Source organism: Mustela nivalis (genome assembly GCF_964662115.1).
Source record: "Mustela nivalis genome assembly, chromosome: 1".
Classification (NCBI taxonomy): domain Eukaryota; kingdom Metazoa; phylum Chordata; class Mammalia; order Carnivora; family Mustelidae; genus Mustela; species Mustela nivalis.
Window position 1 is genome coordinate 169,214,520 of NC_139020.1, and position 530,916 is coordinate 169,745,435.

Consider the following 530,916-nt stretch of genomic DNA (forward strand, 5'->3'; position numbering starts at 1 on the left):
GAAAAAATATATTTAATGAAAACTTAAATGTGAATTCCTTTTGGTGAGGGCTTATCCACATAGATTTTGGCCTACCCTGGTCTGGCCAGCTATTTTTCTCTTATTGATGAAAGCTGTCTATGATGCGTTTCCATCTGTGATATGCTAGAAGCGCGTTAAGACCTAGCTGTAAATTACTGGCATTTTCACTCTGTTTTAGTTTGACAACTTGAGTGGAATAAATAGTTAAAGTGGTCCATTGGTTTTCTGTAGATGGAGGTAATAATTTCATACACACTGAAGGTAATGGTGATACGGAGAAAAATTATCTTTTTTTGTGACTGTTCTATTGGGATAGATGAGTAGTATTTAAACCTTAATAGAATTCATGTAATTTCTCTCTACTATCTGCCCAGATGAAGACAGTATCATAAACAGATGAACTATGAGTCAACACCAGACTTGTTTTCCTGTAAAACACGTGAGACTGTTTTGTATTTCAAAACCCAGGATAAGGATATCTTGTGTATGTAAAAACATTTTCCTGGTGATTAATGCCACATCCTTTGGACAAATAGATTCAATTTGCCTCTAAAAAATGAACGACAAATTTTTAGCAACATATAAATTTCTTCGTCGAACACCGGATTTGGCTATTCCTGAAGAAGAGAAAAATATGCCTCCTGCAGGTGATTTTTCATGTATACAGATTCCCTCTTCTTTCAGTGAAAAACCTGAGTAGAACCAGAAGTGATTATATAAGTACATAATCTGTCAGTAAGGGAACATCAGTGTGAATAAGTGGTTCCCAGGGCTTTGCCTACATAACCACCTAAGCGGTTCATACTTGAGTGATAATCTAGACAGCGGTTCTCAAGGAGAGGCTATTGGAAATTTTGCTCTGAAATGTCTGAAGAAATTTTGGTTGTCATACTGGGGGGCTGCTGTTGGTATCTACTGGGGAGAAAACATGCCTCCAAACATCCCACAGTGCATGAGAGCACCCTCCACCAGAGAGAAACTGCTCTGCCCCAAATATCAATGATGCTCAAGTTGAGAAACCCTGATCTAGATATTTATGTCAAAGCAATGTTTCCTGTCTCCTCCCCCTCCATACATACACAAACCATTAGTCAAATGTCATATAAATGATACCAGTTGAATACCCGGACAACTGGATGAGTCTTTAAATTTTACCTGAAGAGGCAGATATCTTGAATCACACTCAAAGGAATTGTAAAGTTAAGTTCTACTTTAGCTATTCATAATAGTGGTATAATGATACAGCACAATGTCCCACTTTGGGTCACATTCAATTTTGAAATAATGCTAAAAGGTCAAATTAAAAATTTACAAATGACTTTAAAAATAGAAACTAAAGAAAGGTCAAGGTTAATGACATCTCTCATAGTCACTTGCAATATGCTTTTTTGGTGGTGTAGGTGGTGTTTAGTGTGATACCCATAACCATGCATGGCTCTGGCCATTGTCAGGGGTGTGTAAGCTCTAGTACAGCAGCAGTCAAACAGGTTGAAAATGTACTGAGAGCTGCCAGTCTATAGCATACAGATCAGCATCTTGAAAACGCTTGGTTGTCCTTGTTTTAACTCCGATGCTTGTGATGGCTGAGAAGTGTCCTTAGAAATTCCTTTAACAATTTGTGTTGCCAAAACAATTAGAGCTCCCAACACCAGAAGGCTTAGAGGTGTTTTTCCTAGGGGTTTTCTGCTTATGCCAGATTAGATAATGTGGTAAATGGATTTGAAAAGAATAAATCAAGAACACATTTATGTTAATGCTTTCTATTTCCTAGAGATATTTCCCTGGTTAATTGTTAGATTACCCATGGTAAGCAAGTTATCAATTAATTGCTGAAAAATGAATGCACTGTGTCTTTTGCTTTGGTCTTTAATTGGCTACAATTTTTTCTTTCTCATTAAATGCTAATTTAATTGTTTAAGTTAACAAGGCCATTTCAACAGTAGTCAATTATTTGGAAAAATTGTTTAATGATATACAAATTTCACTTAAATTTATGGATCAATTTTTCTATAATAAACAGATCCCAGAGTTGGAGTTGTTTTAAATTATGGAAGTTGAATAGACTGTCTCCAAGGAAGTAACGTGTCTAGAGTTCTTCACTTTTTGAGAATGGTGAGTTCTTTATAAGTGTGTATATTTTTTTATATACATGTAATTTATTTAGAAAATGATTGAACTTTTAAAATAGTTGTCTTTAAGCTCTAAATTAAAAAATGACCTGTTTGGTAGAAACTTAAGGGCAGACATATTTTTTCTTTTGAAAAAGAATCCCAAACAAAGTTTAATAATTTTTATTATTGTAACCCACCATAATGAATAGTCATTGATTTTGGAATATCTTTGGGATGTTTCTCCAAGTCACAATGGTTTAGGAGAGACTTACTTTAAAATTTTCATTACAGTTAAAGTTCCAGACATCTTTGTTCCTAACATGACCCCTTATCAATAACAGTACTTTCCCATCATGGGTTATTGGTAAATTACTTTCTTACAAGAAGATTATTATTAAATCATAAAAATATTATTGACTTGGGGCACCTGGGTGGCTCAGTCAGTTAAACATCTGGCTCTTAATTTCTGTTCAAGTCATAATCTCAAGGTTTTGAAGTCAAGACGTGCTTGAGATTCTCTCTCTCCCTTTGGCCCTCCCCACCATAACCACTCCCAATCACATGCACACTCTCTCTCTAAAAACTAAAAATTAAAAATCTTATTGGCTTTATTCAAAGAGTCACAAATCAAGCAGCACCCAATCTAGCAGATGGAAAGGAGCCCTGAGGAACTGTCCAAATTGAGTTTTATAGGCAAATGGGAGCAGGAATAGGAAGTTACACTAGGAAAAAAAGCCAGTTGGTTATTGCAAGCTTACTTTCCTTTAGGGGATGGCCAGAATCTACTGGGGAGATTACCTAACTAGTGCTGATCAGGCAGGTCCTGATTGATTGATTTAAGGCCGCCTTTCTGGAAGAGCCAAAACTTTAAGCCTTTATATGGTGTTAGGAAGCTTAACTTTAACTTTAACTTTTTTTTTGTTAAGATTTTATTTATTTATTTGAAAGAGGGAAGACAGGACTAGGGGGATGGAGGGGCAGAGGGAGATGCGGACTCCCCATTGAGCAGGGAGCTCAATTCGGGGCTAGACAGGGCCACAAGATTAGGAGATGAACTGAAGGCAGACGCAACTAACAGACACCTAAGTGCCCCTCGGGCCTGTTGTCCTAACCATCTGTCCCACACTTTTGATCAGACTCTCAGAATGAGATTAAAACGTAAGGCACCACTGTGGAGTTCTTGGAGTGTTTTTTGCTGAATCACTTTGCAGTATTCTCAAGTTACAGTATTTGGTTCACATTATTTAAGTTGGTCGTTTTCTTCATTCCTTTTCTGATATTCTAGTTTTAGGGAGACCTTTTAGTTAGTGGTTAAGGCTGTGAACATGAATTTAAAGCTTTTGAGAGAATATAACATACTCATAAAGCTACAGTGATCATTACAGGTAGGGTAATTCCCAGTGTCTGGAGTTTACTTCAAAGCCACGGTCCCCACGACCCAAAACAATCAGAATCAAGGAAGTCAAAGAAAGCCATCATTGAAGGACTCACTTTTTTAATCCAACTGGCTTATTCAGTGGTCTTTGTGCAGCTGAATCTCAGCTTCCCCAGAAATGTCAGTCCAAGTGCAACAAGTGGTGTTCACCACAGCACGATGCCTCCTTACTCCACTGAAAAAATAATCAGGGGCTACCTTAGTATCCATAACAATTTTGGCCAGAGAATCTAGGGATTCTGTAGTTGTTGGGCAGCTGTTGCTTTAGCAGCAGACTCTGTAATATCTTCAAGAGTTTACCAGAGGTTCCTGGTCATAGCTTCTTTGGGACTTACTCCTAGCCAGGAAAATAGGAATCTGCCAAAAATAGCTAATACTTGGTCATGAATGCATCCTGATATTTCCCATTTGTGTCTGTGACTTAGAGCTAGAAAAGTGACAGCCAGGAGATCTGAAAAATTTAAGCATCTATAGATCCCAGGCAGTTTTACTCTGGTTAACCTTGCATTACGTCCCATTCTTTGGACAGAGCCTGGATTCAAGGTTTCCTGGGTTTAAGGTTGTTACCCAAAGACAGGGAAATGGACACCCAGGGTCAGGTAGTATGACATCAAGAAGAGGAGGCTGAGTTTGTTCCAGAGAAGCTAAGGCATTGGAAATCAGTTTGTCCCAGGGAGAACTACAGGATTATCAGTATAGTGGCAAACCTACCAATTATTTTAAGGTTGGGTTATCCCCCTTGCAATGGCCAGATGCATATATTTTTAACAATTTTATTTATTTATCTGAGAGAGAAAGAGAGAGAGCACAAGCAGAAAAGTGGCGATGGAGAAGCAGCCTTCCCACCGAGCAGGGAGCCCAACCTGGGGCTCAATCCCAGCACCCTAGGATCAGGACGTGGGGCGAAGGTAGACATTTAACCTACTGAGCCACCCAGGCACCCCTGGCCAGATATATTTGAACAATAGCATTAACTTTCCAGGACAGAGCAAGGCAAAAGGTAGACAAAATAATCATAAAGACCTTCATAGCATAAAAATTAGGGAGAGGAGGATAGAAAGATAGATTATTGGTCAGACTTCTTGGAGGAAGCAGTGTACCTTAACACTGGCTACTTGTCTTCATAGCAATTTGATTTTGAAGTCTCCATCTCTGCAAAGGATCAGATGTCAGGCGAGACTTAATCAGTTGTGAGTTATGGGCCTGAGGCTTGACACCTTGTAATTTAGCCATGGTTTCCGTGGTCAACAGTGCTTCGTAGGATCCTTTCCATGAATCCACCTTTTGCAAAAGTATCAGAATAAAATGTTATAGATGTGCCAACAACAACAAAAACCTAAAAATGTTCATGGTTACATATCTGATGTGAGTTCATCATAATGGAATTGACCTCAAACTTTCTGATTTCTCTTCAAAATCTCAAAGGATTTGTCTTCCATTTGGAAGATGTTAAACTAACTGGTTTATTCCATATGTTAAATTAAATGGGAAACATCACCAATAAAAAGCAATGCTAAACCCTCTTAGGTTATATTTATATGGGTGCCTTTTATTAATATAAGTGTCATAGAAATTAAATGAAATTTCTAGAAATCTGATAACATTTTGAAACCTCTCTTTTCCTTCCCTCACCCAACCCCTTAGTATATAATCAGCCACCCCTCGCCACCCTGGGCCAGCAGCTCTTTCTGTCCACCGGTGCTGTCCCTGCACGTTAATAAACCACCATTTTGTACCAAAGACATTTCAAGAATTCGTTCTTGGTCATTGGCTTGGGACCTCACCCCACTGAACCTCACCTTTATTCCAAAAACTGGTTTGATAATGCAAAACTCACTAATTTAAACAAGAACAGTGGGATCCACATTGTGTTTCTATAAGATGAAGTAAGTTAAGGTACCTGCTAAAATGCTTTGAACTTTTCAGAAGCAGTTGTGGCAAGAGTTTTAAGATTTTCATAGGCCTGGTTTTCAATTAGCCCTTTTTTTCTTGTAAGAATGACATTGTTTCCTCCCAAAGAGGATAAAATACATAATTTTACATCACAAAAGGTACAGAGAAAGAATGCAAGGTATACCAAGAAGGACTTTTCTTCCCTAAATCCAAATCTTTTACAATATCTACAATCCTTTTGAGATGAATACGGGACGTTTAGGGATTAACCAAAAAAGATAGGTGGCCTTTGAATTGCTTCTAGAGGTGCTATTTCTGTTTTTGTAAACATTTTATAACACAAAGGCAGTTGTTTTTAATTCCTCAAGCATTGGGTTGCAACCTGAACAAGGGACAAATAAGGGACTTGCCACCCATCCAACTACATAGTCTTCACTTTGCTTCTTTATATCAGGGAGAAAATCATCAATGAAGATGGGAATCGAAAGATTACTATGCTGTAGATTTAGAGCTGCTTGTCTTTGGGTTGCTTTTCTTCCCTTATGGGTACATAGTATCATTTTAGCTTAGGGGAAGGGCCTGAAGAAGAGCAATTATCAACCCCCAGTTTGGCCAACTTCTGACCATAAGCCTACTCAAAAAAAAAAAAAAAAAAAAAAAATCCTTTCAAATATTTTGTCAGGTTTCAGCTGGGACAAACAATAAATATTTCTAGCACTAGTGAATGACCCATGAATCCAACAGATGTCCCCCCAAATAGCCAAAAGATAGCTGCTTAGACAAATTTCCTGAGAGTTGGCAATAATCAGTAGGATCCTACCTGCAAATGAAGTGCAACCCACATTTCTGTCCAACCATATTTTGGGGGACCTTCCTTCCCATGTGACAGTTGTCAGGCCAAGCTCTCAGGACACAAAACAAGACAAAAAAGTCAGCAATAGTTATTGTTGGGAGGGAAAGGATCAATAACCAAGTGATCTAGATTTAGAAAGAATGGGACGCATGACATTTTGCCTTCCTCTCATGACTGGACACAGAGATTTGGAATAGCTGATTCTGGTATGTATTCTCACCCATCACTGGCTTTTTGAGTTTTCCCAGGATCCTACCTGTGCTCCAGAGTAAGTGGGGTTCAAAGTAGAGAAATAGCCCCATTATCTACCAGAATTTTGCAATGTTTCCTATTAATTTTTAGTTTCTCCTTGGCTGTTTAAGGGAGTAACTTGTAGCAGTTTATCAGAGAATCCCTTAGCGTCCCATCAATCCTGGGTGCCGTCCATTTGGGGGCTCTCCTTTGAGGGTAGATATAGGGGTGTTTTAACAACTTGGTCATCTGTTGTTTGCAGTCTTTTAGTCTCCACGGAGTAGAAAGGAGGATAGAGGGGAATATTAGGGTCATGTCAGTCTTTTAGTTAACTCCTGTCTTTAATGTTTCCTTAGCCTTTTGCAGTGACTCTTTCAGTGAAGTTCTTTTAGAATCGAAGACTTTCGGAGACTTCTGCCTGCCAATTAAAATAGGTAATCCATTCTGTTTGTTTGACTTGGCAGCTAATGCTTTCAAGTGCACTTGCTAACTGGAACATTTCCCATAATGACCATTGTAATTCTAGACTGTCTTAGTAATATTTTGCCATTTTCACAGATCCATCTTCCAGGACTATCATACTAAGATGTAAAATAAGCAGTGATGCCAGAAGGTGGTACACTCAAGTCCCTGAAATTTAGGATCCTACTTCTTTAGCTAAAGCCTTGAGTCTCCTGGAGCCAAATTAATACTTGAGAGGTGTACCAGTGGGTTGGGGGTTGTATGGTGGCACGTATATCTTAGAATTAGGAGGTGAGTGCTCTAATACTTATTAACCGCTTGACTTATACCCGTCAATTTTTTTACCTTTGGCTTCTGAGATTCCCATTAACAATAGATTTATGAATCCTTCCCCCAGTTACTGTTGGTTTCTACTAATGTGAACATGATGTGAACAGAACTATGGGCACCAGAAGTAACCAGAGATGGTAATACGAATTGGCCAAAAGAATGCCTTTGGTGCACAATATTAGCAGTTCCCCCAATAGAACTACGGCCAGGGGATTCTACCAGAAGATTCCGACAAATGCTGATTGCAGACCAACTAAGGGTTAAGGACCTGGGTTCCAGGTGGAACTGTCTGCCAGCTCAAGGAGACCAACGAATCCCTGGACTGGGCCTGTGGACTAACAAAAAGGCCTCTGTAGTGCTCTGTTAAAGCCTCCTGTTAATCTAGACTGACCTGTTAACCCTAGACTGGAAAGCCAATTAGATTGGGAGCTCAACACAAAAAGAACAGAGCTTGCATCTAAGAACTTACCCATGGCCCTCAAATGGTGAGAATGAGAACTCAGAAGTTTTGAAGGGACTGATGCCTCTGTTCCTAATGGTCCCCAAAGCCATCAGAAGTGTCCTTTGGATCCTATTACTGCCACCAAACAAAAAACAAAATTCAGCTGACTAAAATTTAAAGATCTAATTGGCTTGATTCAATAATTCATGAATAGGGCTACATCCAATCTAGCAAATAGAAAGGGGCTCTAACACATGGGGAATGTCTGCTCAGTGGGGAGCCTGCTTCCCCCTCTCTGCCTACCTCTCTTCCTACTTGTGATCTCTGTCAAATAAATAAATAAAATCTTTAAAAAGAAGAAAAGAAAGGGGCTCTGAGAAGCTGTGAAAGATTTGTATAGACAGAAGGAAGCAGGAAGAAGGTTATTACTAGGTAAGAAGTGGGCTGTTTTTACAAGTTTGTTTTCCCTATAATGGATGGTAGGGGTCCATTAGGCAAATTACCTAACTAGTGTCGATCAGGCAATTCCTTACTGACTAGTTTAGGGTTCTATTCTAAGATAGCTGAAACTTATAATTAAATCAAATCCCTGTTTGGGGACATGGGACTTAGTAAGCAACTCCATTTGGGGTCTTTCTGTCTTGTTTTTAATATTAGACTGCATTAAACAATTTAATAAAAGATATCATGTTGCTTGGTTTGAACATTTTAATAGTGATAAGACCTTTAAAAATAAAAAGTTCTGAAGTGCCTGTCAAGATGTTGCTATAGGAAGATCCTTAGCTCACCTACCATAGACACAACAATCTACTACCTTTGGAATAATTCTCACTAAAGGGAATTTAAAAACAGGATGAACAGAGCTTCCACAATAGGGGCAGCATGAAGGGATGTAGAAGAGGCAGAGATATGGTCTCACTAAGGAAAAAAAACACACCAAGGCATTGCATTCCATGGTCTTTTGCCTAAGCAGTGAAAGTGAAACTCCATTATCAGGCACCTCAACCATTAAATCCTGCACAGGAGAGACAAACCCCCAAAACAACTGGCTTTGAAAACCAACAGGGAATATGTCCAGGAAAACTATAAATTTGTACAGAAAGGAAGACCTTTGCTGGTAAGGGGCTCAGGCACAGACCCACTCACCCCAAAAAACACTGCAGAAACACCAAATCAAAAAGTACACAGACTTTGGGTGAAGACTTTAAGTGAACCCACTTACTGATCTTGGAGCACCTGCTAGTGATGCGGGGGGCAGGTGGGCCTCCGCCTAGAGACTGAGACCTGGGCAAGTAGACCTTTGGGAATCCTACCTGTATACTGCTAATACCAAGGGAAGCACCCTGCTGAGAGTTCTGCACCACCCTTTACCTTGGCTGGGCCTTACAGCTGCAAGGACAATAACACTGCCTACTAGCAAGCCCACAACAACCGCAGCTGGGCCTTTTAGCCAAAGACTGTACAGCCAGACAGGCTGGACACCAACCCTACCTACCAACATGCCTGCAGCCATTGCAGACCCACCACAACGGGGGCGGGGGTGGGGTGGGGTGGACACATGCGGCTCATACTGAGGACATATCTACAACACCTGAATCTGGTATCCACGGTGGACTGAACTTCCAAGCCCTACAGAATCTATCCTACAAAAAGCCAGTATTTCAAAACTATGAGACATAGCTGAACTAATACATGAAAACAAAAACAGAACTAGACAAAATGAGGAGACAGGGATATGCTGCAAACAAAAGAACAAAACAAAACCTCGGAAAAAGAACTAAATGAAACAGACATAAGCAATGTATCCAATAAAAAGTTCAAAATAATGGCCATAAAGGAACTTACTGAACTCAGGGGAAGAAAGGATGAACACAGTGAAAATTATGGTAGAAAGTATAAGCAAGTGCTCAATCAAAGTTGAAGACTATAATAATAGAAATAAAAAAATCAGCTCAAGGGAATCAACAGCAGATTCAAGGATACAGAAGAGTGGAGCAGTTATCTGGTAGTCATGTTAGTGGAAATCACCCAAAATAGCAGGAAGAAGAACCAACTCAAAGAAATGAGGATAATTTAAGAGATGTCCATGGAAACATCAGGAGCGTCTGGGTGGCTCAGTGAGTTAAAGCCTCTGCCTTCGGCTCAGGTCGTGATCCCAGCCCTGGGATTGGGCCTTGCATCAGGCTCTCTGCTCAGAGGGAAGCCTGCTTCCTCCTCTCTCTCTGCCTGCCTCTCTGCCTACTTGTGATCTCTGTCTGTCAAATAAATAAATAAAATCTTTAAAGAGAGAGATTTCTATGGAAACATCAAAATAATATTCCCATAATAAGTGTCCTAGAAATAGAAAAGAGAGAAAAGGGGCAGAAAACTTATTTGAAGAAACAAAGTTGAAAACTTTGATAACCTGGGAAAGAGACCTTCAGGTCCAGGAAGATTGCCAAACAAAATGAACCCAAAGAGAGCCAAACCAAGACACATTAAAATTAACATGTGAAATTGTAAAGATAAAAAGGGAATCCTAAAACAGCAAAAGAAAAGCATTAAGTTACATACAAGGGAAACACCTAAGACTATAATTGGATTTTTGCAGAAACTTTGACTCTACTGTGCTACCCTCTTAGGCACTGCTGAGTGCTGAAAGGAAAAAATGACAGCCAAGGATACTCTGTTGGCAAGGTTATCGTTCAGAATAGGAGATAGAGTTTCCCAGACAAACAAAATCTGAGAGTACCACTAACAAGTTTTACAAGGGACATTGAAGAAACTAATTTAAGTAGAAGACAAAAGACTATAACTAGAAACAAGAAAAGATATGGGAAAAAATTCCATTCGTAAAGACAAACATAATGGATTAAGCGCTTAAAGTGGTAGTATGAGGGTTAAAACACAAAAATAGTAAAATTACATCGACAACAAAATCTACAATATTGGTTAAGGGATATCCTACATAAAAGGATGTTAAATATGTCAAAAACCTAAAACAGGGTGGGAGGAGAGTAAACATACAGCACTTTTAAAACGGGTTCAAACTTAAATGATGTCCAACTTAAAATAGACTGCTATATATGCAGAAGTTATATATAAAATATATGAGCCTAACAGTAACCAAAAATCTGTAATAGACACAAAAAAACTTAAAAATCAAATATAACACTAAAGAAAGCCATTGACTCATAAGAGAGCAAAAGGAAAAAGAGAACTACAAAAACATCCAGAAGACAACCAAATGACAAAAAGTGCTTAAATGCTGCCTACAAGAGACTTATTTCACCTAAAGACACATACAGACTAAAACGAAGAGCTAGAAAAACGTATTTTATGCAAATGGAAGCAAAAAAAAAAAAAAAAAAAAACCCAAAAGGTAGCAATACCTCTGTTAGAAAAAGTAGACTTTAAGAGTCTCATGCTCTACTGACTGAGCTAGCCAGGCACTAGAAAAAAATAGACTTTAAAATAAAGGTTGTCACAAACAAAGAATGGCATTGCATGACAATAAGGAATCCATCTAACAAGACAATATAACCCACTTACATCAATGGATAGATCATCCAGACAATAAGGAAACAGTGCCCTTGAACAATACATTACACTAAATGGACTTAATAGATACATACAGAATTTTCCATCCCTAAAACCTCAAAATACACGTTCTTCTCAATTGCACATGGAACTGTATAAATCACATGTTAGTTCACAAAGCAGTCTCAATAAACTTAAGATGATTTCATCATATCAAACATCTTAAAGTATGAAACTAAAGATCAACTGTGAGAAGTAAACTGGAAAAAGCACAAACACGTGGAAATTCAACAACATGCCACTATGCAACCAAAAGGTCAATGAAGAAATCAAAGAAAAAAATTTAAAAAATAACTTGAGACAAATGAAAATGAAAACACAATGCTCCAAAATCTAGAGGCTGCAGCAAAAAGTTTTAAGATATAAGTTATATTCTGAAATCTAAATTTACCAAAAAAGAACAAAGCTCAAAGTTAGTAGAAAGAAGGAAATAATAGACAAAAAATAAGATTACTGAAACTAAGAGCTGGTTCTTTGAAAAGGTGAAAAGAATTGATACTTAGTAAGATTTATTAGAAGGGAAAAAAGATTAGACTCAAATCAAGAAAAAAAAGTAAAATTATAACTGTTGCCTCAGAAATACAAAGGATCATTAAAAAAAAAACTACTACAATTATACATCAATAAATTGGAAAACCTAGAATAAATAAATTCCAAGAAAAATACAATCTTTCAAGACTGAATCAGAAAGAAATAGAAAATCTGAACATACCAATTCATAGTAATGAAGTTGAATCAGTAATTAAAGATCTCCCAACAGGGGTGCTTTGGTGGTTCAGTGGGTGAAAGCCTCTGCCTTTGGCTCAGGTCATGATCCCGGGCTCCTGGGATCGAGCTCCGCATCGGGCCTGCTCCCCCCTGCCTCCTCGCCTGCCTCTATGCCTGCTTGTGATCTCTGTCTATCAAATAAATAAATAAAACCTTTAAAATATATATATTAATAAAAATAAAATTAATTAATTAATTAAAAGTGAATTGATAAATAAATAATAAATAAAAATAAAAATAAATAAGAATAAAAAATAAAAATCTCCCAACAAACAAAAGTCAAGGACAGACAGCTTCACAGGTGAATTCCAGCAAACATTTAAAATAAAGTTAATACCTACCATTCTCCAATTATTCCAAAAAGAGAAAGGACTGCTTCCAAACTCCTTCTATAAGGCCAGCATTATTCTGATACTAAACTAAACAAAGACATTACACAAACCAAAAAACTATAAGCTAATATCCCTTATGAATATAGATGAAAAAATCCTCAACAAAATATTAATAAACCAAATTAAACAACAAAGAGATCACAGCATGATTAAGGGGGTTTGTAGGAGGATACAAACATATCAACAACCACAAATCAATCAATGTGATAAACCACATAAATAAAATGAATACAAATCCCATGAACATCTTGATATTTGCAGAAAAAAATTGATAAAATTTAAAAATCCATTTATGATAACACTCTCAACAAAGTGGGTTTAGAGGGATTGTACCTAAACACAATAAAGGCCATAGATGAGAAATTCATAGCTAACATCATAGTTCTCTGTGAAAAGATGAAAGCTTTCCCTTTAAGATCAATAAGAACACAAGGATGCCCATTCTTTCCATTTTTACTCAACATAGTATTGGAAACCTTAGCCACATAGCAGTTAGACAAGAAAAAGGAATAAAAGGCATCCAAATTGGAAAGGAAGAAGTAAAATTATCACAATTTGCAGATAGCATGATACTATACGTAGAAAACCCTAATGTCTCCACCCAAAACTATTGAAACTGATAAATGAATTCAGCAAATTTGCATAATATAAAATCAATACACTAATAGTAAACTAACAAAAAAGGGCAATAAAACCCATTTACAACTGCATCAGAAAGAATAAAATAGCTAAGAATAATTAACCAAGGAGGTGAAAGACCTGTACCCTGAGAATTATAAGACATTGCTGAAAGAAGATGACACAAATAAATGGAAAGAAATACCATGTTCATAGATTGGAAGAGTTAATATTGTTAAAATGTCCACACTACCTAAAGTAATCCACAGATTCAATGCAAAATTCCAGTGGCAGTTTTCATAGAAGTAGAATAAATAGTTCTAAAATTTTATGGGACCATAGAAGAAAAACTCTAGATAGCCAAAATACTCTTGATAAAGAACAACAAAGTTGGAGACATTCGACTCCCACACATCAAACAATATTACAAAGCTATAGTAATCTAAACAGTAAAGTATTGGCATAAACACCCATAGATCAATGGAATAGAATAGAGATCTCAGAAATAAACCCATGCATGTATGTTCAATTTATGACAAAGGAGTTAATAATATATAATAGGAAAAGGGCAATATCTTTAACAAATAGTGTTAAAAAGCTAGACAGCCACATGCAAAAGAATTAAAATGTACCAGGATCTTATAGCATAAAAAACTAACTGAAAATGGATTAAAGACTTCAAAACCTGAAACCATAAAACTCCTAGAAACAAAACATAGGCAGTAACCTCCTTGACACTGGTCTTAGTGGCATTTTTTTGGATTTGCTTTCTCAGGCAAGGACAAGAAAAGAAAAAATAAACAAGATTATCTCAAACTAAAAAGCTTTTTCACAGAAAAGGAAACTATCAACAACAACAAAAAAAGCACTCTACTGCATGGGAGAAGATGAACTCATAGAACTCAATCTCAAAAGAAAAAAACCTTATTTAAAAATGGGAAGGAGACTTAAATACACATTTTTCCAAAACAGACGTGCAGATGGCCAACCACTTCATGAAAAGATGCTCAACATTACTAAGCACAGGGATGCAAATCAAAACCACAATGATATATCACCTCACACCTGTCAGAATGCCTATTAACAAAAAGACAAGTGTTGGTAAGGATGTGGAGGAAAGGGAACCCTCATGCAGTATTGGTAGGAGTGTAAATTGGTATAGCCACTGTGAAATAGCATGGGGCTTCCTCAAAAAAAAAAAAAAAAAAGCTTTTTTAATAAACAGAACTACTATAGATCTAGCAATTCTACTTCTCGGAATTTATCTGAAAAAAATAAAAACAAAAACAAAAACCCAAATTTGAAAAGACATAGACACCCTCCCATGTTCATTACAGCATTACTTACAATAACAAAGATATGGAAGCAACCTAACTGTCCACCAGTAGAACAATGTGGTGTATATATACAATGGAGTATTACTCATCCATAAAAAATATTGAGATCTTGGGCGCCTGGGTGGCTCAGTGGGTTAAAGCCTCTGCTTTCGGCTCAGGTCATGGTCTTAGGGTCCTGGGATCGAGCCCCGCATCGGGCTTTCTGCTCAGCAGGGAGCCTGCTTCCTCCTCTCTCTCTCTCTGCCTGCCTCTCTGCCTACTTGTGATCTGTCTGTCAAATAAATAAATAAAATCTTAAAAAAAAAAAAGAAAAAAAATATTGAGATCTTGCCATATGTGACAACATAGATGGACCTAGAGGGTATTATGCTAAGTAAAGTAAGTCGAAATAAGACAAATACTGTATGATTTCACTTATCTGTGGAATCTCAAAAACAAAACAGAAACAGATTCATAAGTACAGAGAAAAAACTGATACTTGTCCAAAGGGAGTAAGAGGGGAATGGTGAAATAGGTGAAGGGGACTAAGAGATATAATCTTAATTGAAAATACAATATAAATGTGTCAGTTATTAAAAAAATGATAAGAATATGTTTTGTTCTTTTTTCCATAAGCAAGAAAATGAAACTTAAAAGTGAAAATAAGCCACTATTTCTTGGGGCACCTGGGTGGCTCAGTGGGTTAAAGCCTCTTTCGTCGGCTCAGGTCATGATCCCAGGGTCCTGAGATCGAGCCCCGCTCAGCGGGGAGCCTGCTTCCCCACCTCTCTCTGTCTGCCTCTCTGCCTACTTGTGATCTCTGTCTGTCAAATAAATAAATTTTAAAAAAATTTAAAAAAAAAAGATTTTTTAAAAATCCACTATTTCTTTCAGGGCATCTTATAAAAGACCAAACAACGTATGAAGTTTTGGCTAGAGTATCTTGCTTGATATATTTTCCAAAAGGGCTAGTAACGCTCCAAATTTATAGGCCAGATAATTTTGCATGTTGCTTGAAAACTGAGAAAATAATTTTTGAATTCTGCAAAAGTCTTCTATGTTTACTCTCTCACTTCAGGAAAGTATATAAAGTTCAGATTATCCATAGCATTCAATTTAGCCGCTCTGTTCCCTTTGGAGCAATCCAAAGTTAACAGCCTCAAAAAAGACATGAGTCTATTGGGAAGCTGGGGAAAAAAAAAAAAAAAAAACCCAAAACAGGTCCCAGAAATACAGAAGCCCTGGGACACAGAGTAGAGTAGTTCATTTGCAGTTCATTTGTATGTGAAATTTGTGTAGGAAGGTAAATATAATTCACACTCAGGTTTTCTTTTCTTTTTTTTTTCTTAAGATTTTATTTATTTGACAGATAGAGATCACAAGTAGGCAGACAGGCAGGCAGAGAGAGAGGAGGAAGCAGGCTCCCTGCTGAGCAGAGAGCCCGATTCGGGGCTCGATCCCAGAACCCTGAGATCATGACCTGAGCTGAAGGCAGAGGCTTAACTCACTGAGCCACCCAGGTGCCCCCACACTCAGATTTGCTAATACATGATAGAAGAATATGACCAAAACTTTTCTGAAACTGGGAGTGAAGGTACGGACTCTTAAAATAGGCTAGTTAATTTTAAGTATTAGTTTTAAGTATTTAATTTTAAGGTTGGATAGTTTTAAGTATCTAACCAAATATTCTTAGAAAGTTAGGGCACAATAAAATCCTAAAAATAAATCTAGGAAAACAGTGCAAGGCCTATAAGACAGAATATATAAACTTATTGGCTACTTACAAGAAGATAAACTAATGGTCAAGAATACTGGAAGACTTAGAAGTATAAAAAAGTCCATTTTCCCCAAAGGCATGTGTAATTTCAGTGCAATTTCCGTCAACATATTACTGTGTATTTTTTATAACTTAAGAGTTACTTTCAATTTTACCTGGAAAAACAAGTGAATAAAAATAATAAAATTATAGTAAGGAAAATGAAGAGCACCTTTGATAACAGGTGGATGTTAAAATTCTATTTTAAAGCAATGGTAATGTGGGTTGTCTGGTTGGTTTTAGCAGAGAGATACATAAAAACTAGTGGAAAATCAGAAGTTTCTTAAAATAGTGGATAAACATAGGAATATATCAAATGAAAAGAGTAGGAAAGAATGGCTTATTAAGTATATGAGGTTGAGATAACTAGCTTTATATTTGGAGAAGTTATTATATCCCTGTATTAAAGTATATTAAAAACTAGATGCTTAGGCACTAAAAATATAAAGAAAAGATAATGTTTAAACAAAAAAGAAAAGAAAAATATAAGAATAGTAGACATAGTAGAGATATGTAGAGACTAAATTCATAGACTTGACTCTATAAAAATCATGAAATTTCCATAACTGTATCTACAACAGACAATAGCCAAATGATAGAAAAGCAGGTGTAATACCTATGATACACACTGAATCTAAAACCTTATTTTATAAAGCAGCTTTTCTCAAAATTTTGGTCTCAGAGTCCCTCCATGACATTTAATAATCATTGGAAATGCCTAAAAAACTTTTATGTATATAAATTACATGTGTACTATATTGGAAGTTAAATCTAAAACATTTAGAAAAGGTATTCTTTATTTAAAAATAATAAACTCATTAACTATTAATAGAAAGTTACCTGCTTCATATCTGTTTCTGTACTCAATCTGATATAATCTCCTATCACGTCCCCTCTGCAAGCATGGTTGACAAAAATGAGAAAAAAGACAAGGAACTTGCAGAATTGCTGGATGCAAAATCAGTACGTACTGGAACTAAGGCCAGCAAATACCTACCTCAAACTTATTAAAAAAAAAAAAAAAAAAGAAAGAAAGGAAAAAAAGGCAGGAGGCATGGGGTGAAACAGAATGAAAATGAACTCTTACCATTTTAAGCCATTGTTGCTAGAGCATTAGGTCTTGGTGCCAAAAGAAAAGCAATTTTAACTTAAACTTTCTTTATATGAGTGGCTCCATCCTGGCATCAACATCACATACCATTCTGAAAAGGCTGAAAATGAATCAAACCCATGTTACAGAACCCATTTTGGTAACAGAGGTGAGGCTTAAATGGTTTTAGGGTAAGCAATCTCACTACCACTTTCCCCGCCTATATTTCACTTATGTAAATGAAACATTATGTAAATGTTTATCTATGTAGATAAACATGCACAGGAGCTGACTTTATAACTGGGGAAGATACAAAGAGTTTAGCTTAGTAGTAGGTATTTTAGGGACAGAATGGAAGAGAATTAGGAAAAGAACATGGTATCCTGTGATATACAGGACCCTTGGAATTGGTTGAGCTTCTGTAGTTCAAGAGGTAAGAGCCAGGAATAAGTGAAACAATTGTGAGGCTCTGAGTTCAAAGGGCTCTGTTTCATGATCCAGGTTGGGACATCCTATGGCCAGCATCATTGCAGGGGGCAAGGGAGACGATGTTCTCCCCACTGCTGCCTAGAACTCAGAAATGCACCGGTTCCCTGGAGTAGGCCCTGTGTTACATATTTATCTAACCATGTTTCACTTTTCTCTTCCAGGACACACAGGAAGACGGCATTTTCAGAGCCTCTCTTGTAGTTACGTTGCAGCCACGTAATTGGATTTTGAGGAAAGGAACGTGGGCAGATAGAACGTAAACCATTCAATGTTCAGTCACAAAGTTTCCCTGTCCTTCTGTGATGACCTCTGAAATGATGCAGCATCACAATATGGAAAATTCCTAGATTCCTGCATCATCATTTCGAGAAACGCTGCCAAGGCTAGCCGAGTGGCACGGAGCAGCCTGTTGTGTGAAAGAGAAATAAACTTTGGTGGTAGTCATCTATTGAGATTTATAGGTGTATTTGTTGCCACAGCATCGTGTAGCTCTTATGACTAATATGCAGCTCAAGAATGAAAACTTTGGGATCTGCTGATGACCCTGGACTTTGAGAGTAGAGGGTTGATTATAAGCAGTGAAGCCTGTCAAATTACTTTTTGGGTAAAAGCTGTGTGGGAACTACACTGGAGAGGAAGAACAAAGCCAACAGAGCAAAGTGCTCTGTCAATAACTTAATTTGTGATCATATATAAGATAGCCTGTTGTGGCATCCCAGAAACATTTATGTGAAAGGGGACAGTCTAAGATGTACTCATTGACAATAATCACATGAACAGAGACCAAAGATACCATTATTTTTGCATCTACAGAAAATGTAATCTTTTTTGATGTCACAGGTTCATATATAGGGATTATACTTCCATTATGCAAAAGACAAAAAAAAATCCAAAGCTGACCTCAGTTGCAGGTCCAAAAATTTATAATCACTCTGACCTCCTTTCAAAGCTCTGCTTCGTCATGTCTCAAGAGCCTTGTGATCTCAGTGGAACTACCCAGCTCAAAACAAACAAACAAAAAAATCTGATGTTTCTGACGAGTTAAAAAGATTTTGTCCTGGAGTCTGTCTCCCTCTGCCAAATGGGACTCTACTTCCAACCTATGCCTTGAGAAGGGACTCGAATGCTGGTTATGCAAGCCAAATCTGTATTTACTGAAGTGGCACCCAGCTGCCCCCTGAGACTGGTCCAAATGAACAACTGCAAGAAAAGAAACAATCCAAGCAGGAATGATCATCTGTGGAAATTGCATCACCATGCATGACAAAAGCCATAATTGCCTACCGTCCACAAAAGACTAGCTATTCAGACATGCCTCTAGATGAGGAACCCTATCAATCATTTAGTTTGGGTATCAGGAAAGACTTAATTTTTACATGTTTTTTTTTAAATATTTTATTTATTTGAAAGACAGAGATCACAAGTAGGCAGAGAGGCAGGCAGATAGAGAGTGAGAGAAGGAAGCAGGCTCCCTGCCGAGCAGAGAGCCCGATGTGGGACTCGATCCCAGGACCCTGAGATCATGACCTGAGCCGAAGGCAGTGACTTAACCCACTGAGCCACCCAGGCGCCCAAGACTTACATTTTTAAAAAAGATTTTAAAAATTTATTTGAGAGAGAGTGAGTGAGAGAGAGAGAGAGGGAGGGAGAGATAATCTGAAGCAGACGCTGCACTGAGCACAGAGCCCCCTGTGGGGCTCAATCACACAGCTGCAAGGTCATGACCTGAGCTGAAACCAAGAGCCGGGACACTTAACTATGCCACCCAGGCACCTCAAGACTTAATTTGTAATTACAACCACCAGATTATTTCCCAGTGTTTAAAACAATAGCAGCAACATTATTGTATATCCCAACCAAACTTGCTGGTGTGATTTATCAAAAATAAGAAGCATGAACTCTCCATCAGTCTCCATTTGAACTGATAAAAGGCTTAGAACAAATCCAATGGCCTGTGTGTTGTTTCAGACTGTTAGTCTGTCTACCTCTAAGATCAAGCACACTGTATGTTTTACTGTGTAGTACTAAGGGAAGTAACCCTACCACCAGAGGACCCACAACATTTAATTATTATTCATGGGCTTCTTAAAGTCTATTATATCATATGGTTTCACTTACTTGTGGAGCATAAGGAATAACACAGAGGACATGGGGAGATGGAGAGGAGAAGGGAGTTGGGGGAAATCAGAGGAGGAAACGAAGCATGAGAGACTGTGGACTCTGAGGAACCAACTGAGAGTTTCGGAGGGGAGGTGGCTGGGAGGTTGGGTGAGCCTGGTGGTGGGTATTAAGGAAGGCACGTATTGCATGGAGCACTGGGTGTGGTGCAAAAACAATGAATTCTGGAACACTGAAAAGAAATTAATAAATAAAAATTTAAAAAAATAAAGTCTGTTATAACTCGGGGTACCTTTGGGACTTAGGTACTTCATTAACACTGTCATAGGCTTTCTGTACCCCAGCTGTGTGTATGTGTGTTTTTTTTGGGGGGGGTGCGGATGTGTTATTAAATAGAGGTAGTTGGTATGAATGACAACCTAGTTGACAATTCCTGTAAAAGAAAAGAAGGTATCTTGGTAAGGTCAAGTGCAAATATGATGACGAACTGTTGTATAAGACACAAGTTTAAGAGCTCGGGTTGTTTAAGTTTTATCATGTGTCCTTGGGTAAATGTAAAGTGTTGAAATGTTTTCCAAATTGGGCATTTAGGGGATAGGGGAGGGAGGGAATAATAAATATTGCTTCATGGGTTATTTGATATCAAAAGTAGGAGTTCCTAAATCCTCATTTTCAGAAGTGACCTAGGATCAACAAAGTTCTAGGTGAAAATCGTGCGTAAGGTAAGTCAATTTTATAAAAGTCATCTACTTTTGACATAAATGTGTTCATATATTTTTGTTCTTGATACATTATTCCCAGCTTTGAGGTTATTTTGCAGAGTGTTTTTATAATATGTCATTGACCATAGATGAGTAATTCAAATTTAAATTCATCTACATTGCTTAAAGTTTCTCATCAGTAGTCATTTTACTTTAGTTGCTGGTTCCTCAGAGCTTGTACAGTGAAAGAACACTTACTTGTTTACCGTCTGAGCATTACTGAACTCTGATTAACTGAAGCCACTTAAGGCCTGAGTGTTCTCAACATCTAATATGTATTGATGAAAGTATAGACTACTGAAATTATAGACTGCACTGAGCTTTCTTGCTCTGAAGTAACACTGACTATATTTGATACATTATATGATACATAATAATTGTCCTATAGTGGGTTCTATAGACGAAATGCCCAAAACACAGTATCAGTCTCTAAGAAGAGCAGCAATATGGGTCGCTTGGGTGGCTCAGTGGGTTAAAGCCTCTGCCTTTGGCTCAGGTCCTGGGATCAAGTTCCACATCAGATTCTCTGCTTGGCAGGGAGCCTGCTTTCATCTCTCTCTCTCTCTGCCTGCCTCTCTGCCTACTTGGGATCTCTGTCAAATAAATAAATAAAATCTTTAAAGAAAAAAAAAAAGAGCAGAAATGTATGTATACATTTATACTGGACAGTTTATGCTAATTGCACAGGTGTGAATTTCGCATTCACATGAAATGATCTCTTCCGTGTTCAAGCACACAACCAGGTGAATGTCCCTTGTGGTCACAGAGATCTTTGCACAATGGTTGAGCTCGCTTTAGCTTACCTTATAACAGAAACGGCTTTCTTAAAATTCTCCTGTATAGAAGTAGGAAAGGGCAGACATGGAAATACATAGTAATAGGAGCCTTACTTACTCAGGGAAAATAAGGAAACTTGCATTTTTTCAATAGTCTTCTGTGACAAAGAAACCTCTGTAGTCCCAGCACACCTGGCTGGCTCAGTAGGTTAAGGATCTGACCAGCTCAGGTCATGATCTCAGCGATCTAGCCCTCACTCAGCAGGGAGTCAGCTTGTCCCTCTGCTCCTCCCCATGCTCACTCTTTCTGTGAAATAAATACATTTTTAAAAATCTGTAGTCCTCCCAAATTCACATGATCATGTAGTCTATCAGTGATACAACAGGACAATAATGAGAATTAACTTTTACTGAGCCATTTACAGACTGCTGACCAAGTACTATGTATCTCATTTAATCCTCATAACAATCTATGAAGTAGGTCTCACTATCCTCCTCTCTATGGCTGAAAAGGATACCAGACCTCAGCAAGAGAAGTGATTCGTCCAAGATCACATATCCTAGGAAGTTTAAGCTAGCCTTGAACCCAGGCAGTCTGACTCTAGAGGTGTTTTTTAACCACTGGGTAACCTTCCAATAATCTGCACTTTGGGCTACCACACATATCTCAGTCCCCTTCCACATGAATCCAAGCTGGTCCTGTAAAATGACAAAGATTCTCTCTCCAGTCTCTAACCTGCTCCTCTGAGCCCCTTTACAAATAGGTTTCAAACTTGGGACTTGAACACAACACTAGAAATTTCCTACAGCTCAAGGCCACATCTCTAGGATGACTCTCACCCCCTCCAAAAGTGCTTACGTAAGAAAACTGCCAGCTGCCCCAAGAATTTACTGTTTCCGAGTACTTGAAAACAGGGTCCCTGTCTCTCAGCCTCTATTGGAAGTAGGAGTCTCACTTTCCAGAACACCAGTTAGCAAATCCAGATGGGTGGCATATGGACCAACCCCTGCTTCCTGCTTTATGTAATTTTTTCATTCCTGGCTCATCACATTACCCCCTTATCCCTTTACTCACCCTTTGAAACATTCAGTCACCTTTGTACAAATTGAAATTGAGTTCAGTTCACATTGTACTCTTCTATTACCATAGTTCCTGTGGATTATAATCTATCCTCACCATTTTACTGTCCAGTTTCCAAAGCAACCTGCTGGATTCAGCAGAAGAGAAGCAGAGTGACTTCCAAGGACTTGCAGCTTTCCACCTTGGTCTCTAGCACACTCACCCTTGGAGATCAGAGCCACCCTCCTCTCCAAGGAGCCACATGGAGAGACAACAAAGGGGGAAGCCTGAAACAGCACTGAGAGCTGCCGTGAGCAACTCAGGTCATCCCATCTGCGCAGAGATTAAGTTGTTTTCTCTGAGCCCTGTTCAACTTGCTGATTTGTCTGCAAACTAATTCATAGTTGTTTGTATTTAAGTCACTAAGTTTTGAAGTGATTTCTTATACTGCAATAAATAAATGGAAAAGCCACTGCAAAAGGCCCTTTTCATTTTCCCAGGATGTCTGTCTCTCTTTACAGCACTCAATTTCTCTAGATGTCTTTCGGAGTTTGCTGGCCCCACCTCAACTCGTGGTCTCACAGAAACTCACGATGGGCAGACTGGAGGTCAAACTGACTAAGCACCAAGCCCAATTCTGGTCATAAAGGAAGTAAAAGTAACAAAAAAGAAACATATCTAGTATTTCAAATTAAAAATTGGTGCTTGTACAAAATTCTTTCCTTTCCTGCTTCTTAAAGGATGTATGCTCCCAGTAATATGTTGGCTGATTTGTATTCATGGAGGAGAATTCTCTTTAAAAAAATAGGTCTTGGTTTTGAGTAAGAAGACACCAGTTTCTATTATAAGTCTCAAAGTACAAAAAACTAATGGTTTTATATTTTTTATTTAAATATATTTAATTATGTTAAACCTCAGCTTACTTGTACCACTGCTAATAGACACAGGTGTTGTGGTTCAATATATGAAAGAGTTCGTCTGGCTAAGATTTCTAATATTCTAAAGTCAAACTTACTGGTGAAATAGAACGGAAAACATTAACGCCACCAACATTGTGGACTGTTAGTTGCAAAATGAGACCAATTGAAATAAAATTCTAATCAGGTCTTCTGACAGTCATTACCCCAGAGGGAGAAGGGGGCTGTGCTCATATAAACCATGATTCCTGACTTGTTTCACATAGCACATTGAGTCATCAGACTCCTGAGTATTTACTCGTTTGCACTCAATCCACTGGAAACTAGCTAATGCCTTTGGCAATAGCTTTGGTGTTTCACTCAGTGTTATGCTTGACAGGGAGCTTGGTTGTTCAGTCACAAAATTTTATTCCTTGTGAATCTCATTAGCTCCCATTTTCCTGTGCTGCATATTGAGTGATGGACAACCAGGATCTGCCTCAATTTGCCTCCCGTTTGAAGCTAGTTGGTCCTCTGACCCTGTTACCGATGTCTTCACACAAACAACCTTAAGGTCAAATCTGGGATCCAGACTTATTACAAATTATTACAAGTGGACTGTGGAGAGTCTGCTCTGCTGGCTTTAAAGACCCACTTACAAGGCTGAAGAGTTCTAATTCCAACAAATAGAACAGAAAACACAATTTTTCTCAGCACGCTTTTTTTAAAGTCACATTTTTTTAAAATTTTTTATTTTTTATAAACATATATTTTTATCCCCAGGGGTACAGGTCTGTGAATCACCAGGTTTACACACTTCACAGTGTAACCAGGTTTACACACTTCACAGCACTCACCAAAGCACATACCCTCCCCAATGTCCATAATCCCACCCCCTTCTCCCAAACCCCCTCCCCCCAGCAACCCTCAGTTTGTTTTGTGAGATTAAGAGTCACTTATGGTTTGTCTCCCTCCCAATCCCATCTTGTTTCATTGATTCTTCTCCTACCCACTTAAGCCCCCATGTTTTCACATTTTAATGGATATCTGACACATATGATAGAGGATTAATACCCTTAATATATAAATATATCTCGGAAATTGCTAAGAAACACTGTATCATCTGGTAGAAAATAGGCAGCCATGCCACAGGAGAGGGAATCCAAATGGGTATGTTCTAAACCTCTTTAATAGTTAGAGAGATACAAATTATATAATTATATAAGAGCAATTTTCATGCATCACCTGGGCCAAAATTTAAAAGTATAGTAGGGGTGCCTGGATGGCTCAGTTGGTTGTGTGGGACTCTTGGTTTTGGCTCAGGTCACGATCTCACAGGTTGTGGGATCAAGCCCTATGTGGGGCTCCATGCTCAGTAGGGAGTCCACTTGAAGTTTCTCTCTCTCTGTCCTTCCCACTGCTCACACATGCATGTGTGCATTCTCTCTCTCTCAAATAAATAAATAACTCTAAAAAACCAAAAAGTATGATAATGTCCGGTACCTACAAGATTGCAGGGAAAAGGTATTGTCAGACATTACTGGTGGAAGTGTGAGTCGATATAGTTTCTTTGGAAAGTAATAAGTTAGTAGCTATTAAAATTAAGAAAATAGGGGTACCTGGGTGACAGTCTAAAGTGTCTTCAGCTCTGGGGCACCTGAGTGGCTCAGTGGGTTAAGCCACTGCCTTCAGCTCAGGTCATGATCTCAGGGTCCTGGGATCGAGTCCCGCATCGGGCTCTCTGCTCGGCAGGGAGCCTGCTTCCCTCTCTCTCTCTGCCTGCCTCTCCATCTACTTGTGATTTCTCTCTGTCAAATAAATAAATAAAATCTTTAAAAAAAAAAAAAAGTGTCTTCAGCTCTGGTCATGATCTCAGGGTCCTGGACTCCAGCCCCACGTCAGGCTCCCTGCTCAGTGGGGAGTCCGCATTTCCCTCTCCCTCCGCCCCTTCCTCCCACTCATGCTCGCTCTCTCTCTCTCTCTCTCTCAAGCAAATAAAGTCTTTAAGAAAATAAATTTAAAAAATATATATCTTTGATGTAGCAGTTTGTCAGTTATGTTCATTAAAGAAAAAATCAGTATGTAAAGGATATTTGTACACAATATGTATTCCAGCATTTTGGTGTTACATAGTGACAAAAAAAAGAAGCAATGAATGTATCAGTAGAGGAATAGTTGAATAAATGTTTACCCATGTTATGGACTTCTGCAGCTGCTAAAAAATAATGTTAGATTTATATCTATGGACCTTGAGGGTGTCCATGCCATATTGTTAAGCAAAAATTGCAAACTGAAAAAAAAAGTTTTCGGTTTAGGGTAATGTATAAAGTCTGATACTTCTGATACTTATTTTTTTTTTTTTTTTAGCAACTTGAACACCTTCACAGGTATGTCATATGTCTTTCTGTACACAGAGAAAAGTATGGAAGGCTACACTCCAGGTTTTTAAGTTTTTTTGAGGGCACTGGGTTAGGAGTGAGGCTGCAAATGGAAGAGGTCAAGAGAGATCATTTTTCTTTTTACATTTTTGGATTTTTTTCCTTTGTAACAGTAAGCAAGTGTTATTTTTTATTTTTTATAAACATATAATGTATTTTTATCCCCAGGGGTACAGGTCTGTGAATCTCCAGGTTTACACACTTCACAGCACTCACCACAGCACATGCCCTCCCCAATGTCCATAACCCGACCCCCCTTCTCCCAACTCCTCCCCCCAGCAACCCTCAGTTTGTTTTGTGAGGTTAAGAGTCACTTATGGTTTGTCTCCCTCCCAATCCCATCTTGTTTCATTTATTCTTCTCCTACTCCCTTAACCCCCACATGTTGCATCTCCACTTCCTCATATCAGAGAGATCATATGATAGTTGTCTTTCTCTGCTTGACTTATTTCGCTAAGCATGATACTCTCTAGTTCCATCCATGTTGTCGCAAATGGCAAGATTTCATTTCTTTTGATGGCTTCATAGTATTCCATTGTGTATATATACCACATCTTCTTTATTCATTCATCTGTTGATGGACATCTAGGTTCTTTCCATAGTTTGGCTATTGTAGATATTGCTTCTCAGCATGCTTTTTAACTATTGGACAAAAAAGGAGGGAGGAGAAAGATATACTGAAGAAGGGGCAAAGGAGAGAGAAGACTAAATCAGAATTTATTCCTTAAGCTTAAACTGAAACTAACAAAACATTCACATACATTATTCATAATACATAATAGGGCTCAAAAGTCCTGGATTTATCAGAATAATTTCAAACTTTTGTTCATTTGGATCCTGTATCTACTACTCATATTCTAACCAGTCGCATCATGCATGCCAAGTTTTGCTTCAGAAACTACAGCCAAATACACACATATTAGTGTATCATGATATTTTATTTACAAAATGACTATTCTTAGTCACTCATAAAGCTTATAAGCATTAAATAAATATCTTCACTGCAAAAATATATGTATAAATTTATATGAATTTTATATATATGTATAGATTACATATTTAATAAAACTTCATTACAATTTTTCAATGACTCGTTGGCATGCCATTAGTAGCTCTGAACTTTTAGGAGCTCTCAGCATGCAACACACAGATGTAGCCTAAGCAAGACCAACCTGCCTTATAATACGTTAGGACAGTTAGTGTGGGTCCACATGTTCCCACAAAACGCCCCTGGGATAGGCTCTACTTCTCTGGAAATACCCAAATATTGTAAAAAAGTGACTTCATTTGACCCTATCATTTCCTCCATAAGCCACAAATCCTTTCTTTCCTTTGACATACAGAAGCAAGTAAAAGGAGATAGAGTCAAGTTGGTACAGGGTTTAAAACAGTAAACTTGTAGCCTGTTATCCAAAATCCCTGTGATAAATGCATCTAGGTCTAGAGAAGGTGAAAACTCCAATAGCAAACCTTCTCTCTCTGAGACATGAATGGATTCCTGGTCTCACCCAGCATTGCTTTCTAATACCTACCATTCCCTCCTCAACCCCAGGCCTAGGGACTAATAAGAAAACAGAGCAGGTGGAGGCAAGTCCATGATTTTGGTATCTCAGCTGGCTCAATGACCAAATTCAGAGCAAAAAGTTTGAAAATTTACACTCCTGGTTATAAAGGGCCCAAGCATGAATATATTTATAACTCTGAACAAGTACAACACACCTAGCACCAAAATACCATAAATCAATTCATAAAATGCAAACTTTATTTCCATGTTTGTCCAACAGGGATAGAAGAAACAAGGAAATATAAGATGGTCTATGACCTCAAGCTCATTAAAGAAATACACAACTCCTTTACGGGAGGATGATTACATAGCTAAGTCAGCACGTTACTATTGGCATCTTATAGGTAGGGGAAAAGACAGAAGCTTATCTGCATTCTGAGCAACTCCTAGAATGTTCCTACCAGGATTCCCTCCAAGATTGTTACTGCAACATCATCTTCACTCTCATACCAAATTTACAAAGGAAAGCTGACGCTTCCCAAATTACTGATAGGACCTTTGGCCTTTTTCAACACTGTCCTATTCACTCATATATTCAACAAATATTTACTAACTGCTTTCTGAGCATGAAACAATAAGATACAAAGGTACATGCAACAACCAGCTCACCGTTTAAAAAGAAATTTTATAAAATGGCTAAAACTACCTGTCATATTCCTAAGACAGAGGAAAAATAGTAATACAGGTAAAATAAATGTATGTGCTTTTTCCTGAAAGACATTCAATTTTCCTTAAATTCACATGCTTCTAGCACATTGAAATATGCAGTAACAAAGCAAAATCTATGAGCTGCCTGTGTCACATAAAGCCTTTGAACTTAAGGACCTTGCAGAGTACTAAGCTCTTTTGTAGGGTTAAGTGTCTCCCAAGCCATTTACATTTCTAGTCCCAGGCTCCTAATGACTATAAGTTGAATTAATATGAGCCATTACACTTGCTTACAGTTTTTGTTTCTGGGGTTTTTTTTAATCTTTAAAATAAAGATTTTATTTATTTATTTGACAGAGAAATCACAAGTAGGCAGAGAGGCAGGCAGAGAGAGAGAGGGGGAAGCATGCTCCCTGCTGAGCAGAGAGCCCCGACGTGAGGCTCGATCCCAGGCCCTGGGGATCATGACCTGAGCTAAAGGCAGAGGCTTAATCCACTGAGCCACCCAGGCACCTCTAGGCTTGTTTACAGTTAAGCCAAGGCACAGACTATCAGATAATGGTGCCAGACACCAGTTACTGAGTGACTCAACATAGATTCAAATGCATAACTATAGATTCCATATTCAGTAATATTTTAATCATGATATATGCTTCTTGATTATATACTATTTAAGGCTTCAGGATACATATCCCAATTCAAGAAGATCAATTCCATCTCAATGAAACCATCGGACTCTAATCCTGAATCTGCTGGCACTTACTATTAACTGCTTTGAGAGGGTCTCCGCCCTGCAGTGAGAGTCAACTTTCCAAAGAACAACCAGTCTTTCTGTGGTGGAAATCAATTCAACAATTCCTAAAAGATTCATTACAGAACCGCCATGGGATCCAGCAATTCCGCTCCTAGGTATATACTCTAAAGAACTGAAAGCAGGGACTCAGACAGATAACTTACACACCAAAGTTCACTACAGCATTATTCACAAAAGCCAGAAGGTAGAAACAACCCAAATGTCCATCAATGGATGAGTGGATAAACAAAATGCGATAGGGAAGATGGAATATCATTCAGCCATATAAAGCAATGGAATTTTGATACATGCTACAATATGTATGAATGTTGTCAACACTATGTAGATGAAATAATGGGCTGAGTGCTCTCTGCTTTGTTCCCTTTCTTTCTTATCTCCTCCAGGTGGGGAGGTGTGCAGCCCAATGTTCAGTCCTGTTAGGATTAAGACTGCCTGGTACATAAAGAGAGCACAGAGACTGCAGAGCTGTTCCTCTATCCTGTTTGCTCCAAGAACAAGTTGGTTTCTAGTAGAGGTCAGGATAAATGCCAAAAACATTCTTCACCCTCACTCATGGAAGAGTGATCATCCCTGAGTGAGAGAAGAGACAAAGCTTCTCAAACACAGCCAATACTTCTACAGTCCTCTTAGAACCACAGATCCCAAGGGCCCCTGAACGTGTTTGCCAACACAGGCCATCACACTGCATCAGTACATGGCTCTGGAAAGGGATTTCAGGTGAACAGGAGAGGAAGCTAGAACTTCAACTCAGACTATCAAAGGAGAGGATTTCACAACAAAGTTGCTTTTGTATCCAAAAAAGATATTTATTTAAAAAAAAAAAGAATAAACAGTGTTTGTATAAAAATAAGGGGGAAAGAACAATGTTTAGGTAAACCTTTCATTCTGTTTTTTAATTTCTTCCAGAGAAAGAGAGACACCATGTGGCTTTAATATTCTACCAAGAAAAAAATATATATATTATTGCTTAAGAATCTGGTAGCAAAATAAAAGCACAAAGACAGACAAAGAGGAGTTAAAGTGATCAGCACAGATAAACAAAAATCATGACTAGCATTGTGTTGTTGAGACCAGTCCCTCCAGGACTATTTTCCCTCATTGTTGGCAAAGTAGTGGAAAATATAAGGAATCCTACAGGTTTTTATAATTTGAAAGCAAAAAGGTGGAGAAAGTCAGAGTTCCAGGTGAGTTCTACATTCCTGGCCTTATTGGGGAGATGTTCATGGAGACCACCAAGGGAGAAGATTCTGCCTCGAAAGCAGTTCTGATTCTTCAGCTTCCCTTGTATCCCTGGCTCAGGGACAGGATGACAGCACTATTAGGGGATGCAGTAAAGTAAATAGACTTCCAATCATGTCCCATGGAACAGATATTTTGATTTGATTTGAACCAGCACTGCAGACAATGGAACCTGGTTTGACTCTGATCTCATCTGACATGTACAAAGATGCAAGAGGAGTAAGCAATTTAGTCCACAGCAACCTCTAGTCGTGCTTGGGAAATAACTGCAGAGGGACAGGAGCAGCCCTGAGCCTGGAGGAGAAGGGGGATGCACAGGGAAGAGAAACAGGTTGTCTTCATTGCTGAGCACAGTTGAAAATGAGCCACGTGCATGTAGTGGAACCTGTTTTGGTATCTCACCTGCAGCTACCAGAGACACTGAATGCTATGTGATTGAAACACTGCCCCAGAACACTGTGAAATAAGGAAATGCGCATATATGCCAGGAGCTACCTGCCACTACTTTCCAAGAGAATTCATAGTGTGTGATACTATGCTTGGTTGGTTAGCCTCTCCCTCTTCCCTGCTGAAGAAACTTGCTATCCAGACCTAAAATCCAGTTTGCAAATATAAAACAAAGTCAAACAACATGCATACATGTGAATAAGACCGTCCAGGCACTTAGAGACAAGTACAATAGGATGCAAACCATAGAGCTGAGAGAGGCAGCCCCATGCTCCTGTTACTGATTAAAGAATGTGATCAGAGAGTCCACGTGGCTGTGCTAAAGTCAGACAGCAAGAATAGAAGCCCACGTCCCCGTAGTCTAATATGCCTCCCATTACAAAATGTGGCATCCGTTCTGTGCTCAGCCACAAGAAAGTCTTTTGTTAATCAAAAATAATTTTAAAAACCTCTAGATGTTCTTTAAACTTGCTTGCTGAATGTGAAGAATTTGCCAGAAGAGGAAGGAAGGAGGGAAGGAGTGAGAGGAAAGAAAGGAGCGAGGGAGGAAGGTGGGTAGATAGGAGGAAGAGAGGAACAAGAAAGGACAAGAGAAGCTTTAAGAGATGTAGAAGAATTTCTCTACCTTATATACGCAGAGAGGCCTGCTCTTTAGTCAATCTAGAAAACCAGTGGAGTTGTAGTTCACCACATTCTAGGAGTTTCACTTGAGACAATGCCCTCAAAGCCAATTATTAAGCCACACAAGGAAACTACTCTCATTACATTAAAGTCATATGTTGCCTCTGTCAGAGTCCAGGTAGGAAAGAAATTCATCCCAGATGGTTCAAATGAGAAGATTTTAAGGACAAGATACCTTAGAGAGGTGAGGGCAGGGTTAAGGTTGATGACGTTCCTGGAAACTAGAGAAGATCCCAGTGCTGAACAGAGAGGCCATGGGGTGACAGTACCTTGCAGTAAATATTGTTACTAAAGTCAATTGGGAGATACAGCCATGGAGACTCTGCCACCTCACAGAAATTACAGTCTTGGAAGATCTTAACCTCCTGCCAGAGCTGCACTGCAGAAGCCGTGTATCTCAGCCTCTCTTCCCGCCTTCTGTCTTCTGCCTCCTACTGGAAGTCAGCTGGCAAGAAAGCCTGGGTGATCCCATCCACAGATGCTCATCACATCAAAGTAGAAATATTGGCTCCAGTGGAACAGACTATAGTGGAACAGCAAGTAACTGGGATGTACATCATTTCTGAATTGGAATTACTTGATTAACCACTTTTTCCACCATCTTTCAACTCCTGTTTCCAAAAACCCTACCCACTCCAGTTTGCAGTGAGTAAATGTCCCTAAAATTCTTCACGTGCATTAAACTGTATCTTGCATAAAATGAACAGAAATATTTTGTTGACTGGTGGTCATAATTCCAACTGACTGGCCCATTTGTCTAGTTCTTAATGCATTAATCTTACATACTGTTTGTAAAAGCGCTTACACACCTGCACAAAGTAAATTCTCAATTGGTACTTTCCTACTTAGTTTTTACTGTGGGCCACTGTACTGAAAGCCAGTCTCATCAATCAACAAGAATTAGAACAATCTGGTACATACAACCCTTCAAGCTTATCCAGGCATTTTCTCTGAAAGATCCTCCATGCTGGTGTGTTATATTGGGATTAATCTGCACTGTCAACTTCTGGAATGCTGGAGAAGTATGTCATGTTGGGTGAAACCCTTCCAAGGGTGGGGCATCATGGACAAAATGTGTTTTTGCCCCAACCCATTTGTATAGAACAAGTGACAATGATATGCCATGGAAGGAATCAAGAGGAGTCTAGCACTTGGATCTCATTCAAACTCAGTGTGACCTGAGGCAAGCCACTTAATATCTTAAAGCCTCAAACTCTTCATCCCCAAAATAAGCAATCAACTAGCTTATAAAAGGGATAAAGGGAGCACTGCTCTGGTTTTTAAAAGAGCCTAGAATATGCTTTATCTTCCTTCACCTGACACTCAACATTCTAAGGAACACAGTAGGAACATCCCCAAACTGGATGACTGCTGAAGGCCCACTTCTAGTTTAATTTCCTCAGATATTAGTTTCTTCCAATTTTATAGGGATAGAAGAGGGAAAATACTTAATTTTGTTCTCACAAAGCATAAAATCTAGCAGTAAACTTTTATAGACTGCAGTGCAAATGGTATAATAAGTTCATTGTCCCGTAGTGTCTGCTACCTAATTGTGTTCATTCCCTTTGTGTATTTTAGTAATGAGAGTATAATTGTCAGTGCTTATAATACATATAATCTCATTACTGTCACTCCCATCAGTATGCTTTCACTTCAGCCTATATACAGTGTGTTCCACTTTCCTTCTCATCATAACACATAAATATTTCTCTTTTCCTGCACCCAGATTTCAGTCTAATTCCTGACAGTTACCATGGCTAATCATTGAGACATTGCTGCCTGCCTTGTTTTTAGTATGTTTCATCCACTGTTCTGGCACAGTGCCAAGAAGTCATTATTACGTTGGTGTTGAATTGCCATGACCACATCAGTGCCTTCCTACTAGAATGGATGAGACTTATTTGGAGTAGAAACTAATTTAGACATGCAAATGACTGCACTCCTGACAGCGACTAGTATTTGGAAAACTCTAAGATTAGACACAATTATACCGTACCTCAATTTCATTATCTGTCAAAGGGCAGATTTGGTCTCTATTATTCTTCTGGGTTCCTTCCACTTCGAATAATTCTTTTTGTCTATAGAAGATTTTTGTCTATAGAAGATTCAAATTAGGAAGACTTATCATAAACTTCTTTGTATCATAAACTTTCTTCTTCATTATCTTCTCAATAGGTAAAGCACAGTGACTTTTCAGGGCAATAAACGTACTTGACACTCTGGACCTACATGACATCATGCATTTGTCAAAACCTATGGAATTTTACCACACAGAGAGTGACCTTTATTGTATGCAAAGTTTTAAGAGTCACTTCGTAGACTGGGGGGAAACTAAGGTAGAATGTAGAATGGGGCAAAACCAATTGTATTCCACATGTACAAATAACTTCAATGAAGGAAGCAGAGGAAAAGATGATGGCCTAAGTAACTTAGGAAATGAGTAAATTAGGTAAGACTAAATGCAAAAGAAGCTACAAGGTACCCTACTCTAGTTGATAAAGTTATATCACCCATGGGTATGCGTTCTCAATTCTGATACTTCCATCCATGTAAACTGGAATCGAACAATTAATTGGATGCATGGTGGATGGTAGGAGAGAAGACAAAATGATCCAAATTTAATGGACCCAAGTTGGGAACATCAATATGAATCATATTTAGCTTAATACAGATGCACATAGTTTCATGCAGAAATATTTATAGATGTGTACATACAAAGGGGTGTGTGTGTGTGTGTGTGTGTGTGTGTGTGTGTGTGTGTGTTTACTTCAGTTAGTATATACGCATATATTTCCTTACTCTGTCATCTGAGAGGGCCTAGAAGCAACAACTCCCCCACAGAAAGAATCATACCTAGTGCCCAGACCTTCATTCCTAATGATATTCTACAAAAAATATGAACACAATGTTGACTTTAGTTAATAATAATAGGTTGATATTGGTCCATTAATTATAAAAGATATATTATGTTAATAAGAGGAGAAGCTAGGTGTGGGGTTCATGGAAACATTCTGTACTATTTTCACTTTTTTTGTGTGAGCCTTTAACTGTTTTAAACAGTCAATAATATTATTATAACACGTATAGTGACAGTAACTATACTTACCATAGTAAGCACCGTCAATGTACAGAATTGCCAAATCAGTCTGTTGTTCACCTGAAACTAATATAACATTGTATATCAAACAAATTTTTTCAAAAAATTAAAAGAAGTTAAAAAATAAATTTTATTTAAAAAGTGAAAAAAGGGGTGCTTGGGTGGTTCAGTTGTTTAAGCCTCTGCCTTCAGCTCAGGTCATGATCTCAGGGTCCTGGGATCGAGCCCTGCATCAGGCTCTTTGCTCAGCAGGGAGCCTGCTTCCCCCCTTCTCTCTCTGCCTGCCTCTCTGCCTACTTGTGAGCTCTCTCTGTCAAATAAATAAATAAAATCTTTAAAAAAAATAAAAAATAAAATAATAAAAATTGAAAAAAACCAAACACACACACAAAAATCTTGTATTTGATCAAAAATGCATAACTGAGGGAAAAAAAACAAGAGAGAGAATGTGACAGAAGTAGTATTTGAGAATACAAAGGCTGAGAATTTCCCAACATGTGTAAAAGATAAAAATCCACAAATACAAGACATTCTAGAAACCCAGACAAGTTAAATAAGAATAAAAACAAAGATAAATACATCATAGTTAAGCTGCTGAAAATCTAAAACAAGAAGAAATTGTTAAGAACAGCCAGAGGGGAAAAGGATGGTCTGCCTTTAAAAGATAAACTATGTCTGTGAGAAGTGACATCTCAAAAATAAACAGTAGAGTCAAGGAGATAACAAGCGGCATACCTAAGGTATAAATATGATAAATTCCAGCCTATAATTCTACATCTGACTTCAAAAATTAAAATATATATGTATATTCCAAACAATAAAACAAAGAATTCACCACATACCTTCATTAAAAGTAATACTAAAATTAGTTCCTCAAGCAGAAGATAAAATGATCTCAGAAAAAAATGTATACTTTCAAGAAATACTAAAGAGTGGAGGAAAAAGTAAAATATGTAGGTGAGCATGAATGAAAATTGACTGTGCAAAATATTAATAATAAAGTCTTGGGGGGGTTCATATATATGTATAATTAAACTGCATATCATCAATGATCTAATAAATCTGTAAGCCAAATGGTAATCTCCAGAGTAGCAAGCAAGTTGATAAAACGGAAAATAGAATATGAAGAATATCTGATTAGTTAAGAAGTACCTAAGAAGGAAGTGTTAAAGCACCTAAGACAAGTGGGTTAAATAGAAAACAAATAGTAATTTGGTACATGTAAACTCAATTTTACAAATAATTAAATTAAATGAACTAAATATTCAAAGAAACAATAAGATTTTCAGGTTGGCTTTTAAAAATCAAACAATATGTTGCTTGAAAGAGTCACATTTAAAATGTGAATGGTATTGAAAAATAATGCTACAAAAAAAAAATTCAAACCCAAAAGAAGCCAGTCATGGAGAAAATGAGGGATAAAAAACCCTAAAGACATGAAGAAAGCATAAAACAAACTGGCAGAAGTAAGTGCCTTCTTATCATTAATTAAATGTCAGTGGATAAATGCCTCAGTCAGGAAACATAGATTGGCAAGTTGGATATATTTTTTTTAAATTCCATTATATGCTGTTTATAAGAAACCTACCTTAGCTCTCAGAATGTACATTGGTTGAAAGTAAAAGAATGGAAAAAGATATCCCATATAAATTGAAACCAAAAAGGAGCAGATGTGACTATACTACTATCAGACAAAATAGACTTTAAATCAAAAGCTGTTACAAGAGTTAAAGAAGGAATCATGTAATGACAAAAGGGTCAATTCACCAAGAAAATATAGTAGTTATTAACATGTATGTGCCAAACACCAGAGCTCCAAAATATATGAATCACACATTAAATGAAAGGAGAAATAGACTTCTCTACAACAATAATAGGAGGCTTCAATACTTCCCTTTTAATAGTGGACAGAATATTCAGACAGATCAATGAGGAAAGAGGGGACTTGAAAAACACTAAATATTGATTGGATCTAACAGGCAATACAGAACACCTAATACAACAACAGAAGAATATACATTTTCCCCAGGACACGTCAAACACTCTCCAAAATGTCAGGAAACAAAACAACATTTTACTAAAATTTTAAAGTGATGAAATCAAACAAAACATCATTTCCAATTGGAACAGAATGAAACTAGAAATCAATGGCAGAAGAAAAACTAGAAAATTCAAAAATATGTGGAAATTAAACGACACACTCTTAAACAACAGTGGATCAAACAAGAATCATAAGATAAATTAGACAATAACTGGAGGCAAGTAAAAATGGAAAAACATACCACAACTTATGGGATACAGCAAAAGCAGTGCCAAGAGGGAAATGAAGCTGCAAATGCTTACATTAAAAAAGAAAAAAAAATTCAAATCAATAACTTTACACCTCAAGGGCTAGAAAAATAAGAACTAAACCGAATGCTATAAAACAAGGAATACTAAATAAAATATTAAACATACAGCTGAGACACATGAAATAGAAAGTAAAAAAATATACAAAAATCGACAAAACCAGAAGTTGGTTCTTTGAAAAGATCAACAAAATCAACAAACTTTTAGCAGATTAACTAAGAAAAGAAGACAGAAGACTCAAGTAACTAAAATTAGAAATAAAAGCGAGGACATTACTACTGATCTTGCAGAAATTAAAAGGACTATAAATGAATACTATGAACAACTACATGTCAACACATTGGATAACCTAAAAGAAATGGACAAATTTCTGGAAACACACAACCTAACAAAAATGAATCATGAAAAAATAGAAAATCTGAATTGACTGATGCATAACTAGTAAGGAGATAGAATCAGAAATCAAAAACTGTCCAACAAGGAAAAAACCAGTAACAGGTGGCTTCACCATGAGAAAACAGTCCATAAACTAGGAATAGAAGGAACCTACTTCGATACAATTAAAACCCATGTAAAACCCATATATGAAAAACTCATAACTAACATCACATTCAATGCTGCAAAACTGAAAGCTTTTCTTCTAAGATCTGGAAAGAAGCAAAATAACAACAACAAAACAAATGCTTGTTTTTACTATATACTACTTATTCAGCATACTACTATTGTTCAGCATACTACTAGAATTCCTAACCAGATTAATTAGGCAATAAAAAGACAAAATACATCTAAATCATAAAGAAAAGTGACACTGTCTCTGTTTAGAGAAGACATGATCTTTTATGTAGAAAATTCTAACAATTACACACACACACACACAAATCTTTTGCAACTAATAAATTAATTAAGCAAAATTCAGGATACAAAAGCAATACATAAAAACCAGATATGTTTTTATAAGCTAAAAAGTAAAAACCCAGAAAGGAAAGTAACAAAAATATTTTTATTTAGAATAGCATCAAATAGAATAAAATACTTAGGAATATACTTAATCGTGGAGATAAACTTTCCCTACACACACCACTAAAACAATGTTGCTGACAGAAATTTAAAAAGACACCAAAATAAATGGGAAGACATTCCATGTTCATGGGTCAGAAGACAATATTTTCAGGATGTCAAAGTGTTTAGTACCTTGAAAACACTACGATAAGTAAAATAAGCCATTACACATCAGCAAATATTGTATGATTCCACTTATACAAGGTACCTAAAATGCTCAAATTCACAGAGATAAAGTAGAACAGCAATTGCCAGGAGTTGGAGAAGAGACAATGAGCATTTAATATGCTTCAGCTGAGTAGGATGAACAAGTTCGGCAGATGGGTGGTGTGATGGTTGCACAATAATGTGAATGTACTTCATACCACTCAACTCTACACTTAAAATGGTAAAAAAAAAAAAAAAGTAACTTTTATGTTATGTATATTTTAACACAGTAAAAAGTGAATTATGAAAAAGTAGAATGTTTGAAAATAAGAGAACAAAAATATGCCATGCAAAAATATATAGTATAAACAATAACAAACATTAAAACCATAATAGCTACACATTATTATTAGATAAAGTAGACTTTAAATCAAGACAAAAAATAAAGGAATGTGTTTCAAAATGATATAATGGTCAATCCACCAGGAAGTTATCACAATTCTAAATTTTTATGTACCTAAAAACATAGCTTCCAAATACATAAAGCAAAAAAGTGACAGAACTTAGAGGAGAGATAGCCACATTCGTAATCACAGTAGAAGACTAATATACATATTTCGATTGCTGATAGAACTAGCAAGCAGACACAAAGAAATGGTATAAAAGATGTAAAAAACATGACAAAAATTGACCTGTCACAAAGACATTATATTCAATAATAGAATACATATTAATGTGGAGTACACACAAAATATTTACCAAAATTGGTCAAAACCTGGGTCATAAAACAAGCCTTAGACAATATCTAAGTATTCAAAGTTGTCAGAGTATTTTCCTCCAATCACAACAAAATTAAGCTAGAAATCAACAAAAAAAATATAACAAGAAAATCTCCAACTGCTTAGCAATTAAACAATATACTTCTACATAACCCATGGATTACAGAATAAAAATAAAAGCTGGAAAATGTTTTTAACAGAATGATAATAAGACATTTAAAAACATCAGGAATGCAGATAATTGGAGCACAAATGTAAATTAACAGCATTAAATGCATATATTAGAATTTTTAAAATGTACTCCTCCCACCTTTCAAATATTGAGCCAAGCTTTAATCTCAAGAAGCTAGGGGAAAACAGCAAATCAAAAATCCCATTGATTATTGTCTTAGTCCATCTCTGCTTCTGTAATAAAATACCGATCCTTGTTAGCTCATAAACAACAGAAACTCATTTCTCACTGTTCTGGAGGCTGGGAAGTCCAAGATCATAGTCCCTACAGATGTGGTGTCTGATGAGAGGTCCTGGTTCATGGATGGCGATCTTTTCGCTTTGTCCTCATATGGCAGAAGAAAGCAGGGCGCTCCCTCAAACCTCTTATAAGGGCACTAATCCCATTCATGAGAACTTTGCCTTCATGACCTAATTATCTCCCAAAGTCCGCACCTCCTAATATCATCACTGTCGGGGTCAGAATTTCAACACATGAATTTTGGGTGTACAAAACCATATACACAATAGTCATTATTATTTGTAATAATTATTTACAAAGACAACTGATGCCTTTAGAACAACAGGATCTGGCAGAAACTTGTCTGAGCTGCAGGACAATAGCTAGCATCACTACTAATGAAACAAATCTGTGGGAGGCCACAATAAGGCTTCAGATGAGGACCCAACCAGGCCCTGACTTGTGCCTCCTTTAAAGTCCAAATAACCTAACAAAAGATTTAGGATGAGAAAAGTTGAGTAGCACTGAGAAAGGGTCTGTGCTAATTGTTGTGCGCTCGCCTACGTGACCTCCCACACGCTTGCTAAACAGATGAGAACAATTTGGTTGGGGTCAAAAGTTCGTTGCTGGGCCTAAAAGTGCTCACAAATTACTTTCAGGTTTGCTGTATCAATACAGAACAATTGTACTGGCATCAGCCATTGGGCATCTCAAGGTCTGCTTACAGGGAGAAACTTACTAGGGAACTCGTGGTTGTTTAACTAGACACAGGTGTATGGCTTCTCCTATCACTATATATATGGCCTTAATGCTTTGAATAAACTTAGCACTGTTGGACATCCTCCTCAGTGCTCCTCCTGCCCCCATCTCTTTGCTTCTGGAGTTCTTTTCTTCATCCTCTTACCCTCACGTTCCTGGTTGATTTGTCGCACCGGCCGCGACACAAATCAATGCAATGCAAGGGTAAGTGCATGACTTCACCAAACTCAATTCTTGCCAAAATGTTTATCTCAACCTAGAAGAGGAAATAATTCCAGATTATAGAGGATTCTACTATAGAGCTAACCTGAATTCTTTAAAATATCTGACTCATGAAAATAGATTGTTTTAAGTCGGTGGAATGTTCCAGATCAAGGTCAGCAACCTCCTGTAGAAGACCAAACAGTAAATATTTTAGGATTTGCCCTCTGGTCTCTGTTACAGCAAGTCAGTTTTGCCCTTGTAGCCCTGAAAGCATTCATGGACAATACATACACACGTGAGTGTGATCGTGTCCCATTAAAGCTTTATTTAGGAGCGCTGAACTTTGATTTTATATAATTCATAGAATCTTACATTTCTTTTGATTTTGTAATACCATTTGGAAATGTAAAAAGCATTCTTGCCTTGCAGGACATACAAAACGAAGTGGTAGGCCATGGGGTGCTTGAGTGGCTCAGTCCATTAAGGACTGACCTGCCTTCAGCTCAGGTCATGATCCCAGGCTCCTGGGACTGAGCCCTGCCTCAGGCTCCCTGCTCCTCTAGGAGCTTGCTTCTCCTTCTCCCTCTACCTGCTGCCCACCCTGCTTGTGCACCCGCTTTCTCTATGTCAGGGGGAAAAAAAAGTGGTAGCCAAATTTGGTCTCTGTGCTGTCATTTGCCTACCTGGATTTCTTGATTAAAGGAATAGAAACATGAAAATGATATACAATGTGTGATCTGGACTGGGTTTTTAATTAAAAAAGAAGAAAGGAAGAAAGCAATAAACTCTATTTTTGAAACTGAGGAGATCAGAATTTGGACAGTGTATAATATACAAAATAAGCACATTATTTCACAAGTGTTAGATAACTTGGATATAAAAATGATATTGTATTCATATGAGAGAGGATGATGGAAGGCAGTATGAAACAGAGCTTAAGTAAATAAGGCAAAACACTAATATAATAATCAATAACTTTAGGTGAAGAGAAGGGTATTTGTGATCTATTGCTTGAAATGGACTATGGGGGGCACCTGGGTGGCTCAGTGGGTTAAGCCTCTGCCTTCGGCTCAGGTCATGATCCCAGGGTCCTGGGATCGAGCCCCGCATCAGGCTCTCTGCTCAGCTGGGAGCCTGCTTCCCTTCCTCTCTCTCTGCCTGCTTCTCTGCCTACTTGTGATCTCTGTCTGTCAAATAAATAAATAAAATCTTTTAAATAAATAAATAAATAAATAAATAAAAATTAAAAAAAAGAAATGGACTATGGATTTGAAATTTTCAAAATTAATAAAAAGAAAATACATGAAAATAAAATTAGAAATCAATGTCTAGACTCCACCCCAAAATTCTAGATCAGCTGGCTTGTTGTTAAGACCCCAGACACTGTAATTTTTAAGAACTTGTAATTGCAGCATGGGTTGAGAACCACTCCTATAGGCGAAAGAAATGGGGTATTAGGTAAGAAACATTGAGGTTTTCTATGCCACCTTCCACAACCTAGTTTAAGTTATTTACTTCACTAATCCTTAGTCTCCAGGTCTACAAAATATGACTGCCACTATCAATGGAACAGAGTTGAAACATTCAATGTATCGATGTATCTAAACACATTGTATTCAATGTATCACAAACTCTAGCAATAGATGAACAATACTTCAGGAAATGATTACTTTTATCCTGTTAAGACACTGAAAAATAAAATAATAAATAAAAATTAAAAAATAAATAAACCAAAACAAATCTCTCAATGTTGTGGGTAAAAGGAAAGCAAGTTTGGAAATGACAGATGTCACATTCTTCCAAACTTGCGGACAGCAGAGTTACAGGGTGCAGAGCAACAGAATGCAGAGCTCGCCCGCACATTATAGTAACTACATTGTGTTGGGCTCTGTATTAATTCTTCAAAAATTTAACTTTATATTTACCTTTACAAAGACTACTTCACTTAATACTCATAGCATTCCTAGGAAGTAATTATTTCCACATCATGGATGTGAAAACTGAGTCCTAGAAAGATAAGTGATGTTCCTGAGGCCACATAAATGGTACATGGAAGTAGGACTTAATCTGTTTGTTCATGTAACCTCATCACCATGATCCATTTCTTCTCACAGTAGAAGTCTTAAATCCTTCTCCTTTTGCTCACTAGAAATGAGTCAATTTTCTGGGCAGCAGTCTGTCTCTAAAACTACATTCTTGAATTGTCATCATTCAGACCATAGATTATTTTATAATTTATATTAATTATATATAGTATATATTATTACATATATATTTATAACACTTTTATAAATTAGCACTTTTATAAGTGATAGAAGGGTGCTCTATGGCAGGGAAGGAGACAACATGCCAACATGCGTGGTGATTAATATGTAGGAAAACACCTCACCGCTGTGGTGCTGGAGGAGGTAGTCATTCAAGATAAACCAGAAATCAGATGCTTCCCCTTCAGGATTGTACAATCAGACGAATAAAATGAGGAGTTCTATTCTGTATTCATTCATTCACCCACCCACCCATCCACTCATTTACCTACTTTTATACATGTATGCATTTTTATTCATTCATCCATTAATTTATTCACATTTATCAATTTATTTAATATATTCATTCTTCCAATTATTCATTCACTCTTTCACTAAAAGAAATATATATACGTATGATATATATACATATTTCAGCTGGATTAAATAGTGCATAGGGACATCATTGATTTTATTGTAGAGGATCAGTAAGAATATGTGGACTGGCATTGGCCACACTTCAAGTAGCACTGATGTAAGGCACTGGAGTTCCAAGGTGCATTTATCAGGCTTTACAAAAATAATTGCAGGTTTTGGGACAGAAGAGTGAATGATCTAATTTATCTCTTAAAACTTTCACCTTCACTTCAAAGATTTGGGTTTCCTAAGATGCAAAGAAAAGAGGTCTGCATGCCATCACTATCTCTGGAATTTCATATGAATAGAGACATGTCCTCTGTACTCCTGAGGCACAGGACCCTGAACAAGGTGTCATATTTCAAAGCCTTGCTTGCTGATGCATAGACAAGTTTGGTTAGGAACTGAAAAATAACTGAACCAGCTCAAATCCCTAGCATCCACATGTCACCTGGATTGAATTCTCTGCCAATGACACTATTCCTGTATCTCATTTCTCTCTGTTCTGTTCGCAAGGAACTGCATTCGACACCAACAGTGGGTGTCAATGACTTTGAAAACTAGCCTGCCATCTAGAAAAACAGAGTTAATTACTTATATGAAGTGACTGAATAACCAAGGGGATGTACTTTTGATGGCGCTAATATGTCAGATTTACTGTAACAAGGTTTTGTTGGTCCCTTGACACAGCACTCTAATACACAAAAGGCAAATGGCAAGCTTAGAAATGTCAAAGAATAGCCCACCAAAGGAGCTAGAACATCTCAATGAGCTATTTTGGGGAGCTTATTGCTCTAGAAGTAAACCAGACTGCATTTTTACTCAATGTTTAGTTCTTTGAGCTCCAAAAAGGAAATCTGACTAGTTTACAGCCCTTGTTGTACACGAAAACAAACAAAAACTTAGCACCTCTTCATTTGGCTTACCTCTACTTTTATTCTTATCCTCCAGCTAACCAACAGTAACAATGCTTCCCATGGAACTGTGTGATGGCTACTTAACTGCCAGAAAACACTGAATTCATCCACTATCTTTGATAAGCATGGTCACTGAGGGACGCAGAACCATTTCCAGTTCCTGCCTCTCCTGAGCCCCATTTCTTGGAGGTAGCAATCCAGAAAAATTATTCCTTAGAGAAGCTAACAGTGTGAAGGATCCCTGCATTTTAGGGAAAAAGGAAATGATCGGTTCCTTTCAGGTGGTCCATGGTAGATCAGAAAACACCTCTCCTCTCCCCACCCTACTCCACTATGCCTCTGCGATGTCCATATCCTAATCCCTGGAATTTGAGAATATGCCATGTTACATGTAGAAAAGGACTTTATAGATGGAAGTGAGGTTACAGACTTTTTCTTTTCTTTTCTTTCTCTTTTTTTTTTTTTTTTTAAGAGAGAAGGGAAGGGCAAAGGGCAAGTTATAGAATCTTAATCAGGATCCACTGTGGAGCCTGATGTAGGGCTTCATCTCACAGCCCTGACATCATGACCTGAACCAGAATCAAGAGTCAGACACCTAACTGACTAAGCCACCCAGGTGCTCCAGTTATGGACACTTTAAATTAGCAAGACTATGGGGAGATGGAGAGAAGGGAGTTGAGGGAAATTGGAAGGGGAGGTGAACCATGAGAGACTATGGACTCTTAAAAACAACCTGAGGGTCTTGAAGAGATGGGGGTGGGGAGGAGGTTGGGGGAACAAGGTGGTGGGTATTAGGGAGGGCACATATTGCATGGAGCACTGGGTGTGGTGCAAAAACAATGAATACTATTACCCTGAAAAGAAATTTAAAAAATAAAAAATAAATTAGCAAGACTATACTAGATTACCCAGATATATCCAATGCAAACATATGGGCCTTTTAAAGTAGAAGATAGGCAGTAAAGTCCATGTCAGAGACGCAGTGATGGAAGATGAGGTAGGAGAGACTGAAAGTGTAAGCAGGACTTTACCTGCCATCGCCTGCTTTGAAGACAGAGAAAAGTGGCCATAACCAATGAGCCACAGCAGCTTTGCGAACCTGGGATTAATAGCCAACAGCAAAGAAACAGAGAGCTCAGTCCCATAACCACAAGGAAACAATTTCTGCCAACAACCCAAATGTCCACAAACACCTTTTCTTCTCCAGCCTCCAGAAAGAAATACATTTCTGGTGACACCTTGATTTTAGTCCAGTGAGCCCCATGTTGGACTTCTGACCTACAGAACTTTAAGAAATCTGTGTTATTTTAAGCCACTAACTTTGTAGTAATTTGTTATAACAGCAACAGAAAATTGACCCATGGTCTGTAAGAGGCAGATATTTAGAAGATGCTCCATGACATTCAGAAAAGCAGGGCATTGAAAAATTAAGCAAGTACAATGGAGTTGCATCTTATTACATCTGCTGCCTGTTTTCTTCTTCCAATTTAGTTATTTCGTTATATAAGTTTGGGCAAAAAGGAGAGTCAGAGGGAAGGAGGGAAAGAAGTAGGAAAGGAGGGATAGAGAGGACAGAAGAGAGACTGAGAGAGAGAGAAATGAGACAGAGACAGAGGGGAAGAACAATGTCTGCAAGTGTCATCGTCTTGAGATGCCACCATTCCACTCAGTAAGCACACACCCCAGGGAACCTGAGTCTGACGTTTTCCACCGAGTCTCGGGTCCTACACAACCATCAGCTGGCAGTCAAGGAAAATGTGATTCATTCCAGTACTTATGAAAACCTGACTGTTCTTGACTAAATATTACTTACACTATTCTCCAATAAAGCACCTCTAAAGAACACTAAAGGGTAATTGAATAAATTCTTGCCTTAAAACCTAACCTCAAGTAGAAACAATTCTACTCTAAAGATAAAGGATGAGGTAGAACAGTACCTCTTATTCACAGAAATCCTCAACAATGAACTTCAGTGTGAACAAAAATTCGATTATTGCTGTTAATCAGAGTTAAGGAGATACACAGCTGAGAGTTTCACTAGCTTGCAAGAGTGAATCTTGACCTGGAGGTCTGACAGCACACTGTCCTTGTCCCAGACTAGCCAGTGGTAGCTCTGTAGCCCCTCGTATACTTGTTTTATCCTCTACTACTCCAGCTCACGGATATTTTCCTAATGGCTGGTCACACAATTGCCCAAGATGGTCTCAGTATGCTGTGAGCTAATAAAGAATTAAAATGGATATTGAATACCAAAATTTCAAGGAAAGAAAACGCTCTGATATGTAAAGGAGTATTCCTTTTAATTATGAAATCTTAGCCACTCCGACAAGCAAGCGGAGTTATTTTAGAACACTCTACAAATCATGTAATCATGATGCTTGGTGTTGAGATACGAAATCATAACGATCGTGGGAAAGATCTCAAAGACACTGAGGAGATTGTGACCCAACCCCCTTAATTTACTGTAGGGAAAACATAGGTCTGACTGAAGATGTTCAGATGATTCAGCAATGCATGAGTTATTGGTTTTACCAGCAGCTCCTAGAATTCTGATGCACTCATATATTCATCATTCACTCATTCAACAAATATTTAATAAGCCCCATGCCAAGCACTGGTTTAGGTGCTGAGGATTTAATCATAACAAAGTACAGTGAAGTGAGATTATTTTGGACTGAAAATTAGTCATTTAGTCTTCCAATGTTTTTAACTTGCCTTTTAATTACCTTTCTATTTCTCTATTGAATTACTTACGTAGCTAACTTTCTTAAACACTCCCTTCCCAGGGGTCACAATTAAGATTCTCCCTCCCAGAACTTTATGTCCTTGTATTAGTCTAATTTTCATAACCTAATGTAAGCAGCCCATAATGCACATTAATCTCTAAGCATCAAACAAAAATCAACAAATGATTCAGAGTACTTATCACATAGGAGCATCAATCCAAGAGCTGGTGGTCATTCAACAACACATAAGATGGAGCCCCTTTTCTTCAAGGAAGTTAGTTTACTTAGGAGGATAAAATAAGCATCCTTAAAATGGAGCACAGGAAGATAGAGGGACCGTTATATCCAAACAAGAAAATGCAATTCCTATGCAAAATAAATGCTAGCTCAGAGGTTTCCCAGAAAGGCTGACTTATGACCTCAATTTTCATAATTGTTAGAACTATCCAGGAATGGATATGTAAGGAATTTCTGAAGAGAATAGTATGAGAAAAATAACTAGTGAAGTAGAAAAGCCTCAGATGCATTTGAGAATAATAAATGGACGGATCTGTCTCCACAAGGGACTGAGATATATTTTTTTAGAGGAGGGGAATGTATACAATTATTCTAATTTGAACTGAGAAAGCTCTCCTAACTTGGAAGTGGTAGCTAAAAAACAAATTCTGGAGTCTTGCCTCCTCTCCCTTGATACCTACTGCCCTCATCACATCTAATCTCCCCCTCTGGACCCTACCCCCTGGACTAACGTTCCTCCCTCAACCTGAAAGACTTTGCCTTGACTATAAGGGCTACCTGAGGTCATATGGACATCACAAACTTACTGCAGAACTAGTAAATACCATTTTTTGCACTGACAGGCCCATCATCTCAAATGTGTGCAAATATTTTATAACCATCACGTGGAATTCACAGTATTCCTTGTCATGATTTTTTTTCAAGCAGGTGATACCAAAGAAACTATTACCAGAATGGCAGGGTTAGGATATTCAGAGATCCTCTAAAATTATGAGGATTTTAATTGCTCTATCACCACAACTAACAGCTCTTACTTTCAGACCTACCAAGGAATCACTGCAGTTCATATGGATTTACAAATAGTTAATTTTGCCTTAGGGAAAATGCCAGACTCGAGTTATTAAGAAGTCATTTAACTTTCTCAGATCCTAAGGATCATGGTACTCAAGTTAATAGGTCAGTACAAAATCCAGTCCATACCTTTCAAAGTATGTACTTAAAGCCTACAAACTCTGAAGTACAGAATGGTGTTGAGTCTCCCACTGCTTTGTTTGCCTTCTTTAAGCTTACCTACATGACTAATCTTATTGCTTTATCCCTCTAGCAGAAGATGCTCTCACTGAAAGTCTACTCTAGGCTATAAAAATTAGCCTCTTATAATTTCTACCTAAAGTTGGTCACCCCAAACAGTACGCATGAAGTTAATCGTGTAGTTCCTGCTTTTTATAACTTATTGGAAGAATGGTAGGTCTTTATGAGGCAAAGAGATATAAGTTGCTCAGGTTTCTGGGACTGAATATAATAGATTTTAACCATGAGGCTGAGGCACACAAGATTTCAAGATAGCTTACATTTGCTCCATCTGGTCAACCTAGGAAAATGATTGTTTTTGAAGAGTCATAACATTTTAAAAGATTGGAAACAGCTGTTTTTGTTCCTTCTCACTTGGTTTACTTCCTTTAGGCAAGGACAGTTCAGAAATCATCCTCAGGGCAAGCGGGAATACGAATCGTAATTCCCAAAGAGTGATTTCCTAGCAATTTAGATTTTCCCGTTGGGATGGGTGGGAAATATCCCACCCAAGCTCCTCACAGGTGGGACTTACTTATGACCCTGTATTTAGGAGGATCCCTCTCTTTTTAAATAGTCTATTGTCACTGTCTTGAAATTCTTAATGACTTTTTAGTAAGGAGACCTGATTTCATTTTGCATTGAACCCCACAATATAGTCAATACTGCTCATAGAAACATTACATCAAAATGTTTTTGGCTGCAAATAAACCCAACTGAAATTGGCTTAACCCCTGAGAAACACTTAACCTTAAATAATAAGAAATCCCCAACTAGGTTATCCCAGGACTGCTATAACTTAACAATATCACTAACCATGTAATAATTAATTACATGGTGTCTTTGATAGTATGGATTTCTTTCAGGCAGACAAAAATATGAAAGTTTTTAGGTCCCTGTGTTCTGTTTTCAGTCATTTTGATAAGGACCTCATGTAACAATTTCTCTCCAAGGCGGTAAACTCAACAATATTTTGAAGGCCTGACCAGTCAACTATATAGTCAAAACAGAATTTTTTATGATGGTAGGGATGGGATATAGAAGAGAGATCTAGATCTTGTATCCTATCACAAGGTTATGAGACATATGGATTCTAATTTCTTAACTGTGTTCATGCAATCGTGAAGGAGCAGTATCATCTCTCAACCAAATGTGCCGATCACCAATGAAGGTTATTTCCTTCATCTCCTCTAAGAACATCTCCTCTAAGAACTAACAAACCTTCATATATACATTTCAGTAACAATATTTGAATTAATTACATGGTGCCTTTGATAGTATGGATTTCTTTTAGGGGTATGTCAAGGTATAGATTAAAATTATCTTGGGGTGCCTGGTTTGCTTAGTCAGGTAAGCATCCAACTCTTGATTTTGTCCTCAGCTCATGATCTCAGGGCTGTGAGATTGAGCCCCACTTCAGGCTTGGCATGGAGCCTGCTTTAGATTTTCTCTCTCCCTCTCCTTCAGCCTTTTCCCTCCCACTGGCATGTGTGTTCTCTCTCTTTAAAAAAAAAAAAAAAAAAAAAAAAAAAAAAAAAAAGTTACCTTACACATACACACAACCCCTAACATTCTTTTTATGTTGATGTAGTTTTTAAAGTAATTTACTGGTATACAATATTACACATTCCTTTTAAGAGTAAAGGAAACCCACTCAACTGTTTTCATATCTCCTTAACCAGAATTTGAATACCTACTCCTTATCCCCTCAGTTACCAGTAACAGTCAGCCTGAAAACTAGAACAGAGGTCATATTCTCTGAAACACCTACCCATAACAGAAGCATAAATAAAGTGAAAATTTCAGTAGAAAAGAGGTGGAATAGCAGTGGTTATAAGAATGATAACCCACAGTAACCTTGCTCTGAACTCCTTTCCCTCACTGGAAAACTATCTTACCAGAGATGACTCAAATCCAGACATTCTCTCTACGAAAACATACATAAGAGTAAGTCTATCTGAGTACAAATGACAGCCATCTCACAAACTGTGGCAGAGAGGTGTGTAAGTGTGTTCAAGAGACAAGGTAGGGAAGACAGGTCATTGACAGACTACAAAGGAGCTTGGGTGCTAGTCTTTACACTTTAGGTGACTATACGCAAGCAAAAAGGCAGAATGTTCGCGAGCAAAGGATACTCAACTTGTTTATCAGTTGTGTAGCCTGCAACAAGTCCTTTAAGTTGTCAAATCATCAGTTTTCTCATCTACAAACTATCTGTCCTAACAGTAGCTCAGTACTGGTAAGCACTCAGTTAATGTGCCCCTGATGAGGTTCTAAAAACAGCCATTAATGTTGGGTGGATAAAACCAGTGCAAAAATATGCTTGGGAAGAGACTGGGAGCTAAGACGGCTATCCTTTCAGTAGAAATGCTCTATGCTATTTAATAGAGCCTATGCTGAAGCCATCCTGAAAGAGGATGGGAGCCCAGGTGTGCAGCATGCCCAGGTGCTGAAGCCATCCTGAAAGAGGATGGGAGCCCAGGTGTGCAGCATGCCCAGGTGCTGAAGTCATCCTGAAAGAGGAAAGTGTGAACAGGTGCGCGGTGTGCCCAGGTGCTGGGTAAATGTGGGGATGGGTAGTGACAGGCCTTTCTTGTTAGTCACGGAATACAATACAGTGAGGTACAACTAAGCTAATAGTCATTTTCAAATGGTTCCCTACGCAGTATGACAGATTAATGGGCTAAAGAAATGCCCACTTCAAAGACTTGACTTACACACGGAAAGAACTAACTTTATATTTGAAACAAATTTTTTGAATATACAGCAGCTAAAAAAAAAGAAAAAAATCAAATCATGTATAAACCTTCTTTTTAAAAGTCAGCCTAATGTGGTGCCTAGCTGGCTCAGCTGGTAGAGCATGCGATTCTTGATTCTTGAGTCATGTGTTTGAGCCTCATATTGGGTGTAGAATCTACTTAAGAAGAAATAAAAAATAAAATATTTTTAAAACAACATGTTTAAAAAGTGAGAAAAAAAATCATCTTGGCATATCTCCCTGTGAGTCCTCTTATTTAAGAGTTTGCCAAGGCAGGGTTTTTCTATTAAAAAATCTAGTAAATGGGGGTATGTCATCAAAACAACAAAAAGATCTTAATTACAGTTATCCAAACAAGGCCACTATAATTCTCTATTTATTGCAACAAGAAAAATGCTCAGAAGACAATCAATAAATTATGTCTTCCTTTGAGAAAATTCTAGACAATTCACTAATGTTTTCCAATACACTATTTGGAAGGCAGTTTCTGATTCAGGCTAATCAGACAGTCTTCTGATGAAATTTCAGACAAGACTGAACTCCAAATTCCATACTTAGAAAACATTTGGGGTCAATGCATTTCCGTGTTGGTAGAACAGTACAAAAATAAGGCCTGTGGGAAAAAGCAGCTGGCTCTACAACAGTTCAACAATCCGCATAAAACTGAAATTAAGCAGTTTAGGATTTTGTTGAATAACTTTTGCCTTTCATTTTCTACCCAATTTAAGGAGGACCAATAATCTTACTTGTTGGCATGGGGAAAAAAACAACAAATGGCACTAAGTTATCAAAGATTTAACACACTCATGTTCTATTAACATAATTAGAAGGATATAAACATAGGCTTTTTTCAGTTTTTTGATCTTATATTACCTTATGCCCAAGAGCCCTTCCTCCACCCAGTACTCCTTGCTTCAAGGAAGGGGAATGACAAAGAGCAACAAAATCTCCCTTCTAAGCTTTGCGTTTTAAGAGTTGAGGTCCTGGCAAGGACCATGGATTGGAGAACACATGTAGTGAGTCAGAGCAAGGCTTCTAGCCTCCCACAGATAAATGATGATTCTAGGTAGAGGGAGCTAGGAGAGAATGTACAAGGGAGAGAGGAAAGCCAAGAAGCAAAGAAGGTCTATGTCATTTAGGCTGAGCCTCAAGGTGGGTGGGTGGGAAATATTCCCAACATGTATAAGGAATATTTTGTAGATTATATATGTTATATATTATGCAATATATAGTTATACAATTATATATGTTATATATTATACAACATATGTTTGTCTGTGTTTATGAATGCCAATGTCTAGCCATTATAGGCATAAACCAACCATTATGGAAATCAAGAGATTTTTGTAGTCTTTCAACTAGATGGAGTGTCCCTGGATTTGGAGGACTGGAAGACAGAGAAAAGAGGAAGGTAACTTAGACGCTGAAGGGTCCCCAAGACAGTTTTTGATTTGTCTCCCAAGAATGAGTCTCACTGTCTTTGACGAGCCAAGTCTAAAGACAACATAAACTCAGTGACTTTGGGTACTTCTTTAGTTGGACCATTGGACTGAGAGATGAACAAATCTATGATTTTGTTATTTTCAGCATTTCTTTTTGTTTCTTATACTTGAGAGATACTGTCGTACCAGATTAATAGTCTGGAACTCTGGGTTAGTCCCGAGTTTACATTTATAATCTTCTTCTAATTATATTATCTTAGGTAATGATTTAAACAACTTCCTTATCTGAAAAGTGATACCACTACTTTGCTTGGGAGAATTACAGGAAAGAATATAGTAAATGCACTGTGCCAGGCAAATAGGGCTTATTAATAAATGGAAGCTACTCAATGTGCTGATTATATTTACAATTCTTACTGAAATACTTGGGAATCAACAAAATTCTGAATTAGTTTAGTCAAGTCAGAGCAGAAGATACAGCTAGAAAAAGGGCATGCAGAGCAGCTCAAATCCCAAATCTTTTACCTACAAGTTAAATTTGGTCCCAAGTTCAATTTACTGCGGTCTCATCTGTTCTGGGCAATGTAGTAAGAACAGAGGATGAATAAATCCTGGGGTCTGTCCTCCAGAGTTCATGCTGAAGTGGGAGGGTGAGTAACCTACACAGCATTAAAATAACTTTCTCTGTGTCTGTGCTAAAGGAAATGCTATTAAAAAGATAACAGTAAAGGAATAAGTAGCTGAGAGGAGAAAGAAATCAGTGTGAGCGAGAGTGCTCAGAGAAGACTTAGGGAAGATGGCAGACAAGAGTTCAGCCATAAATATATTGCAGACACTCTCAATGTGAAGAAGAGGGGAAAGACTGAGCATGGGAATTTTCTGGCCTATCTTGACATCTATCATTTACACGGTAGCAAGTCAGCGAGCATGCTGACTTTTAACTGCCAGCCCCTATGATTCTGTGCCTGGGGACTTCTTCTGCCATCACTACAGCCAGAAGCACTAGAAGATTAATACCCACCCCAAAGAAGCTCTCAACCTATCATGGCTGATAAATAAATAACCCAAATCTCTTGTCCCTCTACCTCCCAACATGTCCCCAGCACGATTACAGACCAGTTGCCCACAGGGATAAGTGTGCTTTAGAAAAATCACCCTTTGTTGGCTTCCTTCTCTGTTCTGTCTCACTTCTCCACTCTCCTATGGTTGTTACTTGAAATCATTTTCTAAATAAACGACTTGTGTTTGAACCCTTGCATCAAGTCAAGCCAAGACTGGTAATGGAATAGAGTTCACAGCTCAGCACAATTCTTATGCACTTTCTATGTGTTTGCACTAGGCTACACGTTGTGGATTCAGTGATGGGTCAGAGACACTCCCTGACTATATGGAGTTTCAAAGTCTGGCAGGGAAATATGAAGTACCCTACAAGTAAGGTGTGTTGGTGTTGACTATATTATAAGCTTCTTTGGGACTGGGATCATGATTGATTTAATTCAATTATTAGTATAATACACAGCATATGGCAGGTACTCAACTATTTACTGAACCAAAAAGCATGGAAATAACTATACAATGCATTTTAAATGTTCTCTAAGCCTTCAAGTACTTTACAAAAATCATATCATTTAATCCTCACCAAAATGCTACTAGATAGGAATCATTTGCCCAATGAACAGAGTAGAAACTGAGGCTAAGAAAAGTAATATCATCAGCTTTTAGGTCACCAAGTCAGGGTCTGACCCAATGCTACCCGAGTCCGCGTTTACTGCCCTCAATAGCCACACCACTCAGGCCCCTTCTCCCTAATGGCTGTATATGCAGTATGTGATTAGATAGAAATCCAAGAAGAGAAATCTGTCTTCACATCATCAGGAGCTGGGCCAATGATGCAACCACAGTGTGGCTACTAATTTTCTCCAAAAATTCCCTGTACTCTGACAGTCAGGATACATGTTTCATTAATTATAATCCTGACTGGGGTTGACACAGCTACAAAGAAAGGAGACACTCATTCCCTCACACGATGATAGAAAAATAGAACCCAAGACACTGCGTTGAGTGTCTGATTCCATTATCTCAATTTATGGATGACAAAGAAGTCCCAGAGAGGTCATGTGAATGTCCAAGCTCATAAGAGCTCTTTCGGTACCAGTCTCCTCTAATAGGCCAAGGCAGGCAACTTCTTCAGGTGAGAAAGGCAGATGCCTGCACTTTGGCTTCTAGTGACTGCAAAGAAGGTAATAAGATAGAGAATTCAGCCTCATGCATCATCTCAGGCAGTGCTTCTCAAACTACCCAGAGGGGACAGCCAACAGTTTTTGTTTAATCCCCAACCCGCTGCAGACCAATACTTCTGTAAATGCAGGAAGTATGAATTACTTGATGTTGCTCTAAACCTTTCTAAGCACTTAATCTCAATTTCTCTACTCATGTTATCATGGGTCAGTAACGTTCATGCTTTAGCATTGGCCATCTGACTACATACACTTTGAGCAGCACAATACAGGGGGCCGGGAAAGACAGTGGGGGTACACATAAGACAGCATACTAGCTCAGTTTTGGAAGGTGTGGTTTGATTTCCCTCCTTTGTTCTTCAAATATAACCCTTCCGTGCTCGCTTCGGCAGCACATATACAGATATAATCCTTCCATCATCAATGCTCCTCTGTGACATCTTTGACCTCCCATTTCACAGGGGACTTTAAACTGTTTCTTGCATGCCCAGAATTCATTTCTCAGAGTTTCCCATACCGCAATCTCCCCCTTACAATCCCACAACAAAACTGATCCTGGTGCATATCTAAGCTAGGTGTGCTAGCCTAATTTTCTGTCAAAATAGGACACAAGACAATCTTGAAGGAAGTTTCCAAAATACAGCAGTTACATCCTGTGGGGTGTGCAGAATGATCTACTGTGGAATATGTTAACCAAATACAGTTTTTGTTTCTACTAACCTTTTCTCTCACCCTTTTAAAATGTCTACTTTTAAGATATTATTTATAATGCACATATATATATATATATATATCAGCATAGTCCATATAATAAATAAACAATTGTACATGTCTATGTCATGGGTACCATCTCTTTTTTCCCCAGATGGCAATGTTCAGTAAAAATTTTTTTTTTCTTTTTAACTTTAATGTATTCAAGATTCACTGGAATACTCTGTTTAAAATATAAATTTAAAGTTCCGTATAGATTCTGGTTCACTGGGTCTGTGGCAGTACCTGGAATATGGATTTTTAAGAAGTATCTTCCTCCAACTCAAGTGATATTGACGTAACTGTCCCACGATCATCATGAAAAACACTCTGCACATAAAAAAGGAAGACATTTTGTGAGAAGAAATTTATATAATTTTTGTGAGGTTTTAGTTGATGGCAATTTATGAGCAAGAACAGAGTGCTGATAATTCCTTTAACAGTGACATTTTAAAGTAATTAATTCCTACACTTGAAAACAAGGTCGCTGTCTCTAAAACTTGATGTTCGTTAAGATTCCAAAAGTAGAAATTAAGGGAGAGAAAGTCATTTATTCTGGAAAATGCAAACATCAAAGAGAACATGCAGTTCTTTTTGGATGAGTCCAAATGAATGTCATGTTGACTTGGAGAAAAACTATTAAAACGTGATACAAATGAAGAATCTGAAGCATGTTTTTTGGCAGGCGTGGAGCTCAGCTGACAGTAAACCAGGCCATTCCTGGCTCTCTCGTGATTTGGAAAAGGGGTTTATTTTCTAGGATGGGGCTTAGATTTGGAAGCCTCAGCTTTGGCAATGAAAACTGGAAGAAGAAATCCAACTAATGGGATTGGTATGACATCCTAAAAGTTTGGCGGATGAGAATTCCTGCAAAAGGAAGGTCTAGCAAGAAGTAGCAGACAGAGTAGTCAAGAAAGGGTGTTTCTACAACAGACAAGAGGCCTTCAACCACTGGGCTGAGATTAGGGAGCATTCATGGACTCTTGATTGGAGTGGTAGGGACAAGGTAGCTTCTCCATACTCAGCTTCTCCATACTGAGATGCAGGGAAGATTGTCAAAGTAGGGCCCCCCTACAGCAAAGAAAGCCTCCAGAGAGAGACTAGATTATAAACAAGGGAGAATCTCAGTTGCTTGAAATGGAAAATCCAATCAGAACAAAAAGACAGGTAACTTCATGCATATGAACCAGGATCCCTTGAAATGCTCTTTAAGAAATGTTCTTTAGGGTCCTATATCCCATGATGGCCTAGATTTCCCTATGGAAGTAAACTTCATTGCTTTATTAAATATGTATGTACCATTCGTAGGGCTGCATGCTATACTAGGAGAAGGCCACAAAAGTTTCTGTCTAAGACCTCTTGCAGCATCCATTTAGAGACAGATTTAATCAAATACCCATACAAATGCAAAACTTCAAGAGTGTGTGTGTGTGTGTGTGTGTGTGTGTGTGTAGATAGATAGATACATCTGTGTCTATTTCTACATCTATATCTATTATCTATCTATCTATCTTATGAAGTACTCTTGGAGGAGTAGATAAATGTGTATGTGATGGAGGAGATTCTAGTCAGGCAACTGATGGCTAAGCTAAGATCTAAGGATGAACAGGAGTAAGCTGGGTGAAGATCAGAGGAAAGGCCATTCCAAGCAAAGGGAACAGCATATGCAAGGGCTCAAGAGAAGAACGGAAGCTTGCATGGCTGCAACATGGGGTATAAGAAGCCCAGTCCACAAAGTGGTTGAATAAATTTGTTTTTGAACTTTATTCTAAGTGAAATGGGAAGACGTGGAAACATTTTAGGCAAAGGAAATAACAACAGGGAATTTGAGATTTGAAAATGTCCCTCTGGATTTGGTGCTGAGAACAGCTTAGAGAGAGGCACAGATGGATGAGAGTAATCAGATGGTTTTGAGAGTAGCCCTGATGCAGAATGATGATGATTTTGACTAAGGAAGTGGCAAAGAACATAAAACCATAAAACAAAATTGAAGGTTAAACAGAACTTGTCCCAAGAAAGGAAGGACATCGAGCAGAAATTCACCCACATTAAATGTTTTTCTCAATAACTTATTATCTTAGCCAAGATAATTTTTCATTTGAAGACAGTTTAAGTACAAACATATAATGGATGGATGGATGGATGGATGGATGGATGGTTGGATTAAACAGACAGACATTCAGATATCATGATGGGACAGATCCTATGCCAGGCTCAACTGAAGAGCTGCTGGTTGCATTATCCAAAAATTTCAGGGAAACAACAAAAAAAATGCTTTGTTAGGGAAAAAAATATTAACTTTTTGCTGAAAGAATTGAAATTCTTAATTTAAAATTTATCAGAAGTGTGGGGTTTCCAGATTGCACTAAAATAATTATTTTATGCATCTACTGAGTGTCCTGTAGTGAGGGTGATATAGAGCGAATGGGTGGAAAGCCAAAAATTAACATGGATTTCACATTAAAAAGGGAGGAGATGATGTATAACAGATAAATAGTTTCCATAATAGAAATCTACTCAGGTTTAATGTGTTCATTTCTGTTGTCCTGAATTTTTCATTTGGATTGTCTCCTTCATTAAGTCAATGACATGACATTTTCACCTTGGTGATTTCCCTCCGGCTGATTGTCCTTCTGGGCACACTGGATGAGCTTGAGTCCCTCAAGCACTGATGATCATGTTAGCCATCCAGGGCATAGACCCCTGAAGCAAACTCCCTTCATTAACTCTTTGTCTTGAGAAGACATCAAAGTAAATGGTTAATTTATTCCTTATTTGGTCTAATCTAAAACTTGAAAGTTTATCAAAAGATAGACCAATCTGTAAATGAAATGTGAGTTTTGGAAAGTTCAGCCTCCTTTTCCTGTTTATTCATTCAACAAATGGTTATATGAGATGGACATTATGCCAGGACAAACAAGGATGATAAGGCAGTGCCCACATGGAGAAAGAGTGAAGTAAGATATTTGAACCATTACAAAATGAGCAATTTAGCCAGTGATTTAAGTAGTAGATGGACCTTAAGGATAAACCTATAAGACCTCTCCTAAAGAGCAAATCTGATGACTTACGATTTAATAGAACTGACCAAGCCTTCACTTGACAGGGAGGATACATGTTTAAGTAAAATAAAACTTATAATGACATATAGACAATAAGAAAGTAAACTGATCAACATTTCTTAAGTCATCCATTTGTTTTGTTATTCACTGAAAACTTATTAATAAAAGCTACTTGGTGCTGACCATTGTAGGATATACTAGGATAGCCTTTGAACAGAACAGTCATTGTTGGGGGGAGAAAACCAAACATTAAATAATCTTACAAATAACTATGTAATTTCAAAGGTGTTAGGTCCATAAAGGAAAGTGCAGTGTGTTCCAACAGAATGGCGGCCAGATGGAAAGGGGAGGCAAATAGTAGGACAAGTAGGAAGAAGGGGGTGGAGACTAACAGAAGATAAAGCATACAGAGAGACCCTGAGAAGAAAGAGTGACAGGGAGAAGATCCAGAAGGTGAAGTATAGTCAAGATGAAGATAGTCAAAAGGTGAAGACACAGAAAAAGGTAAGAGCAAGAGTATAGGCCTTGCAGACAGGGCTAGAGATTTTGAAGTTTTATCAAGAGAACAAAAGAAAGCTAATAAAGAGTGTAAGTAATTTCATAACACTACATACATATTTCTAGCTCATACCTACTAAAAGATCATTAGAAGACAAAAAAGGGAATACTGTAAACATTCTAATGGGAGTAAATTAAAACTGTATCAGAGCAATTATATTTAATAATTTGCTTATGGGAAAATAAATTACAAATCAGATGCTACTGGCCATTTTCTATCATCCTGATCTACTGCTTTCTACAAATGCAGTGATATCGGTCAAATCAAAAGTTTGAACAGCCTAAAAGTAAAAAACATAAGAAACAACATATATTGGTGAGGATGTACAGAAAAAGGAACCTTCACACACTCTTGGTGGAAATACAAAGTGGTGCAGGCACTTTGGAGAAGAGTATGGATGAAGGGTCCTCAAAAAGTTAAAAATAGAATTACACATGATCCAGAAGTTCCACTACTGGTGTTTTCCTAAAGAATACAAAAACAATCATGTGAAAACACATATGTACCCCTATGTTTATTGCAGCATTATTTGTAATAGCCAAGACATGGAAGCAACCTAAGTGTCTGACAGTAGATGAACAGATAAAGAAACTGTGGGGTGTGTGTGTGTGTGTCCGTCCATACATACAGTGGAATGTCACTCAGCCATAGCATAGAATGAAATCTTGCCATTTACCACAATAGGGATAGATATAGGCTATAATGCTAAGGGTAATAAATCAGTCAGAGAAAGAAAAATACCATAGGACTTCACTCACCTGTGGAATATAAGAAACAAAGCAAACAAAGGGAAAAAGAGACAAGCCAAAAACCAGATTCTCAACTATAGAGAACATTCTGATGGAGGCAATAGGGTGGGGAATAGCTGAAATAGGTCAAGGGTTTATTATTATGAGCACTGAGTAACGTACAGAATTATTGAATTGGTATATTATAAACTTGAAACTACTATAACAGGGTATGTTAACTATACTACAATTACTTTTTTAAAAATTTGAACAGCCCTGTTTGTAGCAAAGACCTTAAGCTCATTTAATTCATGTTAGTGCCTTTGAAAGACTATGGCCAGAGAATTCCTGAAAATAAGTACAATAGCTTGATAAAGTACAGCTGTGTCCTTCTCCTTGAGGAGTGCTTTCCTTCAAACTTCCAATACACAATGTGTAAAGAATTCTACTTATATACCTCTTGTATCCTAATAATTGGGTTTTTCTAGTGGAGAACAGATTCTGGAAGAGTAAACATGTGATCAGAAAATTTGCACTTACTGCTCATAGAAAACACTTAAACATTTTAACTTGGCCAAAGAGAAGAAATAATTTTACTTTTCATTACTTGACTCTTGGCTTTGGTTCAGGTCATAATTTCAGGGTTCTGATATCATCCTCATGTCAGACTCCTTGCTCAGCAGAGACTCTTTCTGAGATTTTCTCCCTTTCCCTCTGTCCTTCCCCCATTCATACTCCCTCTCTCAAATAAATAAATCTTTTCATTTGAGGGAAAATACAAAATTCTCAGCCTCAAAACTGCTTTTCATTTCCCCCAACAAACGTTACCCTTGCCAAATTGTTTTACAATAATTGCAGCTTTTTGAATGGTTTTTCAATAGCACTCAAAGATTCGTTTTCCCATGAGCATTCATATTACAGTAGTTGAAAAACAACATTAGTTTGGATGGGTCTGAACATAAACAAGTCTGTGGTATAGAAATAGCATTAATTTTCTTTAATCCCCAGAAGGCAGACAACCATTTTCATGAAATTCCCACATGCACAATTTTCCAAGTCTTTTGGATTAAGATCATTATCCTATAATAAACACACCCTCCCTGTCCATTGCTATATAATTAAAGAACAACTTTTTCCAACCACACTTCCCTGACATAACACTTAGCTGAAGCTGTTGGTTTCTTGCCCACATCCTCTTGGCACCAACTCTTCCCAAACTTATGGACAGCTTCTAAATTCATGAGGCCATAACTCTAAGCCTGAGGGCTTTCCTTGGCTGTAGAAGGATGCTCACGCTTTACAGGGAGCAGACAGAAGATCTGGGAAGTATATGACTCCAGGAAAGGGCTTCAACCAAGGACACTCAGGAGTTGAGGGCATCCTTACCATTTACACGGAACAACTTTTCAGATACAATCTACACAATGTCCCCAAGAACCCACAGCAATAACCTACTCATTAGTTGACCTTGAAGTAGCTTCCTTTCCATGCCTGCCTCACTTCACCACTCCCTTAATTGTGCTTCCTGGGTTACCCCACAATTAAACTCCTTAATTCCACTGTTTCCAATCTTAGATTCTATGAATTGCCCTGAGGCACATACTTTTGCTAAATATGTTCCAAGGTATCATTTTTATTCCAAAATTGTGCTTAGTTTTTATGCAAAAAAATAATGACCTTTACATTTTCATAAGTAATGACCTGGGGCCCCTGAGTGGCTCCGTTAACTGTCTTGACTCTTGGCTTTGGTTCAGGTCATAATTTCAGGGTTCTGATATCACCCTCATGTCAGACTCCTTGCTCAGCAGAGACTCTTTCTGAGATTTTCTCCCTTCCCCTCTGTCCTTCCCCCATTCATACTCCCTCTCTCAAATAAATAAATCTTTAAAAAAATTTTTCACAGGTAATGATCTCAAATTCAGGAAATGCCTTAATATTTTTTGGGTGCCAACAATGAATGCCAGGTCCTGGGAAAAAAATTGTGTAAAAGGTATCCAGCGACTGCCTTCATCAAGAGTATATCCTCAACCCAATGGTAATGAATCTTAGATTTCTTTTCTAACAGTTTTTTAAAAATGGGGAAAGGTCCCCCATTGTGCCCTCTAAGAGCACACTTTAAGGTCTTATATCCTTCCATGAAAGACTAAGCCAGTGGTAACTACCCTTATTTGGTATTATAAAGCCTGATAAAAATCTAATGATATTTTTCCAGCAAAATCCACATACACAGATACATATACATGGAACATAAAATTCCAGAGATCTATGTCTTCTATAGCCTTTCAGAGACCTCTGGGCCCAGGTAAAAATCCATGCTGTAGACCAAGGCTATCCAATGGAAATACAACCCAAGGCACATATAAAATCTTAATTTTCAAGTAGTCACATTTTAAATAAGCAGAAAAGAAAGAAATGAAATTAAGCCAGTATGTCCCAGTATTTAACCCAGTATGTCCGAACTATTATGACCAAATTGTAATCAATATAAAAATTAATAAGCTATTTTTACTTTTTTTTTTTAATTGTAAGGCTTCAAATTCCAGTATGTATTTGACACTGCACATTTCAATTCAGAAAAGCCAAGTGCTCAGTAACCATGTAGACCTACAGGCTACCATATTGGTCAATGTAGCTCTAAAGTAAGAAGTAATGGAAGTTTGTTTTCCTGACCTTCCGCTTTTCCCTTTATATGGTCCTTCTGTCCTTAGAGCATCATCTCACTGTGGAATACTTTGCAACTCCTCACCCCATCTCAAGTTAAAATTATCTATTGTCTTTCCCTTTCCTGCTGTAAAATGCTTCTAGCTAGCTCTCCTGTTGATGTTGACTTGTTGACCCATTCATGCATTAGGGTTGAGCTGATGAGTTTTAGGATAGGAAATGCAAATGATCATCCATTGGAATACCAACTCTGACTATGATCTCATTTCCAGAGTTGAGAAGGCTCTGAGATTGACTCAGTGGGAGGGAATGTTATGATCAACAGCTATATTGTCCACTGGTATACAAGTGGGTGAGTAGCATATGAGTTATATATTTCCTTATAAGAGATATTTATAATGTATCAGATGTTTCTTTAGATAACCTTTAAAAAGTAGTCTTCAGTGGAGAAATTTCAGGCATGTGCACTTAGCCATCAGTGTGTGCTTTAATTTCTACTTTTAAGAATTTTGTAGAATATGCAACATGTTAAAATATATCAATATGGATATAAGCATAGATATAGCATCTTCAGATGGAGAATAAGCCAATTTACAACACAAATTAGAAAAGTATTTTGGGAAGAAAAAAAGAAGCTGAAGAAAATTCTATGGCCAAGTTTTTGTGCTAGCAAGAATCAGCAATACCACTGGAAACCATCTTCTGACCACCTTTTTTGGGCTGTTACTGATGTGGGCCTCATCCATCCACCTGTTCTTTGATTTTCATGACAACTTCATCAAGTAGAATGGAGAGGAGAAATTGCTCAGTGGGCAGATGAAGACCCTGTAGAATAGGAAAGTGATTGGGACTCCCAATCAGAAGAGTATTTGTGACCTCTGGGGACATTCCTTTCATTTTTTTTTTTTTCTGCCAACACTTCTATCACAGTCTCTTTCCCAGAAAGGCAGATACCAACTGCCTATGTTGTCCTCACCGGAGAGCACCCCTGAGTCACTGGCTAAGCACCACCCAGGCAGCTCCCAGGCATAGGAGTGCAGACTGGCTCAAGGAGTCTCAGGAAAGACTTCCAAAGATGAGCTGGGGGTTCTGGTTGTTGGAACCAAAATCATATGGGAAAGAGTATGTAGATATGTTAAACAGGAATCCAATGGCATGGAATCCATGGTATTCAATGGTAAGCAGAATACCAACAATGCACCTGACACCCTGCTTCCTAAGAAATTTTTAAGCAGTTGGAATTTTCTTCATATTTCTTTCCTCCATGTTTTCAACACATTGCATTACACAGTATCCCGCACTCCATTTGTCTTTCCAGAAAAATTTACTAATCTAATGTCATGTAACCTCATTATCTTGATGTGTCCGAAGCAACAGGTACCTAATTTGATCTTCAAGCCCATATACCTGGATATTAACTTGTGGCACATCTAGGTAACATTCATACTTTGATTAATGCCTCTCTTAAATATTGTAGTCTAAGGAAATGTTCCACTAGAAGGGTGTCAAATTATACACAATGCAGTACAAAACAGAAGACTAGTCTTGCATTGGTAGACTCTTCTAATAAAATAATTGAATCCTTTATGCCCATAGCTAATCCTTATCAGAGGTAGAAAAATTAGTAATAACCACTTATCATGGCTCACTATATGCCAAGCACAATGCTAAGATAACTGTTTCATTTAATCCTCACAAAAGCCCTATGAGGTATTTGCTATCCCCATTTTATGGAGTTTGAGGGAAACTGTGGCTTGAAAAGTTGAAAGAGCTTGTCAAAGAGCTAAAAACTAGCAGACTTAGCATTCAAACCCCCCAAAAGGTAAAGCTAAAGATTTTTCTCTTCTCCACAACGCTATCTTGCCCTCAGCAGATAACTTATGTTACTCTCAAAACCACAGAACAAATCAATAACCAGATGTTACAGGCAATAGAAGAAGCAGAAGTTTGGCACTGTAAGGTGTTCATGGAAACTCTAATGGACAACTCAGATTTGAGCTCTTTAATTAAATATAAATGTGTGTCTGTGTTGTGCTTTGCTCTCTCGCTCCCTTGCTCTCTCACTCTCTCACACACGTATCCCTACTCTTTACCTTCATCCCGTGGGAATGCAAGATTAACTCAGATAGAAGACTTAAGTTCAAAATAACCTTCTGAAGAACACTTTGTAGGCCCCTAGTCCTCTAAACTATGAGAAACTGAAGAAAAGGAGAAAACAACATCCAACTTCTCCTTATTTTTCAAAAATCTGAATCAATGAAGAACAGTATCTCTGCAACTTACAGAAAACTGTGTGAGTACTTGCACGTTTTAAGTATCTCTCCACTGTATAAATTTTCAGAACACAGCATTTCTCAAAAAAATAAGTCCATAAAATATTATAAAGCACAGAAGAATTGAGATGTAATGTTTGTGCTTCTGGGCAATTGACAGCTGATATGTAGAAAATGAAAAATGACTTCCAGAGCCTTCTGAAATGATACCACAATGGTGTTTAATAAAAATTGCATCAATGTTAAAGAAAGTGATTATTGCTAGTTGACCTTTTACCTCAAATTGCACTATTTTTAATAATGTTTAAAACATTTCAAAGGAAGCATTACAATATATTTTATTTTATGGTTTTTAATAGTTTTCATGAAAACCTTTCATTTTGATGAATGGCAAAAGAAGAAAATACAGATCATGATTCTAGATATTTTAATGGCACCTCCATCTGCATGAGCTATGAGCCACAGAATTATGCAGTTGGAGGTTGTTGCTCATCCATTAGAATCTTGTGATTAAGCAACCAAAAATAAACGTGAAAAGAGACTTGATGATTTGTAAGATCTATGGAAATAGCTGTTGTAACTCAACTTCTTCTACATGAGCAAAAACTTCTGATTTCGTAAAGCTAATTAGGACCTAATATTTTCTTTCTAGAAGGAAAATATAACCTGATTTCTAAAACACTAAGGGAGATTATACACGGCCATGTTCCTTAATCGTAGACGTAGAAAACTATAAAGGTCTAAAGGAATGTGTGTATTAGGGGATGAGGAACAGAGAAGGAGAGTAGTTTTAGACCTTCTTGTATTTTAACAAACGGGAGCTAGGATTTTCCCAACAACTATATCCATCTATGTTCCAGGTACTCTGATTGCATAACATATTTCTCTCAAATGGTACCCTGTTATACAGCAACAATTTAGGATGCTCGTGAGTTCTGTAGATCAGGAGTTCAGGCAGGAAACAAGGAGAATGACTGCCTCCGTTCCATCTGCCTCAAGTGGATGACTTTAGGCTGAGAGGCAGAAGTCAGCAATTTTTTCTGTGAAGAGGCAGATAGTGTTTTCAGTTTTGTGGGCCATAAATACACTCTCTGTCATGACTACTCAATTCTGCTGCTGTAGAGTAGAAGCAGCAATTAGTAATACATAAATGAAAGCATGTGACTGTGTCCGAATAAAACTTTATTTACCAAAACAGGTGGCTGGATTCGGCTCCCTGAGATCCCTGAAGGCTCACTGACTTGCATGTCAGGAGACTGATGAGAGCTGTCAGCTCGGGGGATAGGGGGCATCTCAGGTCTCCTCCATGTGAATCATTTCGTGTAGTTATCTTCATGAATTATCTGGGACGATTTCAGCATGGCAAAAGAAGCATGGAGGCTGGGGGGTCCAAGGATGTAAAGACTGAGCGAAAGAAGGAGAGAGGGTAAACCACATGGAAGCCATATCACAGGCATCCTGGGGCATGATTTTCACTGCATTCTATTCATTGAAACAGTCACAAAGTCCAACCCAGGTTCAAGGAGAGGGGAAATAAGGGACCCTTTTCTTGATGGTGAGTGCCACATTTTGAGAAGGGTGTGTGGGACTGGAAAAATTGCTCTGGCCATTTGGAGGAAGTATAAACTTCCACTATTTCAATCAACATACATACCAATAAATATACCTGCTGAGTCCTACACTGAACAATTGGTGAAGAAGTGTCAGTATCTTCCTTGAAAAAAGACCAAAAAAGGGTAAAAATACAACTCTCAAACAGATTGGCAAAGATAATATAATGTATGAGATTACTCAGATGTGAACCAAAAACAAAAAATGAAGGAAATACAAAAGTAAAAAATGCTGCTACACACCTTTTCATTGCAACATTTATCTGGGTCTAAAACAGAGGTCAGACAACTACAGCTCATAGGGCAAATCTGGCCCATGGACCATTTCATTAATAAAGATTTATTAGCACACAGACATTATCCTTCATTAAAGTGTTGCCTCTGACTGCTTTTGCACTACAACATTAAAGGTAAGTAGATGCAACATAGACTGGCTTCCAAAGCTGAAAATATTATCTGGCCCATTAGAGAAAAAGTTTCCAACCACTGATCTGGAAGTTTAAGGAGGCCACAGAGGGGAAGGGAAAAGAGGAAGAAACATGTACAATGGTGGAAAGTCCTGCAAAGGCCAAGGCTCACTCAAATGACATTTCCTGAGTTAACTATGTCAACTGAGAACTATTCGAGGAGTTCTTCAATATTCTATCATGTTACTTATGGCAGGGGTAATGAACATTTATAACCTTGTGGGACACCTATGTATGCATAAGGATTCAGAGATTCCTAGAAATTCAGGGGGAAAAATGCTTAATTATATCTACCAGAGATACAGAAAAGAAATCAAAACCCTCTAGCACATCTGCTATATAAATGCCATCTTAAACATACATCTTCTGAAGAGTTCAGATCTGATCTGAAAGGTGATGATCTCAGGTGGGAACAAAATCACATTTCCACATTTCCTACCCATTCCCCTTGTTTTTTGATACTTTTCTCTCCCACCTCTACCTTCCTTCCTTCCAAATAGCATGAATTATGGAATCAGAATACACAGGTTTTAATTCTAGCTCTCCTATGAACTATAGTACATTCTTGGGTGAGATACCAAATTTCTCTATGTCTCAATTTTTTCTTCTCTAAATGAGAAAAATAACAGGATATTTTTTAGGAATTAAGCATTCAAGTTGTAGTGCCCAGCTTTACACAGCATGAAATAAATGGAGCTTTTCCCCCACTACACTGAAGCCCTTTGTCCTCATCAACTGCACAAAGTCTAGCAGAACAGGGATTTTTTTTTCTTTCAAATGAAAAGAAAGTAAGTCAGGCTAATAACTCAATGAATTTTTCCTTTTCCATTTACTAAAACATGAATGACCTCTCTGCTAAGCCTTGCCAGTTTACAGCCTGCACTGCCCACTTAGGCTCTTCATGGTGCTAATACTGCCATGCTCTGAAATTAATAGAAATGTTTTCGTATGAACTACAGCACCTGCCTTCTCTCTGACCCTGTCTCACATCATGCCCACCTTGAGCACTTCACTCCACTGCCTGAGCCTTCCCTCAGTTCCTCCAACTCATGCTCTACCCTTTGTTCTGCTTCCTCTAGTCCTCTATATTCACCAATTTGACCCGCAAACTCACTTTTCAAGACTCAATGCCAATAGTGCTCCCTCAAACCTGCCTTCCCTGACCTCCTCCAACACCAAGCTAAGCAATAGCCCCTCTTGCATTTTCTCACAGAACCCAGGATTTTGCTTCATTACCCTTAACCAAATGTACTTTTGTCACGTATTTATATGTGTGTTTAATTAATGCTTGTCTCACTCACTAGACCAGGAACTGACAAACTTCAGCCAGTGTCTAAATCCGACCATAAGCCTGCTTTTCCACAGCACATGAGCTAAGACTGGTTACATTTTGAGAGGTTATGTAAGTATCTGCATATCCTTGATTTGCCTCGTGACTCACAAAATCTGGTCCTTCGCAGAAAAAGTCTGTTGACCTTGCACTAGACCATACCTCTCTCTTAAAAATTTCTCTTTGTCAGACATCTGGCACAGTGCCTCTCATGGAAGAAAAACAGATTAGACAGATGAGTAAATAACCAGGTAAAGATCATTAAAGTTTTTATGAACCACTGAAGAAACACTGATTATGTGAGCAGAGAACAATTTTAAACCAAAGCATCGCTGATTGGTACCATCTCTGAAATAACATACCTTGCTAATTATGAAAGATAAATCTATAGATGTTGAGGAGAATGAGCTCTATGCCTCTGCTCTTATGGTTTTTAACCCTCTGCCTCCCACTGAAATGCCTTGTCCCTTCCTCTACCACAGTTTCACTCATTCTTCAAGACCAACCTCAGCCCCCAACTTTCCCAAAGCCTTCTAATCTAGATTTGGATGACTGAGGTCCTACACAGTCTTTTCAGATCCCTTAAGACCACCGTTTTTCTAAACCGGTGTTTCAGAGTCGCCACCATCATCATCATCATCTGAGATGTGCTGAGAAATATATAGGGGGCTCCCAACCGAGCATCATTGAATTACAGATTCCAAGGAGGGGTTGTGCAGGACAACAATCTGTGACATAACAAGCTGTCCAGTTGACTCTGCCTGTATGCCTGTAGGCAACAATTCCTAATGGTAGTTACATATTATGATAAACTTGACACTTCAAAATTATACCCAAGTCCTCAAATAAGAATTTGATATAAAAGGATTTGATATGTAAGAGTCCAGCTATGATTTGTTTTTGAAGATTTTATTTATTTATTTGAGAGAGACAGTGAGTATGAGAGAGAAAGTACAAGCAGGGGGAGCTACAGATGGAGGAGAAGCAGGCTAAGCACTGAGCAGAGAGCCAGATGCAGGGCTCGTCCAAGAACCCTGAGATCATGACTTGAGCCAAAAGCAGATGCTTAACCAATTGAGCCACCCAGGCACGCCCCTCCCACCTATGATTATTTTTAAATACATACATGTATGCATATATATATACAACATACAAACGTCCACTCTGGGGTTCTTCTAATGAGCAAAGGAAGCTGAGAACTATTCTTACACATTCACAGTACAAATCACTTACTAATTTTTACTAAAATCAATAGTCAATAGTTCAGCAGCCTTCCCATAGAATAATACTTTTTATAGGCATATTAGTAAATGAAATAAAGAAACAAAAATACTGACTAGTAGCATATGTCTATATCATAAACAAAAGAAGAGAAAGAACAGCAACAACGCCCAAGAAATGAACTAGAGTAAGTCTTCAGGATTGAATTAGTGCCTGAACTCTGTAAGCTAGAATTTGCCTGATTCAAATTAATCTAAAACTGGATGCATCACAACTCACCAGGAATCAGAAAAGGAATAGTATTCAGCTTAGGTAACTGTGACGTCAATAATTTAAAGAAAAAATTGGGGTTCCTGGGTTGCTCAGTGGGTTAAAGCCTCTGTCTTCGGCTCAGGTCATGATCTCAGGGTCCTGGGATCAAGCCCCGTATCGGTCTCTGTGCTCCTGGGGGAGCCTGCTTTCCCCTCTCTCTCTGCCTGTCAAATAAATAAATAAAATCTTTAAAAATAAATAAATTAATTAATTAAAATGAATAATTTAAAGGAAAACAGTATCACGGATACATAGCTGCCGTTTTCAAGACCAAATTTGTCCCACATGGTATCATAGTCACTTGTTCCAACTTCCTAAAGTATTGATTTTATAAGCATCCTCTTCCTTAGGATGGAAATGTTTGCTTTTGAAAATATAACATTGCCTCAGAATTTCTTGACAGATTAGGCAATATATTTGCCAGGAAAACCATCATTTTAATTATTCATCATAATGGACATAACTAAAGAATACAAATCTGGCAGGAGTTTTTTTTGAACTTGACAAATATTCTCTCTTCCCTAGATCAGATCAAATCAAATAGTATTTTTAAGTTAATCCAAGATTTGAGGGAAGGGGTGAGGAGGGAGAGCAATGAGAGAAGTGGTAATGGGCAACATTGCATTAGGTTTCGCTTACTGTAGTCACATAAGAGAGTCTTCCCTTCTGAGTGGCATACCTCCATCATCATCTAGGAATAATTAACCTTTAAACTAACACTGCTGTTTAAAAAATGAACCAGGACAACTCAGAGAGGAAGTGGTGTACAGTTAGAATGTCCTCCTGAGGGGTAACAGGATTTGGCCAAGTCTTCTAGTGTAGTTCCTCCCCAGCACTTTGTCTTTGGACAGAAGACCTTCAATGACAAGATCCATCACCTTTGTCTGTGCAATCTCTAAAAATACCACTTCTTGCTCCTAGCCTTTATCTCTTTTGATTAGTTTCTCCTCCCCAGAGAGCCTTTTCTCAACCAGTGTACATGAAGACTTCTCAAACTGTGGTGATAGACCAGATTTTCTTTCTTTATTTTATTAAATCCATCATAGATCAACTTTTATTGATCTATGAACAGTTCCCTGACAAGTCATGTCTAGCATCATTTTACCCCTTTTTTCCTGATCTCCTCAACTTGTTTATAATAACTAATTTATAATAACTAGTAAAAATTAACTACTAGAAAAATCATATTTTAAAAAAGCATATCAGATGTTCTATTTTTCTAAAATGCCATCAACAGACATAAAATGACTTGACCAAACTCCTACAAAATTTCCTTCACGTTACTTTCAGTATCTGAGCTTCTCTCTGTGCTGACTAGTAAAATACAGTTTGTGAACCAAGACCAATTGGTCAACCACTTTTGGAGGGTCTATGTTTAGATAATCCAAGTCTTTTCTTCTATTTTCCCCTATACTCTACAGCAAACATCTTGGTAACTTCTCACACAGTTATTTGATCTCCTGAATAGGTCTTTTAATTTAACTATAGGAAAACTCTCTCTCTCTCTCTCTTTTAAGATTTTTATTTATTTATTTGACAGAGAGATAACACAAGCAAGCAGAGTGGCAGGCAGAGGGAGAGAGAGAAGCAGGCTCTCCACTGAGCAGGGAGCCTGATACAGGGTTCAAAGTACTAGGTATGAGGAACTCGCAAAGATGATGAATCATTCTTTACGTTCCAGATGTAATGATATTTCTGCTAGTCAAGTTTCCCCAGAGAAACAGAGCCATCAGGGTGGGTATATGTAGAGAGATTTATTGTAAGGAATTGGCTCATTTGACTAGGGTGGCTGGCAAATCCAAAATCTACAGGGTGGGCTGGCAGTTTACAGATCCGGGGAAGAGCCAGTGTTGCAGTTCGAGTATGAAAGCGGTCTGTTATAGAATTCCCTCCTATTCAAGGAAGGTCAGTCATTTGTTCTGATCAGGCTTTTACCACATGAAGCCCACACAGACTATGGAGGGCAATCTGCTTTACTCCAGGTTGGCCAATTTAAATGCTAATCCCATCCAAAAACACTTTGACAGAAACTTGCAGAGCAGTGTTTGAGCAAATCTCTGAACTCTGCAGCCCAACCAAGTTGACACACAAAATTAAGCATCGTGATATCCTAATTGGAGCCATAAGTTACCAACATAAGAGACAATGCAAGGGAGAATGCCAATGAACAGAACAAACTATGGCTTCCTCCCACTGCACTTAGGATAAGAACCAAATTTTTTTTTAATTTTTTATTTTTTATAAACATATATTTTTTATCCATAGGGGTACAGGTCTGTGAATCACCAGGTTTACACACTTCACAGCACTCACCAAAGCACATACCCTCCCCAATGTCCATAATCCCACCCCCTTCTCCCAAACCCCCTCCCCCCAGCAACCCTCAGTTTGTTTTGTGAGATTAAGAGTCACTTATGGTTTGTCTCCCTCCCAATCCCATCTTGTTTCATTTATTCTTCTCCTACCCACTTAAGCCTCCATGTTGCATCACCACTTCTTCATATCAGGGAGATCATATGATAGTTGTCTTTCTCTGCTTGACTTATTTCGCTAAGCATGATACGCTCTAGTTCCATCCATGTTGTCGCAAATGGCAAGATTTCATTTCTTTAGATGGCTGCATAGTATTCCATTGTGTATATATACCACATCTTCTTGATCCATTCATCTGTTGATGGACATCTAGGTTCTTTCCATAGTTTGGCTATTGTGGACATTGCTGCTATAAACATTCGGGTGCATGTGCCCCTTTGGATCACTACATTTGTATCTTTAGGGTAAATACCCAATAGTGCAATTGCTGGGTCGTAGGGCAGTTCTATTTTCAACATTTTGAGGAACCTCCATGCTGTTTTCCAGAGTGGCTGCACCAGCTTGCATTCCCACCAACAGTGTAGGAGGGTTCCCCTTTCTCCGCATCCTCGCCAGCATCTGTCATTTCCTGACTTGTTGATTTTAGCCATTCTGACTGGTGTGAGGTGATATCTCATTGTGGTTTTGATTTGTATTTCCCTGATGCCGAGTGATATGGAGCACTTTTTCATGTGTCTGTTGGCCATCTGGATGTCTTCTTTGCAGAAATGTCTGTTCATGTCCTCTGCCCATTTCTTGATTGGATTATTTGTTCTTTGGGTGTTGAGTTTGCTAAGTTCTTTATAGATTCTGGACACTAGTCCTTTATCTGATATGTCGTTTGCAAATATCTTCTCCCATTCTGTCAGTTGTCTTTTGATTTTGTTAACTGTTTCCTTTGCTGTGCAAAAGCTTTTGATCTTGATGAGATCCCAATAATTCATTTTTTCCCTTGCTTCCCTTGCCTTTTGAGTTGTTCCTAGGAAGATGTTGCTACGGCAGAGGTCGAAGAGGTTGCTGCCTGTGTTCTCCTCAAGGATTTTGATGGATTCCTTTCGCACATTGAGGTCCTTCATCCATTTTGAGTCTATTTTTGTGTGTGGTGTAAGGAAATGGTCCAATTTCATTTTTCTGCATGTGGCTGTCCAATTTTCCTAGCACCATTTATTGAAGAGGCTGTCTTTTTTCCATTGGACATTCTTTCCTGCTTTGTCGAAGATTAGTTGGCCATAGATTTGAGGGTCTATTTCTGGGCTCTATTTCTGTTCCATTGATCTATGTGTCTGTTTTTGTGCCAGTACCATGCTGTCTTGATGATGACAGCTTTGTAATAGAGCTTGAAGTCCGGAATTGTGATGCCACCAACGTTGGCTTTCTTTTTCAATATCCCTTTGGCTATTCGAGGTCTTTTCTGGTTCCATATAAATTTTAGCATTATTTGTTCCATTTCTTTGAAAAAGATGGATGGTACTTTGATAGGAATTGCATTAAATGTGTAGATTGCTTTAGGTAGCATAGACATTTTCACAATATTTATTCTTCCAATCCAGGAGCATGGAACATTTTTCCATTTCTTTGTGTCTTCCTCAATTTCTTTCATGAGTACTTTATAGTTTTCTGAGTATAGATTCTGTGCCTCTTTGGTTAGGTTTATTCCTAGGTATCTTATGGTTTTGGATGCAATTGTAAATGGGATTGACTCCTTAATATCTCTTTCTTCTGTCTTGCTGTTGGTGTAGAGAAATGCAACTGATTTCTGTGCATTGATTTTATATCCTGACACTTTACTGAATTCCTGTATAAGTTCTAGCAGTTTTGGAGTGGAGTCTTTTGGGTTTTCCACATATAGTATCATATCATCTGCAAAGAGTGATAATTTGACTTCTTCTTTGCCTATTTGGATGCCTTTAATTTCCTTTTGTTGTCTGATTGCTGAGGCTAGGACCTCTAGTACTATGTTGAAGAGAACCAAATTTTTAACAAGACCTTCAAGGCTTTGGATTCCCTGGGGCCCAGTTAGTTCCCTGACAAGTCATGTCTAGCATCATTCTATCCCCTTTTTTTCTGATCTCCTCAATGCTTTCGTTCAATGCCTCAATCATTCTTTGTTCCCTCCCATCACGGGACATAAATCCTTTCCTCCTTCTAGAACACTGCCCCTGCCTCACCACCTTACCACATCCTTTCATCTTTCACTTCCTACTCATCCTAACCTCTGAGTTCAAACATCTCAGGGAATCCTCTGACCTTGAACCCAAAGCCCCAGCCTAGTTCAGGATACTTTATTTTACTTTCTCATTAAACTGTGCTCCTCCTCTTCATTGGCCTAATATCAATTTGTATCCAGATTCATCATTGCAATTAGTTGCTAACTGTCCATCTTGCTCCACTAGATTGTGGGCTCCACAAAAACTAGGACTCTTGGGTTTTGCCCAACCACTGTAGCCATGGTAACTAGCTCACCATTCTGTCCCCAGAAAAGCAGACACCTAATAAATACATTTTGATTGAATAAATGATGAATAAACATCAGAAACAAAATACAAAATGTTTCATAGGTTTGCATAGCTATTCAGGATAAAAAAAAAGTAGGGGAGAAGGAGAAAGTTAAGTTGCTAGGAAAAAACAAAATGAAGGTTCCTCAGAACATTAAAAATAGAACTACCATATGATACAGCAGCCTCATTCCTGGGTATAGAAATGAGCCTTGAACAATGCAGGGTTTAAGGACCATAAGCAGATTAGTCTGCCCTGGGGCACAGAAAAAAAATCATGGCTTAAAAGAGCAACTAGACTTTATAAAGGAACCAGCTCCTTGGTGTCTGCCAAAAAAAAAAAAAAAGAGTATGGAGTTTCCTCAAAAGATTAAAAATAGAAGTAACATATCATCTAGTAAATCTACTAGTGGGTATTTAGCCAAAGAAAAGGAAAACACTAATTCAAAATGATATCTACACCCCTATGATCACTGCACCATCATTTACAATAGCCAAGACAGGGAAGCAAGCTGAGCGTCCACAAAAGGATAAATGGGTAAAGAAGATGTGGTGTAGAGACACAATGAACTGTTACTTGGCTGTAAAAAAGAATGAGATCTCGCTAACTGTGACAATATGGTTGGACCTAGATTATTATGCTAAGAGAAATAAGTCAGAGAAAGACAAATATCATATGATTTCCATATGTGTGTACAGCACAGGGAACATAGTGATATCATAACAATATTGTACAGTGACAGACGGTAACTACATTTATTGAGAAGACCACTACATAATGTATAGAAATTTTGAATCTCTATGTTATGTGCCCTGAAGCTGATATAACATAGTATGTCAGCTACACTTCAGTTAAAAAAAATTTTAATGGTTATAATAATAAATTTTATACCATATATATTTTACCACAATGAAAATTTATTTTTGACAACAAAAAAGAAGGAAAATCGTAAGGGAAAAGATCTTTACAGTACCTTACCATATTTATTGAAAAAACATGTATAATTGGACTGATGCAATTCAAAACCATGTAGTTTAAGGGTCAACTGTATATCCAGAGGAAATGAAAACCGGATAGTGGCATAATTCGCAACAGCCAAGGAACAGAAGCAACCTAAGTGCGTGTCAGTGGGTGGATGGCTAAAGAAGTTACAGTATATACATACAACAATTCAGCCCCAAGAAAGAAGAAAATCCTGTCATTTCTAAAAAAAAGCATGGATGCAACATGAGGGCATTGTGCTAACTGAGATACGTTAAGACAGAGACAAATATTGTATGATGTCACATACATGTGGAATCTAAAAAAGCTGAACTTGTAAACACAGACTAGAATGGTGGTTAGCAGGGGCTGGTGGTAGGTGAACTGGGGAAATGTTGATGAGAGAGTACCAACAGGCAACTACAAGAAAAGTAAGTCCTGGAGATCTAATGCACGGCATAGTGATTACAATACTTTATGATATACTTCAAAGTTGCTAAAAGACTAGAGCTTAAATGTACTCACCACAGAAAAGAAATGATAGCTCTGTGATAAGACAGAGATGTTAACTAACACTACCAGTGGTAATAATATTGCAATATATAAATATGTCAAATCAACATATTGTATACCTTAAACTTAGACAAAATGTCAATTACATCTATAAATAAATAAGTACATACCTAGATATCTATATACACAAATAGCAATACTATAAGTAAAGTTCCTTTCTCATCTGTCAGTAATATCCCGTCAGCAAAGGAAGGCACCTATGTGTTTTAAAGATAAACCAGCTGTGTGTCTACCTCTATTGTAGTAGAGTAAGATTCCTAGAAAGACTTCTTTCCCGTCTCTCATTTCCCAAACCAACATTAGGTCATAAAGTCCTTCAGAATCACTTGGCTTTGGTTTATTTATATTTTTAATTATGTTGTTGGCATTTTGTTCACATCTTTAAAAAAAAAAAAAGAATGCTCATTAATTTTTGAGATTAAAGATATAAATCTGAATGGTAACTGTATAATAACACACCAGCCAGAAAAAAAGGAAAATACAATTTAGTAATATTACTAGCACACTAAAAATATCAGCTATTGCCCATGTATGTCAAAAGATGACAAGGATAATAAAGCTCAAAAGTATTGTACAATAATAACACACCCAGAAGTACAGTAAATGAGGTCTCTTTTTAAAAAACTACATTCAGAATAAGGATGTGTTGTTGCAAATTACAATATCAAGAAAGCAGTAAAAGGAACTGAATGCTCTAAAGGTTTTTAAATTAAGGCAAAAAAATGAGAATTTTAAGTATCATTTATTATCCTGGTTTAACAGAGGTTTGGAAAGTAAGTCAAAATTACTAACCTAAGTTGCAGAAAAACATGAGAAGAATCAGACTCCAAGAAAGTAAGGCTGAGGAGAAAAAAATATATCCATCAAAGGCACCCAGAAAGGTTTTCTGTTGTTGTTTCTTTAAATCTGGATGGCAGGATTACAGCTAATTTTATCTCCTTTTGGAGGACTTACTGCATTCTTATTTTTCTAAATTTGAAAAAACATGTGGAAAAATAACAAAGAAGCAATTTAAGTATAAAGACACAACATATTTAAAGCTGTGAAAAGTTTCTAAGCCAATACTTCTCCAGATTGACAGAAAACACTTTCTATTCATTTTCATTTCTTCATTTGCTTCCTTCACATATTGTGTCTGAGAATCCACCAAGTCCAGAACATTGTCCTAGATCACCTCAATGCAAAGGTGCCCCCAGACTCTTCCTGCTATCTTCCCTCTGGGGCAGGAGATAAGAACACTAACTATAGTCCTAAGAACCAACACTGGGATTTTGTCCTCCTGCTGCTGCTCCTAAATTCTATCCAGCCACAATCTCTATTAAACACACACTGTGCTTATCCATTCAGTAAACATTTACTTACTGAGCACAGCTCTGGGTCAAGTACAGTGCTAGGCACTTTGCACACAGCAATGACCATGGAAGAGACAGGACTTGCTGGCAGGGAAATCACCAGCACACCTACAGATGAAATGTAAAAACCTGAAGGATTTTTCAAATTTGCACTCATTTCTTGAAGTAATACTTTTGTCTCTGTTAAATATTTGTTTCCTGATGACTCTTACGCAACAAATTCGATGGCTGAACGAGCAGTTTATCAGTTAGGATTCCATTTGCCTGAATGCAGCAAAAAGCCTAAATCCTGTAGCTTACCCATCTGGGCTTTATTTTTCTCACAAAGATAAAACCACAAGATAGTTCAGAACTGATACAATAGCTCCTTGATGCCTTCAAGACTCAGGCTACTTCTATCCTTCCATCGTCCCATGTTACCTTCAGCAATGGTAGTTCTATAAGAAAATGCAGTATCTAGCAATATTTTTGACTAACAAAGGTAAAAACAGGAGTCATTCACTAGTTAATGTCCACTTAGGCAGAAAAGAAATATTAAAAAGCCTAACTTTAATAATAGTTACCAAAAATTAGAAAAGTAATCCCTTATCCAGGATTGATGATTTAAATAATACTTGAAGGAGATAAAATGTATCAATGAGTTGTTTAAATATGAGTAGGCACCCTAGGTACAGATAACCAATCAGGGCATTAGGCCAAGTATTACAAAACAACCACAATGCTTAAAGTCACCGGGCGCTCTTTATTGACAGCATCCTGCAAGGGTTTTCTCTGCATTCTTTCATTTTTCCCACCACAGTTGACCAGCCAGGGCCCTAGCATGAAACAGACAGACAGCCAAATGAGCTTTCATTAGAGGCAATATTTACAAAAGAGGCAGCAGGGTTAAAGAGGTGAACAAAGTATAGCGCAAACCTTTACCATCCCTCAGCAGAAGAGGCCAAGGGTTGAGTGATGTTCAGAGAACCCAAAAAGAGCAGGTCTGGCTGTAAGAGGGCGCCAGCCAGCAAGATGTAATTTTCTGGGAGGGCTGCAGCTAACCTGTAGTGACCCCACGGGGAGGGAGTGGGAGAATACAATCTACTTATATCACTCTCTTTCAGCACCTATATCACCCACTGGCCCTCTCCATTGTCTGAACCCAGCTGGAAAGCAGAGGACAATAGAATGGGTCAGCTTCCTGGGCCACATTGCAAAATGGGAAGGAAGGAAAATGGAACCAAAGAAACAAACAAATGATCTCCAGTGTAAGCCCTATAATGTAGATACCTTTGCTGTTCCTGATTTACTGATGTATAAACAGATGCTGAAAGATGTTAGCTCACTCACCTGAAGCCTGAATCTGAAATCACTTCTGACTTCAGAGCCCCAACACTCAACCATCAGGATATCCACCATACCATTACTCAAGACAGACTTTAATAGCCAAACAGAGTAACATGATTGAATTTCTATCCCTTGTCTCTGAGATCTAAGAGAGAGGATGTGTGAATGGTCTTGTTTTGAATAGTTTATCTCAGATTCAAGTCTGCATTGAGAAATCGTCCTCAACTCATCCTATCACCTGAGCTATAGACAAGTGGTTCTCAAAGTCTGCTACCCAGATCAGCATCAACAGTGTGGCTTACCGATGTTGTGTTAGATGTATACATGCACCCAGCTCCCAACCTCCTGACTCAGCAACTCTGGGCTGAGGCCCACTATTCATATTTAACATTCCCTCCTGATGACTCTGACTCATGCTCCAGTTTGAAAACCACTGCAATAAATGTTCTAGCTTCAAAACAAAAGGCAAAGTCTAAACACCTTGCAGGTTACTTCTCCCAACCTCCTCGACATCAGGAGTCACACTCGGGAGGACCCTCCACAGCTTAACATATCAGGTATGATGGTGCTTGCGTCCATGCACAAATGGGGAAGACACGAGGGAGGGTCTGAATCCAGGCAAGCAGATGGCACGTATCACTGCGGTCCCGGCTGCTGCCCTATTTTTCAGTTAACTTGAAAAGGCCTAATTCAGGGGAGAAATGGTCACCCTTGCTGAAGAGAGGAAAAGGGGAGTGAGCTGTAAGCAGCTCTAATCCTCTTCCCAATAAGCTTTGTCATAGTTCTGGAGGGATTGTTCCCTGTTCCCCGGGGACAAACTGGGACATGTCACTTTGCACACAAATACTATCATTCTGAGCAGAGCTTCCATTTTTAGATTCCTGGTAATCACATTGACAGACTCCTGTGGGTTAAATAATCACTTCAAAACCCTGCTTTTGCTAACCATTCCTCATGCTGTGAAGTACTTCTTACACTTTCCAGTACACCAGGGTCACCTCAGGAGTTTGTTAAAATGAAGATTCACCTCCCAAGGTTTCATCTCCAAGACTAAATTTATGTGCTGGGGTAAGGCCAGAGATCTGCATATTTAACAAACTCCCTAGATGATTCCAGAGTATCTGTTCTAGAGACCACACTGGGTAACACTGGATGGTCAAAGATGCAGGCTCAGGAGTTGGACAAACTAGGATCCATATTCCCAGTATACCTCTGCAACATCTATCAACCTGGCTATGTTACTGACCTCTTTGCCTCTCTGATTACTACTTTGTAATCTTGGGATTATTTAAAGAACCTGTATCATAGACTTGCTTGTAAAACCTGAAGAAGAAATTCCATGCAAAGTACTTAGCACAGTGCCTAGCACATAATAATAATTCATTAAATACTAAATGTTGGCCACCATTGTGCTGGTGCTGCCAGTGATGATTATCACCACCATCTAAATTACATTCATTGGGAAAGAAGGAAGAAGACATGGCTGTACCTCTTTCTTCCAATGTGTGTGAATTCTAACCTGGGTTGCCTCTCTGTAATAAGTTTCATAGAAAACCAAATTAAATTGAAAATGGTAACCCCCTCCCCCATTGTGTGGATGGGGGATATAATGTAATGCCTTATTCGGGGGTTTCAGAGGAAGGGAAACAGTCAGCCATGACTTAGCTCACAGCCAGGGGTAAGTGAAGATGGGAATAATGGAGGGAGAAGGAGAACAGGCATCTCTGGAACCTGCAGGATGTTCTTGGAGCTGTGGAGAGTGATAATGACAGTGAATAAGTTTTATCAGAGTGTGAAGTACAAAGTGAACCTCAGAGATTACTCTCAAACTTTAAATTCAAAAGAAACTCTTTGGAAAATAGAAGTTTTTGACATTTCAAATGACCTATCACTTCCCTCAATTACCTACCCCTTCCCAAGGACTAAATTTAAGAATATAAAAGGAATTTTATGAGGGAGAAGAAAAATGTGGGCATATGGGATTTAAAAAAAAATATCTAATAATTTCAACTCATTTTCTTGCCAGGTTATTAGACCAAGAAACTATTCTGCTTTCTTCTACTACACCAAAACATACCCCTGCTACCATACCAACCATTAGCTCTGCACAAAAAGCTTAGAGCGTTCATTCTTTTCCCTGTTCCTTCATCAGATAATATCCTCTAAAATAAATTTAATGGCTTGTCAAGATTACTAAATGGACAGTCACAATGTAATCCTGTACCTCAGCAGAAAAGTAGTGCAACCAATCTTGGACTTTTTGCTTCCTCATTTATGAGAAAAGAAATCTCTGCCTGCATCAGCTGAGGACCCAGTGTCCCCTGTATCTTTGATCCTGTATAAGTATCTGGAGCCATTTCCCAAACAACGAGGCCCAACACATTTCATTTAGAAGAAAACAATGAATTATTTGAGCCCATGAATCATTGTGCTATTTAGTGGTCTATGATGATCTTGCTGTCCCTGTGACACTATGTGGACATAAATGATGCAACAAGTTAATAAGGTTTATTTCAGAACTGTCACTTCCTTTAACAAGGAAGAAGGGAGGAGTAGAGATGAGCTATTTTATGTTCGACCCAAGTGTCTGCTCACCCATCAGCAGCTTCTGTGTACTGGGAACAGTGGAGGGGAAGGGGAGTACTTCACTGATGCTTTCTCCCTGATGAAACCATATGTGTGGAACAGCTTTTGAAATAGGAGAACTTGGTTTCTCTAGAACTAATCCTCTCTGAAGAATCCTTCCCTCTTGCATGACCTCTTATTTCACTGTCATTTAACTTTTCACTTCTCTGTTCTTAGCTCTCCCATTAGCTTTATTTACATAATGGGAGTGTAAGATGTGTGTAAGAAAAACCTTACTATTAACTATAGTGTTTTAAACATTGCTACATGCATAACATGCCTGTAAATAAGTAGAATCATGAGAAAGACTTGATATTCAACCATTTTTGACCTTTAAAACTAGCAATTTCATACAGTTCAACCTAACACATACTGTCTTCCTCTGCCTGGAAACCTCTTCGTTGTGCTTCTTTGCCAAGTAACTCCCACTCCTGGTTCAGAAGCCCAGTTTAATTCCTCATTTCGGAGATCAGCCTTCCCTGACGAGGTTAATTCCCTCTATGACAGGCTTGCATGATACCAACCACTGCTCCTTCACAGCTCCTAGTTTAGTTACCATCTCTTATTTTTTGTGTAATTATGTTAATACTTCTCTCCTTCCTACAAGATGATAAATTCCATACAAACAGAAAGAACTTTTTTGTGCCCCCTTCCTTCTCTAGCACAAAGCCTGGCTTTTAAGAGGCATCAGTAAATATTTGACCAATGAATAAATGGACCCCCAAACCCACATGTATCTGGTGTATGTGACTAGAATATTTCCTTGGTATGGCAGAAAAAAAAAATTCAACTCTCCTGCTTTTCCTATCATTATACAACTTACTAAAGGTAAGCATCTTCTCAAAGTCTAGACAGGTGCAATGATTCAGTAATGCTCTGTATGATGTTTTTGATCTGTAAATTTGCTTATTACCTTCTTATAGCTTCCTTTTCTCCTTTAGTTTCCAGTAGCAGGTTCTGTCCAGTTTTAGGAATGAGATTATTTCCCTTCTGAGCCAGGAAAGATTTAAGAAGTTCTTAACCTCAAATGACTTTGAACATTAATGAATCTGGTGGCTGAGCTTCTAACTTGCCCCTCGGTCTGATAAATTGTCATAATCCTTTTAGTCAAATCCAGCTGCCTTGGTCTCAGAGTCGAGATCTCTGTGTGACTTTAGTCTGGTATCCCCAACACCTTTCCTTCGTCCTTACCTGCATGCAATTCATTCAGGAGTGCCTATTTGTCTGCCTAATCACAGTTCTGCCACCAGAACATCCCACCAGAAACCCCTGTCCAAAGGTTAAAATAAGATACCCAATGGAGGGGTAGTAATTAGCCCAGTTAGATAAATTCAGAGAGAACAGACTCCAAAGTCTGACTTGCCCTTTTAAAACTTAGGTAGTTCTCCAAACTTTCTGATTATAACATACTTATGTCATTAAGTTGCTGGCAAATTTGCATCACAAGAAAATGTCTGTTTGCCCAGCACAACGCCTGGCAATACAAGAAAACACCGTGACTGTTATGATCCTTCACTAATAAAAACACACAGTGATGATATATATTCTACTTTCTGCCTTAATACCAGAGTATCAAAATAAAAACTAAATAGCTTTCTCTACAAAGCCTTTACTCTATTGCCTCATTCATGGAACACAGTGTCACATAAGCGACCGGACTGGGTCAATTAAGAAGCAAGCCGTCATTAAAAACACTGGTAGACAAAATTCTTAATGTTTACTAAAATAATATTTTGCTTCTCATTACTTTTCTGGAGTTTTCCTTGTAATTGCCATCAATTCTGAGACCCCAATCTGTAGACTGAGGCTTTTGGCAAGCATCATCTCCCCACTCTTTGGGGTCTCCAAATCTTCAGCTCTGCAGCTTGGGGCCAATTTATGAGGAGGCTAATGCTTCTGTCAGAGCAGTCACCAAAACTAATCTTTGACAGAAAAATTGGCCCATTTCTCTTGAGAACCACTGACCAATCTATGGGCATCCGTAACAGTAACTCTCAAACAATGCAGCCATACTCCTTAAGTAACCCTGCAGGCACACATTCTACTGATCCACACCCTTTCTGCGAACAAAGTGCTCAACTCATTTTTATTTTATTTCCACTTTTTTCAATTATTGATTTTTCTGTGTAATAGACATAATACTGCATTTTGCATCACATAAAACTCACTTATGGGAGGATTTGCAAGTTTAAATGGACTTAGTTTCCTTTTTATATCTCTATTTCTCATTTTTTCATGACTTGCCAGGTTTTTCGTTTTTGTTTTTTGTTTTTTGGTTTTTTTTTTCTCCCTGTGCGGTTTTTCTTTTTAACTGTTGATTCAGTTTTTAAGAGGTAATCCATTCAACAAGGCTTCAACATCAAAATGTACAAAAATATATACAGTGAAAAGTCTCCCTCCCGATCCATGTAAACACTGTTTCTCATGTTTGACTTATCATGCCAGAGATGTTTTTATTCAGAAACTGGCCAATATACACATTTTTCTCCCTCCCCCTTTTTTTTACACCAATAGAGCATGCTATACCTGCTTTAGTTCATTTTTCATTTAAGTATTTTTTAGTAATTAAGTATATTTTTAGTATTTTTCCACATTAACACATACTGGTCTTCCTTATATAATTTTTATGACTAGATATTCCTCTATTGTAGGAATATACCGTAATTTATTAAGTCAATGCCCTATGATGGACCTTCAGGTTAAATCTAAACTTCAGTTGTCATAATGCTGTAAATGATGCAACAAATACCACTTCGTGTGTACTTAAGCATAATTTCAGGGTACATTTTAGGGGTCGACCTGCTGGGTCAAAGCATAGTTATACATTATAAATTTTTTACACATACCACAGCCCTCCAAAGGGATATACAAGTTTACACACTCAGCAATGTGCGTCATTGTCCCTTTTTCAGTTCACCAATAGATGAACTTCTCAAACTTTCGCCAATTTGAGAAGTAAAGAATTACGACTGTGTAGTGTCATTTACATTTTTCTTATTATGAATAAGGTGTAACATCTTTTCAAACACTTATGAGCCACTTTTATTTCCTTGAATCTGACTTGTATATTTGTAAATTTTGGCCTCTTTTTAAATTGACTTGTCTTTTCATAGTGGATTTCTGAACTTCCTTTAAATATTAATAATATTAGTCCTTTGTCAACACGTGTAGAAAATACTCTTTAATTTGCATATATATATATATATATATATTTTACTTTGCTTATTGTATTTTGGGGGAAAAGGGACATTATTTTTACTTCTTGTCACCTTTTATGTAGTTTATCATCCTTTTATTCTATGGCTTCAGGATTTCAAATTTATATTAAGAAAGCCATCTCAACTCATTCCATTCAACCATGGTTTTCTTCTAAAAATTTTATAGTTTCATTTTTTTTCCATTCAGAACTTGGACCCATTGGTATTTTTCACAGTGTATGAAGTGTAAGTCCCCCTTTTCCCCCTAGATGTCTACTTAGTTATTAAATGGTCCAGCTTACCCCAGTAATTTGAGAAATCTCTTTTCTCAGATATTAGTCCCCTGGTTAAATTAAGTAAACACAATGCTTCTAGACTTTAAATTCTGCACTACTGATATTTCAGCTCATGTGCCAGTAACACTTTCTCTCCATTATGAACCACTATTGTATATTCTAATGTCTGGCAATGCTATTTTTTTAAATATAAACTTTATATCACTTGGTCCAGTTCAAAAAAAGAAACACCAGCCTTTGAGCATTTTATTGACATATCTAAGTTATGGAGTAACAGAGAAGGCTCAAGTCTTAATGACTCTTTTCACTCAAAAATATGATAACGCCTCTCAATTTGTTCCAATTTTCAACATAACGATCTCACGCATTTCTTGTAAATTCCTTGGTATTTTATCTTTTGGGTTCCCATCAGAAGTAGAGCCTTTTTTTGTTACTGTATCTTTTTTTAAGATTTTATTTATTTATTTGACAGACAGAGATCACAAGTGCACAGAGAGGTAGGCAGAGAGCAAGAGAAGGAAGCAGGCTCCCTGCTGAGCAGAGAGCCCCATGCGGACTTCAATCCCAGGACCCTGGGATCATGACCTGAGCCAAAGGCAGAGGCCTTAACCCACTGAGCCACCCAGGCACCCCTGCTATTGTATATTTTCTAAGTGGTTTGTTTCACTATGTATATACTTTGATTTTTTTAAATATTTCATTTATTTATTTGAGATAGAGAGTGAGCAAGATAGCAGGAGCAAGGGAGCAGAGGGAGAGGATGAAGCAGACTCCCCACTGAGGAGGGATCATGACCTGAGCCTAAGGCATCCCAAACACCTTTTGGTGCCTAACTGAGCAGATGCCTAACTGAGCCACCCAGGTACCCCATGTGTATATATCTTTAATTCCACTAACTGAATTATTGTTTCTAGTACTTGAACCTCTTACATTTCCTAAGTATACAATCATACTATCTGGAAATAAAAATATTTTATCCCTTATTTACACATTTTTTCATTTCTAATTTTGTTCTTGATCTAATTATATTAGCTAGCACCTATGATGTAATATGAACTATAGCAGAGCACATAGCAATGACACTATCGAACACAAACTGATCCTGACTTCAGTGGGAAAGCTTCTAGTGTTTTTTCATCAGGCATCATGTTGGCTTATAGGATGAATTCTTTCATAAAATGACATTTCATCAAATTATTTAAAAAAAATCATATAATCTTATTGATTGTATTTACCCTGAATGGAAGTTGAATTTTAACAAATGTCTTTTCAGCATGGAAAATCATGATTTTTCTCTTTAGATCATGACCAATGAATGTGGTTCAATCTAATTAAACCTTATGAGAGTAATGTTTTGTTTTTTTTTTTTTGTTTTTGAAGGAGACAGGGAATTTTTATTGAGCAAAGCAGAATGAATGAAACATTTTCCATTGATCAGTAGATGCTGCTATTCTGTAGACAGTGTCCCTTCCAGTTGAATTTTTTGATGAAAAACGTTAGGCATCAAGCCTTTCTTAAAGAGCAGTTCTCAAACCTGAGCCAGAATCAAAGTCAGTAGTGGAGTAACTATTTATCATTATTAATTGTTTAGGAGTAAAGGTTGGCATCAGAGTTAATGATCCATAGTATTTTTTTTCTTCTCAACTATCTGTGTCAGATTTTGCTAACAGTTTGTATTTTCTCTTTAAAAATAATTGAAATTTTCAATCATTATTTTTCTATGCTCAGCATCAATTTAAAACAATATTATAATTCTTTATTTTTTAACAGTTTGGTAGAACTGCCTTGTAAAACTCTCCTGGCATTTTCCATGGTTATCACCTTGACATTTTTGTCTATTTTTTCTGTGAAAATCATTTTGATTTTATTATGTAATTTTCTGTGGATATTTGTAGTAAATCACTTTTCTTATGAAAATGTTCATTTTTATTGTGTTCTATTGCTACGTACACACAAAATAACTTCTAGGAAAATGGATTCTTCCTGGACCCCCATTCTCAGTAGTTTTTTGAATCATACAAGAGTCAGATGACTTTGTTGTCACCTACTTCACCCCTGCACTCAATGTTGCAAACAAGAACATTACTTTTTGCCTTTGAGGGTGACAATACAAGACCCCAAAATATGCCACTTCAGCATGTGGATTATTTTGAGCTGAAGATGATCAACGCTCAAAAGACTCAAGAAGAAGTGTTCATACTCCCCTTCATTACCTAATATAATCTAGTTAGAGTGCCTATACCAGAAGCAAGCTAATACCAAAGATAACTTTTTACCAGAAAGACTTATCTGCACTGAATGACAAATACTTGTTTACCAAACATTGGCTCCTTTCATCTTCCTGTCAGTTGTCTTCTTCCTCTTGAAGCCCTCCAGTCCCTGATCCCTACGCCCACTTCTTAGCTCTGGATGGCACACAAGCCTAAACTGCCTGTCTTTGCATCTCAAGTCTTTGCGACTTCCATACCTACAAAATCTGTTTTTCTTCTTTAATTTGTCTTATGTCAACTTAATTATTAGACCAGCCAAACAACCAAAAAGGGAAAAAGGGAAAAGTTTTCCTCTCCTACAGTTTTGACACCCAGCATGGGGCTCTCCACTGTCTGGATATTGCTTGCTCTATTGCTATATTGCTGCTACGGCTGAAAGATCCTGGGACCTCTAACAGGAGCTGGCAGAAGGTAAGCTATTCTTACCACATCAGTCTCAAAAATCTCTGACTGCAAGGTTTGATGGAAGCAAGAGTGCTGAGGTCATTATCTTCTAAATTCAGATTAGCAGGAGAAAATATTTGCACGAACTAATTCCTTGGGTATAACAACTCCACTATAGATTTGTTTTGAGTACCACTATTTTCTATTTATTCCCTTTTCCCCAGAGATATTCATTGTTTTCATTTGTCTCTGTCTGCTGTGTCATTTGTCATAAGGGAAAAACCACAGGATAGAACACAGCCAATCAGCCTCCTGTCCAAGTCAGCCTCAGAGACTGGTGACTTCACAGTTCTCACCAGACCAGTGTCAGTTTAGACAAACCTTGTCTTGGGTCCCCTGATGAAATTCTAGAACATGGGAGAGGTTCAGCGGGGTGAGGTCTAGAGCCGATGACCAAAAAAGAATTCATGAGACATCTTTGGTGCAAAATGGTGGTTTATCAAACATGAAGACAGGACCCATGGACAGGAAGAGCTGCTGGCCCCGGGTTGTGAGGGGTGGCAGCTTATGTATCATGAGGGTGGAAAAAGTAAGGAAAGGGGAGGTTTCAATAGAATTTTCATATGCTAAAGAGGACCTACAAAGATACTGGATACCAGAAGCCTTGCCATTGCCAAAGTAGTTTTGCCTTCTAGCAAGATATTAATATTAAGATGGATGGGAGATTCCTAAGGAATGTCACATATGTCCCACCCGGGGGGGGGGGTGTTGCAAAGTTTCAGCCTTTTGCTTTGTCTTCAGCCAGCCTTCTGTTCCCTTATCACCCTATATAAAAACTGAATGAGGTTTTCCTGTGACCTTGTTCTATGTCCTAAAAGCTTGGCTTTGTAAGATTATTCTCTCTGGTCTCTGTTATCTAGAAGGTGAACTCACTGGGGTGGCCAGTCAACTAGACTGGGGTTCTGAGACACAAAGTCACAATCAGCACTCTCTTTGTCTGGTCAGGTCAGCTCTCAGGGGAGTTTGTCATAAAGGGTCCCACTCCACAAGGGTCCTTTGTTGTCCCAACCCTCATTGCTTTGTTAGTGCTGCCAAGGTCCCCTTCTGGTAGCAGTGTCACAGATTAGCTGGTCCATGACTGGAGGCATCTCACACTCCTGTGGGAAACTGGACACACCATTTTCACTACACTGTGCTTACTTCCTGAGATCATGGAGGCCTTTGCTTTCTTAGGATAACTCTGGGAAGTAAACTTTCTAGATCTCATTAGGGCTGTCTCTTTTACACTCTCTTGTTGGATACCTCTTACATCTGGGGTTAAGCCATAACTAAGTGATTTGAGCTGCTATTGAGATTAATATAAAATCTTACTTGTCAATGGCCAGATGAAGGATCTTTTGAATTGAAAAAACTTCTTTATCTGAAAAAATCTGAGACATCTATTTTCTTAATTGTCTTAGTGGGACCTATGGAAAGACCAAACTAAAAAGTGCATATAAATAAATATAATGGCTAGCCTAAGGAATTGTGTGAACAAGATGAAAAGGCATAAATTAAAACAAAAATTAAAATCTACATCCAATGTATATTCCCTCTCTGAAAAGTTAGTTCCCAGAACTCCTCCACCTTCCTCAGAAAATCCCTTACACATTCAGCTGCCTGTTTTAGCTCCCCCTCCCCTGCAAGATTTATAGGGAGTGCTCTGGCCAGTTCTTTAGGCCTAGTTCTGCAGGTTACAACTCTTCCTACTTGCCAGGGCTCTATAATCAGGCTCTTCCAGTATCAGGCCTTCCTATGCAACATCATTTGTGGAAGTCCAGGGACCCCCCCCCCATCACAAAGAATTCATATCCTCTGGAAAACAACAGATCTTTTAAATTATGAAGCATTTTTACCTTCACTTTCAGAAGACCCTATCAAATTTAAAGAGGAATTAGAAAGAGTAGTGGTCATTCACAATTCATTCACAGGGACCTGGATTGGCCACTGAAAAATGTTTTTCCCCGCCATGATTTTACTATAGCTAACAGATGAGCCAGATGGCTCCCTAGGGAAAAAACCCTCTCACAGAAGAAAGAGATAGCCAGAATTTCTCCCAGGCCCTCCTACAAATGATCAGGAAATGGATCAGCTGGATGGCCAATGTTCAGGGACTAATAAAAGCAACAGTAGAAGTTCTCCCTGCTACGGTGAATTGGTTTAAAAGTGAATTGTGCACGCAGAAATACAAACATCTGAACACCTATGCTGAATGATTTATACAGAACTTTCAAAGGCATACTGCATCAAACCTTGAAGCTCTAGAACATAGAAATCTTTTCATTTCTCTCTTAGAGGGAAATTTTCTCCTTGATATAAAAAGGTAAATTGAAAATATTGTAGTTCAGTGTACTAGTCAAGCTTTAAACATTATAGTAGAAGCAGCTACCCAATTTTTTGAGGATAGCTTACAGAAATGCCAAAGAATAAAAAAGTAGGTAAAATAAATAATCCTTGATTTACAACTTCAACCTTTAGAGAAACAAGAGCATAATGCTAGCACAACTCAAAGTCTACCCAGACCTATCTTTTCCTATTTGCTTTCAAACATCTGCAAATATTGTAACAAATTAGGACACTGAAATTGTCTTGCACTTAAAAAAAAATATTTGAATAGTAATTACCCTAGACTTCTGATAATGAATACACCCCAAACTCATAGGAGAAAACTTGCATTCTTTATCTTCAAGATTTAAATAATACCTTGCCTTTGAAATATAAACACCCTAGGAGATAACTAGAACACTATCAACAATTACTGGACACTGAATTTTTTAAAAAATAGGGGGGAAAAAAAGACTGTATAAAATACAAAATTCTATAAAAGCTCCTTTGACCAAACTCTGGTCCACAGTCTCCATAAGATTATTTGTCAAAGGCAAACAGAAATCTCCAAAGTCATCTCCATAAATAGTAAAAAGTTTGCGCCATCTGAGCAGGTACATTTAACTTATTCCCACTGCCAAAAAAAGAAAAAAAAAGTTTAGATCCATCTATTCTTTTATAAACTAGTTAGTTTTGTATTCCTGCAACTTATTCATGGCCAAAATTTTAGAATAAAAGATATCAGGTCTCTGTTTGCTTGTATGTTTGTACATATGTTTATATGTGTCTAAATATGTACATTGCAGATGTGTGATATATTTCTATCTCTGGACAGTATTCCCAAAATAACTTGTAAATATCTGTATTTAATTGGTTTAAAAATAGTATCTACATGAATTAAGTATTCCTAAAACTCTCAAAAATAGAATAGAAACTGACCCAAATGCCTTTCAAGTTCATATGATCTGAGAAAATATTCAGTAAATAAAAACTACTTTAAGTTTGTTGGTTTAATTACAACAGGCATGCCTTTAGAGCTATTAGCAATTAAGTATAATATCTTTATTTTACCTAGGTTTACTAAAAGTCAAATAAGCTCAATGTTATCTATTTCAAAATTTATCAGCAAGAAAAATAACAAGTGATGATTAGCTGATTTAATGTCTCAAACATTTTATGAGTAATCTAAGCATGATGGTTAAGAACAAGTGAAGTAAATAAATATACGTGGGATAAAAACATTTTTTAAGATTTATTTATTTATTTAAGAGAGAGGGTACAGGAAGAGGGGCAGAGAGAAAATAAGAGTCCTGAAGTAGACCCCCCTGCTGTGTGTGGAGCCCATCGCAGGGCACATCCAGAACCCAGAGATCATGACCTAGGCTGAAACCAAGAGTTGGCTGCTTAACTGACTGAGCCACCCAGGTACCCCAAGTGGAATAAAAAGTTTTAAGTAAACTTTCCAACAATAATTTTTAAATTCTTAAAAATAAATAATTTTTAAAAATTATTAAAAATTATTAAAAAATAATTTTAAAAAATAATTTTTAAATTTCCTTGGTAACTTACACCCTTAGAGTTTTGCTAAGTTAAAATAATGATACAAATTTATTGAGTATCTGTATAATTTCTAAAGTAAAATATGGAGATGTTAATTATTGAACAGAGGTTTATCTATCCACTTTTAACTTATTACTAAAAATGTACACTTTGAGAAAGTATTTGCTTCTAGAGGTCATGAAGTATATTCATAAATTTGCCAATCCAGTGTTGGCATAACAGTTCACAACTGCCTCATTCTTAATTTTTACTAGATATTAAGGTTTTTAAGAACTAAGAATGCTAATATAATTAAAAGCATTAAAAATAGGAAGTCAAACAACTTTGTATGCAAGGAAAGTAAGTTGTTTCCTTAGCTAAGAAAAGTTATGAGATGCAAAGATTAATTTTTGATAAGGGAAAAGAAAGCAATTTGGTCTTAAAATAAAGCTGGCTATTTCAGATTAGAAAAGGGAAAATAAAAAATTCAAACCATGGGGCACCTAGGTGGCTCAATTGTTTAAGCATCTGCTTTCAGCTCAGGTCATGATCCCACGGTCCTGGGATTGAGCCCAAAATTGGGCTCCCTGCTCAGGAGGGCTTCCTGCTTGTCCCACTCCCTCTGTTGCTTCCCCCTCACTCATGCATACACACATACACTCTCTTTCAAAAATAAATAAATAAAATCTCAAAAAAAAAAAAAAAAAAAGCAAACCATGAACACAGAAAGTTAAGAAGAGAGAGGATCTTGTGGGGTCTGGTTGGCTAACGAATTATTATAAGGGTTTAAAAATACACATTAATACCAATAATTTAGTTATGTAAAATTAAAACTTAATTTTCTTTTTTCCTAAAAGAACAAAGTTTTCTTAGACTACTGATATTCTCTTATTAATATATTGTGGAAGATTTTTCTTCACCTTTTAAATAATCAGTCTAGAAAGCAAAGATTTTGTGTTTTATCAAAATAATTTCCTATGCTTCATGGTATTGCTACTATCATGTTCTAATTACTTAAGTAAACTGAATGTTCTCAATATTATAAGAGTTTTGTTCAAAACTATGATACCTTCTATATTTGTGTATAAAATCTTTGTCACTTTATTTAAATGGATAATTATTATTGCAGAATGATCTGTCATCCCTTTTAGTCAAACGTCCGAAACCTGATATTTTTAACAAACTTCTCAAAATCAAACTTCAAATGAAGACTCTTTATTTTTTCTTTTTAACTCTTTTCTCAATATTTTGAGAACACTCCGTTTACTTAAGTAATAACAATGTTTTGGGGTAGGTTCCAGAATGAGAAGGTATGCTACTGAATTAGGGGGTTACTTTCCTATCAAATCATCACCTTATTTTTCATTCTTTTTAAATATTTTGTAGTGTTTAAATAATTTTGGGTTGTTTTTAAGTTTGAAAATAATCAGAATTTTGTTTTAGGGAAAACCTTAAATATCTAGGAATGAGACTAAAATCAAGAGAATGAAACTCCTTTTTTAAAGAGATCATGCCTCTTACTTTCCTCAAGTTCAGATCTTTGTATTTACATATAATGGGTACTACCAATATAAACTGAACATAAAAGCACACAGAAATGGAGAGGGACAGTTCTTACTTTTTAAGAAAATTATTCTGGTTGATTGAATACAATCTTCAACTCCTACTATTATCTTTTTTCTTACACAGCCCCCTTGCTCTCCCCACCCCCAAGAAAACCACTGCCTCCATCGCACTGATCAATCTCCTAGACACAGCAAAGTAATCACCTACATTATTCTTTCCCTAGGCAAACCCTCAAGAAACGGAAAATCTGAAATCTAATCTCTGACCATGGAATAAGAGATAAAAAAAAAAAAAAGGGAATAGTTCAGAAGAATTCACGAAATGGGAAGGTGTTAGTGTGTTTTATAAGTTAGCAGCAAGATACAAAAATTTCTTGAACCGTTAAAGAGATGAGAAGCAACAGTAGGAACAAATGCATTAATAACGTTTTCAAAAATGCATTAATCCTTTTCACAAAGGATTCACAAAAGTCAAACTCTGTCCATCCCATGTGTTAATGGCGAATGGACCAGAATTTTATGGTTCCTCTCACTTAATGGGACAGAGAGAGGTCCAATACTTCCCAAGGAATCAAGAGGTACAGAATATCCTGGGCCTTGACAACTATTCTGTAAAGCTATAAAAATGGATTGCTAGTTCTCCACAGGTCACTAGGTTCTCCTCTGTGAAAGGAACACTCAACCCACTACTTAATATTTGTTATATCAATGATGGTAAAAACCTGGCAAGCAGAAATAAATGTGAAAATTGGCATTGCTGCTCTTGTTTTAACCCAACAAAGTAAAAATGCCAAAGCATATACCAGGAAAGATGGAAGTAATTAAACATACTAAAGAATCAAAACATTTTTTCTTTAGAAAAGAATGTACTACAGGCATTCTTCCAAAGATCCTATTTTTCTAGTATGTTGAATTGTTCTGAATAATCTAAAATTTTTCAATATTTAACATACATGTTAAATTCTAATTGCTGTACCAATTACCAATTTAAAAAAAAAGATTTTACTTATTTTATTTGACACAGAGAGAGAGAGAGATCACAAGTAGGCAGAGAGGCAGGCAGAGAGAGAGGGGGAAGCAGGCTCCATGCCAAGCAGAGAGCCCGATGCAGGGCTCCATCCCAGGACCCTGAGATCATGACCTGAGCCAAAGGCAGAGGCTTAAACCACTGAGCCACCCAGGCACCCCTCAATTACCAATTTTTGAAGAAACTAGTCCTTTGAGTTTCTGTGAGACCCCATCTGATTTTGAAACCACTGTAATCAATTCTGAATTCCATATACTTTTCATCTTTACCAAGAAATGTTTCCTCTAGTCTCTGTCTCTTTTAATGGTAATAACCTATTCCTAGTTTTTGAGACTGAAAACCACACAGCCATCTTCCATTTGCCCACTTTTTCCAATTAGTAGTCAAATCCTGGTGATTCTTCCTTCATGTCATCAGCCTACTTCTGGTGCCATAAACCATGTAATGTTTCCTTAACATTTACATTTCTAGACCCTTCCTAACTAGTTTTTAAGATTCCAGCCTGGTCTAGGTATTTCTTATATCACTTTCCTTTTCAAACCTCTTCAGTGGTTCCGATTTTGACCAGACTCTCCGTGACTTGCCTCTACTTCTATTTTTAGCAGTTTTTTACCATGTTCTTTTCCTTTTGCAATTGTACCCAGTTTCAGGCACTATATGACTATCACTAGGCTTCCCCAGTAAAGGCAATTTTATAGAAGTTATAGCAAGGGTTGTTTTGTCATGAAGCTTGCAAATGATTCGTACATATTTACCTGTGTCTAGGGAGATTATAAGAAAAAGCATGGGAGGGGCGCCTGGGTGGCTCAGTGGTTTAAAGCCTCTGCTTTCAGCTCAGGTCATGATCCCAGAGTCCTGGGATCGAGTCCCACGTCGGGCTCTCTCCTTGGTGGGGAGCCTGCTTCACTTCCTCTCTCTCTGCCTGCCTCTGCCTACTTGTGATCTCTCTCTGTCAAATAAATAAAATCTTTAAAAAAAAAAAAAAAAGAAAAAGAAAAAGCATGGGAAAGGAAGAGCGTCAGACTTCAAATTTAAATGTTTCCTGAATTGTAAATACTAAGACATGACAAATATGTGTATGCATATGCATTTGTATGTATCTGTATATACACATACACATTTATACAATTATATATATTTCTGCACATGTATATAATAATTGGAACAATTTTACCATAAAAAGATACCAATTTTTACTATATTTTTTCCAAAAAGTAATCAGTTTTTCCTTTTTTAAATGCGAAAACAAGGTCCAAAGAGATAACTTCCCAACATTAGGCCACACAACTAGATAGATTTGATTTTTGTCTACCCTGTCTTGTTTACTTATATGCCCCATGTGGTTAGCCTATCAAGATGAGGTTCCTCTTCTGTTCACTGAGTTTGTGTTTATGTTGTCTGCTAAACAAGAAAATACTCACAAGAGATCTATACTAACACAAGGAGGATTCAATGGGGACTTGCCAAGTAGGTAAGAGACATGGTCCCTAATTTCCAACTGAACACTCTCTTCCCCAAGCTGGATGCTTCCTTCAAGTTTTGTGAATCCAAAGAAAACCAATCACAACACTTGTCATGTTTTGCTCAGTTAAGAGGAATGAAGGATGTCAACCTGAAATCTATGAGTCCCCTAGTTCTGTTACAACCTTGTCAAAGACCTATATCACTATCTAGAGAATTTCCCAGAGAGCTTACTTCTCCCACTGCCTGCAGTGCTGCCTGTTTATGTTGTCACGCTGCACTCTCTCTCTCCAACAAATAAATAAATATAACCCTTAAAAAAAAAAAAAAAAAAAGAATGTTTTCTGGACACCTGGGTGACTCAGTCAGTTAAGTCTCTGACTTCAGCTCAGGTCCTGATCCCAGAGTCCCACGATCAAGCCCCTCATGGGGCTTCTTGCTCAGTGGGGAGCCTGCTTCTCCCTCTGCTTGCTGCTCCCCTGCTTGTGGGTATCTTCTCTCTCTCTGACAAATCAGTCAATCAACCAATCAATCTTAGAGCATCCTGTCAAAAGATATATTCATCTTGACTGGGCACAACACTGCTTGCCATCACCACAGAACTTTTGCTGTTAGTCTTGGATTAAATTATCAAGACAAGTCTATTAACTTCTCTCCTCCTTTTGCCCATGTTGACACCTGAGAAAAAAAGGTAGGATGAGTCTTCCTTAAGTAGACTGCTACGGTTAATTTACGTTATGCAACAAAAGTTAACACTTCAAAGTGTGAGCCCTTGTCATCATTCAGTGTAATTTTTCAATTGTTGAGGGAAAAGTAGGGTTTCAAAAAATAAAAAAAGATTGAGTGGAGTGTGACGCTGATTCAATTAATTCAATTACAGTGCAATGCAATGTAAACCATATTAAACATTTAAGGTCTAAGTCACTCCAAGCAAGATCAAATACTTTGAGAACGTGAGCAAACTCCTAAATTATTAAGAATGTGGCTTTAAATTTAAAAAAGGAGGAATTCAGTGAGAGGAAATATTATGTAATCATCCAACATGTAGTCATGATACTTTCTATTGCCTATGAGTAATTCTGGAGAGGGAAGGGAATAAAGCATAGAAATTAGGAGTCTGGATCACTTGGCTCCTCATGTTGGATACAATAAGGAGAATAATTTGTTCTTTGTCAATAAATGCAATGGGCTGTGACTTTAAATCCCCTGTGGGAAATAACTATGTTTTATTGTTTTTCTGCAGTGCGAAGACTCCCTCTGAAGACTTTATGCAACATGTCATTCAAGCAGATGAAAAACGCACTCGTAAAAGCATTACCTGCACCTTCTTTGTAAAGAAAAGCTTTCGGTGAAAAAAAACAATGCAAATATTTGCCTGGTTTGGGCCCTAAGAAGAACTGACTGTGTAAGCAAATTATCCAGCTACTCATAAACTTCCCTCAATGCAAATAAAAATACAGGAACTATTATCTGAGGAAAGGTCACTCGCCTCAAACAACATTTTTGAAATTCTATTTATATTTACCCAAATGGGTCAGTGATTTTAGAACTCATAGCAGAAAAGAGTGGCTTAGTGACTTCGTGTGACTTTGGAGAGCTCCCCACTGGGTACTGTTCTGGAGAATTAAGTATGCTATTGCCATTTATGACACAACATGCAGTTATAGGGGTTTGATGCGAAAAGCGTGAATCGAACCCATCATATTAGGAATCTAAGACACCTACTGGGCAACAAAGAAAATGTTATTATTTCTATGTGTACGTTGTTTGTTAGTTACCCTTTTAACAACGAATGAAATTGCCCTGAAGCACAATTCAGATACACAGAAATCCAGGGCCTAGAGTAACCGATCTGATTCTTCCAGCTTGGACACTGGCATGGGAAGGGGAGGGGGTGGTCTCTAACAGTGAGAACTTTAAGTCTAATGGCAGATAATTCAAAACAACAGAATGTGGGGGAGAACAGAGGAACCAGCAAGTTCTGCTTAGATTTTATTATGAAAATACTTCTCCAAGTGAGAAATTCCCACAACTAATTCACAAAATAACTCAAATAGAGTATATATTTTAACTCCTTAAAACTGATAGTGAATATGATATGAGGTAACTCAAGGACTGAGTATTCTCGACCAAAACCATGCATCCTTAAACATTCATTCAACCAGTATTTACTGGGAGCCTTCTATGTATTGAGCACATAGACAGTAATGAATTAAAAAAAAAAAAAAAAAATCCCTGTCTTCACGGAGCTTATATTCATCAGAGATAAACCAGAGTTAATACATATGGACTTGAGTAAATACATTTTTTTAAAAGTTTTCGAGACTTTATTTGCTTGCAGTAACTGACACCTGGTTGCTGAAGATAATATTTCCAAATATTGTCTAAGAATACTCATTCAGAAATAGCAAATGTTCACTAATCCCTCCACCGCATTCTGAACTCATTCATATCCTACAAACCTAACTAACAAAACATTTCCTTCTGAAACCCACAAGTTTTCTATCTATAAAAACTAGAATCAGAAGAGTGGTCAGTAAAAACAGAACGGATTTTAAAATAGAATGTCTAAAGTCAGCACAGAAAGCTTTGTCTTTGGAGTTAATAGGTAATTCCCTTTTTCTTACCTCATCAAAATGAAAATCTTCCCCAAAAAAGAGAGCAAAAAGAGAGAGGAAAGAGAGAGAGAGAGAGAAGCAGAACAAGAAATAGAAACAAGAAAAGACAGAGCTATAGAGAATAAGACGGAATGAACTTGGGTCAACCTACTTATAGCTATGAGGGTTCTGGATCTAGTGTCAGACCAGAGGACATCAAAGGGGGAATATCAGGGCCCTTCAATGGCAAATTACAAAGTAGCCTACCCCAAAACACTTAGGCAAAAATGCCCACTAGAGATCGAGCTTGTTTGCATGTAAACTAAATTTAGTCAACTAAATTAGGATTCCTTGAAACTTCGAGTCATTGAAGACAAGACAAACCTAGACACAATGAAGACAGAGAGCACATGGGATAGAAAAGAAAGCAAGTTAAGACCACTGTATCCAGAATCAGATCTGCTGCATATCCCAACAATGCCCTGTGTAAATTAGAAGATATCTGCTCTGGGTGGAGAAATTACAAACAGCAGTCACTCTGAGCAGATGAATTACACACATACCCTTCTGTGAGCAGGGACAGCCGTGGCTCTCCCCCAGTTCTACCTACGCGCTCCTCCTTATCCAGTTATCCAGTTTCAGTCCTTTCTCAGAGCACCATTTTTTCATACTACCTAGCATAGGTCTCTACTTTTCACTTTCTCATGGAAACCTGCTCTTTTCCTTCACAGCTTTCACTCCAAAACAAAATTATGTGTTCATCATTTACCTAAAAGAACAAGCACTTTCATTTATACTTTAATGTATGCAGCTAATGTTTCAAAAGCTTTGAGTCTGGTATCTTACTTTAGTCTCATGCTATCCCCATAAGCTATTTCTTTTCATATTTTGTATGTAAGAAAGCAGAGGCATAAGGAAGTTTTGAAATGTGATGATGGCCGCTTGGCTAGTCAGTGAAGGTGTTAGGATTTGAACCCAGGCAGCCTAACCCAAAAGACCTTAACAATTTATGGAATGGCTGCCCTACTAGACACGATTACATGAGAAGAGGAAACAGGTCTTATATCTTGACCACTGTATTTGAGGCCTACAACACAGTATCTAGTACACACAAATAAAAGGCGTCCCATGGAGCACCTTAATGTGCTTTTATACAAATAAGGCACTAAGGTAAAAAGCAATAATTTTATCAGTACTTTAGACTGCTGATGACAAGTTCCTCACAGCACAAACACTTGGATGAAGGAGCCCATTTCCCCCTCAACCATTCTCTGTGGCAGTAACAGCTCCAGCTCGACCTTGGAGATTGACATACACCATCCCCCCATTTTAATCCATCAACGGTTCTCTAGAGACCACTAACAAAAGCTGTTCTCAGACCTATGGCTTGAACCAGGAAACAGCAAATGGTGTTTTCAAAAAATGACATAAACGTTTCAGACTTACAGGCTACATGGCCTCTGTCATGACTATTTTTTTTTTAAGATTTTATTTATTTATTTATTTGACAGACAGAGATTATAAGTAGGCAGAGAGGCAGGCAGAGAGAGAGGGAGGAGAAAGCAGGCTCCCCGCTGAGCAGAGAACCCAATGCAGGGCTCGATCCCAAGACCCTGGGATCATGACCTGAGCCAAAGGCAGAGCTTTAACCCACTGAGCCACCCAGGCCCCCCTCTGTCAGGACTATTAACTCTGCTACAACAGCATGAAAGCAGCCACAGACCACACATCAACAAACAGGTGTGGCTGTGCTGCAACACAATTTCATGAATAAAAAGGGCCTGAACAGCCTTTGGGCTGGAGTTTGTTGACCCCTAGACATGGACCTTATGTAATTAACAACTGCTGTGGTTAAAATTTTATCTCATTCTGGTTAAAATGCCATCTCATCCTGGATAAATTTTCAACCTGTTCCATTCTATCTTCTTTGGAAAGTCCCAGAAAAGTGTTGATAAGGGAGAGTGGGAGATGCAGATAATGAAGTAGAATTTGCATGAAAAATGCAACCATTTCTATGGCTTGCTCTTTGCCTGTCAAGTAAAACAATGTGTTGTTTTTTGAAAAGACTCAGAATTTTCTCCATTACTTTAAATAAAATATGTAATGTTCATTGTTAAGTATCTTTTCTTGATAAATACATTGATGCATAAATGAATAAAAGGAATTAATATCACCTGCGTTAAATCAAAATATGAATTTATAAAAGATCAATTAATAGTTTAAGTCTTTGGATTTACTGTTCTGTAGAAATTCCATCCTATAGATAATTAATGAAACTGAGAGGTCATTTTAATAATTCATCATTTCCATAAGATTTTATTCTCTTTAAGAGTTTTAAGAGGCTGAGGGAAATAGTCAAAGAAAATGATTCTGCTTATCCCCAGAAACTAACCTCATGGTCTCTTTCCGATTGCTGTAGGATAGTGTTAGCTGCTTAGAGAGGTTTTAGATTGACATGGTGATGACCTGTCTTATTTTCAAATACTTTCTTGGCATTTCAAAAGGATTACTATCCTGTCTTTTTTAAAAGCATTCCCGTACCAGGCTTTTATAACAGATCTAATGCAGGACACCCTTTAAAGTCTCTACAAAACCCACCTAAGAGATCTTACAGTAAATGTCAACGCCACAACCACCAGGGTCTCTGAAGTCTAGGGGTATATACTGTCTAGGAATCCCAGGTGTATAGAGTAGTAGGTAAGGAAACAAATAATATCTACTGAACAACATTCTAGCAGATACTGTGCCCAGAGCTTTATTAATATAATCTCCCTTGGTGTCATTAAGTGAGAATAAAATGATATTTTGTTGCCTCAGATAAAGAAGTGATCTGGGAAATGCATATTGTCATTTTTCTCAGCATCTTTTTTTTTTTAAGACTTTATTTATTTGACAGACAGAGATCTCAAGTAGGCAGAGAGGCAGAGAGAGAGAGAGAGGAGGAAGCAGGCTCCCTGCTGAGCAGAGAGCCCGATGCGGGGCTCGATCCCAAGACCCTGGCATCATGACCTGAGCCAAAGGCAGAGGCTTTAACCCACTGAGCCACCCAGGCGCCCCTTAGCATCTGTTTTTTAACAATCTTTTCTTTCATGTCCAATGAAGTTGACAAGTGGCCGGTTACATGGTTTGATAAATAACTGTGGATCTTGAATTTCTAAAGTATAAACAGCCTTTCCTCAGTTTACAGCTGGTCAATGTCTCCACTACTTATTTATGGTTCGATTCCCAGGCTAGCCCACAAATACTATCATAAGACAAATATAGCTAAAGATTTGTGATTACCATGTTAAAAGAGGTAACTAGGTAATACAAAAAAAAAAAAAAATCTGTTTTGTTCTCTACTCTGTGTCAGATTTTTCCATTTCTTTCTACCTTCCTGTCCTTAAAATAAACACACTACCTTTTGCAAAGATTCGGGACTTACAATGGCTATTAATGTATTTATGCATAATGCTATGTGTTAGGCAGTGTGAACTATTCCATGCAACCTTCTGAGGTAGAAATCACTGACCCCATTTCCCAGATGAAAAGTCAGAAACTCAAGAGAGTTGTTGCAATTTGAACAGTATCACACAGCAGGTGTTGGCTGAAACAGAATCCATATCACGTTTGTCTAACCTTGAAGTCTGTGCTCTTGACCACAATGCTTTGCTTCTCAGTATTTTCATTCTTTCTTTTTTTTTTTTCCTAATTATAGTAAGAGCACTTAACATGAGATCAACCCCTTTTTTTTTTTTTTTTTTTTTTTTTTGATGGTCAACCACAGTCTTAACCGGCATTTTTAAACAAAGCTTTCAGATATTAGGGACTATGTCATTATCAAATCTTGGCTCAGGGTACATTATACAGGTCTATGAAATGATGTCTACTAAGAGTGGTTATTTATTTTCCCCAATTATTACCAACAAAATCATCAGGAAATGTTCACTCTTTCAGGGGAGTTCATTTTCTTCTCAAGTTGAAGGTAATATTTTGTCCATAGCTGATTTCAGGGCAAACATTTTTGATATACTCCTCTAACCTGGTTTGGCAATTCACTGTTTTCTGTCAGACCAAACCAGTATCAAGTTGATACCAGGCAAGTCAACCCCAGCTCAAATCCCAAGTGTCCGTGTTTTGGTTTCCAGAATCCTCAGATGCAGCAGAAAAAAATTAATCATTCACCTCCATCCAGTAGATGTTTGTAAATGTCTTGCTGTCCATTTTGTCAATGAACAGGCAGCCCTGCAAGTGGTCTATCTAGTGCTGGATGATTCGGGCTGCCCATCCGCTCGCCTGCCACACGACCTGCTCCCCTTTGGGGTCCAGCCCTCTCCGCGGGCGCGGCAGGAAGCGCTGGCCGCCCCGCCCGTTAGGTGTCCGCACCAGGGACCTCAGCTGGCGGCGCCTCAGTGGAGTCCGACTGCTCCTGCGCATCCTCAGGGCGAGCTGCAGTGGCGGGTTCCATGCCTGACTCCTCGGCAGCGGGTGCTGGAGCTGCGAGCTCCGGCGCCAGCTCCTTGTCATCCAGAGGACCAGCTCTCTCTTAGGCAGGAGGAAGGCAAGAGGCTTCTGGACGAGGCCGATGTTCATATGCCCAAGGTTTCCGTACTTGGAGAGCTGAGTGGGTGGAAGGCCTGTGCTGGTGGAAAAAGGACTTGGAGACAGCGATTTAAATAAGGAACAAGGTCTTCCAGGAAGACAGTGCAGAACTGGACAAAGAGCTCTTACTCCCCACTGCTGAAAGCAGCCTCTTCTGCGCGATGGAAGGCCAGGATTGTTTTGGTTACCTTGACAAGAGCATCCTCCAGGGCCCTAGTCACTTCCTGTGCCAGGGCCACAGGGCAGCAGAGGCGCAGATCATTGAAGGCAACCAGAATATTGTTGAGGAAGCAGGCAAGTGGGGAGAAATCCAAGAGTACCATGGGTGGCTGAAGGGTCCCCCGCTGAGTGACTGGCACAGCAGCAGGCAGGTTACTGCTGCCCAGGATGGTTGGAGCTGAGATGAGGGTGTAGGAATTCATTTCATCCTCGAACTTCTCCACTGCTTCCTGAATTGCCTTCTGGAAAGTGCTGATGGCCACCCGCTGGAAAACAGGAGCCAACTGGCCCTGGAAATCAACCCCAACCCGGCTGAAGGACAGCCCAAAGTACATGCACTGACCCAGCAGAGAATCTAGACGACCACCAATCCCCCGGTAAAGGTCGGTCTCCAGCACCTGCAGGAACTGTGAGACTCTCTGTAGCACCTAGCCATAGAAGATGGCACTCTTGTTTATAGTGTGCTCACCCATGGCAGGGGGCAACAATGGGTCCTCATCAGAGAATATGGCACGGTACAGGGTGATGATATCGAACAGATGGACACGGCAGGCCTCAATGGTTTTTGTGATGTGGAAATAGGGATCGTCATTGGGGATGGCAGTCAGAATGGAGCGGAGCCAAGCATCTCAGGCCTGAAGAAACTTCACCCTCAACTCAGCCTCAGTGAAGACATCCATGCACCGGAGGAAGCTAATGACACAGAGGCAGGCGGGGAGCTGGATGTTGGTTCTTAGTTGCTGGATCAGCTGGCTAAGCATCAGCTGCATGGACTGGCGCACTTCGTTCACGATGCCCTGGATGACAGGGATGGAGGAATATTTCCTTTCCAGTCGGCGCACATAGGCTGCAAGCTCCAAGGCCTCTTCATAATAGCTGTTCCGGACACAGGTGTCCCTTAGCTGAGGAATCTCCAGGATTTCCAGGATTTCTGTGTGCCGGTTTAGAGTCAGGGTGTTCATCCGGCGGTTGGAGCTGATCTCCTCAGCCTCTTTAACAAAGTTCCTGCAGCTCTGCTGGAAGCTGGGCAAGCAAGCGGTCGAGCAGGCGGCCAAGCGACGCCTCCACGTCGCCAAAGAGGCGGTGGATGCGCTCGGTGCACTCGGCGCCTCGGATGAAGGTCTTGTCGTTGGCAAAGGCCAAGTGGCGCGTCTGCTGCAGCCGCTGCGCTCGCTCTTCCGCCAAGCGCTGGGGCTCGCGTCTCAGCCGCGCCAGCCGCGCCAGCCCGGAGCCGCTCAGCTCCCGGAGGTAGCGGCCCACGTGGGGCCGCCCCCGCCACTGGGCCTCGGGGAAACGGTCTCGGAACCGCGATGCCAGGAGCCCTTCATCCTCCGCCTCCCCGAGAGCTGCGGCAGGGGCCGTCGCTGTGGCAGGCTCCGTGGCTGACGAAGCGACGGTCGCCGTCGCCGCCATCTTCCAGCAGCAGCGTCCCAGATCTACCCTTTTAAACTTTGTAAGCGTACAATACAGTAGTATTAACTACAGGTAGAATGTTTTACATCAGTTAACTAGAATTGAATCAGCTTACTTAACAGACATTTTATGCCCATTGAACTGCAGCTCCTCACTTCTTCTCATCCAGCCCCGACAAAGACCACAGATTGCCCTCTGCATTTTTCTAACAATCACTTTCATCTTGATTCTGGAGAATTCTTTCCAATTCATCTAACCCTATCCTTGGTACTCTTAGAAAATCTCAACCTTGCACCACCTTCCTTAATGAAGGCTTCCTTCATTGTCCCATGAGGGTCTCCAGCCTTTTCCTTCTGCCAGTCAAGGTAACAGTGAAGACAAACCTCTCCAGTTAGAATCCCAAGCCTTACAATTACCACCTGAGTGACATTAGGCAAATTTCTTAACCGCTGTAGCTTCAGTTTCCTTAACTATAAAATTAAGATTGATATAGGTACAGCTTCCTGGAAGTAAACTCTGAAATAATAATTCAAGTGAAAATTTTAATTTATTAGGAAATGATCTTGGGAAAACTAATAGGTAAGTAGAGAAGTGGAGGAAGGATGAGAAGGCAACATATGAGATGAAGCAGAATCCCACAGATGGAAACCTTAGATTGGTCCCTTAGGGGAGCTATGAAATAGTGCAGGTCTTACCCTAAAGTAATTTTAATCAGGGTCAAGGGAGACAGAACCCTCTCAGTCATTGATTCAGGGCTGTGCCAAGGAGACATAAATTCCCAAATGCCCTCCATAAACACAGACAAAACATGCTCCTGTAGCCCGAGGGCAGGGCTATATCAGAGAACCAAGCACTGGTTATTAGGTCTGGGAATGCTTTGGGGCTAGGCTACATGACAAGGTCTGGGCAGAGCACAAATTTCACTTGCCATGGAAGCAATAATAGTACGTTCTCATGGGGTTATTATGAGAGTTCTTATTTGTAAAGTGCTTTTAAGAGTGCCTGGCACATTGTAGGCACTATTAAGTGTATGTTACATCAATCACATAAAAAGACTACAAATGTGTGAGGCATCCTCAAAACAGCCAAGCAGATTTAAAGGAAATGCAGATTCAAAATCTAGTGGTGCTTTTGATTTTTGTTTTCAGTTTTTCTTTTCAGGATGATTTTTCAAGTTCTCAGGCAGGGCAGGAAGGGCTCAGCACCTCCAGGAAAGGTAAGGATGAGGATCCTGGACACAGGAGCATGAAGCCCTAGAGAACCAAACCAGCTCTGTCTGCGTACAACTTAATTTAAACTAAGTAAATAAACAAATCTAAGAGTTTCAAGATCTCAACACAAAGTCAAGCATCAAGATCTCTATGAAGGCTGAGGAAAGACCCTAAGTGGACACATAGCAATAGAGGGTAGAGCCTTTCACCATAGGACCACCTCGGCACAAGTCTAAGGCAGCTGGAGTGGCACAAGGGGCCTAACCTCCAACTCTTCTCCCAAATTGTCCTTTCTTTGCCCTCTTGCCCTGTTCACACGCTTTGTCTCAAAGCAGAACTTTACTGTCAACTCTCCCAGCAACTTACCCTTCACCCTCCATGCCTAGTCATGAGGTTAATAGCTCTCCCCCTTTGGAGTAGTCACTGTACTTGGGGGAAGAAAAAAAAATGATGAAATGGGTCCAATTTCCCTACAAGTACAGTGGAACTTGTCTCCACCTGCCTGCAATTATCATTGCTTAGAGATAGTATCTTCTTCAAGACAAGGACCATGTCTTCCTCCTCATTCTATACCATCAGCATCTAGCATTATAAGGGAAGTAAATAATTTTCTTCCTTAGAAAAACTTCTTGTTGAAGGAGAATATTGAAAACAAGGTTTTACTTTGAAAGGCATATACTTTTACTTACCCTTAGATTTATGGCTATCACCCTGGCCTCAATCTTACTCAAAACTCAAAAATGTCTGACCCCAAAGGGGGAGCCACTAGCTCTGTGGAATAATTTAAACAAGGAGACCTCTCTCTCCTTCCTCCCAGGTTACCAACCAAAGTGCCAAAAATTCCCAGAGAGGTAGATTAAGGCATTAAAGGAGTTCACAGCTATAATTCTGTGTTTCCTAGTTTACTAAAGTGTAGCCACACCCCACTAGTGGTCCCCAAAATGATTTTAAGCAGCCTATAGGTAACCATTATTTATTTAAGCAATGTTTTATTTTAGTGTATCTCGGGATATGCATGCATATGAGTATGTATATGTATGTATGTGTATATACATAAATTCAAAATTCCTTTATTTTCTAATCCATGATTTTAGAAATCTTAAGGAAAAAATATAATAAAAATCTATTAAAGTGTATTAACTAACTTACACAGGGGGCATGGGAATGACAAAAGTTTGATAAACATTAATAGTTACTATTACATTAGAGTTATAAACAAAGAACCTAGATTCCAATTCTGTAGCAAAATAAATTAAAAGCCATATAACCGAGCAAGTTAATTAAATTGCCTGAGTTTGAGTTTTTTCTTTAATAAAATAAAGCTTTGATAGTCAGTGTTTGTGGATCCCTTTCTGGTGGCACTTGTGCTCTTATCATCAATTTAATCTTAGTGAAAAAGGAGTTTCTCAGATTTGTTCTGGCATCTGGATAAGTCCCCCCAGGGAATTCTCACAGAGGCCAGACTAGTTTGAATGAGGAAAGCCAAAAACATGAAAAATTCAGGGCCCAAATAGGGCATAGAGGAATAAGACCAAAATCCTAGGCAGAAAAAGGTGGGGAAACCCTATAAAAGATCAGGATGAGATGAGTCAAAATGACTTTTATCCAATTTACATTTCCACTAAAGTCACCAGAATTTTTAAGTCACTTTATTTCTCTTGATAACAAATGTGATCCTTTAAACAAGTAAGGAAAGATAAAAAGTGACTTAAAATTTTTCAGACAAACATTTAAAACCTTCACACAGAAAAAACAATTCTAGAAATACAAATTTCTTTTTTAAAGATTTTATTTATTTATTTGACAGAGAAAGAGACAGCAGGACAGAGAGCATATGCAGGGGGAGGCGCAGAGGCAGAGGGAAAAGCAGGCTTCTCACTAAGCAGGGAACCTGATGAGGAGCTTGATCCCAGGACCCCAGGATCATGACCCTAGCCAAAGGCAGGTACTTAATGGCTAAGACACCCAGCTGCCCCTGGAAACTAAAATTTCTATTTCTGAAATTATATTATGGCTAATCAACATTAACAGCTTTTATAAACCAGGATGTGCTTTTGTATACTCCAACTTTAGCAGCTTACTTCACTGAGCTTAAATTTCAGTGAGAAGATGTTGATGGTATGGATGATGCTGAGCTCAGAGAGCTCAGTGTGCCAAGACAGGCTCCCACCTACTCTAAGGAGGACCTGCACTGGAGTTTCAGTGCTGAAGCCACAGTGGTTACACTCAACAATCCATATTCACCATCCAAAGGCCACCTGGCTTCTCACCCCCACTTTCATTAACCCTACAATCCACCTGCTTTCCCATACTATCTTCACCAGATCTCCAGCAGAACATGTCTTGTACTTAGAACCATGTGGCCAAGGTTATTATTTCCTCATTTATTAAATGAATGGACTCAAGAAGGAATAAAAATCTTAAGATCTCCATCTCACCAGGATCATTTAGAGCAGCCTGGCTCAAAGACCTGAAAAATGTTTAAGAAAAATGAGAAGGAAACACAAATGCACTGCCATAGAATCATCTTTCATTGAAAGGGGGAAAAAATGCAAAAACACTCTAAATTCATTTAAAGCCATAGTCTAGTTATTCCAGAATAAGATTAAATTTAGTAAATATCAGTGAGTGGTTCCCATCAGCTGGCAAATGCTTCAGAGAAGCAGTAGGTATGCTCCCAGAGACTGGTTTAAATTCCAGCTACTGAGGTTTTATATTAAAGACAACATTTCTGTTCACTTTTGATGCACATATTTTTCAAGAAAAATGTCTACTTCAAATCAGAGGAGAAAGGATCTCTATGAGTTCCCCAAAGAGACAAGAAGAAGGTGTTAATCATTGAGCAAATATCATGCGGAAGCTAGAGAATTCCTATTACTTCTTGAATTTACATAACATCTCCCTAACTTCTGGAGACCAAGAAAGAAAAATTAGGTTAGTCAAATAGTAGTGAGAAATGTTCCTCAGGGGACCCACCACTGCTCTCCCTGCTAGCAACTCTATTTTAGAGAAGCATGATTAGTCATGTATTGAACTAATCATGGCAATTAAGGATAGAGTGAACTCATAATTACTGCAACTAAAAAACAAGAATGCACTGTCTTAACCATCTGTTAAACATCTTCATGCCATTATTATGAAAAGACTTAGTCTTTGCCCTTAGCCGCCTGTCTAATATATAAGACAAACAGTGTTTGTGTCCCTTAAATGCAGGTGGGAGAGTTGTATTAACAAACAGATGGACACATTTAACTTAAAAGCAGATGTTGATGATTAAGAAAGATGTGAGGCTAATTTCCTATGCATTGCTATAAATACAGATAAGATATTCTTTGAAATAAATATGAGTTACAGAGAGAGAAGTAAAAGGAATCCCTGAAGTAGAAAGAAAGAGGTGATGACAGAAATGCAGAAAGTAATAACAAATCAAATAAAAAATCAACTGCCCCATAAGCAGTTGCTCGGTTCTCTTTCTACATCTTTTTGCGCTATAAATTCCATTTTTCTTATTCTGTTTATTTCTGAATTTTTCTACTTAAAAATATTTCACCATCACAGAAAAAATTATATATCATAATAATAACTGGGATACAATCTGAAAGAATCACAGAATAGGCCTATTTATATATGGTCTCAACAACCCATGCTAGGAGCTGCTCACTATCCTCAAAGACATACACATTCACCTTCTGGATTTCCTCCTGATTCAGAACACATTAGGTACTATTTCAAAAATATGTTTTCTGGATCCTTTTAAATTTCAATCAAATATACCCTGTAAAATGTCATAATCCAACAATCAGAATCCTGAGTACGTATCTGAAGGAAATGAAATCAGTATCTCAAGGAGATATCTGTACACCCATGTTCATTGCAGTACTTTTCATATTAGCCAAGACAAGGAAATAACCTACATGTTTTTCAATTGATGAATGGATAAAAAAAAAATATGGGGTATACATAGACACACACATTCTCCCAATTGGAATATTATTCTGCTATAAAAAAGGAGTGAATCCTGCTATTTGGAAAAACATGGATGAACCTGGATGCATTAGGATAAGTGAAATAAAAAGATCTAGGAAAACAAATACTATGTAATAACACTTATATGGAATCTAAACTAACAAAAACAATTTCATAGAAACAGAAAACAGAATGGTGGTTGCCAGGGTCTGGAGGGAGGGGGAAAGGAGGTAATACAGGTCAAAGGGTACCACTTTCCAGTTACAAGAAGTTCTAAAGATCTAATGTACAATCTTATGACTATAATTAACAATATGGTGTAAAGTTGCTTAGAAAAGACATTAAGAATTCTCACCACATACACACAAAATTAACATGTCAAGTGATTGGGCGCCGGGGTGGCTCAGTTGGTTAAACGTCTGCTGTCAGCTCAGGTTCCTGAGATCCAGGATCCTGAGATCAGGCCCCATGTTGGGCTCCCTGCTCAGTAGGGAGTCTGATTCTGTCTCTGCCTCTCACCCCACTCATGTCCTCATTAGTCATGATTAGTCATGTATTAAACTAATCATGGCAATTAAGGATAGAGTGAACTCATATGAGAGAATGTTCTCATTCTCTCATTCTCTATCTCTCTCAAATAAATAAATAAAATATATTTTTAAAAAACCATGTGAAGTGATGGACATGTTAATTATCTTGACCTTGGCAATTATTCCACAATATGTATGTATACCAAATCATTACAATGTCCACTTTAAATATATGTAATTATATTTGTCAATTATTCCTATACAAAGTTTAGAAAAATTAAGATTACCTTAGAAACAGTGTAGCTTGATAAAATGTGGGATATCCTGTTAAATTTGAATTTCAAATAATTTTTAATGTATGAAAAGTAAAGAAAGAAGTTAGGGTAGAGGGGAGGAGGCAAACTAAGAGACTTTCAATGATAGAGAACAGACTGACAATTACTGTGAGGAGGTGGTTGCAGGATGGGCTAAATCGGTGACAGGGATTAAGGAGGGCACTTATTGTGATAAGCAATATATGATGAGTGTTATCTATAAGTAATGAATCACTAAATTCTACTCCTAAAACCAATATTACACTATATGTTAACCAAGTAGAATTTAAATAAAAACTTGAAACAAAAACATAACTAAATAACAAAACATAAGGTACGAAGGAAGAGGGAAAAGGAACTTGTTTAGAACTGTTTCTTTTGTACTTTTGAGCAAGTGAGGTAGAGAGAGACATTTTGGTGGAAGCCCCTCACTAAGCAGGTTTCCGGCAGCAGCAGAACCGCAGCAAGATCCCCTCTCCCTCCCCCAGGAGAAGCAGCATAGGTGAGAGGTACAGAAATCTGCAGGGTTTGGAGACTCCCAGCAAGTCACCTACTTGATATTTTTAAAAGCCTGGTTCTACGCTGGGTGATCAGGTACTGCAGACTAAAACCAGGGAGACAAAAGTGACTGACTGCTTTTCCCTTAGGGCCTACTAAGGACTGGGGGTGGCAATCTTTCAGCTTGGAGCTGGAGATCTGGCATCACTATTTTTATATTCATCCTCTAAAGCCTCACCAAAAGCCTTCAAGGAAATAAAGCCACACAGAGCAATCTGGAACCACTTAGGGTGGGCCCAGCTCCCTAGCAAGGGCAGTACAACTCCACCTGGGCAAAGATACCTGAGAATCAGTGCAACAGGCACCCTCCCCCAGAAGACGAGTAAGAACATCAGTTAATATCAAGTTTACCAATCACATAGAACTGCACAACTCCAGCACTTGGAGAAAACAGTATATAAAATTTGAGGTTTTTTCCTCGTGATTCTTTAATATTTCAGTTTAAAATTTCTTTTTTCTTTTCCATTTCAACTAATTTCTTATTTTATCAACTATTTTGTCTTTTTTAATTTTCATTTTTACATTTACATTTTTATACATATTCTTTATTTTTTGTTTCCTTTTATTGCATTCAGTTTTATTTTGTATATATAAGTTTTCTTTTCTTTACAATTTTGGGATCTAGTTTCTTCTAACACTGTTTTGCCCACCTGTTTGATTATTTCTTTCTTTCTTTTTCTTTTTTGGTTTCTGATATCTTCTGATTTGTTTAATGTATACTTAGCTGGGGTCATGGTTGATATTTTTGTATTTTGTTCTCTCATTCATATATTATTTTCCAGATAAAATGACAAGACAGAAAAACTCACCCCAGAAAAAAGAACAAGAGACCATATTAACTGCCAGAGACTTAACAAATATAGATATTAGGAAAATGTTGAAACTAGAATTCAGAAAAACAATTATAGATACCAGCTGGGCTTGAAAAAAGCATAGAGGATACTACAGAGTCCCTTCCTGGAGAAATAGAAGAACTAAAAATCTAATCAGGTCAAAATCAAAAAGAGTATTACTGAGATGCAAAAAAAAAAAAAAAAAAAAAAAAAAAAGGAGGCTCTAACTTCTAGGATAAATGAGGCAGAAGAGAGAATCAGTGATATAGAAGATAAAATGTTGGAGAAGAAACTGGGAAAAAGAGGAATAAACAACTCCTGGACCACAAAGGGAGGATTCCAGAAATCAGTAATACCGTAAAGTGAAACAATATTAGAATAATAGGGGTCCCAAAGGAAGAGGAAAGAGAAAGAGAGAGGTTGGGGGGGGGGCGTGGGGGAAGAACGCATATTTGAGCAAATTATAGCTATGGACTTGCCTAATCTGAGGAAGGACACAGGCATTCAAGTCTGGGAGGCACAAAGAACCCCCTCAAAATCAAAAGTAGGTCAACACTTTGACATATAATAGTGAAGCTTGAAAATCTCAGAGACAAAGAGAAAATCCTGAAAGCAGCTCAGGTATAAGAAGTCATTAACCTACAGAGGTAGAAACACAAGGCTGGCAGCACACCTATTCACAGAGACTTGCCAGGCCATTAAGGACTGGCATGATATATACAGGGTGATAAATGAGGAAAAATATGCAGCCAAGAATACTTTAACCAGCAAGGTTGTCATTCAGAATAGAAGGAGAGATAAACAGACAAACAGAACAAACAGAAACTAAAAGAATTTATGATCACTAAACCAGTTCTGCAAGAAATATTAAAGGGGATCCCTTAAGCAAAGAGAGCCCAAAAGTAACTTAGACCAGTAAGGAACAAAGACAGTATAAAGTAACAGTGACTTTACAGGTAATACAATGGCACTAAATTCATATCTTTCAGTAGTTACTTTGAATGTAAATGGGCTAAATGCCCCAATTAAGACACAGGATGCCAGCTTGGATAAAAACATGAGATTCATCAATATGCTGTCTACAAGAGACTCATTTTAGTTCCAAAGACACCTCCACATTGAAGGTGAGGGCGTGGAGAAAAATTTATCATGCTAATGCACATCAAAAGAAAGTTAGGGGGGCAAACCTTACATCAGAAAAAAAATAGATTTTAAGCCAAAGACTGTAAAAAGAGTTGAGGAAGGACACTATGTCATACTCAAAGAGTCTAACCAACAAGAAGATCTAACAATTATAAATATTTATGCTAACACAAGAGTAGCCAGATGGATAAACCAATTAATAACAAAATTAAAGAAACACATTGATAATAATACAATAGTAATAGGAGACCTTAACACCCCACTTACAGTATTGGACAAATTATCTAAGCAGAAGATCAATGAGGAAACAAGGCTATGAATGACAAATTGGACCAGATGGACTTCACAGATACATTAAGAGTATTCCATCCTAAAGCAACAGACTACACATTCTTCTTGAGTGCACATGGAACATTCTCAAGAATAAATCACATACTGGGTCACAAATCAGGTCTCAACTGGTAGCAAAAAATTGGAATTGTTCTCTGCATATTTTTAGACCACAATGCCTTAAAACTTCAGCAAGCACAAGAGTAAATTTGGAAGGAAAACAAATATATAGAGGTTAAAGAGGATGCTATTAAATAATGACAGGGTTAACCAGGAAATCAAAGAATTTTAAAATTTCATGGAAACAAACAAAAATGAAAACACAACTTTTTAAAACCTTTGGGATGCAGCAAAGGCGGTGTTAAGAGGGAAGTACATAGCAATATAAGCCTTTCTCAAGAAACAAGAAAGGTCTAAAATACACAACCTAACTATACACCAAAAAGGAGCTGGAGTAAGAGTAACAAATAAAGCCTAAACCCAGCAGATGAGTATTAACAAAGATTAGAGAAGAAATCAATGAAATAGAAACCAAAACAACAGTGGAACAGATCATTGAAGCTAGGAGCTGGCTCTTTGAAATAATTAATAAAATTGAGAGACCCCCTAGCCAGACTTTTCAAAAAGAGAAGAGAAACAGCCCAAATTAATAAATTCATGAATAAAAGAGAAGAGCTCAGAACCAACACCAAGGAAATACAAACCATTGTAAGAACATATTATAAGCAGGGGGAGGAGTCAAGAGGTGGAGAAGTAGCAGGCTAAGGCTACTGCAGCTAGTAGGAGATCAGGTAGATAGCTTATCTAAACATTGCAAATACCTACAAATCCAAGGGGAGATCAAGGAGAAGAAGAACAGCAATGTAGAAACAGAAAATCAACCGCTTTCTGAAAGGTAGGACTGGCAGAGAAGTGAATCCAAAGCGACGGGAAGATAGACCCCAGGGGGAGGGGGCGGCTCCTGGCAAGTGGTGGAGCAATGGAGCACAAAATCAGAAATTTTAAAAGTCTGTTCCGCTGAGGAACATCGCTCCAGAGGCTAAACCAGGGTGAAGTCCACACAGGGTCAGCATGGCCTCAGGTCCCGCAGTGTCACAGAAGGATTGGGGATGTTTGAGTGTCACAGAGCTTGCAGGGATTAGAACAGGGAAGCTAGCCACAGACACAGAGCTGAGGAGTGAGCTCTCAGCTCGGGGTTACCTTGAATGAGTCGCAGGCTTGGTGAGCTCAGAGCACAGCTGGAGACCAAAGGGACAGGAGTAAATGGGCACTGTTCTCTGAGGCATACTGAGGAGTGGGGCCCCGAGCTCTCAGCTCTTCTGGGCCGGAGACTGGGAGGCCGCCATTTTCATTCCCGTCCTCTGGAACTCTACAGAAAGCATTCAGGGAACAAAAGCTCCCAAAAGCGAACCTGAGCAGATGACATAGCCCAGGCCCTGGTAAGGGCAGTACAACTCCGCCTGGGACAAAGACACTTGAGAATCACTACAACAGGTCCCTCCCCCAGAAGATCAACAAGAAATCCAGCCAGGACCAAATTCACCTACCAAGGAGTGCAGATTCCACTGCACTCCAGAGGAGGAGAAAGCAAAGCACTGAACTCATGGCTTTCTCCCCATGACTCATTAGTCTTGCAGTTAATTTAAATTTTTTTTCAATTTTATTTTTTCTTCATCTGCTAAATTTTTTTAATCTTTTACCCTTTTCTTTATTAACATTTTTAAACTGGATTATCTAATATATATTTTTTTCTTTTTTCTTTTATTCTTTTTCTTTTTTTAATTGTTTCTTTTTTTTTTTTTTTCTGAACCTCTTTTTATCCCCTTTCTCCCCCCCATGATTTGGGATCTCTTCCGATTGGGTTGAAGCATAATTTCCTGGGGTCTTGGCCACCCTTTAAATATTTTACTTGCTCCTTCATATACTCTTATCTGGAAAAAATGACAAGGCAGAAAAATTCACCACTAAAAAAGAACAAGAGGCAGTACCGAAGGCTAGGGACCTAATCAATACAGACATTGGTAATATGTCAGATATAGAGTTCAGAATAACGATTCTCAAGGTGCTAGCTGGGCTTGAAAAAGGCATGGAAGATATTAGAGAAAATTGTACGGAGAAATAAAGGCCCTTTTTGGAGAAATAAAAGAACTAAAATCTAACCAAGTTGAAATCAAAAAAAGTATTAATGAGGTGCAATAAAAAATGGAGGCTCTTACTTCTAGGATAAATGAGACAGAAGACGGAATTTGTGATATAGAAGACCAAATGACAGACAATAAAGAAGCTGAGCAAAAGAGAGACAAACAGCTACTGGACCACAAGGGGAGAAGTCGAGAAATAAGTGACACCATAAGATGAAACAACATTAGAATAATTGGGATTCCAGAAGAAGAAGAAAGAGAGAGGGGAGCAGAAGGTATATTGGAGAGAATTATTGGAGAGAATTTCCCTAATATGGCAAAGGGAACAAGCATCAAAATCCAGGAGGCACAGAGAACCCCCCTCAAAATCAACAAGAATAGATCCACACCCATCACCTAATAGTAAAATTTATAAGACTTAGTGACAAAGAGAAAATCCTGAAAGCAGCCCGGGAAAAGAAGTCTGTAACATACAATGGTAAAAATATTAGATTGGCAGCTGACTTATCCACAGAGACCTGGCAGGCCAGAAAGAACTGCCAAGATATATGCAGAGCTCTAAACGAGAAAAACATGCAGCCAAGAATACTATATCCAGCTAGGCTATCATTGAAAATAGAAGGAGAGATTAAAAGCTTCCAGGACAAACAAAAACTCAAAGAATTTGCAAACATCAAACCAGCTCTACAGGAAATATTGAAAGGGGTCCTCTAAGCAAAGAGAGAGCCTGAAAGTAGTAGATCAGAAAGAAATAGAGACAATATACAGTAACAGTCAGTCACCTTACAGGCAATACAATGGCACTAAATTCATATCTCTCAATAGTTACCCTGAATGTTAATGGGCTAAATGCCCCAATCAAAAGACACAGGGTATCGGAATGGATAAAAAAACAAAACCCATCTATACGTTGCCTACAAGAAACTCATTTCAGACGTGAAGACACCTCTAGATTTAAAGTGAGGGGGTGGAAAACAATTTACCATGCTAATGGACATCAGAAGAAAGCAGGGGTGGCAATCCTTATATCAGATCAATTATACTTTAAGCCAAAGGCTATAATAAGAGATGAGGAAGGACACTATATCATACTCAAAGGATCTGTCCAACAAGTAGTTCTAACAATTTTAAATATCTAAGCCCCTAACGTGGGAGCAGCCAATAATATAAACCAATTAATAACAAAATCAATGAAACACATCAACAATAATACAATAATAGTAGGGGACTTTAACACTCCCCTCACTGAAATAGACAGATCATCCAAGCAAAAGATCAACAAGGAAATAAAGGCCTTAAATGACACACTGGACCAGATGGACATCACAGATATATTCAGAACATTTCATCCCACAGCAACAGAATACACATTCTTCTCTGGTGCACATGGAACATTCTCCAGAATAGATCATATCCTCGGTCCTAATCAGGTCTCAACTGGTATCAAAAGATTGGGATCATTCCCTGCATATTTTCAGACCACAACGCTCTGAAACCAGAACTCAATCACAAGAGGAAATTTAGAAAGAACCCAAAATCATGGAGACTAAACAGCATCCTTCTAAAGAATGAATGGGTCAAACAGGAAATTAAAGAAGAATTGGGGCGCCTGCGTGGCTCAGTTGTTAAGGCAGCTGTCTTCGGCTCAGGCCATGGTTCTGGAGTCCTGGAATCGAGCCCCGCATCGGGCTTCCTGTTCGGCGGAGGGCCTCTTTCTCTCTCTCCCACTGCCTGCTGCTCTGCTTACTTGTGCTATCTCTCTGTCAAATAAATAAATAAAATCTTTAAAAAAAAAAGAATTGAAAAAATTCATGGAGACAAATGATAATGAAAACACAATGGTTCAAAATCTGTTGGACACAGAAAAGGCAGTCCTGAGAGGAGAATATATAACGATACAAGCTTTTCTCAAGAAACAAGGTCTCAGGTACACAACCTAACACTACACCTAAAGGAGCTGGAGAAAGAACAAGAAAGAAACCCTAAACCCAGAAGGAGGGTAGAAATAATAAAGATCAGAGCAGAAATCAATGAAATAGAAACCAAAAAAAAAAAAAAAAAAAACAATAGAACAAATCAATGAAACTAGGAGCTGGTTCTTTGAAAGAATTAATAAGATTGAGAAACCCCTGGCCAGAATTATCAAAAAGAAAAGAGAAAGGACCCAAATAAATAAAATCATGAATGAAAGAGGAGAGATCACAACTAACACCAAAGAAATACAAACAATTATAAGAACATACTATGAGCAACTCTACGCCAACAAATTTGACAATCTAGAAGAAATGGATGCATTCCTAGAAACATATAAACTACCACAACTGAACCGGGAAGAAATAGAAAGCCTGAACAGACCCATAACCAGTAAGGAGATTGAAACAGTCATTAAAAATCTCCAAACAAACAAAAGCCCAGGGCCAGATGGCTTCCTGGGGGAATTCTACCTGTGGAGAGCCATGCAGCAGAAGCTAGGAGTCACGTACTAGGCGAGGCTTGAGGAGAAGGGCAGGTGAATGTTTAACCTATGGTATGTGGGGGCGCTCAAGGGGAACGCACAACCTGTACTGAAGTATCGGGACTAGTATAAGATTAACCAGGGACCATGGGAAAGGCACAGGAGTAAGTGAACAATAAGTTTCGGGAGCTCACGTCATTAGACACGAGCACCCTGCATGCTCCAGACTGAAGTCATCTGTGTCCCTTCTGATTGGGTGTTATACTAGTCATGTTATGTGGTGATTGGTTGCTTTCTATCCGCTGTGTTCTATAACTTGGGGCTATAATCGTTGTACGGGGTCCCGGGGCTGAAGATTGTCAATAAAGAAGTTTGCCACTCACCTCGTCTGCAGGTCGTTCTTGCGGGTCGAGAGCGACATCTACCAAACGTTTAAAGAAGAACTAATTCCTATTCTCCTGAAACTGTTCCAAAAAACAGAAATGGAAGTAAAACTTCCAAACTTATTTTATGAGGCCAACATCACCTTGATCCCAAAACCAGACAAGGATCCCATCAAAAGAGAGAACTACAGACCAATATCCTTGATGAACATAGATGCGAAAATTCTCACCAAAATACTAGCCAATAGGATTCAACAGTACATTAAAAGGATTATTCACCACGACCAAGTGGGATTTATTCCAGGGCTGCAGGTTTTGTTCAACATCCGCAAATCATTCAATGTGATACAATACATTAATAAAAGAAGGAACAAGAACCATGTGATACTCTCAATAGATGCAGAAAAAGTGTTTGACCAATTACAGCATCCTTTCTTGATCAAAACTCTTCACAGTGTAGGGTGAGAGGGTATATACCCCTCAGTATCACAAAAGTCATCTATGAAAAACCCACCGCAAATATCATTCTCAATGGAGAAAAACTGAAAGCTTCTCTGCTAAGGTCAGGTACACGGCAGGGATGTCCATCATCACCACTGATATTCAACATAGTACTAGAAGTCCTAGCATCAGCAATCGACAACAAAAGGAAATTAAAGGCATCCAAATCGGCAAAGAAGAAGTCAAATTATCACTCTTCGCAGATGATATGATACTATATGTGGAAAACACAAAAGACTCCACTCCAAAACTGCTAGAACTTATACAGGAATTCAGTAAAGTGTCAGGATATAAAATCAATGCACAGAAATCAGTTGCATTTCTCTACACCAACAACAAGACAGAAGAAAGACAAATTAAGGAGTCAATCCCATTTACAACTGCACCCAAAACTATAAGAAATCTAGGAATAAACCTAACCAAAGAGGCTAAGAATCTATACTCAGAAAGCTATAAAGTACTCATGAAAGAAATTGAGGAAGACACAAAGAAATGGAAAAATGTTCCATGCTCCTGGATTGGAAGAACAAATATTGTGAAAATGTCTATGCTATCTAAAGCAATGCACATATTTAATGCAATTCCTATCAAAATATCATTGATTTTTTTCAAAGAAATGGAACAAATAATCCTAAAATTTATATGGAGCCAGAAAAGACCTCGAATAGCCAAAGGAATATTGCAAAAGAAAGCCAAAGTTGGTGGCATCACAATTCCAGACTTCAAGCGCTATTACAAAGCTGTCCTAATCAAGACAGCATGGTACTGGCACAAAAACAGACACATAGATCAATGGAACTGAATAGAGAGCCCAGAAATAGGCCCTCAACTCTATGGCCAACTAATCTTCGACAAAGCAGGAAAGAATGTCCAATGGAAAAAAGACAGCCCCTTCAATAAATGGTGTTGGGAAAATTGGACAGCCACATGCAGAAAAACGAAATTGGACCATTTCCTTACACCACACACGAAAATAGACTCAAAATGGATAAAGGACCTCAAATGAGAAAGGAATCCATCAAAATCCTTGAGGAGAACACAGGCAGTAGCCTCTTGGACCTCAGCCACAGCAACATCTTCCTAGGAACATTGCCAAAGGCAAGGGAAGCAAGGGCAAAAATGAACTATTGGGATTTCATCAAGAGCAAAAGCTTTTGCATAGCAAAGGAAACAGTTAACAAAATCAAAAGACAACTGACAGAATGGGAGAAGATATTTGCAAACGACATATCAGATAAAGGACTAGTGTCTAAAATCTATAAAGAACTTAGCAAACTCAACACCCAAAGAACAAATAATCCAATCAAGAAATGGGCAGAAGACATGAACAGACACTTCTGCAAAGAAGACATCCAGATGGCCAACAGACACATGAAAAAGTGCTCCATATCACTCGGCATCAGGGAAATACAAATCAAAACCACAATGAGATATTACCTCACACCAGACAGAATGGCTAAAATCAACAAGTCAGGAAATGACAGATGCTGGCAAGGATGCGGAGAAAGGGGAACCCTCCTACACTGTTGGTGGGAATGCAAGCTGGTGCAACCACTCTGGAAAACAGCATCGAGGTTCCTCAAATTGTTGAAAATAGAACTACCCTATGACCCAGCAATTGCACTACTGGGTATATACCCTAAAGATATAAACGTAGTGATCCGAAGGGGCATGTGCACCCGAGTGTTTATAGCAGCAATGTCTACAATAGCCAAACTATGGAAAGAACCTAGATGTCCATCAACAGATGAATGGATAAAGATGATGTGGTATATATACACAATGAAATACTATCCAGCCATCTAAAGAAATGAAATCTTGCCATTTGCAACAACATGGATGGAACTAGAGGATATCATGCTTAGCGAAATAAGTCAAGTGGAGAAAGACAACTATCATATGATCTCCCTGATATGAGGAAGTGGAGATGCAACATGGGGGGTTAAGGGGGTAGGAGAAGAATGAATGAAACAAGATGGGATTTGGAGGGAGACAAATCACAAGTGACTCTTAATCTCACAAAACAAACTGAGGGTTGCTGGGGGGGTGGGGGTGGGGTTATAGACATTGGGGAGGGCAGGTGCTATGGTGAGTGCTGTGAAGTGTGTAAATCTGACGATTCACAGACCTGTACCCCTGGGGATAAAAATACATTATATGTTTATAAAAAATAAAAAAATATTTTAAGAGGAACATATTATAAGCAGCTATAAGCCAACAAATTAGGCAATCTGAAAGAAATGGATGCATTCCTAGAGATGTATAAATGACCAAAACTGAACCAGGAAGAAATTTTAAAAAAACCTGAAGAGATCCATAGCCAGTAAGGAAATTAAAGCAGTAATCAAAAATCTTGCACTAAACAAGAGCCCGGTGCCTGATAGCTTTCCAGGGGTATTCTACCAAACATTTAACGAAGAATTAATATCTATTCTCCTGAAGCTGTTTCAAAAAAATCAAAATGGAAGGAAAACTTCCAAACTCATTTTGTGAGGCAAGCATTACCTTGATCCCAAAATCAGACAAAGACCCCACCAAGAAGGAGAAGTACAGACCAATATCCCTGATGAGCATGCCTATGCCACCTAGAGCAATCTATGCATTCAATGCAATCCCTATCAAAATACCATCAACTTTTTCACAGAACTGGAACAAACAATCCAAAAATCTATATGGAACTAGGAAAGACCCCAAATAGCCAAAGCAATCTTGAAAAAGAAAAGAAAAGCTGTCTGTGTTCTTCTCTAGAATTTTGATGGATTCCTGTCTCACATTCAGGTCTGAGTCTATTTCTATATGTGGTGTAAGAAAATTGTCCAGTTTCATTCTTCTGCATGTAGCTGTCCATACTTTATATGTTTCTTAAAAGAAAGCTACCCTATGACTTAGCAATTGCACTACTTGGCTATTGACCCCAAATATGCAAATGTAGTGATCTGAAGGGGCATCTTTATCCCAACGTTTATAGCAGCAATGTTCATAATAGTCAAACTATGGAAAGAGCCCAGATGTCCGTCAACTGATGAATGGATAAAGAAGATGTGAGTATGTACACACACACACACACACACACACACACACACACAGAGGAATATTACTCAGCCAGGAAAAAAATGAAATCTTGCCATTTGCAATGACATAGAATGACTGGAGGGTATTATGCTAAGCAAAATAAGTCAATCACAGAAAGACAATTATCACATGATTTCACTCGCATGTGGAATTTAAGAAATATAGCAGAGGAGCATAGAGGAAGGGAGGGAAAAATAAAACAAGAAGTATTCAGAGAGGGAGACAAACCATAAGACTCTTAACTACAGGAAACAAACTGAGGGTTGCTAGAGGGGAGGAGGATGGGGAGACGGGTAACTGGGGGATGGGCATTAAGAAGGGCACCTGATACAATGAGCAGTGGATGTTATACTGAAGAATCACTGAACTCTACATCTGAAACTAATAGTATATTAAAATTTAAAAAAATTAAAATTAAAAAAAAAATTCTCCTCCCCCTCTCCTCTTTTCCCTTCCCACCCTTCTTACTCTCTCTTTCTCAAAAAAAACCATATATACAATAAAAGTAAAAAGGGAAAAAAAAAACCCTACCTTATGATCCAGCTATTCTACTTTTGGCCATTTACTAAAAGAAAATAGCAACACTAATTTGAAAAGATACATTCATCCCCATATTCATCACAGCATTATTTACAATAGCCATGATATAGAAACAACCAAAGTGTTCATTGATGGATGAATGGATTTTTCAAAATGTGGTGTATATATCAAATAGAATACTATTCAACCATTAAAAAAAAATCTTGCCATTTGTGACAATGTGGGTAGACTGTGAGAGTATTATGCTAAGTGAAATAAGACAGAAAAAGGAAAGCATAGTATGATTTCACTTATGTGTAATCTGAATCTGAAAAACAAATAAACGAAAACAAAAAATGAAACTGAAAGAACCCGAGAACAGATTGATGGTTGCCAGAGGTGGTGGGTAGAGGGTGGGTGGAATGAGTCAAGTGGGTCAAATGGTGCAAACTTCCAGGTGTAAAGGAAATAAGTCCTGAGGATGTAACATATAGTAAAGTGACTAAAATTATCTATACTGTATTTTATATTTAAAATATGCTAAGAGAGTAGATTTTAGAAGTTCTTATCACAAGAAAACATTTACAAATGTGCAGTAAGAGCTGTTAACTAGACTTATTGTGGTGATAATTTTGTAATATATACAAATAGCAAATCATGTTGTACACATGTTGTACACTAATATGCCATACATTCATTATATCCCAACCAAAAAAAACAAAAATAAAAATCATAACAGATCATATATGGATTTAAAAAATTAAAAATAATTTAATCGGTAGATGTTATCAATATTAACTAGTACATTAATCAATTTTTTAGCATATCATATCTAGCAGTGGGGCAAGAAAAATACTAGCCTGAGGGCTAGAAGAATCTGAAAAAAAGCAAAACAATTATCTGGTATAATAATTTTTAAAAATTATGGGGTGCCTGGGTGGCTCAGTGGGTTAAACCCTCTACCTTTGGCTCAGGTCATGATCCCAGGGTCCTGGGATCGAGCCCCACATTGGGCTCTCTGCTCAGCAGGGAGCCTGCTTCCTCCTCTCTCTCTCTCCGCCTGCCTCTCTGCCTACTTGTGATATCTTTCTGTCAAATAAATAAATAAATAAATATCTTTAAAGAAAAAAAATAAAATAATTTTAAAAAATTAGAACTCCATAAATATTAAGTTTGACATGAGCAAGTTTTCAAATATTTTATTAAAGCAGAAAGAATTCATTCTCTTAAATATCCACTATTTCCCTTAATTTAATACTATTTCCAGTTCATGTTGACCTCTTGGAAGTAAAGTCTAATTCGCCTTTCAGATATATTTCACTCACTGAGTGCTCAGAAGTATAGGAAATTGGAGGAATGGAGAAACAAAGACAGAAATGGGGCCATGAGGAAAAAAAAAAAAAAATCAAAGTCTACAAATGAAGGAAGAGCCAGGAAGGGAACAGGAAGTTAGTCACTGGGTGGGGGATCATTATAGTCCTGACAAAAATAGGAACAAGAGGTAAGGTTTTCAAATATAAAGTTGAAAGCGAATTATTAAGAGCTGAACAGGTATTATTAAATCCTGATTATTCATAAGAGAGAACACATTACTTCTGTCAATAAAGGCAGTACCTGGGGCGCCTGGGTGGCTCAGTGGGTTAAGCTGCTGCCTTCAGCTCGGGTCATGATTTCAGGGTCCTGGGATCGAGCCCCACATCAGGCTCTCTGCTCAGCAGGGAGCCTGCTTCCCCCTCTCTCTCTCCGCCTGCCTCTCTGCCTACTTGTGGTCTCTGTCAAATAAATAAATAAAATCTTAAAAAAATAAAGGCAGTGCCTGGATATGACTGGGAAGTATCAATGTTTAGGAATAAATTTAGCTACAGGATAAACTACAGGTTGCTTCTATGTTCAATGTTCAATCCCCAATTTGTGATGTCAGTGTCCTCCTTAAGCTTTCTTTGTGTGGCTTTGTGTGGCTTGTGTGGCTTGCTTTAGTTTGGGGAATGCGGACATTGTATGTGAGAGATAAGTATGAGAAGGCATTTCAGACAGATGATGCAGATGTTGAACCTGCAAGGTTGCCATGTGACTGTGTGTATGCAAGCAGTCCCTGTTGAGAAGCAGCCAGCGGTCTATTTTTGGTGCTCCTCCTTGGAAGAATCACCCCTCCCAATGAAATGTTCCCTAAATGGCAAGGGCCATCCTGCTTTCTCCCCAGCTCCTAGCCTCACCTGGCTTTATGGTGCCCAGGAACTCTCTATGCTCCATTCTCATTCAAAATGTACATGTTTTGTACATTAATCCCACAACGAAGAGATCACATGTGAACAAGGAAAGGGACTTTCAATGCATCACAATGCTGTTATCTATCTGGAGTTATATTTGAATTCCAAAATACATTTAGGAGTTCTGGCAATATCAGTTGCTGGATGGAGTGGCACAGCAGTGGTTGTGGAGCATCAACTGGCTTTCCAGAAACCTACCACGTGGATGACTGCCAAGCCCATCTTCTAATAGAAAGCTTGTGTTCTGGACACTTCTCAGAGGCTTAGGGAGCAAAACGATCTCATTAGAAAACCAAAGCTCCTTTTGGGATTACTTTACCAAATAATTGATCCATTTCACCCCAGGGTCTCTTCTGGAAACTCAGGTGGCCTAAAGAAGCCATGCTTCAGGCCACTTCTGGGAGAGCCCACACTGTCCAGGTAAGGAAAGAAGTGTGAAGTTTTCTTCTATTGCTAAGTGTTCCTCCCACATGTATCTGGTTATTGGGAACTTTCTCAGAAGTATTTATTTCCATCCCCCCCCCTTTCCGTCCATCTTTCCTCCATCCAGCCATCTATCTATCTACCCATTCAGGAAACCTATGATGACACCAGCAGCCTGCTAGCTTCAGGAAGCAGAGCTGTACAAGCCCAGCAAGGCTGTTGTCCTCATGGAATGTATGTTCTAAAGGGGAAAAACAAATAATTATAGAATTTAAGGATATGACACAAATAAGTCAGTCTGACAAAGGAAAAAAACTAGAAGAGAAATTGACCACTCTCAATAGGACCACCAGGGAAGGCCCCTCTAAAGTCAGAATTTTAGCTGATAAACAAAGGAAAAAGGCACGCCATCATACAGAGCATGAAAGAATATTTGAGAAAATATGATTTGTAGAAAAAAAAAACTTGACATGGAATTGACTTTATATGTTCAAAAGCCACAGAAGATAATGATATGCCTGGAACATAGGGAGCAGGGCAGAGTATGGTAAGGTGGGAGAATTTAACAGGTAATAGAATTTATGGAACCCTGTAGACTTGGAAAAGAATATGGATGGTATTCTAAGATGGTATTCTAAGAGTCATGGAAAGTCAATGGAAGATTTCTTAGTAGGGGAGAACAAGATGGAATTAAGACTTTTAAACAGATCCCTCTAGTTAACCTGTAGAGGAGAAGATGCAGGGGTGGGAGGGGGGGAAACAGCAGGTGGAATCGTTTGGAAGTCGTTTTAGGAACGTAGGTGTGAGAGGATGTGGTATTGGTTTGACCATCCCAGCAGGGATGGACAGAAGTGGATGGATTTCAGCTACATTCTGGAGATAGAAACAAGAGGATCTGCAGATCAACTGAATGCACATAATGGAAGAAATTCAAGAAATCAGGATGTTTAGCTTTAACAACTAGAAAATAAGTAGAAACACATGGATGTGGTAGACACTCGTGAAATTTAGGTTAGAGATGCCTAAGATGTCCCTGTAGAACTGGGAAAATTACAGTTGAACAGTTCAGTCTGAAGGGCAGGGAGGACTGGAAAGCCTCCATTTAGACACTGGGCCAAGGTCTATGGGAATCTGCATTGTATGGAATATAGAGTATTTTGCTTAAGTTTGTCAAGCAAAATCAGCCCGCTATAGCTACATTTGCTAAATCCTATTGTGTAAAAGAATAGGAATGCTAACTGTTCTCAGAGAGACACACACAGATGAAAAAAAAAACGTATTTAGAATGTATTGAGTGGCAAATGAATGACACGGGAAAAAAACCTAAGGGAGACAGGGCTGGGAGATCACAGTGTCACAGCACAGGGAAGAGCGGGCATGAAGTTCAGCAGACCTGCGTTTCATTCTTAGACCCTTACGCTGTGTATGCTTAAGCAGTTCTTTCAACTTCCTTAAGCCTTGGTCTCCTTATTCTAAAATGGGCATATCACTGCTGTACTCAAGGTGTCAAAGAAATGTACAGTGGAAGATGGTTTGCCAATATAAGAATGGTGTCCACCACAGACAGGACCAAACAAGCAAAATTCCCAGAATAGATGGGATTTGAGTTGGGCATTAAAGAACAAGTAAAAGTGAGAGTAATTGTTAGGAATATAAAGGCAGGATGGTCCACATCAGATAGCATAAGGAGATTAGCAGGTACTGCCCTCCTCCTCCAAGTTACTAGATTCTTGTGCATCATCTGTCAACCCACAAATTCCCCTCACAGAAGCATTCTATTTGTGAAACTCAGGATCTTAATCTTTGTGAATGAGTCTCAGGTAACTTGAGATAGGTGACTGTTTTCTGTTCAGAATGTAAGAAAAATAACAGTTGACCTTCATTTCCATTCAATGTACCAGTGGTCACCTGGAAGGAACGTGTAGCCCACTAAGACTCTCTCTATATATATATAGAGAGAGGGATCTTCTATATATTCTATATTCAATATTCTTTCTATATAACCATATATTAATCTATATATCTATAAAGAGAGATTAATATATCTATCTCTATCTATCTAGATATCTAGAGAGATTAATATATGGTTATATAGAAAGAATATAGAGTTATATGTATTTTTTCTTTTAAATTCATAGTTATATAGAAGGAAGATACAGTTATACATGTAAGTTGGATAGTCAATATATATAAAGCCCAACATATTATCAGTATATAAATTCTTGACATAAACCTAGTGTAAATGCAAAGACAATAAAAACTCTCCGTATTGTGCAAGGGGGTGGTCAGAATGAACTTGGCCATTTGAATGTAGTAAAACCCAAAGGTTACAAGATTGGAGTAGGTCTTGTTCAGGATCATCCCTGAAGTATATGGTTTTCATTTGACACCACGCTATACAGGCTTTGTACAGTAAATTACAACTTCAGGATAAGTGATCTTCCTAAGAGAGGAGTCCCCATCCAGCCTTCTATACTCACGGGCACAGGGGTTTATCGTTTATCTTCAGAGTTATAGAAAAGGAAATGTCATCAAAACACATTCCATGACTCCACCAAGAACATCTTCCTAGTCACAATAATGAAACCGCTGTTTGTTTGGAATCAATCCATACAAAAGGTGCAGAAGACTTAATTAAGGTTATACTATAGAATATAACTGTTATCAGGCTTAACATTAAAATTGCTGGTGCCGCTGACAGAAGCTGGGAAGGAGGAAATGGGGAAGAGATTAGGAGGAAGTGAGGACCAGTATGGGCACAGGGAACTGTTCCATTGTATTAGGACATCTGAGTACTACTTGATTTTTCAGTCATGTGTGTTTTATTTTGATCATTTTAAAAATTAAATATAAATAGAAAAGCAAATCCTTGAAGAAATAACATCTTTGGAAAGTTAAAAGCCATATTTCCTAATTCAATCCTACCTCTGCTCTCTAAGCACAAAGCACTGGTCTATTTTACATATTTGTAGAATGCTTACAACTGTGAATTGAATTGTGCTGCTTGATTCATTATTGAGGCAGGCTCTCTGCATACGCCAGAGTTAGGAGCATCTCTTAAAATGTGACTCATACACCACTTGCCACAGAATCACCTGAAACTCTGTTTATTTAAAAATAGTAACAACACTACCTTCTCAGACGCCATTGGAAAACAAGCAGATTCAGATTTCCAACGACGGGGCCCAGAATCCAAGCCTCTAACAACCCCTCAACCCAAGTAAGGCTTATAGACATTACAGAGGTAAGAATCATTCCTGTGGTGTTTCACTTCCATCAAAATATCCTCTTCTTGCAACTATAAGCGCTCAACTCTAAAAACAAGGAATTAAAAGTGAAGTTCCAAACTCTATCCAAAGCTGCCCAGATGAAGGGCTTCCCTTCCGTTTAGCTTGGATTTCTTTGGTGTATCTTTTAGCGAATCTTACACATTTTCTGAAGCCTAACAACTAAAGTGTTTGAATTTATCCTGAAGCAGAAGTTGCAGTAAACATATTTTACCACCCGTGTAGAAAAGACACTTATGAATTCCAGAAAAGATTCAGACCGAAACCCTTGGGAGCATGGTTCTGGAGGTCCCTCATTAAATTTCAGGTTGATTCCACTAGTTTTTTGACTTTGGAAAGGTTCTGAAAAAGCTGGAGTGGCCAGGTTAAGAAGGCTCACCCAGAGATGCTTGGGAGACTGGATAATGATCATCAGCGTGAAGTATACTAAACAACTAGCAAGGCTGAACTTGTGAACTCGTGCATCTACTGCCTAACAGTCAAACAGCAACCTTATTTAGAAGGTGTCCCAAGTGGTGACTTAGGCCATTTTCCTGAGCTACGAGGAGTCTGATTATCTTTATTGTCTTGCAAGCAGCCAGTGAGTAGGGGTTGTGTGTGCAAGGAGAGGACGGTACAGTAGCTTCAGAGTTCTTTTTCAAAGGGAGATTCCAACCATGTCCCACCTGCTAAAAAATCTTTCAGTGAACCCGTTTTGCCTCCCAGATATGTTAAAACTTTGTAACGAGACAAGAACTCACCTTCGCCATCAATTTTATGCTTAACTGTGAAACCAAAGCAACAACGAGAACTTAGCAACAGTACTACACTCTGTATTCCTACACTCACTGCAGACATCATCAATCAATTAAGGCCTTCTCTCCAACTGAGTGCCGTGTACCCTTAGATTCTTCCATAGCGTGAAATCCCAAGAAACTCCTGTCATTTAAAATAGCTGGCATGAGAACTGATACCTTCTTTCCTTAGTTCTAGGTCATGCTGAGCCATGATTCCCCTGATATGCCCTGATCTTTCTTTTGCATGGGGCATTCCAATCATCTAGACTGTATACACCTTTCATCTTTTCATCCTTTAGTACCTTAGTTCACATATCACTCCCTCCATATTTTATCACCCTCACTATTTTATCAACCCTCACTATGAGGTTTTATTTTTTAAATCTCAAGCTATTAGTGCTTGATATCCCCATAACATTTTCTAACTCTCATAGTTGGCCATTTTCATGATACACTAACATTAGTGGTTGGCATACCCATGTTCTGGCTAAAACCTCACTCCTTAGAGATGCAGATGCAGACTTGAACCTTTATTGCCTGAAATCTGGAAGTATGCTGCATATTGTTATAAGGTCTCCAATCACTAGTACCTCATCACGTATGACCAGGATCAACAGCTTCCCACAGATGGCCAGCAAACCTTGCTGGTTACATGTTGGAGACCACATAATGGTAACTGCTTTGTCTTTATTCCTATTTGATAGCGCTTTCTCCCTGATCAAGGCCTGTGTTGTACTCACTAGTTGAGAATCTGGCTTATATAAAACAAAACTACATTTTTCTACCTTTCTCCCCCTTCCCTGGAGCCTCTATCTCTTTATTCCCCATTGATACCTGGTCAAAACACGTCCTGCTACCTTTTATAATTTAAATTTTATAATGACTGACAGGATTATATCAGAATTTCTAGGGAGTCTGTATCTTATCATCTTCAAGAGCATGGACTCTGGAGTCAGTCTGCCTGCGTAGATACCCAGGAACTCTTTGCTAGATCTGAAATCTCTCTGTACCTTTCTTTCCTCATTTAACCCTGCTGGTAATAACAGCACCTACCTCGTACAGCTCTGGTGAGAATTAGATGGGTTCCTGTATGCGAAGTGCTTAAAACAGCACGCAGCATATGGTTAGTGTACAACAGAAGATACTTATCACATCATCATCATCATTTAATCAAAAGTTTCTCCAGGGAAGTCAGGATAAAGACTACAGAGCCAGTCCTCCCTTGGGACTCAGCTCAGAAGTAAGAGGACAGAATGACAGCTGCAGGACATGCAGAAGGAAAAACAGCAAGGAAAGACAAAAGACTGCTTTGCCTAGGGAAGCCTTTTAGGAGCAGCACCACTGGTATAGTTCCATGTTGAACTTAATTCTCATAAGCAAATACTTTCTCAAGCATCTGTTTGTAAGCTGCTTAGAAGGTCATAAAACAACATATAGACAGCCCCTACCCACAAGGAACTTGCAAGCTAAAATATCCAAAACATACAAATATTTAAATAATTTTTCTATATAATATGAATACAAGTAGAATTTAATATAAATGAATACATACTTTATTTTTTTTAATTTTATTTATTTATTTGACAGACAAAGATCACAAGTAGGAAGAGAGGCAGGCTCCCCGCTGAGCAGAGAGCCTGATGCGGGGCTCGATCCCAGGACCCTGGGATCATGACCTGAGCCAAAGGCAGAGGCTTTAACCCACTGAGCCACCCAGATGCCCCATAAATGAATACACACTTTAATGGCTATGATAAAAAAAATAATATAGATACTTAAGAGATTTTAAATTTCAAAATTTTGTATGTATCAATGACCACTAAAATAAGCACAAAAGTGTCCATCAAAAATCAGCAAAGGTCATACAGAAATAGCCCATTTGAGGAGAAAATCCAAGTGGCTAATAGTAAGAAAGCTTTTAAGATTAGCAAGATTTCCAAATGGTAAGAATTGTCAGACATGACAAGGTGATATAATAATATAGGGACTAATATTGATTGTGTGCTAACTCTGTGCCAGACATGATTCATATATTTTACTTTTATTTTACCCAAACTCATGACAGTAAATACATCATTCTCCATTTTCAGATAAGATAGCAGAGGTAGAGAGCAAATGCAAGACACTCGTTTAGTGTGATGCTTAGTTTCATGTTCAAATTGATGGGACCGTAGTGTCCACATACATCATCACACATCACTCCAGGTGTTCCTGTGAGTGTGTTTTTGGATGAGATGAGCATTTAAATCCATGTGCTTTGAGTCAAGCAGACCGCCCTCCACAATGTGTGTGGGTGAAATCTCATCGGTTCAAAGCCTTACTAGAACAGGGGCACATTTGGACTCCAATGGTAACTCTTCCCTGGGTCTGCGGTCTGCAGGCCTCCCCAACAAATTTTGGTTCCACTAAAGCCTCCACTATTGTGGTTAATTCCTTAACACGTTCTCTCTATATACACACATGCACGTTCTGCCAGTTCTGTTTCTTTGCAGAATTCTTACAGAATTCTGACTCATGCACTTAGAATTTGGAGAAGCCAAGTTTCAAGCCCAGATTTCCCAACTCGTACACTTCACTGGTGTCCTTCACAGCTTTCCTACAAATGCTTTGTTAGTACAAAAAAATTCATGAAATCCTTTAGGATAACGATGTCGTTATATACATCAAGAATCTTTTCAAAGTTCATATATTCTAGAGATTTCTTCTAAGTAAACAGTCAAATTCAAACAAAGGTTTGTGTACACAGCACTTTTCTTAAAGTTAAAAAACTCAAGTGAATTTGAATGTCCAACAGTGAAGGCATTAAATAAATTATGATGCACACACAAGAGTAAATATTAGGCAGTTATTAAATTATGTTTCTAAGGAACAATGCCATGGGGAATTATTCATGAGATATTAGTTTTTTAAGAGCAGATAAATCATTATCTATATGGTGTGATCTGAATTATGTTATAAATGAATACATATTCATAGACATTCAGAGGAAAAAACTAAAGATAATTATGTAAAAATGTTCTGGGGGGCGTGTTATTTGCTCATTTTCTCCTTTATCATTTTCTATATTTTCCAAGAACTTTATAAAATCTCATGTTTTGGAGTCTTTTGTTGTTCTGGGGGGTCAGGGTAAGAAGGAAGCAGTGAGACCCACAGAACTTCATGAGAGAAATCTGTGACACAATGGGGAAAGAGTTCCTGCTGTGTATTCCAAATTTGTATTCCCTGTAAGTTTCCTTTACCTGATTGGTATGTGGGAAACTCAACAAGTCCCTTAACCTGTCTCAGCCTCAGTTTGCTCATTGGTAAAATACAGATAAAAAGCATAACTACCCGGGGTGCCTGGGTGGCTCAGTGGGTTAAAGCCTCTGCCTTTAGCTCAGGTCATGATCCCAGGGTCCTGGGATCGAGCCCCACATAGGGCTCTCTGTGAAGCAGGGAGCCTGCTTCCCTTTCTCTCTCTCTGCCTGCTTCTCTGCCTACTTGTGTCTCTGTCTGTCAAATAATAAATAAAATATTAAAAAAAAAAAAAAAGCTAACTACCCACTTATTCACAGCAAGCATGAAGGGATAGAGTTTTGGCACTTGCATGGTGCTAACAAACTCAGTGCTTTATAAAAAGTATGAAGCATGATTTGCGTCAATTTTTGAGTAGCTCTAATAAGATATTCACACAGATGGGGCGCCTGGGTGGCTCAGTGGGTTAAGCCGCTGCCTTCGGCTCAGGTCATGATCTCAGGGTCCTGGGATCGAGTCCCGCATCGGCCTCTCTGCTCAGCAGGGAGCCTGCTTCTCTCTCTCTCTCTCTCTGCCTGCCTCTCCGTCTACTTGTGATCTCTGTCTGTCAATTAAATAAAATCTTTAAAAAAAAAAAAGATATTCACACAGAAGACAGTTTACAATTTTTAAAGTGGATAATTAAATGCTTTTTAGTATGTACACAGGGTTGCAAAACCATTAACACAATAGAATTTTAGGAAATTTTTGCCACTCCAGAAAGAAATCCATGCCCATTAGTAACCATTCTCCACTCCCCTCAGTTCTTAGAACCCACTAATCAACTTTCTATAAATTTGCCTGATATGAACACGTCATATCATCAGAATCCTATAACACTTGGCCTTTTGTGTCTAGCTTCTTTCACTCGGCTGATTTCCATAGGTCATCCATGTCATAGTGTATATCAGTACTTTATTCCTTTTTCTGGCCAAATAATACTCTACTCTATTAACAGACCACATCTTATTTATGCCTTGATCAACTGATAGGCATGTGGATTGTTTATACTTTGAGACATGATGAATAATACTGCTATGAATATTCATATGCAACTTTTTTGTGGACCTATGTTTTATTCCTCTTGGATACATACCTAGTAGTAACATTGCTAAGCCATACGGTAACTCAGTGTCTAACCTTTGGTAAGTAGCTAAACTGTTTCCCAAAGGGGCTGCATTATATTATCACCAGTGATGCAGGAAAGTTCCAATTCCCTTTAATGATTTCTTAACTACCTATTTTCTAACTATTATTTTCTTAGTAGTTGCTCTAAGGCTTACAAAAGGCATCACAGTTTATACACTAAGTTTGATGAGATATAGAAACTTTATATAGCTCTATCCCTTGTCCCTTTTTATTGTTATGATTACTAGACTTATCACATTGATTTATGCTACAACCCCAACTATACATCTAAAACATTTTTTGTTGTTGTTGTTTTAGAGAGAGAGAGAAAGCGTGAGCTGGGGATTGAGGGGAGGGAGAATGGGAAAGAAAGAATCTTAAGCAGGCTCCACACTCAGCCCTTTGCAGGGTCCATCTCATGACCCTGAGACCATGACCTGGGCCGAAATTGAATCAGGATGTTTAACCAACTGAGCTATTCAGGTGTCCCTCCCAAATACACATTTTTAAAGAAGCTGAGAGGAGAAAGAAGGGTGAGTATATATAGTTTGTTATATATTAACCTTATTCTTTGTGACATGTTTTTTTTTTAAATTTTTTTGCGTATTTGAGTTACCATCTGATATTTTCTTACTCCAACGCAGCTTAGCTCACACCCATTGTGTGAGCAGTGAAAGAATTCACCCAAAGCAGAACAAAGCAGATAGAATTTTATTCAATACCCTGCAAGAGAGCAGTGGGCCGGACAGCAAAGCAGAGACTGTCCGCCAGGAATATGAGGTGCTGTAGTTACAGGGGGGAGAGATGGGGGTATAGAAACATACGGAATTTTCCTTCTTTGGTACCCGTGCCCAGTTGTAAGTAGCCCATTGGTAAGCTAGGGCTTATGGCTATTTTGAGGCAGGTCACCTAATGAACCTGTGTGCATCCCGCCTTGTAGTCACTCTGAACCCTTTTTCCTTACTCACATGTCCATGCTCAAGCCCATTGCCTAAAAGCAGCCCCTATCCATAGGGTCTATGCAAGTGCTTTTTGAATCAGTTAAGAGAAGCCAAGGCAACAAACTCCCTTAGAGTTTGCTGATCTAGGAATGCCATTTCACCTTCACTATTGAAACCAGTTTCACTAGATATAGGATCCTTGGTTGACCCTTACTTTCTTTCAGCATCTTGACTATGCCATCCCAAATCTTCCAGCCTGCACGGTTTCTGATGACAAGTCAGTTGTTAGTCTTCTTGGAGATCCCTTGCCAGTAATGAGTTTGTTTTTTTTAATACTTTCTCATTTTTTCTTTTTTAATTTGGCTTTCAACATTTGAGTATGATACGTCTGGCCATGGATATCTTTGCATTTATTCTATCTGGAGTTCTCTGAGTTTCTTGGGTGTATAGACTAATACCTTAAATCAGGTTTGGGGGATTTCCAGCCATATCTCATGCAAAATTGGACATTTTAAATAATATAGCAACTCTGCATACTAAATTGCCATAACCCCCTCCTCCCAGGGCTTATTTTTGTTTTCTTATTTGCTTTTTATTTGTTCAGTGACCTACTTGGACAAGTTAATGAAATCTGCTTCTGCCACAGTATACAACCTTTGAAATTGCTCCTCACAGGGGAAAGTGTTGGGTATGTACACTACTCCCTGGGCATCTGAGCTCATGAGCCCCTAAGGCTATCACACTTAGCTGTTAGCCCCCATTAACTGTTATATGATTCCTACCTCATTGTTTACAATGTCCTGGAGCATAAATGGCTCCACAGCCTTATCCAACTCAGTTAGGACCCATTTTCAATGTTAAAGCTTGGCCAGTCTGAGACTGCTCAGATCTCACAGGACATTTTCCTAGCTATCTCTTTCCCTGATTCTGTTAAACTTCTAGTTGCTCTACATTTTGCTTATTGTTATCACATAGCTACCAGCCTAAGGGCACCTCTATGAACTGGTCACCCCAAAAACTTCACTGTTTTCTGACAACATCCCTAAGCCTGAATTTTATCATTTTGTTCCAAAAACAAATCAGTCCTCTTAGAGAGATCTTTGGAACTCTTTTTTTTTTTTTTTTTTTACCTATCCCCCTGGGCAATGTCTCTGTGTAAATGTAACAAGGAAGGGGGGCTGAAGGGGCGCCTGGGTAGCTCAGTCGGTTAAGCATCTACCTTCAGCTCAGGTCATGATCTCAGGGTCCTGGGATCAAGCCCTCCACTGGGGGCTTCTCCCTCTCCCCCTTCCCCTTGCTCACGTTCTCTCTCTCAACCTCTCTTTCAAATAAATGAATAAAATCTTTAAAAAAAAAAAAAAGGAAGGGGGATGGGGACATAAACAATGGTCTGCTTCTCCCTGAGTGACACCCTGCTTTATCATCAGGGCTTCAGACAAGGATAGTAGCAGCTGGTCTTCTCAGCTTGCTCATCCTGAAATGAAAGGAGGTGCTTACCTATAATCTCCTCCTTAAAAGGAAGCTGAGATGGGTGTTTCAGGACCCAGTATTCTTAGTTTGCCATACCTGGGGGAGAGTCTCACCCTAGGACTGAGACTGGGTAAGGAAAGGGAGACCAGTATTCCTATCAGCATCTGCCCAGAAGAGAGCCTCTACAGTAGGAGGCTGGGAGATAGGGGGAGGTATGCCATGTTCAAGCCCCTCCTGGTGTGAAATAGTAGCTATGGACACAGAGTCATGAAACAGAGAGGTTTATCTTCTTGCCGGCACACACCTGAACTATAATCTATAACACATGGAGATGAAAAGGGAGGAGAGGGAGCAGGTCCTGGCTTAAATGCCACAGACCCTCACTACTCTCACCAAGATATCGTGGATTTTTAAAATGTTTCCCCATTTTCTATATGACCTTAGTACAATTTCCTGAGACTTTTAATGTCAACCATTTAACTGCTGAAAATTATATATAATATTTTATTATATAAATAATAATTAAATATTTATACTTTTATTATATATTTATCACATATATAATTTGATATATATATTTGATATAGTTTGATATAATGCATCCACTATGCTTTTCTTATGGCCAACCCAGAAGTCAATCTGATTGAGTTTTATAGGGAAACAAAAGTCATGGCTACCTTGAAGTCAATAACATTCTGAAAGAATCATAGTGCATGATTGCAGACTGTCTGGATGAAGGGTGACAACACTTACTGGCAAAGTCACATTGCTGACAGTTTTTTATATTGGTGCCATACTCCACTGCTCTCTCACATAAACTTGGTGCACCAGCAAAAAGAAAGAACGCCACTGAAATACAGCCTACGAGTCAATCCAGAATTCTCTCCTGCCTTGGAAATGAAACTCCTAATACCTAACTCTAGGATTCAGCTGCTTAGAATGCAAGCACCTGCTAGAGGCTGCAGAGAATAAAGCAAACAAACAATTCCACTTAAATGTCTTAGACTCAGTCCTATAAGCCTGAAGCCTAAAAGTATAAAAAGAACCTACTTTGAAATTTCATCACTGAAGAATCACATGTAAAAATACACCTTTCTATGGAAGCCCTTCAAGGCAGCGATAAAAGACCCAGAGAGAAAAAAAAGTTAAAATCTTTTACAAAAAAAAAATAACAAAACAAAACAAAACAAAAAAAACCCCAACCTGGTAGCAAGTAACTTTAAATGTCAGGCAGAAAATACAAGATTAGGCCATTTGGAAGCTTGTAATTTATTTAACATCGAAATCTCAAAATCAATTTTATACTTTACCTCAAGTTAGAGAAGTTATCACAGCAGAGGGGCAAAATATTGGAAAACCTTCACTCTCCAAGTACTGTAATTTAGCTACAGAATACCTAACTAATGGCAGAAGAACAGCAAGGAGTAGTACAAAGAATTAAAGTAATAAAGGTATGGCGGACCAAAACCCCAGGAAATGCTTCAAGAGCTACCACTGAAAAAGCAGCCCCAGGGAGCAGGGGCTGAGAGAGAACTGGCACGGTATAAATGTCAAAACCACTTCCATGGGAGGCCCAGAAACATGACCATCTCCTAGGAATCGCTCTGGAGAAGAACAGTGTTAGCATCATCTTGAGAAGACAAAGCCAAGATCTCTTCTTTCCATTTTAGGAGGCACGCCTGAGGCTGTACCTTGAACCAAATGTTCCTCTGCTTTAACATAAGCCTTGGCCATGAGGGCAGGGGCTGGTGATTTGAGGACAGAACTCTAGAAAGGATAATGATCCTTTTCCCCACCATGAACGTCCTCCAACTGTTATCCCCAAGAATTTAGTGATGGTCTTTTTTGACGGAATATAGCCAGAAGACTTATTTATAGGTAGTATTTAAATCCCCAAGGTATTAGTGATGGTCTTTTTTGAAGGAATATAGCCAGAGGACTTATTTATAGGTAGTATTTAAAGGTCTTAATATCTAGCTACCTAGATAAGATAGCTAGATACCCTAATATCTAGCTACCTCTCCATGCCTGAGAGCCCACCAGGCTCCCAACCCTACAGCCATAGGCAACTACATGCACCGTGGTTGTTGGCCCCCACAACCAGCCTCGAGGTCCTTTTCCACTTCCTCCTCATAGTTAATCCTTGTTTTGTTAAGACTCATCTCTTAGATATGGTCCACCTTTCACGGCTTTAGGGCCATCTCCCCTGGATTCACCCAGCACCTACAGTTTTCTTCAGCTGTTTCTTCACAGTTATAATCTTAACTTTTCTCATCTCTAGACCAGCATTCTCAAATTTTAACATTCCTCAGGATCACCTAAAGGGCTTGTTACAATACAGATTGCTAAGCCCCGTTCCCATCTAACTGAATATGTGTTAAATGGGGCCTAAAAATATGCACTTCCAACAAGTTTCAGGTAATGTAGCTTGTCCAGAAGGCACTTTCAGAACCAGAGTTCTAGATTACTAATCTTTACAAGTGCTAAAGTCTGTATGCATTGAGTCACCAGAATATACCCAAATGTGTAGCACTTCGCAGCTTCTGCTGAATGAAAGTTAGATCAACAAAACCAAGAAGTACTAACATATATCACTTCACACGCTAAAGGAACTGAAGTAACACAAATACGGTTTTTCAAAAATGGTAGCCATCCAATGGGACTATTCCATAGGTAAATGAGAGCTGAAAGCCCTTTCTAACTGGAAAATTAACTCACTTTTTATGGTCAATACTTGTAAACATGAATGGATACAATGCACAGTAAGAAGTCAAGCAAAAAAAAAAACCAAAACAGAGAAATTCATTAATACCTAGACTTCTGACATAGTCACATTCTTTTTCCCAGAAAAGGAGTCAAAGTTTCAGTAATCAACCCAGAATAAGCTTGTCATTCTATTTACTAAGAGTCTTAACCTTGAATTCTCTTCATCAGACCCTTGGTTTTCCTCATTCCTATTCACCAAGTCTGTGATCATTCTCTGGTTCCCTCTAACTCCCTGGGTGAGTACAGGTACTTGATATGTTCTCCAGTAACATCAGGCTGTCCCAAGATGACTCTACAATTTCATTGCACCATTTTTAGCACCACTGATACATGTTTTTAAAAATAGTTGTAAATCACACAGTATCATTCTTCTGCTAAGAACCATCCAAAGGCTTCTCATTTTACTCCATATAAAGCCAAAAATCACTACAATGGCTCCTGAGGTCTTACATCATCTTGCCCCAACCCTACCCACTGCTCTTGTGAACTCAGCTCCTCTCTCTTATTCAAACTCCCACTCCAGCCATGCTGGCCTCCTGGCTGCTCCCACTTTAGACAACTTGAACTTGCACTCCCCTCAGTTTGGAGACTGTTCTCATATATCCATATGGCTTCCTTTCTCACCACCTTTAGTTCTTAACTCAAATGCTACCTTCTCAGTGAGGCCTTCCTTGACCCCATTCTTAATATTAAAACCCTCCCCACCCAATACTCTCTATTCTGCCTTACATGCTTAATATTTTTCTCCATGGTACTTGTCACCATCTACATATTACATATTTTATTTATTCATTTACTTATTATCTATCTCCTTCCACTGTAATGTAAAATGCATGAGGACAGAGATTTTTAGCTGTTTTGTTCCCTGCTATACCACTTATATCTAGAAAAGTTAGAAAAGATCTTGGCATATTGCAGGTGCTATGTTGGACACAGAATTTGCAGAACCAATATCAAGGGTAGATTTGCTGCACAAGTGTGGGGATGTGACTAGCTGAAGACCTCCAGTTGTCAGCTGCTTCAGGGTCTCCCTCTACTGCAGAGAGCTGCTTTGCCGAGGGTCACATGCATCCCAAGGCCAGCCACCCACAGGCTCTGTCAGTTGGGCTCTGGCACAGCTCACTCTGACAGGTAACGTTCACTCCACACTCTTCCTCCTTCAGGTGCCTGGAATTTCTCAGGACCTATATCACTATTTGATGTCTCCCTCTGCCCATACCTGCATTCTCCTTTTGCCTTTTTCACAAATGATGATCTCTGATAAACATATGGTACCCTAACTTTGTCTCAAAATCTACTTCTAGACACCCCAAACCTGTAACAACACAATAAATACTTGTTCAGTGAGTGAAGATAAAAATGAATACGCCCCAGTCAGGAGTGGCCCAGTTCCTGCAGTGGGTATGTAGCTCAATTCCCAAGAACAGAGGAAGCTGAACCTCAGAAGTGATGGTTCAACAGATCCAAAGATTGAGGAGAAGTTAACTGGGTGAAGATGGTGAAGCATTTTAGGCCACAAACCCAGGCCAAGAGATCAGCCTAGAAGCAGCCTGAGTGTCTCCAGAACGAGCAAGGGGAAGTGTAACAAAAGAGGAAAAGGGAAGCCACGTTTTTTCATCTTCTCCCACAGAAGCCCTTCATGGCCAATCAGAAAAACCTTGATCTCCGTGAAAACCATGGCCCACATTATTAGCAATATTGGTTCCTCATTCCTCTACAAAAAGTTGGGCCTTGTGGTAGGCAGAATTAATAGCTCTCCCTAAATGCCTATATCCTAATCCCTGGAACCTGTGAATATGTTACCTAACATGGGAAAGGGATTTTGCAATGATGAGATTATTTTAGATCATCAGGTAGATGCAACATAAAGACAACAAAAGTAAGGTAGGAAAGTCAGAGCAAAAGTAGAAGATATTATACTTCTGATTTTGAAATGGAAGGAAGGGGTTCTATGTTATGGAAAGTAGGGGTCCTCTAGAAGCTGCAAAAGGCCAGAAAAATGGATTCTCCCTGAGAGCCTCTACAAGGTACAGAGCCCTACTGGCACCTTACTTTTACCAGGATGGACATCCTCCCCACAAGAGATGGAGCCAATGAAAATTTACGTACAAAAAAATACACATATACATGTGCATGCATTCCAGTAGCTGTGTTTCTCTTGTAAGGAAATAGCAGTTGAACATTTATATCCTTCTAATCATTGTGGTATGGACAACTGCCTTCATATATACATATTGACATTTCAAGAATACCAACTATGTGCTAGGATTATGCCTGACCCTTTAGGTATATTCTTTCATTTATTTCACTTTATGCCCATCTTAGCACTATGGAATAAATATTACTCTCTTCACTTTACAAAGGAATGCATACACTCAGGTAGAGAGATCAGTTATGTCTAAAGCCAAGATTCACAGAGATTAGTCTATTCCTCCTCAAGTCCATCATTATTCCCTTAAGATATTCAGGGATTCCTCATCACAAGCCTCTTCCTCCCTCTAAGATTTACTTATTTCCACTGTGCCATCCATCTTCCCCCCAAACATAACACACTCTATTCCCACCACAATCAATTTCTTTCTCCTCTACCCACCTGGCTTCTTAATACCTAGCTTTCATACCAGCTGCCTCTTTCACATGGAACTCTCCTCCTCCTCACCTCTGCCTGGTGTACTACTTACCCTTCAAGTGGTGGCACAGATACCAATTCCTCCAAGATAATAATAAATCACCTCTGGCTACTTGGCATTCAGTGCATTTCTGTATAATGTTTCAGTCTCAAGCTGACTCATCATGGCTGAGCTCTAGTGGTTCTTAGAACAGCCACACCTCCAGGTCTGCCCTGAAAGTCACCCAGTCCCCAGCATAGTTCTCATGATGCACAGGAGACTCACCTGAGTCACGGAGAAGCCTGGAGTGCCTCAGGAATAGCTTGCTGTGAGTCTGGGCTGGGGCCCTGACTAAGGGTTCTCAGTCAGTCCTGTCTCAGAGGCTCTGAAAAGTTTTCAAGCTCGTTGTGTTCTCAGATCTGATTCTATTGTCCTGCAAATCAAACCAAGTAAAAACTCATATTTCTCCCTTAAAACAAAGAGAGCACAAGTCCTTAAAGAGATGAAGTACTCTTATTATGTAGTTTGATAGTATTCTTTTCTTCCCCAGTCATTTTACATGTAATATTTCATGAGCACCTGCTGAATAGACTCTGCCTTCCTTTCTCTGTCCCTGAGATGTAACTTCCATGCGGCTAAGGATTACTTTGATATTGTCTACAACTGTTTGCTCAGTATATACTACAAAGCCATAACAGAAACTTAATATTGATTATGGGATTGGGTAAGAGTGAAAATGCATCCGCTTGCAGTTGTTAGAAAAGAAAATGCATTATATCATATAAAGTGCATTGATCTTACAGAGCTCTCTACTGTTAACTAAAAGAAAAATGTTCACTTAGTGTTTCATGGTTTGGGATATTCTTTAATGATAATCCCAAAAGCCACCTCCAGGCATGTACCCTCACTATATTACATCACTAAGTGATCTCTGAATCCATCACATTGATGTCAGCTGATGATGGAGACCTACTTGAGGTTTTTTTATTCCCTGGAGCAGAGTAATAAAGAAGACCTTTTTCATTCCCATTCTCTTTTCACCAAAGTTAAGACCGTAAGGAGTCTTTTCTACGCCATTTAGTTGCTACTTTATGATCTAAGGGGATAAGGAACAAGAGTCATATAAATCATTCTGTGAAAGTAGAAGTGGGGAGAAAAGCAACTCTCTCATGTTCCAGGACACAAACAATCCAGCTGTTGTATCAGGATAAGCTGCAGTGTATCTGCTGACCAGTGCCATGTTCTTAAAGATTCAGAGCTGGGTTTCAGGGGTTGGCCTTCCTTAGCAATCTGCAGCAATGACTGATTAGTAGAGCAAGAACAGAGTAATGACAATGATGGTAGTAATGACGGTAACAGCTGTCAAGTAAGAGACCACTTCCTATGTGCCAGGTATTGGGCAAAGCCTGCATTGGATCTCCTACTCCTCACTAAATCTCAAAGAAGCAATGCCATTGTTATTTCCATTTCACAGGTGGGGAAGTTGAGCTCAGGAAAGATGGAGGGACTAACTCAAACCCAGGGATTTTAGACTCTACATCCTGTGCTCTCCACCACTATGGTAGTCCTTCCCAATGACTACAGATTCCCCATCCACTCAGAGTTTACTCCTTAGTGCATCACTTCTTGGGTAGAAGTCCTTGCTTCCTCTTAGAGGGGAAGGACTTACTTTATGCTGTTTTTAGTTGTAAATGTATCAATATGAGTGATTTTTGGCTATGACTTTAAAAAAGAATTAAGAAGCTTAAAAATGATGTAAAAGAGTACTGAACAAGATTTGAAATGAGTTGAAACAGATTTTAGTAACAGTAAAGATCTGTCCTTAACAATCATGCAGAGAAATAGCCCTAAACTGGAATATAACTAGTTTCTGCTTTCCTTTCTTTTTTTTTTTTAAGGTTAACATGGTAATGTATAAAAAATACCAGATCTAATAGAATCATAAAATTTGGGCTTAAATTCTGTTTCTCCCTACATCTTGCACAAACCGGGGAAGAAAAAAAAAATAAAAAGCATCTATCTCAGTGTACTAATATATACTAAAAATATGTTTTAAAAAGCTGAAGACTCAATAAAATGAATTGAATCTGACTTCACACTCAATCTAAGAAATTACATATTCCAAGGGAAATAATTCTGGCCTCTATTTGTTGTATAACAATACCACTGCTGTCATCTGAAGTTTTTTGTTTTATTTTGTCTTATTTTTATTTTCTAGAAGGTGTTGGCAGGTGCTTAATAGGTCATGGAAAAATTATGTTTTTGGTATGCAGCAATAAGACTAAGATACCCCCTTCCAGGCTGACTACTAAATGATGTTTGGTATTTTCAAAACATAACACCAATGCTTTATAATCAAATACCCATTAGTCCAGATTTAAATTTTAATTAGTAATTGACATCTTCAAAAGTCCTATCTTGTACCATTGTTTCTATAAATGTATCATAAGAACAAGCATGCTGTTAGAAAATGTTTAAGCTAATTTTAAGAATAATTTAACGCGGGCAAGTAATTAACTCCTCTTCATCCCCATGATAAACTAAATTTTTGCCAATAAAACATGTGGCATCTCATTTAAAAACATAGCTAGCCACATTAATGCATTTCCCTGCAAGTTACCTAAATCCTTCATTTGAAAAACCTTTTCAATGAAGAAAAATGTATTATGCATCTAATACATGCAAAAGATTCCTCTCCAGGCACACGGTGGTGGAGGGAGAACAGAACAATTCACAAGAAGTTTATTGGAATTACAAGACTCAGTGTTGCAAAACCCACTCTAACAGATCCAGAGTGCAAGTAAGTGAAAAGTTCCTTGTGGGATATGGCACCTTCAGTCAACACTGGGACCTGGGGCCAGAAGGAGACATGTTTATCTGGGCAGAGACTACTTATCTGTAAGAAAAGCTGAAAATGGCTCTTCATGCACCACTCCCAAACTAAAAACTCCCCAAAATAGTAATAACTACCATACAGCCGGATGGTCCAGTGAGACAACAGATGTCCATCCTGAATGTCAATCACCAATAAAGTCTGTGAGTGTTCTGCATGGGATTATTTTTCACTTCAGAGAAACCCAATTAGCCACAGGTGAATTGACAAGTAAATAACTAAAAGGTCAGAAACCGATTTGGCTCCTCTGTGGCCACAACAGAGATTTTTCAATTCATCAGGCACATTTCAGGGAATCTGACTGACAGACTCAATCTGACAAACTGAATGTCACAAGTCACCTAGTTCATTGGTCTTTGTTATTATGTTTTAAAATTTCTTTTGGGTTAACATTTTGTTGTGTCTCTAAGCCTAAGCTAAAAGAACTTATAAGATCAAGAATATGGATAAAGAGTACAGTGTAATATTTAATGGGTATACCATAAAAGAATGTTGTTTTTCTATATGTAATATATTATAATTCATAAAAAGTATTAGTTACATCAGTAAAGGTCTCTGAGACATGCTTTCATAATATCTAGGCTACTTCCAAATGTCTTTTGCCTGTGATAAGCAGTGGTAGCTTCTCAGCTCTTCTCCTTTCCGGAAAACTATATTTCCCTTAAGGCACTAATTCATTCTGATTTTCCAGGTTGGCTCCAATATGATGTAATCTTATTCTTCTCCCTGAAGCCAGTTCATTAAATTAAAAACTAAATGTCATTTTGTTGCCTTTGTTCTACTCTTTAAATAAACAAACTCATGAAATGGAAAATAAAAAGCTTTTGTCTGCCATGTGCCCCAAAATATGGTCATCTTACAAATGCAAAGACATTACACACTGTAAAGCAGCCAATGCGTAAATGATGCTTGCAAACTGAGCTCTAGGATTTCATAACTATGTAGCCCACTGACACAGATAAACAGCAGCCATTTGGATTCTGTTTTCTTCACCTTTTCTCCAAGGGGGGGAAATGATGTGAATAAGAAAAATAATCAAAACCTTCACCAGAAACTACCTGAAAATGTAGACTTCAAAGATGAAGAAAGAATAAAGAGCAAGACAGCACCGTACTGGCACAAAAGCAGACACACAGAGCAATGGAACAGAATAGAGGGTCCAGATATGGACCTTCAACTATATGATAAATAATCTTCAACGAAGCAGGAAAAAAAATCCAATGGAAAAAAAGACAGTCTCTTCAATAAATGGTGCTGGGAAAATTGAACAGCTATGTACAGAAGAATGAAACTCGACCATTCTCTTACACCACACACAAAGATAAACTCAAAATGGTTGAGACCTCAACGTGAGGCAGGAATCTATCAAAATCCTAGAGGAGAACATAGGCAGTAACATAGGCCTTCAACATTGGTCACAACTTCTTTCAAGAAACATCTCCAAAGGCAAAGGAAGCAAAAGCAAAAATGAACTTTTGGGACTTCATCAAGATCAAAAGCTTCTGCACAGCAAAGGAAACAGTCAACAAAACAAAGAGGCAACCCACGGAATGGAAGAAGATTTGCAAATTAACAGGTCAGGAAACAAGTGTTGGAGAGAATGTGGAGAAAGGGGGAACCCTCTTACACTGTTTGTGGGAATGCAAGTTGGCACAGCCACTTTGGAAAACAGTGTGGAGATTTTTTTGAGGAATTAAATTAAATTAAATTTTGAGGAAAAAATTAAAGATACAGCTACCCTATAATCTGGTAATACCAGTACTGGGTATTTACCCCAAAGATACAGATGTAGTGAAAAGAAGGGCCATCTGTACCCCAATGTTCATAGCAGCAATGGCCACAATTGCCAAACCGTGGAAAGAGCCCAGATGCCCTTAAACAGATGAATGGATAAAGAAGATGTGGTCCATATATACAATGGAATATTACACAGTCATGAGAAAGGAAGAATACCTAACTTTTGTATCAATGTGGACAGGACGGGAGGAGATTATGCTGAGTGAAATAAGTCAAGCAGAGAAAGTCAATGATCATATTGTTTCACTTACTTGTGGAACATAAAGAATAACATGGAGAACACTAGGAGAAGGAAAGAAAAAGTGAATTGGGGAAAATCAGAGGGGGAGACAAACTATGAGAGACTGTGGACTCTGAGAAACAAATCGAGGGTTTAAGAGGGGAAGGGGATAGGGGATTGGGTGAGCCTGGATGTGGGTATTAAGGAGGGCACAGATTGTGTGGAGCACTAGGTGTGATGCATAAACAATGAATCTTGAACACTGAAAAAAAATAAAATTAAATTAAGATCTTAAAAAAAAGGCAATAATAATATTTTTTAAATGAAAAAATAAATAAATAAATAACACCAAAATAAAGAAGAGAGAGAGGAAGGTCTTATAATGACAGCTGAGAATGGAATTCCCTAAGAAATTATCCAGTTAAGTCAAGATTTGTGATTCAGTGTTATCAATACTAACCACTACTCCCTTGGGGACCTCGGAGATTTGCCAAGATACAGGTTGAGTGCTTTGTCAGCCCCCAAAATATGTACTTCCTTCCATCCTTGACAAACAATAGTCTTATTCAGAAAATGCTTCTCAATGAATCAAGCACTCTCCTCAAAGAACATACCCTTGGCAATAAGTAAGTAAGAATGTGTTTTTATTAAATATTTGTTTAAATAGTTTACAAGGTTCATTTAATGACTGCAAATCATGGGACAGGGCCAGCCTCAAATCAAAAGCCATACATATCCACAAATACATTTCTTGGGGCGGGGGGAGACTGCCACCAAGACCCAGGTGTATGGGACCAATATATATTATTGAGTAATTTGAAAGACATGGCAAGATAGTCAGGGAAAGCAACAATCAAATAAATTCATCAGGGTGGGCTATTTAATAAGATATAAGTGCCTCTTTTACTCCATAGTAAGTGGAGCGGGCTCTCCTTTGGAGCCCAGACTCCCAAGTTTAAAAATTAGGACATATCTCTATCTGGGTATCTTTATTCACTATAGTCAGAAAAAGGTACCTTGATGAGGAACACTGAAGACAGCTAAAGAAGAAAAATGTCACTGAGCAATACAATAAACTTCTAGGGAGGGCCTACCAACCCAATTCTATCAACTCACCTGGTGACCTAGCAGTGGTGTAGCTCATAAATGCAGGAATGTTTGTTCTTCATTCACTGCATCATAAAATAGAAAGGCTACACTTTCATTAAGGACACCCTCAACCACAGAACCCACCTTCATCAAAACTCAGATACATATTAAATGGCAGGGACCCTTTGCCATCTCTGAACTGCCACAGTTTTAATTAGCTTACTTAGAAATCGCTGGGGTGGGGGGGGTGCCGAGAAAAGAAAGAAAAATTAAAAGAAAATAACCCAGTACAGATTCATATGAAAACTCAGCAACACTCAGTAAATACTTACTTTGAAAATGAAGTAAATTAGAAAATAAAACACTGAGAGATTGAAAGACTGCAAGTTATTGAGAATGTTGAAAGTCATACAAAGGATTTTATTCTTTATCTTAAATCAATGAGAAACTGTGGAAGGATTTACAGCACAGTGGTAACATGATCCATTTTGCCAACTTCAAAGATGACTGTAGTTGAATGAAAACAATGCATTAGAGTCACAAGCTCATATGTGCGATATCATCCATCCTCCATTTTGAAGCTCAAATCAAAAAACGAGTCATGTACGTTTTTCTTACTTCCTTGACTGGAAGTTCCCTGAGGGTCAAGAACTCAAGTCTTCACAATTTTTTTAGCCTCCTCAATGACTACCTAAATGAATGCAACTTAATTAATTAACATATGTGCTGTTCACCTGTAAAAATTCTCAAAAAAGGATGAGAAGGGGGGGAATTGCTTACTCATATTGGAACAAGACCCACCATACATGTATTCAGATTGCTAAGCCTCATCTTTATGAAACAATTTTCATGTTGAGATCCAAATCAGTGCCCATGTCTGGAATTTTTGCTCTCTTTGCAAACATCGACCTTGATGATAATCCTACTTGTGGTCTTTTCTTCTCTCCTCCTGACATAGGAAATCCTTCTTGCCACTACCTCATTAGTTCTGTGCATAGACAAAGATTCTTTCATGACCAAACTCTATGCAGGCTCCTCTGAGCCTAATCAGACCCCATCCTTGGGCAGGCATATCCCTTAAGAGCCAGGTTTTAGCAAGAATCCTAAAATGGTTTTGCCAGAATTCCCCTGCTCAATCTCTGATCACCTGGATACCTAATTACATTCCTCGTCCCCCCCACCACCCATCTGACAATGTCTGATCACCCTTCCTGCCCTTAACAAGAATCCCATAAGGTTACTTTAGCCAGAATCCCCTCTCTAATTGTTTGCTTTTAGTAATTTTCCATCCACTGATATCCCTCCTCCCACAACCATGCTCCTTGGCTATAAATTTCCACTATTCCTTGTTGTATTTGCAGTTGAGCCCAATTTCTCTTCCCTACTACAAAGCCCCCCTGCACAGTAGCTGATCCCCTACAACTACCATGGCAGTCCCCCTGAATGAAATCTACCTTATCATTCTTTAACAAGGGTCTCAAGTATTTTTTTTTATTAACAATACTCTAGAAGGTCTGTGATATTTTCAAAGAGCCAAGTCAAAACTTTCTCTTTTAAGACCAAAAAAAAAAAAAAAAAAGGTTTACATTTTGTGATGGGAAAATCAGTTTGGGAGGTGGACATTTAGATACATTGTATTATTAGATGTATGTAACTGAAATCTTCAATTAAGATATTCTGGGCTCAAGATACACTCAGCCCAGTATGCTGTATCATCTTTAGCACATTACTCTCTATTCAATAAGAGTCTCATGTAATAAGCAGAGAGTAAGTACTTGTTGACAGTAAGAAATCTGGGAGCTACAAAGCCTTTTAGCTATCACTGAATGCCTATTTTATTTTCATGTGTAGGGAAGAGAATCGACCCTTCTCAGACATATTCCCAATAAGAATTAAAAGATAAATAAAAGGGTTTCTGGTTTAGTGCAAGGTAACTGAAATTTTCAGTTAACAAAAACATCTTATTTAATATTAAAATTTTTGTTTTTTTCCTATCAGTAAACAAAGCATATTTTCCTATCAGGTGAAAATTCTTTGAAATACATTTTAAAACATACTATACACATAAAAATAAAGCAGAAAGTTAAAAATAAGTGAAATTACAAGGAAATAAAAATGGAAGAAAAAAACAAACTTGGATAAGAGAGACATCATTATAAATTCAAATATCTATCAAACAAATGGCATGTTAAAAACAGGGCAGCTGGTGGGGAGGAGTCAAGATGGCGAAGTAGCAGGCCGAGACTACTTCAGCTAGAAGGAGATCAGCTAGATAGCTTATCTAAAGATTGCAAACTCCTACAAATCCATCAGCAGATAGAAGAGAAGAAGAACAGCAATTCTGGAAACAGAAAAACAACCACTTTCTGAAAGGTAGGACTGGCAGAGACATGAATCCAAAGTGACGGGAAGATAGACCCCAGGGGAGGGGCTGGGCCCGGCAAGTGGTGGAGCAATGGAGCACAAAATCAGGACTTTTAAAAGTCTGTACCACTGAGGGACATCGCTCCAGAGGCTAAACCGGGGCGAAACCCACGCGGGGTCAGTGTGGCCTCAGGTCCCACAGGGTCACAGAAGGATTGGGGGTGTCTGAGTGTCGCAGAGCTTGCAGGTATTGGAACGGGAAAGCCGGCTACAGAGACAGAGCCGACAGTAAGCTCACAGCACAGGGTTACCTTGAACCAGCCACAGGTTCGGTGAGCTCGGAGCGCAGCCGGAGGTCAGGTAGATGGGAGTAACTGGGCGCTGTTCTCTGAGGACGCACTGAGGAGTGGGACCCCGGGCTCTCGGCTCCTCCGGGCCAGAAACCAGAAGGCCGCCATTTGTATTCCCGTCCTCTGGAACTCTACCGAAAGCACTCAGGAAACAAAATCTTCTGAAAGCAAACCCAAGCTGATTACTCAGCTCAGCCCCTGGTAAGGGTGGTGCAATTCCGCCTGGGGCAAAGACACTTGAGAATCACTACACCAGGCCCCTCCCCCAGAAGATCAACAAGAAATCCAGCCAAGACCAAGTTCACCTACCAAGCAGTGCGGTTTCAATACCAAGGGGAACAGCAGAATTCCAGAGGAGGAAAAAGCAAAGCATGGAACTCATGGCTTTCTCCCTGTGATATTTTTAGTCTTGCAGTTAATTAAATTTTTTTCTTTTTCCTTTTTTTTTTCTCACCGTCGGGTAAAAATTTTTTTTAACTTTTACCCTTTTCTTTTTTAACGTTTTTTAACTAATTTATCTTATATATATATTTTTTTCTTTTTTACATTTTTCTTTATTTGTTATCTTTTTTTAAATTCTTTATTTTTCTTTTTTTTTCTTTTTTTTTTCTTTCTTCCTTTTTGAACCTCTTTTTATCCCTTATCTCCCCCCTCACGATTTGGGATCACTTCTGATTGGGTTAAAGCATATTTTCCTGGGGTTGTTGCCACCCTTTTAGTATTTTACTTGCTCCTTCATATACTCTTATGAGACAAAATGACAAGGCAGAAAAATTCACCAAAAAAAAAGAACAAGAGGCAGTACCAAAGGCTAGTGACCTAATCAATACAGACATCAGTAATATGTCAGATCTAGAGTTCAGAATGACAATTCTCAAGGTTCTAGCTGGGCTTGAAAAAAGGCATGGAAGATATTAGAGAAACCCTCTCGAGAGATATAAAAGCCCTTTCTGGAGAAATAAAAGAACTAAAATCTAACCAAGTTGAAATCAAAAAAGCTATTAATGAGGTGCAATCAAAAATGGAGGCTCTCACTGCTAGGATAAATGAGGCAGAAGAAAGAATTAGTGATATAGAAGACCAAATGACAGAGAATAAAGAAGCTGAGCAAAAGAGGGACAAACAGCTACTGGACCACGAGGGGAGAATTCGAGAGATAAGTGACACCATAAGATGAAACATTAGAATAATTGGGATTCCAGAAGAAGAAGAAATATAGAGGGGAGCAGAAGGTATACTGGAGAGAATTATTAAGAAGAATTTCCCCAATATGGCAAAGGGAACGAGCTTCAAAATTCAGAAGGTTCAAAGAACGCCCCTCAAAATCAATAAGAATAGGCCCACACCCCATCACCTAATAGTAAAATTTACAAGTCTCAGTGACAAAGAGAAAATCCTGAAAGCAGCCCGGGAAAGAAGTCTGTAACATACAATGGTAAAAATATTAGATTGGAAGCTGACTTATCCACAGAGACCTGGCAGGCCAGAAAGAGCTGGCATGATATTTTCAGAGCACTAAACGAGAAAAACATGCAGCCAAGAATACTATATCCAGCTAGGCTATCATTGAAAATAGAAGGAGAGATTAAAAGCTTCCAGGACAAACAAAAACTGAAAGAATTTGCAAACACCAAACCAGCTCTACAGGAAATATTGAAAGGGTCCTCTAAGCAAAGAGAGAGCCTAAAAGTGGTAGATCAGAAAGGAACAGAGACCATATACAGTAACAGTCACCTTACAGGCAATACAATGGCACTAAATTCATATCTCTCAATAGTTACCCTGAATGTTAATGGGCTAAATGCCCCAATCAAAAGACACAGGGTATCAGAATGGATAAAAAAACAAAACCCATCTATATGTTGCCTCCAAGAAACTCATTTTAAGCCCGAAGACACCTCCAGATTTAAAGTGAGGGGTTGGAAAAGAATTTACCATGCTAATGGACATCAGAAGAAAGCAGGAGTGGCAATCCTTATATCAGATCAATTAGATTTTAAGCCAAAGACTATAATAACAGATGAGGAGGGACACTATATCATACTCAAAGGGTCTGTCCAAAAGAAGATCTAACAATTTTAAATATCTATGCCCCCAACGTGGGAGCAGCCAACTATATAAACCAATTAATAACAAAAATCAAAGAAACACATCAACAATAATACAATAATACTAGGGGACTTTAACACTCCCCTCACTGAAATGGACAGATCATCCAAGCAAAAGATCAGCAAGGAAATAAAGGCCTTAAACGAAACACTGGACCAGATGGACATCACAGATATATTCAGAACATTTCATCCCAAAGCAACAGAATACACATTCTTCTCTAGTGCACATGGAACATTCTCCAGAATAGATCACATCCTCGGTCCTAAATCAGGACTCAACCGGTATCAAAAGATTGGGATCATTCCCTGCATATTTTCAGACCACAATGTTATGAAGCTAGAACTCAACCACAAGAGGAAGTTTGGAGAGAACCCAAATACATGGAGATTAAACAGTATCCTTCTAAAGAATGAATGGGTCAACCGGGAAATTAAAGAAGAATTGAAAAAAATCATGGAAACAAATGATAATGAAAATATAACGGTTCAAAATCTGTGGGACACAACAAAGGCAGTCCTGAGAGGAAAATATATAGCGGTACAAGCCTTTCTCAAAAACAAGAAAGGTCTCAGGTACACAACCTAACCCTACACCTAAAGGAGCTGGAGAAAGAACAAGAAAGAAACCCTAAGCCCAGCAGGAGAAGAGAAATCATAAAGATCAGAGCAGAAATCAATGAAATAGAAACAAAAAAAACAATAGAACAAATCAACGAAACTAGGAGCTGGTTCTTTGAAAGAATTAATAAAATTGATAAACCCCTGGCCCGACTTATCAAAAAGAAAAGAGAAAGGACCCAAATAAATAAAATCATGAATGAAAGAGGAGAGATCACAACTAACACCAAAGAAATACAAACTATTATAAGAACATACTATGAGCAACTCTATGCCAACAAATTTGACAATCTGGAAGAAATGGATGCATTCCTAGAAACATATAAACTACCACAACTGAACCAGGAAGAAGGGAAAGCCTGAACTGACCCATAACCAGTAAGGAGATTGAAACAGTCATTAAAAATCTCCAAACAGGGCGCCTGGGTGGCTCAGTTGGTTAGACGACTGCCTTTGGCTCAGGTCATGATCCTGGAGTCCCGGGATCGAGTCCCACATCGGGCTCCCAGCTCCATGGGGAGTCTGCTTCTCCCTCTGACCTCCTTGCTCATGTTCTCTCTCACTGTCTCTCTCTCAAATAAATAAATAAAATCTTTAAAAAAAAAAAAATCTCCAAACAAACAAAAGCCCAGGGCCAGACGGCTTCCCGGGGGAATTCTACCAAACATTTAAAGAAGAACTAATTCCTATTCTCCTGAAACTGTTCCAAAAAATAGAAATGGAAGGAAAATTTCCAAACTCATTTTATGAGGCCAGCATCACCTTGATCCCAAAACCAGACAAGGATCCCACCAAAAAAGAGAGCTATAGACCAATATCCTTGATGAACACAGATGCGAAAATACTCAACAAAATACTAGCCAATAGGATTCAACAGTACATTAAAAAGATTATTCACCACGACCAAGTGGGATTTATTCCAGGGCTGCAATGTTGGTTCAACATCCGCAAATCAGTCAATGTGATACAACACATCAATAAAAGAAAGAACAAGAACCATATGATACTCTCAATAGATGCTGAAAAAGCATTTGACAAAGTACAGCATCCCTTTCTGATCAAAACTCTTCAAAGTGTAGGGATAGAGGGCACATACCCCAATATCATCAAAGCCATCTATGAAATACCCACCGCAAATATCATTCTCAATGGAGAAAAACTGAAAGCTTCTCCGCTAAGGTCAGGAACACAGCAGGGATGTCCATTATCACCACTGATATTCAACATAGTACTAGAGGTCCTAGCCTCAGCAATCAGACAACAAAAGGAAATTAAAGGCATCCAAATCAGCAAAGAAGAAGTCAAATTATCACTCTTCGCAGATGATATGATACTATATGTAGAAAATCCAAAAGACTCCACTCCAAAACTGCTAGAACTTGTACAGGAATTCAGTAAAGTGTCAGGATATAAAATCAATGCACAGAAGTCAGTTGCATTTCTCTACACCAACAGCAAGACAGAAGAAAGAGAAATTAAAGAGTCAATCCCATTTACAATTGCACCCCAAACCATAAGATACCTAGGAATAAACCTAACCAAAGAGGCACAGAATCTATACTCAGAAAACTATAAAGTACTCATGAAAGAAATTGAGGAAGACACAAAGAAATGGAAAAATGTTCCATGCTCCTGGATTGGAAGAACAAATATTGTGAAAATGTCTATGCTACCTAAGCAATCTACACATTTAATGCAATTCCTATCAAAGTACCACCCATCTTTTTCAAAGAAATGGAACAAATAATTCTAAAATTTATACGGAACCAGAAAAGACCTCGAATAGCCAAAGGGATATTGAAAAAGAAAGCCAACGTTGGTGGCATCACAATTCCGGACTTCAAGCTCTATTACAAAGCTGTCATCATCAAGACAGCATGGTACTGGCACAAAAACAGACACATAGATCAATGGAACAGAATAGAGAGCCCAGAAATAGACCCTCAACTCTATGGTCAACTAATCTTCGACAAAGCAGGAAAGAATGTCCAATGGAAAAAAGTCAGCCTCTTCAATAAATGGAGCTGGGAAAATTGGACAGCCACATGCAGAAAAATGAAATTGGACCATTTCCTTACACCACACACAAAAATAGACTCAAAATGGATGAAGGACCTCAATGTGCAAAAGGAATCCATCAAAATCCTTGAGGAGAACACAGGCAGCAACCTCTTTGACCTCAGCCTCAGCAACATCTTCCTAGGCAAGTGAAGCAAGGGCAAAAATGAACTATTGGGATTTCATCAAGATCAAAAGCTTTTGCACAGCAAAGGAAACAGTTATCAAAATCAAAAGACAACTGACAGAATGGGAGAAGATATTACAAACGACATATCAGATAAAGAACTGGTGTCCAAAATCCATAAAGAACTTAGCAAACTCAACACCCAAAGAACAAATAATCCAATCAAGAAATGGGCAGAGGACATGAACAGACATTTCTGCAAAGAAGACATCCAGATGGCCAACAGACACATGAAAAAGTGCTCCATATCACTCGGCATCAGGGAAATACAAATCAAAACCACAATGAGATATCACCTGACACCAGTCAGAATGGCTAAAATCAACAAGTCAGGAAATGACAGATGCTGGCGAGGATGCGGAGAAAGGGGAACCCTCCTACACTGTTGGTGGGAATGCAAGCTGGTGCAGCCACTCTGGAAAACAGCATGGAGGTTCCTCAGAATGTTGAAAATAGAACTGCCCTATGACCCAGCAATTGCACTATTGGGTATTTACCCTAAAGATACAAACGTAGTGATCCAAAGGGGCACGTGCACCCGAATGTTTATAGCAGCAATGTCCACAATAGCCAAACTATGGAAAGAACCTAGATGTCCATCAACAGATGAATGGATCAAGAAGATGTGGTATATATACACAATGGAATACTATGCAGCCATCGAAAGAAATGAAATCTTGCCATTTGCGACAACATGGATAGAACTAGAGTGTATCATGCTTAGTGAAATAAGTCAAGCAGAGAAAGACAACTATCATATGATCTCCCTGATATGAGGAAGTGGTGATGCAACATGGCGGCTTAAGTGGGTAGAAGAAGAATCAATGAAACAAGATGGAATTGGGAGGGAGACAAACCATAAGTGACTCTTAATCTCACAAAACAAACTGAGGGTTGCTGGGGGAAGGGGGGTTGGGAGAAGGGGGGTCGGATTCTGGTCATTGGGGAGGGTATATGTTTTGGTGAGTGCTGTGAAGTGTGTAAACCTGGTGATTCACAGACCTGTACCCCTGGGGATAAAAATATATGTTTATAAAAAATTAAAAATTAAAAAAAAAACAGGGCAGCTGAAGGCTTATATTCTCAAAAGAATCAGAAGTCTAACCCACTATAATGCCTTACTTTGGAATTTCCCTTAAGGGAAACCTTTGTAAGCTACAAAAATTCTTTTATATATTTTGTTTTTCCCCATGGTAACCAAAAGCTTTCCAGTGAAAGTGTTACTTTCAGTAACAGATGCCCTTGGTATCTTTGGTCTGTTCATATGTTAACTGAAGATCTATCACACTGTCAATCTTCATTACCCTTTCATTCTGATAGGTGGAAGAAAGAAAGAAAGAAAGAAAGAAAGAAGAGAAAAGAAAAGGAAAGAAAAGAAAAGGAAAGGAAAGAAGAAAAGAAAGAAAAGAAATAAATGGAGAGAGAGACAGGTGGTGGGAGGGAAGGAGGGAGGGAGAAATAAGAGAGGGAGGAGAGGAAGGAAGAAAGAAAAAGGCACATGAAATACCAACCAATTCATTCACAAAGTTTACCAATCTAGGTGAAATTTTACTGCCATTCTTTGACTAAGTATTTGTTTTTTATAAATTAGAATTCTATAAAAGACTTACGGATCACTGGAATGACAGGTCATTAGAGGCATAGGATAAGTTTGGGTTTTTTTTTTTTTCCCAACAGTTTTATCGAGATATAATTTATGTACCACACATTTCATTCATTTAAACTGTCAAAAATAAGTGTCTTCTGGCGCATTTATGAATTCTACAACTATCACCACAATCATATTTAGAACATTTTTATCACTTCCAAAATAAGCCCCGAGCCCCCGTTTCCTTCTTCCCCAGCCTCTAGCCATCACTGATCTCTGACACTATAGATTTGACTGTTTTACCAATAGAATCATTCAATATGTGATCCTTTGTGATCGGCTTCTTTTACTTAGCACAATTTTTACAGGGTTTAATCCATGTAAGATCAGTACTTAATTTCTTTCTGTTGCCAGATAATATTCCATTGTATGGATATAACCCATTTCATTTGTCTATTCATCAAGAGATAGCCATTTGAATCAATTCCACTTTGGGGTTATTATGAATAATACTCCATGAATATTCATGTACAAGCCATGTAGGGACATATATTTTCATTTCCTCTGGATGTATACTGAAGAATGGAATTACAGGGTCAATCATTTTGAGGAATGGGCAAACCGTTTTAAAAAATGAACAAGGTTTCAGTTTCCCTGTGAGAGGTTTTAAATTCATGAATGTACATTCAGTATTTGAAAACTTATTAAAATAGAGTTTAGGTACATAGTGAATATCTAGAAAATATAACCTGCTTGCCTAGAAATTTGAGGGGGGAGAGCTTTGGACATATTTCTCCACCAAATCCTGTTTTTGCTTTCAGGACAAGATCTATTAAATTGTGTAGTGAAGCAGTCAGCTAAAAGACAAGCTGGAAAAAGAGATATCAAACAGGTTTCTGTTTTTTAGACAAATATTTTCTCTGCTAAATTAGGCTCAAAACTATACCAACCTATTTCTACAGAGCTTAGTACTTGTATTTCCAGACTATGCTTAGGATAGCAATTACAATTTTGAGACTCCACATTTAGCATCTATATTACACCTGTTTATGTCATTTACTGTTATCCAAATAGATTTACATTTTTACACACATATTGCAAGGTTTACTTTTCACCTCTGTTTTCCCTCAATTTTCCTCTATCTCAGAGTTTCTGTACCGTGATGCCTTTGTAGTTATAGTACTGTTTTGAGCGTATTATTTATATTGCTTACATGAGGTAGTCTCTAAATTCTTCCTTATTTAAATATATCTTTTACCAGACAGGGAAAGGATTTTTTTTTTTTTGTCTGTATAGAGAAGGCTTTGTGTTCAGTAAATTGTAGGTGCTACTCATTTTAATGTCCAGTGTAGCAAGGGAGAATTCAGACACCAGTCTAAAGCTTTCTCCTTTAAAAATAACTTACTCCAAGGGCACCTGGTGGCTCACTGGGTTAAGCATCTCCCTTCAGCTCAGGTCATGATCCAAGGGTCCTGAGATGGAGCCCCATATACGGGCTTCTCTCTCTGCTCTGCTCTCTCTCTCTCTCTGCTGCTCTCCCTGATTATATTCTGTCAAAATAAATAAATAAATAAAATCTTAAAAAAAAAAACTTGCTCTGTCTAGAAGATTCTGGGTTTTTTTCTGTTTTCTTTTTTTGTTTTTTTGTTTGTTTGTTTTTGCCTTTATGGTCAAAGGTCTTTGAGTACCAGTTTTTAGTAAAATTTCAAGAATTTTATTAGGTATGGGTGTCTTGTTACCATTGCCCAGAATTTGAGGAGTCTTTCCAATCTCCAATTTAGCTCAATGAAAATTTCTTCTATTATTTATTTTGTATCCCTCCCCCATCCTTTCTTTCTTCTTCTGAATGAATACTTACTTGTTAGGTCTCTTGGAAATGATTTCTAAATATCTTTTTTCTCTCACTATTTCCATATGCTTGTAATTTCAGTCTATGTTTTGTGATATTTCTTTCACTTAATCTTCAAGGGCACTCATTTAAGTCTCTATAGTATCCATTCTCTTTTAATTAATATTTTAGTTTGAAAGCCAGGATATATGAGTATGTATATTTGAGTATGCTATAGTGGAATCTACCTAACTGTTCTATCATCTGTCTGTTCAAATCATCTGTCTTTTCTGGGGAGGAAGACAGCAGAGCAGGAGGACCCTAGACTCATCTTGTCCAATGAACACAACTAGTTAACTATCAAATCATCCAAAATACCCAGGAAATTGGCCTGAAGACTGGCAGGACAAAATCCATAACCAAAGGTAGAGAAGAGGCCACATCAAAGAAGGTTAAGAAGCACAGAGATGTGGTTTAGGAGAGAAATGGATCACAGTCACTGCAGTGGGGAGGGAGCCAAGGTCACAGAGAAGGGAGAAAGACAAGACTAGCACAAAGGTAAGCCCACCCAGGGAAGACAAAACACCATGGCAGCTGGGTTGGAAAGCAAAAGGGGGCAACTGTCATCAATTACTGCAACTAGCAGAGCTTAAAGCCTGGAGTTTCAAAGTCAGTGGGCTTGGAAATCCCAGAAGCACTGGAACTGCTCTTAGAGAGAAGGCAGGGCAAATAGCCCCGAGACATACAGCATTGAAACAGTGATCTATAGAGCAGTTGGGGCACACAGCGGGGAGATTATTTGCACTTTTTCCTAGTGTGTCCCTAAGAGGCAGCATTCAGGGAAATACCTCTCCTGGAACAAAGGAACTGGCTGGCCCCAATTCCCTCTCCTGCCCAACAGCATAAACACAAAGCTACCTGCCCAAACCAGGGCAGCACCAACACTCATTACCTAACTTGCTTATACCAAGGCTTGCTGCCCCACACCTCACTCCTGCCCCCGTGCTCTAATGGCATCACCCTTCCTAGTCACACTGGCTTCAGTCCCAACACAGTTCCTCCCCAAGAAGACCAGCCCAGACTCCTGCCAACCTCTATGTTTCCCAATCTGGGAGCCCTTCTTCATAAGGTCATCACCCTCAAGATCAGAAGTAGCCGACATCCCTAATATACAGAGGCAGACACAGAGACTTGGACAAAATGAGTAGAGGAATTTGTCCCAGAAGAAAGACTAGGATAAGGCCAAAGCTAGTGATCTGAGGGAAACAGAGACACATAACAGGCCTGATAGAGAATTTAAAGTAATGATCATAAAGATACTGGACTTGAGAAAAGAGTGGAAGACATCAAAGGGATCCTTAACAGCGGGCTAGGGAATAATACAGCAGAGATAAGGGGCTCAATAAGTAAAATGAGAAACACACTTGATGGAATAAACAGCAGGCTGGAAAAAGCAGCAGAATGAATTAAAGACCTAGACAACAGGGTAATGGGAAGTAATCAAGCTGAACAAAAGAGAGAAAAAAAATGGGAAAATAGTTATGGAACTCAGTGACTACATCAAATGTACTCACATTCATATTATAGGAGTCCCAGAAGAAGAAAAGAGAAAAAGGGAGGCAGGATATTTATTTGAAGAAAGAATACCTTAAAACTTTCCAAATCTGGAGAAGGAAACAAATATGCAGATCCAGAAGGCACAGAGAACTCTCAACAAAATCAACAGAGGCAGATCCACACCAAGATACGTTATAATTAAAATGGCAAAATAATAAAGAATAAATGTTAAAAGCAGCAGGACAAAATGAAACAATTACATAAAAGGAAAACCCCATAAGGCTACTAGGGGATTTTTCAGCATAAACTTACCAAGCCAGAAGGGCAGGCATGATATATTTAAAGTGCTGAATAGAAAAAAAAAAAAAATCTGTAGGCAAATACTCTATCCAGTAAAGCTATTATTCAGTATAGAAGGAGAGGTAAAGAATTTCCCAAACAAACAAAAGCTGGGGGCACCTGAGGGGGCTCAGTTAGTTAAGCGGCTATCTTCGGCTCAGGTAGTGATGGTCCTGGGATCAAGCCCCACATCAGGCCTCTTGCTCAGCAGGGAGCCTGCTTCTCTCTCTCCCTCTGCCTCCCTGCCACTCCCCCCTGTTTGTGCACTGTCTCTCATTATATATCTCTCTGTCAAATAAATGAATAAAATCTTAAAAAAAAAAAAAAGAAGAAGAAGAAGAAGAAGAAGGTCATGACCACTAAACCAGCTCTGCAAGAAATTTTAAGGGGACTCTTAGCAGAAAGGTATGAAGGTAGGAATGTGAGAGTATGAAGATAGGAAACACAAAAGCAGAAAAAATGAGTATTTTTTTTAAATATCGCCAATGAACTCACAAAATAAAAGGATGACACATTATACTTAAAATGTGAAGAGGAGAGTAGAAAAGAATGGGCTCAAACTTAAGTGACCATCAACTTAATCTAGACTGCTATATGCAGAAGGCATTATATACAAACCTAATGGTAACCACAAATCAAAAACCACTAATAGGGATGCCTGGATGACTCAGTCAGTTAAGCAGCTACATTTGGCTGAGGTCATGACCCCAGGGTCCTGGGACTGAGTCCCACACTGGGCTCCTTGCTCAGCGGGGAGCCTGCTTCTCTGCCTCTGCCTGACATTCTGCCTGCTTGTGCTCTCTCTCTTGTTCTCTCTCTGACAAATATATAAATAAAATCTTTAAAAAAAAAAACTAGTAAATATTCAGAGAATAAAAAGAAAGAAATTCAGATATATCACTAAAGAAAACCAGAAATTAGCAAAAAGAAAAAGATGAGAAAGGAGCAGAGAAAATCTTCAAAATCAGCCACAAAACAAATAATAAAATGGTAATAAATATGTATCTATCAATAATTACTTTGAATGTAAATGGATTAAATGTGCCAATCAAAAGCCATAAGGTGACAGAATGGACTAAAAACAAAAAAAGATCCATCTATATGCTGCCTACAAGAGACTCATTTTAGATCTAAATACACCTACAGGGGTGCCTGGGTGGCTCAGTGGGTTAAATCCTCTGCCTTCAGCTCAGGTCGTGATCCCAAGGTCCTGGGATCGAGCCCCACATCAGGCTCTCTGCTCAGCGGGGAGCCTGCTTCCTCTTCTCTCTCTGCCTGCCTCTCTGCCTACCTATGATCTCTGTCTGTCAAATAAATAAATAAAATCTTTACATAAGTAAATAAATAAATACACCTACATATTGGAAGTGAGGGGATGAAGAAACATTTGTCATGCAACTAGATGTCATCAAAAGAAAGCTGGAGTGCCCCTACTTACATGGAGCAAAATGAGACTCCAAGGGGGGGAAAAAAAAGACTGTAACAAGAGACAAGGAAGGGAAATATATAATTATAAGGGGGACAATTCAACAAGAAAATTTAACAATTGCAAATATTTATGCACCCAACATGGAGAACCCCAAAACATAAAATAGTTAATAATAAACATAAAAGATTAATCGATAATAATACAATAATAGTAGGGAATTTAACACTCTACTCACATCAATGAACAGATCATCTAAGCAAAAAATCAACAAGGAAACAATGTCTTTAAATGACACACAGGACTAGATGGACTTAATAGGCATATTCAGGGCATTCCATCCTAAAACCGCAGAATACACATTCTATTCAAGTGCACATGGGACATTCTTCAGAAGAGATCACATATTAGCCTACAAAACAAATTTCAACAAATTCAATAAGATTAAAGTCATATACCATGCATCTTTTTTGAACACAATGTTATAAAACCAGAATTCAACCACAAGAAAAAAATCTGGTAAGAGCATAAATACATGAAGGTTAAATAACATGCTATTAAACAATGAATGACTCAACTAAGAAATCCAAGAAGAAATAAGAAGCACATGGAAACAAAAAGTGAAAATGTGATGGTTGAAAACCTTTGGGATATAGAAAAAGTGGTTCTAAGGGGGAAGTTAATAGGAATACAAGTCTACCACAAGAAGAAAAATCTCACATAAACAACTTAACCTTACATCTAAAGAAGCTGGAAAAATAAAACAACAAAAACTAAAACCAGCAGAAGGAAGGAAGTAATGAAGATTAGAAAAGAAATGAATAAATAAACTAAAAGAACAAACTAACAAACAAAAAAAAACAGAAAACAAAAGAACAGATTAATGAAATCGGGAGCTGGTTCTTCGAAAAAAATCATTAAAATTGATAAACATCTAGCCAGATTTGTCAAGAAAAAAGTGAAAGGACTCAAATAAAATCACAAATGAGAGAGGAGAAATAATAACCAGTACCACAGGGGAGGAGTCAAGATGGCGGAGAAGTAGCAAGCTGAGACTGCTTCAGCTAGCCGGAGATCAGCTAGATAGCTTATCTAAAGATTGCAAACACCTGAAAATCCATCGGCAGATCGAAGAGAAGAAGAACAGCAATTCTGGAAACAGAAAAACAACCACTTTCTGAAAGGTAGGACCGGCGGAGAAGTGAATCCAAAGCGACGGGAAGATAGACCCCGGGGGGAGGGGCCGGCTCCCGGCAAGCAGCGGAGCAACCGCGCACAAAATCAGGACTTTTAAAAGTCTGTTCCACTGAGGGACATCGCTCCAGAGGCTAAACCGGGGCGAAGCCCACGCGGGGTCAGCGTGGCCTCAGGTCCCGCAGGGTCACAGAAGGATCGGGGGTGTCTGAGTGTCGCAGAGCTTGCGGGTATTGGAACGGGAAAGCCGGCTGCAGAGACAGAGCCGACAGAGAGCTCACAGCTCGGTGTTACCTTGAACCAGTCGCAGGCTCGGTGATCTCGGAGCGCGGCCAGAGGTCAGGCAGACGGGAGTAACTGGGCGCTGTTCTCTGAGGGCGCACTGAGGAGTGGGGCCCTGGGCTCTCGGCTCCTCCGGGCCGAAGACCAGGAGGCCGCCATTTGTATTCCCGTCCTCCGGAACTCTACGGAAAGCGCTCAGGGAACAAAAGCTCCTGAAAGCAAACCCCAGCGGATTACTCACCCCGGCCCCGGGTAAGGGCGGTGTAATTCCGCCTGGGGCAAAGACACTTGAGAATCACTACACCAGGCCCCTCCCCCAGAAGATCAACAAGAAATCCAGCCAAGACCAAGTTCACCTATCAAGGAGTGAGGTTTCAATACCAAGGAGAGCAGCAGAATTCCAGAGGAGGAGAAAGCCAAGCACTGAACTCATGGCTTTTTTCCTGTGATTTTTTTTAGTCTTGCAGTTAATTTAATTTTTTCTTTTTCTTTTTTTTTTTTTTTTTCTTCTCGCCAAAGGGTAAAAATTTTTTTTTTAACTGTTACCTTTTTCTTTTTTAACGATTTTTTACTAGTTTATCTAATATATATATTTTTTCTTTTTTACATTTTTCTCAGGTGTTTTCTTTTTTTAAAAAAATTTTTTTCTTTTCTTTTCTTTTTCTTTTCTTTTTTCTTTTTTTATTCTTTCTTTCTTTTTGAACCTCTTTTTATCCCCTTTCTCCCCACTCACGATTTTGGATCTCTTCTAATTTGGTTAAAGCATATTTTCCTGGGGTTGTTGCCACCCTTTTAGTATTTTACTTGCCCCTTCATTTACTCTTATCTGGCCAAAATGACAAGACGTAAAAATTCAACACAAAAAAAAGAACAAGAGGCAGTACTGAAGGCTAGGGACCTAATCAATACAGACATCAGTAATATGTCAGATCTAGAGTTCAGAATGACAATTCTCAAGGTTCTAGCCGGGCTCGAAAAAGGCATGGAAGATATTAGAGAAACCCTCTCGAGAGATATAAAAGCCCTTTCTGGAGAAATAAAAGAACTAAAATCTAACCAAGTTGAAATCAAAAAAGCTATTAATGAGGTGCAATCAAAAATGGAGGCTCTCACTGATAGGATAAATGAGGCAGAAGAAAGAATTAATGATATAGAAGACCAAATGACAGAGAATAAAGAAGCTGAGCAAAAGAGGGACAAACAGCTACTGGACCATGAGGGGAGAATTCGAGAGATAAGTGACACCATAAGACGAAACAACATTAGAATAATTGGGATTCCAGAAGAAGAAGAAAGAGAGAGGGGAGCAGAAGGTATACTGGAGAGAATTATTGGGGAGAATTTCCCCAATATGGCAAAGGGAACGAGCATCAAAATTCAGGAGGTTCAGAGAATGCCCCTCAAAATCAATAAGAATAGGCCGACACCCCGTCACCTAATAGTAAAATTTACAAGTCTCAGTGACAAAGAGAAAATCCTGAAAGCAGCCCGGGAAAAGAAGTCTGTAACATACAATGGTAAAAATATTAGATTGGCAGCTGACTTATCCACAGAGACCTGGCAGGCCAGAAAGAGCTGGCATGATATTTTTACAGCACTAAACGAGAAAAACATGCAGCCCAGAATACTATATCCAGCTAGGCTATCATTGAAAATAGAAGAAGAGATTAAAAGCTTCCAGGACAAACAACAACTGAAAGAATTTGCAAACACCAAACCAGCTCTACAGGAAATATTGAAAGGGGTCCTCTAAGCAAAGAGAGAGCCTACAAGTGGTAGATCAGAAAGGAACAGAGACCATATACAGTAACAGTCACCTTACAGGCAATACAATGGCACTAAATTCATATCTCTCAATACTTACCCTGAATATGAATGGGCTAAATGCCCCTGTCAAAAGACACAGGGTATCAGAATGGATAAAAAAACAAAACCCATCTATATGTTGCCTCCAAGAAACTCATTTTAAGCCCGAAGACACCTCCAGATTTAAAGTGAGGGGGTGGAAAAGAATTTACCATGCTAATGGACATCAGAAGAAAGCAGGAGTGGCAATCCTTATATCAGATCAATTAGATTTTAAGCCAAAGACTATAATAAGAGATGAGGAAGGACAATATATCATACTCCAAGGGTCTGTCCAACAAGAAGATTTAACAATTTTAAATATCTATGCCCCCAACGTGGGAGCAGCCAACTATATAAACCAATTAATAACAAAATCAAAGAAACACATCAACAACAATACAATAATAGTAGGGGACTTTAACACTCCCCTCACTGAAATGGACAGGTCATCCAAGCAAAAGATCAGCAAGGAAATAAAGGCCTTAAACGACACACTGGACCAGATGGACATCACAGATATATTCAGAACATTTCATCCCAAAGCAACAGAATACACATTCTTCTCTAGTGCACATGGAACATTCTCCAGAATAGATCACATCCTCGGTCCTAAATCAGGACTCAACCGGTATCAAAAGATTGGGATCATTCCCTGCTTATATTCAGACCACAATGCTCTAAAGCTAGAACTCAACCACAAAAGGAAGTTTGGAAAGAACCCAAATACATGGAGATTAAACAGTATCCTTCTAAAGAATGAATGGGTCAACCGGGAAATTAAAGAAGAATTGAAAAAAATCATGGAAACAAATGATAATGAAAATACAACGGTTCAAAATCTGTGGGACACAACAAAGGCAGTCCTGAGAGGAAAATATATAGCGGTACAAGCCTTTCTCAAAAACAAGAAAGGTCTCAGGTACACAACCTAACCCTACACCTAAAGGAGCTGGAGAAAGAACAAGAAAGAAACCCTAAGCCCAGCAGGAGAAGAGAAATCATAAAGATCAGAGCAGAAATCAATGAAATAGAAACAAAAAAAACAATAGAACAAATCAACGAAACTAGGAGCTGGTTCTTTGAAAGAATTAATAAAATTGGTGAACCCCTGGCCTGACTTATCAAAAAGAAAAGAGAAAGGACCCAAATAAATAAAATCATGAATGAAAGAGGAGAGATCACAACCAACACCAAAGAAATACAAACTATTATAAGAACATACTATGAGCAACTCTACGGCAATAAATTTGACAATCTGGAAGAAATGGATGCATTCCTAGAAACATATAAACTACCACAACTGAACCAGGAAGAAATAGAAACCCTGAACAGACCCATAACCAGTAAGGAGATTGAAACAGTCATTAAAATCTCCAAACAAACAAAAGCCCAGGGCCAGATGGCTTCCCGGGGGAATTCTACCAAACATTTAAAGAAGAACTAATTCCTATTCTCCTGAAACTGTTCCAAAAAATAGAAATGGAAGGAAAACTTCCAAACTCATTTTATGAGGCCAGCATCACCTTGATCCCAAAACCAGACAAGGATCCCACCAAAAAAGAGAGCTATAGACCGATATCCTTGATGAACACAGATGCGAAAATACTCAACAAAATACTAGCCAATAGGATTCAACAGTACATTAAAAAGATTATTCACCACGACCAAGTGGGATTTATTCCAGGGCTGCAATGTTGGTTCAACATCCGCAAATCAGTCAATGTGATACAACACATCAATAAAAGAAAGAACAAGAACCATATGATACTTTCAATAGATGCTGAAAAAGCATTTGACAAAGTACAGCATCCCTTCCTGATCAAAACTCTTCAAAGTGTAGGGATAGAGGGCACATACCTCAATATCATCAAAGCCATCTATGAAAAACCCACCGCAAATATCATTCTCAATGGAGAAAAACTGAAAGCTTTTCCCCTAAGGTCAGGAACACGGCAGGGATGTCCATTATCACCCCTGCTATTCAACATAGTACTAGAGGTCCTAGCCTCAGCAATCAGACAACAAAAGGAAATTAAAGGCATCCAAATAGGCAAAGAAGAAGTCAAATTATCACTCTTCGCAGATGATATGATACTATATGTGGAAAACCCAAAAGACTCCACTCCAAAACTGCTAGAACTTATAAGGGAATTCAATAAAGTGTCAGGATATAAAATCAATGCACAGAAGTCAGTTGCATTTCTCTATACCAACAGCAAGACAGAAGAAAGAGATATTAAGGAGTCAATCCCATTTACAATTGCATCTAAAACCATAAGATACCTAGGAATAAACCTAACCAAAGAGACACAGAATGTATACTCAGAAAACTATAAAGTACTCATGAAAGAAATTGAGGAAGACACAAAGAAATGGAAAAACGTTCCATGCTCCTGGATTGGAAGAATAAATATTGTGAAAATGTCTATGCTACCTAAAGCAATCTACACATTTAATGCAATTCCTATCAAAGTACCATCCATCTTTTTCAAAGAAATGGAGCAAATAATTCTAAAATTTATACGGAACCAGAAAAGACCTCGAATAGCCAAAGGGATATTGAAAAAGAAAGCCAACGTTGGTGGCATCACAATTCCGGACTTCAAGCTCTATTACAAAGCTGTCATCATCAAGACAGCATGGTACTGGCACAAAAACAGACACATAGATCAATGGAACAGAATAGAGAGCCCAGAAATAGACCCTCAACTCTATGGTCAACTAATCTTCGACAAGCAGGAAAGAATGTCCAGTGGAAAAAAGACAGCCTCTTCAATAAATGGTGCTGGGAAAATTGGACAGCCACATGCAGAAAAATGAAATTGGACCATTTCCTTACACCACACACAAAAATAGACTCAAAATGGATGAAGGACCTCAATGTGCGAAAGGAATCCATCAAAATCCTTGAGGAGAACACAGGCAGCAACCTCTTCGACCTCAGCCGCAGCAACATCTTCCTAGGAACAACGCAAAAGGCAAGGGAAGCAAGGGAAAAAATGAACTATTGGGATTTCATCAAGATCAAAAGCTTTTGCACAGCAAAGGAAACAGTTAACAAAATCAAAAGACAACTGACAGAATGGGAGAAGATATTTGCAAACGACATATCAGATAAAGGACTAGTATCCAGAATCTATAAAGAACTTAGCAAACTCAACACCCAAAGAACAAATAATCCAATCAAGAAATGGGCAGAGGACATGAACAGACATTTCTGCAAAGAAGACATCCAGATGGCCAACAGACACATGAAAAAGTGCTCCATATCACTCGGCATCAGGGAAATACAAATCAAAACCACAATGAGATATCACCTCACACCAGTCAGAATGGCTAAAATCAACAAGTCAGGAAATGACAGATGCTGGCGAGGATGCGGAGAAACGGGAACCCTCCTACACTGTTGGTGGGAATGCAAGCTGGTGAAGCCACTCTGGAAAACAGCATGGAGGTTCCTCAGAATGTTGAAAATAGAACTGCCCTATGACCCAGCAATTGCACTATTGGGTATTTACCCTAAAGATACAAATGTAGTGATCCAAAGGGGCACATGCACCCGAATGTTTATAGCAGCAATGTCCACAATAGCCAAACTATGGAAAGAACCTAGATGTCCATGAACAGATGAATGGATCAAGAAGATGTGGTATATATACACAATGGAATACTATGCAGCCATCAAAAGAAATGAAATCTTGCCATTTGCGACAACATGGATGGAACTAGAGCGTATCATGCTTAGCGAAATAAGTCAAGCAGAGAAAGACAACTATCATATGATCTCCCTGATATGAGGAAGTGGTGATGCAACATGGAGGCTTAAGTGGGTAGGAGAAGAATCAATGAAACAAGATGGGATTGGGAGGGAGACAAACCATAAGTGACTCTTAATCTCACAAAACAAACTGAGGGTTGCTGGTGGGAGGGGGTTTGGGGGAAGGGTTGGGATTATGGACATTGGGGAGGGTATGTGCTTTGGTGAGTGCTGTGTAGTGTGTAAACCTGGTGATTCGCAGACCTGTACCCCTGGGGATAAAAATATATGTTTATGCAAAATAAAAAATTAAAAACAAAAAAACAAAACAACAACAACAAAAAAAACAGTACCACAGAAATCTAAATAATAATAAGAGAATATTATGAAAAACTAAATGCCAACAAATTACACAACCTAGAAAAAAATGAATAAATTCCTAGAAACATATAAATTATCAAAACCAAACAGGAAGAAATAGAAAATTTGAACAGTCTCATAACTAGCAAGGAAATTGAATCAGTAACCAAAAAACTCCCCCCAAAACTGAAGATCAGGACCATATGGTTTCACATGCAAGTTCTACCAAACTTTGAACAGTTAATACCTATTGTTCTCGGACTATTTGAAAAACAGAAAAGGAAGGAAAATTTCCAAATTCATTCTATGAGGCAAGCATTCCCTAATAGCAGAGCCAGAAAAAGATACTACCAAAAAACAGAACTAGAGTCCAATACCTCTGATGAACATAGATGCAAAATTCTCAACAAAATACTAGCAAACCAAATCCAATGACACACTAAATAAATAAATAAATAAATAAATAAATAAATAGTTTCACCACACTCAAATGGAATTTATTCCTGGGTTATAAGGGCCATTCAATATTCACAAATCAACCAACATGATATATCACAACAATAGGAGAAAAGAAAAGAACATATGGTCATATCAATCGATACAGGAAAAAATGACAAAGTAAAATATTCATCTGTGATAAAAACCTTCAACAAATTAGTTTTAGAGGGAACATACCTCAACATAATAAAGGCCATCTATAAAAAACCCAAGCTAATGTCATCCTTCTTAAAAAAAAAAAAAAGTATTTTTTTATTTATTTGAGAGAGTGAGAGTGCACACAACAGGGAGGGGCAGAAGGAAAGAGAGAGAAAGTCTGAAGCAGACCGTGCACTGAGCATGGAGCCCAACATAGGGCTCAGTCTCACGATCCTGAAATCATGACCTGAGTCAACACAAAGATTTGGACACTTGATAAACCATGTGACCTTGGCATCCTGCTAGCATCATCCTTAATGGGAAAAAACTGAGCACTTTTCCCCTAAGATCAGGAACAAGATAGGGATGCCCACTCTCACTACTTCTAGTCAACATAGTACTGGAAGTCGTAGCCATAGCAATCAGACAACAAAAAGAAACAAAAGGCATCCAAATGGGTAAGGAATAAGTAAAACTTTCATTTTTTGTGGATGACATGATACTATATATAGAAAACCCACCAAAGACTTCACCAAAAAACCACTGGAACTAATCAACAAATTCAGTAAAGTCATGGGATCTAAAATCAATGTACAGAAATCTGTTGTGATTCTATCTACCAATAATGAAGCAGAAGAAAGAAAAATTGAGGAAAAATCCCATTCACAACTGTACCAAAAACCTTAAGATACTTAGGAATAAACTCAACCAAAGAGGTGAAAAACCTGTACCAGAAAAATCTAAAACACCAGTGAAAGACACTGAAGATGTCACAAAGAAATGGAAAGACATTCCATGCTCACAATGTCCACAATAACTAAACTATGTTAAGAGCCTAGATGTACATCAACAGATGAATGGTAAAGAAGATGTAGAAGATATGAAATATCGATATATATGAATATCGATATACATATATATCGATATATATGAATATATATATATATATTCATACATATATATGAAGGATGCAGCCATGAACAAAACCAAAATCTTGTCATTTGCAACAATGTGGAGGGAACTAGAGGGTATTATGCTGAGCAAAATAAGTCAATCAGAGAAAGACAATTATCATATGATCTCTCTGATAGGAGGAATTTGAGAGGCAGGGCAGAGGTTCGTGAGGAGATGGGAGGGAAAAATGAAATAAGATGGGACCAGAGATGGAGACAAACCGTAAGAGGCTCTTAATCTCAGGAAACAAACTGAGGGTTGCTGGGGGTGGAGGAGGGATAGGGAGGATGAGTGATGGACACTGGGGAGGGTATGTGCTATGATGAGTGCTGTGAATTATGTAAGACTGATGATTCACAGACCTGTATCCCTGGAACAAATAAGACATTATATGTTAATTTTTTAAAAAAAAGGCATTCCATGCTCATGAATTGGAAGAACAAATATTGTTAAAATGTCTATACTATCCAAAGCAACCTATATACATTTAATGCATCCCCGAAAAAATAGCAATGACATGTTTCACAGAACTAGAAAATAATCCTAAAATGTATATGGAACCACAAAAGACCCAAATAGCTAAAGCAATCTTGACAAAGAAAACCAAAGCTGGAGGAATCACAATTCCAGACTTCAACTTACATTACAAAGCTGTAGTAAGCAAAACAGTACAGTACTGCTCCCAAAATAGACACAGATTAATAGAACAAAAAAGAAAATCCAGAAACAAGCCCACAACTATATGGTTAATTAATCTCTGACAAAGCAGGAAAATAATATCCAATGGGAAAAGGACAGTCTCTTCAACAAATGATGCTGGGGAAACTGGACAGCAACATGTGGAAGAATGAAACTGGACCACTTTCTTAACACCACGCACAAAAATAAATTCTAAAGGATGAAAGAACTAAATGTGAGACAAGAATCCATCAAAATCCTACAGGAGAACACAGGCAATAACTTCCCTGACCTTGGATGTAGCAATTTTTTTTTTTCTAGATACATCTCCTGAGGCAAGGGAAACAAAAGCAAAAATAAACCATTGGGACTATATCAAAGTAAAATGATTCCACACAGTAAAGGAAATAATAAAACTAAAAGGCAGGCTATGGGATGGGCAAAGATACTTGCAAAATTACATATCCAATAAAGGGTTAGGATCCAAAATGTATAAAGAATTTACAAAACTCAACACTCAATCAAGAAATAATCCAATTAAAAATGGGCAGACGACTTGAACAGACATTTCTCCAAAGACCTACAGACAGACACCATCAGGAAAATACAAATCAAAACTACAAAGAGATAATCTTCACCTCACACCTGTTAGAATGGCTAAAATCAACACAAGAAACAACAGCTATTGGTGAGGATGTGGAGGAAAACAATCATGTACTATTGTTGGGAAGGTAAACTGGCACAGCCACTGTGGAAAACAGTATGGAGTTTCTTCAAAAAGCTAGAAGCTAGAAATAGGACTACCCTATGACCCAGCAATCGTACTACTGGGTACTTACCCAAAGAATACAAAAACACTAATTTGACGGGATATGTGCACCCCTATGTTTATGGCAGTCATTTAAAATAGCAAAGACATGGAAGCAGCAGCCCAAGTGTCCAGCAACTAGAGAAGAAGTAGTTTATATATACAGTGGAATATTATTTAGTCTTAATAAAGATAGAAATCTTGTCATTTGCAACAGCACATATTGGAGCTAGAGAGCATAATGCTAAGCAAAATAAGTCAGTCAGAAAAAGACAACTACCATATGATTTCATTCATATGTGCACCTAAGATACAAAACAAATGAGCCAAGGGGGGAAAAAATGAGAGAGAATGAGAGAGAGAGACTCTTGACTATAGAGAACAAACCAATGGTTACTAGAGGGAAGGTGGATGGGGGATGGGTAAAAAACGTGATGGGGATTAAGGCCTGCATTTGCTATGATGAGCACTTGGTGTTGTATGGAAGTGCTGAATCCCTATACTATACACCTGAAACTAATACAACACTGTGCATTAACGAACTGGAATTAAAATAAACACTTAAAAAATAAAATACAAATGATCGGGGCACCTGGGTGGCTCAGTGGGTTAGGCCTCTGCCTTCGGCTCAGGTCATGGTCTCGGGGTCCTGGGATCGAGCCCCACATCAGGCTCTCTGCTCGGTGGGGAGCCTGCTTTCCCCCTCTCTCTGCCTGCCTCTCTGCTTACTTGTGATCTCTCTGTCAAATAAATAAATGAAATCTTAAAAAAAAAAATACAAATGATCTTTTAAAACAGTTCTCTTTTGCAAGAAGTCATTGTTCCTTGGTGTTTTGTTTGTTCTCCCTCTCTCTGCCTGCAAAGTCCAAGTGATATGTTTTATTTCCTCAGAATTCACTCTGCTCACAGGCAGGCACTGTGCCAGCTCACTGCCAGGCCTGGCCCAATGCGGCAGGAGCAAAACTCCGCACTCCAGTCTTCCCAGCTATAAAACAGCGATCTTGCTGTCTCAGCAGGAAAGCCATTTTAGCTACCTTTATTGTGATGCTGCCACTGCCGTTCCACAAGCATGAATGCCAGGGCCCTCCCAAGAGTCATCGGAAGGATGTGGTCCCTCATTGTAAGCTCTCTACCAGCTATCTCTAAGCCATGAATGCAAGTAATGACCCTCCCTCCTTTCACACCTAGGGCCTGAAGCCTATTTCTCACTTCAGTTCCATCTTCTGCTAACCTGGTAGCTTCCTAACTCAGGACAGGTAAGAATTGGTATTATTAACCCTAACAGCAATAACTAACACAACTTACTACGTGATATTTACAATAAAGGGGAGGAGGAGTCTTTCCACGAGGGGCGTATTTATCCTTCTTTAGCTCAAATGCATATAACGGACATTTCAAAGCAGGCACACAGCTCTGCGAACAAAATGAGGCAGAGTTGGAAGAAATTATAAAGTTACATGGAACTATTTGGATGCCTTACTATTATAAGATGCAGATAAACTGCACACAGTGGAAAGTACATACAGATTCAGAGACTTGAGGATGCATGGTCATCAGTGTCTTAGAAAGAACCAAAGCTTTATTATCAGAGAAACGTGGTTTTGAATCCCTAATATATACGACTTTTCTGATCTCAAATTCCTCATTTAGTAAATAGGAACCAGAATACCTTCCACACAGGGTCTTTACAAAGATTAAATGAGAAGACATCTTCTTGGACCTGGCACGTTATAGGTGCTCAATACATATCAGCTTCCATTCTGCTTTCTTTCAAATTAATTGTTTAAAACAAAGCCTTACATGAGTAGGGTGCTTGGTGTCTTTCCACAGGAGTCCCTCCACCAGAGCTCAAGCACCCTGGTGGTAAGGAATTTTGTCTGTCCCTTTCACTGCTACATTCCCAGGCACAAGAACAGTCCCTAACACTCGGAAGTATTTGCAGAATGTTTAACAGTCCTATCAGCTAGTGTTGGTAGAGCATCTTAGTTTAAAAAGAACTTGAGCATTCACTGTCTGATTTGAACAGCATCATTCTCCCTATGACCCACCTCCATGTACTGGAGAGGAAGGCAAGGCTCAGGGAGGCCCCAGCAACTTGCCCAAGAAAGGCAGACAGGGGAATAAGGTCCAGTCCTCAGATTCCAAATTAGCGATCTTTACTCTGGGTCACGTCACCAGCTGTTATCCTCTGTTGCCTCCTCATACAGGGTGAACGAGTTCCCTTACTATTTCTATTTAAAAAAAAAAAAAAAAAAAAAAAAGGAAAGAAAAGAAAAAAAAACAACTTATTCCAGTGGGTCATGTAGAGTCTAGGAGCCAAATGATGCAGAATGTCCATTACCATCAGTGAACCAGACCAGTGTTCTCATTCCCTTTAGCGGTACAGAAATGGCCTCAGGCAGCTGAGAACACAAATGCTTCACAATTGTGAATTAAACTTTCCAGATCCCCTGAGAGACTGATAGTAGCAGCAGGGTAAGCTCAGACACAAAAAAGTTACAGGACAACTTGCTCCGGGCCAAATTCATTCAGAGACCTGGAGGAAAATGTCAGAGATCCTTTGTAATATGAGGAAGTGAAACATCTTCATTTTACAGAGGAGGAAACTGATTTCCAGAGAGGGTGAATCATCTGCCTGAGGTCATACAGCAAGTGAGCTGGACAAGCGAGCACAGGTTTCTAGCCTCCCAGACTATATCATTACCCCACAAGAGCCTGATGAAGATGAAAGTGATTTGGTTCTGCTGTTGCTACTGCTGCTTCCGGTTCTGCTATCCAACAGTGAATGCTTCCTGTCCATCAAGCCCTGTGTGCTACCTGCTTCACATGTTTTAGCTCATTAAATCTTCTGCTGGCTTCACGCCTTCCATTAACTTCAATTTAAAACAAATTGAAAAAGTAAACTTGTCAGAAGTTATATAGCTAGTGCTGAAATCAACATACTTTTCCGTCCCTGGGTTAAGCAAATTCAGAAAGCAAACAAAAGCATCACAGTTATGTGCCTCCTTCTAGAAGATAAGGTGATGAATCAATCAAGCTAGTATGCTTAAGATTAAGATTATTAGCTTGCTTGGTTAGACTTTCTTCAAGGCCCTCACTTCACTATGATACAAACTCTGCCCCTTCCCAATTAGTCCCCACCCCCACTGGCAGGAACAGCCTTAGAATCACCCAGCCCTGGTGCTAAAATACCTCAAATGTCTTCCTCTGACCGCTCCCCTCCCAGATGCTGTGAAGATTCCTATGATGTGATGTTCTACCTACGACAGTAGGTCTGATAAGCCTGGCTTGGCTTGATCAGTTGGTTATTCTGGTGGGCTTTGGGCACATCAGACTAAGCAGCTGGTGGGATTGGAGCTCAAACCCGGATGTGCCATAACACAGAGCCCACATTGCTAATTGTCACTTTCTAGCCCTCTCTTCCTTCCCTGCTCCTTTGTCATGACTCTCATATGTCTGGTTTTAGAAACCTTTCAAAATACACAAGTTCTATTCAAAGGCCCCTATATCTCATTACCAATAAATCCTCCATTCACCATTATTACAGCAGTCTTTAATGAACCTACTTCCCCACCTGCTGCTCTCAAGGGATCATATATGTCAGAAGAACAGGAATCCAATCTTCATTCATTCCCTCATTCATTCCTTCAGCATGTATTAAGCACCTATTGTATGATTAGGTTCTTGTGCTATTTACTCAAGATATTATATTCATCATTTCAGCACACAGAAAACATTCAATAAGTATTTTTAGATGAATGGATAGTTGAATGGGTAAAAAGGTGAATGGATGGGGCTATAAAATAATCCCACTCTGTCGGAACAAGCAGGAGACACCTGGTGTTGGACTGGGCTGCCTTTTACACCCTGACAGTTCTCACAGACTCTTGTTGGAAATGAAATGAAAAGAGGAACACGCATCATTTTTTTTTCTCCTAACATAGGATGGCAGCTTACAGAACTGCACAGGAGTATAATACCAGAAAAATGAGACTCTGTTCTACTTCTTCCTGTTGGGGATTGTTCCAATCCAACCATTTGAGAGAAGGGATTCATGTCAGTAGCCTGATCATATTACTGAACCTTTCTCTTTGGTAGCCCTGAAAGTTAAATTCAGTGCTTCTCTCATGCAGTGTGAAAGGGGAAGCCAGTTAACCACCTGTCAGCATTAACCCAAGTCTCCCACCTCTTACCCACCCAGACCACACCCCTCCCCAAATAAACACTGGAAAATAAGGATGCGGAATGTCAGGAGAGCGCTGTAGCCCTTTCTCTGCTTTTTCTCAAGGAAAGGAACAGTGATTGTGTTGGAGGACCATCCAGTGCTCCAGACAGAACGGTAAGTGGAATACCCACCAGTTACTAAAGAGAACATGGCACACGTGCGGAAACTCCTGCCTACAATTCTTCTTTATTATTCCTTCCCTCACTCACAGTCATGAACAAAAAGAAAGTGCAGAAAGCTCTCAAGATGGAAAATGCCAAAGAATGTAGTCTCTCCATGCAGTGTCTTGGGGCACCATCTTCAGGAGGTGCTGAGAGCTTGAGAGAAGGCGGTTAGCCATATCCAGAGCTTTCATCCCCAAAAGAACTGCACACTCACGCCTCCGTGGATGTGAAAGAGTGACTCGAAGCAATACCATCTCTTTACCTAAGACCAGGAGCAAAGAGCTAGAGTCAGCATGCCTTGCCTTGTCCAGCACTCTGCCAGGACTGAAACATGGTTAAAGTTACAAGGCTAAGGTTATGATCACACTGGGCAAGAGCAACTGACCGACAGGAAAGTAAAGGGGAATAAATTTCACGAATTTATTCAAAGAATAAATTAGAATTTCAAAGCTAAACAAACCTGAGCAACAAAAACCAACTGGAAACTAGTGCAGAACGACAGCAGAGATAACAGGGACTTAAAGACACAGGCAGCTCCAGCTTCCTCTTGGGATGCAGTCAGTAGGAAGAGCGTCACTCTCTCCCACACAAGAAAAACTGGACACTTGACAGATTCCTAACTTCTTTCAAAGACTGAGAGAACTGGGGTCACCCAATAACCAGCTAACCCCCAATTTAAGAAACGACAGGAAGCGAAGGCAGGACAGCTGCACCCACTGACCCAGGGAAGACATCTCTGGACGTCAGTAAGAGAATTCATCTAAAACATTTAATGAGGGACGCCTGGGTGGCTCAGTCGGTTAAGTGTCTACGTTTGACTCGGGTCATGATCTCAGGGTCCTGGGGTGGAGCCCCGCATCGGGCTCCCTGCTCAGCGAGGAGCTTGCTTCTCCCTCTGCTTGTTTTGCCTGCCATTTCGATGGCTTGTGCTCTCCCTCTGACAAATAAATAGATAAAATCTTTAAAAAACATAAAAAATTAAACATTTAACAAATTAATAAAGGCATAGTGCAAGCTGGCTAGAGAACAGAGAGTCCCCAGGGCAGTGTATAAGAAGGATTTGTACCCACTTGTAGTCTTTTCTGCTAGAAAGGAGGATTGGCAAGGGTCCTGAAAAAGCGTGTCTTGAGGTACAGGCCCAAAAAGGCAACAGCAGAACATTCTCCTTGAGACAGCCAAAGCCCTGCAAGCTCTGGGGAAACGCAACAAACCCTGTCCCCTGCGTCACATCATCACTTCCTCGGACCGTAGACATTTCTGCCTTTGGGGGCCCCTTCCTCCGTGTAAAATTTTATATACATATAAGGTCATATTTTACCACTGTGTTGGTGTAGAAATGACTACCATTCACCCAGAATACATTATTCTCTATCCATTACTATTACATTCATTTTCTCCTTTCATTTTAAATAATGAATATTGAAGCATCTGTGGAGACTCTAAAACATACGACTGGCTCTAGACGCTGTGTGTTACTGGGACTAATGGGAACAAAGCCATCCAGTCCTCAGCGAGGGGCAGCCCCGCCGCCGGGGGTCAGGCAGGAGCACCAGGAGAGGCACGGTGCCAACCGAGACGGAGCCTTCCTCAGAACCACAGAACTCTCCACCTCTGAACACAACCAGCCTCACAATTCGCCCCTGACAGTGGTACAGGGCATGAAAAGGGAGAAAACCACCGCTGAAGGAAAAGGCAGACCAGCAGGATGGGGAACAGATCAGCAGTGGACAGGGGCGGGGATGGCAGACGGGTGGGGAGAGGTGCTGACTCCAGTAAGCAAGCATGACAGGGTTCGGGACGGGGAGGCAACGACGGGACTGTTCTCTATCTTGAGTGTGCTGTGGACACAGGATTTTATGCACTTATCAAAACGAACACAGGGAAAAAGGGACAAACCGATGAAAAAACAGACTCAAATAGAGAGAGTAAACTGGTGGTTGCCGAAGGGGAGGTTGGTGGGGAAATGGTGAAATAAATCAAAGGGATTAAGAGGGACCAACTTCTGTTTACAAAATAAGTAAGTCACAGAGATGAAAAGTACAGCATAGGGAGTATAATCAATAAGAGTGTAATCAGGTTGTTCGGTGATGGACGGTGACTATACTTATCGCAGTGAGCAAGGAATGTCATGCCTAGAATTGTTGAATCATTATGTTGTACACCTGAAACTAATACAACTGACATTAATTATACTTCAATTTTAAAAAAGCAGCATACACCAAAAAGAGTGAATTTCATTATATGCAAACAAATAAAATTTTATAGTAATAGCTAGAAATGCATTCATACTTCTTTCTTCACTTAGCCTCCTAAGTTCAGGATCCCAGCCCTTCAGTGTTTCCTGTGCTTACCGCCCTTCCTACAGAGCTTGCTTATCAGAAAGGAAAAATGTTTAAAGATGAATAAGACAAAGGTCCCCAAACACAATGTTCAATACGTACTATTAATGTAAGCACTGTCTGTGGCTGAAGAAAAGCAAGTTTGGAGGGTAATATAAAACTTTTAAATACTAGGAACACATTCTGCTTGTATTGATGGTCCAAATCTCCTTGTACTACAATTCATTTGCTGTTTGGATAAAGAAATAAAGCGCAATTATTAATGTGCCTTTGCCATAAATAATTAACCTCATCATTCGAGAAAGTGTGAAAGCTGGCTTAAAAAACACTTCCTCTAATAGTAATTGATATTTATCTCCTCTGTCTTTCTAACTATTAAAAGCTGCTCGTAACACTTAGTACTGCCACTAGGAGGAAGAATACTTAATCCATCATAATTTCAGATGATTTATACATACATTGTAAAGGGGGCAGTTCTTCCCTTTGCCATTCATAAAACAGTAAGCTTCTAATAAATCACTCACCAAAGATTTCCATGCAAGTGCCATCTCCTCATGTTTTAGCTTAAAGGAATAGGTCCCGGATGCCATGATTATAAATCAAATTTCCATTCATAGGATTGGGCCCATGTGTTATTCATTAACAGATTTTGGATTTGAGTAAATATGCTGTTCTCTGCTCAATCTGTTCAGGCAAATGACCCCCTGTTTATTCATGAGAAATACAACCTCCCCGGCCTTCACGGGCATGAGGGTGGAAATGAAGTCATTTTTGATAATATTTTACTGGCTCTTGTCCTCACCTGCTCACACGGGACATCTGGTCACCCGTACTGACCCACCATGGGGTATGGACCCCTTAAAGTTTATCTCAGAAGTATGCAAGGGCCAGACTGTCAGCTATGGTCACCAGAAAGCACCCAACATGTCTGTTTCCTGGTCCAGCTCTGTCCTCTGCCCATAAAGACCCTAGAGAGAATCTTGTCACTACCCCTGCTTGTGGGGGACTCACCACGAGTTACCAAAGCCAGACCAAGAGTGATGCGTTCAGTCTGCGCTCCCTAAGATCCAATTTGCAAGGTACCAGTGAGTATTCTCCACCCCCAGGGCTCCCCATCCAACTTGGTTTCACACCAGGTCCCCCAAAGCAGCTGTCACTAAGCCCCTTGTGAAATCAGTTCCTTTTCATGTTCCCTAAAAATCTCTCTGCTGCACGAAACCAGGACAGAGAGATGCTGCACTTTGCACCCCCAAACGCATTCTTCAATCCAGACCTTTACAATACTCTCTCTAGCTTTGTTTTGTTTTTAAATATTTGGTTTTTTTGCTCGCACATGTTTCCCTTTTCCTCCCATTCCTTTTTATTGCGCTAAAATACACACAATATCAAATTTACTCTCAACCATCTTGAATGTACTGTTCAGTGGTATTAAATACATTCGTAACACTGTGCAGCCATCCCACCACCGATCTCCAGAGCTCTTCATCTTACAAAACGGAATTTCTGCACCCATGAGACACTAAACCCCCCATCCCCCTTCCTCAAGCCTCTAGCAACTGCCATCCTACTTGTTGTCTCTAGGAATTTGCCTGTTCTAAATACCTCATATAAGAGGAATCTGACTTTATGTGTCTTTTGGTGACTGGTTTATTACACTTAGCATAATACCCTCAGCATTCATACATGTTTCTCCCCAGCTTTTTCACTCCAAATAAAATACCTAAATAAAAGAACATCTCAGGACTGTCCAGGGGTTCATCAAGCACACTCAATTTTCAGTTTAGGGCCAATTTAAGAGACATGGTCCATAAAAAGCCATTGGATTTCAAAGCCAATTTCTAACACTGCCTACATAAGCCCACCACCTGTGTTTTATTCACAGGTGTTATTTGGAATGTTAATGAGCATGAGCTTAAGCGAATCAGTAATAGGATCATGCATTTTCTTTCCCTCATACTCTTCTCTTGTCAAATGAAACAGTCTGACTTGATGCTTTTCAGTCGAGCTGTGTCATTTGTGAGACCCACGCTCTGCTATTGCTATAGCACGTTCACAAAGTGAACCACAGAATCACCACAGCCCTAGGGAGGAAGGCAGAATAAGCACCATTTCAGATGCACCTGAAGACGCTAGGGTTTACAGAGGTTAACTAACCTGCCAGAGGCCACACAGCAAATCTTAGTCTGAGGCTAAACTGGGCCTTTTTTTAATCCATAGGACATGCCCCTTCCTTCTGCTATAATTCATAAAAATCTCTTGATAGGAAGTCGGGAACTAGGATCCGAAGGGCATTGAGATATCCTACAATTGCTCCAACCCTTACACATGCATTTATTTCTCTGTGCCCTTTTTAAAATGGCATGTTTAGATTTCCCAGGCTAAAAAAAGATGAGGTGAGTTTCACTGAAGAAACTTAATTTTCAGCATCTCCAGCTAAAGCAACAATCTAAAGGCAGTCTCGAAGGCAGCTTCCTGAGCCACAGAAGTTCAAGAAACTACCACAATTTCCTTATAAATATAAAATGCTTATAACTGAGAACCCAGACATTTAAAAATCATTTACGACATTCAGTAATTGGCAATTGCTCAAAAGCTTTTATTATGTACTAAGTTTTGTTGTCATATGGTTTTTTCCTAAGTTACTTCGAAGAAATTATCTTATCTCAATCTACACCAGCCATTCTACTGTGAATCAAAAACTCTCATTACAAACAGGACAAATTGCGTACACTCTACATATCCTCTCTGATATCCCTAGGCAATTACCCTGTGACACAGAGATAGTATCGTAAATGAAATACTAAATGTAATTATGCTAAAAGCCATGATTTATCAGTATCCTAGAATATAACTAACTCCTCTTTTCCTAGGCTCAGTTTTCTCTTCTCTTCCTCAACAGAACCTTTATGGTTCTGTAATTCAAAGCCTGGAAATGTTAGTATGGTAATTACTACAGTGTCCACTAGGTGGCAGAAAAGGCAACTTGGCAGTTAGAAAAAAAAAATGGGCTAAAATTCTAGCAAAGCAGGGCCAGAAGGGCAATTTGAAATATGGTCTCATCAGTTTATAGGTGAAGAAATTGATACACAGAAGGGTTATATTCCACTTTGCCTTTTCCTCTGAAATGCCAGGCAAGATACTCCAACTCCACTGTTTTCCCACTGATGTAATAGGACGAATTTTGTCTACCTAGTCCTGAGGTTATGAGGTGGTATATAAATATAGCACTTAACACAATGGCTAGCACGTTGTACAGGCTTAATTTTTTAAAAAAATCATTATTGGAAGAACTGTAAGAGAAAATACATCTACTTCTCAAAATGTCAAAATTACGATGATGTTTAAGTAATTAATAGCCTAGGAGGTGCAAGCTTTCTTACAGAAATCATTCCCTTTCTCCCCTTCCTCATCTCCCTGAGAAGCACTATGACTTCTGAAAGGCCTATTTTTGCAATTTTTCAGTTTTAATTTCTTTGCCAGTACCTCTGGATATTCACTTGGAATTTGCTGCCATCATTGAACTTGAGAGGCATCAAAGGAGATGTGATAAAGTGGCCCTAAGATTGGAACTAATGCCATTAATACCTAATATTTAGTGAGAATTTACTCTGTATCAGATGTTGCACCAAGGGCTTTCTCTGTGTGAACACATTTGATCCTTACAACAAACCTTTGAAGTAGATACTGTTATTACTCTCATTTTGCAGATGAGGGAATTAAAGCACAGAATCCATATAGAAATTTAATATATTCCATCATAGTAATACAATGAATCCAGTAACCCTGGAATTATTCTTGCCTTTCATTAAATATAAGAAAATTGATGATCTTCCCAAAGATCAAATGCTCTAGAACAATTTCCCTTCCCTCAGTCAGGAAGTTGGTACCATATAAAATCACTTCATAAGCCAACATCAGGAAGAATATGAACCAACCTACCAATATCACAGTGTAGTACCATCCAGCATTTTAATAAATTCTCCACTTCTTTTCTCAATGGGATGATGTATAATGTTTATAAATTATGATTCTATAATATAATTACATATTATATATATTCCTATATATAAATTATAAATATTTATAGTATTTAATAAAGACCATCACTCTTTACTAGTTGACTCATTTTCTTATTGTTGCTTTACAGCAGAATAATAAAAACAGATCACCTCATAAATCTTCTGACTTATGTCAAGTGGCCTTAATCAATGCTGTGATTTTCCCTTAAATCCCTCTACAGTGATGTAATCAGATCTTCACATAGCCCTTAGATCAAACTAACAACTTCCGTTCCTAGCTCCCCAGCCTGGGCCCACCGTGCCTTGGTCTCCCTTTTTCTTACCTTCCTAACAAAATTAAACTCCTTGAGGACAGGAATAACAAGTTATATTATTTATAATTTCCCATGGCCTCCTAATACCCAAACAGTTCCTGATTCTGATAAGACAATAAAAAACTAAAAAATATTTGGAAACCAAATCATCTAAGATATTAGCCTGGCCCTGTGGCCAAGAACTTGTCAACAATCAACCCCTCTCTTACCAAACATGTTGTCCAAGGAAACTTGGAGCAAAGTGATAGAAAGGATCAGCACAGCAAGTCATACTGGCATTCAGAGGAGAATCAGGGTAGATTTAAATGGCGGCAGAGTTAAGCCAATGAATCTTGCCATTGTGATGTGTTATGGAAAATATGTATCAGTCATGTTAAAGGCAGATACAAATACAGAAGAGATGCTGAAGAAGCTGGTAATGTGACCCTAAAGACCAGAGAATGGGGCTGTATCCAACTCAGAACAGGGTGGGGTGGGATGGAAGGAAATGCATTTCACATTAATTCAGATCATCTCTATCCTTAGAGCTAACTGGTCCAAAAGTCAGCCTCAAACATCACCACCAGCGTTATGAGCAGAACTGTGTCCCTGCAAACTTGGTATGTTGAAGTCCTAATGCTCAGTACAGCAAAATGTATTTGGGAAAAGCATCTTTAAAGAGGTAATTAAGGTTACATGCGATCACTGGAGTGCCCCTCATACAGGGTGAGTAGAATCTTGATGAGGAGATTAGTGGACACACACACACACACACACAAGGAAACCACATGAAGCCCCAGGGAGAAAAGGGCCATTTACAAGCCAAGCAGAGAGACCTGGAGAAGAAGAAATGAACTCCATTGACATATTGATCGTGGACCCCAGGCTTAAGATTTGTGAGGGAATATATTTCTGTGATTGAAGCCACCCAACCTGTGGTACTTTGTTACAGTAGCTTTAGTGAACTAATATACCCAGTGCCTATGGGTATCACCTACAGTCGCTTTCATTCCAAACACCTGAGAACAACCTTTTGTTGAGAAGTGACCTCTCAGCTTCCATGCAGAGCCAGTGGAGATAATACACACCAGTGTACAGTGGCCCCACCCATCCCAGTTTCTCAGCTGCCTCAGAACACAAAATTTCATTTTCCTTCTTGTCACCATCACAAAACTGCATGCATGGCTAAGCTAATTCATCTTGTAGAATGTAACTTCTCAAGCATGTCATGGGAGATCTATTGGTTTTTCTCAAAAAATAAACACTTGAGTATGTTTTTAATAAGTTTTCCTCCCAAGGTTCAAATCTACGAGGTTGAACATAAAAACAGAGAAAGCATGAACAAAAAACACTTGCCTTGAGTTATGGGATGTATCCAATCAACTACAATGATAAAATGTGTAACTTTTTCATTATAAAAGGAAATAATTTATTGATAAAGCCAGGGTTATCTGCCCCAATACTCAGCATCACTGTTTAGCAGAGGACAGGCCCAAACACCCCAAGTTGCTACATGTAGCAAGTGATTTTATGAGGCAGAGGCCATTGACATATTAAATTTTTTATATCATTTTCTTTTTAGTTAGCTTCCATAGCAGAATCCATCAGGCTCATGATCGAGATAGACCATATCTTATACTTTCCACTTAAATCCACATCTTTTCTTCTTCAGTGTCCAGCATGATGCCAAACCCCTAGAAAAAAATCAGTGAATATGGCCCAGCCTCTGAGCAATATCACTTATGGTGGCAGGTCTTTCTAGGGAATGGGGGATTATACTTGACAATTATAGAATTTAAGAAAGAATGCATATGGTGGGAGAAGAGATGTAAAATGATAGAAGAGAATGGGAAGGGGAGGGAAGCAGTGGAGGGGGGGTCAATCAGGGGAAACACAGAAACACTGGGAGGGGAACCAGAGGAGTCCAGAGCCACTGTGAGTGTCTGCCTCTGTTTCCATCTTTATCCTCACTGTCTTTGGCCCCATTTTATTGTCATCACCTTCCTTTCTGCCTCTGTCCATGGGTCTGTTGGGATCCCTCCACCCATTCAACCTCACCCTCATCCCTGCTGTACATGTCTCTTCTCCTCTTCCCCTTATTGGGAGCCTTTAATGGGAGCCAACGTGCTCCAGGACCCTTGGGTCATGGTTGTTTTTGGTCTCTCAAAGTGTGAAGTCACACACAGAGCTATTCAGGTGAAAAGAGGCATTTTGGGGAGCCAGGAGGCTGGGGAACACAGCAGAAGAAAAGAGAAAAAAATGAATAAACAAATATTTTTACTAACAGATTAGAAAATCTATACCATATGCAAGTAAAATACTCCTGCCATGAAACACTCAGAACCATACATTCAAATAATCTGTACAAGACTATCCTTTTTTTAGTCCATGAAACCTTTCTTTGGTAAACACACAGATTCACACGTTATTACATATGGCCAATGTAATTGCAAAACCAAAAGAACAAGGAATGTCACAAAGATAGCTAAGCACAAAAAGTTTGAGGCCTTATTATCTTTTTGAAATAAATTCAATGTACATGGTCATCTGCCTGGTGCTTTATTACACTGGTTTCAGGGCGCCCCAAGCCATAAAATCCATGTGGAAGATTTGCAAGGAGACAGTTTGCATTTGCAGAGAGGTAATTTATCTGTCTGGCTCTCACTCACGTTACACTGGTTATAGGGAATTAACTTCCCTGCACTGCCAGGTTGCATTGTCAAGCCCTTGAAACCACTAAAAAGTAAGATCTGACCCTAACAGTATGGGGTTTCATTCAAATTCCAAAAGGGAGGAAAATCAGCTAACAACAACCAAAGCAGAGAACACATAAAAGTTGAGGAGTCTAAGAAAGCATACGAGGTTTGTGTCTCAACATAAAGACTAGTGACAAATACCATATGATTTCACTCATATGTGAAACTTAAGACAAAAAACAGATGAATATAGTGGAAAGGAAAAAAAAGTTAATATAAAAACAGAGAAGGAGGTATGCTTTAAGAGACTCTTAACTATAGGGAACAAATTGAGGGTTGGTGGACAGGAGGTAGGTAGGGGAAAGGGGTAATTGGGTGATGGACATTAAGGAGGGCACTAGATGGAATGAGCACTGGATGGAATGAGCAGCTGATGAATCACTGAATTCTATCCCTGAAATTAAGACTACGGTATATGTTAACCAACTTGAATTTAAATAAAATTTTAAAGAAAGACTAATGAGAGAAGCATCCCAAACAATTAAATTTGTGCATGTGTGTATAAAATCTGCATATGACTATATATGTTATTTTGTGGTATTTACACAGACCAAGAGAACAGAATAGCATATCCCCAAAAGTAGGTTCAATTACATATGGGAATTTAATATATAGTAAAGATAGTGTTTCAAGTTAATTAAAAAATGTTCACTTTTGAAGGAATGATTATATAAAAACTTCAATGCAATCTGAAAAAACAATGATGGGATTTCTACTTCATACTTTACAAGATAAAAACCTAATGGATAAAATAATTAAACAAAAAAGAAATCATAAATGACCAGATAAACAACAGGGAAATTTCTTTGGTGACACCAGTATGGAAAATGCATTCCAAAGTATGATACAGAGCCCAGAGACATACAAGGAGGGATTTGAGTTCAATTACCCCCAAATTTTAAATGTCAATATAGCAAAAAACAAACCAAACAAAAAGCTTCCAACACATATCAGAAAGGACTACGTTACAAAAAGAATTTCTACAAGTCACATGGCAAAACCAACAAGAGAATGGAAACATGGGCAAACAATATGAACAGCTGGTTCAAAGAAAAATACAGCTGTTACACACAATCGTTCTTAAAACTTTAAGAAAAATATAACTATAATATATGGCATTATTGTTCGGTGGAATGCTAATATAGTAATTTGGTAAACACCATATTAGCAAAGCTGTGGAAAGAGGTCTTTTTGTATGTGTTTCTTCAGAATGTAATACAGTTGTATCTTGATGGTAGAAATTCAATAATATCTATATCTATCAAAATTTAAGAGCATATACCCATTCACCAAGGAATCTCAAGTTTAGGAATGTGCCCGACAGATCGATACAGACACATACATAGATATAATTGATCCATATCTATGTATATGTAGTGATGTGTACAAGAAATTCATTGTATCACTATTTATAACAGAAAAACACTGAAAATAACCTAGATAGAAAATAATCTGAGATACATAATTGTATTTTAAGGACTAGGGCAGGACAGTGTTTATAGTACATACTGTTGTGGTTGTTTTTTTTTTAAGCTGCCTATTCTTTGGCGCCTGGGTGGCTCAGTGGGTTAAGCGGCTTGGGTCATGATCAAGTCCCAGATCAGGCTGTCTGCTCAGCGGGGAGCCTGCTTTCTCCTCTCAATCTCTCTGCCTGCCTCTCTGCCTACTTGTGATATCTCTCTCTCTCTCTCTCTCTGTCAAATAAATAAATAAATAAATCTTTTTTTAAAAACTGCCTATTCTTGAATATATAGAGTATATATTCTAATATTAATATGTGGCAAAGTATTATAGTTGTTATTTCTAGGGAAGGAGAAATAAGAAGTTCAGAGTCAAGGTTTGAAGAATATAATCAATGAATATATGCCCTTATGAATATGGTGCTTTATGTGTATACTCTTTAGATAAATATGCAATATTTGAAGTCTCTTCATCTTCTAATTAATAGAAACTGCTTGTGGGCTATTCCTACTTTTGTTGTTGTTCTTGTTGTTAGTAAGGACACCCCTAGGTACATTTGAATCTCAATATAGATTCAATTTACATGTACTCATAGTGTGAAAAGTACATCACAAGAAAAAAAAACATAAAAATTTTAACCAAAATTTTAGCATGTGTAGTGGGATTGTGGATAATATTGTCATGTTTCAGCATTTTCTTAACTTTCTAAATGAAGTATATATAACATTATTTTTATAAATAGTAAAATATGTTATAAATTTAAAAAAACTGTATGTGTTACACTTAATATACTAAGGGAAATACATACCCTACTAGTACCAATCAAAAGAAAGCTGGAGAAACTATGTTAATTTCAGACAAAACAGAATTCAGACCAGGAAATTTATCAGGGGTAAAGAAAGGAATTTCAAAATAATAAAACAGATAATACTCCAAGAAGATATAATAATGTTCAATCTATATGCACTTACTAGCAGAGCACTAAAATTAATGAGGCTAATAACTGATAGAACTACAAATTAAAACAGACAAATCCACTGTTATAGTTGGATATGTCAAACACCTCTCTTTGAGTAATTGATAGAGAAACTGGACTGAAAATCAGTTATAATAGAAATTACCTGAACAACACTACCATTAACTTAATCTGACATTTATAGAATACTGCATCCAATATATGTAAAACTGACATTCTTCTCAGGCTCACATGGAATATTCAGAAAGATAGATCACATTCTGGCCTACAATACACAGCATAACAAGTTTAAAAGAACAGTAATTATACAAAGTATATTTCTCAATGCAGAATTAAACTAGAAATCTCTAAGAGAAAGGTAAATAGAAAATCCCCAAATATTTAGAGATTATAGCACACTTCTAAATAGCATATGGGTCAAAGTCTCAAGAGAAACTTTAAAATATTCTAAACTAAACAAAAATGGGAATACAATTTACCAAAATTTTCAGAATGCAATGAAAAGGATGCTCACAGGAAAATACATACCATTAACTTCATATATTATAAAATAATAAAGGATGAAAATGGATACTCTCAGCTTCAGAACAGTAAACTAAAGAAAAAAAGCAAATGAAAGAAGCTGAAGAAAAGAAATAATAGTAACAAAAATCAATAAATTTTTTTTAAAGATTTTATTTATTTGACAGAGAGAGAGAGAGCTCAAACACAAGCAAGGTGAGTGACAGACAAAGCGAGAGGGAGATCAGGGAGCCTGATGCAATGCTTGATTCCAGGGTTCCAGGATGACGACCTGAGCATAAGGCAGATGCTTAACTGACTGAACCACCCAGGCACACCCCCACAAATCAGTAAATTTGAAAACAGGAAAACAATAGAAAGAAATAGTGACCAAAATTAAGTTCTTTGAAATAATAAAAATATTAACAAACATCTAGACAAGCTAACAAGAAGATAAAGAGAGAAAGAAAATAAATTATAGGGGGGAGGAGACAAGATGGCTGAGAAGTAGCAGGCTGAGACTACTTCAGCTAGCAGGAGATCAGCTAGATTGCTTATCTAAAGATTGCAAACACCTGAAAATCCATCGGCAGATCGAAGAGAAGAAGAACAGCAATTCTGGAAACAGAAAAACAACCACTTTCTGAAAGGTAGGACTGGTGGACACGTGAATCCAAAGCTACGAGAAGATAGACCCCAGGGGGAGGGACCGGCTCCTGGCAAGCGGCAGAGCAACGGAGCACAAAATTGGGACTTTTAAAAGTCTGTTCCACTGAGGGACATTGCTTCAGAAGCTAAACTGGGGTGAAGCCCACGTGAGGTCAGCGTGACCTCAGGTACCGCAGGGTCACAGAAGGATCAGGGGTGTCTGAGCGTCGCAGAGCTTGCGGGTATTGGAATGGGAAAGCTGGCTACAGAAACAGAGCCGACAGTGAGCTCCCAGCTTTGGGGTTACCTTGAATCAGGCGCAGGCTCGGTGAGCTCGGAGCGCAGCCAGAGGTCAGGCAGACAGGAGTAACTGGGCGCTGTTCTCTGAGGGCACACTGAGGAGTGGGGCCCGGGCTCTCAGCTCCTCCGGGCCAGAGACCAGGAGGCCGCCATTTGTATTCCGGTCCTGCGGAACTCTACAGAAAGCGCTCAGGGAACAAAAGCTGCTGAAAGCAAACCCCCAGCGGATTACTCAGCCAGGCCCCTGGTAAGGGCGGTGCAATTCCACCTGGGGTGAAGACATTTCAGAATCATTACACCAGGCCCCTCCCCCAGAAGATTAACAAGAAATCCAGCCAAGACCAAGTTCACCTACCAAGGAGTATGGTTTCAAAACAAAGGAGAACAGCAGAATTCCAGAGGAGGAGAAAGCAAAGCACGGAACTAATGGCTTTCTCCAGGTGATTTTCTTAGTCTTGTAGTTAATTTTTTTCTTTTTTTTTTCTCTTCAACTGCTAAAATATTTTTTAACTTTTACCCTTTTCTTTATTAACGTTTTTTAACTAGTTTATCTAATATATATATATTTTTTCTTTTATATATTTTTCTTTGTTTTCTTTTTTTAATTCTTTTTTTTTCTTTTTTTTTATTTCTTTCTTTTTGAACCTCTTTTTATCCCCTTTCTCCCCCCTCATGATTTGGGATCTCTTCTGATTGGGTTAAAGAATATTTTCCTGGGGTTGTTACCACCCTTTCAGTATTTTACCTGCTCCTTCATATACTCTTATCTGGACAAAAAGACATGGAAGAAAAATTCACCACACAAAAAAAAAGAACAAGAGGCAGGACCGAAGGCTAGTGACCTAATCAATACAGACATCACTAATATGTCAGATCTAGAGTTCAGAATGACAATTCTCAAGGTTCTAGCCAGGCTCGAAAAAGGCATGGAAGATATTAGAGAAACCCGCTCGGAAGATACAAAAACCCTTTCTGGAGAAATAACAGAACTAAAATCTGACCAAGTTGAAATCAAAAAAGCTATTAATGAGGTGCAATAAAAAATGGAGGCTCTCACTGCTAGGATAAATGAGGCAGAAGAAAGAATTAGTGATATAGAAGACCAAATGACAGAGAATAAAGAAGCTGAGCAAAAGAGGGACAAATAGCTACTGGACCATGAGGGGAGAATTTGAGAGATAAGTGACACCATAAGACAAAAAAACATTAGAATAAAAGGAATTCCAGAAGAAGAACAAAGAGAGAGGGGAGCAGAAGGTATACTGGAAAGAATTATTGGGGAGAATTTCCCCAATATGGCAAAGGGAATGAGCATCAAAATTCAGGAGGTTCAGAGAATGCCCCTCAAAATCAATAAGAATAGGCCAACACCCCGTCACCTAATAGTAAAATTTTCAAGTCTTGGTGACAAAGAGAAAATCCTGAAAGCAGCCCGGGAAAAGAAGTCTGTAACATATAATGGTAAAAATATTAGATTGGCAGCTGACTTATCCACAGAGACCTGGCAGGCCAGAAAGAGCTCGCATGATATTTTCAAAGCACTAAACGAGAAAAACGTGCAGCCAAGAATACTATATCCAGCTAGGCTATCATTGAAAATAGAAGGAGAGATTAAAAGCTTCCAGGACAAACAAAAACTGAAAGAATTTGCAAACACCAAACCAGCTCTGTAGGAAATATTGAAAGGGGTCCTCTAAGCAAAGAGAGAGCCTACAAGTGGTAGATTAGTAAGGAACAGAGACAATATACAGTAACAGTCACCTTATAGGCAATACAGTGACACTAAATTCATATCTCTCAATAGTTACCCTGAATGTTAATGGGCTAAATACTCCAATCAAAAGACACAGGGTATCAGAATGAATAAAAAAACAAAACCCATCTATATGTTGCCTCCAAGAAACTCATTTTAAGCCCGAGGAACCTCCAGATTTAAAGTGAGGCGTTGGAAAAGAATTTACCATGCTAATGGACATCAGAAGAAAGCAGGAGTGGCAATCCTTATATCAGATCAATTAGATTTTAAGCCAAAGACTATAATAACAGATGAGAAGGACACTATATCATACTCAAAGGGTCTGTCCAACAAGAAGATATAACAATTTTAAATATCTATGCCCCCAACGTGGGAGCAGCCAACTATATAAACCAATTAATAACAAAATCAAAGAAACAAATCAACAATAATACAATAATACCAAGGGACTTTAACACTCCCCTCACTGAAATGGACAGATCATCCAAGCAAAAGATCAGCAAGGAAATAAAGGCCTTAAATGATACACTGGACCAGATGGACATCACAGATATATTAAGAACATTGGAACATTCTCCAGAATAGAACACATCCTCGGTCCTAAATCAGGACTCAACTAGTATCAAAAGATTGGGATCATTCCCTGCATATTTTCAGACCACAATGCTCTGAAGCTAGAACTCAACCACAAAAGGAAGTTTGGAAAGAACCCAAATACATGGAGACTAAACAGTATCCTTCTAAAGAATGAATGGGTCAACCGGGAAATTAAAGAAGAATTGAAAAAAATCATGAAAACAAATGATAATGAGAATACAACGGTTCAAAATCTGTGGGACACAACAAAGGCAGTCCTGAGAGGAAAATATATAGCAGTACAAGCCTTTCTCAAGAAACAAGAAAGGTCTCGGGTACACAACCTAACCCTACACCTAAAGAAGCTAGAGAAAGAACAAGAAAGAAACCCTAAGCCCAGCAGGAGAAGAGAAATCATAAAGATCAGAGCAGAAATCAATGAAATAGAAACCAAAAAAACAATAGAACAAATCAACGAAACTAGGAGCGGGTTCTTTGAAAGAATTAATAAAATTGATAAACCCCTGGCCCGACTTATCAAAAAGAAAAGAGAAAGGACCCAAATAAATAAAATCATGAATGAAAGAGGAGAGATCACAACTAACACCAAAGAAATACAAACTATTATAAGAACATACTATGAGCAACTCTACGCCAAAAAATTTGACAATCTGGAAGAAATGGATGCATTCCTAGAAACATATAAACTACCACAACTGAACCAGGAAGAAATAGAAACCCTGAACAGACCCATAACCAGTAAGGAGATTGAAACAGTCATTAAAAATCTCCAAACAAACAAAAGCTCAGGGCCAGACAGCTTCCCGGGGGAATTCTACCAAACATTTAAAGAAGAACTAATTCCTATCCTCCTGAAATTGTTCCAAAAAATAGAAATGGAAGGAAAACTTCCAAACTCATTTTATGAGGCCAGCATCACCTTGATCCCAAAACCAGACAAGGATCCCATCAAAAAAGAGCTATAGACCAATATCCTTGATGAACACAGATGCGAAAATTCTCACCAAAATACTAGCCAATAGGATTCAACAGTATATTAAAAGGATTATTCACCACGACCAAGTGGGATTCATTCCAGGGCTGCAAGTTTGGTTCAACATCCTCAAATCAGTCAATGTGATAGAACACATCAATAAAAGAAAGAACAAGAACCATATGATACTCTCAATAGATGCTGAAAAAGCATTTGACAAAGTACAGCATCCCTTCCTGACCAAAACTCTTCAAAGTGTACGGATAGAGGGCACATACCTCAATATCTTCAAAGCCATCTATGAAAAACCCACCGCAAATAGCATTCTCAATGGAGAAAAACTGAAAGCTTTTCCGCTAAGGTCAGGAACACAGCAGGGATGTCCATTATCACCACTGGCATTCAACATAGTACTAGAGGTCCTAGCCTCCACAATCAGACAACAAAAGGAAATTAAAGACATCCACATCAGCAAAGAAAAAGTCAAATTATCACTCTTCGCAGATGATATGATACTATATGTGGAAAACCCAAAAGACTCCACTTCAAAACTGCTAGAACTTGTACAGGAATTCAGTAAAGTGTCAGGATATAAAATCAATGCACAGAAATCAGTTGCATTTCTCTACACCAACAACAAGACAGAAGAAAGAGAAATTAAGGAGTCAATCCCATTTACAATTGCACCCAAAACCATAAGATACCTAGGAATAAACCTAACCAAAGAGGCACAGAATCTATACTCAGAAAACTATAAAGTACTCATGAAAGAAATTGAGGAAGACACAAAGAAATGGAAAAACGTTCCATGCTCCTGGATTGGAAGAATAAATATTGTGAAAATGTCTATGCTACCTAAAGCAATCTACACATTTAATGCAATTCCTATCAAAGTACCATCCATCTTTTTCAAAGAAATGGAACAAATAATGCTAAAATTTATATGGAACCAGAAAAGACCTCGAATAGCCAAAGGGATATTGAAAAAGAAAGCCAACGTTGGTGGCATCAGAATTCCAGACTTCAAGCTCTATTACAAAGCTGTCATCATCAAGACAGCATGGTACTGGCACAAAAACAGACACATAGATCAATGGAACAGAATAGAGAGCCCAGAAATAGACCCTCAACTCTATGGTCAACTAATCTTCAACAAAGCAGGAAAGAATGTCCAGTGGAAAAAAGACAGCCTCTTCAATAAATGGTATTGGGAAAATTGGACAGCCACATGCATAAAAGTGAAATTGGACCATTTCCTTACACCACACACGAAAATAGACTCAAAATGGATGAAGGACCTCAATGTCCGAAAGGAATCCATCAAAATCTTTGAGGAGAACACAGGCAGCAACCTCTTCGACCTTAGTCACAACAATATCTTCTAGGAACATCGGCCAAAGGCAAGGGAAGCAAGGGCAAAAATGCACTATTGGGATTTCATCAAGATCAAAAGCTTTTGCACAGCAAAGGAACAACAGTTAACAAAATCAAAAGACAACTGACAGGATGGGAGAAGATATTTGCACACAACATATCAGATAAAGGACTGGTGTCCAGAATCTATAAAGAACTTAGCAAACTCAACACCCAAAGAACAAATAATCCAATCAAGAAATGGGCAGAGGACATGAACAGACATTTCTGCAAAGAAGACATCCAGATGGCCAACAGACACATGAAAAAGTGCTCCATATCACTCGTCATCAGGGAAATACAAATCAAAACCACAATGAGATATCACCTCACACCAGTCAGAATGGCTAAAATCAACAAGTCAGGAAATGACAGATGCTGGCGAGGATGTGGAGAAAGGGGAACCCTCCTACACTGTTGGTGGGAATGCAAGCTGGTGCAGCCACTCTGGAAAACAGCATGGAGGTTCCTCAAAATGTTGAAAATAGAACTGCCCTATGACCCAGCAATTGCACTATTGGGTATTTACCCTAAAGATACAAACGTAGTGATCCAAAGGGGCACGTGCACCCGAATGTTTATAGCAGCAATGTCCACAATAGCCAAACTATGGAAAGAACCTAGATGTCCATCAACAGATGAATGGATCAAGAAGATGTGGTATATATACACAATGGAATACTATGCAGCCATCAAAAGAAATGAAATCTTGCTATTTGCGACAACATGGATGGAACTAGAGCGTATCATGCTTAGCGAAATAAGTCAAGCAGAGAAAGACAACTATCATATGATCTCCCTGATATGAGGAAGTGGTGATGCAACATGGGGGCTTAAGTGGGTAGGAGAAGAATCAATGAAACAAGATGGGATTGGGAGGGAGACAAACCATAAGTGACTCTTAATCTCACAAAACAAACTGAGGGTTGCTGCAGGGAGGGGTGTTGGGAGATGGGGGTGGGGTTATGGACATTGGGGAGGGTATGTGCTTTGGTGAGTGCTGTGAAGTGTGTACACCTGGTGATTCACACACCTGTACCCTGTGGGATAAAAATATATGTTTATAAAAAATAAAAAATTAAATTTAAAAAAAAGTAAATAAATTATAAGTAACAAAAGTCAAAGAGGAGTTATCACTACCAGTTCCATGGACATTAAAATGATAGTAAAGGAATACTCTAAACAACTCGCTGGCCACAATTTGTTAACTTAGATGAAATGGACCAATCACTTAAAAGATGCCAGGTACCAAAACTCACAAGGAGAGCTTATCTTGTAAGACCTAAATCCAGGAAACAAATTCAATCAATAAATAATCCACTTCCCCAAAAGAAAGCACCAAGCCCAGATGGTTTCATTAATGAACTCCACCAAATATGAATGGAATAAAAGATGCCAGTTACCTGCTTTTTCTTCCAGAAAACAGGAGCAGAGAAAACACTTCCTTACTCATTCTATAAGAAGAGTACTATTCTAATGAAGAAAACAAGACAAAAATATTACAGAAAGGGAAAACTATGATCAATATCTCTCATGAACAAAGATGCAAAAAATCATCAACAAATTTTTAGGAAATTGAATCCACCAATGTATCCAAAGAATTATACACCCTGACCAAGTGGGATTATTCCAGGTATGCAAAGCTGGGTCAACATTCAAAAATCAATGTAACCCATTACATCAAGAATCTAAGTTAAAAATCACATGATCACATCAATAAATACAGAAAAAGCATTTGCAAAATTTAACATCCATTCATTATGAAACCTCTCAGATCAGGATAAACAGATGTGAACTTCCTCAACTTGATAAAGAACATTACAAAGGGAAAAAAAAAGGACAGGAGCACCTGGCTAGCTCAGTGGGTTAAGCCTCTGTCTTTGGCTCAGGTCATGATCTCAGGGTCTTGGGATTGAGCCCCACATTGTCTGCTCAGTGGGAGCCTGCTCCTCCCTCTCTCTGTCTCTGCCTGCCTCTCTGCCTACTTGTGATCTCTGTCAAATAAATAAATAAAATCTTAAAAGAAAAAAAAAAAAAAGAGGAGCGCTAACATCGTAACTGATAGTGACAAAACTGATACTTTATTCCTAAGATCAGGAAAAAGAAAGGATTCCCGTTGTAACAACTCCTATACTGTGCAATAATGGAAAATCTAGACTGTGCAATAAGACAAGAAAAGGAAAAAATATAAAATACAAGGAAAGTAAAGTTAGAAACACAAGTACCTTTTTTTTTTAAAGATTTTTTTATTATTATTTATTTGTCAGAGAGAGAGAGAGCACAGGCAGACAGAGTGGCAGGCAAGGTCAGAGGCAGAAGCAGTCTCCCTGCCAAGCAAGAAGCCCAATGTGGGACTCGATCCCAGGACGCCGGAATCATGACCTGAGCCGAAGGCAGCCGCTTAACCAACTGAGCCACCCAGGCGTCCCACACAAGTACCTTTTTTAACAGATGATATTATCATCTATATAGAAAACACCAAAGAATTAACAAAATACTCCTGGAATTCCTTACAAAACTAAACATAATCTGCCCATGTAATCTAGCTGTCATGTTGCTAGTATTAACCCAACTGATGTGAAAACTTACGTCCACATAGAAACCTGCCGGTCAATGTTTTTAGCAACTTTACTCATAATCACTCAAGCTGGAAGCAACTAATATTCTTTTAATAGGTGACTAGATCAACAAACTATAGTATATTCATATAATAGAATATTATTCAGTAATAAAAAGAAATAATTAAAAAAAATAAAAAACATAGATGAATCTTAAAAGTATAAAGCTAAGTGAAAGGAGCCTATCTTAAAAGGGTATATAATTCTAATTATTAGATGTTCTGAAAAGGCAAAGCTATAGAGACAGTGAAAGATCAGGGGTTGCCAGGGATATAGAGGAAGTAGAAGAAGGTTAAAATGATGAAGGCACAGGACATTTTTTAGGGTAGTGAGAAACTATTCTGTATGATTCTGTAATTGAGGATCCATGATAATATGAATTTGTGAAAATCCATAGAACTTTACAACACAGAGAATGAACCTTAATGTGCAAAAATTTTTATAAAATTGTATAAGAGATCAGGGGAAATTTGAGTAGGGAATGAAGAATTTGACCAAACAATCTAATTATATTCTATTAGTATGAAACAACCACACTAAAGAAGAATAGGAAATAAATTAATGACCTAAGTAACTTTAGAAATGAGTGAAGTCCATAAAACTGGAGACAAAAGAAACTAAACATAAGCAGCACAATGTAGCTCACAAAACTGTCTCCCATGGAGGTATGGGTTAAAAATTCTGATATTGCTACCTGTGCATAAAGAAACTGAACAATGAAGCACATGGATGCCAAGGGGTAATAGCCAGATTTCTCAGTGGGTTGAGACATGCGGTTATAGACATAAGGGGAGGAGACTTGAATAATCCAAATGATGATGAGTTATAGTTGGAGGTATGAGTATGAATATTTGTCTTAATATAGATGCATATATAGAAATATTTATAGATATATGTATATACCTGAGTTCACACATACCACTTCTTTGCTCCCTTGGCTGAGAGATCCTAGAAGTAATGACACCTCAGTAATAATGAGCACAACTATGCCCAGTTCTTTGGTCCCAATACTACTCCCAATGAAAGGAACCAGGCATCCTTAGAGAAATGGTTGATTCTGTAACTGGGGCAGAAGATACACAAGAAGAAAGTCCTGGGAGAATGAAACCACAGTGATATGAGCACGTCAAAAGGACACATAGCCAACTAAAGTAGCACAAATGGCCAAACATGGAACAAAGTTGAGCAACAAATAGAGTTGCTAGGGTCATATAGGGTCATAACAAAGTACAAAATATCCATGAGTCCTTACTGATGTAAATGATAGAATAAATTAATGAATGGGGTAGAAAAGAAAAATCTGACAAGCAGAATAATTTCAAATAATTTATGTAGATATTACATCCTCAAGGAGCATCTCCTTCAGTGTGGACTGCGTATAGTGACTTCTTTCCAAAGAGTACAGAATGGAAAGAGAATGTAATTTTAGAATGGAGAGAACTGTCAAGTACTACCTCATCCAAATGGTCATGGTCAACATCAACAGTGATAAGTATGAACCCTTGATACAATGAAAATGGCTCTTTACCTCTGTAATCTCCTCCAAAACACATAACTTCAGTCTTATCATGAGAAAAACACCAAGCAAACCCATTTGGAGGGACCTTCTACAAAGTTTCTTACCAATACTACTCAAATTGTCAAGGTCATCATCAACGTCTAAGAAATGCTCACAACCAAGGGAAGCCTAAAGAGACATGAGAACGAAATACAATGTAGTGTTCTAGATGGGTCCTGGAACAGAAAAAGGACATTAGATACAAATTAAGGAAATGTTATAAACTATGGACTTTATTTAATAATAATGTATTGATGTTGGTTTATTAATTATTACAATGTACCCCAGTAATATAAGCTGTTAATAATAATAATAATAATAATAATAATAAGCAGAGGAAACTGGGTACAAGATGTATGGGAACTCTGTGCCATCTTGGCATATTTTTTCTATACATCTAAAACCATTCTTAAAAAATAAATTTCTTTTTAAAAAAACTAAATAATAAAAATATACCATTTGAATAATGACATGAAAGCAAAAACTTAAATGAGAAAATAACCTCTACTCAATTAGAATAAAGCTATAGGATCTCTGGATAAAGACAATCTTCCTACTCTATGATACAATCAAATGAATGAATAATAGTACCTTTCCAAAAATAAGTTCATCAATAATAAATGATCTAGGTGGAAGGAAGAATTTAATATCATGAAATTAAAATATATTGGCATCTACATAAATAAATGTAAAACTCTATTGCAGAGCTAAGCAAGCAGGGTCAGCCCCTGTCCTTAGTGCCATAAAATGAGTTAAAAATAATCCCCAGAACCTCCATTAATATTCCGAAATCAGGTGAGAAGCTAACTACTATGTGAGTATCTTATCTTTTCCCTATTCTCTCTGAGTAGAGGTAGAAATAGTTGCTGGAGCTGACATGTGCTAAGGGAAGAGGAAAGTCAGTTCTCTTCTGAATGCTGGCTGTGAGAATTTCCTTTACCATGGGGCATTTTCCCTTAACAGGTGTAATAACATTTGGTATAGAGTATTTAACACAGTATCACAATACACATTTGAGCCCAAACTGAGAGAATCTCTCCTATGCCACATATTATACCTTCCATTATAATTCCTTTAGATACAGAACAGACTTTAAAACATAATTAATACAGTGTTAGAACCATGGATGGAACCATAGGACTGAAGGGCAAATTGATCACTAACACCATGTTAGACAAAAGAGAAGGCAAGCAAAATTAAAGATGAGAACAGCCTAAAACATCAACAGGGGAAATGATCATGCTAAAAAGAAAAAAAGGTAAAAAGTGTGTGTGTGTGTGTGTGTGTGTGTACACATATACAAATAAACACACAGATCTCTCTATATACATGTAGAGGTATATGTATAAAATAAAGTAGAACCCAATCTACAAAAGAACATAACCTAAAGTAAGAAACATTTCCACAAGTGCTTTACACTATGGGCAAGAACATAAACCCAGTGAAAAGAAGACTTCAGGGATATCTGGGTGGCTCAGTTGGTTAAGCAGCCGCCTTTAGCTCAGGTCATGATCCCAGGGTCCTAGGATGGGGTTCCACATCAGGTTGCTTGTTCGGCAGGGAGCCTGCTTTTCTCACTGCCTCTGCCTGACACTCTTCCTGCTTGTGTGTGTACTCTCTCCCTCTCTGACAAATAAATAAATAAATAAAATCTTTAAAAAAAAATACAACAACAATAACTTCAAAGAGGTTATCACATAACAAAGAAGAAAATGCAGACTGGAAAAAATAAAGACAAAAAGCATTATCATTACAGGGCCAATAAATGAATTAGAAACAAAAAGAATCAAAGATATAACTGAAAAATGTATTTTTAATTACACTTAAAAGGAAAAGCTTAATAATAAATGCAACAAACGCAAATACAAAAGATCAGAACATTAAAGTAGTCTGAGAAAAGCTAACAGTTGAGGAGGACCAAAAAATTATTCCAACCTAAAAACTGTTGTTGGTGCTGAAGTAAACAAATCAACACATACAACCCAAGAAGTTAGAATGCAATAAATGAAATCTTTCCTGAAATGGCAGAAAAAAATACCCTGACTCTTCAGAGTAAAAGACCAGAGTCTATTCCACAGAAACTTAACATAGACTGTTTAACACTATATTTTGTCTTAGTATAACATACTGTATTCCAAAACACAGAGAAAGAATTCTTAAGTTGCCCCCCACCAAAAAAAAAATTAATGAACTGGGGGAAAAAGTCGGGCTGGACTTGTGATCACAAGTAGGCAGAGAAGCAGGCACTTTACATAAGTAACATGGAAACAATAGAAATGGTGGCTTTATAGAAGAGCATTAACATTATACACCAGGAAGATGTAAAAAATAATACATAAGAAAAACTGGTGAAAGGAGGTGGGGGAAAGATTGAAGGACACCCTCATTTCTTTTCATTACGTAGTAAATAAAATGGAATCTTGTCATTAATTTCAACTATTTTGTGTTTTACCTAAGTTCCTAATCTTACAAAGATCTTTCAGGAACAGATGAATAATCAACTTACCAACAAGGTCTAGCTATAAATATAAATATGTACATGGTACAAATTGTGGGTTATTTCTACCCTGCTCCACAGTTTTCCAGTTAACTCATTTGTTTCCAGAATACGCATATGAAGTTGGATGCATTTTCAAGGAATATAACCTAACATCATGTAAATATAAATTTGTTTAGTAGAGTTGCTTTATTATTCTAGAACAGGGGTTGTCCAACTTGAAAAGTACCAGGCAATAGATATTTTAATCCTTATAGTCACAACTATTCAACTCTGCCACTGGAATGTAAAACCAGCTCTAGACCATAAACAAATGAACAGATGTGGTAGCTGTGTTACAGTGAAACATGATTTACAAAAATGAGCAGCAGATGGATAAAAAAGATGTGATACACACACACACACACACACACACACACACACACACACAATGAAGTATCACTTAGCCACAAAAAAAGAGTAAGATCTTGTCATGTGCAACAACCTGGATTAACTAGAGGGTATTACGCTAAGTGAAATAGGTCAGAGAAAGACAAATACCATTTCATTCATTCATCCTATGTGGAATTTAAGAAACAAAGGAAAAAGGAGACAAAAACAGACAAACATAGAGAATGAACTGATGGTTGCCAGAGGAAAGGTAGATGGTTGCCAGAGGAAAGGTAGCTGGGGGGAAGGGTTAAAGAAATGAAGGGAATTAAGATGTACAAGCCTCCTGTTATCAAATAAGTAAGTCACGAAATAAAGAGTACAGCACAGGGAACATAGTCAATAGGGTTGTAATAATGTCGCTTGGTGACACATAGTGACCACACTATCAAGCTGAGCAATGAGGAATGTAAGCAATTGTTGAATCATTTTGCTGTACACCTGAAACTAATGTAACAGCATATGTTAATTATGCCTCAATAAAAAATAAATAAACTGAAAGAAAAAAACAGGTAGCAGGTCACATACAGCCCGTGGATGGTAGTTTGTGTATCCTTGCTCCAAATCACAACTATGTATATATCATGCCAGATAAAAAAATCTTAATTCAAAAAAAATTTTTTAAAACACTCAAAACTCCTGTCTATGTTTTGTGATAAATGTTTATTGTTAAAATATGTACACATTGTTGAAAACTGCGAAAAAGAGATTTGAAAAGGAGAATAAAAATTATATTTAGTTCCACTATCCAAAAGTAGAAGATTTTAATATTAACGTATTTTCCTCTTTTTATAAGTATTGTTTTTCACACAATAATGTATTAAGAATACAATATCTGGAAGTTCACACATTATACTGTAATTACTACACAATTAAAATTCATAAAAAATGATTTTTTATGTATATATAAAATTCTATCCTGTTAGGTATTTCAAGATTTACTTATCCATTCTGTATAGGTGGGTATTTGAATATCCCACTTTATCCCTACAATGTAAAGCTTAAATCATCATCTTTTTTTTTTTAAGATTTTATTTATTTATTTGACAGAGAGAGTGATCACAAGTAGGCAGAGAAGCAGGCACAGAGAGAGGGGGAAGCAGGCTCCCCACTGAACAGAGAGCCCGATGTGGGGTTGGATCCCAGGACCCTGAGATCATGACCCACGTGGAAGGCAGAGGTTTAACCAACTGAGCCACGCAGGCATCCCTTAAATCATCATCTTTGTACTTAAATCCTTACTTTTTAGAATGAACAGAAATAAAAGAAATTACAGAATATAAACATTTCTGAGCCTTGCAATATACTTTTAAAAATTCCTGTAAATTGCCATCAATAGCCTATGAGAGGTACCTCTAAAAAATGTAGTCATATATGTTCATCTTAAGAACCAGTTCCTTATTAAAAAACTAAAATTTAGATTACAAATTAATTTTTAAAATACTACGTCCAATTCAAACTGTGTATCATTTGGTTAAAGGAAAGTTTAATGGTGGCTCTATGGCAAGACATAGACATTTATTTGCTTCAGATTTGGGGCTACAGAGGTAAGCACCACAGCAAAATCTCAGAGCAGCGTAATTAATCATCATGGACATTTCATTGTCAGTGAACATAAATCAAAAGGAAAGCACTTTTCCTCCCTGAGTGATATGAAACCAGCATAAACATGGAGAGAGAAATCTGATGCTTGTCAGTGCCTGATATGTATTTTTCACTTCTCCTGCAAATAAGTGGTAAAATGTTGCACATGAATACCTTCTACCCTGTGATTTATTTCCTCTACCAAGTATTACTCAGATAGAGGAAAACTGGAGCAGAAGCTTTCTCTCAAAACCTGGTGTAAAAATGCCAAAATATAAAATAATCTAAATATCAATATAAATTGTCCAGCAATACAGCCAGCTTAAATTGATCATGGCTCCTTCAACTGCTTGGAAACATTGTTTGCCTCAAACCACAGGTGTAGGAGATTATACTTTTCATTCGTTAAGCAATTGAAAAGACTGCAAATGGCACAGAAACTAGATCTGATAGACACAGATTTGAATCCCATTTTGCCAGCTCTTGGCTATGTGATTTGTGGCCATTTAGCTATTCAAACCTGTAAAAGGGAGAAAATATCTTTATCTCATAAATTGTAATTAAGAATAAGTAAGATAATAGACAACCAGTAACTACCATGGAACCTGGAAAGTCAGTCTCCATCAGTGTTGTTTGAATCAGAAGCTCTTTCCACATTCAAAGGATCAAAAACTATTACATCAGTCTTAATAATTTAGTATCTCTCCATGATAGCAAAGGTCAAATTTACCTTTGTATTTCATTGACTAAAAGAGCTTAAACTTTATTTTAAATCGTAAGGGCCTAATTATAATGTTTCTGTAACTCACTTTAATTTCACTGAACACTGAACTAGATAAATAACTTGAAAGCCTCATCAGCAAATTCATGCTTCAGGACAGCCCTGTTCAAAGTGAATTTTTATATTAGCTGCCAAGCCTCACATTTTTCAACCTTGTGTTTGTATAAAATCCACACATCATTTTACTATACACATTTTATATGCACTATTACTGTTTCTTTCACTTTTATTAAAGAAGAGAAATGATTAAAATCCCCATAAAGTGTGCATTAAGAACTCCCCAGAGTGAGTAGACATAATATTGTATGAGATGTTTATTGAATTCATCAGAGTTGGGTCTGATGTACATATATTATGGAATTCTTAAAAATGCATGTTGTTGACTTGAATGCAGGGCTTTAGTGGAAAAAACTTCCATTTCAACCTTTAAAAAAATAGATATTACAATATCTTTCTGACAGATAAGCAAGATGATAGGCAAACTGTTGGAGTCTGTTATGTAAATTCACTGCTGGGCTTATGAGCCAAAAATAGGGTCAGTGGCTACAGAATATTGGAGAAACCTCTTTACAAACTCTGTTCATTTTTACTGTAAAAGAAGAAGAATCCCTGTGTGAGTCCCCCATGATTACCATCTATAACTATAAGGATCAAGTTCTTCCAAAAGTACAATCTGAGCCAATGATATGAATGTAATGAAAATGCTCTCAGAAGAAAATGAAAAGAAAAAGAAAAATGCTCTCAGAAGAAACCTGTCAGCAAGTGGCAAAAGGAGACAAAACTAGCAGCAACAAGGGTATGACTTCAGATGGAAGTGTAGACTCCGCTTGATCCTGCTGGGAATTCTGGAGTATTAACATAAAACTCCAAGTCTGTGTCTCTGGAGTCAATGGAGCTTGGCTTTTCTGCTGACACATCAGAAAAGCATTCTGTCATAATTAGCCTGGGGTGGCGGGGAGGTAATGATCAAGCATCTCTGACTCTTCCTAAGGGGCGAGGGGGTTACAAACCCAAAAACCAAGTGTTTGCCTTTAGCAGCAAGATGTGCAAGGCTGGAAGAGTGATACAGTAAGATGTAAGTGGATACCAATGTATCTTATTAAATATGAAGATAATTTCATTTTTAATATACTCTTTGTTAAAGACATGTGTTTAGATCACAAAAAAACAAAAAAAAAAATATGGCTTCCCCAATGGTAAATAAAGTTTTTCCTCACTACATGAAGTTATTTCTCTTCATGTTCTACTGCCAAATTTACCAAGTGTTTCACTGTGTTTATAATTACCTCTTAGAATCAATTTGGATCCATGTTGACCCAATTATCCACAAATCAAAAGATCCCTAAAGAGAACAGGCAAAACTGTCCTCTCCTTACTACAAAACTCAAAACACACTTCCTATGGATAATGAATCAACCGCCTTAGTTGTTATCTTAATCTGTAAACAATTAGTCTTATTCATTAGAGAATAATAGCTCATCCGCAGGAACTTGAAACTGCAAGAAGGGTCCATCCTGAAAATTCTCATAAATATTTATATTGAGACTTTCTCAGCCCTCACCAATGCCTTGTCAAATCTCAAATATCTAGATGCCTCCTCACTGCCAGCTGGAACATTCCTCCACTAATGACCAATTGGGGCTCAACCTGATTATTTAGGGGTCCTCAGTTGAACTGGGGAAGGAACTCACTAAGCAAGTGTTTTCACTCAGCAAGTCAAATAGTGCCCAGTCTTTTATTGTCCATACTTGACAACTGAACACTAGCATATAGAGTTTTCATATATAATTCTGTCATTTCACTGAAGAGTACAGAACACTACTGGTGAGTGTAAACTTGTCCTATCTTTTAAACATCAAGAATATGGACCAAAAATGATTGAGTACACCATTCATTCAACCAAAATACTTGGGGTCTTCTTGAGTTCTTAAATAATGTTTATATAATTTTCCTTATTATAATCCCTACTTTCATATATACTCATTAGCATACTTTTTATCTATCTTCCCTTCTTCTATCTGCTTTTGTGTAATATTTCTAATATTTTGACCACCCCAAATAAGCCTGTATTTTCTCTGAGTTTGGAGGAGAAGGGAAGTGCTGTTTTGGATGGTTTGCAAATATGCTCAGACCTTTAAAATAAAACTAACTTTTCAAGGTCTAGAACTAAAGAACATGAAATGAGCTGGGGTGGACCTAAACCACTTCCTTGAGGCACTTAAAACAACAACTTTAGCAAAGAGTACAATGAGAGAAGCAGAAAACCACAGGGATCAGGTGAAGTCCTGACACTGAGCCCCACTATGTGAATGTGTGTACAACACATTCCTTTCATATGTATGTTTCATCGAAATGCAGACTTTTAATGAAGTGGAGCAAAACATTTCATAAAAAGTTAGAGTACCAGTATCTAAAGTATGCCAGTCTCTAAATTACTGTAATTGAAGTTATTGTTAGGTTGTGAGAAGTATGACTTCAAGAGTTCCCTAATTGGTCCCCAGGCACGCCAAGATTTCACCAGATAATGAAATGCTCCCATTAACCTGTGCTCCTATAACTTCCCCAGAGAAAACTGCTAGTTTCCAGGTTAGCAAAAATGCTAAACTTCCCATTGCTCTGTGTTTCTGATGGGTGAGTTGATAGAGGGGAGAGAAAGGTTTACATGCAATTGCTTGTTCTACACCACAGGCTTCTGGAGGAAGGTGGGTGGTTATGACTCCCAAAGATATTCAGGAAATTTTCAAGGAGAGAGAGAGACATGGACCCTTATATAATTATGCTGTTTACAAAGATGTATGCCAGGCAATTCTATTTCTCTACTATTTTAAGCTCTATATATCTAGTTGCTGAAAAAGCCAAGCACAGAAGAGAGAAAGAAGTCTTGGTGCACATGATAGCTGGCTCAGGATTAATGACTTTATTCAAGAATGAGGAAGCTTGGGGTGCCTGGGTGGCTCAGTCAGTTGAGCATCTGCCTTGAGCTCAGGTCATGATCCCAGCATACTGGGATTGAGCCCTGCATTGGGCTCCCTGCTCAGCGGGGACCCTGCTTCTCCCTCTCCAGCTCCCCCATACTTGTGTTCCCTCTCTTGCTATCGTGTTTAAATAAAATCTTTAAAAAAAAAAAAAGAAAAGAAAAGAAGGAAAAAGAAAAGAGTGACAAGGCTTTAGGAGAGTGACGAGACCAGAAATTTCTACATGTAAAGCCAGCCGTGTTCCAAATGCCAGGTCCACGATCCCATTACTGAGGCACAGAAATCTAGAAAAACTCTAGAAATGAAACAAGAAATCTAGATAAACTCAGAGAAATGAAAGAGGTGATTGAGGGGAAGTACATAATCACTGTTGGTCTTCCCTTTTCCATAATTACGTTATAATCTTCCTTACCACGAAATAAAATGGCCATATATTTAGAAGAAAAAAAAAGAGAGAGAATGGGGGACTAAAGAGAAAACAGAAAATGGGGATGAATGGACAAAGGATTGTGCTGGCCTCTTAAAATCAATATTTCATCTGCCTATGTTTTTTGAAAAATTTGTATACAATTGGTATTATTTATCCTTAAATGTTTGATAGAATATAACCAGTAAAACAAGCTAAACCTGGAATTTTTTTATGGGAAGAATTTTTTTTTAAATCAACTTTTTATTTTGGAATAATTTTAGATTTACAGAAAAGTTACCAAGATAGTACAGAGTCCCCATTTATTCTTCACTTAATCTTCCCAAATGTGGGGCCTTTCCACTTTGGCACAACTGATATTTCAGGCTAGATAATTCTTCACTGTGGAGGATGTCTTATGCATTATAGGACATTCACTCACATGGTTTGCCTCTACCCACTAGATGCTGACAGCACTGTTCCCCCAGTTGTGACAGCCAAAATGTTTCCAGAGGGGGACAAAATTATCCCTGGTAGAGAACCTCTATCCTAATTAGCATCTTACACAACCATGATGCATTTGTAAAATCTAAGAAATTAATCCTGGTGCCTTCCTATTAAGTACAGACTACTCAAGATTTCAACAATTTTTCTATTAGCATCTGACGATCCAACCTAGGATATCATATGCATCTAATAAGAAAAGCATTTGAATTACAAATCAAATATCTTTAATTAATATAGCATTATTCAGCCTAGTTCTTCTGGTGTCACTTTTGATTTTAAAAAGTTTCTCAAAGACTTTGTCCATTTCATCTAAGTTGTTAAATTTATTCACCTACATTTGCTTGGTCATGATATTTATAATCCTTTTGTTGGATATCCCATATTCATTCCTAATACTGATGATTTATACTTTCTCTTGTTTCTTGATCACTATGGCCAGAGGTTTGCTTGTGCCTATTTTACTTTCAAAGACCAAGCTTTTAGTTTTACTTATTTTCTCTAGTGCTCTATTTTCTTTTTTGTAATTTCTTTCCTCCCATCTTTACTATTCTTTCTATTCTTGGTTTAAATTGGCCTCTTTTTCTAACCTCTTAAGATGGAAATTTAAATTTTTGAGATCTTTCTTCTTTTCCAATATAATTTGAAGCTATAAATACACCTCTAAGCACAAATATGGTTTTATCCTACCAACTTCGGTATTTGTGTTTTCATCTTCATATACTTCAGAATAAATTTGTGTATGTGTTTAATTCTTCTTTAACCCATAAGAAGTATGTGTTTAACACCCAAATGTTTGGAGATACTCTTGACATTTATCTGTTAGTAACTTCTTTGACAGTAAGAAATTTCTGTATGATTTCAATTCTTAAACCAACCTAGTTGTTTTATGACCTAAAATATGATTATCTGGATAGGTATTACATATGCATTTTTTTTTAATTTATTTTTTATTTTCAGCATAACAGTATTCATTATTTTTCACCACACCCAGTGCTCCATGCAATTCGTGCCCTTTATAATACCCACCACCTAGTACCCCAACCTCCCACCCCCCACCCCTTCAAAACCCTCAGATTGTTTTTCAGAGTCCATAGTGACTCTTAATCTCACAAAACAAACTGAGGGTTGCTGGGGGGAGGGGGTTTGGGAGAAGGGGGTGGGATTATGGACATTGCGGAGGGTATGTGCTTTGGTGAGTGCTGTGAAGTGTGTAAACCTGGTGATTCACAGACCTGTACCCCTGGGGATAAAAATATATGTTTATAAAAAAAAAAAAAAAAAAAAAAAAAAAAAAAAAAAAAAAAGAAAGGACCAATACCCAACTTTTGTAGCAACATGGACGGGACTGGAAGAGATTATTATGCTGAGTGAAATAAGTCAAGCAGAGAGAGTCAATTATCATATGGTTTCACTTATTTGTGGAGCATAACAAATTACATATGCATTTTAAAAGAACGTATAGTCTGCTGTTGTTGGGCAGAATGTTCCACAAATAAAAAGTTAGTCAAGGTGATTTGTAACATTTATCAAATCTTCAATATCCTTATTGATTTTTGCTCTGTGTGTTTTATTAGTCATAGGGAAAACAAACTTGCAATTTCCATCTATAATCATATATTTGCCTACTTTCATTTCTGTTTTACTTCAGGTATGCTGATGGTGTTAGGTGTAGACACATTTCAGATTCTGGGTCTTCCTGAAGAATTAACCCTTTGTTTTTATGAAATGTCCTCTTCATCCCTGGCAATATTCCTTGATCTTAAGTTTACCTGCATAATACCTATATTGCCAGTCTAACTTTTTAATAGTTTTTCCATGGTATACCATTTTCAATTCTTTTTCTTTTTTTAAAGATTTTATTTATTTATTTGACAGACAGAGATTACAAGTAGTCAGAGAGGCAGGTAGGGAGAAAGAAGGAAGCAGGCTCACTGTGGAGCAGAGAGTCCAATGTGGGGCTCGATCCCAGGACACTGAGACCATGGCCTGAGCCGAAGTCAGAGGCTTTAACCCACTGAGCCACCCAGGTGCCCCTATAATTTTCCATTCTTTCACTTTTTATACATTTATGTATTTATTTTTAAAGTTTCTTACATGCAGAATATAGTTAAATCATTTTTTTAATCTAATAAGACAAATTCATTTGTCTTCCTTTTTCAAATGTTTTTCTGGTTATATAATTCTAGGTTTACAGTTTTGGTTTTGGTTTCATTTCTGTATCTTAAAAATATTGTTCCTTAGATCAATGAGGCAGGATATATTCCAGAAATAGACTCACATACATATGACTGGTTAATTTCCTGCAAAGGTACCAATGCAAGTCAGGGAGAAAGTCTTTTAAACAAATTATTCTGGAACAACTGGACAAAACTATGTACCTTCTTTTGATCTGCTTTGCAAACTTCTTTTCAACTTGATGCCTAAATGGGCCTCAGTTTGATTTTAGGCTACTTTTTCTTCTCCAGCATTCTTAGAAATTAAAACTTCTGAGATTAGGGGAAAAAATTAACCTCACACCCATCTCACACCATATTCCCAAGTTAAAATAAGATAGATCACATATCTAAATGTAAAGCTAAAAGTACAATGTATCTAGAAAAAAATAGGACAACTCTATATGTCCTTGAAGTAGACAATAAGTTATTGGGGAAAATTAGCACAAAATACATTTTAAAAAAGGATAAATTGGACATTATCAAAATGAAAAACTTCCAATTAAAAGACATGCTTAAGAAATGGTAAGACAAGCAAAGATGGGGAAAACATGTACAATACATATATTTGACCAAAAGAATTGTGTCCACATTATTTTAAGAACATCTAGAAATCAATAATAAAAAGACAAGCCAGTAACAAAGGGACAAAAACACTTCAATAAATTACTTCTAAAAAAAAAATTTCCCTTGTATTCTGGTGTACATAATTTGTGATGAGAAGTCTGCAGTCATTTCTAATTTATTACTTAATACATATCCTTTTTTTTCTGGCAGCTTTGAGATTTTCTCCTTAATCACTGGTTTTCACAAGTATGATTATGATAAATGTTAGTGTGAATTGTGTGTGTGTTAACTTCACTTTTTGAGCTTCTTGGATCTGTGGCTCTATAGTGTTTAGCACTGTATTATTAAAACAAATGAAAACTTTTTGTTGAAAATTGTTAAAGAATTTGAAATTTTTCTCCTCTAATTTCTTCAACTGTAGTTTGTTTTCCCCTTTTGTGACTTCTAGTACATGTTACATCGTTAGGCGGCTTGATGTTGTTCCACAGGTCACTGAGGTGCTATGGTTTTTGCAGTCTCTTTTGCTTTGTACTTCACATTGATAGTTCCTATTTCTCTGTTTTCAATTTCACTCATCTTTTCTTCTGCAGTGCCTCATCATCTGTTCATCCAACAAAAGTTTTCTTTTAGATATTATATTTTTTTAATTCTGAAATTCCATTTGGTTTTTATATTTTCTTTTTCTATCCTGTGTCATGTTTTCCTTTATTTTCCTTAGTTCTATACTAAGTTTTACATATAATAGTGTAAAAGTCCTTACCTGTATTGCTATCATCTCCTTCTCATCCCTCAAACTCCTTAAGTGATTTTTCTCCTATGTACTCTATATATTTTCCTTCTACTTTGCATATTTTTAAATTTTTTTAAAAAAGATTTTATTTACTTGACAGAGAGAGACACAGTGAGAGAGAGAGCACAAGCAGGGGGAGTGGCAGAGGGAAAAGTAGGCCCCTAGGACAATTGGATCACGACTTGAGCAGAAGGCAGACACTTAAGAACTGAGCCACCCAGGCGCCCCTGCATATTTTTTATTTTTGATGCATGCCAGGTACTACAAATTTTACACTATTGAGTGTTAAGCACTGGATTTTACTGAGTTTCCTGAAAGGGAGCTAGACTTCATTATGTCAAGCACTTCAACAGTTACTGTAAATCTAGTTGATCCTTGCAGGCATATAGAAGCTTATAAAATGGAATGTCTATTGTAGCCTTTAATTTAGGGCTACTGTTAATGTGTCACCATCCTGGAAACTGTACCCCAATGTTTATAGCAGCAATGTCCACAAAAGCCAAACTGTGGAAAGAGCCCAAATGTCAATCAACAGAAGAATGGATAAAGAAGATACGGTACAGGGGGAGGAGTCAAGATGGCAGAGAAGTAGCAGGCTGAGACTACTTCAGCAAGCCGGAGATCAGCTAGATAGCTTATCTAAAGATTGCAAACACCTGAAAATCCATCGGCATATCGAAGAGAAGAAGAACAGCAATTCTGGAAACAGAAAAACGACCACTTTCTGAAAGGTAGGACCGGCGTGGAAGTGAATCCAAAGCGACGGGAAGATAGACCACGGAGGGAGGGGCTGGGCCCGGCAAGCAGCAGAGCAACGGCGCACAAAATCAGGACTTTTAAAAGTCTGTTCCGCTGAGGGACATCGCTCCAGAGGCTAAACCTGGGCGAAGCCCACGCTGGGTCAGCGTGGCCTCAGGTCCCACAGGGTCACAGAAGGATCAGGGGTGTCTGAGTGTCGCAGAGCCTGCCGGTATTGGAACGGTAAAGCCGGCTACAGAGACAGAGCCGACAGTAAGCTCGCAGCTCGGGGTGACCTTGAACCGGTCGCAGGCTCGGTGAGCTCGGAGCACAGCCAGAGGTCAGGCAGACGGGAGTAACTGGGCGCTGTTCTCTGAGGGCGCACTGAGGAGTGCGGCCCTGGGCTCTCGGCTCCTCCAGGCCGGAGACCAGGAGGCTGCCATTTGTATTCCCGTCCTCCAGAACTCTACAGAAAGCGCTCAGGGAACAAAAGCTTCTTAAAGCAAACCCGAGCAGATTACTCACCCCAGCCCTGGGTAAGGGCGGTGTAATTCCGCCTGGGGCAGACACTTGAGAATCACTACAACAGGCCCCTCCCCCAGAAGATCAACAAGAAATCCAGCCAAGACCAAGTTCACCTACCAAGGGGTGCAGTTTCAATACCAAGTAGAGCAGCAGAATTCCAGAGGAGGAGAAAGCCAAGCACGGAACTCAAGGCTTTTTCCCTGTGATTTTTTTTTAGTCTTGCAGCTAATTTAATTTTTTTCTTTTTCATTTTTTGTGTTTTTTTCTCACCTTTGGGTAAAAATTTTTTTTTAACTGTTACCTTTTTCTTTTTTAACGATTTTTTACTAGTTTATCTAATATATGTATTTTTTCTTTTTTATATTTTTCTTAGGTGTTTTCTTTTTTAAATTCTTTTTTTTTCTTTTTTCTTTCTTCCTTTTTGAACCTCTTTTTATCCCTTTCTCCCCCTTTTTGAACCTCTTTTTATCCCCTCCCCCCCCCAATTTGGTTAAAGCATATTTTCCTGGAGTTGTTGCCACCCTTTTAGTATTTTACTTGCCCCTCCAAATACTCTTATCTGGACAAAATGACAAGATGGAAAAATTCAACACAAAAAAAAGAACAAGAGGCAGTACTGAAGGCTAGGGACCTAATCAATACAGACATTGGTAATATGTCAGATCTAGAGTTCAGAATGACAATTCTCAAGGTTCTAGCTGGGCTCGAAAAAGGCATGGAAGATATTAGAGAAACCCTCTCGGGAGATATAAAAGCCCTTTCTGGAGAAATAAAAGAACTAAAATCTAACCAAGTTGAAATCAAAAAAGCTATTAATGAGGTGCAATCAAAAATGGAGGCTCTCACTGCTAGGATAAATGAGGCAGAAGAAAGAATTAGTGATATAGAAGACCAAATGACAGAGAATAAAGAAGCTGAGCAAAAGAGGGACAAACAGCTACTGGACCACGAGGGGAGAATTCGAGAGATAAGTGACACCATAAGACGAAACAACATTAGAATAATTGGGATTCCAGAAGAAAAAGAAAGAGAGAGGGGAGCAGAAGGTATACTGGAGAGAATTAATGGGGAGAATTTCCCCAAATGGCAAAGGGAACGAGCTTCAAAATTCAGGAGGTTCAGAGAACGCCCCTCAAAATCAGTAAGAATAAGCCGACACCCCGTCACCTAATAGTAAAATTTACAAGTCTCAGTGACAAAGAGAAAATCCTGAAAGCAGCCCGGGAAAAGAAGTCTGTAACATACAATGGTAAAAATATTAGATTGGCAGCTGACTTATCCACAGAGACCTGGCAGGCCAGAAAGAGCTGGCATGATATTTTCAGAGCACTAAACGAGAAAAACATGCAGCCAAGAATACTATATCCAGCTAGGCTATCATTGAAAATAGAAGGAGAGATTAAAAGCTTCCAGGACAAACAAAAACTGAAAGAATTTGCAAACACCAAACCAGCACTACAGGAAATCTTGAAAGGGGTCCTCTAAGCAAAGAGAGAGCCTACAAATGGTAGATCAGTCACCTTATAGGCAATACAATGGCCCTAAATTCATATCTCTCAATAGTTACCCTAAATGTTAATGGGCTAAATGCCCCTGTCAAAAGACACAGGCTATCAGAATGGATAAAAAAACAAAACCCATCTATATGTTGCCTCCAAGAAACTCATTTTAAGCCCGAAGACACCTGCAGATTTAAAGTGAGGGGGTGGAAAAGAATTTACCATGCTAATGGACATCAGAAGAAAGCAGGAGTGGCAATATTTATATCAGATCAAATAGATTTTAAGCCAAAAACTATAATAAGAGATGAGGAAGGATACGATATCATACTCAAAGGGTCTGTCCAACAAGAAGATTTAACAATTTTAAATATCTATGCCCCCAACGTGGGAGCAGCCAACTATATAAACCAATTAATAACAAAATCAAAGAAACAAATCAACAATAATACAATAATACCAAGGGACTTTAACACTCCCCTCACTGAAATGGACAGATCATCCAAGCAAAAGATCAGCAAGGAAATAAAGGCCTTAAACGACACACTGGACCAGATGGACATCACAGATATATTCAGAACATTTCATCCCAAAGCAACAGAATACACATTCTTCTCTAGTGCACATGGAACATTCTCCAGAAGATCACATCCTCAGTCCTAAATCAGGACTCAACCGGTATCAAAAGATTGGGATCATTCCCTGCATATTTTCAGACCACAATGCTCTGAAGCTAGAACTCAACCACAAGAGGAAGTTTGGAAAGAACCCAAATACATGGAGACTAAACAGCAGCCTTCTAAAGAATGAATGGGTCAACCGGGAAATTAAAGAAGAATTGAAAAAAATCATGGAAACAAATGATAATGAAAATACAACGGTTCAAAATCTGTGGGACACAACAAAGGCAGTCCTGAGAGGAAAATATATAGCGGTACAAGCCTTTCTCAAGAAACAAGAAAGGTCTCAGGTACACAACCTAACCCTACACCTAAAGGAGCTAGAGAAAGAACAAGAAAGAAACCCTAAGCCCAGCAGGAGAAGAGAAATCATAAAGATCAGAGCAAAAATCAATGAAATAGAAACCAAAAAAAACAATAGAACAAATCAACGAAACTAGGAGCGGTTTCTTTGAAAGAATTAATAAAATTGATAAACCCCTGGCCAGACTTATCAAAAAGAAAAGAGAAAGGACCCAAATAAATAAAATCATGAATGAAAGAGGAGAGATCACAACTAACACCAAAGAAATACAAACTATTATAAGAACATACTATGAGCAACTCTACGCCAACAAATTTGACAATCTGGAAGAAATGGATGCATTCCTAGAAACATATAAACTACCACAACTGAACCAGGAAGAAATAGAAACCCTGAACAGACCCATAACCAGTAAGGAGATTGAAACAGTCATTAAAAATCTCCAAACAAACAAAAGCTCAGGCCAGACGGCTTCCCGGGGGAATTCTACCAAACATTTAAAGAAGAACTAATTCCTATCCTCCTGAAACTGTTCCAAAAAATAGAAATGGAAGGAAAACTTCCAAACTCATTTTATGAGGCCAGCCTCACCTTGATCCCAAAACCAGACAAGGATCCCACCAAAAAAGAGAGCTATAGACCAATATCTTTGATGAACACAGATGCAAAAATACTCAACAAAATACTAGCCAATAGGATTCAACAGTACATTAAAAAGATTATTCACCATGACCAAGTGGGATTTATTCCAGGACTGCAAGGTTGGTTCAACATCCTCAAATCAGTCAATGTGATAGAACACATCAATAAAAGAAAGAACAAGAACCATATGATACTCTCAATAGATGCTGAAAAAGCATTTGACAAAGTACAGCATCCCTTCCTGATCAAAACTCTTCAAAGTGTAGGGATAGAGGGCACATACCTCAAAATCATCAAAGCCATCTATGAGAAACCCACCGCAAATATCATTGTCAATGCAGAAATACTGAAAGCATCTCCGCTAAGGTCAGGAACATGGCAGGGATGTCCAAAATCACCACTGATATTCAACATAGTACTAGAGGTCCTAGCCTCAGCAATCAGACAACAAAAGGAAATTAAAGGCTTCCAAATCGGCGAAGAAGAAGTCAAATGATCACTCTTCGCAGATGATATGATACTATATGTGGAAAATCCAAAAGACTCCACTCCAAAACTGCTAGAACTTATACAGGAATTCAGTAAAGTGTCAGGATATAAAATCAATGCACAGAAATCAGTTTCATTTCTCTACACCAACAGAAAGACAGAAGAAAGAGAAATTACGGAGTCCATCCCATTTACAATAGCACCCAAAACCATAAGATACCTAGGAATAAACCTAACCAAAGAGACACAGAATCTATACTCAGAAAACTATAAAGTACTCATGAAAGAAATTGAGGAAGACACAAAGAAATGGAAAAATGTTCCATGCTCCTGGATTGGAAGAATAAATATTGTGAAAATGTCTATGCTACCTAAAGCAATCTACACATTTAATGCAATTCCTATCAAAGTACCATCCATCTTTTTCAAAGAAATTGAGCAAATAATTCTAAAATTTATATGGAACCAGAAAAGACCTCGAATAGCCAAAGGGATATTGAAAAAGAAAGCCAACGTTGGTGGCATCACAATTCCGGACTTCAAGCTCTATTACAAAGCTGTCATCATCAAGACAGCATGGTACTGGCACAAAAACAGACACAGAGATCAATGGAACAGAATAGAGAGCCCAGAAATAGACCCTCAACTCTATGGTCAACTAATCTTCGACAAAGCAGGAAAGAATGTCCAATGGAAAAAGACAGCCTTTTCAATAAATGGTGCTGGGAAAATTGGACAGCCACATGCAGAAAAATGAAATTGGACCATTTCCTTACACCACACACAAAAATAGACTCAAAATGGATGAAGGACCTCAATGTGCAAAAGGAATCCATCAAAATCTTTGAGGAGAACACAGGCAGCAACCTCTTCAACGTCAGCCGCAGCAACATCTTCCTAGGAACAACGCCAAAGACAAGGGAAGCAAGGGCAAAAATGAACTATTGGGATTTCATCAAGATCAAAAGCTTTTGCACAGCAAAGGAAACAGTTAACAAAACCAAAAGACAACTGACAGAATGGGAGAAGATATTTGCAAACGACATATCAGATAAAGGACTAGTGTCCAGAATCTATAAAGAACTTAGCAAACTCAACACCCAAAGAACAAATAATCCAATCAAGAAATGGGCAGAGGACATGAACAGACATTTCTGCAAAGAAGACATCCAGATGGCCAACAAACACATGAAAAAGTGCTCCATATCACTCGGCATCAGGGAAATACAAATCGAAACCACAATGCGATATCACCTCACACCAGTCAGAATGGCTAAAATCAACAAGTCAGGAAATGACAGATGCTGGCGAGGATGCGGAGAAAGGGGAACCCTCCTAACACTGTTGGTGGGAATGCAAGCTGGTGCAGCCACTCTGGAAAACAGCATGGAGGTTCCTCAAAATGTTGAAAATAGAACTGCCCTATGACCCAGCAATTGCACTATTGGGTATTTACCCTAAAGATACAAACGTAGTGATCCAAAGGGGCACGTGCACCCGAATGTTTATAGCAGCAATGTCCACAATAGCCAAACTATGGAAAGAACCTAGATGTCCATCCACAGATGAATGGATCAAGAAGATGTGGTATATATACACAATGGAATACTATGCAGCCATCAAAAGAAATGAAATCTTGCCATTTGCGACAACATGGATGGAACTAGAGAGTATCATGCTTAGCGAAATAAGTCAAGCAGAGAAAGACAACTATCATATGATCCCCTGATATGAGGAAGTGGTGATGCAACATGGGGACTTAAGTGGGTAGGAGAAGAATCAATGAAACAAGATGGGATTGGGAGGGAGACAAACCATAAGTGACTCTTAATCTCACAAAACAAACTGAGGGTTGCTGGGGGGAGGGGATTTGGGAGAAGGGGGTGGGATTATGGACATTGGGGAGGGTATGTGCTTTGGTGAGTGCTGTAAAGTGTGTAAACCTGGTGATTCACAGACCTGTACCCCTGGGGATAAAAATATATGTTTATAAAAAATAAAAAATTAAATTTAAAAAAAAGAGAAAAAAATTAAAAAATAAAAAATAAATAAAAAAGAAGTTATGGTACATGTATACAATGGAATATTAATCAGCGATCAAAAATGAAATCTTGCCACTTGCAATGCTATGGATGGAACTAGAGGGTATTATGCTAAGCAAAATAAGTCAATCAGAGAAAGATAATTATCATATGATTTCACTCATATGTGGAATTTAAGAAACAAAACAGAGGATCATAGGGGAAGAGAGCAAAAAATAAATCAAGATGTAATCACAGAGGGAGACAAACCATAAGGGACTCTTACTCACAGGAAAGAAACTGAGGGTTGCTGGAGGGGAGAGGGGCGAAGGGATGGGGCAACTGGGGGATGGACATTAAGGATGGCACGTAATGTAATGAGCACTGGGTATTACTTAAGATGATGAATCACTGACCACTACCTCTGAAATCAATAGTACGTTATATATTAACTAATTGAATTTAAATAAAATTAAATATATTTTTAAAAATAAAGTAAAGCAGTTCCTATAATATGACCCTTAAAAAAAAAAATCACTACCCTGGAGTTTTCCAGTATATTCTATGCTTATTCAGTGATGTCTCTCCACTCTGGCTCATGGGAATTCAAAAGGCTCCTGCTTTGTATGAACTTTGGCTTACAGCTCCTGTGTAATTGCTACTTCCCTGACAGTTGTTCTTTAGTCTCATGGAGTGTTACCCTATAGATGGACATACTGATAGTCACTCAAAAATATGAGAGGACTTTTCTGTAGCTCTCCAGTGTTTCCCTTCCTTTTCTTCTCTCTCTCTCTCTTCCCCTCCCTCCCTCTCTCACAGTGCAACCACCTTCTATCTCATGCTCTACACTCAAATTCTAGCTGTCTCACCATTCCTGAATTCTGATCTCTGTCTCTTCAGCCCAGCAAGATTACTTAGGCTCTGTTTGGGTTCTTCCCTCCTATATCACAGTGAAAAAGCTGCTTCTAGGAAGACACTTGGGGTATACCTAGGATTCACTTGCTTGTTCACCTTCTATCAGGAGTCACAGTCCTATTTCACCTGCCATCCAATATTCAAAAAGCACTGTCTTGTATATTTTATCCAATTTTCTACATGTTTACAGCAAAAGGTCAAGTCCTATAATAGATGCTCTTTTACAGACATAAACGGAAGTCTCCATGCATACTTCTGATAGAACTATCTGCCTCCACTGATTTTACTAATGACATAGCAAATGTGCTGGAAGGTATACTGGGTGATGTCTTAAAATAAGTAAGTTAACTTTAACTGTGCTTCTTCCCAAACATTCAGGGTCCCAAGGTCGTAGATAGTAACCAACTAATTTGAGCCTAGTTCTTTTTGCCTCTTAGTTCTCTGGAACTCAATTTCTCCCTTTAATTTTCCATTTCTTTGTTTTTTCAAGGAATCATTCGGTCTGATTCTCTCCTTTGAGAAACTATTATGTCCACTTCACAGATAAAGCCCTCTGGATCTGTTGACCTGATTATCTCAAGACCCTATGAGTAGTAAACAACAAGAGGAAGTAGGGAAACAAGATTAACAATTAGATCCCTGAAAATCAAGAATAACCTTCCTTCCATTACAACCTAGTGGAAAGCACTGGCTATTTGACGGTTTGTGACTTTTTTTTTCCCCCAAGAAAGCAAGCCTTAAAATAGCAAATTCTTAATTTAAATTAACATCTTCAATCTACTCTTCCAGCTCACCCTCTCAAATGTGATCTTCAGAAAATGAAATGAGGTTTACGTGCACTGACATTCTGTCAATCATGTCCTTAAGGAACAGATTGCAGGGTCTGCCTTATTTGAAATGACTGTCATGAGTTGACTTGTAAAAAGTAATTGGTTCTATAATTTCATACATGTCAAAATCTGCAACACACTGTTTCCTAATTGCTGGTTTGTGTGTGCACACAGGTATAAAATCAATTTAGTTGCTCGGGTAGTTCTCTGGCACTGTCTATATGCCACAAAATAGTAAAATGGAAGGATTATTTCTATCCTGTAGCTCAAACTTTTCAAAGCCCCTGTCTCATCTAAAAGATTATGTCAAGGTCATAGAGCCTTCTGGGCCTCAGTTTCCTCTAGTATAAAATGGCAGCTAGAAATAATCAGCCAAAGTGACTTTAAGGTTTCCTCCACTCTTAATATTTTATTTTATTTTTTATTTGACAGAGAGAGATCACAAGTAGACAGAGAGGCAGGCAGAGAGAGACAGAGGGAAGCAGGCTCCCTGCTGAGCAGAGAGCCCAATGTGGGACTCGATCCCAGGACCCTGAGATCATGACCTGAGGCGAATGCAGTGGCTTAACCCACTGAGCCACCCAGGCGTCCCTAATATTTTAGAATTCTACTTTTAAGTATGTTTAGATGGCACTGTATCAATTAGGAACACCTATTAACTGGCATGTTCATGCTCACCCAGTATAATAATAGTCCAGGTTCAAATGGTATTAGGTCAACTAAGTAAGATATAGTATTTTCTGCATAGATGTAATATTTAGTACCTTCTAAGTATATGAAAATCAGTGAAAGCCCTCTAGAATGTTAGCTATGGATAGAATACAACGATACTTGTTCCTAATGGTTCTGAAAATATAGCACACATCAGAATCCCCTAGAGAACTTGTTAAAACACAGATTGCTAGGCCCTACCCCAGAGTGTTCTGACCCAGTAGGTCTTGGGTGAGTTCAGAGAATCGAATTTCTTAAGAGATTCCCAGGTAATGCTGCTGATGATGATTCTAAGATCTTACTTGAAGAGCCATTGATTCAGCCAAACCCATTGCCTTCCTCTACTCCAATATTCCATAGATGAATAAAAAGAGGTATAAAGAAGATCATATGTTCAACATCATACAATATGCCAGTTCTCCTGGTCATCAGCCATCCACTTTGTTTCTCCATGACCTTCCACACTGTCCTGGTTTTTAACATTTAAAGACATGTCCTAAAAGATGTTATTAATGTGTTTCTCTGCATCACAATGCTATACGCTTTCCTTTGTAGACATAGTATAGTGCACAAGCCTAGACAGAAGGCTTATAACTTAAGAAATGTATACATGGAAATTACATGATACCTGCCCTTTACTCTCGTCAGTATAACTTGGCATCAGCCATTTTAACTGCAATCTTTTATTTTTATTTTGTGTAGCTCCCCTGACTTTGCAAAAGTGTTAATATTCATTCAACTGTCATAAACTTCAGTTAAAATGAAACTACTTTACATAATGTAACATTTAAAATTAAATATAAAGGGAATTGTTCATATATGACAAAACTATTAACACCTTCTATCCTATAAGCAAATCAGCTAAGAAACGTTAATAATACATAATATGGTTGTGTCTTAAAATGGAAATACCAAGAATTCCAATTATAAAACTCTTTACTATTGTATGAATTTGATGACAAAAGACCTTCAGTGTTTTGTTTTGTTTTGTTTTTTTAAACTATTTGGTATTGGTAGTGCATAATGCAAAACAAAAAAAGTTCAATGGAGCTTTTTTATTTTGTTCTGTTTTATAATTCCATCCCCTCCAGCTGAACCTCTTAGATGAAACAACCCTTTGAGAAAGGGGAGGAAGAAGAGGCAGAGGAAGGAAAAGGGGAAGAAATGTAAATAAAGTGAAACAAAGCTGCTTCTCAGAGTATCAGACCCTGATAAAACTGATTGAACTCAGTGAGGCTGGCAAGTCAGAAAAACTGGAAAGACTGAGGCCAGTGCAAATGATAGGCTGTTAATTGGGGTTTCTTGTTGTCCATGGTGGTCTAGCTAAGCAATAAATCACAAATTGTAGGAATGGTGGAACTTTGTAAACTACGTGTCAGAGACACTAGATCAGATTAATAGGATTCTAGGAAGTGGACCAATTAAGTCAACATCAACACCTTTTCCCCAAATCTCTAGTTCTGATTATTTTTGGCGAGGGCCGGGGAGGAGAAAGTAATGAGCACTGAGTATTAAGATCTGGCTCACCATTGCTTAAAAGAACAGCAATCATTAGTCAAAAGTGTATCATTTTTTATCTTTCTTTTCCTATCTGATAATTTCTTTTTTTTTATGGCTAAATTGCTTATCTAGAAGGGTTAATCTCAACTCCAGCTTCCCATTATGACACCTAGGGAGTTTTAGAAAATAATAGATGCCCAAGTCCTGACCCAAACCAATTAAATAAAAATCTCTCTAACTGGGGCCACCCCAGTTGTTTCTGACACGCAGCCTGGTGTAACAAAGTCTTCTCCAGAAGAGTTAACAATGTAACAATGTAACAAACTCTTCTCCAGAAGAGTTAACAATGTCTAGTTATGTTTCTCCTCTCTATGGAACATCAATTTATATTGCCTATAGATGAACTCAGTAACAATTTCTACTCAGTAAGAAGTGTAGATGGGCCAAGAACATAGACTCTGATAGCAGACTGCCTGGGTTTGAGTCTCCTGGCTACCATTTATTTATTAACTGAGCAGTATCAGTCAAGTCACTCAGTTTCCCTATGCCCCACTATAAGGAGGGACAGGAAGATAATACTCGGTAGGAGGGGGATAATGCTTTTGTGTATGACCTAGGATTGTTGTGAGGTTGAATGCCTCACAACTCTGTGTGTTACACAGTCAGAACTATCATTATTTCCAAACCTCTCCAGGAGACAAGATAGCCAAAGTGCTGAAAACACAGGCTTTAGAGTAAGAAGGATTCGTTCCCAGGTCCTGGTTCTGCCAACATACCAACCACAGGATCCTGCAAAGTTATTTAAACTCCCTGATAATTCATAAAAGAAATCTAATAATAGTTTCTATCTTACATGGGTGTTGGGAAGATTAAATGAAACAATGTATGTCATGGGCTTAGCACAGAGGCGGGATCAATAGTAAGTTCTTGCTGTAATTATCACAGCTAACCTAAGAGGAAGGAATGGATCCATTGTACACTCTGCTAAGATCTTTGGTTGACTTTTCCATCTCAGGCAACGGAAGGCATCGTGTTTGTAGAGGTCCCCAATCTTTTCTCTAGGAACGTAAAAAAAAAAGAGAACAATTCATAAAGTAATTGGTCAAGCTTGAAACTGCAGACCTTGATTCCCCCTGGAAGAAAATGGATTATCATCATTAATGTCTGCTGTCTCTAGCCCAGATGAAGAGCCAAAAGGCATCTTAATAATGAGCAGCCTCACAAATTCATCTCCATAATTCTAATACTTCAAAAATTAACCTCTTGTCCTGAGAAGGTGAAGTTAAATGTCAGCCCAGATGGAACCTGAAGGGGCATTCAGATTCAATGTCAGCACCCCAGTTGGCCACACAGCTGTGTAGTCTTTCTCCAAACAGCCACCGATTTTTCTGAAAGCATAGCTCTGAAGACATTTAAAAAAACAGAAATAGAATCCCCCCCCCCACCCCGTTTTAGTCAGAATACACCTGTAGACTCGGTAAAAGTTGAATTTGTATTTGACCAAAAGTCTCATTTTGGGCAGGGAGATGACAAGAGGCAAACCAATTTACTTACTGGCTTTTGCAGGTCAGTGTAGCAAAGGAAGAGGTCTCTGATCCCTGCTATTACATGGTACAGCTTTCTACTGGCTTAAGAGTTTAAAGATAAATACCATGTTCTTAATTTTATCATTGAGAGAACAAATTTATCTAGCCTCTGGTTAGAGGTAAGAAAACATGGATCCAAAAACATAGCCCAAATGGATATGAATGGTCCTGTGTTTACAAGTCAGTCAACATGTCCCATTTATGTCACCCAAAGGAGCTGCCTAGTCAGATCATATATCAGAGATGAAAATAATTGTAAGAGAACCACTGTTTTAATAACTAATGTTTGTTGTTTGAGATCAACTTTTTAAAATACATTAAATTTTATGTACATCATACTGTCAAGAATAATACATAGTATTGGTGGCGCCTGGGTGGCTCAGTGGGTTAAGCCGCTGCCTTCGGCTCAGGTCATGATCTCAGAGTCCTGGGATCGAGCCCCGCATCGGGCTCTCTGCTCAGCGGGGAGCCTGCTTCCTCCTCTCTCTCTGCCTGCCTCTCTGCCTGCTTGTGATCTCTCTCTGTCAAATAAATAAATAAAATCTTTAAAAAATAATAATAATACATAGTATTCATGAGCAAAGGGTAAAAGATGGATCCTGCCAGAAATAAAATTACTCTGAGATTCAAGTAAAACAAATCAACAAGCCCCAAGAAAAGCCAATGATGGGCTTGGGGAAATGCTATAGAAGTATCTTACCCAAGAGCTGAACTCATATAAAGAAATCCTACAAAAATTTTTTATTATCCTTTTATCATTCTATTTTTAGTGTGTGGAATTTTGCTGTATTAACTGGGAAGACAAAGATAAAACAATTATTTTTCTCAAGATAATTCAACCAAAAAACTAAAGAGAAGGAACTTAGATCTTTTTTTTCTTCTTCTTTTTCTGAGAAGGTCATCTATCAGTCTCTAGTTCTTGATCTCCCTAATTGTAAAAAGGGATGAGAGAATTTTCTTTCACTTCTGAAGTTCACAGTCCTCTCCCAAGACTTGAATATAGAAAGAGCAAGGGATAATTTGTAGTATATGACTGCCTGCTAAGTATGTATACCTTCATATGGGGTATTTCAATTCATCTGTACAAAATTTCCTAAGATTGGTTTTAATACCTACTTTCTCAACAACAGAAACTGAGGCTTATTGAAGTTAAGCTATTTGTTCATACAGAACAAAGATAAATCCAGATTTGCTAAACAGTTCCTTTCTTTGTAGGAAAAGAAATAGCACAGATTTGAAGCCGGGACTTAGTCTCATCATTATATAGATGTAATCCCAAGAAAGGAATCTTATCTGATCAGAAATTGCTGCCTATCAACTGCAAACATTTTGAGAGCACACTCAGATTTGGTACTAACAGTGTTTTATAGTGCATTCACATTGCCTGCAAGGCAGAGAGGTGTTATAAGTTGAATTGTATCCTTCGAAAAAGGTATTTGAGGTCCTAACCTCATTGCCTCAGAATGTGACCCTACTTGGAGATAGAGCCTTTACAGAAGTAAACAAGTTAAAATGATGACATCAGGGTGGGCCCTCATCCAAAATGACTGATGTCCTTTTAGAAAGGAGGACATTTCAACACACACACACACACACACACACACGGAGGAAGCCATGGGAAGACAAAGGGACCACCAGAAGATAGGACAAAGTCCTGGAACAGATCTCTCCCTAATACTTTCAGAGGGGTCATGGTCTAGCTGACATCCTTATGTCAGTCTTCTCTATTCCAGAATTGACAGTAATTTTTTTTTAAGATTTTATTTATTTATTTGACAGACAGAGAGATCACAAGTAGGCAGAGAAGCAGACGGGGGCGTGGGGGAAGCAGGCTCCCTGCTGAGCAGAGAACCCAACGCGGTGCTCAATCCCAGGACCCTGGGATCATGAGACAGGAATTTTTTTAAACCATCCAGTTTTTGTTACTTTGTTATAGCAGAACCAGGAAACAAATACAATGGGAAAGAATATGGTGCCATGAGAGCCACCTGTCACAAACCATCTATTAGAATACAAGTTCATTCACCTCTGAATCCTTGGCTGAAAGGGAGCATGCTTGACTGAACAATTTCTGTATAAGTGAATAATATGGGAAGAGCATAATGGGATATTTACCTTTACCAACACTATATTGCAAAAGCAGGTCACACATTGTTCTCACAGGTGTCCTTTGGAAGAAAAGATTTAACACTTACACAAAGGAGAAGAGGACAGGATGGAAGACCCTAGCTAGCCAGAGAATGAACAGACAAACCGAGTGAGGAAACTCTCTCTCACAGTGTCTGGGTTTGATGTCACATCTAGAGAGCATCTGGAGGAATATTAAAGTCAAGAAGATCATCATCAAACTTGACATGACCTTTTTCCCCTTCAGACTTAGTACAGCAACACATTTAGAGTGCTGAAGGGACAAACGCAATTCACCCCGTGATGGAATGCTCTCAGATGAAGTCACACCACTCCATTTGAAAACTTTCTCTCACTGTCTTCAGCTTATTTCTCGGGACCACATTGTTTGCATGAAGTAGTTTCAGGCAAATATCATACATCAGCAGGATGTTCATGAATTAGAGCTAATAAAAAATGTAAAATTAGGATTGCAGCTTAACTTTCACAGAGGAAGGCTCTTTGGTTCAGAACTAAGGAAGTTAGCCAATACAGGATGATCTTACAGCTTTCCAACACCAGGTGGACCCGTCCTCTGGGCAGCATTCACATCTGCTCTCAGGGGTTACTCATGCACATCCTCCTCAAAGGGAATTCGGCTAGTGGCTTCGATGGACAAAGGAGAATCTGAACATGCAACTGAAGGAGAGTTTAACCCCAGACCAGCTGTCATGAATGTGTATTTCCTTGAATAAAACAATCATTATTATTGTTATTATTAGCCTTTCACTCCAATCTCTCTGTGCTCTGCACTGCACTAAGGGCTTTTCTTACATTATCTTATTAAATCCTCATGAAGACCTATCTAGTACCACACCTCAGAGAGAAGAATGATTATGATTACCATTTTATAAATAAAAATGTGGGACTCAAAAAGATCAAGTTATTTGTCCATATTTGTTCAGCCTTTAAGTCACAGGCCAATATTTGAACCTACATTCTCTGACTTTCCAGTATTTTGTGATGCCTTCACCTAATTTATACTGTCTCACTTCCTATTACCCCATTTCTAACCTTCTTTGCTATGACACAGTTGTTTGGGATATAAAGGTGAAAAAAGGAAGCCGTCATGTCTAGTTCTGGGAGTTATTTCTTCTCTTTTCAGTCAGCATACTTACATAGAGAGAGCACCATAAACTGCTATTACTCTGATTTAAAAAGACAAAGAAAAATAAATATGGTCTTTGCTATATAAATTTATCCAGAACCACCAACTATCCCAGGAATTTGAGAGGAAAGTCCTAGTTTTAAATATTTAAGTTATCTATTTCTCTGTACAGTGTATAAATATAATGCCCTCAAAGACAGAATTCAGGAGTGTATTAGGTCAACTAGAGCATCCAGACTTCCAGTCTCTGAACAAAATTTTAAAAGCTTGTATACAAGAACAAACACATTCTAGGAATAACCAAAAGGCCCCTTTTAAATTATCATAAGCACTGTGATAACAATTATTACCCAAAACAAAAGAAACACCAAGGACAAAAAAGATTCACTACAAAGTGACCCCCAAAATCCATTTGACAACTATTATAGGAAAAGGAACCACTGTTGATTGAGCATTTTCTATGTGCCAGTATGCTACAGTAACCTTTCACCAAATCATTGCTCTTGTTTGTTTATTTCAGATGAAAAAACTGATATCCAAAGAAGCAGTATAAATTACCCACTAGGCTCACAAGTGTTAGAGCCAATATTCGGATGTAGATTTGACCCTAAAAGCTGTTGTCTTTCTACTAAATTGATTTCTAAATAGCACACATCTTAATTCTAATTCAATTTTTACATCCAGACCACATGTAGGTTACCAGGCAAAGTCTCTGTAACAAAGCATCAAGCCGGCATCAGCAGATACCAGCCCCAGAGAGGAAGAGAGACAGAAGACAGACTTCAGCCTTCAAGATAGAGAGGTTCCTTCCATTAGTTAGAGCTAATGTTGTTAAAGTACTTGAAGTTTGTGAGATCATTATCTAATTTGATGCAATAGTCTTGTAAGAGCAATAGATTAGTCCATTAGCATGGTATCCGCAGACTGTAATTCCTCAGAAAGAACAGATAAATTCAGAGACAGGAAGATCTTTCCCTTAAAACTGGTTTGGAGAAATGTACAATTTGCTAATAATCCTACTTTTATTCTGAGTTTTAATACTCCCTTTGAAATATGGGGACAATTATGTTTAATAATTATCTGATGGGTGTGGTACTAAAGACAGTACATTCACCATCCCAGACAGAACACAAGGCCTTTCAGGTACCCTCTGCCTTCTCTTTCATCCTTTCAAAACAGCAAAAACAGTCAAATTACAGCGAGAAAGAGGACAAATGTTCCTGGTTCTGATTCCATGTTATTCTTTCCATTAGACTCAAAATATTTAAATCAAGAATGTAAAAGACCTAGACTGTGCAGAAGATGAAGACACTAACTACTTTTAGTTCCTTGACACACTGTGATATGTATTTATTACGGTGGTTACATTGAAGCGATTAATTCATAACATGACAGAGGCAGCATGCAAACAGACTTACAGCTTATTTTTAATAAGTGCTAATACATTTATGCCTTTCTTGCCAGACTCCCCTTCTACAAACATTTGGCTTCCCAGATTATATCCACGAAAATTAATGATCTGTCACTGGGCTTGCTTATGTCTTAATGAAGTAGTTACTCAGAGTGATTGAAGTCAGGTGTGAACAACTTGCTTCTCCTGTGGATGATAAAGCTCTTCCTTCATTCTTTGCACAAATTTAATTAGGTGAAAGCCAAAAAAATTAATTACTGCTGCACAATGATTCTGCATTTTTCAACAAGTGAAAGGGGTTTGTTGGTGTTTGAAAGCTTTTTCCACACAGTAAAGGCAATAAAAGGAAAATGTATCAAAAATCCAAACGCATTTGTAAATTCTTTGCTTTGTGAAAAGCAAAATGCACGCTTCATAAAAGTGATTATCTTTACTGAGCAGCTCATAATTCACAAGGCTAAGTGCTCTGAAAGAAAAAAAGTCAATAAAAAGCATGGGGGGTGGGCGAAGTGTATCAAAAGTGGAAGGGGAAGGCCTGTGCTAACTGGAGTCATTTTCTCCAAGGAGATGACACTCACGTTAAGGCCGCGTGCCAAGAGCCAGTCAGGAGGAAGTAAGAAGGAAGAAAGGGAAACCTAGGACAGAAACTGAAGCAGGAACAAATTTGTCCTATTAGGCAGAGTTCAGTAATTTTGACATGAGTAATATCTGGGCTGGATAGTTTTTGTTATGGGGTGCTGTTCTGTGCACCGTAGAATGTTGGCTGCATCCTACACCTCCTGCCAGCGCTACCCCATTTTCCTCCAGTTGTGACAACAAAATGTCTTCAGCCATTGCGCAAAGTCCCCTGGGGAGCAAAATCTCCCCTGGTGGAGAATTGCTGCATTGGAGGAAAATATGTAGGCCATGTGCCTGGAGCAGCGGGAAGAATGAAATCTACAGCAAGGACATAAACCAGAGCAAAATCACCCATGTTAGCACCACATTAGGCCTTGGAACCTCAGAGACCCTGGCTTGTTAACACGGCTCAGGGCTCCATGTCAAATTCACACTGGCACAGTTTCAGTGCAACAAAACCAGAGATTTCATCTCTCTTAAGCACCTAGGGGACACCAGAAGTATGCTGTGCCCCAGTGCCTTGTGTCCACCTTCAGCGGGCTTACCTCCCCGCAAACTACCTCCTCTGCCCCAAGCCATGTCACTGTGCTCCCCACCACCTGCTTCCCAGGGCTTGTGCCTGCCTATCCAATCAATGCATGTCTTAGTTACTCTGCAGAAGCTTTGCTCAGAGGGAGGTGCTCTCCAAGATTCTTGAGAAAATGGTTTCATGAGGATGGTGATCTGAGAGGGTACCTTCTTCATGTTAAGAAAGAAAGTAATAAGCAAGAATCTGGAAGGTAATGCATGTTTTTCTACATATTTTCTCATCCATTTTGTTTCCTTATCTATCATTTTTATTAAATACCCATTTAGTCACCAGATAAGTCCGGAGAAAAACAGATATTAACAGCATGCTTCTAAATAAGCTATTACAAATCATAGACAAATGAGTGAAAGGAAGACAGAAGAGCACAAGGTGGTGAAGTAGCAGTGGGTTATCCCAAGAAAGTTTACTTCTCTGGGATAAATTGCTAATATATAATTACACAATCTGTTGGCTAGCAGTAGGGGCCTCATTTTTCCTCTGAGCCCCAAGACTAGATGATGCTCCAGGAAGCCTGTGCCAGCAAACAGAACATTCTGATCCTTTCTCTGAGGGGGCACAAATCCATGAGTATTTCTTCCATTTAAGTAAAGTCTATAAGTTGTGCTGTTTGGGCTTATTTGCTTTGTTTCTTCTACATCCTATCTCCCAAAAGCCAAAATTTTAGAAGAGATCTTCTGAAGAAGGGGGGGCGCAACTGTGATTATTTTATCCTGTAGGCAAACACCTGGATTCTATAATCTCAGGTTTTGGAGGCATCAAACAACAAAATGCATGGTTCCATCATGGATGTAATCCTATTTCCTAATAAAATGAAGCATGATAGTCTTCCTAGAGGCCATGCAGATGTAGGCATTGAAGGCAAGAACATTATTTGGATAGAATTTGATTTTCTCTAAATTAGGAAACTCAGACAAAGATGGCAGAGCTCTGTGCAAGCATTTCTGCTCTCAGGGGTTGACCTAAAATAATCAGCAGTTTCCAAGAGTTCTCCAAACGTCAATCCATTTGAATACTCACAGATTATAACCGTATGAACACCTTTGTCCCCCTCCCCTCACCCCGAGAGTATCTAGCTGGACCAATCATTATGCAGTTGCTAGAAATATATAAATAACATAATTCTTGGATCATGGGTTCATGCTTTGACCAGAAAAGGAATGGCTAGAGTTCATAATGGTATAAATCTATTTCTGAGCCTAATAAAAGAACAGAACGGGCGGGCAGACAGTTGAAGAAGAATGTTATGATCTGTGCATAAACTGAGATGGACCAGGCTGGACTGTAAATCCCAAAATGGGCCCCAAACAAACTCCACTATTTGGCCAACAAACACTCGTTGAGTTGCTACTTCATCCTGGCTGTACTACACGCCGCAGCACGTCACTCAATTTCCCAATGATTGGGTTAGATAAATACCACTAGCCTTTTTATTTTTAAATACATTGGGACCCAAGTCTCAGAGAAACTAGATAACTTGCCCCGGCTGCCAGCCACATGAACGGCACATTTGGGATCCACCCACAGATCTCAGTGCGTCAAGCAAGAGCTCAGTGAATGTAGGAGTAGGAGCTTTGGAATGCTGATCACACGGTTTCCATCTCAATATTAAGCTTGGCACATAGCTCTCAATAAAGACTGCTGACCCAGTGAGCCCAATGAGTCAATTAAACCACAGGTGAAGGCCTATGAGTCACATGATAGGGCAAAGGCAGACCGGTAGAATGAAGACAACAATCCTGGCATTTAGAAACCAGCTCTGCACCTGTAAAGCTGACACAAGTCTTCCTCTGCCTGCAACTCTGTCCCCTCACCTTTTCTTTTCTTTTCTTTTCTCTTTTTTTTAAAGATTTTATTTATTCATTTGACAGAGATCACAAGTAGGCAGAGAGGCAGGCAGAGACAGAGGCGGAGGCAGGCTCCTTGCCTAGCAGAGAGCCCGATGTGGGGCTCAATCCCAGGACCCTGGGATCATGACCTGAGCTGAAAGCAGAGGCCTTAACCCACTAAGCCACCCAGGTGCCACCCCTCACCTTTTCATATAGGTAACTCAGGCTCATCTTAAAATCTCAGACAGATTCCACTTCTTCAAGTTCCTGCCCTTCCTGATTAGACCAAATCTCCCTGTTACATACTCTTAAAGCACAGGAATCTCTCCCACATAGAACTCACCACAGTTCAGGTTTCTATTCTATTGTATGACTGTGTGATTGGCATTTTGGCCCCCATAAGACTTTACACGCTCCCCCATGGTGGCAGAGACCACTTGGGTTTGGGACACCATGGTGTTCCTGTTGCCTGGACAGGTGAAGCAAGCACCCAATAAATATTTATTGAATATGAGAACAAAAGGTTCGGGTCCCATGATGGCTAACAGCAAGCAGAAACCTGACACCCAGCCGCCACATCCAGTCCTCTGATGCTCTTTTTAAACAAACTTGGCCATGCAGACTATGCAGACTAATGAGGTTTCCCTGTGTCATGGACACAAAAAGCTCAAGTCAGCATTGCATACCGGCTTCACCTCGTTTCTCCCTTCACTTTGAGCCTAATTTCTTAGATGAGCAAATATTACCCTGGAGTAAAAAGTTAGTCCGGCTGTCCAAAGGATGCTGGAACACATCATAATAAATGTAAAGAAAGCATTTACTTTCACGTGCTCATTACCTGCCATTGACGGGGAACCATTTCTAGAAGCACCGAGGACAATGCAGACTCTGCAGCAGACATCGACCGCATGTGCTCTCACCAGAACATGCTGGGCAGGTGCACTTACACATGCGCCTCTTCCCAGCTGGAAGTAAAACAGATCTGATCAAGGTATTGGGATGAGACGTGTTTCTGTAGTAAAGCGGCTCACAACAGCCCTGAATGGGAGAAATTGTTTTCTTGTCGAATCTATCACTCGCTTGCTACTATTAAACAAAACTGACAAAGCTCCCAGTGGCCACTTTCAATTTCTATTTTAACACAAGAGCCTCTATTTTCCCCTAAAACATGGTTTGAAACCTCTGAGTGCAATTCATTCTCTTTCTTCCTACTAGGTGTTCTTGAATCTTGGGCTCCCTCTCTGGCCAATGATTAAGGACCATGTGAAAGGAGAAACAGGCTGCTGGGAAAGCTTCCTGCTAGGACAACATTTGTCTCACCACTTTATCTTTCTCTGAGTGTCTCATTTCCATCTTTGGCTCAATTTCCTTGATATATCCTGCCCCCTCCCCAGACCAATTTAGGAATGGTCTCAGATCCTAAGACCCTACCTGTGTCTTTCCCACACTGTGACAACTGCCATCCTGATGCTCAGATAACTGTTGACTTACCCATCTCTCACCAGTCTGAGCTTTCAGAAAGCACATGGGGTCCTACGGCTACACTTCCAGAGCCTGGGTGGGTTTTGTCTAGAGGGAGCTGGAAATGGCTGTGAATCTCAGATTTGAAGGCTGCCTCTGCCACATAATTTAGGGGTCTGCAAGCTTTTTCCATAAGGGATAGATACTATTTTCAGCTTTGCCGGCCATCAGGACTGTGTTGCAATGCCTTGACTCTGCTGTTGAGACCAGAGGCCGCCAAAGACAAGACAGCAATGACCATGTGTGGATGTGTTCCAATAAAACTTTATCTATGGGGATTTAAATTTGCTTTTAAAAAAAATATTATATTTATTATTTGAAAGTGTGCAAGAGAGAAAGAAATAGAAGGAGGAAGGGCAGAGGGAGAGGGAAAAGCGGGCTCCCTGCTGAGCAGAGAGCCCAACGTGGGGCTCAATTCCAGGACCCGGGGATCATGACCTGAGGCCAAGGCAGGTGCTTAACCAACTGAACCACCTAGGTGCCCCCAAGGAAATCTAAATTTTGTAGAATTTCCTCATGTCATGAAATGTTACTCTTCTTTGGATTTTTTCCCAACCATATGAAAATGCTAAAAATGAAAAATAAAAAATAAAAACCATTCTCAGTTCTCAAGCCATACAAACCAGGTGAAGGGTCAGGATTAGCCTGCTAAACCATAGTTTCATGACTCCTCCACTTATCAAGGCTGTGACCTTGGGCATATGATTATACCTCGGTGTGACTCCATTTTACATCTATGAAGTGACAGGATCCCTCTCCTAGGATTGTTGCACAGAATTTATTGGTCAATTTATTACAAGTACTTAGAACATCACCTGGTATGCAATATGCACTCCGTCAGTGTTGGTTTTGTTGCTGTTATACTATATGCCTGATAAATAATATTTAAAATATGTTTGAGTTTTATAGCCTATTAACTCTCCATATTCAATCAATCAAGTACTGAATGGTTGATTACACCTCAAACATCTGCTTCTTTCACAGCTCCCCTTGCTAATGCCTTAGCTCAAGATCCTGTCCTCACTCTCCAGGATTACCACAGAAGGCTTTTTATTGGTCCTTGGCGTTCATCTTTCAATTCTAATCCACTTGTCCACATTGGCCATTAGTATGATCATTCTAAAATCCAGATGTAATCATGTCATTTCCCTATGATAATCTCCCTGTACCATTTCCCTAAAACGAGTTCTGTGGATCATTAATTCTAAGAGATAAAAATGCATTTGTTTTCAGAAGAGCTACGTGTTTAAGTAAGAGTCGATAAAACTGAATAAAACAAGATTAAACAGATGATTGTTTTTACTGCAGTCCTTATGAGAACTTTTAATATGTTAATGTGCATTGTAAATCTCTAGGAAATTGACAAAGTGGGGTAATTTTCCATTTTTATGTGATCAGTGTTTATCTCCCAGGACTGTTCTAGGGGACATACTTTGGAAAATGCTGGTACATCCAAAGCCTTCAGCTTGACATGTATGGTCCTCCACTGTTCATGTCCCAACTGGTCTAACTGGCTACAGTGTTTCATGTGGTTGTTGCTCTTTTGGTGTCTTGCTGTACCCTTTATGCTCGCTCCATTGTCTGTCTGGAATACCTGGTCTCTTCCCTCATTCGTCTGCCTTATTACCCTTTAAGAAGTACCCCTACCAAGGTTAAGGGGTTTTCTTTCCCATTCTCAGAGATATTTACTCATTCCTTGATTACAGTGTTTATCACATTGCTGTGACTATGGATACACATAAATATTTTTTATATCAAACCAGTGATTGTGAGAAAATAGAAACTAGATTGTTGATGTAAAAAAAAAAAAAAAGCCTTAAAATAAAGTCTTTTGCTTCTAAGTCTGATTTCATGTCTCACACTCTATGAGAAAAACACCAGAAAGAGCATAATGCTAATCTATTTTCTGGCTGGGGATAATGAAACTGGACAAGTTCAGTAAGTTATCCTCAAGTCAAAAACAAATTAGAAACCCGATGTAACAGCTTTCAACCCCAGCCCATGGTCCTCTCTGTCATACTACATAGCCTCCCCTACTGAAGCATGCCCAGTGAGTGTGGCAGTCATAACTTCTCCCTTATGTGTGCCCTTGACACAGGCATGGGCTCACCAGCAGCATCCAGGGGAAGCCCAGGGTTGAGAGATCTGAGAGATCCAGACCCAAATATTCCTCACATGGACCATCTAGGCAACTGGGCTGAAACCAAGTCACAAGTCTTTACAAAAACCCACAAGGGAATCCTGCCAGTTGCGGGCTTGACCTCACCTTCTTTCTCCCTGGCCAGCTATCCATGCACCTTCTTTTTCCTTCCCATGGGCTCCTAGCACTGAGTCTTCTTTCCTGTTTTTCCTCTCCAGAGCTGCCACCCCTAACTCTATCCCCAGGATGGAGTCTCTCCAGCGCCCCTCCCCTCCCCCACTGGCTCCTCCTAAAACACAGACTAGTCACATGGCGATGTAAACAAGGTAATAAAAATGACAAGCATAGACAAGTGTCTATGAGAATGGTCCCAGTTGGAACTAGGAAAACATTCTTAATTCCTCATTTAGCATCAAGCATCTAGGATCCAGGATGACTTAGGGTTAAGTACTGGGTTATCTCCTATCATTCCGGAATAGGCTAATTTTACAAGCCTCTCTTGCTCCTTATTTATAAACAGGTTTACCATATGATAGCATTCATTTCCTTTGTATCTTCCAAAAGGCCTTTGTCCCCTTTCCCCTAGTTAACCTCCAGAATCCATATTAGTCTAGATATTTATACCCATTAACAATGAAAGGGGAGGGAGAAAAGTCTCAATTCCTCTCGAAAACTCTGCAGTGTCTATCGATAAGGATCACAGACAGAAGAAAGAAAAGGCACATGCAGATGGGATTCTAAAGAGAAGTTCAGCAAAGTACTACTTAGAAAGATAGGGGCAACTGCTGGGCCTCTAAAAACCATGGTAAGTAACTGTAGTACTAACAATTGCAGGAAACCAAGAGTGCCATAACCAATTCTCTAGGCTGCAGGGACAAGGGGAGGAAATGGTGTCACTGAAACCAAATAAGGGTGGCCAGGAAGGACTCACAGTTGAGTCAACTGCAGCCCCTGCTGATTTACAGCTCTGAGACAGAATAAAGAGACCCCAACCCCTCTCTTCCCACACTCCAGTCTCCTGCCCCATGCCTCTCACAGCCCAAACTCAGTTGCAAATCTGAGCTCAAGAAAGACCAGGAGATAAAGTTCGTAGGGGCCTGAGCCCTGGGCCACAAACAGGACAGAGAGGAGAAGACAGGAGTGAGGGTTGGGGGTGGAAACAAACGTAACAACATTAAGTTACCTTGATTTAAACAAGAAAATACAAGCATCTCCCTGGTTTCTCCTGCAGGCGTGTGTTGGGGGGGGGGTCATTGAGAGGACATGACTGCTGGTTGACCCATGAGCTGACCCCTCAAAATCAGAGGCGTCTCACCTCCTCCCTGTCCTTGGAATGTGCATTCACTTGACTTCCCTGCTCCTACAAACTGCCTCAAGGACACAACCTTGAGAGAGTGACGTGGCATGAAGACGACCTGGATGGTGCATGTGACTGACCTAATTAGAACTTCTGTATAAACTTGAAGACTTGGTGGGCATGTAGAGAGAACCACTGGTTTCTTGGCTGCCCAAGACAAGCCTCATATGTGAAGTTCCCTTATTTATTGAACCTGCCACCTACCCATCTAGAACAACCTGCCTCTTTCAGTCTCTCCCTGCCCTCCTTATATGGGAACTGGTTTCAGATTTCACCCCGGGAAACCCCCAAGGAGGTTGCTAACCAACAGAATTTGTATGAAATGTTTGCAAAAGCACCTGATTTAACCTTTCTTTCTTGATAAAACATCCTCTAGTGCTTCTCCTCCACAGACCCCCATCATATGATGTGAGAAATTTTACTATTTCAAAGGACGTCTGTGGTTTCTCTCTTCCTAGTGCCTTTGCCCCTTTTCTGGTCATGGCACCCCAACCTTCCTTGGGGGAAGGTCCTTCCTCTCAGGCCCTGTGGTCCAGCTGACCCTCAAGCCAGGACCAGAAGTGAGGCTGTGACCTGACCTAGCGGGTCAGCAGGTTCTATCACCCTGGCCACAGTTGTCGGTCTAGCGGGGAGGCTGTAACTCAAACTGGCCCTAAAAAAACCTAATTCAAAGACTTTGCTAGCGATCTTAGGAAACAAAGTGTTTTTTCGGTTTTGTTGCTAACCTGTGAAAATGTGAATCTGGGGTTTCCAGAGCTATTTTCCATTTTACGGAGAAGGCGTGCCTGAAATAGCAGCCAGCTCAGATGAATGCAGATTAGAATCATGGAGACTGGGAGAGGAAAGGTATGGGAGAAGGGGAAAACTGTGGGAAGAGAGAGAGGAACAAAAAGAGAGAGATGAGAAAGAGGCAGATTCTAAGACCCAAAGAAATCGCTTGAGCCCTTGAACCGAGCTGCATATGAACAGTATTCCTGAACCTTCCTGAAGACCCACAATTCTTTTGGGGGGGCTTGAAGCAGTTAAAGTTGCAGCTCAGTTACTTGAAACTAAAGCCTCGAGATCTCTCAGTCAGTTAAGCCGCTGCTTTTGGCTCAAGTCATGATCCCAGGGTCCTGTGATTGAGTCCCACATCGGGCTCCTTGCTCAGCGGAGAGCCTGCCTCTCTCTCTGCCTCTGCCTGCCACTCTGCCTGCTTGTGCTCCAGCTCTCTCTCGCTCTCTGATAAATCAATCAATCAATCAATCAATCTTCCCTTTTTTAAAATAAATAAAGCCTCCTCCTGAATATAAGTGTTGTGTAACTACAAGGCTCACAATGAGAGAAGACTGAGCCATCAAAAAACACTCTTGAGAACTATGTAAGACTTGGCCAAGAGTTTTTTTGTTTTGTTTTTAAGATTTTATTTATTTATTTGACAGACAGAGATCACAAGTAGGCAGTGAGGCAGGCAGAAAGAAAGGAGGAAGCAGGCTCCCCACAGAGCAGAAAGCCCAATGGGGGGGCTTGATCCCAGGACCCTGGGAATCACGACCTGAGCCTAAGGCAGAGGCTTTCACCCACTGAGCCACCCAGGTGCCCCAAGAGTTTTGAGATAGGCTTACAGCAACATACTACTGATGATGCCATAAGTTCTTGGTCTGAAAGGGGATGATAAGGTCTCCTGTGTGATGGCCAGCCCAGGAGGTCTCAGTGTTCTCTTAACTTACCCCAGGACCTCAAAGGGCTTTGGCTAACAAAACATACGGCAAAGATTCTAAAGTTTCAGTGAGTTCTCCTACACACTGTCCCTTTCATGTCCATCTGGCTTCCTTTATCCCTAAAGATGGAGAACAGATTTTTTTTTCTCAGCCCACACTCTCCCCCAGACCACACAACACTCCTTTCCTGAACATAAAATAAGACTTAAAAATTGGCTTAAACAACCCTCAGAAAGAGAAATCCCTTGCATTGGGAACACTGTTTTTCAGCTTAGCAAGGGGATCATCATCTAAGTACAGGCAATGCTTCCCCCAGATTAGTGGCCACCTCTGAGCAGGCGGTAGCATCCTCCCATCTCTGACGAGGGGTCAGATTTCAAATTCAGGGGAGGCTCAGCACTGCTCACATCTTGCATGTAACAAGAAATCACCTCCATCTGAACACTGGCAGCTAATGAGGCATGGCTTTCTAAAGTTATTTAGAGAAATGTTTTCCTAAAAAAATAAGTCCATGGGATACTGAAGTAAAAATTCTCCGTGGTCTTCCAAGTGTTTATGGTTTTCAGGTAAACAGGTAGGACTTCTTGAGATTTCTAGTATAATCAGGTGTGAGGTTAACTTATAAAGGAAAGAAATTGTACACAGTATCTTTCAGTCACATTCAACCATGGATTTTTGTTTGTTTGTTGTTTGTTTGGATGTGCATAAGATAGGATGAAGTATTACACCAAACACCCTATAGAAAAATGTCAGGGATCATTCTCCAGCTACCCCAGAAGGGAAGCCTCTGAGTAGATACAAGCGGAGAGCTATCATTACGTGTGGTTTGCACAGCAGTGGCTCTATTTTAATGTCACCGACACTCACCCAGCCAGCTCAAGCCTTCCCTCATCTCCCTTGGTGGAACTCCCATGGAGGCAACCATCAATGTTGACCGTGAATGTGACAACTGATGTCTGGCCAGGAAACCGCTGTCATAGTCCGAGTCCCTTGTGACCCCAGCAGTCGGGGTGGCCTGAGACTCCACTTAGGGGGAATCACAAAATCTGGTCCCTCACAGTCATGGCACTGCCTCAAATGTGCACAGTGAAGCTCCCTGAGCAACAGCAAAACAGATGGAAGCCTCTCTCTCCTTCCAGGTTGACTTTTATTGCTATTATGGTACAATTCGGTCCCATTCTACATCATTATATCTGATAACTGTCATAAACCTGTAATCACCGCTATTTGATGTCAGCACAAAGTCATTCCTGGAATTGAACCCTGCCAGGCTCAATCAACAAACCCTTGTCAGCTTCCCTTACCGCACCCATGTAAATCACCTGCCTGGTCATTCTTGTCAAAATCAGGTGAAGGAATCAGGCAGGTGTTCAGCAGGTCTTACATTCCATGACAAAGACTATCTGTAGCTCTTCTTTTAAGGGAACACCACAACAGGACAAGATTTCCTTTACCCCACATGCAAACATAGTGTTCAGAAGTTTGAAATTAAAATATGTATAGGATGCCTGACCAGTATCTAAGGAAGAACTTGTTTTGATTCTAGAAACTTTTTTTTTCTAAAAGTGGTGAATAGTTCAGGTGGTTTGTTATAATGTTATAAAGGTTGTGGTCTGAGTTTCATTCCCCCATGGCCTTATTAACCAACTCCCAGAGAAAAGCTCCATTCCTCGGGGCAAAATATACCCCTTCTCCTTCCTGCCACCACTGATGTGTAACTTACAGGGTTGGCAGTAGGGGCATTGTATTATCATATGGTTAGAATTAATGTGTGTTGCTTCTCACTATAGATAATGTATGGTATATATAATGTATAATGTATATATAATATGTATAATGTATAATATATAAGGAAGGTATCAGGCACTTATAAAATGTCCAATAAATGTTAATTTCCTTCTTGCATATTTTTTAAGTAGGCTTCATGTCCAGCATGGAGCCCAATGCAGGGCTTGAACTCAGGACCCTGAGATCAAGACCTGAACTGACATCAAGAGTCCAATGCTTAACCAACCAACTGAGCCACCCAGACAGCCCTCCTTCTTGCATATTTTTCCTTCTTACAGAAAGTCACTCAAGAATTTGGAAGACCTGTGGAAACATGAGGACACTCCTTCAAGACCTTAACCTTCCCAGTAAACAACTTCAATTGCCTGACAAGAACTTGAAAATGTCACCATGAGGCCTTGTTGGCCTTTTTATCAAAACATAAAAGCCAGAACATGGGAGATACCAGCTAAAAATCAGGGCCATGAGGTAGGATGGATCCGGATTTAAATCCTACCACTTTCTAGCGGTGTGAATTAGGGCAGGTTATAAAGCTGCTGGGAATCTATCTCCGAATCCTTAAAATGGGGATAAATATTTGAAGCTACCTCAAAGGACTGTAGGAGCAAAAATGAGACAGGTCCAGCAAAATGCTTACAACAGTGCCTGACACAGTCAGTACATAATAAATCAAGGGATAGGGATTTTTTTTTCCCCCCAAAATATTAAGATCATATACTCTCCAGCCAGACTCTCTGAGTATAAACTGTGGTCCTGTCAATTACTGACTGTATCATTTAGGGGAAAATTCCTTATGTAAGGGTACCTCAGTTTTCTCTTATAAAAATGAGGATGTACCTATCACATAACATTGTGAGGGAGTAAATGACTTAATTCATGCAGATGACTTAGACCACTATTTGGAAATTAGTAAATGCTAAGTGTTACCTATTACGTACTTAATCCACATAGGTAACCTAGTCGGCCTTGGCTGTGTTCTTTGACAGGTAATCACAAGTCAGTTGTCCGGAATATCCTTGTTCTCTTGATGATTCAAGGACACATCAGGCATCTAACATGATTATAATGGAGGATAGTAAGAAGAAAGGCAGGCATGGGCACACCACCTGCCACACCACCCCTATCTTAGGAGGAAACTACCCCTAAAAAGAAAAAGAGCCCATTCTGTTTTAGGCTTTACAGAAATGAAGGGAATGGCCTTGGGCATCTTAACCCAGACCCAGGGGTTAGCTCAAGAGTCAGTGGGATATTTAATCAAAGAGGTTGATCCTCTGGCCTGCAGCTGACTGGCATGCCTTAGGGCAGTGGCGGCAGTCACCCTCTTGATCCCATAGGCTATGAAACAACACCCTGGAAGGATCCTCTCCCCTATGAACAACGATCTGATAGGCAGATGATCACGGGAACAAAAAGCTGATGGGATGACAGGTGGATGGGGATAATCAGATTGAAAAACCTGCCAACAATCTCCTAAAAACTCCTAGACTTAGAAACTCTGACAGCATCCCTCTAGGGTCCCCTCCCTCTTCTGGAGCTTTGTACTATCACTTAATAAATTGTTTTGCTGCCCACCACTTTCCTATCTGGTTTACCTCCTCATTCTTCAAAGAGGAATGACCAAGAACCATGGCACTAAAGGAAAAGAAATACTGAAACAATTAGAAATATTTAATAATTAAAATGTGACTTGAGCTTTCGAGAGTAAAGGGGCTGCGGGTGGAAGAGTCTAGAAATCTTGGTTCTAGTCTACTCAAGTGTTACTAGGTATATGGCAGTCTGTTTCCTCCAGAAAAGGACAATTATCAGTAATGGATCCCGTGAGGATCACCAAAATCACCTCAGGATCATGTCCTCTGGCTTCTGGGAACTTTGGTTGCTGACAGTTCACAGCTGTAGTCCTCACTACGAGTCCCTTCCCCTAACAGATAGCTTTCCTTTTAAATTTAAAAGCCCCACCCTTTACCTTACTTTGTAACAGCTCGGAATGGACATTTCAAACCCAGTGTTTCCCTTAAGGTGAGTGGTGGGCCTTCTATTGCCTAGTCCTGCCTTTCTCTCTTCCTGACAGGTCCATCTCCTGAGAATACTCCTTAGTAAGCTTTCCTCGTGCAAATCTCCACCTCAGAGTCTGTTTTCTGGGAGTTCAATGTAGACACCATTGTAGGTGCTGTTCTAACAACCAGAGATAACACGAAACAAATATTCTTGTTGAGCACCAATGCATACAAGGAAGACTATCAGCTCCAGGGCAATATCAAAGAAGATAAATATGGAAATTGTCCTCAAAGAACTAGATCCTAATTGGATCCACATACTTATAGAGGTTACATAGTAAGTGCATTTAACAAGTGTTATGAAACAGAAACAAGAATATTATGAGTGCAAGTGCATAAGAGTGGAGATATGAAGTAGTGGGGAATAAGGGAGAAAGGAGGGTGGTGGCTCAGTGAAACTACCTGGGGAAGGGATTGCTTTAACTGATCACTATTTACATGGACCAGGCATCTCCTCCAAAAAAATGAAAGTTCACTGGTTTCTGACCAATGAAATCATTCATCAGTCCCAAAATGGCATACCCAATGGGAGTTCTCATTGTTACTTGCCTGAAAATATCTATTTTTTTTAATGATTTTATGTATTTATTTCAGAGAGAGAGAGAGAACAAGGGTAAGAGAGAGACTGAGAGAATGGGGGCGGAGGGTGCAAAGGGAGAAGCAGACACCCTGCAGAGGAGGGAGCCCAATGTGGGACTGGATCCCAGGACCTTGACCTGAGCCTAAGGCAGAGGCCTAGCCAACTGAGCCACCCAGGTGCCCTTGCCTAAAGGTATCAAGGATCACCTGGGTGGCTCAGTTGGTTGAGCCTCTGCCTTGGGCTCAGGTCATGATCTCAGGGTCTTGGGATGGAGACCTGCATTGGGCTCCTGGGGAGTCTGCCTCTCCCTCCCCTCTGCCACTCCCCCGCTTATTCTCTGTGTCAAATAAATAAATAATAAATAAATAATATAAACAATAATAAATAATAATAAATAACAAATAAATAAAACAATGGGTTTTAAACATTTAAATCCATGTTCACTAGTGGTACTTTGTTTCAAGCTAAGTGGTGATCTTAGAATATACAAATTCCATGAGACAGAAGTTTGCCTCATTTAATTATTAGTGGTATAGGAGCCAAAGGAAGCTTGCCTCAAAATATGCCACTTTGTCATATAGATTATTTTCAGTTAACAGTTTTTAAGAAATAGCCCATGCAAGAGAAACACTCTGATGTCTCCTTTGTCTCCAGAATGCTAAAAAATAAATCCCAGGAGGTGAAGAGACATCCTTATTGCCAGACACAGGAAATTCAGAGCCAAAAGACTAAATGAACCATAAGTAACTATGGACTCTGAGAAACAGTCTGAGGGTTTTGAAGGGGCGGGGTGTAGGAAGTTGGGCCAGCCTGGTGGTGGGTATTATGGAGGGCATGTATTGCATGGAGCACTGGGTATGGTGCAAAAACAATGAATTCCAGTACACTGAAAAGAAATTTAAAAAAATTAAAAATTAAAAAAAAAAAACCTTCATACTTTTTACTAATTTATTGCCCTGGCCCAAATTGTGTGCAGATTCCTTACCAACTGAGGTTCTTAAACCCAAGTTTTCTTTGACCTGTCAAGTCATCACATTTATTGTCTCACCTGAAAAATACAAAAACTGCCAGAGTCAGTCATTTCTTTGGGTCTCTATTTCATTACTGTGCCTTCATGCACACGTAATTAAACTTTGTTTTTGTCTACTGTTAATCTCTCTCTTGTCAATTTAATTTTTAAGATGTCAGAAATAAAGGCATTAGAAAAATTATTAAATTTCCTTACTATCTACAGCCCAATGGTAAGTCCTCAAAACAGGCACAGTGACATTCCTCTAGGGACTCAACTGCCTCGATGTTAATATTTTGCTAAGGGCAACAGGTAATCTTAGCCCAATCCTCAGGATCCTGGAAGTCTATTTTAACATACGAAAATTCATTCAGAAACTTCTTTTATATCTACTCACTCCCCCCACCAACCTGCCCTGCCAAGAAACACATTAGCAATCATCACACAAGCACATGACCTACCAATATACACCCAAAGGGTCTCACGACTCAGGTTTTATTAGACAGCAATAAATGACCATTTCCCAACAACAGCTAGCCCTCTTGAGGTCCTGGAAACCTTGCTTCCAAATTCCTTAGCGACTTACACTACCCTTCATATCCTCCCAACTTGAATGTATATAATGGACCACTCCTTGTGACCACAGTGCAGCTCTTTCTGCCCACGGGTACGGTCCCTGTGCTTTAATAAAAATCACCTTTTTTCACCAAAGACATCTCAAAAATCCTTTCTTAGCAGTCAGCTTTGAATCCTAATGTGTCCTACATCACTTAAACCAGCTAGAAGAAATTTGAAGGATAGAAAGAAATTTTTCCTCCCCAATACTGGAAAATTGTCCCCCTACCCTACTTTTCTCCCCATGTGAAGAAGTTCAAGAGATTGTTGTTTCCAGCCTCTCTCCAGCCATCCTGGAAAAAGGAAGTCATGATGCCATGCTTGAGAGGTCAAACTGTCCAATTCTGGGGTTGAAGGTCACAAAGCCTACTTGCATACAGATATGTGGTATATTATTCATAGCTGATCTTAGCAGTAATAAAGTTATATTTTGGGTTATATTTTGGGTTCTATCTAATTTCTTTGTCTCATATCTTAACTTGGATGCTTAAACCCCTATAGTTTTAACATTAAAATCCTGGTTAGATTCTGAAATGAGAATTCTGACAAGGTTATGACACTAAGAATTCAATCTAGGTTGTCATATTGCATTTCTAATGAGGTTATAACATGACAATACAAGACTTGACAAACCTCTAGAGGTTCAGTTGTGTTAAAAACAAAACAAACACAAGCCAAAATGGAGTCCTTTGTCCTCTGCAACAGCAAACCAAGACCTAATTACAGTTTCAACCTATTCCAGGAATGTGACCTTTAAAAAGTCAATCTGAAATTTCCTTACCAGCACTAGCAAAATAATCTGCATGATTAAAAAAAAACAAACAAACAACAAAACCTGCCATTCTATCTCCCCCCACAACAGGTGTCCTACACTGAAAGAATCGCTCCTTTTCTTTCGCTAATAATTTTCCTTGCCCCACTCTCTTCCTATCACAACCTTCAATTTTGTAAAACTCCTCAAGTATCTCCTTACTTATTACAGAGGATGCTACCCAATTTATGAATTGCTTAATTAAGCCAACCACATCTTCAAATGTATTCTCTTGAATCTTGTTGTTTTAAATATGGAGGCAAAAACCAATTTAGTTTTAGTTATTCTGCTTTTCTCCCCTTTAAGAACCAATATCTTGTGGGGGCTTTTTGTTGTTGTTGTTGTTTGTTTGTTTTTAATGCTAAAGGCCAAGGTATGAGAGGCAGTTGAGGAAAAAAACCATTGAAACTATTCTTTAGTTAAGCTGGACTTATTTCAAATCCTGAAAGACTCAAGGAGACAAGCAGGTTCATGGTTCCATGGACTTTTTTTTTTTTTTAAGAATCATTTCCCCTTCCATACAACATACAAATCTCTCTAGTCCTCACTTATATGTCCACTATACTCATAACCAAAAGCATTTCTCTCTGTTCTGGTCAGATCATATGTAATGCAAATCCCCAAATACAAATCTAACTCCTACATGCCCTCTGGGAGGACTTTGTCAATAACAACAACAAAAAAAGAGGGTTTTAGCCCATAAAAAGTACTTATGAAGGTTTCAACAAGTTTGCAAAAACAATCCAAGTAACCTGGGCAATGTCTCTATAAATCTCAGCCTCTTTGGAAATCAGAGATTCAGTAGCCTAAGAATATAGAGACGACAAAGCAGAGTTAGTATCTCCTAAGATTTTCTCCACCTCATTATCCCATGATGACTAAGTGTTAATGAATATGTTGTGTTTCTTCAGATGGTTTTGTGCCTCAATCCCAGTAAATCACAGCTTAGGTTCTTAGAAAATATGTGATTCCCACTGACATTCAATTCCACCTCCAGTCTTAAGGCCAAGCTATCAACATCTTTCTTCTGGCCTCAAGCAACAACTTGCTAACTGGTCTCCTTGCATCCTTTCTTTCTCTGTTCCAGCTCAGGCACCACACACCCATCAGAGAGGTCACATTAACTGAAACCCTACAAGGTGGAAGACAGAAAAGCATACCCACATGGCTAGGCGCTGGCCTACATACTGGAGTTGGTAGGAGCTGGCGTAGCTCTAACACTTGGGCCTGGGCGGTTTCCTGTTGACTATCCATAACCTCACAGAATATCAACATCAGACAGAATCTGATGGATCAAGATAAAAAGAAGACCTTTTATAATCATGCCTGAACAGACAAAACATGAACATTGTCCTAATGACCAAAATGACCAGATAAACCTTGCTCCTTGCCCTTCCCAAATAAGGGTGCCTACTGCTTCTTTACCAATTCAACTCTAGCTTCACTCCCTTCCTCCAAGCCTGAGAAACCCAATCACAGAATAATCCAGTTCTAAGATAGCACACAACCCAGAACAAAGCTCTACTTCCCTAAAGACTCTTCAAATTACCAGAAACAGTTCCCAAACCTATAAATCCCTTCTAACACCATCTTACAGAGATAGTCCATTGTTCTCTGTGAACATTCTCCCTTGAAAGTTCACAGAGAAACCTTACTAAAATAGAGTTGGGAGGCCAGCAGGGCAAGCTTTCGTGCCCTACCACATGCCCTTAACTGCGGACTCAAGAGGAAGAAACAGACCTTTCTGGTCATACTACTTTACCATCCCAACTGGAAGAAGCAAGATTTTTCTCCTCTCCCAGCAACAGCTCAGCCAATGACAGGCTATCACAACTCAGCCAAAGAAAAGCCACTACACTGTGAACACCCAATCCAATGGACTCTCTGTTTACAACAGTCCCTCCTATCTTCAACTGTTGCTCTGTGAAAGGGTGTTCCTTTCCTTTGTTCCATGGTTTTGACCTAGCACACATGTCCCAAATTGCAATTCTCTGGTATTCCTGAATAAATCCATTTTTGTTGGTAAAATAACTGATGATTTTATTTGAAGATTAACAAATATTACCTATAATATTAACAAATATTAACCAATATTCCTATGACCACTAAACCCACCTTTTTGAACCATAGGCATATTCTGATGGTCTTCGGCTGCAGAGCACTGACAACTGTTTAGCTCAAAAAGCTTAGAGATATTCAGTCAAACCACCTGGGTTCAAATTCCAGCTCTGTCACTTATTCTCCATCACATACTTCCTAGGCCAAGTGACACAACTTTGTTGTGCCTTGATATGCTCATTTGTCAAATAGGAAAAATGTTCATTTCCTTTAAAATTTTTTGAGGATTATAAAGTAATACCAGTAAAATATACAGAATATATTACTTAAAACACACAGCTGGTCAAATCACTCCTATTTAAACTAATAGGCAAAATCATGAATACATCTAACAATGTCTACCTACCTCTACAGCTTTTTGGCAGCTTACTTTTCTCCTCTATAAAATGGCTCTAAAAATATGATTATCAAAAAATATATCATTATCAATAAGGACATAAAGATATATTTCAAAAAGCATCTTGACTCTGTCTTTGCAAAACCTCTTGTCACTAGCACTTAATAGGCACACAACAAATGTCATTTTATCCTCCTCTGTTTTCTCAACTGAAAAACAATGGGACTGGATGAGCCCAGCACAATCCAAACTGCATTCCAGGGACTATCCCATTTCATGTAGCTAAGGTCTGCAAAACCTTATTTTTATTTTGTCAGAAAACTGACATAAGACTGCTATTGTCGGGCGCCTGGGTGGCTCAGTGGGTTAAGCCGCTGCCTTCGGCTCAGGTCATGATCTTAGGATCCTGGGATCGAGGCCCGCATCCGGTTCTCTGCTCAGCAGGGAGCCTGCTTCCTCCTCTCTCTCTCTGCCTGCCTCTCCGCGTGCTTGTGATCTCTCTCTGTCAAATAAATAAATAAAATCTTAAAAAAAAAAAAGACTGCTATTGTCATTCATAATATCCTGGAATCCATATGAAAAATAGTACCTTAATGCCTCAGTGTCTCACAACAAAGAGAAAATCAGTACATGTTGGTGGAATAAAGTTCTAAATTCAAATTTTTGAGATAGAAATGTGTTTCATCAGAATGACTTCCTGTATTACTATTATGTCAAACAAATGTTATAAAACTTGAGTTTGTAAATTTATGCTATTAAAGATTAATTTAATGTTTCATATACTAAGATTCTAAGCATTTTTTTTTTCAGAAGGAAAAAAAAAAGCTTCTGCAAGGACTAAAGTTAAAATATAACTTGACGGGCGCCTGGGTGGCTCAGTGGGTTAAGCCGCTGCCTTCGGCTCAGGTCATGATCTCAGAGTCCTGGAATCGAGTCCCGCATCGGGCTCTCTGCTCAGCAGAGAGCCTGCTTCCCTCTCTCTCTCTCTGCCTGCCTCTCCATCTACTTGTGATTTCTCTCTGTCAAATAAATAAATAAAATCTTAAAAAAATATATATATAACTTGACTAGATCATCTCTAGGCACCTTCTGGTTCAGAGATGTTTAGGGTTCAGAGGTGTTTTTATATGCTTCTCCCAAACCCCCTCCCCCCAGCAACCCTCATGCTTAGCGAAATAAGTCAAGCAGAGAAAGACAACTATCATATGATCTCCCTGATATGAGGAAGTGGTGATGCAACATGGGGGCTTAAGTGGGTAGGAGAAGAATCAATGAAACAAGACGGGATTGGGAGGGAGACAAACCATAAGTGACTCTTAATCTCACAAAACAAACTGAGGGTTGCTGGGGGGAGGGGGTTTGGGAGAAGGGGGTGGGATTATGGACATTGGGGAGGGTATGTGCTTTGGTGAGTGCTGTGAAGTGTGTAAACCTGGTGATTCACAGACCTGTACCCCTGGGGATAAAAATATATGTTTATAAAAAATAAAAAATTATATAAAAAACAAAAACAAAAACAAAAAACTTCTTAAACTCAACACACACAAACAATATAATCATGTCCAAAAAAAATTGGCAGAAGACATGAACAGACACCTCTCCAATGAAGATATACAAATGCCTATCAGACACATGAAAGAAATTTTCATCATCACTAGCCATCAGGGAGATTCATATTACAACCACATTGAGATACCACCTTACATCAGTTAGAATGGCCAAAATTTGCAAGACAGGAAACAACGTGTGTTGGAGAGGATGTGGAGAAAGGGGAGCCCTCTTACACTGTTGGTGGGAATGCAAGTTGGTGCAGCCGCTTTGGAGAACCGTATGGAGATTCCTTAAGAAATTAAAAATAGAGCTTCCCAATACCCTGCAATAGCACTACTGGATATTCACCCCAAAGATACAGATGTAGTGAACAGAAGGACCATCTGTACCCCAAGGTTTATAGCAGAATGGCCACATTTGCCAAACTGGAAATAACCAAGATGCCCTTCAATAGACGAATGGATATGAAGATGTGGTCCATATACAGCATGGAGTGTTATGCCTCCATCAGAAATGACGAGTACCCAACTTTTGTATCAACATGGACAGGACTGGTAGAGATTATGCTGAGGGAAATAAGTCAAGCAGAGAGAGTCAATTATCATACAGTTTCACTTATTTGGGGAGCATAACAAATAACACGGAGGACATAAGGAAATGGAGAAGAGAAGAAAGTTGAGGGAAATTGGAAGTGGAGATTATCCACGAGAGACTAAGGACTCTGAAAAACAATCTGAGGATTTAGAAGGGGTGGGGGTGGGAGGTTGGGGGACCCAGGTGGGTATTATTATGGTGGGTATTATGGAGGGCACATAATGCATGGAGCACTGGATGTTGTGCATAAACAATGAATTCTGTTACGCTGAAAAGAAATAAATTTTTAAAAAAAGAAAAAAAAAACTCAAAGAAAGATCCAGTTTCAGGTAAGAAGGGGTAAACAAACACACTCTGAATGAAACTCCCACTGAATGAAACCATAAAGCATGCAATGCATGGAACAGCTTTGTGATGATTCTGGAAAGTAAATAGTAGTATGCCAATGGGAAAGAAAACCAGAATTTGAAGTGCCATCAAACGGGCAGGGAGGTTACCACTTTTTCCCTGGTATCCTCCAACCTGGAGTCAGTGTAACCCAAAATACAGAGCTGGGCATCAACAATGACAGAGACCACCACAGAAAAAGAAAGAGGTCTCCTAATATAAAGGAAGAATAAGAGAAATCTGCTTTTCTCTCTCTCTCTCTTCATTTCTGTTCCCTCATAGCACAGCACCCAAATAGTTTGACAGTCAGAACTGCCACAACACTGCACCAAAGAGGCACCCCCAAGAGCCCAAAACTCTGGGGAAGGAGAACCTTTCTCTTCAATCAGAGAAGCTGTCATTTCAGAGAGTGGGGTAAACCCTATTGCTTTTTTTTTTTTTTTCGTTCTCAGTCTTTACCCTCTTGACACTCCCAGATATGGATTAAAATTGCCAAAAATTAGAAACAACCCAAATGTCCTTTGATGGATGAAGGGATAAACAAGCTGTGACATATATAAATGATAGAATATAATACAGCAATAAAAAAGAAATATTGATAGATTCAACCACTTAGATGAATCTCAAATGCATTATGCTGAATGAAAGAAGACAGTCTCAAAAGGGTTACCCACAGTAATTGATTTTATGTGTACAGTATTCTAGAAAAGACAGAAGTGTAATGACAGAGAACAGATTAGTGATTGCCGGAAGCTAGAGTCAAAGAACTTACTCAGAGGCTCATATGAGAAACAGAGCTAGTGAATCTACTCCACCGCTTCATGATGTAATGAGATCCTTGCAGTTAGAAGTGTGTAAAGCCCGAGAGGTTATGATGTATCAGGAATATTGCAGAAGGAATTCATGCTTTAAAATTTGCATAGATGTCCTCTTAACATTCCATTCCACCTTTGAGAGACTCTAAAATAAAGTCAGGTCTGCATTGAAATACACCTGGCCATACCTAACATTGAAGAAATATAGTCCCTACACTTTTGGGTTTGACAGTTCATTGAAAAGCCCTCAACAAATAACATTTTTATTTAAAATTTTTAAACATTTAAAAAAAATTAAAATTTTATTTAAAAAATTTTTTTAATTGTATAATCCAATATATTTATATTGGAATGCCAACTTTATAATAAATGCTAAGGAGACCAAAAAAATTAAGGCATACTCATCACCCTCTGCAAATTTGTAATATTGCTCAGAAATCATTAGTACTTGCAATGTTAACCAATGTACAAAAGTTAAACAATAATGCCACTAATAATATAAGAAATTCCATGAGTAAGAGCTTGTGTAATTTCCAAATTGATGTACAGAGAGGAAGAGCTATGGGGAGGCAGGGAATTTACTGGATATTTTCCATATGCCTTTCCAGACCTCCTGTCCATCCTGTCTGTACCCATTGTGTGGCCATGAGGCTGACCCATATGGATACACCAACAGACCCCTGATTCCAGATTCTGATTGGATTCAGTGGTGGGGAGGGCCAGTAGGAGAACAAGAGGGCAGAATAAGTGAGGCAAACGTGTTTATTTCCCTGGTTCCTGCCTGCCCCTTTACTACAGGCTCCCATTAGGTGTACGTCACCACTCCTCTACTTTCCCTTCAGTCTACAGCTGGTAATGGTTTCCAGCTATCACTAGCCTCAGGGTGCTTCACCATCCCTTCTTGGTTTTCCTCAATGCTGGTTGCACCTTTGTAAGCAGGCCATTTATTAAATTATTTTTTAATAAATCCGAGTTTGCCATTTGCAGGAACCCTGACTGATCGTGTGGAGAAGAGAGGGTATGTTCTGCATATTGTAGTGATCAGGGAAGCTTTAGAGGGACTGGAGCGGAGTTTTGCAGTGTAAATGTAATTTTAGACATTACTCTATTTATAAGGCTTATCCAATGGCTGCTGATCACATCGGGCACAGGCAAGGACTCAAAATCAAATCAAGGAACACCATGGAGAAGCACAAAGCCTACTGAGGATAAGGTGGGCCAAACTGGAGAGAGGTGGGTTTCTGGAGAGAGAATGGGTTTATGTGCATGTGAAATGGGGGGAGGGAGAAAACATTCAAATGCTGAAACAGTATGTAGTGAACTTACAATGTAAGCTAAGCACTGTGCTAAGTTCTGAGGAAGCAGTGGAGAGCAAAACATACTAACCCCACCTTCCTTGAGTGCATTAGTTTCTATTGCTATATAACAGATTCTCCCCAAACTCAGCAGCTAACAATAACAGTAAAATATCAACAATGACATTTTGTTGTCTTACACTCTTTTCAGGTAAATAACTCAGGAGTATTTTAGCTGGGCAGTTCTGATTTGGGCTTCTCCTGAGTTTCTAGTCAAGATGTCGGCCACGTCTGCACCTAGCTGAAAGCTAGACTGGGACTGGGAGATCTGATTCCAGGACAGCTCACTCACAGGGCAATTTTATTCCAGAACATGTCAGGAGCTCTTACAACACAGATTCTTCTCTGGGGCTGCTTCAGCATTCTCACAACGTGACAGAGTGATACACAAAAGGGCAAGCCACCGAACTAACCTCCGAAGTCACAATCTGTCACTTTCACAACACTCTATTGGTCATAAAGGTTAGGCCTAGTCACTGTGGGAGGGGACGATGCACAGACTGGATTGAAAGAAGGTTGGAATCTCCGGGGGCCAACTTGGACACTGGCTGTGATACGGAGTTTATGGTCTGTATATTGTAATAACTGCAAACTCACACACCAAAAGAGTAATTACAACCTGTAGTCCGTACTGGGAAGGGAACCCACGGAACCATTAGGTAACCTAGCAGAAAAATCTGGTTGAACGAGAAAACTGAGACAGGGAACTGATGAACTCATGTCAGCCATGACTGGGGACCATTGGGCTCTTGGCCCACGTTAGTTCTGGTACACTCACCATTTTCTACATGGATTTTTTTTCTTACTTACAGTTAGAGTGGCCTCTATTTCTCCTTCTTCCCCAGATCCAGCATTCCACATCTTCCCCCATGGTTCCTTTGTCTCTCCCAAATCTAGCCCTGTTCCTTTCTTTCCTGACATGCAAAATCTCCCTCACTTTCTAATTTCCTCGCAGGAATTCCAGTTAAACTGAGAAACAAAATCAACAAAAATAATCAATACACATTACAAATATATGTATCACTTTATTCTCCCCAATTGTAAAAATTAAACACACACACACACACACATATACTCAACCAGGTGTTACACTAGACAATACTGAGAACACAATCAGCCATCTGTATCTCTACTTTGTCAGATAACAGAAGTGGCCTCTGATTTCAGAAACAACTGTAGTGGGTCTTTACCAGGCCTAGAGCTGCTAAAGCTGCAGAGCTTGTTCAAACACAGATGTCTAGGCCCTAACCCCAGAGTCTTCTGAAGCAGAGTTTGGGGCGGAGGCTGAACATTTGCATTTCTAACAAGCTCCAAGCAAGGCTGATGCTGGCGGTCTGGGGATCACACTTTGAGAACCACTGGTGTATGGTTGGTTATCAACCTGAGCTGCACACTAAAATCCCCTAGGGAACTTACAGGTGTAGACAACTGTTCATGCTCCAGGTTTTCTTTCTTTCTTTTTTTTTTTTTTTTTTAATTTATTTGACACACAGAGATCACAGGTAGGCAGAGAGGCAGGCAGAGAGAGAGAGAGGAGGAAGCAGGCTCCCCGCTGAGCAGAGAGCCCGATGCGGGGCTCGATCTCAGGATCCTGAGACCATGACCCGAGCCGAAAGCAGAGGCCTCAACCCACTGAGCCACCCAGGCGCCCTGCTCCAGGTTTTCTGATAGAGTTGGTGTGGGGTGTAGCCTAAGCAATGGGACTTTTCAAAGCTCCATCAGGTGATACTAGTGTGCTGCCAACAGGAGGCCCACAGGTGCCGAACTTGCCCATTCCTGCTTACTGTTGCCTCATTCAGACATTGCTTCCAGAAAACTGCAGGCGAGCACTCAGGTTTCCACACTCGACTCTGACCCCTCAAGACTTCAGGGGCACTGCGGCAGCGCTACAGGCACTGTGACCTTCTGCTACTTTAATAAGACCACCTCCTCTTTCATCATTTCCTATATTGCTCTTCCTACCAGGGTTTCATTCAAAGAAAAGGTCCCTTGGCTAAAAGAAATATTTGAAAACCACTAATGTAAGAGAAAGTCCACTAAATTGAAAATGAGCAGGCCTTGCTTCTAGCTATGTAATCGTTTTACCTCTCTGAGCTTTAGCTTTGGACTTGATCATCTCTGGAACAATAGCTAACATCTGTATAGCCGTTTGTGGTTATAAATGGTAGTTTGCTGTGAGGAACAATAGTTGATAATTTGCTTCACATGATCATTATAACAAACCCATCACAAAGCTGGTATCTGAATCCCTATTTTGTAGTTAGGAGAATCATCTGCAATTCAGTCAGAAAAACCCACTTATGTCTATCCAACAAAGGCGATACTCGATCCAAATATTCTTGGTTTAAATATTGATTCCTTCTATAGCATGATGTTGCCATTAATGTCTTCTCTTTCATGACTAACATGAAACTCTGTATCATTTCCTTCTTATCCATACAAAGGGAACAATATTCTACAGGCTCATCCCCTCCATAAAAATCTGGAAATAATCTCGTCGAGGAACAGGAACAAAAGGCTGATTTGAAGGTAATGGTCCTCAAAGCATGGTCCCCAGATTTATCACCTACAGACCTGTGAGAAATGCAAACTTTCAGACCCCACCCCAGATGCAATGAACTGAACTTTGGGGATGGGTCCCAGCAACTCTGCTTGAACAGGTGCCCTTGGTTATAGTGATGTGTGGTAAGTTCAAGAGCTACTGGTTAAGGATCTCTAATGCAATCTTCAGGAGCTCTGTCCTTGAGTAAACCTGGTGGCAAAGCTAGTGGTACTGAGGTAGGCTCATATGGCTTGCAAAAGCCGATTGTTAAAGTTTCAGCAACTGAACACACTGGCACACTGGTTAGGAATATTTACACTGTGGAAACCAGCCAACAATAAAACTAGAGCTTACACCTCTCTTCCTTTGTCCACAAGAGACCTGGTTTATCAGGACACAATAATATCAAAATTCTGATCATTGATCCTAGTTTCTAGATGTGGTCCGAAAATGTTATTCCCAAGGTCAAGATTTTAGGCCCCTCCTTGATTATGCCAGAAGTCTCCATCTGCTCCATTCACCAAAACTGGAAATGCATTAGCCAATTTTGCTTAAAATGTTCAAATTTTATCGTGGTTTTTGTGAAAGAGTACAAAATCTCTCCATGATCTGATTCTAACTTCCTTTTCAGTCTTGTGTTTATTCACCTTTATTCACCGTTTATTACCCTGTCCACACTAGGCTTTAACTATACTGTGAAAATCATCTCCCATTCCTCTATTTCATTGACCCACCTCTACCTTCTCTGATTCATGGCACATGCTATTCCCTCAGCCTGAAAAATGCTCCCTCCCTATCTCATTTTCTAGTTCTCAAACCAGGTACAGTCTCCCGCAGGAAGTGCTCTTCATATCTTTTCCCTCCCAACCCTTCCCCTCCCACTCTCTACCCCCGGCCCCCAAGTTAGGTGAACTAAGTCAAGCAGAAAGTCAATTATCATATGGTTTCATTTACTTGTGGAGCATAAGGAATAACATCGAGAACACTGGGAGATGGAGAGAAGTAAGTTGGGGGAAATCGGAGCGGGAGATGAACCATGAGAGACTGTGGACTCTGAGAAACAGACTGAGGGTTTTGGAGGGGATGGGGGTGGGGGGTTAGGTGAGCCTGGTAGTTGGTATTAAGGAAGGCACGTATTGCATGGAGCACTGGGTGTGGTGCATAAACAATGAATTTTGGAACACTGGGGAAAAAATTACAAAAAAAAAAAAAAGAAGAAGAAGAAGAATACTACAGGCCAGTATTTCTGAAGAACACAGATGCAAAGACGCTCAACAAAATATTGGCAAATCCAATTTAACAATACATTAGAAGGATCATACACCATGATCAAGTGGGGTTTATTCTAGCTTTGCAAGGTTGGTTCCATACATGCAAATTAATCAGTGTAATATACTATATTAAAAAAATGAAAGATAAGAGTCACAATCATTTCAAAAGGTGCAGAAAATGCATTTGACAATATTCAACATCCATTTATGAAAAGGACTCTCAACAAAGTGGATATAGAAGAAATGTACCTCCACATAGTAAAGACCATATATGACAAACTAACAGCCAACATCATACTTAGTGATGAAAAGCCAAAAACTTTTCCTCTAAGATTAGGAACAAGACACAAATACCTACTCTTGATACTCCTAGTCAATATAGTATTGAAAGTACAACCCAGAAGAATTAAATAAAAAGAACTAAAAGGCATCCAAATTGAAAAGAAGTAAAACTCTCATTATTTGAAGATGACAATGTCTACATATAGAAAACCCTAAAGACTCCTCCAAAAAACTATTAGAATAAACAAATTTAGGAAAGTGCAGGGTACAACACCAATATACAAAAAAATTTGTATTTCTATACACCAAAAACAAACCATAAGAAAAACAATTTTAAAAATCCAGTTTACAATTGTATCAAAAAATAAAATGCCTAGGAATAAATCTAAGTAAGAACTATACATTAAAGATTAAAATACATTAATGAAAAAATTTAAAAGACATAAATAAATGGAAAAATATTGTGTTAATGGAAACAATTGATATTGTCAAAATGTTTATACACCAAAGCAATCTACAGATTCAAAGTCATCTCTATCAAAAGTCCAGTGGCATTTTTCACATAAATATAACAAACAATTTTAAAATTTGTGTGGAACCAAAAATCACCCTCAACAGGGTACCCAGTTTTGGGAAAGAACAAAATGGAAGAAAGCATCATGTTCCCTAATTTCACACCCTATCACAAAATCATAGTAATAAAAGAGTTTCTGTATTGGCATAAACAGAGATACATAGGGGGTGCCTCAGTGGCTCAGTCAGTTGGGTGTCTGTCTTCAGCTCAGGTCTTATTCCCAGAGTCCCTGGATTGAGTCTCCTATGGGGCTCCTTGCTCAATAAGGAGTCTGCTTCTCCCTCTCCAGTCTGCCCCTCCACCTGCTTATGCTCTCTCTCTCTCAAATAAATAAGATCTTAAGAAAAGCAACAACAACAACAACAGATAGACACATCGATGGGATAGACTAGAAAGCCCAGAAATAAACTATCCACATATGGTCAATTAATGTACCACAAAGGAGCCAATAATATACAATGAGTAAAATAACAAGTCTCTTCAATAAATGGTGTTGGGTAAATTGGATACCCAAATGCAAAGGAATGAAACTACATTTTTGTCTTAAAACAAGAATTAAAAATACACACACACAAAAAAAAAAAAAAAAACTCAAAATGGATCAAAGATTTGAATAAAAGACCTGAAACCATAAAACTCCTAGAAGAAAATACAGGTGGTAAACTCTTTGATATCAATGTTATGGATGATTTGATTTGACACCAAAAGCAAAGGCAACACAAGCAAAAACTAAACAAATAAGACTGCATCAAATGAAAAACTTCTCCATAGCAAAGGAAATCATCAACAAAATAAGGCAACCTACTGAATAGGAGAATATTTTTCTAAGTATTTTATCTGATAAGGATTAATATCCAAAATATATAAAGCACTTACAACTCAATAGCAAAGAAAGAAATAATTCTATTTACAAATAAACAGAGAATCTGAGTAAATATTTTTTCCAAAGAATACAACAGATGGCCAACAGATACACGAAAAGACAATCAACATCATTAATCATCAGGGAAATGGAAATCAAAACCATAATGACACATTACCTCCCATGGCTATTATCAAAAAGACAACAAATAATCAGCAAAGATGTAAAGGATGCTAGCAAAGATGTAAAGGAAAGGGAAACTTTGTGCACTTTGGTAGGAATGTAAATTAGCAAAGCTACCATGGAAAAGAGTATGGAGGCACCTCAAAAAATTAAAAATAGAACTACCAAATGATCCAGCAATTCCACTTCTAGACTTTTATTGGAAGAAAACAAAACAATAATTTGAAAAGATATATGCACCCCTATGTTCTCTGCAGTGTTATTTATAATAGCTAACACATAGAAACAACCTAAATGTCCATCATTTGATGAGTGATAAAAGGAAATGTGAGACATTACACTACAAAAAAACCTTATGCAGAAGGAAATCCTTTGTAGTGTAATGTCTTAATCATAGTCTACCATCAAATATTTTAGGAGTATCTTTAATGTTTAGATAGTGTATTAGCAGCATGCAATAATTACATCCTGAGTTCTCAAGCAGAGGCAGTCTATTGCAAGGACCTTCTTTGCTGCCAGTTACCATAGGCTGTTTTAAGTTAGAAAACTGAATAGCAACACTGAATACTGTAGAAATGCACTTTGCTCAGTAATACTTGAGTTGTTGCAATATTTGATTATCCATTTGGTTGTTACAGAAAAATTCTTAACTGTAATTGATGGTTGTTGCCGTAATAGTATATTGCCTGTATTTCTACCTCTAGTAATGGGCTTTATGTGCTAGATTTTAATATACTTGAGCCTGGGCAAGTGCACAAGTCTTTTTAAAAGAAACATGGTTTACTTGCACAAAACTGATCAGTTTTGAGAGATCGTTAATGCCCTTGAAGTGGTTTTGTGGGTGTGAAACAAATGGTGAGAATTTGAATTGGTCCCTCTTATTATAGTATTGAAATTAAGTCTACTTAATTTATCAAGTCATGTTCATGCCCTGATTTTATATACTTGTATCTATCAATAAACATTGTGATACTTGAAAAAAAAAAAAAGGAAATGTGAGATCTATAGATACATACACCCACACAGACACACACAGAAGAATATTACTCAGCCATAAAAAATGAAATTTTGTCATTTGTGACAACATGGACAAAACTTGGGGGCATTTTGTTAAGTGAACAAAGTCAGACAGAAAAAGATAAAGATCATAAGATTTCACTTACATGTTGAATTTTAACACACACACACACACACACACACACCCCAAAAAACCCCAAAAAATAAAAAACAAAAAAACTCAAGCTTAGTGATATAGAAAGAGAGGTGACTGCCTGAGGTAGGAAGTTGGGATGTGAGCAAATGAGGGAAGAGTTTCAAATGGAAGAAACTTCCAGTTATAAAGTGAGTAAGTCAGGAGATGTAATGTATAGCATGGTGACTATAGTTAGTAATACTGTACTGCATATTTGAAAACAATGAGGAGAATGAATCTTGAAAGCTCTCATCACAAGAAAAAAAGATTTGCAACAGTGTGTGGTGATGGATGTTAACTGGATTTATTGTGGTAATCAATTTACCATATATACAATATTGAACCATTACACACCTGAAACTACTATGTTATGTCAATTACACCTCAATTAAAAAACAAAAAGAAAAAGCAGAAGGCATAATAAATTGTAGTATATTCATGCAGTAAAATGCTATATACAGCAGTTTCACTGAAATCCAAATATCTATAACCAAATGAATAAATCAAATAACACGATGAGTAGTGAAAGAAGCCAGACATAACAGACTGGGTACTATTTGGCTGCATTTTTATGAAATTGCAAAAAAAAAAAAAAATAGGTGAAACAAATCTATGGACGTAGAACTCAGGACAGAAGGAAGTTAATGACTGCAGGAAGTACATGGGGGCTTCTGGGATGCTGGCGACATACTATTTCTTGAACTAGGGGCTGGCCACACTATAATTCTAACGTTTCATTATAATTCAATTGTTAATTCACTGATAATTTCATCATTGCTTTGTATCCATGTTATCCTTCTACAGAAAATTTTTATCAAAAAAGTTAACATGTCTAAGGCACTGTACTGGGTGCCGTGTGGAGAGAACAAAATTATCAGGTATGCATTCTCTGTTTTTCAGATTGTTAAGAAAGAGTTAAGCTATCGCACAGAGCACTGAGTGTTATACATAAACAATGACTCTTGGAACACTACATCAAAAAGTAATGATGTATGTTATGGTGACTAACATAATAAAAAAAAATAAATAAAATAAAAATTTAAAATAAAATTAAAAATAAACACAAAACTAACAGCATAGACTCTAAATGACAGGTGACCACAGCTGGTCGGGGTATGCTAGAGCTGCCTTCTATGAGCCCATTTGTATGCATCTCTTCTTAACACCACACTCACTGACATCAAATCAGTAGTTTCAAATCAGACACAATGCAAGTATTTATACCACAGAAAATAGCAAATGCTGCAAATCAGGGCTTCTCCCTCTTCTCCCGAACCCCCAGAATTGGTTGTTAAGCATTTACCTGCACACCACAAGCTACAGAAATCAAAAGCATTATTGGAATTAGAAAGAGCAGCATCTTAGTCTGTCTGAGCTCAGCATAGTCCAGTGACAAAGGATAAAAGCCTTTTTTAAAAAGTTGTAAAACCAATTTTTTCACAAGGTAAGACAAACAAATGCCCACAAACTCTCCACTCTGGGTTGCATCACCCTACTGCCCTCCAGTGGTAAACCTACTCTTGTATGCTTTTCTGGAGAATGAGTTCAACCAAACAAATCCCAGGGACTGTACATAGTCCTTGATTTAGTTTATGATGATGCTTAGAGCCGAATGTCATTGATTCTATAAATTCTGGAAATTACAGAGGGATAGAATTGATAGGTCATATTAACATACAAAGCATCAAAATGTCTCTTGCTGGAATATGCAAGGATTAGAAACAAAGCATCATCCAGAGGATAAAGAAGTCCATATATCAGGATGCTGGTTTCAAGTGGTCCGGCAGCAAGCCAGTCTAGCCAAGCCTGCTCTTTACAAATTCACAAGAAACCTTGTGGAATTTCAAAAATCCTACAACTTTGTAAATAATACATCTTATTCTGTGAGAATCATACAGTGAATAATACATTAGACACAGAGGTCTGAAATCCAGAACAAAGAATGAGATCAGGGAGAATTTAGGGTGACCAGAACCATGTGCTCAAAGCAACACAGTATTACCAACATTAACACTGCTTACCCAGTGTACAAGGAGGAGGAAAAAGAGGAAGAGGGGGAACAGAAGGGGAGTAGAAGGAACAGCTTTAATTACTTAGAATTAAAACAGAAACTATCGCTGTTTTGGAATTATGCATGAAAAATTAAAATTAATTAAAATTAAGCATTGTTGGGAAGCATTTAATCCTCAGACATGAGGATATTAAAGTAGCCAGGAAGATTAATTTGTTGATCTGCACGTTTCCTGGAAAAGTTAGAGAAAGCGATCTACAGCCTGTTTCCGGGAACTTTCAACCAGCCTAAGGTTTCAAATGTTCCTGGACATCCAAGCCCCAGGGACTAACTCAAACCACACCTGGTATTCCTTTTACTATTCCAGGTACACTGACTTTTAGAAGATATTGCATCATTTTTGTTTTAACTAACAAGAAACCAAACCAGAAAGAATAAAAAGAAAGAGCAATGTCGTTGTGGTTTCTGTATTCAACCACAGGGAGGGAAACATTCCCAGCCTACACTTGTAGATAACAAAGTGGATATGATAGATTAGAGTAGGTATCTTTCCAGACCTCCCAGGAGCCTTTGTTTGACTTTTCCTGACTACAGACTTGGGTCCTGTCCATAAAAGTGGCATGTAACCCAGGTCAGGCCAAGCACAGCAAAGCATTACTCTGAATAAAATGGTTGATTAAGGAGTGGAGCTTGTCACCAAAGTAGAGATAGTTCAAATCCCTTCCTTGAGCTCATAAACAGGTATTCTAAGGTATATATTTCATCTAGAAATCCCCATAGAGCAGAAAGAGGCAAAAAAGGAAGAAAGAGATGGAGTTCCAATGACAGTATTTGATCTTCCAGATCCAGTCATACCAAGAGGTAAAATGACCCCCAGACTTCTCAGCAGCATGAGCTCTTGGTAATGTTTGCTTGATTTTTTTTTTTTTCTATCAGTTGCAAGTGAACGAACCTAACACATTGGGGACAGAGGATTCACATTAGAGGTGTCAAAACTTCTATTTCATCTGGATATTGCCTTAGTAGCAGTGAGCCTGGAGAAAAGAAATGGATTATCAAAAGGTAAAGTATAATAAGCCATGAAGACATCAAGTAAACATATGAAGCCAAAACCAGAGCCCACTTAAAATGGAACGCATATCACTTTTGGGAAAAAAAGGGCAGCAGATTTCTTTTCAGCTTATCAACTTCACCTTTACAGATCACGATACTGAATCCTCTAGATGCTAAACATGATTCAAACTAGTGACTCCCCTAAATAAAGATGATGATTATTATCACCTAGTACTTACAAAGCCCTCGTATTTTACTTAGAGTAACTCAAATGATCCTTGATACTACCCTATGTAATGGGTTCTACTTCTATCCCAATTTTAGAGATTAGAAAATAGAGGCACAGAGAGTTTAACTAGTGTAGAGTCACACAACTACTAAGTGATAAAGCCAGGATTTGCACCCAGTTGGTTCAGTTCTGGAGTTCATGCCTTTAACCACTAGGTTATCCTGATCCTTAGAAAGCACAGGAAATGGTAACATTGGAATTTAAATGCAGATATATAAAATTCCAACTTTCTGCTACCGTACTTTGCCCTGAAAAGGTAATGTCTACATAGTCTAAAGTCAGGAAGGGGTATTGCTACATTTTCTCTCCGGTCTATGCAAAATCTACACACCTCATCAATATGCACAGGCCTTACTGCTCTTACACATTTATCTTATTCCCATTAGGACTGAGTGTTGCCACAGAATGGCAAGTTTCAGTCAAGTGTATTGACTACAACCTCCTGACATCAACCAATATGAGGCTTCAGAGGACCCCACATTCAGGCAAGTCTTCACCTGACCACTAGTCCTGTCTATGTCAGCTTGTCAACAGAACCATAGACTAAAACATCACATGTCTAAGCCCAAATGTGGTCTTCTTCTTAAAGTCTCCATTTCCATAAAATGGGGTAACACAATCTTCTAACCTGGTTCTCAACCTTAGACCACTTCATTCTTTCATGTGCTTATTTCTTGGTTCCTCCCTCTGCATCACTTCCACATCATATCACCAATTCCTGCCTCTTCTACGTGTCCCAGGCAATTCCACTCTGGTTGCTTCCACACAAGTCCAGGCCTTCATCTCATCCCCAGAATGTTAAAAACCTACCTAATCTCCTATTTCATCTACAATACAGTTTCATTCATTCACATGTTCCCCTAGTATTCACATTTCTACTATGTGCCAGTCTCTATGCAAGGTGAGCACCAAAGTAGGAAGTCTCCCTGACCTCATGAATCTTCCCAAAATACTACATGGATGCTGTAAATGCCACCAAACTCCCTAATACCTATAGAAAGGAATGCCTAACTTGTTTTTCATCCAAGGCCTTCTGAAACTCAACCCCAAACTAACTTACCACCCCTACTTCCCAGTATTTCCCTTTATATGGTCTTTGCTTCACACAACTCATATCCATTAAACCATCAGGTAGTCCTAGCCCTCAGTTCTTTGAATGTCCCCACCACCACCACCTGTTTATCAGCACACTGAGAAGAAGGGTTGTGTTTTATGTTACTTTATAATGTCAAAAGCCAGGCCCTGCCCAATCCAATATTGATCAAATTTCTCACCAAACGCTACGGATCAGATCTAAGACTCTATCATTGTTTAAGACATATATTCCCTCAAAAATTTTATATTTGTTGAGTCTTGTAGAAAAGATGGATCTAAAAAAAAGGGGGGGGGGGGTCTTTATAATCCATACAGGACATTATATCCACCTGCCAGATATTTTCTCAGAATTTTATAGTTTTCACATGTAGAGTGGGGGAGAGCGAGGAAAAAAGAAACATGAACAGCAAGGGTTTATGACTTCCATGAGATGCCAGTAGACTGTGATCTGAAAGCTGCTGAACCTACCCCCTGCTTGGTGTTTTACTTCATCTATTCAATTAAATAAAATTTGGTATAAACATTCTGCAGACATTCTGTACCCACAACACATCTGGGAGTCAGAGACACAGCAAACAGAGGAGTACCATCTGTGGTAACTGCGGTTTTCTCTAGCTTTAGGTTTGTCAGTTACCAAGGAGTCAACAAGGAAGAACAGGGATTAGATCCTCTATGTCTAGGCCATGTGGCCCATGATCATCTCCCTAAATGATTCAACACAGCCTGATCATCTCCCTAACTGATTCAACACAGCCTTTTCAGAAAATATGAGAATTTCAACTTCCCTTCCCCAAAAGGCAGACTTCAAGGACACAGAATATTCTTCTCAAATTTGACAAGCTTCTGGAAGTCAAATAAAATAGCTCTGCATGTGCCCTTGGAAACCATCATTAGCCTCTATATACAAAAATAGCAATATTGTAAATCATAGGAATAGAAATACATTACCGTGCCCTGGTAATTAAATAAAGTTGCCTGGAAGGCATTCCTCAAACACAGATTTGGGCCAGAATTAACAATAGCCACATTCTGGTTTCCTAGTCAAGATTTATAATGAAGAGTTCATCAAAATGGCAGCCCAAATGTCAAAGTCATCAGATTTGGAAGAAAAAAGGTAGGGTCTCATTGTGTTTTCAAACTTTTAAATCTTTGCTATGGCCAGTCCAGAAAGATGGGACTGAGCTTGGGATGACTTGAAGATTAAATTGAAGTGATATTCTGAGGCAGCAATCACTGATACTTTACTTCCCCCACCTTGAGTTACACAGATTTTGCTAGGAAAAATGAAAATGCTGAATGTTTGTGAATAAAGCCCACAGATTTAAAAAAATATTGGAAAGTATGTGTCTGGCATAGAAATCCTTGCCATTTATGAATTCACACTCTAGTGTGATAACCATGGTTTTCTGAAATAGAATAGGAAATAGATGAGAAGGTGTTGAAAATATTAATGAATGGAGTGCTGTGAATCCTGTTGGATTTCTCAACCTCTATTTTGAAGCAAATGCAATAATGCTTCCAATTTTATTCTGGGCTTAACTATCCTGCATCTCTAGGTCTCCTAACAGTGTTGCGTAGGACTGTAAAAATGAGCAGAGGACTACACTTTCAGGTCAGTAACGTTGCCAGGGAAACTACCTACCTACCCTCCCAATAGGTCTGGGTCTGATAGCACAGGCAATTCTGCATGCATGCCTTTTTTTCCCCACCATAACAAAACAGAGCTGGAAAACTGCCCTCAATAATTGTATAGTTACAAATTCCTATAGAAAAGATGGGATCTTTACAATCCATATAGAAAGTTATATCCCAGTTAGGTATTTTCTCTGAATCCTATAGAGTAGCTTACATCTGGAGAGTGGAAAGCCAGAAGAAAGAATAAGCAACAGCCAGATGTGGTGACTTCTCGAAGATCCCAAGAGACGGTCATCTGGAGGCTGCGGAGTCTATATCTCACCTGGGGTTTTAGCCCAGTTATTCAACCACATCCTTCTAAAGTGACAAAAGTGAGAGGAAGTTCTCTTGTTCTTTCTGCCCACTTAATATCAGAAGAATTTTAATATGGAATAATCTTTCCCTTTGTGCTCTTTTCCCAGAGGGTTGCAAACACATTGGAGACACCACTGTAATTCCGACTTTTCAAACTTCTGTCTCATTTCCAACACTCAGGCTGATTTTTTTCACTTGTCCTTTCTGGATGATAGAAGCCTGTCTCAGGCATTTTTCATCACATAGGTCTTCTCTTCCTATCTGATTTGGGAGAGCTCACGGAGAGTGAAAAATAATAATAGAATTCTCAGAGCCCCTAAATCTGAGCCCCAGCTCTGGCACTTCCTAGCTATGGACTAAGGACGTTTGACTCACTCTCCCTCTGCAGCTATAAAATGGGGCTATCTACTGCAGTCTCACAATTTGTTCAGAGGCTCACATGAAACTACATGAATATTTATATGTGATCACTTAAAAGTGGACTTTTTCTTTTTTAGAATTGTGCCTATTTATTTTTATTTTCATACATGGAGAAAAGTCATGAAATGGATATTAAAGGAAAAAATAGAGGGATGAATGGGAAAAAGAATAAACTCTTTATTAAACATTGTAGTATCATTCTATTTAATGTTCTTCACAATTCTATGAGTAAGATGACTCCTATTTTATACATAAAGAAACTGAGGTTCTGAGGGCTATCTTTCCCTGGATAATATAACTAATGAATAGAACAATAAGAAGTTGAACTCAGGTCTATCAGACCTCATTGTCATGTATTCCTTCTCAAGAGAAAGAAGGATCAGCTGGATTTAAAACAATCAAAATAAGATTATGGCCTCAGCCCAACCGGCAGATTAGTAGTGGATCCATAAGAAATGTTTTCGTGGTGGGGCACCTGGGTGGCTCAGTGGTTTAAGCCTCCGTGTTTGGCTTGGGTCATGGTCTCTGGGTCCTGCGACTGACCCTCCCCCCCCCCCCCCCCCCGCATTGGGCTCTCTGCTCAGCAGGGAGCCTGCTTCCCAGCTCTCTGTGTCTGCCTCTCTGCCTACTTGTGGCCTCTGTCTCTCTGTCAAATAAATAAATAAAATATTTAAAGAAAAAAAAAAAAGAAAGAAACATTTTCATGGTAAATGACAGAAAGCCAAATCCCAACTGGGTAAGTACCAACAGAAATTATCAGCTTCTATTACCTACAACTAAGGGTAGGATTTGCTTCAGACACAGTAGGATACATAGGATGAAATGAGGTCACTGGGACCTCTTCTCTATCTTCTCCCCATTTTTTTCCCCTAAGTTGGTTCCATTCTCAAACAGGATTTCCTCTCCCAGTAGGAAGATGGCTCATAAGACCATAGGAGGATAACATCCAAGATGAAGGACCTAATCTTCACCCCATGAGGCAACAAGCACTAACTCACCTGCCCACACCATCAGAGCACCAGTGCCCACCTTCCCCCACCCCTGGCCTAGAGAACATGCCCTACCCCAAGTTGTTCCTTTAGCAACACCCTCCTCATTGAAGCCTGCCGTGGGGACAAGACTGATCCTTAGGAAACCATGCCTGCATAATACTAGTATTCTGGCCAGTATATGTTAAACTAAGTTGTAGGGGTGGAGGAAGGAGGGAAAGGGAAGGGAAGGAGGGAGGGGGAAGGGAAGGAGGGAGGAGGGAGGGAAAGTAGGAGGGAGAAAGGGAGAGAAGTCTCCTCAAGATAACATTCTATGATATGGGATCCACTGCACGGCCTCAAGATATTTTCACAACATTCTCAATCGTCTAATATACCAAAAACCTCTTTGAAAGTGTTCTGAAAACTAATGACTCTTACGAGAAGAAGTCACATACACAGAACAATGACACATAATGTCAAGGTGTTCGTGGGCCCTAGTGAGCAAATCCAGAGATCCTGGACCCCACGTTACCAACCTCTCTTCTAGACTGAATGTGTACACCCTAGTTAGGGCTTAAGAGTACTGACTGAGAGGGGAACTAGTCCCCGTCTATGCTTCAAATAGACAGAGAAAATGTTTGTCTCACCTGGGAATGATCTGTTCCCAGGCTACTGGCGATGTCTGGACACAGCATGGTCACCAAAGCTAGGGTAGTGCTATTGTCATCAAGTGGGAGGGGCCAGGGATGCAGCTAAACATCCTGCATTATACAGAAAGAGCTGCCTTTGACACAGAATTATCTGGTTCAAAATGTCAAAAGCACGAAGCTTGAGAAACACGGTCAAAAAAAAGGAAGAGGCAGTAAAAACACGACTAGCAATGTGTTTTTTAAAAAAGCCATGCTGGACCTTGGGGAGTATGGTAAGACCATTGAAGAGAACACCTACTCCAGGCCTGGGTAAGGATCTTACAAATCCTTCTCTTGTTACTGTTATCATTGAGTGAGGTTGTCCAGCTTGATGTGTGCTGATTTCTGTACACGAAACCCTCTAACTATCCATTCATCCTGACACACATCCACTTTCTCTAGCTCTAGCCAAATTTTCAAGTCAGCGATGGTCACTAAAGATTAAAAAAAAAAAAAAAAAAAAAGCTTCTGCTTGCAGCAATACACAAGAAGGGTCGTTCATTTCCAGAGGCTATTATGTCAAATCTAAAGTAAATTTAGCAATCCTGTATTTTTCCTGTTTCTAGAAGACCTTATTCAAATCATTGTACTTCTTAGGTGTCCGTTTCTTTGTTCTCATTGCTTAGATTATAGTCGCTACCATGCTAGGCGAAGCAGCCTGAAAAAGTGGTTAGGAACGTGGATTCTGGGGCCAAAATCCTGCGTCAAATCCCTGTTCTGCCACTCATTACTTGTGTGGCCTCATGATATTCGGGTTTTCTGTGCCTCAGTCCTTTCGTCCATGAAATAGGGCTAATAAGAGAGCCTACCTCATGGAGTTGTGTGAGGATTTAAAAAATACTACATGTAAAGCACTTAGGTTATGAGAATATCATTATTATTATGGTCATCATTATCTCAAATATGTATGGAGAATTCTATTAGCTTTAGGAGACCCTGAACAAAATAGAACGAGATTTTTTTTTATTAGCTATTTGCCATCCAAATGGTAAGGTACCCACTTTTAAATACATGTGAGTGTTTTTAACCTAAATTTGAATCAACATATGTTTGCTAATTATCTTCTTTCATGTTTGTAGAAAGCTAGCTCATATGTCAATATTATTTTAGAAGTACAGCTCCTTCTGTTCACTCTAAATTGGGGGGGAAGAGGGAAATTTAAAGTTGCCATTAAAATGCCAAAGTGGCAAAACAACATTATGGTATCTGTTCAGAAAGGAATAAAAGTGATTCCCAAGCTTGTCTTTACCGGTCCAGTATTTTATTCTTCAAATTATTTTAATGGTTCCCTGCTGCCCACAGCAGAAAATTCACATGCCTCGGCCAAGCATTCCACCATCTGGCCTAACTGACCTGCAAAACAACCATATCATTCACCAGTCCCCCTGTCTGAAACCCTTTACCAGCAAACTCAAAACCCAACATTTATTCTCCCTCCCCTACCACTGTTGAGCCAGACGCCCAATGCACTCATACCCTCACCTTCTTAAATTTGATACCCCTCCCCATCAAATAGCCCCCTCTGCCGTGAAGGCTACTGACAATACTCCACCTCCTCCTTCTGAAACCAGACCACATATTTTCTTGCTTTGAATTCCCACAATCTTTGATTTACACCTTGCAGGTGCTTCTAGACCCGAGAACCTACGCACACTGCACAGGGTATTGGAGACAGACGTTCCCATGTGAGGTGTGGAAATGACTTTTGTAATTCCCACAGTCTTCTAATATACAGAACTTGAGTAAGTAAGAAGTCAATTCTGATTTTTGTCGTCTAAGGTTTGTGAGTCGAAGCAATTCCCTCTAGTTTTAATCAATGACTGAATTATACTGTTCACTTCAGTAACTAAGCACACAAGTCCTATCCTATCAAAACCAGAATCTTCGAAGTAAAATTTGACTGGTGTCTTCAGAGTCATGGAATCAGAATTGGCAGATCTACAAAAATCATCGAGTCCTTTCAATTATTTACCTTAATTGTTGTCTTAATTGGATCTTCCAGACCCAAAAATGTAATATATGAGCACCTAGACGACGGGCCCTCATTCTTCTCTTTTCTGGTGGGCCTTTCCAAACCTGTATCATTTCCCATTCTGTCTTTCATGCCTCCCATTATTTAGCTTAAATATGAGTTGCTCTGAAAGATCATTGGTAATTCACATAAAATATAGTCCTGTTACTTTTCTTTTCTTTAAAAGGAGCATGATAATTGCAAACTGCAACAAACGGAGCTGAAAATAACTCCCCAGGCAGTTGTGCATTAGGAATTAGATTAAAATGAGCCCAATTTATTTTTAAATGACCTGGTAATTTGTAGGAAAGATTTAAGCTGCTTAAATTTTCATCAGTGGAAAACTGGGAGGCTCATGAAAACCAACCGTCAGTTGCTGGGGTGAGAGAATGGACCCTTTTCCCAGAAGCCAGAGAAGCAGTGTTGATGAATTGTTTAAAGATTTATGTTCAGACAGCAACAGGAGAGAAGAAAAACTTAATTTAACATGAATTTAATCTGCTTTAAAAGTCTAAAATAAAGTGAGTTCAATGTCAGCTCACAATTAGAAGTGCCAAGATCTGTACTTGGAACTAATTTTCCAAGTACAACTAATTAGGATTTGAAATCTAAGCCCTAGGAATTTTTTTTTTTTTGAGGCTTCTCTTCTGCTTGCTCTTATGGCATGAAGGATTCAGTTCTCAGCTCAGGGACTGAGTATGCAGTATGTCATATATTTTATTTCAGTGTAAATGTAAAAATCTACCAGCACTGTTCTTTAAATTCGAGATATACTAAAGATTTTTTAAATATACATGACTACTAATTTTCCTCTTCTTGTTCCTTATTATCAACCACTTCTCCATGGATTAAATGACTGTGTGTGTGTGTGTGTGTGTGTGTGTGTGTAGAGAGAGAGAGAGAGATGCATATATTCATAAATACATCTTTGTACAGCTATCTATAGATAGAGAGATGTAGATATGTCTAGACATATGCATATTTCATACATCTAAAATCAAAACAAATAGTTTGGTTCATCACTGATACATCACTCAAGTCTTTGAATCATCCAGTATAGGGAGAAAGATGTTTATAAAAGATTTAGAAAGGAAGACAAAAAATTTCCATAATGGTTTAACCTACACAGACACAAAACACACAAAAAGCACAAAAATACAGAACCTCAAACATTTATTTACTGGTGCTGAAAATATGACTGGCTGGAGTGTGAGGCACAGCAAAGTTTTAAAAGATGAGCAAGGACGGATGTCTTTCATTTGCTTCTGTTTTCTATTCCAGAAACACTTTCTCTCCTCAACGCTGCTCTCTGAAAGAGGCTGAATACGTGTATTGTGTTCACGGACTCCCATGCACTCTGGTTTCTGGCTGGGCTGAACCAGTTGGAAAACCCAGCAGAAGATGAGAAGCAAGAAATGCATTCCCCTGGCTCCTTTCTCTGGGTTAGACCTTCACTCTTTAGCCCCACATTCCCTCAGTATCTCTTGAGGCTTCTTTTCACTCTTCTTAAACCTCTGGAATTGGTTTCTCTTCAAATAAACATGCATCAAACTATCCTAATCAAAATGGCCATCTGTTTCCTCCTACAACCTGATACAGGTGACATTCCTACCTTCCCAACCTTCACAGTCTGGTCAAAGAACAGGGACAGTTCCCATGGAACGCTGCAGCTGCCATTAAGCAGACACAAAGACATACGTGGTCAAGAGGAGGAAGGCGTCATTTTGCATTCAGATCTAGAAAGATTTCAAGAAGACCATGGCATTTGAGATGGTTCTTCAAGGACTGGCAGGCAAGACTGGTGGAAACAAGGTGATCACACAAGGTAAAGGGTAGAGGAAGCCCAAACCAAAAAAGCAGCTGAGTACATAGGCAGTTTACAGAGGTTTTCAGCTAGAAATCAAGTATGTCCAAGTGAAGAAGAGGCAGTCAAGCTTTAGAAGACTTTAAACTTCTGGTTGGACAATCCTTACAAACTGTATCTGCGGAAAATAAGAACTTACCAAGAACTTTCATGCAAAAAGTATATGCTAGCAAAGCATTATATTATTGTGTTTATTTAATAAATCTTTATCCCACTAGACAGTAAACTTCATCAGACCAGGGCTATTTCTGTTTTGTTCTGCTGTACCCAGCACCTAATACAGAGCTGGGCACATATTACATACTTAATTGATATCTGATGAATGAATGAATGCTTGAATAATTAAAGATACTTTAGCCAAAGCACTCTTTGACAGAAACTAAGGAAATATAATGGAAAATGGAATATGAACTAAACTGTGATTGATGAGAATGGAAAGGAGGATAATATTGGAACTTGAAAGGTAAATAAGCAGATGACTCAAGGCTTACTAAAGCTTACTCACGTACTGGTGAGCCTACACAAGATGACCAAGTGATAATTGATTTCTATGTGTATTATGATACAAGGTATTTTTGAAATTGTCTGTTTTAAAAAGTGGAGTATTTGATGGAGATTTAAGTTAATTAAAGCAATGGTGTAAAGACATGGCAAAGATACTCAATTTTGTTTTTCAGAGTCCATAGCCTCTCATGGTTCATCTCCCCCTCCAATTTCCCTCACCCTCCTTCTCTGAAAAACAATCTGAGGGTTTTGAAGGGGTGGGGGGGTGGGATGTTGGGGGAACCTGGTGGTGGGTATTAAGGAGGGCACATACTGCATGGAGCACTGGGTGTGGTACATTAACAATTAATTCTGTTACACTGAAAAGAAATTAAATTTTTAAAAAAAGATAATTTGGGGAAGCAGGGGTAAAAGGCAGAGTGACAAATACTTAAAATAATTCCCTTTCAAAGAGAGAACTCCATTTAGAATAAGGAAAAGGGGGTTTCATCATCTGATCTGGAGACCCTAAAGGCTCATATTCAGCAGAAGAGAAAATGAAGTTTACACAGAAGGTGGAATCTAGAAACTCAGATAACCACAAGTTCCAGATGTAATCAAGTTCCAAGGGCCTCTATCAGTGCAAACCATCAGAAATTTCTATTAACTCTACAACTTGTGAAAGCCATTCAAGTTGTTCCTCTTACATGTTGTCTAAACTCAGAAAAGTTCTTTACCTCTTTATACCCCAATGCCTTCCGCCACAATGCATCACTGGATAGTTTAAATTTTTTTTATTTTTTATTTTTTATTTTTTTATAAACATATATTTTTATCCCCCAGGGTACAGGTCTGTGAATCACCAGGTTTACACACTTCACAGCACTCACCATAGCACATACCCTCCCCAATGTCCATAATCCACCCCCTTCTCCCAAACCCCCTCCCCCCAGCAACCCTCAGTTTGTTTTGTGAGATTAAGACTCACTTATGGTTTGTCTCCCTCCCAATCCCATCTTGTTTCATTTATTCCTCTCCTACGCCCTTAACTTCCCATGTTGCATCACCACTTCCTCAAATAAATTTTTTTTAAAGATTTTATTTTATTTGACAGACAGAGATTACAAGTAGGCAGAGAGGCAGGCAGAGAGAGAGAGAGAGAGAGAGGAGGAAGCAGGCTCCCTGCTGAGCAGAGAGCCCGATGCAGGACTCGATCCCAGGACCCTGAGATCATGACCTGAGCCGAAGGCAGCGGCCTAACCCACTGAGCCACCCAGGCGCCCCTTCCTCAAATAAATTTTTTATTTAATATCTGGAACATGGTAGGTGAAGAATAAGTCACTTATACTTTTTTATTCTCTCTTTTCTAATGGTAGTATTTCATTCAGAGAAAAACACAGTAATTAACAGACACTGACATACCATGTTAGAAGTTATTGATTCTACCTACATATAGGACCAGTACCACATGCCTCCATTATATGAACTAGGGCTCTCAGCTGTAAATAGTAGAAAAGAACACAAATTAACCAAGAAAAATGGAAGAGTTTTTTAAGAATTACAGGGACTTCAAGAAGGAACTGGAAATATGGCCTTGAAAGTAATCATATACTCTCTCAACATCTGATCTCACTCTTTATATGCACCTGCTCCTTTTTTTCTCTCTCTCTTTTTCTGAAGACTTCTGTTTCTCCAATCCTTCATATATACTCTACTGATTCAGTCACTCAGAGAAACTGAATCTCTCCTCTTAGTTCAAACCCAAATTCCCAGGAAAGGATTCTGATCGGCTCAGGTTGGGTCTAGTGCCCAAAATGTTCAATTAACTGCATTCAGCAAGGTGGGATGATGTGCCATATGGCTGCTGGACAGTCCCCTCCATGGCTCAAAGGCTCTGTTAAGAAACTGGGAGTTTTTATTTTAAATTGGGCAGACTAGGGTGCCTGGGTGGCTCAGTGGGTTAAAGCCTCTGCCTTCGGCTCAGGTCATGATCCCAGGGTCCTGGGATCAAGCCCTGCATCAGGCTCTCTGCTCAGCAGAAATCCTGCTTCCCCCCCGCCCCCCGCCTGCCTCTATGCCTACTTGTGATATCTGTCAAATAAATAAATAAAATCTTAAAAAAAAAAAACATTTAAACTGGGCATAATCTCAAAACCTTACCCAAGAAAACTATCCTATTACTCAAGAATTCTTATTGCTTTTGCCATAATCAGGTTACTATAATTTTTTTTAAAGTAGACCTAGTAAATGTAGTGAAAAGAAGGGCCACACGTACCCCAATGTTCATAGCAGCTATGTCCACAATCGCTAAAGTATGGAAAGAGCCAAGATGCCCTTCAACAGACAAATGGATAAAGAAGATATGGTCCAAATATGCAATGGAATATTATGCAGCCATCAGAAAGGATGATTACCCAACTTTTGCATCAATGGGGATGGGACTGGAGGAGATTATGCTGAGTGAAATAAGTTAAGCAAAGAAAGTCAATTACCATATTGTTTCACTTGCTTGTGGAACAGAAGGAATAACATGGAGGACATTAGGAGAAGAAAAGGAAAAGTGAAGGGGGAAAATCAGAGGGGGAGATAAACCATGAGAGACTGTGGACTCTGAGAAACAAACTAAGGGTTTTGGAAGGGAGGGGGGATAGGTAGAGGGATAGGTGAGCCTGGTGGTGGGTACTGAGGAGGGCACGTATTGCATGGAGCACTGGGTGTGGTACATAAACAATGAATCTTGGAACACTGAAAAAATAAAATTTTAAAAATAAAGTAGAGCTAGTAAACAACAACTTAATATTAAGACAGTAAGTGTTAAACCCCTCTGAATCAGTAGTTTTTCTCAAGAAAACTTACTCTAGGAAAAAATTCATTGGAATAAAGATGCTTATTCCATATGGTTCTCCAATATTTGTTTCTTTTTTTTTCCCCCAAAATGTGTTTCTTAAAAAACTTGATAAGGGACGCCTGAGTGGCTCAGTGGGTTAAGCCTCTGCCTTCAGATCAGATCATGATCTCAGGGTCCTGGGATCAAGTCCCGCATCAGGCTCTCTGCTCGGAAGCAGGGAGCCTGCTTTCCCCTCTGTCTCTCTGCCTGCCTCTCTGCCTACTTGTCATCCCTCTCTCTCTCTGTCAAATAAAAAAAAAAAAAAAAATCTTTAAAAAATTTTAAAAAATCTTTTGATAAGTATCTAACCATATGGAATGTCAACTTTAATGGAGTATTAAGAACTCACTAAAAACAACCATAATTAAGATGGCAACAATGCTTTTGATAGCAAGCATAATTTTGTGTTTTTCCTCGGTTTCAACTAATAGTAACCAAATATAATTACAAATATTTTTGAAAATAAAATTCTTTGTGAATTTTGTATAATTTTAGATTAAAAACAAATTTTTAAATAAAAATTCATAAAAACACACCAGTGATTAATATAAAAGATTAAAATTGTTTTGTTAAAAGAACAAAGTTAAGGGTGATTTTTCCATTTTGTTACAAAATTTGATTACTAGCAGTAAAATCAACAATTCCACTGCAACTATTACAGAGTTTAGTCTCTGTTCCAAGTAATGTACAATGTGTTTTATATAAATTACTTTGTTTAATTCTCAGAGCAATTCTGTAAGATTGATATTATAATTGTCACTGAGAGTTGAGAATTTACAGTTTTGAGAAGTCGATCCAATTGCCCAGAATGGTGCAACTTCAAAGCCACACACCCATGAATGATTAGACTCTGAGTCTGCATAATTCCATATCAGTTACCACTTTTCAAAACTAGCTTTAATACTATGTGTGTTACATGGATGTATGTGTTTAAAAATATGAGTGGAGGGCATCTGGTTGGCTCATTCAATTAAGCATCTGCCTTTGGCTCAGGCCATGATCCCAGGGTTCTGGGGTCAATTCCACATCAGGCTCCCTTCTTAGTGGGGGAGTCTGCTTCTTCCTCTCCCTCTGCCTGCTGATTGCCCTGCTTGTGTGCTTGCTCATATAAAAATATGAGTGGAAATTTCAGAATCACAATTAAAATAAAATAATAGATCCATTTTCCAGTGACAGCCAACAGGCGAGTAAGAAGAATGAAACAAATCACAATGATCCCAGCATTCTCCTGGGGAGGGTCAAAGCATTAAGCATCGAAAATTGCTTAGTTAACAACATTTATTTACTCCAAAACACTCAATTTTAGATTCTTTCACTTTCACTCCCTCATTAACTCTTCAAAAAAGAAGTCTCCCCTCCCAAACTAATCTCCACCAGAATAATTAAGCTGATAGCAGAAGAACTCATAGTATAATTTATATATGCTGAAATAGGAATATGGCATTTCCTTCTTATGATTTTCCCCCAGGCAAAACGAAGCAAGTACAACATGTTTTGAAGTCATTCCATAGATCAAATCACTCAGAGATATGATATAATTAGTTTTATGACAGTAAACATTTAATTAAATTAAGGAGGAACAATTATGACAAAAAGGATGAAAACATCAAAAATTAACATACCGTTGACATTAATATGTCAAAATGAGAATGTGATTATGAATACAAATATTTAAATTGATATAATTCTCACAAAGAATAAAAAATGTGCTGTCGTGAGCATTCTATCCTGGCTGTAGTGGAATCACAGTGTTGTTTTAAGTTACCAGAATGGGAAAAGTATGTTTTCCCCATAGTTTCTATGAAACATTTTACAAGACAGATTTAAGAAGAGAACATCTATAACCCTATCCAAGGATTTCCTTGGTACATTTACCCCCCCCCCATAAAAGCTCTATCTTTTTGCATTTTTGACATTACGTGCTCTTGAATAATAGATTCAATGTTCTTAGCTCTAGTTTTAGCACAATAAAAGTTGTTTCTCACACTTGGGTGAATTAATGTCTACAAAGGACAATTTTATCAACTATAACCAAAGCAAGTTTGTTTTAGCAACTGTTGCAGAGTGCTAATGAGTTAATAGAGGCTTAATAACACAAAGAGCAAACATTAACCATAAAGTGATATCATATTCAAGTAGAAGTGGAATGAACCAGAGAAAGAGAAAAATTTTAGCACTGTCTTTTGTTTATAAATCAAAGTTCTGACATAATCTCTTCCAAGGGAAACAACTTCACAGGTCCAGGACTGACATAAAGGCTTTTATTGTGGTTTTCCTATTTGTCTCAAATAATTGCTGTACGGTATCTGTAACATTTTTTTCCTGCTTGTTATTACTGGATGGCCCATTGAGAGGAACTCACCCCCATAAAACAAATACAGGGAATTTTAAAAGGTTAAATAGGAAACCAAAAGAAAAAAGTAGAGATGCTATTGCAGAGCCAGGATCTCAAATAATAATACTATTAATAAAATAACAATAGTGGAAGTAATAGCAATAATATTTACTGAAGAATTTCCTTGACTATCTTTTTTTCCAATTAAGCCATCCAAGGGTTGGATGGTGGGAGTTAGATATGAACTAAAGAAAATACCCTTACTGCAAGAGACATAATTACCACTCCACCACCCAAAAAACATGATCCAGGTTAAAAATCGAAAAACTGATAACATATATCATACAAGTACAAACAAACAGAAAGCAAAGCTTCTGGTTATAATATCAAAAAGGAAGAATATAAAAATATTAAATATTTTAAAATAATATAAAAATATTAAACATAACAAATATGGGCAGCTTATTCTGTAAAAGAATAATTCAAAATAAAATTAAAATAATCACAAATGCCTATAAACCAAAAAAAAAATAGCAGCTTTCATAAGATAGAAAATGTGTGATATAAAAAACAATGGGCAAAACATACACTACAAAAAGAATTTAATTAACCCCATCAATTAAGGAATAACATACCCGGTCATTAAAAATAAGAGTATAGAATTCAATAAATAATTAACAGGTATATGTGTTAAATATCTAATGCTGAATCCTGAAAAGAGAAAATATAACTTCTTTTTCAAAAACTAATAAATATTGGGGTGCCTGGGTGGCTCAGTCGGTTAAGCACCTGCCTTCAGCTCAGGTCATTTCCCCAGGGTCCCCCAGTGCCAGGCTCCCTGCTCAGCAGGGAGTCTACTTCTCTCTCTCCTTCTGCTTCTGCCCCTGCCCCACTCATCCTTATGCATGATCTCTCTCAAATAAATAAATAAAACCTTTTTTAAAAAACCTAATAAATCTTAAAATCAATCATACATTGAAAAGCACACAGAACATTAAATTCTGAAAGGTGGAAATAAGTTTTCTTCAGAAAAATTAAACATTAGTAACATCAGAAAATACCAAGTCCCTTTCACTCAAAAGTTTAAATGCTGTTAAACATTCATCAAGAAAGAATGCTAAGTTGCATAATTTCTTTTAAAAAAATCATAGAACACAGCTATGACAGTATACAGAGGAAAATTCAAAGCCGTAAATACATTTATCATTAAGAAACAATGAAAAATTATATGAACAAACATCTAAAATTTTAATATATAAATAAGGAAACAAATTAAAAAAGCAAAATTGGTAAACAGAAAACAATACAACCAATCAATGTATTCCCAAACATTTCAAAAGGTTGCTCTACAAAAACAAAATAAAAAAACTACTAACTAACTTAGTAGGAAAATGGGGATGTCATAAAAGACACACAGTAAGTGATAATAAAAAATATATTACTTCACATTTTTTAAATTATAAAAGTCAACTTTTCTTAATTTCATCCAAGTTTGAAAACCTAGATGAAACCAAAAATTTTCTAGGAAAGTAAGTTCCCACAACTAAGTGATTAAAAAATCTGAACAGATCAATTCCCCATCCTCCCCAAAGAAATGATTTTTAAAGATACAGGTAAAAGTGTCAAACTGCTACCCAACTTCCTCCCCCACAAAAAAGAAAACAGAAACAAAAACAAAACACCAGGGCCAGGTAAGTTTGCGGAGTGGTTCTAATAAATTCTTAAAAGTGATCATTTCTAAATCAATTTAAACTGTTTCATAAAAGGAAAACTTCCAAATTATTTTTTTAATGAAACAATTATAGACTATACACACAGCAAGCTACAAACTAATCTCACTTATTATTCTCAAAATAAAAATCCTACAGAAGATGGAAAATAAGCACAAGAAAAGATGCTTCAAATCATGCCATCAAGAAAATGCAAATTAAAACAATAATGGTATACAAAACTACAAACAGATTAGAATGGCCAAAATCCAAAATGCTGACAACACTAAATGCTGGTAACAATGTGGAGGAACAGGAACTCTAGTCATTACTAGAAGAAATACAAAATGGTACAGCTCCTTCAGAAGACAGTGTGGTGATTTCTTACAAAACTAAACATTTTTTGCCTGCAGTTGCACTCTTGGTATTTACCCAAAGGAGTTGAAAATTTATGTTCACACAAAAACCTACACAGAGATGTTTATAGCAGCTTTATTCATAATTACTAAAGCCTCAAAGGAATCAAGATGTCCTTCAGTAGAAAAATGGATAAACTCAAGTATCAGACAATGGACCATTATTCAGCACTAAGAAGAGATGAGCTATCAGACTTTGAAAAGATATGGAGAAACCCTAAGTGCATATTGCTAAGTAAAAGAAGTCGATATGAAAGGTTACATACTCTCTCCAACAAAATGATTCCTGGAAAAAGCTAAACTATGCAGACAATAAAGAGATCAGTTATCCCCAGTTTTAGGGGAAAGGGAAGGATGAATAGGCAAAGCATAGAAAATTTTTAGCATAATGAAACTGTTCTGTATATTAAAATAATGGATACATATCTTTAGACATTTGTCCAAATCCACAGAATGTATGATACACACGAAGAGTGAACCATAATGTAAACTATGGACTTTGGGTGATAATAGTGAGTCAAAGTAGGTTCATCAATTGTAAAAAATATGCCACTTTGATAGGCGTGTCAATAACAGGGGATGTTGTGAGTGTGTGGGGGCAGGAAATATATGAGAAATCTCTGTACCTTCTACTCAATTTTGCTATGAACCAAAAATAGCTCTAAAAATAGTTTTTATTTTTATTTTTTAAGGATTTAATTAGTGTATTTATTTGAGAGACAGAGAGAAAGAAAGAGAAAGAAAAGAAGAGAGCAGGGGGAGGAATAGAAGGAGAGGGAGAAGCAGACTCCATGGTGAGCATGGAGCCTGACACAAGGATCCATCCCACGACTCTAAGATCATGATTTGAGCCCAAGTCAAGAGTTAGTCACTTAACAGATGGCCACTTAACCACCAGACACCCTAAGAATAGTCTTTTTTTTTTTTTTCAGTCCTACATAAGCTATTAGGAAAGAGAACCAAGCAACACATTAAAAAGAAAATACTTGAGGGGTGCTGGGTGGCCCAGTTCGTTAAGCATCTGCCTTCTGCTCAGATCATGATTTCAGAGTCTGGGGTTCAAGCCATCCAATAGGCTCCCTGCTTCTCGCTCACCCTCTCCTTCTGCCCCTCCCCACCTCTAATGCTCTCTCTCTCACTTAAATAAATAAAGTCTTTATTTAAAAAAGCAGAAGTCATTCTATTTAAAAAATTAATAAACATGTACTTGATAAAAATCAACAACTCACTGAAGAAAATCCAATAATATAAAAAAAGCTAGACACATTTTTTTTAGCACATTTTTTAAAGATTTTATTTCTTTATTTGACAGAGAGAGATGGCAGTGGGGTACAAACAGGGAAAGTAGCAGAGGAAGCAGGAGGAGCAGGCTCCCCACTGAGCAGGGAGCCTGATGCGGGAATTGATCCCGGACCCTAGGATCATGACCTGAGCTGAAGGTAGATGCTCACCCAGGCACCCCAGCTAGACACATTCTTAAAAAGGTGCAAAAATAATGAATACTGTTACGCTGAAAATAAATAAAAAATAAATTTTAAAAAAAGATAAAATATGTATCTCAGACCCAAAGCTGATACCATGTTTAAGAGTGAAACACTAGACGCATTTTAATACATCTCCAGAACAAAACAAGGATGCCTAGCCCACAGCCTTGATTTGACTTTGTACTAGCTAATGAAATTAGACAAGAAAAGAAGTCAGAATAATGGAAACTCACAATTTTTAAACAATGTGAGTGCATACATGGAAAATCCAAACTATTATAAGCAATAATAAAATTCAGTAAGTTAAATGCATGTGAAATTTAAGAACTAACTGCCTCCATATATAAACACAAAAACCTGTTAAAAGATATTATGGAAGAAAACACTCCACTCAAAAGAGCAACAAAAAGGATAAAATGCCTAGAAGTAAATTCAACATAAACTATATCAAAACTGATAAAACAAAACTTTTAAGTATAGGCACTTTCATTCATCATGGGATGGACCATAAACTGGCACCATGTGTAAGGAAGGCAAACCAATAATACCCATTCAAATTGCAAATCCATATACTATCTGAGTCACCAATCTCACTTCTGGAAATTTATCCTATAGATATACTTGAACATGTAAAAAATGATGCAAGATAAAATTCATGTTTTGCTTCATTGCTGTAATGGCTGAAGATTAAGAGAAACCTATTCAAGTATAGGAAAATGGTTTAGTGTAATTCGTATGAGACAGTAACATGCAGTTGTATGCATATGACAAAGCTTTCCCTACATTGATAAGATCTCCAAATTATTATCTAGGTTAAAAAGCAAAACATGCAGTTTATAGAATACTCTATCTTTTGTATAAAAATAAAAAAAAAATATATATATATATAAACCTTTTGTTAAAGAAAATTTAAATAAAAGCCTTAAGAATGCCTAAGAAACAAATTGAGTGTGGAACACACAGTTGAAGTAAGAAGATGAAGACAAGCTTGGAGAGGCATCTAAGCACAGTAACATTGCAGATCATTTATTAATCACACACATGTAATATCTAGTTAGATGGTTTTTATGTAGTTTATATTTTAAAATGTTCTTAGCAACATTATAAATTATATTACCGTGCTAGTAATCAACAAAAGGTAGGTTACACTGCAGTAGCTAACCCTAAATTTCAGTGATATTTTGTAACAAGTTTACGCCTCCCCACACTCCATGCCCATCATGAGTCAACTGGCCAGGGTTGTGTTCTACATGGTTCTTTATTCAGCACCCAGGCTGACAGAGAAACATTGTCAGTCCCCATGCAGAACAAAGAAAAGTATCCTAGAGCTTCTCATACTGGCCATTAAGTCCTCCATCCCAGAAATACTATGTCCTTTCTGCTCACAGCCCATTGCTAGACCATAAGGACCCCTACGAAGCAGAGAGAGGGCTGTTAGGAGAGCAGGAACATCTCCTGGTGAACTGTGGTAATGACTACCAAGACCATTTCAGAGAACTTTACAACATCTCTTTAAAAAAGAAAAAAAAAAAAAAGTCACGTTAAGACTATAGATTGTGGAAATTACACTTCTGAGACCCTAGTCTAAGGAAATGTATAGTGTTAATAAATAAATGGCTAGCAATATTCACATCTGGACACAACAGTAACCAAGATCAGGAGAACTATTCCTTCTCCCTTCCTGAGACAGCTACATGCCCCCAACTACCACCGTGCTGCCCACTTTAAGCAAGTTGTAAATGAGCTGTAAACAAAAGAGCAAACAAGCCCGAATGGAAGTGCAGTGGTTTGCTTTTAATGCCTGGGGCATTGATCAGGTTTCTTAAGTGCACCAATTGTGAAATGTTAAGTCGAAAATCCTCCACAATGAGGTAATTTAAGATATTCATATTGATGGTTTCATCTCCAGCCATGGGGTATGAGCTATGCCATAATTCTAACCTAAGCTCATTTTAATTTCAATAGCAACAAATATCTTCATTTAGTCAGATCTTCACTAACAATGGAGAGTAGATAATTAAGGCAGATGAAGATATATTTAAGATTTTTTTAAAGGGAACTTAATCTCACTGTAATTATAGGAATATATACATACATGTAGAGATCTATAATTTTTTTTAACAGGAAGGTCATTTAGATAATCTGAGGTAACTTACCATGATTTTGAAAGCCACTATAATGGATAGCTTAAGTGTTTAGACCCTTGAGTCTAACAGACCATGAAGTTTGATAGGTCCAGATTTGAATCCTAGTTTTGTTCTTTAAAAGTTGTTTGATTTGGGGCCAATAACTTAATACCTCTAGATTTCTGTCTCCTTATCTATTAAAAAAAAATAAATGAGTGGTATTTGCACACATCTCATGATGCTATTATAAAAATTAGAGATAGTAGATGCCTAGCATTTATTGATAGGTCACATGATGACTGCTGAAAAATGTTCTATGTCATCTTTATTATAGCTGGTATCTGTGTTTATTTTTTACTAAGTACTTTTACATACATCATGTCATTTTTAATATTTAAACCTAAGAACATTCACATAACTGAATAAGGACATATGCCTTTCATGCAAAGGAAGATATGACAAGTACAAGAACAGAGGAAAAAGGTGCTCCAGACAGATCAGGGGTGGGAACTACTACACGCAACTATTCATGGGAAAAGTAGTATCCACACAGGTCAGAAAGAATGGGAAGGTTTCCATGGTGAAAGCTACCAAAGATCCAAAAGATGATTTCAAGTAGAAGAATGATTATTACAAAGGCCCACAAAAGTGTACATTCCAAACAATGAGAACAATGAGCAGTGCATCCTGGAGACATGCTCAGGAGTAGTTGGGAGGAAGTCAGGCTAGCAAGATGGCGGGGGGCAAGCAGGCGGGACTGAGGAGACACCCAAATATTAAGGCGGAAGGCCACATCTCATTAGCTAGGTCTGGGTGCAAGAGCAGACTGGAGGGAGGTGGACATGTTGACTCCAATAACATTTCAGGAGAGGACAAATAAAAATGGAAAGGTGAAGACAAAAATGAGGTATGTGATGGTGCAAAGAAGGCAGAAAGTGTATTTGGCAGAAGGAGAGAAGAAGCCTAGACCAGAAACACAGGGAATTCTTCCTGGAGGATGGACTGATAGGTCAGTGATGACGATGAGGAGGAGGAAGAGGAGGAGAAGGATAGGTCAGTGATGACGATGAGGAGGAGGAGGAGGAGGAGGATGGTGATGATGGCAGCGAGGACAGCTCATTTAAGGAGCACTTGCCATATATGAGACTCTGTGCTGAGGGCTTTACGTACATTTCTAATTCATTTCTAATCCAATTCTCAGAAAATTCTAAAGTTGTTTTTTTTTTTTCATTTCACTATGAAAATCTCATGATAAAATCAAGGTTCAAATAAGTTAAATGATTAACCCAGAATCTCAAAGCAGGGAAAGAGTGGAGTCAGAATTCAAATTCAGCTCAGATTGTGCTGGTTCAATTGCTCCTCCTTTACCACTGGAGCAAAGGGTGAAGGGAAGATACACATATTTCCTGGATCTATTTTAAGGGCATAAGAAACCACACCTTTTTGCTTATTGGGGCTAACTCTTGGGGTTGTAGTTTTGCTCCAAGTGACCGGACTATAAATTCCTAGGAGGTGGATATGCACCTTTTATCTTTGCATCCCTATATAGTACACTACATACTATTGATTTATTTATATTCATTCATTCATTTATTCCACATTTACTGCCTGTTTCCTATGAGTCAGGCCCTGTGTTAGACCCTAATATTAAAAAAACAAAGTAGGACTCATAGGAATCTAAAAATGAAGGTCATTGTTGTGGACAGATTGTGGGTTCATGGGCATTTCTTATACTACCCTTTCATCTTTGTGTCCATTTGAAATTTTCCATAATAGAAAGTATTTTAAAAAGAAAGGAAGAACAGATTCCACTGGAAGTATTCTTGCCAAGATTACTGATGAATTCCTTGTGGCTAAACATAATGAATACTGCTCTGTCCTCATTTTCCTTGAAGCTATCTCCCTGAACACTAGAAAATAATTGACAGAGAAGGACTAGTCAGAGAGATAGGAAACCACGGATTAAGGAACCCACACTTCCTCCCGTTTTCTATCTACCTCTCTAGCTGCTGTTTCTCAGCCGTCTTTCCACATTTCCTTTTCTTGCTCCCCTCCTTTTAATGCCAATGTCATGCATGTCTTCGTTCCTATCTTTTTTTTTCCCCTTACCTGGCTCTTTCTTTCTCTATGTTCTCCTCCTGTCTCCAGACTTCCAACATTACTCATATAGTGAACTCTTCCCAACCCATATTACAAGATCAGATCTTGCTCCTGAACATTGAACATGAATCCAAATGTTGATGGGGTATATACATTTTTAAATATTTGACAGGCAACTCAAAGCCAGAATGCTGGAATTACTATCTTCATCTTCCTCCTTGCCCACCCCCCTACTCACAACTGCTGCCCTTGCTTTTTATATAACTCAGAGCAATATAGGTATCCAAAGACATCCAACAGTGGATGACCCCCCCAAGATTATGACCTCTTAACAATCTGCTTAATTTACCCATGTCATTTCTTCACTTAATAGACAATAGAAATTTGAATGAATGAAACTCAAGACATGACCTTAAAACATCCATCTTAGAGAATAAACCAAAACAGTATCGAATATTATTTCAAATATTTCATTATATCCCAAACTGACTCAAAATGTTCTCCTTGAAAAGTTGACTAAATACAAATCTAGCTTGTGACAGTGAGCATGTTCCTACTAGCACAGTATAAAAAAAATTGCTAGACCTCAACAGTTATGTTTTACTTAAACATTCATTCAATGAGTGGTTAGTTTTAATTTTGTGCTAGAGGTTAAAAAAAATCTGTTATTTTGAGCTGCTACCTCTTCAATATTGCAAGCTCTCAGTAGTGAACTCACCCTCAAATGTAATGCAGGCAGATTTTATTAGAGCCTTGAAAGATGAACCAGATTACCAAGATCCAGGATGTTTTGGAGAAAACCATGTTGAGGTATCAATCATTCATGATAGCTGACTTTCAGTAACTAAAAGTCTAACATGTGTATGAGGTAGACCTACACAGCAAGTGTTTGAAGACCAAACGTTCCTCATATAGTCAAGTTTCAGCTCAATTTCAGAAAACATGTTATTTACTAAGCACAGCTTCTCCAAAGTAACTTCAACTTCTTTCTTAAAGATATTGGTAGAGTTATTTTCAAGGCAGATGGAATATAGGTTATACTGAATGATCCTTAAAAATTTTTTCTTAATTATGAAATACAAGGATTTTGACCTCAAAAAGATGGGACTGAATCTTCAAATAGTAATGTCATAACTCCTAGCTGTGTCAAAAACCTACAATAACTATAATATGTCTATGTCCAATATTACTTCTAAGCCTTGAGGGGCCACAAGTGGCCTTAAGAATAGAATGTGGTTCAAGGAACCAGAGGGGAATGCAATATTGAGAAGTCAAGTAACTTCACCTTCTATGCACCTTGATCCTGTGAGATCCTCCCAGCACCCAGGGTACCCATCAAGGACGGCAATTTGGGACCCTCCTCCTTCTACCCAATAGTAGTTAGTGCTATTCATCAAAATGTAGCAAGCTAGGCTCCTTTCACACTGTCTCCCACTATGTAAAAGATCCTCATGGGTATGTTAAAGAGAGGTACAAGTCTAATATCACAGACTGGAACAATCTCATGTTTGCAGAGTAGACAGCGTGACTAGTCTAATTCCTGTATCTGTGCTTATGAAAGAGAGACTCTCTTCTTCACCTAAAGCTTTACCTATATTGTCTGGGATTTGAAACAATCTCTGGTCTGGGATTTCTACGATCTGATCATTATTTTGAAGACCTAAGGAAACAGGGGGGAAAGCCACCCTATTTAGAATCAAATCACAGACCACATGCAAAATACACGTCTTCAACATCCCCCCACATTCCTCCCCTCCCCACCACCCTTGCCTTCAGCACACTGACCTGGGTCCCAGTTGTCCCAACAACATCCTATGGTCCAGGCTTCCCAGCTTTGCAAAACTCCCCTGTTCAGGAACAGATCTGATAAACTGGAAAAAGAAAAAAAAATACTAAAACGATTTCTAATGCCTGTTTACAAGTAATTGATCCACACAGATTTTCTGGTGATCTCAGCCCTTCGATAATGGCTAAATAGTTCAAATGTCAATTGAAATCGTGTAGACCACCTGCTCCAATAGACCTGGATCATCAGTCTCACAGGGCTGTAGGAAAAGTCATACTCCCAACCTTCCCTTTCTACATAATGATCTCTAAGAATAGGAGATCCTCATCTTAATGTGCTTTGTATGATCTATCAGCCAGATTTTTTACTCAGCACAATATCTGGCACTCCGTTAGCCACGCATATGTCAGCTGCTTCCCTGAGCAGCTCTGTCTTACACGACACTGTACGTCAGTTTCTGATCCCTGCCCTACTTTTACTTCTTAAAGATCTACACATTTTCACACCGCCCTTCTCCCTACCTATACCTAAAGTTTTACCTCATGAGTCTTTACTCATCTGTTAAAAAGTCTATCCCATGTCTGGGTGGCTCAGTCAGTTAAGTGTCTGCCATGGGCTCAGGTGATGATCTCCAAGATTCTGGGATCTAGTCTAGAGGTGGGCTCCTTGCTCAGCAGGGAATCTGCTTCTCCTTCTACCTACCACTCCCCCTGCTTGTGCTCACTCACTCTGTCTCTCTCTCTCTCTCTGACAAATAAATAAAACCTTAAAAAAAAAAAAAGTCTATCCAAATGTAAAGTACACATAGACCCATTTCCTGACCAGGTTTTCTTTATATCACGTACTCTCTCAGAGCTTCCTGTACTCCTTTCATACAAGTTGCCAAAGCTCTGATTACTTTTATGCTAGTTAACATTTATCCCCCACTAGCAGGTGAGCTGCAGGAAGGCAAGGACTATTTCTGCTATGCTCAGCGATGGAGCTCCAGCGTCTGTCTTAGTGGCCGACCTAGTGTGATCTTATAAATATTTGTAAAATAAATGAACAAATAACTTGACAAAAATGGACAATTTCAAAACAGTCACAATATGGTCATCCTGCCAAATCAGGGTTGTGAAATAACACCCCAAGAGAAATTCTGGTTAGAGAACAGAGAGGGGAAAAAAAAGAAACATGTAATGGCCTAAACTTTTTGCAAATGAAAGGAAAACCTTGACAATCCATATGCCTTAGAACTTGGAAGACAAATCCACTTGCATGCTTTATCTGCCTGGAGGCTGTAGTCATTTGCATAAAAATGAATTTAAAATTTAAAAAAAAAAAAGGCAGCTCTACTGTCAGCCATTAAATAAGAAGCTGAAACCTAATAAGGAAATCTTAGAAATTATTATAAGCTGAACAGGGAGCCCTTTTTCAGGGGTTTGTTTGTTGTTGTTGTTTTTGTTTTTGTTTATAACACAAGGACTAAACTCCACACAATCCCAGAAAAATCTGTGCAAGTATTAACCATCACGACAGAAGTACTGAATACTTTTCTCACAGGGGTTTGTAGCCGGCCACATCCTCAGTGACCAAGAGAACTCACTGTCTTCTAAGGTAGGTTAGACCAGAGCAATGGCTCTCAGCCTTAGCCTGCTTCAGAACCACCTGGTCATTCTACACTTTTGGTGGGCCCAACCACAGAGTTTCCGATTCAGGAGGTCTGGGTGGGAATTTTTATCTCTTACAAGTTCCTAGCTAACTTTGAAGCTGCATGCTGGTTTGGAGGTCACGCCTTAAGAAGAATTAACACATTTTGGAATAAAAGGGATCCTTCTCCTCATTTCCTCATTCTACCATATCCCCCTCCCCCAAAAATTCACTCTATCTAACTCTTGGCTTAGTTCAGACCGTCAAGTAAAGACAGCAGGTAGATCAAGGGTAATCTCCTTAAAAGTTGGGGGGCGGGTGCCTGGGTGGCTCAGTGGGTTAAAAGCTCTGCCTTCGGCTCAGGTCATGATCCCAGCATCCTGGGATCGAGCCCCACATCAAGCTCTCTGCTCAGCGGGGAGCCTGCTTCCTCCTCTCTCTCTCTCTGCCTGCCTCTCTGCCCACTAGTGATCTCTGTCAAATAAATTAATAAAATCTTTAAAAAAAAAAAAAGTTGCTACTTGGAGCCACATTATCTCCTCTGGGACAGAACTTTTCAGTCTACAGGGCCAGCAGAGCTACTCAAATGGATTTGATTCCTGGTATACCTGGATTTAAAAGAACAAAAATGGCTGCCACTGGTTGAACACTCTCCATGGGCTCATGGTTACATGCTAAGTACTATACACAGCTTAGGTCATACATACCTTGTTACAACCCTGAGGTACACAAAACCCATCCTCATTCTTCACATAGTCCAACTGTGCCAATTTACCCACTCTCAAATGGTCACGCCAAAAGCAGTACTCCCAGTATTTCACAGTCATCCAGACATGTACACGTTTCCAGCTAAGGTCAAACAAGGGGATGCTCTGCCTTCTTCCAGCTCTCATGTGTAAACAAGTAACCTTTCAACAGTCTATTTGGTACCTCATTTTTCAGATTTTGGTGATTTCACTGCTTAAAATGGCCCACAAATAATGTTGACACACTGTCTAGTGTTCCCACGCGCAAGAAGGCTGTGATACAACTTATGGAATACATAATGTGTTAGATAAGCTTTGTTCAGGACTGAGTTACAGTGCTGTTAGCCATGAGTTCAACATTAAAAAGTCAACAACACATATAAAATAACATGGCTTTAAACATAAAAACACACATAAAACAAGATTATGTATTGACTGGTTGACAAAAATGTGATCAGAATCTCATAGGAACCTAACTGTATTCACTATTCAGTGTTTACAGCAACTTTATAGACCATAACTACTGTGAATAATGAGGATTGACAGTACTTATAACAACATAGGAGATATTCTTACTTCTCTTTCACAAATAATGAGATTGCAGCTCAAAGAGGTGAAAACACATGGCAAAGAAGGAGCAGAGTCTGGGTTCTAGCCAACATCTGTCCAGCCGTGCTATCCTACTACACATTGGAATGCGGGGACTGAACATCCTAATGCATGAACTGTGGGTTCAAATGTGGACTCAACCCTGACTTGACACCGAGGAGTTAGCTCCCTGTACCTGTACCTCTTTTTGTCTACAAAACGGAAATACTCGTTATGCATGAATAAGTTAATATGTGTAAGGCACTTGGGACACCTGAGTGTCTCAACTTGTTGAATGCCTGACTCTTGATTTTGGTTCAGGTCGTGCTCTCAAGGTCATGAGACTGAGTTCCACATCAGGCTCCATGTTGGGCATGGAGCCTGCTTAGGATTCTCTCTCCCTCTGCCTCTGCCCCGCTAACCTCAACTGCTCTCTCTCTCTCTTTCACTCTCTCACGCATGTGTGCAAAAAAATATATAAATGTGTGTATAATGTACTTAGGACACAGCCTGAGTTTATTTCAAAACTAATAGTCTATAGGAACAAGATAAGACCTTACAATTGGACCTGAGGAAAATAACCAAGTAGGTAAAGAAACGAAGCCCAGCTAACCAATCAGGTCCTGAGGTCCAGGAAATTTACATTCCTTGTCTCCCCCATGGATGGAGACCAAATGGAAAATCTATAGTTCTTTGTACGTAGCCATGTATTATCTCTCGCACAGTTGTGCGACAGAAAGCACATCGTGCATGGATTAACAAGCTCATTTTCTCCATAATAACCAAGCCTGAAATAATGCTATTTGTCAGTTTCTTCAAATCTATGGCTTTGTAATGTCACTAAGAAAATAACAGTTTCCTGGTCCTTTCCTAGGCACAGAATGAGGTTTTATTTCCATCTTCAGAAAACCAACCGTGTAATAAGGTACTGATTATCATGTTATTTGGTACTATATAATACGGAAAGGTACTTACTCAAAATAAAGGTTTACATTTTTCTCTTCTGCTTTCTAGTATATACTAATACTTCAGTGTCATAAGTTATTTAGAACATTTAACAAAATGACACTTTGAAATGCCTAGCACAGGGGCACCTGGGTGGCTCAGTCAGTTAGGCCACCAGTTCTTGGTTTGGGCTCTGATCCTGATCTCATAGGTCATGGGATCGAGCTCCACTTCAGGCTTCACACTCTGTGGGAGTCTGCTTGGGTAATCTTTGCTCTGCCCCTTCCCTTGCTCTCTCTCAGATAGATAGATGATAGATAGAGGTATAGATAAGATAGATAAAATCCTTAAGACATTTAGCCCAGTGTGAGTCAGTATCAGGACATAGTATCATCTTTTATAGGCTAGTTAGAGTTCTGACAATTTCTTTAACTTTCTATTTAACATTTAGCCAAGATGCTAACGTACTGCATCTGGAAGAGGAGGAAGACGAGAACCCTGTCGGCCAGGCCTTCCTCTTGCAAGGAATTCAGCTTTGGCCTCAGACTCACTCTAGAACTAGGTCTGTCAATATCTGCTCTCTTGACATTTGGGCAGGATAGTTATTGCAGAAGAAGCAAGCAGTTGTCTTGTCTACTGTAGAATTTATAGTGGTGTCCCTGGTTTCTACCCACTAGAAGCCAGTAGCACTTGCCAGCACTGAGAGCAACCAAAAACATCTCTAGAGGTTGCCAATAACCTCACCCACCACCAAATTGGGGGGGGGGGGGTCATCGCTCCCTCTAGCTGAAAATCCCTACTCTGAGAATGCGGAAGGTATTTACCTGATAGGCACCAACAGGATCATCCTGGTATCCTTGAAATCTGAAATGTTTTGTCCGCACCCATGCCATACCCATCTGTTCAGTATTTCTGCTATCAGCCATAAGAGGTTGAACAAACCCCCTGGGGTATCACCTCCCACCACAGGCTCGTGAGGGGTATGACAGAAAATGTCTATGATCTAAGTGATGCAGTGTGTATAGCACTCCCTGTGGGGGCGACATATGGTGACCACAGTCTCCCATTCTCACAGTGCTGGTCCCGTGCCACTCGGAGATGGATACTGGGCACCTGACCAGCCTGCTCTCAAAGCAGCTGTGCCTACGGTATTCCAAGTGTGACACACGATTGCTCTCATTGTTATTATTAATACAAACTTTCACCCCGTAGCTACCTATTTAACCTGGTGTTTTTAGAGTCAAATCCATCCACATACAGAGAAACCAGGAAAATATTATTTCACTCTCCTTTTAACGGAAGATCTCTGGTTAATACCCTTGCAGTCTCTTGAACAACTCGGGACAATGCTTTGCTTCTACATGAGCACTTACATTGTTTTCCTGCTCTGTGTGGTCGCAAATACATGCTGTGTCTTGATTCAAATTATATCCCAGGCGCTGATCCCCCCACCCCAACACACACACACACACACACACACACACACACACACACACACACACACACACACACACTGTTCACAGACTGGACCTAAAGAGGTTGATTTAGGACATGAAGCTAGCACCCACGGCCTCTAAAACTACTCTGAAGCCTCATTTCAGATGTAGCCCATCGCTTCGGGAAACTAAAAGCATAAATGCCTTCACCATAAATAACAGCAAGCAAGTGCCATATGGTCTGACAGTTGCATGTGGTTACATATCACATCATTAGCTCTTGCATTAAACACCCTGATTAACAAGCGAGTGAAGCTGCCTCCACTTGGAGATTTTAGCCAACAGTGTCAGCACCTTAGCCAGGAGGTGGGGCAACACCAGAAACCATACAAGCCAAATATTGCCCCCAAACATAGTTTGATCCTTCACCAGGCGAAACCTACAAGCAGTATGGCTTCCAGCTTCAGCAAAAATCCTAAGGAAAATATCACAATGTCCTTTCGCCAGATGTTCCTCTACCTCTAGGGAAAATAGTGAACCCTCTCAGAAGGGAGGTAACAGCTAAGCATATTCCTTCCTTGAATGAATTTTCTTTTGTTACATTTAGATGGAGTCTTAAATAAAATCACCTTTGCTGGAGGAAATGAAATAAACTCAAGACATTAAGGTTCAGATATATGAAAAGAGATACTAGCACACTGGGAAGAAAAGATCTGTTTTAGTAACAGCTAGCCTTCATAAAGACAGTATTTGCCATGAGCTGGGCAGATTCTAAGAGCAGCTCATGAATTAGTGCATGTACTCATCACCACACCCAGGTGATATAAGTGTCTTATTAGAGTCCCTGTTTCATAGGTATGAGGCTCAGACAGGTTGAGGAACTTGGCCAAGACTGGCACAACCAGAATTTGAACCTAGGAAGTATGTTCCACAGTCCATGTACTTAAACACTGCCATAGATTGTTTTAGGATTTGAATCTTATTCTCAGACACTCAACTCAAGGCTTAATCATAGTAGACCAGCAAGGTTACTGGCTTTTTTACCTGGAGAAACTCAACTTTTTCAAAGTACAACTTCCTAATCTACAAAATGGCAATAATAACAACCCTTATATGCAGAGATAACATATAAAAATTCTAGGCAAATGTGAGAAATCATTAAGTACAGTGTCACAGCACAGCATGGTATAGTGTAAATTAGTGTAAAGACTTTACAAGATGGGGGGGGACTAACTTTGCTAACCATCAAAGCACATACTGGAAGGAATATTTTATGACATGAGAAAATGTGCATAATTTCCTAGAAAAGAACAAAGCTGAGAACAAAAAAATATGTACACCTTGATATATGTAAATACATTTACAACCATATGTATAGACAGAAAAATTATGAAATTTTATAGAAAGTTTATCTTGTATAAAACATACACACATCCAGATGTACACCCACACGGACATACATGCACCTACATACATATGTATTTACTACACACACCCCTTTAAGACTACAGGAGCATAAAGGAAAATATTAACAATAGTTCTCTTGCCATAGTGCCTTTCCGGTTTCCAAACTTTCTCAACTGAAAAGATGTTGCTGAATAATTAGCAATGAAACCAAAACATGTTCATTTTTAGTATGTATCATAGACAGGCAACGTGAAACCTTCTAATGTGTGAAATCATTTATTCTTAACTTAGAAAACTGGGGTAATAGGGAAACCACAGAAACACCCATTTGAACAGAGGTGGTGCAGAGCAAGTCCCATGTTCATTAGCACACCGTCCACTTTCTCAGGTTTCCAAGGGGTTACCAAAACAATGCAATCTTCCCAGGAAAAAATAAAGTTTAACTAACTAGAAATATGGCAAAGTGCTCTGCCCAGAGATTCCACTGTCTCTGAGTTGGCCTGCCTCTTGAAAGGACTCATTTTTGTGATAGGAACTCTTCCTGGATCATTATCAGAAAGCAGGGGGCTTCTCATCCCTTTGCAGAAGTGGATCTGAAATCCCAAAGCATTTTTGCCTGTTCATTTTGCTATGATTTAAAATAATCTCTGAAACTGGTGAAAACCATAATGTGCATTTTTAGCATCCTGCCTCTATCCGACAGCAATCAGTTTCATTTTCCTCCAGTAGGGCCAGAGTCAGATAACATCCTTCCTCAACGGCCTTTAATGGTCCCCTTTACACGCCAGTCCTGTCCCCACCTGCCTCGAGGGTTTCCACCATCTGGCTGAAGCTCTCCCCTTTTCCCTCTCATCTCCCGCTGCACCCATATCTGTATCCTGCATGGATTTCTCACCACTGTCAAGTCATGCTCCCTCCTCAAGGAGTCCCTGGCCTCGTTTGCTGGTGATCCCTCTCCCTGAAAGCTCTCCTTTCTCTACATCTCTCAGCCTATAGAAATCTTACTCAGTCTCCAAAGTCCAGCTAATTGCTCAAGAATTTTGTGCTTTTTAAAAAATGTATCCTTTTACTGGAAGCTAAGTTGACATGTAATATATTATTAGTTTCAGGTGTAAAGTGATTTGACAATTATATACATTATATAATGCTCACCACAGCAAGTGTAGTTACCATCTGTCACCATACAACGTTATTAGGGTCTTATAGACTATATTCCATATGCTGTACTTTTTAGCCCCATGACTTAATTACTTTATAACTGGAAGTTTGTACTTCTTAATCCCCTTCACCTATTTCATCCATCCTTGACTCATCTCACCTCTGGCAACCACCAGTTTGTTCTCAGCATTTACGAGTCTGTTTTTGTTGGTTTGTTCATTTGTTTTGTTATTTAGATTCCACATACAAGTGAAATTTTACTGTATCTGTCTTTCTCTGACTTGTTTCATTTAACATAATGCACTGTAGGCGCATCCATGTTGTTGCCAAGGGCGAGATCTCTTTTTTATGACTAATATTCCACTGTGTGTGTGTGTTTGTGAGTGTGTGTGTGTGTGTGTGCAGATACCACATTCTCTTTATCCATTCATCCAATCATGGACACTTACATTGTTTCTGTATCTTAGCTACTGGAAATAATGTAGCAATAAATATAGGGGAGCTGGATAAAGCATTTTAATTCTTCCCAAAAAAGATATACTTTCTCCTTCTTTGAGCACTTTCTCTCCTAGCACTTTCTGCTTGTTTTGTTGCTGTTGTTGTTCCTGAAAATATTCATTTCTCTATACTGTAGAGAGTGATTCAAGACCAGGACATCAACCTTTTCCCGCCAACATACAGAGCTTACCATACAGGAGGACTTTGCCAGAAAGTAAACAAAATAAGCTAGCATTTATACAGGACATTAATATACCAAGTGCTTCCAAGCACATTATTCCAAGTAATCCTCGCAGTCCTTCATGACAGATGTCACCAATATGATTATCCTCCTTTTGCAGATAAAGAGACCAAATCTGACTTGCTGGAGTGGCCTGAGATTTTGCCAATGGTGTCTTTCTCAAACAAATCTGCTAGCATTTTACTCCAAAAGATTTTTTCATCGGTGCTTCCTGATGTCCACCCACATTAATTAACCTGCTTCTTGGAGAGGCCAGCCCTGTGTTGGCAGAGACAACAGCTTTCCCTCCACTAATGAGTCCCCAGAAGGAAGGTTACAAAGTGTTGTCTGGGGCTGCTGGAGCCAAGTTGGCAGAAAGGCCATTGGTCCCTAAAACTCATACTTATTCTGGTGGCTATAAAGCCCACCTGGCTGGAGTGACTTGCCATTCACACCCCATGTCCTCTCACTTTCAAGTGTCCTTTCACTCTCCAGGTGGTACCTAAATGAATGTGTCCAGGAGCCTGGCTGCTGGAACCAGGGCCCTTTCAGAGCTCTGGGCAAGCAGGCCATTTCTAAGGAACAGCATTGCCCCTGATACTTGCAATGTGCCCCTGCCATTCTTCTGATCTGGAAATCTTCTAAATCATAGTTGTTCCTTTGGGCCAAAGACTTATGGCAGTCATTCATTCAACAAACAGTTGTCTCACCCCTGCTATAGGACAGATTACCATGGGCTCTGAAGACTGAAAAAGACAGACCCACACCCCGATCCACAGAATGGTGTTATCTTTCCAAAAAGACAAGCCTCGTACATGATCATGTGTCAGCTTGGGCTGTTGTAACAACAAACCATAGACTTAAGGAACAGACACATATGTCTCATAGTTCTGAAGGCTAGAAGTCCAAAATCAAGGTGCTGGCCAATTTGGTTGCTTCTGAGGGTCTACTTGCTAATCTGCAAATAGACCTCCTCATGCTATATATATCCTCAGGTAGCAAAGAGAGATCTCTCTCCTATCTCCTCCTATAAAGGCAATGATCCTACAATGGGTCCCCACCCTCATTACCTTATCTAAATCTAATTACCTGGCAAAGACCCTTCTCCAAATACTGCTATGCTGGGATTTAGGACTTCACCATAAGACTTTGGGGGAGGATACAAATACTCAACCCATAGCATCACATTCCCTAAAAAGATACTTAAACATTAATGTGCCCTCACAAATCCCCATGAACCACATCTCCATAATTCAAATCCTCTATTAATTCATTTAGTTATTTATTCACATAATAACTGAATATCTACTATGTGCCAGACAAGTAGACATTCTTTCCCCTGTTACCTCACCTAACCACGCTTTGAAAAAACAATCAGCCAGTCCATTTAAAGTGTCATGTTTTCAAATCTGAACTGTCTTTCCTAGAGAGTCCCAGATTTATATTCCTTCCCTAGGTCACGGTGCTATGTAAAACCAAAGAAATATATTTTCAATATATCATGTCCCATAGTCAGTGATAGAACCCAGTAGCTACAGTAGCTACAGATGCATTCACTGTGTCAACATCATTAGCTCTGGCTCCATCTGACCCACTGGAAACTTAAAGAAAATAAAACCTCATGCCTGTATTAGCTACTCTCAAATGAAGGAGAAGAACAAGAACTCAGTGATGGGAAGACAAACTCCAGTGGACAAATGTCCACGTGTTCCCAGTGTGCAGACCCCTGAACTTGACCCAGTGGAGATTCTGACTCAGCGAGTCTGAGACAGGGCTCCACAACCTGCAGTATTCATAGGCCCCTGAAGTGATTCTAATGCAGACTTCCAAGGACAGATGATTAAGTCTGAGCTCCGAGGAGGAGTGGCTCACCAAACGCAGCACTCCTAGGTGAGAAACTAGCATATTTTTAAAAGATACAGGTATGAATAAAGAGGACATAGATAGAGATGTACATATAGATCTCAATCCTTCTTGTCCCTTGGCACTAAGGCTAGAGGCCCAGAATGTTCCAAACGGTTTACTATCATAATGAAAGATGCTAAAAGGAACCTGTCTTAGAGATGAAGACTAGTCAGAAGAGACAGACACTCCACAAGGTTTATCTTACCTGCCATGATGCCTTAACTATACTGCAAAGAGAACTCTTGGGGCACAAGGCCACTTTAATTTCACCTCTGACTTCCGTCCCGGTCTCTAAACCTTGAGGGTGAAAAGAGGTAGTAATAGAGGATTGGCTGATATACAGCTTGTCAGTGTGCTAATGGTCTGACGCCACACGCCATTTCCCAAAGGCCACTCAATGGCCCTTTGATATTAGAACCCAGTTACTCTCAGACAGAGATAAATTTAAAGTAATACCCAGGGGACAAGTCTATATGAGGTCAATAACTCCTGCTGGACCTGGGGAGTCTCCTGCCGGAACCAGCTACCTGTACAGAGAATGGGACTTGTTTACTAGAGAACCAATGACTCGCCTAAAGCCTGTGTTGAGCTGTGGCACCAAAGAATATTTCCATCAGCACCACAGAGCCCAAAAGAGATTCATTCATGCCAATGTTATGGAAGATTATTTCGCTTTCAAATCACCAGGATTTGAAGTCATCTGGCCAGGTTATTTACCTAGTTTAAATCTTACCTATGAGAATCCATCATTACAGACTATAATTCTAGCCAGTCTTTTCAAATTCTCTGCACTAGGTATCCATGGAGCAGGAAAATATCCCAAAATTTTCCCAGAAAATAAATTTACTATTATCTATTCTCTCATATACTCTCTTCCTTCCAAATGATCACTGAATAATGTGTAATTTAATCTTCTTTTAAATAGACATGCTCCTACAATCATTCTATTATTAGAAATAATCAGGTACATAATAGCCTCTTTTAAACAGCACTAGATAATACTTCCAAATATTCTATTCTAATATACTTCTATAAAACACCCACGTAGAAGATCCATAAATAATACTAAGAAAACAGAGACTTTGGGACTTGGCAGCTATCGTTCATATCATAATGAGAAAGCAACAAAGTAGCAAACAATATTTTATTAATTCTAATATTTAATTAACCACACTGTATTAAGTGAAAGTCCTCAGGTGAAGGAATGAAACAAAATGGGCAATTAGGATGCATTTCTCTTAAAAAAAAAAAAAATCCTCCCTACTTCTTTATACATGTGTGACAATTTGGTTTGTCATGGACCCAAATCCTAAATTAATATATATACTAAAGAGTGTTTGCATGAAGGAAACTTACATATCCAGAAAGTATTGGCTAGTTCAAAAAACAAACAAGGAGGAACAATGTTCCTCAAATGGATCCTCAAGCTGGCTAGCCAGTACCAACCCTGGCCACCGACTTCGCTATATTGAACACACTTGTGGCAGGCACATACTCTCCAGTTCACCTGCCCCACCACCCTCCAACACACATAAATTCATACATTTCTGCTCTTCTCTCTGGCCCCGAAGGCACATGAGAAGCCATGACCCTGCCTCCGATATTAACTATGCGAGATTAAGTTCCAGAGGCCAAACTCATTTGTTGCCACTTGAAGATACCAGAAAGGGAAAAGGAAAAGGAGCATACAGAGGAAGAGCAGGAGGCTGATAATGGTGGGTTCTCAAATATTAGCAGAGACAATAAATTAACTGCCTCCCCGACCCCTCTCTGACTGTCCCTTCACTTCACCTCAAACTCTAGCCGTTGATATGTGGATTCCCACTGCATTTAGCTATAATGTCCCCTGCCCCCCTGGCCCCTAATAACAGACCCCTGCATCCCAAGCTTAAAAGAACCTACCTTTCTCCTCCCTCGTGGAGAAAATAAATCTCCATAAAAGCTGAGTTTAGGCCCAAAGTTCCTTCCCCTGACATGGCCTTCTGTGTTCATATTATGAACACAACTTCCTGTGGTGAAGTAAACCCTTATTTATGAGTTCATTCATTCATTACCAAATATTTTAAGTGCAAATACAAAAACTCAGGTATCATTTTGGCAATGATGGTATAGTAGCAAAAAAGTAAAAAGACCCCAGTGTAAAAACATTTGCTTAGAAAATACATATAACTTAAGGATCATTTTAGAAAGTGGGTCTGTGCCATGAAGACAATAAAGCAGGATGAGAGAGGAGGAGGACAGGGCCACCATAGATACAAACAGCCTCTCTAAGGAAGGGGCAGTGAGCCTGAAACATAACTGATAAACAGAAGCCATCCATTCAAATATCCGGTGGAAGAACATAGGCAAAAGTCCTATGGTAGGAACTAGCTTGATATTTTTGAGAACAGGAAAAAATGCCAATGTGACTGGAGCCTAGGAGTGAGTGGGAATGAGAGGAGATGACATCAGAGAAAAAGATAGGGGCAAATCCTAGAAGGTTTGGCAGGCAATGGTGAGTTGTTTGGATTCCGTTCTAAGTGCAAGAGGAGCCAGTTGGAAGAAGTTAAGCAGGGTGGGGGTGGGAAGCATGATTAAATTTCCATGCCACGAGATCTCTCTGGCAGCTGCATGGAGAATAGATTGTGGAAGCAAAAGTAGCTTCAGGGAAGGCCAGTCTGCAGGTAATTGCAATCGTGCAGATGGTGGCAGCGTGAACTAGGGTGACAGCAAGGGAGGTAGGGAGAAATGGTGAGATTCGGGTTATAGTTAATGGTGGAATTGGCAAGACATGCTTCAATGAGTTGATACTTTACCTGCCTCCATCAGAGAGCATTTTAGGTGCTGACAGAGGGATGATGTAGGTCTAACCAAAGGCATACTCCCTGAGGCTAACAGTACATCACTCCCCATTCCTGTACTAGCACTGGTAGTTAGTACAGCCAGCAGCCCTATTTAAAAAACAAGCAACAAACACCTCAGTGTTTGTTACAAGAGCTGAGTAACAGTCTTAGTCCTGCAGATAACTCCCTATACAATCTCAAGATGGAACAATCTCCTCATTGAGGTTCAGGTATCTCTTTGCAGAATGAAGCCAGTGAAAAAGATACCACCTTACGTCAGTCAGAATGGCAAAAATTAACAAGGCAGGAAATGACAAATGTTGGAGAGGATGTGGAGAAATGGGAACCCTCTTACACTGTTGGTAGGAATGTGAGCTGGTGCAGCCACTTTGGAAAGCAGTGTGGAGATTCCTCAAAAAATTAAAAATAGAACTACCTTATGACCCAGCAATTACACTACTGGGTATTTACCCCAAAGATACAGATGTAGTGAAAAGAAGGCCCATCTGTACCCCAATGTTCATAGCAGCAATGGCCACAGTCACCAAACTGTGGAAAGAGCCAAGATGCCCTTCAAAAGATGAATGGATAAGAAAGTGTGGTCCATATATGCAATGGAATATTACTCAGCCATCAGAAAGGATGAATACCCAACTTTTGCATCAACATGGACAGGACTGGAAGAGATTCTGTTGAGTGAAATAAGTCAAGCAGAGAAAGTTAATTATCATATGGTTTCACTTACTTGTGGAACATAAGGAATAACATGTAGAACACTAGGAGAAGGAAAGGAAAAGGGAAGGGGGGATCTGGAGGGGGAGACGAATCATGAGAGACCGTGGACTCTGAGAAACAAATTGAGGGTTTAAGAGGGGTGGGGATGGGGGAATGGGTGAGCCTGGTGGTGGGCATTAAGGAAAGCACGTATTGCATGGAGCACTGGGTGTGATGCATAAACAATGAATCTTGGAACACTGCATCAAAAACAATAAAAATTTTTAAAAATAAAATAAAATATTTACTTAAAGAATAAATTCATGAGTGAATAAATAGACTTGCACATAGAGAAAAAAAGAAAAGAAGAGAAAAAGATAACTGAGAAGTCCCCCTAACAGCACTGTCGCGCCAGGAGCCTGAATCCGTCACAGGAAGCTCTCCTTTCATACTTTGAAGCCACAGCTGTCAACAGTGATGACAGCCAACACTGAACGGTGTTTTACTATGTGCTGGGCACCATGCTAAGCACTTTCGATGTGTTGTCTCAATTATAATCTCAACACAGTGAGAGAAGTAAGATTGTCCGCATTTAATAGATAAGACAAAAGATACGTAAGTGAAATAAGTTGCCCAAGCACAGCACCTAGTAGAAGGATAAACTGGGATATAAACCTAGACAAGTGAAGCCCAGGACCTAGGCTTATAGCCACCTTAATAAGCTTCCTCCCAGTTAACAGCAAGGCAGCCCCTGCTCGCTGCCAACCCCACTTCACACCCCATCTCTGAACCATCATGTGCCCTGGCCAACACTGTCCCTTCAACTATCTCTACCTTGCCCAAGAAATCTTCGCGTAAAGGGCTTCTGAGTTCCTCATCCCACCGTCTTCATAGCATGCTCTCTGGTTTGACTTCCTTCCCCTTAAAATGTGTCTCTCCTATGTATGGACACATTTCCCCACAGAAGACTCAACCATGACAAAGTTCCCTGAGAGTCTTTCTTCCCACTGAACAGATAATTTCTGAATATTCGGCTTAGGGATGCACTCATCTTTTCTTCTAGTCATTTATGTGTCACACCAGGAACATCTGGTTAAACAGTATAGGGTTATAGGTCAGCAAGTGGACATAGGAAACAGGAAAGCTGCGAGGAGGGTCCAGCTATGCCATTTATCGGCAATGTGGCTTTGTGTGTGTCCCTTAACCTGTCCGAATCTCCTCCCTGCATCCGTGCAAGTGAAATAATAACATCTGCTCTGAGCGGTGGAGATCAAATTGGGTCATCCAGACACAGGACTTGATAAAATCCCTAAGGAACATTTCAGTTCCTTAAAATGTGTAAATCCTAGAAATTGGGATTTTTTTTTATGGGGGAACAGACTCAACTGAATGACATGGGATGAGATGCAGGGCATCCCAAGGCCCTAAATGACAGACTATTGTGCGGGAACCACCTAACTCCAGTGACTGAGCTGACAACCTGGAGCTACCACGTGGTTCTACACACAGGCTCTGACAATGTTCAGCTTCACCAGTTCACAGCAGTGAAACTGTGTGCACCTTGCTGGATCTAAGTGTCATTGCCTTCAGGGTAAGTGGAAATGGCGTAACACATTACTTGGTGGAAGTAATATATATCAAATGCTCACCACATTGCTGGGCACAGGGCGAGCTTTAGGAATACTGATGAGAAGTCATACCCTCCATTCACTGGACCGTTATTTATTAAGCACCTACTCTGTGCAATGCATGGTTCTAGGAGCTTTGATACAGCAGTGAATAGTTGTCATACTCATGTTGCTAATATTCTAGTAGAAAAAGATTGATGATAACCTAACAAATCAGTCTGTCAGGGAGTGGTAAGAGCCATGAAGAAAAGTCAAGCAAGGTCAAGGATTAGAGAATGATGGGGAGCTACTCTACACAGGGGGAGCAGGGAAGTGCTGATTACTGGGACAAGCCCCAAGCAGGAGCTCTGTCCAGCACTATTCTGCAGATAGGAGTGGAGAATTGAATGGCTCTATCACTGCACCTTGGTTTAGGCTAGCTGATTTTTTCTATAAAAAGGCTCACCATAGTACAGCTTGTTAATAGTCAAAAGGTAATTTCCATTTGGCAACACTCTAATGAATAAAACATTGTCGGGAAGAGCAAGCAGAACGTGATCAGCTGGAGGCTATACACAGAGCATCAGAAACGAAAGGCTCTGACCCTGGGCCACCACTGAAATGAGAAGCAAAGATAGCACATGTTCCCAGACACTTAGGAAGAGAAAGATGTTTCCGTAAATAAATAACACACTCTTGATCTTCCATTCGATTTCAGAAGTAACTGAGCTTTTTTCAACTCAGTCAAAAATAATTAAGAGGAAAATGGACTCCACTGGAACATCTCAAATTAGAAACCTTTTCATATTGTATGGTCTTTCATGCCTCTGGCATCAGAAGTCTGGGAAAGTGGAGCTAATCGCAATTTTTTCCTTACCCTCTGTACTCGGCTTATGAGTCTTCTGAGATACCTGTGACATTGGCATTCAAATCAATCCAGCAGACCCTTATTGATCTTTCACTACATACCAGCTCACCAAGATAGAATAGGATCCAGTTTTGAATGAGCTCACAGCCAACTAGGGTGACAGCTGTATGAACAGGTAATTGCAATAAAGCAGGAGTAGTGAAACAGTGAATCTTGGAGTGCCTGGGAGGCTCAGTCGGTTAAGTGTCTTCCTTCAGCTCAGGTCATGATCCCAGAGTCTTGGGAATGAGCCCCACATCAGGCTCCCTGCTCATCAGGGAGCCTGCTTCTCCCTCTTCTGCTCCCCCTGCTTGGGCTCGCTCACTATCTCTATCTCTCTCTATCTCTCTGTCAAATAAATAAATACAATCTTAAAAAAAAAAAAAGAAAGAAACAATAGGTATTTAAGGTATAAGAAAGTAAGAAAGGAGAGGGGCATTGAGGAATGCTTCCTAGAAGTAAAAACCCAGTTGAGCTTTGGAAAATGAACATGGACAAAGCAAATGAGAAACTCTCACAAGAGGGAGGCAACAGCATGAATAAAAACAAAGTTCTGAAGCAGTATGGCTCTTGAAAGAGCTATGAATAGATCTTGGGATTCCAGGGGCATAAACTAGAAATCGACTGATGTCAAGACAAGAAGCTCAAAATCAAGGCAGGGATCAGGTCTCAAAGAACCTGCTTGTACTGCTTTCTTATTTCACGCATTTAAAGAGGGTGCTAATTGACTGTCTATTAAAAAATACCCATTAAAACCCATTAGTTAATTTTGTTCCTCACAGTGGTTCACACATTCATCTCCATCTTTAATAACTTGTTATTCATGGCCTGAGATCTCCTTATCCTATCCCCTCTGGAGTCATACCTTAATATATAAAATTGAATTTATGGCTAGTGAAGGGTAACAGATTAATAGCACTATAAATTAATCTATTCATCCATATACTAAGAGTAAAAAACCTAAAAAGAGGCAGTTCAATCTAACACCATCTATTATTGTGCCTTAAAACTCAAGCTCAGAAAAATGAGATGAAAATTTATAACCCAAGACAGAGGACCGGGGGCTAGCAACAGCTGTGACCACAGGGAATACTATGCAATATTCAGTTTCCAGAATACCCTTAGGAAGACACTTGAAGGCAGGAATTCTCTACTTTAAAAAACTGTGTTACATTAATATTAGATCAAATAACAGTGTTTTACTGCTTCACTGATAAAAGAAGCCATGTTAAAAATGTGACACTCCAGTCAACTATCAACAAATAATATGATGATGGTAACAATAAATGAGTGAGGAAGGGGTGCCTGGGTGGCTCAGTAGTTAAACGTCCACCTTTGGCTCAGGTCATGGTTCCAGGGTCCTTGGATAGAACTCTGCCTCGGGCTCCCTGCTCAGCGGGAGGCCTGCTTCTCCCTCTCCCTCTCTGCCCCTGCTTATGTCCCCTCTCTCACTGTGTCTCTGTCAAAAAGAAAAAAAAAAATCTTTAAAAAAAATGAGTAACAAAGTAAATAAGTAAATAAGGGACATGCAAGCTATTAAATTCATTTTGGAAAGGAAAGGGGGGGATTTAATAATCCCTCATTAGCCATAGTTTGATCAGAGTCATCAAATACACAGCCTGGGGACGCCTGGGTGGCTCAGTTGGTTAAGCAGCTGCCTTCGGCTCAGGTCATGATCCCAGCGTCCTGGGTTCGAGTCCCACATCAGGCTCCTTGCTCGGCGGGGAGCCTGCTTCTCCCTCTGCCTCTGCCTGCCATTCTGTCTGCCTGTGCTCACTCTCTCTCTGATAAATAAATAAAATCTTTAAAAAAAAAAATACACAGCCTGTGTACCACCATGCTCCATCCCATTCATATGACAGATATTACTGACCCACTGGAATTCCTTCCTCTACAGTCCTCAGCCAGTTGCCCCAGGCTGCCATTTTGAAGCTGACAAGCATAGTGTGCCACCCTCAGCCAAGAGACTCCTACCTTTTTTCTGACAAAACTATATATACCCTATTGGAATCCATCTCCACCATTATACCAAAGTTGTCTTTCTAAAAGTCAAAGCCAACCATATTATTCAGCCATATTAAGAGCTTTCATTGGCTCATCCATGCCTAGAAGGATAAATACCAATTCCTTATTAGTGTAGTCTACACAGTTTGGACTTACGTCACCTCCATTTCTGGCCTCTCCTCAACCCCCCTTTGCTTTTCTATACCTGAATTCAGATACCTATGTCATTCCCCTGCTATTCAAATCTTTTTTTTTTTTCTTTAAAGATTTTATTTATTTATTTGACAGAGAGAGATCACAAGTAGGCAGAGAGGCAGGCAGAGAGGCAGGCAGAGAGAGAGAGAGGGGAAGCAGGCGCTCTGCCGAGCAGAGAGCCCAATGCGAGACTCGATCTCAGGACCCTGAGATCATGACCTGAGCCGAAGGCAGTGGCTTAACCCACTGAGCCACACAGGCGCCCCGCTATTCAAATCTTTTAACAACACCTGGATTTTATACATAACATTCCATTCTTCTTTATCTGGTAAATGACTACTCATGCTACAAAGGGCATGAGTCAAAGTGTCACCTCCCTAGTGAGCACTTCCTATTGTGGTCATCTGCTAGCATTCATTCCTCCTGATTCAAGACACATCCATCCTCCACTCTCAGGATAGAGGGCTCAGGAGAGGCTGTGTGAGAGCTCACATGACCTAAGCCTGGTCAATGACAATGGCATCATTCTGGACCCAGAGACGAGTTCACAAATGGACATGTGACACCAGCTGGGCCAGAATACATTTCATCCAGGACTCCTTCACACTATTAGGAAATAGGCATGAATTTTAAAAACCCAATGAAGAGTCACCCTGCTGTGTAGATCATTTTTGCCATCATATGGGAAGAGTCTGCAGAAGTGTGAAGTCTTCACTGAGGAAGCGATAATCAAAACAGGAATAACAGGCCTGTTTCTTTCTTTTTCTTCATTTTTTATTTGTCAGAGAGAAAGAGAGAGAGAGAGAACACAAGCAGGGAGAGCAGCAGGCAGAGGGGGAAGCAGGCTCCCTGTTCAGCAAAGAGCCCAATGTGGGACTCAATTCCAGAACCCTGGGATCATGACCTGAGCCAAAGGCCGACACTTAACTTACTGAGCCACCTAGGCATCCCAACAAGCCCATTTCTAATGACAGTATTTGGGTCCCTGGACTTCGTTTTCCTTAAGTTTGAGTTTTTATTTGCCAACAGAAAGATCTGACATATTTTCCTAGTGCCTCCCAAAAAAGAATCAATCACTATTTTATTGTCCCACAAATCTCTTCTTAAAATCCCCAAAAGAGCAATTACGATGACAGCTGTGCCCATAACTAGAATGTGAGCAGTGCATGTGTCTTATTCACCTTTGGGACACCCGTGCATGACACAGAGTCAGTGCAGATGTCTGTTGGAAGAAGAGGCTGAAGAATAAAGCCCTCGCCCAGACTTCTAGCTTCATTTTCATCTCAGAAGAACCCTACAACAGTTAAGGACCAATGGCCCCACATTTTCCTACCCTCTTCACAACATTCAATGATACCAAGGGTAGTCATGGTTCCATATTAGCTTATAAGTCTCTCAAATCGTGAACTATGCATTTCAGTGGAGTTAGGCACCACATCAGAACCTCTGTAAGGCTAGTCTCTTAATGTTTATGTAGGAACTGCAAGGAAATCTAATGTTTTTATATGTAAATTATGCAAAATAAAATTCAATCCAATCTTTCTGACCGACAGGACCAATGAGAGATTTCAAATTGGTAAAGATAAATAGCAAAATGTTTAAAGAGTTATCTCAAAGTAGTAGGGTATCAGGTGATTTATTTTTCTACTTTTTTTTATTCCTTTCCATATTGTCTTTATCATTTTATTTTATAATGAGTATAAGGAGTATATATTAAAATAAGAAAATAAAAGTTCTTTTCATTTTAAAAATAAAATAGAATGTCTCCTTTGGCCCAATACAGAGGAAGATGGAAAAGTCCCATCTTCAAATGAATCAGAGACCCAGGCACCACTTAAGCCACATGCACCAGCCCCTCCTCTTCAGAACCTGACATTTTGGTCAGAATCATAAGTAATTGTTCTTATTCTCCCCCCTCCCCCACTCAGTTCACTGGGCTCTGCAGATGCAACCCTTGATGTCTACTTTAGAAAAACATGTCCCACCAGTGATGTAAACAGCAGTGCCACAAACCATATCTGTCATCTTAGAATATTCACACTCAAAGATTTAGAAAAAAGAAATATATACCATGAACAGCCACATGGCAATCAAAATGAATCATATTTGCAATTAAAATTTCATACAGTCGCTCAGGGCCTGTGTCTTGAGGTTTCAGTTAAAAACAAACAGACCCAAAAAAAGTCAGTTTCCTTCTCCCTCAGTTAACATCCCATGGCAGGTATCACCAGCTTCCTGAAGAAACTAAGAAGCTAAATATCACGTGGCAACCCTCAAGAATATGTTTTTAAAAGGTCCCACACATGGCTGACTGCAAGAAAATTCTGCAGGTAGGATGAAAACAGTCATCAAAATGGCCAACAATGATCTCATCCCCCTAGAAGCAATCCTTACCTGTCCAAGATACACATGGCTTCTTCACCTCTTCACCTGGACTTCCATAACTGCCAATCCCATGCCCACCTTTAATGAAGTCTTCCAAAATCTTTTTCCCCTAAGTTCGGTTGATGTTTATCAAGCACCACCTTTGGACCAGGTAGTGGTTTGCATGGGAATGTTCAAAAACCAAATCTGGCTGAAAACCCTGCAAAACCTTGGTTTGTAGCATTTGCCAAATTCCATGATGAATTCCTCCATCAAGGCCAATTTCAAGCTAAGAATGGAAAGTCACTGAACATGAAATTGGAAAGAGAAGCTCCATGCACTTCACTGTATTAGGGTATCCCCACTACAAGCAACATAGATACACAAATAATTTTAAGAGCATGGATAACAGCAAAAGGTAGAAAAACAATGAGAAGTGGTGATTTTTGAGTATTTGTTTTATTTGTCTTTGAATTCAATTAGAGTTTTGTGTAATTTAGTTTTTAGTAATTGTTCTATTTAACAACTTCCTTTCAAAATTCCTTACATATTTAACATTTAGCACTCACAAGTTATTATGAGCCACAGTACTGGTGCTGAGACTTGTGATAAGGTGTGGATACATGAATAAAATCTAGTCTCTGCTCAGAAGCAGCTCTCAGTCCCATAATAAAGAGAGACATAAGGAAATTACAGCAAAGTGAAAACTGCTAAGAGGAAATTTATACAAAACACTGAGAGCACAAACAAGCCTGAGGGGAGAGTCAGGGAGAAATTCAGAATATATTGGGCAAAAGATGCAACATTTGAGTTCAGTCCCAAAACATGCTTAGAAGTGGATAGAAAAGAGTTTGGGCAGAAAGACAGAGACACTGGCATTTCAGTCCAAGGAAAGAGCCCATGCAAGAGTTTAAATGCATGAAAAAGCCAGATATTCTCTAGGGATTTCAAGGCATTTGGAACATAGAATTCATGTGAAGGAGAAGTAGAAATGAATGTTCAAGTACTTTTCCCTTTATGTCAAAACTATGCTCTCCAACAGTGGTCTTAAAACACTTGAATGGCATGGTTCTTAAATAGAAGATTATTGTAACAATGCCCAACAAGCATTTTGGGATAAAAGTGCCACTTCACATTCCATGGGAAAAAGAGTGAGCTTCTTGAAATACACAAAAGATTGCAAAAATGAATAAGATACCTTACCCACCCTTGAACAGCTCACAAGAACCACACAAAAACAATAGTTAGAGAAAGACCATCTCTACAGTCTCTCTTATATCAAAAACATGGACACATTGAAGGGGCCTGTGGTGGACTGCATGATATGGCTCCTAGATCTCCTTCACTGGTGAAGGGATTATTCACCTGGACACCGGAATGTTACTAGAAGATGATCCTGGACTGTCAGCTTTCTTTGAAAAACGTCCTCCTCCAGAGCCATACCCCCTATGCAGAGAAGTTCACATCCAATAGAGATGGTCAGTGAGGCACTATGAAGGCCCTGACCCCTTGCCTCAACTCAGGGCAATACTGAAGGGAGCATCTCATAGACTAGTGAGAATTTGATAAGAATGAATCCTTTTGCCCAGTCCTTCTTTCCTCATCTTCCTTCCACTGGTATTGACCCTAATAAACACCATCTGTCTCACTGTCTCCTTCCAGAGAATCCAATGTGTAGCAAGAACCTAAGAAGACCTAATTACTTCCTTTATTCAGTAAATATAGGTTAAACTCTGACCATGTGCCAGGCTCTCTGCAGGGCACTCAAGTTTCAAAAGTGAACAAAATAAATTAAAACAAAGTATACAGCCCTTGTTTCATGAAGCCTAGTGAAGAAGACAAATCTGAATCAAAGAGTCATACTAATGAATGTGCAGAATATACAATTACAAAAATAATTGCTCTGAAAGCAAAGAATACAGCTCCAAGAGAGCATGTAATAGAATGACTGAACTATGATGGGGACTCAACTAAGGGAAAGAAGTGCCAAGAATTATAAAAGGTCTGATATTTTCCTTGCTTGCACATTACAACCTAGCCTGCCACAGCTATATGGATGCTGGTAGAAGACAGGTTTCCAAGGTCATAGGTGAAGGACAGCTTATTACTCACAGCAAGAGACACAGCATCAGCATTTTTGCCCCATTTCCCTAAGCCCCAATTCCAAAAGAGTGATATGAAGACAGTCCAGTGACACCTGCCCATACGGTATCTTTTATCATAAAGCAAGGAGTGCTGAGTTTAGGGAACCCACATATTTTATACTGGGCAAGAAGGAGTCTTGCCCCTTGGTCCAGGGGGAGACATTTTTTCTTTCTTCCAAAGTTGGCCACTATTCAAATATCCATGAACTGTCAATCTGAATAGTTAAGTGCAAGACGTAGACATGTACAAGCATGCAGAAACATGATAAACCTATACAGAATTATGTCCCAACAAGCAGGATACATAAACCTGCCTCACTCTGTAAGATATCTTTACCTTAAGTTCTCTATATCCTTAACTAAGGCTTATTAGAGACACATTCATGGTGGATATTTGCCTTCTGTACAGTGGGATCTTAACAGTCTTAGAGAGACACTGCATTTCCTTCTGGAAATTTCCTTCATTTGTAGGCTCTATGGAGTTAGTATGTAAGATAGAAGGATCTCCTTTTTTCTATCTTAAAGGAGTTAAGTAACTTAGAATTTGTATGTATAAATGCCGGTTGTTAGGTAATGTGTAGGCTTGTAACGATATACTTGGACATCTGAAAGCTGGAAGCATTGAGTTGCAACAGAAACTTTTACAACCCAATTTTTGGTACCCTTGCATAGAGGTCAAGAACCCAGAAAAAGAGGCATAGATATTTACTATGAATATAAATCTTTGGAAATATAAACTAGAACCATCAGAAAAGATACCATCATGTGGACCCGGGGCTGCACTAACATCATCTTCCTGAAATATTTACCCTTTGAATTAAGCCTTTAACATTGCAGAGAATACTCCCATTACATGAATAGACACTATGAGGTCAGAAAAGCTTTACAAATCTGAAACAGGTAGATCTATGTTTTCCATGTATTACTCTGGGCCCCAGAGCTACAGACAGAATTAGGAAAGTATGAAACCTGAATTTAGAGTAAATGCTCTAAAATTATTCTAGAATACTTCTACTCCCTAGGAAGGAACAAACTGCCAAGTAATCTTTGTAAAAGTAATTTTTACCACTTTTTTGCTCTTATATATGCCCTATGTAATACTGTACTATGAAATACAATTTAAATGCTCTGGTACAGTTCTCAGTGTCTCCCCAGCCAACACCATCAAAAGCAGCCTTGTCCGTCACCTGGGAAGTTGTCAGACACAAATTCTCAGGTCCCAGTCTTGACATACTGAAACAGAAACTCTAGAGTAGGGCCCAGGGATCTGTGCCTTCACAAACTCTCCAGTTGATTCTAAGTATATTAAAGTAAGGAAGCACTGCTATAGAACTATCTAGGGATGTTTAGAGATGAACAGTGCTGTTGAACCCAGGAAAAACAGATGCACTGTACCAACATCAGCCTAGTGACTTTAATCTGAACCTTTCCTCCAACATCCATAAAAGAAAACGGTTGACAACTTTTACTTTATTTTGCAGTTTAACAGCTTAAGCAATAAACCCAACTGCCTGAATTATCTTTCTTATCAAAACAAAGCAGATTCTGGTCGGGTGTGATATATAGTGGCAACCACCAGATTCAAAGAAAATCAATATGCAAATCAATACATTTAACTCCAAGTCTCGTCTGTCAAGCCTTCCATATAAACTGGTTTAATTAGGAGCTCAGTGAAATGCAAGAATAGGCCTAACTCAATATCCCATGCCAAAGCTTTACCAATAATAGACAATTTTCCAAAGGAAGACACAAAGGATCAATAATAAAGCTGTCTTATCTTAAAAATTGAAAGCTGACAAACCATAAGTGACTCTTAATCTCACAAAACAAACTGAGGGCTGCTGGGGGGAGGGGGTTGGGAGAAGGGGGGTGTGGTTAAGGACATTGGGGAGGGTATGTGCTTTGGTGAGTGCTGTGAAGTGTGTAAACCTGGCAATTCACAGACCTGTACCCCTGGGGATAAAAATATATTATATGTTTATAAAAAATAAAAAATTAAAAAAAAAATTGAAAGCTGAGCTTCCCTCAGAGACAATTTGGTAACTCGACCTATCATATGTCCACTAGTAGGAGCTTACAAATGGAAGAAAACTTTACTTTTATTTATACAGAACCCTCTTCGTTAAAAGGTCAACTAATCTTTAAAAGCTGACATCTCGTAAGACTACATCATCCAGAGGAAGCCACTGCAATGGTTCTCAGTATGGGCTGCTCATTAGATCAATCATTAAAAGGCCCCATGATCAGGTTATACATCCAAGTTCAATGGTTCTTTTAACATGCATCAGATAATAATAAATAATAAACTGGAAGGCTTTGTAAAACATGGAAAATAATAAATAAATAATAATAAATAATATTAAAACATGGAAAACCATACCTTAATAACAAATTCTCCCTACCCCTGACCAGTTAAATCCACATCTTTGAGGCTAGGACTTCAATTCCACCATCTTTTAAACTCCTGGAAGGGATTCTGAGATACAGACAAGGTGAGAATCTCCAGTTCATGGGCTGACTCTGCCTGCCCACATGTCTGAGATTTGTCCAGCATGGAATGTGTACAAGAGAAGAAAGGGAAATACATACAAACACCTGGGAAATTTTATGCATGAGCCTAAGATGAGGGATATTTTTCCCAGCATATCCAATGTTCATTAACCAAAATAATGTTACCTGTGTCAAAGCGTTTCTAACCACTGAATAACTGGAAAACCGGTGAAGGATGCTGATATTGGTGGGGTTCACGAAATATTATAATCCTGTGAGATGGCCTAGGCACAAGAGAAGACCATCTCAGCAGATCTCACTTGCAATACTGCATGAGGCCACGGACCACACAGTAAAGTTTACCAGGTGGACACTGAATTGGGACAGTCGTGAAGAGTAATGACTGTGAGTGCCTGAGTGTAACACAAACCTGTGTTAGGGTATGGAAGGAAGATAGTGCCATAGTCAGGTCAAACGGTATTAAGTGAAGAGTCTAAGAAAGAAAAGAGAAGACCAAAATCAGATCTCCTGGTAAGTTTCACAACAGACTTATTAGATGAATGTGTTAGCTACAAAATTGAGTAAGAAAGTGACCCCAATACAAACCTCATCTGGCCCAAGGATGTTGGAGTTCTTAAAAATACAGTGATAAAGCAAAATGATAATAATGTTAATAATAAAAATAATAACTAAAACTTACTGGGCCTTTTTTATGAGCCAGGAACAATTTTAAGAACCATACATACATTGGGGAACCTGGGTGGATCGGTTGGTTAAGCATTAGACTGTTGATTTCCATTCAGGTCATCATCTCAGGGTCGTGAGATCAAGCCCCTCCCACCCCTGCCCACTACAACATGACCCTCTGCACTCAGGGTAGAGTCTGTTCATGTCCCTCTCTCTCTCTACTCCTCTCTCCACTAGCATGCTCTTGCAAATTAATTAATTAGTTAATTAATTCTCTTTTTAAAAAAAGAATTTTACATATATTAACTCCTTTAATCTTTACAATTTATAAAATGGGGGCTTTCGAGAGGCCAAGAGAGAAGCAGTAACTTGCCCAAGGTCATGAAGCTGTTCTAGGTGGAGCCCTGATTTGTACCTGGCAGACTGGCTCCACAGCGCATTCTTGCAAACACATCAGAACATTTTGTGTGCCTCTCTGCCTTGCCCAAGAGCACCTGCAGAAACTATTACACATTTCTAACATTAGTTAAAACAGCACTCATTGCTGACTATCAAGTTAGAGAGAAAGATCTTTAATTATACCTGCTACGTCAAATATATGCACTGAATATTTGAGGCACTTAACATTTCCAGATATCTAACTTTTCTTTTCTAACCACACAGTGAAATTGTTAAAGGTAGCATAAAGGTACTAGTGCTTCTTTACTATTCCTTAGCCAAAAACACTCAGCAAAGACAGAAAAAAAGCACGCAAAAATCTCACATAATTGTGACTGTCCCCAAACTCCATCTTCATTTGCCTGAAAACAAAAAGCATCTGTGGCATATAAATTATTATACTCTTTGAAATGATAAAAGAGTAAAAATGCCTCACCAATTTGAACACCTATGATAAAGGATTACAAATCCAAACGGATTACATAGACAAAAACAATAAACTGGTCAAAGAATAGTCAGCTACAAAATAGAATAAAGTGACCCAAATAAATAGTCCATTTAACCCAAGAGCCTTCTAGGGGCCTCAGAGGAACTGGTAGATTTCACCAGAGCCAGAACCCCCTGGCAGGCCTCTCTGCCAATGCTGATACAACATCAGCTATGTGCAGTCAAGCTTTTCACCAGTTAAACTGACATAAGGTACACATTTATTTGTTTATTGTCATTTTCCCTGTTAGAATATAAGTTCATTGCAAGCAAGAACTTTTCTTCCTACCATACCATGCCCTCCTTTTTTAAGAACAGGGTCTCAAACATAACCGGTACTTAATAAATATCTCTTTTTTTTTTTTTAAGATTTTCTATCTATTTATTTGACAGAGAGAGATCACAAGCAGGCAGAGAGGCAGGCAGAGAGAGAGAGGAGGAAGCAGGCTCCCTGCTGAGCAGAGAGCCCAATGCGGGACTCAATCCCAGGACCCTGAGATCATGACCTGAGCTGAAGGCAGTGGCTTAACCCACTGAGCCACCCAGGCGCCCCAATAAATATCTCTTAAATAGAGGGATCATGTTGCCCAGAGAAAAAGAAAACAAGCAGTAATGCAAGGGGGCGCTGCTGAGCAAGGAGCAGTAGTACTGAGCACTTGCACTGGAGATGGTGGGTACATTGGCTTGAAGTTGGCACTGTGTCCGAAGAGCTTTAAAGATATGCTTTCCAACCCTATAGTCAGCAACCATATATCTAGGCTTCTTTCTGATTTGAAAAAAAAAATGTGATATTAAATATTCTTTTACCGTGCTCGCTTCGGCAGCACATATACTAAATATTCTTTTACCAAGAGGCGCCCAACATTATTCTTAAAAGTAATTTAAAACAACCTAAACCTCCAAAAGGAACAAAGGAGTAAAAGAAGCAATGGAACATCCACATAATACAACTGTTAATGACAGGGGGAAAAGGCTTAAAATATAACATAAAACAAAAAGAAGAGAAAATAAAACTTTACACACACTGCAACACCAGTTATGCCTGCACAGGTACAAGTGTACAGAAAAGAGACTCAGAAGAAATAGACCATTAATATTCATGGTTGTTTTCTCAGGCAGTGGGAATAATCATGTGGGGATAAATTGCTTTTGTCTTCATGCATATGGGTATTTTTCAAACATTCCACGATTTACCCAAAACAATTTTTTAAAAAACATTTTTAATTGTATCTTCCTTCACTTGAGACAAAGAAATGATCCCAACTAAGGCAAAAGATTAATGTGCAAAATTTTCCCTTTCCTTCTCATGGATAAAAATATTTGTTTCAAGTTTATCGATTTTGAGTTCCCAGAAATAAGCACTAGAGCAACTGGATGGTAAAACACTTTCAATTTTAGCACACACTGATTGATACATTAAGCAGTACTTTTCAAACTTGCACTTTGCTACAGTTGGGTTGGTTTTTTTTTTTTTCCCCAAATGAAACCTTAAATGGAATAGCAACATATAAAATGGAAACATTAATGATCTATTCAAAGTAGGGGTCAGCACCCAGAGTGTAGAGGCTGTCAATCTTCTTCTGTCCCTGCAAGGACAGCCTCAGGGACCTCTGAGCTCCTGGAAGAGAAGTCAGCAGCCACCACACTGGAAGCTCTGCAAATAAAAATCTTTTCTACTACAACAACAACAAATTCTGCCCAGGTCCTTGAAAGCTTACGCTAAGGTCCTCTCCCCGACTCCCTATTCCCACAGGTGATGAATAATCATGTGTTGCAGATTCTGAGGGACAGCTTCTGTGCTTGTGAGTAACAGCTACACAAAATCCTGTGTGATCATGATTGTGAGGCTTTTCGAATCTGTGCACGATAACGTTAAAATTTCACAGCACCTAAGGAATACAAAGATAATAAGCCCTAGTCAATCAAGGATTCTTTGACACTTGCTTAATGTTTCATTTAAAACCATGACTATTGTGATGACAGCATACTGGAGGTAGTGCAGTCCAGGTTAGCTGGATCTTTATTACATGGATGACTGACATTAGGCTAGTTGTCTCAAGACCCAACTTTCAGGCTTGCTCTCCACACCTCAGGGGAGTGGTATCTAAACTGTGTTCCCTGGATCCTATGCTCCCCTGGGGTACCTGGGAACCACCACAGGGGAGTTGGAGGAAAAGGGGGTATGAAAAGACCTGTTCTTCTTCTCCTCGATTTTGGTGAAGACAGTTTTATTCTTCATCTGTCTTACATATTGGCACTTCGTACAATATTTGATTTGAAAAGAGGGCACCACTGATAATATTTGGAATTTGAAAATGACCACATATAGATGTGTCTTTCTGATGCATTACCACCCACTAGGACCTGCCCTTGGAGGGAGGTACAGGTAATTCCATGATCCAGAAATCACCCCTGCTAACATGTGAGTATATAACAGTCAAGCTTATTTCCTTTGCAACCTTTTCAAAAATATATAAATAGACCTCGAGAACATTGTGCTAAGTGAAATATAACTCAAAGAGAGACAAATACTGTGTGATCTCACTTATATGTAGAAACTAAAAACATTGAACTCAAAGACACAAAGAATAGAATAGTGGTTGCCAGGAGCTGAGGGTAATGGGGAGATGCTGGTCAAAGAGCACAAACTTTCAATTATAAGATAGTAAGTTCAGGGGATCTGAGGTACTGCATGGTGACTAGAATTAACAATAGTATATCACATACTTAAAAGTTGCTATGAGAATAGGGCTTTGATATTTTCACCTTAACAACAGCTAAATGGTAATTATGTGAGGCAAAAAATGCATTAATTAACCTTATTATAACAAACATTTTACAACAAATTCATATATCCCTTCATTAGACCTTAAACTTGTACAATGTTTATGTCAATTATATCTCAATAAAGCCAGAGAAAAATACATCATTTTCTATAATTTTTATAAAACTTTTTAATAAAACTATATGTACTTTTAGTTTTGTTTTCCAGTTAATAATATATCTTAGGCATATTTTCACACCATTAAATATAAATCAACTTCATTCTCAATCTACAGAATTTTACTGCAAATGTCTATCATAAATCTGCCTGCTCTTAAAATAATTTTCTAAACCACTGAGCAGGCAGGCAAAGTATTTTGCTGGGTCAGGAAGAGAAAGCCCTTCCCAAGACCTGAAATCATGGTCCAGAGTTAGTTACCAGATCTGACTCCACACAAAGCTAGGTCTGACAGCTGAGGAATGACCCATTAAGTACAAAGCCATGTGCAGTTATAATGAACAGCTATCTCCGATCTGTAGTCAGTGTCACAGCAATTTAATAACCCCAGTTAAATGGTGAAATCTTTCATTGTTTCCTTAGGAAGAGCTTGTCTGGACTATTCTTATCGAATTCTATGCTTCATAACACTGAATGAGGGGCCAGGTAGAGAGAACTCTGAATGTACTTCTGAAGTATGATTCTCTTGGTGCTCCACCCCCTAAGATTCCTGAAATCTCTTCCTGTCTTTCAAGCCTGTCTTGAAACTGTCTTTCAAGTAGTTTCTTAATGCAACACACATGTGGGAAGGACTGTCCCTGATACAAAATGCTTCAGCACTACCTGAGTCATGGTGTTTTGAAGTTCCATTCAAAATGACTGTGAACCGAGCATACTTCAATAGCCACCAGAAAGTTCTTTTTTTTCTAAAATGACATTCCCAGGAAAATTTCTCTGGACATAAGATCCAAGCTCCTCCAAGAGGATTGTTTTAACGAATGTGATGTGGGGGTATTTTAAGCGAAAATGTGTAAAGCAAGGGCTAGAAGAGCTATGCCTCTACCACTCCCAGACACCTTCAGTCACAGTGAATTCATTTATCAAACAAAAATGTCACTTTCTAACTTGAAACTTTGCAATGGCACCCAGGGGCACGCACAAAGAAAAGCAGATGGAAGAGCTGGAAGGCCAGCAAGAGCTCTCGGTTCAAGACACAAAAGAAAGGCTCGTATGGAAAAGGAAAATGTCAAAGATGGGATGGGATTTAGGCAGGAACCAAATCATCTAAGCTTCTAGAACATGGTAGGAACACTGGTATTATTTCAAGTGGGCTGGGAAACCATTCTGTGGGTTTAATCAAGTGACAGAGTCTGACTCTGACAAATATCTTTGAACTGTGACTTCAGCTTCCTTGTAAAGAATGACTTGAAGGAATGTGCCAGGTTTTCACATTAGGACCACAGAAGTGAAGGACCACAGGCTCTATCCTGGCTGCCCCAGTGGCTTTGCAATACTCCTCAGTCCTTCTCTTTGCCCTAGGAAGCTGTCTTTTAAATGTACACCATTGGTTTCCAAATGGAATGAGTTCCCAAGTGGGATCACATCAGCACAAAATCATTCCTTATTTCCAAAGCACTCAAGAATGCAACACACATGTGGGATATAATAACCACTCATAATATAATATAATATAATATAATATAATATAATAACCACTCATGCATACAAAAAGTATTTATAAAGTACCTATAAGCCAGGAATCAGATGATAACTAATACTGCACATGTGGATGTTTTATAGAACTTATTAAGGAAATAAAGATACTATGATGTCAATGGTGATTTTTGCTGACATAGTTCAATGGGTAATATCAAGGAGATTCTACATGCTCTCACCTTGGTCAGCAACAAGGCTTTCTCTTCATGCCATCCTCAGTTTGGCTAGCCTCAGAAAAAGGATGAGTCAGATGGGAACCTAAGAACAGACTGGGCAGAAAACAATGTGGGAAAATGCAGCTGAACCAAAGGCAATCAGTGGTTCTTAAGGGTAATGGTAACTGTGTACCCACACTTCCATGCTGCTTCCTGGCATTAATTCTGGAACATCCAAATTCTTGGAGGGCAAGGGATGGGGGAACTCTTCACAAGTGTCCCACTTCTCATAACTTCTCCTTCCCACATATCACGTCTTCTTCAGGATTGGGAAACTCTACTTAAAGAATGCACCAAAATGGCTCTGTCCCATTCTTGGGCAATACCTTCTTTGCAGTCTGATAGTCACACGTGATGCCCACCTAGTCCACAGAGAGCAACTCAGTTCTGTATGTGAAGAAACAGACTCCAAGGAGGTTCTCTGGATAGCAGTTGGCATGGAAACATCCTACTTAATATTGATCCTATCACACTAGAATCAAAATCAAGTATAGCAATAAAGGCACAAGGACCTCTATGTCAGTCTAGATCATCTGCATTTTTGTGTGTCTTAGAAGATAAGGGATAAGAAAGCGCTCTTCCACTGCTTTCTCTGGATATAACTTGATCTCTGTTCCTGCCACCTTTGGCTCCTTGATCTAGGGCACCAGCTTCTACAGAGCCCAGTGGCTATAAAAGTTTTCAGAATTAACCCTTCAGGTATCAGTTATCACTTCAAAACCAACACCATTCTCAGCTCCAAAGGAAGGTATGCAGTCTCCTAATCAGATGGAGGGGTAAGGTCATTAGAATGCCAAAAACGGGTAAATCACATGTGTTTTCCAGGCACAATTGAGAGTGACAGACAGTTCTCTAAGGAGCTTGTGTTTCCGTGAAGGACAGGGGGGGATGTGAAGCAAAGAAGCTAAAAACTACACATGAATTTTAAAATAAGCATAGGAACCCAAAAATGAACACAAGAATTTCACACACTGCTATGAAAACAATAAACCAGGGTAATGGGATAGAAACCAACATGGTGGGACAAAGGAGGTGTGGCTACTACTTCAAAAAGAAGGGTGTACCTGTTTCCTAAAACTACTGTAACAAAGTTTCAAATGCTGGGGCATCTGAAATAACAGAAATGTATTCCTTCACAGTTCTGGAGGCCAGAGGTTAAAATCAAAGTATTGGTGGGGTCATGTTCCCTCTACAACCTCTAGCAGAGGTTCCTTTCCTACCTCCTCCAACTTCTCGTAGCCCCAAGCATTTCTTGGCTTGGGCATTATTTGAGAGTGTAACTTCCATATCTGCCTTCATCTTCACACAGTTATTCTCCCTGTGTGCATCTCTGCCCAGATTTTCCTTGTCTTACAAAAAGACACCCGTCATTGGATCAGGCCCAACCTTAATGAATTCATCTCAATTTGATGACATCTATAAAGACCTTATTTCTAAATGAAGTTATATTCAAAGGAACTGGAGGTTAGGGCTTTGATGTACCTTCAGAGGGCACAGAGGCGGGGCCACAACTCCACTGATAATAAAGAGAAAAGCTCTTTGCAGGAGTGACATTTGAGGCAAATTCTACAATGATGGTGGGTCATTGGTTTGGCTGTTTTTAAGGTGAAAAGTCTCCTAAGCTGAGAGAATAGAACGTACACTGGCCCCCACCTCAAGGCAGCTGCTTAGACAATTTCTCAAGAGAAAGAATAATTATGATGTAATAAGTTTTGGAAAGGAAGAGAAGAAATAAAGGAAGGAAGAAATAAAAGTGCTAAGAAAATAATCATGAACACAGGAAACCACTATTCAGGTCCCTATGGCAACATTCCTTGTGACTATGAAGAAGCACAAATACAGCAACAAGAAATACTCAGGGAATGGTACAGAGAACCACACAGCATGCCTATTCCGCAGCCATCTAAATGGAGGTTTACAAAAACGATCCAGAAAAATGGAGAAATGCTTACATGTGAAATCAGAAAGTACAGTATATATTTTTTTAAATTATGCAAACACATACGTACCTAAAAGACTATCAGAATTGCCACCCCCATGAAAACACTGTGATGTTAAGGTATTTAAATTATAGGTTTTATACTCGTAGCTCATTTGTGGGTGTTTGGGTTAACATCACTCTTCACAATAAAAACTAATTTTGTAGGGAAAAAATTACATTTCAAAAAAATTGTTGTGTATTATGTAAATATCACAATCATGTATTTACTATAAGAACGACTTAATTACAGGATCTTTCTGTATTTACTTCTAGTTTATTTTCCAAGGAATCCAGTATTTGGGATGTAGCTGAAGTCCTCTGTGGAGAGGTAATGTTTTAAAACCAAGAATGCAAGGCAAAGAAAATATTCTTAAAACAACAGGGCCTGGTGAAAGGAATGCAGTTGTCACCCAGCACTGAAACAGAGAGAGAGGCTTCTACTGCTGTCAAAATCATCTCTTGACAGGAACAGCTACTGGTTCCCAACAGAACCAATAAAATGGCTTTCGCTCTACCATGAGAAAATTTAGATACTACTCCCTTTCCCACATTTTAAAAAGTACTGCATGCTCACAAAATGACGGGGCTGTGTAAATGTTCTTAGAAGGGAGAGTTGAGATTAATAAAAAGCTGGGGACAGGCTGAAAGACAGGCCGGCGCACAGTCACATGTGTGGATCAGTAACCCAATGAAACATAATGGTTGCATGGGGGTGGGAGGGGGAACCTCTCTCTCTCCATCTGTACAAAAACATGCCATTTTAAAGTATCCCATTTTCTAATGTGCCCATCGAAAATTTCAGTGGAAAAATAAGTTAGTTTCATCTGGTGATATCATACAATGTATCTAACATGGAGAGGAGGTAAATTTTAGCATCAACAAGACTGTTAAATTCCCAATCATAAAATGAGAAAGGTTGGATCTCCTGCCTGTGTTACCAAACCTAAGTACTTGTACTTCCATTAAGTTAGCACTCAAGCAAAGCAACAACTGTTTTTATTTTGTTACTTTTTGAAGCATGGTTCAGCTGACATGCTGCACTTTGAAGCCCATTTTATAAAAAATTAAAACAAATAAAAAATAAAACTCACAATGAATCAAAATAACCAGATATTTCCAAAGGCAGGGTGGGGAGGGTGGGGAGCACTGCAAACTTGTTTTAGTGTCCCAGCTCACTCACTATTTAACTGACCTCAGGCAAGTCACAGGCTCCTTCAGCTTCAGGTTATTTCATCTGGAAATTAGAGATAATCATGCCCACTTAGCATGTTGGGAGAATCAAAGAAAACACAGTATCTGACATTGTTCTGTAAGTGATAAAGTCTTTTAATAGTACTACAATATAAAATAAAATAATATATATAAAACATATAATATATATATATCTGTGTATATTATTTATAATATAGTTAATATTATATAAGTATTATGTAATATATAATATGATATAAAAGAATATAACATAATAATAAAATAATCATATCACCCTCTAAAGATGGTGATTAGTATCAGGCAATGGGATAACCCTGCCGGGTTGTCTCCCCAAACCCTTTAAATTTATTTTAAGGTATTACATACAGAAAATTATACTGTCCTTCTCTCTTCAAGTTTTTACTTCCAAGAAAGTTAAGGTCTTACCACCTGTTTAATACCACTGTAGGACTAACTATCAAATAGCAGGAACCCAAATATCTTCAAAGTCTTTACTCGGCTATACTGTAATTTGCTCAATTATTTAACCTTCTGGAAATGAGAAGGTACTGAGAAAGACTTTCCATATTCGAATCTTACTAGACTTCCCTTCAAGCTCTTTAGCCAAAAAAGCCGAAGCAAGGATTTTTATTTTCAGAGGCAAATGTTGTGAAAGTTGGACCAAGAAAGACCTCTTAAAAACTGAATATTTTCCTCTGAACAGACGCAGGATTTTTAAGTGAAAGAAACACCTTCAGATAGGTTGGGTTTTTTTGGTTTGTTTGTTTTTGTCTGTTTGTTTGTTTGTGTTTGTGTTTGTTTTTAACAGCAAGCTTGTGTGACTACTTAGTTGTTCCAACATGAATTCTTCAGGTTGGTACAATTTTGGAGATTTTCTTTGTGCAATGAGAGTCATTTAAAAATTTGTGCAACATTAAGCTCTACATTTTCATCATGGCAAATCATTCTTCATACTCAACAACGCAGTCAGGAGTGACTTGTGACTATTTCCAGTAATCTAATTCACCTGCAAAGGTTGACAATTTGCCACCCTTGTCAGTGTTCAAAGAATATGCCACAGACTCCAGATATATTACCCTAAGAGAAATTGCAAAAATATATTGCTCAAGATCAGCATCTTTAGAAAAAGTGATTACTTGCTGACAACATGGAAGAGAAGCTCACAATTGGATATATGAGTTCTAAATGTGTTTATTAAATATTGATCACAGCAACAATTCTAAAATCCTGTTTTTGCAAATAACTTACAGAATGCTTGCAATAGTACAGGAAAAGGAAAACAGAATAAAAACTGTATTTGTTCTTTCAGATAACCATTATTTATTGAGCCCCTGTGTACTAGGCACTGTTGTAGATGCTGAGGACCCAGCAGTGAACGAGTTTATCATAATGTATCAGTTGTGTTTAAAAGCAAGGAGAGTGATAAATAGTTCACATTTGACACAATGTTCCAGGTTCTGTGTTGAGCACTTAAGTAATTTATCTTTTGCTCTGTGTTATTACAAGAAAAGTGCCATTATACCAATTTTACAGGTAAGGAAATTGAGGCATTGATTAAATAACCGACCAATGTTATAGAGGCCGAGGGGCAGAGCAGATCTGGAATCTCTTTCTTTTCATCCAACTCTGCATTTCACTCTGCTGCTCCCACACAACACACTGTCCTGCTATTATCTGCTTTACCCATTCCCTGCAAATCCAAAATAACCCCGAAGCCTTTACCACCTGAGCAAAACTGGGACACACCTGAGAATAGCAAGATTCTATTCAAACTTGTCTCCTAAAAATTCCATCAATGTTGAATCCTCTAGGCCCTTCTTCAATAGAAGACTGTAACAAATCGTCCCAGGACACTCTGCCACCTACCCAATTCGGTCTATTTAATTCTTTGCCTATTTCCCAATATAGGTGACACTTGAACAATGTGGGGGCTATGGCTGCCATTCCCTGACCACACCCAGTCACAAATCTTAGTGTAACTTGTGACTTCCCAAAAGCTTAATTATTCATAGCCCACTGTTGACTGGAAGCCTTAGCAGCAACATTAAGAGCCAAATAATACATATTTTGTATCTTATATGTATTAGACACTGTATTCTTACAATAAAGTAAGCTAGGAAAAAAAATGTTGTTTCAAAAGTCCTAGAAGATACCATGCTCAAAACAAGAGATGAAAACCTGACATTAAAGATGCAGATCTTGGGGCGCCTGGGTGGCTCAGTGGGTTAAGCCACTGCCTCCGGCTCAGGTCATGATCTCAGGGTCCTAGGGTCGAGTCCTGCATCAGGCTCCTCTCTGCTCAGCAGGGAGCCTGCTTCCTCCTCTCTCTCTCTCTCTCTCTCTCTGCCTGCCTCTCTGCCTACTTGTGATCTCTCTCTGTCAAATAAATAAATAAAATCTTTAAAAAAAAAAAAAGATGCAGATCTGATAACATTTTGTGTTATTTAGGTAACATTAGCTGCCAAAGCAGATCAACCCTGAAACCTCAGTGATGCCACATGATAGAAATGTATTTCCTTTTCAAAGATACCCCAATGCTAGTGTGTCTGACAGTCCTGCGCATGGTCCTCTACCCATTGAGGTGACAGATAAAAAAAGATCACGAAGGCAAGCCTGCTTGTCTCTTTAAGAAATGACACACCACTTCCACACTCACATTCCATTGGCCAGAACTAGTCTTAGAGTCTTGCCAGATGCAAAGGGTGCTGGGAAATGTAGTTTTGGGAGGAGACCAGTTACCAGCTGGAAAGGGATCATGAAGCTTTGGGGGTCAGGTGATATGCTGGCCACACATCCTAACCAGATGGTATGGAAAATTACAATGACAAGATCTACAAATATGTGAAAGAGAAATGAAGGACAGAAATCAGAATAAAGCTGGGAAAAATTGGGATCTGTTAGTAAGAAGTCAGGACAATCGACAAAAAGACTATCTTGGCCACTTCAAATGGTTACCTCAAAAGAAGATGAGAAAAAAAAGATTCTGAAGTGAAATTGTTTGAAAAGAGCAAAGAGCTGAGATCATAATTGTTTCAATCAATAATATGACAAAGGAAACTAATTCCATTTAAAATGATGTCCTGTTTCCAGAAACTGTGTGTCACTTTACAAGCTGAGATGTGGCACACATTTAATTGCTGTTTTGTCAGAACCACTAATTCTCTTGATTGTGTTGTGAAAACAAAACTACTGAAGAAAATCTTTGTGAAAGCCCTCAAAGAAAAATTAATATTTATACACAGCTGTCCATTTGAAACCATACAAGGTTGAAGTCAATAATTAGCATGATCAGAAAAGTTCCAACAAGTGCCCTTATTTTGAGGTTATTTTCATATAAGCTTTTCCCTCTTAAATAAATCTGTTGGGCACGAATGTGAGATGAAAATAGTGGGGTAACTTGGCAAATCAAGTTCTCATATGTAAAGAGTACATCATTCAGGGAACACCAACCATCTGGACTTGGGTTTCATCCAGTTAAATAACAAGGATTTAAGATATTTTTAAATCCTCATAATACTTAGAGCATAAGCAGTAAGGTTTGGGGAGTCACAAACCTCAAATTTGGGGGATGAAGAACAGGATGAAGAATAGGTTTGCCTGGCTTACTTCATTCCCTATTTTCCAGATGAGGGCATGGAATATGTGACTTGGCCAGATCACAAAAACAGATAGTGATGAAACCACATCTGAAACTTAGGTCTGTTGACCAGGAACTGTTAAACAAGCTCCAATACTCACGAGGCTTGCCTTTAGATCCCTCTGGTAGAGAGCTCCCTGTACACCAATATCAGCTATTCCTACAACTCCGGGGATCCAGCTTGAAAATGGGGTCATTAGTACAACCGCAAGACAGATTAATCTCAATAATCTATAGCACTGTGGCAATGACAGACACCAGGCAATGGGCCAGAAGCATGGAAGAGAAGCCTGTGGGTCAGATTCTGCCAGAGAAAGGACAGGACTTTAGGGAATTTAAAGGCCTACAGAAGGCAAGTCTAAGTTAACTTCTGGTATGTACTCATTCTACTGTCTGGTCTCTTGACTTGATCCCTGCACTTTAAATGGACTCTGCTTCTGCTCAAAAGCCTGGTATTCTTCCAGTTGTCACTCTTCCTAAGAGGAACCTCACTGCTTATCATTTATGGCATTGCTACATCCACCCATCCATTCCACAAAGTTTTTCTGAGTGTATATTAGGATCCAATGCTCAAGTGTAAAAAAACCAAATAGTAAACAATACACAGACTTGGTTTTTGAGAAGCTCCCAGTGGAAAGAGGTACAGAAAAATATTATATTCTGTGATTTTCCTTACACGCCCTCATGGAGAACACCAGCCTTGATAACGTTGCTTAAGAGAAATGCAACACTCAACACCAAAGACCACATGGGCAACCCAGTCATCTATTAAGGACTTAAAGTTCCAAGATAGGAAACTTCATGCTATAGTATAAAGCCATCTACTCTAAGGGTGGTCTGCAGCCCTAAGTTCAAGCATCACCTTGGAACTTATTACAAATACAGCATTTCCAGGGGCACCTGGGTGGCTGTCAGTTAAGCATCTGCCTTCAGCTCAGGTCATGATATCAGGTCCTGGGATTGAACCCTGTTGGTCTCTGCAGTCAAATAACTAATTTAAAAAAAAAAAAAAGTGTAGCATTTCCAGCCCAACTCCAGAGCTAGAGAATTGTATTTTACATTTTAACATAATCCCCATGTGATATGTCCCTGTGTATAGTCAAGTTTAAGGTGGTGAATGGTATATTAGAACTTACGGCTACAACTGGCTGTATGGAAAAGAGATCAGAGGAGAAACTGATTTGTGAGTCAGAATTTCTCAAGTGAGATTTGAGGAACAGTTTTCTTATAGTAAAACTCATCCTTTCAAAAGCACAGGTTGATGGCTTTGACAAACAGAGTCATGTAAGCACCAGTGCTACCAAAATTAAAAAGAATGGCCACACCAAAATTTGTCTTTGTGCCCTATTGTTTTCTATATCCTCCCCCTAACCCTAGGCCCTAGAAATCACAGATCTTTCTGTCCCTATAATTTTGCCTTTAACAAAATTATCTAAATGGAATAATATCATATATAATCTTTGGTATTAGCTTTTGTGACTTAGCATAATGCTTTTGATTTTCATCCAGTGTGTGGCATATATCAGTCATTTGTTTCTTCTTATTGCTGAATAGTATTCAATTATATGGATGTACCACAACATGTTTAGCCATTCACCAGATGATGAACATTTGGGATGTTTCCAGTTTAGGGCTATTATGAATAAAGCTGCTATGAACACTCCAGTACAGGTCTTTGTCTAGACCTGTTTTCATATATATATAAATGTATTTATATATATGGAATAGATGTGTGTGTGTATATATAGATATATAGATGTAGATGTAGATGTAGATATAGATATCTAGGAGTGGAATTCCTGAATCATTTGGTAAATATGTGTTACTCTTTATTTAAAAAAAGACAAAAACATTTCCAAAGTAGCTGTATAAGAATTGCATTTTGTGAGCTAGAATTTTTTAATGATGAGATTTTACCAGATAAACAAAGATCCTGAGAAGTGAAAGAATATGATGGGTTTCAGGAACGAGAAATAGTTCAGTAGGGATAGAGGCTAAGGTAGCTGTAGAAAAGGAGATGGATGTAATGTAGGAAAAGTATACTGTATGGACAGCTCTGTACTGCTCTCAAGTCATTTTTATGAGCTTGCTTTGAAGTTCAGAAAGCCTGGATTTTGGATTACAGAGATCATCAGGTTGTTTGTTTTCATACTGCAAAATTTTCTTTCCATCACGTAAGTTAAATGGGAAAATACCAATTTTCCCAGAGTGTGGGAAAGGGTCTACCCACATGTCTATCCTAATCTGCTGTTTATCTAGAATTATAAAGCATGGGAATTAAAATTATTTATAAAGAGGAATTAAGTGATTCTACCCTCAAGAGTCCATCCAGGAGAAGGCAGGAACCCATCACAACTAATCTTTCGATCAAAACTGCTCTCTATCCCTGCTTTGCCTCTGTGAATTAAACAATACAAAAAACTCAAAATCTTTTTTCTTTCTCTAAAAGCATTTTTCAGGGCTCTTTAACTTCTATTTTATATATATTTTATACATATAACACTTATATTTATACATGTCATATATAACACTTCTCTGGAAAATCAAAATGTCCTATGGTGCCAAGGAAAAAATTGGTCCAGAAGCTGCTTGGTAGGTTGGGCTGATGTGCCACACACTTTTTTTTTTTTCTCATTCTTTTCTTTTATTGAGTTTCCTTTAGACTACGTTGACTCAGGCAAAATAGGACTGCTTCAAAGGATCTGGTAGGACATTACCTTTTCTCCCTTCTTCTCTTTTATAAACATGATGATCTCATGGTGAGTCACTGCCATTTCCTCCAAAGTTCTCTCTCTGTACATGATGTTACTGGCAGTGATGCCCCATCACCTTGGAGCCTTGGTATTTACTAGGCCGTCACCTCTCCTGCAGGTCTTCCTCTGTAGATGAGACTAAATCTAAGATAATGAGTTTGGGAGCTTCTTATCTGAGATCAGGAAATGACCAAGGACAGGTGAGAACTGACAGCCCCACTCTCCTTCATTTTATCCCCACTTAGCTCCATATACACTCTATAGGAGTTCCAGGTCCTAAGCATGAGACTGCTTCCTTCAATTATCAGGAAATGGCAAACCCAATCATGTTCTGGTTATGTCTTGTGATTTCGCTACATGCCTTCAAGTACAAGTACAGATCTTGACCAAGATGCTCAACAGGAAGGCAATATTCAACATTCACAGACTACATGGGAGTCTAATTACCTTTCACTAATTTAAGTTTCCAAGATAAGAAAACGCACAGTGGAGAAGAAAGCCATCTATCCATGGCTGCAACAAAAGCACCATCTTACAGCTTGTTAGAAGTGCAGAATATCTAGCCCTGCTTCACATCAAGTGAATTATGATATGACTTTACATAAGATCCCCAAGTGGTATGTGTGTACATTCAAGTTTAATGACAATTTCCTCACACTGTACGGACTAACAAAATACTATCCAAATAGAAAGGACATCTGAAAAGAAGATAAAAATGCGCATGGCTAGAGATGGATGGGAGGTAGGAGGGAAGAGGTTCGAGGGGGGTAGAGGAGGATAAAGTTGACCAGTGTTCATGAGAGCACCATGTTATCTCAACAGATGGGCATGAATATTACCAGCTAGGAGCCATTCCTATTGTATCCCACATGATGAGTGAGGGTTGATGCCCCAGCTGTGCAGGCAGCTGTCTTCCATGAGGCTATGCACCCAGCTAAATGGGAAATCTTTTCAGAAATTTATGAGCCATACTCAAGCAACAGCCAGAGCTCTGAAACTCCCCATCAATCATGTCACCCCTTGCATGCTCCTTTCTCTTGATTTAGGCAAACAAATGCAAAGAGGCCTAGACCTCATGAGTCCTTTCCCCCTAAATAGGCACACCAACCACACTACCTTTTGGTAGAGTAATCCTTGCATCTCTGTAAGAGAGACAATCTTTGTTAACATATGGAGGGTCTGAAATGAGAAACGATAGCAAAAACGATTCATCCAAGTCTCACAGAATGACCTTATTTTTTGAGTAAGAGATACACGCCAGTCAACTAGAAAACCACACCCAAGAATTTTGACATAGGAACGCTCCCTGTGGATATTCACTTTCAATGCACCTCTGATTACGAACGAGGAATGGCAGATCAAGGTCAAACCATCTATTGGCGGGAAGACTGATGTTTGAATTCAGGTTGTATGACCACTACTTCAGTTCTCTCTTCTCCATTCTCTTGTTAAAATGCATGCAATAAATAAATATATAAAATGCCTAAGGCCTTCTCTTTGAAGCCCTACCCAGCCATTCAGAGCAAGTATGACTTTGGGCAAATCATCTAACCTATCTGAGCTTCTAAATTCTTTCTTTGCAAATGGGAATCGTTGACAGCTGTATGAGACGAGATCAGGCTTATCCAGGGAGGTTTGGCCATAGACAATGACGGCTATAGGAAAGCAGTGTGAGTTAGTCCAGGGAGGTACTTCTTGTAATTTCTGGCACATAAGAGACTGTTGGCAAATGGAAGACAGAAAGAGGGTTTTATTACTCCTGGCTTTCTTGCCACACTAGCGTTAATATCTCAGCACAATCCCTGCCGGTTTTCCTCCAAATAATTTGACTCACTCATAATCGCAGTACACAGGTGTTGTCACATGGTGGTTTATTCACAGTGCTGTGCCATCTTCAGAGTCCTTATCCAACGGATCCAATGATATTTCACTGCGTGGATACACCCACCTGGAAAACACCATTAATCTCATTGTTAGGTTGTTTACAGTTTTTTGCCTTTAGGTATTTATCTGCAACAAACATCTTTTGGCACTCAGTTTTTTCCATGTTTTGAGTTAGTTCCTCAGGCTAAATTCCCCAAAGAAACCATTTTGGTTCTTTGAATATAAAGAACTCTCTGAAATTATATTTCACTGTAAGAAATACTTAAATCTCCACAAAACTGGGATTATCAGATTCAGAATTTCTTCACACATACACGCACACATATATTCAAAAAGAAATAAGATTCAAACCTCTTTTAGACAATGACAGAATATATTTGGATCAAACCATTTTGGGAGGTATATTTTAGCACAAGGGAAGAACAGAACCTATAAGGAATCTGATAATTTCGTGTTAAAGGCGAGAATGATGCAGACAAATGCAGTATGGCTCAGAAAAGGAACAAAATGTCTGAGGATCGGATTTACAGGGAAAGACCTAAAACTAATACATATGTATAGCTTGGCTCAGTTATAAGTAAAGGAAGAAATTTGAACAGCCTCTAAGCTTCAGAGAAGTAAACATCAGAATAGGAAAGAAATTTGCTTTATCTTGCATTGTATCTATTTGCTTAACAAAACTCCTAAAAAGAAGGTTCTAGAACACATTTCATCCAAATCTTCCCTAGTCTTGGCCCATTAATATCAGACTTAATTATTTGCCATCACTAAGAAAGGAGGAGGAGGGGGCGCCTGGGTGGCTCAGTGGGTTAAGCTGCTGCCTTGGGCTCAGGTCATGATCTCAGAGTCCTGGGATCGAGTCCCGCATCGGGCTCTCTGCTCAGCAGAGAGCCTGCTTTCCTCTCTCTCTCTCTCTGCCTGCCTCTCCATCTACTTGTGATTTCTCTCTGTCAAATAAATAAATAAAATCTTTAAAAAAAAAAAAAAAAGAAAGGAGGAGGAGGAGTCATCTTCTAGGTCATGAATGAGTCTTACCTATACTTTCCACTCTGATCTTTTCCTCTGCTCTGAACTAGCTGGGATACACCAGAGAGCAGGTGGAAAAAAATGATGTGGGATTATCATATAGCTACAGAGTTTCACAATCTAAAAAATATCAAATTACTGTCTCCTCCTTTTCTTTCTGATTCTCTGTTTCTTCTGAATGTGGACTGTGGGACAGGTAGACCCACCTCACACTCAACAGAGGGAAGAAACATGAATGTCCCTGCTTTATGGAATGTATCTTTTATTCAACCTAAGAAAAGTTTATCAATCTGCATATTATCATGCCATTTGAACCTTATATGTCATTGATATAAGGGTTTCATAATACTACTCAGCAACAGTTTTTAAAGAACAAGATTCAAGAATGCCATTCTGACTTGTATAATTCAGAGAAAGATTATAAGACAGCATTCCAACACATTACCCCACAAAAAGCACACCAAATAGCACCATATGTAAGCAAAATAATAAAGGAAAAGAATAGTTCAAAAGAGCAACTGTGAAAAATAAAAAAAACACACATTTATTTGAAAAGGGTCCTACTCAAATCTGTTTTACTATTTATGAAGTGGTTAAAGTAAATGAGAAATGAAGTATGACTCACAACCCTAAGGCCATAATATTAAACTTTCTGTAACCCCAGAACTATATCTCCAAACAAAATCTTACTCAGAAATTCAATATACAAAGCAAGTCAGAGAAGTAAGGTGGAAGCCAGAGTACAAATTTGGGGATTCCACCAGGCCTGGTTAACTCCACAGAACCCCAAAACGGGTAGGGGGGACCCCGGTGTGACACCACAGTCCTAAGAGAAGCTGGAAAACGGAGGAGTTTGAGATGATAGTGATGGCAGAAAATGAAAAAGAATATGGAGAGACTCCTTAAAAGGGAAATTAAAATGGAAGAGAAAGCAGGGGTGTAAGACGGGGCTGGCCAGCAGAGAGGGGAAGAGAAAGGAAGAAAAACAAATCAGTGTGTTTAATGTTAACTCTCTCAACTTTTTGCCCAGAGGAGTTGCTTTTTAAAGTGCTCTCTGACTGTTAAGACAGAAAATGTTTTTTGGGTTTTTTTTCTTTTTTTTTAAGATTTTATTTATTTATTTGACAGAGAGAGATTACAAGTAGGCAGAGAGGCAGACAGATTGAAAGAGAGGGAAGCAGGCTCCCTGCTGAGCAGAGAGCCCGATGCGGGGCTCGATCCCAGGACCCTGAGATCATGACCTGAGCAGAAGGCAGCGGCTTCACCCACTGAGCCACCCAGGCGCCCCTGTTTTTTGGGTTTTGTTTGTTTGGTTTTTTTTTTTTGAGACCCATAATAAATGGTGTCAGATAATGGCTCTGGACCAGCAAACTTCGCTAAAGCAACGGTAGGACAGAACCACATTTCACACACATCTCACTTCTTAACCTTCAGAAACTGAAATACATGTAAAATATAAAGTAAGACCTTCTAAACAATAGTCAACACACCCCAAGATACATTCAGAAACAAACACCAAACATATTAGGAATATAGAAATTCATAGAGCAACCAGAGGTAACACACAGCCTTGCAGGCAGGGCAATCACCTTCCACCGGATGGGAATTTTGAATTTCCCACCTGCCTGCCCATACGTACCTCTGAGCCAGCCACATCCAACTTTCCAGATCATTCCAGAGCTCTAAATCCCTGTGAGCTATTCTCTTTGATGATAAACATATCCCTACACCTCTCTTTTATCAAGTCCATATAGAACCAAATATCAAATATGGTTGCTCCATCCTCAGACTTGACAACACACTTTGTTCCATTTGTTGTCCATGGTAGGGCTTATCATAACATTAGATAATCACTTGTGGCGTATTTTCCCCTCTCTTATTAAGGGGACTGAACTTCATTCTTGGTATCAGCCCCCTGTCTAGCACACAGTGGCTATGAAAGTCTTTGATGAACAATAAAAAGCAACATGTACTGAGTGTTCATTATGTGCTAGGCACAGAGCTTTAAGCCCTTTACATCCATTAGCCCATTTAATCCTTAAAACAAAACAAGATCTTCCTTCTTATTTTTGTCATTTTACAGATGTGCAAACTGAGACATCTAATTGTTAAACACCTTGACCAGTTACATAAGTTCAGGAACAGGTGATGCCAGGACTCAAACCCAAGCAGTCAAACCCAGAGTCCAAGCAATGAACCGCTAAGCTGATTGACTAACAAGCAAGAAAGAAAATGAATGTAACATAGGGCAAAATTGAGAGATTTTAAGGATCCTTTCAATCCAAACATTCTAGGTTCCCAATGATATAAAAACGTCCTACTTTGGGGGTGCCTAGGTGACTCAGTGGGTTAAGCCTCTGCCTTTGGCTCAGGTCATGATCTCAGGGTCCTGGGATGGATCCCTGCTACCGACTCTCTGCTCAGCAAGGAGCCTGCTTCCCTCTCTCTCTCTGCCTGCCTCTCTGCCTACTTGTGATCTCTGCCTGTCAGATAAATAAATAAAATATATTTTTTTAAATTTCTGCTTTGATTCTTTTTTTTTAAATTAATTAATTAATTAATTTATTTATTTATTTATTTATTTATTTATTTTGACAGAGACACAGTGAGAGAGGGAACACAAGCAGGGGGCGAGGGAGAAGCAGGCTTCCTGCTGAGCAGGGAGCCCAATGCAGGGCTCAATCCCAGGTCTCTGGGGTTGTGACCAGAGCCAAAGGTAGATCCTTAAAGACTGAGCCACCCAGGTGCCTCCCTGCTTTGAATCTCAGAGCCCTTCTGCCCTTTCTCTTCCTTGCCTAGCCACCCTTTCCATCACTGTGCTTTGCACAGATTTGAGGACTTAAGAAACTCTGAAATAGACATAAGGCCCCTTCCCAACTCAGCAGCCTGGATGTGTAGCTCCATAGGTGGGTAGACGTCTATGTAGTGACAGGAACGTGGGTGGATGATTCATAAGCAACCCAAAGTTCCACCTCTAACAGCTCCTATCCCTGCCACTCAATCTAAAAGGTTAAAGGTTGAGTGTAAATAGTAAGGGACAGGAAATTTAAAAAAAAAAGGCTGGCGGGCTTTGGTTCATAGAGCCAAATAGTAATAATCCCTCAAAACATTATTTTCCTTCTGGCGGAGCTCTCAATGGCCATTTTGAGTTCAAAACACAACACTGTATATGCATGGGTGAGTCAGTGAGTTCACGACCTGATGTGAGTCACTCTGCCTTAAGCAGAATGCTAGTTCTGATCCCTTTCTTTTGGAAGGAGTTCTGAAATTATGATGAAAGTTAAGATTTATTTGCAAGGATACCTTTCCAGCAGCTCTCTGAGGCCTGCCCAGATATTTGCAATAAACAGGCACATGGGCCTCCTCTGATAAGGAAGGAGGGAGGAGGGAGGGGGGAGGGAGGGGGGAGGGAGGGAGGAAGGGTGGAAAGAAATATGGAAATGTGAAGTATCAAAAGCAAATAGGAATGGAAATCCTATGCCCTCAGGGATGGGATGCTTGGATGGAAGCAGGAGTAGTTGTGTAGTACTGTTGCTCTTGGGTATTCTCATCAATAGCTTCCAAGATCTGTTCTTTCTTGGCTTTAAAAGGATGGGGGCAGTGGTGCAAAAAATAATTACTGAGCTTCTGTTACATGCTGGGCTCTGGGCTGTTGAGATTATTGTAGTCAATGAGGTAAGCATAGTTTTTTTCTCTCATGGAGCTTGTAGTTCCATGATAAATCAGCTACAAAAAATCAGCAGTGTAATGTCTCGTGCAGACATTCAGGGTGCTACAGGCTAACATGAGAGCCAGAGACCCCACTTCAAGGGCAGGGAAATACCCTCCCCCTATTCGGAACTTCTATTAAATAGGTAATAAAGTATTTGCTAGGCAGAGAACAGAAGAGAAGAATGTTCCGGGTAAAGGTTATGTGCAAAAGTGCTGAAGCTGAAAAGAACATGGAACATTTAGGACTCGGAAAGTAGTTCAATGAGGCTAAAGCACAGAAAGGGTAGAGGGTATGCAGGGAATTCAGAATCTGGGAGGGTTCTTTGTTTATCCACTGATCAATATGAATTTATCAACTCCTATCATGTATAAATCCTGCTTTTTTTATGGAGTTAGAGGAATATGAAAAAAGATACATTAATTCAGTCTACTTTGGGGCTTTCTTCCTTATTTCCTTGACCAAGCTGAAACTGGCCATCTCACTTACTGTGTTGTGAACCTATCCATAAAGATGGTGTCTTTTCCAAAAGGCTTAATACCCTGAAATCAAAGGCATTATGTCCCTGTAGGAAGCAGTTCTCTGTGCACTCACAATTTTTACAGCAATAGTATGATTTCATTAAAAAAAACAACAACAACTTCAAGATACGTCACCTCATCATATGGTATTATTACTAACTACATACTTTTTCTTTCTACCTGCATAGGTTTGGGGATAAAGCAAGAGTATCTCACTTACAGAATGTTTTACGGAGCATTTTCATCTATTTGCCTTCATGGGAACTAGACAGTCAACATGGGGATACACTACTACAGGTGGGAAAATAAATTTACCAAGGTTGTGTAGTTTCCCCCAAAATCATGTTAGTAAGTAGAAAAACAAGATAAATATCATGGCTTCTCTTAGTCTCATATCCTTTCTTTCCAAAAAGGTGTCTCTCAAAAATATGATCCACAGGGTGCCTGGGTGGCTCAGTGGGTTAAAGCCTCTGCCTTCAGCTCAGGTCATGATCTCAGGGTCCTGGGATCGAGTCCCACATCGGGCTCTCTGCTCAGCAGGAAGCCTGCTTCACCTCCTCTCTCTGCCTGCCTCTCTGCCTATTTGTGATCTCTGTCTGTCAAATAAACAAATAAAAAAAATTAAAATAAAAAATCTGATCCACAGAACACCTGGTTAAAATACAGATTCCAGAGTCTTGCCTCAAAATCTCCGGAATCTTCTCCGTAATTCCTCAGGTACCCTTAAAGTCTCAGGATACCACTCTTCACCAAAATCCATCAGAAGAACCCATTTTAATTGTCAGAACACTGCAAAACATTGTTCAAAATCTGTACTTGAATATTGATAACAGCATTATACATAATAACCAAAATCTGGAAATCCCGCCAAATGCTGGTCAAGAATAAGGGAATACCATACGGCAATGAAAACGAAAGATCTACAAAAACATGTCGTGTTCTGAAATCTCACCAACATTAACATGGCATAAAAGAAATCAGGCACCAAATAGTACTTAACATGTGAATGCAGGTTTATATGGTACAAACAGGCAAAGCTAAGCCATGCTGTCAGAAGTCAGGATGACAGTAATCCTGGCAGCTGTAGGGCATGGGAGGTGAGGCGGGGGGTGAGGCAGATGCACAAGGGGGATCTGAGAGTGCCTGCAGTCTTCTGCCTCTTCATCTGGATGCTGCCCACATGGATGTGTCTGATGTGTAGAAATCCATGCAACAGCACACTTAGGCGATGTTAATTTTTCAGCGGTATATATTATACCTCAGCGAAAATAAGTTTCAAATGTAATAAATGTCATTCCTAAGTCTTAAAAAAACCTAGAATTCCCTTTAAAACCAACACTGTGCTTGTGTCTAAAGGCTGTCCCCACCGGTGTGTCAGTTTCACCACCATGGAATGGGCCCGACATCCATCACTGACGTGGCTCCCAGTGTTCCATCTCGGACAAGTCTGGTCCTCATCCTAGCAATAGATTCATTATACCTGATTATGTCTACTGGTTTCCCTGGTTATCTAATACCTATTCACTGCCCACCCAAATCATATGAAAAACAGCCCCCCATAAAAGCAGACACCCCACACTACCAACTTTCCTTCCCCAAATGACCAGTATGTACGATGTTTGATTACTTTCTTTCAAACACTTTTGTCCTATATGTACAAGTATACTTTTGACACAATTAGGATGGTCTGATAATTTTAGATCCTGATTTTTTCACTAATATTGTGTTGTGAATATTTTCTGGCTCATCACAAATACTCAAAATTATGATTTGAAGGATTCATTCACTGATACTGAGAGTCTACTAAACTCTTGTAACATGTCAATCCTGTGCTGTGTATTGTAATGGAGTTGAAGATGTGTGAAACATAGATCATACCCTCAATAACTTTTAGGAAGATGGTGTGATTTGGGGTAAACTAGCTCTTAATCTCTCAGAGTCTATTTTGTAATCTATAAAGTGGGAGCGGTAGTACCATCTAATCAGGGTGCTTGAGAGAATTAAGATAATACATGTGAAATGCCTAGCATTTAGTAGGCAAATAGTAAGTATTTGTTCCCTTAGATAGGAAAGGTATACATATGAAAAGTACCAGTATAAGGAATTAGAGAACTGGACATTTACCAGAGCAGGAGGGAATCTGAGAAGAAAGATCTTTTCTATAGGCTAGAACCTTGCTACTCCACGTGTGGTCTGTGAACCAGCAGCATCAGCATCACCTGGGATCTTGTCAGAAATGCAGAATTCAAGACCTGCTTCAGTCCTGAGTCAAAATTTTATATATATATATTATATAATATATAAGTATATATATTTAAATATATATATTTTTTAAAGATTTATTTATTTTAGGGAGATAGCGTGTGAGCAGGGTGGGGGCCAGAGGGAGGAAACCTCAAGAAGACTCCCCACTGAGCATGGACCCAAACACCCAGCTTGATCTCACAACCCTGAGATCATGACCCAAACTGAAACCAAGAGTCATCTATGCTCAGCCGACTGAGCCGCCAGGCAACCCCCAAAATTTCTATTTTAATAATACTCCTGGATGTTATGTGTGCCAATTAAAGTTTGAAGAACACTTTGCTAGATGGGTTTTCGGTGACATGCAAAATTCAGATACTCAGGAAAAAGGATGGGGACAATGGGCATTCCATGGGCAGGGAGAGAAGGGAAAGTGAGTTTAATAAACCACATTATGGGATGGTCCTTAGCAGCTAACTTACTTAAACCAAAGAGCTGTCTGGGGATGCAGTAAGAGATGAACTAGACTTGAAAGCGTAGGTCATATTATCCATGGCCTGGGATTCTAGCTAGAGATTTTGCCCTTATCTCTTCTCTCCTCTGGTCTAATGTCTTTGTACATTTCCCTCTTAAGTTCCGATGTCCAATATAGCTACAGTCCTCCAAAAATACGATTCTTAAAGTGTGAGTGGCTGACCATCTAGAATAGAACCCCTAGGAAGCTCCTTGGAAATTCAGATTTTTGGGCCCTCATCCCCCAGTTTATCTAAGTGTGGATCCTGGAATTTCAAGCCTGAGAACCACTACTGTTATCCAATGTCTGTCATAAGGACTCACTGTACAATGTAATCACATTAAAATAAAATAAAACTGTCCTTAGAGCTCTATTGCTAGTTTTAAAACAAGCACTAAAATTCAACCCACATGCGCTGCTTAAGAAGAAGGAGCATAATCAATTTTCCTCATATCTCTAATACCAAGAGCAGTAACCGGATGATCAACAAGCATTTGCTGAATGAATGAATAAATGCATGGATGCATGAACAAATGAATGGCTAAGCACATAATTTCAGAGATTACTCTGAAGTAAACAACTATGTGTATAAATTACAGCTGCATTTTCATACTAAAAGTAATGAGCAATGAAATCAAATGTATTCATTTTCAGAAAGAATAAAACTCACCATTGCCTGCCACAAACTTCTTTTGAAAAACTGACATGAATATAATCAATATCCAACAAATAGACTTCTTTATAAATTGACTCCAATCTGGCTGGGAAGATACTGGTTTGGTTATTGTCAACTGCAGTCTGTGTTGGAGCTTTGGAGATGCTGGGAATTTTTCTGTAAAACAGTGCATGCATCTAACAGAGATTTTAATATTCTATCTTGAGTTGGGGCTTGAGGCAAGACCGTCAGAATTCAACACGATGCCATCCTTTCTGTTCCAAGAAAAAGCAAGGAATTATTTATGTTTTCTGGAATTTTCTCAAATAGTCATCTGAGAAAGTAAGTATGGAGCTGGTGAAAATTCAAACAATTTGGACTGTGTTTGAAAAATGGATGAAGTACGTATTTCTTCCCATTAGCCATGATTAATTGCATAGAACAAGAGGGGGTTCAAGTCACTGTATGGAAACAGCTCACTTCCAGTGTTGATAATGGTCAACAAGCAGTGTCAGCACCCCATTTAAGCAAATTGCAGTACCGGAGTCTCCAGCAGGAAAATCTTTTGCAGTCACTATTAGTCAGGATGCTTACCTCTGCAAAGACAGAAAAATCTCTCAAACTGCATAAGCAAAAATGAAAATGAAACCAAAAATAACACCTTTCTGAAATTGCTGGGTTTTTTCTGGCTTTATATGAAACTTGATTGAGGCCTCGGTTAATGTCATCAAGACCCAGTATCCCTAACTTGCCCCACTGTTCTTCTCCACCTTGGCTCAACTCTCAAGCCCCAGGCAGGGCCAAGATGGTTGCCAGCAGCTCCAGGCTACTGCAGCTTCCAAGGTTCAAATTCAGTATACAAAACAGCTTTTCCTCCCCGTAACTGCTGAACTCACTTTAATTAAACTAATTTGGCCATCTTGAACTAATGACTAAGGCTAGAAAATGATCACATTACACAGACTGACTGGGACTGGGACTGGGTCATGTGCCCACACCCGGAACAGTCAGTGTGGACATGGGGATATAGGGCTGTGATAGGTCAGGCTCTCAGGTTCTGCCTCGGGCATCAGGAGTGGAGCCCCACCAAAACAAGGACTAACAAGCAGGAAGGAAGAGCCCCCCCCCACCCCGCCCAAGGAAACTGGCTTCTATGACCAGTGAAGGAAGAAATGGAATCCGGGCAAGCAAAGACAGCAAATGTATACTAAATGATTTCCAAGTGGCGGCTTTTATAGGCCAAATTTGACACCAAAGTTGATCTCGGGGCAAGATCTCTGGCATTCATAGATGGAGGGTGCGGCATACATTCAGTGCCATCACCCTGCATGGAAACTGTGTTGCATCCCTCCCTGGTGCTTAAAATCCACAAATGGCTCGGGGCAAGTTTCAGCTTACAACAGGGCTTTAAAGGTGTTTGAAGACGTGGCCTCTCTCTCTCTTTCTCCTCATTCTGACTCTCCAGTTGATAATATTAAACTTCCTTTGCCTTCTAAGCTTCTCCATCTCTCCTACCTCTAAGCCTGCGTACGTACTATTTCTCTGCCTGTCACACATCAAAACCCTTCACAAACTCCTTTGCTGGGTGGGACTCTTCCCCAACATTCTGGTCTCTCCTATAAAGAAGCCTAAGCTCCTGTTACCCTCTATTATCTTTGCCCACAGCATCCAAGTCTCCTGTAATAGCTCGGACCCCATTTTACAAAAACGTTTAGTCGTCTCTTGCCACAGCTGTATCATAAACTCAGTCAAGACAGGAATCATGTCCTCTGTCCTTCCCTTCTCCTCCATCCCACCCAAGAAAACAAAGCTCCAGGAAAAAGTTTTCTATATTAATAGATAAATGAATGGATAGATGAAGGAGGAAAGCTGAAAAAAATAGTACTATGAAGACATACATTGAAATATTTTAGCCCTACTAGCTTATATATATATATATATGTATGTATATTATATTTGTATATGAATTATATATGTCATGCATTAGATATTTATGGAGGGTGTACTCTGTGCCTGGCTTGGTTTGAGGTTCTGAAGATCTATCAGGGAAAACAAATAAAAGCAACATTAAGACCTAAAATAAACATTATAAATAAATAAACTACCCAACATGTTAGTATGTAATAAGTTCTTTGGGAAAAAAAAATCCAGCAAGATAAGGAGATTGAGGAATGCTGGGTTGGCAAAAGGCAATTTGTAACAGGCTAGCCAGAGCAGTTGCCACCGAGAACGTAATAGTTGAGCAAAGCCACGAGGTGTGCACCAGGCAGAAAGACAACGAGTGCAAGGGCTCAAATAACAGCAAACCTGGCTTCACACATGCCTGCTGAAGGACCCTAGTCCCAATCATCTTATTGCTAAGAAGAGTGAAAACCACTTTCACCTAACTGCCAAAAGATAATTTTATCTATCTTTAATTACTGAATGTGAAAACACCACAGATAGGCCAAAACGTTTTACCTTAGTAGACTGTCCAACTCAAGAGGTTTCTCCAATCAGCCAAAAATGTGAGAAAATAGGAAAAAGGAAAAAAAAAAACAATTTGGCCACTGGGTATTGACTTAGAAATGTTCATTTACATTAACTTTATTCATCTGAGAATTTAATGGGCATGCCTTAATTATCTGGAGAGGCAAATGCCTATTAAAATGGGAAAATCATGTAATGGCTATGATAAGTTTCTTTTTATTACTGCTTTAATAACTGCAAACTTCAATGTGTACCAACAATTATATTACTATTAATGCCTATTTTATTCATTAGAAGTTGAGAAACATCTAAGCAGCTAGCTTGAATATTTTTTTTTTACACTTGGTAATGATAAGCTTTGTTATTTGACTTCTTCCCATCTGGCTTGCCTCAACAAAATGATAAAGAAAAGAGTATAACAAGTTTAATTACGTGAGCCATGTTTCCAAGACTGATACTGTAGTAATGAGGACACATTCAGGCTCACAGTCCTAAATTTGCTCAAGAGTTGGTTACAGAATAAGCCTTTTATTCTAAACTTCCTGAAATGGTTCCAGTGATTGTGAGCAGAAACATCTCTTAAAAGCTAAAAATAATACATCAAATGGCAGCAAGAGAAATAGTGCTCATGCCTGACATTTACCGCTCCTTATTATGTGACAGGCACTATGGATTATTTCATCTAATCTTCACAACATTCCTGGTGAAGTGTGTACTGTTCTTATTCCCACTATACAGATGAATGAAGTCCAGAAGTTACTCTCCAGGTGGTGGGAGTTGCATGGTATTACGTGATCCCAACCTCTTCACCAGAATGGATAGCAGTTGGGTGAATACCTGATCAAAGCAGGACTGATGAGAATATTCCTCCTGGGAGACATGAGCTATTTAGTGACTGCAGTTGGCTAGAACCTCCTGGAACCTACAGACAGAGAAAGGTTCTCCGCTACAAGAAAAGAAGAAAGCAGAGATGGAAGACAGTACAGATAGAGGAGACAAAGATGTTCCTTTAATGACCAACACCTTTGCCATACTTGTTTCCAGCACCACCTCATGCTTCAGGAATTTTCTAATAGAGTCCCTGTTGTGGCTTAAGCTATCTAGGGAGGATTTCTCTAGCTCCCACTTAAACATATTCTTTAGTGCTGGCTTTAATTCATCGGAGAACTTAATAGGAATGCCTTAATCAGGAACCATAATGTGTCCCGTGAATCACCATCATTGACAGCAGAGAAGTAAGGAACAGGCTAGTCACAGCAACAACTGAAAAATGAGTATGTTACCAGGATTTTTTCGCCCACAGTGTATCTCACATCCAAACCATTACTCAGCATTCGCTCTGCACCATTTTTATTTGTTTTGTTAAGATTTTATCTATTTGACAGACAGAGATCACAAGTAGGCAGAGAGGCAGGGAGAAGCCAGAGGAGGAAGCAGGCCCCCCTGAGCAGAGAGCCCCATGCGGGACTTGATCCCAGGACCCCAGGATCATGACCTGAGCCAAAGGCAGAGGCTTTAACCCACTGAGCCACCCAGGTGCCCCCACTCTGCACCATTTTTAAAAGGCATCAGCACAACACTGTTAATAGTAGCACCTTAGAATCTGATACTCAAGTCACTATGCTGTTTAAACATTTTTTCCAAAATCTAACCCCAAAAGAGGCTTTATTGCCTTTCACTCACACACATATTTGAGTTCTTGCCACACATGACCACTCTGTTAGTTTTGCCCTCAATCCTTGTTATTGTTTTCCTCTATAGCACCTATCACAATTATAATTGTGTAAAATTTATTTTTCATTTGCCTCTACGCTAGACTTTTAATTCCATGCGGGCAGACTAAATATGTCTAAAATAATAGTTGCTATAGCGGGGACTCTTGGGAAATTTTTAATCAATTAATTAATCCTCTTTCCTTCCTTCTCCCCATTTACAGAAGCTCAGAGAGTCTAAGAACCTTGCCAGTACTCATGTAGCTAGGACATGGAAAAGAGATGTTGATACCCAGCTCTTCCTAACTCTAAAATGCATAATACTTTCACTATACTTTCACTCTCCCCTGAGTAATGTCCATGTGTCTTCTTTAATTACATGAAATCCCACTTTTCAATGGCTATAATATTTTAGTAGCCTTTTAGGGATGTTGAACTTAACATATTTTTGGCAATGAGAATTGCATTGTAAAACAGTCACATTTTTTCACATCCAACATAAAATTCCATTATGTTACTGCCTAAAGATATAGAGCAAGAATTAGATATGGTACAAACCACCTTTACTGCACAGGTTATCTTTGAAGCATTGCTTTAAATCCTTTTTAAATGGAGAAATAGTTAAGTACATAAGAAGAGCAGTTTCTAAACAGTACAAAGCAAGGCCAACAGGTAAAAATGAATGGAAATATGTAGAAAGACCAATAATGAGTAAGAAAAATAAAAATCTTAAAGGAAATGAAAATGGAAACACAGCATCCCAAAACTTATGGGATGTAGTCAAAGTAGTTCTTAGAGGGATATTTATAGCAATAAATGCTTAGATCAACAAAGATCTCAAATAACACCTGAAGGAATTAGAAAAAGAACGAACTAAGCCCAAAGTTAACAAAACAAAGAAAACAACAAAGATCAGAGCAGAAATAAATAAGATAGAAACCAGAAGAACATAGAAATTCAATGAACCCAGCTGGTATTTTGAAAAGATAAGCATAACTGACCAACTTTTAGCTTGATTAGGGGGAAAAAAAAAATAGTAAGACTCAGAATCACAAGTCAAAGAGCAGACAATACAATGAATAATACCATTCAAATAGCAAAGATCTAAGAGACTACTTAGACAAATTATATGCCAGCAATTAATTTAGAAGACAGATAAATTCATAGACATATATAAGATACCAAAAGTGAATCATGAAAAATAAAATAAAATGTGGAGAGACCAATAATGAGTAAGGAGATTTTTTTTTTCAAAGATTTTATTTATTTGACAGACAGAGATCACAAGTAGGCAGAGCAGCAGGCAGAGAGAGAGGGGGAAGCAGGCTCAGTGCTGAGCAGAGAGCCCAATGCGGGGCTCGATCCCAGGACCCTTGGATCATGACCTGAGCCGAAGGCAGAGGCTTAACCCACTGAGCCACCCAGGAGCCCCAAGTAAGGAGATTTAATCAGTAATCAAAAACTGCTCAAAAAGAAAAGCTCAGATTCAGATTGTTTCACTGATAAATTCTACCAAACATTTAAGGAAGAGTTGATGCCAATCTATTTCAAACTCTTCTAAAAATCTGAAGAGAATGGAATACTCCCAAACTCATTCTACAAGGCCAGCATTACCCTGACACTGTATATGGACATTACAAGAAAAGGAAACTACAGGTCAGTATCCTTGATGTTTTGCTAAAAAGTAAGCATTCAGGGGCACCGGGGTGGCTCAGTAGGTTGAACACCTGACTCTTGGTTTCGGCTCAGGTCCTGATCCTCAGATCATAGGATCAAGCCCTGAATCAGGCTCTGCCCTCAGCAAAAGTCTGCTTGGATATTTTTCCCCTCTGCCCCTTCTTCCACTCATGCTCATGCTCTCTCTCTCTCTCTCTAAAGTAAATAAATAAATCTTTAAAAAGTAAGCATGCAAAACAATAATAATTACAAAGGGCTGGAAAGGGCGTAGGATTCTGCTTTATGGCCTCTATACTCTGACCACAAGCATCACACAGTGACTGGCACATATATTTGAAAAAGTATTTTCGGAATGAATCATCAGCCTCCTCTCAACCTTGTCCCCACTGCTCCATGCATGTACTTTCTTCTTCTCTCAGTCTTGTCCCTCATATTGAAAGCATCCCTTTCCCATAGCCTCATAAACCTCTGTGCATGGTGTTTCTATCACCTATGAACACCTTCTCCCTTTCCTCACCCATTAAATTTGAATTTTACCAATCTATCAAAGACCAATGCAAATTTCAGCATAGTAAACCAAGTCTGACTTCCCTAGTCCATAAAAGTCTTCGAAGACCTGTACTTCTTTGGGACATATTTATGTGCTATGCATTCAAATTACTTGAAGAACATTTTTTAAATTTAGGTGCCCAGGAGGACCCATTTTAAAACTAGTGAATGAGAATGTAATTTACAGATCTGTATCTTTTAAAGCTGCCTACTGATCTACAAATCAGCCCTAGGAGACCCTTCTTCTGTGTCACATAAACTTTTCTTATAGAGGATACCTGCTTGTGCTGGTTTGTAAACACTCTATTGTGTCAAGGGTAAATGCTGAGAGGACTAGGCTGTATTATAATCATCTGTTACAGCCTCCACAATCTTCTGTATGGTACCAGGCATAGAAGCATCACTGGATTTATGGAATATGAGTTAACTTGGGCTAAAATTACACATTATGCTGCATGACCCATACAGTTTCAATCTTCATCCCAAACCCCGTGCCTATAACAGGACTTAGAATACAGTAAGTACACAATAAATACTTGATAAATTAAGATGAATTAAACAGGCACAGTTTTGCTACCCATACTGATTTACAAATGGTCAAATAATCCCACTTTATGTTCCTGAATCTCTTTCATCCCCATATCTCAAGTCATAACCTGTTTATCCTACCAGCAGGGATAATAAATTAGGATATTAAAAATTAAATAGTAAAAAAATGGACCATTTGAGTCGAAAGAACATCTTCAATCAATCAATTCAATTCCCCTACTCAGGCATGAGAAGAAAGGGAATCTTGGTATTTGTGACAACATGGAAGGAACTTGAGGGCTATCTCTTCAGTGAGATAAGTCAGACAGAAAAATACAAATGTGTAGGTTATTTGTATATATACAAATATATATATATATATATATATATATATATATATATATATATACACATACATACATACATACACCTGGAATCTAAAACAGCCAAACTCATAAAAACAGAGTGAAATAATGGTTACTAGAGGCTGAGAGAATTACGGAGATGTGGGTTAGAGGTACAAACCTGTGGGGTGCCTGGGTGGATCAGTCAGTTAAGCATCTGCCTTCAGCTCAGGCTATGCTCCCAGGGTCCTGGGACAGGGTCCCACATTGGGCTCCTTGCTCAGCAGGGAGCCTGCTTCTCTCTCTCCCTCTGCCTGCTGCTCCCCCTGCTTGTGCTCCCTCTCTCCCAAATAAATAAAATCGTTAAAAAAATAAAAATAAAAAAATAAGTAAAAATTAAAGTAACATAAAATAAAGGTAAAAACTTGCAATAAATAGGTAAATAAGTACTGGAGACCTAATGCACAGCATAGCAACCATAGTCAACAATGCTATATTATATATTTCAAAGTAGCTACAAGAATAGAGTTTAATTGCTTTCTCCCCCTTGCTCCAAAAAAGGTACTTATGTGACATGACATGGATAATCATATTGAAATATATAAAACTATCAAATCAACATGTTACATTCCTTAAACTTACATAATTTTATGTCAACTATAAAAAAAAAAAACTAGTTCAACTCCTTTATGTAATATGGCACAAATTCATATTCTAAAAGGCTAAGTGACTTGTCCAAGATCACAGGTTCAATTACAAGGGGACCTGATATTCAAAACTAAAGCTATGCAATCATACAATGCTGGGTATTCATGCTCTCCCAGGGAACAGTTCAGTATTTCTCCTTAATTGTCCTTCTACATGGTCAACCCATAGCTGCTCTCAAACAGAAGACAAATGTTTACACAATCTGTTTGCTCTTTGGGTGAGCTTTACAAAGCAATAAATAGACTTAGTAAACTTCCTAACTTAACAAGAAAGCTAATCCATTCAGTTGTCCTCATCTCCTTTCACTGTGGCCCGTCTGTACCTTAGGTGCCTTACTCAATAATTCTTTGAATTATAAGGAGAAACACTCTTCACGTTGACACCCCCTAATATCCAAAGAACTAGATGATTGAATTACCCGCTCTGCAATAAATTTTTGCATCTGCTACTGGTACAATCTTACTAATTTCCTGAATTTCTGGATGCCTAGAGACTTTACTGAAATACATAGCAAAAATGGATGTTACCCTTATAATTTATCTGTAGATTTATTTTTCTGTAGATTTATTTCAGAAAGGACTGATGTGTGCAATTTCCCCAAGGTTCCAATGAGTTTTTGACTTTTGGCAATATGGTGTTTCTAGTGTAGTTGATTAACAAAAGAACTAAATGGAACTTTGAAGTTCAATTTGTATCACTAGCTTTTTAACTTTGTATTTTAAATTAATTTTAGACTTCAGATAAGTTGCGAAATATGGCACCATCTCCACCTATTCCTCATCCAACTTCTAAGAATTTACAGTTGTACAATTATATGTAGTATAATTCAGACACATGGTATTGGTATACTACTATAAAACAGAACTTCCATCACTTTTTCCAATATTGTCCTTTATCTGCATCAGAATCCCACATTCTATTTAGTTTCTACTTCTCCTTTGGCTCCCATAATTGGTAACAGTTTCTGAGTCTTTCCTTGTCTTTTGTGATTTTGGTGCTTCCAAAGAGTTATGATCAATTGTTTCTCTGAAAATCCCTCAGATTGGGTTTGACTGATGTTTTCTCATGATCATATTGAGCTTATACATCCCACATACCACATAATATTACTGTCCTTCTCTGCATCATATCAAGAGACTTAAGATGCTGGTATCTTTTAATGGATGTTTAATGACTTTGTTAAATTGATGTCTTGCTGTTCTCTCCTCCATAAAGTTTTAATACTTCCCTCTGTAGTTTCTAATCAACTTGAGGAAGATACTTTATATTAGTCCCACACTCAAATGTATGGGACTTACATTTAGCATTCAACAGTAGGTGTTGTTATCTCTTGTGATATTTGTGTCATGCTGATTTTCTATTTCTTTTTCATCTATATAGTTAAAATTTTGCTTTAAAGGAAAAGCTATTCTTTCTCCTCCATTTATACCTTTTATCAATTATTCATAAAAGTATATACTCATAAATATTGATTCTATGGATTATGATTCAGTATTATCATAGTTTTCTACTCTAACTGTTCCAGCTTCAGCCAGCGACAGCTCCTTCAGCTTTTCCTGTGTGCTTCTAAAAAGCCCCATGTTCCTCTGAGCATTTCCTTACTTTTTGACACCACATAATGTTACAGGCTTGTTTTGTATTTTTCTCTACCTCAACCCTAGAATAAACACTCTCCAAGGAGCCCTTGCTCTTTTTTTGTAAAGAAAGATACTTAGAAGTCAAGGTCTGGGCACCAGTTGTGTCCATTGTTATTGGGTCACCCCTGCTTCTAGGCCTTCCCAAAGGCAGAACTAGGCAGTTCATGTATGGGAACCAACCAACACATTCACACTTATCTACATTTCTCCATCCATCTGTAAGTATAATCAAAACCATGAGTTCATAATAATATTTCATATTCCAATTCCAATATGCACATAAAGTAGTTTGAGAACTGCTAACCAATCCCCCTGTTAGGAAACACATTTACTAACTAGATGGCAGCATTTTCATGACATTCTTTTTGTCCTTAGCTTCACAGTATCCAGTCAAGATATTGTTTTCAAACTGATTTGTGTTAGTTCTTTTTATTTCCATCCTATTCACATAACTCATTTGTAATACAGATAGGTGCATATGCTAGTGGTGTATTCCATTTTGGTGTCCTCCTACAGATGGTTTTTAAGGATACAAACAATGAGTAGTAAATAGTCCTAGAGATCTAATGCAGAGTATAGTGATATAAACAATATTGTATCATTATCAAACCTGCAAAGAAACCAACTCTTAATTATTCCAGCCACTAAAAAGAAATGATAATCATGCAACTGCATAGAGGTGCTAGTTTTTGCTACAATGACAATCATAATATATAAATGCATCAAATTAACATTTTGTACACCTTAAATTTACACAATGTTATACATTAAATATATTTCCATTCTTAAAAAGTCCTTTCCTACACTATGATTAAAAAGGAATTCACCTACATTTTCTTCTAGTACTTGCATGGCTTCATATTTGACATTTAGGTTCCTCATCTATTTGTAGTTGATTCTTGTATATGGTGTGAGATGGGACTGTGTCTGTTTTCTAAAGAGCTACCCAGTTGTTCCAGCACCATTTGCCAAAAGATCTATCTTTATGTTTCTGATTTAAGATGCCATCTTTGTCATATCCTAAGTTTCCATATGTATTTGGGTCTAATTCTGGAGTTTCTGTTCTATTACATTCGTCTGTTTATCCATTCATGTGCTAGTAACACACTGTCTTAATTATCGAGAACACAGAGAATGTTTCCATCTCTCCTGGTGCTTACTCCCCCTGCATAGTTGTTCTTTTCAGTGTTTTCCTTGCCATAATTGCATGTTATTTTTTTTTTCCATGGGAGCTTTAGTAGCAACTTGGCCAACTCCTTAAAAGAATTAGGTGGCGTTTTTATTGGGATTGCTTTGGTATCCATGACTTTGGATAGTATATTTAAAATATTCTGAGACACCATGAATGTGAGCCCTCAAACATAATCTATAAAGAAAAAATGACAAAACGGCACAAACCATTTAAAAATAACTTCTTGGGATGCCTCAGTGGCTCAGTCGGTTAAGTATCTGCTTTTGGTTCAGGTCATGATCCTGAGGTCCTGGAATCAAGTCTCACATTGGGCTCCTTGCTCAGTGGGGAGCCTGCTTCTTCCTCTGCCTGTTGCTCCCCCTGTTAATGTGCTCACTTGCTTACTCTCTCTTACAAAATAAATAAAATCTTTATTAAAAAATAAATAAAAATAAAAATAAACTTTGACAATAGAATTGATAATTGTGTGCTCAATATGGTAAGGCAGAAGAACTTCAAAAAAAAAATCAAGTCCTCCTTAGGGGACCCACTCCAGAGGCTAACTTCTTTTTAATGTATATGTACTGCCAATATCATTGAGACTTATGATTCTTCTACCTCAGAATTGTCTTTTGAATTGGTCCCCTATTTCTTGGCCCACTGTCATTACCCTAAATCAGCTGCTTGGCTTTTCTCTCTTACACTTTGACAGCAAAATCCAATGATATGTTATGTTAACCAACTTGTTGTTAGTTAACTCTATGTTAACTAACTTGAATTTAAATAAAGCAAAAAAAAAAAAAAAAGGAAGAAAGAAAGAAAGGAAAGGAAACAACTTAAAGACTTATATTCAAATGCCAGACTTTCTGGGTTGCTGCTCTGGCTCCCCTATGTGCTCCATGCTTATGTATACTGCAGCCTGATCAACACTGTTGATGAATTCCTAGATGGCAAGCACCTACAGAACTCACTCAGTCCTTTTAATTTCATTTAAATTTATTTAATTAATATATAGTGTTATAGTGTTATTAGTTTCAGAGGTAGAGCTTAATGATTCATCAATTGCATGTAATACCCAGTGTTCATTATAGCACATGCCCTCCTTAATGCCCATCACCCAGTTACCCTATCCCCTCATCTCCCCTCCAGCAACTGTTTGTTTCCTATAGTTAAGAGTCTCTTACAGTTTGTCTCCCTCTCTGATTTCATCTTATTTTATTTTTCCCTCTCTTACCCTATGATCCTTTGTTTTGTTTCTTAAATTCCTCATATGAGTGAAACCATGCTAATTTTCTTTCTCCGACTTATTCTAATACCCTCTAGTTCTATCCACAGTATTGCAAAAGGTAAGAGTTCATCTTTTGATGGCTGAGTAATATTCCATTGTGTACATATACCACATCTTCTTTATCCATTCATTTGTCGATGGACATCTGGGCTCTTGCCATAGTTTGGCTACTGTGGATACTGCCGCTATAAACATGGGATGCAGGTATCCCTTAGTATCACAACATTTGCATTGTGGAAAACCCAAAGACTCCACCACAAAATTGCTAGATATCATCAACATGGAAGGATATAAAAATCAGTGCACATAAATTAGTTGCATTTCTACACATAACAATGAGACAGAAAAAAAAAAAGAAATTAAGGAATCAATCCCATTCACAGCTGTACCCCAAACCACAAGATGCCGAGAAATAAACCTAACCAAAGAGGCAAAGGATTTGTACTCAGACAACTATAGAACAGTTATGAAAGAAATTAAGGAAGAGACAAAGAGATGGAAAAACATTCCACGCTCACAGATTGGAAGAACAAATATTATTAAAATGTCTATAGCACCCAAAACAATCTACATATGCAATGCAATGCCTATCAAAATATCATCAATATTCTTCACAGAGCTGGAACAAATAATCTTTAAAATTTTTGGAACCAGAAAAGACCCTGAATAACCAGAAGAATGCTGAAAAAGAAAACCAAAGTTGATGGCATCACAATTCTAGACTTCAAGCTCTATTACAAAGCTGTGATCGTTAAAACATTAAGGTACTGGCTTGAAAGAAGACACACAGATCAATGGAACAGAACAGAAAACCCAAAAATAGATGCCCAACTCTATGGTCAACTAGCCAGCCAGTCTTAAACACAGGACCCAGCACATAGCACAGTCCCCACAGCTCTGACCAAGGGGACTATTATGGATGATAATAGGAGATTAACATAAAATGACCTTGGTCCACAGATATGTCACTAAAGAGAAGTAGAACATATACTTAGACTTTAAAAGTATGTTAAGGACAATAAACCAGAATTTCCCTTGCATGTGTAGGGCAAGAACAGCAACACAGTGCTGTGCTTCATGCTTGAAGCCTAGTGGAAATGATAACAGATGGCAGTCCGAGAATACAGTTTATCAATTCCTATCTTGCTTACATTTTCTTTAATACAAAGAACAAGGTCACTACTAATCTCTATTTGGTGTTACTGCAAATAGCAAGAAAACAGACCGTTCTCAAGATACTTGACAACAAATGTTGGAAATTTGTCATAATATATATGTTTTATTATATATAACATATATATAATATGTAGGATTTAAAATATATATAATTGTATTAGATAATAAATATTGTGTATATTATGTATCTTATATATAATATGCTAATATATAGTGTATAACACCATAATAAATATTTATATATGATTTTAAGTATTATCATATTATATATAATATATATGATGTGCATAGTACATATTATCAGCATAAATATACTAATCTATGGGGACTACACTTTGAATGTTATTTCTCAGAGCTGTGCAGAGAACATCCTGCCCATCCATACAGGTTGACCGTAACAAAAAATACAGGATGTTTTGAGTGGAAAAAATAAAAACAATGTTAAAACAGTAACGTTACCAACTGTATGAGAGTTTTTATCTACATAAAAACTTCTCTGCAAGGAGGAGCCTGGGTGGCTCAGTGGGTTAAGCGTCTGCCTTTAGCTCAGGTTCTGATCCCAGGGTCCTGGGATTGAGCCCCACTTTGGGCTCCCTGCACATCGGGCTCCCTGCTTGATGGGCAGCTGTTTCTCCTTCTCCACCACTTGTGCTCTCTCTTCTCTCTCTCTCTCTCTCTCTCAATAAATAAATAAATATTTTTTAAAAAATTTCTACAAGAACATCAAAAAATGTACTATCTTCGTTTGGGGATAAAGAAAAAGAAACAATCTTTAAATTGTTTTAAAGAAGTTTAAATTGTTTTATGAAGTTTGACACTTCATAATCTTTTAAAAATCATGTGAATATAGTATTTGTTCAAAATAAATACAAACACATACGAATAGGCAGATTCATGGTTCAAGTTAGAGTGTGGAGGACTCACTGCACTTCTTCGCAGAGGTCAGACTCTGATGGTGACCATCCCACCAACAGATCCTCAGAAAGTGCCTTAAAAAAGTCACATGGAAAGGGATTGGCTCAACCAAGTCAAAACCTTTAGTCAACAGAGATAAAAACACTGCCAGGAAGCAAGGCGAGTAAGCTCTAGATGGCCACTGCACATATCATACCTACAGTCACCAACACTATGACACACTACAAAATTTGTTAAGAGAATTAGTGGTGGGGCACCTGGGTGGCTCAGTGGGTAAAGCCTCTGCCTTCAGCCCAAGTCCTGATCTCAGGGTCCTGGGATCTAGCCCCACATCGGGCTCTCTGCTCAGCGGGGAGCCTGCTTTCCCCTCTTTCTCTTAGCCTGCCTCTCTGCCTACCTGTGATCTGTCTGTCAAATTAATAAAATTTAAAAAAAAAAAAAAAAGAGGATTAGTGGTCACGTTAAGTGTTCTTACAATACAACTGCTAATAATCAGTTTTTTACTTATTTGTTTTTAAAGATTTATTTTGGAGAGAAAGAAAGCACATGAGAGGTGAGGGGCCGAGGGAGTAGGAGAAAAAATCTGAAGCAAACCGCACTGACAGCAGAGCCCCATGTGAGGCTTGATACCACAACCACAGCATCATGACCAGAGCTGAAACCAAGAGTGAGACACTCAACTGACTGAGTCACCCAAGTGCTTCAGAAATAATGTTTTTATACTAGGAAACAAATGGCCTGGCCAGTTCTTGACTTCTATTTATGGACCAAGACAAAAAAAAAAAAAAAAAAAAAGGTTAGCAGTTCAATCCCAGGGAAGTCTTCAGTTTGAGAGCAAAATAAGAAGAAATCTGACCATGTAATGCATAGAGTAACCAGGCCCAGAATATGCTAAAAATGAATTCAAGTTTAAAGAAATAATACAGTTTATTAATTTTAAGAGTCATGAAATTCATGAACTTTCCAATGTACTCATATAAGCCAAGAGCTGACAATATGGCTGGTTGAGCAGCTTTCAGAGTCACGGCAAAAAGCGGCAATTTTCAACTTTAATGTTTGTGGGCCCTGCTTCCAAGCTTGCAGGGAAGCTATACTTTTACCAAGGTCAGAGTGACTTCAGCCAACTTCAAAGAATGGGCTCTGTTTCTGCCCTGAGCACTGCTTCATTAGCAAATAACCTAAAAGAAATATTTCAAATTGAAAATAAGAGGAGGGGAACCTGGGTGGCTCAGTGGGTTAAGCCTCTGCCTTCGACTCAGGCCATGATCCCAGGGTCCTGGGATCGAGCCCCACATCAGGCTCTCTGCTCAGCAGGGAGCCTGCTTCCTCCTCTCTTTCTGCCTGTCTCTCTGCCTATTTGTAATCTCTGCCTGTCAAATAAAATAAATAAAATCTTCAAAAAAAATAAATAAGAGGAAAAATCTCCGAGTTCCATTCTCATACCTCCAACGTTTGCAATCTTACACATACTAGAAGCATAAGATGAAGTCTGTTGCCTTCCGAAATGTCCTTACGTCATAAGGACATAAAGGACGAAATGTCATAATGATGTCTAATTCTTGATGTCACAAAAAGCACATACAACCCTGTATAAAACATTCCTTCTCTGGAGAACCCTCTTCTTTGCAAAGATTGTGTACCCAGGGCAGCTCTCTATACTTAAGCTCAAATAAAACTCCCATCCTTTTATTTTTAAGGTTTAATTTATGCATTTATTTGAGAGAGAGAGAGAGAGAGAGAGAGAGGAAACCGGAGGTGGTAATGGGTGGCAGAGAGGGAGGGAGAATCAATCTCAGACTCTACCCTAAACCCAACACAAGGCTTGATGTCAGGACTGTGAGATCAGGACCTGAGCTGAAACCAGGAGTTGGATGCTTCACTGACTGAGCCACCCAGGTGCCCCTCATTTTTTTTTTTTTTTAAGAAATTCTAAGACGTTTGCTCCTTTATTGATGACAACTGCTAAAGAGCATTTTTCAGAGTGCCAGTTTCTTAAATAGCTGATGATTATCAATATGCAACTCACCAAATGTCATTATTGGTGGTAGAAGAGACATGCTATTCATCACATAGCAGATTCATGTTAATTGCATGAAGGTTTAAAACTCAGCTTTCACCCCTTTCCTTCCCCAGTCTCCACTTTATTGTACTTTGCTGCAGGAAGTCTATACATTTTTGTTTGTTTGTTTGTTTGTTTCTAATTAATCATATTAGCAGAGTTCTGGAAATAAACATACTTTTAGACTCTAGGCTCATTTATACTCTTGAAAGCAGGAACTATAATGTATATGTTAAAGTGTAACCTGGGGGGGCGCCTGGGTGGCTCAGTGGGTTAAGCCTCTGCCTTCAGCTTTGATCATGATCTCAGGGTCCTGGAATCGAGCCCCGCATCAGCCTCTCTGCTCAGCAGGGAGCCTGCTTCCCCCTCTCTCTCTACCTGCCTCTCTGCCTACTTTTGATATCTCTCTCTCTGTCAAATAAATAAATAAAATCTTTTTTAAAAATAAATAAAAAATGAAGTGTAACCCAGGGAATTAAGTGTTGAAGGGGAAGTCTACATGTCTCCCCTACACTCTGGTGTATAAAATCTAGGAAATTCAGAGTTCCCAGTGTGCAGCATGGGGTGCTAAGGGATCGGTTGGACCATTTGCAGGAACAAAGAGTAAAACTGTGGACAGGTTTCTGACCTAAGCTGCTCTAGAAAATTTGCCTTTGCCGCTTGTTTTGTCAGTCTTTAGGATAGTGGAAGAGCAAGCTACTGGAGAGAAACCTGCGAAAGTGCTCTGAGAAAATCCTTGTAGATACTTCTCCTTCTGAATCAAGGAACAAACCAGAGTGTTCATTCCTTGATTCCTTTGGAATATGGAGTGTTGTGTAGCAACAGTGTATGATAGGATATCTGTCATATTTTAACTTATAACAGTCTACTCAAAGATCTCAGCAGCATCATGAGCTGGAGGGATAGTACTTGCTATTCAAGGGAATTTCACTATCAAGTCACAGTACTTTACTATAATACTGAACAATCATCCCTTGATCTGATTGTAAGCACCTGTATCTTTTAATTCCAGGAATTATGAAACCATGTGTACTTTGCACCCAGTTTTTTTTTCTTTCCTGAAATGTGAGGAAATATCCGAGCTATATATGTATGTAGGTCTAGAAACAAGTTTTTTCCTAAAGGATTTTTGCATACCACCTGAGGCATTTTTTTTTTTTTTTTTTGGTCAGCTCACTGCATGCAGGTGAGCAGGTAAGTACATGCATGCAAGGAAAGAGAAATAAAGGAAATCATTTACTCCTAATATACTTTGAAGTGCTGTAATTACACTTATCTTGAATGTATTGAACAAAGAAAGTCAAAGATAACCTAAGCCCCAAACCTACTGTATATAAATCAGAGCCAATGATCTCTAATAAGGCATAAAAATGTACATACCAGTTCATTTTTTTCTAAGCATCTGTTTTAAACATAACAGTATGATACCTGCTGTGGGGTACCCAACACTAAATTATTGGGCTCCTTTCACTCCCGGGGCTCCCAATGGGCAAGAGAGGGAGTGGTACACCTGCTTAAGCATGTTTGAATCAAAGCATAATGGAATGTGCTCTCGTATCAGAAGATCCTATAGAATCAATCCAAATATATTTCCACAAGTTCATGTTCAAAGTCATTCACATGAAATTTGGGGTTTTCCATTTTAGACACAACAAGTATGACCAGAGCCCCAACTGTATTTGACTTTGGAAGTAAAGCACCTGTTCCTCTTTCAAACTTTACTGTCTCAGGGAATGGCACCCATCACCTAATCGTCTGAGCTCCGAAAGTTACAGTCAGCCTTTGCTTTTTCAACTCCTACTTCCAATCCTTAAGCCAGCCCTCAGCACTGCCCTCCAAAATATATATCCCAAATTAATCCTTCTCTCCTTAGCTCACATATTACCACTATGACACAAGTTACTATTATTTTTTTACCAGAATTTCTACAATACCTTCCTTATTGGTTTCAGGCTTCCGTCCTTTTTTTTTTTTCCCTCTACAATCTCCACCCAGCAGTCAAAGCAACTTTTTAAAAACATGAGTTGGCCACCTAGTTTTATAAGTAAAGCTTTATTAGAACACAGACATTTAAGTATTGTCTATGGTTGCTTCATGGTACTAACCCTTTTTTAAAAAACACAGATCAGATCAGGTCATCTCCCCCTCCAAAAGAGTTCAATAGTCCTTCCTCTTTATACTAGGAAGAAAACTGAAATTTTTCCTTTAGTCCACAAAACCCCACATAGTCATAATACAACTACATTAAATAAATGGGAGTAAGTCACACTGGTTCATCCACTTTGTTATCTTTTCTACACCAAGGGTGCCACATACAAACAGTGAGGCATGTACATCTAAAAGCTCATTATTAAGGTATTAGGGGAATTGTTGAGATGAGGTAGACATAACATAGGCATTAGTGTGACACAGACTAGGCTTTAATTCCCAGCTTCAATAAAGGCTCACTGAATTCCATTTTCCATTTGCCAGTAGGAAAAATGCAATTTATCTCAGTGTGCTAGAGAGGACTGAAAGAGATTATTTATGTGAACACACTGTCACACTGATTTTTACAAATTTTGGTCATGTTCTTCCTGGTCCAAACACTCTTCAGTTTTTAACCTGTCCTCACACAGGTCCTTGATATTAAAATTCCAACTGTTGCAGTAAGAAAATACAAGAAAACAAAGTACATTTTAAATGTTTCATGTCTCACACGTAAATTTCTATTTTCCTTTTCTTTTGTTTCTTTAGCTAACTGAACCATTTTCTTCCCCTAGAATCTACATCCTTTATGGAAATCAAACACTCCTCTTGACCAACCAGACTAGATGTAGTTATTAGCTAATATTTTTACTTCTAGAATTATTTGTTTGTTTTTTAAGTAAAGCCTGGCAGATGCAGTAAGAAGCCAACAGAGTCTTCACTATTGCTGTGGATCCAAGCAAATGCCTTTTGATGATATCAATTTACCTTATGATGCATGGAAACAGGAATATTTCTGCAATACCTCATCTAGGGAGGCTCATTAACTTAGCTCATCTTGAGCTCTTAGTCAAGAAATAGAGTAGTCTGGTAGGAAACACTTCAGGTTTGTGAACTTGGTTCTGATTGTTTTAAGACAGAATTCTAGAAAAGACAGTCCGCTGTCTTTGGCTTACCCCCATAGAGTCACATGGCCTCGTCACTTCATAAGCAGCAGACCTTGAGATAGGATTTAAATGCAAGTAGTTTATTTGGGACAGAATCCTATAACACACCAGTAGGGGATGGAGAATGAGAGAGGGAAACAAAAACAGTCAACAAAAGGCAATATGCTATTGGATGTAACTGGAGCTGATTATTACCGCCAGGAGCCAGGCTACCTCAAAGTTATCCCCCTGAGGCAGGAAGGAACTGCATATTTACAGACTCCAGTAAATCACTGCCTGATGGCTGTTCTCTAGGGGTAGTAATTCTCTGACACCCTAAGCCAAGTGTACTCAAACCATCACAGAAGCTCATAGGCAAAGAGAAGCGGAAGCTAACAACTGGAAATCTGGCTCATATGAATGTTAATGAGAAGAACCAATGGGCTGTAAGAGGGACATAGACAGAGCCTTTCACACAGATAGGCTAAGTCACCAGACCCTGTGGGGTCCATGCAATTACCCACTTGAATGTTGAGGCCAAGGCTCAGAAAGAGATGGGGACAATATCAAGACTAGGAATATTGATTCACTCATCAAACATTAGTTGATGACTTACTACAAAAGAGAGGACCTAGTCCATCAATAAAACATGTAGAATCCTTACTTTGCTTTCTTGCCCCATGCCCTTCTGCATACCCCACTCTCAGCAAGCCAGGTTTGTCCACAGGCACATGCATCCTTACAGAGACTGGTTGCTAACTTTCTCCCCTAAAAAGACTTCTTTTCCTATTAGGCTCACCTCAGCAAACTGTATCCCTGTAAAATTTTATAAAGATCTCTACTATAGCTTACCAAGGTGTACTTCATCCTTTCATGTCTATCTGCCACCACCTGGATCTTGGCTCCAAGGGAGCACAGAGACTCTAAAAACCCAGTGCAGATAAATGTTCAAAAAAACTTTAATTGCACAGAAGGAAAGTACAAGAAAAGAAACAAATCAAATCAGAATAATAGCATTGTACACAGAATGGTAGAACCTATTTATAGACATGGAATTATGTTCACAGAATATTACCTTGAATATACACATAAACTAAGAAAAAGTATGGACAGGTAATATACACCCACATTTTAACACCAAACTTTGTCTTTGGTTTATTAATATTTTCTAATTTTACTTCCATGAAAGTATATAAGCTATATAATTTAAAACGTAGAAAGATCTTTAAGGCTCACTGATGGCCCATCAGGTTCAGACTAATTATAGCTTTCAGATTTCAAGGCCAGAGAGGGGAGCCAGTGAGTGAGTCATCAAACAGGATCCGAACACAATAGGACTTGGAAACTGAGGTAGCTCCTAACTCTGATAGGGACCTTCATCTCTGACTTAGTTCTCAGACCATGTGGGACTATATAGGGGCTGGCATATGAGGCTGGGGATATAGTAAATAAAAGGCCAGATGGGGCCATTGGTTGCGGGGGGGGGAGGGGGTTGGCGTTGAGAGTGTTCATTGCTTCCTGAGCCCTAGTGTCCTGGCCTTGTCCTCAGCCCCTGCTCTCCAAACTGAGTTATTGATTGTCTATAGAGCATCAAAGCAACAAGGCTTGGGAGATGAAATAACCAACATCTGAGGGATCCATTTCTCTTTATCTTAAAATCCTAAACAAGTAAGTGATCACCTTCTTCCAGCTCCTCATTTTATAGATGGGAGCATCAAACATCAAAGAGGACCATTTTCAACAGGAAGCCACTATTTCAATAAACATGCCAGCTTGGATAGACTAGGGGTAGCTACTAGAAGTGCTCTTTGAGGATTCTGAGGTCAAAGTCAGACTCAACTATAGAAGATTTGTGGTTGCTTAGTAATGTCTGCCATGGCAATGGCTAAGAGGTGGCCCACATGCCATTTTCTCCTTAAACACTTGGCAGCAGCAGGATGATTCGGCAATCATGGCAGAAGGCACTCATTGAAGGAAAGTGACGTAGCACTAAAGACAAGTTTTCTAATTTTGTAATATAAGAAAACCTATACATTGAAAGATGAAATGACTTTGTCTAAATTAACTACAATGATAAGCAATAAATGATAGATTCCAATACCAATCTGTCTGACCCCAAACCCATGTTCTTGAACCCTATGCTATAGGTTCTTCATTGGTTGTCCTTGTCCACCACCCACTCATGCTACCCACTCCGCTCTGACAGCACTCCTAAGACAGCCTCAAGACTCATCTGCTTCTGATTTCAATACCCAGAGGTGTTTGTCTCAGACACAAAAACATGACGTCCCAAGTCAATCTTCTCTTTCAGGTCCAAAGTTTGCCATTTTCTGAACCTTTACCACTGAATCTTTTTTACATGTCATTTGGCTCCAGCTCTTCCTTTCAACTTGCTTGATTTATTCAAATGTGGGAGAATGACTCACAAGCTACATGAAGACAAACCCAGCTGTGTGCCAGAGATAATTATTTCAGAGTAATTAAAATGATCTATGGGCTGCCAAATTATACACCAAAATGTGATTCCACACTTTCTCCCTTATCTGCCTCGTTCTTCCTCTGTCTGTCAAAAGAAACTGCTTGCTAGGGTAGGGGCTCCTCAGCCCTAATACATTAATCATCGCTGCTCAGCAGCCTTATTAGACGGTCATCTTCACAGGGACACTTCACAGCTTCAGAGAAAAACTCTGGTCTGAAATCAGGGAACCCCAGATGATCACTTATGCCACTTGCTGGAGGTGAGCTCCCCAGAAAGGCATCCCAGGCATCTAGAACCAACCAGAACATCACACAGCAATAGGAGCGGTGGGGAATAAGGAAGGAGACAGAAGAGATGGGAAGGAAGGAAGGAGCTGGGTCTCAGTAGAGCTTCTCCTCCCTAATCCTCTGCACCCACTGCATACCTCCTGTTTTAGCCCCTCAATATCACTGTGTCAAGTTCCCCTCCAACCTAGGTCAGGTCCCCTCAAGTAGAGACTCAGAAGGAGATTCTGTACACATGTTTTATTGTAAAAGTGCTCTCAGGAAAACCTACAGGGGCATGAGGGAGGTCGGGTAGGGTAAGGGAAAAGCTAGGCAAAAATGTACTTTCAGGAAAGATTTCAGTCTGGTCCCATAAATTGTATCACAGAATTTGAGCTATTCAAAGTAACAGTGCGAGGGCTATGATATGCCTTCAGCAGTGAGTCACTGCTCAGGGCCACTCCTGTGAGTGAGTGATGAGGGGGAGGCTGGGGAGTGGGAAGGCATGCACCTCCTGGCTTAGTTAGCACTCACAGCAGCCAACAACCTCAGCAAAGCAGTCAGGTATGAGCCACTTGAAGCCAACACCCATAACACCCGGGAGAGGGGTGTCCTGGTAAGATAAGGGACATCTGGGTGGGACACTCACAGCACCTGCTCCACTCTCTTATAGTATTTCACGGTGTTGGAGAGAATGTCCAATCTGCCAATGACATTAAATTGGCCGTCCTGAAATGGGTTTATGGTCCCGAAAATACTGACTTCAGGGATTATAGAATCCCAGGGAAATTGTTTGCAAAATGTCCATATACATGAAATTGACAGGGCACAAAGAACATAGGTCTCATCATATTCTCTGGAGTGTATCTGAACTCCTGGGTTCTGAAGTTCACCTGTGAATTTCCTGAGAGGAGACTGTATCGCTAATTCAGCCTCTTCCATGAAGCCTCCCTGACTCTTCCCTTTTCATCTGGTGCTTACCTCAGAGGCATAGTTGGGGACCTGGGAAGGGGACAAGGCTACTACTTTACATCTTCCTAACATAGTAACTGTTCACTTGAAAATAGGGATGATAATAATTAAATCTAAAGTTTACTGAACACTTATTATGTGTCAGTTATTTTTCTATATCCTTTATTCATTTAGTTTTCAATCCTATCCCTCTGAGTAGGAGCTATCATCTTATTTTCTCATACCAAAGATTGTAACGCTGAGAAATTAAGTCACTTGCCCCACCTCTCAGAGTTAGGAAGTAGTGGAGTCAGAATTCAGATCCAGGCAGTCTGACTCCAGAACAGCAAGGATGTCAGAGGCAGCCATGCAAAATATGTGGTTGAACCATCACATTCTAAATCCTGAAATAGGAAAGAAGTTACACGAAGTCAGTGGCTTCTTAATGCGCTGGTCTCCCCATTAACAACGGCCAAGCCTCCTTAGACACAGTAAGTATTCCAGAAGCACTGGTTTTATAAGTGAATAAATATCTCTATCTTAACATGCCTTCAAATGTATATATGAAGCTACATATACGTATTATATATAGTATGTATATTAAAATTATAATATTCTGTAAGTGAAAAAATATTTAACTATTTAAGTTAAATGAGATAAAGTGAATGTCAAAAGGTCTTCCTCAGTTCCTAGATTTCATATGTGCTCAAGTAGTGGTCATTTCCTTTCTATAAAAGTGAGAATGTTCTTGTTGTCCTTTGTTGTGCCAGGCCCGTCAAAGTGTCTCAGAAAATACTGCTACGCACCATAGGTAATCAAGTGAACCAAATGGGCATCGGAAAGGGGAAGAGGACACCAGGAAAATGAGAGGGAAGGGAAATAGTGAGGAGAGAAAGAAGAAATCCAACTAAAAATAGTGGGGAGGGGCCCCTGGGTGGCTCAGTGGGTTAAGCACCCACTGAGGTGGGTCAGGTCATCATCTCAGGGTTGTGAAATAGAACCTGGTGTGGGGCTCTGTGTCCAGCATGGAGTCTGCTTAAGATCCTCTCTCCCCGTCTCCCTCTGCTCCCCTGCCCCACAAAATAAAAACAGAGAGAGAGGGGAGATGGGAAGAAAAAGCCAAGCTTCTACTACTAGCAGGGTACCCAGTACATCCAGTCAGCGAGAGGCAGCTGACTCGGCTGCAATTAGATTGGAAAGAGACCAACGGAGCTTACATCTGTAATTGGATTTTCCAACGCAACTCCAGATCTGAAAGGGAAAATGCTCTCCGGAACTGCAAAGACACTGAATGAGAACGCGTTTCTTGCCCTTCTGCAAGCCCCTCTCCCCAACCCCCTGCATTTCCACCAACCCGCTCTCCACAGCTCTTCTCCTCCCCTGGTTTTCAGCATCCTTTAGCACCACAGCACCACCTACCGTCCCCGACGCAGACAGGGAGAGCATGTGCTGGTTAGGAGCAGAAGGAGAGTTTAACATCACCAGCAAGCACTGGAGAGGGAGGACACCATTCATCAGTCCTGTGACAGGCCCAGCTGAGGCCAAACTGCCACTCAGCACTTCAAGTGGCAGGCTCTCTCCCCTCCCCTCTTCAGGACCAAGACCCTCCCCCACCTAAAGCATTTTCTCACAATAAATGAATAAGTCACATGGAAGGAAAGTCTCCCACGAAATTGAACACGGGCTAGCCAGAGTTTCTTATATTTGCACTAGGATGACTTGTGGCTAAAAGGAAAAACTGCTTGGCAGAGCTAATTACTCTAGGAAGTGACCCAGCAGGCTGATGTGCTCTCCATCTCTAAGAGCACACAGACAAAAGACCACCACTGTGGAAAGACTGCATTTGGCTGTAATCATACCCATCATTAGAAGATGAGTTATCCGAATGCACATTGTTTGCTGAGCTGGAGAAGTCAATCCCTCTGCAGTTACCGTGGCTAGGATCATTGTCTTCGCAGGTAGCTGCCCACTTACACCTTCAAAATACATGCCTACCATCACGTCCACCTGGGACCTACAGGTCAGCCAGGAAAATGGTGATTATGCCTGGTATTTCCCTTTTCTGCTTAGCTCAAACTCACTTTTTCCATTCTGCTGTGTGATGTTGGTCTGGGAGTCTGCAAATGTTTCTTAGGTGCTCTTGCTGACGACCTACAGTTAGGTTCTGCTGTGAAGGGACTGGAGAATTGCAGGTGACTCCCTCCAGTGTTCAGCACATACTGACCTTATTCCAACAACATCAGATAGCTCCTGTGTCTTTGAGAATTCAGGGCAGTAGACCCACAATATTCCCACTCTGGGACCCCCCCCCAAGGGGGCTGAGTACCAGATACACAGCAAGCCCCAAGTCTGAGTACCAAGCCCTAAGCACCATGGCCGCTCCCCTAGAGCACCTAGCTCTTGGTAGCATTACTTTTCCCCTAGAACGGTGACCACTTCCTGCAGCTACCACTTCATGATACTTAGATGTCCCCTTCTCCTTTTATTCTTCCACCACCACCAAACCAACCCCCTGGATTGTCGCCTCTCAGTCTGAGACACCTGGAATGCTTTGGGTCTCTTGATTGGTACAGTATAGGCTTCACCATGACAGCCAAGAAGATGAAAAGGCAAGATGGTTTTTGAAGACTAGATCTTAAAAGTTCTCACCACGAGAAAAAAATTGTTTCTACAGGAGGTAATGGATGTTAACTACACAGTATGGTGAACATTTTGCAATATACACATACATCAAATCAGTATGTTGCACACCTTCAGCTAATTCAATGTTATATGTCAATTATATCTCCATAAAACTGGGGGGGAAGATTGCTTGGTATTGGTTTCATTATTTTTTAACCACCAGCAACAAGTGTCCTAATGAGGGAGTGATTGAGAAAGAAAATTCCATATTCTGGGTTGATTCAAGGAAGCACCAGCCTAACACTGTGAATTCCTGGAATGATAGCAGAGAGATGAAATTCCAACCAGAAGAAGTCTCATCTATGAGATCTCTCATGAGTCAGACAAGAACACAACGGACGATAATGCTACATGTCATCACTGCCCAATATATGCAACATGCTTTGCGTGGACAACCTTGAAAGGTGGATATTACAGTCTCCACTCTGCTGATAAGGAAACATATCTCAAGAAGTTTAAAGGGAAGGGAAAGGTGCTCACAAAGTTTAAAAAAAAAAAAAAAAAACTTGCCCCAAATCCTAACAGTAAGCATACCTTGACCTTAGTCTGGCTGAGTGGTTTCAGAATCCATGATCTACCCCATTAAGCTCATCTGACTAAAAGAGTCAGAAAGGCCTCTAGAAAGACCAACAAGGTCCCAAGCTAAGGAAGGAGCACATTGTCCAGAAACAAACACAGAATATGCTTTGAACATATATTTTTTGTATATCTCAGAACACATATGCTTTGAACATATATTTTTTGTATATCTCAGAACCTTCAGGTATGAAGGGGTCATATGCAGCAAGGCTACGGTGACGTCTCCGCAAACATCAAAGAGCTTAGGTATTATAGACTAACACCTCAGGTCCTCTCTCTCTTTTCAGCTCTGAAGAATTCTAATAGAAGAAAACTCAGAGGAAACATGGCCCCCCTAAGACTCTCCCCACCAGGCAGCCTCTAGAATAACAGAACAGCTGGAAACAGGCCCCACAGAACTTGGGCTGTACCAGAAATCCTGTTGTGGCCATACAGGGAAGTGAAGGGGGGATTTACCAGACAGTCTAAGTACATCTCGATTACTTGCCTACATTGGCTTTAAGGGACTATTTTACGAAAACTTCATCATGAAATCACTGTGAAGGAGGCCTCCCACCCACGACCTCCTTTTACTCTCCCACCAACTTAGTGAAAGAGACTTTACGGCCCCCCAAGGAGCACAGGCCAAAAAGAGAGAAGCAGCCTAACCCTGAATGCATTATAAAAGGTGGCCCCTAACCAGAAACACTAAAAGGACTTTTATGTTACACCATTAATGTGACTAACCCTAACAGGCCATGTATCCTCGACAGAGAAATTCCCAGCCCTTAATCCTTCTCCTCAGGTACCTTTCTGAAAGCTGTAATAGAAACATAAAAGAAATAGCAGAGCGGGTCTAGAAGAATCCTTCTGGAGGTCCCCCTGGGTGAGCATGTCGGGTCAGAAGCAGTGACCACAGCTTGGCTGTAGAACGGGTGAGCACTTTGGAACCACGCCGTGCTAGATCCTTTCAATTAAATAATGTGCCACTTCGAAAGCATGCTGAGGAGAAACATGTCTCACTTGACCTGTCAGTCACTCCCTTTTATTAATAACAGACTGTTTGTGCTTTGACTGCTGTCCTCCCGAGAATCAGAAGGAACGCTGACATGATTTGGTAGCATTTCAAGGTCAGCAACATCTCAACAGTGGGTGACAAATATTAAGAAAAGAAAAAAAAAAAACATAACGCATACTCCCACGGACTGGCAGCAAGAGCAGAGGAACAAGAAAGAAAATAGCACTCAGGTGACATCATACCTGTGCAACCAAGCCCCAGTGTGCAATACTGGTGTGCAGCACTAGGGATGGCACCTGAGGCACAAGGTGGCATGAGAATGAAGTTCCCATTGTTTTTACTAAGTATTTTTGTAGCTGTGGTCATAAGGGTGATGCTGCCACTCTGACAGATGAGCTTGAGAAAGCAGGAGCCTGAGCCTAACAGAAGTTCACATCTTGCCCAGGTAAAGTCTGTGGAAGGCATTCCCGATTGTTGGCCTTTTCTCATGGCCTGGTGAATTAGGAAAACAAGCTACTTCCACCTGTAGCTCTGCCATCTCCTCAAAGTTCCTGGGGTCCCCCTTCCAGTAGGCTAAAGGAGTAAATGTGTGTATGATGTACACCCACTTCTTACTACTGTGGGCCCAGCAGGGACACTGCACTTCCACTCACACCTGACTGGCGAGACCTAGTCTTTAAGCCACATCTACAAAGAACGGAATCTGGGAAATGTGGTCCCTGATGGCGTAACGCCAGAAACAATTCTATACCATGGACAGACAGATCAAAATACTAGAGGACAGCTGGCTGCCTTTACAAAAGACAGTGGGCCTTCTGGAAAACAGCATGGAGTTTCCTCAAAACATTGAAAATAGAACTGCCCTATGACCCAGCGATTGCACTACTGGGTAATTACCCTAAAGATACAAACGTGGTGCTCCAAAGGGGCACGTGCACCGGAATGTTTATAGCAGCAATGTCCACAATAGCTAAACTATGGAAAGAACCTAGATGTCCATCAATAGATGAATGGATAAAGAAGACGTGGTACATAGATAAAATGGAATACTATGCAGCCATCAAAAGAAATGAAATCTTGCCATTTGCAACAATGTGGATGGAACTAGAGAGTATTATGCTGAGCGAAATAAGTCAGTCAGAGGAAGACAATTTTCATATGACCTCCCCGATATGAGGAAGTTGAGAGGCAACGTAGGGGGGCTGGGGAGGGAGGAAATGAAAAAAATGAAACAACATGGGATTGGAAGGGAGACAAACCATAACAGACTCTTAGTGTCACAGAACAAACTGAGGGTTGCTGGGGAGAGGGGGATAGGGAGAGGGTGGTGGTGTTATGGACACCGGGGAAGGTATGTGCTATGGTGAGTGCTGTGAAGTGTGTAGAGCTGGTGATTCACAGACCTGTACTCCTGGGGCTAATAATACATTATATGTTAATTAAAAATTATTAAAAAAAAAAAAAAAGACAGTGGGCCTGGATTACTTCTTCCAAAATGCAAAGTAAATTTACTCTTATATAAAACATAAGTCATGATTCAGTGCAAAGGGAAAATTATGTCTGATAATAGCACAGGTACTATATGATAGACCACAATTTTGAGTGAATAAAATTTAGACAACTCAAGAGTAGATAGAGTACTATGTAAAACCACAACAAACAGGAAAGAAACAGCCTTCTTGCTATTAATAGAGAGGGCATTTTTTTTTCTTCTAGTTTTCTATCCTCTTTAGGACAACCCTAATTTTTTTTAAAGATTTATTTATTTGACACAGAGAGAGAGAGAGAGAGGGCAAAGCAGGGGAGCAGCAGGAAGAGGGAGAGGGAGAAACAGGCTCCCTATCGAGTAAGGAGTCTGATGCCAGGTTCAATCCCAGCACCCTAGGATCATGACCTGAGCCAAAGGCAGATGCTTAAACAACTGAGCCACCCAGATGCCCCAGGATAATACTAATTTCTAAAGACATATTTGGGAACAGCATTTCAGGTATGTTCTTAGAGAAGCAACTGGCTACTTGATCCTATCAGCAACAGGTAGAGAAGGGACTCCCTCTCAAGGACAATATTCAATATTCCCTGGGCTATTCAGGCTGGTAGAAAGAAAACACTGATATGATCTTCAAATATGTCAAGCGCAGGCCCAGGGATATTCATAAGAAAAGTCTTACAGTTGCATTTTTGTCTACAGACATTTATTTATCCAGTAAGAGCTTATTATTGGTCTCCCCTTAATCAAGCACTCCCATCTCTATCCTATTTGTTAACAGGCTTCCATCTCTTCCTCTTTTCCCTCTTTCTCTCTGATAATTTCCCTCTGAAAATTCTTTGAGGGCTATTTCTTTTACTTTTCCCTTTGATATCTTGCACAGAAACTGCACTTTTCAGAGAACTGCATTTAGTGAATGTATTTGTCAGCCTTTGCTGCAATGTAGCTGTGTAATAAAGAGGCCCTAAATTCACCAGCTAAGAAAATAAGCATTTTTTTCTCACTTGTGGGCCTGCTAGGTAGACAAGGTCTACTGAGCTTGGCTACATTTGCCTCCATGTTGTCAACTACATTCCGATCAGATCTGGATGTCACCTTATTCCCCTGGAACCAGCTACCCAAAATGTGTTCTAACACAAGAGGACAAACCAAGCTACACATGTATATTTGAAGCTCTGCTTACTGGCACATTCTCTCACCTTCTCTTTTAGTTCTATAGACCAAAGCAAGTCACATGGCCATGTTTACTATTAATGCAATGGGAGAATATTCTTCTCTCATTCTGAGGGGACACTAAAGTTATGTGGCAAAGGTACAGATAGATATAGTATGATCTTACTGGGAGAGAACAAAGAATCCAGAGAGAAATAATCCAATCTACTTCTCAGACAAAATTTTCATTCCAAAGCACTGTGAGAAAATTTAGCACAGAGGCAGTCATCTTGACTGAAAAAGCAATGAATGAGCAGATATAAAGATCTTTGACAAATGGTATAAAGCCAACCTAAGATGACCTCACTTGGAAATAACCTAGATACAGTTAACATTTTATAAAAGATTTCCACTTGCATTTCATAAAGCACTTAATACCAGATTATCTCAGAACTGAAGGTAATAGAAAAGCTCATTTATCTCAATCCATTAGGATTTCATTGGCATCTACTCTCACGGCTACCTTAGGAAAAAAGTTTAGAAAAAGTGGTTCCGTGGAAAAGTGGTTCCCTGGAGTCCTGCAAGGACAAATATTTTGGGACCACATCCCAGATCATCGCCTGGGTTTTCACAATGGATTTTCAATGTCTGAGGTATCAAGGGGCAACAACATGTGAACATCTTACTCAACATAAAGAAAAAATGTTACATTAATAGTAGCATAGTTGGTTCTTGATGGTGGCCATAATCTTGAGGGTAATAGAAATCTAGAAAAGTCCAGACCGAAAAACTTTTAAAATAATAAACTCAATCCTTTTGCCAAAGCAGCAGATTTCACACACATGAAAATATTCATGCCCCTTTAATCCCATCATTAAATTTCAGAAATGTAACCCAGGGTATAAATGCCCAAAATACATATAATTTGTAGCAAATCAAGGAATCCCAAACTCACACTGCATTAATCTAACTATAGTTTTAAGATTAATATAAGCAATGGTCCTACCGATGAGTGCACATCTGAAAAATGAAGTCCAATTTGAATGCAATATTTTTTTCAGAGAGGGGAAGAAGATAGGGGAGGAGCAGAGGGAGGAGGAGAGAGAGACTCTCAAGCAGGCTCCATGACCAGCTTGGAGCCCAACATGGGGCTCAATCTCACAACCCTGAGATCAGGACCAGAGCCAAAATCAAGAGCCAGACGCTTAACCACCTGAGCCACCCAGGTACCCACAATATTTTCAAAGTATACAAATGATATTAAAGGTACAAAGTTCAGGGGTGCCTGGGTGACTCAGTGGGTTAAAGCCTCTGCCTTTGGCTCAGGTCATGATCCCAGGGCCCTGGGATCGAGCCCCACATCAGGCTCTCTGCTCAGCGAGGAGCCTGCTTCCCTTCCTTTCTCTCTGCCTGCCTCTGCCTGCTTGTGATCTCTGTCTGTCAAATAAATAAATAAAAATCTAAAAAATAAAATAAAATAAAAATTAAAGGTACAAGGTTCAAACATGTAGAATTCTGCTACTCTAATAAATTAGCTCTTTAATTTTACTTTTTCGTCCTTACCCATATTTATATTTAATGGCAAAAAAATGCAGTCTTAATATGGCCACAATTTTATTCTCAGCCTATTCATTTAGCATAATTTTCACACATTTTCCTAGGTTGCTATATTTTTTCACATTAGAAATTTTAACATTTGCATAATAACTCATCAAGGTATTACTTGATATACCATAAAACCATTTCTTCATGTTCAACATTTTAATCAGATCATTTGTTATCTACAAAGTTCAATTAATTGAGTAATCAAGTTTTTGTTAAATGTTTATTGAAACTGAAACCTCATTGGTTTTGTTTTGGGGTTTTTTTTTTGTAATCTCCAAATCTAATAACATTATCCACCTTGCAAACTTCCACCTAAGACATAGCCTTTTCTCAGAGTTCTGGTTCACTTGAGAGGAACTATGAAGTCCTTTGGGTTGGCATCCAACCCAAGCGAAGACCAATTCTGAAGTGGAATGTAAAGTTGCTATCATATATATTAAAATCTTTGACATTATCTTTCATTAGAAATCACACCAGGGTACCTGGGTGGTGCAGTTGGCTAGCCCGACTCTCGGTTTCAGCTCAGGGCATGATCCAAGGGTCACGAGATTGAATCCCACATTAGGCTCTGTTCTCAATGTGAAGTCTGCTTGAGATTCCCTCTTCTACTCATTCTCTCTCTAAAATAAATTAATAAAACTTTAAGAAAAAGAAAAAGGAAGGGCGGGAGGGAAGGAAGGAAAGAAAGAAAATAAATTACACCCATGGGTCACCGAAAGGAAGAAGGAATAGTACTTTTTTTTTTTTTTAAATACATCAAAGACTCTTTCAACTGCCCTGCCACTGAAGGCAGCAGAGCTGAGGAGAAACCTGTGAAGATAACTGCATTGGTTATCTGTTGCTGCATAAAAAATTACCCAAAACACAACAGCTCAAAACAAACATTTCCTATTTCCCAGTTTCTGCACCACGTACTAGCTGGGTGGCAGACAGGACATGGGCAGGAGCGGCAGTCACCTGAAGCCTAGAACAGATGGGGGATCAGCCTCCACGGTAGGTCACTCACATGGCTGTTGGCTGGAGGCCGCCTTCCTCCATGGATGGGCTTCCACAGAAATGGACTGTCACTTGAGTGTCCAGCTGATGTGGCAGTGAGTTTCCCTCGGAGTGACTGATCCGACAGAGAGCAAGGACACTGCACGACCATTATGACCTCAACTCCAGAGTCGCACTCCTTTATTGTGCTTTTTCTATCTCCCTGTTTATTAGAAGCAAGTCACAAAGTCCGGCACACCTCAGAGGAGAGGAGAATTAGGCCCCACGACTTGAAAGCAAGAGTAAGAATTCAAGAACATATTTGAAGGCCACCACAGTAACGGCTGACCTATCAAAAAGCAATGGGAAAAGTATGGATTTGATAGTCACATACACCTTTCAAATTCTGGCTTGGCCAGTTACAACCTACAAACACTAAGACAATTACTTGGGGCAATGCTCTTGACCTCTTCCTTCATTGCTATCATTGCTATGCCTCAGATTATTTGCTGTCTGCTTGCCTTGCCAGATTATTAGGAATCTCAAAAAAAGGTCATGCAGAATTGATAAATGTAAATATAAGAGCTCATAACAAGTTAACTTGCCTGGCAGTTAATATAAAAGTGTAGAAATAAATACTAAAATACTGCTTCCTATCAAAAATGAGTTAGGGTGGGAGAGCTTTGGGGACTTTTAAACGCTATTTCCTTTTTAAAAAAATATTTGTGTATATTTGTTAAATAAATGAAATAATTGTTATTAAAAAAGAAAAGGTCATATAAAATGGTGGGTTTGGGGGCTCCTGGGTGGAGTTGGGTGTCTGCCTTTGGCTCAGGTCATGATCCCAGGGATCCTGGGATGGAGCCCTGAGTTGGGTTCCCTGTTCAATGAAAAGCCTGCTCTCCCTCTCCCTCTCCCTCTGCAACTCCCTCGCCCCCTGCTGCTTGTGTGCTGCTTTCTCTCTCTCTCAAAACAAGTAAATAAAGTCTTTTTTTTAAAAAATGGTGGATTTTTCATAGTCATAAATAAAAATTGGATATTAAAAATGACCACCATCAAAAAAAATGATTATTACTCAGTACTTTTTAGGTAGAAAATGACCTCACTTGAATCATACTCAAGTATGATTAACTCAAGGTTAAACAAAAAATTGAATGTATTGGCTCACATAGACAAAGGTACTTCAGGAATGGCTACATCCAGGGTCTTACTTGATAGAGCTCTTTTTCTTTCTGTTCTATCTCCGTTTTGGGGGTTCCTTTTTCTCTTGTATTTCCCTTTTTGTAGTGGCTCCTTTACTTCAGACCTAGAACTGCCTCTCTCCATGTGTTCAGGAAGAGGATTGCAACCATTTCCATATCATCCTCAAAGCTAATCATCCTAAAGGTAGAGAAGCACTCTCTCCCCCCAAGCATCCACATACCACATCTTGGGGAAGATTCTAATTAACCCTTCTTTGTCATTACCATCTTCACAATTCAATCTAGTAATGTCCTCACCATAGACTATAAGCTTCTGTATTATTTGGCCCCTGGCTACCTCTCTTCTGTCTTTATTCTTATCACTGCACCCTCACTCATGTTATTCTAGTTACAATGCTAAAGCCCCAGGGCCTTTGCACCTACAATTCCCTTTGTCCCAAAATACTTTTCTTCATATGCTGATATGGTATAACCTCTCTCTTCATTCAGACTAAATTTCATCCTGGAAGTGTTCTATGAACCCCCTTTCTAAAAATGATACCCACCATCTCCATTGCTCTCAATCCTCGTACATGCTTTGTACGTTTCTAGGTAAAACCATTATCTGACATTTTGTTGTATTTCTGCCTACTTGATTATTTTAAGTCTTTTTCAAGTACAGTGTAAATCCTGTAAGCAAAGAAAACCTATTTTGCTTACTGTTGTGTTCACACTAACACGTAGTAGGTGCTCAGAAAATACTGAAGGAATGAATGAAAATGCCCACCTGTAAACGGATCACTGTGGCTAGAGAATGGAGCATCCTGGCCAAAATGAATGGCATGTCATTCCCAGGGGGATCAAGATTGATAGTATAACCAGAACAACCTGGAGATGGAAGTGAGTCTCCAACAGAAAAGCGGGTACAATTGATCAGAAGCAGAGGGAAGGAATGCAGGTTTAAAAAACCATAGCTATCCCCCAGGTCATGTTTATCCCAATCCCATGCAAAACCCTCCAAGTCAATGTGAAAAGGGACGTCAGAGAAAGATGGAGCAGGTTTTAAAGCAGTTAGATATATACTCTCCAAGGCCAGCAGCCAAAAGTCACTGTGAAGCTCACGCCAATTTCATAGACAAACACACATAACCCAAAATTACCCAAAGACAAAATTTATCAACATGCCTAATAAAAACTGCAACAAACCCCAGCACTCTGAATTAATGATCATCAATGAGTGACATGGCATGAGAAAAGTGAAAAGCATTTTGTGCAAAAGCAGACATCGAGAGAGAGGCATTAAATCAAACCGCAGTACCATGAAAAGGCAAAGTAGAGGTGGAAAGGATAATTTCTCAAAAAGTAACTTTCCGACCGAGAGAATGGATGGTACTATCCGTTCTTTATAGGAAAGTTCCCAACAATGCATTTCCTTGTCATCATGATCTAATGTGGGTTACCAGCTATTACTCTCATTCGTCATGTCCCCCATCCGTGCTGTAGTATAAACAATATCAGGGATTTCTTCCCTCATATTTCATGGCCCTTCTTGGAGGGGGTGGATTTTGCATTCAAGTGCAAACCAAAGTGTTCCAAATCTATCTAGGCTCATAAAAACTATAAATGACCAGGTCTGGGGCACAAAGATGCCCAGTGGTGCTGTAAAATTTAAGTCTGCATTGCTGGAAGTCTCCTTGGCTTTAGAAAATTTACTTATCCTTACAATCTGATTTAAATTAGTCTGGTCCCCATAAAACCAGATTGCTTCTCTCACCATCTATACTATTCCTTCACGCTCCAAGACAACTCAACTCTGATATCCCTCCGTTTTGGAGCCCTATAAATTGTACCTACACATTATTGAGTGCCTAATACTTCCTGCTCAATTGCATACAATGTCTCAAGCCATCACAAAATAGTCCTTTGAGGTAAGCACTGCCATCCCCATTTTAGAGATGAATCATAGCTCAGTCCTGTTCCGTTGCTTGCCCAACCCCCCACAACTAGTATTTGGCAGAATGAATAACCCAACTCTGATCAGATTCAAAAGCCCACACTCCTTCAACTCTGTCATGTGCCCTACCCTGCCAGCTATAAAGTTTGCCACTACTTTGAGTATTTCTTTTTTTTTTTAAGAAAAAAAACAATTTTTTAAGAAAAAAAATTTTGATCTCAAATAGTAGATCAAATAGTAGATCAATTAGGCAGAGTGATCAAATAGTAGATCAAGTAGGCAGAGTGATCAAATAGTAGATCAAGTAGGCAGAGTGGCAGGCAGAGAGACAGGGGGATCCAGGCTCCCTGCTGAGTAGAGAACCCCATACGGGACTCGATCCCAGGACCCTGAGACCAGGACCTGAGCCAAAGGCAGAGGCTTAACCAACTGAGCACCCGGGTGCCCCAAGCATTTCTTGACTAACTATTGCAACTGCATCATTCTACCTCCACCCTTATTACTTCATACCTAAATTGCTACAATCAGATCCTGATTTTTCCCAGAACCCAACTCTTCCAACTACAGGATCTCCTGGAATCCTACCATCTTCCCATCAGGAAACCAGTATCTCCCAATTCTTCATCAGAGTAACTGGAGACATTTCTGCTAGATGCTATTTTATCTTAATATTAATCTAACTATATCAATAACCCCTATTTTGGGGGGCTGTTCATGATTTCTTTTTATTTGAGTATAGCTATACAGCTGGTGCACAATGTTACATTAGTTTCAGATGTACAATGCAATAATTTGACAAGTTCATACATTATGCTATGCTCACCACAAGTGTAGCTACCATCTGTCACTGTACAATGCTATTACCGTATCATTGACTGTGTTCCCTACCCTGTACCTTTTCTTCCCATGTGGAGCACTTTAACTTGAACTTTAACAGGAACTCCTGTCCCTCCAATACCTCTAGGCAGGCAAAGCTCGCTGTGATCTAGCTCTGACTACTTCAGCTGGAGGGCACCACTTCCTGCCTCTATCATATTGAAGTACTCTACCTCCCACAGCCTTGTGACAGAGCAAGAGAGAGACACAGAGACACACAGTTAGACAGTGATACTGAGACACGAAGAGACAGAGAGAGATAGATACACAGAGAAAGAGATAGATAAACACAAAGCAACAAAGAAGGATAGAGAGAAAGACAGGGAGACACAGCGACAGGGAGACACACAAAGACACAGGGATACAAACAGACACAAAGCCTCCAAGTCAGAGAAATAAAGACAGAGATCAACATATAGAGGCAGAAATACTGAAATAGAGGAACAGAAAAAGAAAGCGACAGAGATAGAAACGGACCTTGAAACAGAGACACAGGCACTGAGACAGACCCAGAGAAAGAGAGAGAGATACAGCGACAGAGTCAGAGCAACTCACCCCAGAACTAAGTGCTGTGTGTAACCAGGTACCTGAGAGGGTTTCAGAGTGATCTTTTATTGAGCTTTTCCTATCTGCCATTATGCTCTCAGCATAATCTTTACAATCCGTTCAGGAAATATGTACTCTCATTATCCCCATTTAATAAAGGAGACACGGGAAACTGGTACAGGTTGATTTTCTCAACTTGGAAAAGAGTACAATTTCAGATCAGGTATGCACAACTCACAAGTCCAAGACTGTGTCCACCAGCTGTTGGGAGATATTTTTCATTATCAAACGGGGGGGGGGGGGAGAGAAGGAGGTTATGGACATCAAGTAAGCAGAGGTCACGGATGCTGCCTAACATCCTGAGATACACAGAACAGCCCTCCACATCAAAGATCTGCCTAGCACAAAACATCAATATAGCGAAAGTTGAGAAATCTTGGTATAAACATACTACCCAATTCTAACATCGAGCTTCCTCCATAGGCTTTAGCCCACACCACTCCCAGACATCAAAGGCCTCTGAATTATGTACTTATTCATTATTCAACAAACATTTACTGAGAATTTTTTTAATCCATAGGCACTGCGGAAAAAAGGATTTCAGCATGGTACCTCGTAGTCTATTACAAAAAGAGATAAGAGATGGGGTTCCAGTTAGGGAATGAGTAAATCATGGGAATAAAAGACACAACATAAAGATTATAGTCAACAGTATTGTAATAGGATTGTACGGTGACAGATGGTAGCTACACTTGTGATGAGCATAGCGTCACTTATAAACCTATCCAATCACTATGTCGTATACCTGAAACTAATGTAACACTGTACGTCAACTATACCCAAAAAAAATTTTAAAGAAGAGAAGTGAACATGAAACTTCACATCATTGTGCCAAATGCCATGATACATATGTGTGCAAAAAACTATGGGAGACCTAACTAGGAGCATTTAACTCGGGAAATATGGGGCCATCATCCCCAATTCTTAATCCTAAAAACCTCAAAAGTCTTGAAAACTGAAATGACCTCTGCACAACAAAGGAAACAATAAAATGCAAACGCAACCTACAGAATGGGAGAAATTATTTGCAAACCATTTATGTGGTAGGAGGTTACTATTCAAGATACATATAAGTAATTGTACAACTCAATAGCAAAGAACAAATTACTTCATTTTTTAAATGGGCAGACGATCTGAACAGACACTTTTCCGAAGAAGACATAAAGATGGCCAACAGACATAGGAAAAGCTGCTCATCATCACTATCATTAGGGAAATGCAAGTCAAAATCACAGTGAGATAACACCCCCCACCTGTCAGAACGGCTAGTATCAAAAAGACAGGAGGTAAGTATTGGTAGAACGTTAAGAAAAGACGTATTGATGGTGGGAATGTAAACTGGTACAGCCAGTATGGAAAACAGGGAGCTGGTTCCTCAAAATTTAAAAACAGAACTACCACATGACTCAGCAATCTTACTTCTGGGTATTTATCTGAAGGAAATCAAATCAGTATCTTAAGATTTATCTGTACCCCTATTTTTTTTTCACTCCAGCACTATTCACAGCAGCCAAGATACGGTAACAACCCGAGTGCCTGCCGACAGATGAATGAAGAAAGAAGTGAAATTTCACATATATTGAATATTACTCAATCACAAAAAAGAAGCAATTCCTGCCAATTGTGACAGCACAGCTGAATCTCCACAGGTAATCAGAGCAATCTTTTTCTTTCTGACAGATTCAACAGTACTTTTTACCAGAAGCCTATGTTGGACTGGAAGAAAATTGTTCATCTGCATATCTCTCTCCCAAACTTCTTGTGAGAACTGAAGCTGCTGGTGTCTATTTCCTCACCATGTGATATTTATAAGAAAGCCCCATTCTCGAAGAATTTTATAGTCCATAAAGAATAGATACAAGTGCCTTTAAAAAAAAAAAATTCTATGCCTGCTATATTTAACAAGAAACTACGGGATTCAAGAGTTCCTTCAAGAGTTTAAGCTTGAGGATGACAATTACACAGTTAACGTTGGCACAGTGTTGAGAAATCAACATTAATGAATGCTTGGCACAGATTTTGAAATTGAAGGTTTGGAAATGGACTCACATGTGAATACTGAGAGGACTCCATGCAGGTCCTAAAAAGTAGCAAACCAACTTGCTTACCAAAGAAATTATCAAGTGAAAATAAGCTGTCTCTGAAGAAATGCTGAGGTTTACCAATGATATACCAGTGTGCTTTCCTTGGGTGATGGGGAAGTGGTGGTGTTAGATAGAGGTAAATAAAAGGACATTAATCATGGTGATGTGGATGCTATTGTGAGCAGAGGTGGAAAAAACCCACAGAGACAAATATGATAAACAGATATCATGTCTGAGAACAGTGTCCATTTGTTTATCACAGAGCAAGACGTGAAGGCAGTTCACTCACTTAACAAGCTACCACCTGGACAAAAACTAATGATAAAACCAGCAGTACTGGACAAAGACTGTTTAAAGGTCATGTAGTATAGTGATGACTTATCACTTGAAAGTGCTATTTGTGGCTCATCATCAATGTCCAATAAAGGTAAGACTGATGTGTCTTCCTCAAACAACCAAGTAAACGAAGCATTAATTCCATGTAGAAGAAGAGGTATCTGCTGGCTTCATTTGAACCCGTACACACTTGCTGTTTAACGGAAGGATTTTTTTTTTTTTTTTTTTTTTTGGACAGACAGAGATTACAAGTAGGTGGAGAACCAGGCAGAGAGAGAGGAGGAGGAAGCAGCCTCCCTGCCAAACAGAGAGCCGGATGCGGACCGGATCCCAGGACCCTGGGATCATGACCTGAGCCGAAGTCAGAGGCTTTAACCCACTGAGCCATTTAAGCACCCTTAACTGAAGAGTTTTCTTTTTTTTTTAAAGATTTTATTTATTTATTTGACAGAGAGAAATCACGAGTAGACGGAGAGGCAGGCAGAGAGAGAGAGGGAAGCAGGCTCCCTGCTGAGCAGAGAGCCCGATGCGGGACTCGATCCCAGGATCCGAGATCATGACCTGAGCCGAAGGCAGCGGCTTAACCCACTGAGCCACCCAGGCGCCCCTGAAGGGTTTTCTTAAAAAATATTTAATAATGGTCCGTACCTTCCATTCTAAGTCAAAACCAAGCCAAGCTTTCCTATTAATGGTTCTTTCCTCTTCCTAACACATGTCCATACCACTCCACAACTAATTCTACGGAGAAGCAATACTTAACATATATCTGAGTTCATTTTTAAATTAGTGAAGGCTGCTCATTGTTATCAAAAAGACAAGCTCCACTATATCCTGATAACCTGCAGCTACAGGGGTTGAGAATTTACGTCATAGTCTCATAGCTCTTCCCTTGACTGTATTCCAGTCTCGGCTCTTCCATGATTTAATGTGAAACTTGAGAAAACTTACTTGAATTTGATCTAAATTTTCCCCTGTGTAATGGCTATAATAATGCCTAATGTACCTTGTGCCAAGGTTATGAGAATTAAATGACAGTGGCTATAAAAGCTTGTTAATAAAGATAAAACTGTACGTATAATAAAACCTGAGTTCCACTTATCCTGAGACATATTCCTCAGAACACTAGTCTCGAGAAAATTTGACGGAAAAAAAAAACAGTTTCTGAAAATATGCTTGTAAAATGCTATTTTATCTTACTCTTGGAGATTCCAAATACATATAAAAGGACTAAAAGTTTTGGGTGGCTCTTAAAATTTGAAAAAAAGGTCTTGTGATTAGAACTTGACACTAGGCTCAGATACACTTCAGTTTCTGAACATCCTTATTTCCTGGTTGAGGATTTTGAGCAGATTATTTAACCTCTGAACCTCCATTGTCTCATCTACAAACAGAAAGGAAGTAATCCCTCCCTCATAAAATTTTAAGGAAATTCTATGAAGTGATGTGGGTTTTGCCTTATTGACTCTATTATTATTAAGCTTTGCCTCCCTCGGCTGTTTCCATTCTCTTTTGGCCTTGGCAACTCTTTTCCCCTGGAGATAGACGAACGTTCCTCCTCCAGCACACCTTTGGAAAGGCCCTGTCATAACTGAAGTAACATGTTTGTGTTCTTACTATCTCTCCATTCTTCGTTTTATAAATTCTTACCATCATTAGTCTTAAACCAACCGTGAGACTTCTCCGGAGAGAAACTGTTCCTTTGCCTCAGGAAATGAGAGAGTTTCCCCTAGAAATGGAAAACGTGTCCAATGACACAGAACAGTACGTGATTAAGTGCAGGTGAGGGTTTCTGAGAGTAAGAGGACCCGGGTTCAGAGGCAGGAACAATCCCAGGAGGATGAAGTGGTAAAAATCGTGTCGTAGGGACACAGCACCAGAGGTGAGTCTTGACATAGGGCAGGGTTTGACAGCTTTCGAAAGATGTTTGGGAAAGGGGGGATAGTTCAAGTTTTAGGACTACATGCAAGGCCTTTCGACACATATTTTTGCTCTTTAGCACATGGAAATTTAAAATGTTTTCCTTGTGTAATAAGCTACTTGCCTTGGCGGAGTCCCTATTATTTGTAATGCTTCTCTTAAATCAGAAGGAGTGATATGACATCTCATCTCCCACTGCATGGGTTCCCAAGGAAAAAACCATAAGGGACACACCACCCAGTGTATTCCTTCCTAAAAGAGGCTTCTCTGCTAAGACTGTCTGCTCTTCAACCCTCTTCACCTGGGTGGGAGTGGGGGGGGGGGCGCGTTTAAGAGAAGGAAAGCTCACCATTTACAATCCGATAAGTACATGTTTAAACCTTTTCTCAAAATGTTAGGACAAGAAGAGCCACAGTATTTTGACTCACATGCCAATTCATGATCCATCATTAGTGGCTGCTCCTAGCCCTGTGCTGAGGAGGATAATGTGGCCCTGTCTGTGCTCAGCAAGGAAGGACACTGGGATGGGTTTAGCGACATCTCCTGAGAATGCAGCGGAGGGTAGGAGGGTAGTCTATAGTGCCATATGGCCGGCACCCACTCCGGGAACCCACTCCTCTGTCCTGAGCTCTACCTCGGACCCCCAGAGCCAAAGGCCCTGGTAATGACAAAGCACAGAGAATCTGGTGGGGTGGGGACAAGAGAAGCAAGGTATCTGCTTCCTTTCCCACGACTCCCATATACATCCTTCTTTTTGATGTTTACCAACACCCATCCCCCCTGAAGTGGCTGAAGGAGAAGGTGGAAAGGAAGGGTGCCAAGGGCAGTCCATTCAGCTGGACTTCTCCTGTGACTACCTGCAGACCAGACTCATAGCCCAACTTTAAAATAAGCATGGGCTCTTGGTGAGCAGGGACAATCTCGGATTCATCTCTGAGACTTGCTCATGTCCTCTGTTCATAGAATGCACAGAATGGTGGAATGATGACAAATGCTCAGACTCACCAAAAGGCCTTGCTAATTGGCACTGAAATTTTCAGATTCCAACAGCTTAACAACAGCTTCCCTGGGAGGTCTTCCCATGAGCTGCCCCATCCAACTTTTCTCCGGGCAAACTTCATATCCCCACTCTTCTTCTTTGCAAAATAGGTGGGCCTTATAGGTTTACATCTCATCTCTACATGAATGGTCTTCTCCATGGGAGGGACTATTGTATTTCTCTGATTTCTCCTGAGCTTAACTTGAGTGTGGCAGATGATAGAGCTCAATAAATGTGTATAAAGGGATTGAATAAAATAAACTAACAAAAAAAAATTCAGTGGATTAACTATTTCTATAACTAGGAATGAGGAAACTCCTTAGAGTGGGAAAGTTTCCTACACTCAATTTTCAAGTGGATTATGAGTTTGTTACAATCCTTAGTTTGTTAGCATTAAACATTTCTCAATTCAGATTGAGAGGTGGGAAGAGGATGAAAGAAATCAGGAAAATAAGAAACCAAAATGAAAGAACAGAGACAGAGAGCTAGAGAAACGAAGCGTGGCCATGCTTGTTTCTAGTCATCTGGCCAAGACATGATGTAATTCGCATGATGCTGACAATTATGAAAGATCTAACAACAAGGGCCTCAAGTAAGAACTATGCACATATCCAGACAATGTATGGTGTGGCTTAGAAATTGTTAAATTAACCTATAAACCTGCTGTGTTTTTAGTCTAAGATCATAAATCCTCAGAGATTTTGGCTTCATCATTCGTTTCAAAACTTAGAAGATGCAAAACGCTTTAATAAAAATGATATATGCCAATTATAAAAGATCATGCAGATGGCTTGGGATGGGAGGAACACAACCAAATGGATATGAACTAACTTTAAATGGAAATTCATTTACAGGAAATTGTCTCTAATATATGAAACATCCATGTCTGCCAAAGTTATGAAAATGTGGACATCCTGTAAATACCCACCTCATGCTTATTGTTTTTGAATTTCCATGAAATCTCATTTTGAGAAGTTAGTTTTCTACTCAGTATAGTTATGACATACAATCAATTCAATAACATAGCACTGAATTTTAAAGTAAAGTTAATGGGCTTGGATATTCAAAGCGTCAACCTGATTTCTTTTTCTCATCCTGAACACCCGCCTTTCAGATGAGATTTATGTATCCCATGCCAAGTATGGATTTAAAAATCAAAGTAATTGAAGCCATTGTATACAAGAAAAATACTTTGGGGACCTTTACAACGTTTTCTATAAATGCATTCTGAAATATGAAGCCTGAGACAGGTGTAACCTTGAATATGAATGCCTCCGAGAACTTCCACAGATTTCTCTAGAAGAGACATCATTGACAGAACAGTTTCCAGTCCCCTTTCACGAAGGGAAGAGGCCAAGAAAAATGGCCTCAAGAAGTCAAGGAACTGTCAAGGTCCACAGTTAAAGCCAGAGCCAGAAGATACTCAAAATTCCCAATTTAGTCCGAACCTTCTTCTGCTCTAGCATTCTAGCTATACTCTACCAACCAGAACACCAATAAAATTCTCTAGGCAACCAGAGTAAGGTTTGTATGAAGTTGTTCACTGTTTTGCTAATGAAAACCAACTGTGACACAACAACAACTTCACAGCAACACACCTTTACATCTGTTTTGTTCACCGCAGTACCTCTAGCATGGGAATAGTGGCTGGCATCTGCAGGCGCTCAGTTAATTGACTTGTTCAGTGTATGAGTGGTCTCTTGTTTGTTAGACACTTGGAGGACACTTCACATACATGACCTCATTTAATCCTGCACTCAAATCCTGCTGTTATGAACTCAATTGTGTCTCCCAAAGTTTGGATGTGGAGTCACCCCCAATGTGACTATAGGTAGACACATGGCTTTTAGGGAGATAATTCAGGTTAAATGGGGTCATAAGGGTGGAGTCCTAACCTAACAAGACTAGTGTCCTTCTAAGAAGAGGAAGGGACAACAAGGAGCCATATTGAGAAAGGACCTTGTGAGGATACAGTAAGAAGCCATCTGTCTGCAACCGAAGGAAGAGCCTTGAGGGAAAACCGACCTTCTTAGCCAATGGAACTATGAGAAAATGAATTGTTTAAGCCACCCAGCCTCTAGTAGTCTATTCTAGCAGTCCTAACTGACTGATAGATGCACTATCAGATCAACAGGATCTTCATTCCATTTTTAAATTTTTTATCCCATTTTATAGATAAAGAATCTGAGAGACTAATAATTTCACTAATGTTACCATGGCTGGTTTCTGGGTTTCTGGAAGGTTGATAGTTAGATGATGAGTGTCAAAAAGAGAGGAGATAAAATTTTAAATAGAATTTGATGTGCAGTAAACTTAGAGGTCCACCAAGGAAATTCAAAAATAAATAAGGAACCGAAAATATAAGTGTTGTGGATAACAATAAAGTAGCTTTTGGTTTCCCCATTTTCTTATTCTCCCCAAATTTTAGGCCACACATTGTCATGGCCTGCTTCCCTTTCCAATAGGACAGTGTCAGTTTTGGAAATAGCAACCTCTGCATGGTGTCTTGAGTGGCGATGGGAATGACTCTAACAGTCCAGAAAGGCTCCACCATGCCTCTCAGTACTAGGACAGTCCTCTCCGTCTCCCCTGTGGATCAGCAACCAAGGAGGAACTGCTTCTTCCCCTCAACCTGCCAGCTTCCAACCAAAGCAAATTCCTTAGTGTCAAGTAAGGTATCTTATTCCTTGTTGTTCCCCAGTACAAAACAACATAAATTCCAAAAATCCTTTATGTTGAAAGGTGTGTATATCCATGTAAGTCCGTTTAACTAAAAACATAGCATCCATTACAAGAGTTCAGGAAAATGGCTCACTAATAAAAACTCTAGTCTTGTACATTCAACAAAATGAAATTTTCCTGTACCATCTTCATTCTGAGTCTGGGACCCTCCTTTCAGTTTAAGGTGGAAACTCGGATATATATCCCGTTTTTGGGAGGGGGGTGAAGGAAGCAGACAAATGCACAAGAAAAAAAAAAAAAAACCCACAAGCAAAACATCCCATTTGACTTACACACAATTCACTTTATCAGCAAGCTGGTGCTTGGTAAATATTCACGGTCCAGGACTCGACCAAACTTATACTCCTTTCAACGTGACCACACTCTGACCCTCAGAAAATGTCATTTCTCAGGAAGGGTTTTGAAGCTTCCCAAGGGTAAGAAGTCAGAGTTCTCTGACTGCACCCAGAAATGAGCCTTGTTGTCTCCTATAAAGCCACACAAAGAATCACATACCTCAAAAGTATACTCTGAAGAGCTTGGAAAAGAAGAATTCTGAAGGGAAGCAACAAAAATAGAGAAGCCAGTCTTGCGTAAAACACATTCACCCAGTCCAACGTGCTGCGTGAGTGTCTTGCTGGAACTAAGAGAAAGCACAGTTGAGAAGGCCTCCTGAAGTTATCATAGGCCTAATATTCTTGTCCATGAAAACCAGAGGGGGCAGGACAGTACCCCCCAGACCAAAACAATTCACCAACAGAACATTCTGATCAGGCTCTCCCAGCTACTCTCTTCAAGAAAAAGGTTAGGCCTCCCGAGACCTTATGTTACAAATTGGTAAAGCATTTTGGCTAGATGTCTATGTTTACAGCAAATGCAAGATTGCTATCCTAACAGCTAAAGAATTACATACTAGCTCCTCCCAGTAGCGGTGCGATTCTCCATTTCATTTGAAATAAGGAAATAAATGTCTCTACAGTTTAACATTATCCCAGATTCTGGATCACACAGCAGTGTAATTGGCAACCTTGCCTTAGCAATATTGTGCTCAGGGAGAAAAGCCATCCATCTTTTCAGTATACTTTTGTAGCCATTTAAAAGTGCAGAACTGAGCTGAAGAGCCACTTAAGAAGAAACCTGAGAGGGGACAGGACTTAAAACCATCATTAACGCTGTCTTTCCAAGCTGCTAACTTGCAGCTCGAATGGAATACTCTAATCAGAACTGAGGCCCCATCTGCAAACGCATTGTAATCCACTCCCCTCAGGAGACAAAGGCACATTGTTATCATGAAGAGATACACTATGTTCAATTAATACCAGTTTATCCCCTGCCCATAGTACTAAAGTTCACCTAACACACTGAAAAGACTTAAGACTTAACATATTTAGGTTCATAATAAATTTCATTAATATGTTCAGACAGAAATCACCAAAGGTTCTACCAGTCCTATCTGATTCTCCCCCCTTGGGGCTAGCTACTCAATCAGAAAGTGGGTTTTTTGTTAACGAAAGGTAACAGAGTGAATCATTTAAGAACACAGGCACAGGAGTTAAGAGTGTGCAAATCCAACAGAATTTCTATATTAACAGAAATGTTCTTTATCTGTATTGTCCAATCTGGTAGCCATTAGCTATGTGTGGCTATTCAGCATTCGAAATGAAACACAGACAGGTAAGGATCTGGTTTCTCATTTAAATTAATTTAATTTATATAGCTTCATGTGTCTAGTGTCGGTATCAGACAGTGCAGTCCTATACTCTTTACTCATTAGTTAAGTTACATTTTAACATGTAAAATGCCTTAGTTTCCTCACCCCTAAAATGGGGATAAAAATAATACTTCAAGTCACTGACAGGGTGAAAGGTGGTAAACCATGCAAGAGCCTTAGCATGACCAGGAATTCGGGTTCTTCTTCTGTCATTTTTCATTCCTCCCTTTTCTATCCTCCACTTTGGTCCCCTTCGTCAAACTCTTAGTGGGATCACACTATTAAAAGACCCTTTAATCACCTTACACCAAAAAAAACTTTCTACAATATAATTCTTAGCATATTATTCCTCTACTATCTAAATCCCCTGTAGTAGGCCCCTATGATTTTTAATAGAATAATACAGTCTGGCTTTAAAGACCCCTTATAGAGGCGCCTGGGTGGCTCAGTGGGTTAAAGCCTCTGCCTTCAACTCAGGTCATGATCCCAGGGTCCTGGGATTTAGCCCTGCGTTGGGCTCTCTGCTCAGCAGGGAGCCTGCTTCCTCCTCTCTCTCTGCCTGCCTCTCTGCCTACTTGTGATATCTGTCTGTCAAATAAATAAATAAAATCTTTAAAAAAATAACAAAGATGCAACATGGGGGCTTAAGTGGGTAGGAGAAGAATTAATGAAACAAGATGGGAATGGGAGGGAGACAAACCATAAGTGACTCTTAATCTCACAAAACAAACTGAGGGTTGCTGGGGGGAGGGGGTTTGGGAGAAGGGGGTGGGATTATGGACATTGGGGAGGGTATGTGCTTTGGTGAGTGCTGTGAAGTATGTAAACCTGGTGATTCACAGACCTGTACCCCTGGGGATAAAAATATATGTTTAAAAAAATAAAAAATTAAAAATAAATAAATAAAAAAATAACAAAGACCCTTTATAATCTGACCCCAAGCTGATGTTTCCCATTACCTCCCACTGTCCCCAGATACAATCTACTGGGTTGACCAGATGGAACAACTTGTCCTCCCTCACACCAATGATGCATACTGTTTATTCCATACCTTTTTGACCATATGCCCATCTAAAATGTTCCTTTTCTTTTTATTAATTCATCATGCTTATCCTTTGAAGACTATCCCAAGACATCTCTTTCAAAAGGCCATCCCCTCTGAGCTACTTAATAGAAGAATGAGACATTTAATAATTGCATACCCTTTACTTTCTTTAAGATTTTATTTTATTTGAGAAAGAGAGTGAGAGAGAGAGAGAAAGCGCACAAGCTGGGGGAGTGGCAGAGGGAGAGAGAGAAGTAGACTCTGCACTGAGCAGGGAGTCCAATGCTGGGCTGGATCCCAGTATCCTAAGATCATGACCTGAGCCGAAGCCAGCGCTTGACCATCTGAGCTACCCAGGCACTCCCACATATGCTTTATTACTACTCTACTTTTCATGCATGCATTTCTTGATTGTCCTCAGGAACCAAAGCTCTTTAAAGACAATGAGTTATACCTTTTTGTCTCCCCAACAGTGCCTAGCATGGTACATGCACAGATTAGAGGTTGGTTACATAGGAGACTAAGAAATACTGTTAAGCATGAACACAGGTCCTATTCAATTACAACTTTAGGATTTTTGGAAATCGCTGCCAGTTAAATCACTAAAGGTATTTGAAATACCTATCTCAAAATAACTGCATTTTGAACACCAAAGAAGATGATCTGGGTAAATAGTTGATTATCAAACCAACATATACTTAAAAACAAAACCCTGAATTTGCTGAACTTCTAAATCCTGCTTCTGAAACTTCCCAAGTTGGAAGTTGGAAGTTCCATCTCTTGTGGTTTGCTTCCTCAACTATTTTTCCACCTGTCCCTGAACTCCACCTTCTCTTACCCTCTTGAGTCTCCTTTACGCAGTTCTCAATCCTTGACTCCCTATCACCGTCAGCCCCACTTGGGAAAACTTCTTCACGCTTTTTCATGCACCTGATCTCCCACCCTCTAAAGCCTCTCTAAAACCCCATCCCCCACTATTTCCTCCCTGTCCACTGAGAGGACCCTCTACCACTTCCCTTAGCCAACAGATAGCTGAAGAAAGAGAAAGATGAAGGTAATCAGAGAGAAAATATCTTGAAAGCTCACGTGGGCTAGAATATTAGCAGTGGTTTCTGGCACAGAAGAGAGATCTTTGATTTCAGGAACAGCTGTCTACAAAATAAGACTCCAAATAGCTTTTTGTAATTTGTACTCCCTTTTCAGACATTCTCTAATGCTGTGGTTCTCCAACTTTGGAGTGCATTAGAATCATCAGGAGTCCTTGATGAAATGCTCATCTCTGGGCATCACTGCTAAAGAATCTGCATCCATATGTCTAGAGCTACCCAGAAACCAGCATTCTAATGATGGCTTAGCCCCCTCTCTCACAAGAGCAAAAACCACACTGACAAACATTGCAAATGTCTCCTCTTCTGCTCTCAGCCAGACTTCTGTTTTCTCTCTATGTGCCAAGACAACAGAAATAACTAACTGCAGCAAAAAGACTTAAATCTCTCGAAATAACAGACTCTTTCCCAATGAGGGTAATTAGACCAAGAGGCTGGAGCAGGGCAAGACAAACGGGCATGGAAAGCAAAGACTAAAAGGCTCACAGTAACCAGAGGTCAAAGCAAATGGCAAATGACGAATCTGAAGATAAGAGCTGGGAAATTCAGTAAAAGCAGAAGGGGGGGGGGTGCTACTATAAAATCTTATGTGCAACATCACATTTAATTGCAAGATGTCCATTCTTAGAGGAGAAACTCGCCACATTTTAACACAAAGTATCTAAGCTGAATCAGATGGAGTAATATGGTCCAAGATTCATCTAATCAGGTCATTTCCTGAGATCAACGAAAGAGAACAAAGAAGGAAGGGTAATTTCCCAGCCTAAGCTGGGTCCTGCCATCAGAAGTAGGAGAACAGAACATTTGCAGGAAATTGCAGGTGTTAGAAGAGGAGAAAGAAGATCCTAATAATCACAGCTAACGTGGCCACACATGCTTGGGCAGATGTTTATACTGACTGTCCCAGCATCATTATTCATATCACCCCTTTTTCCTCCCAGAAGTCTTCATTTAGCAGCAAATTATAAAGTCACCCTAATAATAGCTAATAACCATGTGCTAGGCACGGAGCTATGTGCTCTACTTTCATCATTTAAACCATTGCTATAGGGGACTGGCATTAATGTTATTGTTATGCCTTCCATTGAGCTGAGGAATGCTGGAAGTTAAATTACTTGCCTATCACCACACAGTCAGTAAATGACAAGACTTGAACTCATGTCTGCAGAGGCAGTTCTCTTAATCCAAAATTGGTAAACCGTAGGCCACAGACCAAACCAGACCACTATCTACTTTTTTAAGTCGAGTTTTATTAGAACATAGCCACCCCATTTACTTCCATATTGTTATAATGCTTTCATACTACAAAGACAGAGCCAAGCAGCTGCAACAAAGACCTTCTGGATCTCAAAGCTGAAAATATTTACTACCTGGCCCTTTATGGAAAAGAGCTGCTGATCTTGATTCTTCCTGACAAGTGCAGGAAAGGTCGCTCAAGCACAAACTCACAAACTTGAACCTCCTACCAGGGATGGCCCAAGGTCAAGGAGAACATGACAAAAGAGAAAGATATTTTTTCCAGTGTAGATATTTCCAGTTTGGCAGGAGGGTGGGCTGTTTGGGGTCTTTTTACCTTAAGATTTATAGCAGATTGCACATCAATAGCTGCAATAAACAGAGCACTCTTTGTAACAAAAAACAAACAAGCAAAACAGATTATTCTAAAAAGCTTCCAATAGTGAGGGCACATCAAGGGACACGGAAACCAGCAGAAAGAGAGTCCAATGGCCAAAACATAAACAATTTATGCAAAGAAGTAATACCGAATTATAATCTTAAGTATAAATACTTGTAAATCCATAGTGATACAAGGGAAGAAAGGAACTAAGGAAAGAAGGAACAAAGGGAGGGAGGGAGGAAGGACAGCAGTGGGGTGGGGGGAGGAGTGGGCAAGGGGAGAAGAAACTAAGGGAGTAGAGATCAGGGGAGGGAAAGGAAGAAGGGAGACAGGAAAGGAGAAAGGGAGAGAGGAGAGCTGCTGTGCAGAGTTCCAGTTAATCCGTGTGGATACTCCAGGCTAAATGAGGAGGAGCCAAACTCCTCATTGCTTAAGGATGACCCAAACATAGTGACTTCCTCCCAAAGGGTAAAGGACAAAATGGTGTAGGGAGAGTAACTTTGCAGCAGACAAACCCGACAAACACGACCCCAAGCGGGCAATCAAATTTTGTATCAACATTGATGAGTCATGTGGATAACCTCTACCCCTGATCTGATCTGATAAGAATGGCATTATCCCTCTGTGGTCTTCTGGTCTTCCTCCTGGACCTATAAGCCCATTGGAATCATGAGAAAAAAAATAAGACATGTCCCAACTGAAGAGCATCCTAGAAAACACCTGACCAGTATCCTCAAAACTGTCAAGGTCATCATAAACAAGGAAAGTCTAAGAAATCATCACAGCCAAGGGAAGCCTCAGGAGACGTGACCACTAAGTATAATGAGGGATCCTGGGGCAGAAAAACGTCATTAGATGGAAACTAAGGAAATCTAAATATAGTATGCTCTTTAGTTCATAATATTTACCAATATTTGTTTACTGAGTATGACAAATGTACCATATTAATTAATATAAGAGGCTAAAGCTGGTGCGGAGTATATGGGAACTCTTTCTACTTTCTGCATGATCTTCCTGTAAATCTAAAACTATTCTAAAATTAAATTTATTCAAAAAAAAAGATGACAAAAATAGCACCTACTTTTCCACATTTAAACTCACAGAGAATCTAATTTGGAAGAGATTTCCTTTCCCTGTGCAGTTTACATACTGTAATTCTAATTTTGTCTGAAAGGTGCAAAGCACAGACTTCAAAATGATTCCCACATAAATAATGCAGCTTGTGATAAGTGCCTAAACAGAATAAATTAAACCCGGTATATAGATTACCAAGTTACTCTGAGCAAAATTCTGTAGAAGAAAAACACCACTTGGGACAAAGGAAGCATTGCTTACTGAAATTCTAGAAGATATCACTCAGGCTTCAACAGCATAGACAGTCTACTTTGTTTGGCTTTTGGATGAATATGAATAGGGCTAATGTCACCCATTGTACTCTGAAAATTGATTTTCCTTCTCAGGAAAACTCTGAAGGAAAGAATACATCCAGTCAAACCTATACGCCTTATAGTCTTCTCAATGCTAGAATATCTAGGATTTCTCTACAGATCGCTGTTAAAGGTCACTGGACAAGATATACTAAGAAAATACGTGACCCAAGTCCTATATCTCTGTCTCAGCCACACTGACTTCTCTCCATGCATGGATAGGCTCAATTATCTTAACATGCTCTTTTCATTTTTATAACACTGAATACAACTGTACCCAATTACTTGTGCCATTATCCATCGAATGTCCATCTTATATCCATATTCAACTCAAAGCCTTAAGAAAACCACATCTATTTTGTTCACTTCCAGATTCTGAGGATTCTATGTCCCCAAGTCCTGTCATGTAGTAGGCACTCGATAAATATTTGTTGAATGAATGGATTTATCAATTGTAGGTTAGTAGAGTTTAGCTCAAGTCTACAGAAAACCCCCTCATTTCAATCCATACACTTCCCTTGGCAGTTTATTTAATATATTTGTTGTGAGGAACATCAAAATCTTGCCTTTGGCTCCTTGGCTTCATTTGTGCTAAGTCAGTGTTATAGGTTCAAACTACTCAGTAATGGGAGATAGAAGTGATTAGCATTACCTTCATGTTCAAAGTGTCAGAGGAAAAATATAGAAAGCAAAGAGTTGTACATGAGCTCCCAACTGCATTATTGATTTCTGTTAACATCCTTACTTGTCTGGAGGCTAATTTCTCCTGGGTCTTGGCTAATTTTTTTAGACTATGTTACTGCAAGTCTATGCTAATTCACATAGCTCCTTCAACCAGAATCTTATGTTTTAAATAGCTACCTCTCAAATAACACTGACCAGCCTAGAAATGCTCACAATTTATAGAAAACTTAGAGAGTTAGTGTTTTGCCATGGAAAGAGTATGCAACCAAGGCTCACAGAACCTCATTGAAGTCTTGACTTAACCCCTTTTACTGATTTCTTTTAACAGACTCCACTCTAGGCACACAGTGCAGCCATAGGCAAGTCAACCTCACTATCTTAACCTCATCTCTAAATTTAGATGGAGAGATTAGGTCAAATATAGAATAAGCATAAGCAACCACCATCCTGCCTACTCAAAATTCTGCAAAATCATATAAAAGTTATTAAAACAAAATAAATCTGTAGCATTGCACCTTCTTTGGGTATTATTTGCTGGATAAGAAATTGTGCATTTAAGTTCTGAGGGAGCCAGAAATTCCAGGACTCCCTAAATATAAAAGGCATTTAGGATCAATTCTTAAAAGATCCAAACCTGGAGAAAACTACAGATGACAATGTGATGTGCAAGAAGACTCACTCGAAAGGGTATGTGGCTCAGAAGAAGCCTAAATCCAGGCAGAGGTCATGAAGAGGTGACTAATACAAGGAGGTGTTCACTTCATCAAGAGGACGAAGGGAGAAAAGAATTGGAGTGGTAAATGACAACTCATATTTTACTCTGTATATTTAGGTATTTACCTTGATTACAAAGAGAATCTATTAGAGTTTATTTTGCATGTAAATAACTCTGAAATAAACTTATTAGTAGAATTAAATGATGCCTCATTCCAGCTCTAACTTCCTCTTCTTCCAAAGAAAGGTTCACAAGAAAAGTAGAAGCAAATTTCCCAGGACTACTCAACCCATCACCCAGAAAAGAGGCAGCAAATGAAGGGACAGTTTTCAGGAATGTTACAAAATGTCACATTTTGTAATCAGAGTAACAGACTCTCAGTGTCCCCAGGTGAAACACATCTCTGTTATTGCTTCTTTACACTTAAAGATTCCCCTTACAACCTGAGCAGAATAATAGAAAAACCTGACTCTCTGCTGTGAGTTTAAGTAACATAAGGACAGATCATGGGAATTTTCCAAAGAGAGAGCTGGTACAGGGCAAAGCATAAAAACGTTTCTTGGTTCTCCTCCCATTTTGAAGCCCTGCTTTCCAAAGGCTGGCTATACTCAGTTCCAAAAAACCTCATTTCAATTAATCTCTTTCTGATTGTGGGTCACCCCACTCCATGGCTCCCAGATTACACAGCAGAGGACACTAGAAAAATAGAGCTGATATATGGTTAGAAAAGCAAAAACTACAGAGAAGGCAGGTAGCAGAGTTATTACCCCTACAGTATGGATTTATCCAATGAATATCAAAAGGTCACTTCTCCTAATCTAACTTAGAGCATTAAGAACTCCCATTCACTACTGAGCCATTTCAAACTTACTTTCTAGACTAGGCTAGAAGAAGGCTGAACATAAACTGTCTCCAGATGTCTTGAGTTTTCTCTGAAAGGATAAGAGAAATCAAGAGTGAAGTCCGGAACCACTGCTACCTTGCCCCCTTTACCTTTATACCATGGCTATAGCTCTACTTCTGCAATATGGCAAGTCTCCTAGGAAACCAAATATAAAAGGCAAGTTTATGAATATCAAACATGTCTCCATGCTGCAGTGACAGACCAGAGAGACAGGCAGGAAATGAGCTCAAGGTGTTAGTGTCTGGGATAGGACAAGAGAAGCTGAAATGCAAAGTAAGCAGAGAAAAGGTCTGAAAAGGACCAAGAGAAAGAAGAGTTTATTGCATCTTTACCAACTTGCTATGGGGAAGGGAGACTCTAAGGCAATACAAACATGAGGTCTTTGACTCATCCCTCCTGACTTACGCATTCCCTTAAACAGCAAGACACAGGATGCAATTTTACTCCACATTACACTGACCATATGGATGTGCTGCTCATGCCATTCTGTTCTGTGTACTTTCTCCAAATAGATCCAAAATTCTAAGCCCAAGGATCATGGTTCCATGTGCCCTACCAAAGACATTAGCTCACATTATATACATGTATGTATGCATATATATGCATCTGTATGTACATGAAACAAATCATGATTTCTGACTCCCTGCTCTATTCCTTGTTCTGGGTGGGCCCATTCTTTTCAGGCAATGTTAAGGATGAGGAACAAAACACTAACCGTCCTTTGAGGTTGCCCTGAAACGCACTAACCTCCTCCAGGGATCAGAAGAAAACACTTTCACCTTTTCTCCATCTGTTTCTTTAAATAGCTGACAATGCTAATAAGTAGAACAGGAAGGGATGCCTGGGTGGTTCAGTTGATTAAGCCGCTGCCTTCGGCTCAAGTCATGATTCCAAGGTCCTGGGATCGAGTCCCACATCGGGCTCCTTGCTCGGCGGGGAGCCCGCTTCTCTCATCGCTGCCTCTGCCTGCCTCTCTGCCTGCTTGTGTGTACTCTCTCTCTATCTCTGGCAAATAAGTAAAATCTTTAAAAAAAAAAAAAAAGAACAGGAAAACACAGACACCTGTGTGCTTTATTACTTGTGCCAAATTGAGGGGAGGAGTCAGTAGGTCAAGGAAGAAATTAGCAATATCCAAAGGTCTTAAACAACAGTCTCCAACACTGGGTGTGGTGAAAAAATAATGAATACTGTTTTTTTCTGAAAATAAATAAATTAATTTAAAAAAAAAAGGTCTCCACACACCCTTTTTGTTTCTAAGTCAATTTCCTACAAGAGTTCATTTTGTATTACTTACTCCACTCCCCACTCCCCCCCCCCAGCTTTCCCACAAAGTGGAGCTGACTAAAGGATGTCTGACTCCCCTTGTAATTATAATTTCCCCATTTGGGCATCATCTTTCTTATAATAATTTCATTATCATAAGGTGGGGTTTCCAGGGACAGGGCAGCTAGCAACAGAGTGACTGTTCTGACAAAAATCTTGAACTTGGGGCACCTGGGTGGCTCAGTGGGTTAAGCCTCTGCCTTTGGCTCAAGTCATGATCCCAGGGTCCTGGGATCAAGCCCCGCATCAGGCTGTCTGCTCAGCAGGGAGCCTGCTTCCTCCTCTCTCTCTGCCTGTCTCTTGGCCTACTTGTGATCTCTGTCAAATAAATAAAAAAAAAATCTTAAACAAAACAAAACAAACAAACAAAAAAAAACCTTGAACTTCCCTTAGTCACATGCCTGCTATGTTCACATCCTTCTTGACGCCCCCTTGTAGCTGGCTCCATGCTGTGTATTTTTCTCCCTGCCTTGTACCTGCTATTCCACTCCCTGTGACTGACCCACAAAGTAGGTCCTGAATTTGCTTATTTATGCGAATTTTTATTCCTACCATCTCTTTGACTCCTTCCTCCCATACAAGAGATGCCCCCATAAGCAGTATTTTTGATTAAATAGTAACATTAACATATAAGAATAACTACAATTTAGTGAGCATTTCCCTTGTTTCTGGCACCATACTAGATGACACATAGGATATCCTTATAGGACTAAATCTTCATAACTGTCATAGGAGAATGGATCTATTACTATCTGCATTTGGCAAAAAGCAAGTTCAGAATGATCACTTTCCCAGCATCTGCTGGACTCTAAGACTGGTGCTCTTTTTTTTTTTTTTTTAAGATTTTATTTATTTATTTGACAGAGAGAGATCACAGTAGACAGAGAGGCAGGCAGAGAGAGAGAGGGAAGCAGGCTCCCTGCTGAGCAGGGAGCCCGATGCGGGACTCGATCCCAGGACCCTGAGATCATGACCTGAGCCAAAGGCAGCAGCTTAACCCACTGAGCCACCCAGGTACTCTAAGACCCGTGCTCTTAACCACTATGTACTGCCCAAGGCAACCATGGGACCAGGGTTTTGTATCAGGAAAATATCTAGATTTTGGACCACATGTTTGTGCCCCCCGCCCATATTCATATGTTGAAACCCTAACCCCCAGCAGGATGGTGTTTGGAGACTGGGCCTATGGGAGGCAATTAAGTCATGAAGATGGGACCCTCATACAGGAGTAGTGTCCTTCTAAGAAGAGACACCAAAGAACTTGCCACTTCTCTCCGGCATGTGAGGGCATAGCAAGAAAACAGCCATATGTAAACCAGGAAGAGGGCCCTCACCAGGAACCTAATCAGTCAGCACTTTCATCTTAGACCTCCCAGACTCCAGAACAGTGAAAACTAGGTGTTTACTGTTTAAGTCATCCTGTCTATGGCATTTATCTTTTTTTTTTAAGATTTTATTTTATTTATTTGACAGACAGAGATCACAAGTAGGCAGAAAGAGAGAGAGAGAGAGAGGAGGAAGCAGGCTCCCTGATGAGCAGAGAACCCGATGCGGGGCTCAATCCCAGGACTCCGGGATCATGACCTGAGCCAAAGGCAGAGGCTTTTAACCCACTGAGCCACCCAGGTGCCCCTATGGCACTTTTCTTAAAGCAGTCCAAACTAATGGTTTGCCTCCCTCTATGTTTTCATCTTATTTTGATGACAAAGATGCCACAATAAAAAAAATAATAATAATAATAAGGCAGTCCAAACTAAGACAATATATGTAGAACTGACTTAAGTTGGTTTTTTTTAAAAGATTTTATTTATTTATTTGACAGAGTGAGAGATCCAAAGCACGCAGAGAGGCAGGCAGAGAGAGAGGGGGAAGCAGGCTCCCTGCTGAGCAGAGAGCCTGATATGGGGCTCGATATGGGGCTCGATCCCAGGACCCTGAGATCATGACCTGAGCTGAAGGCAGAGGCTTAGCCCACTGAGCCACCGAGGTGCGCCAATTTTAGTTTAATTTCCTATGAAGACTATGTAAACCTACACAAATCTGAAAATGATTTTTTATATATATCTTGACTTAGACTTCTAAAAATGTAGCCACCACAATCTAAGATGGGCAAGAAAACTAGAGCATATAGTCAGAATTCAATAATTATTGGTTCAATTAGGCAGTTGTTAGCTCATGATCCACTATTTCTTTCCAGAATTCTTAGTAATTTTTTTCCTTACCAACAGGATTGGATTTATTAGCCCATGCCATTTACTAATATTCATAGAATGGGTATAGCATGGCTTCCAATACCCAAAGACCAAAAGTTCTCCCCATTTTAACACCCAAAATGCTACCATTTGGGGTTCTTTGGGGCTGTGCCCTTTTGCTAAACCCTCTTTAAGATATAAATATATAAATATAAGTTTATTCACTGAGAAAATAATTCTAAGCTACTGAGAGCTTACTGTGAATTACCACTCCAAATGCTATCTGGCCAAAATGAACTAGAACAAAAGGATGGAGGAGAGTCAGTTCCAGAGGAAGAGAAGGAAAGCCTTGAAATACAGGATCTTGGCCAAAGAGGCTGACAGATCATTCAAGACAAACCCTTCCCCCATTATGTTGGCCTGGATCAGTCCAGCTGTCCATTATGAAATAGTTCAGCAGTGCTGTATAGGAGATGATATCATTTATTTAAATAATATTAGTCATATTTATAGCCACTGGGGCCTATTAGCCCCAGTGCACGAAGTCCAAAAAATAAAATTGACAGATTACACACGCTACATTTGATCAGTTCTAACTGGCCAAGTGAGAGCCCCAACTGTAATAAACTTGATTTAAAGGTAGAAGTATTCAAGTATCATTTTTACTGAATTAGAAAGGAGCTTCTTTTATCCTAATCAAAATTATACACTTTTTTTATTCAAAAAACTTCAGTAATAATTTGAATTGCCAAACTCTTTAATCCTGAAAATATTTGCCTTTCAAAATTGACTAGTAGAAGTATTAAAAATGCCACCTTTCTTATCCCTTAGAGGTCGAGTGCTCATTTAACATGAAGAGTTTTATAAGTTTAAAAGAAGGGAGAATATGTAGAAAAATGTTTTTATTCTTCTTACTTCCTTACTATCAGTTTATTTTTTAAGAGGTCTTTTCTTAATTCTTTTAGTATAATGTTCAAAAATACTAGATGCCCAAAAGGCTCAGAAAATCAGATATGTTATTTCCTATTCCAGAGCTGAAAGCTGTCAAGACCAAAGTTATCATTATTGCTGAATTACAGACATTGGAATTAAAATCTTAAGTTAAACAAACATCAATAAGCTGTACCAGCCAGGACAGTTTAATCTTTAAAAACTCAACAATTTAAATTTCTTCCTAAATATAAATAATAATTCTGGGCAAGTCATCATATTTTAATGAAAATCAGAAACCTATTTATTTTGTTGTTTTTTTTAGTGATCCAAATGATCTTTTTTTCTCATTTCTTTTCAGTGTTCCAGAATTCATTGTAGAAACCTACCTTTCAAAATGACTGGGGGTTTTTTTGTTGTTGATTTTTCCTTTTGTCTTTTAAAAGATTGATTTTATTTATTTATTTGAGAGAGAGAGAGAGACCGAGAGCACAAGCTGGGGGTGCAGCAGGCAGAGGGAGAGCAGACTCCCTGCTAAGCAGGAAGCCTGATGCAGGGCTTCATCCTAGGAGCTTGAGATCATGACCTGAGCTGAAGGCAGATGCTAAATTGACTGAGCCACCCAGGCACCCCTAAGTTTTTGGTGTTTTTTTCCTAAGATTTCTTTTTTTGGAGAGAGGGAGAGACAGCATGCACCGGAATGGGGGGTGGAGCAGGGAATGAGGGGGAGGAGCAGACTCCCCACTGAGCAGGGAACCTTTGGGGGGCTCGATCTCAGGACTCTGAGATCACCACCTGCGCCAAAATGTCTGCCTAACAGACTAAGCTGCCAAGCACCCCTTAAACTCACTCTTGATTATCCTATAGCTTAGGGAGAGGAGCCAACTGAAATAGTATCTGAAAAACTACACTGAAGCACTACTCAAAAATAAGGGATAGCAATTTATTATAATTTTCACAGTAAAATCTTTAGTTTTTACTTTTTAAAATATCCAGTTGTTGTGTCTGAATGGTTTGCCTCCCTCTCTGTTTTCATCTTATTGAAGTTACATTGTATGGTAGGCTGCTATGCATTCTACAATCATGCAATGTCATCAGTATACTTTCAACTATCTCTGAAAATATTTCTAGGTATTAACATATTTCCTGAACCTGTCCTAGAATCTACTATACTTTTTGACCTAATTACCTTACTTCATTAAAATCTTAACTAGCAGGAAACAGAGTTGAAAAGTATAAGTAGGGCAGTAAGCTTTAAGAAAAAAAATATGTAAGGAAGCCAGAAAATAGCTAACATTTATTAAGTGATCACTAGGTTCTGAGCTCTTGACATATTAAGTTCTTAATCCTCACAATCATTCTACCAGGAAAGTACACTTACAAATAAAGATAAGGTCGCTGAGGTATAAAAGTAAGTTACTTCTAAAAGTTCACACAGCTAGTTAGCACACATAGGCAAGTTGCTAAAAGATTAGATGGAACTATCAGGCAATGTTACCTGTACAATAGGCTCCCCCACCTCCTTTATCCATGGTCCTGCTTTCTGTAGTTTTAGTTACCAACGGTCAACTGTGGTCTGGAAGCAGATAAACCTCTTTCTGAGGTATCAGAAGATCATTAGTCACCTCACACTACGTCACAATATCTACATTGTTCACCTCACTTCACTTCATCATGTAGGCATTTTATCATCTCACATCATCACAAGAAAATGGCAGGTGCATACAGAATACTAAGATATTTGTGGGGTTTTTTTCCTTTTTTTCTAAATTTTTATTTAATTCTAGTTAGTTAATACACAATGTAATATTAGTTTCAGGCTACAATTTGGTGATTCAACACTTACATACAATACTCGATGTTCATGACATGTGTACTCCTTAATCTCGACCACCTATTTAACTCATCCCCCTACCTTGATCCCCTCTGGTAACCATCTGTTTGTTCTCTATAGTTAAGAGTCTGTTTCTTGGTTTCTCTCTCATTTTTCCCTCTGTGATCCTTCGTTTTGTTTCTTAAATTCCACATGAGTTAAATCATATGGTATTTCTCATTCTCTGACTTATTTCACTTAGCATAATTCTCTCCACTTCCATCTGTATAATTGCAAATGGCAAGATTTTATCCTTTCTATGGCTGAGTAATATTCCTGTGTGTGTGTGTGTGTGTGTGTGTGTGTGTGTGACACACACACCCAACATATTCTTTTCTCATTCATTAGCCAATGGACATTTGGGTAATTTACATAATTTGGCTATTGTAGATAATGCTCCTGTAAACATCAGTATATATCTACCCTACCCTTTTCAAAATAAAACTACCCTATGATCCACCAATTGTGCTACTAGGTTTTTTTTTTTCTTAAGATTTTATTTATTTATTTGAGAGAGAGTGAAAGTGAGAGAGATCAAAGAAGGAGGGAGAAGCAGGCTTCCCACTGAGTGGAGAGCCCGATGCAGGGCTCTATCCCAGGACCCTGGGATCATGACCTGAGCCAAAGGCAGTCGCTTAACTGACTGAGCCACCCAGGTGTTCCTGTGCTACTAGGTATTTACCAAAAGATTACAGAGTACTAAGATATTTTGAAAAAGGGAGAGACCACTTCCACATACATTTATTACAGTATATTGTTTTAATCGTTTAACTATATCACCAATCATTGCATTAATCTTTTACTGTGTATAATCCAGATAGGTATGTATGTATAGGAAAAAACATACAGTTCAGTCCTATCCACCATATCAGGTATCCAGTGGGGACCTTAGGACATATATCCCCTATGAAAAAGTGGGACTACTGTATTTGCAATCAAAAAAGACAACCATTTTTGCCTCTTGATTCCTCTGTCAATACCAACTTCAAAACCACAGAACTATGGGGCTATTATATCTTTATTAAGACTAAGTCATAGAATGACACTAATTCATGCTGAAACCAGTAGAAAGAATATAACTTTATGACATTTTGGATTGAAGAGAGGAGAGATAGGATGGTTTACCCAAAATGTCAACTTCCAATGAATCCCTAAACTAAAGTCTAGAAATAAGCTTCAAACATCCTTAATAATCAAAGATGACAGAACTGATGCAGATTAAATATTCAAATAATTAAATTCTTTATTACATGAGATGTTTTGTTTTATTCAGAGATGGCCAAGATGGAATAATAGAGACCAAGTCTAACTTCCACCTTAAAAAAGTGTAACAATGGACAAAACTTACAAAACAGGCTTCAGACACTGGATAATGAGAAATGCAAAACTGTGATCCATGAAAGAAGGGAAATTAATGAGGTCATCTCAATGATTGCCCAGGTTTCCAATTAGAGGCAGACTCCTGACCACAGAGCAGGTATGGGGTTTGGTGCAGAGAGTGGCAGGGTCCCAAACATGGAGGTCTCACTAAATTGAGGAAACAGAGATTGAAGTTCAGGGTATTTCAAGTATCTGGAGGTTGCAAGGAACATTTCTAGAAAGGAGAGTAGTTAGACACAAAGAACTTCAAAGTCTCCACTGAGATAACCTGGAATCTCTATAGAATATGCCTATGTGTAAAGTGAACTTCCATGAGATAAGGCCAAGAGTAACAAGGGATCTATGAGCAGAATGGTTTCCAGATTGGCACAGATCTGAGAATCTTTCAAACTCCCAATAGCAAGTGGGAAGAGTTCTCAGTGACTATCCAGGAAATTCAGAAGGGACCCTAAAAGGCCTAAAATTAGTGAAAATTAAAGTAAAACTAACCCCAAAAGTAGTGGAACTAAAATATTCCTAAAGTAAATGCTAACTATGCCTGACCTAATAAAGCTTTACAGTAAGACTGGAAAAGATTAAGCTGAACAAGGACAAGTTAATTGTCTCCCAGAACAAAGCCCAACATTCTTTAAAGGAAGATAACAAAATTGATACTCTGAATAAATCAAATATGCAGTGTCTAGCATTCAATTAAAAATTACTAGACTGTCAAGAAGTAGGAACATGTGACCCATAAATTAATCAATAGAAACAGAAAGAAAACTATAGAACACAAGGATTATAGAACACAAAACATTAGAACACAAGGATTTGATAACAGCTATTACATCTATATTCTAGTATTTAAGGAAAAAAATGAACAAGTTGAGAAGAGAAATAAAAGATACTTTTAAAGGCCCCAAAACTTCTAGAGTCAGAAGTATATTATCAAAAGAAAAATTCACTGATTAACATTAACAGCAAAGACAACCATGCTAAGGAAATGTGAGATTAGGGATGTCTGGGTGGCTCAGTCCATTGGGCATCTGTCTTTGGCTCAGGTCATGATCCCAGGATCCTGGAACAAGTCCTTACTGGGGCTCTGTCTCCCTCTCACTCTGTCTGCTACTCATTCCCCCTGCTTGTGCACTCTTTCTCCATCAAGTAAATAAATAAAATATTGAAAGAAGAAGAAGAAGAAAGAAACCTGAGATTGAAACTATGCACAGTGCAATAGAAACTACCAACAAATAAAGCACTAGAAAAATATCTATTAAAAAAAAAAAAGACTGAAAAAAAATTAACAGCATCGGTAACCTGTGGGATGGTATCAAGCAGTCTTACATATGGGTAATCAGAGTCCCAGAATGGACAGAGAGCAGAAATAATATTTAAAGCAATGATGATCACAATGATGGTCAACTTGGAATTTTATACACAATTAAATTATCTTTTAAAAATTGAGGTAAAATACAGTTTTTAAAAGACAAACAAAATCTAAATGTGAGACAGAAATCCATTAAAATCCTAGGGGTGCTGGGTGGCTCAGTTGTTAAGCATCTGCCTTTGGCTCAGGTCATGATCCCAGGATCCTGGGATCGAACCCTGCATCAGGCTCCCTGCACAGTGGGCAGCCTGCTTTTTCCTCTCCTGCTACCCTTACTCATGTTCCCTCTCTCGCTCGCTCTCTGTCAAATAAGTAAATAAAATTTTTAAAAAATATATTCTAGAGAAGAACATAGGTAGCAAACCCTTCGACTTCAGCCACAGCAACTTCTTGCAAGTCGCATTTCTAAAGGCAAGGGAAACAAAAGCAAAAATTAACTACTGGGACCTCATCAAGATAAAAAGCTTTTGCACAGCAAAGGAAACAGTCAACAAAACTAAAAGGCAACTACAGAATATGAGAGAAGATATTCACAAATGACATATCAGATAAAGGGCTAGTATCCAAACTCTTTAAAGAACTTGTCAAACTCAACACCAAAAGAACAAATAATCCAGTCAAGAAATGGACAGAAGACTTGAACAGTTATTTCCCCAAAGAAGACGCACAAATGGCCAACTGACACTTGAAAAAATGCTCCACATCACTTGTCTTCAGGGAAATACAAATCAAAACCACAATGAAGATACCAGCTTATACCAGTTAGAATAGCTAAAATTAAGAGAACAGCAAACAACAAATGTTGGCAAGGAAAGTGGAGAAAGGAGATCCCTCTTACACTGTTGGTGGGAATGCAAGCTGGTACAGCCATTCTGGAAAACAGTATGGAGGTTCTTCAAGAAATATAAAACAGAGCTACCCTATGACCCCACAACTGCACTACTGGGTATTTACCCCAAAGATACAGATGTAGTGAAATAAAGGGGCCCCTGCACCCCAGTGTTCATTGCAGCAATGTTCACAATATCCAAACTGTAGAAGGGGTTGAGATGTCCTTCAGCAGATAAATGGATAAAGAAGATGTGGCTTAGGCAGCAGCAGCAGATCCAAGATGGCAGCCAGGAGGAGGCTGATGAAGGAGCTTGAAGAAATATGCAAATGTAGAATGAAAAACTCCCATAATATCCAGGTTGATGAAGCTAATTTATTGCCTTGGCAAAGGCTTATTGTTCCTGACAACCCTCCATATGATAAGGGGACCTTCAGAATCAAAATCAACTTTCCAGCAGAGGACCCATTCAAACCACTGAAGATCACATTTAAAACAAAGAGCACCCGGACATCCACAAAAAGGGGTAGGTCTCTCTGCCAGTACTTAGCACTGAAAACTGGAAGCCAGCAATCAAAACCGTCCAAGTAATCCAGTCCCCCATAGCCCTGGTGAACAATCCCCAGCCCAAGCACCCACTTTGGGCTCACCTAGCTGAAGAATCCTCTAAGAACCTTTAAAAAATTCTGTAAGAATGCTTAAGAGTTTACAAAGAAATATAGGAAGAAGTGAGCTATGTACTAAATTCTGCCACAACCTATTCCAGTGAATGTGAGCAGAGACGGCCAGCAATGCATTCAGACACCCTGCGAAGCAAGACTCTGTGGAAAATTGATAAATGTCACCACTTGGCTTTTGCTTATGTCAGTTACTACCCCTTTACATTTTGGGTTTTTTTTTTTTTTAAGATTTCATTTATTTATTTGACAGACAGAGATCACAGGTAGGCAGAGAGGCAGGCAGAGCAAGAGGTAGGGAAGCAGGCTCCCCGCTGAGTAGAGATTCCGATGTGGGGCTCGATTCCAGGACCCTGGGATCATGACTTGAGTCAAAGGCAGAGGCTTAACCCACTGAGCCACCCAGGCGCCCCTCTACAGTTTTCTTAATCAAAAGTGGTCGAGGTAACCTGTAGATAAAGGGTTAAAAATTTAAGATGTTTTCTAGTTCTGCTTTCTTTGTTTTAAAAATCACTGCTTCAATCTACTTTAAAAGAATGGTGTTTCTTGGGGTGCCCGGGTGGCTCAATGGGTTAAGCCTCTGCTTTCGGCTCAGGTCATGGTCCCAGGGTCCTGGGATTAAGTCCCGCATCGGGCTCTCTGCTTGGCAGGAAGCATGCTTCCTCCTCTCTCTCTGCCTGCCTCTCTGCCTACTTGTGCTCTCTGTCTGTCAAATAAATAAATAAAATATTTAAAAAAAAAAAAAAGAATGGTGTTTCTTTTCTTATCCAAATTGACCCAAAAATGTCCATTTACATTTAGCCCTTAAGATTAAGAAAAAAAAAGTTGCTGTTCCTTTTCTTCCTCTGCCCTTTCAACTCCCACTTTCCTGCATTTGGTTTGTATTTCACTCATTCACTTCCCCCAGACCCAGAGCTATGTCATCCGCAAAAGAGAAGAGACTGGTCGGTCCTGGCAATTCCGGGGGCTTCTCTACTCCCATGTTACACTGCCCTGTGCAGGAGTTGGTTCAAATTCTACTGGCCCCAATTTATAACATCCTTTAAATAAAATTTAAAAACAATCAAAGCATGATTCACCACCTCACCCCCTACCTTTACTACCATAAACAAAAACGAAACAAAAAAACAACTTTCCGTGAAAAAGGAGGAGGTCCAGTTCTTATGTAAAATCTGGCTGGTGTTACAATAATGCTGATGAAACGAGCAAACCCTGATGTCTCTGTGCATGACTGAACTGAAGCCTGGTCTGGTCTGCTTTGGGAAACCCACATCTGTGGCAATCCCAGAGGTCATTGCCAACCATAGGACACAGTGCACTTGTGTGAAGAATCTCTCACCAGAGAGGCTCCTGAGGCCAAAGGTTGATGCTTCTTCCTGTAGCCACTGTAGAAGATATCTGGTCATTGCCCACAATGCTGAAGTCAGAATGTCCATGTGAAATTCCATGCTCACCTGTCACCAAGCTCCATCAATGTGCCACGGAGCTCACTCTCCCGGATCCTCAGTGCAGCACAGCCCCACTATGACCCTCCCTTGACACAGTCTGACACTTTGCGAGGTTGGAAAGGGAGGCACTTGGCTGTCGCTAGAAGCAGTCTGGGGTTGCCGGTGCCCTGCTGGCCCCTTTGTTTGGAGCAGGAGACCAGCCCCAGAACAAGATGGCACTCCCTCTCCCTCTGCACTCACTGCCTTTGCAGAGTCCACCTGAAGATCATTCAGCAATATCCTTTACATGTGTTTTATATTGTTTTGAATTTCTTTTCTTATGGTTCATATATATAATGGACTATTACTCAGCCATCAGTAAGGAGGAATACCTACTGTTTAACAACATCGACATGGATAGAACTGGAGGGGATTATGCTAAATGGAATAAGTCAAGCAGAGAAAGACAATTATCATATGGTATCACTCATATGTTGAATGTAAGAAATAGTGCAGAGGATCCTGGGGGAAGGGAGAGAAAACTGAGTAGGAAGAAACAAAGACGGAGAAAAACCATGAGAGATTGTTGACTCTGGAAAACAAATTGAGGGTTACAGAAGGGAGGGGAGTAGGAAGAGGGGATAACCAGGTGATGGACATTAAGGAGGGCATGTGATGTGATGAGCACTGGGTGTTAACACTCAACTGATAAGTTATTGAACACTACATCAAAAACTAATGATGGGGGCACCTGGGTGGCTCAGTGGGTTAAGTCTCTGCCTTCAGCTCAAATCATGATCTCAGGGTCCTAGGATCAAGCCCTGCATCAGGCTCCCTGCTCAGCGGCGAGCCTGCTTTTCCCCCTCCCTCTGCCTGCCTCTCTGCCTACTTGTGATGTGTCAAATAAATAAATAAAAATCTTAAAATTAAAAAAAAAAAAAGTCAGTGCTGACAATGAAATATACCTGACTTTCAAAAAAAAAAAAAAAAAAGGAGAGCAACTAAAAAAAACAATTAATAATGTACTGTATGTTGGTTAATTGAACTTAAATTAAATAAATAAAGACAAACAAACACTGAGAGAATTCATTAGCAGTCCTACACTCCCAAAACCGTTAAAGTTGAATGTAAGTAAAATCATACCAAACAGGGGCGCCTGGGTGGTTCAGTGGGTTGAGCCTCTGCCTTCGGCTCAGGTCATGATCCCAGAGTCCTGGGATCGAGTCCCGCATTGGGCTCTCTGGTCAGCAGGGAGCCTGCTTCCTCCTCTCTCTCTGCCTGCCTCTCTGCCTACTTGGGATCTCTGTCTGTCAAATAAATAAATAAAATCTTAAAAAAAAAAAATCATACCAAACAGAAACGTGGGTCTACACAATGAAGAGTGTTGGAGACTGTAAAGGGCAAATACATGTCTCTGTTGCTCATATATGCAAAGAAAGAATGAGAGCCAGAGACTTTCATTTTGTGAGGAGAAGACCAGGCAACAGAAGTTTCCTTTTCCTTTTTTTCTAATTAAGTTTTTTTTTTGTTTTAATAACAGTATAGTGTTATATTAGTTTCAGGTGCACAATATAGTGATTCAACAATTCTATACATGACTCAGTGCTCATCCAGGTAAAGGTCCTCTTCAATTCCATCACTTATTTCACAGCCACCTTCCCTCTGGTAACCATCTGTTTGTTCTCTATTGTTAAGACAGAAGTTTCTTTTTAAAATGAAAAGCACTTATTGAAAATACAAATATAACAAGGCAAGTTATGCACACGCAAATGGGAATTATTTATTTTTGTCCAGCTTTGAGGTATATTTGACATATAAGATTGCCTAAGTTTAAGGTGTACAATATGTTGATCTGATGCACTTATATATTGCAAAACGATTACCATTCAGTGTTAGCTGACTACTGTATCATGTCACATAATTACCATTTCTTTTTTTGTGAGAACATTTAAGATTTAAGATTTCCTCTCTTAGCAACTTCCAAATATCTAAAGTCATCTTTATATCTTTAGATCTTTAGATGACATCTTTAGTGTCATCTAAAGTCACTATATCATATATTCGATACCTAGAATTTATTCATCTTCTAAATGAAAGTTCATACCCTTTGACTAACATCTTCCCTTTTCCTCCATCCTCCAGCTTCTGGTAATTACATTCTACACTGTTTCTATTAGTTCTGTAGTTTTAGATTCCACATATAATTGAGAGCACATGGTATTTGTCTTTCTCTGTTTGACTTATTTCACTTAGCCTAATACCCTCAAGAACTGTCCATGACGTCATAAATGGCAAAAAGTTCTTGGCTGAATAATACTCCATTATATTCATCTTCTTTATCCACTTTTATTGATCATGTATTAGTTTGTTAGAGATGCCATAACAAAATACCACCCAAAAAAGGCAGCTGACATTTCTGCAAAGAAATGTTAGACATCCAGATCGCCAACAGGCACATGAAAAAGTGCTCAACATCACTCGACATCAGGGAAATACAAATCAAAACCACAATGAGATATCACCTCACACCAGTCAGAATGGCTAAAATCAACAAGTCAGGAAATGACAGATGCTGACGAGGATGTGGAGAAAGGGGAACCCTCCTACACTGTTGGTGGGAATGCAAGCTAGTGCAGCCATTCTGGAAAACAGCATGGAGGTTCCTCAAACAGTTGAAAATAGAACTACCCTATGACCCAGCAATTGCAGTACTGGGTATTTACCCTAAAGATACAAATGTAGTGATCCGAAGGGGCACATGCACCCAAATGTTTATAGCAGCAATGTCCACGATAGCCAAACTATGTAAAGTACCTAGGTGTCCTTCAACAGATGAATGGATAAAGATGTGATTACACACACACACACACACACACACACACACATCAATTTATATATACCAATCTATACACACACACGACACACACGCACACATACACAATGGAATACTATGCAGCCATCAAAAGAAGTGAAATCTTGCTATTTGCAATGACGTGGATAGAAATAGAGGGTATTATGCTAAGTGAAATGAGTCAATCAGAAAGACAATTATATGATCTCTCCGATATGAAGAATTTGAAAGGCAGGCTGGGGGGTTGTGTGGGGTAGGGAAGGAAAAAATGAAACAAGATGGGATTGGGAGGGAGACAAACCATAAGAGACTCTTAATCTCACGAAACAAACTGAGGGTTGCTGGGGCATGGGTGGGGAGGTAGGGATAGCGTGGCTGGGTTATGGACATGGGGGAAGGTATTTAGTTATGGTGAATGCTGTGAAGTGTGTAACCCTGATGATTCACAGACCTGTACCCCTGAGGCAAATAATACATTATAGGATTAAAAGAAAAAAAAAGGCAGCTGAAAACCACATAAATTTTTTTTCCTTTCATAATTCTGGAGGATAGAAGTCTGAAATCAAGGTGTTGGCAGGTCCTAACTCCAACTGAAACTTGTAGGGATAATCCTACCTTGTTTCTTCTAGGTTCTGGTGCCTGAAGGCATTCTTTAGCTTATAGATACATCGGTCCTAGCCCTGCATCTTTTGTCACTAGACATCTCTCCTCTTCTGTTTCCTTCTTTTTCCAGCTCACATGGTGAATGACCTCATCTTAATTAATTATATCTGTGATAATGCTATTTTCAAATAAGGTCATAGTTGGTGGGACATAGGGAGGGATGGTTAGAACTTCAACATATCTTTTGAGGGTATACAATTCAATCCCTAATGGGGCTCCATTACACAGGACTGTCAGTGTGGTTGGTTTCAGCTCCCAGTGTGACCCAAAGCTCCTATCCTAAATCACATGGTTGGTCTTTCTGGGGTGGTGAGGCCCTACTCCGTGACTACTGGATGTAGCCAGTCTCTTTCCTAAATAAAAGACATTCCTGCCAGATATGACATTCATTACTTGCCAGACACAAAAACAAAGGCCAAGACTCTCTGGGCAAGGCCAAATTCTTTACTATGCAAAGCCCTGAGGATTTGCTACTGTCTTTCCTAAAACACTATAGAAATAAGAGATCCAGTTTTTTGGAAAACCACAAATATACTGACAACACAGAAATTGCTCACCAGCTTCTTAGTCAAAAAATAAAAAATGAAAAATAAATCAGTGAATCTATAGTCGAAGCCTTTAACAGTTAGAATTTAATTCCTAGAAATAACTAGAAAGAATTTTTCATTGTTTAAGAAGTGCCAAGAAGAGAACAGTGAAGTCAGAGTGGGAAAGAGAAGTATTAATGCAAACTCTGAGAAAAGTTTTAGGAATTACTATCACAGTTGGTTTGGAACCCTAAGAGGCCATCCTCACCTCTACATTCTCTTCAATATCCCTAAAAACTAACCACTATTCTGAATTGGAGGTACAACCTCCTTATTAAAAGGAAGGGGAAAGGTGTTGCTTTTAGCATTTATGACTGGATCCCAAATAAAATCAGAAAATTCTTAAAGAATTTTTAAAATTTTTTTTCAATTTTTAAAATTTCTCTTAAAAGTACCTTCAGGATTTGGGGGTCCAAAAACAAGTAATTGTGTATTTGAAAGGAATCTGCACAGAACGCCCCTTAAAAATTAGTAGTATATTGTTAAATGTACACAAGGTCAACCATATTCCCTTTTTTTAAAGATTTTATTTATTTATCTGTCAGAGAGAGAAAGAGAGCACAAGCCATGGGGAGCAGCAGGCAGAGGGTGAAGCAGGCTCCCAGCAGAGCAAGGAGTCTGATGGACTCGATCCCAGGTGCCTGGGATCCTGACCTGAGCCAAAGGCAGGCATTGAGCCAACAGAGCCACCCAGGCGTCCCTGCCTACGCCAACCATATTCTAGATGAATCCACAGAAACTGAGTTCAAGAGACAACTCTTGACCTTTCCCATTTAATTCCAGCAACGCAAATCTGACCAGGAAAATAATTTTCCAGAAATCAGGTTTAGGGTTTCCCTTTAAAGCTGAATGATTCTAGAAATACCCAAATTCTCTATTCTGCCCTCTTCTGACTCCCTGAATCTTATGGAGTTCTCTGAATATCAGATCACCCCTTAGGTCACAAGCACTGCCATTCTGTACTATCGACTTCCATGAGAAAAAACACAAGGGAAATGAGTACGACCTGCTTCCAGATCACCAATTTTGGGCATCTCAAACCACAGGCAAACTGAATCTTTTGAAAAGAGGCGGCGGGGGGTGGGGAGGGGTTTGGTCTTCAACTTGCTTCCTCTTATTGGATGGCTAAAATGCCCTGTGTCCAACTATTTTCTTTTCCTCTCTCAGGTGATAAGTCACTCTCTCCAAGGACCTGTTCTGACTCATGTATGAAACCCCACCCCACCAGCAACCCGAGCTCCCATCCTCCCTGTAGTACCTTTCTATAGAGCTCACCTGCCTGCACTGTTATTACCTGTTTTCTTATTTCCTTATCAGACACTAAGCTAGGTAAGGACAAAATCTGTCGAATCTGATCCCCAGATTAAGCATTTAGGTGTAGGTCTTCAATATCTAACACAGTATTTGGCACATAGGACTTGTTTCAGTCCATTCAGCTACTAGAACAGAATACCATTTACCGGGTAGCTTATAAATGGTTGAGGTGACTGGGAGGTCCATGATCAAGGTCCTGGTCAATCTGGTGTCTGGAGAGAGCCTGCGTACTGGTTATAGACCACCAGCAGTCTTCTCACTGTGTCCTCACAGGGCTGAAGGGACAGGGAAACTCCCTGGGTCTTTTTTATAAAGACATTAATCTCATTTGTGATGGCTTGACCTTTATGACCTAATCAACTCCCAAGGGCCCCACCTCCCAATAGCATCACACTGGGGGTTCAGATCTCAACATATGAATCTTGGGGGGCACAAACATTCAATCCCTTGTTTTTTGTTTTAGAATGAAATGCTATAGCAGGAAAAAAGTGGGATAGAATGGCCGGGCAGAGCATGGCAAGCAATAGAGTGGAATGAGAGAACAATAATCACACAGATCCCCCTCTGAGTAATTTAACTCCCCAGAAAGGATTCCTTAAACCTATGAAGATTGCCTTGAGCAAAAAAGTAGTTGCATCAGATTCAGCTAACAACTGTACCACAGCTTATTACATGAGACTTGAAGTAATGATGTAATCAACCAAACAGCATGGGAAACAAACCAGTTCAACAACAATATTGCTCCTGCCGGTGATGGCTGAATGTTAGCATGGCCAGGATAACAAGCAATACGGCTGTTCCTTTGGCTTAATCAGGTATTTGGACACTCATGAAAAACATAGCTACATGAAAAACATAGCTCAGACCCTCTCTTACTGTCGACATACTTCCCAAGTATGCACCCTTTAGCCCTCTCCTGCATTTTCACCATCCCCAGAGCTTGTCATACAACCTAGATGAAGAGTCACTCTGACATTCTCCCATGATTTGTTGAGTTCCTGTGATGTTAGAGGTCTCTGGTTATTTTGAGAGACAAAGTATTCAGAGCACAGGCTTGAGTTGGAGAAATGGATCTGAATGCTGGTTCTAGCACCAAGTAGCTCAGGGTCCCTCAAGCAGCTGTTGAACCTCTCTGCACCTCAGTTTTCTCATTTATAAAATAGGACTCAAAATACCTACTTTGTGGAGAAGGCCCCCCATACACTGTTGGGTGTGTTGTGTAGTTCTGTTCACAGACGTAAGGGAAATAAATGAAATGTCAAGTGCTTAACTTTAGCACTCTCGGGTGTTAGCTGATATTATCATGCTACCATGAATGGGCTACGGACTTTGTCCTCTAGGAGTCTCCAGTGGAGAATGGGAAATGGTTCACATGTAGCTAGAAAGCAGAACACCCACGACAATTGTCAGTGCAGATAAAGGATAACCGAATGTGGGTAGAAGGGGAGTCTGCCCAACTAAGAATGCCTAGCACCTTCTCATTGGCCGGATGAAACATTTTAGAGACACATCCCATTAAGTGTCAGTTTGGGGGCTGCCAAGATCAAAGTTAAAAATCTAAGAGGCCAAAATTCATCACTGCCATCTCCACATTCAGGACCAAATTCGTAATGCAGACAGGGGAGGGCCGTATGTCACATTCTGATATCCAAGTAACAGCTCCAGAAGCTGCAGAAGGGGCCTGAATGCAAGGTGGTTAAAAATTCCTTTCAATTAAGGACCTATCCTGAGCCTGACTTTGAATATAAAACCCTCTTCCCATCAGCATTAATACTCACATAATGTAACTTTTCCCCAGTCAAGGACTGAGAGGGACAATGTAAGTCAGGATGGTCAGCTTGGAAATGCAGCTGCTTAATCCATCTCTCCTTGGGAATGGTTCCAATTAATGACAGTGGGGCACACTGCAAACCGAAAGACAAAGCATGGCTTTCAGCTCTAGTCCATGGCATTCGGCTTGGTAGACTTTTCACGTGTGGGCTTCGCACTTACTTCAGCAGAACATGGAAGCCTAGTTCTCTATTTTCAGTCTCCTCAGCATGTAACTTCCTAGGCATTACTAAAAGGTAAGTAACTCTTCTGATTGCATGACAAAAAAATTCCACACAGCAACTGCTCCTAATAATATACTTACGGTTGGCCATTTCATTACCTGATAATTACCGGATCATTAGAGCAAATAATATATCCTTATGGGATAAACTTATGGCAGTAATTTCAGAGAAAAGAATAGGAAAGCACTCTTGCAGTCTCCAGTAGGCAATGTGAAGAATTAGCTATAGAAGGAAAGGAATATAAATGTACTTTTTAAAAGTAAACAGCAATACGATAATATTTATAGTAATTTCTGGATCATGAAGTCAGAGAGGAAATGGCTGGACGGACAGAGCCCAGCCCCCTCATTTTACAGGTAAGAACAAGGAAGGAGGCCACCAGAGTGAAGTGAGCTCAGCAGGCTCACAGAGCTAATATTATAAGTACAGTCCATGCGACAATGGGTTTCTATCCCTTATCACAGAGCTCTTTCTTTTTAATGAAAATAATCCCCTAAATGCAACACAGATTTGATTTTTAAAATCTTCACTAACTGAAATATTCAGGAAATGCCAAGAACTAGTTAATTGGATTTTCTAATTAAGCTAGATTTAACTAGTGGTTTAACCCCAAACTAATCTTTCGGAGTTAGTTTTAGAGTGGCTGGAGAGCCCAGATTTAGCCTGTCAAGTCTCTTGCCCTGGTTTCTGGCAGTGACCTCACCCACCACTCCACCTGGCTCACTCCTCCTCATCTTCCAGACAGTAATTTAAATACCTTTTTTCAACCAAGTCTTTCCTACATTCCAGATTAGACAAGCTCTCCCAATTATATGTTCCTAAAGCTCTACCTCCCATTGTGAAATCACCACCTTTTTCTATTTATTTAAGATTTCTTTTTCCCCTCAAGACCGGTTCTCAGACTTGACCATGCATCAGAATCCACGGGAGGGCTGGTTAAAAATACAGAGTCCTGGGCCTTACTCTGCAAGTTCTTAGATCCCATATGGGATGGGGCCTGAGAACTCGCATTTCTAAAAGTTCCAAGGCGATGCTGATGATCCAGAGACCACACTTTACAATCCACTAAGCTGCATTATCAGACTCATGAAGGCAGGAGGGACTGGGTCTTACTCATTGTTCTATCCCTAGTGCCTAGCACCATGCCTGGCACATAGCTGGTTGTAAGGAGAGACGAGGTAAGTGAACAATTTTCTTCACTAGGGCAAAAAGTTATGGCTCCGAAAGTTGAATAGAACATTAAGCAAAGCTAGGTGAAGGGTACATAGGAACTCTACCATATCATTATCATTTTTCTGTACATCTAAGATTATTCCAAAATAAAAAGTTACATATGTATATGGATACATATACATGTACGTATGTTAGGCAATGAACAACAGAATCTTAATGTATATCGGGCATGAACATTGGGTGAAAGCTGAGACATTTCCTTTCCCATTCAGTCTGATAGCTTGTCTTGGGCTTCTCTTGCTGGAGATTGCTGCCCACGGTCAAGTGCTCAATAACAACGTTCCAAGGTGGCTGCTAGTAAACCGCTCTGTCGGTCCTTTCCCTGTAATCGTGGCAGACGCATCTGACTTCAACTCCCCTGCACCGAATGAACACACATGCATTTGGATGATGCTTTCCCTCGTTCAGCGTAAGCGTCTTCGTCACAGCAAATGACTTCCGAAGGGCCCTTCGAGAGCATGCTGGGCCTGCTGGATGCCAAAGCTGAGACAGCCACCCCCTTCTGGATGACTTACAGGCTCCAGGAAGGCCCCTTGGCCCCCAAATATCCCCAATCCTGCCTTCGGCCTGGAATTTCCACCGGATGAGAAAAAAGCCTCGATTTTCAAGCCTTGTGTCTCCACAAGACTACTGTGACAGTAGTAGTAGCCAGTGTGGTAGCACTTTCAAGTATTGGCCACTATTTCAGCCCAGCTGAAATGATCAGATCAATGGCCTAGATGGCAGCCAGCCTCAGGATCCGTGTTTAGGAAGGAGGACTGAACGAAGCAGACCTACGTATGGAACCTCAGGGCAAAGGGCACCCATGGAGACTGGGGTCCCTGGGGGGAGGCCTGCAAAAGGTCCTAGAAGGGAGGAAGCAGCAGCTAAATCGTGAACAGCTGGTTGCCGACCAGCCCTGGACCCACCACGCACTTTTGCTGGAACTCATACACAGTAACAGTATGACCCTTGTTTTCTCATTTTCACTGGGCTGCTCTAACAAAATACCACAGACCAGGTGGTTTATCAACAATAAACATGGATTTCTCACAGTTCTGAAAGGTTGAAGTCTGAGATCAAGATGCCAGCATGGCCAGGCTCTCTGCCTGATGAAAGACCACTTCCCCTGCGGCCTCGTTCCTCAGGGTGCGAATCCCACTCACGGAGGCTCCAGGCTCATGACCTGATCAGCTCCAACACCTCCCACTTTCAAATACCACCACCTTGGGGATGAAACTATGGTAGATGAGCTTTGAGGGGACATAACCATTTAGATCATAGCACTTATCTTCAATTCAGATAAAAGCCTAAGAGTAGAAACAGTCGTAAGTAATATAAGTACAGTGTGCCAGAGGCTGAGTGAGGAACCTTATCAACATATCCATGCATTTTGACACTATACCGGTCCTGTGTTCTCATCAGATGCTGCTAACAACCATGTGAGGTAGCTATTAGTGTCCTGTCTTTATAGCTGAGTCACTGAGGCTTAGTGAATCGACTCACCCAAGCTCCCACAGTAACTAAGACACACAGGTAGGGTCTGACCTGGGGCTCTCACCATATACCATGTGGTTTTCTTTGCTAGTCTCCCCAACCTGAAAATGGGTTGGTACTGATCATGTGAAGGGCATAAAGTGTCCAAACCTGTCTCCTTCTGGCTGCCAGTCCTTTGGAAAGTCATTAACCACTGACCATAAAATGCCAAGCCTCAGTTTTCATACATAGGAAGCAGAGTTCCTACTCCACAGTAAGCACAACTTCAGCCTTTGTTGTTATTAATGTTATTTTTTCATGCCTAAAATTACTTTCTTTCAAAATCCTGCTATCTGTGACCACACGGATGGAAATTGAGGGCATTATTCTAAGTGAAATAAGCCAGACAGAGAAAGACAAATACTTTATGTTCTCACTTTTGTGTGAAATCTAAAAAAGTCAAACTCATAGCAACAGAAAGTAGAATGGGGGCACCTGGGTGGCTCAGTGGGTTAAGCCTCTGCCTTCGGCTCAGGTCATGATCTCAGGGTCCTGGGATTGAGCCCTGCATCCGGCTCTCTGCTCAGTGGGGAGCCTGCTTCCCCCTCTTTCTGCCTGCCTCTCTGCCTGCTTGTGATCTCTGTGTGTCAAATAAATAAATAAAATCTTTAAAAAAAAAAAAAAAAGGAAGGAAGGAAGGAAGGGAGGAAGGAAGAAAGAAAGAAAAAAGAAAGAAAGAAAGAAAGAAAAAGTAGAATGGTAGTTGCCAAGAAAGAAAGAAAGAAAGAAAGAAAAAGTAGAATGGTAGTTGCCCAGGGCTGAGGTTCAGAAGAAATAAGGAGATGTTCATCAGTGAGTATAAATTTTCATGAGGGACATTGGGGAGGATATGTGTTATAATGAGCAGTGGGTAATATATAAGATTGATGAATCACTGACCTCTACCTATGAAACGAGTAATACAATGACTAAATTTTTTTCTAAAAAGTACAAACTTTCAGGAAGAAGATGAGTAAGTTGTGGAGATCTAATATACAGCATGGTGATTATACAATACTGTATCTTATATGGGAAAGTTGCTAAGAGAGTAGATCTTAAATGTTCTTGCCACAAAAAAAAAAAAAAAAAAAAAGAAGTGGTAATAATGCGGCACGATGGAGGGGTTAGCTAATGCAATGGTGGTCATCGTTTTGCAATATATAAATCAAATCAACACATCGCACACCTTAAACTTACAACATGTTTTAAGACAATTATATCTCCAGAAAGCTGCAGAAAAAAACATTACTGCCTTTCAGTTGAAGATCTATTCATTCATTCAAAAACTTCTGTTCTAGAAATGAAGGACAGAGTAATAAACAAGAAAGGAAAATACTGAGACTTCAAGGAAAATACAATTGATAAGTACAAGTAAGTAAAACAAGAGGACCACAGATGGTGATGCAGGCAGGCTAACAAGAAAATAAGATTCATGATGAATGGGTTGGGGAGAGGGGTGCTTGAGGAGAAGTGATTAGGCAGAGGCCTCTCTGAGGAGCTGGCATATTTAAGGCTGACTGTGACTGCTAAGCAGCCAGTCATATGAAGACTTTAGGAAAGGATGCATCAGGTGGAGAGATATCAAATGACCAAGGTCAAGAGGTGCAAAGGGGTGTGGCTTGCTGGAGGACCAGAATGAAGACCATCTTGGCTGGGCCTGGTGTGCAAAGAGTGTAGCAATGGCAAAGCAGACTGATGAAGTGTGAGTGCCATTCAAAATGCAAAAAGAAGATACTGGACAGTTTGAAGTAGGGCACTGATAGGATTTTATTTTATTTTTTTTAATCACTTTAGCTGTTGTGGAGGAAATGAAATGTAGGCAGAAGCAGAAGAGCAAAAGGCCACTTAGGATGCTTTAGGATACCCAGATAAGACACGGTAATAACGCTGATGAAAGAAGAGGGCAACTGGGAAAATGGGCCAACCTACAACGAGTTCAAGAAGCTCAACCCCAGTGACTTAGATTCCCAGGAGGTAAGGAGAAAAAGGGAAAACCTCAGTTTGGGTCTAGAACCTAGCATTTTAGTTTGAGCAAGCAGGTAGGGAAGACACAGAGAAAAGGAAATTAGGGAAGAAAAAAAAAAAAAAGTCTGCCCTGGACATTTAGGTTTGAGATTCCTATGAAACATGTAAGCTGATCACTGTGTAGAATAGGAAATACAAAAATTTAAAGCTCAGAGGAGAGGATAGGTCAAAGGTATATATTTGGAATTATCAAAATTCAGACACTGTCTAAAGCCAGGGGACTGGAGGAGAAACTCTGTACAGAATGTGTAGAGAGATGTAGAAAGAGCTCCAGACAAAACCCTGAGGAGGAAAAGCCACCCAAGAAAAATGAGGAGGAATGGCCGAAAGACTGTGGCACAGCAGAGACCAAGACAGGAATGAATCAAGAAGGAGAGAATTCAAAGATGCTGAGAAGGTGCCAAGATGAAGACAGGAAAGGGCCTGCTAGGCTTGGCCTCAGGAAGTTCAAGACAATGTCCAGTTTCATGGACCTGGTAAACCCAGAAATCCACCTGCAGGCAGCTGAAGGAGGAATAGGACACAGGAAGAGGAAACAGCAAATGCAACGGACTCATAATATGTTTTCAATAAAAGAGAGAATTGGAATAGTGTGGAAGCTGGAGGAGGACATGGCCCGAGGCAGGCTGTTTGTTTTGAAGAAGCATGAACGCCAGAGCTCATTCGTATGCTGCCATGAGCAAGCCAGTAAAGAGAGAAAGTGATGCAGGAGAGAGAAGTTCAAGGTGAAAAGGGGCTGGACCCTAAAGCATTCACAGAGATGGCAGCTTTCAAAAGAGAGCAGCAGGAACACTCCTTCCAGGTGAACACAGTAAAACAAGGTGGGTGGGTCATGAAGCCCGTGGGTTTGACGATGGGTCATGAATGACATCATGGAGACTTCCAAAGGCTTTTTTTACAACAGCCTTACTCTTGGTGTTCCAAGAGGTCATGACTATATAAACTAGGATCGCAAAACACAGAAATAGAATTGTTTTTTCCATCGCTAAAAGACTTCTAAGGTCAAATAATCCAGAGCCTGCCTTGTTCACAAAAGAGGTCCAAAGGAGTCGACTTGTTGGGGACACACAGCTTCTTAGTAACATGGAAGAGAACAGAAAGCAGGTTATTTGAATTTTCATCTTTTTGTAAAGCAAGCTGTTCCACTCTGTCTTGTACTCTCATAGAATGAAAAGTTATCTCAATACATCGCAGTTAACATACCAACTTATGTTCCAGATTTTTCCCACCTTCCTGCTATATAGATTATCTGGAATTAACCTTGGCACATAAATGCACCAAACGATGCAGCTGTGAAGGCTTAGGAGGGGACACCAAAACAGACAACCTGCAGAAGGTCTCCATTAGGTCTCCAATGCTACCATCTCAATAAGGGGTATTTGGATGTTTATGGAGTTATTCAGAATGAAATACTGCCATGGCAGATTTCCCCCCAGACAGCCTCTCCACATACTCCTTAATCACAGTACTGAAAATGTTTGGCTTGAGGAAGAAAATGGGTTGGAAATGCAAGCCATGACATGAGGCAAAGCTTACCACCAGAAAAAGAAAATGGCCTCTTGATCTTTTCAAACTGGGGGACATTTTTCCCACCAATAACAGAGCAAACCAGCAAGTTGAGCAGCTCAAGCTAAAGTGAGGGTTGAATAGATCCTTAGCTCAACTCACTGATGGTTACTAGAAGGGAGGTGAGGGGGGGATGGGTAAAGGAGGTGATGGAGATTAAGGGTTATACTTGTCATGATGAGCACCAGGTGGTGTATGGAAGTGTTGAATCACTCTATTGTACACCCGAAACTCATATTACACTGTATGTTAACTAACTGGAATTTAAATAAAAACTTTCTTTAAAAAAGTGAGGGGTTGACACTTTCTATTCTCGGTTTCTTGCAGAGCACCTGGTATACAGAAAAGCTCAAAAAATATTTGGCATTATGCTGAGTGACAAAAGCCAATCTCTGAAGTTTATAGGCAGTATGGTTTCATTTATAGAACATGCTCAAAAATGACAGAATTATGGAGATGGAGAGATTAATAGCAGCCGAGGCTTAGGGATGGGTGTGGGGAGAGAAGGCAATATGAAAGTATAGCCCAAGGGAGTTCCTATGCAGTGAGGGAAGCATCCTGTCTCTTCACTGTGGTAGTGATTACCTAAACCTAGACATATGATAACATGGCATAAGCCAGAGAGACAGACAAACAGAGACAGACAGCAAGTATTTAACAAAACTGGTGCATCTGAATAAAGATTATACAGTGTCTCTTTTCTGGGTTTCAATGTACTGCAGTTACAGAAGATGTTACCATCAGGGAAAGCAGACTGAAGAGTACACAGGTCTTTACCATACTTTTTTTTTTTTAAGCTTCCTATATGCCTACAACTATTTAATGATGAGGAGTTTTACAGAATAACCGAGTTTCATCTTCGGTGACAGGTATTTTGATGCTCCCCATTGAACACTGGAGAAAATGGAGTCTCAGGTGTTGCATAGTGGTTTAATAGATGAACCTCTGGAGCCAAAGTACTAGACACCAGCTCCACAACCACTTGCCAGCCTTTTAACTAGAAAAAGAAGGGCATCCAGCCATTTGCAAACACATGGATACCCCTTGAGAGTATTCTGCTAGATAAGGTAAGTCTGACAGATAAAGACACATACTGGGTGAAATCACTTCTATGTGGAATCTTAAAAGGTCAGATTTGTAAAAACAAAGTAAAATGGTGATTTTACTGGTGACTGGTGATTTTACTGGTGATTTTCCCAGGGGCTGGGAGTAGGAAAGATAAAACAGAGATTGTTTAAGAATACTAACTTGCAAGGCATGTGGGTGTCTCAGTCGGTTGAACATCTGATTCTGGATTTCGGCTCAGGTTGGGATCTCGGGGTCCTGAGATCAAGCCCCACAGTGTGCTCTGCACTCAGCATGGCATCTCTCCCTCTCTCCGGCTGCCCCTTCCCCTGCTCCCTTGCTCTCACTCACTCACTCAAATCAATCAACCAACCAATCAAAAAATGTATGTATTATATATGTATGTACATACAAATAAGAATACTAATCTGCAACAAGTAGCAAGTAAGTCCTAGAGATCAGATGCACAGTATAGTCAATATAGACAACAAAACTGAATTGTAAGCCAACTTTCTAAGAGCCTAAAACTTAATTATTTAACCACTTGTGGAATGGAATAGTTAATCATTGCTACAATGGCCAATATATTACAATATACAACTGTATCAGATTAAGATGTCAACCTTCAAATTATACAATGTTATATATCAAATATACTTCATCAAAAGGAAAAAGGACTTTGCACAACTGACATTTTTTGTGATTCAGGCTCCTTCCTACAAAATGGAGACAGGACATATTTAGCTCAAGCCACAAGGCCTAGGATATCAATTCATCAGTAAATGTTAGAGGTTATGATTATTATTAAAAGTCACCCAGAATAGAAAAGGAGCAGAAATTCAAAAGTTGGTTTGATTCCTAAGCTTTGTTCTTAATTACCATACTGCCTCCTTTCTGAATGGCAAATGAAAACATGTTCCCTGATTCCACCCCTCTGCCCCATACACATAGGCCTACTTCCCTTCTGCAAGTCTATACATCACCTCCACACTAGCTTCCTAGAGTTACTGTAACAAAGTGGCACAAACAAACGGTTAACTTAAACCAACAGAAATTCATTCTTTCCCAGTTATAAAGTCTACAAGTCTGAAAACAGGGTGTTGGCAGGGCCATTCTCCCTCCAAGACCCAGAGGGTAAAGTCCTTCCTTGACTCTCCCAAGCTCCCTCCCTTCCTTGCCTCATCAGTCCCTGGCCTTCCTTGGCCTGCAGCTACATGCCTCCAGTCTCCGCTTCCTTCACTCCCACGTGGTCATCTCCTTATGGACACAAAGGATATTGGACCAAGGCCCACCTTAGTTCCAGTGTGACCTCAACTTTCATCTCCATTATGCCTGTAAAGACCCTTTTTCCAAATAAAGTCACACTCACAGGTACTAGGAGTTAGGGCTTCAACTTACCTTTTTAGGGGACACAATTTAACATGGAAGAACCTCCCAGATGGTTTCCAAAGCCATCCCAGACCCCGTGTGCCCTTGTCCCCTTTCTTTTTGCACAGACACCTCCCGTGCTCCATCCTCCTCCATTTAACACAAGCTTTTTGCAGTCCACTATTTATTAAAACATGGAGAGAGTCCACAGGCATTTTCAGCACAGATGGGCATTTCTCTTCAAGAGCAAGTTCAGCTTTTTAGCACAAAATCCACAAGCACAGGGGGCACTGTGCCCTGTTTTTATTTCAAGCTGCTTAAGTGATCATTTATGGCAGGACATAAAAATTATCACTGTTTTGAAACAGACACTAGGCTGGTATTCTAGGTAATGATACCTCTGGGCCAAGTCATTATTTTTCACAAGCTTTAATTATCAGAATGGGCACACTATTATTTATTAAATCCTCTGCACTCCGTAGACAGTATCTGAATAGGATGAACACCATCTCTTTTCCCAGCTGTGCTCAGTTTAAACAGATTCTTCTCACTTTCTCTCAATGCTGACCAAGTAATGAGATCAAGAACAAGATCTGGAACAACATGTATACACACAGGACACTGCATCCTAGTGCCTGTGGCCAAGTATGCGTGCCTCAGAATGAGAGCATCCGGATTCCAATCCTGGCTCTGCTTCTATCAGCTGTGAGGTTTGGGGCACGCAGCCAGAAACCAGTTTCTGGTTTCATGGATATGGCAAATCTCCTGGGGTTTGTCTACAGCCGAAGTGGCATCAGAACTAATGTTCATGTTTTATTCTTCAAGTTCAGAAACTTTTAAAGAAAGAAATGAGATATGTCCTCAGAGAGCCGGCTCATTTACCTTTTCCAAGATCTATAAACAAGCATTCCTTGCCCACTCTCTCTTCTCCAGTTCAGAAACCAACTCAGCTCCTCCCCTCCAAGTGGCAGAGGGCAGCTGCTCCAGAGAGGAAAAAAAAGTCATGTTCCCGTAACCTATTACAATTTACCAAGCATTTTCAACTCTTGAGAGGGTCACAGTCATCTGAGAGGGTGACATTATTGTTACTCTGTTCACGTACTTATAGGAGTCCACAGTTTAAGTGTTTATGGGAGGGAGGCTGTGTGTAGAATGATTCCAAGCATAGCCTCTGGCATGATTTTGTTTGGGCTCAAATCCCAGCCTATTTAACCTCTTAGTGACTCAGCTGCCTCATCTGTAATAGGGGAATAATATTAGTACCAACTCCATCTTATAAAATGGGGACCTTACCAACCTCATGGGGTTATGATGAGGACTAAAGGAGGTAATATGTGGAAAGTGATTCGATCATTACCTGACTCATAATCACTGCTGTGAGTTAATTCATAATAACTGCTATGTAAGTGTCTGTTAAACAAATGAACACAAACATGGTACGCTCTCAATAAATATTAGCCCATAATGCCTATTACTGGCCATCTCAGTGATTAGCAAATTATGGTCCACAGGACAAATCTGGTTCTCTACCTATCTAAATAAAGTTTTATTGGAACACATCCATGTCCATTCATTCACATATCCTATAAGGCTACTTTCCAGCTCTAGGAGCAGAGTCAAATGGCTGTCACAGATACCCCATGCCCCACAAAGCCTCAACTATTCACTGTCTGGCCCTTTAAGATGTTTGCTGAGCTCTGGTCTCTCATCTCTTTCAGGACAAGATTGGGCTTTGTTTGTTTGTTTAAATATATATATATATAAATTTTTATTTTTTATTAACATATAATGTATTACTAGTCCCAGGGGTACAGGTCTGTGAATCGTCAGGTTTTCACACTTCACAGCACTCACCATAGCACATATCTTCCCCAATGTCCATAACCCCACCACCTTTTCCCTAACCCCTCTCCCCCCGGCAACCCTCAGTTTATTTTGTGAGATTAAGAGTCTCTTATGGTTTGTCTCCCTCTCGATCCCATCGTGTTTCATTTATTCCTTTCCTCCCCCAAACCCCCCCACGTTGCCTCTCAACTTCCTCATACCAGAGAAATCATATGATAATTGTCTTTCTCTAATTGACTTACTTCACTAAGTGTAATACTCTCTAGTTCCATGCACATCGTCACAAATGGCAAGATTTCATTTCTTTTGATGGCTGCATAGTATTCCATTGTATATATATACTCCACCTCTTCTTTATCCATTCATCTGTTGATGGACATCTAGGTTCTTTCCATGGTTTGGCTATTGTGGACATCGCTGCTATAAACATTTGTGCCCCTTCAAATTACTATATTTGTATCTTTAGGGTAAATACCCAGTAGTGTGATTGCTGGGTTGTAGCGTAGATCTATTTTCAACTTTCTGAGGAACCTCCCTGCTGTTTTCCAGAGTGGTTGCACCAGCTTGCATTCCCACCAACAGTGTAGAAGGGTTCCCCTTTCTCTGCATCCTCACCAGCATCTGTCGTTTCCTGACTTGTTAATTTTAGCCATTCTGACTGGTGTGAGGTGGTGTCTCACTGTGGTTTTGATTTGTATTTGATTGGGCTTTGTTTTATTCATCATTTTATTCCCAGCGTCTAGCACAGTTTCTAGCATGCAGCAGATGTTCTGTATTTGTGTCAACAATGAAGAAATAACTGCAGCCCTATGTCACACTTCAGGACATAAGGAATAGTAACTGCCATTACTAAGCGCTTGCCACGAGTTGGCCACCATGCCAAGTGCTTTGTCTTGTGAAGCCATTTTACCCTCACATCAAATCTTAGACCCAGGTACCATTATCATCTCAGCTTGGGTCAGGAGGAAACTCAAGCTGAGAAGGTAGAGAAACACACGGAGACTCAGCTGATCAGGGACCCTGCAGAAACTCCAACACTGATTTTCTTACTCAAAATCCCATGTTCGCATGTTACTACCTTTCCAGGAGTTAACCGCTGGAAAAAAAAACAAGTCCTTGATTTCCCTGTGGCTCTATGCTTCAAACTGTATTTGGTATCCCTTCAACAAAAACCCTTGTGTTCCCTGATACAAATATCCAGGATCAACGACCATATAAAAGTCCGCCAAATTTACCTTAAAGCTCCAGGGTTTACATGAGCCCCCATCTCACCAACCCTGCCAGTTGCAAAGTAACAAGACTTATCTCACCAGCATTTGTCTTCTCAACGACAAGATGCAAATCCAGAAATGACTGTTCCAGTGGATCAGATCAGTTGGATTTTTCAACTCGTGAGCTGCACCAGACCTCTAGCAATGGTTTTTGTGTTGGGCAAACGAACAGTGTGAATGTCTGACATCTTAGAGATCAAACCAGAAATTTATTCTGATGAGTAATTTGAGGTCTATTTTATGTTTTGCACGTATGTTTAACCCAAGTCTTGCCTGCAGATAGATTTGCCACCTGTACTGGACCTATTTTATGCTTCTCCCTAGATTTGCTCATCCCCACCACCCTCCTCAGAGCCCAGCCCCGTGCTTCATGCATGAGGCAGCCTGCTGCTCCTCGCACCTCTTCCCCTCGCAATGCCAGGTGTCTCCGCCTCTCCCAGATGGAAACAGGCTAAATTCTGGAGACCCCTTTACAAGATAATCACCAAGGACTACCCTCTAGCCAGCATTCAACTGTAATGTGGTTAGCCTGTTACTGTAGCATAACCCGGCATTAGCCTGACTAAATCCATTGTCATTTCTCTTTCCACTCTGGCAGGAGTTTGAGACTCCCTCAGCCCTCCACTATCCCCATGAGACAAACCAGAACATGCTGCGCCATGGTGAGTAACCATGCCCTGGGATATTAGAAGGGTGGGTGGGAACAGCCCCATAATGTCTCAGGAATAAGGAATTTATCTTGTTTAGTGGCAAGCTCACCCCTTAAATTAGGTTGAGTTTCCCGAGAAGCACACCTGAGGCAAGGATTCAAATGCATGAGCTCATTTGGGAAGCACTGTCATGGGGAAGACACATGAGATGGGGACAAGGAACAACACCAATTAAAGCTGTGTTCGAAGCAAGTTACCACTGTGGGCACTGGGAGCTCAGGTTCCTTGGAGAGCTCTGGGAGACAGGGTGAAATATGCCTCAGACTTTTCCAGCCAAGAAGCAGGGGACCCGGGGCACCAGAGTGGCTCAGTCATTTAGGTGTCTTCATCACCTCAGGTCATGATCCCAGGGTCCTGGATCAAGTCCCACATTGGGCTCCCTGCTCAGCGGGGAGCCTGCTTCACCTCCTGCCTCTCCATCCTGCTCATGCATTCACTCTCTCCCCCCCACTTACAAAAATAAATTAAAAAAAAAAAAAAAAGAGGGAGTACCTGTAGCTCTTATTCACCAGCTCTCTCCAACTGCCTTTAGTCGAAGAATGCTCTGGGATATCCCTCCAGCATTGTCAGCTCACCGTGCCCCCACCCCCCCCCCCCCACACACACACAGACACCAGACTCAACAACAAAAAAGTCCTTCAGGCAGAGGCACAGGTGTGCATAGGTATCCACATGGATCCTGTTAGAACTGGGAACCAAGAGTGTGTGTATGAGGCACACACCACATCAACCACACCCTCTAAATCCAAATTAATGCCAAACTCAGACTCACACAAACAAGCTATGTTCTCCCCTAGGCAGGACATACTGTGTCCCTTTGTTCCAAATGACCTCAACAACTCAAATTCCCTATCACAAATATATGAAGTCGTGAAAAGGTAATTAACTCCTATCTAATGTCTACACATCGATGTGGTGACGCTCACCTCACTTCTCAGCCTGAGACATTCATGGTGGGTTGAAAAGCCCAGGCTACTGGCTACTCCACAAGTGTTTCCTAACTAAACCCTTTTGGTCCAGATTTCTTGGCATAATGTGGCCTTCAGCAGAGCTGAGGCTTCCTGAGGAAAAGCTATTCCTGGGAAGCAGCATGAATGTAATCAACAGCACTCCATTTTCTGTTCTGAGAGTCCTCTCTCAACACGTCCCCATTTCTGTAATGAACTGCCTAATCTTGGACATTTTCCCCATGGAGAAGTGATTAAGTCTGTCACCATTATTGTAGGGGCGTCTCAATCCCATTAAAATGACCCCACTGCTGCTGTTCATTCACAGGCCACTGCAACTATTTGCTGAGGCCCTGTGGGTTGAAAAGGCCAACTGAGATCACCTTACCTTTTTTTCCTATGCCTGAGGAAACTTAGGAATGTTCTGGAGAAGTGTAGGAGTCAAAGTTCTTTTAACACTGATACTGGGTTGGCTGAGGGAGGGGCTAAGAGTTAGATGGAAATTTCAGCACCAACTTTAGTTTTAATGAGACAACTATTTGAACTCCACTAACTCCTCCAGCTCAGCGAGTCAGCAATGAATGCATAGAAGTGTCATTTTTTTTCCACAATGTGGATATCCAAGGTGACATTGAGATGGCTCCTGTATTTTTTAACTAGGTAATTAAAACAAAAAAAAAAAAATGATTATTTGTGAGGGTAGGAGCATGTCTTATTAAGTACCAGGGCTGAGAATTACCATCAATTCACAGATGCTGGACCAGCCCATATTGGAGAGCCATACGGATGACATTACTAGAACAGGCACTAATATAGAGTTTAATTTTAGATAAAATTGTCTCCTGGTTTTATTAAAAGGGGGGTTAATGATCTAATTATTTGGAAATAGGTCAGTTAATTTAATTCTGCTGCATACAGAAAAGAAGATTCAAGAGAAGAGGACATGATTAATAAACCCCTACCAGGCAGAGAAGGCAACCAAGTGTCCAAGCCATGTGAGTTATGTTTCCCTGACAGCTTTGGATTATTATGAAAACAATTGCCAAGACATAAACTAATATTCAGAAGCAGTTGCCAGATAATATGTGTCTTTCCAATGGGTAGAGTATCCCATGAAAAGCCCTCTTGACAGAGCCACTCTCTTCCAGGGCTGATTTACAGAACATCATTCCCAGGAAAAAGCAGTTAAGTTTAATTTATAGTAACCCAGGGCTAACCAAGGAAGTGGAGTCAGCAGATAGCTGGCATGAGAGTGAAAGATGAGTTCAGCTCTGCATGTAAATCTTTCTCTGTTTTATTAACTATCAGACATCAAAGACAACCAGCTTCCCAGCTACTTATTAGTACTTTGCCCCTTTATCAAAATCACATTAGTCATCCAACTCTTAGATGATAAAGTGTACCCTGTCCTTGCTGAAAGGGACTTGAAACATCATCCAGCACAACTCTTCGGGAAAAGCGAGGGTCAAGATGATCAAGTTGCCACCTGAGATTAAATCAGATAGTATGTAACTAAGGAGAACTAGAACTCTAAGACCCTACCTTTGGCGTTAGGCTCTTTCCACCACTTCCTCTGGCAAAGAGCTCTGGATTTCTTTTTGCTACTGTTACTAACCACTCCAGACTGGATAAACTGTAACAACTGCTTAGCCAGATCTCCAGCCATGGGTCAATTAGGTACATTCAGAAGCTTCCTTAATAATGCACAGATCAACAGGGAGTTATGGGCACACTGAAGAAGTAACTGACTAAGCAAAGTCCTTGTGAAATAAACATCCATTGAGCTTTTCTCATCACAGTGATAAGATATGAAGCTACCAAGAGAGAGTCTGGCTGCCCTCCAGGAGAAAATAAGTAGTTTCGGACTTCACCTGTTTGAGAACAGAGACAGGGCCCAAACGATCTCCAAACACCTCCCTTGATTCTAAGATTCCTATAAATGCAATTTATAGATTTCAAGGTTGAATCATAGTAGTATTCCTGTATTATAACCTCAAAAATGTCACCATCTGTCTAGCTCTTCCCTGGATACAAAGCATGTTCACTTATATAAACTCATTATCTTCTAATAACACTTAGAGGTGAGAAAGGCAGAAATAATAGGTTTTGAACAATCCTGGGACAGCAAAAAGCATAAAGGTAAAGAATAACAAGACAGAGAGACCTGCCTTCAAGCATCAGTCCTGATCCTCACTACCAGTGACCCGACGAACTTCTCTGAGCCTTGGTTTCTTCATTAAGTAAGGGAAGACTCACTGTAGCCAAGATGTGATCAGAATGTCTCATTAATGAAGCGGTCCAAGTCCCCTGAGCTCTATTCCAGAGTGGTTTCTATCTCACCACTCAGCCTCTATATTATCTTTCCCCACCTGCCCCTGGTATCAATCAGGTCTTTCATTCTCTATATTTGAATGTTGATAGCTGGGGTCTTGCTGACCCTTGAGAGGCTCCCCCTCTCAGAGCTAGCCAGTTCCAAAAGATAGTGAACAACGCACCCAAAAGTGTACTTTTCAAACACAAACCAATCCAGAGCCATACACCCCATAAGCCCCTTCACAGGACTCTCCAGACCACTAGCCACCTGTCCTAATTGACCCAAGGCCAGGTACCAGAAGACTGGAACATCCCCTATGCCCCAGAGCCCACGAAATGATTCAAATTAGCCAAGCCTCTATCTGCCCGCCCTGCCTTTCCTGTTCTTTCTCTCAGAAACCACAATAAAGACTCTTGCCACAGTCTCATCCATTCCTTCTGCCCCTGACTGACTCCAATATTTCCTCTGTGCCTCCCTTCCCCTGTGGCAGGACACACCCTCTCCCCTTGGGAACTATCAATGACTATTTTTCCAGTGACTATCACCTCCCTGTCTTTTAGTCTCCCTCTACCTCAACTGTCCAATAGTACAATGTGTTTCAGGTACTCCCACCACCCTTTACCCACCCCGCCGCCAGCACAAGAGGTCACACAGTAGATGTTCAGTAAATGCCTGTCACAGTAAATTTTATGTACCAACTTGGTCAGGCATCTGACCAAATGAGGCCTCTCATTTTTAAAAATGAGACCCACATACCCTTTGGATTCTGTTTCTCTGGAGAACCCAACCTAGTGAGGGTGAGATTAAATGTACAAACCACATCTTCTATGAAAAGAATGCTCACAGCAGCCCTCTGGAAAAGGCAGAAACAAGCCCGTGGTTACTTACCAGGCTTTGGCTACATTCTGATCCACTCATCAGATGCAATACCTTACAGTGGGGGAAAAAAGTGAACTGGAACTACACTCAACATGGACAGGTCTGCAAGCATATCACTGGACAAGGCAGGACTCATCTGTGGTGCCAGAGACAGGACACAACTACCCTAGCAGGAGGGACAGGAGGAGATGGCACTTTGGGAGCACCTCCCACAATGTTCTGTTTCTTGATCTGGGGGTTGGTTACACATATGAACCGATTAGTGAAAAATGCATTAAGCTGCCAGTCGATGATCTATGCCTTTTCCTGTATACACATAATCTTCACTAAAGGACACAACGATAGAATAAAAATGATTTTTAAAGTCATTCATTACTCCAATCTGCAGCGTCTCTCCAAGATATCGCCTGCATTCATACATTGGAAACTCAGCAACATAGAAAGGAAATGTTAAGCTTGAAATTGTCTTACATAACTGAATGTGTTATATGTTCCCTACACTGAGTTTTGGAAAGCATGCTATAGCATCTGCCTCTCATCCCTTGAAACACTGAGAAAGCTCTGGCTTTTGAGCCTTGGAATCACCCAGCAGGGACACGGAGTGCTTTTACTTCCACAGGACACAAAGTCCCACGGAGAACTTGACAAAATAACCCTCCCAGCATCTAGGTTTTTTCAGAATATGGAATTTCCCACTGTAATTATCTCAAGTGTCTCTGGGCAAGCTGAATCAATTAGACATGCAATCTGCACTTCAGGAATTGAGAGTAATTCCCTGAACTTTAAAAAAAAAAAAAAAAAGGCAGAGCAATCTAGAAAACCATTGTATTGGTCCTGACGATGACAGGAAATGTCCTTGAATAGGAGGCTTGCAGGCAGGGGGAGTGGTCTGCCTCTCTTCTTTTCATAGACACGTGAGAAGTGTTCTCACTCCCTAAATGTTGTTGGGTTGGTTGGGAAAGGGGAAATGTGGGTAGAGGAGATCGCTGTGTGCCAGCAGCTCTTTCTTCCAGCCCATGTGTCTGGAGCTCATGGATTATGCCCTACTCTGCTGGCCATGGTCCTCCGTATGCAGTCTACACTGCCGAAACTGCACACACCACCCCTGCTCCCCACCCTCGCCCAGCCTCTCCCAGCTGATCCCCAACACCACACTGCGTACCATAGCCAGTTTGCACATGTGACAGTCCCAGGAGTGGCCCAGGCATCCTGACCCGCACACTTTTGGACACACTGGGTTTTGTTAGGAAAACTAAACTCCGACAAACTCCCGCTCGTCCCTTCAGACCCAGCTCTCCTTCCAAAGGCTTTCCGTAACCCTCCCTATGCCGTCCATGCAGGACAGCCCTCCTCCTCAGGACATGCCCTCCTCAGGGTACTCACCACAACACCTCCCAACCCACGGGTACCTGTCTGCCTGCTCTGCTGGATTCTGAGCTCCTTGCAGGCTGAGGATGGCACTTCCGGCTTGGAATCCCCAGCACCTCTCTCCGTCCCCCCCTCTCTGTTTCTGCCCAGCAGGTGGAGTGTTTCTCTGAGCCCACCCGCCCAATGCAAGTCCCTATGTGTGTGTCCTCTTCCTTTTTCCTACCCTCCTCTGCTCAGTCTCTCCCTACCTCCCCATCCTGCTATTCCTCCTGCTCTTCCCACCCTCCAACGGTCTGTCCCTCCGACCAGTTCCCTCTCCCTCTCTCCTCTCACTGCCTCCCCTCTATCTTTATCCACACACCCCTCCCTGTCTTCCTACCTGTCTTCCTACCTATCCCCTTTGCACTTTCATATCCCTCTCCATCTGTCAGCACTGGTCTCTCAGAATTAGCCTGCACATGTCAAGGGACTTAACTATATGGTCATTCTTACAGTTCCATGACCAGAGAGAAAAGAGTCTCATTTGCTCCTGAATTCAGTAGAAAAAAAAAAAAAAATCCCAGACAAAAATTCGGATTGGTTCAGCGGAGGCCACACGCTTTCCCTTTAGACCAGTTACTGTGGTTAAAGATGTGATATCCCATACCCAGAATAGGAAGAAAAGTGGAGAAAGGTGCTGAATCAAAATAAATAGGTACTTTTTAGTAATAATACTTTTTAATAATTTTTTTCCAGTATTTTAAATCTTTTTAATTTTTTTTATTTTTTAAAGATTTTATTTATTTATTTGACAGACAGAGATCACAAGTAGGCAGAGAGGCAGGCAGGGGGAGGGGCGGCGAGCAGACTCCCTGCTGAGCAGAGAGCCAGATGCAGGGCTCAATCCCAGGACCCTGAGATCATAACCTGAGCCAAAGGCAGAGGCTTAACCCCCTGAGCCACCCAGGCATCCCCAGTATTTTAAATCTTAAAATATGTTCATCCACATCTGTATTTCTTACACAAAAGCAAGCATTGCTCACAAACCCATAAACCTGCTGGAGTGCCTGGCCCCTGAGACAAGGTTATGTCAGTCTGGTTCATTCTTCTATTCCCAGCACACAGCCCAGCACCTGGCACATAGCAGGTGCTTATTAAAAATCTGAATGAAGAAAGGAGTAAATAAAAGAACAGATAATTGGGCAGCTAGGTGGTTAACAATAATTTCTTAAGGCAATTCAAGAATTTCTCTTCACTAAAACAGATCGTGGTCTCTCAAAGATGCAGCCCGACACCTCACCTAAGGCAAGTGGAACCTCATGGTTCACCATTTTTCCATCTACCAACACTCCCTGACACCTTGCCTTCCCACAGACTCCCACATATGCTCAACACGTAAGGTAGGGAACCTCCTACCTTACCTGCAGCTCTTTCTTCTGCTTCTTTCTTGGACTGGTTTCAATAAGAAATATTAAGTGTCTGACCTAGGGGGTCCCTGAATGAAAGACCCAGCCCAGGATTCCACCTGCCAACGTGGCTGAAGTAAGACGGACTGAAGCTCACAACAAGAATCTCCCTTTTGCTATCTTCCTAACATCATGTCTGACCCAGGCTCAGGAGGCAGATGCAAGTGAGGACAGGATCATTAGGAACCAAATCTGTACAAATACGGATGCTTACAGTAGATTTAAAAAAAAAAATCAACACAATGCCCTCTTTCTGGGCATTGCACCATTTCTGACATGGCCCTTTGGAAACAGTCTCTCCTCATAGAGCCAGCATCAGAAGGACCACATTAAACCGAATAAAACATCAGTGCTGGACAACTGTGGTTCATCATGCATTTTTAAAAGCCCAGTGTGCAGAGAAGAACAGAGAACTGGCTCCGATCAACCACACACACACATACAGCCTTGTTTTAGCTGGATCAGACTTTGATCTCTCAACTCACCCCAGGGCTTTCATATTTAAAAACCAGGCAGGATCGCAACTAAAACTGCAGTACATGCTCAGACACGAGTTGTTTTTTTGTTTGTTTGTTTCTTTTTGAAGACTTCTTTATTTTAGAGAGAGAGAAGAGAGAACATGAGGAGAGGGAGAGAAACTCAAGCCGACTCTACACTGAGCATGGAGCCTGATGTGGGGCTCAATCTTATGACCCGCAGATCATGAGCTGAAACTAACAGATGCTTAACCAACTGCGTCACCCAGGTGTCCTGACTCCAGCTCTTTTTGGTGCACTTATTCAGTACTTCTCTCAGATGTGTCAGAGTCACTGCCCACCCCCTCCCCGGGCTTTAGTTTCCACATTTATACCACTGGAACAACCATGCTCACCATAGGTCTTCGGAGTCCTAGGAAAAATTTAAAAAGACAACGTCACTAAGCACTCTGTGCTCCTGAGCTAAGACACAATTGGTGGTGTCGGCCAAGTGAGCTAAGGTTGGTATGTCTCACTTCTCTTGTCTATAGAATAATACCTCCTACTTCTCATGGTGACTCTGATGATTGAACCTAAGAAACTGTGGGGATTGGGGGGTGAACCACCTGAACCAGGGCAGTGTTTGGCCCTTAGCTGGTATTTCAAATATATTAGTTCCCTGTGTATCAAACCAAAAGAGACCCAGAACTTCCCATTTCACTGTTGCGTTTCAACACAAATGCACACACTCAACACTCTAAGTGGCGGTGCTCCACGAGATGCAAAGCTGGACCTTCCAAGAGGGACACTGCCTTAAGAGTCTACCCCGATACCAACCCTATACTTATTAAAAACAGAACACAGACAACAGGAGCCCCATTAGTCAAGAAGGGAAGATACAGAGAGGAAGGGTGGAACAGAGTGAAGAAGTAATAGAAAACGGCAACCAACTGAATTAAGTATTTTACTAAAAATAAATAGGGTGCCTGGGTGGCTCAGTAGGTTAAAGCCACTGCCTTTGGCTCAGGTCATGATCTCAGGATCCTGGGATCGAGTCCTGCATCTGACTCTCTGCTCAGCAGGGAGCCTGCTTCCTCCTCTCTCTCTCTGTCTCTGACGGCCTCTCTGCCTACTTGTAAAATAAATAAAATAAAAATAAAAAATAAATAAATAAATAAAGCAGGCAAAGAATACAGGAAGAAAGAAGAGTCATGGGGACAGAATTCTCCGTGAGCTGGTCCAGGTCGTCTGGAAAGAAGACCCTAAGATGGGATTACACCTGTGAGGATCTTAATAGGGGAAGAGCCTTGTGGGAGAAAACAGGGAGGCAGCTCGAGAAGACAGAGACAGTTGCCACACTGAACGCAGGTCTGACCGCAGAGTGAAAGAGGAGAAGGAAAGAATGTTGGGGGACTGCATCCCAGCCCCCCATTAGTCCAAAGGAGATTCATTAAGGTTAGCTGCACTAGAAGTAGGGGGAGATCTGCCTGGCACCTTCTCGTGGCAGCACTTCCACGAGTCAGCATTTTCCACAATAGAGCAGGCAGCTGAGCTCCTCACTCTAATCCGATGACACACAGGCCTGTCTGAACAGCACAGGTCAGATGATGAACAAAATGGCGGCAAGACTACATCACACTCTGGCTTAGAACGCTTATTAGTGAAGGGAAGAACCCAGGGCTCTTGTTCCCAAGAGAATGTTCAAGGAATATTCAGGGATGTGAAGGTTTGGAGGAAGACACAAAAAAATTAGAGTATGTTCTTTTATTGATTTGGGTTCTCCAAAAGCAGAACCTGAGACAAGGATTTGGTTAGCAAGTAGTTTATTTGGAAGATAAAGCAGGAGTGAGGGGGTGAGGAGAGGGAGGCAGGAAAAGATGCTAAGGTAAGGTGTGCTACTGAGGTAGCTCCAGGTAATGGGAGCTCAAGTCATCCCAGGACTAAAGAAATGAGAAACCCTTCCGGAAATAACCCAAAAGACCACAGTCTACAGCATTTATCCATAGGCTCTCCTCTAACTGGTGTGGAGCTATCCCTTGGGGACCCATTCCCCTAAACCCCCAGATAGGAATAGTCCTTGTGCCAGAGAAATCCTCAAGCAGAAAGCCAACTGTCAGGTGAAGACACTACTACTGGCAAGCACATCTGCATGTGCGTGAAACTGCCCACCACGGCTACAGCGAAAGTCAGAGGTGGGCCCAGAGCTGCGGTAACTCAGCCGTTTGGTACGGCTCCAAGAGCAAACTGTGTACAAAATGACTTTAACCTTGGCATCTTGTTTACATCTTCATATTCAACACTCCCCATTACCCTGGGAACCACCGGTGCCAACCCTGCTATGCTGTTGAATGTAACACTTTACTTAGCTGTGACCCCCCATCCCAACCCCCAGAGCATTCACTCAGTAAGGGCAGAGTCTTACATTCAGTCTTGTGGCCCATTAGACCAAAACTCAGCATGGGGGTGAAGGAAATAGGGCAATACCAGGCCATTCCTTTATTATTATTATTGTTATTATTATTATTGTTATTATTATTACGAGAGAGAGAGAGCATGCAGGAGCAGGGAGGGCAGAGGAAGACAGACAACCTCAAGCAGGCTTCACATGCAGCGTGGAGCCCAATGCAGGGCTCAGTCTCACGACCCTGAGATCATACCTGAGCCAAAATCAAGACTCGGACACTTAACCACCTGAGCCACCCAGGTGCCCCAACATCAGGCCACTTCATCTCCAAACCACCCCACTTCCACGTAACTCCCACCCAGAGTACAAGCTTACCTTGCAGGAGGGTGAACATACAGGGACTTGGCGCTTGAGGTGGGACAGGTACCTGAGTCCTGGCTCATACCACAGTGACCTCTTTGCCACAGCAGGTAACTAACTTGTAACCAAGCAGCTTGGGACCCCAGCAGACAAACCTTCCTCTGAGCCCCAGCCCTGCTCCCGCCACAATGCACGGAGATTTCCGCCCAGTGAGAAGCTACCACCATCACCTGCTGCAATTAGCTAATCATTTAAGCCTGGTGGTCTTCCGACTGTGCTGTGTATCAGAATTTCCCGGAGCGCTAAGAACGCACACGAGGAACTCTGCTGGTTGAAGCAGGCGAGGGCCTCAGAGTCTTGACCAGTCCCCCCAGGACATTCTGATACACACCAAAGCTTGAGAACCACTGAGGTAATAACCCTGAGTGAAAGGGTCTCAGATTTTGCAGCACATGTGACTTCGTTCAGTCACAGATTGGCTGAGCAGGCCTGCTATGGGGCGGGAGCATCGGCATTTCTGATGGCTCGCAGGTGATCCTGATGCAGCGGCTCCACGGGCCACTTTGAAAAGCCAGGGCCTGAAAAGCAGCACCTGATGGCCTTATGATGGCTTCACAATCTGGAGGAGCAGCTTTCCTGGGCACCCTTTCCCCTGTCCCTTGGCTCCCCACAGGGCATATGGTTCCCAGTGACTTTTTGGGTACGGGGAAGGTAAAATGTTCTTGCTATGCTGCTGCCTTTTTTGGAAATCTAGTTACATATTTAATTTGACCCAGTATATCCAAAATCTTATCATTTGGACATTTAATCAATACAAAAGTTATTAATGAGGTATTTTATATTCTTCTCTTTCCAGTGCTAAGTCTTAGAAATCCAGCATGCACTTTACACCTCCAGCCTATCCCTTTCCAAATGATGACCACGTGTGACTAGTGGCCCCTGCACTGGATGACCCACTGCCGTCTTACACTCTGACATATCTCCCAGTCTGGAAGTTCTTATTCTGTCCACCTATGTCCTTCCGTTCAAGCACTGGGCTTGCCTAGTGTTTGAGCCAAAATAACATTAGAAACAGAAACCTTATCCAAAGAGAGAAAAGGTACCTAAGCATCTCTGCATTTTCAGTGGCCTCCTGGAGATTTCTCCAGGAGGAGGTCTGGGCTGACCAACCATTCCAGGTGGCCTGGGGCTGTCCCAGGCTGAGCACGGAAGGCCTGCATTCCCAGGGAAGGCCTCAGTCCCAGGAGAACAAGGAGAGCTGGTCACCCTTGCATATCTGTTCCTGCTTAATCACTGCCCCTCAGGACTTGTATCCATGGGTGCCAGAGCTGCCCATGTCCAGCCCAGGATGGAAAATGCATTCAGGGTCCCGTCCAGAGCCAAATCTCTACACATGGGAACTGTAGTGCAGTCAGGTACCTCCAGGCCTCTGGGGCTCCCAAACTGAGTCTAGCTTCTCTCCACTCCCAAATGCCCTCATTCTGATATTGATTCTGAGCCTCAGTTTATCTCACTGGGCTTCATGGGCACTTTAAGAATGCTAAAGCATTTGAAAACTGAGAGGTATTACGTAACTTTATCTACTATTAATACTCGTCAAGCAAGTATTAGATGCCACATCCTAGATTAACGCCTTTACGTTCATTATAGGGTTTAATTCTCAGAACAACCCTACGAAGCAAGCACTATCATTGTCTTTAAAGACAAGGCAAAGAATGCTCAGAGAGGTTAAGTGACTTGCCTACGGCCACAAAGATCATTCGGTCTCAGAAGTGTGGTTTGAATGTGCAACTCTGATTCCAAAGTCTAGAAAACAGCAAAGCAACAAAGGAAGACTGAGAATGGCAAGACACATTGACGGCAAGAATCACCTCCATAGCGCGGGAAAAACGCCCTAGATGTAAGGCCCTTGACAAAAAAAGAGCAACCCAAATTTTCAAAAGTGCTTGAGAAAAGAGTTTATATCTTTAATAATATCTTTAAACAGATTTGAAGAAGAATTTATGGAAGCGTGTGAGTCCTATTCTGCCCTTCTACCCCCGGGTCTGAGTAGGAGCCCCTGCTGTTCCCTGAACCTAGAACACTCCAACCTCTGATCTTCAGGTGGAGGGAGCTCCCTGGATGGAGATCAGCCAGGTCCCAGCTCAAATACAACTTCCTCCAGGAAGACTCTCCTGACTAACTTAGGGAAACTTCCACCCATCCTCTTGCTCACCCATCACTCTGTCCCATTCCCCTACTTTATTTTGGTTATAATACTTCTCAGAAATCTGTTACCTTATGTCTGTATTTGTCAGGTTTGTGTGTTAAATTCTCCCTCACCATATCAGAACAAGGTCCCTCTCCATGGAGCTGATATAGACCTTGTCCATTACCATGTCCTGGGGGCCTAGAGCTGACCCTCAAACTTTTGCTGATTATTAAACAAACACAATACCGAAAAAATTGTGGAATAAGTTGCCAACAGGGAGAAAAAAAGCTTCTATGCTATTTTTTTTTTTTTAAAGAGGCCTGCAATCAACACACAAAATCACCCTTGGCGAAAAGAGCTTATTTGCTTAGTATTCATGTACCCCCATTTGCAAACTGACCAAACCACAAGAGTTATACTGAAATCTTTCCTTGATGCGGTGAGTTCTCACTTTCTGATTACAGACTCGGGCTGATAGATTTCAATTACCATGTGTCACCACAAGAGACAGTCACTCAAAGGCCTTGGCTCTGTAGAAGTCAAAACCCAAGTCAGCCAAACCAGAAACACCTTCACGGATCTGGTTGGGTCTTGCATCATTTCCATAGAAACGGGAAGAATTCCCAACAGAGGCTCCCGTAACTTCCAGCAATTATCGTAAGGTCTGATTAGCATTTTAAATGTCACCTGTATAAATTAAAACTGTTTACAGCTCACAACAGCACTATTTTGTGATTCATAATTCCCAGAGCAACGAGCCAAAACTCACTTTTTGGAAAATCCCATTCTGAATGTTACCTGTTAGATTGGGCCTGGCAAAGCCTCCCTCTTGGTTTAAATATCCAGCTTCCCTTTTCATTCTTCATGTTGTTAATCTCCTGGGAAGAGTTTGAGTATCGGGGGTGTCGCATTTGACAGGCAGACTATTTGAAAACAGCTCTTTGGATTAAATAAGTTATTCAACACCATCCCCGACTGGCTTAAAGAAGACAAATGAAGATTTCTAGTTCTAGATCAATCAAGCACCACTCATCATCACCTATCTTGTGGGTACACATGTTAACTTTCCCACAGACTGGGGGACAGGACAGTGAGTCTCTGAGGTCACCTCTAGTCCTAGTCATTTTTTACAAAAAAAATGGTACTTTAAAATAGCTCCCTTTGGGGCACCTGGGTGGCTCAGTGGGTTAAGCCTCTGCCTTCAGCTCAGGTCATGATCTCAGGGTCCTGGGATCGAGCCCCGAATCAGGCTGTCTGCTCAGCAGGGAGCCTGCTTCCTCTCTGTCTCTGCCTCCCTCTCTGCCTACTTGTGATCTCTCTCTCTCTCTCTGTCAAATAAATAAATAAAATATTTTTAAAAAATAGCTCCCTTTTATGCATACTTTATGCCACTAGCATTTCACTGATTTACTTAGTTTTGCACCAGAGGTACAGAGTACAGAGGTATTTCTTGCTCCTCTGGCCAGGAGCAGCTGGGGGATTCCAAGCTTTGCTCACCACTTAATGCTCCAAGACCTTCAACAGGTCCCTTAGTCTTTGTTTGCCTGATCTGAAAACTCAGACTAACATGGGAGAAAGCTGGATGGCCCGCCCTCTGTGCCCCACCAGGTGCCACAGTGAGGGTTCCAAACTTCTACTTCCCTGCTTTTAAGCCTCTAAAGCAGAAGTCAGCAAACTTTTTCCGTAAAGGGCTACATCGTAAATATTTTGGGGTTTGCAGGCGGTACATCCTCCATCTCAACTACTCAGCTCTGCTGTAGTAGCAGAAATGAAGACACAGACAATATGGAAAGAAAAGGGCAGCTGGGCTCCCGTGAGATCCATCACCTCTCACCATCATCTCCTACAGATCTGCTCCTCCCCCACCCTGCTTCAGCTGAAAGCCAAGAAACTGAAACACTCTTCTGGTTTCTAGAACATTCCAAGTCCTGCCTTGGGGCCTTCACACTCACTATTCCCATTTGTAGACAGCTCTGCTCCCAAAGCAGCATATACCCCATATCTCTCATTTATCGTCATCAATTCAGAGAGGCTTTCGTGACCACCAACTGGTCAGCTTTTAACAGTTGTCCCTGCTTTATTTTCCCAAGGTACTCACCAGTCTCTAAGTGACACAGAGGAGGCAGGTCCCACAGTAACAATCATGCATATAGACCATTGATACTTTCTCAATCTTTTTTTTTAAGGTTTTTTTGGTTGTTTGTTTTTAATATTTTATTTATTTATTTGACACAGAGAGAGAGAGATCACAAGTAGGCAGAGAGGCAGGCAGAGACAGAGAGGAAGCAGGCTCCCTGCTGAGCAGACAGCCTGATTCGGGGCTCGATCCCAGGACCCTAAGATCATGACCTGAGCCAAAGGCAGAGCTTTAACCCACTGAGCCACCCAGATGCCCTGATACTTTCTTAATCTTAGGTGCAAAGTTTAACAAACTTGGGCACATGGGTGGTTCAGTAAGTTAAGCATCTGCCTTTAGCTCAGGTCATTATTTCAGGGCCCTGGGATTAAGCCCTACATCAGGCTCCCCGTGGGCTCTCCCTTTGCCTCTGCCTCTTTCTCTCTCTCTCTCTCATGAATAAACAAATAACATTTTTTAAAAAAATTAACAAACATCCATTTTTCTCAGTATGATCTTTACTTGTGGCAAAATTCACATAACATAAAATTTATCTCACCTACTTGTAAGTCTACCCTTAAGTGGTATTAAGCACATTCACAACCTTGCACAACCATTGTCACCATCCATCTCCAGAACTCTGTTCAACTTACGAACCTGAAACTCGGTCCCCATTAAACGACTCCCCCTTCCTCCCTCCTCCCAGGTTCTGACAGCATCTCATCAAACTTTCACATTAACCCTTACCAGGAAAAATCTGATTAAGGAAATATGTACATTTCCTGAACAATTTTACTACCCGATGTCCACCCCGAGCGCCTTCAACATGCAGATTCTGGGACCACCATTGAGAAGTGATATTTCCTTGCCTGCTTTTTATTTGTTCTTTTCTCTCTCCCTCACTCAGGGTAAGCTCCCTGAGAACAGAAACCTCATCTTTTCCCTCAATGGGTGGCCAACAACCGGCATAGGCTAACACGGAGCAACAAATGTTAGTGAAATGAGTCAACGAAGATAGGAATGATCACGATTGGGTTAGACCTTGAGCTGGGCTCTCCGAAGGCTCCGGATGTGTCAGTTAGACACAGAACTTCAGCTACGGGTAACAACAGAAAACATAAGCTCCTGGAGGCCTGGGGAGAATCTAAATTGTATGGGCGGGGCCAGGTACCAGCAGGAGGAGGAGCAAAAGTGGGAAGAGGCGGGTGGGAGGTGGGAAGGCAAGAAGAAAGGAGAATGAGGATGCACTGGAATCTCTTCACGGAGTATGCATTTGAGAGTCCTGGAAAGAAAGGACTAAGGATGTAGGGAGTGAGGCTGTCAAAGATCTGGGAAGCACGGTCCTTGACCAGGGAATGCCATGATGCCAGCTGGCAAATAAGGAAAATGTCACTTGTGGCCTTGGCAATATCGAGGAGAACGGGGGTGTCCAGGTGTCACAAAAACTTCATTTTCAGGACTTTAGCAACAACTGGAGGTGAATGTTGACATTTCCATGTAGGAATCTCATTGTAAGAATCTTCTCAAAAAGTGGACGGAGAAAAGTGCTACATCGGCCGCAACGTACAGACAACACTTTTCTATCCATGGAACTGGCACCTTTTTAACACACCTCTGATCTTGGTTCTGGCTTTTAGGCCCAATGTCCCTGTGATCCTGGGCTTGGACCAGAGAGCTGAAAGGCTAATCAACACTGTGCAGGCTGGGAGGCTGTATATTTCCTCACCCAGGAGCGATCATTCACAAAGGATGTGACTCACCAGCCAGTTCTGATCATGATTTTGTGCATTAGGCCTCCAGGAACCCTGACTCATGCACACGCCATGAAGAGATTGTTTTAAAGTGGTTGAAGTCTCATGGCAAATATATACAAACAGAAGTGGGTTAGGTGTGGGATTTACTGATGTAAATCCCCACTCAATGATTCAGATACTGTCCTCTCATAATTGGCCCTTTGTGCAATATTTACCTGGAGGTATTGTTCCTGCCGGGCTTAATAAGCCTTGGCTGAAATATTACTCAGTGTAACTGATCCTATTAGGCAAGTTGATTTGGATAACTATACATCTAAGCTCCAAGTGCCTGAACTTCAATCCAGGGGAGGAAAATCAGCTCAATTCAGCCAGGATTTGATAGAAGAATGGTGTTGGAAAGAAAGTTAGAAACCAACTAGCCCCCCTTGGTATTTTGCAGCTTAAGAAACCGATTAGCTGAGGTTAACCTTGAGGAAAGTGACACAAAGCTTCATGATCTGACCCACAAGCATGGGTCTTTGTACCTTTACTATCAAATAAGCTGCACACTAGAGAAGGAGAGAGGAAATGAAACGAAGACCTCTGCCTTCGCTGAGCTTAAAGAACTGTCAAAGACACCAGCCAGACACTTAAGAGTGTTAACAGAGAAATGAGTGAGGTTAAGTGGCAGGTGGAAAAGTCCAAGAAGAGGGCAGTAGGGGAGGGCAGGAGTCGTCAGGGAGGACCTCCTGGAGGAGAAGTTGCTTGGTCTGGGCCTCAAAAGCAGGGGAAGATTTGAGAGGAAGGAGAGGAAGCAGGAATGCAGAAAGTCAGGTGAGAATACCAAGTGGGGGGCGCCTGGGTGGTTCAGTGGGTTAAAGCCTCTGCCTTCGGCTCAGGTCATGATCTCAGCGTCCTGAGCCGGCTTCAGGCTCTCTGCTCGGCAGGGAGCCTGCTTCCCCCTCTCTTTCTCTGCCTGCTTCTCTGCCTACTTGTGATCTCTGTCTGTCAAATAAATAAATAAAATCTTTAAAAAAAAAAAAAAAAAAGAATACCAAGTGGGAAGTGTGACACAGGCAGGGCAAGAACAGACAGAGAGCCTAGGGCACAGCCACCTGCAAAAGAGCATAATCACAGGAAATCACCAAAGTCATAGCCTGGACCCATCCTGAGCCTCTTGCGCTGGTAAATGCTTAATAGCCAGCTGTTGAAGGAGAGGGGAGCCCTGATTGTAGCCTCTGCCAGTTGTCATGGTACAAACACTCTCTCCACAGATGATTGCAAAGATGGCTGAGTTTAACAAGAGGCTCACAAATTTTCTGCAATGTTAACTACTGGCTCTTGCAAGAGGGTCCAGCACAGTTCTGCCTGGGACCTCTGTTTACATGGATTCCTCTCTCCTAGTGTTTTGGGGGGTGGTGGTATGTGTGTGTGTTTTAATAGCTACCCCTTACTGAGCACTTGCAGATCAGAGCCTATGCTAACACTTGGCATGCATTACCTTAATTGTTTACAAGAATCTCATGCGGTAGTTAATTTTTAACAATATTGCTATTTTGCTAATGGGAAAGTGATGCTTAGAAGTATTTGAAAGCCAAAGGCTTATCACTTTAAAATTTATTCTCTTAACTTTTATACTATACTCTTCCTTCTCCTCTCCCCGCTACTAATTTTGCCATTCTCCTTGTTATTGCTCTTATATTGTTGATCTTTATCCTCAGAATTCTTCTGACCCAACACTGAAAAAACAAGCCATAGAAATGGCTTGTCAGTGGATGCACTATCTTCAAATACGAAATTAAGTGAAGGTGGCTGTCTACCTTTCTAAGTACATTTTATTGCTTAGATTTTGAAATCTTTATATTTCAATAAACAAGTCAAGGAAGTAAAACTATTCCTTATTGAGAAAACACCAACAGATGAGTAGATCAAACGGAAAAGAAACTTTGGCTTCTGACCACTCTTAAGTTTTAGATTTCATGGAGTTTTTAGGGACAAGTTAGTAGAAATGTATGACTGCTGGATTTCGTCCTCTCAACAATCCAAGTTATTCTAAGACGATATCTTCAGTGAGGTTCCCTGGAATCACAACCTGAGATAAGGATTCTTTTTTTGAAGGAAAAAAAAAGAAAAAAAGAAGAAGAAAAAAAAACCTATTGGGATACCTGGGAGGTTCAGTGGGTTAAGCTTCTGCCCTCAGCTCAGGTCATGATCCCAGGGTCCTGGGATCAAGCCCCGCATCAATCTCTGCTCAGCGGGGCACCTGCATCCCTTTCTCTCTCTGCCTGCCTCTCTGCCTACTTGTGATCTCTGTCTCTCAAATAAACAAATAAAATCTTAAAAAAAAAAAAAAAAAAAACCTATCAGGAAGTGAGAAAGGCAAGAAAAGAGGCAGAGCAAAGATGTGGTTTCAGCTGGAGTCCAGCCCCAGTCTCATCCCATATGAAGTTCCAGAATACAAGTGATATCACAGTGCTGTCCCACCTCAAGACAGCAGAACTGGACTTTTATATCACATCACTGGCTGTGGGAACCATAACCTCCCAGCCATTTCCCACTGAGGTTGAGGCTGCTGGCTATGGGAAATTCTTTAGAGAAGGACACAGCCATGAGCCTTCAACCAACACTCATAACCGGGAAGGGATAGGTGTATCAGTGACGTAAATGGCATCCAGGCAAGGCACCAAAACTGTCTATTTCAGACAGGTAGCAAACTAAATTCCTAATCAAAACAACTTCAGCTTTGCCTAATTAGCCAATCACAGAAATTTCTCAGCATGGTTAGATGCGTGGGAAACCTCACAACCCCAATTCCTGGGGTAAGATTTCACATCAGCCACAGACTCCAATGTTTTGAGTAAAACTGCTATGAACACTTACAGAGCCGCAGAATTTCTTGGGAGGGATTGAAATTGCCTTTGTCTTCATATCTCTAGAGATCTTCTAGGACAAGGACTGTGTTTTATTTACTATGGGTTCCTGAAGATTCTTAATTGTCACATAGTAGTTGCTAAATAAATATACTGATGAATCAAATGCTTAAAAATCCCTTACATATGGTGTCCAACTCAGTTTGCCCAAAACTGTTCCATTTTAAAACTGAAAGTCCTACCTCCTGGACACCTATCTCAGTGACAAGCAAACCAGGACAACTAGTCACCCTACTCTTGAGTCCTCTCTGCTTCTGCCTTATGGCTGCATTCAAATCAATCAATCCCTTCATCTTTCCTACATGTCTCCCCTAAAAGAAACTTTTAAAACTCCTTGGGTAATATACCCATAAAAATATCTTCAAAATGTATAATAAATATATTCTTGCTCCAATGTGAACCTTTTTTCTTTCTCTTGACTCTTAACAGAACTACCACTATAGCCACCCCTAAGATTTTGTCATAGGAAATAGTAGTCTGTAGTCCATCTGTCCTCCTTTTTCACCTTCCTTGTTACTCCCCAAGGTAGCCAGTGTCTTTGGGCAGATCTCTGAATGACCCCAAAGCCTTCCTTCAAGCTTAAAAACAAAAACAATGAACAAAAAACTGGCCACCTTCTACATCCCCTCTATCAAAACTTATCTGTCCTGTGCCACACACTTTCCTGCCCTGATAGTAATGATTTGGTTCTCAAAATAACACAATGATTCGATCTAGTTAGAACAGCAGAAAGGTAAGAACTGGGATAGCTTTTCTGCTAGTGGGGTCCCTTGGTATGCATTACAATATTAATAATAAAAAAGTTAAGGAGTAAGGGAATTGAAATAAACAGTGAGGTGGGGATTCTTGGTTTGCATAACCCAAAAGACAGGAGGCCTACCCAATTCTGCTCTCGTCTTCCTTACCATCTTTTCATTCCAAACTCTCTTCATGGGAGGGGAACTACATCACTGGCAAAGTCAGGCTTCCATTGTCCGTGCTGCCCACATTGCCACGGGAATAAAGAGCCCCACCTTCCTAGAATCCAAGCAACAAATTCATCTCACAGGGACTCAGTTGTGCCCATTGGGATATGTGCTTGTCCTGAGCCAGTCACTCTGGCTCAAGAGAGCAGGTTTCTCGGACTGGTCAGGTTGGAGTCACTTGACTCCCACGTGGCCGATGAAGGAAACAGAGAGAAAGAACAGAAGGATTAGGTGGGGCTGACAAAAAATAAAGCTTTGAAAACCTCAACTACCTGATTCATAATTCACTTAACAATACGGCTTTGCCTCATCATCATCCTTAGTCCATCACAAAATATTCTGGCTAAGGCCCTGGAGCCTTTTTAGAAACCCTTACGGCAGGGGCAAAAAAACATGCTATTAAAAATTGTAATTGCAGGGCGCCTGGGTGACTCAGTGGGTTAAGCCTCTCTGCCTTTGGCTCAAGTCATGATCTCAAGGTCCTGGATCAAGCTCCACATCGGACTCACTGCTCAGCGGGAGCCTGCTTCCTCCTTTTTCTGCCTGCCTCTCTGCCTACTTGTGATCTCTGTCTATCAAATAAATAAAATCTTTTTTAAAAGAAAATTATAATTGCCGGAATTGTGATGAATTTTTTTAAAGTCAAATAAGTATCATAGTTAAGGTATCATGCTCCAAACATGTTGCAAATTTTCCCTAAGAGTGGGAGGTTGTGCTGGAGCAGCCTAGGGAAGTTTACAGGTGTTTTGGCAAAGCTCTCCCTAGCGGATGCCAGAAAGACCTGCCCCCTCCCAGCTGCGTTCCCCATTTTTCAGGGCCCTCAGTAGCAACTTCGCTCTCTAATTGCCTGGAGTTAGTCATTATGTCTCAGCTGCAAGACTTGGGAATGCCAAGAAATGAGCTCACCCAGAGGCCTTTTGTGTTTTAAGTGTTTAATCCAAAAAAGAACTTTCCTAAGGAAAGTTACCACTTAGATTTACGTGGGCCAACAGTCTCTGGTGTGGAGACGTTTCCAGGCAATCCAACTTTGAAATCCCTGGGGTTCACAAAGAAACTCAGAGTAGCAGCATACACAGAAATGAGAATTTATAATCCTTTGCACTTATTCTTGTGTATGGCACAGACTACTAAGTAACTTGGCCAAATCAGTTTGGGGAATTCAATTCAATTCCATGAACATTAATTGAGCTCTCTTCAGTGAGGATGCTTTCAGCTGCAAATAACAGCTGAAAGAGCCAATTAAAATTAGCTTTAAATAATAAGAATTAATTACCTCACATAACACAAAGTTGGAGAGAGGCAGGTCCAGAAGTTGGTTAATCTAGCAGTTAAACAATGCCAGAAATATTGGTTGGCTCTTTTGAGATTCCCATGGAAATATAGTCGTGATTTCAAAATGGCTGCCACAGCTTCAAACATAACATCCTTACATAACAGCATCCAAGGGCGGGTAGAAAAGTGGGATTTCTCCATGCGCATCTCTTTCTCTTTTTCTAAAATGGGAAATCTTTTCCCATACAGTTCCTCTCAAAAGACTTTCTCTTAGATCTCCTCTTAGAAATAGATCCCATGGCCACCCCTAAACCAACAAGGCAGAAAAGAGGAATGTGAAGACCATAAATGCTTTAGCCAATGGTGATTCGTTCCTAGGTCGGGACCCACCTTAGTTGTTTCTGGAGCCTGTGGCCTCCTAAACAAATGGAGGGATTTGTTGGTAAGGAAGAAAATATGAAGCAGTGCCTACAAAACAGTGCCTTCCCCAGAGCAGCTACCTCTGTGATCTGCATTGGGCTTATGAAGATGGATAAACCACAGCCCCTTTTCTCAAGGAGCCCACAGGGATAAAAGCATTTACTCAATAATTTTTATTATTGATTGCCTTGCTTAATAAATAAAATGGATTTGAAGTGGTAAAGAGTTATGCCAGACTTCATTTTTTAGAGATTTCTACAACAGAGTCTCCCATCCCACAAGCTCTTCTTACAATGTGGCTTTCACATTCCTCCCATCAAGAGGTGGAATCTACATGCCCACCCTTTGAATCAGTGTGGACTTTTGACTCTCGCTGAAGTGGCACCACGGGACTCCTAAGACTAACTTTTGAAAGTCAACACAACTGCCACCTGGTTCTCTTTGGAGACTCTCTCTTGGAACCCAGCCACCATGCTGTTAGAAAGTCCAGACTTCCCTATGGAGAAGCCCCACACCAACCTGCTGGCCATGCTAGTGAGCCCTCCAGATCCTCCAGCCCCAGGGGACCTACATAGCTGATGCCATATAGAAGAAAGATGCTGTGCTCTATGGCCCCTAGCCAAATCATAAATTTGTAAGCAGAATAAATGATCACTGTTTTCATAAGCCACTAAATTGGGGGGCGGGGGGTGTTAGGTGGTAAAAGATTATTGTATCTGAGCCAGTTTTAGAACGAAGAATAAAGGAGTGACAAAGATGGTATAAATCACCTGCTATCACAAAGGAAGGGAAAATAAATGTTTACTGGGGAGAAGAGGGAGAGCAATTACAGAGGGACCAGACACCAGGGAAAAGTGGTCAGCGTTAAGTCTCAGAGGATGAATAGATTGCAGAAGATGGACAAAAGAAGTGCAAGCAAAGTGAATGTGTACTGTGGTTTTGGAAACTATGGAGTATATGGTGGATCTATGTTGGGTTTGACTCGTTGATGGGGTAGACCTTCCTGATGCTCGACAAGATGTCTAGATCTCCTCTCCTTCAAGACACATGTCTTCTTAACATTAGGTGTGACCTTATGACTTCTTTTGGCCAGTTAATTGTCATAGGAAGTGTCATGAGTCTCTTTTGGTGAAGCATTTAAGGCTCATACACAATTCTCTATTCTCTTAACTTCAGCCAATCCTGATGTATCATGTTGAGATGAGGAAACCATAAGATGGTAGAGTTTCTGTTCACCTGAGCCCCTGAGTATAATACAGTTTTTTTAGTTCTTTAAATGCTGCCCTGACCCAGTTTCAAGGTCCTGGCTAGAGGCCAATCAGTTCCTCTTCTTGAACAGCCAATAAAGTCCACACCCACAACCATTCCTTATTAGCCTCTCACACTTCAGATCATGATACTTCTACCCTAATTTCCCCAGAGTCAAATTCCAAACAATTACGGATAACCTCTACACCCCAGAGTCCATGGAAATTATTCAGATTAGCCAATCATAAGCCTGCCTGCCCTGCCTCACCCTTTCTTTCCCATAGAAACCACAATAAAGGTCCTAGCCTATAGTTCTCTCTTCGACTGTCTCCACGACCAACCCCAGTGCTTCCCCATTTGACACTGCATGGGATGCTGTGTTCTCCTGGGAGCTATGGGTAAATGAAACAAAACTCTGACCCTCTTTCTGGTTTCTCTCTTGATCTGCATCGAGCCTCAGAATATCTGAGTTAAACTTGTATTTAACTCAAGTTTAACAAGTTTAACAACTCAAGTTAAAACACGAAGCTACTATAATCGGCATGGGTTCCCTGCTACTCTGTGTTGGGCATGCAGCTGGTGCATCAAGTACAACTTAATTGCTTTAAGCCTCTGAGGTTCGAGGCTGTTGTTGACTGGAACATAATATAATCCATCCCAACTGAGAACTGCTCAGTTTCTATTTCCCTTCCTCTTGTGACAGCATGTCAAATTTTTATTGGGAAACCATTTCTCTCTGACTTCCATGTGTTTAAGGTGCTGACTTCAGTTCCCTGGCTCCAAGAGAAATGTTACCCAAGCCAAAACAATCAGCATAATTCACTTACCTTCAAAAAATATCCCAAATATTGGGACACCCGGGTGGCCCAGGTGGTTGAGTGGCTGCCTTCAGCTCAGGTCATGATCCTGGAGTTCAGGGATCAAGCTCCACATGAGGATCCCTGCTCAGGGAAGCAGGGGGGGGGGGGTCCGCTTCTCCCTCTGCCCTTCCCCCTCTCATGCTCTCTCTCTCACTCATTGTCTCTCTCAAATAAATAAATAAAATCTTTTAAAAAAAATTTTTTTAATCCCAAATATGACAACTTCTTTCTACATTCATCAACTTGGTCCATGCCAACTTCATTCCAGCACTGAATGACTACATTTGCCTCTTCTCTGATTTCCCTAGTCTCTTCTTTAGTCTATTGTCAACAGCATAATCAGAGGGATCTTTCTGAAAAATAATTCACATCATGTCACTCCTCCGCTAAAAACTCTCCTAAGACCACCCATCTCACTCAGTAAAAAGCAAAGTCCTTCCTATGCCCAACAAGGTCATACCTGATTTGCCTCCCTCTTATTCCTCTACCCTCTCCCATTTCCTTCTCCCTAGCTCACTCTTTTCACTGGCCTCCTTGCTTTTCCACAAATTTTCCAGGCTTGTTTCTGCCTCAGGGCCTTTCTACCAGCTTTTTCCTTTGCCTCAAGTGCTCTTGCTGGCCATGCTAGCTCCCTCCTTTACTGCCTTCAAATCTTTGTGCAAATGTCACCTTCTCAGTAAAGCCTTCTATGACACTCAATCAAAAATTCAAGCCTGCAACTCCCCAATAGTTCCTATCCTTTTTTCTTACTTTATTAATGACCACAGCACCATCTAAAATGCTGTATATTTTAAGTATTTATCTGGCTTCATCAGAATATAAATTCCACGAGAGCAGAAACTGTCATCTGTTTCATTCATTATTATATTTCCAGAGTTGAAAATAGTGTTTGGCACATAATAGATGTTGTAGGTATTTTTTAATGAATGACAAAATGAATGAATGAATTCCATCTCCTTAGTTAAAGTTATTAATTCAAGAATGACCCAATTCAGACTAAAACTTAACTTCAGAGACTCTGGTTGGAGTTATTAGAAATTTGTAACAGAGACTGACAGCTGACAAAAGTGTATGCCCTCCTAAAGAATTAATGTCAATCTTTTTCAAACTTTTCTAAAAAATTGAATAGGAGGAACCACTTCCAAACACATTTTAGAAGCCCAGCATTGCTCTCCTGGCAAAGCCCAGTAAGGACATATAAGAAAAGAAAATTACAGACCAATGTCCCTGATGAACGTAGATGTAAATATTATCAATAAATACTAGCAAATTGAATTCAAAGCACATTAGAAGGATCATACACTATGATGAAGTGATTCAACATAGACAAATCAATAAATATGACACACTACATTAATGGAATAAAGGATCTCAATAGATGCAGAAAAAGCATTTGAACAAATTTAATATCCTTTCATGATAAAAACTCCCAATAAATTAGGTATAGAATGAATATACCTGAACATAAAAACCAAGGAGTTCAAATATCTACATGCTGAAAACTATAAAAACATTGGTTTAAAAAAAATGAAGAGGATAACAATAAATGAAGGATAACCTATGTTCATGGTTTGGAAGACTTAATACTGTTACAATGTTCATACAACCAAAGGCAACCTACAAATTCAATGTAATCCCTACCAAAATACCAATTTTTCACAGAAACAAAAAAAGCCATAAAATTTGTATGAGAAGAAAAAAGGCTTCAAATATCCAAAACAATCTTGAGCTGAAAGAATAAATCTGGAGGCATCACTCTTTCTCATTCCAAACTAGAATACAAAAGCTATGGTATTTAGAATGGTATGGTATTAGCATAACAAAAACACATAGGTCAATGGAGCAGGAGTAAACTGACAGGTATATGGTTAATTAATCTTTGACAAGGGCACCAAGAAAACACAATGGGAAGAGAATAATCTCTTTAATAAATGGTATTAGAAAAACTCAATATCCACATGTGAAAGAATGAAATTGGACCCTTATACCATACACAAAAACTAACTTGAGATGGATAAATGACTTTAATATAAAGCCTAAAACCATAAAACTCCTAGAAGAAAACATAAGGAAAGAATTTCTTGATATTAGTCTTAGCAATGATTTTTTTGGATAGGACACCAAAAGCATAGACAACAAAAGCAAAAATAAACAAGTGGAACTACACTTAAACAAACACTTCTGCACCACAAAGGAAACCTTCAACAAAACGAGAAGACCAAAAAAAAAAAAGAGAGAGAGAGAGAGAGAGAGAAGACAGTCTATGGAAGAGGTGAAAATATTTGTAAACTATATCTCTGATAAGGGATTAATGTCCAAAGTATATAAGGAATTCCTACAACTTGACAGCAAAAAAAATAAAATCTCCCATGTTTAATAATAATGTATTACCCAATGCATAATGTATAACCCAATTTCAAAATGGGCAAAGGATCTGAATATATTTCTTTTCAAAGAAGACATGAAAATGGCCAACAGGTATATTAAAAGCTGCTCAACATCACTCAGCATCGGGGCATGCAAATCAAAACCAAAATGAGGTATCACCTCACACCTATTGGATGTCTATTATCAAAAAGTAAGAAGGTGGGGCACCTGGGTGGCTCAGTGTGTCAAGCCTCTGCCTTCAGCTCAGGTCATGATCTCAGGACCCTGGGATCAAGCCCCGAATCAGCAGGAAGCCTGCTTCCTCCTCTCTCTCTGCCTGCCTCTCAGCCTACTGTGATCTCTCTCTCTCTGTCAAACAAATAATTAAAATCTTTTTAAAAAAGGAGAGAGAGAGAGAGAGAGAGAAGGTAATGATTATTGGTGAGAGTGTGAGGGGGGAGGGGGAGCTCATGAGAATGAGGAACACCTGTGTGCAACCATCATGTGAAGAAAAAATAAGTTGTTATTGTGCTAAGACAATAAACAGTAAGGACTTGATTGTTGTAGTAGTTCACATGATGCTAATCCTGAAGAAGTGGCTTTGATTGTTCTGGCTGCTGAGAGGACAGGTTGCAAGCCCAGGGGTATTAGGGCTACTGCATGGGAAAAGCCTGCCTGAGCAAACTGCTCACAGAGGAAGGCAGATCTGAGAAAACACCAGAGTCACAAGGACATCATTTGAGCAGCTGAATATAGCTAGTTCTGCCAATGAACTTTTTCCAACAACTCAGCCAGTAACTTCTCTTTTTCTCATGCAGATTTTAGCTAACTTTACTGTTGCTCAGAAAACTCCCAAGACAGAAAGTTTTGAATAGCAGATGAGTGGAGGAAGGTGGGGGAAAAGGATCCAAAAAGAGTTTGAGTCAAGATCCTGGTGCACCTGCACCACATAAAGGCTTTGGAAATCAGAATCATCCACTTAAGTGAAGAGGACAGGAAAGAGATCAGGATCTGAGGACCTCCAGCATCTTGTTACATAACTAGCAACAGGGAGTGTTCTCTTCCAAAGATGTAACCCATATCAGAACTGGAATTACTTTCTTGCCTAGAAGCAATGTGTTGCTCCATCCGTGGACCCTTCTGGATCTAGCCTGCAACTCTACAGCAGTAGAGCTCTACAGTTTTCCTCTAGAATTGGGAATTTTCAAACTTTGAAAAACAGAAAAAAAAAAAACCTAAGGTCCAATTTTCTTCAGGAAGTAGGCATCTGGAATATTTTTGGCCATGTCACCATAGAGCAAGTACTCTCCCATGATCTATCAGTGCTTCAGGTCAATTACCTTCCTGGTAGCAACTAGGGAAACTAGGGATGCCAGTATTCCAACCAGCTGGAGAACACCTCCCAGATATTTAAGGTCCTAAATTGTTAGGACTGAAGGAAGCTTACTACAGTGTGAAGTTAGTTGTATTTTTGACCTCACTGTGTTTCAATGCCCTCATAAGGAAAATGAATATTTAAAGGGTTATGGTAAAGAGTATATGGCATATTAGATAAAACACCTAGAAATGTGCCTTACATGATCAATCAATAAATGTTAGCTATTTTCTTCCAACAAATATTGATTGAGTACATACTGTATTCCAAGATCTGGTTCTGTGCTATATCCTGGGGATACAATAATACATACATAGGTTTCCTGCCTTTGAGGACATTATAATCTAATGAAGAAAAGGAATGAGAGGGGTGCCTGTGTGGCTCAGCGGGTTAAAGCCTCTGCCTTCGGCTCAGGTCATGGTCTCAGGGTCCTGGGATTGAGCCCTGCATCAGGCTCTCTGCTCAGCCTGCTTCCCCCTCTCTCTCTGCCTGCCTCTCTGCCTACTTGTGATCTCTGTTTGTAAAGTAAATAAATAAGATCTTTTAAAAGAAAGAAAGAAAGGGAATGAGAAAATAATTATGCAGATAGCCACTAAGTTACAATGGGAATAAATGTTACCATAAATCATGTAACAGAGTGTAGCAGACACTGTCGTGGCCTGCTCAGGTTCCACTGGAGCCCCTGGAAGTCAGATGGCCATGTAGATGAATTCCCACATGGAGGATAACCAAACTTTGTTAGACTTTTCCTACATATTTTAAAGTTTAGTGTTGTTTTTACTTTGAATCACACAGACCAAATTAAAGTGGGTACGGGCAGGATCTTCTGCAGAGCTCAAGACCTCCAAGGAGTCCTAACACAGCAGAGAGACAGGAGGAGAGAGTCCTTTTTAAATAAGAGATAGTCCAAATTATTTTACTGTCATAAAAATGGCCTGAAATAATTAGTTATTTTTTTTAAATAATTGGTTATTTAATGGATACTTAAAAATCTTAAGAAACATAAATTTCTGTTCCAGCAGTACATAAGATGGAAGCTTGCTACATTCTTCGATGGGCAGATAGATGCAAGAAAAACATGAAGATTATTCTAAGGAGTTTTTTAAAGGGCCTTGTTCTTTAATGCTCTAAATACACAAGTGAGTGCTTATTCCTTGGGAAATCTTTGTGCATGCTAGTTGATGGAAAAGATTATGAAAGCAGATTAGATGAGGGGACTAAATGCAGGCGAAAATTTTCCCCCAAAATTGCTTTACATTTTACAGCATTAGACTTAAGGAGAGTAACACTCATTAAATCTTCATTTCCTATGGGACAATCCAGTTCAAGTAATTATCATTAAGGTTTAACTGGAAATTCAATACATTATGCAAATATCCCATTTATGTACTATCATGTCAAGCGGGTCCTGAAATGTAGCTGTAGTTAAAAGGAGTAAGATGATACCCTGGTTCTCTTCTGGAGACACTTCAGATGCAGTGAGTGGCACTCCACAGCCCAAGCACAGAAGAAGAAATCTTGCAGCTAGCTACAGTCTTATTACTACAGTGGCTCTCTCACAGTGCAAAGGTGCTACAGGAGAGGGAGTCTCAATTCCCTCCTTTCTAAAGAAATTGGGGTACAATTGCTGGTTGCTTCTGAAGAGCTGTGCAGCTTGTTAGGAACAAATATGTAAGGCAGGCCAGCCATTCTCACTGCCGGATAGAGAAATAGGAGCCTGCCAGGAGATGGACAGGGCTAGAGTACAGTGAGGGACTCTAGGAAATGAACCATATTTTAGCAACAGAGGGAATGAGAGATCAGGTCCATATAGCCCCCTCCCCTAATTTGACCCTATTTCCTAGACTACCTTGACTCACTGTGCATGCAAAAGACCAGGCATTTGTTCATGCTGTTCCCACTGTCTGAAATGCCCTTCCATTATCTCTCCTTGCAAACTCCAAACTACTGGCTATGAGAACCTGCACAAGTCATTTAACCTCTAATAGAAGTGACTATCATAACTATTCAATGGATTGATAAGATGATTAAATACAATATTATATTTACATAACTATCACATTGCCTAGAGTACACTAAATAATAAAATATTAAGACCTATAGAGTGCTGAGATGCCTGGGTGGCTCAGTGGGTTAAAGCCTCGGCCTTTGGCTCAGGTCATGATCTCAGGGTCCTGGAATCGAGTCCTGAATCGGGCTCTCTGCTCGGCAGGGAGCCTGCCTCCCCCTCTCTCTCTGCCTGCCTCTCTGCCTACTTCTGATTTCTGTCTGTCAAATAAATAAATAAAATATTTAAAAAAAAAAAAAGACTTATAGAGTGCTTACTATGTGCCAAGCTCTGTCCAAAGGGCTTTACATTATTACTTTATTCAATATCAAATCACTAATCATCAGGGAAATGTAAACCATAAAAGGCTAGTATCCAAAACCTATAAAGAACTTATCAAACTCAAAATAAAAAAAAAAAAATCCAGTCGATAAATGGGCAGAAGACATGAGGAGACACATTTCAAAGACATACAAATGGCCAACAGAACATGAAAAAATGTTCATCATCATTAGCCATCAGGGAAATATAAATCAAAACCACAATGAGATGCCCCCTTACACCAGTCAGAATGACTAAGATTAATAAAACAGGAAACAACAAACCTTGGCAAGGATGTGGAGAAAGGGGATCCCTCTTACACTGTTAGTGGGAATGCAAGCTGGTGCAGCGACTCTGGAAAATAGTATGAAGGTTCCTCAAAAAGTTAAAAATAGAGCTACCCTATGCCCCAGCAATTACACCACTAGGTATTTACCCCTAAGATACAGACATAGTGAAAAGAAGGGGCACATGCACCCCAATGTTTATAGCAGCAATGTCCACAATAGCCAAACTGTAGAGAGAGCCGAGATGCCCTTCAAGAGATGAAGGGATAAAGAAGATGTGGTTCATATATACGATGGAATATTACTCAGCCATCAGAAAGGATGAATACTCACCATTGGCATCAAAATGGATGGAACTGGAGGAGGTTATGCTGAGTGAAATAAGTCAAGCAGAGAAAGATAATTATCATATGGTTTCACTCGTATGTGGAACATATGGAAAAGCATGGAGGACCCTTAGGGGAAGGGAGGGAAAGCTGAATGGCAAGAAATGAGAGAGGGAAACAAACCATAAAAGACTCTCGACTCTGGGAATCAAATTGAGTGTTACAGAAGGGAGGTGGGGGAGGGGTGGTAACTGGGTGATGGGTATTAAGGAGGATACATGTGGTGATGAGCATTGAGTGTTATATACAACTAATAAATCCCCAACACTACATAAAAAACTAATGATGGGGGCACCTGGGTGGCTCGGTGGGTTAAGCCTCTGCCTTCAGCTCAGGTCATGATCTCAGGGTCCTGAGACTGAGACCCGCATCGGGCTCTCTGCTCAGCAAGGAGCCTGCTTTGCCCACCCCTCTGCTTGCCTCTCTGCCTACTTTTGATCTCTTTATTTCTGTCAAATTAATCAATAAAATCTTAAAAAAAAACACTAATGATATACTGTACTACATGTTGGCTAAACGAATACAATAAAAAATCACAATGTGGTATCACCTCACACCCACTAAGATGTCTATTATCAAAAAGACATGGAAAAATGGGGGTGCCTGGGTGGCTCAGTCCATTAAGCATCTGCCATCGGCTCAGGGTCCTGGGATCAAGCCCCGTGTCAGGCTCTCTCTCTCCCCTACTCATTCTCTATCTCTCATTATATCTCTGTCTCTCAAATAAATAAATACAATCTTAAGAAAAAAGGAAATGGAAAAATATTCTTGGTAGAGGGAAACCATATGCAAATGGCCTCCGGTGGGAAAATCAATGTATATATAAAGGACTAAGAAAGCCAGTGGGGCTGGAATGCAGAGACTGGAAAGAGCACTGCAAACCATGTCTTCAAGAGTAAAGCAGGGACCAGATCCACAGGATATCTTGAGCTATGTTAAGGAGTTTCATCTCCCCCAACCATTCATGAGCTTTATACTCAGTCTCAGTTTTGATGGGCTGGTCTTTTACACTTAGCCCATTGCATTTGTTAGAAAATTCTTGTTCACATTGGGGTAGAATTCAGGTTTCCTTTGGCTTCTAGCTGTAGGCTCTGTCCTCTGGAGGCCTACAGAGAAAACCTACAGCTTGCACTATTGTCTCTCCGAATCACATTTCCTCTAATCTGTCTACCACTGAGTTTAACCCATTCTCCTATGACCAGGGTTCAAGATCATTTTCCATCACTGTTACCTTCTTTGGGACACATTTTAGTGTGTCACTGTCTTTCCTCAAATGGGACGCTCCGACCCAAACCCTGGAGTTTGGGCCAGGTAGATAAAGACTGTCACCTCCTTTATTTAGGACGCTTAGCTTCTGTTGATGGAAATCCTCTTTGCAATGTCCCCTCTGCCTGCTGATTCATAATAAGCTCACAGACAATTAAAATCTTTAAATCCATTTCTTGTAAGCTCTATTAAATCAGGTGTTTCTCATCCAATATGTATATAGGTATTTATTTTTAAGTTATACTTTATTTCAGAAATGACTGTCAGCCTAGAAATGAAACAAAGTATACATCCACACAGTTAAAATAAAGATCCAAAGAAGAGCAGAAACATTACATTTTCAAAGTAGTTTTTCTGAGTTTAAGGGCAGGTATGTATATGTTCCCCCATTCAATTTCATCCTATTGATTTAGGACTCTTGGCACTGTTTTTCCAGATCTCTTTCTCTTTTTTGAGATGTAAGCCACTCTCAGCAATAAATCATCTACCAATTTGCTGTTGATCACCATTTTTACCTAGCTCTTCATTCTTTAGGTCAGAAATCTCAGTTCCAGGGCGCCTGGGTGGCTCAGTGGGTTAAAGCCTCTGCCTTCAGCTCAGGTCATGCTCCCAGGGTCCTAGAATCAAACCCCACATCAGGCTCTCTGCTCAGCAGGGAGCCTGCTTACACTGCTCTCTCTCTCTCTCTCTCTCTGCCTGCCTCTTTGCCTACTTGTGATCTCTGTCTGTCAAATAAATAAATAAAATCTTAAAAAAAAAAAAAGAAATCTCAGTTCTATCACTTACTAGCGGTGTGACCTTCAACTGGTAAATTAACCTTTCTGTATCCCGTGGTTGTCAATGTCATAATTGTACCCACTTCATAGAGATGTTGTGAGGATTAAATAAAGAAACTAATGGGGTTTTCCATGCTTTCATTCCCCTCTTGCTAGCTAGATGAAAAGGATTCTGAGCCTAAAGGAGGGTGAGGCCCTGAATGTCTCTATGGAGAAGAGCCACTCACCAATCAGGACTACCTGCTTCCGACTGTCATGGGAGGGAAAACTGAGCTCTTACTGTGCTAAGGCATTTATAGGGGGCTGCTTGCCTCCACTGATCATTCTTCCCAAGTAGAGGAGGCACTACCCTGCTGCTCTGTTAATGCAGAGGCAGAGACAGAGCTGCATCAATCCCGGACCCATTTGTCCCCAGGTCCACTCCTCCCCACGCCCCTGCTCTGTTCTGCATCCCAGCAAAGCCTGCAGGATGCGCGTTCCTGGTGCCCCCTCAGCTTGCCTCCTGCAGCTTTGGCCAATGGGAGGCACTGGCGAGAAACTGAAAGGCAGGAAGAGAGAGCAGCCAGGGTTAATTTCTCCCACGCATTTCCAGCAGAGCCTGTATCGCCTTCCTGCAGACACACACACTCAGTTCCACCAGCTTCCTCTGGTGACCCAGGCGCTGGGCTCCAGGTGTACCATCTGGAGCCTTTATCCCTCGAGGTGTGGAGTGCTAGGGGCTTCCCACTCTTCTGATCTCTGGTTGCCTCACTGTCCCCTGCTTGGCATGTCAGTCCTTCTGTCACCTAGACATCCAACTGTCTCCATGAAAGAGCCACTATACGAAATTCAATTCAAGCGATTTCTGTTCCCTGGCTAAATCAATACCCCCCCCCAAAAAAAAAAAAAAAAATCATTCTTCACACGATGATTGAGACATTTACTAATATTGAGCTTTGATGGCTTTCTGTTTCATCTCTGATTGAGTAAATGGCACACTTGTCTCGGAGAGTGAACACTCTTGTTCCTTTGCGAGTTTCTGGTTGGGAGTGCAGGGTGTGTTTTTTGTTTTATTTTAGCCAAACATGTGGAATATTTTAAAATTCCTCTACCTCCCCTGATCCCTGCGCAATGTTGGGATGCTGCAAGATCCTCTTAACTTGTCTTGCTCCTTCTACTCTCGCCCTTCAATAATCTGTTTTCAGCAAGCAGCCAGAATGAGCCTTTTAAAAATGTAAAAATCCGATCATGTCACTCCTCTACTTAAACCTGTTTATGGCTTCCATTGCACTTGGAATAAAATCCAAACAGCTCATGGGGTGCCTGGGTAGCTCAGCTGGTTAAGCATTAGATTGATTAATTTTGGCTCAGGTCACGATTTCAGGGTGGTGAGATGGAGCCCCACGTCGGGCTCTGCCCTGAGCATAGAGCCTTCTTGGGATTCTCTCTCCCTCTCCCTCTGCCTCTCCCCCACTAACATGCATGCTCTCTCTAGCTCTCAAAAAATAAAATAAATAAAGCAAAATAAAATAAAGCCACTGAAAATCCAAACAGTTCACCATGGTCAGCATGACCCTATGGCATTTGCGGTTTACCTGCTTCCCATTCAGATCTCCTACCTCTGCTGCTCCCTGGCCCGTTCTGCTTCTAGCACATTGCTTCCTCCTGGTCTTAGTCCATTTGTGCTCCTCTGCTCCCATGTCCTCCAGAACTTTGGATCGCTCTCTTCCCTTGTTGTTCAAATCTTCCTTAAAATTACCTTGCTACCCCTTGGTCATTTTCTATCTCTTCAACCTGTTGGGTTTTTTTTTTTTTCTCATAGAAGTGCTTATTAACCAAAAATAGCTGGTTCATTTATCTGAATGCTTATGTGAGAGCACAACCACAATGATCCTCTTCCCTGCACTCCGAAAATGTAAGACACGCAGAGATTTACTGAATAAATGATGAAATCTCCATTTCTCAGATGACAGAACTAAATCCCACTCATGTCGACTGACATGCATAGGACCTCCCAACCCAAAATCTGATGTTGTATCTTCTTGGCCCCTTTGCCATGCTGGTCTAAACACACCACCTTCCCTCCTAAAACTTCTATTCTAATGCTCTGTGACCAACACCTTACACAGTTTGGAAAAAAGATTACCCCACCTTTGGACTCTACTGTGGCCTATTTGTCTAACAACACAGCTGCCTCTTAGCATTTCACATCTCAATAAACTGGTTTCAGGAAAACCAAATAAACAACCACTATTAATTCCACATTGAATTTTATTATGAATATACACACTGTTGAAATGTGATTTTTCTCAGGTATAGATCCCCATATAAATGAACATATGTTTGCATCTATACATGAATGTTTAAATAACACCTCCTTCTCCCACTGTCTTTCACTTGCCCTTGGCAATTGGTTCCTGAACTTTTACCTGGCTGAAAGATCCACCACGATGCTATGTTCTTTCAAAGACATTTCCCTTGAGGCCCTGGAGGTTCTTGTTATAATTTGACATTAAAAATAAAAACCTAGAATCATTCAGCCAGCTCAGGTGATCTTTGAGCTCATACCAAGAATCTAAAAGGTCTGAAAGAACTTCCAGTCTATTCTTTAGGGAGCGCAGCAAATGGAAAGAGGTGTTCCATGCCCGTGCTGGCAGCCAGACCAACAGAGAGCAATGCCGTCACATTTCATTTGCCAAAGGCAAGGAGAAAGGGCTGGCGGTGGACTTCAAGATCAAGTCTTGCTCTGGGGACTGAATTCTGAAGACATTCCTCAGGGCAACTAGGAGTAAATGTCTCAGGTAATCATATTTTCCCAGACTGAAAATTAAGACACACAAGTGTATGAAGAAATTCCCTTTTGTTGCTGTTTCTGTTTGTTTGGATGTGTGCAAATACAGGTGGGTGTGTGAGTACTGATTCTGTGTATATGAAGAAGCCAGTCAATTTTAGAATAAACGTCAATTGCTGGATTTTTCAGGATCCTGGGATGGATAGGTTTCAGTCATCAAGCTGGAAAGATTTTATTTATTTTTTTTTAAGATTTTATTTATTTATTTGACAGAGAGAAATCACAAGTAGATGGAGAGGCAGGCAGAGAGAGAGAGAGGGAAGCAGGCTCTCCGCTGAGCAGAGAGCCCGATGCGGGACTCGATCCCAGGACTCTGAGATCATGACCTGAGCCGAAGGCAGCGGCTTAACCCACTGAGCCACCCAGGCGCCCCAAGCTGGAAAGATTTTAAAACACGATTATCTCAGAAAGTGCTATATGTAATATACACTGTTATGTCTACCTTTAATTCAGTTTCTTAAAGAGACAAAATATTTTTGAAACAAACAAAAAAGAACTTGCAATGGTCCAACTTACCTATAAACTAAACTGGAATATTCTTAGGCCAAAATTCAGGATCGTTTTGATTTTATACATTAATTTTACTGTCTTTTTTAACTGTATTAGTGTAGTCGAGGCTTTTGCCGCAGTAACAAATAACCCCCAAATCACTACCTCTTAATTTGACAAAAGAGTATTTCTTGCTTAAGCTACATACCCATCAGAGACACGGATCTGCTCCAGAAAGTTGGTCAGGGATATGAGCCAACAAGGGCTTCGTGGTCCCATAATGGTACTTCCAGAACACAAATCTACCCTCTGCATCACCCATGCAAGAGAAGAGAAGCTGGAGAATTATGTATTAGTTATTATTAGGCCAGAAGAGATACACGTACCTTCTGCTCACATTGCTTTGGTCTGCCTTAGTCATGCGGCCTCACCCAAATGCATGGAAGCCTGGGGAATGGAAAGGAACAAATGCAATTTGGGGTGATCACTACTGGTTCTATCACACAAACCTCCCCTCGCCCAGTCCTCAAGAAGAACTGATCAAGGGCCTCTCAGAATCAGAGAGACCTAGTTCCCAGTTCCTCTACTTAATTACTTGCATGGCTCGTGGCAATTTTAACTTCTTTAAACCATGGTTTCTTCATCTATAAAATGACAAAACTAATTAATAGTAATAATAATATTAAATACAGATGTTATCAGGTTTTTGTTAGAACTGAGCGGATTCATGTAAAATACTCAGAACAGCGTCTAATACATAGTAAACCCTCAGTACATGTTATTTATACGATTGAGGAGGATAAGAAGGAAGACATCCAATTCTCAATTTGTTGCCCCAGGTCTTTCTATCTCCACACCCACAGGGCAGGAAGGACAGCATTTGGCCTCTAATGGATAGTCAGAAATTTTAAACAAATGTTGAGTAAGTGGTCATCTCAATACTTCTCAATCCTTGTCTCCTGTAACCCACAGCTCTCACTACTTCTCTCTCCTCAGCCCGAATGCCCCACTCATGTCCAGCTGCCTTTTCCATACTACTCATCCTTTAAGCCACCACAAAGCTTTGCCACACCAGAAGGGTCCTCAGGCACCCATATCTCCTTCCTGGCAATGTCTACTTCTCTTCTGCGGTCATTTCACATGCGACGCTTTGATCTTCCTGTTAACAAGACCGTTCATCTCTTCAAGTAGGGACTGTCTATTTTGTACTCCAGGCAGTAATTCATAACAACAACAATGATAAAATACAATTTTTCTGAGTATCCAACAGCCAGTTTCTTCTGTACAACAGCATTTCTCGAACTTTAGCATGCCTCAAGGTCACCTGGAGTGAAACACAGATCACTTTTTTTTAAACCACAGATCAGGGGGTGCCTGGGTGGCTCAGTTGGTTGAGCAACTGCCTTTGACTAGGGTCATGATCCCAGGTCCTGGGATCGAGCCCCACATCAGGCTCCCTGGTCAGTGGGGAGCCTGCTTCTCCTTCTCCCTCTGCTGCTCTGCCTGCTTGTGCTCTCTCGCTCTCTGTCAAATAAATAAATTTTTTTAAAAAAATCTTTAAAAAAAACAAAAAAACAAAACACAGATCCCTGGCTCTGGCACTGTAGACCTTCCACAGAGCCCGAGAATCTGCCTTGCTAACAGGTGATGTGATGCAGGTGGCCCAGGAACCACACTTTGAGAGCTCTTGTTATGCAAGGTGTTTTACATCTGTCATTGTGTTTAATCCTCATCACCATCCTCTGAGGTCGACAGAGCTTCCTGGTGTATCTAGCCAATGACAACAAGAGGTTCCTGGAGCTGAAAATACTCGCCCAAGTCTACCCTCCCGGTAAGTGGCAGATGCGAAACTGTGACTCAGCACGGGCTCTTCATCACCGGCAGGATGGTGGATATTGATCCCTTTATGATCTACAACAGTTCATTACTTACTGCAAGAAAGGTCCTCTTTCCCTTTGCATTAAAATCTTCATCGAATTTGAAAACCAAAAGCCCAGGAACATTAAGGTATTTTTTGCTCTTAAAGAAGTTTGCTCCAGCTCAAGATAAAGATGAATTTTTCCTGGTAACTGCAGCCCTAAATCAGAAGCATAATAATAGCAACAGATACAAGAACAAGGAAATGAGAGCCTGCAGCCACCACCCAGGGCCGCTGACAGAAGATCCCTTTCCTCTCTGAGGCCCAGGCTGCCTTTTCCCCTGGGACCCTTACCCTTCCTCAGTGTTTGCCTCTATGAACCGGTTGACATTTTGACTATTTCCTAAGGCATTCTGTGAGAAATGAAAATAAAAATAAATTGAAAGAATAGAGCCCTTCCTCAGAGTAACAACGCTGCAGGCTTCGTGTCCAAAGTCCTGGGAAACCGAGCTGCCAGTCTATTCTTGTGACTATACTGCCCTCTAGGGGCCACTTGTTTCCAAACAGAGGGACAGTACGTTTGCTTCTACCAGGATAAATACTGTTGAGATCCAAAGATGGGGTGACCCCAGGGATCCTGGTGGCATGCCTTGTGATATTCGGAGAGACTTGTTTTCAATAAACAAAGAAAATTTAGAGACTGGCAATGACTTACTTGACCCTCCTCGTCTTTCATGATTCTCTTGCCACACAAAGCCCAGTGTCCTAGAAGATGCCTGTCCTTGTCTAGTCTAATTGTCCACCACACTTAGAATTGTGTACTCTGGGTGCCTGGGTGGCTCAGCAGGTTAACCCTCTGCCTTCGGCTCAGGTGGTAATCTCAGGGTTCTGAGACCAAGCCCCACTTTGCTTCTAGCTCTCTGCTTGGCAGGGAACCTGCTTCCCCCTCTCTATCTGCCTGCCTCTCTGCCTACTTGTGATCTCTCTCTTGGTCAAACAAATGAGTAAAATCTTTAAAAAAAAAAAAAAAAAGAATTGTGTACTCAAGTACAGAGCAGACAAAAGCAAACACGTGGGAAAAAAAGGATTATGATGGTAAGAGACTCAAAATCATGGAACATGGTTAAAAGAATAATACTTAGCAGGAGAAGATTGAGGACACTGTGAAGCCTTTGTGAATGTCTTAAGTATAGGCAGCATTTCCAAAATGGTGTCCTGCATGATGAGATGTTAAGAGGTGTTCCCTGAAAGAAGGCTCCGAGGACAAATACATTGAAGGAATTGGTGAGCAAAGTCCAACAGATTTCTTGAATGCAGGACTTCTCAGGGCCTTTCATATTACCATAGGCCCTATGAATCTCCAAGGGGGGGGGGGGGTTCATTGGTTCAGTGTGTTTGCCAGGCTTATTTAGTGAGAATCTCTTTTCCCCTAAAATACCTTTTCCCTTTTTCACAGGATATGAGTTTTCCTGGAACACACATTAGGATTCACAACATTTATAGGATACTAGTTTTCCTATGTCCAAACCTGTTCAAACTTGAGAATAATTGCGCTAGATGGCTATGGTTTGTCTTGCACAGCCCTGGGAAGCAATAACAATAAGTTGCTACAGCTTATACATTCTCTCATTTGCTCCTTCCAGCAATCCTGTGACAGATGCTGACCAGCAACCCTGTTATTTAAAAGTAACAGATCAGAGCCTCAACTTAAGGTCACCTCACTCCCAGGTACTGGGGTTTTCTGAACTGAAGGAAGGATGAAGCTAGTGAATTTTCCATCTCCGCAAGTATTTCAGCACTGTGGGAAGTCTACTTCACAGCCATACTGCTAGTTTTTATTAAGTTATTAACATCCTGTGCTAAATTCATCTCATTAATTCTCACGAAAATCCTATGAGGTATAAACTATCATTACACTCATTTTCCAGATGAGGAAATTGAGACTTACAAAGGTTAAGGGACCCACCCTCCATCCTACAGTCAGATTTACATTAATCCAGAGCTCCTGAAAAACCAGCTGACCTGTTTCAGGGAAGCTCTAAGTATAAAGAAGGAATTCTTGACATCCAATGTTATGATGCTCAGAGTCCTATATTATGACGGGTTTTCACTGCCTGTGTCCCTACCCGTTCCCTTCCTCCCCCCCCCCCCTTCCAGGCTTGAAAGCAGGCTCAGCAGTGCCAGGAAACACCTGGTAGAAATAAGCCATGCCAGGATGTCTAATTATCTGCCCCACAATGGTTTGCAAAGCATGTGGTTTCTCCTATCTCTCTCTCTTTAGTAATTTATGGCAAAAAAGTGAAAGCTACTTTGGGGGCCTAGCCACAGAAGGAAGCACCTGCTTCTTCCAGAGAAATGATGACAGTGGCAAAACCCTTGCTATTTACAGGGTTTATTAAAAGAGATACTCTGTCAACACCTTCTAATGATAAGCTAAGGTATTAATTAGCTTTATAGCTGTGTTGCTACCCGTGCTTCTCCTTTCTCCCTCTGTTTTGTAAAAAAATAAAACTGGAGACCAAAAACTTCCAAACATTTTAACAGCAAAAGTTCAGGGGCTAGGCAGGAGGAAGTGATTACAGATCACACCCAGTTCGGAATCTGTGTTCCAAAACAGGACAAATTCTCATCATGTGTTACCTCAAATCAGTAACCATTCAAGATCATTTGAACGAGATCTTTCTCCTTCATCTTTCTTTCACAGGAATGTCAAATGTGTTATTGCAAGTGAGTTAGAGCCACAAACCGAGAAACATCACACCTACCTTATTTATTTATTTATTTATTTATTTATTTTTAAATTTAATCCCTGTATTAGCTTGCTTGGGATGCCCTAACAAAATACCACAGACTGGATGGCTTAAGCAATAGAAGCTTATTTCCTCACAATTCCAGAGCCTAGAAGTCTGAGATCAATGTGCCAGCAGCAGGATTGTTTTTTTCTGAGGTTTCTTGCTCCTCATTTTTAAGGTGGCTGCCTTCTTGCCTTTGTCCTCACCTCTCCCCCTGTGTCTGAGTCATCATTTCCTCCTTATACTCTTCTAGGAACACCAGTCATACTGGTAATTTCTACTTCTCTTCTGCGGTCATTTCACATGCGACGCTTTGATCTTCCTGTTAGGGCTTCCTACATGACTTAAAGACTCTATCTCCAAAGATAGTGACATTCTGAGGTACTGAGGATTAAGATTTCAGCATATGGACTTGGAGGGACACAACTCAGCCCACAACAATCCCCAATATTTACTCAGCATCTATCATGTACCTGGGACTGGAGATTCGATGCAGAGCAGAAGATGCAAAGATCCTGCCCTCTTTTAGAGCCCAGAGTTTGGTGGAGACTCCAAAACTAACGGCTAATGGCTAACGCAGAACAAGGCAGCTGGTTATCACAGCTATAAACAAAAGTGCCTTCAGTCACAGCCCACAAAAGGCAAGCTGAGGGCAAAGCACAAGCTGACACCCCACAACCCACCCCCAACGTGAGAACTGTGGGACATTCCCCAGGCACTCCTGGCTACCCTAGAACAAAGGAAAGGGAAAAACAAATGGTTAGCTGAGGGAGTTCACCGTCCTGCTGGACATGAGTCTCCATCTGTCTGCAACTGTCTCAATGATTTACAAGAAAAAAGCAATCTCCAGAAACCTGTTACAGACTCAATTTCCTGGAGCCCTACCAACACCCTCCCCTCCACACACAGAAAGTCTTATATAAATAGTCACTCCTCACAACCCCAGTGCCCTCTATGTGCCCATGAGTCCTATCCTCATGCTTTAATAAAACCACCTTTTTGCACCCGATACGTCTGGAGAATTCTTCTTTGACCATTGGCTCTGAACTCCACCACTCCAAACCACATCAGCAGCTGAAGCGATGCTCACAGTCTTCTATGAACAGTGTTCTGTTGGTGGTTCCTCAGCTTTTCTCCTACCATCTGTTTGCCCAACCAGGATGGCACCTCCCAAAGCTCACCAATGACCACAAGGATTTGTTCCCTCTTCTGTTTCTTCTAGTTGGCCAAGGTACCTGACACCCTGAGCCAGGAGTCCTGCCCTGCCAGCATTTTTGTATAGCTTAGTGAGACCCTGTAACCCAGGAAAACTCTGAAGTAGCAATAAACCCAGAGTCACTGCTCCGGGGTTCAAATCCCACCGTTGTTACTAATTTCTTGATTTGCGAATCCCCTCACCTCAGGCGTCAATGTCCTTGTGTGGAGGGGAGAGGTCTAGAGCATAGCGTTGCTTCACGTTGTGCTCCGAAGCTAGCAAGCAGGTCGTTGGCAGGCAGCCCCTCTCAGATGACAGCACAGGGCAGCCGGGCCCTGCAGGACCCCAGGGGTTCCTAGGAAACAACTTCCGGCCCCGTGGAGGAGAGGGGAAACCAGTCATTTGCACTTTTGCATAAAATTTTGTGAGGCTTCTAAGGCTAAAAGGCGTGGAAAACCACTCCTGATTCAAAAGCTCATTCTAATAATAATACCCCGTTAATGACTCTGTGTCTGGAAGCCAGAGGTCCTGGTGAGCGATGCCACGCCCTGCAGCCCCTAGGAGTGTAGTGTTGAGACTGGGTGTCCTCCTCCCTGGATTTGACTTTGGGTGACCCGATTGTATATGGGAAGACAGAAAGCATGTCACATGGCCCAGGGATTTAAGGGGTGAGGGAGGGACTTTCACGCTCCTGTCTAGGAAAACCGTGTGTCATTTGTTCACTCGGGCTTTTCAACAGTGATAGAATTCCCCCCTCATTAAACCTTCTAAATGTATTCCTCTTCTTCGCAGCACGGAGCTGCCTGACACCGGGTGCTGTCACAGCCTGCCTGAATTGAGGAAACCCCCACTGCTGTTTATTTTTAGCTTCCTTGCTTACGTTCTTATTTCAGACCCAGCTGGATGTTTTCTCTTCTTCGCAGCCTCACGTTGGTGAGAAGATCCAGATCTTTGGGCACAAGCTTTTAAGCCTGCCAGTCTTTTGAGGGAGACCTTTGAGGTTGGTAGGTGGCAACCCCTGCATGCATCTCAGTAAATACATTTAGGCACTGACCCTCTACTCTGTGCAAGTTTCTGTTCTGGCACACTAGAGGTTTCCAGAATGAATCTGATCTGGAATCTGCCTTGACAGACTTCAGAGCAAAGATGGGGGGTAGGGAAGGAAGTAATGAGGGAATTCAGGGCCTCCGGGGCCACAGAGCTGGAGGCCCCTCTGCGACCTGCAGGGATGTGGTTAGTGAGAGACGGTGTGGCTGGCGGATAAGCAGTAAGTGACATTCTGCAGACAGCTGGGGCTACAACTCCAGGGAGGCAGGTTCTCTGGGTCCCCACACCCAGAATGCCTGCAGTTCTCACTCCACCAGGAAGCACGAAGCAGAAATCACCTCAGAACATTCTTTGCAGACACCTAAAATAAGAAACTCCCACATCCGTAAGACTCTCCCTAATATTACGGGGCAGCCATCCCCATTTTTTGACAGAATTGTGGTCAGGGTGACTGTGTAGACAAGAGTTTCACACAGCAGGTCTGCAGCTCCTATTCTTAGGAAGATCAGCTTGTGAACATAGCCCTCAGCGGGCCCCTGGGAGCCCGGGCTCAGGAGGGCGCCACCGTTCTCTGCCTGAGGACAGTGGCTCACTGTGACTGCACAGGTCATACAAACAACGTGGTTTATGCTGCAAGCCTGGAGTTTTGTTCCAGGCCATACATGACCAGCCCCCAGTAAACACCCTGGGCACCGAGTCTCTCACGATTTTCCCTGGTAGACAACAGCCACACACAGGTCGCAATCCAGTGCTTGAGGAAGGAAGCATGTCCTGTGAGACTGCACCGGGAGAGGACTTGCAGGAGCTCATGCCTGGTTTCCTCCGGACTACACTCTACCTGCCTTTTCCATTTGCTGATTTTGCTTTGTATCCTTTCCCTAAAACAAATCCTAGTTGTAAATACGCTGAGTCTTGAGAGTCCTCCCAGAGAATCAGTGAATCTTAGGGACTCGCAATACTCTATCCAAAATCTCCAAATTCACAGACTGCTCTGAATCTTTGTTATGAAATATTGTGTGGATGTGGACCACCCCCATGCCCCACCACCAAACACACACACACACACACACACACACACACACACACACACACACATTCTCTCTTTGTTGCTGAAAATCTGAAGCGACCAAGGAAACTCAAACAGCACAGAGGAAAGCAGGGAAAACTTGGCTTTATTATCGCCAGCAGGCTCCACAGGATCCCTTCCCAAAGACTGAGCACCCGACAGGGTTAAGAGTGAGTTTTTATGGTTACAGATAATGGGGGATGGTAACGGGGTGCTTTCGAGGTCTCTCAAGGCCAAACGGCCTCTTCCTGTGGAAGTATAATCTATGTGGAGGTGTCTCCGCAGATCGCTAAATCACCCCAGGGGACTGTTTCTTTTCTTTTCTTATTCAAACAGGACTGGCCTCTTTTTCTTCTGTCTCAGCAGGAGCAATGACTTGTTAGTTTATCTTAACCAAATTAGATGGCTTTTTGGTCTTCTCTTGGCCTCAGTGGGGAACAAAGGGGAGCAAGTGATGGGAAGGGGCTGGAGCCTGGGAGTCTCTATCCGTCTCTCCTTGAGGCATACTCAGGATCCGACTGGTTCCCTGCATCACACGCCCTGGCTGGCACCACCCGTGCATCACCAGAAGGCTCCAGACACCCCCAAGATCTAAAGCCAATTCTTGCCCTGACCAGGGGAACTTCTAAATCTCCAGTTCAACCAGTTACCAGAATCAGCATGAAGGCTTTCCTGCTGCTTTTTGCGTTCTCACTTTATACACCAGTCTTACTCCAAAGACCGAGGCTCTCTCTTGTCGGCTCAACTTGATCACTCCACCTCTGTCTTGATACTATTCCCAGCCCCTCTTGGGTCCTGCTTGAATTGTTTCCCTGACCAGCACCACCGGTTCACTCTCACTGTGACCTTGACATCTCTACAGCCCACAGACGTTCCAGTGGGTTTGGAAGCAAACAACAGAAATAACAAAACTAATAGAAATACAACAAAACAAAGGAAGGAGCGAGGAGCACACGCAGCTACATCCACACAGGCCTTAAATTATTGATTAGGTTAGGCTATTACTCACACATACTAGCTTGATTACTTGCAATGTTGTTGCTGGCTTTTGTGGAGCAGGAAGTAGATTTGGAATGAAAGCATCCTATTCCACAATACTACTGTTTCTAAAATGAGGTTTTAGAGGTTAGCGTTCAGTAACCTGGTCATATAGAATGTTTGGGATCTGAGATGCAATGAAGATCATGGACTTTGGTCCTCCATATCTTCTTTATTCTTCATGACATCAGAATCGCTGGGGCGCCAGAGTGGCTCAGTCAGTTAGGTGGCTGCCTTTGGCTCCGGTCAGGGTCCCAGAGTCCTGGGATGGAGCCCCAAGTTAGGGTCCTTGATCAGCAGCGAACCTTCTTCTCCCTCTGCCCCTCCCCCTGCTAACGTGCTCTTCTCTCTCTCTCTCTCTCAAATAAATAAATAAAATTCTAAAAAAAAAAAATCTGCTTAGCTTAATAAGTCAATCGGAGAAAGACAACTACCATATGATCTCCCTGATATGAGGAAGTGGAGATGCAACATGGGGGCTTTGGGGGGTAGGAAAGGAATAAATGAAACAAGATGGGATCAGGAGGGAGACAAACCATAAAAGACTCTTAATCTCACAGAACAAAGTGAGGGTTGCAGGGTAGGGGGCAGGGAGGAGGGAAAGGGGAGTGGGGTTATGGACACTGGGGAGGGTATGTGCTATGGTGAGTGCTGTGAAGTGTGTAAACCTGGCGATTCACAGACCTGTACCCCTGGGGCTAATAATACATTATATGTTTATTTAAAATTTTTTAAAAATTATAAAACAAATTGCTGATCATCCATGAACATAAAAATTGCTTATTTATCTAGGATCTAACCAAGAAATTGTGAAAATTCTATTTTCTTTTGGCACTGTGATAAGTGTGGTAGAGAATAAGAGGGTGCAGTGATACACAAAGATAGAAAGATAGGTACACCGGTTGCAATGTTGGCAAAATTGTGACCAGCACCGAGCATGTGTGTGGTCCTTGAGAAGGACAGCAATGGCTTCTAAATAGTCAGAAAACAGAGATCAATAGATCATCACTCTCTAGACTTCTTTTTCCTTACGTGGATTGTTGAACACTAGTAATCAAGCCAGATTTTTTCCCCCTCTTTGTAAGCAATGCTATCATTCAGATATTCTGTTTCAAGTTAGTGGTAATCTACCAGGGACAGACATCAAAGCCAAGTCTTACTTGGAAGATGGCACTACAATGATAACTCTTCGTTTAGTCCACCTTCTTTGACAATGAAATTAAATATATTTATGAGCATTCAAATACATGTATATTCAAATATGCCTTCACTGCATAGTCAATGTATATTTAAATATATATTCAAATATATATTTCATACATCTATCAAATCTTGATGAGACACATTAAATCACTATTTCTAAGGCAACTCTGAAGTTAGTAGACTCTAAGTATTAGTTACTAACTTTCCTTTATGAGCTTACTCTTTCTTTGGTTACAACATTGCTTTTAACTCTCCCTGATCCACAGCCCAGAGTCATAACCCCAGACCCTATGCACCACTAAGGGATTAAAGGTAGCTTAGCTTCAAGATCTCCCGAGCACCTTCTCTTTGCTGCTGGCTAGCACTACCAAGTCCCATTGACAGGTGAACTCTTCACCTTCCTAAGCAGTTTGAGTTAATCAAAGGAAAATCTTTACTTTGTAGTTCTAGCACACATCTGAGCAGCAACTAGAAAGGTTCTTCCCACTCGCTCCAGTCTCTCCTAGAATATACTCTGCCTAGTTATTCCCTTTGGAACAGAAAGATAAACAAAACTTCTCCCTCTTTTGGACAAGGCTTCCTTTATCCATGTCGAAGAGCAATATTTCCCCCGTCTTGCTTGCCCCGGAGTTCACTCGAATTTCAATCCCCATACCTTCCGTGCCTCCTTTCTTCAAACACTGATTAAATCTAAGCATAACACCAAGGTTTTACTTGAAACCCATTTTAGATATAAAATGTTTCCATTAGCTGTAAAGAATTCCTTTTAGAAAGAATTGAATATTTTAACACAAATATTTTAATGAAAAAGATTGTGGAGTTGAACCTGAACTTTGGATTATATAGAGCTAGACTTGAATATAGATACTCATTCCTAGCTCTGTGACCTTAACAATACATGGTATTTACCTCTCTAAGCCTTCATTTCATTATTTATAAAATAGGAAGGATACTATTTTTTTTTTAAGATTTTATTTATTTATTTGACAGACAGAGATCACAAGTAGGCAGAGAGGCAGGCAGAGAGAAAGGAGGAAGCAGGCTTCCTGCTGAGCAGGGAGCCCAATGCTGGGCTCGATCCCAGGACCCTGGGATCATGACCCGAGCCCAAGACAAAGGCTATAACCCACTGAGCCACCCAGGCGCCCCAGAAAGGATACTATTGACCTTGAAGTGTTATGAGAACTAAATTAGGATGGCATGTAGCAAGTGTCTAAGCGTCTAGCACATGACTAGTAAGCACAGAAAAACTAGCAGCTATAATTGTCAGAGTCCTGCACTATATCTAATGCATCAAAATTGGGAGGAAAAGCAAATGGCTTTTGAGTAAGAACATCTGGGTCCAGTTCTGCCCAATCCAAGAACCAACTGCAAGTCTTCAAATAAAGCTAGAGTGATCAGACATGTCCATTTGCTAGGTCAGCCTGACTGGATACCCGCCGTCTGGGAATAATTATTAATAGCACCATCTTTCACTCTCCAAAGGTTCAGTTTGAGAGAATAAACTATACCATTACTCCAGTTAAATAAAATTAATTTGCTAATTAAGCAATTAGTTACAGCTTTGTGCTTCATTTTCCTGTAAAACTGCGAAAATACCTGTCCAATATATCTCATTGATTTATGAGGAAGAACCTGAAAGTGTTATTTTTATCATAGGGGCCAGAAAAGGAAATTTATATTTTTTTGACAATGAATGAGGATTTGCTGTGTTGCATTAAAAAATAAAAGATCCTGGGACACCTGGGTGGCTGAGTCGGTTAAGTGTCTGCTTCCAGCTCAGGTCATGATCCCAGGGTCCAAGGACTGAGTCCCACATTGGGCTCCTTGGTCAGCAGGAAGTGTGCTTCTCCCTCTGCCTGTCACTCCCCCTGCTTGTGCTTGCATGCTCTCACTCTCTCTTTTAGACAAATAAATAAAGTCTTTTAAAATATATATATTAGATCCTTTATTTATAAATTTCTCCTCCTCCTAGCCACATTTTGCAATAAGCAGAGCTGAAAGCCAAAATCAGCAAAACTCTGCAGTCCTTCTCCTGAAAACAAACTACGAAGCATAGTAGAGTTTTCACACCCTGTTGGCTCACAGCACACTCCCCATTACCTCTTGTTTGTGTCCAAAGTAGACATTAGTAATCAATCACAAGGATTTTACTGCATCGCCCAAAACCTGAATGCAAACTCCTCTGGGCACTTTAAACAACCACTAAAATGGACTATAGTTGATACACAGTACAAATATTTCCCCTTCTGATTTAGCTTAACAGCTTCATTTTATGGTCAAGGACACAGGGACACTGAGAGGGAAACGAATCTGAATGAGTTGTACCCAGGCTGGTTATTTCCATTATACCATAAAGACAGATGACTGACCTTAAAAAACACATTTTGCAGATCAGATCAAAGCAGACAAAACTACATTGGGGCAAATGGTCTATTGAGAGTTTGGCAAATATATCCATACAAAATATGGATGTAAAATAAGAGTCTCCTTTTCTTATTTGTTCATCAACATCTAAACCGAGGTATTTACAGTGGCTTGCAAGGTTCTATATAATCTTCTCTGATTATACTTCCTCCTACTCCCTACACTAGCTACACTGGCCTCCTCAGGAGCTTCCTCACACATACCCAACATGTTCCCTCGTCAGAGGGCTGCTTCTGGCTATTCCCTCTGCCCAAAATGCTCTTCCTCATTTATCTGCATGGCTCACTCTCTTACCTCCTTCCCTCATTGTCCAAATGGCTCCTTTGTCTGTGAGGTCCCTCCTAACTAACTTATGTAAAATGCCAACCCACTCCCATTCCATCGGCCCCTCCCCCTGCCTCAGTCAGCCCTGTACATTTCCAGAGCCCTGATCAAACTTGTAACATTCTGTATCATTGAATTACATATTGTGTTTACTATTTAGAGTATGTCCCCTCCAAATAGAATGTAAACTCCAGGCAGGTGCATGTGTGCATGTATATCTGTACATTCATGTACACACACACACAAACACACACACACACTTGTGTGTTTGTTTGCACTTCACTATATTCTCACCAGCTAGACTAGAACTCGCCATACAGCTGGCATTCAATTCATGTTGAATTTCATAGTTATAAGGAAGCAAAATGTACCCCTAGAGATGTAGAAGACCCATATATTTGTGATAGTTTAGTTATGCAAATCATCAAATAATTTTCTAAGGTATTTATCTGAGGAATGCCAGGAATTCATAGAACCAGCTGAAAGTCAGGCTCCCTCCCGGCCTCCATCAGCAGAAAAGCAGTCTGAACACATTCACCTAGGAGACGAAACCTCAGGTAATTAGGAATGAGTAGAAAGATGTGTACACGTCTTTGTGATCTCACTAAGACAAGGGTGAGTCTACCTGACAGGCCGAGACCATAAATACCCTAAAATTTATAAATCTAAGATAGATTTACTGGCTGGCTGTTTTGTTTGAGAGTATTTGTTTCTAGAATGGGGTTGTGACTACCCTGGGCTTTTATTTTATTTTTATTTTTTAAATATTTTATTTATTTATTTGACAGAGAGAGATCACAAGTAGGCAGAGAGGCAGGCAGAGAGAGAGGAAGGGAAACAAGCTCCCCGCTGAGCAGAGAGCCCCATGCGGGACTCGATCCAAGGACCCTGAGATCATGACCTGAGCCAAAGGCAGCAGCTTAACCCACTGAGCCACCCAGGCGCCCCTACCCTGGGTTTTTAAAGGTGCATCACAGTTACTTTAGAAAATAAGATGACATCCTTAGCTGTCTTTGATTCCTCTGAATGCCACAAAGACCAAATCGCCAGGATCCATACAACCTAGCCCTTGACTTTAATCTTTTTTAAAAGATCTCGATTTATTTTTTAATGTGTAGATCTTTACTGCCTAACTAAATTTTAAGAAGTTTAAGAATGGAAACTGCATCTGTTCTTTGCTTTGTGCCCTCCCAGTGGGTCCTAGGCACACATCAGATGCTGTCAAATCATCAGCACTGTTCACTGAAGGTTTGTTTCCTCCTCGTTCATGCCCCAGAGAATCACAAACATCTCTGAAGGACCTCCTTCCTCAGCAGATGTGGGTAAAGAAGCTGCACTAAAAAGGATTCAGAAAGAAGAAAAGTAAGATTCCATCCTGGAGAAGATCATGGTGAAACCAGATGTACAGATGTGGGATACAGATGGTAAGGCTCTCTAGCACAATAGTGAAATGCTCCAGAGAAAGCCAGAACACAGAATAGACTGGGCTTTCAGGGAAGGTTTAGGGAAGTGAGAGGAAGGGACGGTGGGTGAGAGAACAAAGTTAGATAACATCTCGTTACGGTCTCTGGACTATTTCTTGAGGCTCACTTCTGTTCTAACATATCTGTTTGTTTAGTTCTAACTGGATCATGGAGAGGAAAGAAGGAGCTCGAATATCACCACAGAAAGAATCTTCCCGCACTGTCTTCCTCAGAAAAATGGGAATTTGGGGAGGGTACCAAAGTACTTCCGGGATTGCTCAGAAGCCGTAACAGAGAAGAATTGATGGTTTCAAATGAAAATGAAAATAAGAAGATACCCAAGCCCCTCTCCTTTTTTCTCTAAGTCTACTGTGCCCAATCACTTATTCATTTATTAAATTAACAAATAATTATTAAGTACCTACTATGTTCTAGCAGGAAAAATAGTAGTGAGCAAGACCAATAGGGTCCTTGACCTCATTTGACCCCCAAAATCACTACGACTGTGCCAGGAATTTGTCCCTAAATCCAGTAAAGAGACTTGAGTTATTAAGAGATAGGAATGTGTTGCCTGGAAAATCCCATCCAGTGAGGTGGGTATCCCTGAATTTAACCTTATAGTACCTCCGGGTCCCCAAATGCCATAAATGCAGAGTTCCACTCCCATGATAACATGACATTCTACCTCATGCCCAGTACAAAGCTCCCTTACTAAAATCAGAATCAGTCCCAGGATGCCTGGGTGGCTTAGTCGGTAAACATCTGCCTTCCCTCAGGATTGAGCCCCACACCAGGCTCCTTGCTCAGCGGGAAGCCTGCTTCTCCCGCTCCCTCTGCCTGCCACTCCCCCTGCTTGTGCTCTCTCTCTATCCAACAAATAAATAACTAAGATCTTTAAAAAAATCAAAATCAGTCTCTGTCTTCACCTTCTCAGTTTCAATATGTTTCTTTTTTTTTTTTTAATATTTTATTTATTTATCAGAGAGAGAGGGGAAAGAGTGAGCACAGGCAGACAGAATGGCAGGTAGAGGCAGAAGGAGAAGCAGGCTCCCCGCCAAGCAAGGAGCCCGATGTGGGACTCGATCCCAGGATGCTGGGATCATGACCTGAGCCGAAGGCAGCTGCTTAACCAACTGAGCCACCCAGGCGTCCCTCAATATGTTTCAAATAACATACTGCTTTAGAGGAGCACTGTCAAGAATATCTGATTAGACATACCCCGAGAAAGAATGAGCTATAAAGGAATTCAGAAATTATCCAGCCCCTTCCTTCCTTTTACACACGAGATGTCGGAGAGGCAGGTTAGGGAAGTAACTTACTTGAGCCACAGAACTTCGTAAGAACAGCCCAGCCAGGGCCCCCAGTCTCCAGATCCCTAAGACAGCACATTTTCACTACTGCTTTTTCTCCCCTTAGGCTCCAATCCAAGCTAACTACTTTTTTAAAAGTTGTGTAACAACTTGGAGCTGCATTCGATATTCCCACTGATGTCCCAAGCTCAATAATTACTTCTACCTTTGGTTGATGGTTTGCTATCCTCTCTGCGGCACAGATAATTGCATTTTATCAGGCAAACCTCTATAGCATCCCCAAAAAGGGAAGGTCAGCAACCTGCAGCCAGCCAGCGTGCCTGCCTTAAAGTCCCTCCGCAAAGCCTAAGACGCAGGCAATGCCTTTGGAGAGCCCCAAGTTCAGAATTAAAATGGCTGACTGAGTCAACCACCATGGATTAAACGTCCACAGATTTTATCACCATGTAATTGCTTCTCAGGTGGGTTTTTTTTTTTTCCTCAGCACCACTGGTTTCTGAATAAAAATTTTAATTTCAAGGTAGCACTGTAATTTATTGCACCTGTTCCTTTTGTAGTATAAAAGCCAGCGTAATCTCTCTTCAGGCAAACAAGCTCATGTTGTCATGATCTGTGGTGTCCTCTGTGTCATGTTTATGCACTCTACCTTAATCAGTTTATAATTAGAAGGTGAAGAGAATGCTGGTGTTTACAAATAGAATCTGAAATGGAGGACGAGGCAGCCACCCATAGATCTCTATGGAACGTTCAGGGTTGACTCCTTTCATCCATCAGAAAAATAAAGGCACTAAAATTATCCATGCCTGTGGAAGAGAAGGAAAGTTTCCATTTAGCTCATGACAAGGGAGACTGGATGCTAGATGCTGCTCTGTATGTAAGGTAGGATGCATAGGGATGACTAATCATAAGGCTGAAGGAGGTGAAGTGTCCTGCTAATCAAATCACCATTTCAAGGGAGAAAGGTCACAGAGAGGTGATTGATAGAGGTGTTGAGTGCCGTGAATTTTAAAGTTTTGTTCCAGCCTTGTTCCCCATCACATGAACTTCTAGAGAAGCCAGAAGTTTCCTGATGTGCACCACACACACTTAAGATTATTTCTTGGACATGTTGTTCCATTTGGAACTGTGCTAGACAACGTGATGTTCGAGACGAACAAAACAGACCAGGCCCCTGCCCTCAGGAAGCTGGCATTTCTGGTAAGGGAGCTGGACAAAGAACAAGTAATTAAGTAAGTAAAATGAGAATTACAGATGGTGATAAGCGCTTCGAGGGAAAGAATTAACATGGTGCAGTATAGAATAACTGGGTAAGGAGTGAAGGGAAGCCTTCAACAATCAAGGGTGACCTCTTGGAGGAGGTGACCTTTGAGCTAAGCCTTGAAGGATGAGGTCAAGCTATGTATGATGAGCTACAGGCATCATTTCTTTAAGCGTTAAAGGCGGCCACTTTATTAAGCGCCTAGGACTACACTCAGTTTCAGTGACTTCATGACTCCAAAACTTTCTGCCCACGATCCTTTGAGTTTGAGTGTTCCCTCTCCTCACACTGAGAAGCACTATCATAGGCATGGCTAAAGGGCAGTTACATGCTAGGCCCAGCTCCTACACTTCAGGTCTAGTAATACTTGCCATCCTCACAACAACCGCATGTGATAGGTACGTCAGTATCCTCTAATAGGAGAGAAAACTGAGGCACCAAGAATTGGTGATTTGCCTGGGTCAGACATCTAGCAAGTGGGGAAGCTGGGCTTCGATGCCTCAGCTGCTGGGGGGCTAAGCTCTTAATCCTGCACCAGGCTACATCTCCCAAGTAGGTCTCCGCACAATATCAAACGCCCAAGACCAAGAGTTAGACGGACACCTCTTAAAAGATAACAATGTGATCTTAGACAAGTCAGCTCATCTCATACCTAGATTTCTTGATTGAGAAGTAATCATAACAGAAACCAGTCCAAAGTGCCTCAAACATGATCATCAGCATGCAAGCTCCTTGAAAGGCAGAAATCTCTTTTCAGTTGTAAGATGGTACCATTGCTGTCACTTGCAAGCTGAAGACCAGCTCAAGCCCTAACTACAGGAGGTTTATCAGAAGAACGCTGTGATCCTCCTTGAGGACTCCTGTTACACTTGGCCTCTCTATTCTTTGACCCTCAGGCAGCACATCCAAACTCACAGAATACCTACTGACCCAATTTTCTCAGTTGACTTTCCAAAGTTTTGGATTCAAGGAGACCTCAAGACCCACCCATCTTTAGGCCTTTTCACCCAAAGAAACCAGGAATCTCAAATCTACTAATTTCTGATCCCACCCAGGTGTCTATCCCCAAGTGGCCTCTTGCAACAATAAGCAAAATAGTGAAAAGATTGTATTTTTCAGCATCTTTCCACACTCCTATCAGTAACTATGCATCTTTTTCGCTTCCTGTCTGCTTCTACTCCTATAACTTCCTATACGTTGCCTGCCCCTGTAGTAAAGACTCCAAGCATTGGAGAGTTCTCCATAAAAGCTCATCCTTCCCATGTCCCAGGATTCAAGCAAGGCTTGCCTAAGCAACTGATAAGTTTGCCTAGTGAACAGGTACCATCATCTTACATCTACATAGCTCTCTGAAGTCTACAGAGTTCTCTCAAAATTAGCCAATCTAATTTAATAGCAGGATAGCCCTCTGTATTACGTATTGTCATCCCATTTTACAGCTGCAGAAATTGAGACTTGTCAATTTGCTTAAAATCACTCAGTATGTGACAAGAACAAACTCTTGTTCAAGACAAGAGCTTGAAGCAGGTCCCGGGATTCCACGTACAGTTCTTTCTACTCTGTCACACTGTCTACCAATCAGATTTCTAGTAATCCTATTCCCTATGCAGGAGTTTTTAAGATGGCATCCATTAACAGCTGAAAGCACAGCAAAATGTTAAGCGTATGATTTTTAATCAGAGATTTTGGAAGGGACTATATCCATAACTATAGTACTCATCAGATTATTAAAGATACTCAAGACCCGGGCACCTGGGTGGCTCAGTGGGTTAAGCCGCTGCCTTTGGCTCAGGTCATGATCTCAGGGTCCTGGGATCGAGTCCCGCATCGGGCTCTCTGCTCAGCAGGGAGCCTGCTTCCTCCTCTCTCTCTCTGCCTACTTGTAATCTCTCTCTGTCAAATAAATAAATAAAATCTTTAAAAAGAAAAAAAAAGATACTCAAGACCCAAATACTTAGGAAGCGCTGTTAATAGAAGTGGTGAGGTGCTCACTTCTCAGGAAAGTGGTAAGTCTTATTAACCTTCTAGAAAGGCCAATTTCCTCTATTCGTCCTTACCTGAGCTGGCTATACAATTCCATGCTTTGATTAAAATTGAAGATTAGAGGCAAAATTGCTTGTACTTCTATTAAAAACTATTTTCCTTTTTTTTTTTAAAGATTTTATTTATTTGACAGAGATCACAAGTAGACAGAGAGGCAGGCAGAGAGAGAGAGAGGGAAGCAGGCTCCCCGCTGAGCAGAGAGCCCGATGCGGGCCTCGATCCCAGGACCCTGAGATCATGACCTGAGCCGAAGGCAGCGGCTTAACCCACTGAGCCACCCAGGCGCCCCTATTTTCCATTTTTTAATCATCATTCTTTATGGTATCTTAAGGCTGAGAGGGAAGAGATCAAATAGGATAATAGAGCCTCAAAGACATCCCCAGTGAATTTTTCCTTCTTTTCCCCAATATCCTCTCAAGCCCTTATCTCACTGGTTTCCAAACTCAGTGCTAAGGTTGAGGTAGAGCAGGGTGGGGAAGGGAGAGTTGATGTATTACTCAGTGTTCTCCAAAGAAATAGAACCAAAAGGATCGGTGGATGGATGGATAGATAGATAGATATGATAGATAGATAGACAAGATATGATAGAAGATAGGTAGGTAGGTAGGTAGGTAGATGATAGATAGAAAGGATTGGGGAATTTATTTTAAGCAATTCATTTATTTATTTTAAGGAACTGACTCACAGGATTTGTAGGCCAGTGAGTCCAAAATGTAGAGGATGGGCCAGCAAGTTGGAAAGCCAGAAAAGAACGAGTTCTGCAGTTCAAGTCCGAAGGCTTATCTGCTGCAAAATTCGTTCTTGCTCATGATGAGGCACACACACATCATGGGGGGCAATCTGCTTCACTCAAAGTCCACCAAACTAAGTTAATCTCATTCAAAACCACCTTCACAGAAATCACCAGAATAATGTTTAACTAAATATATGGGCATCATAGCCCAGCCAAGTTGACATACAGTATTAATCATCACAGACAAATTCGATCTACAGCCACCCAATCCCCATCTGAGTCAGAGCAGGTTTTTTATGAAGCCTAAGGTTTTATTTGAAAGATGGGTTTTGTTAAACAATTATACTAAGTGATTTTTTAAAGGTTTAATCTACTGTCTTAGTCCAAAATAGTGATGAAGATAAAGTCTGGTTCTGTACACATGGACAATTTGGGGGGTTCTGTTGCCTTTGGGCATAAAGGTGCCTTTGAACTAGTTGACCCACACTCACTCTTAACTCCCTCCCATCAGATCTCCAGAGTGCAAATGGGAAATCTTTTCTTTTTGTGTGTGGGGGGGACTTTTCTAAACACAAATCTGGTAATATCAAAACCCTATGGTTTTCTCATTGATCTAAGGATAGCTTTTCAAAATCCTTTCTCTAACCAACAAAGCATAGATGGTTTAGCTTCCATCTGTTCCTGAAATCTCATCTCATACTTCTACTCTACTTTCTTTATTCCATCATATTGGGTTTCTCTCTCCTTTGTCTACCCTACCTTCCTCCCACCATAGGGCCTTTGAACATTTACTCCCTCTGCAAGAATACCCTTCCCTTCCCCTAGATCAACTGCATGGCTCCTATTCAAATCTCAGCCCAAGCATCACCTGGTCAGCAAATTCCTTCTTGACCTCCATGGTTGGATCAAAGTCCCCTTTTAGAAGTTTTCATTGCCACATTTAACTCTTATCCATAGCACTTAGAATACTAGCAGGTAATACATTTACAATGTCAAACACCCTCTCCACACTATCCCCAGTGACTTCCATAGTGTTTGCCTTTGGCAAATATTAGCTGAATGAATGAATGAATGAATGAATAAATAAGGCATATTGTGCTATGATGCATTCAACAGTGGGTAAGGCTACAACAGGAGAAATGCCTCCTAAAGAATTTCCTTTCCTGATTTGATCATTCTAAATCCAGACTTTCTAAAAAGAAAGAACTTTTTTTTTTTTTTTAAGAAAGACCTTCTTGAGAAGTCCCACATCTCAGTTTTATCTGTATCTATGTTTAATCTGCCACTTCACGTCTCAATTAGCAACCCAGGAATAAAAACTATCTACAGATGTCATGTCCCATTTCCCCAGAGTTACCTTCCTTTACTAACAGTGGAGCAGCTCCCATATTGTCTCAGAAGCAAAATAAACCTTTTGTTCTCACTTTGCAAAATTATCTCATTAATGAAATCCATAGGACTGAATTATGCACAAGCATCTGATTTCAATGCATCTGCCATACAAGCTCTCAGATTCAAAATATCCCCTCTTGAGCCATAGGGTTTTTCCCTTTCCAAAACAAGAAGTCTTTGTTTCTAACAGTGGGTCCAGGTACTCAAGTGAAGTCTTTCCCTGTGAAAAGTTATGCAAGTTATCTAGAAAAGGGACTCACAGCACTTCCCCCCACCAATTGCCTTGTCGATTAAAAGCCCAACCCCTGAGCTCAGCATTCAAGGCCCCAGGATTAGGCACCAACCTGCTGTGGCATTGTCCCTTCCAGCTACACCCCTCCTTGTATCCAGTGAGCATCCAGTATGTAAATACAGACTCTTGTCTTTCTCTCAGCATGACTTGTGCTTCCTCGTGTTTTACTTAGAACTTAATATTTATAAATGTATAAAGAATTTTTTAAAAAGATGTTGACTAATAAGCTTTGTCAAGATTTTCCAGCACGGTAATTATTCACGCTATTCAGGTGACACAAGTACTCGGATTCCCTAGACCACTTTATCCCTACCTAGAAGGTGGGTCAAGTCCTCCAGCCTTTTTGAAGCTGATCATTACGATGATCCCTCTTTCAGTCAGGACTCATCGTTTGAACTCTGGCTGCTGCCCATTTTAACTTCAGAGAGAATATATATTCCAGACAGTGTAAGGACTATTCTGGATTCTTGAGAATTACTGTACGATACTGTGCCTATGTTCACATTTTAACAGCTCTGAAATGAGATGTATCTTCCAATCCCTGTTGACCAGGTCGTAATCATGAGGGACTCCCTACTGCCAGAGCATCCGAACTTGAGGAAGGGAACGGGGACTCTCAAGAAACCTCAGAAACAAAAGTTGAGAGCATTTTTAACCCCACCTCCCAAACCAAGTATTTGTGAAGGAAGGGGGGAAAAAGGAGGTAAATCAATTAATTTAGTAACATTCTAGATGTTGGAGTTGATAGTCACCTAGCTCTCCAAAATTAAACATCTGCCTAAGAGTCCAACATTATAGGCTTGGAATTTTTTTTTTTGACAAATTCTTTCCCAGAATGCTTTATAACCCACACACTTCAAGGCACAGAGGACAATACTATATGGAAAAACACAGACGACGACGACTCTGGGTCAAAAAGTAATTCGAAAGAGTCAAACTCTGAATGAAAAGTTCAAAAAAAACCTTAAATATTTTCTTTCACTTTTCCTTTTCTATATGCACAAGATTGATTGTATGATTTTTAAAAATCTATGTCTAATTATAAGTGCATTCTTTCACTAAGTATAAAATAGAAATACTATTAGATTTTTTTAGGCATCAAGTCCTAGTTTAATTGGCAGTGTTTTTTCTTTCCTAGTAGTTGTGATATTATGATTTATAATAATAAGTATATATTTGGTCTTCATCCACTGCTCCTTGCACAGAACTCTGAAAACCCTTGGAATTTCCTAAGTGATGAGAGTGACAGAGGAGTCTTTTATTATGTTAATGAGTGGCTTTTGGACCCCACCTAAGGCCAGGGTCTGGTTGCTAGGAGAAGCAACCTTTTGACTAGAAGGTTGAAACTTTCAAACTTGCCCCACCACAACCTCCACCCCTGGGGAGAAAAGTGGGGCTGGAAACTACATCGATCACTAAAAGCCAATAGCTTAATCAATCATGCCTAGGTAATGAAGTCTCCATAAAAACCCAAAAGGATAGGGTTTCGAGAGTTGCCAGGCTGGTGAACACATGGAGATTTGGGAAGGGGGCATGCTCAGGGAGGGCATGGAAGCTCCACACCCTTTCCCTATGCCTTGCCCTATGCCTGTCTTCCATCTCATTATTTCTGACTTATACTTTTTTTTTTTTAAGATTTTATTTATTTATTTGAGAGAGAGCATGAGCGAGGAGAAGGTCAGAGGGAGAAGCAGACTCCCCAAGGAGCTGGGAGCCCGATGCGGGACTCGATCCCAGGACTCCAGGATCATGACCTGAGCTGAAGGCCATCGTCCAACCAGCTGAGCCACCCAGGTGCCCCCTGACTTATACTTTTAATAATAAACCAGTGATCTAGTAAGCAAAATGTTTCCCTGAGTTGTGTGAGTCATTCTAGCAAATCAATGACATCCAAGGAGGGGATCATTAGAACTTCCAATCTACAGCCTATAAATCAGAGAAGCACAGGTAACACTGGACTTGAAATTGGTGTCTGAAGTGGCGGGGAGGGGATGTCTTACGGAACTGAGCCATCCACCTGTGAGAGCTGACGCTGTCTCTAGGCAGATAATGTCAAACTGAGATGAACTGTAGGACCCCAGCTATTGTCAGAGCTTTGCATAGTGGTGTGAAGGAACAGACACATACAAAGGCCCAGAGATACACACACACTGTAATCAGTAACAGAACCTAATATTTAGTAGTATATCAAGTAAGGGCATATGCTGCTATGGATGGTTTCTTAGATTTGATGAAACATGCTGTGTTTCTCGTTTCAAAGTACCACAGTTATTTTCTGAATTAACCCATTCTACTGAGATTGGGGAGCATGTAGGCATCCCCTGAGCCATCCCAGGTATGAAAAGAAAATAGTATAGATTTTCAGGAAGTGCAAATCTGAGGGCTGAACCCTAGAATATGATAAATCCACTGAAGTCCTCACACGCTGTGAGAACCTTTCCCTAAATGACACCCTTCTCCCTAGTGCTGCTCTAAGCCATGCCTCTGGAGTCCTAGAAATTGAACACTATTTTATATTCAGTTCTGTGTCCCTCTGAATGCCTAGCACAAAGTCTCACACATGCTAAACCCTCAATGAATGTGTGTTAGGATAATGATGACTTCCACAGAAACTTCCTTTCCTCTTTGAGTCCATTCATCCAGTATCTCTCTGCTCCAAAGCATACCTGTAAGGGCCTATTTAGTCAGAGCAGCTCCATCCTGGCCCTGTCCCTCCCCCTTCATGGAACTTACTTAAAAACAAGTCCGGGAAACCAGTCCCAGGTAACAAAGCCCAAATACAAGGGTGGGTCAGACCAGGTGGAAGTATTCAATCAGTGGGGGCACATACTGTCTCCTAGCTACCAAGGAGTATGGGCCCCACCCCTTGGGTGCCTTTTGGGTGTCCTCCTGACCAAGGTGATAGGCTAGTTCAAATATCTACTAAAGGGTAAATTGTAATTCAATTGGTCACTTATGTGTGACCTAACAGGACTGTGCAGCTTTCTCTGTGTTACAATCTCATTGGCCACCTGTGGATGGCCAGGCCTAACCACATGGCATTTGCCCTTAAAGGCTAGTCTGTGGGACAAAGGGTCGTTACCTCTTTGCAAGAGACGTCCCTGGCCGGTCAGTTTGATTCTTGATGCTTGGCGCGAAATAAAGCTTTGCTTGACCTTCACTTTGTATCAGTCTCGCTCCTTTGACCATGGACCCAACATACCTCAAGTCACTGAGATGTTGATCCTTAAATGTTTCTCCTCACAAAGCCACCATCAAACATCTGCTATGGTTTCCCATTAACACTGCGTGTCTGCTGTTACTGATCTCTTCTATCTCACTGCTGAGAAAACCTATGCTGTTTCCACCAATGGGATGGAACTCATCTTTCCCACATGCCAACAGATTAATCATAGCTGTGTTATATCAGGAAGCAGCATGGGCTTATGTGTGTCAGCTCTGATCAGTTGATAATACCTCACCAAAAAAACCCCACATGAATCCTGAGGCCACATCTGGCTCAGCAGGGAAGAGACCGGTGATTGATTATTACTGTCTGCATTGGGACACCCAGGTACCACCACCATACATGTGTCACACCACATGATTCATGCAGCAAAAAGAATGAATTCTACAAAAACTTCTTTGGGTGTTTATAACTTATTTTTCAAGGTTGTCTATGACTCTTTTTTTCTGTACAGAAATGTGTGTGCATGTGTGTGTTGGTTTTGCTATATAATCAAATCCATAAATTTTTCTTTATTGTTTCTGTCATATTTTTCATTCTAAAAATGATTCTATTCCAATATTAGGGAAACTTACATGTATTATATTAAGTAATATTTCTTAGGGTTTTTTTTAATATTTAAATCCTAGATCTGCTTGGAATTGATTTTAGCATAAGGAGTGAAATTGGAAGCCAGCTTTTTTTCCTCATATAAAATATCATCTTCACATAAATTATTGAATATCTTCCTCCATTCATATGAACTGCCTTTTGGACCTAACACTATATTCTATTACACTTCATTTCTGCCCATTTCTTTGCAATTAGCATGATAACTCAATTACTGTAGCTTTACAATGTATTTTAATGTCTCATGGAACGAGTTTTCTTGTTCCTTTTGGTTTTCACCAATAACTGGCAATCACTTTTTCTTTATTCCTTCTTTTTTCTTAAAAAAATTATCTATTTATTTATTTGAGAGAGAGAGAGCGAGTATGTATGCGTGAATGGAGAGAGGGGCAGAGAGAAAGAATCTCAAGCAGACTCCCCACTGAGTACAGAACCCCATGTGGGGCTCCATCCAAGGACACTGAGATCATGACCTGAGCTGAAATCAAAGGTCAGAAGCTTAACCATACTGAGCCACTCAGGCATCCCACATGTTTATTCTTTCAAGTAGAATTTGGGGTCACATTTTTCAAGTTCAGGGAAAAAAATTCCTGATCTTAATGAACTTTGTGTTTGTAAATTACATAAAGAATAATTTAGGTCTTTGTAATATTAAATCTTTCTCCCCTCCCAAATTATTATCTCTTAATCTATCTAGGGGTCCTTTATGGTCACACAGCAGAGTTTCATTCTCTTTTTAATCAATATCCTGAGCATTTCTTGTGAAGTTTATGCCTAAGTAATTTATGTTTTAAACAGCACTGGGGAATGAATCTTTGACCAGTACACTCTCTAACTGGCTACTGCTGATGTTTAAAAGAAAGTTACCTTTTGTACAATCTTTTGGTTATTATACACCTTACTATATTTATTGTTTCTAAAGTTGTTCACTAATTTTCATTGTTATTTTGCATTATAAGATCACATGACAATATAATTTCCCCTTTTTTTCCCCAAAAACCAATTCTTCCTGCTTGTTTATATTCTGTAACCACATTTGCTAGCACCATCAGAAAAAAAAAAATGTTCTAAAGCAAAGGTAATAGCAGACATCTGGTCTCAACTTCTATCATAAAGAAAGAAAAATTCTGGTGTTTTAGCATTGACACGACTCTGGTTGTCAGTTTGAGACTCTGTTAAGGAAGATGTCTTCTACAGCCATTTCACTTAAGGAGTCATATCAGGAAGGCATGTTAAAGTTAAGCAAGAGCTTTATTAGCATCTACTGAAATAAAGATTTGCCTTTACTCCTTAGGCCTTCGTATTAGTCAACGGTGGTTGTAATGATGCTATGTAATAAACCAGACCAAATTTAAAACTAAAATTTTTAAATACTGTTCACAATAGCACTCCAAAAAATGAAATAGGTACAAATTTAACAATATATGTATAGGATCTATAGACAGAAAACTACAAAACTCCGATGAAAGATATCAAAGAAAATCTAAGTCAATAGGGATATTCCATGTTTATAGAAGAGTCAATATTGCTAAAGTATCAGTTTCTCTAACTTGGCCTACAGATTCAACACAACAAACTGATTGTAAAATTAAAAACAAACTGAATCTAAAGCGTATACAAAAAGCCAAGGACCTAGAAGAGCCAAAAAAAAAAAATACTGCAGTAGAAGAAAGTTAGAGGACTGATACTATGCAATTTTAAGAGTTACTATAAAGTTAAAGTAATCAAGACAGCCTATTAATGAGGAAAGAATGGACACATAAATCAGTGTAATAAAATAGAGAGCCTAGAAATAGCTCCTTACATATACAGTCAACTGATCTTCGACCAAGGAGCAAATGCAATTCAAAGAAGAAATAATAATCTTTTCAACAAATGGTGCTACAACAATTGGATGTCCAAATGCAAAAATAAATGAACCCAGGGCACCTGGGTGGCTCAGTCATTAAGCTTCTGCCTTCGGCTCAGTCATGATCCCAGGGTTCTGGGATCAAGCCCCGCCTTAGGCTCCCTGCTTGGCTGCAGCAGGAAGCCTGCTTCTCCCTCTCCCAATCCCCCTGCTTGTATTCCCTCTCTCACTGTCTCTCTCTCTGTCAAATAAATAAATAAAATCTGAAAAATTTAAAAAATTTAAAAGCACCTGTTTAAAAAATAATTAAATAAAAATACACGAACCTACCCACAGTCCATATACCTTTCATAAAAATCAATTCACAATGTATCATTGACATAAAAGTGTACAACTTTTGAAGAAAATATAAGAAAAAAAATCTAAGTTTAGGTTTAGTGGTGATTTTTAGATACAACACAAAAGCATAATATACACAAAAAATTGATAAATTGGACTTTATTAAAATTTTAAAACTTCTTCTCTACAAGAACAGTGCTGAGAGCCTCAAAAACCAAGCCACAGTCTAGGAAAATATATTTGCAAAGCACAGCTGTGTTAAAGGACTTGTAACCGAAACACATAAAGCATCTTACAACTCAACAATAAGCAAACAACCCAATTTAAAAAGAGCAAAAGATCTGAGCGGATCTCACCAAAGAATATACACATTGATAAACAACTCATGAGTCTGCCTAGGTGGTATTGTTTCAGCTAGGATGGTTCGGCTGCAAGCGAAAGAACTCATTTTGACTATTTTAAACAAAGAAAAAATTTATTGGAATTACATGGAATAGTTTACAGAACCAAAAGAAAATCTGAAGACTGAAGGTTCAGAAATGTAAGAAGCAGGGTAACTGCAGGGATCTGGGTAACAGAAACTAATGGTTAGTCTCACTGCAGCTCTGCCGCCCAAACAGGTGAGCACCTACCATTTCTTACTCTTGCAGCACTATATTTTAAATTCAACTTCCCAGAAGAACAGGTACAATTCGTCTGCTGTAACTGGTTGTTCCCCCCAGTACTAGGATACTAGTACCTGAATCAGGGAGAAAGAATGTGTTTCTAGAGTAAGTTCTGCCTGATTGTGCTCCTATTACCTGAACACAACTACCAAACTCAATTAGTTAATATTTTATTTAGAAACTTTCATATATATGCATACAAGCAAACTCCCTGGGCGTGCACTATCTTATTTCTGGGAACAGTGTTACCATGCTTCTGTTTTCAAAAATATGGATCCTTGTCCCTATTTATTTTTGACTAGGAATTATGTTTCTTAAGATTCTAAAGGAATCTATCCATGAAACCATCTGGATGAAACGATTTTTAAAAAATACATATTTGTATTTCCTACTTCTTAAGTCAGTTTTAGAAATTCACATTTTCCCTGTTAGAACATGTATTTTATCCATGTTTTCAAGTTTATTTTTATTGGCTGCATCCTCTTGTTATCTTCTCACTGCTCTTTTGATTATTCTGCTTTTCTGCTATTTATCACTTTCTCATCCTTAACTCATGTCTTCATGTTTTCTCTAACTTTTCTACTTGACTTTCTTAGATTCAAGTTATATTTTTAAATAGCTTTTAAAGAATTTTTAGAATTATCAATTCTATCTTTCATTTCCTAATGAATTAAATTATCAATTAATATTAACTAAATAGTATGTAGGAAGTCCATATTTATGCTTTTATTAGGTTTTTGTTAGACTTATTTCAACTTCTTGCACTAAACAATTTATTTTTCTCTCATTTAACACAGGTATTTAAGGTAAAGTGAGAGAAAAATTAAATTTTCCACTCAATACAACTTTGGCTACATTCCACTACTTTTTATATATGACTATTTCAGTGTCTATATTTTCTAAATATCCAGCAATATCCTTTTGATTTTCTCTGGACAAGGGCTATCTGATAAAGATATTTATCATTTCTAATCGGTTAAGTTTCGGCTTATCTCTTTTGCATCTCTAGTCCTTCTCTCCAGGTTTATTTGTCAGAATGTGGCTCAGCCTATTTCTACTTCGAAGACTAGAGTCTCTGTGTGGCTGGATGTTCTTAAGTACTTTAGAGAAAATCAGAGATGATGTAACTTTATAGTCTGAGGAGCCATGGAGTCATGACTAGTGGAGAAATCCATCAAATGTCTACCCCTGCTATTTAACCAGCATTTTTAAAAAGTTGCTTCCCAGGAAAACCTATATTAATCCTAAAGTAAACTGGTAGAGTGAAATTCTCCCTAAGCTGATACTATAAGACATGGCACTGGGTGATAGGAAATCTGGATCCAAACTCCCAGCTCTACAACAGCCAGCTGCGTGACCTTGGGCAAGCTTCTCATCCTTCCTGAACTTTGGCTTCTCTATCACCCTATAAAAGAGGCTGAAGCATGAGTTTTGCAAGCTCCAGTCTAACAAGCCCTGAGGCTTCAAAGGGTTATGAGAAACACTATCTCCAACTCTACTGTGCAACATGAAGTGATACAACTAGATAATCCATAAGATCCCAGCCAGCTTTACATTCTACAAATGAAACAAGTCGGTCACCCATGGTCCTGCCTTTGAGCTGCCTAGATTAAACAACTGTACCTGGATTAAAAGGACTCACACTGTAGAAAAGAAAGGAGGAGGCATTAGGTCCAAATTTTTACTCTAAATGTGCTTGGACAGTAGATGTCCAACTACTCTGACCCTCACTTATCTCATTTTTAAAACGGATATGATAATCACCAGTCGCCTATAAAGCTTAAAGAAGATAATAAATAGAAGACACGTTATAAACTGTGAAGCACTGTAAAGCATTAGTTCCCATTATTAAAAACTCATGCACATTGATGCCTCCAATGTCTTATGTGTTGTTTTATAGGGTGTTAAATTTAATGGAATTGTTAAACTTACTGCCTTTTATTAAACAGGCAGTCACAGGCAAGTCTAAATAGTAAAAGCAAAGGAATAGGTATTTTGCCTGAATTACCTGGGTAATCACAGTTAAATCACTTTGATGTATTAAGAAGAGTAAGAATTAAGAGTATCTCAAGGCTGGGGAAGGACTTAATAACCTCACTACATCTCCTTCTCCCCCATTATTTTATAAAATTGAGACTGAGAGAGAATTCCATTACACTACACACTGAAAAGGAAATGAAACCATAAATTCACACCAGACTAGCACATTAGCATGGGACAAAGTCATGCCTGGTGACTAGTGTGTCAAATGAGTTTTCATGTAAGGTGCTAATTGTTTATATTTTACAGAAGAAGGAAATAAACCAACACTCTGTTGCTTTCTCCTAACTCAGAGCTGTCTGAGGAGCCATTTTGTAAATCTCAGCCCAGTGATCCTACTGGACACAAGGAATCTGTAATCTCATTTCTCTAGATGCAGGTTAGGGAAAATGGATTTGAAAGAATTCTTTCTCCAGCAAAGAATAACCCCGTGTTTGAGCAAGGCTGTATGCTTACTGTCCTTTCCTTTCCAGCTTTGGGGAAAAGCATCATGATCAGCAATCATAACAAACTGACCATCCTACCAAGAATTGAAGAGTTTAAAGTCATGCTTTCTGGATCTGGGCTCTTAAACCTGAACCATGTCAAATGACACAGAGAGGCCAAGGTAAGTGACATACAACCATGCACATGGTAAGCCCAGCTGAATTGCTCTCATTCTAAGGACAAATTCAATTAACACCACACTTTTTTTTTTTTTTTTTTAACAAAAGTCCCCCTATTTTAGGAGTCACACCCACTTGGGTGATTCATTTGTTTAAGAGTCTGTCTTCAACTCAGGTCATGATCTCGGGATCCTGGGATGGAGCCTCACATGCGGTTCCCTGCTTAGTGAGGAGTCTGCTTTTCCCTCTCCCTCTGCTCCTCCCCACTGCCCCCCACTCATGTTCTCTCTCTCTCTCTTTCTCGAATAAATAAGTAAAATCTTAAAAAAAAAAAAAAGTCATCTTTATAATGTTCATTTTTTTTTCTTCAGAGCAAAGGATGCTGCTAAAAAGACCACTGTCACTGATTCAATTATATCCGGGACATTTAACTTTATCCTGGTCTTAAACCATTATTTATCTGCCTGTGTACCTGTATCCTTGACTCTGAAGACCTGACATGGTTCAGGTTTAAGAGCACATCTATAAAATGGGAGAAACAATATGCGCACTGCCTATTTGTGGTGGGGTGAATGGTGAACCCCCAAAGAGGTGTCTACAGCTTAACCCCTAGATCCTGTGAATGTGATTTTATTTGAGAAACAGAGTCTTTGCAGAGATAATTAAATTAAGGATCTCAGGTGAGATAATCCTGGATTATCTGAATGGGCCCTAAATCCAATGATAAGTGTCCTTGTAAGAGTCAGAAGAGCAGAAGATAGAGACCCACAGAGACGGAAAAGAGATGGGAGTTATGCACCACAAACCAAGGAATGCCTAGGGCCGTCAGAAGCTGGAGGAGGCCAGAATTCTCCCCCAGGGATTCAGAGGGAGCCGGGTCCTGCTGAACACCTTAACTTTTTTTTTTAAAGATTTTATTTATTTATTTGACAGAGACACAGTGAGAGAGGGAACACAAGCAGGGGGAGTGAAAGAGGGAGAAGCAGGCTTCCCACGGAGCCGGGAGTCTGATGTGGGGCTCATCGATCCCAAGACCTTGGGATCATGACCTGAGCCGAAGGCAGACCCTTAAAGACTGAGCCACCCAGGCGCCCCTGACACCTTAATTTTTGACTTCTGGCCTGTGGGACTGAAAATAAATTACTGTTGCTCTAAACCACCAAGTTTGTGGCCATTTGTTGAGGCAGCCACGGGAAACAAACACACTACCTTAATGGGATTGTTACTAATTGTGATAAGTTTAAATCATTTCTGGACTGACCAAGGCCTGCCTGCGAAAATGAAGGTCAGAGGCCTATTTCCTTGGAAGCTATCACGGAGTTGAGACAAATGTGTGTGGAATGTTATACAGGCCTTCTTGGCTGGAAAAGCCTGGCGCATGGAGCTGTGAGCTGACATGCAGACCTAGCACGGACGTGGACAGAAGTGAGTAAAAGACTGTGGCAAACTGAGGCCTCAGCTGCTCTTTGTCAAAGTGACCCAAATACAATATTCTCGTTCTGGATACGCCCACACACCCCTGTGGGCAAGGGAACAAAGGAAGCTGTGTTCTTGGGTAGCTGCTGGGGTCCCTGAAGAGATAAAGACGCTGTGGAGCCTGCATTTCCTGTCCTTCACACAACTGAGAAAAGGTAGCATGTGATTAAGTCCTATTGCATCTTGTGAATCTGGTAGTCAATTCTTTTTTTTTTTTTAAGATTTTATTTATTTATTTGACAGACAGAGATCACAAACAGGCAGAGAGGCAGGCAGAGAAGAGAGAGAGAGAGAGAGAGAGGAAGGGAAGCAGGCTCCCTGCTGAGCAGAGAACCCGATGCGGGGCTCGATCCCAGGACCGTGGGATCATGACCTGAGCCGAAGGCAGGGGCTTTAACCCACTGAGCTACCCAGGTGCCCCTCAGGTAGCCAATTCTGACCTACATTCGCCTGTGTCAATAAAATAGAATATAGGTAACACACGCGGACGCACATACATACTTGTGCAGAGCGTTATGTGCTGTTTCTCTGTGACCATCCCATCCTTATAACACTGGGATCTTTATTTCCATTTTAGAGATGGAACGTGACGTTTAAATAACCATTCAGTAATAATTCAGATCTTTGGTGGTGGTGTTTTTTTTTTTAAATTATAAACCTCACATTAAAATTCTTCCTGTTGGCAAGATCAAATGAGGTTAGGGTATCTCGTCAAAAAGTCACAATTGGGTATCCTTCAGGTGACAGCTTTTCCCAGACATATTCTGTCTCTATTTATAAACTCTATTAGTTGTCAGTTGGCTAAAATCAGAAAGTATCACATTAAAACCTGAATTTCTGGATTAGAGTGAATAAATATCTCTTGCAACACAGGGCTCACCTTCTTAGCATATGTGGGAGCAGAGCAGTGAAGGTGCCTTTTAGACAGAACCTTTCAGTTGACCACATCCCCATTACTCCCTCTCAACTCCCCAGACACGGAGGCAAAGTGTCAATTACCATTCATCATTCCTTACCAGCTCAAGTAATATACATGTACCCATGTATATTTCTTTTTGGCCATTGCTGATTTATGAATATACAGCCATGATATATTAGCTTTCTATTGCTGTCATAGCAGATTACAACAGTTTTAGTGACCAAAGAATACCCATTAATTACTTCACAGTTCTGTAGATCAGAAATCTGAATACAGCATGGTTAGGTTTGTTCTCTGCTCCAGGTTTCCCAAGGCTGAAATCAAGGTAAAGCAGGGCTGCATTCCTTTCTCGAGGCTCTGGGGATAGATCTGTATCTAACCTCACTGTTTGTTGGTGGGATTCAGTTCTATGTGGTTGTAGGACTGAGGTACTTATTTTCCTGCTGGCTGTCAGCCAGAGGTCATTAGCTTCCAGAGGAGCTGGCTTTCCAGAGCTCAAGGCTCTCTTCCTCCATTGAAAAAGCAGCAATGGCAGGTCCAAGTACCTCTCACACTTCAAATTTCTTTGACTTTCCTTTCTAGAACGTTTCTCCTTGCCTTCCTTTTCCACCACATTTTCTTAACTTTTTCTGTTTTTATGGGCTCATGTGATGATAATGAGTCCATCCAGATAACCTAGAATAATCTCCCTATCTTAAAGGGAGATGATTAGTAACTTTTATCTGAAATCTCTTCACAGCGGTTCTTAAATTAGTACCAGCTTTAATGAATAGTAGAGGACAATTTGTATTGGACACTTAATTTGTTGCATGCAAATAATTCCTATTAGCACAGCATGAAGACCTCTTAGGCAAAGTTTATAAATGTTCAAAAATGTGACAATATCAGTAAAATGGGAATATTATACCCCTCATGTGGATAATGTAAGGATTAAATGAGATCATTTAATTTTTGAGCACAGTAACCAGTAGTAAATATTTATCATGTTTGCCTCCCAAGATTTACTCTTTATACTCTGGATAAGAGAGATCCTATTGCATTTTGTGACTCTTAAACTCTCCCGTTTGCTTCTAGATAGTCTTGCAAAGACGGTCAGTGAAGAGCCAAAACCATCCATTCTGAAAAATGAATGGGCACATTACCTAAGCCAGGAATCATAAATTTCTCCATGAAATCTGAATCTTGAATGAACTAAACTAAAGATTACATCTACTACCTAACATAGTTCCAAAACTGATCCAAGAAATAGCACATATAAAATATAAATTTATCAGAAGTCAATTTATCAAAAAAAAGAATATCAAGATGTCTATACTGAAAATTATAATACACTGCTGATAGAAATTAAAGAATACCCAAATTAATGGAGATACATACCATATTCATGGATTGGAAAATATTTATAAGATGTCGATTTTCAAAAAAAAAAAAAAAAAAAGATGTTGATTCTCCCCAAATTTATCTAGACATCTTACAAAATTTCCAATAATATTTCATACAAATAGACAGGCTAAGTCTAAAACGTGTATAGAAGGATGTAGAATATCCAAAACTATCTTGAAAAATAATTTAAAATGTTGAAGGACTTGTATTCTCAATTTCAATAAAAACTGAATTCACAGTAATCAAAAATGCAAAACACTAACTTAAAGCTAATCAAATGGATTAATGAAACAGAATACAGAATTCATAAATAGACCTACACTTCTACAGTCCATTGATTTTCAACAAAGTCGCCAATGCAATGCATTCCAAAAAGAAAGTGTTTTGAACAAATGGTATTCAAATAGCTGGGTATCTATATTGAAAAACGAATCTTGACCTCCATCTCATATCATACACAAAATATAGTCAATGATCGACCTAAATATAAGAGTTAGAATTAAAACACTTGTAGGGGCAAACATTGGAGAATATTTGCATGACTTTAATGTAGATAAAGACTTTTTTTAGACAGGGCACAAAAAGGTGTGCCATTAAAAAATATAAATAAATTCAACATCATCAAGATGAAAGACTTCTGCCCTTCCAAAGAGGCCATTAAGAAAATGGAAAATTAGCTACAGAATGGGAGAAAATATTAGCAATACATGTTTCTGGCCAAGACTCATCCTCAGAACATTTAAATTTCTGTAAATCAAAAAAATTTAACCAATGTTAAAAAAAAAAAAAAAGACAAGGGACGCCTGGGTGGCTCAGTTGGTTAAGCAGCTGCCTTCGGCTCAGGTCATGATCCCAGCGTCCTGGGATCAAGTCCCACATCAGGCTCCTTGCTCCGCAGGGAGCCTGCTTCTCCCTCTCCCTCTGACTCTGCCTTCCACTCTGTCTGCCTGTGTTTGCTCTCTCTCTGACAAATAAATAAATAAAATCTTAAAAAAAAAAAAAAACAAGAAGGCAGAGGAGGAGAATTAAATCAGAATATGGCAAAGGAATATGTACAAAGGGCCAATAAGCACACACAAAAATGTGCTCGACATCATTAGTCATCAGAAAAATACCAATTAAACACACTGTGAGATACCGCTACACACTCGTTTGAATGGCTACAATTTAAAACTGACAATTAGAGGCACCTGGGTGGCTCAGTGGGTTAAGGGTCTGCCTTTGGCTCTGGTCATGATCTCCCTCTGGGTCCTGGGATCGAGCCCCGCATCTGGCTCTCTGCTCAGCAGGGAGTCTGCATCTTCCTCTCTCTGCGTGCCTCTCTGCCTACATATGATCTCTCTGTCAAGTAAATAAAATCTTAAAAAAAAAAAAAAACTAACAATAAATGTCAACGAGAATTTTGAAAAATTACTGAGCAATTTTTTTGTTACTTACCCTCTGATCCATCAGTTTCACTCCTAAGATTTATTATACAAGACTGTTCGTAGCAACCTTATATATAAATGGCAAACCTTGGGGCAGGGAAGATCTAGACACCCATCAGTGGGAGGATGGATAAGCAAATTGTGGCATGGTCGTACGATGGGGTACTACTCAGCAAAACAAAAGGGAACAAACTGATACTGCCATACAGGAGAATCTCAAAACCATGTTGCATCAAGGATGTCAGAATAAATAAAGTCCATTCTGTAAGATTTCAGTTATCTGAAGTTCAAGAACAGGAAGAACTAACCTCTGGTATTAAAAATCAGGAAGGAGTTACCTCTGGGTGAGGGACCTCACCCAGGGGGACTGATTGAGCAGAGGCACAAGCAAATATTCTGCCACATTAGATATGTTTTCTATCCTAATGGGAGCCATAGTGACCTGGCCACATCATTTTCACAACTCATCAAACTATACACTTAGGATCTGCAAATTTTACTATATGTAAATTAAACTTCACTACAGAAATATGTATTTATTTTTAAAAGGATGCTGAAGAAGAAAATAAGTGCCATTTAAAACTTGTAATTTTTATCCCTGTGCTGCTCTATAGCAAACATTTTCAAACTTAAAGCTTTACTAACTCATAAATACCATTTTTAGCTTTATATCACTCCCACACTTCATTAATGCCAATTTGATTTTTTTTTCCTTTTAGTGTTTAACAGTTCTCTAGCTAAGCATTTTCTATGACATGTATCATACAAACACTGCACCAAATGAGAGAAAGTGAACATTCCTAACCCCAATTACACGGTGTAAAAATAAAGGCCTTGTTATTGACCACGGGAACTATGAGAACAAATTAAACATGGCTTAATAGTGCAGAGGAAAAAGGAAGTAACGGTTACAGCTTAATAAGGTGATCCATGAGGTTCATTAACATGGAGTGGAATGTATCAGAAGAAGTTTTGGGAACCTAATTAATTAACCCCCCATCAAGTAGATGTATTCGATTAATATGATTCCATTCTGAGTTTAAACGTCAACACTAATTAACCCCATAATTTATATATTTCCCAGCCCTGTGAAGAACATTAGTCACATTAATCAAAAAAAGATCACAATATTAATGAAAATAAATCAAGTAGTAAATGTCGATGAGACGATGTGACCCTTTGGCCCATCCCATTTTAAATTCATTTTTATAAATGGATGATACAGAAAAATGTCAGGTAACAGTATGTGGCAGAGGAAAAATTTTAAAATTAGGAAGTATATGTTCTATTCTCAGCTTGGTCACCAACATAGTGTATAACTTCAGCATGTCATCAGGAGATTTTGTCTTGGATAACAAAATACGGGACCTCCCCGTGTCTCATGGTTTACCTAAGAAGTGGGCTTCTGAGGAGCCTGGGCCATCCATGAGTCCTGTTCTTTATGGATGCCCTGATCATTCATGGCTGTCCGAAAGTTACCAATTCATGGCCTATCTTGAGATGCAAAGCCTTTTAAAATGGAAACCATTCTTTTCAAGAAATACAAACTGTTTTCTTTTAGAAATGTTTTCTTTTTCCCAGAGGAGGAAAATTAAATTTTTCAGGTAGGTCAGAGCTGGACTGAGGGCAAAATGGCAGGATTGCTTTTTCCTCCACGAAGAATCCAAAGACATGTTCAAGTCCCATTTGGGCTCTGTACTGGTTTAACTTAGGCAAACACTTAATCACTGGTAAAGCGAAAGAAGATAATACTCCTGGTGTAGGATAACTCTCAAAAGAGTTAAAAATATGATACTCGTGAAATATAAAACATATGTTTAAAATTTTTATTCAACTCATTCGTAAATGACAAGGCTAGTAAGATACTACAATTGCTTCAAAGGAGAATATAAGGAATAGAAATATATTTAGTCACTCAAAAGGATGCCAAAATAAATTTGCTCATAGAGGCAAAACTGGTTAATACCCTACAAGGCTATAAATGGTAATATTGGGGGCTATCCCTTTTCACCACAGGGAAATCAATCGCATCTCTCCTGGACAAGATTTATTTGCATCCCTGTGGAGAGGAATTATTTACATTCCTCTCAGACAAGAATCATTTGCAATGCTATTCATTTTTCACAAGTTAATTTTTATCCCTACAGAGTTGTAAAATAGCCTAGTTCAAGAGCCTGAGAGACAAACTACTGCCCAGGGGTCAAATCCAGCCCACAGCACACAAAAGAAGCTAGGCTTTTACATTTTTAAAGAGCTGCTTTTAAAAAACAGGGAGGAAGAAAAATATTCAACCCATAATGTGTATATTCTGCAAAGCCTAAAATATTTAATATCTAGGGCTTCACACAAGTTTTCTGACCCCTGGCTTGGTCAATAGAAAATCTACACCTTTGTAGACTTAGATCATCCCTGGAGGATTTGCTAGATAATGTTTGTGCTATAGTGAAGAAAACCATCTTCCCTTTTGCCTATTTTCAAATTTTAGATCATTTTCTTGACAGTATCTTCCATGCCAACCTACCAGCACTGTTGTGAGGTCAATTTAGCTAATAAAGCAGTTAGGATACTCTGGAGTGTCACATATATATATAAAGGGGCGCTGTGCTTTAAGTGAAGAGTCAACAGTTTTCAGAAGTAATTCTTCAGGGGTACCTGGGTGACTCAGTCAGTTAAGCATCTGCCTTTGGCTCAGGTCATGATCTCAGGATCCATTCCCAGCAGGAACTCTGCTTCTCCCTCTCACTTTGACTCACCCCCATACTCTCTGAAAGAAAGAAGGAAGGAAGCCAGGGATGGAAGGAGGAAGGGAGGGAGAAAGAAGTAATCTAGTCCTTCAGGGTATGTATGACAAGTTCATAATGACATCTATGCAAGGTGGGCTCGCCAAAGATATTTGGAATCCTGAAGCAAGATGTGTTTGCCTAGGGGTGCCTGGGTGGCTGTCAGTCAAGCATCTGCCTTTGACTCAGGTTATGATACTGGGGTCCTGGGATTGAGCCTTGCCTCCGGCCCTCTGCTCAGCGGGGAGACTACTTCTCCTTCTCCCTCTACCTCTCCCTCTGCCTGCCAATCCCCCTGCCACTCCCCCGTTTGTGCTTTCTCTCTCCCTCTTTCTCTCTGCCAAATAAATAAATAAAATAAAATAAATAATAATAAATTTGCCTCCATGATTTCTGTTCCACTGTGTCATCTATAATATCATTAGGTTTTATAAGAAAATGTGCACTTCTGTCCTTCAGCATTGGCTCATCTATCATTAAGAATATTGGGTCTTGGGACGCCTGGGTGGCTCAGTTGGTTAAGCAGCTGCCTTCGGCTCAGGTCATGATCCCAGCGTCCTGGGATCGAGTCCCACATCGGGCTCCTTGCTCCACGGGGAGCCTGCTTCTCCCTCTGACTCTGCCTTCCACTCTGTCTGCCTGTGCTCGCTCTCGCTCGCTCTCTCCCTGACAAATAAATAAATAAAATCTTTAAAAAAAAAAAGAATATTGGGTCTTTTACTAAGTTTGTACTTTTTGATTTTTTTTAAGACAACTGCTTTCATAAAGACAGCACTGTCTCCTCTCTCTGACAGCCCAGGCAAATGCCATCATAACCACCTCAGTATATTAAACTTCTTCCCATGCCAACCAAGACTTCCTGAAGCTATTAATATTTTTTCTAATAAATGAGGGCGATTAATAAAATTAAGCAATGCTTTCTGCTTGCCCGCTCCAAAATAAAACTCCTACTGATAATATATGAAAATCCATTCCAGCTTTATGAAATATACCATTTATCTCCATTAGATGGTTTACTAGTATCTATTGACCTCCCACTGGGTGTTGGATACTCTGCCACATATTTTAGCAGATGGAAAAATAAGAAGAAGATCCCACACACGTCTCTAATAAGCTGAAAATCTATTTTGAGCAATGCAAACCATACATTGAGAAGGGCAAACCCATGAAATGCAAAATCCAAAGTACAGTGAAATCAGCAGGGGTGATTCTTAGCATTTGGAATCAGAATAGTTCATGTACTTAATTCCATGACGTAGTCAAAGAGGGGTTTCCTATTTTTGTCATGAAATAGTCAAAGAAAGGTTTCCCATTTTTGTAAGTATCTTTGCAAACATTAGTTACTACCATGAACAACCAGGGTATTTCAGATAAAACAGAATTACTGTTTTTCTTAAGAAGGTCTGATGAGCTAGCAAATCTGGACCAAACATTGTCATATGGCAACAATCAACTAGATTCTTACTTCTCAGAGGATGGAAGAAGGAATCAGCAGGATGGAATTACCTAGGAGATTCTTAGAAATACAGATTCTCAAACTGAGCAGCTACATGCAAAAGAATGAAAACAGACCACATTCCTATACCATATACAACATAAACTCAAAATGGATGAAGGACCTAAATGTGAGAACTGAAACCATAAAAATCCTAGAAGAGAGCATAGACCGTGATGTTTCCGAGATCAGCTGTGGCAACATTTTTTTAGATATATCTCCTAAGTCAAGGTAAAGAAAAGCAAAAATAAACTATTGGGACTACAACAAAATAAAGTTTCTGGACAGTAAAGGAAACCATCAACAAAGCTAAAAGACAACCTATAGAATGGTAGACATATCTGATAAAGGGTTAGTATCCAAAATAGATAAAAATTAATGCAACTCAAAACCAGAAAAACAAGTAATCAGATTAGAAAATGGGCAAAAGATATGAACAGACATTTCTCCAAAGAAGACATACAGATGGCCAATAGACACATGAAAAGATGCTCAGCATCACTCTCCATCAAAACTACAATGAGATATCACCTTACACCCATTGGAATGGCTAAAACCAAAACACAAGAAACAAGTGTTGGCAAAGATGTGGAGAAAAAGGAACTCTTATGCACTGTTGGTGGGAATGCAAACTAGTACAGCGCCTCTGGAAAATGGTATAGAGAGGGTGCCTGAGTAGCTCAGTTGGTTAAGGGTATAAATCGATTCCGGAGTCCCAGGATTGAGCCCCATGTTGGGCTCCCTGCTCGGTGGGGTGTCTGCTTTTCCCTCTCCCTCTGTCCCTCCCCCTGCTCTCTCTCTCTCTCTCTTGCTCACTCTCTCAAATAAGTACATAAAATCTTTTAAAAAATGGTATAGAGGTTCCACAAAAGTTAAAAATAGAACTGCCTATGATCCAGTAACCATACCATGGGGTAGTTACCCAAAAAATACAAAAAACATCAATTCACTAGGATACATGCACCCCTATGCTTATTGCAGCATTATATACAATGGTTTTATTATGGCAGAGCCCAAGTGTGACTGGATAAAGATGATGTGGTATAAACATGATGAAATATTATCCACCCATAAAAAGAACGAGATTAAAAAAAAAAGGAATGAAATTTTACCATTTGCAACAACATGAATAGAGCTAGAGAGTATAATGCTAAGTGAAATAAGTCACTCAGAGCAAGACAAATATCATATGATTTCATTCACATGGAATTTAAGGAACAAAACAAGTAAAGAAAAAAGAAAGAGAGACAAAGCAAGAAAGAGACTCGTAACTCTAGAGAACAAAAGAATGGTCACTGGAGGGGAGGCAGGTGGGAAGATGGGTGAAACAGGTAAAGGGGATTAAGAGTTCACGTGGCATGATGGGCACTGAGTAATGCATAGAACTGCTGAATCGCTATATCATACACCTGAAACTAAACAGCACACTGCACATTAACTACATTGGAACTAAACTGAAAAACTTAATAAAAAAATATGGAATCTCAGCCTCCTTCCCCCATTCCAAAGCTACAGCCCCAATGTCAAGGTGCCCAGGAGGTGCCCAGGTATATTATAGGCATTTAATAATGAGAATATAGATGTAGTAACAAATAAACCAATGAGTGGAGGAATGTCCTATTAAAGCTGGAACTTCAAGTGACAAATATTTTTTTAAAAAATATATTTTATTTATTTGACAGAGATGACAAGTAGGCAGAGAGGCAGGCAGAGAGAGAGGAGAAAGCAAGCTCCCCACTGAGCAGAGAGCCCGATGCGGGGCTCCATCCCAGGACCCTGGGATCATGACCTGAGCCGAAGGCAGAGGCTTTAACCCACTGAGCCACCCAGGTGCCCCTTAAGTGATGAATATTTATTTCCCATCAAGTACTGTGCTAGGCCAAGGGGATACAAGGTAAAGAAGATATTCCTCCTCTCAAGGAATTCCCAATACATCTGGCAAGCCTGAGAAAGAAGCCATAATTGCAACACAAGAGAATTTGAACTGTAATAGAAGCCTAACAGTTATCTATTGCTTTAGTAATGCTACACACCAAACAACCACAAAGCCTCACTGGCATGCTACAATTATTACTTACTGATCATGAATCCAGGGTGGTCAGCTAAGTGACTTTATTGTTTTTGGCTTGTCTTGGTTACATAACTGGGAACGAACTGAAGGTCGGATGCTTTGGGTTGCCGTGACTGGCTCGCCACCACGTCTCATTCTCCAGCAGACTGACCTGCGCATTTTCATGGGAACGACAGATGTGTACTTTTTTTATTTTTAACCAGAAAATGTTTACATTTTATTTTTTTCCTTTAGATAAGGCAAATCTGTTTTTCCAAGGAAATAATACAATTTGGCACAAAGACCAAAGGAGCTACATCTGTCTTGTGATTGAGGTTTGTTTAACAATATATGAACTGCCAACAACCCCTCTTCACCTGGCAGCATTTCTCAGTGATGCTCTTGACTTTGAAGCCCAGAGCAGGCTGCGGACATGGCAAGAGACAATTTGAAAGAAATGACTCACTGCGGTACCAGACTCTGTGAACGCACCAACTGGAACTGACCTTCAAAGGAATCCTAATTGGAATGGGGAGAATACTTGGAATTACAGTGTGGAATGACTCAGAACCAGCAGAGACACTGAACATGGCTTTGTCAAGTCTTCCTTTGTATCATGTCCACTAACATCTCACTGGCCAAATGAAATCACATGATACATTCAGAAACAAGAGGCAAGAGATTCCAAGTCATATGGCAAAGGATGTGGACAGAAGGAAGAGGAAGAATTGGGCCATTTTTGTAATCCACCATAAGAGGTATTAAAAAAAAAAAATTGCTGTAGGCGGAAGCTTAAAAATCTAAGCCCAAGAGAATGATTTTGAAAGCTTTTCCATTCCACAATCCCAAGATCATTTTTCCTCAATACTCTCTAAAGCAGAAGGAACACTGCCATTCAGACCCATAGAAAATAACAAATAGAATTCACCAGTATGTCAGGCCCTGTGCTAGGTTCTGCACATGCACTAACTCATTATTTGCTCCCCAGCAACTAAAAGATGTATATGATTACTGCAGTTATAGATAAAGAAACCAAGGTCCAGGGAAGTTTGATGACTTGCTCAAGGAGGCACGTCCAGGAAGCAGACGCTCTGGAACCTTTGCTCTCCTCACCCAGAGCACAGAAATTCAAGTCATGCCCATCACCTGCCCTTTTTCTGCTAAAAGAGGCAATGTAACAGTTTTCACGTATAAATCACTTCTGGCCAGGGCACCTGGGTGGCTCAGTGGGCTGGGCCTCCGCCTTCAGCTCAGGTCATGATCTCCGGGTCCTGGGATCGAGCCTGCAGTCGGGCTCTCTGCACAGTGGGGCACCTGCTTCCCCCTCTCTCTGCCTGCCTCTCTGTCTGCTTGCGATCTCTCTCTCTCTCTGTCAAATAAATAAATAAAATCTTTACCAAAAATAATAGATCATTTCTGGCCAAATGTAACATTCCAAGAATTAATATTTTCATAAGTGAGCCACCAGGAGTAAATTCTAACACAGGTCAGCCATGAAATGGCAGTGTGTGTATTTAGGACTAACCGACAAGGCCTGATTTGTTTTCTTTTTCTACAATATTGAATTTTTAAATTGCTTCCTTGGTGGTCCGAAAAGTTCTGATGCCATTTGTGCTGTGTCAGTTGCAAGACAAATTCAAGTAATCCTGAAGAATCTAATAATCATGTGTCAACCAAAGACGAGGGCTGTGTTTTTTTTTTCATTGTATGAAGAATGCATCTTTAATGAAACCATTTCACTTCTCCAGTTTGAAAATTGTAGCCTAAGTATTCCCTCCTATCACATGATTTTGTTCTGTATGGTCATCTGCCGGACTTTGCTCATGACTTCAAGATACAAGGAAGAAAGAAACTGAGCCCACAGACGTGAGCACTCAGGGTCACTTGGTGTCCCGTTGTCATCACTGAAAACTTTCTCAGCCTAAAGAATTGGATTGGCACTCGGAGTGACCCATTTGCTTTCTCTCCCGAAATGCACAGTTTTCCATCTGTTCCAGAAGTTGGCTTCCATCAATGTCTGCTGTGGAGTAAAAAGCTCAGAAACTCAAATGCAGCCTTGCCTCAGCAATCCTGTCAAATTCCCTAGTGGAACTTCTAAAATGGCCCACTTTTCAAAGTGACATAACAAGCAATGAGCCATTTAGTGATTCAGCTGGAAATCCAAAGCCCAGGCTGTGTGTCCTCAAGCATTTCCATAAAGAAGAAGAAGAAGGAGGAAAAAAATAGCAAGGAGGGAAGAGAAATATAACTTTTTCTTATGATCTACATCAGGGATGTTTAAAAGGCTTCATTCCACATGACAGCTCCCGTCACGGGATGATGGGTGCTGTGTGGAGAAGAATTCTGAGCTCATGTAGGGACATGATAGGACTTGTGCAGCTATCAATTAGCCACGTCTGCTTGCACAAAGAGGTGTGGCAGCCTGTGGGCCATCCTGACTTTCTTCTAACGAAAGTCGGAGTTGTTTAAACATTCATTCATCTTGAGTTATCCAGTATGTCTTATTATACAGAGACAACAGAATAACTTTTGTTAATGCCAAGTGTAACTGAAGGTATTAAAGAAGTTAATTGACATCAGCATCTTTCCACATGGGCCACGGCAAGGAAAAGTGATCTGGGGTTTTTCCTCCACATAACAGTATAAGAAACCTGTTACATGCTTACATTTTTATTCTTCATATCCCAACTCCATAAAATAGGCTTCACCCAATTGGATTTCTCTCTCTCTTTTTTTTAATTATTTATTTATTTAGACACAGAGAGAGAGAGATCACAATTAGGCAGAGAGGCAGGCAAAGAGAGAGGAGGAAGCAGGCTCCCTGCTGAGTAGAGAGCCCGATGCAGGGCTTGATCCCAGGACCCTGAGATCATGACCTGAGCTGAAGGCAGAGGCTTTAACCCACTGAGCCACCAAGGTGCCCCAGGATTTCTCTTTTAAAATAGTTGTTCTTTCCCATTCTCTCCCCACAGTTTAGAAACTGAGGGCTGAAAAATGACCACAGGGCCGTCTTTGTGCAGTCCCCGCATTGAATCAGTGGCTTTCTTCTGGACACATTGTCAGAGGATACCAAGAGCCTTGTTCGATAAGACCAATGTAACCCCAGAGCATGACTCCAAGGACCACAACAGATCGTTAGGTAGAAATTAACTGCCTTTCTTGTCAGGTACCTCATTAAAGTTCAAAAGTAATTGTTGTTCCTACTAGTTAGAGCTATTTATACATCTCCCCTTATCACCTCGTTGTGCCTTGGTGAGGAAAACAGCCTCATTGATTGATGTCAGCAGACGAGGGGGAACAAATGGTGTTTCATTCATGACATGAAGGTTGGCCCACACACAGGGTGCCCGCCATGGTGGAACAGGACACCTCGTAGCTTCGCTGACATTGAATCAGGAGGAGCTACAAAGCCCTCCACCCACTTTCTCTTTTCTCTCCTCTTTCTTTGTCTTTTTTTCCCCTCCCATTCTAGTATGTTCTTCTTTTCCCTTTTTCCTTTCAACTTTCCTCACTCTTTGTTTCCTTTCAACTTTTCTCCCTGCTTTCTTTTTCTTTCCTTTTTTTGCTTTGATTCTTACCTTCCTCTTTTCCCTTTGACCCTCTGTCTACACCATTATTTATTTCTAGCCATTGAGACTATGGGTTCAACATGTATTGAGGGAGTTTTTCAGACAGTCTGGATGTTTCACGTGGTCATGATAAAGATGCCATTAGATCCTTTCCAGAGAATGGATTTGCTGCTGGCTGGGGGGAGGCCCAGGGAGTGAGCGGGATGATGGCCGCTGTGCAGCCCGCCGCTGAGCAATGGCTGTCATTGCTTAAACAGAGTCAAAGGAAAGTCTGCTTCTAACAGTCCTGAAGCTTCATCCAAAATAGTGGGATAGACTGTGGCACTGGGAAGATTTAGATGGAAAATCATTTTAATCCATATTCTAGTTCTTTTTAAGATTATTATTTTAATAGGATTTGGAGGGACATGTGCCATTCCTTGGTTGCAGCCAATTTTGGTCTGACTCTCAGCTTGCCCAACATCCTGGGCTGCTCACCTCAGGAAACAAGGCAATGGAGGGAAGGCTCAGTGGGCTCCTTTGGCCTGGGGTTTAAATCGATGGTTGGTCATGGCTAAGAGCTGCAGAGCTGAAAATTCACTAGAGCCCACAAAGTACTTCAGCCCCTCTCTCTGACAGACCCCTCTTTCTTGCTTTCTTGCTGAGTCCCCAGTCCCTATATGCCACATCTGACTTTCCTGAGAGAAAGATTTAGAATAAAACCTGGAACTATGTTTAACTTATTATTAAAAGATAGTCTTTTTCAAGGGCTTTCCAGATACCAGGATTTTTGCATAAATTAATCTCCTTTCATTTTCACAACGCTTCTGAAGTGAAAAGTATTATTTCTGTTTAACAGATGTGGAAATGGAAGCCTAGATGTGGAATTTATTTGCTCAAGTCGCAAAACAGTACTTCATGCAGCCATGACCGACAGCACAGCAGTGAGCTGCAAAGCCCTTGTTCTTTGTGTCTACACTCCATTGCCTCCTTCAAAAGCCTACAAATGCATCTGTCCAATGACTAACCTCAAGGATACAGAACCCCGTAGACTGGGTACCCACCCTCCTAGGCCCTGCTCAAGTTTCATTTCCTCTGTGAAGCCTTTTCTTTTTTTTTTTTTTTTTTAAGATTTTAATTATTTATTTGATACAGAGAGAGAGAGATCACAAGTAGGCAGAGAGGCAGGCGGGGTTGAGGGGAAGCAGGCTCCCCGACGAGCAGAGATCCTGCTGTGGGGCTCGATCCCAAGACCCCGGGATCATGACCCGAGCTGAAGGCAGAGGCGTTAGCCCACTGAACCGCCTAGGCGCCCCTGTGAAGCCTTTTCTAATGCCCCAGCCTGCATGGGTCTTTCCCCACAGAGAACCGGTCAACACACATTTAACATTTTATACTGAGGTTTCGCTTCCTTTTTACCTTTTTCACTGTCTCCCTACCTAGACTGTGAACTCCTTGAGGGTCAGAACACTTCTTTCTACTTCTTACTTTTGTCCACAAAGATTAGAGGTTCTCCAACCATGCTCTGCATATCAGTGCCATCCAGGGAACTTGTAAAAAATACAAATGGCTGACACCTGTCCCTGGACTCCTAAAGTGGCATCTCCGGGAAAGGCCCCAGCATCTGGACTTTAACCCATATCGTTAAGTTCATCTGAGGCCCAGCAAGACATGTAAATAGCTTACCTACAATAACTACAACGGATTTAAGCAATTCTCCTCTCCAAATGGCTATAGGATCCAGTCATAATATTTTTCATGACCAAACTACCTATCTTCCTCCACCTCCCACAGCTCCTGCTAAAACAACAGGTCTGTATGGTCCCTTGTGCCCTCAGGTGACCCAGATCCAGGAGCTAGAGCCTGGCCCAAGGATGTTCCATCTTCCAGTACAGGTAGAAGGGCCAGACCCATGCGTACATCCTAGGGTGTTAAACTGCACCAAACGTTATGACAGAGGTGTGTGCAAAATGCTCTCTGCCTTCAGGAATTGGGGAAGGTTTTCCAAGGAAGTTAAACTGGTTGAAGGATAAATAGATGTTGTAGAGTGGGACTGGGGATGGGTGGTAATTGGCAAAAACATGTATAAAGGCAAAGGGTGGGACTCAAAAATATCACTTTTTTTAAGCAACCATTAAATTACCATTAAAGAGAACTGGTTATAAATGATAATATAGCTCTACATTGGAATACGATGCAGAGGTAAAAAATGAGTGCAGAACTCTATATACCAATTTGGGATCATCTCCAAGACACACGATTGAAAAAAAAAAAAAAAGGGACATGTGTGCTGGAAAAACAAAACCAAAAACATGGGGTGAGACTGTGTACATACACATACATTTGTGTTAAGGCAAGAATATTCTGGAAATACACATGAAATGCACTGGGAAGAGGACCTGGGGCTAGATGGCGAAAGAAAATGTTTCATGATATGCCCTTTTATACTGATAGGTTACTGTGTGTATATTCATTCTTTGCTTAAAAAATCGGTTAAGTGTTTTAAAAATACTGTTTGGTGATCAAATAAAAGAATAATGAGTGCCATTCTACAGAACTGTTTCCTATTCTAGTAAAAAAGGCCCACCACTCAGGTGTTCAGAAAGAACCTGGTCAACTGTGAGGCCACATGGTATAGACAGGGAGAGAAGTGGATTCAAGCAAGTTAGTTAGATGAGATGGCCTTGGGTACCAAGCCACTGGGAAACTCAAAGAGCCTACATGCAAACATCTGGAGGCAGGGCTTGCATCACCAAATTCAACTAAGCAAGCCCATCGCTGATGCTAGATAAAGCTATCAAATCCAAAATCTTATTAAAATGTCTATATTGTGAGAGTCCGCTAATCTATAATATAGCCACATTAATTGAAGATTTAAATGAAGTTAAGTTTGTGTTAACAAATTCTCCAAAGGTCAGAATCATTACTTTCAACACATTCAGCGCAAATGTTTTTCTCTTGTGTGCTATTCCTTGGTGTCCGTTGAAACTGGCTTGTCCATTGACCCTTATTATCTCCCTCCAGCCGGAGAAGCAGTGCTGTCCTCCCTCTTGCTCAACTCCAGGGTGCATTGCCTTTGTGATAGGATCAGGTAGCTTTCCCAAGAAATTTCCTGGGAGCTCCTCACTGTTAGAAAAGAAATTTCCTCTGCTCCCTGACACCCACTGGGGGGCGTAATTTGTGGCATGGTGCCTCACCACCAGGAGGGGGCATGAAGGCAGGAACATTAATCAAATTTGGACACAACGAAGAAACAGTGGGCCCTGAGTGGATCAGCATATGATTAGCAGCCCAGAGTATCAGATTTTAGAATGTGAAAACCAGAAAATCTTGGGGCTACACTGCACGTGTGTGAGATTAAAGTGCCCATCTGCAGATCACCCCGAGGCTTTGACCACAAATATTACCTCCAAATGCATAATAACAACATTCTTGATTTACTAGCTGTTTGTAGTTCCTATCTCTATCATGAGCTGCAATTTTTCCAAAAACTATAAATTTATCAAATTTATATAAATCTGATATCGTCCCTAGCATGACACCAAAGGCAGGGGGTTCAATAAGTGCTTCTAGCCAATGAAATGTTTGTTGAGCATCTACTATATACAAAGGGCACCCTTGGGGACGCATCATTGGATGTTGCATTGAAATAAGTAATTGACCTATATGGTACTTCTTCACCTCTGGGCTTTTCATACATTTCACCCTACCGGAAACATCCTGTCTTTCAAGATTCTGCTCCTCCTTGAAGGCACAGTTAAAACCCTCCCTTCTGTCCCCAATTCCCTAATACCTTTTGGCTTTGAGCCCCCATGGTGCTTTTCATGTTCTCAGAGTACTCTTCATGAACAGTTACCTGCATGGATTCCTTATTCTCCCTCCCAGAAGTAAGGGGTCTGTTTGCTTGATCAGTATCCCTCTGTATGCAATGCCCAGCATGGAACCCTATAAACATCATCCTAATATATTTTTTAAAGATTTTATTTATTTATTTGACAGACAGAGATCAAAAGTAGGCAGAGAGGCAGACAGAGAGAGAGGGAGGAAGCAGGCTCCCTGCCGAGCAGAGAGCCTGATGTGAGGCTCCATCCCAGGACCTGGGATCATGACCTGAGCCGAAGGCAGAGGCTTAACCCACTGAGCCACCCAGGCGCCCCAATAAATAAAATCTTAAAAAAGAGACAATGGTAAAGTCAGGGGTCATTAGGAGTTGGGTCAGTTGCACAGATTTTAGATACCAGGTGCTTGTTCACTCCGTAAACATTGATTGATCATTTCTGATGCTCCAGGCTCTCAGAATTCAGCAGTGAACAAGGCAGACAGAACGTTGAGCCTTACAGAGCTTGCAGACTGGGCAGAAACAGCAAAACTCAAAAGTCTGCAGGGGACCAGGCAGATGATAGCCACAAGGTAGGGTGAAGGGATCTACAAGCTGCCCTCTCACTTTTGATAAAACAGGGATAAAGAGAGTTACTTCTTTGCTTTAAAAAATATCAGCCACAAAAATGATAAATGGCAATCAACACTCAGACCTCATCTGGAGTGAAAGAGCAGGGACAGGTAGAGACTATGGAAAACGGCAGACACATGTCCCAGCTGAAAGGAGGCTTCGCGCAAGCCCCAACAGCCGCCACACGGAAATCAGAGCACAGTCTTGCCTGAGTTTTACTCTTAAGAAAAATGAGAAGCCCAGGGTTTGGTTGTTTCTGTTTTTTCCCAGTTTTATTGAGAAATATTTGGTATATGTCATTATAAATTTAAGGCGTACAGGATGACGGCCTGATTTATACATACTGTAAGAGAGAATTTCAAATTTTTTTATTGCATTCTCCTTTAAATGAAGGCTCAAATGTTTAAAAATGACTCTGCATGCCAAAAAACAGACCGCTGCATTTGACGCAGCCCTTGGGTTCCCAGGGCTTCTGGTTCAGATATTAAATTGGCTCACAAGAGAAAGCTTTCCCTATGAAATACAGCACTCAAAGAATGCCACAGAGCCTGTGGGACCCGACCTGGACCTTTCAAAGTAGAGAATATTCTTGGCAAGGAAAAGGAGCATATTCTAGTGTGTACAAGTCTCTCATTGAATGGGAAGAAGACAAAACATCTTCATGGCGCTTCCAGCCCCGGGCTGCATAGAGAGATGGGAACGCATAAGGTACTTCCAGGCAAAGAAGAGACTAATGTGTACAATGTAAGGAAGGCTGACAGATGGAGATAAAAGAGCCTTCCTCTTTAAACTCTGTGCTCATTTAGATCAGGTAGAAAAGCAGAGGTTCCCGATTCCTTCCATGGTTCAGGCTTGACTTCGTAGAGAGACAAGCTATTGTTAAGGATCATTTTATTTGGCATTCCACCATTCATAGACATCTTAGAAGAAGAGAGAGGGAGGAGCTAAAGATTCATTTATATGTTTATTTAGTTACATGTGTAGAGCATCAGCTAAGTGCCAGGAGTTATTTTAGAGATGAGGATACAGCCCTGAATAAAACAGACAAAACATCCATCTTCAGGGGCCTCTCTTCCAGTGAGAGAAGAGAGATAATAAACAAACAAAATTGTAAAGACACAAAATGTCAATTGTATAAGCCATGTGACTTTCTGGGGAGGAGTTCCAAAAAGAGGAGAGAGAAAGTGCAAAGGTCCTGAGGTCAGGACTGATCATAGCACGTTGGAAGAAAAGCATGGGAGGCAGAACTAAGAGGGATCTGTGATTTCTCCCCGCTCCTGTGTTACTCCCATGATTATATATGTTAAAAGAATTTCTCTACTGCAATTAAGTTAAGATTACTAATCAGTTAACCTTTAATTAGGAAGATTATCCAGGTCAGCCTAACCTAATCATATGAATACTTTAAAAACAGAGACTTTGATCAGGTGGCTGCCAAAGAGAAAGTCAGAGAGATTCAAAGCATGAGAAGGTCCAGTATGCTTGCTGGTTTAGAGGACCCAATGCACATTTGCTGGCTTACAGGTGGAGGGGACTACATGGCAAAGAATGTGGGTGGCCTTCAGAAGCCGAGAGTGGCCCTCAGCAGGCAGCCAGCCAGGAAACGGGGTTCTCAGTCCTAGAACTGCAAGGAACAGAATTCTGCCAAAGAACCAAATGAATCTGGCAGTTAACTTTTCCCAAAAGCCTCCAGACGAGAGCCCATTCCAGCAGGCAAGCTGATGTTGGTCTGAGAAGAAAATGTGGCTGAGCCTGCCCGTAATTCTGAGCTACTGAACTGTAAGGTGATAATAAATGGGGGTGTGGTAGGAGCTGCTACGCTTGGAACAATTTATTATGTGGTAACAGAAAACAAACAGAGATATCGAGGAGGCCAATACGGCCGGAGTATAGTAAGCAAAGGGGGTTAAGAAAATGAAATCAGAAAAATAGCTGGAAGCCAGACAATGCAAGCCTTTATGCGCCTTGGTCAGGCCACTGCACTTCTGCCACGTGAGACGGGACACCCCTGGAGTGTTTGAGGAAATACGGCCTCGCCTTCCTCCTGAGACCTCACCCTGCTAGATCCACAGACACCCAGGGAAGCAGCTCTGCTGATGGAGTTTCCAGTGATCTCCGGAGGCACAGTAAATACTTGATTATAAAATATTCAGAAGAAGCCAGCAACAGAAATGGAGAACAGCCAGAGAGGTTGAGAGATGGACCATATCAAATACAGCATTAAAGATAGGCCAGCAGTTTAGAAGAGCAAATCCATCAAGAGAGATCACACCAGGCAGCCTGAAACACCCCCGTGCTGCTCACTTTCTCCCGCTCTTGCACGCACGAGGACGAATGTTTTCAGTAGACATGTTTCGCTGACAAGCATGTCTGTGCTGTACAGATCCAGCCCCAGGAATATCCGAAGCTTGCCCCCATGCCATCTGGCAGATGATTAACATGTGATTAAACCTGATGATTAGCCATGGCCAGGAATCTGATCGTTAATAGTCGGAGTCTCAGGGGGCAACTTTTATTGGCGGTTGAGTGCTCTGCCAGAAACTGCCTCCCAAAGGGGGGTGGGGGATTGGAAAGATGACTAAGGAGCCCCGTGGTGGGAAAAATGAAAACGGAGACCCGTGAGATAATAACGGTGATAGAGAGAGGCAGAGCCTCCCCCCCCCCACATACATGCACGAAGTCAGAAATACCTCAGGTATAATTAAACTCTACTCCAGAATTTAGCACCTTTTTATAATAAGAATCTTTACTTGCAATCCTCAGCATTCTGTTGCTTTGGCAAAAAAAAAAAAAAAAAAAAAAACCTATCTCTTGACATTCGGGAGGTTTCTGTCCCATTTTCAAAGAACACCCCTGGTGAAGACGCTTTTCAAAAATGTGTTTTGTATCTGTGGTGACTTTGCCAATGAATCCCCCCTTCCCCAGCAGATGAATCCCCCCTTCCCCAGCAGAACTTGTCCCAGCCCCTCTCTGGCCTCTCCCCACCTCCATTTGGACTGGCACACCCGGGACTGGGCCTGCTGTGGGGCCCCCGCCAGGGCAGAACGCCCCAGCAGGAAAGGACCAGATTCTCCATGTCACACGCTGCCCGGGGAGGATGACTTTGAGCAGCCACTGTCTGGACCGGCAGCCCTCTGCTGGCCTTTGGTTCTAGTCCCTGGCAACAGTGGACTCCTGCATTAGTCTGAACTTGGACTGGGGCCTGTGGACTTCTACTTCCTTGACTGGCTTCTCATCGGTTTTATCTAAGCTGCCATTTTGTGAGATCCCTGCTCTCTATTTCCATTCTTGCTCGTATTTGCTTTCTCCTCCTTCCTGTTCTCTCTTTTCAAGACCCACGTCAGAGCCTCGTGCTCTTAGGAGCACATCAGGAATATGTGAATTGACCACAAAGTGTGTTTGCGGTGATTTGGACAATAACACATAGAGGGCCCTGTGCAGTGTGGCTGGCACATTATAAATGCTGAACAAGCATGAACCACGTTTAGCAGGAAAGCTGGTGGTTGTGTGGAAAAGGATAAGGATGAGACCCGCAGAGAGTGTGCTTGTAGGAGAGGAGACTTAGGTGTGGGAAGAGGATTTCAGCATCCCGTTTACATGCAAAGGCACACATGCAACCGACCTCATTTCGCGAGCATCGATCCAGCCCTGCAGTCCCCAGCACTCGAGATGTGGCCCTGGGGAGTTTGCGTAAAGCCATTCAGGTTTGCGTATGCTGTGTTTGAAAATCCTAGTAACTCACTTTAGTCCCTTTCTCACCTTCTTCATCACAGTGGTGATGATCAGGGTGTCTTCCTTCAATAATTACGTACCAAGTATGTGCTGGGAGCGAGATACCAGGTTACTGTGGGGAGCAAAGCAAAGTCCCTGCCTTCCTGCCTCTTAACAGTGTGGTCGGGAAGACAGACAGTCAATATGTACACAGCATAAATAAGTCATCACAGTGAAGACAGCAGTAGGAGAAACAGGAGAGAATCTCTTTCAGAGAGGGTGAACAAGAAGGCCTCCTTGAGGGGCACCGTGGATGAAACATCTGACTCGTGATTTCAGTTCAGGTCGTGACCCCATGCGTGGGAGAACGAGCTCCGTGTTGGGCTCTGTGTTCAGTGGGGAGTCCGCTTGAGACCTCTCTTCCTCTGCCTCTGCCCCTCCTCCCACTTGAGCACGAGCTCTCTCTCTCTCTCAAATAAATAAATACATTAAAAAAAAAAAAAAAAGGCGTCCTTAAGAAGGTGACTTTCAGTCTGAGGTTGGAAGCCAATGAGAATAAACAAAGCAAGTACAGAATGGGAGCAAAGCCCAAGGAAGACCTATAGTGGGGGAAATGACAGTAATCACTTACCACATATTGAGCTACTAGATGCCGGCTCCCATCCAAGTCCTCTCATTTGACCCCACAACTCTGCAAAGAAGGTACGGTTTTTCCAGGGGGATAACTGAGACTCAGCTCAAATAAATCTCCCGCAGCAAGTTACAACACTGATACTGAGTCATATCAGCGTCTAGCTGTGGTGCCTGGCTTTGTTTTGGAACTGCAAGGTCAGAGCCAGGCAGTGGACCAGAACCAAGAAGACCAAAAAAGAGGAGCCTTCCAGACCAGGGCCAAAGGCCAACAGCCACTACGATGGATTTCAAAGGACTCTCTTAAGGAGAATTGTAATACCCGCCACCGTGTTTCAGTGATGGTCTGGTACCAGGCACTGCTACACCCCCCACAAGCAGCTCTCATGTCCTCCTCCCAACCCCTTCAGGTAAGCAGGCGCTGGATCTCTGCTTTGCAGATGAATAAAGGGATGGAAACATCCTCCCCTGCGCCCTCATCCTCCACCCACCCCCAACCAGGTCACACACAGACCCACGTGGAACCACGATTTCAGTCTGGGATGCTGACTGCCAAGGCGAGCGATGAGGGAGATTTAAACCATGTCCTATGAGCACTGACCAGAACAGTTAGCTGGAAGGAAGGAGTGCAACCGAGAGCTGGGGAGAGAACCCTGCAAGTATTTGGAAGATTATTTCGTAGGGAAGCTGGGAAGCCAGATCTGTTGACCTCAGAAAAGAGAACTCAAATCAGCGGGTACAGTGGAGGCTGTCAGCACTCCACTCAGATCCGCCTTCTCAGGTCCGCCTTCTCAATGCCCAGAGGCTGGGTGTGCTTGCTAGCACATCTCACGTGGCACCCTTTTCTGGAGAATCGGCCTGGAGGGCGGGAGGTGCGGGCAGGCGTTCTATGAAGCAACTCAGTGTCTTCTCTAACCGAGCCACTCTTCCAAACTGAATTTTGACACGTACAATGACTATCTGAAAATCCAGCCCCCCTCTTTGTACAGCTTGCTTTAATAATAACTAAAGTGCAAAAAGACTGTGATTTGGAAACAAAATGAATTCCACGGTATCCTGCAGACACAAAGCAAACCACAAGAGGACACAGGTAATGTCGCAGTCTGAAAATACAGTTTGGGAGTGTCTCCCTGCGGGCATTTTATTTAAGCCCTGGGGCTTTCCCTCCCTTGGCTAATTGACAGGTCAATGATTTCTAGTCTCTTTGCACACCTAATATTTGCCTCCTTGGTTTAACCAAGAAAAGATGGAGGAAAAAGCAAAGACGTCTGACTGTAGCAAAAAGCACTTGTGAAAAGCATTAAGCCAAGATCAAATATTTATGCTTCAGCAAGCTAGCTAACTGATTGTAATATCCAAGGATAATAAATCATTTGAAAAAAAGGAGAAAAAGCGATCAATGTGAATAGTATAATTTGCCTTTCATCAGGAGCTCTTGATTTTGTTGTTGTCACTGTTCACCTAACAATGATAGTTTCTGACTTCCTTCTCTTTTAAAAGTACTTTTCACCCTCCCCACTCCACAACCCCCCCAGCCCCCCCCCCACTTAGATGCACGTTACTACAAGAGGTTTTGTGAAGGAGACAGTGGATTCCATATTTTGTGAGCTATAAGAGAGGATGTGTATACGTTTCTTCAGCCTTTGTCTCTGTTTCAGCAGCTCCTGCTGTGGTTACATGATTAAGAAATTGATTGAACTTCGAGAGACTAGAGCATTTCAAAGAACGGCCACGTTCAAATTACAGATTTCAGTAAATGAGACTTATGAGAAACATTAACAGCTACCAACTGGCCAATAGCTTTCATCCTAGCCACTCCTCCCTCCCTGCCAAGCCCACATGGGCACCAGCTAATAAACGAAATTAGATAACAGAAGAAAAATGATAATGAACAATTTGACATTCTTCACTGCTAATGTTTTCTAAAAATCTACCTTTTTAGTATTTGAAACAGTACCATTCATCTTGCTGCATTTTTAAAATTTTTATTATGTGCTTCAATTACCAAATCTTCCCAGGAAAGTCTGCAACAAGGTCACACCTGGAAGATAAATTGCCCTACGATTTATCCTCAGACTATGAAATGACCTGATCCTTGGTGCTTCTGGAATTTGGTTCTCCTGATTTTTAGATCTTATTTATAACAGTTTTATTGAGATAAAATTCACATACCGTAGAATTCATCCATTTAAAGTATACAATTCAGTGGTTTTTACTATAGTCACAGAGTTGATTTTCTTTTAAGTAACCACAATTCCCTTGTTTTAAAATGGTATTTTTGGAGGGAAAGACATAGAGAAGAATCTAGAAGAACTTCTAACCTTATGAACTTTGAACTCAAAGAATCAACTGCTACTTTTCTTCTACCCCATGGCTCTGTTCTTTGTAAATGTTTAATTTTATTTTTGGACACATTCATTGACCAATTCCAACCTTCCACCAAGAAGTCCTCTATGCCTAGTGGCCCTAGAAAAGTAGTTTTATTAGGTTAAATCTCGCACTTGCTACAGAAAGCACAGCTGGGACTTTGCTGATGGAAAAAAAAACTTCCGCTTCCCTTAGTTTTCCTTACAGACATTTTTGGGCACAGCTCATTGCAGACTGATCTTTATGACTTCATTACTTGCTCAAGGCAAGTGATTTATTATTAGTAGCACCAACATAAATTCATAGAGGAAAAATCTTTATAAAATATCAATGAACCAATTTTCACTTTTTATACTTGGTGCTGCCTATGATTTGCATGCACAGCCCTACCCCACCCCACCCCACCCCATATACATGCAGTCATTCGTAGTATAGCTGATGGGTCTGATTCTGTTGTCTTTTCCTTTTATAAAAGGAGATCATTAAATCTGAACACTTACTGTTCACTCAGTTCCTGTGAACCATTCCTTCCCACCCCAGGCTTCCTGTGATTCTTGGGAGGAGTGAGCCTGGGAACCTGGATTTTATACAAACTTTCCAGGTGACTCCAATGGCCCAACATGGGGAACCAAGACTACTCGGTCACATCCTGAAGACTGGATAGTCAGTGCAAGCAGTGGACAGATTCATGGCTGATATTCAGGGAGACGGATGCACCAGAATTGAATCACCAGCTGCTAGAATCTGAATGCTTGTATCTTTCCAAAATTCCCACGGTGATGGTATTACAAGACAAGGCCTTGGGACATTGATTAAGACATGAGGGAGGAGCCTTTGTGAATGCGATTAGAGCCCTTATAAAAGAGGCCCCACGTCTTCCCTTCTTCTTCCCTAGAGACTCCTCACCTCTTCTGTCGTGCAAGGACACACCAGGGAGTCACCAGCGTTGGGCCAGGAAGAGGGCTCTCACCAGAATCCAACCATGCTCAAAACTCAAACTTCCAGCCTCCAGAACTGTAAGAAGCAGGTTTCTCCTGTCCGTATGCCACCCAGTCTGTCTGACTTGGTTATAGCAGCCCCAGCCGACTAAGATATGAACTGTTCTGAAGTCTGAGAGTGTCCAAATCAGCATATCCACTCAATGCCACATGCAGGAACTTCAAGAGAAACAAGACTTGACCTCTATGTCTTATAGGAATCTAAACATGTAAATCAGCAAATTACAATAAAGTATTTAAAGAACAAAACCAAAAATATGTTACAAGACCAATCTGGGGAAAACTGTTAAAAACCACATTCAAGTTTCCTGTATCTCTTCTTTCTTTCTTCTGACCTCCCATCCCCCCACCGAAACACAAGTCACTCCCCTGCACACAACACACACACACATACACACACACACCCCATGTACACACACACTCATCCCCCATATACTCCCCACTCACACATCACACAGATATGGCTGCCAAATTTAAATAACCTATTAAATTAGACTTTCAGATAAACATATTTGAGACATACCTCTACTAAAAAGAATTTCATGATTTATTTGAAATTCTAATTTAACCAAGGTCCTGTCTTTTACTTGGCAACTCTTCATATCTCTTTCTCCCTCTGTCTTTCTCACTCTCTTTTGCACACCCACACCTACCCACACACAGACACACACACACACACACACATACACGTACGCACAGCCCTCTACCCTAATTTCACATAGGTCTACGACACTGCTAAAAATTCCTATAAGAGAGTTCTGAGTCACGTTTTTACCTGTCTATATTTTTTGCTTGAATTTTTATAATACATAGGTATTACATTTGAAGTGAGAAATTAAAAAATTGTCCAGAAATTATTAAATGCATAATTGGTTCCACTAAGCCTTCAACATTCCTAGGGATGCACCCCCTTCCTCACCAAGTTCATGAACCTCAACAGAAGATCATGTTTCTGGGGAACTGTGGGAGCTTTAGAAAGGGGAGAACATATGTCCAGTAAAAACGGTAGCTAGGAATAGACACTGGAGGAGGCAACCGGGAGGGCCCTAGGCGTGGAGACTGCTAAATGCGTTGGCTCTTTGTTTAAATGGCAAAACTACTACGGACCAAGACTGCTACATTTGGCTGGGAGCAGATTATGTTCTGTAATAGTGGCTGACCCAGAGTCAAAGGGGCTGTACTCTGCTTGCCCTTTCCCCACATTCAGATGCCATCTTTTTCTCATTTATATGAAGGCAATACAGAGCTTAACGACCACCTCCATGAGTTAGCATTTAGGAGAAATTGTTACCTGCTAGCCAGTGTGCTAATTGGCTTAAGAGGCACACCATTCCTCCTAGAGATCTCCCTGTTACAGAAGGAACACCACCCAGGAAATTTAGAGCACTAGCAGGTGACAGAGGCACTTGTCGAGGGCATACAATGGAAGCTGTCACCCCCTCCATAGCCTGGCCTCCCTCACACTGAGCTCCAGAGGGAGGTGGGGGGCTGCATTTCTCAAAGATGGCTGCACTTCTGCAATGTGACCTCCAACCCGGAAACCTGGTAGGGTTGCAGCTGCCTTAGCCCATAGAGTAGCATGCAGTGTACACAGGTGGCTTTGGAGGCTACCTCGACAGGTGAGGCAGCTCCCCCTCGTCTCTAGCTGCCCTGAGGCTGCCGTGCTGTGAAGAAGCCCGTGAGGCAGACTCGGAGTCATCCTAGTCTGGGCACCAGATGTGCAGGAATGGACCTTCAGGAGACTCTGGCCCCTACACTGGCATCACCACTAACCTTTGAGTCTGCCCAGTGGAAATCCCAACACCCTGGAATATTGGCATGCCACTTCCACTCTTCCTTGTCTGATCCCCCAACCCACAGAATCCATGTGTAGAAGTCACTATACCTTGCAATAACTCGTTACACAACAGAACAGAATGTCACGTAGGGACCCCGTGAGGGCCAACAAATTCTATCAAAGCCTAGAGAACAGAGCAGTATAATCAAGGCCAATGGCTTTGTCCTGAAATCAACCAGATGGACTGCTTCCCTCTCTGGCCCTAACAGTATTTCAAGCCCATGTGATCACACCAAGACAGAAACCATAGGACAGAAGGAATCAGCAACCAACAAATGTGGCTTTACTCTCTCATTGTTTCCTGCCAGAGCCATGTTAAGCTATACCAAGACCTTCCCACGCCGCTCCTAACCTCTGGTCAAGTTTGGTTCCTTCAATCCTCACAACTCTCCCGAGACCCCAGGGCTTGCAGAGTCCACTCTGCAAGGTGGCAAGACAGAAAACTTTGCAGGGGCTACTATTCCTCAAGGAGAGGGACAGTTTGATGCCTTTTAGTGTTCTTCCCTGGAAAGAAATTTTGAGGTTGTAGTGCTATTCCATGACAACTCTCTTGAGCCTTTTTGGCATATAAAATAAAAGCTTCTCCTTAATATGTATAAGAACATGCCTAAGAACAGATATAACAAGCAAGCATGATTTTTAAATGAAGGGGGAGTTCAGCAGACGGTTTGCAAACTTTAAGAATTCTCTTACTTTGTGCAGACATATTTGCAGCCCATATCTGGGAAAAGACACAGAGATCTTAGGAAACCCCACAAAAAGACTTTTAGAAACTAGCTCCAGTTCATTAATTCCACGGATCACCCGTGAAATAGAAGAGTCGCTCACTACATAATGTTGTTAGGGGTCTCCAGGGTAAGGGATTTTTCTGAGGGGCTCCAGTGACATTTGCATATTTTTTTCAAGATTTTATTTAATTATGTCAGAGAGAGAGAGAGAACAAGCAGGGGGAGCAGCAGCCAGAGGGAGAAGCAGGCTTACCCCTGAGCCAGGAGCCCAATGTGGGGCTCTATCCCAAGACCCTGAGATCATAATCTGAGCTGAAGGAAGATGCTTAACCGACTAAGCCACCCACCCATCCCCACATATAGTTTAAATAAGCACCTGTGATTATTTAATAAGGTCCAAGAGGATGCCCAGATCACTTCTGTACTCTCATTATATTCACAATTTAGGATGCTCATTGTAGAATAGCCAGGAGTCATGAAAAAGTCTTGAGTTAGTTGAAGAGGTTGTGCACAATTTAAAAACAAACCTAATGGCACTCATTTTTCAGGGAGGACAACAGAGACCTCCCACTTGGAGCCTCTACTAGTAACAAAACCCTGTGTGGATGGAACGGCTAGCAAAGTCCTGAGACTTTGCTTTGACCAGCTCTGCGATGTGATGTACTCATAGTCTCCCCAGAAGGGACACCATTAATCTGAGATCCCTTCCGAAAGGATGACATACCAGGTGCGTCCAGCTTTCCATAAGTGACAGGATGTGGTGGTCCGAGCACTGACCAAGAGACAGCCCAGGTCTCAACAGTTAAGACTTCTGTTGTAAAAATATTACTAAATGAGTTCTCCAGGAACAAAATAAGCCCGCTGGAAGTGCTAGGAAATATTTTCATCATCATGCCGAGGGTCCTGATTATTCTTTATGATGCTACTATCACCACAGAGCTGCAGCCAGCTTGACCGTGGTCATTCATTCCTTCTTAATAGCCCCCCAAATAGCAAAAATGTCCCCCTCTTTCCCAGAATTAGCAAGCTCAGAACAGTTTCCCATTACTGCTCTGAGAACTGAATGTTTTTCTTGCTCCGTGTCAGATAAAATGCCTGTCCCCAGTCCATGGATCGCAACTAGATTTCTAACCTATTTTCTCCCCTATTAGGACCATAGGGAAAGAAGGATCCTAAGGCCATGTCTGGAGTCATGAAGATGGAGTTTCATGATTGATTAATGATGTCTGCAAGGGATTAGGGAGCAAAGACATTGGCCATGGGTTTGCTATCATGGCTCAGACCTAAAAGCCGCTCTCCCAAAACAACAGGACTGTTACAAAAATCAGCCATAACTTAGCAGGAGAAATGTAAACAAATGCCTGTTTGGTATTTTGTTCTGTTTTGTTTTAATATTGCTCTTTTTATACCACTGGCACTTGACGGGGAAAAAAACTGTGAAAAATGAGTCCATTTTATTACACTCCCAGATCCTGCAACTGATTCTGGTGGGATTAGCGCTAATAAACCTCTGAGATGGAAGATTGAATTGTAGTGGCTGCAATCCCCATTTTATATCGTTACAGATAATACGTATTCGCCAAAAGTAACTTTATTATTCTTCTGACATCTTTTATCTAATTCAGAAATGGACCATTCCAGCCGTGAGATGTGTGTGCCGCATGCCAATATGCCCAGAAGCTGGGCAGACGCCGGCGTGCTGATGGCTCACGAAGCAGGATTTGGGCTTGATGCCCTCAAGCCTCCCCACAGCCCCCACTGCCCTGTGATCACATTCTCAGGAGAGAGTCAGTAACAGCTGCTTCCTGCTTCCTGGGCACTCCGTGGTCATGCAGGGGGCAGGAATCACTGAGCCACTTTGGATTCCCCTCTGTTTTAAGGGCTGGGGACCACCATCAGGTCAAGCACAAAGCAGCTGACCTCAGCCCCCAAACATTTAGAGACTCCAAACTGAGGAGGGAGGGAATCGGGCCGTACCTTAGGCTAGGAGCTTCAGACAGTGTAGACTCCATGCGAGTACCATCCACAGCACGGTTCACCACAGTGGAAATGTTCTGGTGATCTGCCTGTCCAAAGAGGTGGCCATAGGTGTCTACTGAGCACATATAGTGGGGCTGATGATCTGATACAAGTGGAATGCTTAATTTTATGTTACTTTAATGAATACAAATAATTTAAGTAGCCTTAGGTGACGTTGGGCAAACGATTTAACTTACCCAGCCCTCAGTTTTACTTCCTACAGACTCTGAAACCCACCTGCTTTTCCCCTCTCTCCTCTCTCTATAACCCCTACATAACCCCCTAACGCAAGCTATTCTGTCTGTCTCTCCCCAGGATAGCCACCACAGCCTCCTAGTCAATTGTCCTTGCTAATTGTGGATGGTGAGCCCTTTGAAAAATAAAAATTGGACTAAAAAACCTATCCCCTTGGTGAACAAAAATGTATTTCCAGCTACAGACAACTCTCAGCACTCAAAGTTGTTCTGCCTTGTGTCTTCAGTATCTATCGCTGCCTATGTCTGTTTCTTGCTCTTTCTGCCCCGACATCTAGGCCCCTGCAACACCCCCTTCCACCTCACCATTCATCTATCGAAATCTTTGATCAGTCACATACCATCCACTCCTGCAAATTAAAGTCACGCAGACTTTCTCCCAGAAGCTTTATCATCCACTTTGTTTCTCATTGTGGAATCAGAGGCAGCCTCTTTCCTCTGCCTCAAGGAAGCAGAGGGTCATCCCATAAACCTTCAGTGAGCCTCTGCTGCATGCCCAGGTATTTCTTGAGCAAGCCAGAGCCATCAAAGAGGGCTGAAAGCCCTTGGGACCATCTGTAGAGATCCCTGTAGACAGGAGTTTGCCCTGTAAAACTTCTGACAGGCAGGGTCACAGTTCCCTCCTGTGCACCAGGGTCAGCCCAAAAGATACTTGGGATTCCTATGTGACAACGACTCCTTCCTTGACCAAACTTTACTCAGGATCCTCTAAGCCCTCATGTCAACTGGGCTTTGACCTTGACCATCCATGTCCTTGGCCTGCTTACTCCAGTCTTAGCAAAGAAACCTAAGTCAGGGTAGCAAGACTCTCACCGCTCTTATTATTAGTCATTTTTCTCTTAGTGATTTTCCATCCATTGACCCTCACATTTTGCTCACTGGCTGTAAATCCCTAGATGATTTTGCCACATTTGGAGTTCAGCTTACTTCTATACTGAAATCTCTCTCCCTGCCATAGCACAGATGAAATCCATTACTATATTTCGGATTTAATCTGAAACAAGCATCCAGTGGCAAAGTTTTTCTTTTATATGTGAGCTTACGGAGAGACTCCAATGAGTGGGACATCATTGCTTATGTCCACATTAATATCCTCCCACTTTCTAGGGTACAGAACCTGGATCAGAGCCCTTCTATTGTAAAAGACAGAAATCCAACTCAAACAAGCTGGGGGGAAAAAAGGAGTTTACTCACTGCCATTTCTAGGAAGCCCACAGCATGATTAGACATGGGGCTCAAACTTCATTCTCAAGAGAATGTCTCTTTTCATTTCCTTGGCTCTGTTTTCCCTTTGTGGACTTCATAGTCAGAGAAGTTCAAGGCTCATTTGATCCTTTGTATTTTTAACATCACAAGAAACATCATCTTTCATCTCAAATCCGAGTCCCTCCAAAAAAAGGTCTGAATGGCCCTGCCCAAGTCATACATCAACCCACAGACCACTCCCTGGTTCCCTAATGAACCTGAGACCCTGAGATCTCCAAGGCAGTGATACTCAGGCATCCTGAGTAGACATACCCTCCCCAAACCATACAGTAGGGTGGTAGTGGTGCTCAAAGAGAATGATAAAGAACAGGCAGACATCCCCTACCTAGTGCTACTCCACGTGTGGTACGTGGACCAGGCAACACACAGGAACTCATGAGAAATGCAGATTCCTAGGCCCCGTCCTAGATGAACTGATTCAGACTGTGTAAGAGTGGAGCCCAACAACCTCTGTTTTAAGAAACCTTCCAGGTGGTTCTATGCATGCTAAAGTTTGAGACCCATTGCACTTTTCAACCCATTTAATCAGAAGTCACAAACTAAAGAGTAATGATATACAATGAACTGTCCCTCCTAGAAACAGAGTCTTGAAATGAGAATTACCCAGGGGCACCTGTGTGGCTCAGTGGGTTAAGCCTCTGCCTTTGGCTCAGGTCATGATCTCAGGGTCCTGGGATCAAGCCCTGCCTCGGGCTCTCTGCTCAGTTGGGAGCCTGCTTCCTAATCTCTCTCTGCCTGCCTCTCTGCCTACTTGTGACCTCTGTCTGTTAAATAAATAAAATCTTAAAAAAAAAAAAAATGAGGATCACCCAGCACTTACAAATGCCTTCCCATCATTTCTTATTCCCTAAGTGGGCCCTACTATGTGTCAAGCACTGAGCTAGATTCTGCATAACCAGAAACAAATACAAGGCCACCCTAGTCCTACAGAACCAGAGAATTTCAGTCTAAGATGAGCTTTATATATGCATTATCACATTCTATTGATAAGATTATGAAATGACACAAGCCTTTCTGGAGAGCAATCTAGCAATATATACCAAGAATCATAAACATCAGGCACCTGGGTGGCTCAGTTTGTTAAGCAACTGCCTTCCACTCAGGTCATGATCCCAGAGTCCCAGGATCAAGTCACGCATTGGGCTCCCAGCTACATGGGGAGTCTGCTTCTCCCTCTGATCTTCTTCCCGCTAATGCTCTCTCTCTCAAATAAATAAATAAACTCTAAAAAAAAATCATAAATATCTTTGTGCCCTATTAATTCAACTTCTAGAAATGAAAGTTCCTAGGAAGCGAACAGTGATGTGGATCAAAGGTTATATATAAGTCTTGGTAGCATTGTTCATCATGGGAAATAATGGAGGCAACCGGAATAGCCAATGTAATAGGAAAACTGCTAAATAAGTTATGATCCATTCATGAAAAATCACATTCATGACTAGTTTTTAATAGCTTCAAAAAATGATTGCCATATGACACTAAGTTTCATTGAAGTACAATATTGGCTCTACCTCAGTTTTTACTTCCCAGAATCTCTGTATTAGTTAATTCCTGCTGTGTAAGAAATTACCCACAAGCCTAATGCCTTAAAACAACACCGCTGGTTATATCATAGTTTCCTTGTGTCAGGAAATTAAAAGTAGCCTAATAGGGTCCTCTGACTCTCATTCCCTTACCAGGCTTTGGTCATATTAAGACTCAAGTAGAGAAGGACCAGCTTCCAAGCTCATTCTGGTGGTTGCTGGTATGACTCAGTACTCATGGGCTTGGGCTCACGGCCTCCTTCACATTCTCACACGTAGGGCAGGAGGAGTCAAGATGGTGGAGAAGTAGCAGGCTGAGACAACATCAGGTAGCAGGAGATCAGCTAGATAGCTTATCGAACCATTCTGAACACCTACAAATCCAACAGGAGATCAAAGAGAAGAGCAGCAATTCTAGAAACAGAAAATTGACCACTTTCTGAAAGGTAGGACCTGCGGAGAAGTGAATCCAAAGCAATGGGGAGATACACCACAGGGGGACGAGCCGGCTCCCAACAAGAGGCAGAGCAATGGAGCACAAAATCAGGACTTTTAAAAGTCTGCTCCACTGAGGGACATTGCTCCAGAGGCTTAACTGGGGTGAAGCCCACATGGGGACAGCATGGTCTCAGGTCCCACAGGGTCACAGAAGGATCAGGGGGTGTCTGAGTGTTGCAGAACTTGCAGGTATTAGAGCAGGGAAGCTGGCTATAGAGATGTAGCCAAGGAGTAAGTTCTCAACTCGGGATTACTTTAAATTGTGGTCCATGGTACAGGCCACTGCTCTCTGAGCAGGGACCCCACAAGACGCGGGGAGACTCCCTTGGAAGAGTGCAGGGATCTGTGGACTGAGAATTGGGGCCCTGAGCTCTCAGCTCCTCTGGGTTGGAGATTGGGAGGCGGCCATTTTCATTCCCATCCTTTGGAATTCTACAGAAAGCTTTCAGGGAACAAAAGCTCCCAAAAGGGAACCCAAGCAGATTACTTAGCCTGGTAAGGGCAGTATAATTCTGCCTTGGGCAAAGACACTTGAGAATCACTACAACAGGGCCCTCCCCAAGAAGATCAGCAAGAAATCCAGCCATGACCAAGTTCACTTAAAAAGGAGAAGAACGGAATTCCAGAGGAGGAGAAAGCAAAGCATGGAATTCATGGCTTTCTCCCCATGATTCCTTAGTCTTGCAAAGTTAATTAATTTGTTTTAATTTTATTTTTTTTCTTCTGCTAAGTTTTTTTAACTTTTACCCTTTCCTCTTTTAACATTTTTTAACTAGTTTATCTTAACAATACCATTTAAAAAAATCTTTTTTGAAACTTCATTATTATAGTCATATTTTATCCTTCATTGTATCTAACTTTATTTTTTGTATACACATAGGGTTTTTTCCTCTAAGAAAATTTGGGATACAACTTCTTCTACTAGATCAAAATATACCCTAAATCTAGCACAGGGCTTTGTTCTAGTCTCCAGCCTGAGCAAATTCTCTCCACTTTCTTTTTCTTTATTCTCCCAACCAACTTATCTTAACTCCTTTTTTAGAAATTAAACAATTTTTTTTCATCTTTATAGTCATACTCCATCCCTTCATCATGTTTACCCTTATATATGTTTTTCATTCTTTAAAATTTTGGGAGGTAGTTTCTTCTAAGAGACCAAAATACTCCCAAAATTAAGTGGGTTCTATTCACCAGTCCAATATATATTTTTTCTTTTTAATATTTTTTCTTTATTTATTTTTTTTAATTTTTTTCTGAACTTCTTTTTACCCCCTTTCTTCCCCCCCACAATTTGGGGTCTCTTCTGGTTTGGTTAAAGCACATTTTACTGGGGTCTTTGCCACCCTTTTAGTATTTTATTTGCTCCTTCATATATTCTTATCTGGCTAAAATGTCAAGGCGGGAAAACTCACCACAAAAAAAAAGAACAAGAGGTAGTACCAAAGGACCTAATCAATATGGACATTGTTAATATGTCAAATCTAGAGTTCAGAATGACGATTCTCAAGGTTCTAGCCGGGCTCGAAAAAGGTGTGGAAGATATTAGAGAAAACTGTCAGGAGAAATAAAGGTCCTTTCTGGAGAAATAAAAGAACTAAAATCTAACCAAGTTAAAATAAAAAAAAAAGTATTAATGAGGTGCAATAAAAAATGGAGGTTCTTACTACTAGAATAAATGAGACAGAAGAGGGAATTTGTGATATAGAAGACCAAATGACAGAGAATAAAGATGCTGAGTAAAAGAGAGACAAACAACTACTGGACCATGAAGGGAGAATTTGAGAGATAAGTGATACCATAGGATGAAACGATATTAGAATAATTGGGATCCCAGAAGAAAAAGAAAGAGAGAGGGGAGCAGAAGGTATATTGAAGCGAATTATAGTAGAGAATTTCCCTAATTTGGCAAAGGGAACAAGCATCAAAATCCAGGAGGCACAGAAAATCCCTCTCAAAATCAATAAAAATAGGTCCATACCCCATCATCTAATAGTAAAACTTACAAGTCTCAGAGATAAGGAGAAAATCCTGCAAGCAGCTCCAGGCAAGAGGTCTGCAGCATATAATGGTAGAAATATTAGATTGGTAATAGACCTATCTACAGAGATCTGGCAGGCCAGAAAGGACTGGCATGATATATTCAGAGCACTAAATGAGAAAAATATGCAGCCAACAGTACTATATCCAGCTAGGCTGTCATTGAAAACAGAAGGAGAGAGAAAGCTTCCAGGACAAACAAAAACTAAAAGAATTTGCAAACACCAAAACATCCCTACAGAAAACACTGAAAGGGGTTCTCTAAGCAAAGAGAGAGCCTAAAAATAACAGACCAGAAAGGAACAGAGGCCATATATAGTAGCAGTCACCTTTCAGGCAATATAATGGCACTAAATTCTTATCTTTCAGTAGTTACCCTGAATATAAATGGGTTAAATGCCCCAATCAAAAGATACAAGGTATCAAAATGGATAAAAAAACAAGACCCAATGATATCCTGTCTGTAAGAAACTCATTTTAGACCCAAAGACACCTTCAGATTTAAAGTGAGGGGGTGGAAAACATTTTACCATGCTAATGGACATCAAAAGAAATCTGGGGTGGTAATTTTTATATCAGAAAAATTAGATTTTAAGCCAAAGACTATATTAAGAGATGAGGAAGAACCCTATATCCTACTTAAAAGTTCTGTCCAACAAGAAGATCTAACAGTTTTAAATATCTATGCCCCTAAGAAGGGAACAGCCAATTATATAAACCAATTAATAAAATCAAAGAAACACATCAACAATAATACAATAATAGTAGGGGACTTTAACACTCCCTCACTGAAATGGACAGATCATCTAAGCAAAAGATCAACAAGGAAATAAAGGGCTTGAAATGACACACTGGACCAGATGAACAACACAGATATACTTAGAACACTCCATCCCCAAAAAACAGAATACATATTCTTCTGTAGTGCACATGGAATATTCTCCAGAATAGATCACATCCTGGGTCGCAAAGCAGGTCACCACTGCTATTCAACATAGTACTGGAAGCCCTAGCCTCAGCAATCAGACAACCAAAAGAAATAAAAGGCATCCAAATAGGCAAAGAAGAAGTCAAACTGTCACTCTTTGCAGATGATATGATAGTTTCTTCTTTGGGAAAACCCAAAGAATCCATCCCCAAACTGCTAGAACTCATACAGGAATTCAGTACAATCAATACACAGAAATCAGTTGCATTTCTACCAACATCAAGACACAAGAAAGAGAAATTAAGGAGTCAATCCCATTTACAGTTGCACCCAAAACCATAAGATACCTAGGAATAAATCTAACCAAAGCGGCAAAGAATCTGTACTCAGAAAACTATTGAATATTCATGAAAGAAATCAAGTAAGACACAAAGAAATGGGAAAACATTCCATGCTCACAGATTGGAAGAACAAATACTGTGAAAATGTCTATGCTACCTAGAGCAATCTACACATTTAATGCAATCCCTATCAAAATACCATCAACTTTTTTTTAAGGAAATGGAACAAATAATCCTAAAATTTATGTGGAACCAG

The 530,916-nt window shown here is 39.8% G+C and overlaps 4 long non-coding RNA genes and 1 pseudogene across 7 annotated transcripts; 3 read left to right on the forward strand and 2 right to left on the reverse strand.

Annotated features, from left to right (window-relative positions):
* Positions 1 to 101,320: 101,320 nt before the first annotated feature.
* Positions 101,321 to 399,133, reverse strand: LOC309863680 (conserved oligomeric Golgi complex subunit 8 pseudogene; annotated as a pseudogene). Its single transcript, XR_014316656.1, has 5 exons — positions 399,071 to 399,133; positions 362,013 to 362,131; positions 329,970 to 330,083; positions 140,954 to 141,101; positions 101,321 to 103,800 (listed from the first exon to the last, which is right to left on the reverse strand). The product of XR_014316656.1 is annotated as a conserved oligomeric Golgi complex subunit 8 pseudogene (transcript).
* Positions 252,335 to 259,610, forward strand: LOC309855009. The gene is made up of 3 exons (XR_014306559.1): positions 252,335 to 252,413; positions 254,291 to 254,375; positions 259,557 to 259,610. It is a non-coding gene; the product is annotated as an uncharacterized lncRNA (long non-coding RNA).
* On the forward strand, positions 261,700 to 264,814 carry LOC309855049. Its single transcript, XR_014306579.1, has 3 exons — positions 261,700 to 261,825; positions 262,492 to 262,590; positions 264,757 to 264,814. It is a non-coding gene; the product is annotated as an uncharacterized lncRNA (long non-coding RNA).
* An 11,837-nt stretch (positions 399,134 to 410,970) lies between the features above and the next one.
* Positions 410,971 to 427,158, forward strand: LOC309845455. 2 transcript variants are annotated; one of them, XR_014301305.1, is made up of 5 exons: positions 410,971 to 411,354; positions 412,338 to 412,605; positions 425,059 to 425,122; positions 425,968 to 426,048; positions 427,036 to 427,158. It is a non-coding gene; the product is annotated as an uncharacterized lncRNA (long non-coding RNA). The 2 variants fall into 2 exon arrangements; XR_014301306.1 differs by lacking the exons at positions 410,971 to 411,354; positions 412,338 to 412,605 and adding an exon at positions 419,787 to 419,978.
* A 32,749-nt stretch (positions 427,159 to 459,907) lies between these two features.
* On the reverse strand, positions 459,908 to 516,018 carry LOC309863721. 2 transcript variants are annotated; one of them, XR_014311214.1, is made up of 3 exons: positions 515,866 to 516,018; positions 461,608 to 461,668; positions 459,908 to 460,893 (listed from the first exon to the last, which is right to left on the reverse strand). It is a non-coding gene; the product is annotated as an uncharacterized lncRNA (long non-coding RNA). The 2 variants fall into 2 exon arrangements; XR_014311215.1 differs by lacking the exon at positions 515,866 to 516,018 and adding an exon at positions 503,554 to 503,785.
* Between the last annotated feature and the right edge of the window lie 14,898 nt (positions 516,019 to 530,916).